Consider the following 514172-nt stretch of genomic DNA (forward strand, 5'->3'; position numbering starts at 1 on the left):
ACTATTTAAAGAAATGTAAAAGCAGGTCACTTGGGCCGTGGAGTTTTGTGCATGTGTGGATCAACATGTGTACAAACTGTTGCTTCAGGAGATTTAGGAGATATTCCAGCAAAACTGGCCAGTCCACTTAGATGGGCTTGGGATGAGGGGGAGTAAAACCAGATAGCTGGGCTTCAAAGTAGCCACGCAGAAATGTTTTATGTATGCAATTCAACTTTTCCTTAATCTTACTGGGTAGTTTGATTGTCAGCCTAGATGTGGTCAAAGGATCAGGTCCATCTTTCATTGACAGTAAATGAAAAATTGGCATTGGACAAAAAGGTGTCTGGATACTCTTCTGATGTCCTCACTAAAATGAAAAATTCTTGTAATTCACAACTAAATTTGCTACCCATTACGTAACACATAAGGAAGCTCAAAGAGATCAACACATACATATTCATAGACTACAGCTGTTTCCTCTGTTTTGAAACTGAATTAGGAAAACAGTTGTTTTAAACAACAGCACTACAATTATGCTAAGGGCTTTATTGACTTTTATTGAGTATTAGACACCACATGGTTTATGTAATAATGTCATAAAAGAGGCCTGCTTTAAAACATAACAGCTGTATTCAAACAAACCTCAATCCCAACACTTTATTTATTCTGTTATCTGAGCTTTGTAAGGCTACTTCATATACACAGATGTTTGTAAAACAATAAAAATAGGGGAAAACATTTTGAAAACCCTCAGAGAATAAAGGGTATTCATCACAAAAACAGGAACTGTAATGTCAGGCAACTGAAACTGGTTTTAAACTGTTTTAGAGAAATCAGGATGTTACTCACCGTGTTACATTTAATCTGTGAGCAGTGGCTCCAGCCTTGCTTGCTGCTTGTTTTGTTTACACAGCTAGTAAGATCTAGCAACTGCAATACTTGCCAGCATTCTGCTGAAACCATATGGCATGACGAGAATGTTGGAGCCTGTATGCCCTTATGCACAGATAATAGAAAAATGAGACAAATAGCTGGAATGAAACACTTCAGTAAAGAGAGCAGACTGCCCATAGCTGATGGTTGGAAGGACGATCTTTGAACTAAAGCTGCATCTGACATGAGTTAAGACCATAATAATGCATTTGTATTTTTAGCTGATGAAAAAAAAATTAAAACTTTCCTCTAGGTTTCAGAAAATGAGAAGGATTATTATCACCAGCTGTACTTAAAGGACAGAGGGCAAATGTAGATCTATGGAATATCCCAGTTCGGACTGTTGTTGGCAGAAACCTTAATAAATTGCCTGCTAATGCCAACATGAAGGCTGACTGTTCACTGTGTCTTATTGCTTTCATGTTTGGCCCCAAGAGTTCAAAGCCATAAGCTGTATTTCAGAAATCACATAAACAAATAAGCACAACTTCAGTTTACTCCTTTTACTTGCTCAGTTGCACCCACATGTGATAGTCTGTCCAATTTTCGCGAATTAACATGTTTTGGATACTGCTGAAAACTGTGAGACGTGTAGACATCTCACTTCCTCAGTTTCACATTTTTAGGGTTTATTTTCAAGGATCACAAGTGAAACACTGATCCTGTTTCTACTATTGGTGAAAGGAAAGTTTCAAGTAGTTTCAAAAGTGTAAGGAAATGCTAGTTTTTAACAGATGCAACATAAGCAGACCTGAAACCAGTGAAAGAAATAAGCTCAAATGGATTAAAATGTCCTCCTTTAAAAGGAGCTACAAGTGGAAATGGGTTTTTAGGGCTATAGGCTGGATCTATGGGCCAAGACCAATTGTATGAGGTTCAACAAGGCAAAGTGCCAGCTCCTGTGCTTGGGTCACATGCAGTGCTGCAGCTATGCGGAAGAGTGGCTGGAAAGATGCTGGTGGAAGAGGCCGTGGGGGTGCTGGTCAACAGTGGCTGAACATGAGCCAGTGTGTGCCCAGGTGGGCAAGAAGGCCAATGGCATGTGGCTTGTATCCGAAATAGTGTGAGAGCACTGACTGTCTCCTTGTACTCAGCACTGGTGAGGCCACCCCTCGAATCCTATGCTCAGTTCTGGGCCCTTCATGACACGAAAGACATTGAGGTGCTGGAGCGTGTCCAGAGAAGGACAACAGAGCTGGGGAATGGGCTGGAGCACAAGTCTGATAAGGAGCAGCTGAGGGAGCTCGGAGTTTTTAGCCTGGAGAAAAGAAGGCTCAGGGCGACCTTCTTGTTCTCGACAACTGTCTGAAAGTAGGTTGTATCCAGGTGGGGGTTGGTCACTTTTTCCAGGCAAAAAGCAACAGGGCAAGAGGAAATGGCCTCAAGTTGCACCAGGGAAGGTTCAGGTTGGATATCAGCAAGACTTTCTCCAGTGAAAGGGTGGTTAAGCATTGGGAAAGGCTGCCCAGGGAGGTGGTGGTGTTCAAGCACTGGACATGGCATTCAGTGCCATGGGCTGGTTGACAAGGTGGTGTTGGGTCATAGGTTGGGTTCGATGATCTTGGAGGTCTTTTCCAACCTTAGCAATTCTATGAAACACTTCAGATTTCCCCTTGCCTGTCTGGAAAATCAGGCATCAAAGGCATCAGATTTGGAAGCTGGTAGTATTATTTCTAGGAAAACTAAGAGATTGTGCCGCCTTGGGTTTCACTGATTTTCACTGGCGTTTGGCATCACGGTCTGTGTAGGTGCACTTGAACTCCGCTCTCATAGGAGCGTCCAGCACCGCTCGCCCTCCCCTGCCTCTTCCTTCAGTGAATGGTTGAGAAGAGCCCAGCCCACCCCGACCCCGAGCAGGACCCGCCGGGCAGCGGCCACAAGGGCCACCCGCGGCACCGAACAGCCCTCACGCCGGCGAGCCGGGCACGTGACACGGGGAGCACCGCCCCCAGGAGTCGGCGCGCCCACGCCGCAAGGGCCTCTGGGAGTTGTGGTCCGCCTCGGCGGCCTCCGCTCGTCCGGTCGGTGCCTGGCGGTGCTCAGCCGGCCTCGTGCCTCTGGGATATCCCCTCGTGCCGTGTCGGGGCGCTTCTTCATCCGCCGCGACCTCTTGGGGAACCCTCTGTGTGAGAGGGATGGGCGGAAAAGGGCACGGAACAACTCCTGATAGAACTACAGCTCCCGGCGCGCACCGCGCTACAGAGAACCAAAGGGGCGGGGGTGGGGGAAGATGGCGGCTGCTAAACCGAGCCGGAGCGGAGGTTGAGGTGAGTTTGGGGCAGCCGGGCAGCGCTCCCGCTATTCGTGTTCACCTTCGCAGTCGCCTCCTTGTCACGATCTCCCGCTTCTTTCCCCTTCTCACGCTTGGGAGCCAGGAGGAGGCGCCAGAGAGGTGGACGCTGAGGGAGTGGTGGCAGGCTCGGGCCGCCCGGCTGGTGCGGGAGAAGAAGCCTCAGGGCATCGCCTCAGCCCGGCCCCGCCGTGGCAGCGGCTCGGGGTGCCCCTGTGGGCTCTGTGGTACACGGTCCCGGCGGAAGGGCTGGCAGGCTGGCTCTCCGCCGCCGGAGGGGGCTGCTCGGCACGGGAATTGTGGGGACAGCGGGCGGACCCCCCGCTTTTACCGGGCAGGGTTGTGGCTTTGGGATTTCCCTCAGCAGGTTTTCCTCAAATGGACCTTAACACAGCGAGATATTAATCGAACACAATGCAGATTGACAGGAGACGACAGTGTGAACTTTTGTTGCTTCGTCTTTAAAGTTAATTGTGCATTACGGAGCCATGCTTTAGATAATTTAGGTGTGGGTTCCCAAATCCTGTTACTGAAAACTAGTGCAACGTCTCTTTTTGAATATATTTAGAAATGTATCCCCTGGTCCTTTGAGCTGAGATACAAGGGAGAAAAGATGCTGGTGTGGGTTGTCTCTATGCTGTTGTAGAACTTATGGAAAAGCCTATAACTTTAAACCAGAGTTTTAGTTGCTATATCAAAATCCAGTTTGCTAGCCCAGATGTTATACTTTGCAAAGCTACATCAACGTTTGCTGTGCAAATTGAGTGGGTAAACTAAAACCAGAGTTAACAGCCAAGGCTTTGGGATTTCACAGGTAGTTACTTCCTAAAGCATTGGTAATTCATTCTAAGTAATTTGAAATGTTTCTCAAGTAACTTCAGGGCATCTTGTTGGAAGATTTGGTGTTGATGCTCTTAAACATATGGTTAAATTTCTGTGAGAAATTGGTGGTTTGGAGTTGAAATCTTGATTATAATGCCCCGATAGGCCTAAAGGCTTATCCATACGTTTTATTTAAGCCTTTTAATAACACTTTTAATACTTGTCTGAAAGAGGCTGTTAGAATGCGATTAATTACTGATTCAGGAAAAACCTCACAGGAATGAAATCAGAATACAGTTTGTGATTAAACAACTGTTTTACATATTGCAAATGTTTGTGGTTCATGATGAACAGTGACAGTAGCTTCTCTCTACTTCTGATCTAAACTTGTGTAGTAGGAAGGAATGAACAAATTTTATATTGCATGCAAGTTGCAGGAGGTGTGAGAATACTCGCCAAAGCTGGCAACTGAACTTCAAGTATAATGAAAAGGGATTGCACTTCTAATTATAAAATCTAAATTACAAAGAGTGTGGCTTAGGAACAGCTTTGGTTTGGTATCAGTGACTTTTAACTGCCCAGCCTAACTCTGTAAGGAAGTAATCCTTGTAAAGTTACCACACAATTTTTAAACAACTTTGAAGATATTTAGTTTTTTAAAGTAAAAACAAACCATGTTTTCTGTAGTTGCATTCTCTCATAGGTAAGAGAGCAGGGTAGTCTCAATTAATTCACCCAGCCTCATGCTTCTCCACCTGAGCAAACTAATTCAGACTAAAGTCAGGTACCCAGTATTACACTGGGGTGTGCAAATCCATTTTATAATGCATTTTTTGTGTTCTGGGAAACATAGTTGGAGCTTAACTGTCTATATTTAGGAATGAACATGTGATTTATTAATCTTGCATTGCGCTGGCCATTTGCCTACTTTCAAAGCTAAAGGCATTGATTAATTTTTCAAAGAGGATATAGGAGTGGAGAACTAAGTGATGTAAAAACTGTGCAGTGGATTTTTAATTTTTCAGTTAATGTCTGCGTAGCTTGAGTTGTGTGGCTGTCAGAGGTGCTTAAGCCTATGCCCTTATTTGGCTTAAGTTGGAGGAATGAATAGGAGCCCAGCTGGCAATTTCATTTTGGAGACTCAAAATCAAGTTAAACATTTATGGTGTTACATAATAAAATAACACAACAAGGGCTTACTGAAAGAAAATACAAAAACCCAGGCATGCTGACTCCATTTCTTTACCTGTAGCACAAGGTTATATAAATTTTTCTATTTTAGGTCTTTTAAAGATCCCCATTGTTTTAGGGCAGACAGGAAAACAATCTTTGCTTTTCTGTTTGGCTTTCAATGACACTTCTGGAATCTTGTGATAATAACAAATATTTTTCTTATAAACGATCCTTTAATTTCATATCCCAGGTTAGTCAAACAAAGTGCATTTTTATCCTTTTTCTGATGAACAATGAATTCACATTGGGTTTCCTAGCCTCTCCTAGCCAAATGGTGTCAAATCTCCTCAAAACGAAACTGAAAGTTCTTCAGAAGAACGACTTTTATGTGTTGTGCAAGTGTTCATCTGCCTTTTACATTTACTATCTTTGCACTTTGATTATAATTGCATTTAGAACTATTGTTATATCCTTAGGAAAAACACAATAACTTTTAGTCCTCCACAGAAAAGTAGATATGATTTTATTTACCTTTTTAATATCCAGGAGTTGGTTGCTTTGGTAAAGGAAGCATTATATAGTACTTAACATTCATAAATTGCATCTCATTATGTGTCAGATATCACAAATTGACATGGAATATGTTAAATAGTAAGTGTTAGACTAGGAAACTAAGTAGTATCACATTATTTTCTGTAGGTTTCTTTTTATTAGCTAAGTTCTAGTTCATCAGATTCTGTGGGGTTTTTTTTCCCCTCTCTTGTTATGTAAAATTTTAGTTCAGTGACAAAAAGCTGAGTACACTCGTGGTGGAAAGCTTCTTGGTTTAGTTTAGTTCTGTTCTGCTAACAGGTGACAGCATCTGTGGATTAAACTTTGTCCTAGGCCAAATGAGACAGCAATTGAAGACTTCATGGAGAGAAAATTGTGTGGTCTGTTCTGCATGTAGAGTCAGCCCACCTCCATATGGAATTTTTGGTCCTGTTACAGATCATAAAATAAATAAAAATCCAGAGAATTATTTAAAAACAGAACCAGATTATTTTCTATTTGTCATAGTTGATAATGCAAGTTTTCTAGTAATTTCTGCAAAAAAGTCCCCTAAAAATCTTCTAAAAGTGAGTTGACTTTGCTGGCAGCAGCAGTGGTAATGTTCTAGAAAAATGTATTGAATTCCTGATTGCTGGTGATTGTCTGTAAAACACTCTGAGTCTCTGGCACTTGACTCCCTGAAACTCTCACCAGGTTCTCTGCATGTTTATTTTCCTACATGTCAGTAAATCTGTTTCCTGTAATGTTTCAGCTAAGTACATAAGTACATTCTGAATTAGAGATTTTGCTTTTCTGTGTGTCTGTTGGACATGACAATCCATAGCACGTTTCCTTTTATAAAATTATGCTGCTTCTCACTCTGTCCTTGGAGAGGGACATACAGCTTTCTAAGAGATGCAATATTTTAAATAACTTACTTTGAAGTACTATTTTTAATCCCATTTGCTGTCAGCAAATTGGAACCTTTGATTGAAATCCATACACAATGAGAATAAAATTTATTTTTAGCAACTATGAGCTGCTTTAATATGTGGTTTTAAAACATATGTTGACCAAATTCAGTGTTTATTCTCACATTATCAGTCTCTGGAATTACAATTTTTCGGTGTGCGTATACATACAATTATTAGCTGAATATTTTTTATTTGAATTTTTATTTTCTTTTTGATGACAGCAACACTCAGTGTCTGAGATTTTGTTCTTATTTGTGGAAAGGTACATTTGTGGGGAGTTTGCATTTGGCAGCTAGTAAAACCCAAATGCACTGCTTTAATACAGAAGAATCGTCAAATGATTTGCATTTTAGTGCTAATTAATTGAACAGTAGATTAGGATACTTTTATTTCTGAAATAGATTGTTGTAACTTCAGATGAGTTAATTTAATGACTATATTTAATTGCATCAAAAATCCTTTGAGTAGCTGTTGTGTATAGAAGGTTGCACTCTGATCTAAAATCTGCCTTTTTTAATACTGGGAGAAGAATGCCATAGAAAGTGCCACACAGGTTTTTCAGTTGTTTTTCATAGTGTTGAACAGAAACCTCTCACAGGCATTTTAACAGGGTAGTGCTGTGGTTTACATCTCAAGTGGAAGCATCCTGTGAGACTGTGCAGGATTTAGCATCCCAAACAGTGGCACTTGGAAAGGTCACAATACACAACAGAAAAACGTTTACTCCGGCAGCAAAGGCAAGCACAGAATGACTGCATTTCAAGAACTGGAAAAACCTACATCTAGTCTGGTCAGATAAAAGAATATCTGGGTTTCTGTGGTGACAGCCTCTTTGGTATAGGAGCTGAAGAATGTGACTTCGGTTCATTCTGCATAAATTACTGAGCATATTTGGATGTAAATTGTCTAAACCTAGTCTTGACTTTGTTTGTTTTCTTTATAGTTTACTATGTTTTTGCAAAACCGAAGACAGATCCCTGATTAACAATGCCTAGCAGTAAGTATTCTTATCCTAAGTATATTAAGACAATATTTAGGGATGTTTACTGTGAAGGTATTTTCTTTGGGGTTTAAAAATGCTAAAAAAAATTCAAATGTAAAAAGAAACATTATACTTGTAATTTTTAAGAGTTTTAAGATCTTAATATTATCTGGTCTCTGCTTTTGTAAATATCCATATATTATTCAAATAACAATATGGGCTCTGCAATTGCCTTTTTGGTCAGAACTTCACATTATAAAATTGAATTTTGTGATTTAGACTATATTCTGAAATAGTTGTATTCAAAAAATAAAGGCGATACTTTTGAATAAAAGCTATATTTTGATACAGCTATAATCCTATATTTGGAAAATTACAACTAGTGTTTATAGAAAATAGAATTTAGGATAAAAAGCAATAAGACTTAAATTTTTTGACATTCAAAGTTAAGTGAGATTTTTGAGGCAAATGTTTCTACAAATCAAATTATTTACCTTCAAGAGTAGCAAATTTCTCTAACACAAAAGGATCACATTATAAAATGTGTTACAAAAGTATACATTTAATGATTTCTTTAATTATTTTTTCTATTTTCTATTTAGAAAAACATTCTATATGATCTCTAGTAAGATTGCTAGCATCACTCTTTGAATAAAGCAGACTGTTTCATAAAGTTACAGTACCAGTCATACTGAGTGCATTTTAATTATATAGGTTTGTAATGAATTTCATGGATGTTTCATTTCATGAGGAAGTCTTTGAGCATTTGTTCTTGGCTGTGATTTGTAATCAGCTGTGACTGTGGGTACTAGAAGTGCCTTACAATAGTTCTGTGTTGTGTTGTTTGAACCACTGTCATGTAAAATACCTTACTGTAAGTAAGATATGTCACACTTGTCATGTGAAGGAGCGTGTGGGCTTTTTTTAACCAAATAAGATGGAAAAATAAGATTTTTTTCTGTGCTTATGTTTGGAGTCATTAATATCAATGCATGTAGAGTTTGCATTACTACAGTCAGATGAGAATTAAAGGGAACCAAAAGAACTGATTGCAGTATTTATCGTTAGCATGACACTGAGACCCACACAGCCATTTATTTATCTTTGCCTATATTAATGAGTTTAAGTGCATGGGTGAAGGGAAAGGCGGACGTGTGTATTGCAATTCTTGTGAAATAACAGTAATTTCATAATATTTTGCTTCCAAAAGTTATGGCTATGAAGAAGTATGATTGGATTGGATTTTAAGGCAATCAAGCATCCTTTTGTGTCTGGTTGTACTTTTAATCAATAGAAATAGAGCCTTCAGGAGTCCAACTCTGTTGCATGTGAAAAGGAAATCTTCTGGCTGCTAATTTAGGCTTCTCTAAAGATTCCATAGGATTCTTTTCAGAGCATATTGATAAAACAGGCTGCTGCTACAGTGTTACTTTGAAATCTTATTTATCCATGAAATCTTAAAAACTTGTTTCTAAAGGCTGGGGATGTTTTGTGTGTTTATTTTATTTTCTTTTCTCATTGAGTTCTCTCATCCCACACATCAAGAAGTACATTGACCGTCTTGAGGAATAAAAACTAGAAAAGGCTGTTACAGTGAGATACTTTCCAGAAATGTTTTCTGTCATGTTACAATGAGTTCTTTACAAATGAAGTAGAAAAATAGTATCTAGTTAACAGGAAATTTTGATGGAGTTCCTGGGTCATACTGACCAACTCCCTCATCCACTATTCTCCTGCTTTGTTCTTTGTTTTCTGGGTCTGTGTTCCTGGTGGTAATTTTGCCCTCCCCCCCCCTTTCTTTTTTTTTTTTTTTTTTTTAATACATTAATTGAATGAATTTATAGGTCTAAAGGTGGTTTCTGGAATATCACAAGAAGTCCAGATACTGGTATTACATAAAGACTGAGTAAGAACTTAATTAGTCTTTCTGGGGACTTCAGCTGTTCCTGGTGACTCTTTAGAAGTCAGTATTGAAATTATTGTGCTTGAAACATTCACAGGACAATATGCTTTTTAACTCCCTCAACATTAATTGTGAAAAAACAGGCACAGTCAGAACTGGGCTGTGGTACTGAGAGGGGGAGAGATTAACAAAGGTCATTAGCCAGAGGTGATGGATGCTCCTCTCATTGAACCTCAGCTCAGCCGTGGATGCTGGGCTCTGCAGGACTTGTTCATTGCACACTTGAATTTTCACATTTTCTATTGATGTTTCTGCTTAGTGATCCCACTTAGGAATGTGGGCATTAGTGCTGCATTGAGTCCTAAAAAATGTTAAGATCTTAGTCTCAATGCAGTTGTAATAGCCCAAATAGAAAATGTTCAGTCTGCTCTCTTAACCTTGAGATGTAAAAGCGCTTGGCTTTGACTAGCCATGACATGGCATTTGTGTTGACATCTGTAATGGAGGTGTGATGCTCTATCATTGCTGCAGCATTTGTATCAACCTTGCCAAGGTGTAGCTTTTCCCTGTACTTTTTATGTTTATGAGTTTCTCTTGTGCAAATAACATGGGTGTTGGTGCGAATGGTTACAGACATGGATGGTGTCTTAAGCTGAAGTTGAAATGCAAATTCTGAAATGTTGGGAAAGCAAATGTGTTTCCTCATGTCTGTTATAGTACAGTAGGAGTAGGTTTGAACCACAGCTGTTCAAGTAACTGTTAAAGTTGTGCTTTATCCCAAAGAACTCTGGAGTAAAAGATTAAATAGTGCTTTTATTTAAAAGGAAAACCAAAGAACTCATTACTGGATAGCCTTTGCAGTACAGGCAGTGTGTGTTTCTCACTTGGCTTTTGTGCTCTCAATTTCCCTGTTGAATAATTTGTGCAGAAAATTTCATTTAGCATACTTCTGTTTTGGAACATGGGCAGTTTTAGTAGGTTTTTTTTTTGTTGGCTGCATTTGGATTGAAATGTTACAAATGCTTCTGCTAAGGAGAAAAAGCAACAGCTAAGTCATATCAAAATATCTGTTGAAGGCTCTCTTCTTTTTTAACGTTATGTTCTGGATATTCACACTTAATCAGATGTTTGAAAAACAGCTTGGTAGATAATGAGGTTTTTCTTTTCTAGAAACAGCTAACCTACTTACTGGATGTATTCCCTGACTTCAATTAAATGTTTAACTTAAAGGCAGATTTTATAATAAAATTAGATTGATTGAACTAGAAGAATTATGTGTAGCACAGATGAGAGCACCTGTTGACTATAAGAATGTATTTTACTTGTGGTGGCTCTATGTGTGACTTTTTTTAACTTTTTCTTAGTTTATTATTTCTCTTTTGGCTTACGCCATTAACATAATTTTCTATATTTGAAATATATATATATGAAAACCTTTGGTTTTCAAAGTTTTGTTAATAATAATTGGTAGTTAAATAGTTTTTAACAGCTGATTAGCAGGTCCTTATGACTGACTGTAACATAAATTAAGAGAACAAATAAATAAAAACAAGGATTTTGCCAAATGTAATTTTCCCACATTCTTCCTTTGAATTACTGCTGTGAAATTTAGTAATGTGAACACCTCCCACACTCTTCTGTCAAATATTTACCAGTTGGAAAGGGACCATTCTGATTTAAGAGGTACATATATTAGCTATGTGGAAAATATTCTGTGATTTGGCCTGTTCTTGGTTACAGTGAAGAGGCCGTTTTGGTGTCTTCAGAATGGCTCCAAGCATGCCCCGTGCAGATTATTTCTCATTAAACTACATAACATTAAACTACATAACATTTTGTTCCTCGGCTCCCAAACTCCGTGTGGCTTTTTGCCCCTTGTCTGTGCAGAGGCTGCTTCTCTGACAGCAGGTGGAGTGTGCTGTTGGCTTCCTTGCTTTGTGCAAGGTGAAAGCGGACAGAAGATGGAACAATTGAGTAGTGTTTGTTAACTTCTGTATTCATGCATGCTACTGCTTTCGTTGTGTTACTTCATAGTCTTTAAACAAATAAATGACCCACCCCTCCCTCAAACCCCAAAATACCCATCAAACTTATAAAATTATAATTTTCTGCATGAACAGAACTTTCTTGCCAAGTGTAGGAGGGAAAACAGCACTTGAAATGGAATTTGAAATGAGTGAATTCTTAACTGGCATTTAACATTTTTAACACATTTTAAGTAGCAGATAACCTCCTCGTTTTGGTTTTCTCCCTTCCCAACAGTTTTGGGAAATTCATTTATTTGTGTTTTGTGATTCTAGTTTTTATTGTGTGTATATAATAAGTAAATATTAAAAAGATTGGTAATGGGAAGGGAAGATCTATTTCCCTGTGAAGTAAAATTCTGAAATACCAGTGGCTGGAGATGTGTTCCTCAATGTGTCTAAATAAATATTTCAAGGACTAAGCTTTCTAACGTTTTTAGTGAAAATCAAGCCATAGTTCTTATTAATTACGGTCTCTTATTAATTACTCCACTCTTTCCATCCAGCATACTTTTTTCCTCATCTGGAATATGTTTCTCATGTAGCCTTCACACATTGAAATGGGACCTGCTACTTCAAATATTTTTTATAATTGTCTAGTTTATTTTAAAGGCAGGAGAAACCCTCTTAATTTTATGACAGCATTGTCAACTACTTAAAACAGTGTTAAATAGGTTATAATTCTGTAACATTTTCATATTTCAGCTATTACAGAATAGCTGAAATAGTTACATCAGGAGGTATCTGAAATTATTGTTTGCTGCCTGATTCTGGTATCTTAGGATGAGAAACATCAGAAGCCCTGTATAATGTCCTTTTGAACTACTAACCTAACTTTGGGGACATGGGAACTTGGAAAACAGCTGCCAGGGAAAAGTCGTAGTTTTGGCTTCCTTCAGCAGTTTGACACTTGCTAGACCTAGGCCAGAAAAGGAAAATAACTGTATTTCAGAATGTCTGTAACTATTATAATACTATAGATTCTGTGCATAATAATATGCAAGAAATACTTTCAGTATGTAAACACTTGGATACGGTGTTTTTTCAGATATTTAGGTAACTGTCTTTTCTACACTGAAAAGAAAAAGTAGTAACTTCTCCAAATATATCTTCGATTAAGCTGAGAAAAGAAAACAGGAACTTGCAGATGGAAAACTGTATCTTTTAGTACATCTGTTTACCTTAAGCATGGTACCTTATGCAACTTTGTGTGCTGTCAAATTGGTGCTTCCATATTTAATGAATATATGTGGATTTCTTTAAGCTTGTTAATTTGGAGCAAGGGTTCCTTTTCTGTTTTCTGTTAGCTGTCATTTCTGTGTACCCATCATCCTAAGCCCACTTGGGAAAGTTAATGTTTAGGAGCAGTTCCATAGAGAGTCAAAACCACTTGTATTAAAACAAGACATGGTGAGTGACATCAGTCTCATGATTCATCCTTCCATTTCTTCCATTTGTTTTGGAACACACTTCAACATGACCAAGAAATGAATAATTGTGTTTCATCCATTCCTTGTCGAAATCTGAAGAATTTATTTTTTCAGCTCTTGTTACTTATGTGCACACAACCTGGGCATCTAACATAAAAAATCGAATGCTGTAGAGATGCACTTCAGTCGGTGCCCATCCAAGCCTGTGTGTGCTTTTGAACTGTACGTGGACCTTTCACCAAATGTTAAAATGTAGCTTAGTCATTTTTTTGGGCTTTATTAAAATATGGCTGTCATTGTTATTTACAGAAATCGCTTTGCAACTATCAATCGATTAATCTTCATGTGCAGCCTTGTTTGCTATTGATTTCTGAATCATGGGACGAAAGGGTAAGAAGGCTCATGCTGATTATGCATGTGAGTGTCCTATTTTTTGTGCATGACAACAAAGCAAAATTGATTTTGGGGAGCGGGGGTAAGATTTCCATTATGTGGTTAAATGCATGTCTCTGGAAAAGCCAGAATGAACTGCTTTTAGAAGTATTTTGGCTTTCCCTTTCCTTGATATATGGACTTTCCTTCCCACACTTGGCCACTGTGAACCTCAGTGGCTCTCCAGGGAATCACATTCCTTGTGAATTGCTGAAGATGAAAGTTAGCTGTGTACACCGCCCTTGGCTTTCGAATAATGCTATTTCATTTCTAGAAAGTTTCATTATTCGTGATCAGGCAGGAATTAGATAGGAATGAATAAAAGATGGGGTAGGTAGATAAATGAGACACTTCCAAGTCGGCCAGAAGTTCAAGAAGCATTTGGACAATGCTCTCAGGCACACACTCTGATTCTTGGGGCTGTCCTGTGCAGGGCCGGGAGCGATCCTTTTTGCGTCTCTTTGTACTCAGAATATTCTACAATTCTGTGATTCCTCATCTAACGACTTGTAGACCCCAAGACTTCAAAAAATAGTTGGCCCCTGTATCACTCAGCCTTTGTTTTCATGTCCAACTTGAGATCTGTTAGATGTCTCAGTCCTTTCGTTTTTCAAGAGGAGCACAGTTGTGATTCTGAATTGTACTTGGACCTGTTATGGTATTTTGTTGATAACAGTCTGTACTTTGGTTGAAAATGGGCACCCTGAGTCTTTAATTGTGGTTTGAGAAAGCTTACTCATTTCTTAGTACAAGAATGAGTAAGGAATTCCAATCTAACACTTAGCTATACAATTGTGCTAATCAGTGCTCCTTCCTGATACCTTTGTAAAGCTGTTAATAGGTAAAGAAATCAGTGATAAAAGATAAAGGTTTGTGGATATTTTGTTAGAAGCACACCAACATATACCAAATAATTAATGCATTTAAAACAAATTTTCTTGTGTTTATTAAACTCGAATGTAACTGTCTACTGATTAGAAAAGGACTCTAGGATGCTGATACCCTACTTATGAACTCTATATGTAATAAAGCATGAATATTGTAATTGATCTGTGTCTGGCATGATTGAGCTAGCAGAGTTCTCTTGTAATAAGTGCAGTACAAGCTGTTTTCAAGACTTTCTATGTGCTTGGTTTTTTTTATTAAATGAGTTTGTGATTTGTTACTGACATTGGTTTAGACATGAGCTTGAAGTTCCTCAGAACTAACAAAACATAATTTTTGCAAATTGAGTCTGATGTTGGAATTGCAGTGTAGTTAGAAGTGCTGGTTGTGGCCAAGAACTGCTGGATTGCTGCAGAAGCAAATGAGCCTGTGTTCTTACAGATGTCCTGTCTGCTTTCTACAGAAAGCTGAGACACCCCAAGATTTACTGGTTAACAAGATGTATATGTATAAATACAAAGCTGTCTATCTTCTACACTGCCCATCTTCTAGGCTGGCCAGTTCAGTGTGGTGAGAAACAGAAGTTGTGGTAGTAAAGGGACATACACAGACTTTAGGTACTGAAGGTGCCCAGAAGAGCAAATCCACTGTGTCTGTGTTATTTTCTGACTCGTTAGACATTACAGGAGGGGAGAAATTGCTTTTTAATCATCTGGGATATGTGGCTCTAGATAGGCACGTGTTCTAACCTTATATCCCACTGTTCGGGAGAAGAGCTGCTGAGCTGCTTTTCAGTTCTTGAGGGAAACCTGACTTCGAGACAAAGTGCTCTTTAGAACTAAGGGGAAAGATAACAACCACGAGGATGTTTTATAATTTGGATTAACCTAGAAGGAGGTGGTTTTTTTTTCAGTGAAACTTGTGTCTTTCATGTCTATGTTTAAAATTGTGAATGACTGAAAAGTTGTTGCATTCTGTTTGCTGGTTTCAAAAGCTGCTCTTTTGTGAGGGCAGGATAAACTAGGTAAAGCTGTTTGCAGAGAAAGGGAAACATGTAAAATTGAGTGTATTGGCAGCTCCAAGGACCTGTTCTTGACAACATGTAAAGAGATTTTTTTTCAACTTTTTGATTCCATACTTTTAATGTTCTTTTTCTTTTAATGGAAACATGTATATTTCCGTGTCCAAATGGCAATATCTTATTTTGTAAATGCTTTCTAGGAAAATCAAACAGGTAGGAATAGACACAAGCAGTGTACTTAATTGAAGATTGGTGTCATTTAAGCAAGAATTTGAATTCTGAAGCCTAAGTATCCTCTGTGACTCTTTTTCAAAGTAACATTACAACATTTTTGTTTAGCATTTTATTTTTCATTAATGCCAGTACAGTTTAAATATTTTGTTATTGAACAGGAGCAGATGCTTTGTCATGTTTTGACCTCTGTGTATGTGCCTCAGAAGAACTGCTGCACTGTTTTCTCAGTGTAGATAGCACAGTATGGTTCTAGATTCACAGAAACTTTCATCCACTCTTTTTTACATTACTTTCCGTGTACACTGTGTATGTGTGCAGGAAATAAAATTTGCGTAATGTGGTGTTGAACTACTTGTGAACAGAACATTTTTCTTTTAATTAGGAAATAGTTTTCAAAATCTGTGTATATGTACTGAAGTCTGAAGCTGGGTTTGTTCAAATGAAGGTAAAACGTCTTTGAAGCTCTGGCCATGCTTATGTTGGTATTTGGGATGTTTTAATAGAAGAAAGGATCTATAGAACAACACTCTCTTACATGTCCTATAAACTGATCAGGTTTATGCTGAACTAGTTAAAATCTAGTCTCCTGAGCTAAGCTTACCTTCTCCATTAACTTTGAGGGTTCCAGAGCAGAGGCCTGTGAACCTTTGTTTCCTCATCATCACGACTTTTAATCATGACATACTTGCATTTTTCATTCACAAAAAGCTTCTCATGCCTTGTTTTTCTTCAAATGACAGTGTGGTACCTACTCCCTGGTCTGTTTCAGCCCCATGTCTTCGGGCAGTGTGTGCTGCAAGGCACCACTGGGCAGGAGTGGAGAATCAAATCCTCCCAGCCTACATACTGCAGTCATAGGATATCTGTGATGAGGAGGTCACACAATTGCTCTGAGCATCCTTTTTTTCTGAGGGAAAAGATGGATAGCAGCATAAGATTCTGGAAGTTCTTACCATTACAGCTGTATTCCATCCCTGTGGATTGTATTAAGAAAGCAAATGGCATTGTCTTAAGAAAATGGAAAAAGTCGCAGTCATCAGGAACATTCTTCATGCATCTTTACAGTCGTGTTTTTTCAATGCACAAAGTTTCAGGTGTTTATCACTCCCCTAAGAGGACTTGAAACCCTGAGCGTTTGTTGACCAGTTACTCATTGGTTTGAAGTGGGCTTGTCATATGTAGGGCAGGTGATCAGTTTATCACTGCCACCCTTACAGCTCTCTTCAAATAATGAAAATGTGTAGTACTAACAAAATCTTCATCAAATTCCGAAAGTAGAGAGTGTTTGACACTCTTCCATCAGTTTCTTGCTGTAGGGAAGCAACAGCTTCCAAAGCAGAAGAGACTGCAGTATAATGCAGATTTCAGTTGACTGAGGAGGTAGAACTTTAGACATCTTGGCAACTTTCCTGTGTTTCAGGAGCCATTCCACTTTGTTTTGTGATGCTGACCCTGGAATTAAAACATCTCCTGAAAGGCAGAACTGTTCATAGTGTTTGAATGACTGTGTTCTGAAATGCCAAGTATCCCTCTGTGTCTGTCTCAATCCCTAAGCTTGAGAACTTGAAGGTTCCGTTAATTGTAACTCCTAGAGTTGTATCCAGGCCTATGCTCTTATCCCAGCTTCTCATTGTTACCCCTCTCATCCTCATGTATGCAAGGCAGTAGCTTTATCCACATGAAATCCTGTAGCAAAACAGAAGTGAGCAGCCAGTGTTAAAGCAAAACCATAACTCTTTTCTTTGCCGGGAAAGAGGGCCACATGTCCAGTAGTATGAAGAAGTGCAACGGAATGGGAAATGTGGAACATCTAAATTAGAAAATTTAAAACTGAAACTGGGCGTGGAGAGAGTGGCACAAAGAAATTTCCTGTCAGTCTGCTGTGCTGCCTGGAGTTGGGACTGGGAAAAAAAGGTGTGACCAGCTTGAGCATCTGGGAGGCATTCTGTAGCCTGGACCTAGTCACCAAAGTGCTGAGACTTTTAGCCAAGTATATATATTTTTACCAGTAGCTGGCCAGCCTGCTGACCAAAAGTATAGTTTGAAAGCTCCAGAGGCCTATGGCACCCCTCAAGAACTGTTTCTTGCCCATCTCTGGCCACCCTGGAGATAGGATAAGTGTTTCTGCTTGGCGTGTTACCTTTCAACCATGCCTTTTGTAGCATCTTTCTTCTCCTTCGGTGTCCATCTCAATCCAGAGGTGCTCCAGCCTCTTTTCTTCTGTGTTAGGTGTTGGTCCTTAGCCTGAAACAAAGTGGGAACAAGGTGGTAGAGGTGCAGGTGTTGCAGTCTCTCTTCTCAGTGGAGTGTTAAGTAAGTTAGTTGGCTTGGCCTTTGAGCACACACGACATTTACAGTACTGTCACCCTCAACTGTCTTCTGCACCTGAAAAGTGTTCAAGAATGCAGCATTCTGAAAATGGGTCATCTGGGTTAGAGAATAGCTTAGGGTCAAGGTGAAGCTGGGCTTTGAACAGGATTGTGTGGAACTGGGAGGCTACTTCTGTGTGAGGATCATCACTGTCCTGGAGGGACTCCATTCGCCATTACCCATGGATGTTGGGAGGAGCCAGGCATTTGGACAGAGATAGGTCAAAATATTTGTGTTAAGTAGCAGGAGTAGAAAGAGGTTGCTGTGATAATGCCTCTCCTTTATTTCTTTTATTGTGAATTAAATAGTAGGTAAAGAATGTCCTCCTGGCTCGGTGTGTTACTGGATGTGCACAGTGGGTGTTTTGTCAGTATTAGGAGTCTGCTTCATGCTCTGCTGTTTGCCTGGAAGGAGGAATAGTAGCAGTTCATGTGCTTCAGAGAACACACAAAGCACTATGAGCCTCTGTTTTGCTCCCTGTCTCCTTTAGTCCAGTAGTTTACTTACATCACATTTTTCACTGATTTATGAAACACCTTGGTATAAAATCAGTATTTGTTTAGAAATAGGAGTACGATGAAACAAAACCTCCGGTTTTTTGGTTTTTTTTGCTGCTGGATTTATCATGTAGAACTCATTTCCCAACTGCAACCCAAATACTGAAGGCAGGAATGAAAGTTGGGCTTTGCCTGTTCGTTTTTTTTCTGCTGAACAGATTATCAGTGCCAGCTGTGATGAAGAGGGGTCAAGGAGATTTTTGTAAATGTGTCTTTCTAGTCTTCTAAAGTTTCTTTTTTGTATTGCTTTAGTGATAGTGGACAGAGAAGTAAGTGACATTGGCCACCTTAATAGGAATATAAGTAAGGAGAGGAGTTAACAAGCAAAACTCATAATGTCATAAAGCTTCTTCCTCTGGAACCAGATTAGTTTTAGGTCATTTTAATGCTGTATTAAAAATAGAGAGTGACGGTACTATCTCAGAGCAGGAAAGGAGGAGGCGGTGTTGAGAACAGAAATGAGCAAGTAAAACAAAGTTACTATGTGAAACCAACAAAGGTGGGAGAAAGGAGAGACAGTATGGAAACACTACAGGTGGCAGAACTTAAGGATTGCAACTGGAGAACCTGATGTAATGGAAAACTTTCTTTTAATGGATTAGAAGTCTTTAAAATGCACTGTCCCAAAGATAATATCTTCTGTGTGTTTTGTTTTAATTGCTTCAGGCTCTGAAAAGAATACCTCATTGAAGAAGCTTGGTGATGAGCATTATTTGACTAGCTTGGATTTTTTTCCTACTTCTTGTTGGTATCTTCACAGGCATTGTCATTTCTTGCTTTCACAAAAAGTTTATATTCAGACTTTTTTCACATGCTTTTCACCATAGCAAGGTGTGCGTCTCTCCCTGCTGATTCCAGCATGCAGCGCTGTGGGTTTGGGGAAGAGTGGCTGGAAAGCTGGCAGAAAAGGACCTGCAAGTGTTGGTCAACAGTGGCTGAACATGAGCCAGTGTGTGCCCAGGTGGCCAAGAAGGTCAGTGGCATTCTGGCCTATGTTAGCAGTAGTGTGGCCAGCAGGACCAGGACAGTGACTACCCCTGTACTCGGCGCTGTGAGGCCTCACCTTGAATCCTGTGTCCACTTCTGTGCCCTTCACTGCAAGAAAGAGATTGAGTGGCTGGAGCATATCCAGAGGAGGTCAGCAAAGCTGGGGCAGGGTCTGGAGCACAAGTCCTGTGAGGAGCAACTGGGGGTGTTCAGCCTGGAGAAAAGGAGGCGTGGGGGGGACCTTATCACTCTGTACAACTCCTTGAGAGGAGGCTGGAGCCAGGTGGGGGTTGGTCTCTTCCCCCCAGGTAACAAGGGGATAAGAGGAAATGGCCTCAAGTTGCACCAGGGGAGGTTTAGACTGGATATTAAGAATTAATTAAGAATATCACAGAAAAGACGGTCAGGCACTGGGATAGGCTGCCCAGGGTGGTGTCACCATCCCTGGAAGTGTTCAATGTGTGTGGATATGGCGCTTCAGGTCATTGTTTAATGTCCAACATGGTGTTAGTTCTGGATTGATGGTTGGATTTGATAATTTCAGAGGTCTTTTCCAATGTTAACGATTCTATGATTCCAGTTTAGAAGAACTCTTCTTGAAGTCATATCGCACCAGAATTAACTTTAACGTTTTAGCTTACTGTAAGAAATTCTAAGGAGAAAGCTTTTTTTTTTGGGTGTTGTTTTCATTTGTTTCAAATAAACTGAGCACCAAGATATTTTTAAAAATAAATGTAAAATTGCCAAACCTAGGTATGGATGGAATTTTCCCTGTTAGGTGTTACGGAGGGTTTGCTGTCATGGGGGTCAGTAGTTCACATCAAGATGAATATTGTGTTCTCAAGATAAAAATTTCATCCCCATGTTGGACATTTTCTTTGGTGCATTTCGGTGGAGAGAGACTGGAAACCAGCCACTTAGAAGTCAGCTGGCACTTGGGAGAGGGGAGGAGAGGCTCATCTAGGGGATGAGACTTCATCCTGTCTAAGTGATGAGTCCACTATGCCCTCTGGGAGTGCATTCCAGGGACATTGCAATGGCTGATCATCGAGGCCTTACAGCAGTTGCTCTTTTTATAGCAGGTTGAAGAATATTTTTAATTATCTCCCTTACATGGCTGGAATAATTTCCTTGTTATAAAATGTCTGATCTCCTTTTCATAGTGGAATGGGAATGCCCTTGAAAGTAATTTTATTTCTGAATTAAATGCATCAACTGATAATAACGGTTCAGAAATAATCAGGTATAATAAATGGTTATAGTTGAAGTGTTATTTTATGCACTTTCATCAGGATATTTGAAAGAAATTTATTTTATTTATATTTCTCATCTCAGATACAGAAAAATAAATAATATGAAAGTTTAATGTATTAAAGTCAAGTAAATTTTTATGTAGTTATATTTAAGTACATTGAGCAACCAAATGTAATTTTAATATTGCTCAGTTTCTTGATACTAGCAAAACATATATTTTTCTGTAGATTGAAAATTCCATGTTAATTATACCATTTTTTGATAGAATAAGATTTTTTTTTAAAAAAGCTTGGAAGATAGAAAATAAAGTTAGGGATGACCAGATCCAAGCTTGGGACATAACAAAAATATTCAGTGAGTGAATATGAAATCTTGCTTCAGGTTATTAAGGCTCTCTAAACAGTTGACAACAATATTAGACAACAGTTCAAAACTTTGGAAGAAATTCCAGTATTAGATAAAACAGATTATTTATTTTCCCTTTTCCTAGGTTTTGATAAAGAAGAAAATAATGTGGCAGTTTTAAACTCGATGGGCAGAACTTAGTGTTTTATGTTTAAACCCACCTTGAAGGTTTTGTTTTTCTGCAGTTTTGTATGAGTAAGATATAGCATGAATATTCAGACACACTAATTTGAAATACAGCTTTATTGTAATATGCATTTTTCTAATTTACGCCATAGGGTTTTCTGTAGTAAACTATGTGGTGACAGTTTCTGTGCAGCTCATTGTTTTCTCTGAGTTTATTAGCACTACTCTCCTAAGCCTAGAAGTGGTATGGAATTTTTATGTAGTGGAAATTATTAGCTGTGTTTTTATTAAAAACAGTACTTATAATTTCCAGGGTTTATAAAAATGTCTGTATGAAAATCCTGTATTTGAGTTGCCCAAGTGGATGTAATATAGGAAGTGAAACAATAAAATGCTGAGAATCAATGGGAAGCCAGAAAGTGACTTCAGAATTGCTTAACTCAAAATTTATTTTCTACCTCGTGCCATAATCATGTTAATGATTTAAATTCTGTAATCCTTGCTTCCTAAACTCAGAAGTATTATTAGATATAATGTTAATTTCGTTTTTTTTAGACTCTTTCTTTGTTCTTAGATGTAAACCTTCCTGTTTAAAAAAGTCTTTTTGGTCAGTAGTCTGCCTTGAATACATTTCTCTCTGTCCGTTCTCCAGGAAGACCAAGTGAGTAGGTTTTGCTAAAATATTTATCACTCTGCAGTGATATGTGGCAGCTGACTGAAGGTAGTTTTTCCTGAAACTATGTGGGTTTTTTGCTTCAGAGAAATAATGAACTGTGTGTTCCGGGCAAGTTGAAGCAATGAAACTAACTGTGCAGTTTCATTCGAGGAGCTGTGAATCACACATTGACAATGTACCTTTTATCCTGTTCTCTTTTCTTGTGCCTGGCCTTGTTAACAGAATTTGATACTGAAGTTTTTCACGTGTTTGTTGGCTTTATGCAGATGTCACTGAGCTGATCAGATAAGCTTACAGTGTTGCTGAGCCCTCACGGGGAGTAACCGCAGCTATGCGAGTGTGAGAGAGCAAATTTCTGGGAAAGGAGACAGTTCTCCGAGAGTGAATTCATATCCAGCATGAGGCAGTATGTGCAAGTTCCAACTGTTGAGAAAGAAAAAGCCTATGATTATAATTCTGCTTTTGAGCCGAGACCATGTATGTGCTTGGGTAGGTGAACTTGCCATTTTCTGATAGCGGGGGCTGTATATTACTGCTGTTGTTGTGTAGAATAAATACAGTAAAAAGAAGTACCCGTGCAGCTGGTAAATGTGTACAGTGTTAACATGTAAAATGCAGATTATAGGACTCCTGTAGCAGAAGAGAATATGCATGTTTGAACTTGATAAAAATCCTACTATTGGAGAAGCAAACAAGTATTTTTTAAACCTTTTACATTAACTATCATGTTACGGTGTGGAATTCTCTGTAGAGATTGCTTTAACCTTTATATTTACTTGTATAAAGTGATGTAAAGCTGTCTGCAAGGGGGAGGCCATTAAAACGGGAATTTTGCCTGACACTAAAAAGGAATTGTCATAGGATTTTTCGTTGATAAACCTGCATAAAATGGAACAGGTTCTTTTTACCTGTGTTCTACAGACTTACAAAAGAGTTTATTTATGTGAAACGAATATGTTTATTTGGATAAATTTTTATCTGCTTAAATTGGTATCCAAGAAGTAGGGAATCCGTTTTCAGTTACAATCCATCTTTTACAAGATTTATCATTTTGGTCTGTGTAGTAAAATGGGTTATTTTTATTGTAAATTGTTGACTTGATTTTTGTGGGATTTTGTTTTGTTCTCCTTTTTTTATATTCATACATTATTTAAACCTGTTCCTATGATTTTGTTAATCTTTCATGGTTATATCAAAATGGTATAGCTGAGCAATGATTAGTAGTTTTTCCACAAAATCTGTGTCATGACTGTTAATTGTTTTGATTTTTGCTTTTGGTTGTCATTTTTTTCTGTGTTGTTTGGAGTGCCTGTCAGTTTTATTTCTGATAGTGTTCTGCTTGGAGGCTGAAAGCTTTGACAGATTAAATCTCACTTTCTGATATTTGAATGTTCTGTTTAATGTAGAAAGTTCTTTTGATGGTATTAAAGTCATATTAATTTTAGGTTTGTACTTCAGTGATAGAGAATTTTTGACAAGTTCATGGGTTTTTTCCCATGTAAACAGTTCTATAATTAAATACATAGCAATGTAAAGATACTACTGAAAATCCAAGATGAGGAGAAAATTTCAATCTTATGGATACTTACTGTTAGGCCTTTCTTTGGTGTCAAAATTCACTATGTGCCGTAAATTTGAAGAGCAGTATTTCAACAATATTATGTTTCCATTAACTGAAACTGTCTGGTAAGGCTGCCAGAATGAGTTGGTACTGTTATCTGATCTTTTTTATCCATCTCAAAGGAGTAACTGTATCCAGATTTTATGTTAAATTTATGTAATTAACACAGGTTTAAAACACCATTTTAAGATTTAAATTGCAGTTCTTTGTGAAGATTTTCTTCTTCTGTCACTTAAAGGAGAAAGTAATGCTAAAAGAATTTTTAATTGCCTATCTTGCAATATTTTAGAATATTTCCTGCTCTTATGTTTTAGATAGTTGCATCAAAATATTTTGCTACAGCTATTGTTAGAATATTTTTTCTATATTTAGTAGTAATCACACATACTGTTTACTGTGGACCAAAGTTAATGGTCAACCATAAGGTAGAAAACAAGTAGGAAGACCTAGTAAAAACAGTGCTGAGCCAAGTGCAGAGTTGGATACCCAACTCAAGAAATATTTAGCAATATTATGTCTTTTTGGGGGGATTTTGATGATTTTACTTGAATTTCCCAATACAGAATGATATACTAGACACTAATACAGCATTCCTTTCTTATTATGATTTGACTTTTAAAATGTTGCACAGCATTGCTCTCAATAGAATATTTTTGTAGAACTGTTTAAATTATTTCTGTTTTAAGTCAAGTAAGATTTTAACCTCTTTCCATACCTGTGTTTTCCAGTGACATATTAAAGAACTCTGATTTTATCTACTTCATACCTGCAGCTTTTATGTAAATGTAGATTTTTACATTTGTTAGACCTCTGTGAGTAAGGCATCAGGAGTGGTATGAAGAACTTGACAGCAGTAACAAAGTACTGTTTAACAAAAAAATTCTCATTATTCCAATTGTTTATTCCTTGAGTGTTTTTTGTTTTCATAATTATGTATTGAAGTCATAAGTTAGTGTTGATGTTACTGGTGATACAGAACTCTCTAATTCATGAGTTGGGGAGAATTCAAGACCATTGGGGAGAACTTGGAGTCAATGCACAGTTTTAAAATCATAGGTCTGTCTTCAATAATTGTTTTTGATTAAATAAATTGCAAGAATTAAGTTGTCAAAGTATGAGCAGAATAAAGTTTTTGTCAAAAAGACAAATAGTATCAGGAAACAGGTGTCATAGAGGGAGAATGTCTACTCCTGTAGTCTTGTGATAAAAACTAAGTGCAGTAGGTGAAATCTTTGTCATGAGTCTTTCAGATGTTCTGATAAATATGGTTAAAACCACTAAGATTACTTATATATCTTAAGTAGAGAAATAGAAGTCATCATGCTTTTGCAGATAAATTGTAATCATCAAAACTTTATGCCAAGATACCCTTTATTGTTTTGCTTTTTTTACTGTTTTCAGCAAAGTGTTGTACAATTTTTTTGAGTATGTAAATGGATACCTTTAATAAGGTAAGGTATTTAGCTTTTGTAAGGTATTTAGCTACTCTGAATCTTTCAGGTGTTGAGACTTGAAAGACATGATCTGCATGTATGCTTGATACATTATTATTGAGTGTATTATTGTTTACTCAGTGGCTCTTGTGCATTAGAGCTGTTTTGGTGTTGATCTGAGGCCTGACCAGTGAGTTAGTCTGATGCCCACTGAAATACTTAAAACTTGATTTGTAAAGAAATTTTTTTAAAAAGGGAGTAAGTCTACCCTGGTAAACAGTTGGACAGATACTTGGAAGCTTTTGTTTGTTTGTTTGGGGTTGAGTTTTTTTGTTTTGTTTTTTTTGTTGTTGCTGTTTTTCTGAGTTTTAACCTAACTCCAAAGTTCTAGTAGTTCTAAGTGCTAGAAAAAAGACCAAACAATGCTTTGCAGGTTGGTTACCTTTTTAGAGCAGGCACTATGACTTCTAAAATTAATAAAATTGAACTTACGTTCATTTGTTCCGTTTACATGGATTAGTAGTAGAGCGGGAATGAGATCAAAAAAATTCATTTCTTTGCTTCAAGTGACTGTGATTTCACTGATGCCCAGTAAAAGGAAGGATAAGGGATAAGGAAGGCAGAGCTTGTTTCGTATATTATGGTTTATATTGGTTTATATGTGTGCCTTTAAAACAGATTTCATTTTTGTTTTCTTTTTTTAGAATAATGAACATAATGCACATTGAGATGTTTTGAAACAGTCATTTAGAATGAAGATAAACCCGCAAATGAAGTAGCTTTGGTTTTAATATGACTAAATTTTAAAATGCCTTGACTTTTCTGCATTTTTTTAAGTATGAATGACAGGTGCATTTCTAGTACCCGAGATGCTTGCATATTTTCTCATGTATTGTAATGTGATAGTCGTTTTGCTTCTTTGACTTACTTGTACTTACTCTCAATTCCCTTGATTTTGCTTTATTGCTGATAGCAAGCTGAATTCAGTGTTATCTTCTTCCTCCATGGTGGTCAGTTGTCCCTTCAAATGAGTCCCTAGAACTGCATCCTAAATCCTGTTGGATAAATCTCTCTGCAGGAGTTTGCTGCTGCTGTGCTGCGCTGCGACCTCGCTACAAGCGTCTGGTAGACAACATATTTCCTGAAGATCCAAAAGTGAGTCAAGACTTTAAAATTTTAAGGGATTGGTGTTTGAAAATTTGTGGTTATAGCTAGTGCTTTAGCAACTTCTAAAATTTTTCTTTTTTCTCTTTTAGCATCTTACCATAAATTCTGCTTTAGCACATAATAGTTTTAAGAGAGGTTAGTAGATTAATTTATCTAGAGAGGGGCCAATATAGATCATCTGGTCTGATTCCATTTCCAAAACAGGGCTGCACACTGAAGAATAAAATTAGTATGTTTTGCTCAGAGAAACAAATTTAATTAAACAAGGTATTCTGCTGCAGAGGTAGCACTTAACTTCATCACTTTTTTAAAACCACAAACTCCTGCTTTCTTGTGGTTGCAGGTGTGAACATTCTCTGATTTTCTTCAGGATTTTAATTTTAACTCTTGACTTACTGACTCTGAACATTCCTATAGTTCTGATAGACTCTTGTGACCCAAAAAGGTTTTTCTGATGTTTTTTTAAAATTTCTCCAGGTACCTACCTACAATTTTATTTCTTCATTTCACTGTAACAGTCTTGGAGCTGTATTAATGCCTAACTCTTGCTCTCTGTAAATAACTTCTCTGTACTGTTTAGTAATGCCTACAGATAAATCATTAGACAGTTCAGACTGATCAAGAGCTTTTATTTCTGCTGCTCTGTTTTTTTAAGTGTGATACCAAATTTTTATATCTTTTGTTACATTAGAATTAAGCAGAACAGTCAGTGTTTGCATAATATTTGGCTTATATGTTAAAGTATGTGGGCTTTTCTTTTAAATTGTGTTGTTACTGAGTGCCAGTGATTATGTAAGTGCATGTTACTGGCTTTAAAGGAAATGTTTTTCTGTGTATACAGTGTATGGGATACATGTAATAGCATGGTTTTGTAGGTTATTTGTTCTAATGTAGTTTTTGATACAGGTGTAGAAATACCTGGAATTGCTACGATTGTAGTGTTCTAGTTTAAGCTAAACTCAGTAGCTCTGAGGTGGCACTTTTGAGTCTCTGCTTTCGTTATTATTCATTGGCTCAGTGCAGGACACAGGCCAGTCCATGATGTTTCCCTTGAGTTGCAGACCTTTTCTAAAGTATGAGAAGATTTGCCGGGTAAAATCCATTAATCAATAATGAGTGTTTTAAAAGCTTCTAAGTAATTTATTTGAAAAATAGATGTTCTTATGAACTTCCAGAAAAAAAAAAAAAGATAAAAATACAAAAAGCCTTATTCTGCTTACCTAATAGTTATGATTATAACCTCATCTGAGCAGATCCATGTTACAGTTAATGTTGGAACTAATATGTTAATCTTTGATCTTGTTCTGCCAATTAGCCTTCAGGTGCTGGGGGTCAGCCTTGTTCGAGATCTCACACTGAAGGAATAAAATATTTAAACTACAATATAAAATACTTAAACTACCATCTTGTTTGTATAGTTTATCCAAATTATGCATCAAATATACTTTGAGGCAGGTCTGGGAACCGAAAAAAATTACATTGTGCTAGTAGGAAAGAAGTGTGTCTTAGAACTGGTCACATGTCTCATTACATACCTTCTCCTTTCCTCACAAAAAAATGGTGGAGCAAGCTGGTTGCTTCACTTCCTTTAAAAATATTTCAGTTGTTTAATGTTGCTGGTTTTTACAGCTAAGCTAATGGCAGTTTTGCTCAGAAGTTTGGGGGTTTTTTTCAGCAGCTTATTTCCATCGGTAAGGCTCTGATCTTTAAATGTTAACTAGAAAAAAAGGAAGAATACTTGGAAAGCTTTATATTTCCTATGAACTCTTTAATTTTCTATTTTGTATTTCTGTTTTTAGGATGGTCTTGTTAAAGCTGACATGGAGAAGCTGACATTCTATGCAGTTTCTGCACCAGAGAAGCTAGATCGAATTGGGGCTTACCTGGCAGAGAGACTGAGCAGGGATGTGGTCAGACATCGCTATGGGTAAGGAGAGAAGTCACAGCATTAAAAATAGATGCTAACAAGTCATGGAATTTCATCATGTTTGTTCTGATCGAGTCTGGAAGGCAAGACAGCCCCTTTGTGGTCAGTTACCCTTGTCTGGCTGCCAGGTGCCTGTCCAGATGCTCTCACTCCTCCTGCTCAGCCAGATGGAGAAATGGAAAGCTCATGGGTTGAGATAAGGACAGGGAGATCACTCAGTTCAATCATAGGGAAAAAGAGACTTAACTTGGGGAGGATTGATTTAATTATTGCCAGTTAAAGACAGAGTAGGATAGTGAGAAACGAAAGCAAAGCTTAAAAACGTCTTTCCTCCAGCCCTCTTTCTTCCCAGGCTCAGCTTCCCTTCCAAGTCCTTTACCTCCACCCCCACCAAGCAGTGCAGATCAGGAATGGGGCTGTGGTCAGCTCGTACCATCTTGTGTCTCCTGCTTCTTCTTCCTCACACTCTTACCCTGCTCTGGCCTTGGGTCTGTCCTTGTAGACAGTCCTTCAAGAACTGCTCTAGCCTGGCTTCTTTCCTCAGGGTGCAGTCCTGTAGGAACAGGCTGCCCCAGCATAGGTCCCCCATGGGATTGCAGATCCTGCCAGAAAAGCTCCTGTGTGGGCTCCTCTCCATGGGTCCTGCCAGGAGCCTGTTCCAGTAGGGCTTTTCCATAGGCAGCAGCTTCCTTCAGGGCACATCCATCTGCTCCAGCAGGGGGTCCTCCATGGTCTGCACTATGGATATCTGCTTACCTGTGGGCACTTCCAGTGTCCCTGAGGGGCTCAGGTTTGGGAACCAGTGGGTTGGTCTTGGAGCTGACTGGAGCTGGCTGCGTCTGTCATGGGGGCAGCTCCTGGTTTCTCACAGCAACCAGCCCTGCAGCCAGCCCCTTGCTGCTAAAACCTGACTATGTAAGCCTAATACACCCTTGAATGTCAGTCAGGATATAGGGAAACAGGGATATCTTTCTTTTGAGCCCTTTTGGCTAATTCAGATATTTAAGTGAGAAATACTGAATCTAAGAAGTGGCTGGAATTGGCAAAGAAAAGCAACATCCATCACAGACCATCATTTTTTGGCCTTCATGACATCAGAAGCTGTTTTTACAACTTAAGAGAAAGGGTAAATGGCCAACACTCAATTCCATACTTCCCTCCCTCGTACATCACCAACCCCCCCCCCCCAAAAAATAAAAGAAAGAAAAAAGAGAGGAAATATGGATATAGGAAATAGCCCTAAGTGTCATTTTTAAACAATGGTAAATATGTGCCTTCCATTCTTTCTTTTCTTTTTTTTGTGGTAAGATCCTAAATTGAACTAACTGAGTTAATGATAAATGTAATACGTCTTTATGTGAGTCTCTCTAATTAATTTTCAGTTATGTTTTAATTGCCATGGAGGCACTGGACCAACTTCTAATGGCTTGCCATTCTCAAAGCATAAAACCATTTGTGGAAAGTTTCCTTCATATGGTGGCCAAGCTTCTGGAATCAGGCGAACCAAAGCTGCAAGTCCTTGGGACTAATTCTGTGAGTAAGCTCAGATGCTGAATCAAATCAGAGTAAATCTTTGCTTGGGAAAGTAGTTTAAGAAGTCTTAAAGGATCTGCCAGTTGACATGAATTGAAAGATGCTGTCTGTAGCAGGGTGTATCCTTTGGGCCTAAACACAGAACGGATACCAGCTGGAGGCAGATAAACTGTTTCCCTTCAGTGTCCCAAATTCTTTTGATGTCTGGGCTCATTCCCTCCAAAAATAACTCCTGAAAGGAACAGAAAAGATGTTGTGTGAGTTCATATTTTAAGTCTTCAAGCAGCCTTCCTGGAGCCAGTGTATAGGTAAGGCAGAGTTTTGTTTTCTGGCAACTTAAGCTATGTGGAAAGAGTCTTGTTAGCTGAAAAGTAGCTTTGACTGTTGCAATCTCACCATCTTATCAGCTTAAATATTTCAGGATTCAGATCCAGGCTTGAAGGGTGTAACTAAAAGTGTCAAAATAAAGATCTAGAGATCTAGTTTTCCAGTTAGAGTGATGGGTACAGTCAGGGTTATAGCTCTGTCATATTTCCCTTCTAACCATTGTATTTTCCAGCTGGTAACATTGGAATCTCATAAATCCCAGGACTGTGATGTAGACTGTTTTCACTTGGAGTGACTGCTTTTACATGAGTATAGAGTAGTTCTTGCATTTCATGTAAATTATTGCCATTCTTAACAGTGGGGAAATCAGTAAAACTGTTGGGCTTTTGGGCTTGGTTCCCAGCTGATGACATTAGATGGAGTTGGAGTTGCAGTTCAGGAAGACAGGAGGGCATAGTAAAGTGATGCTACCCCAGAGCAGTATTTCTTGTTGTGATGGAATAAAGAGAGTTTTGCTGTAATGTAGGGTAGAAGTGTCCCCTCATTCCCCCACTAGCAGGGCAGCTTTACTGAGGATAATGAGATCTATATCTCATTATACATATAAAATTTTACTTATTTATTTAAATACTTTCGAGCCAGGCTACCCTGCTTCTTTGATTTTTTTGTATAATAATGCCTGGGCATGTCCCCTTAGGGAAGTGGCGTTGGAACTTGTTTCCTGGGCTGCCAACTGGTAAGGTGTACATCACTTTCCAGTGGTTTAAAATCCTTGGTGGCAAACAGTTACTGCCAATCTCCACTCTGATGTACAAGGCATGTGTCACTTCAAAATGCATGTTACTGAACAGAACTCCACCTTGGGGTAATCTGTTTGATATTCCTGTCAGTTCCCAAGTCTTTTGTGAGTAAAGGAGATTATTGGACTTCCTGAATTAGGAGATAGTTTGTGTTTGTCTTCTATAAAACTCAGGGGAAAAAAAAATAAGTTTCCCTAAATAAGGGGATGAAATTCTGTGAGGAGAATTTTTATGGCTCTTCAACAGTATTCCAAAACCTTATTTTAACCTAACTGCTAATTTCCCTAGGTGCCTTCTAGAGTTAATGAGGACAAAGGATACAAGTCTATTTGTATTGATTTCAGAGGAACAAAGGGTAACAGCTTGTCTGTTACCAAGGGCACTGCCCTACTGTGTTCTTAAATAAATTTTGTTAATTAGATTAACGAAGAAAGTTTACTGCCATATTCAGCCTTTTTTCTCTCCTCCAGAAGGAAATAAACAAGCAAACAAAAAAACAAGAGGAGATGGTATGGTGACTGAATAATGCTTCATGTGCTTTAGCTATTCTGATGTACCACTTTGGAGTGCAAACTGGTATTGTCTAGAAGAGAAGACTGGTCTGTATATGAAGTAAATGTCTTTAAACTGGTGAAAAGTCAGGCAGCCTTTGGAAAATTTTGCATAGTATTTTTAGGAAACTTAGTTTAAGGCCCTACAAATTTATAGTCTGCTTACACTTAAAATATATGGGGTACGAGTGTGGTTCTAAATAGATTTTGATTATTTTCTACCCAAAGCTTTAGTGAGATAGAAAGACAGTGATGTCTTTGAAGTAAAATTCAAGCCTCTTTACTTGAACCTATAGGGTTATTTCAGCCTCACAGATTTTGCTTCGGCTTTGGGACTCTTGTGATTGCTTAAAAGTCGGGGTTTCAGATGAAGCAAATCTCTGTACTGAACATCTTTAAGCAATTTAAAGGCTTGAAAAGATTTGGAAACTCCCACTGACTTGCTCTACTTGGTGCTCTGTATTTTAGGAAAAAAAATAAACTTTCACTTAGCTGTTTGTCATCTTAAATTCATTTTGGACTTCAAACTCCATTTAATTTATAATAGTAGTTGATTTATTTTTGAAAAGCAAACTTGAAGATGACTATTTTAGATAAATAACTGTTTGGGTTTTATTTATGTACTTTTAAGCCTGATCTTGAGGTTACATATAAGTTATTCCTGTGATCTTTTATATGTTGCATTTATAAGTTATGTTAGCTTATTTCCTACAGCAGCAGTGATTTTTTCTTTTTTAATAGCATAATTGTAAATCTATTTATGTAAGACAGATTCTTAAAAACAGGTAAAATTCAATAGTGAATATATTGAATAGGTGTTGGGGGTTTTTTTTATGTAGACCAAATTTCAGGTTGATAAGTCTGTCAGGTTCAAAATGGCTTTTTCTAGCATGGAAGAAATTTTTATGGACCATGTGCTAAGATAGCATATGCTAGTGAGGAAACTGAAAAAATGTGGTGGGGAAAAAGTGATATCTCCTTGGCTTATGTGTTACAGAATCTGAAGGCTGATTGCAAAAAGCTTTTCCTTAGAAATTTATGACAATACTTTATTTCTCTCTCAAATTTTCTTGCAGAATTTCAGTAACTGAGTATCATGTAAAATATCTCCATTGCTCATGTACACATAATTAAATGTATTGCTTAGGTCTAGTGTTTATTACTAGGATAGAAGTGACAAGCTTTAAAATTTTTTGAACATGTGGTCAAAATTTTTTGGAATAAGAGATCCAATTTATATCCATTGTCTATATCAAATTTATGTGTATTTCTAAAGAAAATTTCTTTAGTCAGCAGCTGATTGGATACATAGTTTAGTAAAACTTTCATCTTAATCCATATTTACAAGACTCAGTTAAATACAAAACATTTTAACCTAATTTGGAATGCTGATGAGGTGAGCTTTTTGTATTTTGCCAGTGAGATATTGGGGTTTCATGTGAAAAATAGCAGATAATATGTGGAACCCAGTGTCACCACATTCTAGTTACATAGCACAAATGCTTCTTCAGTTGATAGGGTGCTTCCTTTTATAAAGGCAGTTTCTTTGTAGGAGAAATTAAATAATGATCCCATCAGTGACAGTGTTGAGCTTCCTGTGCACGAGGAGGTGGCTGTTATTGCTGGTTGTCATAATTTGTTATTTAAATGAAGATAAGCAATATCCCAAGTGGAAAAACTATCAACCAGTACCTGAGACGAGACTTTCATATTTGTTAGTGTTGGCTTATAAAAGCAGTTGGTTTGGGCAGAATTGAAGTGCATAGGTATGTAAAAATAGTATAAAATTTCAACACTTTAAAATTAAGCAATGTCACAGTTAATATTCCCAGTAAGGTACTGTTTGCCTTTTCTGCAGCATGCTAATCTGGAAGTATGCAATGGAAATTTACCCTTAATGCAAGATGCTTCTTTCATTCCATGTACCAATACAGAATTATATGCTGGTAGTGATTTAATACAGAGTGGAACAATTCCATCTCTAGGATGCCTGCTCTGTCTTTTTAATAGGAGTTAAAGCTCAGGGAGACAGATTAACACACAGTGCTCTTTCTCATCATGTGGGTTATTAAATTATCTTAGAAATTGTGCATCTGCTAGAATTTGAGTGAGTCCTTTAGGGTCACTCAAAGTTAAGTGTTGCTTCCCCCACTCGTACTTGTGCTCTCTGGTTTTGGAGATCCATGGCCACACTGTCATGGCCCTGTAAGCCAATATTCCATTGTGGATTTTGTTACATAACTGTACATGTGGTGATCAGGAGAATTTTCATCCAAGGGGCACAAAGTAAAATAGAATGTGAAATTATCCATCCTATTCCGATAAAACTGATTGTCAGGTGACCCTAGGTATTAATAAACTAAATCACCAATTTTCATTGCTGAAAACCTTATGTTGAGGTTATTTGTTGTGATCATTTTAATACTATATTTGTAAAGTTAATGTATTCAGTGTTTGAAGCTTTTCTCTTTAGGAAGGTTGAAATGCTTGTCCTTCTGGCATTTGTTTGTTGAAGTGCACACATAGCATTCACACTTCTCATTAAGGCTGTAGTGTGTGGTTTGTAAGAGTCTTATGTTTATAAGAGATCATGACTTCCCATGTGACAGTTTCATAATAATGAAATACAGTACCTTGTCCTGTAAAAGGTGATAACTGCCAGTATCAGCACCCTCTTTCCCTGTTTGAAACAAGAGAAAATATTACAGGCTGTAGAAGACAGTTTGGGGAGCTCAGATATGAAAAAAATACTGCTCAGGTCGAGTCTACTAGCCTACTGTTCTTACAGGGAGATACTTTAAGTAACATAACTCAAATATGATGCATGGTGATTGTTCTTGAAAAAAACTGAGCAGGGACCATTAAAAGTTACGATTTTTCTCCTAATGTACTTGCTACATAACAGCAATAAAACAGCATAAATGCATAGAAGAAATTTTGTTCTTGAGAATGTGTATGATTTACTTACAGGACTTGCACAATCTCTCTCTCACTGGTAATATGATCCAAATTTTTCGAGTCAGCCTGGAAAAAACATCTTCTGAATAAATATTATGTTTCTTTTTCACTTTGTGATAGATTTATGTGTTTTTATACTGATTGAATTTTATTGGTTTCGAAGTTAATGGAAATAAGATACTACCAATGTAAGTTCCTTTCTGTACCTTCTGTATTATAAAATATAGAAGATCCTTGTCCTGGTAAAACTTCCATAGATTACCATTGGATGCTTGCAAGCATTTACTGAATGACATGTTTACATCTATAAAAGCTTTTTAAGTAATTCCTAGGCAAGTGCTTGGGACTTTAATAAGAGTTTATCCTTTTTTAGGTTGAATAATTTTTATATTTGAAGTTTGTTTGAAAATATATGCTTAGGAGTAAAATATTCTTTAACAACGATTACAAGAGCACCACTGCAAAGCAAAGTAGAGACTGATGTGTACTGTAGAAACTTAAAATTTGTGGTGAATTGGAATTTTACACTTTACTGGAAGACAGTGCACTACTCAAAACTGTTACCACAATTAGCTTTCCTGTGGCCTAAATGCTCAGTCGTCTGAATGCTAATCCTGGACTGTGCTTCAGAAATGCTGTATGTTCAGTGGGTGAAATTGCTTTGTTATACACATGAGGACATAAAAAACCTTTGCCCTCCCTGGATCTCTGTGCATGCCATTTTGAAAGGTGTGACTTTCATGTGTTTGTGTCCCTGCTGCAAAGCTGCACCTTGGTACAGGAGAAGTACTCAGAACAAGGGAGTCGCTGACATGTACTTGGCCTAAATTCATCATTTATTCTTACAAAGCAGTTTCTTGGTACAATAAATCTTTCTGCTAACAAAACAGTTATTAGAGTTTATTATGCTTTCCTGTTGGAAGATCCTGTCAATCAAATAATTTAGTACTTCAGATAATATTAATCAATATTAAATGCTGATATTAAATGCTACATGAACTAATATTCTCATTCTCGCAGCCATTCCCACAGTGCTCTGTGTTCTTCAAACTTTTTTTTTTTCTATTCTTTTCCATGCTTTTATGGAAGTTTTCTGGGTGAATAATTTGTAGACTTGAGCATTTGAATGTCTGGAAAATACTAAGATCATATTGTTTGGGCTTTTTTTTTAAATACTTTGTCTTCATGGCTTATTGATATGTAAGGACTAATTAAATTCTTGTCTGCAAAAAAAAAAAAAAATTAAGGTCTATTTCTGTTCTGCTAGTAACAATTCCATGAAGCAAACTAGGGAGACATATTACATATGAAGCATTTCCCAGGGTCTCTTGGGAAGGAAACGATCATTTTTATAACTCACTCTGTTGGAGAAAACATATAGGTCCTGGTTTTTGACTTTTGTCACTTTCTTACCACCTGAAATACAGGATAGTCCTAACAGAAGGACTTGTAAAATGGGCTCGTACTATACAATTTTGCTCCATTTTCAGTAATAGCTGAGAATGTAGTTTTATGAACTGTATCATTTTCAGCTGTACCAGTTCAAGAGCATGAACTGGTACTGCAGCTGAGAGGGATAAATGTTCTACATAAAACAGAAAAAAAGACTAAACAAAAGAGTAGAAAAAAAATGGTGGGAGTTTTTTTTCTGAAATACACAGCTTTCAGCTTGAAAACCTCAGACTCTCCATAAATCAGTGTGCTGTAGATTATGCTAAAGTGCTTTGGGCTTGTCTGGGTGTCTGTTGGTAATGTGCTGATGAAAGCAGGTTTTGCATCATGAAAAATACAAAGGAAATGCCTCAGCCTGTGCTTAGGAATTGATAAAATGGTGTGACTAAAAGCAGAGGGGTCTTAATGGGACATCACTCTGCTTCAGGGTAGAACCAGCACTGTGTTCAACCTTTCCTGACAATGTTTCGTTTCACTTCTTATTTCTCTCTGTAGTCTATTCTTAGAACTGTCAGTGATGGAGAATCCAAAAGATCTTAAGGCAGTCTGCTTACTTTAGAAAGGAGGGGTTTTAATGTCTAGTTACCCTTTGCTTCATTGTAAGCCTATTATTGCTTTTCCTATTACTATTGGACAAAAAAAACCCAATTCATTTCTTCTCTTTTTATAGCTGTCTTCTGTACATTTTAAGATTGATACCTTCTAGGTAGCTGTAGTCTAGGTAATTTAATGTATTTCATTCTTCTTTTACAGATAGTTACCTAAAGCTTTGTTCATCTCTTGAATAATTTGAGGGCTTTATCAGTTATTCATCATTTTCAGCTGTGATTTTTCAGCTGGATGCACCACTTCACTTAAGGGCTTATTTGGCCCAATTAGATGGCAGAAGTTTCTTTATAGCTATCATGAGTAATGCAGATGTATCACAGTATATTGTTCTGTTTTTCATGCCATTGTATGGGCATTGACTAAGTTCCTTTTCTTCATTCAGATGATTTTTGCTTGTATTTGTACAACTGTCTTAAAATGCTGGTTTGCAGTAACCACTCCCAAATTGCTTCCTTGATTTTTCTGGTCCTATTTCCAATTGCTCAAAAACCAGGCATCAAGTGTGCCTACAGCTCTGGCCATCTTAGTGTTCTTTGCAAATTCAATGATCCCAACCTGCCATCTGTGTCTCTAGTGAAGCTCATATCATATGTTTGTACTGTGATGGTTTACTAGCATTTCCATATTTTTTCCAAACTCTTACACATCTCTCTTATGGGGAGTGTTCTTTTGACAGTGTTTTTCTAGCTTTCCTTTGATAATTTGTGTGGTTTTTTGTCAACAGCATCACTGAAGTTTTGGCAGATGCTGCTTCATCTGGATTCACAAAATTTATTTACTTGTCATAGGAATAAGATGGATTGATGTGATTTGTTCTTGACAAATCCATGTTGACTGTTACTTATCCCTTCAATACTTCGTAGATGTTGGCGAATTGGCATTTTTTTTCCCAGTGTTTTTCTGTGAATGGACTAGAGTTGACTGGTTTATAATTCCCGGACTCCTCCTTTTTCCGTTTTGTCAAGATAGAATTGACAGAATGCCTCCAAATTTATTTCCCTTTAATTTTGGTGGGTCAGAATGTTGCTAAGTAACCTGGTGGTGACAGTATTGCATTTGATTGATGGGGCTGCTCTCTACAACTGCCTGAGAGAGGGTGTAGTGAGGTCAGTGTCAGGCTGTCCTCCCAAGTTGCAAGAGATAGGACGAGAGGAAACGGCCTCAAGTTGTGTCAGGGGAGGTTTAAAGTGGACATTAGGGAAAATTTCTTCTCTGAAGGAGTTACCAGCATTGGAGCAGGCTGCCTAGGGAGGTGGCTGAGTCATCATCCCCGGAGTTATGTAAAACATGTTTTAGTGGTGGACTTGGCAGTGTTGAGCAAATGGTTGGACCTGATGATCCTAAGGGTCTTTCCCAACCTAAATGATTCTGACAGTTGATGACACTCACTATTCAAGTGTTAGATGTTTCCATATTGCATAGTATGTTGTATTTCATCCAGTTTCACCCTTCCATAACTATCTAAATTAAGTTCTTGTGGAAAGACCTTAAAAAGAAAACCCTTCTATTCAAATCTTTCTTCTCTGAAGTTCTAAAGTGTTGTCAAAACTGGGTTCTTACTTTAATGCAATTATTTTATATTACTTGTTAAATGATGCTTGGTAGTCATTATTCTCTTTTGGGAAATTGGTATTAAAAGCTTTTTCTAATGTATTTTATTTTCAGTTTGTCAAATTTGCCAACATTGAGGAAGACACACCTTCATATCACAGACGCTACGACTTCTTCGTGTCCCGGTTCAGTGCCATGTGTCATTCCTGTGACCAGGATCCAGAAGTACAAACTGAGTAAGAGTCATTCTGTAGGAATTACTGAAAACTGTTGACACAATAATATTGTCTGTGATACAGCTTTTTATTAAGGTGTTTATTGGAGTAGTTCATTCCATATGAAGAAAATAACAGTCTTACTTTTTGAGTAGCACCAAATATTGCAAATTTTAGATAGCTAGAACTCCTAGGATACTTAGGTGTAATTTTACCTGAATAGTGCAAACTGGATTGTGTGGATTGTCTGCAGAAAGGCACCACTTACTAATGTAAATGTGCGAGTTCATAACTTACTTGAGATATTAACAAGGCTACTTACATGAAAAACAAACACGTATATTAAGTCTGCTCTTTGAGAATTACTCATTAAACCTGGGTTTTCTTAGATGTCTGAAGTATGCTCATGTGTGTGAAGCTCAAGAGCCTCCACGAACGGCAGTTCCAATTTTTCCCACTCTTAAGTAATTGCTGCAGTTTGTTTTCCTGTGGCTCTCCCTGGAGGATGTGTCCTTCCCAGGAGCAGCTTTTCTAGTTGTTTGTACATCCCTCTTGTTTCCTGCTTCGTGTGTAGTCCTATATAAACTATCTCAAAAGGTCTAGAATGATGTTGGATTCATATTGAATGTACAAGACTTTGTTCAGAAATGGGTAAAATACAAGCAGCTACAGGTTTAAGTATTTACAAATTGAAATCTAAACAAGAATATTATCTATAGAACTTAGTTACCTCTGTAGCTCATCTTAGATATGTTTTAATTCAGCCAATTTAGCTGAGCAAGGGCCAGTTAAGTGTTGTCCGTACTTGAATCAAGATTTAAAAAATGAGGGATGGATTTTAATAGAAATACTTAAAAATTTTAGTGAAGCTTGTGCTTATTTCATTTGATAGCTGTACCAGCTTTCTTCTACTTGTTTTCAGGAAGTAAATTCTCTTCCTACCATTTATTATAATGAATAATTTGCTATTATCACTTAAATAATATTCTGCTATTTATTTCATTGCGCAGATTTTCCTGCAAGCTATTTTTGTTTAATAAAGTAATGACAATAGCTAGCAGCTAGACCAAGTCTTTTTTTGAACTTATATTATTTTTTTTTCTTTCTATTATTTCATTGTTTTTGATTACTTCTCAGTTGATTTCATTTAAATGGTTTTGGAATAAAAGTGGTGGTTCCTTCTGTGCATTAGGCTTGAGTTGAGAGAATTATCCTTTGCTTTCCATCTTGTGAATTTTTCGGAAATCTTTAAAGATCTTCCCTGACTAATCCATAGCCTTAATTACAACTTCTAAGGACACGATCACGTGGCTATGCTAGATATTACTTCAGCTGTGTTGTGGTAACGTCGCATTTTTCTTCAGCTCTGGAATAGGCTGAGACTGTGCAAAGTTTCAACTGATGAATGATAAATTGCATAGAGTTGGTGGGTTTCATCCACATGACTTTTGTCAGAGTCGATGCACAAAGTTTAAGTCTTCATTGCTTAATGTCAGCTTTATCCTTACAGGCCATCTTCTGTTCAGTTGTTTGTTTTGTCAGCTTTCTTACTGCTTTAAAGGTGTTCAAAGAAACTGTGGGCAACCCTGGTGATTGGCCAGCTTCCCAACTGCTGCTTGTGAGAGCCTACTGGAATTCCACACTACTTAATTACTGCTGCCCAGTAGGTACAGAGCCATTCTGGGAGGTGCTTTGTTTCGTGGCCGGAGTAATTCCTCTTTTCCTTCCTCAGGATCCGAATTGCTGGAATCAGGGGCATCCAGGGAGTGGTTCGAAAAACAGTTAATGATGAACTTAGAGCAACTATATGGGAACCTCAGCACATGGACAAGATAGTGCCATCATTGCTGTTCAACATGCAGAAAATAGAAGATATTGACAGGTAATTTTATTCCTTGTCACTGGTGTGTTTTTTTAAGCAATCTCTATGCTAAGTTTTTATGATGGGTATTTTTTTCTTTTGTTTTTAGTGGAAGCAACAACTCTGCTTTTCTAGCCTGAGGCTCCTTGAAATTGATAGTATAGGTCTGCATAATGGTTCTTACTGTTTCTTGTCCTAAAATCCTTTCAAGCACTTTTTTTTCACTTGTTCAAGATTCTATTGGCCTAAAAGTTGTTCCAGAAATTATATATCCATATTTTAACTTGATAAAAATTATAAACTCTGGTTTTTATTGGATCAGATGCAGGGATGAGTAAGCAAAGGCTTTTAGGTGACTCAGATGATTTTGCTACTTAGATTTGTTAAAAATTGAGGGTTTATTTCCTTTAGCCATTAGTAAGAACTGCATGTCCTGGCTGAAACATTACTCAGAGTAAGGAATTAAAGTTTTATTTATATGTAGACCCCCTTCTCTTTATTGCTTTCAGTGACTCCTAGTCATATTACTTGCTACATTTGCAAAAGGATCTTCAGAAAGATCTCTGTGACAATTAAGGTTGAGGAGGTGCCAGTCACCTTACAACTGAAAAGTCACTTTTTGTTTTGGTCCATGGTTAAACACTATGTGGGTATAAAAACTGTTTATTGGTAGCACTGGGAAATTTTCATAAAACCAACTTCAGCTGTGCAAGCAAATTGAATATTCATTCCATGTCCAATTCTGGCTGCTTCAAAACTTGCCTGCTAAGAGGCTCAGGAGCCTTCCTATAACAGCAAGCTTTTCATGCTTTCACTCAGCTTTCTAGATCTGTCACTTTCTCTTTTTTGGTTTGAGTTTTGGCATTTATTTTGCTATTCCTCAGCTTTATTTTTGTTCCGTTATTTCTAACTGCCAGTACCTGTCTCATTGCTAATCAGACTAAATAACTAAAATCAATAATAGTCTGTCTGTCCATGCTTGTATCTATTTACTGCATATAACTGAGGGCTCACACAATATGTATGGAATTACTCACTTGAATTTTACATCTGAAGAGTGATCTGAGTAAGAGACAAAGGTTTCTGAAGCTGCTGTTTGAACAAGGAGAGCCTGGTTTGCCTTTGCTTACTCTTACAGGGCTTCTAATTGCAGGTGGGCCCTTTCCTTTGTTACTCTTTACAGTGCCCTCAGGCGTACACTTTCTTTTTTATAGCAGAAGTAAATTAACTACTGATGGAAAAACTGACTGAAGTAGGATTTGGATTAACCACTTAAAGTGGATCAGTTTATATGTACTGCAGGAGTGATTTTTATCGTCTACTGAGGAATGCAATAGTAGTGGTAGAAAAAGAAATCTGTCAAAAAGCAACTTAAATTTCTGAACTGTTGTGCTTGAAACTTGTCCTATAATGCACATTGAACATGAAAAAAAAGACTAACGATTTTCCAAGTGGTGAGTAGGGGCCTTACATGATGTGCATGATAGAAAAGCTGAAAACAATATTCGTAAATTGTTACCTGCTGGTCTTAAATGATGTTACAGACAATTTCTCATTTTATTTTATGTGTGACTTCATATTTGTGGAGCACAGAGACGTCTTGAAGAGTAGGAGTAAGAAGCATATTGTTCTGGCAGATGGAATCAAAGCATTATTTGAGAAAGAGCAGAAATTCCAGAAAATACCCCCAACTTAAGTCCATAGAAAAAAAGCATTTTTGTTTAAAGCTGAAGTACATGTAGGTAAAGCTTACCTTGAAAGTAAGTGTAATTATAGCTTTTGGAACTTTAATAGCTTAATTCAATATTCTTTTGAGTACATAGCAGATAAGACATGTCTTAGAGTTAAGAATTTACTATTTAAACAACATTTTAAAAAGATAATTGTATTTGTGGATGTCATTATTTGTTAATATATCTGAATGCACAGTCTAGTTACATGTCTATCAGACATTATGTGATGTCTGTCTATTTATGGGCATCTCTAAAATAGGGAAGGGATGTATGAAATTGGTAATCCACTTACTTTGTAATATATTGCTCATGATAACTGTGGAGCTAAACCTGCCAGCCTTATTTCAGGCAGAGGGACTCTCCAGCACCTGTCGTAAACTTGACTTCAGATCCTTCTGATATATCTGTAATGTTCATACAAATTCTGCTATGGAGGTAGGTTAGAATTTATTTATTTCTAAGGGTGAGTGAATCATAGTCAAACATTCCTCTACCTACTCTGCTCAAAAGTAGTGTTTAAGTCTTACTTCACATGTCTGTCATATTTTTTGGCCAATCCTGGTTTTGTGGCATTAAAGAAGTCTCACTAAGTTGCTGAGTTGCTCTGAGCTAGTTTAAGTCTGTGATTAGGTATTTGCTATGGAAACTGCTGTATTTCAACACATCCTCCTTCCAGTTCCTTGTTGCCACTTCTGATAGAGATTGCCCACAAAAAAGTTGGTAGAGCAGCCAAAGGGAGTTGTCCTTGCCCAGTTTATTGCAAAGCGTATTTTCAGCTCTCTTGCTGTAGTAAAAAAGGTCTAGGTGCAGAGGACTACTACTGTTTTTTTCTTAACTGTTGCTGTTGGATTTCTCAGAGGTTTTCTGATACTTCTGTAAGAGCCAAATCAGTGAAACAAAATGAGTATGAGTTGCCCATTTGAATCTACAAACTTAAGAGGCTGTACAAAGCTTTCCTCTAAAACTAAAAAGATTATTCAATATTCATTGTCTTATTATCTGACAATGTCAAGGGACACTTACTTTGAGAAATACTTTGAGGTAGCTGCTGTTAAAGTTCAAAATAAAATGTTATTCCTACAGACAACGCAAGATAATTTTAGACATTCTGAGGCAGTCCAAGAGTAACATTTTACGCTAGGAAGATTCATCTAAAAAAAGACTCCAAGCAGTGCTGAGAAGTCGCCTTCTGTAGGTTTGTATATACAAACATTTAAAACATAACTTACTTTTACTTCATTTTAACTGGAATTCTTTCAGACAGACCTAGCTCTGTGTCCTATGCAGCCTGCTTTCTTTTTCCTCCCCACACACCACCTTTACAATGCTGTCGTATGTTAGGGAATCTGTGTCAAAACAGCGAGGGAAGTGACAGTCCTGCCCTGTCTCTTGCACGTTCTCTGTGCTGTGAGTGCCCCTCTCCCTAGATCAGAGTCTGGGCTGTACAGGGGTAGGAAAAAACAGGGAGATTGAGTGGCACAGCAGTTGGATAAAGCTGGAGTTTAGTGGTACTTGTGGTGGATTATATACAAATTGTCATGCCTTTTAAAATTCTAATCATGCTGCACTTGTAAAACTATTTTTCCTTAATTATCTAGCAGGGTTCCTGAGGCTTTTCTGTTATAAAAATCTGACAAACTAGCGCTGTTGTGGTAACTCCTGGAACAGTGAGGTTTCCAGAGGCAACAGGATTTTCATAAGGCAAATTTCAGTAGTATTGAAACACTAGAAAATCCTTTGCCATCAGATGATACATTACAACTATGATGTTAACATGTTCATTTGATATTTCAATTTGCAACTTTTTATAATGCTCTAAAGCTAAGGTTTTATGGTACTTAACTAAACTGGATGCTCTTAGTGGGCACTTTAAAACATATTTACCAGACAAGTTTACACTGCAGAACTGAAATTATGTTTAAGGATTTAGCATATTGATTTCTGCAATATGCAGATGCATAATGTTAATGTAGGCGAATGAATCCTCAGTTAAATTTCTATAATGTGTTTTGTGAGAGAAAATAAAAAGGTTGCCACCTGTACAATGACTCTTGATAAGTGATGGAGGTACGTCAATGGAAGCTGTTTGATTTCTTTCTGAAGCCTGTTTTCACCATGGTGCCCACAGCAAGGGGCTCAGTAATGCCCTGTCCACAGTAATGATGGAAGACACTCAGTTAAAAGGTGACCAACTTCTACACTGCCTATTTAGAGGTAACTGTGTGGGTAGTAATGTTCTAATTAGTTCACTCAGACATTTTTTCTCAACTCACAAGCCATCTGTGTAGAAGTATTGGAGTTTCATTTAATGCTCACCCACACAGTATGGACTCAGTAGTTAATTTGAACAAAATTACTAAGATTCTGTCTAACTTTTTCATGGTTTCACAGCCTTCATTCATTGTTAGCAACACATAGTGGTTTGTCAAAATGTGGTGGGTAACGAGTTAACTGAATATTAGCAGCTTCTGTGTTTGCCATGTAAATACTTACTGATACAGCGGTCGATACTGAGTGAACAGATGATGATCTATGGTGCTGCTATAAGAGAATAAAATATTTTATTCAGAATTCTGGTTCAATGCATGTTTTAAATACTGTTCTTGCCTAGTTCAAGAGTGTGACTCATGAATGTTTTAATACCGAGGGTGGATACAGTAAAGAAAAGGTGAATATAGTCAGTAATATAATCAATGCATTTTGTCTTATTTCAGCAGAACAGGCCCCCAGTCCTCTCCTACAGGAGGAGTGAAAGAAGAAAATCCTTCTGTGCTGGCTGAGAATTGTTTCAGGGAACTACTGGGACGAGCAACCTATGGAAATATGAATAATGCTGTCAGACCAGTTTTTGCGTAAGTTGAAAATTCATGGCAGATCTTAAGAGGTTTTCGTTATTTCATCCTCAATGCTATTGCATTAAATTTTCTCCTACTTTTCAACTCAAAGGTTTCCATTCACATTTCTTAAAAATAATTGCCCCTTTTTTAATCTCTCCTCTTTGCTGCCTGTCTGTAAACTTGAAGGTAGTTATGGAGGAATGCATGTCCTGCTTTACTGATTTTTAGAAGTGAAATACAATAATTTACATGACTTGTTGCTTCAGCTGGCCTTACTTTTTTTCAATGGGAAACTTTATCCAAGCTGTTAATGTCCCAGAGATGAGTGTTACAATCAGTGGCAAAACAAGTAAAGTACAAGTAGCACAAAGGAATACTGTGCCCCATAAAGTTACAGTTTATATTTTCCTGCCATTTTCTTCCAGGACCTGTTTTGATATTCTGTGAGGAATATCTTTAACAGCTCATTTAGTAGTGAGTGGCAGATATGCACACAGTATACACATTATGCACAAACAGACACAGTACAAATTATACCTGATATATTAACACTCGGTGATACCACTTTCAAACGCTGGCTTTTCCTGGTGGCGAGGAGACCTGCTTGCTTCTTGTAGATTTTTCAGGGTACATCTCGGGTTCAGGAATATGTTCTCTTAGATGGCCTAGTTCTTCCCACCAAAATTAAGTATTTTATTTTTACACTGAATGACCTTCAAGATACCAAAAGCCATTTTCAAATTACTAGCGGTAAGAGCAGAAATTACAAATGAATATAGGGTTGGTGTTGAAGGCAGAAAATTTTTGTAACCCCTTGTTCATCCTGAAAAAGCATTGACTACAAAGAGCTGTACCATTCTCTTACTTTCTGTATGTACCTGTTATACCAACCTGATAGGAGTTTCTGTTGCAAAGCTGAGTGTTTTATTAAAAAATACTCATTCTTTCCTAGTTGTAAAATTTGCATTCCTCCAAAATAACTGTGATCACAGGGAACACCTAGGTACTAAACAGTCTGGATGGACTACTTGGTACCATACTGCAGCTGCTTTCTTACCACTTTTCAATTCTTTTTATGGGTTTATTTCAAAACTTTATCATCATTTGCAGTAACTTCAGTCTTTTCAATCACTTTAGTATCAGGGAAGTTTCCTACAAATAATTGCTGATTCCCTAGACTAGAGGTAGTGCTTAGTTTGGGATTTGAGAAGGTGCCATAGCTACTTTTCCTGTGGCTAATCTAAAGCCTGTGTCTCTATAATACTATTTCCAGACTATTTTCTTTTCTTGCATGCTATGACTGTAAAGAACAAGTTGACTGTGTGCACCTCTGTGTGCCACATACTGCATGTGCACCGAAATGAGTAGATAATGATCAGTTACTCAGAATATATTATCTCTTCTATGAATAGCGAGTCTTTGTAGTCACCATTTTTGTGTTCTACTTTGAGGACAAATTGCCAAATGTGTCTTTCTAAAATTGACTACTGTAAAGGTTTAGTATTTTTGAAGAGGAAGAGATGCAGAAAATGCAATTTCAAGCAGTTTTTTCTAAACAGAAAGGGAGTGCTCTGCCTAATCAGCTTCACTTTGTGAATGACAGAACTGTTAGAATGATAAGTTTGAAATAGTCTATTGCACTGTATCGGATTGAAAAACTTGACTTAGCTTACGATTAGAAAACAGTTTCTTCTAACAATTTTCAGCTATTTCACAGCTTTTAAGGAAACTCAGGAAATACAGATAAGGCCTCTTATTACAATGCTGACATGAAGGTGCAGGTTCAGTTCCCCACCTGAAGGCTTGCTTCATGTGGCACTGCAATATCAGGCAACATGCTGTCATTTCCTTGTGAAACTGAGAGATCACTCCTGCTTGCATCATGAGGCAGGGTGTATTCATTGATTGAGGGATTTAAATGTAATGAAGATAGTAGAAATCTAAAGTCAGTCTCCTGGTATAGGTTTGGATTGATGTTAATTCTCCTTGCCTCTGGCAGAAAATCTCCATGGTTATAAGTGTCTACATGCAGTAGCTAGGAACTCTCAAATAATAATTTGTAATAAAATCTTACAGATTAGTCTCACAAATTGCCTAATGAAAGTCAAAAAATTTTACATTACCATTACCTGAAAAAATTGTGTATGTTGTGTCAACAGTCAGAAGCTATTGAGACGTACTTAGCGTGGATTTGCAATGGTGAATAGAATTAGGCATATTCAGAGAGATCCAGAAATCTAGTGAAACGTCACAACTGTATTTCCATTCTTGTCAGTTACCACATCATGTGTGCAGGGGTTTGGAATATTAACAGTCTGGTGTTTAATATTCTTCCAGCAAACATGGTGCAAAAGCAGAATATTCTATATATTCCCATACATGTGTGCCTCAGTTATGCTTTCTAATCCTCAGGATGAATTTATCATCTATTACTATAGGGATTGCTTGCATGTGTGGTACTGGGAGAGAATTCAGGGATCATTATTGGCTGTCTCTCCAGAAATTTGCATCATCAGTTCTGCTGTCCTTTTGAAATTGAGAAACCTAATTGTGCACATTTGCCACATATATGCAGCAGATTTCAGTGGAAGGCAGAGTTTGGCATTTGTTAATCCAGGAATAGAGTGTTTTGCAGTCTTAGGTATCCTTTATTTAAAGCCATGTAATTTGGAAAAAAAAAAAAGAGTTAAGGTGTGACTTGATTTTAACTGAAGTAAATGCACCATAGTGAAAATACCCTTTACTGTCTTTTGCAAAAACAAAACTACATTGAATACACTTGTTATGATCAGTAAAATACATCACCTACAGGAATCTAATCCTGCTGTCCTTAGGAGGAAAATTCCACTACACAAAATACACTGCCCATTGAGCTGTTACACAAAGCTTTAACAAAGGCTGGCATCTTCCCCCTGCTGTCCTCCCAGCAGTTCATCTACCTGAAGCAGCTAATACTTGGCCTTTCTGGAAAAATAAAACTGTATGTCTTGTTTAGAGAGGGATGTTTTTTTCTTGTTTTTACATGATATGGGATGTAGTTGATCGTAATCTGCCTGAATGGATCTTTGGGGCAGATGAATAGGAACTGTCAAGATTAACAGAGAACACACATACTGCCCTGAAAGATTAAAGGATCAGTTCCAATCAGAAGATAGTGGAGAGTATGATTTTCTATTTGATGAGGCAAAAATAAAATAGGTTACCTAAAATAAGCCATCATGTACAAGATATGGTGGACTGTACTGGAATGGTATTAATAGAGGAAGAAGACATGAATAAATACATTATGAGCCACTAAGCCTTGAAGAATTTAAAGAGGTAGTTTTGTTTGGTTTTCTGTCCCAAGGCAGAATTAAATATGCCTGTGCATTTTCAGTGTGCACAAGAAAGGCAGCTATCCCCAACAAGTATTCAAGTTGGATATTTAGTAATGCAAATCTGCTGTTATCTGGGCAGCCAAATACCTTTAAAATTCCTGACATTCTTTCCTGTAGGGATTTCTTTTAAAAGTATGTGATGTGTCAAATGGCAGAACTTTTTTTTTAATCTCTGCATTGTAATGCGAGGTAATTTAGGGCACAGGAGATGCTTTGTGTCATCTAGTTTATTAATCAACCTTGAAGGAGACCTGTGTGAGTGAATTGAAATCTCCAGATTCTAGGCAGAGTAACTTAAACCATCCAGCCAGTCCTCCTGTGGTCACAGCGCTGACTTCTTTCACCTGTAGGGCTTTTGAGTTTGTTGTTTCAAGCATCTTTATATGTTTCCTAAGTTCTTTGTGGAAGGGGAGAGCAGTAATGATTGAGTAGCTGAGATTCAGATACCTGTTCAGAAACACAACCTAATTTCAGTTTCTGTTACAAACTTTTTTTGCTGATTAGGCATGTTTGCTGTTCATTGGTGAATTTGTTTGTGGATTTGTTTTGATTTTTTAAAACCTAAATAATTCCAATTAAAATGTGTCCAAAATTACCTTTTCTTCAATCTTCTAGAATGAAAAACACAGTTATTTTTGTCATGCTTTTCTGGGGACTCAGATCTCTTTTGTGCAAAAATTTGTGTGCCCTATTCATAGCTTTCAACATTTCTTTTAAGCAGAATTTTTTTATTTGCTTGAAATGCTGACAGGTTTTTTTTTCTTTTGTGGTTCCTATCCCATTTAAAGAGAAACTGATGCATTTATTATTTGGATTTTGTTTTGATATTTCTTGCAGAAAGTGCTGAAATGCTTCAGAGTGTAAAAGGCATATATGCACAAAGAGTAGCTCTTTTTTTTCCTGTATATTTTATTTATGAAACCACCATGATAACAAAAATATTTCTTAGAGTTTTGTTCTGGATGGAGCATTCAGCCCTAATTATTTTGCAGTGTGTAATTCAAAACAATTTATTTATCTTCTATAGAGTAGAAGTTTGTCAATGTGTTACAACCATCCACTTCAGCAGATCCCTTTCATGTAAATAAGTGTCTAATATTACAGCAATTTTTATGCATGAACTTTGTGTGGAAGCAGTATATTCTTAACTATATATCTTTGGTGTAACTAGGTTCTTTAAATTTCTGGAACTGGAAGATCAGGAATTTCTGTTCAGCCAAATGTTTTGTGATCACATCCTAAACCTAGAAAACAAGTGGTTTTCTGAAGTTCTAAATGTCTCACCTAGTTCATAAGTCATTGTATACAGGTTTTATGTAAGTAAGTGATCCTTTTGAGTTGAATTTTGAGAAAACTCTAAGATACCATTTATTATATCTGTGGAATGTCATTATTTCAGGTCTACTTAATTTTTGCTTACAGGCATTTAGACCATCATAAACTATGGGATCCTAATGAATTTGCTGTTTCCTGCTTTAAAATCATCATGTATTCTATACAGGTAGGATTTTCTCCTGTTTTTTTTTTTTTTCTTTGCATAGATGCTTCAAGCACATGAGAGAGGTTTAAATGCTCATCTCACCATGCTAGTGGTAGACAGTAGATGAAGTCAAAGAATCCAAAAAGATCCAATGGAAGGTAGTGGGGTGGTGCTTCTAAGCTCCAGGACAAGCAGCAGGGTAACCATGCTGGTGTGACATTGTACTTGACAAAGAAAACTCTCAAGTTGGTTATTTCTTTGTGCCAATACAGCTGTGCTGCTTTTCCAGACCAAGAAAACAGCTTCACGTGCAACTGTGTTGTGCTGAGGATTTTTAATAGTGAATCACCTGTGTTGTGGCCTTAAGCTGAAGGAGAGAAGGTAGACATTGGGTATTAGGAAGAAGTTCTTTATCAGCAGAGTAGTGAGGCACTGCAGCAGGTTGCACAGGGAAGCTGTGGCTGCCTCATCCCTGGAAGTGTTCAAGGCCAGGTTGGATGGGGCTTTGGGCAACCTGGTCTGGTGGAAGGTGTCCCTGCCCATGGCAGGTGGCTTGGAATGGGATGGTCTTTAATGTCTCTCAAAACTCAAGACGTTCTATGAGTCTATGATTGTCTGTTGTAAACATCAAGGTATTATTCTTGGATTGCATCAAACGCAGATGCCCAAAAGACAAGTGTAAAATTCCACATTTGTGGAATAAAGCTGAGTTTTCTCAGCATTTATATCAATGGTGCTGAAGTCCTTGAACTGCAGCTAGCTGAGTGAAGGACCACTTCACGCTTCCTCTGTGCTTGTAGATGTTCCTGGATATTTTAAGACTCCAAGCTTTTGTACACTGGGCTGGCTGAATGAACCAGTATGGCTTCATCTCGCATGGCAGTTTTTTGAATATGTATTTAGTCATTAATTTATTGTAGTTTTTATAAATTTCTGAATGAAAATGTTGCAGAATGGGAATACGGTCATGACCATAGCTGAGTGGTGTATGAGTTTATTCTTGTTAAAGTCACAGATGTAGATTTTCTGTCTGTTTTTTTAATAGGCACAATATTCCCATCACGTAATACAAGAAATCCTTGGACACCTTGATGTTCGCAAAAGGGATTCACCGCGAGTTCGTGCTGGCATTATTCAGGTTCTTCTGGAAGCAGTTGCAATAGCAGCTAAAGGATCAATAGGTAAGTTGTATTAAATTAAAGGCATCAGGTCAAAGGATAAATTTGGAGGGTTGTGCTCATTTTCACTTTGATTTCAGATTGATTGGACACATTATTTTGAGAAGGTTTTGTATTTATTTATTTTTTTCTCCTTTGTGCTCATAAAATGCTTGAAATGTTACTTGGTTTGCAATTATTCTGAACATATGTACTCGGTTGTTTGACTGTTATATAATCCTTTGCATTGACAAAATGAGTGAAAAAATTGTGAAAGGCAGGTTTTCCTATTTGAAGAGAAATTATAAAGTCTGAGAGAATTGTGTGTCACTACAAAATGTCAAGAGCACTGTTGCTTTGCAATACAGCTGTGACCTGAGTGGTAATGTGGGAGTAGAATGATCTTTGAGAAATTTTACTTTATTAACTGTGAAGCAGCTGAAATAAGGTAAAATATGTCATTTATGATTAGGATAGTTCCTTGAAATAAGAGTACTTATGAAGAGATGTACACTCATGTGCTCTGTTTCTGATGTTCTTTGGTGTCCTGCTGAAATATTATTGTTTTGCTTCATTAGCTTGAGCCTGAGTCTGTCCTTCCTCTTTATATGAGACCCACTTGCATGCACAGACTTGTGAAATCTTTGACCATATGATGAAAAGTGCTCATTTTTTGATCCAATGTATAGATCCGGATTTTAGTAGCAGGTTTTGAAATAACTGAAGTTTAAAGGCAAGTACCTGCAGTTTAATCCATTATTGAGGCTTAATTTCAGCAACCACTCCTATTTTGTATCTGAAGGTTGCATGCTGAGTTGACTTTGGGCTGTTTGCACTCCCCTCTCCCACAGGACAGGGACACTGTAGAAAGAAGGTGAGAAGTTTCATGGTTCAAGATAAAAGCAGTTTGATGGGTGTAGCAAAAGCCACATGCACAAGGAAAATCGGGTTACCTCCATTCTGGCCAAACTCAGTAATGGATCATAATGGATTATGCATACATACTTTATTGTATTTCCTGATTCCAAGTTAATTTCTAAAATATCAAGGTGTAGGCACACCTCAAAAGTTTATCCCTAGTCTTGATGCCTCTGACACTGAATTTCACTTGGTTCTTTTCATCCTGCTCTCATTTCTTGTGAAAAGGGATTGAAAAGCCCAGTTTTCATTTTCTTAAGACATCTTCCCCTTGACAGGTGCAATCACTGTTATTTGTTGTTTCCAGGCCCAACAGTTCTGGAGGTCTTTAATACCTTGTTGAAGCACCTGCGCATCAGTGTTGACTTGGAGCTGGGTGACAGGCGCAGTTCAGCAGGAAGTGCCACTTTGAGCACGAGCTCCAAGGAGAGCGATGAGAGGATTGTCCAGAACGCAATTATTCAGACAATTGGTGAGTAACACAATGACACAGGCTCACTTAAAATTCCTCCCCTTTTCCCCCTTCCCCAATGAGATGATATTTCACCAGCTTGAATCATCAATGAATGCTACCAAGTGTGGTATCTCTGACTGTGTTTGCCTCTCATTCTCAGGCTTGCTTTATGTGTCTGATTTCTGAAAGGTTGTCCTTTTAAATGCTAACTGAGCACATAGCCCAAGAAGCTTATGAAAATTAAAAATGCTGGTGGACTTAAAATTAATTTTAATTATATTATTTTGTGGCCCTTGAAATGTAAAAATCTCTGCCTTTGGTACAGAACTGATATTAGTCCTTTTATGAAAATCACTGCAAACAGTCATATACAGTAATACATATTTTAGTAGGTACTACTTTGAAATTGATAGTAATGAATGTTAAACATAGTAGCAACAATGACACCTAATGGCCAGTTGTGCTACCATGACTTAACTGAAGTACTTTAATGCACAGCAATGAAAATTGTTTTCTTAAAATAGCATCTTCCCCTTTCTCAGATTTTCCCTTTATGGCATTGATGTTATATATTGGGGTGCATTTATTTGTCCTTTTCTGAAAGAACAAGGGGGAACTTAACTTAAATGTTGTTCACTAATCTGTACCTTTGCTTGCCTTGAAGCTTTCTAGAGCAGTAACAAGTATGTAGTAGATTATTTCTCCCCATTGCAGTAAAACTGCCCAGTTAAAATATTAAAACCCCACCAGAAAAAATCCCAGAGACCCCCACAACCTAATCTTTTAAAGTGAAGCTTCTTTCTATTGAAGTTAGCATTATACTATTGCACAGTAATAAAATAGAGTATCTGCAGTTGGACAGGTCCCATAAGGATCATTAAGTCCAACTCTCTGCTCCTCCCAGGACTGCTTCAACTAAACAGTGTGCCTGGGAGCATTGTCCAGATGCTGCTTAAACCGTCAGGCTTGGTGCTGTGACCACCTCCCTGGGGAGCCTGGTCTAGTGGCCAACCATCCTTTTGGTTGGCCACTAATGTTCCATCTGAACTTCCCCTGGTGGGGAATGCTTTTGCATTTCTTTGTGTCCTGTCATTGGTCACCAGAAAGAGATCTGCACCTCCCCTTCTGGTGCCTCCCTTGAAGGTGTTTGATGTTCTTCGATAGCAGCACCCAAAACACAGACTTGAGGATGGGCTGTAGCAGTGCACTGTAGATGGGACAGTCACCTCCTTAACCAGCTGGTGATGCTGTACTTGGTACACCACAGGGCAGAGTTGGCCCTTTTGGTTGCCAGGGCACACTTGAGTCACACTCAAGTTGCCATTAACCCGAACCCCCCAATTTCTTTCCATGAGGAATGTTGGGAATAACAATGCTATCTCAATTCCCTGGGTGCAGTGCCACAGCTGTGCCCACTGCTGTGGCTGTCCTGCCGTAAGAGCAGGGCCCAGCCTGGAGCTGGCACTGGGATGACAGCTGTTTCCACTGGAGCCGTGTCAGGGAAGCTGCTTCAGTTGTGGTGGGTGCAGAGCTGGGAGAGGATGGCATCTTCTGTGAGTGGAAACCATTTCTCCTTGGTGCAGCTGGTGGAGCTACAGTGCCCTTCCTGCCTGCCAGCTGATGCTGGCACTTCCTAAGGGATTCTTTTAAGGCAGGGAGGTGTGTCTGCCTGACATTTCTCCTGGCCCTGCCCAGGTTCCCTCAGCCATTGTGGCTCTTTCTGCTGCCCTGAGGTTCCCCTGGCTCCGGAACCCTCCATGTGCCTCATGCTGGAGTGCTCCTCTTCCCATGGTGCTGGCACAGAAGCTGCTCACCTCATCACTTCCCAAGAGCAGCAACAGTCGTAAAATACTTGTATGTCTCTGGGATTTCTGTCTCCTCACTTGTAATACTTAATGGAGACTTAACAGACAAAAGTAACAGTACAGTGTGCCATGAGAAACACTTCCACTTGCTCACTATGTACAAATTGATAGACTCCAAATACTTAATTTTGAAATGGTGTATTTAGAGGAGGATAAAATTAGAAGGTTTTAGGATTCAAAGATGAAAATGAGTGTCATGGAAAGACTCTCTAAAATCATTCACCAGAAATGAACATGAGAATATGCCCTAAAACAAATGATAGTTTCATTCTTCATCTATTTTCACCTTGTTAAAATACTCCTTGTATTTATAAGGTTTTTCTTATAAAGAGGAAAGCCCTGTATATATTTTCTTCTGTGATTTCATTTTCTTTTTATTTAGGATTTTTTGGAAGCAATCTTCCAGATTACCAGAGATCAGAGATTATGATGTTCATTATGAGCAAAGTTCCTGTTTTGGGGACAACTTCACAAATACTGGATCCCAGTCACCTTGGGTTTGTATATCCTACATTTATAAATTTCTAATTAAAAATCTAGATTTTAGAATCCTGATAAATTAAGAAGTAAAAAACATCAAGAAAAGTGAAATGCAAATTTTTGCTCTTTAGGGGCTGTATTGAATACTATGTCACACACAACCAAGTCACACACAGCTTCAGCAACATGAATTCAACGTACAGGCATGTTATTGATAGAAAATACCTGATTGGTATGCAGTTTACTTTGCACTAAAACACTCTTTCTCTCTGCATCTGTACAAATTTTTCTGCAATTACGTACTACATAGTTGCTAATTCCATAACTTTTTGTGTGTTTTGCTAATGAGAGAAATTTAATTATAAATACATTCAAATAGCTGCATAATTTTAAAACTATTTTTAAGGGTTTTTCTTCATTCTGTACGAGTTGACTTCAGATTATGAAGTAACTGCAGAAATTCCAGTGAGTTTTGGATTTTCCCTATGTCTTTAGAAATAGGAAAAAGCTGTAAGTGGGCAGACTTAATAAACCCACAATTTAAAAGTCGCCCTGCACTGAATATTTTTCCCTGTGACATGAATAACTTTGTTTAAAAGACTTCATTTCCTCAGTATGGGGAAGTCACTGAAAAGGCTGCAGCTGTTCTTTCCAGATGCACATGGACACTGCACCACATAAGTGATCCACTACTAGGTTAAGTAGGAAATCATTGTCATTCTCCAGCTTCTTGGTAGCTTTTCATACAGTATCTTTGCAGTATGGGATGCTATTCCATGGAAGACACAAATCTGTCTGTGCCAGGCAGTTGTCACTCATTATGGAGGTATTTGAAGAAAGAATCCATATGAAATTCTCTACTTGGATTAACAGCTGGGGGTGGTGGTTGTTTGTTTTTTAACTGTACAGTTTTCCATTTACGAAATTCTGCATAAATATGTGCCTGAGCAGTGTGTTAGTATGATCTGCATATGTCACTCTGAACAAAGAAGGCTTTCTGACTGCTGATAAAGTCTTGCATTACTTGAAATTTTGGTTTCTGCTACCCATTTGAATGATACAACAGCCAGGATTATAGCCCATTAAGATAGAAGTTTCCACTGTTGAGTGGAGGCCAGCTTTTGTGAAGTGGGTTGATCTTCCTTTACACTATTTAATGGACAAAATGACTTGTACCTTTTTTACTTTCCTGAAAGAATCTCTTTGAATGGAGCAATTTATTCCAAGTCCACCTTTATCTCCTAAGATCTTGCAAGAAGAGTGACTATATACCATTAGCTATTTGGCTACTTTTAGTACCTGCAGAAGGGAAATGAAAACAGATGAAGAACAGGTCAAGTAGTGTTGCATGTGCCTTCCTGTGATATGAAAACTGAGGAGTCTTTCAGTTTTTCCTACTGATATTGCAGATAACTTTTTTTCTCAAAGTTTTGGGGTCAGACTTAAAGAAGAAGTGTCCTCGTTTCTTAGAAGACTCAATTGCATTTTAATCCAGAAGAAATTTTTAGTGCAGATGCTTTTGGAAATAGTCAAGCTTGTAGTAGTTGAACATTTTAGAGATTTTTGAGTAAAATGTGAAAATTTAGATCTGCTTCACATACACAATTTACTGTTTTCTTCAATATCACGTGCTCCATTTTTAAGCCTTCCTGTCAACATGTCTTTCAAAAACATTTAGTTACTGCAGCTCAGTTAGAGATATTTTCCCTTTATCTGTAATCATCCAGCATCCCTTCCAATACTGCTGTATTCACTTGTCAAAAATGAGAATGATGTTTAGAGTAGAATAATATTTCAAAGATAAGCAAGAAAACCTAATTTGCAACTTTTTTTTTCCAATTTTAGAGATTTGGGAACCAGGAGAATTCAAATCATGTTATTGAGATCTTTACTTATGGTAAGCCTTCTGAGATTAGTATACTATGTTATAAACACAGTGTTTCACTATATGTATATGTTTACATATAAAAGTACAGTATAACAACTCTGGATTGTGAAAATAAACATGCATTCATATTGCATAGACCTGTAATTCTATTCTGTAATATTGTGAAAGCATTTTCCCAATTTACATTACAAACAGCGCAGGAAATACACCTCCATCCCTTAGAGCACTTCAGTGAATGTCAGTTATAACTGGATCTTCAGATCCAAAAGAACATCATAGAGTAGGTTGAGTTCTGCCAGCAATACTTGGCAACATCAAAGTGAAATCACTTTTATCTCTGAGCGTGGAAAAGTGGCAATTAGTAGAATGGCCATTATTTTTAAAACCAGAGGAATGGATGCGTATCTCCAGGCCATCAGAACCTCAGACACTGTTATTCTTTCCTTCCTAATGTTTCCCAAGTTTCTTTTAAGGTGTGATTGAATTTTTTATCACAAATACATTTTTCAGCTGTAAACCTTCAAAGAGTATTTCTGGAAATAGACCCAGATGGTAAGAATCAGAAAGTGGGTAGTAAAGGAGGCTCTTGCTAGTAGAATCCTGGCCTGTTTTGCTGCAGAAGCTGAAAACTGTTCAGTGACTCAAATAGGGGAAATGACATAAAGAATGACTAAAGCAGAAGAATGTCCTCCTGGAAAATGAGTTTCTATCCCTGCTTTGACATGAAACTCATGTATGGTGTTAGGCAAATAGATTGAACCACTCTTGGCTTGTCCAAATCTGAAATCTTAGACTTCGGTTTGCAAAAGAGCTGGGCATTCACAGTTGCAATTTAAAGATAGAAAGCTTGTTAGGAAGGATCTCAGGTGGTAATTTTGCACATTGTCTTCATTAAACATAGACTCAGGTATGTCTAAACTGTTCTTGACAATATTCATCTCACCAGTCTTAAAATTCCATTAAAATAGGTAAGAATTGTTCTATGATTTTGGGTGCTACATGGCCTGTAACTATGCTTTAAGGGAGTCGAACTGTACATGTGGAAGGGATTCAACATTTTGGACACTGAATTTTGGGTTGTATCCTCTTTTAGATTATGGAAGTAAAATCCCATCATGGCACAAAGGTGTAAAAGTCACTGTTCTGGTGCTTAATGAATTACTACTGAATAGATACATATTGTGGAAAAAATTTATCATTGTACATCATGTATTATTTACAAAAGAATAATAGTTCATAACACAATTAGTCTGTTGTCATGCACACACACAGGCAGACAAGCTAATGCTGTATAGGCAGGTGAAATCTGGCACTTCATTAAAACTGTGCATTTAGATTTGCAGCTTTGCTGCTTGTAATATCAGTTATTTTCCATTTTCAGAATGATTGATCAGATACCTTCTTGTCCCCTGGTGCTCCTGTGCCAGCCACATCCCTCTGAACCCCTCAGTTACGCTGTGGGCACTGTGCTCACTCAGTGTCGTGGTTTAACCCAGGGGCACCAGGGACCACCCAGTCACTCACTACTCTGCCCCAGGGGCATGGGGGAGAGAATCAGAATGGTGCCAGAGAGAAAAGTGGGTTGAGATGAAGACAGTTTAGTAAGTAAAGAAAGGAAACCAAGAAAAACAAAACCAAGAAACGAGAAAAAGAAGTAATAATAAAAAAAACCAAAACCCCCACCTGAAACCCAATTGTTCACTACAAGCGAACCGATACCCAGCCCAGTCCCTGAGCAGTGGCAGCTCTCACAAAGTGCCTCCTGTTTTGCTGCTGAGCATGACACATTTTAGTATGGGATATCCCTCTAGAAGTGTGCAAGCCCTGCTCAGCAGTAGCTAAATCATCCCTGCGTTACCAGCACTGGTTTGGTCACAAATTCAGAATACAGCAGCATCTGTGCTACTATCAAAAAAATGACCTATCCCAGCCAAAACAAGTACAACACAGTTCACACGTAAAAGCTGTAAGGGTATGAAATATATATAAGGAAGATACAATTATTATGTAAGTCTTAGATAAAAATGTTATTGCATTTATTATAATTAAATTTTGAATCATTTTGGCTCCCCTTATCCTCAACAGGTTACATATACTTTGCAGTTTCTGAGTTCATTTTGGTTTTGAGACTGTAATATTCTGGTAACCTCCATTTTAAGGGATGGTAAACTTTAAATATTTCTGACTGCTGTAAATGTTCAGCTTATTAATGTTTGAGCTAGTAGTTAGGTAGAAGTTTGCTTTTCTTTATGTACCTGCAGAGTTTGCTTTAATTAAAAGTAATTGAATGAGACAAGTCAGAGGTAGTATTAATTTTTTAAGAAAAGCAAAAATAACACTATGGTACCAGATTTCTAAGAAAATCATATTTGCTTACATCATGTTTTGCAATAAAATAGTATCCGTAAACATTAAAATACTATCCGTAAACATAGGCCCTCATTTCTCATTTTTTATTTCACATGAGCTTACTCTACCATATATGAACAGCTAATAACCTGAAATAGAAAAATCTCTTTTGTAATTATCTACTGGAATTACTATCATCTTCATTTTATGCCCTGCAACTTTTCATAGGCCATATAAAAAAACAGAAATGATGTCTTCATTTTTTGATTCTGGGTGTGTTTCTAAAGAAAGGATCCTGAAAAATACTTTTATCATGAGGGAGTTAATTTGAAAATGTGTGCTAAAGTTCTTCCAAATTCATACTGAGATCAGGAATTTTCAAAATTAATACAATACTTCAGTTTGAATCCACCTTGCCGATGCCAAAGCAAACCCACTAAAAGGTGAGTGACAGCTGCAATTAATTCTTATAGTGCAGTAATGACACATTAATTTTACTTGCAACAATGAACAGGTGACTTCAGGATACAAAGCCACAACAATAAGTAATGCACTTCCCGCCCCCTTTCTGGACCCGTTGCTGTCTCCTTCTCTCATGGAAGACTCCGAGCTGAGGCAGCTGGTCCTGGAGATCCTGCACAACCTCATCGATCGACACGACAACAGAGCCAAGCTCAGAGGGATAAGGTACTGCATTTTATTTATTGGCCTACTGGAAATTCCAGTTCATTACCTGAAAGACAAGTACTTTGATTTTTAAATGTTTTTGCTAATATGAATTATTAATGCACTGTTTTGGTAAATTCTCGGTGTCATGTATTGATGGCAAGTGTTTTACAGGTAAGCCTTAGAGCACAGTACTTTAAATGACCATTACAAATATCTGCTTGTGTAGCTGTGGAAGGCAAAATATCTTCTATTATGTAAATAAAAAAATGTGATTGTCATAATTCTCTTTCTGGTTTTCCCTCTTCAACTGAAATTTGAATATCCTTGTAAAGCATGGAATAATTAAAATGGAATTGGGTCAAGATCTGTTTGAATAGCTCCTGTGTTCCACATTTTCTTCCTTTCCAACTTTTTTGTTGTTTGTTGTTGCTAAAACAACACATTTCTTTCATTTGTAGAATAATACCAGATGTTTCTGATCTAAAGATAAAACGAGACAAGATTTCAAGGCAAGACGTGAGCTTCATGAAAAAGGTAAGAGACTAAAACATCACTTTTGTATTTAGAAATAAAATTAAAGTAATTGAACCAGTGGTTTTGCTTTCCTTCTACAGCTGTGGTTTTGCAACAAGTCACAAAGATCAGTTTCAAATTACTGTAATCAAATGACAGTGATTTCAATGTTGAGCTGCTCTAGATACTTGAAAGATGATTCCATGCAGTAAAATTTTAATTTATGTCTTCATTTAAAACCTTTATGTACATGAAATTAGAACAGTGTATGTCTAAACCATGATTGTGAAAAGACCTCCCTGTTGTTAGATCCCTGTGCAGCATTTAATTTTTTTTCAGTAATAGTTTTTCATTTGTATGGCTTTTATTTTGCTGTATTTTTAGACAATTTTGTACTTAGAAATCTTTTTATAGCTGTGCTACAGGAATTTAAGTTTTATGTTTTAGGTAAAGATGTCAAACAAAGTTAACTTTGCACAAAAAATCCATCTTCTTAAAAGATTGTTTTCACAGAACTTTGTGCCAGATGACGTCTTAGTATATTTGGTTCTAAAGAAAACAGGGGTTTTTTTGGATGATACTTACATGGAGTGAAATTACTTCCAGTAAATTACTTACCTTGTTTTTATGTGGGAAAAATACATAAAGCTATTACTCTGCTCTGTCATTCCTGGCTGTGGTTTATCTGTGTAGGTATGTTTGTAAACAAAATACGTAATTACTGAAATAGGCAAAAATACTATGTATGTAATAATATGCAAACTAGAGTTGTACAGCATTCAAATAACATTGCAAGATAAATGTTCTTGCTAAGTTAGTCTAGTTAATATTTCCAGTACAACTGCAATACTACAAATATAAAAAATACTCCAACATTGGCAATTATTAATAATATGTCTTTAAAAAAGTGAATTGAATTTTAATTCATTAGTATCTATGATTTTACGCAGTTTGGATAGAATGTATTTACTGATTTTGCTAGATGAAAGTTGTCAGTGTCAAGCTAAATATTTGAATTGTTAATACTGATCTGAAAAAAAGGCAGAAGAGGAACAGAGATTCTTCACAGGTCAAGAAAAGATCATACAGGCTTCTAAAAAATGTGTTAACCCTGGGAAATGAAGTCATTCAAGGTTTATCTGTGTGATACTGTTTCAGGTGCATACCATCAGTGAAATGTTGCTCATCTGGTGTAGATGTGCATGTTAGCAGCCTGCTCTTCCCAGATTCTTTACATAATCAAAGGAGAGGGATGAGGCATCTCCAGAAGTCCATTAAGATCTGGGTGACCACTTAAGCTTGTTTGATATTACATGAGGACCCTGAAGCAGTTGTATACCATACCCAGCTGGAGTGGAACCAGACATAGGCACAAAACTCTTCATTTCAGACCACTTTCTCAATTTATTTCTATCCTTTCTTTGAAGGGAAATATTTAACTTCTTGCATTTTCCAGTCTTCTAGAAAGATACATATTGAGAAAATGCACATAATCATTTATTTTCCTATTTAAGTGCAGTTCTAAATCAGTGGGATAAAAAATATCATTACTTTTATTTTCCAAATATACTGGATCATTAAACAGCTGGCCTTTACTCTGCTGATTTCATACTAGCTTCTGTGCTTTGCTAATATCTCTGTTTCCCTATTTTCTAAATACAGTGTTTGTTTGAACAACTGTTTGATTTTAGAGGTATTGAAAAGACCAACAACATCATCATTATTTCTTAAGTAAATACGTCCTGTTTGAAAAAGAGAGGTTAAAAATCACTTTTCTTCCTCCTTCTAGAGCTGAATTAGTACTTCTAGAGTTAGTCTTGAGATCTTGAAAATTGTGTCAGCTGATACAGACTTGCACCCCTCCACAGATTAAGAATGCTGGGGTGGTAGTGAGTTGTGTGTTGCATACAACACCTGCTGCTTATCCTGTGTTTCTTGTGTTTGCATTTTTCTGCAGCCTCCCTGCACACATTGGTAAATGAGCCCTGCTCACCTTCTGAAACACCTTCTAGGAGAATTATTTCTTGGTTTGCTCTTTGAGGGCAGTTGCTTAATGAACAAATTCGATGTCTTCACAAGGATAACACTTGGAGCTTACTTGAATGTTCTTGAGAATGTTTCAAGATTACTTTTTGGTTTCTCCTTTTCATAAATGGACAAATTTTATTTTTTTTAATGTTTCAACAGGAAATTAATTCCAACATCTGACACTGTGCAGTAATCGTGCAGTTCTCTGTATCATCTTCCCTATCTGTACATTTCTGCATAAAATAGAACAGTACTGTGTTTATAAAGAAGCTGTTGTTAGAAACTTGAGGTCTTCCTTGTTAATCATGTACTTGTTTGTGTATGTATCTATACACATGTATTTTATTCTTTTTTATTTTTTTAATTCTCTATCTAAATTGATCTAACATAAAAGTTGGCCCCATTTGGAGTAGAGAGTTGGACTAGAATACCTTCAAATATCATTTCTAACCTAAATTATTCTATTATTTAATATGCATTTTCCCTTTTATGTCTTTTATAGCATGGTCAGCAGTTGTACAGACACATCTACTTAGGCTGCAAAGAAGAGGACAATGTCCAAAAAAACTTTGAACTGCTGTTTACATCTCTAGCTCTTACCACAATTGAACTGGCCAATGAAGAAGTGGTTATTGACCTCATTCGATTAGCTATTGCCTTGCAGGTATGAGGCTGTGTCGGGTTCATTGACTTACAATTCATATTTGTAATTGGAGATGTGAAGAACTTAGGGGTTTTGTATATTGATCTTCAAATTGGAAATCTCATCATTTGGCCCAAACTTGATTGATCCACTAAGGAAGTGCATTTTGTACCTACCACTTACTAATGGGGAAGCTTTATCTGATCCATTTTCTGACGAACTTCCACAGCCTGTGCTGTTCAGGAAAAACAGCAGATATGGAAATCTGTTGAAACATTTCTTAGAATCACTGATACTCATTAGCAGATTGTCAAGGTGTTCTCTCAACCTATGATCTTATGAGTGTTCTGTGTAAAGTGTATGGACTGTGTGCACCCAGGATGAAAACTTTTGTATAATTGATTTGTTGGGAATAGTTACCAAATCAGGCTATTTAACCTTACCTTGGAGTAAAATTCTGTCAGTGTCTTAGCAGGCTTTATTCCTTAACATTTCCTTAATAGGTTCAAATATTAGCTCATCTGTGCATACAGTCCTCAGGGAAACTGGATAACTTACTAAGTTTATCTGTGTTGAAGTCAGAAATAAAGTAGTGCTAACATATGCCCTGGAAATTTGATGAAATCAGCCCTTGTATTCCCAATTCACTTTGTCATTAACTTTATTCCCAAATGTGCAGCTGCACTATGAAACATCTGAAATGCAGTGTGCATCCTTAATTTTAAAATATGTCACTGAACCAAATCTTTACTTGATGGAAATGACATTAGGAGTTCTACTAGAGCAAAAATAATGCAATCTGAATAAATATAGAAGTGCTAATATGCAGTAAATAATTCTCTTTATTGTGCTATATCTGTGATTCACACTGGTGATCTTTATTATCAAACTGCTCTTTCTAAATTTCCTGAGAAAATGTTATGATCAACAGGTGGTAAGGACAAGAAACTACCCATCATTAACCTGTACTTCCTTTCTGAGAAACAGAATTTTGGGTTGAGTAAATTTATTTCTCTTCATAATGGTTGAATCTTTTAAGCTCTCTAACTTCAGATCAGTATATACCTAATTCAGGAGTGAGCTAAAAGACTAGAGTTTTAAGATGAGAGATATCAAATGTTAAGTAATAGCAGATAAACATCACATGTCAGCTAGTGTTACCAAATGATAAATGTGACTTCCATATATTCAGGACAGTCTGGTAGCTTTGGAAAACATAATGGTACCCCTTATATTTCAGGACATTGCCATCATCAATGAGGATAATCTGCCAATGTTTAATCGTTGTGGTGTCATGGCATTGGTTGCAGCCTATCTAAACTTCCTGAGTCAGATGATTGCAGTTCCTGCCTTTTGTCAGCATGTCAGCAAGGTAACACATGGTTAAATAATTCAGGTCATTTAAAACAGTACACATTCTACTGTAAAATCAGTAAATAACTTGTTTCAAGTAATTGCTTGTGGTGCTGATCTCCTGTATTTGTGTCCACTGACATTGTTCTTGATCTTCAGTCTCTCCTGGCATTACTGCTGACTCCTAAAATTATAAACAAAATAGTCTTCTCTCAAGGTACAGCATTTTTATTTTGCTTATAGTACCATATATAATGGGCCAAAACCCCATCTGGTATAAGACTTTACAGCCCAACTGTCTTTGGAAAAACAGTATTGACATGCACAAGACCATGAGAACCAGATTTTTAGTCTAAAGGGTGAGAGCCACAGTCTCTTTCCCTGGTTAAAAGAAGTCCTAAATGTCTCATTTCTCCTGAGGTTGATGTTAGTGAAGGTTAGGTATTAAAGAAAACAACTATGGAACTACTCCATTTGTACTATTTGACTTGGGGGTTTTTTTCAGGTCATTGAAACCAGAAGTGTGGAAGCATCTTATTTTCTACCAGAAACAATTTTCAAAGACAAATGCGAGTAAGTAGATACAAAATGGGAATTAGTGGACAGTGAAGTCCCTATTTTCCTATTAAAAATCAAACATCATTTAAAAATGTTACATATGTGAAAAAACCCAGAGGTTTTATGGTGTTCTGGATAGGCAGAAGAAACCCAAGCATTAAAAGCATGTGCACTTACAGGGAAAAAAGAGGTTTTCAGGCTTTTTTATTGTAGTCAGAGGCATTTATGCACAGCAGGGTCTTCAGTGTGCTAACACAGCAAAGTAAATGTTCACTGAATCACAGAATGAGTGAGCCTGGTAGGGTTCTCTGGAGGTCATCTGGTCCAAGCCCCCTGCTTAAGCAGGGTCACCTAGAGCAGACTGTGCAGGACCACATCCAGATGCTTTGGAATATCACCAAGGATGGAGACTCCACAGCCTCTCTGGGTAACCTGTGCCAGTGCTTGGTCACCTTCACCTTCACACAAAAAAGCGTTTCCTGATGTTGAAACAGAACTTTCTGTGTTTCAGTTTGTGCCTGTTGTCTCTGGTTCTGTCACAGAGCAGCACTGAAAGGTGGTGCCTGGCTCTGAGGCCTTTCCACCCTCCCTCCCTTAAGGGATATGTATGCACTGATATGATCCAGCTTCTCTCTCCATGCTGAACCGGCCCAGCTCTTTCAGTCTTCACTGGAGAGATGCTCCAGCCCCGTAATCCACCTTAGTGACCCTGTGGTGGGCTCTTTAAAGTAAGTCCATGTCCTGGTGAGCCATCTCCTGACGCAGCACTCCAGTTGTGGCCTTACCAGAGCTGAATAAAGGGCAAGGATCTCCTCCCTCGACCTGCTGGCAGTGCTCCTCCTGATGCAGCCCAGGATACCCTCAGTCTGTTTTTGCCACAAGGGCACACTGCTGGCAAATGACAAATATTAGTACCAATTAATTAATTAGTATTAGTATTACTGTTTCTGTGCAGGGTTTTTTTTATTTAACAGAGATCATATTCTCTCAAGATGTAGCAGAACAGGTGAAGAACATATTTCAAGTAAACAAGAAGTGTTAAAGTAATCTAAAACACTTCAGAGGTTTTCAATGGACTAATTTTAGGTGTATATTAATTCCTAAAAAACTAACCAGGCTTTATTTCAATCAAATCATTACCATTGACCCTTCTTGATTGCTCACAGACATAGGAAAAGTATTTTACTTAACCAGCAAGTATCTATTGGTAGACAGTAACTTCAATATATGTTTTGACAGCCTTCCAAAATCCTTAGAGAAGGATGAAACAGATTTATTTTTCCTGACGAACAAGATTGCAGAATCATTAGGAGGCAGTGGATACAGTGTGGAAAGATTGTCAGTCCCATATGTGCCCCAGGTAACAGGTAAGTGGTGATTAGTAGCTACACCACCTAATACCAGTTATTAAGGATGTTTTTCTGATGTGTTGTGTGCCAGTGAAAAGTCATGTGACTGCTTGGCAACAAAACCTAATCAGATAATTTTGTCTTCTCAAGGTGTTTTTTTTCCTCCTCATTAGCTACTGTATTATTGCTAAGAAGTTTCAACTATTTGTCCTTTTAAGATTTTTTTTTTTCCTTAAACAATGGAAGTGAGGCAGAAAGTCCTAGAACCCACTTTGACTCATTTTAATGAAGTCTTGGCTTTCAAAAGAATACCTGTGCTAACTTGGTCTAGAAAATGAGGAATATGGAAGTCAGCTTATATTATCCTTTTTATGTAAATGTTGGATGAAAGATACTGTCCTTTTGCCATGGTCATGTGCTGATTTACTTGCCTTAGTTAAATTCTTAATGAGCAGATGTTAATTTAAGCAAGAATGGGATGTTTTCTTCCATCAGATACCTATGCAAGCTTAGTGTCAAGTAACAGTGGAAATAAAGCGTTGCCTGAGGAAGGTTTGTGGGAGTTTGTGCTACACAGGCTGAGTGAATAATGTGAGAAGGACTAGCTAGTATGTGACATTCATGTGCTTTTGACTTTTAATATATTTTCAACAGCCAATTGAGCAACTTACTGAACAAAATTGATTGAAGAATTTGTTTTCTTAACCATGTGTGTTTTGTGGCTGTATGTAACAGGTTGCTATTGTAAGAGACTAGGGGACACCCCAGCCCAAAGCATGGCCTTTTTGAAGTACCTAGCAGAAAAATGTGATTTCTATGTTCTTTAGCTCACACATATGTTGGGATATGATTTATTTCCAACACACATAGGAAGAACCAAAGTACATTTGAACAGTGAATGCCAGATGTGTTGTTCTTGCAGTCTGATTCAGAGACATTGCTGCCTGCTCTTGAATATCTCTTTTGGATAGTTGTGGGAGGAATTGAGTTCTCCAGACAGCAGGTGTGGTTTTGTCCCAAACACAAGCAGGCACATTAAGTGATACGTTCCAACACAGCCACAGTGTCTGTTTTCTGTTGCTGGTTGTCTTCTTCTAAAAAGGATAATGTTTCTATACTTACTACTTCTAGCATCTAAAAAACCAGTTAATGTTATATTTTAGTATTGGCAGAAGAGGTGGGCAGCAAGTAAGGAAATGTTACAGGCTTTGAATGAATGAGAATGGAGTGAGGAAGACAGCCTGCTTTGAAATTTATGTTGAGCCTCTCCTAGAAACTCGGATATATTTGTACCCAAATGACCTCGCTAAGGTTTTTGTGCATACTTTGCTAAAAATGCATTCCCACACAGGAAGAGATGCAAGTTCTGACATTAAGATTAATTGAGTTTAGCTGCAAGTGTGTGATTAACTGCCTCTGCAGGTGATGAGAAATTGCCATATTTAATCCTAAATCTTAACATATGTGAGTCAGATGGGCTTGGGGATTTTGTAATCTTTTTGTAAAGAGCAGCAACCAAAACTTGTTCCTTGACTGTTGCCATAGCTAGTTAAGTTCATTAATCTCTGATCCTGTGGAATACTGAGCTTCCAAGGTTTTCATTTAACTAAATCAGGACCAAGTGAATATTTTGGAATTCCTAAGCTTTTCATTTTTTGCTGCAATGAAATGTTGCATTTCTGCTATTAATGTTATAGTGTTGGAATGTAGTGTTTCAAAAGAGATCAATAATATTAGTAAAAAATGATCAATTTTTTATATATTTGTGTGAAACCTAGGGTTGAACCTAAAAAGTCAGTAAATATTTCATCTTAATTATTTCTGTTATTTCCAAATATCAGTGACATAATGCTTAACAATGACTTACAGACATAACTTTGTCATCCTATCTTTGTTTCATGTCTTTATACTTCTTAACAGCTTGAAAGACATTCATATCTGCAAAGTTTTATTTGTCTCTTTCTTACTTGGGGGAGGGAGAAAACTAATAATTTAAATACTTTCAATCATTTTTTGTCTATACATATATATATATATATTTTTTTTTAATTCAACTCTATTTCCATCAGGCAAAAAACCTCATAAATGCAAACACAAGTCGAAAGGTAAAAATGAGCTGTAGGTCAGCCTGCTCTCCTGCCTGTGGTGTGTCCCTATAGGATGTGCAATCAAAAAATGCTTTTAGAAGGCCTAAAGACTTTTAGGCCAGAAATTGTGTTGTACTTAGTGGACTTAGTGTTTCCTTATGCTTTTTTTTTGTTTCTCTTCTTGACATGCCTGTAGCAATGTTAGCTGCTGTGAGGTTTGCTGTTGTGTTTACTCATGATTTGGTGCTCTACAAAATGGTAGTTTCCTGTTTTGTTTTCCTGAGCAGGTAGTAGAGCTGTAGGTGTCATTTTTGTGATGGTACTAATTACCTCTTTGAGTGACATTGCAAAAACCTGTAGAAAGTTGGAAGAAGCTCTCACATGTTCAAAGAATTCATCTTAGTCACTGGCCATTCAGGATAATGACTGCACAAAGAACAGAGTCCCTCACCCAGGAAAAGAGGGACCTTAAAGGTCATCTAGTTCCAACCCCCTGCCATGGGCAAGGACACCTTCCACTGAGCAGGTTGTTCCAAGCCCCATCCGACCTGGCCTTGAGCACTGCCAGGGATGGGGCGTCCACAGCTTCTCTGAGCAGCCTGTGCCAGTGCCACACCACCCTTACAGGAAAGAATTTCTTCCTAATATCTAATGCACATCTACCCCCTTTTAGTTTGAAGCCATTGCCCCTTGTCAAAAGGGATGGATCCTGCCTCAGTCAATGAGGTGACACAGAGAGCTGCTCCCACTGTCCCTGGGCAATGGGGCCAAGGCTTCTGGGACAGCCTTGGCAGGGGCTGGGGCAATGGATGTTGGGGCTGCATCACTGTCCTTGAGCCCCTGGGCTCCTTTATGCGTGTGGATGAACATTGTATCTTGTAAGAGAAAAAAATGGAAATTCTCACCATTTTTTACCCACTTAATATGTTGAAATTAGAGATATATGGGCATATTTCACATGCAAATACAGTGAGGCATCCATTAAAAAAATGAATTCTATCCAAAGTAGTCCCTAAAATGTGTATCTTCTGGTGTTTGAGTGTCAGTTACAGAGAGAGCAGCAAGATGGCAGCAGAGATGTGGTTTTCTCCGGTGTTTTCTCCTGGGGGCTGAGGTGGTTTCCTCAGATTTGGAATGTGTTGAGTCATGTACCAGTGAGCCGTCAGGGATTAAAAATTCAGTAAATCCTTCAGAATGGTGCTTCAAATGCTCAGGGTCTCTGAGAACCTGGCAAATATTAGTAGGATTCAGGTGTTTTTCACTAATCTTGTTCTTTCACTGCCTCTTGATCTTAAAATGACATTTCATTTATGCGACTTCTGAAAGTTATTTCTTGGTTTTTAAAAGCTGAACATGTTCAGCTCTGCTGGAATGAATTCTGTTTGTTCATGCTCAATATTTGCACTGCAAAAGAACTTTGCTTTGCTAGAAGTGGTTTAAACAAAGGTTGCAAAAGAACCAGCATAAATTATCTTGTCAAGGGGGAATTTTACAGTCCTTCTCCTTTTTTTAGTATCAGGTGCCTGTAGGTGGTTCTAAATGTGTAGTGCAAGTCATCAAATAATGATAGCCAGATCTTGGCTAAGACCTAAATTGTGACGTTGCAATTTATGGTTTTGTAAATGAGATACACAAAAGTCAGGCCACTCAAGTCTCTGTTTGTCAGATCCTCATGACATCTTAAAATGTATTTTTACTGTACATTTAAATCTTACGTAAATGTATTAAATGTCAAAAATGAGAAAATGCTACTGGTGCATTGTCTTAGGACTGCAGTCATAGAAGAAAATTCCAACAACTGATGGATCATTTGATCATAATCTTCTTATGAATTAATTAAATTGTTGTACTTCTTTTAGTATCAGCACAGTTGGTCTTATTCTGACAACTTTTTAGGCCAGCTGGACCTGCTAAAATATTTGGAGGAAGTGAGAAATTGAGAATTTTTTTCACCCAGTAGATTCTTAGACTTGCTGAATATGGTACTTGTAGCAACAGGAATAAGGAAGGATTGTTGTTCATTTCCATTCAGAAATCTTTGTTTCTTCTGTCAATAAATCATCTTCCAAGAAACCCTTTTCTGTTTCAGACTATCTTAAAATTAAGACCTTAATATTTTAATTTCACAAGCAAAAAAAATAAGTTCAGATTTTTGTAAAGGACGTTGCAGCTATGTATCATCATGTGCTATGTTACTTATTATGCATTTGAATAAGACCTCAGTTTTTAAAATTCTGGACTTTCAAGGGAAAGTTGAAAAGATCTGGAATGAGAGGAGGAGGGGACTATAAAAATGTTATTTTTCTTCATATTTAGTAATTTAGAGAAGTAACTGATCATTTTTCACAATTCAAATGATAAAATAAATGATCTTGGGTTAAACGGGCACATGGAAAAAAATCTGCATCTGATGGGTAGAAATTTGACTGATCACGTTTCAAGTGTTTCCCAAAAAATGAGATAATTTGTTTTTGTGCTAGATGAGGACAGACTCTCCAGGAGGAAGAGTATTGTGGACACAGTATCTCTTCAGGTGGATATTCTGCCTGGCAACAACACAGAGGATAAGGTATGAAAATCACAGATTATTTTTAAGCAGTGGAAGGAGGGGGAATGCAAGTCAAGTTTTGCCAGGAGGTGGAATATCTGATTATTCTAGCAATGTTAAATACTTTGGGGGTTGGATTTTTTTTAGTTGTGTGTTTGCAGAAATGTGTTGTTAAAGACACCCTGCTGATCTTATTGTATAAAAGAGTCAAGTATTTTGTCACTACAGTTTTTACAGATAGTACTGCAGAATATGGGGTTGAAATACATGTAATTTACGTGCTGAACAACTAGCATTTTGTGAGTAAATATTCTAAAATGTTTTCTTTGCCTTTTGAGGGATACAATAAATTTCAGCATCTGTATTCCTGTATCATTTAAAGTATTTGAGAGACTTGTTCAACAGCCCGGGACTGTAAGCTACAAGCCTAGAGAGATAAAAGCCTAGTGGGAGACCTGGAATCCCTGAGTGGGACAGGTAAACACTAGGCAGGCTGTGTGCACCAGTGTCACTGTTCCCCTCCAGAAGAGTTTAGCATGCAGCACTTAAAAGTCACAGGAAGGATAAAGCAGCAACAAAAAGTTCATATGTAGGGTACAGGCACTGATGTTAATTATCCCTTAGGAAGACTACATTATAATTAAAATTATCCCACATCATTTGACACTTCATTTGAAGTATTTCTTAAAATAAATTTCTACTTCTGCTGAATCTTTTTCAAGGTTCTGCTGATTTTTATTAACTAGATTTCTGCTGGCTGCAGTGGAGATTAGCTGTTGAAATTGAGGGGTTTGTACTGAGTTACAGATGATTCTTTTGGCATCTTCATGCACAAACTGCCTGGAGACATGAAGCAAAATGTGTGGACTTAGTCAAGCTGAGTGTTAGTTAAAAATTCAGTATTAGGCTTTAGCAAAGGAGCATGCTTCAGTGTAGACAAGAGTGATGTGTTTTGCATTATTATTACTATTATTATTCCTTTCTGCTTTGTGCTGATGATACCTCAGATGATCTTTCGTGTTCACTTTTTGCTTTAGCAAGGATACAGATAAAAGTTCAGGAGAAGGAATAAAAAGGTATTTGAAAAATCAGTGAGACAATCAGACCTCTACCTTTCTGAAGCAATTAAATGGTCCCCACAGGATTGGGGCTGTTTAACATTAGTATTCTTTTTTAAAATCATGCATTTTAAAATCATGGAATTGAACAACTCTTTTGAAACTAGAATTAAATGAGAGAAGTTTCCATTTCAGATTTCAGGTTATGCTGATGTTACGTCAAGCATTGATACACAGACCTCTTTGAAGTGGATGTAGTGGTTGTAGATAAAGCCTTTTTATGGGTTCTCAGCTTAATGTGGTCTTAATGTGGTCCAGTGTCTTGGATAATGAATTACTTTTTGTCTCTTAAAAACAAGAATTTTATTAAACAGAAACACAGGAGCTAAATATTCCTCCTTTACTTGCTTTATGAGGTTTGTTTACAAGGCAAAGCAGAAAACAGTATTTTCCAGTTAGCTGACTGCACTTTCATACCTGTGAATGAAATCTGGTTTTCTTGCTGTGCAGATTAGTAAGTGTAACAATATATAATAGTCAGCAGAGCTAAACTGCAAAAAAAGGAGCATAAAGCTTTATGATTGGGAGGATTACCTACTTAATGGAAGTTTCAGGATTAATGATGTATGGTATAATTTCTGCACTGAAGTAGAAGACTGTTTATCCATAAAATAGCTATTATTGTATACAAAATAAATGCAATTCTTCTGTCAGTGGACTCAAAGTTTTTTGTGGTGCCAAGTCTGTTGGTGAATCCTGTTCAAGAAAGTGGGTTTTCTATAGTTATCTCCATTTATAAGGTGAAAGCACTTGTAAATGCAGGCAGTGCTTCTGTGATACTAATAACCAAGTATAATGCTGGGTAATATCAGCAACTAATGTGGATGTTAACTAGAACTATGAAAGGCAGCCATAAACAACTACATTTACCAAATGTGAATTGTACAAATGGTGATTTCACCTTGATACTCTTGAATACTCTTGATCTGTACCCATATCTACGAATATTTGACAAAAAAAGTGTTTCACTGTTTATTTATTAATTTTTATTTATTCAGAGGTAGAGAATACGTGCTTATGAAGTAAAGCCTCTTAGAAAAGCATGCATTTGCAGCTCATGAAATAACACTCATGTGAAAAGGAAACAGCTACTTTCTTATCCCTTAACAGTAATTCAACCCAATGAATTAAAAAATTGAAAGAATTCAGAATCTTCTGAACTGGATGAAGGAACTTTTTGCTACCTTATCTCTTATCTTAAATCATATTGGACCATTGTAAACAGTTAGTGTTTATTAGGAAAAATAAAAGTGCTGCCTGTTTACATGTTGGAAGGATTGAAGTGGGGAAGTTCAAGCCAAGAAACCGTGTTATGTTCACGTGAACACTGTTCTGCCATCTAAACATTCTCCCCTAATGCAAGTGGCTTCACTGTAAATATATTTACTGGTATAGAAACTAGGTCTGTAATGAATTGAAACACTTTGGTCATTTTGCATCCCCAAGCAATTCCTGGTGAAGTACATCTGCAGCAGCAAATGGATATTCATATCATTAGATGCATAAATTTTGTCAGTGCATTAGACATAGCTTGTTATGAAGAGCCCTTTTAACTCCAGTGTTTATGATGTAAGCACCAAATTATTTGGAGCCATAATGGTACAAAGTTAGCCTAAAGCAGTAACCATTTTCCACTCTGCGCTCCACTGTCATCTCTTATTTTAGCTACTCTAAGGAAGCAGTTGCTGTTATTGGCAGCAGCTGTCTCAGAACCACTACAGAGATTTTACAGTATAGGAACACTACAGCTTATTCCTGACCTAAAGGAGTGTTCTGCCAAAATCCAAATCCGTTTATAAAGTATTGTTGCCGTAGATCATCTTGACTAGAATTTAGAAAGTTTTCCTTGATCTCATTAGTTAAAAATTTCCTCACTAATTTCAGTGACTTAAAAATGTTAATTAGTGATCTGTTGATTGTCACAGAAAGTCCAAATAAAGTTATTAGAGACTTGTAAGGCAGAAAAGTTCTGGCTGCTTTGGCCTTCGGTGTTTATAACATTCCTTATTTTTTAGAAGCTTATATGTTATATGTGATGATTAAGGAGTTTTTTTTCTTTGTGTTTAGGTTGATAATACTGAAGAAATCACCTTTGAAGCTTTGAAAAAAGCCATTGGTAAGATTTATTACAGTTGTGTTTGTGCAGCATAGTTCTCAATTACTATGGAATTGCTGAATAAAAAAGGAGAGAGGCCAGAATAACATAAAATTTTACTTTTGTTTCTTTTCAGCTAGTAAATTTATTTAAAACTCCAGTTATTTATTTCTGAATCTCTGAAATTTTATCTTGATAATGTTAGTGAATTCATTTTCTGAAGTTAATGGGACTGCATGAATGAAAAGCATCTGGAAATGCCTGTCATCTATTACATTTGCCTTATAGACAAAGCTATAAATGTGTGATATTCAGGTTACATTGAGTGATTACTTATGAAGTAACTTGAGTATTTTTTATGCATTAAGATTTTCACATCTTCAGGGCATTCAAAAAATAGGTTGTAAATTACACATTGTGGACTTTAAAGCACTAAGATTTTTTAAAAGAATATTTTTCTGACAAGTGACCTGGCTGTGAGAACACAGAATTATCCAGATTCCTTATTTCATATTACTTTAAGTAATTGCTAATTAATGCTGTGCAGTCCACCAAAATCCTGTTTAAAATATGGAATAACATCGATGTTTTAAACAGTCGGCACATTCTAAACAACAATTTGATCTGACAGTCTTCCTAGTGTGCCTAATCCCTGAGGTACTTAAATTCATTATATGCTGGAAAGTTCCAACTGCTTGTACATTCAGTCTGCCTGTGGAGGTTGAACTGGCTTTTCCCAAATTCTGATCGAAAACTCTGGCCACCTGTGAGTATGATACTGGGAGGGAACTTCCTTGTTTCTTCTCCTTGAAGCTGAACCTGTGTGCAGTAAAGTGAGAAGTGCAGGCAATAAAGCAAAAGGGAGCCTGGGTGTTACTCGTAATTAAAGACTTAGTAACAAAGGGGGGAAATTGGGTCCTCAAACCATTTCCCTGAAATTTTATCTGCATTTTGCGTTAGGACCAATGCCAGATGAGATTTCACTTGAGAATGGTTGCATCACTTCAAGCACAGTCCTCGTTCGCTTCTGCAGTGGACATCTGCCTTATACTTCATAGGCAAAGATTGCATTTGTCTTTATTTGTTTTTCATTATTCTTTTAAGATAACAATGGACTTGAAGAACAGGAAAAGGAAAAAAGGCGTCTTGTGATTGAAAAGTTCCAAAAAGCACCGTTTGAAGAAATTGCAGCTCAATGTGAAACCAAAGTGAGTTTCTGCAAAATGTTAGCACTGAGGTTATCAGTAGGCATTAGTGGGCATGTGCTGACTGAAGGTGATTTGTTGTGTCACTGCTGCTGTTACTTCTTTAGAAGTTCAGTTCTTTGTCTCCACTGCTGTCAGTGTTGGGAGATCCCAGTAATTAGAAGTGTGTTTTTGTTTGTTCCTAGACCATTTGGAAGGTAATGGGTAACTTGTGCATTCTTCACCTTAGTATTTTCCTTGCTATCTTTGAAATCCAAGTTCACAGTCTATTCCTATTTTATTCTGGGATAACTGGAGCAGTATTTAACCCACTGTATGTTTTAAACAACTAAATGTATTTCATGTTTGTTGAACTCCTGTCTGCAGCAGCAGAATTTGCTATATAATTCCTGGCACTCCAGGACAGGCTCGCACAATCTCAAATGCATCTTTAAGGCTCAGTATCCTTGCAGCAGTGAGAAAACAAACTGAGAAGAAATGTAGCCTAGATTTACATGTGGCAGTGTGGAACACACTCACCGGAGTATGGCCTGGCACACCCATTTTAGCTCAGTTCAATATCTAGGAGTTGATAATTCAATTTTAATTTTTTTTTTTGCCTAGGCAAACTTGCTTCATGATAGACTGGCACAGATACTGGAACTCACCATCCGGTAAGGCTTTGTACAAGAAAAATATTGTGACTGAAGAATGATTTATAAAGCAGTTGTGGCTATTTTCAGATGGTTATGTCATAGTGATCTCAAACACATGTAATAGGGAGAAAACAATTACCTTAACTGAATGCTGTGTTTTAGCCCTGAGAGGCGTTTCAGCCCCATGTAGCCACTGGCTTAAGCCTCCTCAGAGGGATGAGGAGGAGAATTGGAAGGGTAAAAGTAAGAAAAACCATAGGTTGAGATAAGAACAGTTCAATAGGTAAAGCACAAGTCACATATGCTCTCAAAGCAAAATAGGAGATTCACTCACTTCCCATGGGCAGGCAGGTGTTCTGCCATTTCCAGGAAAGCAGGGCTCTTTTCGAAGGCAAATACCATCACTCTGAATGTCATTTTTTTCCTGCTTCTTTCCTTGAAGCTGTTACTGCTGAGCATGACACCATATGATAGGGGTATCCCATGGGTCTGCTGGGGTCAGCTGTCCCATCTGTGTCCCCTCCCAACTTCTTGTCCACCTCCAGCCTACCCATCGGCACAGCAGTGTGAGGAGCAGAAAAGACCTTGACATGCTGTAAGCTGTGCTCAGCAGTAACAGAGACATCCCTCTGTTATCAGCACTGTTTCCAGCACAAATCCAAAATGCAAAATGCAGCCCTATACTAGCTACAGTAAAAAAAAAAATTATCCAGGCCAAAACCATCACACTGAAAAAGAGTACTTTTCATCACTTTGATTTTCTTACTACTTTGAATCTTCCTGATACTGGAGAATATCCAGAAACCGTGTCCTTGTGTCTTACAGTATCTCTGTGTCTATCGGTAGTATGGCAGGATGTTCTTGTTTTCCCATTGCTGCATCTGGTTGAGAAAGTAATCAGATATTGAGTACCCCAAGTAGTACATGATGTTATTGCAGAGAGTTGTGCACATCATTATGCAGGATAAATAGTATTTATTAGCAGTAAGATGCATTTGGATAGTTCTGTAACATCAGTGAAATTGATGATATAGACAAGAATATAAAAATCCTCAGGGCATAATAATTTCATTAGAATTTCAGGACTAGGATAAAATGCTGTTGGTATTTTATTATTTTATGGTATACTATATATATATGGGGGGGGGTAGTTTTCTCTTGTTTCTCAACTATTAGTATGTAAAGTTATAAAAAAGCAATCCATGTAACTATAAATTCTGTGTATTGGTTGTGCTTCTCACACAGTCCTCCGCCTAGCCCCTCAGGAACGATGACCATTACTGCTGGACATGCTCATTACCATTCTGTTCCAGTCTATGAGATGAAGTTTCCAGATCTTTGTGTGTATTAAGTGTCTTCTGAAGTCTGCTGGACATTATTTAGAGTAGAGTACAATAGAAAGAACAAGATGAGTTTTCAGATTTTATTGTTTATTGTATCTAACTTTAATACAATGATGGAGATGAGCCAAATACAGATTACTTTAGCCAAATTCATGAAACTGTCTTGAATTGCTTTATTCTGTACTATATTTTAAGTTAGGTTTTTCACAGATCATGTTTCTTCATTTTCATCTTTGAGTACCTGTAAAACTCAGATTTAAAACTTGTCTAGCCATATAGGTAAATATTTCAGTTACTTTAGGAATTTGTATTGCTTTAAATTCCTTTAATTTGAGATATTGTAACTGAAAAACCTATTAAAGGTTTTTTGTGTTTTGGTTTGATTTTTTTTTGGTTGATTGGTTTTTGGTTTTTTGGTTTTTTTTTTTACTCCTCTCCACCTCAATTCTATGTTGAACTAGAATGCTTTTGACTTGCTTCATCTCATTCAGTGTAACAAGTGGAGCACTCCGTGAGCTCCCTCTTGTTCATGCAGTCATAGCTACTCAGCTTGTTTGGTTTGGAACATATGGAAAGAACCCAATACCTTACATGTGTTCAAATACAGTGAATGAATTAATGGACACTTGTTAAGTATATTTTGATGCATCACATAACATGCTTTTTAGATAGATACATCCAGTATATGTCCTGTGTCTCTTGCGAAAAGTTAAATTTAATCTTTGCATAAGAGAGGAGAAACCTCCTCTTGAAGCACGGAATTGTGCAATATATTTCATGTCTTAAGATGTATGGTTTACAGACTGTACTTTTGAAAACACTGTAGTATTTTACTGTCTGCTTTAGTATAAATACAGGAGAGATATATTTAGTATAGCAGAAAATATACTGAGGGCATTTTAATCATAAATACTGAAACTATATTCTGTGAGACATTTCTCTGTAGTTTATAACAGCTTTTTAGTGATATTTTAGAAATTGAAAGAAAACTCAATGAAACCATTTAAAGATCAAGAATTTATTACCTATATTTTCAAGCAAAAGCATTTTGAGAGATGCATCTCTGTGTTTGTTTTTGTTTCATTTCTCAAACCTTTAAGGTAACTTTCATAGGTTTATGTATCTGAGCATATACTAATCAAATGTAAATAAAGTAAAACTGACAGAGTAAATCACAGACATTTAATGATAATTGTCAGGGCTCTCTTTGAGACTCACTAAATTCTGCAGGCAAAAAAAGAAAACCAGCATTCATTGATGCCATGAATAATACCTTTGAAGTCCCTCAGTCTGTCTGAATCTGGGGCAGCACAGACATGAATGAATGCTCTCAAATATCTATAGTAAATGTAGACATTTAATTTAGTGGTTTGGATGAACAATGAACATGAACAAAGTAACCTAACTTCAGTTAGCCCTGCTTTGAGCAGGAGCTTGGTTTAGATGACTTTCAGAAGTCCCAACCTAAATTAATCTTTGATTGCATAACCCAAGATCTGAAGGGTAATTAGCCCTGCTAATTTGCTGACTGGAGCATTTGCAAACCCACTGTAAAAAGGATTTTAAGTTTTTTGAACTGTAGTTCAGTATTCTACTGGACTACATTTAGAAGCCTGATGTGGCATGACATCAGAGAAGTATCAGCTACTTAAACCTATGAGATGACATGCTGAGACTTTCAGAAGGCATTCACAAAGCTCAAAAGGTAATTGAGACCTTCTTTTCAGTTTAACAGTGCAATCACAGCTGTTAGTGGATGACGAAACAGCCCCTTATCTACAGCATTCCGTTGTGATTTTTACTGCTGCAGCGTATCAGCCTGATCAGACCACAGTCTACACATAAATAGGACTCTAGCTTTTAGTTTTCACTTTTTTTTTTTTTTCTTTTTTTTTAAGGTAAGACTAATAGTTTTTTGGCCTATATAAAGAGTGTAATTTTTTAAAAAGTAAATCCAACATAGGGATACAATGTAAAACACCTACCCACTCTGTCATTTTTTTAAGAATATCACTCAGCACTTTTGTACAAGAAGAAAATAAGAGTCTAAGTAATAAAGAATGTACTTCTGTTTGCACTTGTGCAGTATGGAGACTGTGCTGTAAATACAGGATTGTTTCTGTGATTGAATTCTGTTGCATGAATGCTGCATGTGAAAAAACTAGATTCAGCATTTCATCTTCTGTTCTGTTAATGAAGTATTTTTCCTTTATAGTGATGCTAGGTTTCCATGTTTCCAGTGTTCAGTTTGGGACATGCAGGTGTTGTGCAGGTGTAGTGCAGGGAGTGAAGAGTTTGTAACACTGTATTCACGTGTTGTTCAATTTCTTTCTTTATGGAAATTCAGGGAGTCTGTAAGTTGATAATTGGTTCACTCTGGCCTTTCTAAACATGTGGGAGATGGGAGTGACTGTAAAATGTATTGTTTTGGTAGCTATCATTACATGAGCTAATGAATGAAACCAAAAGAATTAAGAATGCTGTTTGCTGTACAGTACAAAGCTGCTTTGTTTCACTTATCTCTTTACATCCTTTAGACAAGCTGCAGAACTTAAAAGCTCCTTATGCAAAGTTGCCCTGCATTATCTGCAGCACACTGAGCACTGTCATAATGGTTATAATTGGTACCCAGTTTAAATGTATTCCAGCTGTTGCTTGGGGTTCTCTTTCCTATTATGTCATTTTGAAAAATAATATAGCTTTTGGTAGTGGTTCACTTTAAGATAAATTAAATCCATGGTAATTTTAAAAGGTAGAAATAGCCTGTTGTCCAAAATCAGAGTAGGGCTAATTTGTCTTTTGTTCCAATGGTCATATATTCTGTACTGTACGTAATGAACCAGTTTCAGTAAATGTAAGAACACACTGTGCAATCTATATTTAAGCAATAAAATTAACCAAAATTTAAAATCAATGTTTTCTAAGGTGTCAGTTAATTTTTACTGCTCACAATTTAGATGTCAATTACTAATTTTTTAGCATTTAAAATAGCCCTCAGTTTACACACCCATTTTGTTCTGCAGATACTACAGCATTGCATCATTATTAAACTACTGCATTTATTTACTATTAAACCTGGACAGGCTTGGAAAGTGGGGCTGTGGGAATCTCATGAGGTTCAACAAGGCCAATTGTAACGTCCTGCACTGGGTTCAGGGCAATCCCAAGCACAAACACAGGCTGGGAGAAGAATGAGATTGAGAATGAGATTGAGAGCAGCCCTGGGAAGGACTTGGGGGTGTTGGTGGGTGAGAAGCTCAGCCTGACCCAGCAATGTTCTCTGGCAGCCCAGAAACTAAACTTGTCCTGCGCTGCACCCAAAGCTGCGTGGGCAGCACATGCGGGAGGGGGTTGTCCCCCTCTACTCTGCCATTGTGAGGGAGGGGGTTGTCCCCCTCTACCCCCACCTGGGGTACTGGATCCAGCTCTGGAGCCCCCAAAACAAGAAAAAAGTTGACTTGTCCAGAGGAGGTCACAAAGTTTATCAAGGAGCTGGAGCATCTCTGCTATGGAGACAGGCTGAGTTGGGGCTGTTCATCCTGGAGGAACACGATTTCCCCTGTTTCTAGGGAGACCTTATAGCACTTTGTAGTACCTAAAGGGGATTCAGGAGAGCTGAAGAGGGACTTTGGACAAGGGCATGTGATAAGACAAATGGACAAATGGATACAAACTGAAATAGTAGGTTTAGGTTAGATATTAGGAAGAAATTTCCTGTGGAGGTGGTGAGGCACTGAAACAGGCTGCCCGGAGAAGCTGTGGATGCCCCATCCCTGGAAGTGTTTATGGCCAGGTTGGAAGGGGCTTTGAGCAGCCTGGTCTAATAAAAAGTGTCCCTGCCCATGGGACAGGCAAAGAATTCAGTGCTTAAAAAGTTAAAATACTGAAGGAGGAAATATTTTTAGATCAGTAGTTAATAAATTAGTTGTTTGCTTTTGGGTAACAGCTAGGTGTTGGCCATCTGTGCCCCAAATCTGTGAAAAATATAGTGTAAAGTGACTATGAGAATGAGAGAAGAAAGGAAAAAGCTATGCTAAATGTTTCTTTTTGATCATCTTGTCATTTTTTTAATATTTTAGCTCTGCTCTCTGATTACAAATAAATAGCTAATCATAACTAGATTATTTAATACTTCTCTTTATCAACACAATTCATTTGGTGGTAATTAGGGCACAACTTGCACATTAAATTCTTCCTGAAATAAGAGATACTTGGGAAAAAAGCGCAAAGGAATTAATGACAACATTGCCTGAATAACAGCATATTTATTTTGTTATTTCTCTTTTACCTGATTGATCAAATGATCCATCCCTATCTCTGCAGTCAGAAGATTCAGCATTGAGTGAATGTTTGCATAATCATGAAGGTAGTAATAATTAGCAGAAAGGACTGGGGGTTTATTTTAAGGTGCAGTGTTCAGAGCAGCAGCACTGCTCTTTGAGAGATGAGCTGGTGTTACTGTTACTCTGCAGTGCACTCACCTGTTTATAGGCCAGTTTTCCCCATTTTAGCTCATTATCTATCTCACTTTCTCATTGCAATATTTATTTATAAATGCTGTGAAATGTAAAATAACTTTTCATCCCTATAATAAAAGGCTGATAAAAGTTGCAGTGTAATGCAAATCTCATCCTCAGCATAAGACAAAAATGGGCATTTTGCAGTTTTAGCATTTTGCTTCAGTACTGAGATGTCCTTTTTCTGTACAGCATAAGGGGGGAGTTAATTAAAATCTTGTCTGGAAATAGAACTTCTCGCATCACTTAGCTGACCTCTCTGCTTTCCCTTAACAAATGTCTTTTTGTTCTGTTGTTTTTTTTCAGTAGTGCTGATGGCGTAGCCACTGGGATCCAGAGGGATTCACGTGACTAAACCCCTTTGGGGTTTATTTTGGGAGTTTGTGTGGTGGGATTGTTTTGTTTGTTTGCACTTGGGGGTGGTGATGTTTGGTTTTTTGTTTGTTTGTTTAGGGTTTTGTGGGTTTTTTTTTTTGCACTGTACTAATCCTTTGCACTTTTAATGTAGAAAAAATGCTGAAGGGGGGAATATCACCAGCCAGAAGTTTATAGAATATAAATTGCTCTTCCAAGAATGTTCGCAGGCTTTTTCACCTGCTGTTCTCACACCGTTCAGTTTGCACAGGATCAGATGCTGGGGTTTAGTGAATGCTGCAGGATCTGGAAGAATACAGGTGGCATCTCTGCATCCAACATGAGGATACAGTCATTGTTCTGTAAGGAATACTTTGGTGACAAAGTTCAGCCCTGAACTTTGATGTCTCATCATCTCCAAGATGATGGAGAAGAAATCCAGACCTTTCAGTGCAGCTGAATCACTGGGAAGTTTGTAGCAACATTTTTTGTTCTAGGAAATGTTGGTGAGTCATAGAATCATAGAATGGGTTTGGTTGGAAGGGATTTTTAAAGGTTTGTCATGGCCTGATATTACCCCTCTCTCCCTTCAAGTCTGTTTTAAAGCCTGTCAGCCCTGATACCTCATGAGCAAAGACCCTCTTGCCCCTGTGAGAGATATGGATCCCATCTGATGCAAACAGGTCTGGTGTTGTGCTGATCATCCCATTATGAAAAAACCCCAAATTCTGGCTGTGACACCCACCAGGCATGGGGACAGCTATTGATAGACTGGGTCTGTCTGTTTCTGAAAGGATAGGGGAAAAAAAGACCTGTGCTTCACATTTCCTGATCAGCTATTCCAAGGTGCTGAAGTCTCTTTTGATCACCCTTGGACTGCACGTTGTGATTTCATTGTCCCGACATGGAAGAGCAATAACGAGTAGCAGTCAGGGCTGTACCAGGCTGGGAAGTTTCCTGGTCATGTCCTTAACTTGTGCCCCAGGAAGGCAAGAGGCTTCTCTAAGAGGAGGGTCTGTCCAGCACTTTGGATCTTCTGTTGCCTTCAGAAGGGAGTCACATGTTGCTATAGACAGGAATGAAAGAAGGAACTCATTTTCATGTAATTACTTTAGCTTTTCTTCTGCGTGTTGCCTGCTAAGCTCAGTAAAGTAAGAATGTCTGCAAAAGGAGTTGGAGTAGTTGCAGGCTGATTTAATTAAAAACCTGAAATACTTGGCCACCATCACTAAGATCCAGTCTGAACCAAGTGCACAGTTAACAAAAATCAGTCTGATCATAACAGGTTTTACATAGAAATCAAGTGAAATCACACAGAATACTGTCAAATAATTATTTAAGGTAATATCTGACCTAGATAGATGGTCCATAGTTCTGACTTCCCTACAGTAAGGAGTTAGTACAGCCTAACACCTAATCCTAGTCTATGATACGTCATTTGTGTACTGGAGAGTGTGAGGCAGCCTGTGGAGGATAAGGAGGCAGGTACTCAGTGGCTGACTGCTGGCATGCCCCTTCCCCAACCCTGGGGGTGGGTGATTATCTGCCCTCCTGCCCCCCAGCTCTGGAGTTCCCGATGGGATGCTGTGTCCCTCTCTTGGCTCTTCGGAATGCGCTCCGCAGGGCACCTTCCTCCTCACTGCTCTCCTCGGAGCTGGAACCCCCTGTGCCTATTTCTGTGCCTGTTGGAGGCCTTTCAGCAGGGTCACCTTGGCAGGAGACCTCCTCTTGGCACTCCTGCCCATGGGGAAGCTTCAGGCTCTCGTTGAAGAAGGCAGAAGCCATGCACTTGGCTGCAGCCTCGCTGCAGGCACAGAGGAGCTTCTCACATGTGCTCCAGCCAATGCCTGAAAGAGAAGTTTCGCAATTAATGTTTGATTAATTTCAAAATTAATGTTTGTTAAAATCAGTTAATGTGTAATTTGCCACAGGTAGATGAGCTTTTGAAAGTAAAATTTTCAAATCTGCCATGAATTTTAGTTTCCAAAGTCACCATTAATTACCTAAACAAAAGCCTGGCACCAAGGTGCTGGGCAGTGGAAGGTTCTTCTGGCTTTAGTTGAATTTGTGAATGTAAAGACACAAATAGCTGACTTCTGTCTGCAATTATAAAATGTCTGTAATTTTCTTGGCCTGACCTGGTCACATCATACACAGCAGTGTAATAACCTTTGTCTCAACTAGGGAAAAAGCTCAAGTTTATAGTAAACATTGCTAATTTTTTGTAAGCTAAATATTTCTGTCTCCATACTCAGCTCTAGCAGCTCTGTCATAGTGTCATTCAGTTTATCATGCTGATACACTGTCATCAGGACATGAGAATTTCCTCTAACACAAACTTACATTTTGGCATGTGATCAAAACATACAACTTCAGACCTCAAATTTCTTTCTGCATGACATCCAAGTTTCTTAACTTGCTCCATACAGCAGTGATGAGAGAAGCAGCATCTGAAATAAGCAGTAGAAGCAAATGGAAAATAGTCACTCTTCCTGAATACTAGAGTGCTCACAATTATTTGTCATCTAGTCCAATTTTTCATGGGTAGGCAGTTTTATCTGTGTGTGAGTGCAGGAAAAAGGTGTTTGCTATACTTAGATCTGATGTGCCCCAGCTGTTAAAACCTTCCACAGAGGGAGAGATTTTTAGCTGTAAATACAACGCTCTCAGAGCTTTTGTTTTGTGGAATTCTCTACATTGCCCCTCATTGTCAGCCATGCTGGCTCTTGGCTGCAACTCTGACAGGACTTGCTCCAGCTCTGCTCCCTTCTGGAGGACAGTTTGCCCTGAGTGGATGTTAATTCTTCTCTTCATAAATCACTTTTCAAGCCACCTCTTAGCCAAGTTTCACAGTGACCCTTATCCATTTGATGTACTCCTCCTCCTGCTCTGCTTACCTCCCATCATTCTCCTTTCTTATTTTAACTAAGTTAGTAAGTCCTCTCCAAAACACTGATGCATCAATAGAATGTGGTTTAGTCACATTAGATTATTTCATGTTTTATTTATTTAAGTGGATTTTTTTCCCCAAAATGCAACCTGACTACTGATACATAGCTATACAATGCCCAAAAAATGATGTACTGATCTTTCTTGGTCCATGGGCACCCCAATAACACCCACAGTTAATGGCACATACAGAGGAGCCCACACCTGTCCAGTGCATCGGTGGGATGACCTCTTCCCTCTTGGCCACAATAGCAGCCATAAGACTCAAATTCCTCTGGGCATCTCTCAGTTAAACAGAACAGCATTTCTCCAAGCTGGGGCAGCTCCCTCTTCACTCTTCCACGTCCTCTCTCTTGCAGAAAGGTCAGTCGCTCGCACACTACAAAGCAAAGATGTTATTTGATACATCACGTTTCCATTGGTTGAGGGTTCTCTTGTGAAGATAGAAATGTTTCCAGAGCTATCAGAAACTTTGAAAGACAACATTTTACCATCTCTAAATTACCACTTCAGTCCATGAATTATGGCTCTTAGAATACTGCTGACTGAGCAAGACAACAGCAGGGCAAGGCAATACTTAAAATGGAGAGAAATCCCTATGAAGATAGAACATACAAGTCAAATTGGATTGCAATGAGAATACTTTGCAGTCCTTTGTAATCTTTCATAGCTAATTTTTTTTTTTTTTTTTTTTTTTTGGAATATTCAAACCCAGCTGAGTATTCAGTGGTTTCTGTCTTGGTAATTCAGAAAATACAGTCCTAACCTCTTGTGCTTCCACAGTGGTAGCTGGGCAATGACCATGTTTTGCTGGAGGAAACAATATTTTTTGTGTTTTCATTTGAAATACAGTCCATTTTGAGCTTGGTGCCCTTAGACCAAATGCAGGAGTGATCTGTTAATAGTAATAGCTGTTGTGCTGCTGAGGTTTTGGCATCACTAATGTCCCTGTGGCTCCCCCACTCAGGAAGAACTGATATTGTGGGAATTATTCATAAGATTTGAAAGAACACAGTGTTCCAGATGAGGAAAAAGACATCAAGGGGGCCTCTTCTGGAACTTTGCCAGGGAACAGATGGAAGGGGCTGATGGTTGGATTGCAGGAGAAGGAGGGAGGGCTTCTGTTCAGTCTGCATCCTCCTTTCTCCTTCGAGTAATCCCATCTTCCCCTCTGCAGCTCTAGACTGATTCCCTGCTTCTGCCAGGGTCAGTCCTGGATTACTGTCTCCAACAGGAAATTTGCACATGTGCCTGCTTGGGTCTTGACTCATTCATGTTAATTCACAGAATGAACCACAGGTTCATGCATTTATCTGTGCTCTCTGAAAGCTGGTAGTTTAAAATCAAATTTTCCAGTTTGGTGAGAGGTGGGGTTGATTCTTCATGTTTGTTCTTTTCCAGTTCCAGGGCTGCTTCTCTCCATTGGGAAGCCTAACAAGATGGATGGGACAGTCCTTGAGAGTGGATTTATAGCTATGACAGGTCTGAAATGTCTTGGGATCTCTGGGATCTCTGAGCAGGAATTGGAACAGAATCAGAAATGGTGAGAAAAAGTCTGACAGGCAAGACTTTGGCAAAAGGTTGGAATGAAGAGCAGGGAATTTCCTATTATTGCTGCTGCTGCTGCTGCTGCTGCTGCTAGTAAAACAAAGTAACTTAAAGACATGATTAAATTACTTTGTGCAAACAAGAGCGGAGGGAAACATTCCCTGAGCTCATTTTAGGTACTGCACTATGTGGAAAAATGTACTTATAAGCTACTAATAAGCAATTTTTGTGTTACTGATAGCTAATTGGCAGAAGAGGCTAAAGTGATGGAAGCTCTTGCAGATGTCTGCACCTCTTGTTCTAAATACCAATATATATGGTTTAAAATAACTATAACCTTTATATGTAATACATACCTGCTTTTAATATAGAGGTAACTGAATATTTCATCAGAGGTAATGGGGAAAAAACCCTTTATTTACCTTTTCCTGCAGGTCTTCTGTCAGACAGTCCCAGGTCCAGAGCTATTCCAGAGGAAGCTATGCTCAGGCCATCTCTTGCAGGGCTTGTCTCTGGAGAAGACAAATGCAAAGATTAGACTTGTGAAGGTAGTAGAATAAACTCTTCTTTCAGCGGTCTGTCCAAAAGTGCATATTCTGAACTATTATCAACCAGCAGTCTTCTAAAATCGGTTAATTCATAGTGGGAGGCTGTTCATTAATAGTTGAATTTTCCTGGTCAGCTGGAAGTTGTTGCCCTTTCCAGGGCAGTCAGTGTTATGCATCCTGTATTGTATGTAACCTCTAGATTTAGGGACAAAATAGTGTTATTCTACATATCCACGAAAAAAGCCGACTCTTCAGACAGCTGTGAACAGGAATAGGGGAATGCTATGAATTAGAAAAGGTGTCACTCATTTTTCACTTGCCTTTTCCTTTTGTCCTTGCAGGTGTGCCTGCAGGAATCTTCTCGGTGGGGATAATTTTGACTTGCATTGAGTTACTGTCTCCTGGGAATAAGGCTGGGGAGGTGGTTATCTCTTCCATTGGGACCACACCTTCCATAAATCTGTCTTCTTCTGAATAAGCAGAAAAGAAGAAGACATAGAAAATAAACAGCAAGATTTTAATTTTAGATAGCTGGTGAGAGTAAAGTCCTCAGGCAGAACTAGTGTGAATTGATGGTCATAGAGAAAGAACATCCAAAAGGAAAATTGGAAAAGCAGACTATCCACACTGGTCATTTATTCACATCTCTTGCCTTTCAGAAGAAAGGACAGTGGTTAACTATGGTCAGTTTAACTGCTAATTGGTTTTCTTTAAATTTTTTATTTACTGAGACAGACAGCTGTGCCAGGTGCTGAAAATTGTGTCAGCTGTTTTGAGAGATAAAGTACACATGAAATGTCTTGAGATGTCATTTTCTGAATAAATTTCTTCTAAAAAGTGTCTGTTCACCTGAAGTTTCTAAAACTGAGAGTAACATCAATGAAAGGAGAAAATTATTTGAATGATGCAGAGCTGGGTGACTGAAGGATTTACTGGGTTGTAACCACAAGGAAATATTGAGGGGGAAGTAAGTCAACAAATAATTGTTTGCAGGAGATTCTTTATCCTAAAAACTAAATTGGTATTTGTTTTTAGATTATCTGACACTTTATTGTTGATCAGGAACGTTTTGTTGAATTTGGAGGTACTTAAAATATTTTTTCTTTCTTTTAAAACCTTCTTTCATATAAAGTAATTTCTAAATGAAAACACTTATCAAATGGCTTCATTTTTCTAAATGTCAATGTGAACAATGTGGCATTTCACAAAATAAATACTTTGAAAATACTAATAGACATGTATTTTCATATTTTTAAAGCTTTCCTTTTGAATTCTTTGGCTGAATTTATTAATTGGACTAAACTCAAATTCATTAAACTTGTTCCTCTGATGTTCTGGTTTTAGTATGTGTTGAAAATAACCTGTCACAGGATAAGAGAATAGATTAAAAGAAATTAAAGTACTGCTAAGAACACAGCAAAGCCCATGAAAGGTGGCAGAAAGAGATCAGTAGTCACACCCTGGGTTTGATAGCACAGCACGGTGCACATTTTATGCCACTTTTTTTGGCAGTGGAATGTTGAAAGTAAAGTGATTCCTGCTGGATGTAAAAAATAAAACCAGAGTTTGGGAAATTCTGTGCTTAGCTAAGAATAGGTATCACAAATAATCTTCTGGGAGCCATGCAGACCTGCAACACAATACACAGATTTTCTGATACGTTCAAGTTAACGTAGGAGAGCATTTAGTGATTTTGACCAGTGCTTAGTACAGCAATGCCAAATTCATTGAGGTGGAGACAGGGATATTGTTCAGACAGTGTAATCAGAGACAAAAAATGACTGCTTTCTACTCTCCATATGCAGTTTTCCCTGACATTTCTCTGGTGGATTTCAGCCTTCCTGGATAACCCTTTCTACACGTAAGGGGCCACAGGAAACTTCCAGATGTACCAAAGTGCTCCATTTCCAGCTATACCTACTGGTGAGGCTGTGCTTGAAGCATGGACACCTGCAAAAGCTGAAACAGGTTGTAGGCTGGGAAGGAGTTCCATGAAATTATCTATAATAAAGGAGGAGGCAAAATCAAAATGAACCCTCTGGCAGCAGATGCTGTGAATGTAATTTGCAGAAACAACCATTATATCATAAAATCTTATGTGAAGAGGCTTTCAGAAATACTTGGATGAGGAGTGCAAATGAGTGGCTGGAGGCAAGGAACAGCTAATGCTTCTCAGCCAGGTTTTATTGTTTGTGTATCTGCTATCTGACCCTGATCTAAATTTGATTCTCTGGCAGCCCTGTTGTTACCATGCACAGGGTATGGTAACATAACTGTGATGCTTTTAGATGAAGAATTGCTGTGTCAGTCAAAGAAAGAGGAAAACTGAGGGTCACTGACCTTTTATTGAGGGTATGGGGGGGAGCAGGAACTGTGCCTCTGTGGGCCTTTGTGGTAACCATACAAAAAACAGAGGCATCGTGATAGTGACCTGCCTGCTGAATTTCTGTCATGCATTTCTGAAATTACTTTTACTTAAAGCATTATAAAGCGTAACCAAACAGCCTGGATTTATAGAGATGGTAATTAGGAGAAGCAAAGTGTTTTGCTGAAGGATGTGCAAGTCAGCAGAAGTAGTAGAGGTGTTATTCAGAAATCCTGTGCTGCAGATTTTTGACTGCACCACAGAGCTTCATAAATGAAAATACATCTTCACCTGAAGTCAAGACTGCCAAAGTTGTCAATAAAAGTTTAATCAGACTCTTACCTCTGGCTTTGGCAGTCTCCAAGACTATGTCATGGGGCTCAAAAGAAACCACTGTTGAAAATAGAAAATATAAACTTAGGAAACACACTGCCAGCACAGCTATGAATAGTCAGATTGCTGAGAAAAGCTTTTTCTGAAGAGAAGGTATTCCAGACATATTATGGATAGACATTTGCCTATTTTTCTCAGTGGTGTATTGATTGTTATAGACAAAGAGATACTGATAAAATAATCTCATTGCATGCAAATAATGTACATTGCACTAACATAGGATTCTATGATTCTATGAATGAAGCAGCATAAATATGGCTGAATTGGGAAATTCAATATTAAGTCAATTTGTCAGACAAATAGATTAAACAGGATTAGGTCTGGAATCCCAGTGTTGTGCACAGAAGGATGCCAAGTTCCCTGTGAACATCTTGTGTTTACCTGCACTGAAAGTCAGGTATGGATGCGCAGTTCTAAGTCCAAATACCTCCCTAACCTCTAATTTATTTCTTTATCTGATAAAATGTTTTTCATTTGTCAGCTGCCTTTTGATAAATTATAAACATAGCTATGAAGTGATCCAAAAAATCATCTCCACGTCCTTTTCTGTGTTGTCAGAATGTTGTGATGTGAAGAAGAACTTTGCCTTTGAATGAGTTTGTCAGTGGTACTTAACTATGGTTTAATGCAGCTCCCACAGTTGGCAATGTTGAAGTTTCTTTGGGCTTAAATGGGGAGACAACTGGTTAAAGAGTAAGTAGTTCTCAAAATGTTTCCATCAAAGACTGGTTAGATACATTATCTATGTTGTTTCCAGCTTTCTAAAATTCCTGATACAGGTTTTTATTCCTTGGCAATACGCGGAGCCTTTTGATGGACTATGCCTCATTAGAGAGCACGTGTAGTTTTTTTAGGGAGTAAAATATTGCAACACAAGTGCAAATACAGGTTCTCTCACTTCTTCAGGAGTTCTGTTTTCTATCGCAAAGTCTTCCAGAAGCAGATAGAAAAATATGAATCAACACTGGAGATGTTGCTAGGATGAAAAATATCTGGTAGAAAACTACTTTGATAATACAGGAAGGATATGAAGGAGCAGCCAGCACTTACATTTAGCATAAAGCCTCTTCTGGTACCTATAGACTTGTGCATGCACTGCTATTTAAAAAAATAAAAACCAAATAAACCCACAAACCTTTAAATGTCAGAAACATTGTTTCTTAAAAAAAAAACGAGTTCCATGTGGTTTTCATTTTTCCAGATTCATGTTTAGGGCAGTGGCTCACACAGAGGAGCACACTACAGCTTTTAACCAGGTTCTTAAATTCTCAAACAATCCAGCTTTCCACCTCTCCCCAGACAACCTGGTCTAGTGGAAGGTGTCCCTGCCCACAGCAGGGGGATTGGAACGAGATGAGCTTTAAGGGCCCTTCCAACCCAAACCACACTGTGAATTTCTGAGTTAAGCAGTGGTCTGGTTGCACATATCCAGTGCTTGTTGCTTGTGTGCTTGGCAGATATGGAGTCTCTGAACAGAGAATCATGGAATTGTCAAGGCTGGAAGAGACCTTCAGATCACCCAGTCCAACTGTCAGCCCAGCACTGCCCCTGTAACCCCTAAACCACTAAACCACATTACCCAGCACCAGGTCCAGACACCTCTTAGCCACCTCCAGGGATGGTGACTCCACCACCTCCCTGCTCAGCCCATTCCGATACCTGAACACCCAAACAGTGAAAAAATTCTTTCTTATATCTAATCTGAATCTCCCCTGTCTCACCTGAAGGCTGTTTCTTCTGATTGTTTCACTGCAGGCACAGCACAAGAGACCAACCCCCACCTCACTTCACCCTTCTGTCAGGTGGTTGTAGAGAGCAGTGAGGGCCCCCTGAGCCTCCTCTTCTCGAGACTAAACAAACCCATCTGCCTCAGCCGCTCCTCAGAAGACATGTTCATGTTCTCTAGTCCTTCCATGAGCCTTGTTGCCCTTCTCTGGACATGCTCCAGCACCTCAGTGTCCTTTCTGAATGAGGGGCCCACAGCTGAGCACAGCACTTGAGGTGCAGCCTCATGATGCCGAGGGATGATCACTGCCCTGGTCCTGCTGGTCACGCTACTGCTGACACAGGCCAAGGTGCCATTGGCCTTCTATTGAGCCAGCTGTGGACCAGCACCTGCAGTCCACTTTGCCAAACACCTCTGAAGCCACTCCTCTCTTAACAAGAGTGTGGCTTTGCTTGTGATGGAGCCACAAAACAAAAGTGCAGCAGCTAAAGTACATAATGGTCCAAGGTTGGTCTCCATCTCTGTTTCATATCTTACAAGCCCCTCCCAGAGATACCAAGTGTTTTGGGTTCCTTCTGTCCCTGGCCTCTTGTGTTGCAGTGCTCACCATGCAGACAAGAGAACAGTTTCAACCACTGAGTGTAGCAAAAAAAAAAAAAGTATAAAAAAAATTAAGACTGTCACAAGAACCACCAGGTCTCATGGTTTCGACTCACCAGGGAGGCACCAGATTGAGGATGTTTCAGCCTGGATCTCTGTGTTACAAGTAAACAAGCCACCAAACTGGTGGCTCATTGCTTGGTATTTCCTCGTGCTACTGCTTGATCCTAATTAATTCAACATCTTTTGAAGACAAGAAATAGGCAACTGGCTGTGGGTCCGGTGGTTGGCACCCACAGAGGGCATCTCTGCCAAACAGCTCACCTGCTTCAACCTGTGTTCCCAGGGAAAAAAGGCTGTTTTGATGAAAACAGGTTTTGTTGTAGAGCATTCATTCTCAGCCCTTGGGAAACTTACTGTAAACACATTGCATGCACAAATTGAAAAATTGCACCTTCCCATTCAATCTTGAATTCCATTGCCAAAACATTACATCTACTTTTACATCAGTCTCTTTAGAAGGGCAGAAAGAAAGCAAACATCTTGTATTCTCTCAGCTTTTGGGAGCTGAAAGCAGGGCTTTTTGCAGACCTTCTTCCACAGATGCAGTCACAGCCCGTGTTTCATCAGTCCCTTGATGAACAAACTCTGCAAAAAAAATTTTTTTACTCCAGAAACTCGTGGCTTAGGGTGCTCCTTAGACTGTGTCATGGCATTACATGATCAGAGTCGTCAGAAGGGAACTTATTTCTAGATATTATTATAATTACAGTATCAATATTAAAATATTGCTTTAGTATTTATACCCAGCTGTTCCTAAATTCTACTGAGCAACATACAGTATAATAATAAAAAATAATCCTAGAGAATTTCAGCCTAAACAAGGGGAATTGGCTGGCAATCAGCTTTCTTTAAATTCCCATTTCTGTAGCTTATTTTTCTGAGCATAAATTGTTCTCAATTTAATACATTCCAGACACAGAATTACAGAGATGACCTACCCTCCATGTGACGTGTTGTCAGCTCTCTCTTGCTGGTTGTTTCTGAAAGAGAAAAGTCTCTCATAAAGTGTGAGAAGGGGATTTTTTCACTGTTTTATCTGAATAGTACAAATCAGGAGTCTGTTGTTTGTATTCCTATTAAATCAAAGATTTAGTCAAATACATGCCCATTTCACTCTAATTTTTCTCTGTAATAAAGAACCTACCAAAACCCTTTGCCTATGGATTCATCAGATAGGGTTATTTTTTTCTTTTCAAAGTCAGAATTGAACAGAACAGTTACACAGAAGGACCATAACATGAGTGAACATTAAATGAAAATGTTTCATTCAAAGGTGGGGTTTTTTTCCATCAAGAAATATAATCAGGGGTCAAAAATTAGCAGAGGCATCCAGCGAACTAAAATTGAATCTATTTTTGTCAGCAGTGGTAAAATCAGCATGACTTTCCTGTTAGCACTGAACAATTTTCCCTTTATTTTTAGTGTGTTGGACCTCCCACACTATATATTAGGGTCATCTGATCCCAGTGAAATATTACTGTCTTAATAAAAGACAACAACCTGGCTTTGATGCAAACTTTCCTGGGGTATTTTTCTTCTCCATTGACCCATTCAGGAGGGTATGCAGACATCCAGGGGGTGATACAGGTGTGTGTGTCTGTCCTTAGCACTGGGGGCTGTGACTGTGGGCCAAAGGATTAGAAAAGCTGACGCTGCTTTTTCACATCTCCCTCAGCTTGGGAACCCAGAGGTCCTGCCCCTGCCATGCTCCCATTGCAATCCATATGAATAAAGTTTTTAATCCAGGCATTTGGTCTTGCAAGGCTGTAATTTCAGCTGAAGAGCATGGATCAGTGTGTGACAATGGAGGCAAACATTCCCTTCTTCTTTAGCAGGGATTTTTCCTTCCAAAATGGAAATCAAGTACTTGAACAGAGTAAGCCTGTTTTTGCTTTTCCAGTCAGTTTTTGAATGGTTTAAGGGAAGATTTGGAGTAGCAATATTTTTAGCATTCCTGCTAGTGACCTGATCACAAGTATCATTCATTCCAGTTGACAGGAACTTCCCAAAAAAAAATTTCTTCACGTCTAACTGGAATTTCCCCGTTGCAGTTGTATCTCCTGCCTCTTGTCCTGTCCCTGTGCACCTCCAAGAAGAGTCTGGCTCCATCTTTTCTACACACCCCACTAGCTACTGAGAGCAAAAAGATCTCCTCCAAGCCTCCTCCTCTTTCCTCATGGGCTCCAGCCCCCTCCCCACCTCAGAAGCCTCTCCTGGCCCTGCTCCTGGACAGCAATTAGTCTGCCACCACCTTCTCTCCTGTTATTCACCCAGGTAGGAGTAAATGGACAGGACACATGAAATAGAGACCAGATTTATGACAGGAAAGCACCCAGCTCCTGCTTCATTCTCATTGGGTCACATTTGATGCCAGTGGAAAATCTGGCAGGAGGGGGCAGTCGATCAGATCCCTATTGTTACCTGTAACTGGAGATGGACAGGAGGAGACATCCAGCCCATTCAAGGAGGAGTTAATCTGTGCATTCACAAAGCATTCAATGGCATCTTTGTCACAGCTGCAGAGGAACTGTTCACACGGATCCCCAGACTCTGGAAATAAAACAAAAGTACAAACAAGGCTCTATTGAAAAATCTTTTCCACCTCCTACTTTTTCTTCCCCGTAAGGTTTGTGTCCATATTTTGTTAGATGTAAACCTATTTATACTGTGCTTCTCCATGCTGAACACAGTGAAGTTTTGTAGTCTAACCCTGGTTTTAAACACCAATCAATGCAGCCTGGCATGGCTGGCAACAGATTATTGCCTCTCTGGTTGGGTCTGCAGAGTATGGAGGACAACAGGGCAATGCTCTTGTTTTTCCATGGAAAACTTAATACAGCTGATACTGCATTCGACATTTCACAGACTTCTTTAAAATATTCCTCCTAACTCCAAGAAGTCACAGTCCACAAGCCAAACCTTTGTGATTTGCTCCTTGTAAAAAATCAGAGAACCATAGAATGGCTTGGATTGGAAGGGGCCTTAAACCTCATCTCGTTCCACCTCCTGCCATGGGCAGGGACACCTTCCACTAGAACAGGTTGCTCAAAGCCCCATCCATCCTGGCCTTGAACACTTCCAGGGATGGGGCATCCACAAATTCTCTGGGCAGCCTGTGCCAGTGCCTCACCACCCTCACAGGAAAGAATTTCTTCCTAACATAAAGGATATGAAGCAGTTTTCCAGGAAATACTATTTTCCCTCTTCAAAACCTTCTACCTTTCAGAGTTTAAAAAAACATTGACTTTTCATAGCTGTCACATTTATTTTTCATATTTTTGATGGGGACTATATAGAAAGGCTTAAAAAGCATTATTAGTGTTTAAATGCACTTGGACCCTTAGACATTGGCCTAAATAGCAAAAATGGTTTTAATTTGAAGGAAAAAATGGAAATTGGATGGGATTGTTGCTTATATAAGATGTAAGGGTATTAGTTTAGGGATTCTGCCCCTCTTTGCTGGTATCCTCAAACCATGCTCTAGCATATAGTCTTTTCTGAGAGCCAATACTTGATGAAAAATTATATTAAAAGTTATTAGGCATTAAAGAACCCCACTGCACTCTTGTGAGGCCTGTACCAGCATAACATGGAATAGCTCCTGATGTAACACATGGTCTCTGCCCTCACTGGTGAGGCTGCTGTACCTGAGGAGTGTGCATGACCTCTGAATAAAGAATTTGATCCCTCAAACTGCAGAAAAATCAGGCCTTTATGTCTCAGAAGAAGATTGTTTGTCAGGTTTCTCCTCAGCATCTGCTGCATTTCTGATGTGTGGAGACATCTCAAACAATGCTTAGTGGTCCTGCAAAGTCAGGGAAACCCCAGGAGGAGGAACCCTGGGAAGTGGAGGTGGTTTCTGATTAATTTGTCCATGACTTTTGGTAGGTAAACCAGAAGAAGCTTCTGCTCCTAGTGAGGCTCCAGTGTTAAGCTCTTTTGACAGGTTAATCTCACCACAGGTCAGGTTTTTAGTAGAGCAGCTGACATCTGCAGATATCTTTGATGTGTCCCACATGCACTCCATCTCCAGGGCTTCCTCGTAGCATTTGCGGTGCTGAAAACAGCATCTTAAAAATGAAATTACAGCGAGGTCACACAATTTAGTTTCAGTTCAAGGTCAGACTCTAGTGATGTCATTTTGCTCTTACACAAAACTGCAAAAGATGCCAAACGAGAAAAGGGTTTGATCCCCAGACACAAGAAAGGCCAAGTGCTGCCTTTCCCTGAGTCAGAGTGGTGGGATAACTATAGATGGGTGCAAAACTGAGGGGTGGAGCAAGTCTGCATGCTGTGGGTTACCAAGCATTTCTGTCCTGCTGTGGTACCCAGGTGCTTGCAAGGACTCTACAGGCACTTTAAATAATAAATCCACTACCAGTGCCCATGTACTTCCCAGCACTGCTAGCTTACTGACAAGCAATGCCCCAGAGTCAGCTCTAGAGATCCTGGATCCAGTCCTGTCTTGACCTTTCTCACTGCAAACTGGGAGAAGTGCACTGAACCTGGAGGTTAACCATGGAGAGTTAATGGCTCTGCAATGCCTTGTCAATCCCTGTGTCTCATTGGAACTATATAAATACATACAATTTTATCCTGTATTTCTTGTACTTCTATGCAATAATCACAATTGAAATGCACCATTTACCCATGAAAAAGGGCCACAAAATATTTTTCCCGCACTGGAGTAAAGCAGCTTTCTCCTGCCACCACACAACACGAACAGTCAGAAACCTTGTGTTTTCCTGCACCCCTGTGTTGTCCTGCCAACCTCAAATTGCCTGCAGGGGCACTTTAGCTATGAACAGGAATAAAAAGTCAACTAAATCAACAAGTTCTTCTGCAATCCTCTCCTCTCTTCAGCTCTTTGTACAGGTAAAATAATCTACACAGCGTCTGTGTGCACTGACATCAGCTGTAAATGACACACCAGTAAAACAGCCATCATTCACCCCAGGTAAAATTGTTACATAGATTAAACAGGGGCTTGCTGTTAGATTTAGGTTCAAATACCCTCATTTCAGAGCAATGGACTCAGAGCACAGCTCTGTTATTGAACTGCTTTTGGCCAGGACAATGCTGAATGCAAAGACAACATGAAGACCCAAACCCAGCATCTGCTGCCAGGAAGGGTGAACTTGTGATCACAGTGTAAGGAGTTATCTTTCGTGGGGCTCTTGCTAAAGACACAGTGAATGTGTTCTTACACAGCCCCCACAGCCCTGCATGTGCACTGAGCCTGCCCGTGGTCTGGAGCACTCCTGCACTGACCAGAGCCCCTGGCCAGGCTCCCTTCCAGGCCACACGTGCACTTTCTCATCCCCTATATTTAGAAAGCATTTCATATTTAATCCCTGACTATATTAATTAATAATGATCACAATAGTTAATTTGCCTTCACAACCAAAGAAGGACTCTGAGGAATGTATCTAAAAAGTGAGGGGAAGTAGCATTCAGCAGAGGGGCCTGATGGCTCCTCTGCACCACAAATTCTACTGTGCCTTCTTGCAGACATGAGGCTGAAATCTGTGAGCGCCATCAGGAACAGGGTTTTAACCATCTAACTGGTGATGTCTCAACACTCTCCTGACTCTGCCTGAGGTCTAGGGAGGTGTTAGCATCTAAAAGTTCCTCTAACTGCATAAGAAGTCTAACACAAACTCTCTGCGCTGCTTGTTCGTTTGGAGAATCACAATTACATCAGCATTTACTGCAAGAGTTAATCCAAAAGTTTACTTAGTTTTCCTTTGCAAGCAGGAGATTGTAAAATATGCATTGTCCTCTGGGCCTGCTTCTCCTTCATGTGGACCATGGAGGTAAACTTGTCTCCTAATTTAGATATGACAATGAGCTACTCTGGGAAATGGGAAAAGGTTGGTCTTATAGGCACTAGTACTTTCCAATGCCTTAAAAATCTGCAGTGAGGCATTGAGCCCTTTTCCATGGAACAGAAATGGCACAGACAACCCCCAAGGTTTACAAAACTAGTTTCTAAGAAATAACATCAGTGAAAAAAATTGCAGCACTGTGGGAACTGTCTCTGGGAAAGACACGCAACAGCCACTGGTTTAGAGGCTCCCTTGAACCAAGAGCACATCTCTGTCAGTGGCAAAGCAATAATCAGTCTCTGTTTGCTGCACACGGGAGCAGGAGTTCTGTGCTGCTAAGGAAACCTCACCCCAGGGCTGCAAACCAATTTGTAAATACAAACTGGCTCTGTGGACGATTCTCAGGACAAACCTGCTGATGGATGGTTCTGCAGTTTCTGGGTTTGTGCTGCTCTGCATTAAAATGAAGGTGAGTGAAGCAAAAACTCAGGTGCTCAGCTCTTGAGTATCAATCCATTGAACTGACTCGAGCTCCCATTTCAGGATGTCATCACAATTGTTCAGAAAACCTTTCACAGAGAAGTTCCATGGCTTTTTTCCATGGGTTAGATCTCCATTTTCCCAGCCATCCCATGCTGCAGAGTGGATGGATTAATTTCCATCTATAAGCATTAGCACTTTCTGAGCCATTGCTGTCTTCACTCAGGGAATTAATACATTATGTTGTTGGAAAACCCTTTTTCTTCACAGACATGGATACATCTTGATTCTCTTTGAATTTCCTTTTACACCTCCTGCTGATATAAGTGAACAACAATTTGATTGCCCTGGCCTGAGATTACACTTTCTCTCACCAGGGCCAGATGGTGTTACTTACCCCTAAATAAATCTACATTTTTATTACTGTCTTTAAATCACTTATACAAGTGTCATGCTTTGGATAATCAGAGTATGAGGGCATTTACTGCCAGTCAGGGCAGAAAAGGACCTCTCATGGATATGACTTACGCATCAGCTTCATCCACAGGGAGCCCTTCCATCTCAAACCGGCAAGAGCAACCATAGTCTTCAAAATCCCTGGGACAAAACCCAGTAACACACTTCATTTTGGTCACAAAGTTGAGAAGGGCAGGGAAGTTAGTGAAGATGGATTGTAACCAGGTGAAGTGAGAACCCAGGCAGTCTGGAAAGAGAACAGCCATAAAATACCTGGTAAGGGGAGGTGAGGCAGGTGTGAGTCACACATGGATGATGTTTGCATGCACACGGAGCCCAAACAAGGCAGTGACACAGGGACATTGAGCAGTGCTTGTCACTCAGCAGTATCTAGTGTTACAGTGGTCTTTGGGGAAATCTGCATCCAAAAAAAACCCCTCCTTCATCTTAGTAAATACATAAAAGCAAACCCCACAGGATTTCTATTCAGTGCTCAAGTACAACTAGAACAGGTGCTTACCAAAAAATAATGCAACACTTTCCACATTTTGAAAGACTCCGTTGAAGAGTGTGGCATTGTCTAAATGAAAAAATAAACAAACAGCCATGCTTATTTTAAAAAAGATAAGTGACAATAACTGTCCCCAGACTTCCCCTGGTCTTGCTTCAGTTGTTAAACCATTTTGAGATGAGTTCCTAGCTATTTGCTCACACTTCCCTGTGATGCTTCTGGAGTTCAAGAGATTCCCCACTGCCATGCAATATTGCAGAAAGTAAAGCTTAAACCTTTCTTACTCAAGATTCTTTCAGGTGTGTTAAGCAGCTCTGGCAGGAATGCTGGCGGCTCCAGTTCTTGGCCACCTACCTCAGCAAATAAATTTGAGAAGAAAAAGATTTAAAAATAAAACCCAAAACCAAAAAATCACAGTAAACCAGCAACATATATTTCATTATGACACATACACTGCAGGCATTCTGAATATCTTCCTACACTGGTAAGCTGATTTAGCAAAGCCATGAAGCACTTACTCAGCTCCGCACCCTGAGAAGCCCAGAATTGTACTGGTGGGTACTGGTGTGTACTGGTGTGTACTGGTAAGTCACACCCACTTCAGCTCAAAACCCAGTCTCTGTTAAACATGTACTGCTGCTGAGGATGTGCTAACCCTTGTCTCCCTGTGCTCATCTCAACAGTAGCCCTTACTGGGACTAATCAGTAGAATTATATGAAATTGTTTTATCGTCCAACTATGTCCCAAATACTCTGTAACCTAGTGCTATAATTTAAAGCAGAGTTATTTAATGCAAAGTCTTACTGGTCATTGTCTCTCTTCCTATAACTCTTTAAATTTTAAGTTAATTATCTCTTTTTCCTTTTGAAGGTGATGTGGTAGAGTTGGTAAATTTTCAACACTTTCATTTTTTTCTGTTTGCCAAGTCCTGAATTAGAGGGAAATCTAATATTTTTTCTCTCCCTTCCCATTTTTTAACCCGTTCCTTTCCTCTGCATGATTTCAGAAGACAGTGTGTTACTTTGGATTTATTTAACCTTGAGTTTTTTAATAAACATAGTAAGTAAAGAGTATTTACTGTCTCAAGAATCTAAATATTTAAAACTGAAAAAGCCCATAATGCTAAATTCATGGCATAATTTATAACTCAGAATAACTGGCATTAGGAAAGCTGTCCTTTTTCTTTATAAGAGATTCTGGGAAAGAGCTGACAGTTGTCTTGCTCATCTGTTACATTTTCCTGCAATAAATATAGGTGTAAAGAGTAAAGCAGAGAAGGGGTTTTTAGATATAAGGCTTAGCTCTATGTTTAGCAAGGGATTAGGAAAAATAGGATTTTTTTTTTTTTTTAGATCATATAAAAGTGTTTTTTCAGGATGTCCAAAACTTTTGTGGTGTGAACAAGATTTTCATGATAACAGTCATATGCTCCCAGCAATTACTTTCTCAAGTTCAGTTGCTGAATATGGATACAGGATAGAGTGAGGCAGGGAGAGGTGCTTTCCCTTGTGTTCTTCTTTTTCCTGAAATTCTTGGTCACAATGAGAAGCTTTTAGGTAAACAGCAATCCATCAGAAGTGTCCTTCACTGCAGCAGGACCAAGGGGAAAAAATTGCTTTCCACAAACCAGAAAAGGTCTCTCAATAAAAGCTGGCCTTTTCACAGAAGTGGAACAAGTCTGTTGAAAGCTTCATGGCGATGAGGAATTCAGCTTCAGGCAAAGTAATGGCTTGCCTTGCAAAAAACCAGCATTGAATGCTATATTTGTGCACATGCTTGCTAAAGAAAAACTAACCCTTATTTTCTGGCTTAAAGCCTGTATTTCCTCAGCAATGACAAACATCCCCTGAGCCAGGTTCTGTCAAGTGCAACTAGAGCCAGGTTTGACACACTGCATAACACCAGAGCTCAAACTAAGTGTCTCTTGTTGAATAGCCATTAATAATTTGGTCCTTTCAGCAAAATATTTGAAAGCATGAAAATCCCATTGAGGTGAAATGAATCAGAGGAGAAAACTGATAAATTTCCAGGGGTACTGGAAACTGTGATTGCTCCAGTATTCTTCACTTGCACTTAGTTCTTCTCAGCAAACTGAACTGTGTACACCCAATTAACACATAAATTTTTGAAGTTCCCCTGGTGAGGAATCTCTGCTGCAGGGTCAGCAGTTTGGCAAACCATTGGCTCTTCTAATCCTCTCATTACGAAGAAAAATATTTCTAATTGTCACCAAGTCAAGATCAATGAACCAATGTTTGCTAACAAGATTGCTTACTTTTGTTTAAATTGGGGGTGGGAAGAACAAAGAGAAAAGACTTTCTGGAGTAATTATTCTATTTCCCTCTTTTGGTATCATGTATTTGGAGCTACTGGTCCAATGTCCTAACCCTAACCCTTTCACTGGCTCCACATTCCCTGCAGAACCAGTGAAAGATTTCCCTACAAAAATCAATCCTTTAAATCTCAGAAGACCCTGGGGATGCCAACTTCTCTCACCTCTGTCTAAAACCTGCTAAAAAACTCAGCATGTTTTGAGGAGACTTGTATGATACAGCTCTTGGGCTTTCCCATTGTACACCTCATCCATGGAATTTCTTTAAAATTGTTTCTGGACTGCAACTGTGATTTTCCTACCTGAAAACAGTTTTCTGAAGGGTTGCCAAAAAGAAAACCCATAAAAAAACATCATTGCACCTCCAGTCGTTTTTTTCAGTCATGGCTCGCTAAAATGTCCTAATACAGAGCATGGATGCACTCATTATAATCCTTGGGAAGCAAAAATCTCAACTATGCCAGGAAAAGTCAGGGTGCAGCAAAACCAAACTATTTGATTTATTCGAAGTAAATCACATTAATTCCTCTCAAAGATGCTAGTTCATGCACAGAGACTTGGTTCAGTCTCAAAGCAGAGATCAGCAGAATAAATCCTATACAAATATAAACCAATAATCCTCCCCAAATCTAAATGTGGTAACACTTTAAATCTTCTTGTTCAGATTGTACTTAGCTAGGGGGGAAAATCTAAACACAGTTGAACAACTTTTTAAGGTTTTGGGGAATTGTTCTTCAAATATTATGTCAGAAAAATTTATAAGTGTCCAGATATTTTGAGTCCATTATCAATATAAAACATATATATATTTATTTTTTAAATTAATAAACAGTGCAGGTATTTTGGCATTCACTATCACTACAGTGGGAAATGTGAATATTCTGCCTGATTTCTCTTTATATAGTAGGAGTCTTAAAGTTCAGCTTCATCATTTTAACCTATATGTTTTGTGTAAGACCTATTTCTTTTCTGAATTGCAATGCAAGCAACCCCTCAGAAGAGAGGCAACTGGTGAAGTTGATGTGGGTCAGTGCAGAATTTGTCTATGCTGGGGTCCTGGGTTTTCTCTTCCCTTCAGAAATATCCCCATGGATAGACCAGAAATTGTGATAGACCTTGCAGGGGTCCTTCTCTTCACTTGCATCTCACAACTCTTTCTGACATTCCTACACAGTGCATAGACTGCAGAAAATTGAGATGTTTGCTCATCCCTGACTCTGGGAAGTTCATTCACCCAGGACAATAAAATCTAAAGAGTTTATATATATGAAGAAAAAGCCCTGTTCACAGTAAAATTAAAAAGAGGAGTTTTAGCTGAACATGGGTTGTATTTCAGGATGCCCTGAATGGTTTGGAGAATTAAGAGAATACAAATGTATTTAATGAGTAGAATTTCTTTATATGAAACATAACTTTTGGAGTCTCAATGACTTAAAGAATGACAAAATGCTAGCAAACAGAAGTTGCAAGTTTTTGGTTGTATTTTAAACCCCACTATATGTTTTTTTTTTTGCTTCACTACAATTCCTGAGAAAAAGATAAGTACTTGACAAAGAAATTTCTTCAAGTGCATTTGGGTATTGCACACCAAAATTTGAGGAGAGAGAAGGTGTGTTTCTAAGGGATTGTTTCCAAATGCACTTACTTAAACCAGTATTTTGACATAATGTCAAATAATCATAAAAATACATTGCCACTTACCACTGTACACCACCATGGACATAGATACCAGCAGAATTACAATCATTTTTTGTTTAATCCAAAGACAAGAAAAAAGTCACACAGCAGACTGGCGTGCCTGGTGAGTTAAGTAAAATATTAGACAGAATGTTATCTCTTCAATCTGGGAATGGGAAGACCTAATTTTAGGACATCATTCTTTTGTTGCCTGGATGTATTGCTGCCTGATAAAATTCAGTTTTTATCCTTATCATAGTAAACACATATATTACAGGAATGATGAGCCTTATATATCCTTATTTTATCAATGTCCTCTGTAAATCTGACTAACAATATTTATTTTGGTGTTGCTTTAAGTGATTTAACAGACTCTGTGAAAGTGCCATTTAGCAATAAAATGGTGCACTTGCAGTTTCATTTGTTTTGCAAACAGTTTTTACATATTCATTGATTTAACAGGATGTTCAAATAATTCTTATGTTTAAATGAAGATATTGTGAAACACTGTGTAAATGAAGAGTTTTCCTGAGATTATGCCTATGGAATTCAGTTTATCTGCAATCCATTATATTTGTTTCATATCACAAAAATTTGTAGTCAAATATTTATCCTAATCTGTGTTGAGGCTGATGTAATATATCATAAATTTTCCTAATGAGAAACGTGATGTTGTTTGGAGAACTTCAAGAGATGTGTGTAAAAAGTTCTTCTAAATGTGTTGCACTAGTTTTCATTAAATGGAAGATGATAGATTGTTTTTTAACTACAGTCACAAATTACTTTAAATTTACAATGATTTTCCAAGTAAGTCAGGCTTAGACCTTTTTACAGCCAAATAAATGAACATATATATATAATTTTTCAAATATGTGCCTACTGATCATTATCTGCTTTTCTGAGCTCAAATATTGAATTTTTTTCTGTTAGAAAATCTTGTAATATTTCATCAGAAAGTGAGGTTCTAAATCTAACAGCTCTAAATATTTATAGTCTATTTTCCCAAATCTCTTACCTATATTTTTTTCTATTGCTCCTAAGTCACAAATAGCTTATTCTACATTGTTTTCTTCCTGCTTCCCTTATTATAAAGAACACCCAGAAAGGCTTACCTTGAGGGATATTATCCCAAAGCAGTTGGATGGAGGACAAATGGATTTCAGCAAAGCCAGTGCTAAGTTATTTATACCCACTTGGATATAGACCTCACCCATGTGATCAGTTCCTTTATCAAACCCACTTCAACATTTATTAATTAATTCTTCCATGAGATTCCTTAGAGTCATTATGCCCACAGTGTTTCGGGTAATATGGCTCCAGCCATGTAAAGGATCTATACTGAGAAGTCTGTCCTGCAGGTGCATTCACCATATCATAACTTTCCCTAATACTCTTGACTGTAATTAAATAACAGTCGTCCCATTGTTATTAATCACTCACAGAATCTCTTGGGCATGTGAATATGGCTTTAATAGCTCAGCAAGAGGTAGTGTTCAGTGATGAAAGATGAGTGAGGATTTACACAGCTTTAAACACTGGCACTCCTCAGGGTTGGGAAGTCTTCTCTCATCTATCCACAGTGGCTCTGATCCAAGGCTGAATGAAATCCAGAAGAAGGTTGGTTCAGTGAGCTTTGGGAAGGCTTCTCTTCATCAGGAAGGTGTGCTTTCTGCCAGGGCCAGACACAGCTACCCTTCAAAGAGTCCATCAACAAAGGCAAACTGTCCACTGAATTGTAGCATGGAGAAGTGAGAAGTCTGACAATTGGGAATTGAAAAAATACTTACATGAGCAAAAGGCTCTGACTCTGTAACCTATATGGTTTTCAGGAAGGCCTTTGACACAGTCACCTGTAAGATTCTCATAGAGAAGCTGTTGATATCTGTGCTGGATGTGCCTGGTGAGGTGGGTAGAAAACGGACTGCTGGGGCCCAGGAGGTGGTGGCCAGCGGCACAAAGTCTGTTTGGAAGCCAGTGACTGGAGGTGCATTCCAGCAGTTTGTGCTGGGTCCAGTCCTGCTCAGCATCTCCATTAATGATCTGGATGATGGGGCAGAATGGACCCTCAGCAGCCTGGCAGGTGTCACTGACCTGGGATGAGTGACTGACATTTCAAAGGGTCATGCTGCCATCCCGAAGAACATCAACAGGAACTTCATGAAGTTCAACATGGAGTGCAAAGTCCTGCACCTGTAAAGGTGCAGCCTCATACACAGATATGTGCTGGGGCCACCCAGCTGGGAAGCAGCTTGGTAGGAAAGGACCTCGGGTCCTGCTGGACACAGGGTTGAACTGGAGTAAGGGGCGTGCCCTTGCAGCAGAGAAGGCTCAGGATGTCCTCAGCTGCATTGGGCAAAGTGCTGCCTGCAGATCGAGGGAGGGGGTCCTGCCCCTCTGCTCTGCACTGGTGAGGCCATGCCTGCAGGGCTGTGTCCAGTTCTGGGCTCCTCAGTATAGGACAGAGATAGAAAAACTTGAGATGGTTCAGAGAAGGAGCACAGAGATGATGAAGGGCCTAGAACATCTCCCATGAGGAGGGGACAAGAGAGCTGGGACTCTTCACTAGAGGAGTCTCAGGGGGATCTCATCAATCCTGTAAACACCTGAGGAGAGTGAAAAGGGGGCAGGGCCAGTCTCTGTCCAGTGGTGCCCAGTGACATGACAAGAGGCAATGGGCACAGAGTGAGAGCTGCTGCAACAGGGTGAGATCTCCCACAGCATCGCAGAACTATGGCTGTGTTAACTTTCCCAACCCATACTCACTTGTGTCGACATTCCTGTTTATCCCATTGGCCTAACTTTCAGTACCAGCTGTAATTGGTACTGCTCCAATCTCTCCTGCTCTTTGGCATGACAGAAGTGCTTCTCTCACACTATTGAGCACAACAGTGAAATGTATTTTGGATAGAACTTCTGCACCCCACCTCTCCCTGCGGTCTGCATTGTTTAGAGTGCCACTTTTCTCCTTGGCTTTACCTATGAACACATCTTTCTTCAGTGAAAAATCAATGTGCAGCAGCTACAGTGCAAATAAGCTTCTTATTTAAAAACAATATTAATGGCTTGATGATGTACTCTGGATAGATAGTAGCATGATGTTGCTGCAGCACAGCAAAATATGGGATCATGCAATTGATTTGGTTATTCTTTCATTTTTTTTAGAACTGTTTCTCAGTTCACCAGAGTTGCACATAAAGGACTTGAAAGACAGGCTGGAAGGGGCCCTGAGCAACCTAATCTAGTGGATTGGAAGTAGATTACTTTTAAGGTTCCTTCCAACCCAGACCATTCTATAATTCCATGTTTCTATGAATCCTGGTGAGCTCACACAAATACATCTCAAAGTACAAGAGGTCTGGTCACTTCCTGGCTTGACCCTCTGCACTACATGCATTGCTGAAGTAATGGAAGCTCCTAATTTAGAAGATAATCTGCATGTGTTTAAAACCAGAGAATCCTTCTTGTCTTCAGTATATGAGGTTGCTTTTAAATTATTTTGCATTTCTTAATTTTGATTATGTAATGTCAATAAAACTAATAGAAACTATTTGGATTCACAAGCCAACCACGTAAATATCCATTATAAAATAAGATTTTTAAAAGCCTTTCAATGCTTTTATTGCAGTTACATCACTTGTATAAAATATATCTGTTTTTACACATTATTTTTACAATGCCTTGGAGGAGGAGACATTTCTAGGTTAACATCTGGTTAATAGCTTGTCTTATTTCAAATATTTGCAAATAACATGTTGCTTTCTGATTTTTACACTGAGAAATCAAAAAGACAACTAAAACTGCCACCAGTCTTCCAACTTGCAGTAAAATTTCTCAGTGCTCTAAACTGATGTACAGATGTTTTTAAGGCATTTTTGCTTTAATGCTGGAAGAACACAAGAAAATATTAGTTAGAAGAGGTTTTATGAGGAAATACTAAAACATACATGAAGGTGAAATAATTTTTTTTTAATGTCTTAAAAATCATTATCAGATAAAATAGCTATCTGATGAAAGACAGCAAATGCTCAGTGAATATATAAAAATCTTTGTTATATCTTCATAATAAGGTATGTAGAGATACGGAGATATAAAATGAAAATGTACTTACTGTGGGAGTAAGTAACCCTTTTGACTCTTTCACAGACATAACTTGCATTTTTCACAAACCAGGAATAGTATTCAACACAGTACCTGAAGATGTATTTACAGATAGGAGATGTAGTTAAAGATAAGAGGCTTGTTATCTTTCATGAGGAGAGGGACTTTGGACAAGGGCATGTAGTGATAAGGAGGAATGGCTTCAGGCTGAAAGAGGGCGGGTTTAGATTGAATATTAGGCAGAAATTCTTTACTGCAAGGGTGGTGAGGCCCTGGCACAGGTTGCCCAGAAAAACTGTGGATGCCCCAACCCTGGAAGTGTTCAACACCAGGTTGGATGGGGCTTGGAGAAACCTGGGATAGTGGGAGATGTCCCTGCCCATGGCAGCAGAGTTGGGACTAAATGGTCTTTAGATTCCTTCCAACTCAAACCAGTCTATGATTCTATGATAAGCACAGCATATCATGCTGCTGTTACTGAATATGGAAATAAAAAGCTAGATTCCAACATCAATGATGTCATTAGATATTTGGAAAAATGCAGCTGGGCTTTTTTCACTTAGCTGGAATACTGAAGCCAGATCAGGTACTGATCTGTGCACTGGGACACATTCGGGTCTCAGCTGGTGGCCACAGACCCTCAAAAATAATCGATGGTGATTGAAAATTGTCATTTGGGAAAAAATAGCCTGAAGGAGTATTTTAAGGAGACAGAGAAAGAAAAACTAGTGCCAGGTTTTACCTCATGGCTTCCTTTCTGGAGTATCTTCTCTGGCCGACACAGAGGCACAGCTGAAAGAACCTACAGAGCTCCATCACACAGGGGTTGATCTTCTGCACTATGAGAGTGACAGGAGGCGAGGTCACACGGGGCTCTCTGAGCACCGCCTGTGGGCACCCTGGGGAAAAACACACAACTCTGACTTGTCCCATAAAATCCTTTCTATACTTTATCTGGGCTATGAGCTCCAAAGCAATGTCTTCCCTCCACCAACATATAAGGGATATCTCTGCAAATGCCTTCCTGGGGCTTCGAAAAAGGGGAGGGGAGGGAAGGGAAGGGAAGGGAAGGGAAGGGAAGGGAAGGGAAGGGAAGGGAAGGGAAGGGAAGGGAAGGGAAGGGAAGGGAAGGGAAGGGAAGGGAAGGGAAGGGAAGGGAAGGGAAGGGAAGGGAAGGGAAGGGAAAAAGAAAAAGAAAAAGAAAAAGAAAAAGAAAAAGAAAAAGAAAAAGAAAAAGAAAAAGAGAAAAAGAGCAAAGAAAAAAAGAAAAAAAGAAAAAGATAAAAAGAGCAAAGAAAAAAAGAAAAAGAGCAAAGAAAGGGCAGCAGTGTGATTGCCAACTATTTTTTCCATTTGTGTAACTAGCAGCAGGCTTTGGCCATGTGTGGATAAAGTGCCTTACCTGCAGTAAGGCAGTTTACAATCCCCTTAGACAGCGTAATTGCATTTCCAGGTTCAAATGTCTCATATACTTTATGGCTCTGGGCAATGCTATGTTATGTGATAGCAGAGGTTATGAAGGTTAAATTTGGACTAATTAAGTTCTGTTGAAATAAGCTTGAGTCATCTAGTGCTGACAAGAAGTTTAATATAAAATGGCATTCTTGGGCAGGAGGAAAATCAAGGCTCTGCCAGCCTGAAGGAGATTGCTATGAAATTATTTCTCTCCCAGCAGCGCTTGCCCAAGGTGTATGTGAGGAGTAAGGGACAGACACTGGCAGCTCCAAAACTCACAGGCTGCTCTGAAAACCAGTTGTGTATCAAAGGCACTACACAAATATCAGGTGTAATTAGCCAGAGATGGGCAAGAGGGAGCCCCATTTCTCTTCACCTCAGCAATTTCACATAAATGTCATTATGCTTTGTCCACTTAATAGCATTTGACACACCTTGATATTTTCCGACATGGTGTCATTCGAAAATTAATGATTCCTTGCTTGAGTAAACACACTTCATGTTAATAATGAAACATCAAAGCAAGGGGCAATGAGGTTTTAATATAGGTTGTCTCTGAAAAGTAACATTAAAGTTGATGAGAAATAATAAAGTTGATGAATAATTAAAACTTGCTGAAGGCCACCCTCCTACAAATTTCAGTCTCTGCCGAAGTGGGTACTGCTATCCTGCCAGCCAGGTGTTAAATGCTTTACTCAAGGTATGTGTTTTGCCAGCAGAAATTCAGTTTTATCTAGCTTCAAATTGAATGATGGCAATTTCAATTTGGAGTCATCAATGTGGGAAAGAGAAGTCAAACAAAAAAATCTGAAAGCTAAAGAAATTGATTTGGGTTTCATTTCTGACAATCACTTAAATTTAAATTAAAATTTTATTTGCATAATACCATATTTGTTTAATGATGAAATTATTTTTCAATTAATTTTCTATTTATTTTTTTTGATTGCATAGTATATTCACTCCTTATCATTGAAATTTAAATTTTCACCCATTCATAGTAATGTTTTATACCTCTTCTGTGATAAATTTCTACTGTGAAATGTATTTTTTGCATTCAGCGCATAAGTTCATACAGATAATTAAAAATAGGAATTTATTTCACTACTTTCTTTTCTAAGAATGCTCTTTCCTAAGAAATTGACTTGGTCAAGAGACCAGAAAAGGCAGGAACCACAGCTCCTGTGCAGAGCTTTTCTGCTCTCTGTTTTAAATTGCCATATTATTGTCAGAGGCAGTGAAGTGACGAACTCTTGCAGTAAACAGACAGTTCTTTTATTAACTCAATATCACATCCCTGTGACACTGAGATTAAATTTTTTTGCCAGTGAAAAGCAATGTTACAGTTACTGTGAATGATTCAGACTTGAAATATCCCTCCCTGCATGCTCTAACATGCATATTTACATGTTTTATTAGTTGTCACCCACTTCTGTGATTTAAGGAAGGAATTATTGGAATAATGAGCCAGCCCTCAGAACAATGTGGATGCCCTTCCTCACTTTGTGATCCCACTGTTGGATTTATTTCCCCAAATGCTTGGTTCTTAGAATCAGGCAGGCAGCCTGTGCCACCATGGTTTCTCACAGAGAGGCATTTGGTGACTCCAGTTCACCCATCTCATTGAAATCCATGTTTCCCAGCCTTTTCAAAACAGGCTGTCCCCAGTCCTAGGTTCTCCAGGGTCTATACTGTTGCACACCAGAGGACTCTGGTATTTAGAGCTCTTTAAACAGAAGTAAGATGAGAGAAAAACAAATTTGATTTCAGAATTAAATAGCATTATAAGAGTTAAAAAGATTACCATGAAAACCAAAGTTATTTGACTTCCTCTCTCCGTGGTTTGAAAAGACTTTTGCAACAAGAACTGCTCCTTGGCTCAACACCAGTGAGCCTTTTCCTTGGAAATGTGTCTCAGTTGACAATTTTTTTTACTGCAGTGTTCTCAAGCCTCCCAAGCAATAGCTTCCTCCCCCTCTTCCCTGACACAGGTTTTCTGCAGGAGTTGTATTTGTATGATCACTTGATGTTGTCAAACTTTGGTTTTCATGGTCATGTCTTTAGCTCTGATAGTGCTATTTGATTCTGAAAATAGATGCCCCACTGAGTAATACACTCTCAAATGCTTTCTTTTCTAATAGCATGAGTAAAAAATAAAAAAGAAAAAAAAAGACAAGAAGCCCAACATATGCTGATAGTCAGATCAACCAGAATGGAACTGGAAACTATGAAAACCTGATCTAAATTAGCAAAAGCTACAAGTAACAACATAGGGTCCTGGTCTTGGATTGCTGCAATAGGCAACAAAATGAAAACCAATGGAAAAAGCAAATGACACCAAAGCTGTGGGATGCTGCTGCTCCCCTACTGTGCATTTATTCCCAGTGACAGAAAAATTGAAGATTTGTGAAAGAACCTTTCTCTCTGAATCACATGTGTTTACCCCCAAAAAACACCTTTACAGATAAGTAAAAGAGAAGTCAGTCATCAAAATATCATCAGAAATTATGAAATTAGCAGGGAATCCAGACAAAAACTTGGATTTTTTGGCTCCAAGTAATCCCAAAACAAAAACCCAGGGATTACTTTTGGAGCCAGGGACCTGGCAGCATCACCAATGCTCTGGGTCAGCTCCACCAGTAGAGAAGGACCACAAGGCTGCAGTTTCCTGTTGTGCACAAACCTGCTGGTGATGCTGTTTTCACCTTATGTCTCCTGTTTCAGCAGGCTAACTATCAGCAGCGGTCTTCTCTTCATCAGATTTAGTAGGAATTCACATCAAAGACCCACAATTTCTTTTGACAATACCACTGGTAAAGTTTATTTTTCCACATTTCCTACTAACTCATCATAAACCATGTAATCAGCTTCTCTATTTGCTTTCTTCACCTATGATCCTTCAGAATTTGCAGGAGTTATTTGCTCATTCATACTATCAAATTTCCTAGTTTTATTTCCTAGATGTTAAAACAGACCTTTAAAAATATTATTTGCCTAGCATTTTAGTTCCTTAGACTCCTCTGGTTTTATCTATAATATCAAGCCCAAAGGATATTGAAGACCCCTGCAGTTTAGTCTGATATTTTATCTTTGCTCTAGCCCAGCATCTAAGCTTCTCTTAGGTAGTCACCACACAGACACAAGAGCAGTTGAGAAGTGAACTTTCATGAAAATCTAGTTGATGATGATCTTTTTTACCTGAGAAAGTAGTTTGCAGTATTGTAAATTCAGAAAAATTCTGGAAGTTTCATGTGGCATGAGTTGGTTTCATCATTTTATTTATACCAATGAGGAGATTTAAAGCATGATATTTTCTTTTGGAATTATTTTTACAAATGAATTCTCCAATAACTAATCAGTGCAAAAATTGACACACAGAGTACCTATGTTAATTCTATCACCACAGTATGATCTATGTTTTGAATGTGCAATTGTGTACAATTCACAAACAAATAGGAAGCAGTCCCTTGGACATTTTGGGTGGTTTACATACAGAAACTATCATAAGCAAATTAACCATGTATGTTTTGTCTGCATGTGAACGTTTCTATCTTGCATTACTTTCAAGCATACTGCTATTTTTTCTGCATGAGGTGCATTTACTTACTGGTAGCTGAGTAAAGTTTCAGTGTCACACCTGGTCTGTAGGAAGGTGGAATAGACAGTACTGAGGAAGGCAAATCTAAGAGGAGGGAAAAGAATAGAACTTGCTTTGACACCTTAAAACAAAAAGGAAGATTGATTGAAGGAGCAACAGAAAAGAATAAAAAATTAATCCTGAACTCACAGTTCATTAATAAACACTTACATAGATATTGATGTATAAATATGTTCTATCAGTCTATATATTCTATGTATTATTTCTAGTTCATAAATGTGCCAACTGACACACTTTGTTGTTATCCCAGATCAGACTTACCTGGCTCTGTTTGTATGAGTTTGCTGGCTTCTTGTGGAGACATTGTCTGCATCCAAAGCATGGACATGTCACCTATGAGAACAGAGAGACACACGCTTCCTGTCATTCATATGTATTATTTATCTGTCTACTGAGAAGAATTGCTATCTATGAGACAGAGTCCTTCACACAGTTCTGCCAGTGCTATATAAAAATGCCAGCATGAAATACGAAGGACAAAAGCTGTACTTGACTAGATCTTGAAAAGCCTGTGGACTAGGGAAGGGCAGGATTTCAAGAAGGCATGTTTAAGGGACACCAGGAGAAGCATCTCTATATGCTTTCTCACAGGTCTGCTCACTAAACTCGATGCAAAATGAGAGGGAAAGCCCAAGTGGCAGAAGTGTTTGTGGGATGCAAGACCGAGTTTTTCCCTAAAGATCAGAAACTACAGGATGGAGTCTATAGCTGATTTTAACATTTCTGCAATAAGGTAATCAACCAGACTGGGTCTCCCTGAAGGGCCCTCCAACCTCCACCTCAGAGACACTTGGCCAAACCCCACAGTAGCAGGCGAGGGCAGGTTCCAGTGCTCCTGGCTGTACTCACTGGGGCTGGGCTGCGGGGCCGGCGATGGGGCTGAGCTCCCCCCAGGGCTCAGAGGGGGCCCGGCCGTGCCCTGGGGCCTGAGAGCATCCACGTGGGGTGATGGAAACCACGATCCTTTGGCTCCAACTGTCTTTGGCCCCAGTGGGAACTTCGTGGTGGGGATTTCCCCATCTTTCTGGGTGAGAGGGATCCTGGTGGCTGGAGAAGAAAGAGAGACAGAGAGAGGGCATCAGTGCCCTGGGGGTGCTGGTCCCTCCACAGCAGCAGCGAGTGCAACACACTGGGGAAAATAACATCTAAAATACACCCAGAAAATCCCATCTACTCCTCCAGTGCTTCTCTGGCATTTGAGTGGCCACTTCTCCATTTCATTTTAAATACAAAAACACAGGGAGGGCTAATAATGTCTGAAATTTTAACTGAGAACATTTTAATATGTGAATTTTCATAAACAAAAAGAAGAAACTGAAATGTTCCTGCAGGGTTTTGTTTTTTTCTTCACATAATTTATGTTTAATTTCCTAAACTGCTTCACTACAAAGGAAAGAGAGGAAGCTCTTGTCTCTTTGAAGGTGAGCAGGCAGGTACTGGAGGGCAGATACTGCAGTGTGAGAACTGACACTCATGGTTAGGAGAGATAACAAAGGTTGGCATGTGGTTAAGGGAATTAAAAAGTTTATAAAAGACAGCAGAGTGACTACAGGAAATGCAGGCATTTTGTAGGAGAGAGATGCAGCTGCAATGACAAGGAGGTATGAAATCAAGGTCGGAATTTCATTTGATTTCTATTACAAGTGAACAGATACAAAGCTTTGCTTTTTGGCTTCCAAAATGGGGCAGAGAAGCACTTTTCTATCTTGTAGCCCATGGCAAAGTTAAATGTCCTCAAGTTTATGAAATGCTCAAGTACAACTGAATGTCATGTAAGGAAACAGAGAAGAATATAGAAAATAAAATGACCATAGAAAATAAGAGGAAATAGTTTAAATAATCTTATTTTTGGTTTGAAACCAACAACCAGTTTTCCTCTTCTTCTCTGCTTCTTTAGAAATCTTATTTTTCTGGTAAAATGGCTTTTTGCAATAGTTTTCCATCCTCCAGCTCTTCAATGCATTAGTGACATCATCTTTTGCTGTTTCAAATAAACTTTTATGCTGCCCTTTATTTGTAGTTCACAGTTAACTGTGAAGGCAGCATACATGATCACTTGTCAAGACATTAATCAAGGGAACACAAATTTAGGTCTGACAATATGTGCTCACATTTAAATGTCCACACGTGTTCTGCTGATGAATCCAGCGTCTTGTTTGGGTCTTCCTGCAATTTCACGAAACTTGAGAATACCAAATCTAAGTCTTTGAGGTATGAGAAGACAAGGTTAGAGCACTCACTATCCACCATATATTGTGTGAGAAAAAGGGAAGAAATCATGTACTGCTACCATAGAAACAGCTATTGTCTTTTTTAATTAAAGGGGGTTTTGGACAAGGGTCTTTTTTTTTTTTTTTAAAGGAAACATGCCACAGCTTTCAGCACACACAACTTGTCACTGATTTCAGTCTGCCTACTTTAATCTATCATTGTAAATGAGAAATAGTGATGGGCAGCAGTGAAAGGTGAGCATCTGAAGTGCAGCTCAATCTGGCAAAGCAGTTTTGGGAGGAGGAACCATTCAGGACAATGACTGAATGTATTCACCTCCTCTCTGAAGAAAATTCATGTAGAGGTAGGAGGTCATTTGTGCTGAGAGCTGTGGCAGGCACCCAGTTAGATTAAGAGTGCTAGAGGCCCTCCCCAGCCCAGTGCTGAATTCTGGAAAACTTTCATCCCAGCAGGTTTTGTTTGTTCATCCACTAGAAGACTTTGCAACAAATAATTTGAAAGATTGTAAATGTATTTATATTTACAATATAATTATTGTATTAAACCTTTACATGATATAAAATACTATTCTATTTTAAATATTATGAAATACGTAATACTATGCAAATGTATAAGCAATAATAAAAAACAAAATTATATTTAAAGTAATAGTAATGAGGATGGAATACTCATTGCAAGAGTTACCTGGATGTGATTTTCACTGCTGTTGTTGTTTCCTTTTATTCCCCAGGATGTACTTACCCAGGTCAGATGATGTGTTACTGGAAAATGTGTAATTAATAACAGGAGACTTTTCTAGTATTTCCAAAAAATCAGACAGATTTTTCCCTGCAAATAGAAATGCTTACAAATATCAAGAAAGGCTTGTTCCTAGTATAAATTATCACTGAGGAAAACCAGGGCAATATTTTTGGGTGTAATCATTTCAACTTTTACCTGTCTGCCCTGCCATCACACAGATGTAGATACAATCAGAGTCATTGCTCTGATGCACTGAAAGGCAAACAAACATGAAAGAGATCATTGTTACCAGTTTTCCTTCTATGGCATTATCCTAAACAGTTAAAAATACAAACAAAAAATGGTATGTGTCTATGGCAGCTGAGCAAATATTTGCCTTCTAATTTTCAACAAAAACTTCAAACCACCATCAAATCCAAATGTTAATATTGTCAGTGGAAAAGTTTCTATCTAATTAAAATTCTAAATTACAATTATTTTTATATGGAAAAAAATCTTCAGATAGCATAGTCCATAATTATTCTTTGGGAACCACAATTGCCCAAAATATCAGTATTTAATAATAATTCTCAAATCCACCATTTTTTAGTAATCATTAATAAAACATTCAAACAACATAAATGCTCATAGAAGCATGTGCATCTCTTTATTACACACATACACATTTATACATATCTTGTTCCATGGGTTGCAAGAAAAATGCTGTTGAGTAAGAGCAATATGCTTTTATCCACATTTTTATGCTTCTTTTCACTCCAGGAGTAAATGAAACAAATAAGAAAATGATAAATGTTGAAAGGATATGCAAACCTGAGAGAATAGAAGTGGATTTGAAAATTTCTGTGAGATAACTGGTGGTGTTTCCAATGATATCAACAAGTAAAGCTGTAAAATCTAGACAACAAATAGAGAAAGTTTGTTATTGAAAACACATATCCTACCATCAAAAATTCACTTTTATATGTGATGATATTTTGGATATATACTCATACATGACAAAGTTTAAAATAATTTAAAGAGATTTTGATGGAGTGGACTGAAGAAACCACAAGAATAGTCTGCAGAAGTATATTTCAAAGATGATATCCAAAACTACATCAGTTTTTCTAAAAGTAAACTTAAATGGAATTTATCTGTTCAAGAGAACATTTTAAAGTAATGCTCTCCTTATTCTGCTTAAATGTAGAAGGAGATCTAAAGCCTGCAGGCTTTGCCTGCTGTAATTGCCTGTTTGTCATGTAGGGCCTTCCAGGAGGCATCAGATCTTTTCCTTTGGGTCTGCTTCAGATGTATTGATGATGTTGTCAGCCCAAAAAGTGGCTGGTAGTGTTGTGGTGGTGCTTCCTAGCAGTGACAGGTTAGTATTCTCACTTAGGGAGTGATGGACCTGAGCCCTCAGTTTTTACTGCTTTGGAGAATACTCCAATCACCAAGACATTCTGGAATTGCAGCAGAAAGATTAAAGTTTCTCTTCTATTCTCCAAGACAGACTGGGTCATTATCCATAAAGGCCTGTGAGATGTGTGGGTCCAGAGAAAGCCATGAAAGCCACTGTGGCTCCTATGGGGTCACCACGTGCAGCATAGAGGGTTTGGAGTCTGGTCTGCAGCTGCTGAACTACTCTTGATGCCTTACATTAACCAGTCATAGCCAGGCACTCAGATGCATCCTGAAATGTTAGATACTGTGAGATCAGGGGTGTGGATGAGGATTTCAGGCGAAGGGTTTGCCTGACAGTATTTTGTGCTCCATTAAACAGATCCATGTTAGTCCTTGCTTTCCCTTTCTCTTGGGCTCACTGAAGTTGCTGGAGTCCATTGTTGCAGAGAAGCCCCTGTTCCTCTCCTGTGGGTTATCTTAGGACAGCAAAAGTGGCCAGGGTGATGTATCATACATTGTTGGTCGTCTCTCCTGTGCTGCAATTTGTATTCCAAGGAGGAAAGAGAGGCCTTTTGTCAGTCCAGTCACTTGACTGATGGCTCCATCCCAGACTGGCTGGCTGGGTGCAGCCACCTGAGACTGAGGTCACGGAGTCAGAACAGCCACTCATTGTGAGTTATGGCTGTTGACCTCATTGTGGTGGTGGCAATCATAGGGATGAATTCTGCAGAATTCAGGCTACAGCCTTAATCTCCAAAGGAAATAATTCAGCTTAAGCACATGCAATTGCCAACCTCTTTTGTGTACCCACCTGTCAAGCCATTTGTCACATTGTTCAAACAGTAGCAGTAGTGCATAGGGAACTTGCCAGGGTCAATATTTTTTGCATTAGAGACTGGAGGGAGAGACAGAGAAAAAAATCAGTGTCTTGTTGCACAGGCTGTGGGAGAGAAACTGCTCCTGAGCCAACACTCACTGTTATAAATGGTGACTGACACTTTGTGGAAGGCGAACGAGCTGTAAGAGGTGACACTCAGCAAAGAGAAGAGTTTTTTGGTACCTGCAGAAACACATGTCCATGTTATTAGTGCTTGGAACAAATTGTGACAACAGTGTTTTACTCTGCTCATTTAGTGTCTAAAGGATTCCTGAGGTGCAGTATGATACAGCTGCCTGACACCCAGTCCGTTCCCATTTTCACTGGAGGAAGGATCATTTGTACTGCTTCTTCCTTTTTATTTTGTTTTTCTTTTAATTGAAACATGCACTGGATTATAAAGTGCTTTCTAACGGCGACCCACAAGTAATTACATTGTGTCTCTGTATAAACCCTCACTAATTTCTAAGTTCTTTGGGGCAGACAGCCATCTGCATTATAAATGCGTGAAGGTAAAATGCTCCTAGAAGCCACTCTGGAGCCAGACAGCCCATGGTTACAGCTTCTCCTGCTAACACTGTTAGTGTCTTTTCTCCTGCACTGCTGGGCTGGCAGCTGTGACCTGCCCAGCCATGTCCCATTACCTCTGAGAGCAGTGCTCAGCATCCCATTCACCAGCTCTGTCAGGTTAATAGCAGACAGGTCCAGGGACTTTGCAGGCAGCTCTGAAAGAAAAGGCATGTGTGAGGGCACAAGGAAACAGCTGTTCAACCCCTGCTTAAAAGTGCTAGAAATCTGCCAGAATGGGAAAACCAAAATGAGCAGATTATGTACTGGGACACACCAAAAAAGCGCTGATGAGAAAATAAAATTCCAGGACCGTGGAGATGAATCTAGAAAATAGCAAGATATGGCAACAGGGGAATGGTGGGCCTAAATTCAGGTCTGCCAGCTATGCCCTTGACCCTGCCCTTGAGCAGCTGCAGGACCCAGCCAGCCCTGGCATGCTGGTGCTCTCTCCTGCTGGGCAATGGGTGTTTGCTGCCAACAGAGCAGCAGATCTCTCATGCAGGTCACAAAAGGCAGAGAAAGTGCCTAGGAAATGTTCCCTCTTCCCCAAATCTACATGAAAATGCAGATTTTTGTTTTTTGGCTGAATTGATGGATATACTACTTGCTACAACAGAAAAATTTTTCTGTAGCCAAATCAGACTTTTTATCTTAACATGTTTTATTTCTGTTGACGTTGCTTATTTGTTTTCCCCAAGTCAGAATTTTCAAAGATTTTTTTTTGCTTCCCTCCCACAAAGTCATGCCAAAGCAGATCAGTACAGTGTCTGTGTGAGGGAGGAAGGTGTGTGTGAGCATGACAGAGAGAGGAAGAACAGAGCAGGATAGAAAAAGAAGCACAGAACGCTGAGACGAGAACAAAATCGAGTTTGGGGAGAAATTCAATTTTCCAATTACATCAGTATTATTTATAACCAATTTGAACCAAGCTGCACCCCAGGTAAAAGCAGCGCTTATCCACAACAGAGAGGAGAGGAAAGGAAAAACAAAAGGGAATGGAGAGAAAAGGAAAAGAGAAGATTAGATTTTGGAAAGGACAGCTGTTAACCTGGCCAGGGACCGGGTTGGGTAGGGTGGCCTTACAGCAGGGGTGGGATGGGGCTCACAGACTCTGCAGGAGCAGGGCCCATCTGCTGCCACCTCCATGCCCCACACAGCACCTCCCACTCCCATTAACACCCGACACTGGGGCTCCTGGTGTGCTGCCTGTTACCTGCAGTAGCCAGCACTGCCACCTGCTTCTCTTTCTTATTTTCTTTTTTTATGCACGAAGCTGAAAAGTGAAGAGACAGAGAAACAGTTTTCCCTGTTGAGCTTGCCCCTCAATAATCAAAAGAAAAATATAATAGTAAATATTTGTAGAGATCTTCACTAGGTTTGCACACAGCATTTGCTGCAAGGTACAGAGTAAAATAAGGCAAAATCCAAACAAATCTTCCCTTCTCTGTGCATGTTTGTTATTAAGAGCAGTGATGCAGTTGAGAACTGTCCTCAAGAGCTGTGTTGCAGGGCTGGAGCTGGGCTCAGGAGATTGGACTGGTTTTCTGGGATTCACTCAGTGACCAGCTGAGTGCAGAGCAGTGATTTAGAGATTGCGGAATAAGTTGAAGATATGTGTTTGGGATTTAGGTTTCCTATTCCACCAGAGGAGAGCTGAGTGCCTCCAAAGAGTAATCCTAAAGGCTCTCCAAATGAGTCAGTGCTAGAAAATGTTAATCTCTTATGTTCCTATGAAGCTTCAACTTCTCAGCCCATCCAAGCTCCCCTTTGTATATGTTTATAAAGGAGAAATACCCAGTAGAAAATGTATAATCCAGGGCTTATAAATTGTGATGCAGTGTTAATCAGCTGTATAAACAACCCTCAATTAGTCAGAGCTAAATTTGGACTGATAATCTAGGTGGTAGGAGCTCTTCTAACCCTTCTCTCTCTTTCCTTGTAAACCTTTCTGATTTCAGATTTTTGGCATGGGATGCAGGAATAGACATCACCTGGTCTGCCCTGCTGAATGGCATCAGACCTGTAGCTCCAGCCCATCAATCTTGCCTACACAGGGTGAAAGAACCAAGCCTGCCACAGATGTGGGAATGGGGCTATGGGAGCAATTGGGAAAGAGGCACCTGGGTTATTCCCTGGGGAGCACCACATCATTGTCCTTACCTGTGCTGAAAACTAGAAAGAGACATAGAAATCCCAGGCTCATCTTTGCTGCCACATGCCAGCAGAACCCCTGCATTATGGATGCTGACTTCCAACAGGTTTGGCTGGTCCAGGACAGAGAAATTCTCTTTTCGTGGTGGTCAAGTTTGTAGCATTGAGCGATTTTGTCCAGCCCTTGTCCCAGAATGATTTGACCACAGGAGAAATATCAGATCTCTGTGATGCAGAGAAAGATTGAAGATGGAAACAGAAGAAACAGAAATCCCACAATCAGTATTTCCTCTTGCCTGTGGGTGCCATGAGTTTAGCACGTAACTCTTGATTTCTGAGTCCTACCTAAGTGGCTTTGCTGGGGACTTGGTAAGGTTGTCAGCACAACCCTCTTCTCTGGCAGGACGACCGGTGCCTAAAAGGCACCTGACACATCAAGTGCCTAAAGCCTTTCTGTTAAAACAAGATAAAATTTGCTTATGTTTAATTTCTAACCAGAAATGTCAACTGAGGTTCTTTTCCACAGGAATGCTGCTTGTCTGATCATTCCTGGTCTTGGATTTCTATAGTTACTATCACCATGTTGTGTCCTGTGCTGCCTTGCCTACCTGCTTGGGAAGGAGTAGCAGTGGTCTGCCTTTCAGACCATGAGCTGCTTTCCAGGTTTCAAAGATTTAATTAGAGGTGGTTAGGGAGGAAAAAAAAAAGTTTCTTTTCATGTTTCCCCTGTTTTTGTGATATCAGAACATGCCAAATAACTCAGCAGTTGTCAGAAAATTAGAAACAATATGAAAATCAGAAAAAAAAAGAATTCCAAAAATTTTTAATATCCTCTTGGAGTAGCTAATCTTTCAAGTATGCAGCAAATCATTATCTTGAAGATAATACTATTTGATTAGGAAATTATTATGATCATAATTCAACTATTTTTCATATTAAAGTCTCTAGAGAATTAACACATTCAGAAGACAGTTTATTTGTATTTAGTGACTCTAAAGAGATTCTTCTTTGAGATGAAACACTAAGTATTTCTGTGTTTGAAATGTCTGTGTTAGCTGGTCGGATGAGTAAAAAATATGTAAGTGCCAGCTCTGCTAATTCAAACAAAGGTCTGGGATCTTCCAAGAAGTTCATCCTACCTATTCAGTCCATCTGCCCAATTCTTTTTACTCAGCCCTAAGCCTGGACTCATCCACTGTTTCTGCACAGCATGTGCAGAAGAACAGAACTGAGGCAGAAAGTGTTGGACAAATCTCATCCCCAGACTTCATATTCCATCACCTTTCTATGGAGCAATTATGCATGGACATACTCCAGTATGCCATGGACAAGTCTAGAACCAAAAATCCTAAACCTGGCTTTTCTTGCAACAATATTGGGATCTGGCAAACTGCTAGGTTACAGACCGTGAAAGTATTGCTGTCATGAAAACCACAGGGCGTGACTCCCCGGCAAGGCTATCCCCACTTCCACTCTGGTGTTATGAAGCTTGCTGGGATTTGTAACAGCTTTTTTTCATGAATCTGTGGACTCTGTAATTAGGGAAGACCAGTGTGTTAGCTCAAGCCTGCTCACAGGCTGATGTGATGGAAGTAGTGGAGGTGTATTCTGCATGGAGATAGGTACAGAACCGATCCACATCTCTGGATTCTGCTCATTTTTCTGTCGTCTCTGCTTTGGTTCAATGAAATAGAGAGGAGTTAGTGAGAGATGTTCCTCAGTGGAGCTGAGTATGAGTAACTGGCTGTATGAGTATGAGTATGAAGCTGTTGGGGAGAGCAGGCTTTGGGAGGTGAAGAGTTAGGTGATCGTTTAAAGTAAGGTTTGTAACTACATGTGTTTTGGAGCAGGTGGTCTGTGGTGGCTGGTGCATCTAGACAGTCAAGTGTGCTATTAAAGGGGAACTATTGGGTTGTGTTTTCGTTTGAGGTGAGAAGTGGGGTGATTTGCTGATTTTTTAACAGAACATTATGAATTTTGATTGTACTATGAGAAGTGAGTGTTGTGTTAGCTCTGCAAAATCTGCATTAGGATGAGTTGTGCTTTGTGATGATGGTTAAGTGTTTACAGGCCACAGAACCTCTGAGCACGCTCCCCATGACCTGTTCCATGCACACAGGAGTGACCAGGCTGCACAGCCAGTGCTGTCCCTGTGCACACTGATACAAGGGACATCAGCAGGCAACATGGAAAACAGAAGTGCTGCCACTGAGCTGTCCCTGAGGTGCAAGGCTGGTCAGCTGGAGGGTCTCTGCAGCCCTGACTGGTGAAAGACCCTGCACCTCTGCACTTCACAAGAATTTTGGCTGCATGGCAGGTGAAAGACCCAGACCTAGGAGGTGGGAGAAGAGGGCATCCCCTGCCCCATTTTCAGTCTGTCCATACAGATGGATGGCCAGTTTCCAGGACTTCATTTTCCAGGACCTGCTTTGAGGAAGGTGGGCTCTCCTGGGTCACCAGTGAATCACACTAACACTGAAACACTTGGTAAGAGCATTTCAGAGGCTGATGTGAAAGAACAACTGTTTTACAAAGGTTCATAAGTAAAAGGCTACATAGTAGGTGATTTCCTATCAGAGATTTAATTTAGTACTGATTTATTTAAACTGGCCTAGAGTTGTTCATGGCAGCAGGACAGGGAAAAATCGTTTGACAGAGAACTTGGTGTAGCAAGTAAGAGCAGGGTCTAGAGAGAGCACATTCCTAAAAGACAGAGAAGAAGCAAGAGGACTGACACATGAAGGGACTGTCCATTCTAGGAGAGAGCGAAAAGCTGTAAAAGTACAAACAAAATAGAGCAAGATACAAAGTTGTGCTTGGAAGCATTCCCTGCACACTGGGTGATGCTTTCTCTCTCACCTGAATTGTCACTTCCCTGCTGTCCTCCCTGCTGAGCTGCTCCTCTGTGCTAATCAACACAATTTTCTCCACACACAGTGCTGATTTCCAGCAAGAATTCAGAGAAGGCATTAACCTGGCCTCATCACACTACAGACTCAACTAAGCAAAATCTAACAATAGGGACAACAGGTAAACAAAACCTGGAAGGATGGATCACAATAAGACAAATCCTGTTCTAGCAAAAAAAAAAGAATATTGTTGGTATAAAAAGATGGAGAATCTTCCATTGGTGGGAGTGCATGTTTTTCCTGAATGCCAGATTTAGCACTGGTGTGTTCCCTGACCAGCACAAGATGCTTAAAAAGAAATTACAGATAAATCTTAGTACTAGGGATATCAGTCCACAATGGACTACCCTTGTTCCTCATTTGGCAGAGGCTTTGATTTAAATTTGAAGCATTAGCTTTTAGCTGCTTCCCAAAATCTTTTTCTGGCATTAACTCTCTGAAATTTGTGCTATCCAAATAAATTTCAAAACCATGTGTGACAAATATTGCTAGAACTGCTGCCTGAAATACCTTATCTCTCAGCAATGTGAATATTGGTAATATTAACTCTTGCAATACACGTCACATTTGCGTTACTCTGGTTATCTGAAATCCAATTTTTATTTATCAGGGACAAGTCTTTATTACTTTGTAACTGTATCTCTCTTGAAGTGACACCACTGCGATGACTGAAATACATGTCCAGATTGCAAATATGAAACCCACATTGTCCTCCAGATCAAAATCATCGTTTCCATTTCAGACTGAGCTGAGATTCACAGGCACTGAAGGCGCCGGTGCTCACAGCCCTGAGCAGGCAGAAAAATCCCATAAACTGACTCAGAGAAGGTTTTCCTTCTGATAAAGGCAGAAGCTCAAGCCTTTGGTTATAAATTCTCCTTCGACTTTACTGGATGTTATAATCCTCCTCTGCTATTTTAAGCTGAATGATATTAGTAGAATCCATTTTATTTAGAACTTTTGATCCAGAGTTCCCTGAATTGCTAAATTGGAGCTTTTAATCCAGTTCAGATTACCTTTATACATGCATGAAGACCTGGTATTAAATCCCTCTCTGTTACTCTGGGTTAACAGCAATCTGAAACCAATGTGTTTATTAGCTATGCTTCAGGAGAACTCATTTTAATGTGGCAGGTAACCATGAAGTTTGAATTGTTTTCATTTTTCCTGTACAAATATAGTGCACTCCAGCAGTTTCCTCATGTCTTCATGCTTAACAGAGTGGAACAGAAATTAAGAGAACAAAGAAATAAAAGAGGAAAGTCCTTGAGTATGAATTTCCTTACCTTCATTCAGTTGCAACATCTAAAGGTCATCCCTCATTTTAAGCACACCATCATCCACCAAGTCTGAAGAAATATTTCAAGTTAATGTGAAAACATGACTGTGTTACAACAGCATGCTTCATCACAATGAAACAATTACTTCTTAAGTTCAGATTTTTTTTGTGTAAAAATGCAGTAAAATTAAATAAGTATACATTTAATAAAAATACATTTAATTTGCTACATTTCCACTGAGCATTAATAGAACAGCCAAAATGCTTTCCTCCAAGTACAAGTGAAACCACCAAGATCTGGAATAGGTAATATCAACTTACCTGATTTCTCCTGATAGAGATTATTATCTTCAGAGCCTATATTAAACTGGAGGTTATAGCCAGGTCTTAATAAACACTTTGTGAAAAACTTTGAGCAGATAGGCTTGATAATCTTTCCTTAAAATCCTGTGAAAATTGGTATCCTAATCCCTGAAGGACTAACTAGAGGTAACACAATCGTAAGCACAAAAAGTGTCTGTTGAATCCCGCATGGAAAGGCTCTGTGGCAGGTCAGGTGGGGATTGCAAGCTCCTTTTGGCAGTAGAATTGAATTGTGGAGGATTTTTTCCCTTTTAAAGGAACAGCTCAGCTTACTGCAATTAGACCAATGCCACCTTTTGATGGTGAGAAGTAGTCAAGAGTGAGCCCCTTTGGTAAAGCTTCAGCCATCCTTCAGTTCAAACAAGGGACATTGTCAAGCGGGCAGAGATGAAGCCTGAACTATATCTTAAGTGTGGAACCTCAAAAGGAATAAAATGGCAAACAGGAAAAATTGCCCAAAATCACGGTGAGGTGGTGAGGAAGGGAGAGAGATCTGCTCAGAGCAATGACATAAGGCAATTTCAGTGATGCTGAGTAATGTATAGTAGTATCCAAGAAATGATCACTGTTGGAAGCAGCGGGCCAAATTCTGCTCCCATTTACTCCAGTGGACTGGAAATGATTCCTCTGAAATCAGTGAGTTTAGGTGCAGCACAGTTAAGAGCCAGTGATCGTCCATTCAGTAATTTTACCACAATCCACTGAACATTTCAACTTGTGAAATCACTCAAGACCTTACAGCAATTAATAAAGGGAAGTTAAGTGGATTCATAGTTGGTTTATGAAATAAAAAGTGCTTCAGTGACCATGTTAAGTGTGTGGATGGGCTAAGTCTGTCTGTCCAACACTCCTGCCTTCACCAAGAACTTCAGAAGCTGCGAGGAAACTGAAGCCACGTTTAACAGAGTTGTGGCTGGTAAATAAGATGCCCACACATCTGTGCACATGAATGCACAATCTTACCTTTGTTTTCTTTTATTCTGCCTTTCACAAAAAAACATGCAGTGGGGTGTCTCTGCATTTAATATTATTTATTTCTATATGGAATTCACTGGTGTGAAAAAAGGAAAATTTTCATGACTCGTGACTGAATGCTGCAGCTTGAGGAAGATGGAAACATCTTTTCTTTGACAAGACTTATTTTTACTGACTTAATTATCAGTTGCTCAATATCACATCAAGAAGGCTGGGATGAAAGTCCTCTCTGTAACAGCTGACAAAACCAGGTATAGCCAGGAAAATGTGTGCGCTGGGATCACTTCCAGCCGTTTGAAGTTTGCCTATGAGGATAATTAGACTTTCAGCAGGTTTTGCCTCATGCTGTGTTTTACCCTGGGACTCTGTAATTTTAACTTTCCTCAGCTGCCGAGCAATGCTCAGGTGACCCGGGAGGGGGCTTTTGTTCAGCCCCAACTTTGACTCTTGGGGACAATGCTGTGTTCTCACTCAGAATCCCTCTGAGCAAGTAGCTTTCTCAGGAGTATAGTCTTTACATGCCTCCTTTTTCCAGCATCCCTTTGTGTGGCAGCACTGTGTCCATAACTACCATCCCAAAATCCAGACCAGGAAAAGAAGACATTTTTAGTGTCTCTTAGTAACACAGTATAGGCACATAATTAATATAAATTACCCAGTAAATGCATTCATTTGCTGAAGGTTGCATAGGATAAGGCCCCACTAATGCAATTTGAAGAAACACAAATTCAAGGAAATGTCTGTACTTTATCTGTAAGAGAGAGAACAGTGATGTGACATTCTGGTAAGGAGGGAGAAAATGAAGTCTGGCTGTTGGAGCTCTATGTGCGCTGAGAGCACAGAGTGAGAGCAATGCACTATTTCCTCCTTCTGGCTTTTTCTTAGACCCTTAGATGTGATCAAAAGCACACATTTCTCTACAGCAATTGCAGTATGTGTGAGTGACTGCAAGAGCTCCAGCCATACATCCCTGTGTCCTCAGCCAGTGGCACCAACCCGCTTCCCCTCCCGCCTGCTCTGTCCTGGTGTGACAGTGCCCTCAGGGACACCCTCCGTCCTGCCTGGGCTATGAACCATCTCTGCCATGACCTGTGGCACCTGGAGCGCTGTAGCACCTAAAGCACCTTGAAAACCTGTCTGATTTGCCTACCTGGAAAACACATATCCAGCTGTGCCTCTTTCTCATCAGATACTGCCGTGCAAGAGAGAAGGAAATGCCATTTTAAAATAGGGAACAAAGAAGCAAACTTAACAAAAGTTTACTCCAGAGCATTGAAGCTTTATTTTCAGTTACACTTCATTTTACTGTGGCAAATGTTTCCATGAAAGCATCTTTGAGTGATTGTTTAATAAACTTTGTTTAGAAATGTATCAATTGTGTAAATTCCATTTGTTCTGAAAAAGCCTGATTGCACTTCAACAGTTTTCTGTTAGTCCCCTACCATTACAGTTTTACAAGATATTTAGCTTATTTTATTAAGAAATGTACTAGCTCTATCAAGTTTACTTTCACCTGGATTTAATTTCAGATTTTACCAGTATCCTTCTATTTTATTTATTTTTGCACAAGTTCTATTAAGGACAACTCTCTAAATGTAATACTGTTTCTTTGTCAATTCTTTTTCAGAAGAGTAACATTTCCTCTCCTAAAAGAAAAATTATTTACAGAACCACAGAATTATTAATTCTGGAAAAGAACTTTAAGACCATGGAGTTCAACCATTAACCCAGCACTGCCAAGTTCACCACTAAACCACATCCCCAAGTGCCACACCTACACATTTTTTACATACCTCTAGGTAGGGTGATTCCACCACTTCCCTGGACAGCCTGTTCCAGTGCTTGACAACCCTTCCATTGAAGAAGTTATTCCAAATATCCAATCTAAACCTCCCCTGGCACAACTTGAGGCTATTTCCTCTCTTCCTGTTTCTTGTTACCTGGGAGAAGAGACTGACCCCCACCCTGGCTACAGCCTCCTTTCAGGGAGTTGTAGAGAGCAATAAGGTCACTCCTGAGCCTCCTTTTCTCCAGGCTGAACATCCCCAACTCCCTCAGCTGCTCCTCATCAGACCCTTCCCCAGGTCCATTGCCCCTCTCTGGACACTCTCCAGCCCCTCAATGTTTTTCTCGCAGTGAGGGGCCCAAAACTGAACACAGGATTCGAGGTGAGGCCTCACCAGTGCTGAGTACAGAGGCAGTCACTGCCCTGGCCCTGCTGGCCACACTATTGCTGATACAGACCCACTGCCATTGACCTTCTGCCTACCTGGGCACACACTGGCTCATGTTCAGCTGCTGTCAGCCAGCACCCCCAGGGCCTTTTCCTCTGGGCAGCTTTCCAACCACTCTGCCCCCAACCTGAAGCACTGCAGGGGGTTGTTTTGACCCAAGTGTAGGACCAAGCACTTTGCTTTGTTGTACCCCAAATATACAGTTATATATATAAACATGTATTTATTCCCATTCCTAGAACTTCTTTCCCATTTCAGAAAATGTATTTAGAACTGAAAATAGTTCCTGCAATTTAAATAAATTTTTCTTTAATTTTTCTTATTAACATTTTGTTAAGATTGGTACTAACACCACAGAACATCCTGAACAGAATGAGCATTAAAATCTACACACTGTTTTCAGTAAGAATGTTTTGTATATTCATTAGTCTAAAGTAGAGAACACTTTCTTTTGAAGTGTCTGATATTGTGAAACTTTTTTTTGAATTCAAGCATGCTCTTGAGGGAGAAAAAGGAGAGAAACTGGGAAAAAAGGAGTCATGGAGATTGTGAAAATGGGTAGTGGTGAGAAGCCACTAGAAAACCTAGTGGTTTTCTTACCAGTGTGTGAGTTACAATACATGAGATTTTCACACAATACTATGCACTGCTCCTTGAGGGCTTCCACAGATGTTAGTTTCTCATCAAGCACTTGGCATTCATAAATATAAATCTTCATAAAGTTTTGATTAGATACAGAGAAGTTGCAACAGCCCAGAACTTAGAAAACTATTTAAGAAATTATCAAGTGATTTTATTTCTGATAGGATATGTGTCAGACATGTAACTGATCCCATCAAGTCTGCCAAAACATTCATAGCACATATTACACCTTTTTTCACAATCCCTGTTTTGTATTCTGCTGTCCATCTGCATCTGACACAACGAAACAGGAGAAAAACTGTGGTGCTATCCCAAACCCATTGGGCTACCAGTCATTATCTTGGAGGGCAATTTCTTTAAATAATGACTAGCTCTCCTGCTGCTCTCTGCCATGGGGCTTGGCTTTCCTGATTCCATCCCTTCTCTGGGATCCAAGAGGATGCTCTATGTTTATCAAGCAACCATTTTACCCTGGCAAGTCTTAAAAATCAAAGTATCCAGCAAAGAAAGAAACAGAAGGATACACTGAGAAAGTTCCACTCCTGACACTGTTGCTTGAGCCATACTGGATTCAATTTTTACCCTTTCTAAACTGCTGAGCCAGTCTTATTCTGCTTAGGTGGGGGACATTGTATAGGATCCCAGGCATCCCATATAGACATAAGCACAGGCTGCAGGAGGGAAAACCTCCCTGGATATAAGGAGGGCTTTGTCTGAGAATAGGTATCACATCTTGTTCCCATTTTAGAGTCCATTTCTTAAAAGATCAGACCCAGTGCCTTACTGAAATCCAGCAATTTGTCAGGCTCTGGTGTTTGGGTGACACCAAGGGGAAATTTTAATGCAACAGCTTTCAGTGCAGGTCAACAAAAACTGAGTGGTTCACTCGTTCTGCCTGTGAAATACTCAGGCAAATGTCATTGCTGTGCCTGGCAGCTGCAGGGTTCAGTTCAAGCCCTTCAGTTCAAGCTGGGACATTCACTGCTAAGGCAGCAATGATAACATGGATTAACATTATCTATAAAAAATGAAGACACTTGAAAAAACCCTGAACCCCAAAAGGTTCAGAATTCCACACTCTGGTGCATTAGCTTTAAAAAACACAAACTGTCAATCTTTGGAAAAAAAATAGATAGAACTGGGCTGTAAGAGCCTGTCAACCACCTTATTTCTTATTTAGTTATTATTTTTATTTAAATAGAATAATTTAAAACAAACAGACTCAAAAGCACTACAACTTAATATTGCAGTTCTAAAGGATCTTTTAATTATTCTCACTTTACAGTGATTTAGAAGTGGAATAAGACATGGCATGAATGTTGAATATTTTACCTACCACAAAAAAATAAAAAACCTTTTTTTAGTTTCAAGTGCTCAGCAGAGCTGATTCCTTGGTGACAACCATGAAACTGAAGCGACAGAGAATGCCTTAAAAATACCTCTCTTTGCCCAGATAAATTTTTGGGAAGAGGTGATGTTTCACTTCTCTTCCTGTCTCATTCAGACACAGGACCTCACAGAAATGCACCAGCAGAACCAGGGGCTGAATTCAAGCAAATTCCCTGCAGGGGATATTCTGATTATGCTTGTGCCATTACTGTGTTCTCTGTATATTTTGTTTGCAATTTCATAATATTTTAGCTCATTAATGTCTCCAATATGAATGTATTTTTCCCCACTTTTCGTTTTTCCCCACATGTATGCTCAAAGCCATATAAATTACATGGCCACTAAATCAAAAGATGTCTCAAATAATGGGATCTATTGTGTATTGACAGGGCTGGCTGTGGAAGCCAGAGAAAACCTACTTGTAGCTGAGTTTAGTCCTGCCTAGATGAAGTCAAAAGGGTGTTTGCCAATGTCTCTGCTGGGGGTACATTTGACAATGTGTTCTTTGAATATGTGTGAAGGTATCACAAATGAAAATAAATTCATCCACATCATAATTGAAATTTCTATTTATTAATAAGTGGTGCAATTTTTAAAGACAGAACATAAAAAAATCAGTTAAGAAGTATTGTTTGCATAATATAGTGAAATAAACATATTAAATTTGTTCAAATATTGGACAGTGCCAGAATAGAAATTACACATACAGTTTAAAAATTACAATAAATAATATTATAAAGAGCACTAAAGGCCACTTGTATAAAAGTCGTGTTCCCTTGTCAGCCAGAATCTGAAAAGCATCTTTGTAGCATGGAGAAAATTTCAGTGAGCAAGGCACAAATACTAGTAATAATAAGATGCCATAACTAGAAAACAAAATGCAGTTGGTTATGTAACCTTCAGTCTCAGCGTGTTCTTCATGATGGAAATAGAATCCCATTTTCAGTATTTTGCTTCACTTAACTTCAGAGGGAAGCTACTCAAAGCTGAATTGGGAAGGATCAAATCTTACAGCCCAAATAATCAGAAGCAAAAGTGATACCCAGGACCTTCATTCCCAGAGTGCCCAGCTAAAAACACTTGAAAATGGCCCCTTTTTCCTCTGCACCTCTGAAAATAGTCTTCAAAGTGAACACTCACGCTTATCTGGGCTCCTGAAAAAGTGACATTCCACCAAATTCATGAGGTGCCATAGGAAATTTAGGTTTGCAGCTCTTAGGCACCTAGAGCTTAGTGCTGGGGGCTGTGGGGGGCAAGGAGACAAGATCCAGCTCTTTCCTCCCGTGCTCTGCAGTAGGCAAGACAGATTTAGTTCTCACCGAAGCAGATGTGACACTTCTGCAGCAGCTGGGCTCCCAGCAGGGATGAGTTTGCTCCTTACTCTGCATTTTCTGATTGCTTTAGGCTGTGATCTTGCAAACTGGTTGGACCTGGGTGCTCTCCTGAAGGCCACAAGGCAGCGGCCCTGCTATACCCAGGTTCAGGTGGGCTTTAGTTTGCAGCGCTCCTGGGACACCATTTGAAGCAGAAAAATTTTAAACTATTTCCACTATGGACCATAACAATGCAGCAACATTACAGATAAAAACAGAGCAAATACAGCCAAAGTCAGTTTAGGGACTTTTTAATCAATCTCTCCATGGGTTATATTCCCTTTTATTTTGATAGGAGCCAGACTGATAAATTCAGTGCAGGGAAAAGCCAAGGCAAGTACAACAGCCATTACCTGACTAGATTTTTTTTTTTAAGTGCCAGCTCCTTAAATAGAACACAAACCACATTTACCATACCTTCCTGCTTCAACTAAGCATTCACTTCTGCCTTAATCAAATATTCCTGGTTTGCATCTAAAGTGAGGAAGCTTAATTGATAATAATGCTGCAAAGAAAGGCACACAATGTAAACACAGATTCACATTTTTGAAAACTTCCAGACATGTGGCATTTGTTAGGGATTGAAAATCAGTCTAAAAATGTAGCCAAGAAAAATGTCTCCAGATCAGTGCTGTCCTTCACAAGGCAATTCATAAATAAAGGCAGATTAGAACCCAGCCGTGCTCCCAGTGCATCACTCTGAGAAGGTTTCTAACTTCAAGGAGAGCAGAGAAAAGCTTCACACTTTCTAATTATGGAAGATATCTCAAGGCCTGAAATGAGTTGAGTCATCAAAGTCATTGATACTTGTTAATGTTAACTACATGTAAACAAAGTGTTAGAGTCAGTTGGGATGCTAGAAAGATCTGACCCAAAGAGATAACTCTTAAACTGAAACATCATGCAGAAGAAGGAGGTATAAATCTAATTAATTCCTATTAAAAAAGTTATTATTGACCCAGATGCCTCTCTCAAATGAAATTGTGAATAGAGATTCCTTGTGTGTGGAAGCAGGTCCTGACCTTCTTAATGTTACTGGGATCCCACATAGTTTGTTTTGCTTTCTCCAGTATCTATGGCAGGCACATAAACCACAGTTCTAAGGTGGATGCGCTCCCTGGACTCATCATGATTGGAGTCTGATGATGTTTGTGTGCATATCCCAGATCAGGAATGGTCTCCAGATCTCACCTTGACATGTATCTGTTGTCAGCACAAGCAGCAGAACTGATGGATGCCCTATTTTTAATCCTGATGATGTAAAGGGAAGAGAGCTGCTAAGAGCAGCACCCATATGAACAGAGCAGTGACTGGTTTCAGTGCCAAAAAGAATAAATAAATATTAAAATAAGATAATCAGATCTGCCTTGTCTCATTTCTTGGATCTCCTTCACAGGAACCACAGATGTCCACTGCAGAGGAGCTTGCTGAGTTTATCACCAGTACTTTTTAAGAAGAGGCAGATTTTTCTGGCATCATTAAAATTTCATGTTGTGGCTACAAATACCTGACCTGACACCTTTAAGCTGCATGTTTCAAATACATATTACATGCCATAGAAAACACTAACTTCAAGACAGTTCAGCTGCTAAGTGTGCACAGTGCAGATCAGCCCAAATTCCACTTTCTCTGAGGATGCACTCTGTGTGCATGTGAATATTCATCCAAGTCTCTTGGATTTTGTCTTGGAAAGAACATACCTTTATAATGAGGCTATTTATGGATTTTCAGCCAGGTTTAATATTGAGAAAAGATTCCTTTTATATGAGCTGTCATGGAAGAGAACAGAAACCTGAACTGAAGAATTTCAGTGGGAATTGGACAGGGAGCTGCATGGCATAGCAACTGTCAAAGGCAGCCACAAACAAGTTTCTCAGACTGCACCTGCTTTTTGGCTGCCTTGATTTTTGATTGCTCACATTTAGAAAGCACTTTAAGAAGGACCAAACTCAGACGAAATCAGTAGGAATGACAGGCCCTTGACATGTAAGAAAACTGAAGCAGGTTTGTCTAGCACATACTTACACCAACTTCAGAAGTGTAGCAATATTAAAATAATTTTTCATTCTTTTTCGTTCTCTTGGCATGTGAGGGCTGAATCTCACAAGTTGCCACAGACATCTATTACTATTTCAGAAAGCCTGCAGCAGGTACAATGCAGGTATTTCTAAGAATCACTGATGGCCAAAGAATTCTTCTCATTATGCTAAATCAAAATGAATTACACTATGGTAATGTAGTTTTATTCTTTGCTAATTTTGCCACAAAACTGTGCAAAACACAGATTATCTTTCAGATCAATGCTATTTTGTCAATTAAGTAATTACCAAAATTGTGCCTCATACCATCATATTTACTGGCTTCAGAACAGCTCCATGGACTCAGCCCAGTCTTCAAAGGCTGTAACTGGTCTGCATTATTTAATCCGGTAACAACAGCAGTTTGTTTTTCCTGAAGATCTGTTTCCAGAAAGATGAATCATGATTTAGCTGAAGAAGCAGATGAAGTAAGAAGATCCTAATCCTTTAGATGTCTCTTCCAATAGAGAACAAACAATGAAGATGAAGGCAATGCTCGCATCTGGGAAAGAGCAGAAGCTCCCTGGATGGAAGGACTGTTATGAGACCTCAACAATACTGAGGCATTAAACAAGAAGTTTACTATGGTGGGAAAAACCCAACAAAATATGGACTGGAGCACTCTCTGTCCAGGGCTTTGCAGTACCCAGTAAACACTGGGAAGCCCAGTAATGTGTTCTTGTGCGCAGATTGGATGTGCCAGGGGTGCTCAGTTGTGCAGCTGCAGCGTAATACAAGCAGTCTCTACAGAAAGCCCCTTTTCTAACATCTTACTTGGGCTAAATCCTTGTGTCTTTGTTAGTCAGTGTCCTGGCCACAATGGGGAAATCACATGGAGTGACGAGGTCATTCTGGACATGAGGTGGGGATGAGCCATGGCAGAGAGGATGCTCCTTGGATCAGTGGGGGAGAGGTGAGAGCCTTCCCATTGACTGTGTGATCTCTGATCATCTGACATCTGAGCAAGTCACCCTCTGCTCTCTTTGAAGCTGGTAGACATTTGGTCATTGTAGATAACTGAGTTAAAGGTGAGATTAATCTCATCCCAAAGTTGATGTGTGCCTTGGTTCCTGTACACTGTGCTCACAGACTGTACTGCTTCATTTCCCACCTGCTGTAAAGACAGCATCATGGATGCTATTGCATGGACACCTTTGCTCACACCAGGTAAGACCGGCATAGGATATTCGAATATGCTAGTTTTACTGGCTTTACAGATACTACATTCCCACTGTAATGGTGAGACCTTTGATTCATTTCTTTCCAGTGGTCCAGTGATTCTTCTGGTCTCCTCAATAATTTCCATCTTCTATGAAAAAATATTTGGCTGAGGCCCAGGGAGCATACTTATCTCTCTGTTGCTCAGGGACACGTGAAAAAAATGATGATTATTTATTCATACATTAATCTTAAATATAGCACACATTCATGGATTTGGAGCACTCCATTTCCAAGAGAAAAGGTAAACAAAGAGAAAGAGATCCTGGCAAAATCTCACACTGTGGGACTTGCAGGGAACAGAATAGCAATTTTCTGCACATCTGAGGAGCTCAAAGCACTTGGAAAGTATTAGAGAATTGAGCCTTTCAACCTGTGAGCATGTGTGGAAGTGTAACTCACACTTAACAGACTGGGAAACTGAGGCTGAGTTACATTATGCATCTTACTTAGCAGCACCTAAGTCAATAGAAGAGTAGAGTGTGTAAACCTGGACTTCCCTACACTGAACAACCTTATTTTTGGAACAGAAAGAAAATTTGGCCCCATAAGTAGCAAACAGACTTAGCAAAAGATTTTCTAAGAAACATCATTATAATCTTACTTTGAGCAATTTTATAAACACTAGTGAAGATTTTTGAAGTAGTTTGAGGGATTTCTATTTGCAATTTACAATAAATAAATACCTATGATCAATCCCAGGAGGTGGCTTTGATGATTTAAAGCCCTATGCTTAATTTCATTTCAACATTGTATTTCAGGGGTAATTATATAAGAGATCACATGAGAAATATTTATTTCACAAAAACATTTCAATAAGGTCATACTTTGACTCAGCTTTTTCCCTGCTTTCGATATTAGAAATTCTTGGCTTGGTTGATTAGAGATAGATTTGTTTATATTGGAAAATGATTCAGACATTATCTTTCCACAAAGGGATATTGCTTCTGAATATATTTTTATTTTGCTGCTCTGTTTACAAAATGTAGCAAGGACCACTGTATCTTGTCTGTTATCAATTCACCATTGTTGTATTGAAGAGTATCAGATAGATATGTATCATAGAAGAAATCAGCTGTACCATTTATATAGGGCAAAGTCATGCAAACCATGCTCAAAACTAAGCTCCTTAGTTTTGGTAGCATGAAAAAAACTGCATTAGTAAATTGTATGAAATGGTGCAGAATGACTACCACTAATATCACATGCATCTTATGCAGCCATTGGTGTTTTGAACTAGTAAGCTTTGGGTGTAGAGTAAGTGAGATATACAAAGTATGCTTACATTACAAGGAGAAGTCAACCAGTGACTGCCCCCACACGCACTTTTAAACTGGCTTGTTTGAAGGGGTCCATATTGAATCTGAAATCCCATCTCCTGTAGAGGACAAGGGCATAGAGCCACTTGGTGTGAAAGGGTCTGTGTCTGTGTCTGTCTCCCCCTCTGCTAGGTAGCGTTTCTCTCTCATCCATGCTGATCCCCCGTTGGGGCCAAAGGGGAAATCGTCTCTCTCTTGGGAGATGCTGAAGCCACTTGGGGAGCGCTCGAGTTCCTCATGGTTGACAGAGAGAAGGGACAATGGAGTATCGCTGTCTCTCGTTAGGCTCCTTCTCTGCCTCGGAGACACCTTATCTGAGTAAGGGCTTTGAAGGTCCCCTTGGGAATGGTAGCTAACCTGGGAGTCCATTAATGTAAATATAGGCAAAACTGTTGGCCTTTCTGCATATGAAGTTGAGGAAGGTGTGGCTTGCAGTTTGCCAGAGCTTTGCCCACCTATTGATAAAGGTTGTGAGTGAGTCATATGACCCCGTGCTGAGAAACCATAGGGGCTGACTTTGTTGACTGGAACCTGCTGGAAGTTGTAAGGAGTTTCACGAGAACACTGCTCAGTGTATTTATATATTATTGTTTTTAATTCAGAATATTTGTTTTCTTCTCTCTTCTCCCTTGCAGGAGAAGCGGTTTCTTTCAATGGACTTATCTCAGCAACTTGGATCTGCAGCTGTTCCATATGATGCATATGCATATCAACAAGGAAATCCAGTTTCTTCCCCATGTCATTTACCTGAAAAATACCAATGTCATGATATTGCCTCAAGTCAGTTGTTCAAAAAGAGTCCATGATTCTGTAGGTGCACTGCTCCCAGCAATGGTGTGCTGCCATCTTTATTGGTCATGGAGGCATGTACAGGATAACCATGACCTTCCCTCAGAAGCTGGGCTGAACTGGATGACATCTTATCCTCTAGCTGCCTCAGATTATGAACACCCATCCCTATTAACTGTGCCAAAAAAATTCTTAGTGTTGCTGGATATTTAACAGTCCAGTATCCAACAGGACTCGATAACTTTAGAGCAAAGTGTTGATACCAATGGTAAACAGCTATTACCAAAATTCAATATATGGAATTACCTTTGCATACAGACCTTTTCTCTAACTCTTAATCACAGAATCACAGGATCGTCTAGTTTGGAAAAGACCTTTGAGATCATTGAGTCCAACCTATGGCCTAACACCACCTAATAGTCCCACAACATCGGGGTTAACATATCATGACTAATTTCCTTTCTCTTTTGGATAGGGTACAAGAGTGGACAATCATTTTGAGAGCCAGACCCTGCAGAAAAAGGGCTTTCTCACAACAAACACCAGATGTGAGGAGTATAGAAGTTAAAGGAATGAAAATGTCCCACTTCAACATCGTGGTTAGGATTTTCTGCCACACATAGTGACATTGATTCAACAAGTTTCAAAATGCACACTTCCCAGATAAGTAAATTCTTTCATGAAAAACTAGCAACACAGTTTTGTGATCATTAGAACAAGATCTCTGTGAGTCTTCACCATCAGCAGCAAAATTCTGCCTGGGTCAGCCAGAGTCATACAGAATTTATGCCAGTTCTTTCATGTCTGAACAAGCATCTCAGCCTCCATCCTTGTCATGAAATTACCTACCTGTCTCTCAACTTTAACAAATTTGCCCATCATACTTTGGTCTTCAGTATCAGCTGTAGAGGCTTTGGCTACATATGGTTCATTTCTACAAAAAATAAATAACTCTATTAGTGTTCAATATTTCTTTACATCACAATAAGCAATTTATATCAGAAATAAGAATCACCATCTTATTGATTTATTCATACAGATCCTTGGAGCCCTTTTAGTTGTTTATTCAAATAGGAGTGAAAGTCTACTCTGTGATGCTAATGCATTCCTAAAATATATAATCTTGATTTTTAATTTAATTTTTTTGTTGTTCAAGTTTAAGATAAAGATTAAAAAGCCCCAGAAGTTCAAAATAAAATTTAAATTATTCTCCAGCTTGTTGGAATAATTTCAGGTTTGTGAAAATTATAGAGATAGTGCAGTTAGTGGGTCTACAGATGGCCATGTGTTTTTAAATCTAATTCTTTATAATTAGTGTCTCTGGAGACTGAATCTGAGTTTCTAGGATGAGTGTGTTTTTTTCTCAATTTCATTATATCAAATAGTAAGTGTCAGAGATTGGAAATGCTGAAAAGAGACAGTCTGGTCTGGACATTTTAAGCTGATTCCAGAAAAGGTTTTTCATCTATGCAATTTCTTCCTGCCTGTCCATAAGATGGACCAAATTCATTAGGTAAGAAGATGATGTCTAACTAAAGAGATTTGATTTATAACTTCATGGGATCTAGGATGCTCATGATCAAGTTAAACCTTTATCAAATGGTTTCCAAACCAACCTCAAAGGAATCAGTGTCTTCCACAACCTATGTCAAAGTCTAGAAAAACAATTTCTGAGCACTTTCTCTTTCACATGATTTGGAACAAATATACCCTAAAACTTTTATCATGTCCAATTCTTCTCTTTCTGACAAAAGCCAAAATATAGCCATGAATAAATCTTACTAGAACAAAATCTATAACTAAAATATGTCAGATTTTCCACATTGGGTTATTGGTGATATGGACTCAGGCAGTTTTTGCAATCTGCTTTCCTCCCCAGGTGATCATTGTCTCTTCCATTTACTTAGGTCTCTGTCTTCACATTTACTTCGTTTCAGATTTTTCCCTGTGTGGGATAATTTATTTTCTGTAAGATTGCCTTTGTTCTGAGCAATCACAACAGCTTTGGAGACAGATTGTTGATGGTCTTGTGTGGCTCTTGATGGATATTTATTGACAGATTGATAGTTGAAAACAACAGAAATGTCATTTATTATTGAATTTTTTCTATGTGGAATGCAGCAATACAATAATATGGTGCAATTTTCACACCCAGAAATCTGGCATTACAATTCATTTTAAGTATCTCTCACCAATCATTGGTTTAAAAGCAGCAGCATTAAAAACCTCTGCTTGCCATTTGGTGGGGCTTTTTTCTCTTCAAGAAGATAATTAGTTTACTTTCAAACTGTTGGTGATTTTTATTGAGCTTTTAAGCAGCTTTACAAGTTGAATGTTAGAAATTTAGCACATCAGCAATCAAATGCATGTATTTAATTTAAAACCATATTTTCAAACTGTGGAGGAGGTGAGCTGGACAATTAAAAAGCCATTGTTCAGATTTCCATCACACATTTTTCTTAGGGAAGCTAGTGACTTTCTGGCTCAGTGTTTACCCATATGTATCTCATAGCAACATATTCTCTCAGTATCATTACTATAACAGTGGATGAACAAAGATCATGCTTATTGGAATGAATAAACTTTTCATTTCTGTACTGGGCTGTGCTAAATACTAGGTATAAAAGAATTCACCTGGGAGACTGTTGTGAAGGATAAGAAAAAGCTCCTCCCTTTTGGGATTTCTTATGCTTGGGAGTAGATGGAGGTCCAGGTGTAAAAATCATATCTACTCTGGAAAAAAGAAGAGTTCAACTGTGTAAGTCCTTCTCCAAATGCTATCACATGACAGAATATGCTGTGCATCTCTGAAGCAAAGATTCAAAAAGGAAGCACTTGTTGATTTGGTAATATATTGAAGGTCATGATGTATCTACTCTCTTCTGGGTACACAATCAATGCACTGAATTGCAATTACCTGGTAATTTAATGGTAATTAAATAATTCTCTAGCTCACTGTTTCCAAACTTTAGCATTTGAAACACATGACTTCTTTTCCTTCGAAGGAACCAAACAGCATGATTGTCAAAAAATATCCAATAACAGCTGCTTTTAAAAATGTCAGGAGACCCATCAGATTTTGTGCAGGGTACTGAAAAACAGAACTTGGCAAAAGGTAGAATTTCTGTCATTCTTAATAAACCAATAACATTCTGTCAGTTGTTGTTGCTAACTGTCAGCAATATTTTTGTCTTTACTAATTATTCTTTTGGCTTGAAAAACATAACTTTAAATGAAGTTGCACAAGGAAGCCTGCTTGATTTTTTATTTGGCACAAAAGCAGAAAGATTGTTTGGAATGCTCCAGCACATGTAATTACACTCTTTTACTACATGGAATATTCTTTCATTTGTCACATCCAACTGCTCAGGTGCAAGTAAGTCTCTGTTTATTCAGCCCACACCCCAAAATGACCACATATCAATCAGCACTAATCCACAGTTATCTGTGTTATTGGACAACCCATGCAGATACCTTGCATTGTTTCACAATGCCCCATGGAGTTTTGAAAATGTAACTAGAAAAAGCTCCAGGCAAGCCTCACGAGGCCAGCTAGATCTTGGCTTGGTCCCCAGGCATTGCTGACAGACGTGTTATATACTTGAAAAAGAGATAGCCCACTGCCTGGAAAATCACTTTGAAATAAGAAATTACAAAGTTCAGCTGAAGGATCAGAGATTTCAGTAAGATTTCAGCCTTTCAAAGCCAAAATAAGTCCAGACAAGGCCCAAATGTGCAGCAAGAGTTGCACTCCGTCAGCCCATTCTTGAGAGAAATGAAGGTGTTTATGTGGCATTTTGCTGTTCAGAGTCACTGAGGGCCTCAGGGAATGTGCTGAGCAGAGACTGAGCACAGAGAGCTCCACACATCTGCACACACATCTGCACACACATGGGCTCAGCCCCACACAAGTTTACACCCCCAAGCTCTGGCCTGGGCTCATGGCTCATGGTACAAGCAGCACAAAGTTTTGTAGATGTGCCTCAAAAGCACATAACAATGAACCACTTCTGTGGAAACAGATGTGGGGGCAGATTGCACATGAATAATGAGGCCTGAAATTCCAAATTTTTTTCAGATATGTCAATTACACCTGAGTGAAGGGGATGTGAAACCTTCTGTGCTGATGTAATTTTTGTACTTTTATGGTGTGCTTCACTAGGTACAGGTCAGCAGAGAATCCAGCCCAAGGAAAAGCTCATGGAGAGAAACTATTGATTTTAATTGACCATCTGTAAAATGGGGAGGAGAGAAACTTGATCCTGATCAAATAAGGTCAAGAAAACTCACAGGGCTTTTTTATTCTGATGTCCTTCTTCTACATCTGAGCCAGTGGTCTCTTGCTGCAGTTATCCCTGCTAGCTACTCACTTGGGGAAAGGTTTTCCAAGGGACCAGCTACATAATGCAAAGACATAGTTTCTGGGTGGCCTTGTACACAAATAGGCCAAGTGTGTTTTCATTTTGCCAGGAAAGCTATACATTTCCCCCCTTTACTTGAAGATTCTTACCTTGCCTGTAGGTATTTTATTCTGGAAAGCATATCAAGATGCCCTGCTGAGTATTGCTCTATCACATCCTTTACATCATAAGGCCTCAAAGTCTCCTTGAATTTTTTTTTATAGAGACGAAACTGTAGTATTCTGCATAATAAACAGAAAAAAATATTAATTTCTTATATAAATTCCATGATGAAAATTTCCAGTTTTATCAAAATATGGATGAATTCTCTGCGTGTTTGGAAATTGAGTGTGTTATTTCCAAGCAAGGCAATAAAATACAAACTGAGAATCTATAACATCATTCCACATTTGAAAATTTATAATAGTTGGCTTTTCCTAATTAATAGTCTAAAACAAGTAGTTTAAAGCTTCAGAATCACAGTTGGAGTTTGAACAACACAAGTTGCAGGAGATTTTGAAGCTGTGAAGTTGAAGCTGCTTTTTTATGCTTCAGTCTATTATAAAGCTAATTTACAGTACATGCAATGCTGAATCATTCTCATCTTGGTTTTAATTTTGCACCGGGGAAAGTTTTGGATAGGAAATGCTAAACAGATACAATTGTGGAAGTTAAGAAATTAGCAGCAGTTCAGGTTGTGAAGAGGTGAAAAATTTTTAGAACAGCCTGAAGTGTCCTTGAAGAAAACAGCCGTATCACATTATTGTTGTTGTTGTAATGATAATAATGTAATTGCTGTTGTTATTATTATAAAATTACCAAGAAATTAGTAACAGAATTCTTAAAACAAGAAACACTGCTGCCCAGAACACTTGAAAAATGTTTGGCATTCTTTCTTTTCATCTTTTTTTGCTTATACATTACTTAAAATGTATATATATCCTTGTAGAGTAAACAAATAGAGGAAACATATTTAAATAACAAAATCTTCATCTGGTTTAGACTTGGTTTCTGGGTGTTTACTTCTCACTAGAATCTCCAGGTATTTGTTGGTCTGAACTGGGAAATTGCTGTCATCTTAAGATTCTGACTTGCTTTTTATTTAAGGTTTGTGGGTTTTCTAATGTTTTTAAAATCTGTATAAACTTTGATTTAGCAAAGATAATTCTATTACAATTTTTTAAGGGCAGCTGATTCTTTACCTCTGTTGCCTATACATTTTTCTAGGTTTCAAAATTATATCTATGCCTATTTTACCCAAAATGTATATAATAACAGTAAAACTATATATTAAAAGACTTAAATAAAAAATAAGGATCACGATGTTAGCAATTCTAATTTAAAAACTCCTTGATCATGACCCTGAAATCCAGTAAGTGGTTTTGTCTGAAAGAATTACTTCCAATTAATGTTCAAGATCTGGGTACAATACACAAGAAAAAAAAAATCTTGGCTCCTGATTGAGTTTAAAGGAAAATTGCATTAATCAATTAGATTTGGACAGGATGAGGGAAAGAAGTTTTTTGAAAGTAATAATAATGTGTCTCTGTTTGAAAGCAAGCCAGTATCAGGGAAAGAAAGGGAAAGCAAGCTATGGAGGACATAGGGATGAAGAAACTTCCAATGGGAGGGAAGCAGTCATGGGTAGCATGAGCAAAGCCTGTCTGACTTGGCTTTCAGCAGCCTTAAGAAAGCTTGGAAGTTTCAGTGAGTGATTCTCTTGCACCCAATTTAAAAAGAACTGGGAGGGTACATATCATGGCTATATGCAAATAAATATATGGTTATCTCTTTATAACCATCTTCCCTGAAGTTTTTCTAAGATAAACATGAGACACTCCAGACTTGTAGTATTTCACCTGGAAGGTGGTAAGTCCCTGGTGCAAAAATTAGTAACTTCTGGAACAAAGAGTGATTAATGAAATTAATGTAATGAAAGCAGAGTATTTTCCCATGGGGACATTTTTCAAGGGAGGAGAGTAAAAAATACTGCATCAAGGGATAACAGAACATCAATGAATGAATTTTATTTGAATGATGTGCTAAACATATGACCAAGGCTTACTAGGAGTTTTCTAACCTAGGGAAAATCTCTTGTGACATGAAAATAGCGGTGACACATGTCACAAACCTGCTGAAGTGGAAATCTCAGCATCTATTAAAATATGACAACTGAAAAGTAGATTGCACACTCATACAATTGTGAATAAAGAATTGAGTCAGCCCAGAGTTTTTTGTTAAGCAACAATTCCAGTTTCATATAAATATTAGTCACTATATTGAGCAAGATACCATGTTCACATAATATTTTAACAAAGAACAGTACACAATATTATTTTATAATAAATACACTATGGAGTATCTCACAAAATGATGTGGTCAACGTTGCTGAAAAACTTTCTCCCTTCTGCATACTTTCAACAGACTGAATAGGGCCTGTCTCACATTTTTGAGAACATTAGAATTATCTAATCTATTGCATCTAAAAAAAGCAATAACAGAAACAGTGAATCAACATGTAGCAACATGGTAATGTTATATCCTGAAGCATAAGCATTCAAAAAGACATTTACCTGACAGCTCGGATGGCTGTCTTGAATGTGGGGATCATATCTTCCATAGGGAAATCACTACTGTCGCCTCTGTCTTCTGCCATGGGTTCCCCTGTTCCTGCATCTGCAAAGCAGGTGAAAAAAACAGCTGTGTGAACATCTCACCACACAATATTTAGAGGGATGTCTGGCTGAATAAAGCACTACATAAAGTAAGTGCAATTTAATAAAGGAATATCTCTTAGAGATTCTTCTTTCTCTGGTCAGGTCTTGAAAAGGATTTAATTATTTTGGGACAGCTGTAGGACATATTATTTCAAGGGTCTCCTCTCAGATTCCAGCATTTCTGAAACACTGGGAACTTTTCTTCCTTTCCAGTGGAACTCTGCCCAAATTACTTTACATAAAGGCTAAAACAGGTTGTAGAAGCCACAGGCCAAGTTCTCCTGTCACTGGCACTGCCTGGAGCTCATGTACCTTCATGAAGGAGAAAATCACATTCCCCGTGTGGACACCCAGGCTACATCCATGGTAACATGTCCACCAAGCACTGGTGCCAGCTGGCACAAGAAAGGGGAAACTGTTATTTAAAGATGTTAACTTAGATGTTATAGGCAAGAAGAGGAAAATGTGTGCTCAGGGAAGCTGAGAGGAACAATGCCCCGTAATTTTGCATGGAGATCAAATGGAAATCCCTGAGGGGAAGCAAGCTTGGGGAGGGAGGGGGAGGAAAGAAGACATTGCCTCTATAAACAAGGTTTAATGAGATAGCAGTGAAGGCATATTTGAGATGCCTGGACAGAGGCTGCTGCAGGGCTGGATGGAGTCCAGGAGGGAGCTGCCTTAATATAGCATCCTTGCCAATAAACCAAACCACGATGGTATGTGCTTTTTGGGCGATATAGATTGACTACCCTGTGTGCCCTCTTTTTCCAGGTCAAATAGGCTGAATCCAGCACTGCCTTTATCCCATATCAATTGCTGTTTTTAGCACCATGTTGCCTGCACTCCACGACACTTTTTCTTGGGGTTGCCCAAACATACCCTGTAAAACCAGGTACCAAATATGCTTGTCCCAAAAAGTCACAAACCTTCAACAGAATATGCAAAGGAACAAAGTAAAATGGGGAGAACAGGGGATGCACAGAAAGAAATCAACACAGATGGGCTACCTTCCGAGCTTTGCCAAAAAGCGTATGCTTTCATTCGGAATGCAGTGCGAAAACGCTCCTTATTATTCAAGACAACATTCTTAGGCTCTTTTGAAGGACTTTCTTCAATGGCATCTACATTCAGAGGGGTAAATAGCTTTCCTTTAGTATTGGTACCACGAACCCGATCCAAGAGACCCAGCTTTTGGCTACAAAATAAGCAAAAGTAATCATTTTCCTCCTTTGTACACTATTAACTTGTTTTCATGATGCTTTAAGTATATAATGGGCTAAAAAATTGTTTTGTATACAAGGACACTGCTGGGGCTACCATAATAAATCAACGTCTTTGTAAACAACAATTAAGCTCCACAGATAACTGCTTTTATGAGCATTTTTTGGTATCAATGTTGAAAATGTTACCAGAGGGTCGTGCTATCCTCTCCGTGCAAGGTATCACAGTGCTTCAGCTCACGTAGCACAACTGAAGCAGTAGTTTTATTACTAAGACATGAAATAACACTACTGCCATGGGCAGGGATGTCATTCACTAGACCAAGTTGCTCAAAGCTCCATCCAATTTGGCCTTAAAACACTTCCAGGGATGGAGCACCCACAACTTCTCTGAGCAACCTGTTCCAGTGCCTGACCTCCCCCACAATGAAGAATTTAATCCTAAGAATTTAGTCTAATCCTGAAGAATTTAGTCTAAACTAAACCTGCCCTCTTTCAGTTTGAGGCTGTTCCTCCTCATCCCGCCACTACACGCCCTTGTTAAAAATCCCTCTCCTGTTTTCTTGCAGTCTCCCTTTAGGTATGGAAGGTGCTTTCAAGTCTCCCCAGAACCTTCTCTTATCCAGACATTACAATCCCAACTCTCTCACATGAAAAAAATAAAGTCAGGTGTGCTGTGAACCAAATAAAACACCAGCAAAACTCTGGCAAGGCATTGCCAAGCACTGACTAGGGACATGGTAGGGCAGGCTACCCTGTTGTCTCTCCACCATGATGAGTTGTAGTGAAGTGACAAATTTTATTCCTCTGATGATTCCTTTCACTGTCTGTCCTCTTAGAGATTTACTGCCTGAATACATTTGTCCTTCAGTGACACCACAGAGATAGAATTTCATCTACCTGCGATTTTACCAACATCACTAATCCCTCTGTCAACCTGATGAGTGTAACAGTCTTAAAGGTAATCACTAATACCACTGAAAAGAGCAACAGAAAAGAAATTTGCTAGTGAGTATATCAGCTTATATATATTCTTAACATTTTGTAGGTGATAGATGGTATAAATATTTGATTTGCTTGTTCACTTTGCTGCTCAAATATTTGTTAATTACACATTTGGGAAAAAAAAAAAAAAAAAAAAAAAAAAGGCAAGCAGGTCTAAGCCATGGGAAAAAAGCCTGCTTTTTAACAAATTCCTGGATGCTGAGACAGGTCTAGGGAGAGGTAAACTGTGCCCACATGAACAAGAGGCAGTTCTGTGTGGGACACCAGGTCAAGCAAGTTGAGTGTGGGGAGGGAAGAAGCTGTTATAGCTAGTAGGTTTCTAAGAGCCACAGGTGGGAGCAGAGCTGAAGGAGGAACAGCCATGGTTACCAGGAGAGAGTTAACAGGTCTTCAGTGAGGTATCTGTGCAGAAGGCTCACCTGCAGCCACTAAACCTGCTGGCAGGCAAGGCAAACGGGGGTAGGGTCCACTGTGCAGGGACATAGTGCACAAAGATGGAGATGTGTGCAGACCTTGCAAGTGTGAAAGAGAACCTATTTCTATCTCAGAGCTCTGTCTGTTGCAGTATTCCACCGCAACAGATGTTATCTGAGCACTGAACATCACAGCTGTTGCAAGTTTTTGTGTTGTTTTTTCTCCCCATAAATTACTGGGGTCCTCATCTTCACTATCTGTTTCTGATTAATGTATCTTTGACCCAGGGAGTAATGAAATACAGGCTTCCCTATCAGAAAAGATGCAAGCACTAAACCTTTGGGTAGGAAGTTTTTTCAATCCCTCTGATTTTTCTTTTTGATATGAAAATACTTGTGAATGTAATTTCTGCAGCCTAGAAAATCCAGACACTTGCCCTGTCATTGCATGCATGAAGTGCACATGTGTGTGTGAGTACTGAAGTGGCAACTAAGAAGGACTTGGGTATGGAGACACAGAATTAGTCCTGATATATCAGCATTTCCAGGAGATAAAAGTGCGGATTTGAGTGAAGAATAAGAACAGTCTAAATGAATGATATCTATATTACTTGGACTTTGCCCTAATGCAATTTCCTGAAGAATTCATGGATGAATTATTCAGGAAATTACATTAGGGCAAAGTCCAAGGCACGGGGGGAAGATGCACAAAGTGCAGAAAAATGTATTGCGCAAAAATCAGGAATTATTTCCTTGTTTGTAGAAAAATATGAGATGCTGCTTGGTCTATGACAAAATATGTTTTGGGCAGTCTCATGTTTGGGCTTAAGAACTAATTTTAAAAATTATTTCCATAGATCTTGCTTTTGGGGTGAAATCTTGATCTGCTTTGCCCACCAAGGTTCTGTTGGTGCTGAACTGATGGTGAGAGAAGAGTCCCAGCAGGTGATTTGTGTTCTCCTAAGTCTGGGAGAATCCTGCACTCTCTTTTCTGCATGACTTTCACTTCTCTGTTTCAGAGGCCACATTTGAGAGCAGTATTGCTTTACAAGACAAATATCTCAGTTCTCTGTGAAATTTGGATTCTTCAAGCACTCAGCTGCCATACATAGGACAAGTATATACAGGAGAAGATAGCTAATGAGCAAATTTGAAAGAACATGAAATATAAAGGTGAGGAAGTAAAAGTCAAAAGAATGATTTACATGTGGGTTTTTTGGTTGGATAAAGTAGGGAAAATAAATTCTTATGTCTCATTAATAATAAAATCAAAGTTTGAAGGAGGAATTAATTTTGAGAAGGATGGTCAAAAAGAGTCTAGAATCATAGCACAACACTGAAAAGAATTTAAATGCAAAGAAATGCACCAAAAATCTAGCTAAGTGATAACAGAGTCAGACAGGCAATATAAATTGATGGCCTGAAGGTGTTAGAGAGAGTGAGCTTGTGAGAATTAGCATTTCCTTAATATAAGGAAAAAAGAGCAATGAGGTGTGCACAACCTGGTGGTGATCTTTGCAAACTGAAGGAGACTGTGAAATAAGATCAAAGCAGGAAGAAACTAAAGGTTTAAGATGAGGAGATCTGTTCAGTGATAAAAAAAAGACAAAGTTTGTTTCAGGGTCTGGAAAAATTGTGCAACAGGCTTGTTGTGGAGATCAGCTTTCTCCAGATGGGGGGTTTACAGGTCACTGACAATAGATGATTGATAGATGAATCTCAAATGAAAGGAAGAGTCAAGTGGTCACATACTACACACTGGCTTTGAGCAACATTCTAAATGTCACAAGAGTTGAGTTAGTAACACTACAGAGAAGCTCTCAAGAGAAAAGTACCTTTAAGGAACATAACCTGAAAGGCAAAAAAGCAGAAAAACAGGTGAGGCAAAAGACTTCTGTTGTTTCTAAAAAGCCATTTAGTACAATATTAAAAGAATATAGTTGTCATTACATGTGGCCTCTGACTCTCTCTCCAGAAACTTGCTTAATTCTTCAAAATACATATCCAGTTGTCCCAGCGTTTGCCCCTTAAAACTCCTGTGATAAGGGCCTGGCATACCAGAAAAAAAGGAGGCTTACAGTGAGGCAAGGATCTATAGGGAGCAGACCAGAAGGAAAAGGGTCAGTGGATGATGCAAAGTGCCCAAAATATTAATCTAGCAATTTTTTAAAGTAGAAGACAGAAATATAAGCAAGATATGCAGAAATCTATCATAGAGCTATGCAAGACTAGGACTGAACAAGATTGGATATCCTCCTCATAGATAAAATCAGAACGAAATATTCCTCTGCATTCAGCACAAAACCGTACTTATTTGCAGTGGTACTTTCCACTCCATATGTTGGCATGCTCATTTGTGGGGTGGGTGTTTTTTTGGTGGTTTTTTCAGTGGGATGGGACTAAAGGTAGATAATACAAACTGAAAGTATTCCCAAATTCTCTTTTCAGAGAGTTTCTCAGCTATCCCTGCTGATAAGTGTCAGTTTAGGAAGAAACTGTTCTCCTAAGACTGTTGCTTGAACATCTTAGGCTTAGGAGCTAGAACCCATCTGATCTGTCTAAAGCTGTTAAAAAAGTTAAACTTCCTGTCTAAGATTACTCTTTAGACCCATTTCTATAATCAGTGGGAACCAGCAACCCTAACCAGTGAGTGGGGAGAGTGTGGTTCAGCTTGGGATGACTTTACACTTGGGCAACTTGGCTCTGGTTATTGACTACAGAATGATCTAGATGAGAAGTAATCTAAAAAGAAGGTCTCTAGTCTAAGTTACCTGAGCTGAAGCCTTCCTCATTAACTGAACCCTGAAGATTAACCCTTAAAGTAACATTCAGATCCATAACTGTATGTTAATGCAAGAGATATAGACAATTGTGTTCATATTCGGCAGCCAGAGCAGTAAAATCATCAGAAAATAATTAATCAGCTTCACATCAGAATATACAACCATGTGTTGTATACAAAAGAACCCAAAACAAAACCCAAGCTTCTTTCCAGATAACGACTATCTGTCATCAGGAAAAAAAAAAATGGACTTTATTCTCATTTCCAAGGGATGAAATCTGGATCTGCTGGGGTTTTAGTTTTCATTGATCTTTTAAAAAGCACTGAGGAAACATTTGTTCTCATGACGCAATCTCCTTCATTAAAGCAGCATGCGCATGGCTCAGTCCCAGGGCACGAAGCATGCGCAGATCACACGATCCTTCGGGAGAGGGGCTAGGACAGTGGTTCCCACCCACAGGTTCATGTGCTGCTGCTAGTCTTTCAGACTCCTCCTGATGTTAGCTACTCTTCCTCCCCTTGGTACAGTGGTGCCACTTCATTTGGCTTCCTTACATTCAATAAAATATGATTCTCAACTTCCAGCATGGTTCCAGAAACTGGGGAGATCCAAATCCATCCCAAACATGCTGACAAAAATGCAGGGTAGTTGCTCTGACTAGCTCGGATACACTGCCATTGCTTGTCTTGCATGCTAGTGCATTCTCTCCCTCGTGGGTTCCAAACCCTGTATCTTTGAAATGGGTCCCAGGATGAGAATTCCTTAACTCTGTGGTAGATACAGATCACCAGAAAGGGAGGAAAGTGAAAGCAGTGCAGACAGCTTCTTCCTACCTAAAGGAAAATTCAGGTCTTACATTTTTGGTCCCTGAGAGCAGTGGGAATTATTTTGGACCATCTGGGAGATTAATTTGGTGGCTGGATATACAAGAGAGAGCTGGTTTCTGCAGCACATGTTTTACCCTTGCTCAGAATAAAGAGTGGGAACCACTGAACTAGAAATATTTTCCAGAAACAGTCATGCAAAGAAATAATGCATTTACATCCCATCATGCAAGCCAGATACTCTCCTCTCTATCCTTTTCCTAGTATTGGAATTTCATAAACAAATGGTAAATGTATGAGGAGGAAAATAGTGAATTAATTCTAAGAGTGAATCAAACAGCCCTCTGCCATAGATTTGCCACTTTCATCTAACATGGACAAATGATAATCAGGAAGTTTTTCCATATTTTTCACAGTTTAGAATCACTAGATGTAATTAGCCTCAAGTAACTGGAAGTAGAAGGAAGTCATGTTTATTCCAGTATTTTTGTACCTTATCAGCTGAACTTATATGGGTGAACTTAGCTTTGGAAAATCAAACATTCTGAATGAGGTTTCCAGAAGTATTCTGTACTCTCCTTTGAACACCCTAATAGAAATTAGCATGAAACTAATGCTGTGACAGACATGAATTCTGCAGTGAACACGTTCAACTGATCTCAGAGAGTCCATGAGTTTTCTTAAGATAAAACGAAGAACATTCTCCACTTCCAAGGTAGTTCTAAACTTTAGCCAATCAGCTTTCCCTTTTATTGAGTAGCATTTTTTTCTTCAGGGAGGATCTCACAAAAATGTTCTTTCTCAAAATAGTTGACTACAGCGTTCTGAACACTAAAGACTTCACTTTGCATCCTGAATCTTGAGGTCTAAATTTGCAGGTTTCTAATGTCTGAGGAAACATCCCTTCTAAGTCAATTGGTGGTGTATGTCCTCATTGGTATTTAAGGGTGGGTATGACTCAAAATCCAGACTCACCAACCAATCAGATTATCTGCCCATAAACATGAGTACAAGTCAAAACTTCAGCTCAACTTTGCTGCCCTTCAGAAAAAGAAAGAGCCTTTACACACACTAAGGGCCTTTGTTTAGCCCCTTCTCTCATCCACACTTTCTAAAGGGGTTGGAGATGGATGAAAATAAACGATGTCACATAAATCCATGGGAAGAATAATCCAAATCCAATTTGTTGTGAAAACAGGATGGATATTTTTCACCAATGGATGCAGCCATTGTAGGTAGAAGGTGGGTACTTTTTGCTTTGAAGTGAACATATCATGTATCAAGCACTAGAAAGCATATCGAACTGCAAAATCAGTCTCTTAACTATTTTGCATGGGCCAATCATCAAATGAAAAAAATAGAACGCTTTGCTTGCTGCTTTCAAAAGCTGAAGAGTTCCAGCTAGAAAAGCTGAGTTACATGTTGATGTTTTCATGTTGATATTTGTGGAATGAAGTTGGAATGAGAACAACCAGCTAAAGTTGAACGACAGCAAGGTGTGGGATGGAGTAAAATACTTTGCAATTCAGTCAAAATATTGTTTCTAATGATGTGTCTTTCATATTCCTGAAATGCCACAAATTATGTCTCTTTGCAGGAAGGTAAAGTTCTTGCCCCACATCTTAGGTCACAGTTCAGCAAGATATTTAAACGTCACTAACTTTATTCAGATGGTCAAAAGCATCCACTTGTTTTCCATTTGCTGAACTAGAACCTGCAAATACACATGCAAAGATGTTGTTCCACTGAACTCAAATTCAAAGTAACTTGCATGAATTGTGTTGGCAGGGTTGGGACTGCATAAGGAACAGAGTTTAGCTCTTGTAATGTATTTTTCTCACAGTAAATTTCAAAATGATTTGCAGACTAGGCTAGTTTCATTTCCATTCTATGGAAACAGAGAAAAGCACCTGTTTCTAAGCAGATAATTGGGAGAGTCAGGATAACATCCCATGTTTTTTGAACAGCAGAACAATTAACTATTTCCAAGGTCATGCAACTTTCTTTTTATGCTTAATAACTTTTAAGTCTTATTGTCCCTTACTTTTGATGGTGGTTAGGTGAACTACTGTAGTAAAAACAGAAAGTGCAGGCAGAGAATGGCATGCAAGAAATATGAAAAGAATAAGGCTCAACTGTTACTTGAATGGATATACCTAAGTTTTCTGGTGAGGCTTGATCCAAAGAATGACTCCCTACTAAACATGACATTACTGTAAAGTGAAGAACAGTTATTAAGATGAGACGTTAATGATTATCCATGAAAAGCTCTATGAAAAAGAATGGGAACAGCCTTTCATTTGTAGTTAATGTAGTGTGCAGATCAGAGTGGCTTTTTTCTCCTTTCTGTTTTGGGCAGATGCATTAGGATGAAATGCTGGCAGTGAAGTTTTATGCCTTGCAAAGTAAGGTTTTATTTTCATTTTGTTGTTAGCACTGGCAATACAAAAATGAACCACATTTCATGAATTGTTTCATACTCACATAATAGGAAGGACAGGTACTGATTATGCCACTTAAAAAAATCAAGCCAACTTTAAAAAGGCACAGAAATATTATTTATCTTGTAGAGTTAAGGAAACAGGGATAAATGACTTTTCTGCAATCACATAATAATAGGTCTAGGAATATACATGCTCTCCTGATGTCTAGTTCTGCAGTTGGACAATGAGGATTGGGAACAAGACTCTAGGAGAAAGTTCAAAATTTTTCACTTAAGTGCCTGTACATACAAGTTTCAACACTAGTCAAAATCAGTGGAACAGCTGCTAACAGCAGCATTGAAAAATCAGGCCCCAATATTCATTCCCCAAACACAGCATAAAAATTTGGTCCAGAATAAACAAAATGTCCAGCAAGTAAATGCCCATCCTAAATGTAGGTCAGGCTCCCAAATGTTGGCTAAAAGACTCGCTGCACTCCAGCAAAATTGAGCATTAGTAACTCTTTCTCATAAATCTCCCTTCTTGAGAGATTAATTGATGAAAAGGCTTTGCAATACAGGGAGAAAAGCAATTGCTATCTGAGATTTCAAAGGGCTGTGAGGTTTAGGCATAGATTAAGGAAGAAAAAGCCAGTGGCACCTCTGGCATGAAGTCAGTAAACTCACCATCAGCGAGGCACAGAGAGCACAGCCCCAGTTTCTCCTGGTTTGGGGGACTATACAGGGCCCATAGGGAAGATGCTGTTCTTAAAGAGCAGCATCATAACTACCACTTCCCTTCACTGTTTACAGGACAGACTTGAGTTCCAGGGCAGTGCAATGTCCTCTTCACCATATCTCATATCTTCACAGTTTTAGTTTAAAGGGAGCTTCAATAAAGCCTTGGGCTGCTGCCAGACTTTACTTGATTTTTCACTATGAGAAGTCCTGCCCTGAAGCCTTGCCTTTGGATCCAGCTTCTGAAATGGACTTTTCCACTCATTTTTGACCCCTGTGTTCTTCCCAAATGGTCTAAGAACAAGGACCTATATCTGTCTGTGACTTCATCATGATGACAGCTCCTGCTTCTCTCCTGATCTAAGAGAGATCCTAGAAGGATCTGTCACACAGTTCAACTCTAGAATTGTGGAGATCCTAAAGAGCTTTTACACTATGCCATAGAAACCCTGCCACTTCCCATCCTCAAATTTTGACACAGCCAGGCCTCATTTTTAGTTTATTAAAAGCTTCTGTGAAAGCTTTGGACCAATTCTTCTCTCTCCTTTGTCAACCACAGATCAGACAGTGCCATTGATTACTACAGCAGCTTTCTCATTAAGTACTTAACTGATGGAAGAACCTGGAGACTGAGGCCACTTACGGGCTGCTCTCCCATTAGAACCATGTTCCCTTATTGCTCATTTATTTCAATACAGTCAAAGCACAAACTTCAGTGGAGTATGAGAAATAATTTCTATGCTAAATCACTGTAGGAGGAAGAAGATTTTTTTCCTTTTTTTTTTTTTTTTTTTTTAATTTTCTGGTTTGTAAATAAGAGTTTTATGAGAGATGGGAGGTGGTACTGTCAAAACAACCAGATTTTATGGCTCAATCCCATTTCTACTGAAGTCAATGGATGTTCCCACAAGTACCATTATATGTCTGTTTACCTGGAGGGTTTCCAATCCCTTTAATTGAATGCTTCATTCCATAAACACATTCCTGCTAGCAAGAAGGCTCCCATGCAGGTGTACTAATGATTTTGCTGAGGGTTATTACATATATAACAAAATAAAACTAAGACATATCCAGCTAGAATGAGGGGCCTTGGGATTATATTTTAAAAGATTTTGAGCTGTGAGTCATACTTTTCCATTTTTAATTCAGTGTGTCAATATAAAATAATTTCTATAGTCCTGAAAGCTACAGTAACTCAGAAGCTACTCCACAAACTGCTACAGGTGCAGGAGCTAGCAGGGCTGTGGCCAGCAGTAAACTGCAGCAGTCATTCTCTTACCTAATTTTAATTAGTTAATGCTGCTGCATATTATTAATTAATAATTAATTAATGCTGCTGCATCTCAGCCAGAACATTTTGACTCAAGGTATGGAATTACATACTCAAAAGGATTTCATCTCTTAAGCTCTCCCCTACATATTAAAGACCAAAATTCAGCTGTTACCAATGCTGGAGAGGGCTAAAATCTCCAGGCATCTGCATTAATGCAACTGAACTTGCTCATGACTGCTTAGCCTGGGCAGTTCCATGGTTGTAAAGTACTTATGCTCCGTGGGGGTTCAGAAACTGGGTACCACCCACCCAGTCAGTCTTTGAGGAGGGGCAGGTGAGTTCATGACTTTGTTGGCAAGAGGAGGAAGACATCCTTTCCCAATATTTTGCCACTAGAGCACTTGCCTGTATTGTTAGAAAACGTGAGATAGGTTCTTCTTTTCTGCTAAATGAGGCTTGAACCCAAAAAAATTCATAGGAGAAGAGCAAGTATTAATCTTTATTTTTTTGTTCCCCTTCCTTTATTGAAGTTGTCATGTGTTGCATGAAATATTTAAAAGACAAAACAAGGAATATAATTTTTCTTCAGGCCAAGGACTGGAACTGAGACCTGACTTCTGGCTTACTGTTTTCAAATATTGCTACAATTCTTGTTCCTTTTCTCTGTGCTGTAAATGGGGATGCAAATGAAAGTAGCTTCAGCATGAGTTTGTGGATCTATTTATCCTTTAATTGCTATTGAATTCATTGTGGGTCACCCCCTTATAGCAGTTTAATATTAAGTTTTGACTTACAGTTATTGTATGTGCATTTGACTCTTCCACTTAGCTAAAGAGAGTTATAAATATATAATTTCTATTTGAGACCTTGCAGGTTGACTGACAGTGGCTGCTCTGTTGTAGTCTTCAGTGACTGACCAGTACTAGGATTGATGATTCCTTCTTTCTCTTTACTTGGAAATTCCCTTGTGTGATAGGGAGTATTCCCATTTTTTTCAGCAGGGGAGGGACCAGGGCTTCAAACCTAATGTAGCTTTTACAGTACCACCAGAGAGACTGACTATCCTGCTGTTCCATTTTAGACACCCATCTTTGTCTTTATTGTCAAGAAATCTTTGAACATGTCAAACTGACACCGACAACATTGCTCTGTGCATGACTGTGGAGCAACAACAGCAACCAGAATCTTGAATTCGCCCCAGAACAGCCTGGATGATAAACCCTGGCTCTACAGCATGGATCAGGAGAAATCTAGACCACGATTAGTCATAACAAACAATAAAGCTGTTTACAGACAATCAGCAAGCAACACTGCCTTTGTACAGTTAGCATGTTAGCTGTGTTGTCAGGAAGCAGTCAGGAAATGGATTTGTTAATAATTTTTACTGATTACCTGTGGTGTTAGTAGCATGTTTTAGTTAACAGCTCATGAATCCACAAGGAACTATTTAGCTTGAATCCTCCAACAGCTGTATTAAAACACATATATATATATATATATATATATAATAATGGCAGCTACATACCTGGCAGTACCATCCAATTGCTCTTTCCTTTTATAGAAGAGAGGATGCATTACAAGAAAGCAAGGAGAGAAGAATCACATAATAAATTCAGCATATTTTTAAAACATAAATTGCTAATCTACTGTGAATACCTTATACATCTTTTGTTCTGTGACTGTAACTGACAGAGAAAGTGGAATAAAAGCTACATTTTCAACTAGCCATAAAGCAAAAAAAAAGTGATATAGATTCCTGAAACCAATCTGTGCTGCTTAGATTGGCAATCCAGTCCTTGGCGAGAAGTGATCTCCCCTGGTGAAGTGATCCCTCCCAGGACCTTATTTGCAAAACACCAATTAATTACATGTTGCATTTGAATCACAGAAGAACCTACATACAATGAGGAAGCTAGAAGTCACAATAATGAGTCCAGACTCCTTATGAGTCTGAGAATTATTATCCAAAAAAACCCTGCAGTCAAGAAACCCTGAAGACATTACTGTGTAATGGAAAATGTGGAAATAGAAGTGAGAAGAGATAAAGAAAAGGAAAGAAATGTACTGAACCTTAATTAAACACTTATGGTGTTGGTTTTTTTTAGGTTTTTTTTGTAGAGGTTTCCTTTTTGAAGTACATGAAATCAATTCTAAAAATAAAACAAAGAAAGGGTGAGTGTTTGTAATTTCCCCTTTGAGAAAGCAGGAGTCTGAAACATTTCAAATCAGTTTTGAGCAACAGCTGGAGCTTCAGTAGCAGTGCAGTGAGCACAACTACATGTGGAGACCTCTGAGTCAAAAAGAAGTTTAAGGGCACTTTTTTCAGAATGAGACACAACAGCAAGTCCAGAAAAAAGTTTAAAGCACTAACTTAGATACGTAATGCCCATTATTAGTAGCTGATAGTCTGTAGCTAAAAGTCTTGGCTTTTCATAGGGCTATATAGGTTTTTTTAAAACATTTTAAAATGTTAAGACCTAAATGTGAGAAAGGTGCCTGTTTGACCAGCAAGGAGAGTGAGGATCAGCCTAATTGCTATAAACATATAAACATCTGTTATATCTGAATGTCCTTATGTATGGAACGCTTTCACTGAACTCAGAAGTGGTGACTGAAATTAAACCACCACCTCAAAAAAGACTCCTCTTCCTCAGAAGAGTTTTCTGGAAACTATGTGTTACCTATGAAAGCCTCATTGACACATATATAAAGTCTATATTCCCTGTCCTGACTGATACTTCACAGAAAATGATGATGATGGAGAGGGGGACAATGCACTTACCTGAAAAATGGAAATGATACAATTGATTCATAAAACCTCCAGGTAGCAACTAAATCAATTCTGTTGGGGTTAGTAGCATAGTATCTCCAGGCAGCCTGAATTACAAGGGAGAGGAAATAATTAGTGTTAGGTTAAGTTATTTCCCAGCTGACTGCATCCAGACTGTTTCAAAGAACATAACAATGCACCTGAGTGATTATCTGGAAATTAATTACTAATCAGCCATACCAAATGAGTGTCACTGTATGGAAAAACTATTGACACTTGATTATGATTTGGGAGGGTTGTTAAAGGAGATAGGACATGGAGGGAACCACCAACAGAACATGACATTACATTAGACTTAACTGGTTTTATTGTCCTCTCTGGTACATCTAAAAGAGCTTCAAGCACTGCTGGACTTTCCTCCTAACGTATCATCAGAGGAAATTTTGCTGAGCAATTTTCTACTCCAGCATTTAGTTCAAATTAAAATGCTCGAAAAAAAATTCTCTAAGCACATACCTAAAATCCACTTTAGCTAAATAAGCTACCTGGTGAGGGGAGATGCTGTAATTTAAAAGGTGAATTCCATTAACAATTCATGCCTGCAGCCCCCTCTGTTTGCTAAAGCATGTTTCTAACGAGAACAGTAATTAATTTTAATGCCACTCAGTCTATTTCTCCTGAGGACTGGTTTGATCCTGAGCACCAATGCTTCCATTTGATATCACAGAAACTTTCTCTGTCCCTCTGTGAAAATGCTGCCATTTATTTCACTGCCATCAGGATGTGCTCCGTACCTAGTAAGAGTAAATCGTCTCAAATTTGTCAGCACACAGACTAATGATTTTAAGCTTAATATCCCAAATTCATAACAAAGCCCATAACTGAAGACCGTGAGTTAAGGACTATCTTCCCATTGAATTTTTGGATCATCCAGTGACATAATAGAAGATACAGGGTGTGTTTTAGTTTTTAAAACCCACACATTATTTATGTTATTTGCCTTGATTGAAACTGTCACTGTCTATTGTGTTACTTCTATTGCTGTTTTCACATCAATAACAGCATAACTCTGTTTGCACAGAAAAGTATTTTCTGAGGGGAACTGAAAAAATCTGGAGTTTGGAAAGAATGCATTTTCAACAACTTGTTTTCTGTGATTTTGTGGCACTGATGCAGAAGCTAGCAGTGGTGGTTTCCAGAAGCTAGCAGATGAGACCCTTTCTTCAAAAGACACAGTTCTTCTGAAAGATATTCTGGGAGTTGAAAGATTTCTCAAAACTGCAAGGGCCTCTGGATTATCTAGGTCAGTGTGAAAAAACTGACAAACACAGCTTCTCCCCTCCTCCAATGGGAAGTGAGAATTTGGGCAGGGGAGGAGTGGTGGCCCTGGTTAACATGATGCAGCAGTCTTCATGCACAAAACTTTTTCAAGGAAAAGGAAAGCGGCTGCAAACCTGAATGAGCTCAGCTGCCGGCTTTCTTCTTTTCTCAAAATGTTTTTGACGATGTTGCTCCTGGACCTTCAGTGCCAGCCCTGATCCCAAAATGCCCTGAAAGCATAGAGTGATGCAAGATTTTAGATATTTCTTACTCAGAATAAAAGGGATTAATGATGAGAGGAAGCAGGTCTGTGGGTGGCGATGGAGATGGCTGCATGGAATCGTTGTGTAGTTCCCATGCCTTTCCTGCTGCCCCACTCATGGGACAGGAGGTTGTCGTGATCCTCTCAAGGACAACAGCCACACCAAATCATTAAATCATTTTAAGGTCCTCTACAGACTTCTTGAATGTCAACTGCCTTTCCAAGCTGGAGGTGGCCAGGTGCTGTGCTACTTTCCACTCAGGGTAGAGTGAAACTCTTCTTGTGTGATACAAGAGCTGTGCTAAAACATACTTCGGATTTGGGTATACAGGACTTGTCATCCTCTGTGAAATTCTTTCCTGGATCTAAAGGAAAAATATCCTAAAATCTGGGATTGGGACAATTTCTGTTGCTGTTCAGCCCATCTCAGTCAGATCTTGTCTCATTCTTATCTGAGGACTTTGCAAACAATGAAATGTGCCCCCAATTCTAATTATTAAAATAGTGGGCCCTAAAGACTTTTAAAATATGTCTTGTCAACACCAGTAAACTACCACTTGCCAGTGTACAGTCTCATGAATTGACTTGTGGTTTCCCAGATTGTTCACTTGCTGGATTAATTTTGTCCTGTGCCAACTAGCACTGTCAGACAATGCCCACAGAGTGACTGGAGGAGTGTTGGGGTAATGTATTATTCCCAATAGGCTCTGTGCAAGGTTGGGAAGAAACAAGTTCCATTTACTGATACAGACCCGCTCACGTCTGTGGAGTGCTTCTTAAAAAGGGATTTGGTTCCACTGGTGACTTTGTTAACTTTACCTTCTTTTTGCAAGTGCACAGCGCTGGGCTGGGTCTAACGGAGGAGGGGAAGGTACTTACTGCAGGAAGAGCAAAGAAAGATACTCCAATGAGAGAGAATGTGGCTGCAATCAGCCGTCCCTCCCATGTTTTGGGGGTCTTGTCACCGTATCCAATCGTAGCGAGGGTGATCTGGGGGCAGAAGGACCAGGACTTGACGTAAGAAAAACAAAGCCAACAGCTCTGTGCAAATGTCACCATGATAGCTGCATAACTCACTTAGCCCTACGGGTGCTTTTGCCCAGCTTTGTGAAATAAGATCTTGATTATGGGCCAACCAGTTTTATTGGTGGCATCATAGTCCCAAGGCATTGCATGGAGAATGGATTTAGTCTCAAAGCAGCTGCCTCTTTTGGATGCATTTGCAGCAAGAGAACTCCACATGAGTCTCCTGCCCACCATCAGTGCACAGTTAGGAATGGGATTTGCCAGTTAATAGCTCGCAAACCCTTAACAGTAAGCCAGGACTAACTCTACCTGAAGTCCTGGTCTTTTTAAAACAAAGATGATTTTGTGAAAACTTGCTCCTCTCTGGCACAATTGTTAGTCTCCACCTGTGTACTTTTTCTAATCACTGAGACAATAGCACAACGTGCTGGATGTAAAAGGATATGAAAACATCCAGGTGTTCTATGCAACACCTGGTATCTTTTGACTAATAATGGGGGAGGGGGGTATTTTACATTTATGAGTGAACTACACTAAATAAAAAAAAAAGCTGCTGAATTTTAGTCACAGCATGACATAGTTTTCCTTGACTATCAGTAGCAAAGTAACATGAGTTCTGGAATGGCAGGAACATTCTGTGATTGAATGAGTAGCGGTGCAAACCAATGGTCCTCTCTTCATCAGAAAAGACAAGAACAGAGGTATCAAAGGTCCCTCTTGTTCAGCACCCTACCATAAGTGGCATTTCCTGATCTTTGGGGAATGCATGGAAGACACAAGAATTATTGAGTTAACCTTTCCAGGAATATTTTTCTACTTTCTGCATCTGAATGCAGAGACATCTTCAGTCACTGGGTCCTTAGGAACCAAACTTCCATGAGTGTCTGCCTCAACTGCCCAAATGTTTGGTGCTCTTTGATAGCCCAACAGACCCATCCATTGGCCAGCTCTGGTTCTGCCATTTTCTGAGGGACACAGCTCTCACAGGCAGGAAACTGCTGGCATGAGAGCTCAGTCTCCCATACTTTCTTATGCCTGAAGAGATGCTCCTCTAAAAGAGAGGCTTCCCAGACACAAGGAACATAGTTTGATTTCTGAAGGAGGTTTAAGCCCCTAAGGACCTTTGTCTGAAAATCAACCTGAAAATCAACAGGATTGTAGATTCTGTTAATTGGTTGTAGGGGTACCCCTACTTTGGTAATGTTACATGGGTAATGTGCCTTTAATCCAAATATAGCAGCACTTGCACTGTGATCTCTAAACCTTTATCTCTTCTTGCATATGAAGTTTTTCAGAACGGTATAAGGTATTTTTGGAGTCACTTACCAGCCCCCACCACAGTGCATCTGCATAGGTTTCAAACTCCTCTTTCATCTCCACCCCATTAGCATCTTTTTCTGGAACATCTTTCTCAACCAGATAAACAAGAAATGAGGATAAGATGAGTGTCAGGAACCCGATGTACCAAGCAGTGATGAGTTCCTGCAAAAGAAACAAATAAACATGGAAGGGCTGAAAAGAGCTTCAATATCCACAGTGGCAGAGTAAACATCAGGAAGAGAGAGAAGGACAGAGGATAACAGCAGAGCTGTCACTGCTCGCTTTGGTCACATCCATGTCCAGCCTATCTCAGCACTTAGTGGGAAATAATGCAGAGATTTACAGGAATTAGCCCTTACATGGAGTCTTTCTTAGGAGCAGCCTGGAGGAACCTGCAGTTACGGTTCTGCATAAAGCAGGGTTAAGGGTTTAGCTGCACTCATGGCACAGGGGCTGCAGGGCTCTGTCCCTGCCCTTGACTCTTCCTGTTCCTTCTGCCCCTGGGCTTGGTCGGTCTTAGCAAGTAATTGAACAGCTCTGCCCTCTCCCGACCTCCAGAGAGACAAGGCTGCAGGATGCACTTCCATCTCTTCATCCATATCAAAGCAGATTCCATTATGAATGATGTTTTCAACATGAATTCATGCAACAACAGACCTTGAAAATAATCTGTGTGCAAACAAACCCCGAACTTTGGTGTTTTAGAGACAATGACTAAAGTGGAGTGTGTGTCTAATCCCACTGAGGTGGGACATGCAGCCACCCAAGTTAAAATCCCAGCAATATCTGAAACAAGGCAGAAACAGGTTTTTTTAAGATCTTCAAAAGTAGGTAAAAAAATCAATATTCCAATTCATTTTATGAGAACTGTATTAGGACAAAAAAAGAAAAAATGTTGCAGCTGAGAACTTTGTGATTGAATCCTGAGAAAAGTGAAAAACTTTCTTAGCTAATTTCTGGTGTGCAAGCACAGCAGGAAATTGTTAGCAAAATTGTTTCATCATTGTCTCCAGTAAAGAAAAGTTCTCACAACCCCTTCTAATCTCCCTCAGCCAGCTGAGGTCTAAAAGTGCCTGATGGGGAACCAAACAAGTAACATTTGAATGAAATCTGACACAATGAATCTTTAACAATTTCTAAACAATGTCTTTGGTACATAGACTTCTTCCATGATCTGTTTCCTGAGAAACATTTTTGACATAAGTGTTTATCTGCCACCTGTCTTGTAGCAAGTTTATATGATGAAGAAGCAGAAGTTGGTAAGAAATGTAGCATGTTGGGTATCCCCATCAGCCCCTACACAGAAGCAAAGTCTAAATATGCTGTGCCAGCTGGCATTTTAGCTTTCAAAACCCCCTAAAATGTCAGGAACGTCATTCATGGGTAAGAAAAAGCAGTATGCATGTAGTGGAGTATATGTAATTTTTCTACATCCTGTGCAGATGAGAAATCTCATCTAGAGGATTTTAAAGGAAATAGTATTTAACTTGTAATAATGTTTTGTGAAAATGCAAGAACACAAGTATCTGTCTGGTGTAAGATAGGTGTGTCTGGTGTGTCTCACTACAGCATCAAGTTAGACCAAGAAAAGATGACTTTAGAAATTTTTGCCTGTCTGGGTTCCCACTGTGTCCATCTCTGTATTGTCTGACCTATGCTTCCAAAGAGAAATTTTACCAGTAGATCCCTCTGAAACCACATTTCTGTGCACATTTCTCAGGCTAATCAGCCTCTTTCCACCCCTTCAGAGTCCTCTTCCATCTGTTGATCAGACAAGTCTGAGAAGCCACTATACAGGCGTTTCAAGTTCACAGGCATTTCTGTCAATGATTTCAGCATCCTACACTATAAAAGGAATGTCTCTGCTCCCATTCAGAGTAAAGGCAAAATTCCTGTTGTAATGTGTGGGAATGAACACGCTCTCACTTTCCAGCACGACTATTGAGCACAGAAAGGTAAAACAAGGGGCAGAAATCGTTCAGAGAACGGAAAATGGAATAAAGCTGGAAGAAAAAACTGTGTTTTGAACTGTTAAACATAACCCCAAGGCACTGCTGTGCCTGTGCATCCCCTCTCTTTCGTTTAACTCTTTCTTCCCAAGCCCCAGCTGAGCCCTGCAAGCTGCTCACTTACTTTGCTATGTGCACAAATAGCTGATCCTAAAAGCTTCCACGTGCCGCCCCGCCTGTCCATTCGGAGCATCCGTAGGATCTGAAGGAAGCGGAGGCTTCTGAGAGATGTTGCCAGAACATTGCCCTGGTTCCCAACAGCAACCACTGGCACTGAGGCAATCAGCACAAAGATATCTGCAAGGCGAAAAGAACAAAGCCTGCCAACAAAAGTGGCCCCATCACCTGCTTCTTAATCCCATCTGGTTGTGCTGCAAATTTCCCTAGGCATACTTTGAAGCTGCCTGAAAATGCCTTCTCTTGCCGGCTAAACAGATATCTGCACCTGCCACAGTCAGTATCTGGAACAGAACCTCCCAGAAAGCCTTGGGATCTCTTTACAGATCAATGCACTAGACCTGAGACATTGAGCTCACTTAGGGATGCATGGAAACAGCATCCTAATGCTGACAGAAAACCAGCCTTGATTTCATCTGTACCACTGGAACACCACAGTGAACAGGTCAGCAAATGAGAAATTCAGGTTTGATGGTACACTTACCATTTTATTCTTTTGGCTGAGTTTTCCCACTAACATCTCAAAGCAAGTACTACTATTATTTTTTTTTTAATGCTCACATGAACAACTTGCTGATAACTGATTACATAACTTCTTTTTTTTCTTTCTTTTCCTTATTTCCCCCTTCTTTTTGACCTGTATACACACACAAGAAGAAAGTGGTACCAAACGACTTCAAACATTCTCTGGGCGCTCAGTCTTTGAATTGTCTTTATATATTCTTTCCAGCCAAAAAGAATGGATTTCAGATTTATTCACTTCCAATCATTCTCGAAACAAACTTGTACCAGTGACAAATGAGAGATGATATTAATAAATCCAGGATATCTTCAGTTCTTTACCCAGATATCAAGGAGGATTCATTCTTAGAAGTGAGATTACACTTCTACTGAGAAGGCATGAGACAATATCAATCCCACTTGCTCACCCTCTGCTGCCTTCACAAACCTACTAGAAGTATAAGAATTATCTGTACAACAGTAGCACCCAAAGGAGCATTACTAAATTGAGGATAGCACAGATGCACAAAGAAAATTTGTTGCAATTTTGTCTATCATTAGACCCATGAGATAAACAAAAGTGGGAAAGAGAGGTTTGTATTCATGCAGCACCATGGCTCTCCAGAGTGCTATGTGCTGTACAAATAGAGAACAAAAACCAAGTACTTGGCCTGAAAAGCATCAAAACAAGTGAGGGTATCCTAAAATCAGTGAACGAATGGGGATGACAGGTGCTCCAGGCAGAGTGATCTCCTAAATGTTGGCTGGTTTGTTTGTGGATAAAATGAGGAGTTGCAGGAGGGTATTCAAACATGAATAATGAGTAATTATGTTGATAATTATAGGCAGTGCCTTCCAAGCCTGAAAGACAATATGGGTGAAATCACAATGATACTTGTTTGCAAATGCAGACCAACAATACAATTGTAAAACACAACATAAATATGAAAGAAGGCTGGGGAAGATGCTATAGAATTGGGATCTCAAGTAGTTTGAAACTGAAGGCAGAGAGAGTCTTCCTGGGAATGAGCTTAAGAAAAGTGCAGTGGGACTCAGGACAAGGAAAATGTATTTGAAGAGTAGAAGGATTCATTTTTTTCTCACTGACTAAATAGCCAAGTGTCTCTCAAATTAGTTGTTATTGCTGGCTACTTCAAATAAGTGCTCCAAGAAGGACACAGGTCCTGGCATAAAGGCCAGATCTGATTTCAGCGTTCTGTGCACTGCCAGTCACCAGTTCTTTGATATCCTCCAAACTGGCTTAGAAGGAAAAGGACATAATAGGGAAAACTGTAATAGAGAGCATGTGCCTACCCAGCATGCACAAAGGTTTCCTGGCAAATTTGAGTCTCCCCCTCCATCCTTTGTAGCGACAGCAACAGCCAGCAGCCCAGATTCTTAAGGCAAACTCTGCTCCAAAGATGAAAATGGCAAAAGTTTCCTGTATCAAGACACAAACTACATTGTTAGTCTCACAAATTTTTTGCAGTAATTCTGGACACAAGGATACAGCTGAAGGAAACAGATGAGGTGCAAGTGTTAGGATATGTGTGTGTGTGAGAGAGGAAAAAAGTGGAGGAGAATTGAGGTTGATGACAGAGGCAAGGCAAAGGGGGGCAGCGTTTTCCAGCCTGCTAAGTACTCAGCAAGAAGGATTTGCCCCTGCCATCGGGTAAATGTGAAGTGCTTACCCTGCTTTAATGGAAGGGCAATTACTTCACAGAAGGACCTCCTGCTCCACACAAAATGAGCAGACATATGTGAGTGGTGACTGCAAAGTCCCCAGTGCACTCTGTACCCTCCCCCCAGGGTCACCCACCAGCAGCTTGTTCATGCAGCCATATCTGTTGAGACAGGGGCAGGATACAGGATATTCACATGGTCATAAGTTTAAAGCAATGATAAAGACATATATAAGACAAATTTAAGGCATATATTGTTCCCTTAAATTTCTGGTGGGCGAAGGAATGGGATTTTCCACCTTGCTCCAGAACCTTTCTAAGCATGGGGAGGGAATGGGGAACAGAGAGCTTCTCTGAGGTGCTCAGCAGAGATGGGCCAAGGGCAGCCTGGGGCACGTGGTTAATTTTCCTCTCTGTGAATTGCTGGCAAGAGGGAAAAGGGGACATTTCCTCATGCTCATTACCCACAGGTGTTTCTGAAAACTGCTGAGAGTCACATGAAAACAGGCACAGGAGAAGGAAAAATAACCTCAGGCTTTTTCAAATGTGAAAGATGGGTCTAAGCAGGGTAACAGAGACCAAAAGCGAATTTCACATTCCCTGAAGGATGAGGGTGTTTTCATACAGGCACTTTTTGAGAAGGAACATGCAAGGGGAATTCACCTTTCATTCCTTTTGGCATTTAGCTCTTGCTTGGATCTATATGTCTCTGGGGGTACAAGGGGAAATGGAAATTGAGATCCTGGAACTAATTTTGCTGTGCAGTTTCTCAAGGGATGCTTTAAACAAGGCCAGGTTAAGATAGACATTGTGCCCTGTATTTTATGATCGCTATGAGAGCAAAGGAAGTTCATTTTTAGGGTCATTTTCATAAAATGTTGAATTTTCCATTTTATACTTAATGAGGGTTTTTCCCCTATTTTTTAATTCTTTTGCTAAATGAGAGGTCTTACTGAAATAAAGTCTTGAACATGAACTTCAGAATTTATAGAACAAGTAATCTGGAATGTGTTTGCCTGTTGGGGTTCCTCCCCCCTGCCATGGGGTCCAGGGGGAGGGGACTGTTGCAGAAATCCCCACTGCAGCCTTTGCCGTGAGTACATTTTCTCTCAAAGACACTTCCTGCAGCAATTTCAGTTATATTGCTATTGAACACAAGCATGAGTCCAACTCTGATGACCTCCCTTGAAAGAAATACTAGAATTAGTAGGATTCTATAGAATGAATCAAAACTGTTGAAAAATTCCCCCAAAAAAAGTTTTCAAGTGTGCTTAGGTCTGGTATGGCCAATAGGAAATATACTGATAATCTGATGGAACAAATGCTAAAAGCCATTATTTAAAAGCCTCAGGCTAGGATTTTTCCTCTCGTTTTCTTTATGCTCAGGAACCTCACTTTCTTTTTACTCAGCTGGTGTTGACAATGGACTGTGAACTCTCCAATATATAAGTGTACAGTCACTGCTCCAGGACCAACAGCACTGCATGCAGAGTTAGTAGTAAGTTTCCATCCCTGCTGATGGGGCTAATTTCAATTCCAGGGCCTTACCAGGGTGATGCTACAATTTACTTACCAGCAAGAGCAGCCAGTCTCCAGAAACCGTCTCATACTCCTTGAAAGTTGTCAGGACAGCTAAGATCAAACACCCCAAGACAATCAGAAACCTGGAATGAAATAAAAGAAAAAAAACCCACAGCATTGTTACTCCTCTCTGTATTTGCACTGGAGATATTGCCTATAAAATCCTGAGTAGAGACCTCCAAGGGATGGCTGCTTCCCGTTGGCGAGCAGTGAGGTGGGCTTTTATGAAGATCAAGGGTTCTCAACCAGGATGGAGCAGGGGGAATTGGCAGTCATGGCAAGAACCTGAGTCAGAATGTTCCTGGGCCAGACATGCTCTAATTAACTCACATTGTTCAAGAATGAAATGGGTGAAAGTGCATTTTCAGAAGGGATTTTTTGATATGTCAGAGGATTTTATTGCTCAGGAGGTCTATTCCAAGCTGTATGCTGCCCAGAATGGCACTGCAGTTACAGTGCAATGGCTCTGCTTGGCACACCCTGAGGCCTGGGAAACAGTAAACACTTCATTATAATGCAGCACCAGGACAAACCCACTCTTGAAAACTGCATTGCATTTCTTTTTGTTTTTCTTCCTTTTCGCAATCATTTCTATGCAGATGAAAAGACGAAAAGGTTTGAAAGAGTAACAAGAGAGAGTAAATTTCTGCTCTCCAGAAAACAAAGTGTGTGATAAATCACTGCCCCTGTGTTATTTTCTGTCTGTGAGGCTCCAGAACACAGAGATTTGACTAAAAATTTAACTCCCACTGCTGGCAAATCCAATTCATTCTAATTGATCTGGTTTGCAAAACTATTCCCAGGTTCAAGCTATTCAAATTCTTTTATACAAGTGATTACTGTGAAGCAAAGTGGGGCAAGCTCATATGCTGGTACTTCATGTACCCAGATCATGGGCATTTTAATGTTCTTCCAAAACCTGATCCACAGGAACAGAGGGGCAGGTGGCCATGGAAATATTTTGAGTTTAATGAATAAATTAGAAGGATGTCTTTGTAAAAGCACTGGATCCCCTGCTTTCATAGCTAGAGTACATCAAAGAAATGATAGGCATTAGGTACTGAAATCATCCAGGGAAAAAAGCTTGTGAAGAATCAAGCTGTGTTTATGTGTAATACCTGTTTTGAATTTCAATCTGGTTCCTGTAGTGTGATTTCATTTCTTGCTGAGTAAAACTCCACTTTGTTTCACTGGGTGAAATGAGCAGAGCCAGAGCCTGCAGAGTGGAGGCAGTAACCAGGGACTCAGCTCAGCTCAGCGACACGGGTCCTCTAACCTGCCTTGGTGTCTTGGGGTGGCTTTATGATGTGTATCCCATATCGCTGCCCTATGCCCAGAAATTAATTCTTGTGCCTTTCTATGCCTCTAAACTGAGCCTGAGAGGGGGAGGGAAAAACTGAGCAAAACTTTTTCAAAGCAGTTTGCAGCTTGTTCAAGGTCACACAGAGATAGGGACTTTTTTTCCCCAGCTGAGGCAGGGGAGCAAGGAAGCACCGGGCTTGCTGCTCCCGGGTCAGTTCTTGGCCAGTTGTTCAGTTTCTTTTTCTCCGGAGAGAGACTGAGAGTTGAACTTTTTTCCCTTCCCTGGAATTTCGGATTTTCTCCCTTTTCTACTGGACTGCTTCAACATCAGAACACATTAGGAGGACTTTCCACCGAGCACAGAGGGCCTGGCCCTGGGCCAAGCCCCAGCTCTGAGGAGACCAAAGGGAGGACTCGAACAGTTTCCCAGGTTTTTTCTCCACAGCGAGCGATTTTATTATTTAGCATTATTTTCCTTTTCCCGTGTGTTTGTTAAATAGTTTTTATCTCTTTCACTTTCCTTTGAGGAAAATTTATTTTTTCCTGAACCTGGTGGGGGAGGGGTGGTGACCTGCCTTCTCTCAGAGGATATATTTCTAAATTTGGCCAAACAGGCACACTTGGTTTTCATTTCCTTCATGTCTGAGAAAACCTAGGCCTAAAGAAGGTATTCTGAGAATGTGCAACTCATTTGCAGCTGGAGTGAAAGGACAGAGGTGAACTCCAGATAGCTCCTGCTGCCTCTTGGAGGGAATTTCCTATGAGCAGCATCCACTAGGGCCCTCCATGGAAGGAAAAGACAACAGTGAAATACATCATAGCAAACCCTGAAGGATTACTTTGCTGTGGCTTTTCTGAAATTCACTGTTCTTATGCTAGGAAAACTTCTGATCAGCCATTTCAAGAAAGGTTAGAACAGAAGTAAATAAATGTGTTTGCTCATGCTAAATAATTTTGGATTTCTTTGGCGAGTTTCACTTTTCCCATTCCCCAGCCTTGCTCTAGAGCATGGGTTATGTAGTTGGCAGGAAACAGACCAAAATGTGTCTCTTGCCATCTACCTACAACCACGCTCTTGCTGCTCAAGACACTTGGCAGTTCATGTAGCAATTTTGTGGTGCTTCTGCCATGCCCTTGAGCTTACTCTGTCCCACCATACCTTGTCCCCACTTTGCAGTTATAAAGCCAGTGGCTCCCTGGCTTCCCAAGACACATGATCCAGCAGTCCTGAACCCCCAAGAGCGAACTGGTGAAAACTAAACAAAGACAACATGATTCCTTTGAGTAACTATAAGCCACCTGTGCTCTGCCACAGTACAGCCTTTACAGTGGTACCACCACTAACACTCCATTTAGAGCCTTGAGCAGCTGCTGCTTGGTACCTTCCATTACAGCTGCTACTTTATACCATGTGAAAATTCGGTCACCCATCAGCTCACAAGCATCATTCTAATGATTTCATGAAAGGTAAAACACACTGAAAGCAGTCCAAGGAAATTACATCATTACATCACATCATAGGCTACTTAAACTGCAGGCATGAATTTATGATATAATTTAACAAAACACCACTGTCAATTAAAGATGGTGCACGGATTTGTGCACAAAAGGAAGACAGAAGATAAGTTAGTGAAATCGTCATCTTTTTTGCCTAAAAATGCCTGAGGTTTTACCACTAGAGGGTACCTGTGCTCCACAGAGCGAGGGGATACAGCTCCCTCGTTTTCCTTCCCCATGAAACGGACTCAAAGCAGGTGATGTTCAGGTGAGCTCACCCACTTATGTGATATAAGAAAAGGGATCTCTCAGTGATGAAAACGTTTTGTCAATAAAAATCCAAGATGCTGACACCGAAGGAAAACTGCTTAGTGTTGTTGGGGGTGTTGCTTGTCCAATCTCTCCATGTGGCACGGCCCACACTGCAAGTCCCAGATCCAAGTGAGAGCCCACCCACGAGAACAACAGATCATGCAGAACAAAAACCCCACTAGAAGTAGGGTGAGAGGGTCATACTGAAGATCACAAGTTTTCATAAATAAATCTTGACGGAAAATCTGAGAAGAGGTTGTGGCCTGAACCCCCCATTGAAGGAAGTGCATGAAAGCACCTCAGAGGTGCCATTGCTGAGTGGGAACTGCAGTCCCCAAAACCACAGAGCCCACAGAGCCACACTCCTGCTCTTTCCTGCAGGACACTGGGGTGTGAAGGGATGAAAAGCCTGTGTTTGTACTCATAACCACAACAGATCTTGGAAGGGTCAGCTTTCCTCCTGCTGCACCATTTCCAAGGGATAAACACCAACTGCAAACACCCACAAGTTAATCAGTTCACATCTCAGCAGTCCTCCTCAGCATCTGCAATAATTATGACTGCGGCTCAGAGCACGCCATCAATTTTAATCTGCATTGATGATACACAGCCCAGCCTCTTCTGGTCTGGATCTTGGTGGTTTTGAAGCCTGCAAGTCTTCTTGTGTCCTCTTTCTCTGGAAGATGCTATGCTATACAGATGGCATGCTTCTTACATCAGTCCCCCTTGCTCAGCAAAGATGATAACAAGCTTCACCTTCCCCTTGCTGCTTCCACCCATATTGTGGGCACACCTATGCCCATATGGTGGCCACGCAAACATAAAGACAGTTGGCAACAGGACAATACCTGAATCTGCACGGCCTAATTTAATCTTGTAGAGGCAGCAGTGTGGGCTGAGTGGTTGAGTCTGGCTGTAAAATAATAACAGGCAAATCGCAGGGTAAGAAACTGCTGAAATCACAGAGGATGAGCAGGAGGAAGGCTGCCACTGTCCTGGGGAATCAAGGGACAGAAGGGGAGGAAATCTGAAATTTACTCACAGTTATAATGATTCATGGGACATAGAGCACTAAGGGTTAGAAGAAAGAAATAGGATGAAAACTCAAGGTTTAAAATGGATTGAGTCCTATTAAGTCAAAGCTTCCTATTAAACAGGCTTGCAGCAGGTGGCAGTCCAGACTTAAAGAATGTGTTTCACATATGCCAAATGAGGATCTGAATGTATTCTTCAGCTTTTTAGAATCATCCTTGCCAGTATTTTACATAATTTTTCACAGCATGTTACATGGTTCCTATTTGCAGCATTATGCCTTAAAAGTGTGATTAGTTTGTTGTATGCATAAGTTCCTGACCACAAAATGGGAGTGCTCATTTGTCACTGTCACAAATAATATATTATTAAGGTCAATATATTTTCTTAGTCTTAGAAATTGAATGTTTAATATTCATATTTTCTGATTGCACTATTTTGGTGTATTAAAAAGAATATTAAAAAAAAATCTTTCCCAGAAAAGAAATAGTTTATGGCTATGCATGATCACGAATCTAATGTTTCTTGTATGAACAGCACAGACTCTTTTGCTTTGTAAATTTTTACTTATTTTAATATTTCCCATTCTTTGAGTTTTTATTTTATATCTGTTTTCATTTGAAGCCAATAGAATGCAGATCTAGCTGAGAACATTTATATGTTTTCTATACACATCTTCTCAACCTGCTTCCTGTTCACCATTCCATCCTTCAAAATTGTAGGAGCAGGTCCTGCAGTAATTTGCCTGTAATCTATTCCAAAGCAGCTTCCCTATGGAGCTGTCTTGAGCACTAGATACATCACAGGCAGGCCAAACATTTGCATCTGGTATCATTTTGACATACTTTTGTGCTGTGGCACAAAATGTTAAGTCTCAGTGAGGTTTAGTTAATAGGGAGGGAAGTGTGCTTCTAGTGTACAGTTGATTTAAAGCAAAGAGCTCAAGTTGGACAGGAGCACCTACAGAGGATATTTATTCTCTTTAACTGTAAGAACAGACTGGTGATGAGTTCCTGTGGAGAGTTTTACTGTGTAAATGAGCTGAATGCCACCCCTTATGTTCACCCTTGGTTTAGATATAATTACAAACACCACCTCTTAATAATGTTTATGTATTTTTTACTATTGAAAGGATTAGCCAGCCAGCCAGCCACAGCAGTCCTACATGACCAGGTTTTTCTGAAATCCCTTACTGTAAATTTAGGAATCCTATCTACATGTGTTCAAAGATCCTGGTTACAAAATTATAATCCAGGCTTTGGGCAGGAAAGCTTCTTGAACAGTTACTAATAAGAAATCCCCCATTCCAATAGTGCACAGGTTACTGTTTGCTCTCTCATCTTCAATATAACTTCTTGCAAGACATTGTGACTTTTCTGTCTCCAAATTTTCTTATGAATCTTAGATTTTTCTGCTTTGCTTAATTTGGTACTTTATTTTTCTTCCCTTAAAGCTTGTGCTCTGGTTTCATTATGCTCTGCCACCTGGTAAATGCTAATGGAATTCTCTAAGACTGTGATATATAAGGAAAATCTGGCAGAGTTCTGCTAAATTTTTGGTTTCGGGTATCCAAAGCAATATGGTTCTAAACCATGATTCCCACACAGTTTCCCAAATTTCATATTGGAACAACCTTATTTTCTTCAGCTATTGGCATTTACCCATAAGGATTAAAAATGCATCTTTTCTCACAGTTCTTTCAGTTGCTCCATATTCCTACCCACCATCTTTTTCTCTACTTCCAAACTTCATTTTTCACAGAACATCTGCAGTATCTTGCACTGATCACTTTATGGTTGCTAATGAGAAGCTTGAGTCAGGGTTTTTAACACTAAAAAAAATGACATTACCAAATATTTGAGAACAGCTCTTCAGAGGAAAGGGAATGCATGCCTGATTTCCGCAGACTCAGGAATACTCACTGTTTGATATTTAGATACTTGAATCTTTGCACTACCAAGCAATAGGCCAGAGATCAGTTAAGGGTGACAGGAAAAATCCAAACATTTTATGAGGCTACAAAAGGGCAGGGGATGCAGGGAAAAGCACTGAGAAACTTAGTGGAGGTCCTGGAAGAAAAGAGAAAAAGCAGCAAGTCCTGCAGAAGGGATGTCCTAAGGTTCCTCTTTCTTTGCATCCACAGATTCCACTGAGTACACACACACAGCTCCATGCAGAAATCCCTGTCTGAGTGCCATTATACAGCAAGGACAGGGTAGAAATACCATGCTCAATAAACTGTATTGTACTCTTGCTCTGCTGCAAAGGCAGAGGCAGAAAAAGTCCTTCGCACGAGGCTGAAGGAAACCCTAGGAAGTAAGGAAAGATCCCCAAAAGAGCCATGGTCTCACTGGCATACAAGATGATCTGGCAGGCGATGAGTTGGTAGCCCAGAATGCCATTTGTCCTTTGGTGACAGAAGTGACAGAAGTGACAGACATTGTCCCTCTCACAGTAGGAAGCTGAGGTAGAAAAGCCCAAACCTTTACTCATGTCATGTTTTTGATGACCTTGGGCTCTCACTGGCAGGAATGCCTCTGAATGGGCTTCACTGCTGTTTCCCTAAGTCTGGAAAGCCTTTAAAATCAAGATCTGGGAGAGGGAAACTGTGTTTCACAGCAGGGCATTTAGGGTGAAAAAGAGAAGCTTTTATATCAGATGGTTCCTCTTTCCTCTCCTCCATGTACAAGCTAAGAGCCAGGTTAAAGATCCCTTGTCCCACTTTTTTTCAGGTCCAGTCCTTTTTTCCGAGCCCTGTTGACCACCATTGCCATCTTTCTCAGGGAGTCTGGCATGCTGGTACGTTTTGGGTCAGCAATGTCACAGCACAGACACCATCAACCTGGATTTTCTGCTCAAGGAGACTTTTCAGAAGAATGGCCTGACACATTTCCCAGGTTTGCTGGTATGAGACTGCAGAACAGTCCAGAGCACTACATTTCCCTGCCTGTTTTTTCTCAGTTTAGAAGAGTCACATACCAATATCCTATTTCCTTCCCGGGACAGGTATTAAAAGTGCTCCAAAATTCCTGGCACATGTGAGTTACTGGGAGAGACCAAGGTATCCTCTCACATGGGTGACTGACTGGGGGACAGCTGAAGTGAAGGAGAGGCAATGATAGCATTAGCTACCAAGGGGTTAGATGTCTCCTATTGCCCTGCAGACTGAATAAGGATGGAAAAGCTCCTGACCATTGCAACTAAATATTCTGAGTTTCTTCATTAGTGGTTTTAAATTCTATTTTTATACTAAGTGAAGGACATCAGACTGAACTATTGTTTGGGGCTTTTATCTGCCATGACCAGAATGCCTATCCATGGGCTTATCTCTGGCTGGCAGCAAGCTGCTAATTGAGTTGAGACACACAGACTACGGAACACAGTGAGCCATGCAGTGCAGCAGAGCAGGGAGAGCACAGAGCCAAACCACATCACCCAGCAGCCCCAGCTGCAAAAACCACAAATCAAATGAGTTGCAGAAATGCTTCTGACAGGGCATTCTCCAAAGGACATTAAAAAACTTGCATGAAACCATTTAAAGGTAAACCTTATGATTCCTACTTTGGTTTCTGCTAAATTTTGCAAAATAAAAGTGAAGGAATTTTGAAAGCCAGTCTGTAATTGAGTATTCAAGTGCCCAGCCTTCAGCAAACTCTGTAAAGAAGTGAATATAGATTATAGAAAGAGCCTAAGGTAAGAGTAGCAATCATACATATCAATGCTTAAACATCTGGAGAAAAATTTCTAGGAAGACACCTCTTTAAATGTCATCAAGAATGCTGTGTCCAGAAGGACAAAAGATCTAGGAGTGTACTTCCAAACATGACAAAATCTCAGGAGTACACAAGATTTAGGGTGTCTCACAGGCACATGCACTGATCTCCCCCACAAACCCTTCCTGTTTCTTTAGAGAGGAATGAGTTATACCCTCTGAATAAATATTTAGAAATCCCCAAAGAAGGTAAATGAGCGTAACTTCTGAACTGACACTTGTGACTTCTGCCTTGATTGAACACTGTTGTGATATTTTCTACCTTCCCATTTGAAATCAATAAAGATCAAAAGACTGTAGGAGACAGTAAAAACAAACAAGCAGAAAAACCCAGTCAAAGAGCCCACCCACCCTTTCTTCCACCTGACCAAAGTCCCTTTTCTCACAGGCACTCACATCAAATACATTAGGCCCTCCAAAGGTGGCATAGCTGAAAGTCAATTTCTAATATGAAGGCAGCACTGTCCAGAAAAAGCCTCTGTAGTCTCTAATACAGAGTTACTAGGTAGGAAATTGATAATAATAATAATTTGGTGGTCAGACAGATTCTTACAATGAACTGAAAAGAGAAATTTTACTATTTATGCAAGACTTCAACCCATTTGGGAGTTTTGAGAGTTGGATGTTTTTCTATTTTTGACTCTACATTGCAAACCCCTTACTTTCAAAAATGACAATACTTCCAGCCCAATGTAGCACTTCAGCCATGGGGAATTGCCAATTGTAAAAACAGTTTCCATCTGGGACTGTATCTTCTTTGCCTGTGCCTTCTCAAACTCATCACACACCCAGGTGAGAACATGAGCACTTTCTGCAAGGGTCTCAGTTCTCACTTGGAGTGGGACATTCAGAAAAAATCTGCATGGTGCCACTCCCAATGGACTTTTTAGCCTGCTCAAAGATTTGCAGCTGTGTAAGGAAGAGGCACATGGCTGCACATGACCTGCACCCCGCAACCACACTGCCAGGTACACTCCAGGTCCAGGTAACAGTTCACTGGGTTTTCCATTATGGGCAGTGAAGGGTGTCCTGATAATGCAGCTCCTGTGGAGCCAGGCATATGGCTCAGTTCTCTCACATTAAGTAGGATCTCTGGATTTTTTGGCATAAACTCCACAGTGAGCTCTATCATTTTGCACCCGAGGTGGTCACAGTCGTGCTTGTGACATGGGGCACTTGACTCAGGACTTTTCCAGCTAAAAGCATGAAGTATTACAGCTAGAATGGAAGATAGATATTTTCCACATAGGGTTTAATCACTGCCTGACCTGGAGAAAATCAGACAAAGGTCTCAGATCTTTGCTTTGAACTATCCAGTTGCTGGGGTTTTTTAAATCCAGGAGGACTTTCTGAAATTTTTCTTTAAGTGAAGAGTGCAGAGTCATTACTGCAACTTAGATTATTTGACAACATTGCACATCAGATTTCTTAACAATCTGGTCTGTAGACTATGACCCACCCAGAGATCCAGTGGTGCTGTAAAACAAACTCACATCAATCACTCAGGGAAGTATTTCTTACTGTGCAGAATGAAAAGAGGATGAGCTGCCCTCACTTTATCCACAAGGAGAGAAGAAGAGGAAAAAGGATCAGTGCTAAAAGACACAAGGGCTAAACTTTACATTACAGGAGCTGTGGATAAAATGAACAGTGGTGGTGTAGAGGAATGCTTTTTCTTGGAATACACAAATTTACACAGACAAAATACCATGTTAATAGACCAAATTTCACTGGAAATTAAACCAGGTTTTTAATCCAGTTTGACTTGATGCTGTTCCTATAAACCTTTTCTCACACCAGACTCTTCACTTTTGCTTTTTGCTCCATAGCAGGTTATTGTTTAGCATTTGTGATCAGTCAGACAACAAGGATTCACAGCTCTGGCTCATTTCCAGTACCCCAGAAAATGGCATTAGCTAGGGGCCAGGGGAAGGGGACTGAATGCAGAATATTCTTAAATAACTCTCTAGAACAGAACTGGGAATGTCTCAGACGCTCTAGATTATCTCAGATAAAATAGCCATTTTTAAGTATATCAGTGTAGGAGTCTATCTCAGTCTGATCCCAAGGGATGGGCTTTTATCCAATAATGATGGACACCATGATGCAAATCCACCCTCATGCTGCTTCTCCACAGGGAAACAGATACTCCTCCCCTAGGTTCTGTTGCATTCTTCCAGCCCTGCATGGAAACTGAAGATCCCCCATGGAGTCTCACAGTGCACTTGGTGCATGTGACCCAAGCCCCATATTTTTGTGGTTTTGAAGGAGATGGCTCCATTATACCAACCAAGAGTATTCCCAGAGTCCTGGCACTGAGTACAATGCCACATGGATGAAAATCCCTTTGGGATGTGAACCTGACCATGGTCTCCTAATCACACCTTCCCCAGATGGCCAAATGCTCAGTCAGGCCCTTTCTCTCAGTGTAGACATTAAAACACTCCTTCCCTGTAACTCAGCCTCACACCAATCAAACCACTACCACAGATCCACAGATCTTCTTCTTCTTTTTTTTTCCTGCCTTTCAAAATATATTTGAGGGCTTCTCTTCTCTGATAGTTCTATATGAACACTGGGATTTTTTTTTTTTAATATCTATTTGTTGGGAAGATAAAAGAGGGACTAAAAGTGGATTTCAACTCTAAAAGGTCAGCTGCTTCCTTGATGGTTTAACACATAACAAGATATGTGGTCTGGATAGAAATGTGAGGGGTATGATCAATTGTTTAAAGGCAAATCCCTTTATAAGAGTAGTTTTTATAACATCTTGTCTTTAAACTAACAAGAGCACGTCAGTAGCTTTAAAATGTTTCAGCAAAGGTGCTTACAGAGGCTGTGTTATGTGGAATTTCTGTAAGATCTGCATCTCCATAGGAAAGAGCATTGAAGGGTCTGCAGCTGCAGACCCATAGTGCTGATGGAGTGCTGAGGCCAACACAGCAACAGCTGAAGCATGGGGTGCAGATAAGTTATTTGTGCTCCTTTCCCATCTCCAGTTCACATTCATTAGCAAATGATGAGTTGTGTTAACATGGCAAATGAATCACAACCTAAGTGAAGGTGAACTTTGGATAAGCTCTTTGGAAGTCATTGTATCCTCAGGACTCTGATTTACACAACAGAACAGTATCATTAGCACACAGTATTTGTACCTATGTAAATCTGATGCTGTTTTAAAGAATTTCTGCTGGTTTGCATTACCATAAATGATTAATCAGCATTCAAAATTCAGAATGATCATCTGTAAGCATGTAACATTTCATTTGATGCCTGAAGTTGAAGTCTTTGGAGGAGGTTATCAGTCTTTTCCAGACCTGTCCAATTTTATTCCTGAAATGTTTCACCAGCATCTGCAACAATGCTTCTCAACACAATGTATGATGGCCCTTTTGCTCAACTGACTCATTAGTGTCTCAGATTGCATTATCCCTGTTTAACCTGACAGATTCAAACAATGACAGTTCTATCAAACCCTCAGGAAAAAATGGCAATATGGAAGGAGATATTTTTGTTTTTATTTGAAGAAAGAAATCTATTGAGTTGAATAAGTAAATTGTAATGGCAGAGATTTCAGCATACGTAAAGTACATTTAGAAAAATAGAAAAATTGCGGTAATGAGAAGTTCTGCACGCAGAACACAATCCAGCAAAGCAGTTAAATCTGTGCTAAGAAGCTCTGTTAGGATTAACATGTTTTTATTCTCAAAAACCATGAATCTCTGTGTGTCTCCTAGATGGAACAGCTGGTTTTACAGAAAGAAGGTCCTCTGTAACAGAGGAATACTGGGCACAGTGGGATCTAGCCTTGACATAACTTTCTTATTCTTACTTGACATCCATGGGAACAGGACTTCCTAGTCCGAATTCAAGTTTTGCCACCTTTTTTTTGTTGTGGTATCAGTGCAGAAAGTGGCTGGAATTTCAGCATAATAATGAATCAACAGGGTGGAGAGTTATATCCATTTTCAGGTGTAGCATGACAGATCTGACCAGCCAGACAGCCAATAAAGCTCACTCAGTGAGCTGAACAGAGCTCTGGGCATCACAGACAGTAGCAGCTAGATTAGCAAGACAGTGGACACGTAAATCGTCTGTACACACACAGATATACGGGTGCCTGAATTGAATATCCAAACTGTGCCTTGAATCTTATCTCACGTTGGTGAACAGAAACAGAAAGTCTGTAGCAGAAAGTAACAACACTGATGTTCTGCTCACAGCTTGCAGTGCCTCTGCCAGTTCTGAATACTGGGGATGGGGAAGGTTTGCATCAGACACGTAGAGCTTTTCCCTTTTACTGTAAAATTAAGACTGTTGCAGAGGGACAAATTTCAGGTCTGGTTTTTATTGACTTCCCAGACAACTGTGAGGTTTGACACAGGTATCTGAAGTGTGTGGAAAGTGTGTGAAAGATGCCCCTCTACATGCCACCAGGACATGTCCAGCGATAGGGTGGCACACTTGCCATGTGACTACAGAAAACATTAGCAAGTGAGCACTAGGCTGTAACTCTTCCTGGGTGAAAGACCTGCTGACTCAGATGATCCTTCCAGTATCTCAGTGCTGTGATTAAATAGGGATTTTAGCCCTGGCTATCTACAGCATTGGCTATACATTTGTATTTGGTATGATGTGGCTTGAAGTTTTTCTCAACACTGATTAATTATTTAGCTCATAGGCTGTAACTGTTTCAGGGGTGTTTTCTGAGCAGTCTCGATCAAGATCCTCATGACTAATTGCACATTGATTTTTCCATTGCTTACCAGCAGCAGTAGTCCAAAAAAGGTTCAGAATTCTGGTCTATACTCAAAGTAGTCCATATTTTTTTTAAACAGGAAATTAAGGAGCTGGTCCCAGGCAGCTCATCTGGGGAGCCAAAATTAATAATGAGTTGTTCTTAGAAATACCTCCCCCATGCCATTTTTACCCTCTAGTGTGATGACTTCTACTGTTTTTCCACAGACAAGACAACTATGAAAGTAAGAGTTTCCAAAGAAAAAAAACTTAGTTTCTCCTGTAAGGAGAGTTATAGCTAGAAAAAAATCAAAGAAACCAAGTATTGAAATCCCAGTAAAATTATAAGACCCAGTAACTACTAGTTTTCAAGTTATTTGAATACTGGGGATGCTGTGGTAAGTCTAAGGATAAAGCTAATTACTCACAAGAACAAAATTTTAAAGGATTTCACAGTGAATGCTTCACATTAAATTATTGGCACTATTTTGATCACTGTGACATTTTAAAAATAAGCACATGGTTATACTCAGCTTGCTTCTAAGGTTATTAGATATGTCTCAAGGTGCCTGCTTTAGGTGTACACTAAAGAGATGTAATGTGGCTGTGGATGCTGTTTATCTAACACAAGTGATTCAACATGCCCACAACAGAAAGCATGTAATTAAGTTTGCACATACCATTACTGGAGTTATGGGGCAAGCTAAGAAATATTTCACTCTTTAGACTCTTGGGGGAACTTGTGCTCCTTCTTCCAGCATGGATCATTATGTTTTTTCCTTCACAGGACAAAAGAATACAAAAGTGTGTGAAATGTTTCAAACACAAATATTGTTTTGCCAGGAATTTTGAGTCATTGTATTTATGTAAGAAATGTCACACTGTGCACAAAAGCAGAAGCAGCTTTTCCCTTGGGCCTCACAGTAGAAATTAATAATGCCGTCGTCATTTTGTACATTCTGTTGCATCTTTCAACCTTGCTCCACTGCTTAAAATCATGTCATTTTTATTCATTCTATAATTATTTTACATGTGGAAGCTCTTTATGTTGGAGGATACTGTCATATATAAATGTTTTCTCACCTCCTGAAAGTAGTTTCGGTTTTTCTGATTTATTTATTTATTTATTTATATATTTATTTATTTTACTCTGTTTATTTATTTCCAGCACAGTTTTTATTAGTGCCCTAGTTTACAGAGCAGGGAATAAATTGTACATGTCTGTCTATTCATCCTTTATTACAGCATTAACCTTTCCATTATCCCCTCAAAAGCAGGGTTTATATTGCAACCATTAGATCCAGCAATGACTTCATCGGCTAATTTAGCAGCAATCCCAATCAGTCAGTTGATGGCCCACAGATCCAAACTTCATGAGTTAGATGATAAAAGAAGTAAGAAGAAATAACAGCTAAAACCAGATTGAATTCAGGGGTTATTGGCCCCTCTCCACTTGCTTTTATGATACAGCAAGTTAGCTAGATCGGACCCACACAATGTCCCTAATTGATAAGGTAGCAGTGCATCAGAACAGACATATTTTGCACGCATGAATTTCGTTAATTACCTCCATTCAGCTAGGAACAAATTAAAAATAGATTAATTTCCTAGGATTCACATATAAAAAAATCCAGATTTATTTCGTAGGTATATGTGAAACGTATAACTTTGCTTTTGGGAGCTACCAGTTCCTGTTTTAGTCTCAGCACGCATTGGTATGGTTTGTATGCTTCTGCCTGCCCCATCAGGTCCTCCTCTCCCCTTCATCCACTCCACCTGCAAGATGACAAGTCCTTCTCTATCACTCTTTGGTGCCCAATGGGAACTGAGAAAACCTGAAATACTAAACTGGAAAGGTTCAGATAACTCTACCCCACCCTCAGCCTTGTAGCTGGATCTCATTGCCTTGGCTATACTGGGTTTAGGGGGAGTTCTGGCCACATGAATCTGTGGCCCAGTCTGCACTAAGCTTCACAAATTTATATTGACATCCTCTAGTTACTCTGCAATGAGATTTCCATCCCAGTGAGTAAAAAAAAAATTATCTGTGATCCCTGAGAACAAGTTTGTGTACACACACCCTTAAAACCTTCCCTTGAAGCTGGAGAACCAGATCTGGTCAGACAGCAAAAACTATTGCTGCTGCTTGTTAGTACCTCTAACTTAATTGTAGGATGTTTTAGTATGAGACAGTCAGAACAAATGAGTCCATCAAGGGCATAAAGATGAATGTAGCTGAAGTGGAATGGGTTAATTTTTCATACTAAGAAATTAATTAATATGAGGGCACAAACTCCTGTGCTTTCACATTTAATCTGCTTCCATTATGATTGTTAGCCTGGTTAAAGCAGGCTCAGGTATTTCTACATCCCACTGAAACCTGTTCCATATTCGTACTTTTTGTTTCTTAGAAGCAGTACATATACAAAGACCACCACTTAAGGAAAGTAATTACAGCTTGAGCATAAGTGCAATAAAACCCAGGAAGTCTTTGATGCACAGGATGACACACATCTTACTGCCACAGTCTGATTTAAGCCAAGCACTAGATTTGGCATCAGAAAAGGATATCTCTTCACTTCCCTCTGGCATCAAGCATTGGTTTAGGCCTGGATATTTTCTTTTCTTTTTCCTAGAACATAAGGCATTGTCTGTTTCTTAGGCTAATCTCAGAATTATTTTGTTATAGCAGGAAATGATTAGTGCCCCACTTTTGAGACACTTGGTCTTCAGTATAGGCCTTTTTCTTTTTTCAATGCTTCAGGCTCATTGTAGAGGTGACTTTCATTGTTCTGGTGAATGCAGTGAATAAGTAGATTGTCTCTGATATCATCTGCAGAAAATACTTAATTTTCTGTAACCGCATGTGACTGAAGATGTTGGTCCTTGTAGACTTTGCAATAAAATAGGGGACCCCATCTTCATATCCTGGAGCCTGACTATGAAGGGCCAGAGGTGCAGGAGGGGTTGTAACTCCTGCACGTGCAGTGGAAGACCATTGAAATAAATCCGGAAAGATCAAAGAATCATAGAATGTGCTGAGTTGGAAGGAATCCATCATCATCGTGGAATTCAGCTTCTGGTCCAGCACAGGGCACCATGAGAATCACCCCATGTGCCCAACATGAGAATTGTCCAAATGCTTCTCAAACTCTGTCAGGCTTGGTGCTGTGATCACTTCCCTGGGGAGCCTGTTCCAGTGCCCAACCACCCTCTGGGTGAAAAGCCTTTTACTAATATCCAGCCTAAACCTCCCCTGACACAGCTCCAGGCCTTTCCCTCAGGTCTTGCCACTGATCACCAGAGAGAAGTGGTCTGTGTCTGCCCCTCCTTTTCCCCTCATAAGGAATTTGTAACTGCAAGGAGGTCTCCCCTCAGTCTCTCTTCTCCAGGCTGAACAAACCAAGTGACCTCAGCTACATCTCTTATGGTTTCACCTCAAGGCCCTTCACTACCTCGTGGCCTCCTCTGGAGGCTCTCTAATAGCTTAATGTGTTTATTTTATTGTGGCGACCAAAACCGCACAAAGGACTTGAGGTGAGGCTTCCCCAGTGCAGAGCAGAGAGGGACAATCCCCTCCCTTGCCCAGCTGGCCTGATGTCCCTGAGAACAGGGATGTCCCTCTGGTCTGCCAGGGCACTGCTACCTCACGTTCAACTTTCTGTCAACCAGAACACCCAGGTCCATTTCCACAGCACTGCTCTCCAGCCTCTCATTCTCCAGTCTGTCCCCACAACCAGACATGCCTTGTCCCAGCTGCAGAATCCAGCACCTACCCTTGTTAAACTTCATTTGGTTGGTGATTGCCAATTTCTCTCATTTGTTGAGGTCTCTCTGCCCTCAAGCCAGTCGACAGCTCCTCCTAATTTAGTATCATCAACAGACTTACTCAGTATAACTTCAGGTCCAAGATGCACATCTGTCTCCTTGTTATATCTCCTACGCATCCGACAATTTTACTGACCAGCTCTTCTCCCCAGTTCCCGAAAGAGATGTAAGAAGTTGATGTGAGAGCACAGGATGTAAGTGAAAAGTGCTAAGTAAAGGAAGCAGACATCATTAACTTCATTTTCCTCCTGTCAGGTTTAAAATAATTTTTGATGAATAGGGAGAACATCTTTTCATATGAACTAAAAATATTGCAGGAAATTAAATAGGGTTGTGAAGATGTTAAATCTGGAAAGTGTATTCAATCATTATAACATCAGTATAGTTCTGATTTGAGCTCAAAACCTCAAACTAAACTTAACTTTGGAGCCCTCACAACATCTCCGGAGTGTGCTCTGGTTGCTATATTTATAGACAGTGTTATATGAGTGTTCTCTCTTTATGTGCAGCTATTCAGGAGATATTGAGGCAGTGGGTAGTACTCCGGAACACATCTGCTTGACGTACCAGCATTATGGAGTCAGGAAGGTTTAATTTAGCAGCTTTAACTGCATGCATTGTTCACAGGGCTTGGATGTGAGCAACCAGAAGTTATTTAATTATTTTTAAAGATGAATACCAAATTACTTTCAGGAAAGTTTGTATGTGGGAGTGAGCAGGGACATGTGTATTCTGAATTTATTTTCTGGAAGCTAAATATTCTACAGACATTGGTTTGCTATTTCAAGGAGAGATTAAATCTAAACTACCTTGATCATCACCCCTATCCTAAAGAGGATTTCCCAGAATGCTTGGCCAATCAAATTATAATTGATTTTTTTGAAGTGTTTCTACTCTTTAGCCAAAAAAAAAAAAAAAAACCCAAACCAAAAAAACAAAACAAAACAAAACAAAAAAAAAAAAAAAAAAGAAAAAAAAAAAAAAAGAAAGAAGAGACAGAATGAACACCGGTGCTTTAGGGAACAAAGCCTAGAAAGAAACATTTGGGAAACTTAAGAAAGAGTATGAAAGGAAAGTAAGAGCTTGATCTTAAGGTTATAGTAATTACTGGCAAAACTCTCAGTGACTTTAATAGTGAAAAGACCAGAGCTCAAAGCATGAGCCCAAGAGGGGAAGAAAAGAACAGGGTAAAGATGAAAGACAGTAGGCACAGAGAAATGGTGACAGTCAGACAGCAAAGCCCAAAGCCAAATTCTTTCATGTGAAAATCTCCATGCTTCAATGACCTAAGCACTTCTGATGTCTGGTAATTTCCCTCTTTAAGGAAGACGGCCCCAAACATACTGTCACTGTGCCCTGAACTCAAGATGTTCAAAGTTGCTGATTATTTTTCTTTGATGTTTTCTTTTTTTTTTTTTTTCCAACCTATCTGCTGTCAGTTCAGGAATTTTTATCCCACCAGTTCTGAGTACCTATGTCTATGGTGAATGGGAGAAGTCTTAAAGAGAGATCTTACAACTGTAAAAAACGCCTTTTCCTTGTAATAGCTTGGAATATAAGTGATAAATTGAGGTGCCTTTAGCTAATGCTGTAGTTTTATGTGTTTTCCAACAGAACAGGAGAAACTTACTAGAGCAATGAAAGGCTCAGGGAAGGGAAGCAGACAGGATTTAGCTAAGGTTTTATTAGAAGAATTAGTTTTGAATTTTACAGCGTCAGTTCTAAAGGCCTGGGGCTTTAATCCTGAAAAGACTTTACCCTGCAATCTGTACTGGATATAACACCATGATCCATCATTCCCTGTTTGCAGTACAGACTCTTTTCCAATTGAGATTTCTGAAAACTTTGAAAAAAATAAAGCGTATGATTCAGCTCCCATTGATCAGCTGAACTACACCAGGCTGCAGAGCTTGTGAGGATGCAATCTTTTGGTGGAGTTAAATTTTAACAGACTGCTGGGGATATTTTTGGTTTGTCATGTGCAGTCTGGCTGTAATCTCATTGGTACCCACTGAGAAGGCAGAAAGGAAGATGGCTGTGCTAGAGATGCTGGTGAAAGGTTATTCTTAATTTTGATCTGGCAAGCGAGTTATCAGCCATCATGAATGACAAGATTCCTTCTCCCACTCAGCCAGTGATGAGCAGACTTTAAAACCTACTGTCTTAAGAAGGCATAATTACAAAGTAATTTCAAAGTCAAGGTTAAAAACCTGAGATGCTTCATTGCCTCTTTGTAGGAGAATATGAAATAGCAGTGTACTCTTTCCTCCCTGCCTCCATTAACTAATTCTCTTTAAAAAAATCCACAGTTGTTGTTCTAGGAGGAAATTGACAGTTAAAGTCTAGAAAGAATATTTTACCTTAAACTGGAGAGAGAAAAGTGTTAGAAAAATTAGAGGTTTCAGGCTACTTTTGGCAAAATGAAGCTCTGGATCAAAGTGTCTGCCAACACAGTGGAGGTTTTACCATGATGTAACAATGAAGGAGGCCACTAGCTGCTGAAGAGAGCTACTTATAAGTGGATGAAGCTTTATGTTAATTTAAAATGTGATGATTCAATAAACAATAAAATTGGGGATCATTTCATGGGTCTGTGGGATGGCATCCCACTGCAAACCAATGGAGTAAAGTTTTCCATCAGTATCAGTGCTGATTTGAAACTGCGTCTGTTTTCAAAGCTAGAGCAAACCAAGGGAAAAATACATAACAAAATTATTTCTTAAGTAAACCCTTCCATTCACCCTCAAGGAAATGTTAGAGAGGATCATTTGTTCTAATCATATAATATGAGCAAATCTCTGAATAACAGCTGCAGCATGAAGAGGGCATCAATGTTAACTCTCCAGCATGGGCACCAATGTCTGATGATTAGCAATCATGAAAAACACTTTATTGCACATGTAAAACCCAGTTGAAAACTGTTCAAAGCCAGAAAGTGGCAGGCATCCTTATGCAAGCTCAGTGTTATGGTGTCTCTGCAATCCTCTGTAATGCAAATATTTGTGGTGAGAAGTTTCAAACTGAGTAAGATCTCTACTGTCTTGAACGTAATGGTGGAAGGAAGGAAGAATAGGACAGAAGAGTGGTGCATAGCCAGCAGATAGGTCTACATTCAGAGTGAGCCCCTGACTTCTACAGAGCCTGGTGGCAAGACGAAACAATTATATTTATTCAACATGTCCACGTTCAAACCATCGAAACCCTACTGCTGCTGAAGACCTACCTAATCTCTGTGTGCTGCATGTCCTGCTGCTTTCCACAGACTGACAAATATGAGACAGAAGGTTACTTCACTGTCCTGATGTTTGCTTGCTGATGGCAAGAAAGAGACCTCAAGCAGGAACTGAAATTGTCATTGCACACAAATACAGGCCAGAAACTTTAAAGTTAACTTTTCTATCTTATGAGTGTGAGATATTGTCCGCACAATTCAACATAAGATAATTCAAAGAAGATGCTTGACTCTAATCACAACTCTTAAAATTATGATTTTTTTTTTTGCTTTCTGGTATCAGTCTGATGTTTGACTGCAAGCACACTTAAAGCACTGTGCCTTAGTAATTTATTCTTGCAGACAGAGAGCTGAGGGATAACTTTGTGTACAGCCTCTCAGCACAGTCTGGCAGTGGTCTTGTGATTTCCATAATTATGAAACATCCTACAGAGGCAGGATCTAAAACAACAGAGGTAACATCTCCATCAGGAGGTTTTTATTTGAACCATGTTAACAATAACCCAGTAAATTAACTCTGCTATCTTCACAATCCTCGTGGGTGATGTCAGACCACATCTAATCCAGATTTCCCCTGAGTTACACGGGTAACCACAGCTTGCAGCACAAATCCAGAGTCTGGCTGAAGGAGACTTCAGGAAGTACAAATATACAAAGGTTACAGGTCCAATATTTTCTGGAAATTTCAAGGACCCATTGTGCTAACAAAACTTTAATTAAGGGAGGCTTGTTGAGACAGTGCTGAAGTGTGAGGCTAGTACTCAAAATTCATTAAGAAAATAAATGCCTGTTCAGTGTTATTAAGAAACAATGGCTTGGTAATTTCCTTTGCAGGGCATATTATTTAATCTGGAGCAGGTTTACAATCTTGGAATATTAATTACCTTGCACTTATGCTATCAATACCAAACACACATAGGTGGGCTTTCACAGAGCAACTGGTCTCTTTATACAACCTAAACTGAAGCCATCCATTGTTTTCCCTTGTTTTCACCTTAGTGTCTGATTTCTGCCAATGTCTGACAGTCAAAAGCAGGAACTGAGTAGGAGATGAATGTTATTTGATGACAACCATGGTGGATTTTCTAACAATGCTGATAATAGCTCATTAATCACAAATGAAACCCTGCCACAAGGCAGCCACTGGCTCACAGCACAAGGAGGAGGTGTATGCAGCATAAGAGTAATGACCCCTCTCCCTTGCTGCTCCCTCCTCAAATGCCAGATATCCCAAATGGTGTCTGCCAGCACAGCCCATTTTGATGACCACAGCTCCTGTTCCACTTCCAGGAGCACTTATACTCCTGAGAAATTGGGTGAAAATCGTGCAACATGGCACATCAGACAAATCAGAGATCTCCTTGGGCAGAAGTTCCTTTCTCCAGTGCTGCGGGCTCCCAGGCTGTGACTATGTAAAGGGGGGCACTGGCAACAACCTCACAGGTAATACTGTCAGAAGGAAAGTTGAGTTTCTTTTGGTTATGTAGGACCACATCAAAGACAACCACCCATGGGTGCCATTGAATTGTGAGATTAACCTCTCTCCACCCCACAAAAGTAAGTGATTTTGGCACTAAGAATACAGAGGTAAAACAACTTCATCTAGTGCACAGTGGCTGATGTGACCTTGCTGAAGGAATGAGATCAGTTTCTGCCTGCCTGAGAGCTGTGACTTGCTCCCTCTCCTCCCTGACAGTCTGGGACCCACTCGTGTCAGTCCCCAAGTCCCCACGAGCTCCAGTCCATAGCCAAGGTTTTAACACAGCAAGGCAGGATAAACTCTGCAAGGTGATAACCTACATTTTTAATCTTGTTCCTCTGGACTTTTTCTCTTCCTTGGCAATTCCTCATTACTTGCTGTGTGTTTCTCTAGTGTGGATGGTATCTTTTCAGCTTTATACCGGCTAGCGCTTGTATTTCAATGCCTTAGAAAGCCTCGAGCAGCCCAGAGAGGCAGCACAGGCGATCTAGCACCTTAATAGCTCTAAAATCGGTACCTGTATCAGCTGCAGAGCAAATACCATCAGCAGAAGCAAAGAGGGAGAAATATAGCTCCCTGCCCGCTCAATTTCCTGCAGTTAGAAGCCTTAAGAAAGAGAGAGACAACCACAGATGTTCACAGGAAGATAGCTGAGCTGAGAGAGGGCGGAGCCTCCCCTCGACTATCCTTTATTCGGAGAAGAGGGAAGGGGAGGACCTGGGGTGAGTGGCCAATCAGACACTGCTGAAGAGTTTGAGTTACATTTGGTTTTGCCCGCGCTTCGAACAAAGGAGCTCGGAGCACGTGGCCGGAGCACGTGTCTTTGGGAGGGGGAGGGGAAGTTCAGAACAGGCAGCAACACTCTAGCAGTCCCCTAGCCTACATCTGTTGGTCGGTTTCTCTAAATCCCTTTAGCCTTGGCTTTGTCCAGAAGCTGCAGAGCATAAAACATTACATCCTATCACAACCACAACCCAGAAGTGATGACAGCTCTGGAAAGCATCTCAGGCTGTAAACCTATATCTGGTATTTAGGATTCATTTTATGTTATCTTACACTGCAGACCAAGCAGCAATTTTAATACATGAGTAAACACACAGACTCAACACACCAAAGGAGAAAATATTCTCCTGGGATGTACGCAAAAGACAATTTAATGGGGTTTTTTGCCTCTAAGGCTTTCAATGCCAAAAGACCTTGAAACTTATCTTGTAACTGCCCACTGCTCTTTTATTTTTAATCTCTGGCTTGTGCCTTCCCACCCTCAGGACACACTCTACTTTGCACTACAAAGAGATACAAAGTTTGTCCTAGACAAAAAAAAAAAAACAAACCAAACCAAAACATTTTGCTGGTGAAAAAAAAAAAAAAGCGCCAAGATATCTCTCCAGCAACTCCCTTCTCATCTTAGCAAAACATTGCAACCACTTTCAAAGCACCCAAATGAATCCTTCCTACTCTGCTTTAAATATTTATCCATTTACCTTTCATTTTGATATACAGCTTTCTGGCTCTGAGAGATTAAACACTTAAAAGGATGAAGTCTGCCCTCAACTACCAGTTCTCTTGGGATAATCACCATTCCAATCCTACTGAGAAAGATACACCACTGGGGTTTCAGGTGGACAGATTCAGACCCTTGAATGTGCAACTTTTCTTCCTCCTCAGGTTACAGCATTTTATTGACTTTTGGTGGGTAGCAGAACAGGCTAAATGTCTGTGTATCTCACTGCAAGCTAAATCCAAGAACATATAGTGAGTGAAAGTCTAATACATTAATAAATAATAGCTGTGCAGAGGAAGGTAGGAATTCAACACCTTCTGCAAGTACTCACAAGGGTAAAAGCAGTGCCACCAGGCAGCCCAGGACGAGCCGCTCAGTCTGATAGGCTGGAGAGCCATGAAAAAATGACCAGTGCTGCCCAATGACAGAAACTCATCTTTAGCTACTGAAATTTTATGGCTGAAACAGGTGTTTTAAAGGCATTTTTGGTGTCCCATGTTTCTCTCAAGGAGGCTCCAGAAGTGCGTTAATGGAAAGATAACATGAGCCAAGTAAATGTCAAAGTGAAATCCTTGGAAGTTGTCACTTGCAGTGGTGGATTGGCTCCAAGATATGATACAGCTGGACCTGCTTTGGCTCCTGAAGACAGTGCCTGGTGATACATGAGATTGGCAAAACTGAGAGTCCCCAAACCAGACAACAAAAATAGAATTGCAACTATCCTCCACTAGCACTATAAAGACCAAAGGCTTTGAAATGCTGAAATTCCTTTCCAGTCTCAGCACAATTTTCTGTCTCAGCCATCTGTTTCTTTCCTGCTTATCCCAGGGAGCTGTGCCATCTGCCCGTGCTGCACAGTTCCTCACTGAAGGCCTGCAGCCTGGGGAATGGCCTCTGCTGGGGCAGGGAGAAGGGAGAAGCAGGAGAAGCACCCTAGAGGGGCTGTGGGACCAGCCACAGCTCCATCCTCACCTGTGCACTCCTCAGTGTGGGGGAAGTGCTTTCAGTCCATATTTCCCTCAGAAAGTTTGGGATAACCATCACTGGTAAACCAAACTATACATTCCGGATGTTTTACTGTTCTCATTGTTACTTAACCCAAAGTTAAAAACAAAAAGGAAAAAAAAATATTATTTGGACACTCATTCTAGAGGGTTTGTTTTTGTTGTTGTACCTCACTGGAGTAAACTGTAATGACCCTGACTGTAATGACCCCGACTGTAATGACCAGTGGCTATCCGAGTGTCTGTCTGGAAGGCCAGGCAGAGTCCCAGTCATAGCCAGGGACAACCCTGGACGTTTGTATAGACTGGGGAATGAGAGGCTGGAGAGCAGTGCTGTTGAAAGGGACCTGGGAGTCCTGGTGGCAAGTTGAACATGAGTCAGCAGTGCCCTGGCAGCCAGGAGGGACATCCCTGTTCTGGGGAGCATCAGGAACAGCACTGCCAGCCAGGCAAGGGAGGGGATTGTCTCGCTCTGCTCTGCACTGGGGTGGCCTCACCTCGAGTACTGGGCACCACAATATGAAAATATTCAGTCATTAGTGAGCACCCAAGGAGGGGGGGCTATGAAGATGGTGAAGGAGGGACCACATCAACGACCTAGAGGGGAAGCCATATGAGGAGCAGCTGAGGTCACTGGAATTCTTCAGCCTGGAGGAGACTGAGGGGACACCTCATTAAATGACACAACTTCCTCATGAGGGGAAGAGGAGGGGCAAGCACTGATCTCTTCTCTCTGGTGACCAGTGACAGGAGCCAAGGGAATGGCCTGAAGCTGTGTCAGGGAAGGTTTAGGTTGGATATCAGGAAAAGGTTCTTCACCCAGAGGCTGGTTGGGCACTGGAACAGGCTCCCCAGGGAAATGGTCACAGCACCACACCTGACAGAGCTCAATAAGTGCTTTGACAATGCTCTCAGGCACAGGGGGTGATCCTTGGAATGTCCTGTGCAGGGCCAGGAGCTGGATTCGATGATGCTGATGGGTCCCTTCCAACTCAGCATATTCTATGATTCTGTGATTCTATCTGATTCTTGATGAACAATTAGTGTTGTTCACATGCTACTGACCACTGTCAGAAGTGTTTCTGCATTCTTCACCTTAAAAAAAAGATTATTTCAATGTTGCTACTGTAACCCAATTATACCCTATGTCAGAGCAGAACAAAAGCAAATGTGATTTTGGCTTCAAGCCTGCCAGCATCGTTCAGTGCCTCAGTGATTTTATTTCCCCTAAGTCAGCAGTATTTAAATTTGTCTGTACATAATTCCTTGTCGTTTATTCATATCTCAACAGCTGGATTGTGGCACTGTGCCCTACATTGTATCAGTGTAGGCTGAGTAACACAGAGCCACTGTGCCTCAGAGATCATCTACTGATTTATAGCTCACTCAGGCAGAATTTATTTTGGGATGACACATAGAGTGGAAAATACATTGCCAGTGGCCATTGGACAGGAGCAGGAAAGTAGCCACTGCCTAGTGCACATGTGGGACAGGAAAAACTCCACTTACACTGAGAAAAAAACCTGGTAGATGAAGGTTATTTTGATGTAGCCAAAATTCAGACTAGAAGTCTAAGCAATTTCTTAAGCCAAAGCAATCAGTGCATCATTGTGTAACAGGTATCAGCTGGGCATGGTAAGTGGCCATGCAGCCACAGCCTCTACAGCTGTGAAATAAAACATTCTATCTTAGAGCAGGAACTTCTGAACCATGGTACCATTAGTGATTTCAGCCATAGCTTTGGCTTTGGTAATAGCTTTTCCTAGGCTGGAAATTATGGTAACGATCTTTTTTGTTCTCTGGTTTAGACAGTGTCTTTAATGTCAGTCTACAGGGCAATATCTCAGCAGATTGATCTAAGTCTTTTATCATGTTCATATACAAAACTTCCCTGTAGCCATGAAAGGAAATCTATCCAGTGTCAGTAAAGGATTTCTGGTTTTTACTACAGATGCATGTCCTTAGCTTGTATTTACTCATCTGTGAAATGGAAACCCTGTGATTTAACCACATTTCAGACCAATAAAATGATTGCAATTTCAGCAACTTGAAATCAGGAAACATGTCAATATTATTGTTGTTGTTACCAATGCAGGATAAAAAAACCAAAATCAAAACCAAAACCAAACCAACAAAACAAACAAAAAATCCCTACACGTTTTCCTAACCAGAAGGTCTGTGGTAACAGAAACTAAAGAAGTTGCTGGAAAAAGGAGTCCTGCCTATTCCCCTTCCATGCTGAACTCACACACTGCTTAAAATCATTCTCTACATTCATCAGAGGAATCCTCTTCACAGCACCTGTAGGAGCTCTCTGAGGTATTCCCAGCAGCTGAGCATATGGGCTGAGAGTATGTTTGTGCTTCATCTCCTGAGGGCACCATGCATGAGGCCAAGGGGCTGTGAGACTCAGCACCAGCTGCAGCAAACAGTGTTCAGGCAACTCCCCAATTTCCTCTTCTTGTGCTTGTTCAGCAGCAGCAGAACAGTAGCTCCTGGGTACCAGTTTCCAACTCCCATTCTGGCTCACTGCCTGACCTCACTGAAGTCAGTTAACCTCACTTTGCCATTTTATGCCTGAGTGTTAAAAGAATGCAGCACTTACTCTCCTCTTCTGGATGTTGCTAAGCTTTGCTAATTCGTACTTGTCAACTGCTTTGGGATCCTTAGACAAAAGGTGCTAAAGGATCAATATTAAAATTTATGAGAAAGCCAAACATATAACATAATGCCTGCAAGTTGAATGCAGCTGCATGCACTTTGCTGGACAGCATTGGGCCACTGGGCTTATTTCTCTTGTCTTTTTACAGGAGCATGTTGCAACAGCATCCTTGAGTGGTTATGTCATTTAACAAGGACTATACTTGGCACTGGTTGCACATTTCACAGAAAGAAACTATTACCTTGATATTCATGGTACCCCAAACGTTGCCCAAATTGTTGCATCAACATTTTGCAGAGGCACCTGGACAGCTTGTCATTCCTGCAATAGATAATTCCTTAGTTTATTTCCCATCCTTTACAGTAAGTCTTTCCTTCTTTGATCTGCACCGTTAGTCAAATTTTTATTGTGTTAAGCAAAGTCCTGTTTTCACAAGACTTTGTGCAGAGTTCAGTCCTGCTTAATGACTGCAAGGTATGGACAATTACCTAGAGGGCTAATTATGTACATTATGATTCCAGCTTTATAGGGCAAATTTCTGCATGACTGAAAGAGAACCGCATTTTCTTGAGTGCCTGTTTTGATAACAGGAGTCAACAGAAGTGCATCAGGGATTTCTTTCAATAAATCAGTCAATAAAGTGAGATCTGTAAGAGTTGCTTGCCTGAGTCAGAGGGCAGAGAGCTGTGCTCCTGTTGGCTTTAGGGAGCATCGTGTGCTTCAGAGAATTGTCTCTCTGCCCTCCACCACGGGTGCAGTACTACAGCTGCTAGATACAAAGACCAGGCTATTTGCCTTTGCAGCTTTCCTATATGCCCAGCCAACCTTCCTTAAACAGAGTAGGAGCAAAGAAGGTGGTAAACATTAAAAATAGGCTTTTGTAGGTAGGAAAAATCCTGTGAATTCATGAGACTGAGAGATGTCTCAGTGTGCTTTTTACAGTCTGTTCACGTTCTCCAATTGCTCTGGTGATTTGTACTTAATCACAGCCATTCTCCTTTGCTTCCCATTCCACTCCCCTCTCTGGCCCAGGGATGAAGTCACAGGCTAAGCCTGTGATGATGACAGTCAATGACACAGTTATAGGCAGTAAATTGGTCTGACTGTAATGATGGCAGATCTGTATTTTTACTGCAGGATCAAACAGGAGAAACTGAGCAGGGTACAGGAGGGAAAACCCTAATATATTTTAAGGCAACCAGCTCCTTTCCATCATGTTGGATGATAAATGTTGAAAATATCAAAAAATTAGAGGGGAACATTAGGGAGAAAGACACTTCTGAGTGCGGGGTATAATGTGCTTTAGGGATTTATGGGAAGCCAGAGCCCATTCACCCATTCCTCCAGGCACTCTTTTTCAATCTAATTAAGCATAAAGAAAAGTACATGCAACTTCAGGATGATGTAGTGCATCTGCGTAACTGAGCACGGCATTGTGAAAGAGCATTCGGTGTAATGCTATGGATATTTGATGGAACCATTTCCACTATTAATATTCACTAAGGATTCCTAGAATTAACTGTAATTACTGAGGGAAAGGGCCTAGATATGACTGAGCACAGCTCAAAGAAAACATCTGTTCAGTGCTCTGTGTTGGGAAACCACAAGGATGGTGTTAGGCTGCATTAGGAAAAGACAAGGCAACAAAATATGAAAAGAGGCAATTGAAAGAGAGCTGGAATAATGAATGGCTTCAAATTAAAACCCAGTTATAAATTCTACTGCTGACCCCTAGAAAGAGGAAACCTGCAGAGTATTCACCCAGAGCTACCTGACTCTCTATGATTCTAGAGGATCTTGTAAAGCAAAACCAATCTCCGTTTTTATCCCAGAAAAATTCCAGAATTTATGGTAATAAGTGGGGAATTTATCTTGTGAATAAAGTGATACATCACCATATAACTGTTTTGCAAATCAGAGCCCTAAAAGCAAACACCCCAGGCAAAGGAGGAGTGTGATGGATTGCAGAATGTTCCTTCATTTTTTACAAGGAACCACACAGTGGCATGTTTTGATTCATCAACAGATTAGGTCACAACATGGCAAATAAAAGCTTGTTGTTTGTCCCTGAAAGCTTGTAAAGTTCTTGCTGATTTTCACTAATGTTTCAAAAATTGACCTTTCTCATGAATTAAATTTTCAAGTGAAGAGATGCTGAAGAGATTTTAAAAGCACATATTCCACTAAGTCATATGTTCTGTTATTGTTATATTTCTAATCTTAAATTGTCCCACTGCATTAATAAATATTTTCTTTTTTATTATGATTCTGATACATCCATGATCTTTTATGTTGTCAACAATATTAAAAAAATGCAGGGAAGGAGACTGGTGAACTGCCCATCACCTAGTCTGCTGTTTATTCTGGCCCTGCACCAAACAAAACTCCTTTCTAGGATGGGAGGCAAGTCTGGTGGTTCTGGTTGAATAATTACATCTTTTTAGGATTTCTTGTGGCTTGAATGCATAACAGGTCAAACAGTCTTGGGAGGCCTCCCCTACACAGTCTGTGACATCTACCAATGTCCAAGGCATTCTAGAGTGACATGGTTTAGCCCTGTCTTCCTGCTTCTAAACTGATTATGAAATTTCTTAACCTTGATGGTACTGAGATTTTTCAATCTGACAGGTTATGGGATTAAAAGACCAGTGGGCAGTGAGGCAAATTACAGAAAAATAAAACATCTGAGGGAAACCAATCTTTTGGGTCATTACATCCCTCCTACCACGAGATGTCAAATAATCCTGTGCAAAAGCAGGTCAGACTGCATCTCCATTGCTCTAATCATCTCTCCTCTGGTGCTTCTGATGCCAGTGTCACATAATCTTACTCCTCAACTAGTCATAACCCTTCTTGTTTTCAGCCTAAAATAGTCATGAGCAATATATTCACATTTGGTTCTGCCAGCACTGTCCTGTCTGCTAACAATTGTGTTTGCCTCCCCAGTGATCACACACTGATGTATTGACAGACAACATATATTTCTGCAGCCTCCACTTTGCTGAAGTTAAACAAGCTGACTCAGTGTGTCTCTCCTCATAAGAAAATCATCTCTCTGTTTTGTTATTATCCCGTGGTCCACGTCTGCACCTGATCTAGTTTGAACTTCTCTGCTCTGACTATAGGTGGCCAAATTTGTGTATTGATATGGGCTGCAGATTTCTCAGTCTCTCTCTCTTTCTGGAAATTTTTGAATTAAGCTGGGGATCCTTTCCAAATGCCTGGGAAGCAAAGCTGATTTTCTGACCTGCCTTTTGTTCAATTTCTACAAGTACTCCATGGACCTCAAACAAAAACCCACAGGTTTGCAGTATTTTAGATGTTAGTATCTTAGCAGTACTTCCCCTTCCCCAGGACAAAAACTTCTGATGCATCCTACAAGTGCATTTGCGCTTTCATAGCCACCTTAAATTTTCTGTTTATTTCTGTCTTTTAAAGTAAAGAAACTCTTACAGCCCTCTCTGCTCCTGATGCCAGAGTGCCTGCTGGAATCTGCACAGACCAGCTTCTCACCGTTTGACTGCAGGTAACATACTGGCCATTCCTCTATCAGTTTGACAGATTTACTGAAAACACTCATATGACAATCAATATGCCAGTTTTTCAGGATTCTGGGACAAAGAGTAGGATGTTCTAGTGTTCTTCTAGATGTCTCTCCTAGTGTTCTTTGAATTTTACTTCCATATTGGATCTGATAACTTCCCCTATTATGTATTTACCTTGTATTTTTTTTTTTTTTTTGCTTTTTGTGGCTCCGTGCTCACTAAATAAGTAAGAAATTGGAATTTGGTGCAAAAGAATACTTGCAGAGAAATGGGATTAGAACCTGATGTTCTCAGCCAATAATAACACGTGAAAAGAGAATTTTCTTGTAGTACCTCAAAGATGATGGGTTATTTCAAGACTTGTTAGGAAACATAATTGTCATCTTGTCTCTGTTCCAAATTGGAACAGATTGTCAGTAATAATCCAGTGATGAAGAGAGCCACAAAACTGTGGCCTTTGGAGTGCATTAGAAATTAATTTTAATTTAACTTTTCCTCAGGGACAGTTCTGGTTCCCTTGGATCTAAAATGGGGTTGAGAGTCAGAACTTGTGGTCTCTGTTTCTGTTTCTGATAGTGAATCAAGCATTCTCTGAAAACTTACTGAGCCCAGAGTGGTGCCTTAGGTTTTAACTTTTATATTTTTCAAATCCTGTGCTGTCTGGTGTGTAACTGAAGTTTCCTGTGGCCTGTTAACTACTGCTCTCTCATGCTGGTTTGACATAACAAACCTCTCTAGGTTTGCTTTTCAGGGACACCCCGATTGTCCTAGGCCTCAAAATGTGTAAACTAAAAGCCTCTGAAGAGGAGGGGCAAACTTGGGGTAATTACATCATTAACTGAAGTTATAATTGGAGAATTAACCCTGATATGCAAATGGACCAAACTTACAAAAGTGTGAAGAACCGATGACCCGGGGTCCATCTTGGGTGTAGCCTTTTGACTGCACAGGGTGTACCTTTGAAGGCCCTTCAAATAAATACCTACTTTTATTCTTTTATCTTTGTGTAGCCTCTGTTTTTAGGTAGCCACCCCAGGCATAAAAGGTATCAATTTAGAAACAAAATTAATTATCTACAGTGTTCCGATTATTAACAGCACTTTGGTTATAAAGGACAAGACAATTTTATTTCCTGCTTACTTCTTCTAAACTGGGAATACTATGCTGGATATTCCTTCACAGAAATTAGTGAAAAATAAAATATGATTATTTCTAAAAAAGATACTCTGAAAAAACCAAAATTCATAGAGTTCTTCCATGGATGCAGAATGACATTGTGAGCCTTCTTGTCACTATAGGAGTGGATTATACTACTGGTCAGAAGGATCCCTTCCTCACTTGAAAAAGAAGGAATTAAAATATGAGAATATGTGAGTTTCCATTTGAAGGGTGAATGGAAATGGAATATACTACCCCATTTTGGCACATTCACTACCATTCTGTGAAGCCTCCTTAGTAGTGTTCAAAAAGAGCAAAATCTGAGTGCTGATTTTTTCACATCTTCCCTAGTATATAAAGGACAGCAGTTCTGTTCTGTTCTAGTTTAAGAATGAAATGGCTCTGTTTAACCAAAATATTTTATAGTTGTTGTTGTAACTTTGAAATGGAGTGTTCACACCTTTTACAGGTAGGAGCCTCATTGGGAGGTTCTCCCATGTTGCTTTCTATGCTGGTTTTGTCTGGGTTGGAGTTAATTTTCTTCACAGTGGCTGGTGTGGGGCTGTGTTCTGGATTTGTGCTGAACACAGGGTTGATAACACAGAGATGCTTTTGTTATTGCTGAGCAGGGCCTACAAAGAGCCAAGGCCTTTTCTGCTTTTTGTACGGCCACACTGGTGAGGAAGTTGGGGGTGCAGGGGGAGGATTGGAGGAGACACCACCAGTACAGGTGACCCCAACTGACCAGAGGGATATTCCAGACCACGTGACAACATACTCAGTATATAAAGTGGGGGGAAGAAGGAAGAAGGGGGCACATTTGGAGTGATGACTTTTGCCTTCCCAAGTAACCATTATGTGTGATGAGATCCTGCTCTCCTGGAGATGGCTGAACACCTGCCTGCCTGTGGGAAGCAGGGAAAATTCATTCCTTGTTTTTTTGTTTGTGTGCTTGGCTTTTGCTTTCCCTTTTAAACTGTGTTTGTCAAACCCACGAGTTTTCCAGCTTTTGCCATTCTGACTCTCTCCTCAGCCCTGCTGGTGGGGGAGTGAGCGAGTGGCTGCGTGGGGCTGGGCTGCTGGCTGGGGTTAAACCACAACAACTTCACAGTTTTCTTCCCACCTCTTTCCTTAATGGGAACAGACTTCTGTTCAGACTTGAGGATCAAGCCACACCTCTGAACCTGCCCACAGTATTCTCAATCACAGCAGTCTTTATCCAATTGATGATATCTGCTTTTGTTTTGGGAAGGAAAGCTGAAATATGCTAGATTGCTCAGGATAACTGGGATGTCTTTTCTACTATGGATCATTTTGACAGAAACAGGACAGGAGTTTATCCCACTTCTTTTCCACCAGCCCTGCGAGCATGGCAATTTCCAGGTCAAGGTGGGAGACAGGAATTCAGTTGAGGTGGGGGAAAAGGCAGCAACCTCTTTATCTGATCTATCTCCTTACAAGGCACATTGTCTGCAATTTGAGAAGCCAAAAAATTTTTCCCCTAACATTTTTCAGGTGAACTGCATGACCTATCTGAAAATACACAGTAGTCTGGAAAAGAGATATCAAAGAAGTGTCCTGCTAGCTCAGACCAGTGGTCCATCCAGGTGTTCTTCCAGAAACAGAGTAGGAGCTGTGTAGAAGTAATTCTAAAAGTGTGACACATTTTCCAGTCTGCTCTCTGAACTCTTCTAACATACACAAACAAGTGCAGTATTAGCAATGTTGGATCTCTCCAATCCAAGGAGTAAACAAGCATGAAAACTGGAGGAGTGATCAAATTGAGATTGGGAAGAAAGAAAAGAGTCACATCCAAAAGTTTTCTGAGAAGATGAAAAGGTCAATAGATCATAGAGGAAATGTTGTAATGTCAAGGGAGACAGGAAGTGACCTACAGCAGAGACTCATGGTTTAGGCCACGGTCCTGATGTAGTTTGATGAATAAACAAGGATTTACAATCCCAGCTGCCACAGGCACAACAAGGCTGAGTGGCTTGGCTGCATAAGCTGTGGTACAGCTATTGCATAGCAGACTGCATGTGTTTTGTAGAGTCCAAGTTTCTCCTGAAACAGGAACAAGATGCAAACAGCCTATAGTGGTGGAGGTGGCTCTCTACTTTGGCTCTGGAGACAGGTCAAGCTTTGCACGTGTTTCAGTTCTGTCTAAATGCCATTGGATAAAGCTGTCAAGTGTTTGGGGGTTGGCAGCCATGATTGGAGAGATTGTCTAGGATGTTGTACAGAAGCTAAAATAGGAAAATTGAACAGTTGCACAATGTTCAAGCGTGGTCACAGCACACATCTCCTGTGTCGTGACAGCACCAAAACAGGAGAATAGTGAGGAGGAACCCATGAAAATCACGCAGCACTATTTACCTGGTCACAGTAGTAACCCAGCTGTTATGAGAGATGCAAGTATGAAAATGATCAATCTTTCTTTGAAATTATAAGCCCAAACAAAACACAAGCATCAAGACAGGGTTAATTCTGAGACTTAACACAGGCTGTGCTCATGTGTGTACATCTACATGTAGTCAAGGTGCCTAAATCTTCCCTTATAATTACTGGAGATCTAGGGCTTGGTTTATTTGTACAGACATGCTGTTGTAATGGGAGATTTTCTCTGTGTCCTACTTACCATCTCATACTGATACTTTGAGACATCTCAAATGCCACCAGTTGTTTACATACAGACAATAAATTGAGTTCAAAGTGATAACTCTTCTCCCCCCTCCTCCAAAGTCCTGCATCCCCCTGCCCCACTCCAGTCCTCCCCAAATGAAAGAGAAACAAAACCAAAAAGTCCTTGAGCAATGCATTCCCTCACTCATAAAATGAGGACAATATTTTGACATGTTGCACCCATTTTTTATGTCAAGTTCAGGCAAACTTAGTCTCCTGAAGATTGGGAAATTGTGGGTTTAGCAGTTGCTCACACAACCTTTAAGTGATGGATGCCTTGATAGTACAGATGGTCTCATTCTGCCTAAGATCTGCACAAACACAAGGTGTAATCATATGTATGTGATGTGTATGTGCTGTTAATGAAGTTCTGGAGATTAAATTCTTCTATTCTTGCTATTTCATCCAGTGTTTGACCTCTAATTTATGTTTTTAAAGGATGCTTCAGTGTTACAGCATAGGCGTGTTACAGTACCCCCGCTGTAACACTTCAGACTCAAGTTTCTTTTCAAGAAAGCTTAAAAATATAATCTACCCAGAAGTGCCTGTTTTCTTTCTGTAAACAATAATTTAATTACATAATTCCTTGATCAGGCCAGAGCATGCCATTCCAAACCCCCCTCATGTTATTGTCCTGATATAAATGCATCTGCAGCTTATTTGCTCAAATCTGACTGTTTACAATTACAGCAGGAGCTGGAAAATAATGACTTTGATCACACAGTAAGGTAAGGAGGGTAGCCTAGCTTGCAGAGAGACTTTCTAAGTACAATGCTTCCATTAACCCCCTAATGACATCCTCAATTGAATGTTTTTAAGCCAGAGCATAAATATAACAGCAGCAGGCCTGTACTGGCTGGAAATAGGGTTTGCTCATAATATTCAGTTAACTTCCCATGTGATGCTGTTGGAGAATGGTTAGAGGATCAGGGACATGGATTATTGATAATACCAGATCAATAAAAAAGCCTGCAAGCAAAGGCCTGCACGAGAAAAAGCCTCCATGAGAAAATGCCTGCATGAGAAACAGGCCTGAGAACCAAAAGGGAGTTTTTAGGAGGTACAGTGCTGTTCTGATAAAGATGTGCTGACCATGAGAAGGGAGGAAAATCTTTGATCTCTCAAGACAAAACATAAATAATAGGAGCTTGCCAAATGTAGTCTTTTATCTAACCCAATTATGTAGAAGTAAGAATGTGCCTTTGTAAGTTTAAACTAATTAAAGAACTGATAAGCTTGTACTTTCACACTATATAAGTGCCTCTGTATTGCTAATAAACGAAGCTTGCATTATCAATCACATTGATTGTCTGCATGTCTTCCCCCTCCGGAAAGTCAGTATGACGCACGATAGGATTCTGTTTCCTGCCCGTGGGGTCCTAAGACCTGCAAAGAGAAGAGTTAGCACTCCAAGAGAGCTCATCAGAATCAGCGAAATGCCTAAGCTTGTTAGCTGAGCTGGCTTTGGAGAGAAACAGGTGCCTCCACAGGAAGAGTCAGCGGATCTGAGACATTCCTCACAGGGTGAAATGAATTGCTGTATTGCAGCAATTTTAATTTGGAAGCCTCAAATTAATTCAAACTCACAACAGCCCCCTGGTGTGCAGCTGAGAAGTGGTTTCTTTGAAAACAGAAACAGAGGAAAAAGAAAGTTAAGCTGCTTGTCTTGGACATCTTGTGAGTCACTGGCAGCCAGCAGTGGATTTGACAAGTCTTGGCTCCCCAAAGCAGTGATATGAGCACTCTTTCGATATAAATCCTCCCATTTGGAAACACAAAGGTCCTGGCAGGCAATTAAATGAGCATCTGCAGATTGTTGAGGCTCCCTATATCAGTAGTAGGGTCCCACTGGGCCCTCTCTCTGGTCACTGGGAATCTGTGTGGGGAGGGTGGACAAAGTCTTCAGCTGTGCAGCTGGAAACAGTGCTGAGGTTGCATAGAAAGAGGCTGATTTTCCATTACATGAAGGATTTTTCCGCTGCTCTGACAGAATAAAAGATGGTTAACACAGAGTGGAAATGGTCCTGTGTAATGTTCCCTGGCACTACAGTGTCAGAGGTTTGGCCTCAATACACCCCCTTGCAATTGCTCCCCAATTCCAAATTTAGGCTCTGCCTAACACGGGCATTAAGGGTATAGAAAAGAGCCAAAGATGTTGATCAGTATACACAACTACTGAGAATGTGCTTCAGAAAACACAGTATTTATTTTATTGCTCACATTTCATTTGCTGCAGACAACTGTGCACCCATAGCCCCTGTGAAACCTGGCTCGTGGCTGGGGAGAATCTCTGTGGAGAAATTAACTGATTGCTGCATAGAGCTGAGTGAGGCTGCATGCAGGGGCAAGGGCAAAGGAATGGAAATCCTACTTTAAGGTAGTCCCAAAACAATAATCATGGAGCTATTCTTTTGGATTGTCAGTCAAGGGACAATTTATTCTGGATAATCTAAGCTGAACCTTGTAGATCTCAATAGCTTGGAGAAGCAATTCTTCTGACAAATTGCAACAGTATAGCATAATATTCAGCATTTTTCTAAAGCCCCAGCTCCTTGAGTTATACAATTACACAAGAATCTCTGCTTTGGGCAAAATAAAGAAAAAAAAAAAAGATCTGTTGATATGACAGCTATACAGAAAAGTCTGAGAGAATCAGACATGAAGGCTCCAATATACGAAAGCTGGTAACTTTGCTTGGGTTTAGATTTTAAATGCAAAAGGATTTAGAATCAGCACCCCTAAACCTAGCCAACATTTTACCCGCTCCTAGGGGTAAGGGTGGGAAGGAAGTAAGCAATGATTCTGCCATCCCCTGGTGTGGCAAACATTTGCAGGGAAATGATGTGGGGTTTTGTTCTGGAGTTATTTTTTTTCTAGGGGAGGTGGTGTTCCTTTCAACCTCTCTATGCAAGGAGCCTGAGACCTTTTCTCAAAAGCAAATACTATAAAATTGCAGTGCCTTAGACAAAGAGTTGGGACACTGGTGGCCTGATCCAAGAAGTGCTGGACAGTTTTGCATGCACAGGCATACAAAGATTCCCCTGACTGTGTGCTTTAATTATATAATGCTGCTGTGTTTGAATTGCAAATAATTTTTATTCTTCATCCTTGTGCCTTTACCTGATGAAGAATTCATCACTTCCAGACCTGGCATATTCATGCAGTTTTGCTGTGTTTTGTAAACAAATCACTTGTTTGCAAAACTCTTAAAAAATTCAACCTCAATATTTTTGCTAAGTTATTTATGGCTGCAGCAGATACAGCAGAATGAAATGTGGCTTCTGATGCCACCTGTGCCCTATGAAATGCATGTGCAAAAATAATTTTGAGTTCCACTGGAATGAAAGTCTAGGGACAGCATGGTGTTTCAGAGCTTTAATACTTGAGTTCAAATTCATTAATGAACTTCTGTCAATTTACTGCAGGGAAGGAACTAGGATTTTTTTTTTACTGTCTATATGAAGTAAAAGGAAAGTCTTAGAGAGGTTCAAAGTTTAATTCCACTAACTGTCTACAGCTCAGGTACTATGTTATTCCTTTGATCTAAAATTGCATTAACACTGAACAGATTTCCTCTGAAGTTTACCTACACTATATTTTTGACCATAATGACCTTCCAAACCTCCTGTTGTTTTTTCCTGGTAATAATTCCTTCTTTCCTGGTAGCTCCAAAATATTTTACTTTGTGAAGGTCCAATTTTATTTTCAGGGGCATAGTTATCATGCAGGGGTTTAGTACCTCAAGTTGCTTTTCCTAGTTCCTTTTCATTTTTTTTCCTTCTTCCAAGTAACCCTAAGGGTCTGCAAACCCCGGGCTGGAAACTGTAGTTCTGTGTTCAAAATAAAACCTTTTTTTTTTTCTGCACAGGCTGCTGAGGGACACCAAGGGAGGGAAGGACATAGGGCAGGAGAAAGGGGAAGAAAAGGAGGAAGAGGAGGAGAAGGAAGGAAGGAAGGAAGGAAGGAAGGAAGGAAGGAAGGAAGGAAGGAAGGAAGGAAGGAAGGAAGGAAGGAAGGAAGGAAGGAAGGAAGGAAGGAAGGAAGGAAGGAAGGAAGGAAGGAAGGAAGGGAGGGAGGGAGGGAGGGAGGAAGGGAGGAAGGGAGGAAGGGAGGAAGGGAGGAAGGGAGGAAGGGAGGAAGGGAGGAAGGGAGGAAGGGAGGAAGGGAGGAAGGGAGGAAGGGAGGAAGGGAGGAAGGGAGGAAGGAAGGAAGGGAGGAAGGGAGGAAGGGAGGAAGGGAGGAAGGGAGGAAGGAAGGAAGGAAGGAAGGAAGGAAGGAAGGAAGGAAGGAAGGAAGGAAGGAAGGAAGGAAGGAAGGAAGGAAGGAAGGAAGGAAGGAAGGAAGGAAGGAAGGAAGGAAGGAAGGAAGGAAGGAAGGAAGGAAGGAAGGGAGGGAGGGAGGAAGTCCCAGTGTAATATATTTTACAAGGCAGTGGGACACTATACTGACAAATAATGTTCTTTTAACCAGACCTTTAATGATTAAGCCTGAAGAAATTTTGCAGTAATTTAATTCCATAGTACTGCTGAGGTTCATTCACCTCATTTGGAGGTAGATCCTCAAATTAATTTGTTCTGGATAAATTCTTACTCTGCCTTTCTAACACCCTACCCAACCCTTGTGAGTTTGGTTCTGCTTTGAATCAATTCAGAATTGTCTTTACTCAAAAAAAAAAAACCAAAAATTAAAAATAAGAAAATCAAAAAGGGAGAAGAATAGGCCAACAGCACAGGTTTCTGCAAGATGGACATTCTTTCTTATATAAAAATCACTTTCCCAACTGGGAGGAGAGTCAGGGAAGACAGGAATATATTGAGAGAGTTTTCCCTGTCATGAATCTCACTACAATTGAAGGAGAGAAACCAGCAGAGATTATCACCAGTGTTACGCTGTGGTAGATCTGCACAAAGGTGCCAACACATGGAGCCTCACTGTATCACTCATGAAAAACAAACATTTTCTGGTCATGCTAGCTGATTAGGACCTATTTCAAAAGCAAACTCACTCATGTCACATGGACCTCATGAGCAATCGAGTGGTGCCTTTTGTTTTCGGAGCAGATTGTCTCATTTCGTTAAATAAAATTATTTGGGAAATATCCCAGGCTTAAACCCCTGTCATTAAAACAGCTCACCTTGGATGGCTTGGCTGGGCAACTAAAGCTGTGACAATTATGTAATGATTTGCCACGAATACTCCAAGAATTAGGCTGCACTCATTTTCCTCTCCAGTTCAAAGGGCTGTACTGTTTGGAAATGTGTTAGGAATTCCCTTGTACAGCCCATCGTGGAGGGCAATGACAGCAATGCTACACAGTTATTTATACAGAGCAGGATGCCAGAAGGACATCCCCAGTCAGAAATTAAGGTTGAGGCTGCACTGGCAGAGTTTAAGCAAGGATGCTCAAAGGGACTTCTGAAAATAACTGATTCTTTGCTTGTAGGGTGGGTATGGAGGTACATTGGGAACACGGGATGGATGAGACCAGCTGGGCCTGAACTCAGTCTTTGCAATTGCAGGTAATCATGGAAACATTTCATCTGAAAGTAGCCACAAAACCTCAGCTCAAGTCATCTTTGCAGACCACAGCAATGTAAATGTAAAAAGGATCAAAAATGACAAGAACTACACATGAGAGGGGAAGAGAACAGGAGAAGTTGACGACTTCATTCCTTCAACTGCAAAAACACTCAAGTGAAAATACCCTCTTCTTTCACAATATGGATTTTACGCTAAGCTACAGAAACAACAAAAGAAAAAAAACAAACAACACCCCAGGTTTTAATTATCCAAAATGAAAAAAAAAAAAAATCCCCTAAACTAGATATGTGATAGTAAATTTTAACTCATGTTAAATGAATAAAACTCTGAAACAAGACATCTAGCACGTGTAGGAGCAAAATAACATGCCAGGTTTGGGAGACCAAGGGTGGAGGATATCCATAGTACTTGTCACGGGCAACCAGCCAGAGAATGGGTATAGAACAAATAAATGTCATAAATAAAATAAAAGCTGGTCAAGACACTGTTGTCTGAGGACTATTCATAGCCCTGGGCTGGATCCTGACCATGATTTATTTAAATGGATACTGGTGATGGCAGGAACTTTGCCATTGCAAGATGCAGACTGTGCCCACACTAGGCAATAAGAAGGGCAAAAGAAGAAGGAATAAATCTCCCAGTTTCCGGCACATTCTCAATACATACCAAAACAAGCAAGATGCAGGATAACCACAATGCTTACTCTCTTATCAAATAATACAGCCTTGTTTTCACAAACAAATCTGCTTAGTGTCAATTAGTCTGATTTGACCTTGGTAAGAAGGCTGTTTGTTACCACAGAACTCGTGTATTCAAGTAGCCAAAACAGATTTTTAAAACCTCTTCAGCTGAAGTGTTTTGCTGTACCAAGAGACACAGAGCAAGGATACTGCCATCCATCAGAACACCAGACAATACTGAGCAGTTTTCACTATTAACACTTCGTGTTCTCTCCTGCAGAAATTCAGGAACTCTGAGGTGGAAAAAAGCCAACACTAGTGACCTCCCAACCCTTCAAAAGTGAACTGCAGAAGCCTGGGAAAAAGAGAGTCAGTCATTCTCAGAGTAGAAAACAAGGCAGTCAAGTTCAATAAAATGCAGTGAAAAGAAACAGATTCTCAGATATTTCAAACTTCTGTATTTCAAAACATTCTTTAGCACAAAACACCCAGGAATATGCAGAGAACAATGCTCCAGTATCAGGAAGATGGAGAAAACTCATGTCCATACAATAGAAGAGGGAAAGGGGGTGAAGTATTAGGAAGAATTTAGGAATGGTAATTTTGTGATTATAAAATAAAGAAGAAATTCTGCTGCTGTAGGTTCAGCTGTTGTTTTTATCAGAGATATTGTGTAGCTTTGGTCATTTATATGGCCTGCTGCTGAAACACTGGCTCAACTCACCTGCTTTCCCCCAGGCATACTCAGCAGTTTGGGCATGTGCCCGAGTTAACTTCAAGGATATGCTTAGGATTGTACAAGAATTTAAGATCTCTCCTAATTAGGGCTAGGCTGAGACATGCAATTAAGTGCTTTGCTGAATCATCCTTAACATGTTCAAATTACCTCGCCAGAAAAGAGCTCTAACAAAGCTTTTAACTCTCATGAGGAAAAGGCACATCTGATGATGGGTAAGGATTTGAGGTACAATGGTGCTGGGTCATATTAGTAAACTGGCCCTAATCTGGTAATTTGCCTCAAAATGATTAATTTTCCTAGGCTCTCTTAACAGTGAATGAAGAGACAAGAAGTGCCTTGTGGCGCATATTCTGCCCGTTTACTGGGAAACTTGCCCACTTTTTGCTCATTCTTCAAGACTCTAGAGGTGTCTTTATCTCTCCTCTGACTAATATAAGGAGCTCAAAGCAAAATAGTTCTTGCCATACCCACCTTCTGTGCTTTAATTTAGAGGGAATAAATGCTGGCTGAACAGCTAAGGAGAAAAACAAAGTTAATCACTATCTCTCATTTTGTCACATATTATCTGCTTGTGATTAGCAGACTTTCTACTGCTTCTTTTGCTGAACTAGTCTGATATAATCAACAGTCAGTTTAAATTCCTTATTTCTCAGTGGCGCTTGATTACTCCCTAATTTCTCCCCTCTCCCGCCCACCAAATCACTCCCTTTCTTCAGGCTTTCCATACGTATGTGTATTTTTATAGCTTTCTCCTCATTTATCCATAATTTCACAACTGAGTAAAACAGGAACTCTTTTTCAGACCAACTTCTGTAATAAGCAAAAGCAATTTCAATGCAAGTAGTTTACTCCAAAGACAAAACTCCACTGAAATAACTTAGGAAAGAATGCGTCTGTAGGATGAACATGGAATCTGGTACAGGAACAAGCAGTGTACCTTTTGAGAGAGATGTGAGTGGGATGGGGGGACAAAACCAAGAAGAGAAAACTTTTACTTGAGAAAAAGCTTTGTAAGGTTTGTGGGGAACATTTGAGAAGAAAAGGAGTTGGCAGAAGGAATAACTCTCACCTGTAAGCCAGGAGCAAAGAAACTTCTGTCACATCTGGTGATCCTGGGTCCAACAACAGGAACAGTTCTACATTAGGCTTACCTAGTATGTATCCAGAAGTACAATATGTCCCAAAGATATATGTCTTTGATGTTTTACAGAATCACAGAAAGGGTCAGGTTGGAAGGGACCACAGTGGCTTATCTGGCGCAACCTCCCTGCTCAGTGTCATCCCAAAGCACACAGCACAGGATCGTGTCCAGAAAATTCTGGAATATCTCCAGTGAGGAGGATGTCCCTCTCTGGACAATCTGTTGCAGTGCATGGTCACCCACACCATAAACAAGTTCTTACTTGTTGGGGCCCTCCCCCTGCCATGTGGTCCTGGGAGAGGGGCCCTGGGGGGAAGGCACGGGGTTTCCCTGCCCCTGGTCAGCCTCGTTCCCCATGGGTTGTTTTGTGTTCCCCTGAGCGGTCAAGGACCCTCGGGTCCCGTGATTGCGACAGTTCCTCGGCAGATCCCGGCCATGTGGCTGGGGAAATAAACATCTCTGAAACATCTATCAAGAATCAGTCCATAGATATTTCTTTCCACGGGCCTCGTTGTCTGATACATCGTGTTGTAGTACCCTCACAGTAACAAATGGTGGTAATGCTGGCAAGACACTGATCCCTAAGGACAGAAAATTCATGAGTACAAACCACTCTAGATCTCTCTCTTCTCGCCTTGGTTTGGATATTCTCTCTAAATTATGGAGGAACCGTGGAAAGAGTCTTGGCTCTCCGAACCGCACATGGACATTTATCTTAAACTTGAAAAGATTCTTGAACAACGATTTGTAAATTTTTGCTTAATTCAAGCTCAAAAGGAACTGAAACATTTCCTTCCATGGTTGTTTAAGAACTTTTTCTGTGTTTCTTGGGATTTAATTCTTACCAAAGACTTTTGGAATACGGTTTGGACACAGTTAATTTCTGAGTCAAAATATATGCCGATGGAAGAATATTTTCGTGAATATTATTTAATTACCGAGACTGTTGAGCAGTGTCAGCTGTGTCTTGGTGAAGGGAAGCGTGCCTGAGAGTCTGTGCAACCCAGGCCACGTGGACCGAGCCCTCTCCAAGCAGCTACGAGGCAGTTCCCGTGTGCAGTGTCGGCAGCAGAGCGAGGCGCGGTGGAAGGGGCGCGACCCGGCGGTGCCCGCCCGGCCCCGCACAGCGTGTGGTGGAGCGAGCCCTGTGAGCGCCCGAATGAGAGGGGCGGCAGCTGGCAGCAGTGGTGGTGGAGCAGAGCTGTGCCCAGACAAAACGTGTGCTGGAGCGGGGCGCAGGGGGGTCATCACTCGGGGGCCCGGTCGAGACGTGGATGTGGCGCCAGGCAGTGGCAGCGCAGCTGAGAGCAGAGGAGACAGCATGCAGGGAGCTGAGTGGTGCGGCCCGGCCCAGCCCGCATGGCCCTGAATGTGACCCTGGGAAGTGCGCAGGCACGAGCAGCCCCGACGGCTCCAATGCGGCAGCGACCGAAAACGAAAGCGAAACCAGGAACGCAGCGACAGAAAACAGCAGCCACTTGGAAAAAGGAAAAAATCACCGTAGCTAGGGTTTTAGGAACAGTAAAATGGTATAATGTTAAACAAAATTATGGTTTTATAACAAGATGTGACAACCAAGAAGACATATTCGTTCATAGAACTGCTATTAAAAAGAATAACCCTGAAAAATGCATCCCAATCTTGGGAGATAGAGAGGTGGTGGAGTTCAAAATTGTGCAAGGTAGAAAAGGGTTACAAGCAGCAAATGTTACTGGGCCTGGAGGTATTCCAGTCAAAGGCAGACATTATGCACAAAATTATAAACAATATCCATTCCAGCATCTTCCCTACCCACAACCTACTTTCCCCTTTTACCCTATACCAAATATGAACCCTTTCCTAAATTTACCCTATCCCCAGTTTATTCCTAATCTCTTTTTCACCCCATGGCTTCCCTATACAATTCCCTTTCCCTACAACTCCTCTCCGATACCAAGGGGGGGATGAAAAGGGGGAGGGAAGAAATTAAACCCTCTCCTGCCTCAGTTTTCCCATAAAGCATGCCCAGACAGTCCTGTCTCCCTTCTGTCAGCCTTAAGATGTTCTGGAGAATCTGTTTGGACATTTAAAGACTCAGGAGGGTGGCTTATTTTGTTTTGAAACTGTCCTTGTTGTTTTTCTCAATGTTAAGTTTTAAATCTCTTTCTGTTAAAAATAAACGGGTGAAAGGTTGGGGCTTTCCCCCTGCCATGGGGTCCTGGGAGAGGGGTCCTGGGGGGGGAGACACAGGGTTTCCCTGCCCCTGGTCAGCCTCATTCTCCATTGGTTGTTTTGTGATTGCAGCAGTCCCGTGATTGAGCAGTTCCTCAGCAGATCCCGGCCATGTGGCTGGAGAAATAAACATCTCTGAAACATCTAGCAAGAACTGGTCCATATATATTTCTTTCCACGGGCCTCGTTGTCTGATACATCGTGTTGCAGTATCTGCACTGTAACACTTACATTCAGGTGGAATTTTCTGTGCATCAGTCTCTGCCCATTCCCTCTTGTCCCATTCCTTGGCACCATCAAGAACAGCAAATGCTAAAGAACTGTTACTGGATAATAATCCCATAAATTAAGGCTACTGCTGTCCTCACTGAAACTAATCAGTGTTATTCTTAGTGGTTAGAGCACAAAGGCCATTGGCCCAATTCCCAAAAAAGTAATTTCTTGCCGGCATTATTTTGGTAGACATATATGGATGGTGTTAAGACAGCGAGAATGACAGTAAAAAACATCTGCCCATCAGCAGAGAGGTCCAATACCACAAATATACTGGTACCAGTCTGCTTCACAGCCAGTGACCATCTCCATCATTTGATGCCTGCTAGGGACCAGTCAAAAATATTTTCTGTGATGCTAAGCTTTCCTTCAGCCAAAACACTGCCAGGGCAACATCTCCACATCCCTTCTGGCCTGATCTTACACCTGATTTTGGGATAGGAGGATGCAAGATGGAGCTCTGACAGCTCTTTTCACAAACCTAAAAAAAAGCTCAGCAAAGCAACTGCAATGGGTTCTGTAAAAGAAACACTTTGAAATTGAAGTAGACAATGCCCAGATGCAAAGAGGCTACATAAAACTGTCAAAAGCCCCTAAAGTTCTAATTCTGTGAAACCTCATTTCACTTCCTTTCACATAATTGTTTGATCTTTCTCTGTATTTCTAATTGAATCAACTTTTGTAGCAATCACAGAGAAAGGAAAAAATGCAAACTCGCGGCTGGAGGTAAAGAGGAAGCATCTCTGCTTTGTTGCATCTTCTCAGCTATCACCAGAGATCATGATAATTCACTAGGGAAATTAAAATTATCCTGAAAACTTGGAGTGGGGAGAAGTGATGAAGCACCTAGCAGGAAGTCAACTACATTGAGATGCAACAGAGAAAGCTCTGTAAAATAAGCCTTCCTAGAAAGGGACTTTTAAGAACTGGTTTGATAAACAATGATTTGGCCATGTGAAATATTTCTTCCAGAATGAAATTTGATAACTGAACACTCCCTTAGAAAATATCACTGTACTAAATAAGAAAAAAATGCTGATACTCTCCTCTCTGGCTCACAGCTCTCCAAACATCTGAACAGCTCATATTCAGTAATGCTTTTTGACTCCTCTGCTAAGGTAGTAATAAGGAACAAGCCTTATTTAGCTGAGGAGGAACCAAATTGTAAAGTGGATTAAGTGACCTACCTGAGAGTGCACAGAACTTTGTCTGATGGGCTCATTTGATAGATATCCAGCAAAATATGAACTGAGAATTAATCCCACATGTCTTGAATTCAATTTGCCAGATTAAAATTTATCAAAACTTCTACCAGGACTTCAGGACGGAGGGATAGGCACATTCCATTTATGGAAGATGCAAGTCCAGGGCAATGCCTCAGCAATAGAAAAGTGAGTAATGTCTTCAGTGGTTGAATATAGATCTGACAAACCTGGCCCTGCTCTAAATTCTCTTCAGAAAATGCTATTAATCACTAAAGGAATATGAGCTACTCTCTGTTGCATAAAAGACCTCTGCTTATTTAAGGGAAAACTACTTTGGGTATGACTAGAATGACTAGATAAAACATTAGTGCAACAAAATCAACCATAATTCCCAGGAAGACTCAGGCAGAACAATTGGTCCTTGTTAAGTGACACCAGTGTTTGCACTCGGATGATGACCTGTGATAGCTACTCTCAGAGGAAGAAATCCCAGTCTTCATCCTGGGGAGTTAAATCCACAAGGAAAATCCCTCCTTGTGGCCCTGGGAGTCTCCTGCTGCAGTCTGGCTCTCACTCAAGCTGCCACCTGAGGTGTTGGAGCAATGCAGACCTTTACCAGGGCACAGCAGCCAGGTATCCTTCTGCACATCCACAAGGAGTAGCCAGGGCTCACTACCCAGGCTTGGGATAATAACCCATCCCTAAATCCCACAGTTTAGTGAATAAATAGGTAGATCATGTAGCCTGGAGCAAAAACAGCCTTAGCAACTGCCTAGCAACACTACTGCAGAGCAAGGCAGGAGCTGCAGGTTATCTGGATGCGGTAATTCACAAAGAAGAGCTAGTCCCAGCTAGAGCTCAGTGCACAAACTGAGCCTCAGCCTTTCTCTCTGCCCTAGAAAGGCAGGAACTTTCTATTGATAAAGCAATGAACATTCTAGATATGTTAGAACCTTTCCTTAAAAATCTCCTTTTCTCAGTCTTCAGCCTCACCAGGTTGATAAACTCGCCAGGTAGACAAACTACTAGTAACTCAAAGGTTACTGCTCACTCACAAGACTGAGAGGTCTTTTTTAATCTTCAGAACATATCATGATGATTTTGATTTTTTTTCCTTTTTACAGAAATGACTGATAGGTTATGGAACTGTTATGGTCATCTCAAATTCCTCACTGAAACATTGCACAGTTGTAACTTCCTCCCCTTTGCAGTTTATAGCTTCCACAGTTGTCTTTATTAACACTGCTGCAAAAGAGAAATATGACTTGGGCAGTATATTGGTGCACATTAGTATTGCAGACTCAATGTTATGTGTCACACTGTAATGTCTCTGATACCACAGCCCAAACGGTTACAGGATAAATGAGGCTATTAACTCCAGGGACTGTGAGCAATTTAAATTCAAAGGCTGCTCCGCCTTAAAAAAACAGTCTTTCTTGCAGGTTTGGAGCTTGCAAACCTTAAGTTAGCACTTTACAGGTGGAAAGCCATTCATACGAAAACAGCCAAAAGCAGAAATAAACTTAGAAATTTAAGAAAAGTGTTCACTTTGGCTGTCCAGTTGTGAGGTCTTTTTGTGTAATAGAAATTCTTTGTGACAGAATGGAATGGAATGGAATGGAATGGAATGGAATGGAATGGAATGGAATGGAGTGGAATGGAATAGAATAGAATGGTTCAGTTGAAAGGGGATTCACAATAACCATCTAGTCCAACTGCCTGACCATGGCAGGGCTGACCAAAAGTTAAAGCATGTTATTAACCACATGGTCCAAATGTCTCTTAAATAGTGACAGGTTTGGGGTGTTGACCACCTCTCTAGGAAGCTCGCTCCACTGTTTGACCAACCCCTCAATAAAGAAATGCTTTCCAATATCAAGACTGAGCCTCTGTTGATGCAGCTTTGGATCATTTCCAAGTCTGATCACTGAACACCAGAGAGAAGTGCTCAGCACCTCCCATTCCCTGCAGAGAACCATGAGGTTGCCCCTCAGCCTCCTCTTCTCCAAACTAGACAAGGCCAGAGCCCTCAGCTGCTCCTCACAGGACATGACTTCCAGCCCTTTCACTGGCTTTGTTGCTCTCCTTGGGACACATTCAAGGGCCTTCACATCCTTCTTACCTAGTGGGGCCCACACCTGCACTCAGGGCTCCAAGGCTGAGCACAGTGGGCGAATCACCTCTGCTGCCTGTCTCATTGTGCTGTGTTTGATGCAGCCCAGGATGGGGTTTGCCCTTTTGCCCACCATATTTTTGGAAAACTGAATGCAGTTATAAATAAATCCAAGAGGTAATCACTAATAGTTCATGTTCTTTCACTTAATATTGGCGTTGAAATTTTAGGTTTAGAACTAAATTGGCAGGATGCCAATGCGACAGTAAGGTCATTTAAATTACAGATACAAGACTGCAATATTTCACCTTTAGATTACTACCTATTGAAATACATTTATGCAATTTCATACCATCTCTGCCTTCCCTTCTTTGCCTATTTCTTTGTCTTTTCCATAATAAATATGTTTTGAAAGAACATGCTTTTAATTCTAAGTTAGCTCATGCTAATGGGTTTTTAAAGTACAAATCTGTTGTCATTCAAATAGTGAACTCCAGAAACACTTGTTAATAATCAAAATCATAACATCTGTCTTAGAAAGCTCTTCATGAGAACAACTGGGGTTTTACATCATATCGTGTAAAGGACTCCACTGGCCTCTCTAAGAGCCTAGATTTCCACTTGGATGAATGTTGGAGCATGGGTAGATTTATGCAACTATCACTTTAGGGTTTTTTTGGTCTTTGTTTGTGTGCTCATTTCCAGCCTAAATCTCCCTCAAAGCCCCATAAAATGGCAAATTTAAATTGACACTGTGGTTTAATTGCTCAGTGCAGTTAAGCTGTGAAAAATAGTCCGAGCAGATCCTACATCCCTGATCCAATGCACTGTAATTGATTTCCAAAGTTTTTCTCAACACATGTAGAATTTGAGCACCCACTGGTCTGCACGGAAGGCATGATGTCCGTCAGGGTACTTAGTCCGGTTCCCACAGCAACATACAACCATGTAACGTAAATGAAATACAAGAAACCTGCCCTTCGTGTCATCCTGAAACATAACTCCCACAGCCTGTACAGGACTTGCTTTTGGATGGCAGTATCCAGACCTTATTTCATTTACCAGTTTAATGCAGATATTTCTAGTTTCAGTTGCTTTCTGTATAACTTATTTCTTCCAAATCCCACCATATGCAAAGGCACAAGTGACTTTTCACTGTATATCTGAGTACTGGAATGAATCTGTCAAACATTTCTGTTTTAATCTAAACTACATTACATTGGAACATAAGCTGTCAAAAGCTGAAAGTGGTGAAACCTATTTAATAGAGTTGAATGCAAAATGTTTTTCCTGCTTTATAGAAGATGAAGAATATAACATTGATATTCGCCATTTTTAGATCATCCCTTACTCTTTTCACATTTGTATCTGAAATGCTTTTCACTTTCTTAAAACTGTACAGATGCTAATACTCTGTATTTCTGACCCCCACCAAGACCTCTCTGTTTTGCTTTGTCGTGGTAACCCCATTCTGAGAGAAAGGATGAGACAATATCCAGCTACTCATACCTAGAATAATTCCTTGTCTGAGTCTGCCTTGAATAGAGCAAAGCAATGAAAGATTTAACAATTGCTGGCAGCAGAGTTTGCAATTTCTATGATCACCAAGCTTTCCTTATAAAATTCCTCATTTAAAATACAATTCTTGCAGACTTTTGTGTAAGTTTAATTCTTGGATTGCTTTTCTTAAGTGTCAAAATGCCAGGTAGTTTTCACTGGAGTCTTATTTGGAAGCAACGATAAGGATTAACAAAGCTTAGCCCGTATTATGGGTGTGAAAAGGGCTGTGGATCTAGCAATGTGTGAGGAGGAAGATAGGGTGTTTATCTAAAAATCAGAACTGTAAAAGCTGCAATCTCAGTCTTATAAAAACTGCTATACCAAGTTGTTCTTTCAGAAGCATAGGTAGTTCCCTAATTGTATTTCCCTTTAACATCTAAATCAGAAATTATAATAATTCTTTACACTGTTTAAGGACTCTGCACTGCTGTCTTTTTTCACCCCTTTTTATAGAAAAGAGGCAAGTTATAGCACAACCTGAGACCTCCAGATCTGTCTCCTCTGTTAGCCCCAGCATGAACTAAGTCTTAAATCAAGGAAGTTACTAAAATAGCTGAAAAAACTAACATGAACACCTTCAGCACTCATTGCAGAGAAGCAGAAACAGGACTGTGGCAGTCCCATGAGTTTGTAGGGATGAAAGAGGCTGCCCCCATCATCTCACTTGGGAAGCACAAACTGAGAGGAGGGTCAGAACTCACTGTTAAAAAGCATTTGTTTACTGTCTTGCTCCAGCAGGGCAGGGACTCAGTGGGGAAAAAGTATTAAATCCTTGAGTAAGTCAGGCTCTCAGTCCTGCTCCTGGCTTGTGCTGACAAAATCCAGTGTAAATCTAGACAGGATTTAACTATAAAGCTGCACCTTATAAAAGGGCATATGCCTTGCTGTTATCAGTGAAAACAAACAGCATGGTGAGTAAAGGAAAAGCCAAAGAAAACAATGAGAAAAATAATATGGGATTAAAATCAGGAAAACAAGATCTGCTGGGCTGTGAATCAGACTCATATTTAACCAGTGCACTCAGAACAGGTAAAGTTAGTCTGGACCAGAAAAAATATGGTAAGGAATAAATGTGTGAAGAGCATAGAAATGGCTAAAGGACAGAAATTTTGAGGTCAGCAAGCTGTTGATTTATGTCCCTATGAACTGGCATAGCTACTAGACATACTGACTCCAGATCTTGCTGCTTCCAGAACTGCAGAGGCAACAAACATCATCACAGGCTTCTCTGCATAATGGAAAGGAAATATCTTTTTTCAAGTCATAGGTGATTATTGATACTTTTATCTTAAAAAGCTTCCATTTTAAGTTGTTCTCATTAAAAGTAAAACAAATGCCTTCTAAAATACCCCAGAAATTTATTTCCAGTCTATTTTTTAATATGAATGCATTTTTCAGAGCACAGTAACTTAACATGCTGATGTATTAGTTTTGCACCTGAAACTGGAATCTTCCTGTCCTTTATTCTAACTCTACAATACACAGCAAAAACGGTATATGATTATAATTTTGATTCTACCACAGAGATATATGTTTGTGTCTCTTACTAATACATCCTTCAATGTTAACAAACTAATATTTTCAAATATTGCCCTATTTTAAAATGTATCTTGCAACATTAAGGGAGAATATTGGATTCATGACACAAACTACAGAATAAAAAATAACTCTTACTAATAAAACTTCCAGTTTCTTTAGTAAATAAATACTGAATGTGGGCTCAAAAGACCAGACATTGTTCTACCAGCAGCCTCACAGTATATAAGGAAGTGTGTTCCACCAACAGTCCATTTCTCTGGGTCCTTTTATCAATGAACCTTCATTGATAAAACTTCTCTTACTGGAGATTTCCAAAGGCTCTGGGATAAATTAATTAGCTCCCTTTGTCTTAATCTAAAACTCACTTAAATAAATGGTAAGAGTTCCATTTATTCTAGGGTGGTTTGAGCCTGTCCATTTAAAAATTGGCTTTTCTGCAAGTTCTTCAAACATCCTGATGCTCTGAGCCAACCACAGCCCTAGGTGGTGGCAAGGCACGTTGCCAATGCAAAGAGGTTGTCCTGATTTTCTCACTGCGCTGATAAAGTATAGGGAAATATTGTTCCTGCTGTGATGGCTAAAAAGGATTTCCCTGTGATCTGCTTTCCAGATTGTGAAATGCTGGAGACGTGGCTTTATGTTTTTGTTCTTTTACCTTTGATTGTGTCATTCTCATGTGATTTGTCCCCACTGCAAGACTGAGACAAGAACAAAGTTGTGTCATGTTTTATTTCAGGCTCAGGCCATGTATTGCCATGAATAATGTTCACCTGTTTGGAAATTCAAAGTGATTTGTAGATTTTGGCACCAAATCAAGGATTATTTTTTATCCCAGAACCTCTGTGCTCACTAGGAAATAGCCAGTAAAAACTAGGCATCCTACAGGATTAAAGCACAGTGTCACTGAGGGAAATAACACAGCAGAACAAAGGGGTGAGAAGGCTTTTAACTTCACCCCTAGTTACAACAATCTCACAGATCATTTTTCGGTCCTGTCCTGTCACTTCTGCCTTGACCTCTCAAAACCAGACTCTGCCCTTCATCAGTGGTCAGCCTGCTGCTCTTTCTGTCTTTAGCAAATATGACACATATTTTCTTTTGAAACCCAATCCATCTTCCAGCTGTACAGCACAATGTACAGTACACCCGGCTCTGGCACCAGCCTATGCAGCTCCTCTGCTCCTTCCTTGTTAAAAGACACCCACACCACTGCCAGCCCTCTCACTCCACTGCTGAGCAAATCTTTCACACAGCCACAGATCTCACTTTCAATGCTCTGACCTCACACCATTTTTCTTCTCTTTAGTGCAGCGTTTAGTTTGATCAATACTTTCACTCTTCCCTCTCTGCTGTGGAGGTTCCCTAAAATCACCAGGTTAGTTTTTTGCATGGTTGTTTTGCCTGACTTATTTATGGTACTTGTATTAGCTGCTCCGTCTTACCCAAATTAGTAGCAACACTAAAAGCCAGTAGGAGCACTAATTTCTGGTGCTCCCATTCCCTGGCATTTAAAATAAAACCTCATAGACTTTCTATACTGCAAAGGGATGCCTCCAGACCCAAACTAGCACAGACGTGTCTACAAACAGTCATAGAACCGTCAAGATTAGAAAAGATCATTGACTCCAAGATCATTGACTCCAACCTTTGACCAACACCACCATGCCAATTAAACCACACTGCAAAGTGCCATGTCTACTCATTCTTAGAACACTTCCAGGGATGGTGACTCTATCACTGCCCTGGGCAGCCTGTTCCAATGCTTAACCACTCTTACAGTGAAGAAATCCTTCCTAATATTCAGCCTAAACCTCCCCTGGTGCAATTTGAGACCATTTCCTTTTATCCTATCCCTAATTGCCTGAGAGAAGAGGCTGACCCCCACCTTGCCACAACCTCCTTAGGAAAGCAAGACTCAAAGGCAAAGCTTACACAGCTCAGCCCAAGTGCTTGTGTACAAGGGCCATACAGGGCCACTGGCAGCAGAGCAGAAATTACTTTAAAGCAGAAAGAATCATAGTTTTTTGTCCTTTCTGGCAGGGACTTGAAATCAGCAGGTAGAATGGGTATGTAACATAATGTTCCCCAGCAGAAGAAAGGAAATAAAGAGGAATATTGATACTGTAAAGTTTATTTCAGCCATCAAGGTGAACAGTTACTGCAGAGGTAGCACTGAAGAAGCAAAAATTCCCTCTCCTGCAGCTTGCCTTTCTGCCTGGCCTTGCAACAGCATTTCTTGTACTCTGCATATAAAAGATTATTTAGGCTTATTAAAAAATTAAAGTTCAGTTCTCCTTAACAGGATAATTCTGGTCATTTCAATGTCAAGACTCAATTTTTTTAGCAGTGATTTGATCTGGAACATCCAGATAATGTTTATCTACCGCAAAGGATTTTTTCGGAATAAGAAAGTTTTCAACAGGAATATAAGTGAGAGGCCAGTCAGATTAAATAGGTATTTCTGTGTGTGTATTTAAATGTGCCTGTCCTTTTCTTGTCTGTTCTCTCTATCAGGTGGGGGGACAGAAAGCTATCTGCCTGAAAAAGAAATATATGTGAAAAAAGAGATCTGTGACTTTTGGAAAATCCTTTGGCAGTGAATGTGAGTAGGCTTCAAAAAGGTCAGGTTTAGATGTATTTATAAAGATAAAATTGGCTGAAATCAGCTCCATTGGCTTCACTTCAAGCTCTCCAGGCAAATTTCTCGCAGCATGAAGCCCCTTAGAGAGCCCTGGAATTTTGCTCAGTGACTTTTTTGATGTCTCTCTTTTCAGAATCTAAATGTTGTGATCTGCTTGGGTAGAGCTGGTCCATCAGGCAATCACCGCAGGGCACTGCAGTGATTTTTGTTGTCCTTAAAAGGTGCTCCTTCAGTCAGAAAACAGCATGTCTTCCACCAGCCTACTGAGAAGCAGGGTGCTAATATCCCAGGTAATTCAAAGGCAGCTCGGATACTTCCAGTGCTATGCTGTAGCCTTTTCTATCACTTGGTGTGGACTTTCCTTCAGTGTTCCTGTGTTTAATAAAGCCCCTGCTGGGCACCATGGAAAAATAAGCAACCTTGTGTCTCTAGAGATACTAGTATTGTGAAAACTCATTTCTGATGCTAAAATTCCTAGAGAGCTTTCAGAAGCTTGAAGAATGTTTCATTTTTAGGGACTCAGATTCTAAATGATGTCTGCTGTGTAAAAGTGATACATGTTTAAGATCTATATTGTTCATGCATTTTTTAATATTTCTATTTAATTATTTGCTTGCTTGCCTGGACCAATTTCTTTTCTCTTAATAAGAACAAAATGAAGTTAAAGTGTATGCATTATTAAATTTAATAGGAAGTTACAATTGAATTACAAAATAATAGCTATTTCTCTTATTTATTATGAAGTACTGGTCTCTTCTTTCACTCATAATGGATCTTCTTTTTCTGCTTGTAAGATATGAGGGAAATGGCCTAATAAGCTGTCTTTTATAGCTGAGATTTTCAGAGCAAACTTCAGATGTCTGAATGCCCTCATCGCATTTAATTTAATGAAGACTGAGAATCAAATCCCTTAAGTGACTACGAAAACTTCAGAAGGGAGGGATGATATTCCAGCAGCCAGGGCCTTGTGTGCTGAGGCTGCCTGGTCCATGGGGAACTCCCTCTGTGACTCCAGACTTCACCTGCCTTTCCCACTGCAAAGTAGACAATGCACTTGGTCACCAATCGTGGGGACAGAAGGGCTGTGTGGGGATGAAGACACTACAGACAGTGAATTTTTGGACTGCACAGAGGCAGGGGTGTGTACCTAACACAGGAAACCACCATATTTAAGAACTATTTCCTTGCATTGACACTGCAGTCCTGGCATTTCAAAAATACCAACATGATGGAACCTGCATTGTTTGATAGAAGAAACCATCAATCTCCTTGAACAACAGAGATGAAAATAGTGGCTCAGGTTGATAAGAAAAAGAAGCTGTTTGGGGTAAGAGATCATCTTCTCCCAAAAAACAATAATAAAAAAAAAAGTAGATTTTGGCCATGAAAATTTTAGGCTACAGAATTGGTAACAATTACATGGCGGCAGCTCTCACAGTCTTACCAAAGGTGATCGAGACAAAAAACTTGAGGCATGCCTATGATTTGGAGTGCAAAAAGTGTAGCATCAAGTGATTTGATATAAAAAACAAGTTCTCTTTCAGTCCTGTTGTATTGAAAACTTTAAGATTCTTTCTTTCAGAGTGGAGAACTTTTTATAACCATAGTTACCTCTTTTATCACGTGATTGTGATTGAGAGAAGTGAAGGGGAGTAAATGCGCATTGGTTTCCAAGGCATAGTGTAACTAACTGAGGGCCATAAGAAAGAAAGAAAAAAGAAACAGGAAATGTTAATAATCAGAAAAATACAAAAGGGGTTCTAAAGTTGGGCAGAGTTTTGACTGGAAATAGGGGGAGGGAAGGGAATGGGAAATTGTGGCTTAGTTACCTGATCCATAAGGGCAGACGGAGCAAGTAGATGTGACTAGAAACATAAATTAGCTTGTGAACTAGGGCAGATTCAAGCCTTCACTAAGATATAAATAGCAAAGATCAAACTTTGATACAACAGTGCATAGTTGTGACTTTGAGCACCTGAAAACCCTGAGATTTGGATCATACAATGTTCTGTAGCATTCTGAATTTACCCGACATGGATATGCTACTCTTCCTGAAAGCCCTGACTGTGGTCCCTGCTCCTTCCCAGAGAAACCTCACAACCTTCAACAAGTATTAGCCTTGGTCATAAAACTCTGCTTCTCTGAATTTACTTCCAGGATTAAGGACTGTAAATCCACTGCGCTAGGGAATGTTTGGCCCAGATGCTCAACAATAGATATAGATGTTTTCCCATGTAGGTCATTGAGCTGGATCTGCTCCAGGTCAGTAGTGGCCAAAGGTAAATGTTGTTTCATTACAAAAATCTAAAGTGGATCCCAATAAAACTTTAAATGAGCAATTACTATTTCACCTAATTTCTTATGTTAAGTATAAAATGTCTTGAAAATGTCAAGACACAGAGGTCATTATCTTAAAGACCAACTCTCATTAATCCAGGGTAATGGTAGGTTTGGATAATTGGGTTAACAGAAGGAACTGGTGACGTGGGTACAAGTAGCAAAGGCATCCATCTGGCTCTGTACAGAGCCAGTCTGAGTCCTGCAGGACTCATTAGCTCTCTGCTGCAGCCCTGCAAGATTTGGATTAATCCTTGTAAAGCCTCTGGTCACTCCAGTCCCCTGCAGTCCCAAAGAATGGTGAAGGGGGGTATGTACCACTGTACAAATGTACAGAGCCTGTTCTTTGCTGCTTTCCAGAGGAAACGTTGGGAAGGCAGTGCAGAAGGACCACTGCTGCTCAGCATTTGACCTGCCTCTATACAAACCCACCCTGGATCGAGCACTGGAGATTTTCTTGTACTCCCTCACATGTTCAGGTGCCTGCAGTAGACCCTGCAAGGAGCATGGCTGTCCTAGGGCAGGCTAAGGGACCTGGCAAGGGACTGTCATTGGCAGCACTGTTAGAGAACAGCCCAGGGATGTGACCATGGAAAGGGTGCTTGGCCATATGACAGCAACAACATGATTTAGTGATCACAAACTCATTTGCAATGGACAAATCACCATAACCATCACCACACCCAGCAACAGTTTTCTCCCTAGCTGGCCCACAGAAGTTGTTTTTATCACAAAAGGACATCCATTTTCCACCAACAGTTGTTGATTATCATATTTCCAAAAGTGGACAAGCCTCCCATCTTAAGAAGAGGTGAAGAGCACAGGACAGGAAGGGAACCTCTGTGGTTCACTGCTCTCCTACTTTAATCCACAGCCCCTGGCTGCTGACAAGACAGAATATTACAGCTCCTTTAGAGCTCTTCAGTGTGCTTGTGCCAGTTTCTAATCCACGGATCATTGACATGATGGAGCATATTGGCAGCCTCAGAGTCCCTTATATTTTTAGTTGTCAGATTGAACACTGGGAGATGTTCATCAGCAGAAACTCACTGCAGTGCTACTTTTATGCGTGTTCATGGAGCCTTTATGATCTTTCGTAACACAAAGGTACAAAATACACTACTCCAGATTTTCCTAATTGCAAAGGCCAAATTACCAAGTATAATGAGGCAAAACAATTTCATTTTTATCTCATTTCTGAGCTAAAATGTTACAATTACAAGAGCATCAGAGATTCAGAGTACTTTTTTTGTTCCTTTCCTTAGCATCTCATTAGAAAATACATTTTTTAAAAGCTTCTTACCATTGCTATGCACCATTACAACTTTTCTAACAGATCTCACTTCTAAGAACATTATTGTTTAGAGATGAAGAGTTACTAAATAGAATCCAGAAGGGCATCTGAACAGCATCCTGTTCAGGATGCAGCTTAAAAGAGCAGTAGCCAGAGCATAAATTTAATCATGCTTACTTCCACGTTAAAAATTTCAGCAGTAAATTTCACATCTCTACACTGCTCTTCACACGTGCAATAGAGAAGTGGGTAAAGTTGTCAGCTCTGTGATGAAATGAGAGGCAAGTTGAAATTTGATTTATGACCTGGCATGTAACAACAACAAGTTCTAAGTGGGGTTTTATTGTCTAAGCATTGATGGGCTTGTCTGGTTTCTGGCTAAAAGAAAAAAGATTATTCTCTACTTTTCCTCCACTTAAAAAAAGTTCAAAAGGGGAAGGCTGTAGCTTTTTCCTCAGCAGACAGAAATTGGAATGGAGAACTTTTATGGAGGTCAGGATGACTGCACAAGCTCAATGAAATGAACTCAGCCACCACCATTGTCTGATTCACTTTAGCTTATTTCTCTTGTGTCTGAGCTTGTCCCTTAAGATGACAGCCTTGATGACAACATCTTGAGAGCCACTCCAAAGTAATTTAAAGCACTATATAATTACTGTGGGGCTGAAAGCTCCCAGTTTACAAAGCAATAGCAGCTGTATGAGTTCTGGCTCATCTAACAGGATGATAGCTCTGCAAGCTTCTCCAGCCTCTTTTGCAAGCTTACCCACTGGATCACAAAACAATTCATTTGGGCTCTATAGAATCTGGGGCTCAGCTGTGTCTGAAGAACTGCAGCATTTCTCCAAGGACAAGGATTTGGCAGTCAGATCCACCAAAGCAAACAGTGAAAGGCACAGGATGGGCACTAGCAGGGTGTGTGGGGAGCAGTAGAAGGCATTGCACAGCCTCCTCACACTAAGCAAAACCTGGTGATAGAATGATCAGCTCTAATGGGGAGCTGGCTCAGTCCCTCACTTTGCTGAGGGGATTGTCAGGTTCCAGAGAGCTTTGCCAGGCACTCACAATGGTTCAGGCTAATATCCAGATCCAAAAATCCTTCTTTATGTGCACCTTGATTTATGTTTCACCAATACTGCCAACTATGCCGTGTGCTTAATACCAGCATTTTGGATCCAGCTCAGCATGTGCCACATAGTCCATTAGAAAACAAAAACCTTTAGCCATCACATCCTCAATCAGGTTTCAGTTTCCTGTTGGAGTTATTCTCTTGATTCTTTTCTTTGTGGTAATGGGACAAGCATGAGTTACTGGAGATGTGCTTTGAAGTGATGCTGATAAACAGTGATTACTTTTGTGGCCCCTACTTAATTAACTTTGAAAATTATTTTGTTATTACTTGACTTTATCTGTTCTCTCCCTCAAAACTCTCATCCAATATACACTTAGTAAAGTGCATATACACTTCCTCTATGCATGTACATTACTCAAATAAGTTTTAACAAGTACTCAACATTGATGAGTTAAGAGGTGACTATTGATTAATAAGTAAATAGATGGCTTTTCTCCAGAAGTTAGATCTAGAATTACATAACTTTGGAGGAGAAGCAGATTTAATGATCAAGTAAATTATTAGACCTGGAAAAATAATCACCACAAAAGCCCACTCACTTCTTAAATATTTCAGAAAACTCAACACGAAGTCGTGTTCCCATATCCTGTTTCTGTACTCTGACTAAGCTGATTTTCATGTTTTGCTAATGTTCATCTGTTGTACCTCTGAGCTGTGAAGCAGAACACCTCCAAGCTCAGGAAGCCATACATGCTGCACTTGATAAATTCTGATTCCCTGTACAGTCACTGGCCAAAACAATGGGGGGTCCAACCACTGCCTTCAGCAGGAACAAAGCCATCCTGGTTGGATTTGTCTTACATGAAAAGCAAACCCAAACTATATAGTCAGCCTCTCAATATGAAAAATCCCAGCCTGTAAATACAGTTACATATCTCAGATCTTAAAATATCAGAATATAAAAACTGTAAGATTTTTTTTTTTTAATCTATTTGGTTATTTTGATACACAGAAGTGCTGTCCAAGGCAGGTGCCTCACAACCACACAGCTCAGTGTGATCTGTCTGGGCTGTGCCTGCATGGACAGAAGGGATTGTGCAAAAAGATCTCATGCAAAAAATGTCTGTGCCTATGGCACCATTTCCCACTACTGACAAAACAACACAGTTCCTACCTGTGCCTTGTGAATCAAGGGAGAAACCCCCTATTATGCTGGTGAGACCTCACACTGATGGGGAAAATGTCAGGGTACAATAACAGCGAAGCTCTCTGATGCTCTACAATGACCTATAATTACCACATTGTCTAGAAAAGTAGATCAATTAACAGAGATACATGCATGGGGGATTATTGTGGTAAAGAACACTCTCCTTCTAATGACTTTCTACAGAAAGTTTTACTCAGAGGGGATTTCAAACATATTAAATGCTGGGCAAAGAGAGCACCACAGGTAAGATTCAGCTGTGTTACTGAATTTTGAAAGAACAATTTATACTACTGGAACATTTAGAAACAATTCAAGCAGAGATAATAAATGCTTAATGACTGTCAATAAATGGTTGGTCAGTGGTTATGACAGTTAATCTAAAACATCCACAGGTTTGCCAATGTGATGGGATTGTACCATTTATAAATGCAGTTACTTCTGCTACCAACATGCTTTTAACACCTCTTCATTTTTTTTTTAACCTTTTGCAACTATTTATAAAGATGGACAGAAAATTAATTGAAAAAAAAAAAAAAAGGAAAGATTAATGGATCCTGTTGGATCTACTGCAAGGGTACAATGTTTTTGAACCCCTGCCATTCACTTCCAGCCACAGACAAAGGCCAGAGGCTAGAGTCACACCAGTGATGTACTGGTCTGGTGCGTCAGGAAGGACAGCTGAAGCAAACACTGGTTATTAATTCTCTGATGACTTTTTCAGTTTGCATTGGCCTGTTTACAATTGTGGTCCCTCCAAGTTAGTCCAAGACAGATTTCTACCTACTTCTGCAGCATTATGGTCCTCTCTACAACCCACTTTCTCCTCCCTGCACATTCCACCTTCCTTGCTTGCAAGCAAAATCACAGCCACCCTCCACTATTGCAAGGATGGATTCTCAATCAATCCTCACCAAAGCAATACATCTAGAGCTACCACATTCCTTCATGGCTGGAAAGTACCATTCCATGGTCATTGTCAGCCTTTATTTAGCTATAAAAGTGATTCACTCTCCCTGCTATGCTGCTGACCTTTTCAGAATTACACCCACAGCTCACCCTGAAGCCAATAAACTCTTGGTGCAAAGGGAAATAAACCTGCCTTAGTCCATTGCAGGACTTTCTAATTATTTCTGAAATGTCTTTTCTCTTACAGCAGATTTGGAGGGGTCACTGTGCAATGGAGCTGACACCCACAATAGCTCCTCCCCACATCTGTGAGAGCTACAGACTGTTCTGGAACAGGCTGACAATGTCAGGTTTATTCCTGAGGTCAGGTAGATGCAGGTGCCATCTCTCCACATAATATGTTCAAACTTCCTACTGCCCTGCTGCTGGGAACTACAAACACAGCTGACCCCACCGAGGTGTCCCAGCTTTGTACACCTGAGCTTTGCCCAGATGTCCAGCACTGAATCAGAACCCAAACCAATGGAGTCAACAGGCACCAAAGTTAGGAGCATTAGAACAAGGCAAATTGCATCCTAAACTCTACTGATGTCACTGACCAGCTCTTTCCCTGGATATAATGAAGAGGCAGGGCCATTTGCTCAGGTATGGGTGTTCATGTTGTAGATAACCATATTACTCAAGTGAATTTCACTCTTGTTTATTAATAAACTATCAATGGAAGCGAAATGAGACTTCCCACTGCAATTTCAGCCTGCTTAGAAAGTCTGTGTTGACTTCTGAGGTTTAATCTCCCACTGCTGTATAAAATGCTGCCATTTCATGAGCTCTACACTGGGCAATGGTTTCATAAGTGTCTTATAAATGCAGAGCCCTGTAAACACTGAAGCAAAGATTTTTATCAGTTTGGGGTTTTATTCCTGCAACTGGCCTGCTTGTTATAACAAAAACTAATTGAGAGAAGATATTGTTAGAAAGATTCGATTTTTAACAGAGCAGGGAACATACTGATTGACAAAAGTCAGTCAAAAAATCATGCAGTTGCTAACCCTTTTCCTTAGTTGCCTAACAAGATAGGTGTGCATTCTCTCCCCTCTAGTCACTGATGTAGCTGCTTCCTGAGGTGACTCAAATTTACCCAGTAAATACAGGGACAGTCCTGTGAGACGGGGACAGAAGTAAAATTTGTTTAGCTCCTGTCTGAATGACCAATTATGCTAATTTTAAAACAAATAATCTGGTTTTTTGACTCTTTCTTTTCTTTGTCAGGTCACAGACAGGACCCGACAGAGTTTCCAAACTGTTTTTTGACAAATTGAGGCAAGTTACCTATCTTTCTTTGTTAAAGACTCTCTGCTATTTTGTTGGAATGAAAATTGCACAAATGACTGACCGTAAGTCAGGAAATGTAATAATTTCATGTTCTAGTGCATGACTCCCCTTATGTGGTGCTCAAGAAATGTATTGCCTGTGTATGTGTATCTGCTGTGTACAGGAAAGCCAAAAATGAAAGCTGAGATTGAGAGGAAAACATGCATACAGTCATACCTCCACTGCCTGTCATGATCATGGGCAGCAGACAGGGATCAGTCCTACAGCAATCCAGGCTTCAATAACCCTCCTCTGCATGGATGTCGGAGGCAGCTTTCTACCCACAGAAGTCTCCCTTTGTGCTGAAGTGTTTCCCTTCTCCTGGGATATTGTTGAGGAGGTCTGGGCTGCTTCTGACTCCATCTCCCTGCCATGGAGGAAATCTCTGTTCCCAGGGCAGTCTGAAGTTCTCAGTTCCTCCTCAAGGACTTGATTTCCCTGGGGATCCCACTTGGGATGACTTGGGATTCCAGATGATCTATCTTGAGATCCAGGAAGCCTGAGTGGCGTTCCCAGTGGTGTTAGTCATCCTGGGTGTAGGTGGCCACTGCAGGACACAGTCACCCTGGAGAGGGAAAGGCTCATTCTGGCATGGGAGGAAGGGAACAGATCTGGGCCAGGACTCAACCTAGGTAGGTTTAAGCACCCATCTACACAATGTGAAATAAGCACATTGCCACTTTAGGCTCTCTTATCAGCCTGTACCATCCATTTGGCTTGGTTTAACTCCAAGGGCACCCTTCACGCTCTGGTGATGGCCACAAAGAAAACATAGATATAGACTCACAGATAACTCTATGGGGCTACAGTTGGGGTGATTTAGGCTTAAGACACATGGCAGGAGCTCATAAAAACCTGTCCATGTTCAGTTCCTGACCCATGAGAACCTTCCCCACCCTGTGGTTTTGAAATGAGAGCTGAATGTGGCCCAGGCAAGGACCCCTCAAAGGTAATGCAAACACCAGCTGGAAATCAATTCACCAAAGCTTTATTATTAAAAATCTCTATTACTGGCCTGAGCTCAAGATTATGGGTGTATTATCCTTGCCAGTCAGAGACTGTCTGTTCAACACAGACAAAATTGAAGATAGAGGAGGTCTGGGGAAATTATTAATGTTTTTTCAGATACTGATTAGGTTTTTCAGCCTTTCTGAGTCTTCTCCTTAGTAAGTGAGCAAGAGGCACAGCTTCTAATGAAACTGCTGGAGTGACAAGAGACAGCAAGATAATTAAATTCCATGGCATGCTTAAACTAGAACCTGTTCCTCAGGTTGTTAATTTGGCCAATACTCAAACTTGCATTAGTTTAGGTAAACTAAATTAAATGTAGGTAAAAGCCTGGCTGGGAGTGGGTGTCTGGCTCCTGCCATCAGCCATTCCATGGCAGTGCTCAGCAGAACCAGCCTTGGGTGAGATCCCAAAAACCTCAGCACAGACTGGTTCCCTACACAGCCTCCTTCAGCCACTGTGCTGCCCCCACAGATAACAAGGTTTTCCTCAGTCAAGGCAAAGTGCAGGCAATACCTATAGTTTTATGCCCTCAACTCCCTTGGGAAGGACTGACTTGACAATCAGGAAGCCCAAGGGTGAATAACCAGTGGGAACCAGCGTGTGGGACACAACAGAACTGCACTTCATGGAGCATCCTGCTTACAAATAAACCAAAAGGAAACAGAAAATGAAATTTAAAGGAAAACAAATGCACATTCCCCAAAGCTTTAAGCTCTTTTCAGAATTATCTGCTGAATTTCCCTTACACAGGAGATCCTTGGGCTGCCTGTGATATTGTCACACATTAGTGGGCTGTTAGGTTCTACTGATGAACATGCATCAAGCTGTTCTGCCATCCCTGTGTCACAGCACTGCGGAATCAGAGTGAAATGGGGCTGGAGGGGGCACACAGCTGGCAGTCCCAGGCTGGAATCTATTGTAGCTGTCAAATGCTACACCTCCTGGAAGAGACATTTCCTTGCCTCCCACATTCTTTTTGCTTATTTAGCTAGATTCACTGCTAAAAACATTTTTCTAATTTCTAAATTAAGTCTTCTCTTTGAGATATTTCGTCATTGCATCATGTCCCACATGGAATGAACATGGAGAACAGACTATTTTTGCAATAATCTGTTGTATATTGACCCCTGTTGCTTGACACATGTCAGTCTTCCCCAGATTGAGCAACCCCAGTCTTGTCCACCTTCCAGTGCATGCCTTCAGCACAGTGTCTCTAACTGACAGATAACTCTTCCCTGGGCTTTCCCCAGCCAGCCAAAATTCTGTTTCCACATGGTTTCCACAAAGCTTTGGGCTGAGGTCTTACTCATGATGAAATGCCTAGAGTGATTACTGTCCTCCTGTGTCTGCCTTTGTTGTAGGAGCATGAGTTTGGTTACTTGGTCAAGGTCAGCTTCTCATCCACTGCAATTTCCAGAACTTCTCCTGCAGATCTGTTTTCTCCCACCTTTATTTGTGTAGTTGAGACTCTGATGAAGGGCTATGTCTGAAAGATTTGCTGCACTGTAATTCCTCCATTTTCTTAAAAAGTTCCCAGATAACTTCTTTGGGATGACTCCCACCCATGAGCGTGTTTGGTCAGTCCCCATTTGGTGGTACCTGCAAACTGCCTAAGCAGTTTCCTATTCCATCATCTAGGGTTTCAGTGAAAATAGTAATAGGCCAGAATGGCCAGTGCAGACTTTCATTCACAATAAACCATTTTTGTAGGTTTCTCCAGGCTATTATGCACAGGTGTTCAAGCAGTTTTCCTCAAATCAATTACATCTAGATCTTGCATTATTTTGTTGTATCAGTAGTGTGAGATAGGTGCCTTGCCATGTCTTGAAAATCAAAACTTTTCTATCCCCCAGGTTCATCTAAGGCTCTCTTGTTAATCCATACCCTGCCTAGACCCTACTTGAAACACTGCCTTTAGTTTCCTGTTTTGCCAGACAGACTCCCCAACACCATCTTTCCTTTCCTTCTGTTGTTTGTTTTTGATGTGGGCTGTTAAGTCTTTTAAGTGCATCTTGGGGTTGGTGATGGTCTCACCTAGTCTATGAGAGGTTCTTATTCCTTGACTTAACACTTCCAAAAGAGGAATTATGCTCCCAAATAAGGTGCTTTCACTAAAATCAAATGAGAATCCAGCACAAAAAAAAAAAAGTTGATTGAGGGAACTTTTGTTCTTTTTTTATATTATAGGGGGATAAAGCAGTACAGATACCTATCCTATAAAGAAAACTAAGTTTTTGGCATGGATCTTTTTTTTACTTTGAGCCCATAGCTGAAATTTTTCCCATGGTTTGAACTCAACCATTTACCCTGGAAAAAAAGCCAATGCTGTCTTGGGTGAAAATCAGTTCAAGAGTAAAGAAACACATCTGTCTTTGTAGGTGCCTGTCTGAATGCTGAGTATCTTAAACTCTTTGTGCAGCAGAGACCTTCAGTCAATCCAGCCAAAGGGGCCTGAGGAGTGACCCAGCCATGCAGACACCAGCTGCCCACTCCAGGGTGAGCTGAATTACTCCCTGGGCTGCATCAGCTTCACCGACTGCACATCCAGGGACAACAGTGGGATCCTAAGGCTCAGTGGGCTCATTTCAGTTGTCCATGTGGGCCTTTACCCAGTGTCGTTTGGGATGATCCAGGCTATCTTTCCTTTGCTTCTCCTTAGGGTGTCTCACAGAGCAGTAAGCCACTGCATCATTTCTCTACATGCTGCCATATGAAGGTAAAAGCTCTCCAGTCTTCCTTTAATCTGAAGGACCTAAAGTGGGCCAGCTGAACCACGAAGAGTAAACCCTCTTTCTGGTAGTCCTTATCTAGGATATATGTCCCATTTCTACATTGGCTCAGGGATAGAAAGCCAGGCAGAGCTGATGAAGAGATGAACATGGGCTCTGTTAGCACCTGTCCCTGTTAAAATGGCTGCAACAAAGCTGGAGAAAAGCCCTGGGTTATAGCCATGTCCCAGACTCCTTGCTCAGAAGTTTACCCAGTTGCTTCCTTCTTTGATGCATGCCTTAGGGTATCACCCTGCTGTGTACTGGTCTTGCTTCACTACACAGTGGGGACAACTGCACAGAGAAACCTTCTGTACGTGTCATGCATCAGCAAAAATTATCAGATTTAATAGGAAGGAGTGTCTGAGAACTATGTCAACTGTAGAGACCCTTCTCTCTCACTGTAAGGCAAACTGCACTCATTGAAAGCCACCAGCCTTGGTAGCATAAGGGTAACTAATGATGCTGTGTAGGAATTTGAGGAGTCCTAGGTTTCAGCCTCACTTTGCTGATCAGTTCACCCAAATGACTTACCAAAGGTTCAAAAAGAAAGGGAAACCTTTGAAAGACAGCTTCTAGAAGTACATGTATTGTTGGAGTTTATGACTAGGTCTCCTGCTAGGATGGCTCTTCACCTGTCACCTCGCCTTGTTTTGCCCTTCTTTTTATGAGATTTGACCTATGCTTTATGCCAAAAGCCAAGTTCTGTGCTTTCAACAGGAGAGTCAACAATGGTATCTAAAGACCCCTGATACCAGCAGGAAGGTATGTGCCCATTAATCCCATTAATTTGTGCATCAGCTGTAGGAAAGAATGATTGGCTTTGACAAAGAAATAGAATAAGACACGGTCTCTGAGGACAGTGTGTGCTAAATAAGCTTCCTCAAATTTTCAGATTTCTTGAATGAAGGCCCAGATTCGTAAAGGCATTTCACTGCCTGAATCCCATTGAAATTGATGGGAGACCAGAGCAATGGTGTTTTGTGAATCTTGGCCAATGTGCCTGAACTCCAGTCCAGCAGCCAAGGACTCGAGGCAATGGCAAACTTCCCACAAAGATCAGTGGAACAGACTTCAAGAGATTGTTATTGTTAAAATCTAGTGTTAAGGTACCTCCTCAGCTGAAATCCTGACTTTCAGGATTGCAGAAGTCAGTGGATCTTGTACATCTGAAACTAGCAGGGACTCATTCCATTTCTGTCACTGTTTTGTGAGCTGCCTCTCATGTTTTTTTAACAGGAGTGCTGGCAGACACCACAGCAGTCGCCTGTTGGGCTACTCCTGGGAAGAGCGAGACAGGTGGAGTAATCTTTGTGCATTTTCCTCGTCACAACACATTCCATGAAAACAGAACTGCCACTAGATGATCTTTAAGGTCCCTTCCAACAGAAGCAGGAGGACAGAGAGATAGAGAGGTCTGAGATACCCTCACATTTGCTGAAGCCTCCAAAACATTAGAATATTCCCACAGACACTTTGTAAAAGTAGATCAGTAAGTAAGAAGCTAAAAATTCAGCTAAACATGGTGCCAGGTTGTAGCATGCCTCCCCTTCAGTCTCCCTGAAGAAGATTAGGCAATCAGCTTTTAAATATTTTATTTGCTGTGAATTTCAAGCATTTCCTCAGCGTGTTGAAATGTGCCAAGGATTGTGGCTTTTGATATTTAAGCCAAAACTCAATAATCTGTTGACCTGTCAAATATGATATTCCTAGTGTTTAATAATAATTTTTAAAATCCTCTAGAAGTCAGTTCAGAAAATATTCCTGTTGAAAAGACACTGGTGGCTGCTTTAAATCCTTCACTTAATGCCTGTGTGGAAGAGAGTAAGAGATAAGACCAAAGCCAACATATCCTTTGAGCACTGTGATCAAAGTACATAAAAGATACTTCAGCAGAAGTATTTTGCTGTCAAAATGCAGCTTCCACCCTAAAGCTCTCATAGTGCACCACTGGAGAAACTACTGAAGCACTTCTCTCTTTCAAACAGCAGCCTCTTGTGATGAAACACACCCCAAACCCCCACAAACACCAGCAGAAGTCTGACCAGCTGGTAACAAGGGGCTGTGGATCAGATTGCTTATGGTCTAATTTGACCCTTCATTTGAAATTTTTGTTAGGAAGGAATGTGTCACTAGTCCCATCAACAAGAACAGATCCGTCCTGGCATAGTGATGTGCCTGCACTCACTTCTAGGGCAGTCAGATTGTGTCACCAATCAATGGTGTCAAGATGTACCATCACTCCCATGGATTAACTGCATCTTTAAGACCTGAGTTGCAGGATAGATGAACTTCAAAAGACTCCTAAATTGCTGTTCCCATCACTGAATGTATCTGTGGATATATGCACAAACAATGTGATGGTGACAAACCTCCTTGTATCCCTAAGTAAATTATAATTTAAGATTTTTAATTTTTTTTTTTTTTTTAAGATCTAAACACATTGGAGCTGAACTGGGGACTGAAGAAATTGGAGTCTTTTCAAAGCTACACTAATAGGTAGCAGAATAATAATTTCAGTTTGCTGGGTCCTCTAGAAAGGAGGATGGGCCTTAGGTAACAGTTCCCATCGTTGAAATCACAAACACAACCATATGATCCTATTGAAGAGGTAATCTGGAAGGAAAATTGATAATACACAATATGATCTTGATTAATAGAAAGATGTTGGCTAAATTTTGTATTTCAAACTTTGTTAACAAACAAATTTAAATGACCTGCCTATTTGGAAGCAGATGGCATCTTAAATTGTTTCCACTTTTATTAATCAAGGTAGCAATTCGTAAAACTGGTGTCTTGTTGAATTAGCAGGGATTTAGAATGAGTTACTTTTGTGCTGGGAAAGTGCTTGTGATTTGTGGTTTTTGAATAAATAGGAAAAGAAGAAGTTCCTGAGGGATTCAATGAGGGCTAAAATATAATGCCTATGTACTAGAAATGCAAATCAAATCCTAAGAACTGGATCCAAGAACATGGACAAGTGTGCTACTGTCTTCTGCCAAATACAATAAAGCTTGGACAGAAAAACATCCTAAAACTGTCCATGTTTTGAAATGTGGTTACTTCTGAGATCTGTAATGCCCACATGTGCCCAGAATAGCCTGAATCGAGGAAGAAAGGCAAGCTAAGAGAGAACATGTTTGAAGTGTGTTCTTCATTTTGTTTGGTTTCCTTATCTTTCTTGTGTGCTGCTCCCTACTGGCTGGGCATTGTTTCTCTCTAGACTGGCTCAGTCTCTCTGCCCAAATGGTGTGTGACATCTCACCTCCCCAGAGAGGAGCCTTGCCCTTGGGTCAGACAGACAACCATGGTGTGGTCCAACGAGAAAACTGGCTCAGAGTACATGGTCAATGGACACATAGCACCTTTCCCTAAAATAAGCACCCTAAAGCATGAACATTTGCTTTCCTTGAGCATATCACGGCTGTTAATATCAAGATGGAAAACAAAGAGGCAATATATGGAAATAGTATACTTATAATGTCTAGCTGGGGGGAGAATAGGGTTGTTTATCTCTGAGAGCAGCACACCAAAGTGAAATCATCCCTGTGGGCAGTGCACCAAACCCTCCTTCAGAGCAGCCCCCCACAAACAGTAACCCCCAGCTGGGCTCCACAGAGGCATTTGTTTACCCTGACAGTAGGTGGAAACCCAAAGTTTTAAGCTTCTTGCCTCCTCTTATGCTCTTTGAGGTCCCTGAGAGTGAAGAACAGAGCAAAATTAATTAGGAAATGCTGATCATTCTTCTTTTTGGCTAGGGGCGTTCCTTCACACCCTGTCTTGTTTTTCTGATGCTTTCAGGTCCCAGACTCCATTCAGCACCTCTTCAAGGGATTCAAGCATAGCCAGCACTGACTGGCTAGTCAACTCTCCATCACTGCAACATTTTTAACACCTCTCACATCTACCCTGCCTCACTTGTAGAGTGAGACTTCTGAAGTACTCTGACAAGTTTCCAGTGCAGAGTAACACAGACTTCTAGCTCTCACCCTCAGCCAGCCCCTTCTGTGGCACTGGCTGAGCCTCTTGGCTCCTCAGTCTTGGGCACTCTGCTCAAAGTCACCTTGTCTTCTTTTAACTCTATCAAGGAGGTTGCAAAGCTGCACTGAAATAAGATGTGGCCCCTAAGAGTGGATGAAAAGACAGTAATTCCTTTCTGTTCAAAGGAATAAAACCAGCAATGCTGTGGGGTTTGGAAGTCTTCTTCCATTTGCCAGTCACAGAGCAAAGGCCCTCAGTGACCAAAGAGGCATTAATTGATGTCTCTAGCTCTGCAGGAGCCACTTAGCAGTTCCTCTCTGTGCTCTGTGCTTTGGTTGCTCCCTCCAGTTTGCCCTTTTGATGCTCTCTCAGGGTTTTCATTAGTAGAAGTTCAGAGATGCTGCTGCCATTAGGAGTCTATTTTCTCCAGACATCTCCTGATGATTCACTAACTACATCTATACTAGTCAACAAAAGGACCAGGACTCATTAGCTGCCCCTCGTGCCTCTCGTGTAAGGACTTAAAGAGCACAGTTGACTGTCTCAAACACCATCAAGGCCACAGAAGGAATTTGCCGTAAGATAAGCCACCCCAGTAGGAACTTGAGATAAGCACAGAAGGGAGGAATTTCTGACAGTGAGGTGTGAATTCCAGGCCTGAGGGAGCCAACATCTGGTGAGTGCATCCTGGTTAATGCATCTGGACAAAAAATTCCCACTGTGGCAAAGCGTGGGAAAGGAAGTAACTGCTCCTACATATATCACCCCAAGTTATGGGAACAGCTTCTATGACCACCCTGGGGGTGATCACCAAAAACTAGAACTGTATAACAGTGATAGCCCCAGAAGAACAACTCCAGAACCCCCACCACCAAGAAGCCCAGGCTGAAGAAGATGGAATGGGATACCACTGGATCCATGGATGATGACTACATTCTGCTTGATCTCTCTTTCTCTTCTTTTTTTTATCTCTTTTCCTCATATTCATAGTTAAATAAACTCCATGTTATTGACTTTAGGATATGGTCTTATTTGCACTTTAATTGGGGCAGAGGCATCTTTTGCTAATGGGACCTTGGCGTAGCATTGCATGGCTACACCTCTGCATTATAGGCTGCCCAGAGAGGGTGTGGAGTCTCTCCCTTACTGGAGATATTCAAGAACCATCTGGACACAATCCTGTGCCATGAGCTCTGGGATGACCCTGCTAAAGCAGGGAGGTTAGACCGGGTACCCCACAGTGGTCCCTTCCAACGTGACCCATTCTGGGATTCTGTGCCCCACATGGTCATTTCCCTCCCCCCACCACCACAGGTTACCCTCATCCCTGCTCCTTACAGGGAATCATGCTTGCCTGTACTGTTCCTGAAAGTGTGATCTTCAAGGAACATGCCCTAGTCACAACTGTGCTGAGGAGCATGGTAACATTGCACAGTCTGGACAGTCCTTGCACCCATGTCTTACCCCTGTTTAGTTTATTAGTTCAGACATTATTAATTATTCCAGCTTAAACTATTGAGGGCAAGTTTCTCCAGACTTTATGTCTAGGATAAGATTTAAACACATTTCTACTTACCATAAGCTTTCAGTATGTCTACATATTTTTGTATTTCCTGCATAATAGATAAGTCTGCATGTGGATATGATCACAAAAATAACTATGGGATGTGCAAGTGAATACAGCAGAAAACTGTGAAATGCTCTCTTATATTTCCATTTCAAAAGAAATGTCCAGCAGTGCTCTTTTTAAAAATTTTTTAAATATTTCAAATGCTGACACATCAGTATTTGAAATCTTCATTCTGTGTGTTAGTAAAGTTGAGAAAGTTATTTCTCCATTGGTCTGTGATAAAACTTGCCAGAACTGTAGAATATTTTTCTGTATATTCAAGATTCACTGGTCTTTGCACGCTTGCATTACTGTTGCTGAAAATATGAGAATCACCTCTAAGTACTTGAGACAAGAAATTTTTATGCAAGAGAGAGAGATCTCCCAGTTCCTGAGGGGATATTTCTCAGATCTACAACTTCTTCCTGAAAATTCCCCCTGCTGTAAATGGTGCTGATGCACTGAGTGCATCCAAATTAACAGCAATTTCATTGGAGATCAACTGTCAGGCACACAAATACAGACAACTTCTCTCAGGCTTGATGTTGCCAAGCAAATCCTTCATATAATAGGTAATAGGAGACCAGCCATACTGGCTCAGAACATGTGTGCAAATAGTGAACAGAAGTTTTATATTGTACTTGGATTTGGTAAAGGCAGAGAGAACACCACACAGCCATAGGCAGCTAATGAGATGAGGGACTACATTCAAGACTTCAAAACAACAGTGAGAATGACAGAGTCAGTATGATCGGTTTAAGTCAATTTACTAAAGGCTTATTCATGTCAGAGGATCAGGTTTCCCAGCACACACTTGCAAAAAATGCTGAAGACAACCATCATGTATAATATGTCATAAAAAGATGAGAGTAAGCAATAGAAAAGAGGTTCTTTCTAGTTTAATCTTGGGAAATGTTCCATCCTCAGCTCTGATGTCAGATCAGGTTTTTATTCCCATGTTGAGTCAGAGGAGAGCGGGGCAGACAGGTGCATCTGGCCCATGCTGCTCCTCAAGAACCACTGTAATTCACCGCTCGGGAACAGCCCAGCATGCTGTGCCTCAGATTTATGCACTAGGTAAGGCTACAAGGTAAAAAAGAAACACCTTGAAATCTCTTCAAATCTAGACATAATTGTGCCCCTTCCTGGGTCTGTGTTTTATGGGTGTTCATTTTGATCTTCCCCAGAAGACATCAGCTGAATGGGGCTGTGGATGTTTGTAGTGTCACAAACAGCTTACATCTGACCCACTCAGACCCTGATGCAAAGCATAGTGAAGACAGTGACAGACTTTTCTTTCCTTCCTGTGGCACTGGATCAAGTTTTTGAAACTCAAACTTGCCATGGTAGAGAAGAGCCTGTGCAGGAGGCTACCCTAGAATGGCAAACACATTGCTTTGACCTTTTTGATTTTAGGGTAGTTGAACAAGTTTTTTCAAACTAAATGAACAAGTTTTTTCAAACTAAATGATGCTTTCACCTCAGAAACTGGGAGATAGAGACACCCTTGTAAACAGTCTGACTAGGACATGGAAGCCTTGGGCAGTGATGGGTTAATCACAAACATTAACATCTCCATCAGTGCAAAAAGCAGGGGATGGCTCAGGAAGTCTGAAATTTTGTTATGTCTAAGTCAGCAGCAGCCTTTCATGTTGTGAATCATTCTTGTTTATTCATGGGGTTGTATTCTGCTTGCAGCTTGTTTCCTTGTGAAATCTGGTGACTGAAGACGGAAAATCTCAGGTTCGGGAAGATTGAAGATGGAAGTGCCAAGGCACATCAGTATTACTCTTTAATTCTAATCAGGTATATGTAACAGACTGTACTCACCAGATAACTAAAATTTACAGGACTGATAGTTTGGGTCAGAGGTATGCTGGTCCTCAGGAGAATGAGGAAGAAGAGAATGAAGGGGAGGGGGAAAGTAGTGCAAATATTTCATAGTAAAGTATTGTCAGATTTTGAAATTTCTTCTTTGGGAAAAAACATCCCTCATTTTCTTCTCCTTTGTAATAGCTACAGAGAACCTTTGACCTCGAATACAACTGCCTTTAGGGAAGAAAAAGTAAGATCATTATCTCTGTTATTCTTATTTGAGTTGTAAGCAGTTTCCTTGGACAGAGTAACAACAGGATGAACATAGGGGAGAGAAAAGAACAGCAAAGATAAAACCTGCCATTTCTGATTTTGGTGCTAACACTTGTAAACATGCTCACTGTAGGAGACAGACAGACACAACATACTTTCAGGCCACCTGGAGACCTGGCAAACATGTCATTGTGGTACTCTCTAGAACACTGCTATTTAGCTGCCTTTTTGGTGATGAGTTCACAGCCAAATGTTCTCTGAGCATGATCCATTTTTAAGCACATGGCAAGAAAAGATGGAAAAGAGAAAAAGTAAATGTAGAAAGGGAAAGAAAAATAAGATAAAGATAGTATAACCTTGAGCCATTTAAGCTTTAGCAAAAGCCAGTTGACAAAGGAGGAAAAAAAACTAAACACATTTCTTTCACATCCAATTTTCCCAGTCATCTCTCAAAGTGAATATATGAAAGTTCAGCAACATCAATGATTTTTGGAGTTCAGCAGGTGGAAGGCATGACTCTGATCTTTTTCACTTCTTCTTCAGTTATGACTCCTATAATTTCAAACAAATTAGCCAAAAAAACTGTATTGGGTGAGGCACTGGAACAGGTTGCCCAGGAAAGCTACAAATGTCCAATCCCAAGAAGTGTTCAAGGCCAGGTTGGGTGGGGCCCTGGGCAACCTGGTCTCATGGGTGGCATCCCTGCCTACAGCAGGGGTATTGGAACTAAATGATCTTAAAAGCTCCTTTCAACCCAAAGCATTCTCTGATACCATGATTCTGTGAAAAATGTGGTAAGTCCCATTGATTAATTTTCTTCTTTGTCAGTTAGTCCTACTTCCCAATACACCAATTTAATCTGCTGATTTCCAGCTCTACACTCCTCTTCTTTACAAAACATTGTCATACATGAAATCCCTAATTGTGCTTGGTCTTTGCATATTAAGTGCTTCAATTAATTAGTTCTGAGTTAAATATTTTAAATGTTAAAATTAACCCATCAGCCCAGGTACAAAAATCAAGTTCCATTATCAGTGTTTTCAATTGTTCAAAGTAGTTTATTAAGAGAGTTGCACCTTTCCCAGTTAAAAATTCCCCAGTTAAAAATCCCCAACTTATGCTCCCTTTTCAAACTTCAAACCACCTGTACACCACAAGAGTTATCTTTCCTGTGGTTACTGTATACTTTTACAAGTGTTTTAAGATGTGTTGGATGTATTTTAATATTTTTTAGGTGTTTTTATTTGCACTTTGGTCCAAGGGCTAACTCCAAAACCCCAGTTCTAACAGCCAGCAGCTATTTTTAGCCCCTTAGCCGTTACCCTGCAGGCAAGCTCCTTGGCAACCTGAATTTTAATGAAGGCATTTTAGCACCCTTATCTCAACTGATACCACCCCTCTGACAATGATGAGCTATTGGTGGGCTGAGATGATCTGTCAAAGGGAAAGCACCAATCACTTTAAACCAAAGGGGCAGGCTGTGGGCGGGCTGGGGCGGAGCAAAGGCACTATGAAACAATGAGACAGGTCTCAAGAAGTTCAGAGAGAGGCAAGAGGAGGGAGTCCTCTGCAGGCTAGCTGTGGTGGACATCAGTGCTGGGCATTAAAAGCCTTACTCCTATTAAGGAGCCTTTAATAAATTTTTTTCCTGACTTTTGGACCAGCTAAAAGTCAGCTCAGCACTGCAAGTCCTTTTTCTCTACCTGAGGTCCAGTGCTGTCTCAGCCAGAAGATCTCAGATCCCTGCACTCCTGGGGCATACCATCTATCGAGCCATAGGATCCCAAATTTTTATATTTTTCTAATTTCTGTAATTTTTCTGTTTTGAATAAATTATTTTACTTTTTTATTTAACTAAGAGTTGTCTCTTTTCTCATAACATGGTCTCAGCACTGTCCTTGATTGGCATCCATAGAACCTCTGTTTAGATAAAGATGATCTGTCTTTAGCTCTTGCTGACATTTGAACAATCTCTAATATCAATCTGAATCAGTCTTTAATTACTTTGGGTGAAGTAAAGTCTAGACCTCTACAGAAGCATTCTGTTCTTTGCTCTATCTTCCTCCGTGGTCTGGGAAACCATCTGAACCCTTTGGTATCATTTTCTATCTGAAAATCTGGAATATATACAGAAGTCCCACCTGCTCTAGGAAATTATGTTAGGGAGCAGAAAAGGGATTGCAAGAGCACATTAAAATCTCTTCAGAAGTATCTGTTCCCATCAGGGAGCAGACGGTTTACAATCTGGCTGTAGTCTTGAGGATCAACTTGAGTTAGCTTCGTTTGGTATCTGATTTAAGACACCATGGTGCCATCCCTGAAAAAATCCACTGGAAAAACCTGTTTGACCCAGTGAGCTCTGGATTCCTCGTTTCTTGCTGTTCTGAGATGATCATCATAGAGAACAATTTGCACACCGTAATAGTGAGCGAGGACTCTTAGATCCAGATCATACCTCAAACCCAAGCTGTGGCCAGGGATTGCCTTTTAAATATCTTTATGTTTAATTAATCTCACAGGAACTTGCCCTTCCCAAGAATCCTCAGATCCAAGGTTGGTGAGGTGAGCTGAACCATCTGAGAAAATAAAAAAGCATGGTTTTGGTCTGGAAGCTGCTCCTGAGCTCCCACAAGAAGTTAGCCACCAAGTGACCACAGTCATGAGGAGTTAAGATCTCCATCCCCAACATGCCTGGTCTCTGCTTCCAGTTGATCAATAAATCCATGACCACTATGAAAAGGATGGAGGGACCCATAGTCAGGCACAGGATGGGTAAAACTCCTGCCTGTCTTAAGGCATAGACCTCGTGAGTCAAAACGTGCACTGGGATCAAGTGCGGGTTTCTGACATTGTGGTCATAGTTTCATCATGCATATTGCTTCAATATTAAAGCATTTCACCAATGTTAAGGAGAAATACTATGTTTCTTATGAAAAAAAGGTCTCACAATAGTTTTGGGGCTTTTTTATTCATTTTAGTAATTTATCCATTTTAGTAATGTTATAAGAAATGAATTAAAAATTCAGGGAAGGGGTTCACCATTCTTATTTTGGGATATAATTTTTAGCATATAATTTTCTTTTATGTTCTGTCACTACACATTTTTCTGAAATATATCTATTTTAAATAGCCAAATTATTTCATTGATGTTATGATTAGGGTGTCTCTGTTAAGAAATCAACTTTCTTTACTTTTCAGGCATGCAGTGAGGAACAAGTAGATAATGATTGCAAAAGTTATTGAAGATGGAAGTGCCAAGGCACATCAGTATTACTGTTTAATTCTATTCATGCACTGGTAACACACTATACACCTCAGATTACTAAAATTTTCCTGAGTCTCAAAAAAATTGTTTCTATCTGTTTATTTTCTTTCCTTATAAGGATACAGTCTTTCTCTAGGAGCTGTTTCAATATATTATATTAGGTACTTGTTTTCATTTTTTGTTGTGGTTGCAAACTGGTATGTAACTGGTATAGTTGCCTACAAAACGTTATGTCTGTGTGGGGTCACTGGTGTTTAAGAGAAAGCAGTCCATGCTAAAGTGAGTCACTGACCAAAGGCATGGAGAAGAGAATGGATGCCCATCTAAGGAGAGAGTACTAGGTAAAAATCTGATCAGTTTAGCTAAGTTAGGGTTTTTTAGTTCATCAGGAAAGTAAATAGTAGAGAGCAAGATGAAGCATTCAAGACATATATCAACACTGATAAAAACTAGGGGAAATAAGAGTATATAGACAAACGTTATTAAATATCAAGTAATTCCATAACTAATATTAATTTTGGACTTTCAGGAGTGAAATATTTAAAATCTTTTCAGATTGAGCTTGATATCTTCAAGTAAGTGGTTGTGTGAAATGATAGCACTGGAATTGGCCTTGGGTAACTCTCTTAGCCCCCTTCAATCCATAAATGTAGTCCTTATTCTGAGAAAGTCTGAATGAGATGGACAAGAAGATACATGAAAGAGGCAGACATAAGGAGAATCCGTCAATAAATATGTTCAATTTGCAAGTGAAATGATCCCCACACACATGCATCAAATGCCAGCCTTGCAGATGGAATTGGAGATCTGAAAGTCAGATTGTGACCTTTCTGCCTAGTTCCCCTTCACCAGGAATAAAGATATTTGTGATCAGAATTTAGCTGTTTTGAAGGGTATTTTTGGTAGCAATGCATGAGGCTGAATATCATTGCTTCCTTTATCGAGAGACACGTTCACTCTGTGAAAATCAGACTCAAAATGTGGCAGACAAGAAATGTGCCTGAATCACACAGAAAAGCCAGCTCTAATGAGTCACAAAATACTATTTTCACCCAGATCTCTGGGTTCTTCTTTCATTTCTACAGCCACTTATTTTGTGATTTGTGTTCAAATCCACTACAAGGTAGCTCTGAAAGGCAGTATGGGTCAAATCAGAGGCTCAGATGAATTGTCACTCTGTGACTGATTCAAGACAGAGGCACCTGGCAAAGAGCAGGGGATGGAAAACAGTCTGATTAAGCTTGCCCTGTGATGTGAATTCACTGCCAAATGCTCCAACACATCCTTGCTACAGAAATGCCTATGGTGATGCCTCCATGTGTTACCTGCACAGCAGCATTAGTAATGAAAAAAGTTGTCCTAGATGACCTAATATGTATTTTTCAAATGCAGACTCCATGATTCTAAGCTGAAACTACTAATCAGAGGCAGAGAAAAAAAATTACTGAAATAGAAGGAGGGCAGAATGGGTCACAAGAAGTAAATTAAAAGAATGATCTCAGTGCTGCCTATAATGTGTTCTAGTTATAAATTAATCAACTGCATGATAAAAATCTCTAGGGAATTCTGTTAACGTAAACTAGGAAAAATCTGACTTTGAATGTCTTTCGTAGAGCAATTTCCCAGGTTAATATGTAGGTCAAATGACACACTGAAGCTCAGCATTCACAAGAATGGCAAAATGAATCATACAGCAACTCCAGGTTCTTTTAGTCAATAATCCATTAATGCAGAGAAGCTATGTTTGATTCATAGCTACAGACATCTGAGGGCATGATTCTGCTGTCATTGGAAGCATGGCACATAACTCACAGAAAGTTAAAGGAAAATACAGCAACTGACCCCTCCATGAGACAATGTCTGCAAGGAAGGTGGAAAGCTGTAGTTCTTCCTGAAATTGTCAATCACACACCAAAAAAAAACCCAACCAAAACAAAGGTGTTTCTGGCACTTCCTAAAAACAGAATTCTGAGAGCTGTCTAATATCTGGCCTCTCAGTATGGTTTGACAATAACTTCACTTCCAGAAAAAAACATGGGGCATTTCTCAAAACCAATAAACCTCAGGGTTTGGATGAGACATAGGTAGAGATGGACAGATTAGTTATCATAGACAGGAGGATAATATAAATTGTACGAATTAATCTCACCTATTTCAATTAAATAAAAAAATAATCACAAAAAAACCCCAGTCAAATAAACCCAACAACAAAAAATAACCTAAACCAAAGGTTTATTCTCATGCTGAATATTATGAAAGAATGGCATCCATTATTGCTTTGTACTTCTCAGGGAATTGTAGGAATTTTTTTTTTTCGAGTTTGAGAGGGGTAATGTAGGGTAGATACTTGATGTAGGGTAGATACTTGATGACTTTTATAGTTGGGGAAAACAGGCATTGGAATTCAGGTAGCTAAAATGGTCTATATTAATTCTATCTCACTCCCAGATTCAGGGGAATCTGTTTTTCAATGTGGTCCAAATTTATATGTTAGGGACAGGGTCAAGAAAATGACCTTCAGAAAGTTTGGGGGTTTATGAAAGTCTTCAGTCAAATTCCTTACATACTTTCCAATTCATTCTACAGAGAGAATCACAGAAAATAGGACTGGAAAGGTCTTTGAGGGGTCATCTAGTGTACACTCATGCACTGAAATCCACTCTTATCCAAACTTCTTCCAATTACAGCATTCAAGAGTAAAATATATAATTTAGATGTGTCAGCTGCTCATGCTAGACTATTTTATTTTTCCAAAGCAATCCTCCCAAGGTCCTCACCTTCAGTTGAACTTTAAAATATAAAATCAACACATTTACCGAATTTAAAATGTCTTACTGAAATGTTTTTACATGTTGAATTCTCCCCATTTCAGAAGAGAGGACATGAACCTCATGTACTTTTAGACAGACTGTAAAAACTCTAAACAACAGCAAACTCCAAGAGGACCTGGGAGAAACCAAAGCAGCATTATTGGCACTACTCAGCTTAAGCAGAACAGGGAACAGTGCAGCAAGGCTTTGTATATTAATCTTTTCATCACTGTCTTTACTTTCCCACTGAAGAGAGACAGATATTTCTGGAAGAATTCTCATTTAGACCTTGCAGATGAGACAAAAAACTATCCAGACAGCAAAGCAGTGAGTTTGCCTTCATAGGGTTTGCAACGAAATGGTATTTTCAACCTGAAATAGGCACCAATACACACAAAACAGAAAGCTTAAAGATTTTTTCAAAGCCTAGCAAATAAAAAAGAGGTAATAGAGGAAAAGAAAAAAAAAAAACAAACCTTTAAAATAAATCTCCTTCTTTTCAGTGCAGATTTCCACAGTCTCCCTTGCCTGCATTGCTGTTTGGATTGACACCAGTGACCGTATTTCCTTTCAAACAAGGTGGCTGTTGATAGGTCACACAGCCCCCCACAGTCAGTGACCTATTTTCTGACTACAAAATCTGCCGCTATTCACCTGTCCTAGGGCAGCCAAGAAGCTACTGCTCAGTAGTGCTGCTTCCTGCTGTGTCTGTCCTACTTTGTGGTATCAGAGTATGTTGTTACCAATCTAATCTACCATGATTCAAAGGAATAATGTTGTCAGCACTTTTCATTTTAACCACAAGGCCAGTAGCATCTCTGGAATTTGACTGAGATTCCCTTAACAGCTCTTAGATCATACTTGAATCCTTACTATATCAAAGGTTGTCTTTCAGTACCAGGTCCTGATCCTTTGTTATTGAAAGGGATCCTTTCTTCTGCCTGCATTTCCAGACCCCTGAATGAAATTAAACTTCCTAGGCAGAATTAGATAACCAGTAGCCTTAAAATTAAGTGGTAATGAAGACTATATTTGTGATCTAAAAATAAAAAAAAAAGTGTTTGCATTTTCACATCTTGATGCTTGCATGCATTTACAACTATTCTACCTTTCAAAGGGAAAATGGCAATCCATACATTTTCCCTAAAGTATGATTAACAGTTTTCTTGATAAGAAACTTCAGATCAATTGTGAGATAGCATTTCTCTTATTTCACAATAAGATCTGTAACTGGGAATGTCTGTATCTGGGCAAGTCACCAAAGGCTTCCTTGTAGTCAAGAGAGACCTAAGCAGGGTCTTCAATGGAATTTAGGATGAGATTCAACAAATGATCCTTATTATTTGTACTAGCTATGAGTTATGCAAATAATCTTCATAGTGGCTGAGATGATCTCAAGAACAGCTCAGATCACTGGCACACTTGACTTGCCTTGACTATAACAAAAGCCTCAATTAAATCTTTGAAACAGATCATAAATACCTAAAGATTTTGTCAGGAAGATTTACCCTGGATATCTAAATGTGTCCTTGTATGCCATTAATTGCAGGTTATGGAGAAAGGCCTCTCCAGAAGAGGATATGTTCAACATGTCAGGTGTAGACACCTGTCCTGAGATCATAGCCCTGTAAAAGCACTGGCCTTTCTCCATGGTTATTCCATGAGCCTAAATAAGCTGTGCAGGTTGGGGACTGACTTATCAAAAGGGCCAAAGACAGGGCAGATGAGATCTGAACTAATGTTCTGTGACTTTAATGGACAGAGGCATCAAATGAGGTAAAAATAATGCTTTTAACAATCAATTATGCACAGTGAATCAGCCATAGCATGGTTCCAACTCCAGGAAATGCTGGTTCCTCAATAAATAAGCTGTGCTAAGTTTTTTTCATTATTGTTCCTCTTTCCTTCTTTGTAATTCTGGTGGTCACCCTGTTTCCAAATGATCATTGAACTGAACAGCCTCTAGTGTCAACACTGTGATTCGATGTCTGCCTTCTTAACAGAAGGGGAGGGGCACGGACAGCTAGAAAATCTGGAAGTAGTCTCTCTTGGCTCATCTCTTTGCAGAGAAAGACTTCACACTCCTCTCTCCTTGCCCAGTGCATATACAAGTCTCTCTTCAGGCTTCTTAACATTGCTGCCTGCTCTGGCAGGTCTGTCTGTCTGCCATTCTGCTCTGAATTTAAAACAGGAGACAACCATGGCAAATCATATCAACCTCAGTCCTACCAAAGGCAAAAGAATTCATACACAGCCAAGACTGCATTTCTAAGAGCTGCTTTTTCTCAGATTGAGAACTAAAAAGATTATGCAATGGTATCCTGTTATTTTGTAGGAAGAACTAAGACAGGAATGTCAGGCTTTGTTTTAACCTTTGTCATATTTAGTTCCAAAATCCATATTCTGCTATTGCTTCTTTTCTAACTTGAATGACAGTAAGTGTCTGTATTGTCTCACATCTGGTAGTTGTACAATACTTCCAACTAATTATTCTATAAAGTTTGCACAAGAAACTTCACAGAATGACAGAATGGTTTGGGTTGGAAGGCACCCTAAAGACCACCCAGTTCCAAACCCCTGCCATGGGCAGGGACACCTTCCACCAGACCAGCTTTATCAAATCCCCATCCAGCCTGGTCTTGAACACTGCCAGGGATGTGGCAAAAGATTCTGTTTATGGAAAATGAGGATGTCAAACAACATGGAAGAAATAAGGGCCCTGCTTAATGTGGTGTTGAAAGGTGCTGGATGTGGTTTCCTGATTCTCTCTTCCAAGCTCAGATCAGAGCAGGCAGCTCTGCACACCCACGGAGACAGCCAGAGAGCACAACAGCGCTGTGGCAGCTTCTCCCTGCCACGGTCTGACAGCACAGCAACAAGAGCAGCAGCTAGCCTGGCACAGCAGCTATTGGGGAGCTTGGCATGCTGCTCTGGAGAGCAGACTGTGTGGGAGCATCTGTCCCTGAAAGCAGGCGAGAAGAAACGAGAATGAGGATAATGCAGACACACTCTTGGACAGAGCAGAGAATCCTACTGATGCAAGCATAGGCATGAACAAAGGGTCATTCTGCTCCATCCCCTGTAATCCAATCAGCTAATATCCCTTTTTAATTAGCTACAATCAAGTTAGCATAATGAGTGCCTTGTCTGTTTACAAGCTTCATCTGTCCTCTTCCATTCTTGCATCCAAATCTGCAGTGCACTTGCGGCTGGGTTTTGATGATATTTGCTAAACAGCTTGACCGAGGGTTGTCCCGAACTTCCCATTAACCTCAGGGGCACTGAAATACATAATTCCTAACTATTAGGAATTAATAGAGAATATCCTGCTACCCTCATTCCTAGTCAATGTTTTGCCCTCCAAAGAAAATCCCCCACTTTTCTAGAGGAATATTTATGTATTGTCAATAATCAGATCTAATGCGTCAGGGATAAGAGACCCTTGCACAGCCCCTGTACCTGTGCACAAGTAGAAATATGAAGGACATTCAAGGAGCATTGGGGAGACAGGCAAGAAGAGAAGCTGTCCTTGAAACCTAATGTGTCACCTATGTTTATTTGTACATAAGAGGCATTAAAATATACAAGATATTTACAAGACTTAAAAGACATTTGTAGCAATAGTCTGGGACAAAGTCTGCTTTGTAAGAATTTGCTATGGTTTCTCGCATTAATGCAACAAAATAATTCTTTCATTTCACAGCTCATGATTCTTTGTCAGATTATTGCACAGACTGCTTTTTTTACTGCTCAGTGGCTTTTAATTGGTGTACATTGTAGGAAAGGAAATATCAATTCAAGAATGACTTAGAAATGCAAAATAACTAGGTTATTATCCTATTTTACAGTAAGCCTTCTTTTAATAGCCACTCATTTCTGCTGTTCAAGCAGACTCTGTGAAAAGGGATTTTGTCCTTCAGCCAGAATAAAAGACATCTTGATGCTAAAAATAAAAGAAATGGGAATCACTTTCTGGAGCTGGAATCCTCCCCTGCAAGAAGCCTCTGACAGCACTGAGGCTGGCAGAGGAGCATTGTGATGGAACAAAGGCAACAACAGCCCTAAGACATCTCCCCTGCACAGCAGGAGAAAAAATTGATAAGGGTCTGTATTTCTTAGAAAACACCCACTGATGCTGTGTCTGCTCTCAGACTCAATAAAATAAGGCAAATCTTTCCATCAGCTTCACCCAGCTTAGCCAAAGATTCTCCGATGACTGCCTGTAAGCTATCACAGTCCAGCTACAGCAGTCCAAATGGGGCCAAAATAATGTTCTGGGGGATAAAAAAGGAAGTTAATTAAAGCAACAAACTGCCAGAGTTTCTTGTTTTCTTTTCACATTCCCTGTTCTCTCTTTTTTTAAAATTTGTTTTCCCCTGTTTTCCTGAGCAGGTCGTTCTGCTGCTGAAATAAATCAGAACAATTCCTGGCTTCAACAGCGCAGTATTGGTGTGCAGTATCTCAAGATCTGGTACATATAAAATTTAACATTCCTCTTGTAAGAAATATTTACCTACAGAGAGTCTGCACCTGCCCTCAAAGAAAGTTACCAAAATAGGAGATTCCTCCCCATAAAGTATCTTTTCAAAGCTTTCTAAAATCCAGCTGAAAAATCTGCTTTATGTCACTGCTCAGCCACCAAGTGCACAGGAGTTAATTAAAATGCACAGCTCCAGCTAGGAAGCTTATTCTGACTCCTGGCTGTAACTGGCAGGCTTCTGCCTGCGTAGATAAAGGGTGATGGGAACATGCAGTGTCAGGCAGCTCGCTCTCCTCAGCTTTGTTCCTTTTCTTGCACTCATCAGGAGCCAACCTGCAAAGAAGGGCTGAAAGTCTGTAGCTACCCAGTCTTTCCTTTTTCATACAGGACATAGGCCTCCTGATCCTTGACACCTGTCCTAACAAGCCAACCTAGTTCAGATCAGGGAGAATCAGTTTATCAGCTGATACAAGAAAGCCAGAGAGGGATTATTTACAAGGGCATGTAGTGACAGGGCAAGGGGGAATGGCTTCAAACTGAAAGGGAATAGGTTTAGATTAGATGTTAGGAAGAAATTCTTTAAGGATGGTGAGGCACTGGAACAGGTTGCCTAGAGAAGCTGTGGATGTCCCATCCCTGGCAGGGCCCAAGGCCAGGCAGGACGGGGCTTTGATCAACCTGGTCTGGTGGAAGGTGTCCCTGCCATGGCAAGGATTTTGGAACTGGATTACCTTTAAAGCCCCTTCCAACCCAAACCAGTCTGTGATTATATGATTGATGTTGCAGGGGAAAGAACAAGGGGTGACCTGACTGAGGGCCAGGTACTTATCCATGTTGGCTGGCATTTCAGCATGAATGGACAAGGAGCAAGCTCCCTCTATCAAACCAAAGACATGAAACTTTAAAAAGTGAACCTACTTCTAGCCAGGCATCTCTGGAAGCCAGTATGACCACACATGCAATGCACCCAGCTGCTGGGTCTAAACACAGCAGCTGAGTAAAGAGTGCGGCCCAGCAAGGTCTCACTACCATTATAAGAGCATCACCAGTCTCAGACATATCTTGTACAGGGACACATCACTTATAACCTGTCTGATCTTTTTTAATTTCTCTGTAATCTTCTCTGGGTAAACAGAATCAGAAACAGCCAGAAGCACAGAAGAGTCTCTCTCTGGGATGTTTTTCACTTCCACTATGGCTGTGTTGTATGTGCAGGAATGCACATTCCTGCTGGTCCCCTGATGTGCAGTTGAAAAGCAGGGTCACTGCTGTGTTTCACACAGCATCCACTGCACAAGAAGTGCTCAGCTGCCATTGTAGAGTTTAATGAAAGAACCTCTGTAACATAATTACACAGCAAGGACAATACATCCCTTCCTGTCTTTCAGGATTAATTGTAAAACCCAGGCAAGCTGTAACTCACGCCTAATACAACATTACTTACAAATGTCTCATTGCTAATCCTGAACTCTGCAATTTCAAGATGCTCATTAATATCTGGGATGTTTCTACTTTTTCTCACAGTAAAAGTAACTCACAGGCTATGGACTGCTTTATGCCTGCTTGAGGTTGGTATGTCCACTTGATTCTTAAATCAAATTTGACATTAGCACCACTTTCCGTGTTGGGTTTTTGTTGGGGATTTTTGTTGGTTTGTTGATTTTTTTTTTCCATCTAGCTATAGCAGAGATACCAGCTCAGATAAAATGCTGCCAAAGTAAATCTTAAAGCATGGATTTATCCAGACATTAATACAGAAATACATCAAGACACTTGGAGTCACATTGAATGAAGGAAGATAGAAATGAGCTCAGAGGAAAGAATTATCGGGATCCACAAGAAAAACCAATCTCCATTTTAGTGAGCTCTGTCTGCCCTGGTTCCTCTCTAAGAAACTCTGAAGTCCCCTAATCCCTTTCTTGGCAACTCTTCCATATGCTGGTATGCTGTTAGCCCACAGCAGGGACACAGATTTCCATGATGCAATTTGCTTATTTTTCCTTAGTCCTTCACTTTGTTTGTTTAACCTTGCCTATATGCTTCCCATGGAAATCTCAGCTTCGATGACAGAATTATTAACAGTGGTGAGGGCTGATGGGGAGTCTCAAGCAGAGTAAACACAAACACATCCTGGTGTAGCACAGTGTTTATTATTGCATGTGTCATGGTAAAGCTTTATGAAAAGAAAAAGAAATGTTCCACTTCTTATAAAGCCAGTCTCACGGGACACAAACTATTCCATCAAGAAGTTGTAAGGGGATATGGTAAAGGAGCTTTTTGGCCCTAATGAACTGATATTTATTACCACTCATGTCCAGAAATGTATGTGACACAATTGCAAGATTTATGGTCAAAGCATTCAATAGTCAAGAAAATACCGAAAATGGAACAGCCATTTAACTTTCCATTCCTTTTTATTCAGTCTTCGTGGGTACTGTGAAAGACTTTAATGACTTAAACACAGAGTTTCCCCACTGGGCCCCTACGCCATACATTGCACATAAGTCACAATGGGCACTGACCAGGTAGTTATTCAAAACTCCAACTCAGTGCCACTGTTCAGTGGCAACTCTGCATCCTTTTTGTTATGACTTATTCAAACTCTGCACAGTTTGAATTCATTATTCACTTTTTTCTGAGTGCATCATGATTGTCTTTATGTGCTCCAAGAGGAACTTGTTTTCATTAGACTTCAAGAATATTAATATCTCCATTTTAAATATAAGGAACTGGAGTTGAGGGAGATATTGTTAAACACACTGTCAACTTCGAGAGCCCAGTGTGTTATGCCCATGGATTGATCTTTCTGGATACTTAACATTTTTGCAGCACAGTTTGTTACACACTGATGGACAGAGTGTTCCTTGAAGAGGAGAACAGTTTATTGGGATCTTGGCCCAGGACAACACGTGAGGAGTCAAATCTCTCAAGCAGACATTCCTTTTGCCACTGGTGGTGGGAATCTGTGGTGAATATCCCTGTAATGACATCTTCATCTGGACTGGGTAAGGCTCTTCTGCTCAGTTCCTATATTCCAGCTGGCCTGTGGTTCCATGTGAACATCCCAGCAAACATAATTTATGACTACTTATATATCATAACCTTATATAAGACATCTCCAAAATAAATACACTAAAAGAACTGGTCCATATAATCAGTTCAGCAGTTGCAAGAATAATTTGTGTTTACTGTTTACGAGTGCCTTATCTAAGCATAATTTGATCACTTCCAGGAATCTCCTGCCTTGTCATTCCACCCAGGATCATTGAATCATAGCCAATTATAACTAAAAAACTTGATTTTCATACATTTAACTCACCAGTAACTTCAGATCCATAAACCTTTTCACCAGTTCCCATAGATTTCAGCTGAAGATCACAGTGCTTGACCTTTCTTCTTCTGAACCCCAAGCCCCAAGTATTACATATCTCATAAAAGAAGACCACTTTGGTCAAATTACAATTTACCCACTCTTAAATGAAACTATGATTCAAGGCTCAGTCAAAATCAGATTTGTGCAGGTGGCTCTCTGGTTAACGAGATAATCTTGTTATACAACTTAATTGTTTTACAAGTTTCCCTAACAGCCAGCCCTCCCAGGGGTGGGACAGAGCTGCTTCCTCTCTTCCTCTACACTGTCTTGGTAAAAAAATGAGAGGCTCTGGGAACACCAATAAGTGTTTTTCTGCTTTTGAGTGGTTGCAAACAAATAGCAGTGTCAAGGATCAGGATCCAAGGGGCCTCTGCTTTGGCACCTGTTCAGTAGCATGGGGAGCAGGCTGGATGCAAATCACTACAACACAGCAGAAGAAGCCAAGGAAGGACAAAGTTTAGCATAATTAGAACCTGGGGGAGAATTCATCTCCTCAGTCTCCAGGAGGGCCACAGAAATTAAGATCTCAGATCTTTGACAGATTCAGGCAATTTTTCAGAGATGAAACACCCCAACAGGAGGTAAAAACCACAGCTGACACCTGCCTTTCAAGGCAGGAAAGCCTCTTTCTGTGATCTGGTTCTTAGGAAACTTCTCAGGATGGCATAAAGTACCACCTCATTCTGTGGGCTTAATCTTCTTCACATTTGCAGCTGACAAGGGCAAAGCTCCTCATAAACTCACTCAGGAGAAAAGAATATTTAGCACTTGAATAGCTACTTACCTTTGCCTATGCATAACTGCATCCAGTGAAATCTGGATCACTACAAAGTGATTGTTTAAGCACACAGAACCTTGGGCTCAGCTCCCTGCTTTTCCACAGCCTTCTTTGCACGAAATTGAGAAGTCCCATAGGCCCAAAACTTTCAAGTTAGTTAAGAATCTCATCGTTTAAAAGACTGCTTTCCTCTGGATCCCATTTCACCTACACACCTTTGAAGTCAAGGCTTTATCCACTCTGCTTCAGCTTCCCCTCTCTAAGATAAAGGCAGTATTCCCTGATCTTAAGGCAGGTTAGGGAAAATAAATGAACCATGATTGATAACATGCTTGGTAACCCAACAGGCAGCCAGGAGACTGAGGGAGATCTGCATATTATTTTTAACAAGCATTTTAATTTACATATATGCATTACTGCCCAAGATGGCTGGGTAAATTTAAACAAAAATAAAAGAAAAAAATTAAATGAACAATCATGAATTCCCAGAAAAATAAGGGGGTGGTGTAGTTCATGGAAAGGTACTTGCTGTCCTCCACAGTCTGCTCTTCTCAGGCTTACAGCAGGGATCTAGGGAATGTTTTATCCTGTGGTGAAAATACTTTAGTGTTGGTGGATGCTCTGCAGACACATGGAGCCCACGGGACATGTGAAAGAGGGAAGAATATGTCACTACATCCCCTCATGCATTGAGATGGAGTTTGCTTGACTGACTGGGATTTATGAGAATTCATTAGGACATTTATGGTTGGCACTAGCCAAAAATACATACAGCTCTGTGTTCCTTTCCTTGTTATTCAGTTTGCTTTGGGTGAAAAGGAAATTATTTGTTGTGAAGAGGCTGTCACAGGATAAAAAGGACTTTGAGTCACCAAGTGAAGACAGACCATGGCTGAAAAGTGCAGCCCTTCAGAGACTTAGTTTCTGAGATTGAGGGATGCTGTGATGGAGCACAAACCTCATGAACCCAGACCTGATGTCTTCAGGCTGCAGGAGAGGGAGTGCAAGGTGAGCTGCCCTCTTAGACAAGGGCAATATGATTGCACTGCTCCAAATGAAAATAAAAATGGAGGTTAATGTGACACTTAGCGTTTTTTCATGTTAAATCCTTTCTCCTACAGGTCTCAGTTTTTCATGATAGGAGCTGTTGTGAGTTGTAGGAATGTACTGTGCTCGTGGCACAGGGTCCTGTCCTCTAGCATGGAGTCAGGTACTACTTTAATTAACAGCAATGGTTGCTGTGACTGCCAAAAGAAGAGGAGATTAGCTCAGAGTACCATTTAACATAAAAATTCATTAGACCTCAGGAAATGGGACCATAAGTACATAATACTTTATGGACAGATGCTGCTAAGCAGACAGCTCCCCTGACCTGAGGAGATTAATTTAATGCATGTATATGACACTCCCCTTTTAAAGCATCACTCATATGAGCACAGTGCTCTTCTCTATTCTTTTGACTTTGTGCCAGAGGGAGAGGACAGCCAAGTTGCCCAACTTTAAGAAAAATAGACCTTCAAACACACTATCACCAGATTTCTGCACTAACGTATTTTGTAACAGGGCTGGTAAACCCTAAACCCATGGGCCAATTTGTGTTTTAATTCATACAGCAAATTGCCTTGTGACAAACTCAGTATTAACTCATTTATCATCTCTGTTTTCTGCTCAGCTCACCAGCTACAGCTTTATTTGCTGCCTAAATGCTGAACTATAGATAGCTTGAGAGGCAGAATTTGAAATGAAAAATGAATGCACCTTACAAACTTAGCACCTTGAGCAGTGATCTTGTCAAGCTTTACAAACTAAGCAGAATTGGGTTAGACCTGCACTGAAAGGAGAGCTATGAAGAGGGAGAGGCGAGAGAAAGCAGAAGGTGACATTCAGCTTTACTTTCACCAGGACAGCAGGGAGAAAGTTCCCTTGTGTAGGCCTGGGTAAGTGTTGAAGAGAAGCCATCGTCTAGAGCATGTTAATGTTATTAACTTTGAAGGCCTTAGAGGAGAGTTTTGCATTGATGCTTTTTGTGATTGCAGAATAGGGGTTTTTTTACCAGATCATACACTCACATTGCATCCTTTTGCAGTATCTGCAGTCAGACTTGTAGATTCTGATGAGGGAGGCAGCAGTGCTCGGGTCTATGGCAATCTGCTGTCCATCTGAAGCATCTTAGAATCACAGAATTATTTGGGGTGGAAGAGACATTTAAACTCCCAGTTTAAAAAGTCCAAACCCCCTGCAAAGTGCAGGGACACCTTCCACTAGACAGATTGCTCAGAGCCCCATCCAACCTGACCTTGGATGTTTTCAGGAATGGGGCATCTATCACCTCTCTGGGCAACCTGTTCCAGGGTTTCACAATCCTCATTGCAAAAAACATCTTGCTTTTATCTAAGTCCACCCTCCTTCAGTTTAAATCCATTACCCCTTGGCCTATTGAAACGGGCCCTGCTAAAAAGTCTGTTCCCATTTCTGCAGTTGTGTGCATGTTTTCTAATAAAATAAAGGAATAATGCAACTGCTACAAAGCTGAGACACCAGGAACCTGCTAGGCTTAAAATGTAAATGGGCTAGAGGAAAGGAACAAAGGAAAAAGAAAGAAAACTAAGTATGAAAATGCTGTGATGTCTACAAGCATATACAAGACTAAAAACTATACTATTGCTTAGACAATTATATTTTTTAATCTATTTCTCTTTTTAATATTTATATTTTTACAATGAAATCAGCCTCTTTGCTGTCATTATCACATTCCCCCATCTTAGTCTGATTCCCTCTGTCCTTTTCTCCTATTGCATTTCAACCTTCTTCAACACTCTAGAGATGGGAGAGAAAACCTTAAAGACAAGTCCCCACAAACTCCCTGACTGCTGGTGTCCAGGAAGAGGAAGGAGAACTGAATGAGTTTCTCCAGTGAGGAAAACCTGTGGTGGGAATTCACCTGCTGAAATCGTGTTGTACAACACCAAAATCCTCAAACCTGTCAGTGCCCAGCCATCAGACAGGCTGCAGGTGCCAAAAGCCACAGGCAGAAGTTCAGATCACTAACTCTGAAAATCAGACTCCTTACAGACAGTGTGAGAACAACCCCAAGGCTTTTACCTAGTTGGCACTTTGTTGTGACTCTTTGGGTCCTCTCCACTGGCCAGCTCAGCCTCAGAGGGTGCTCTTCAATGTCTTTTGAGTTTAGTTACTGTTAGAAATGAAACTCACCCTCTAGGAATTTTTCACTCATTGTGGGATGAATCTTCTCACCTATTAATGCTATGCCATGAAAGCAGGCTTTCCCATAATTTCCTGCTGTTCTTTATGATTAATTTCCACTGCTAATCAGCAGAAAAACAGCAAAACAACCTTACTAGGAAAGAGATGTGAAAGGCTAAAACCTCTAAAGTCCCCATCTTGCACTTGAATCTCTATGCCATCCCCAAAGTCTGACTTCTATTTCCACAAAATTCAAGAGGTCTTCAAATCCCCTATTGTAGTTTATACCAAGCTGACCTCCTTGGCATGCAAGCTTTTATATAACAAGAAAACGCTACTGCCCACAAAATTAAAGAGGATGGATGGTCTCAGTAATAGACAGGACTCCAATTCTTACCAGCTTCCTCAGCAAATCAAGTTATGTCACTGAGGTAACTTTACTACAGTTGCCGCTAACAGGAACACCAAAGTCCTCAGAGAGTTGATCTGGCATAATAGCTGACACAAAACACATGGGACAATTCATCACAATAAAAACTGCACACAGGTAAATTGCTTTCTCAAATGTCTCAGGACAGTCCTCAGAATAACACAGAACTCAAGAGAGAAAAAAATGCTGAAATATAGACTTTGAGTTATTGCCTCTCCCAACTCAGAAAATTATAATGGGGCAAACAAGGGAATGCCTCAGTGCACCTCACCCCAGTGAAGTCATCTATGAAAGTTTGCAAATGCTGAACTGTCTGCCTGAAGAGTGAGCCTCAGCAAAAACAATTAAATAAATTTTTGCAGGTGCAGTGAGTTGAAGGGGACATAGAGGTGGGAGGGGTGTTATGGGAAGCAGCAAGAGCAGGTTTCTGGATGGCAAAGGCAGGAGGGAGCCTGAAGTAGGGGAATGGGACCTCAGGGAAGAGGCAATCTCTGCTGCCTGCTTGAGTAGTTTTCCCCATAGCAGCAAATTCATCTATTTTATTCCACAGCTGCTGCTGAAGCAGTGCATGGTGGGGAGAACCCAGACAGTGCTGTGAACTTCTTTAGAACACAATAGTGCTGTTAAAATACCATGTGTTTCATCCTGACAAAACTGCTCCCCTGTGTAAGAGACGCTGACACCATCAGGGGAGGTACAAAAAAGTACCTGATAGCACAATGAGCCCAGAGAGAGAAAGAGAAAGAATGAAGTAATCACTTTGTAAGCTGTTCAATGCAGCCCTTACAGAGGATAGGGTTTTCCTGGGTGAATACATGTCATTTTTCAGTCTTTACATTCCAGACACTGGAAAAATATAAATATATAAAAAATTCTTAATCATTTTGACTTGACAAAACATGTCTTTTAACTAACCCAAATTCTCCTCAGGTATGCTTTGTCCCTATTATTTGACTTAGCAGATAATTACAGACCAAGCCCTCTTGCCTACAGATTTGCATCTTAATGGTGAACTTCTGAAGAGCTCTTTGTCTTTTTTATCTTTCAAAGAAATCTCAAAGAATCAGATACTTGTCCATTTGATACAGCATATGTCTAAAATCTGATTTCACTTTGGAGATCTCAGCTTTTTTTTTTTATTATTACTATTGTTTTTGGTCAGAAGTATGGTATTTCACAGTTACAAGTCTATAATTTTCTTCTGGACAAAAATCAGATTTTCTTATAACTGTGGTTATCTCCTTAGTACACAAGATATACTGAGATAATAGATGCTTATATTTTTTAAAAGAAAAACAATTGGTTTTGGACAGGGAGCAATTTGGTTTGGGTTTACCTATGGAATACCTAAAAGAATTACGTGGAGTGACAAATTTGGCTTGTGGGATGAGGTATAGAGAAAAGGCATAGGAAATTTGTGCCATGTTGAGTCCAGGTAATATCCCAATTCATAGAATTGTAGAATCATTAAGGATGGAAAAGACCTCGAAGACCATTGAGTCCAGCCACTAACCCTACACTCCCACCCTGCCCAACCCACTCTGTCTCCAAGCACCACATCCACATGTTTTTGAACACTTCCAGGGGTTATAATTCCACCACTTCCCTGGGCAGCCTGTTCCAATTTCAGTGAAGAAATTTTTCCTAATATCAAATCTAAATCTCCACTGGGACAATTTGAGGCCATTTCCTCAGGTCCTGTCACTTGTTACCTTGGAGAAGAGACCGACCCCCAGCTGGCTACAGCCTCCTCTCAGGGAGTTGTAGAGAGCAGTAAGGTCCCCCCCAGCCTCCTTTATTCACATGCATTAAAAAAAATTCCCGAAGGCTCCAATTGGCTCTGTTTGGGGCCACCCCTTTGGATATTGTTTGCATGTCAGGTGCATCTTGGCAGAGGTGCTTTCCCAGCAATGTCTCCTGGCTGTGTGTTGAGGAACAGGCAAACTTGACATGTTTGCTGTGAGCAGCTTTGTTTAAAACTCCCCTCCATCACTGCTGATGAAACAAAACAGAACAAAACAAAAAGCCCAACCAGTTCAGAGAGGCACCAGGTGTCTCATTCAAAACAATCACTGGATGTGGTATGGAGAAATATCCCTGAGAAAGCCTGGTCTGAGCCAAGCATGGATTGGAACCAGGTCACTTCTGCTGTCAGTGAAAAGAGGCCTTGAGTGAAAGCTTTTGGTAGCAGAAGGTCAGATCCTTACTTAACAACAGCGTGTCATGCAAATATCAGGCATTTTGTGCATCTCAGAGAAAACCTGCAAAGCACTTTGCAAAGCACAGACGAAGCCCCATCATATTCAGAAAGGCAATCAGTGCAATTCATAGAGGAAAAAGCTGCTGAGATATGGAGTTTCTTGGCAGTGGTCACACATTACCATCAGTCAGTAGTTTTCTGCTATATCATGACTGGTTTCCTGAACCCTTTGAAAACAGACACTGTGAAGATTCATGGTCTTACCTTACCATGTTTCCCCTCCTATAAAGATTTCCATAAAAACTTTGTGAGGCACACATGGCAGGCTCTTGCATTCACTGCACATCCATCAAAACACCAGGTCTGCCTTTGCAGAGTGATGGGGGCTCCTCAGCATCTCCAGAAGAGGTCGGTCACACAGCCTTCACTGCTGCACTGCTCCCAGAATCACAGAATATTCTGCATTGGAAGGGACCCACAAGGATCATCGAGTCCAGCTCTTACAGAGATCAGTCCCACAACCATGGCATTATTTACGCCATGCTCTAACCAGCTGCTAATCTAACAGAAGCTGTTTAATTTAGTCTCTTAATCAATCTATCAGGAATATAAAACACCAGTTAACTAACCAACATAGGAAGGATTTACAGCAGCCCTTGGTTCTAAAGATGAATATTAAACAACAAGACTCTTCCTTGAATCAGAATTTAGACCCCAGTCCCTCAAAAGATGAAATATGTGGTTTTTTCCCTCCCTTACTGCAACTGAAGTGTGCTGTTGAATCACCAATAAATCAGGATGAATTTAACTATATTTCTGTCAGTTTTGTTTAAAACCAATGGATAATAATTTTGACAATATTTTATAAACTGTATTGTCAGATTATTACTCACAGCTATTGTTTACCATGGAATTACAGATGACTCTTCAGTGATGACAGTGCACAAAACATGGGCTCTGTTTCCACCAGCCCCCTCCTGGGGCAGGAGCTGACACATTCATGCTGGGGGCAGCCAAAAGCACAAACGTGACCAGCCAACACAGCACACATTAAGCTGCACTAATTCACTCTCCACATCTGCCAAGGCTGTGCCTCAAGCCTGGTTGTGTGGTTAGCCCAAGATCCCATGGAAAGTTTGTGACAACAAAAAGAACAGGCAGCAGGGCTTCCCTGGCTGGTGACAGCATTCTTTTCTTGGGATCATCCTTCCTTCATTGTCTCAAAGGAAACCTGGACAGAGGCAACACTGGCAACTCCAGTGAATATAAAACATTACAGAGGGGTCACCAAGAGCCCCATAATTCATACTTCTCCCCTAGCTGCTACCTCTTCTCTGTAAATCTTCAGTTCAGTACCCACAGGCATTCTTGACAGTCTGAATTCAAACCGGGACCAATGCAACAGATAACAGAATACAAGTCTCTAAGTATATTTGTTCAAACTAATTAATTCCCTTTTGTGTCCTTGACATTGAGATAGGGTGGAAGAAAATGTGTCATTTGATGACACATTACTCTTCCCCACCTCCATCCATCTTCCCCAATGCTTATTCAATAGTTACATGACTTGAATTCATCACATCAAGTGTACACTAAAATTGAATTAAAACAATTTGAGTCAGAAAGCATACAGATGCTCATATGTTTCCGATAGCTAAGGACATCCTGTTAGAGTTGCACAGCTGCAAATTTTGAAACATTTAAAAAGAAAATTGCTTTACATGGGGGAAGGAAGGAGAGGAAAGATGCCTGATTTTAAACAATTCATTTTCTACATTATACTGCTTGGTATATTTTTTAAGTTTCAGAAAGGGGAATGCTGGGTAGAAAGGAGGAAAATTCCATTAGTGTCTCCATAAAGGGTTTTTAAAATGCTCTCTAAAGCATTTTAACACTGAAAAGCATTCTTCTAGACACGTTATGCAGGGACAAATTAGACACATTCTTAGTCCAGGGAGAATTTAAAATAGAATTAAAGAACACATGTTTACAGAGGCTTTAAGGAAGGGATATCTAATCAAATGTAGGTAACAAAAAAACCCAAAAAAACAGCACTAGGATCAGATTCTCAGCTGGTGCAAACTGGTGGTGAGACTCCAGCCATGAATTTCTGATCAATTTCAGCTGTCATTTTTACAGGTATTTGAGTGAGAGAGGGACAGATAACGTTGATCTACTGTTTATTTAATGGCATGAGGAGCTGGCAAAACACAGAAGAATACACTAAGCAGAAGAATACCAGGGAAATGGACCTGACAGTAAACAATCAAGTTCTTCTCCCCATAACTCCATGGCTCTATAACAGAGAGATACAGCAGTAGTAAACCTGATGCAAGATTTGCCTCAATGGGCTTTACTTTGAGCCTTCTCTCCTTCAGGGAAAATGGGGATCCCACTTTTTTTTTGCATGTTCAAGTCTTTTCCTCAGTATCGTGTCTGTGAGAAAGGGTGTCATTTACTTCTATCATTTCCAAGATGCTGACACATTATAATCATCTATGTATAGCTTCTAATTCATTTAGTATTGCATACATATAAATAGCAGAGTATCAAAGCATTCTTCTTGCATAATTTCTGATCTGTGCTACACAGAATCACTGTCAGGAGAATGCAGGTGAAACTCTTAGCTTTGCCAGAAACAATGGCTCTTTTGTCCTTGTTTTCAGAGGTAGCACAAGAGAAAAGTTGAAAAACTTCATTTCAGCTCTCTGCAGGAAAACTGCTGTGAAGTTATGCTGTCTTTCATGATATTTGTCAGTGTATTTCCTTCTCACAGGCTGCAAGTGAAGGAAAAGGTTGAAAAACTGAACAGGCTAGAAACCTGTGGGAGTCCCCAGCCCTTTTACCCTTTTTACTCTTCCAGCCATCCAAACAGCTGGCTGAATACCTGCTTACTTCCAGGAGCAAATGGGTATTCAACCAGCTGAGTCTTTTGTCCACTTCTTTGTTCTTTCCAGGCAAACAGTAGCAGGGAGAGATCTGTTCTTTTCACTCATCCATGGCAACAGAAAGATAAAAGTGTCCAAAACACCACTGTAAGCAGCTTCTCCTTCCTACAACCACAAATTGGGGCACAGTGATCTTCTTTAAGGAAATGACATCATCATATATGTGCTTTTAAAGAGAACATTTCTCAAGGATCCAGCTGATTTACATGATTACTTATCTGTAGGGAGTTGAGTATTGCCCCTGTGAAGCGATCTGTGGAACCCAACTGGACCAGATGGTTGTGTGTCCATTTCAGCTGGGAGAGTTCCCATGACCCTAGAGGATTTGGCCTTGGCAGTGACAAAAGAGACCATGCCCCACTGACACAGGTGTGACAGCAACTCCAGATGTCACAAGGCCTTTGGAAATGGACTGGACCATCCACACCAAAACCTCCTCTTCTGGAAAATGCACCACAGGGTATTTAGTGAGTGTCTAGCTCCAGGACAAGGATGTCTGGCACCCCAAGACAAGACCAAATGCAAGACTCAGCAGTCTTGTACAGCTGACACATATTAAATCATCAGCCTGACCTGCAAATACACCCAGGATTAATCCCAAATGGCATTTTTATCTGAGTTCTAACTTGGCTTGGTATCAATTAATTCGGGACATATAACAAGATCACAGCAGGAGATTAAATGGCTGTATCTTCACATGCCCCAATTCTTAACTATTGAATTTTCTGATTAAAAGATGAATAAATGAAGAAGACATCCAAGAGCTTCTAAGTTCTTTTAATTATAACATATAAATAAATCCACACAAGAACATCCAGAGAAATGACAGCAATGCAAACCAAATGTGGATTCAGTAAACAGTTGCTTACAGCACAGCTGAAGCTCCCTCTCTATTCACATAGATTAGGATAAAAATTATCACTGTCTGTAAGTGAAAATGATGGCAACAACTTTCTTAAACTGAACTATCTGAAAGCAAGAGCCTAATTCCTTACATGTGTACCCTCATAAAGAAGGGTTTGCTTTCCATAGTGTAGAGGAGAGTCATTTGGCTAAAAGGAGACAGAATATGTCACCTGAAATTTCCTGGGTTATCTCATCTGGCCTTCAGAAAGCTCAGAGCAGATTTCAGAATCTTAGGTCCCCTTTAGACCTCATCTCATTTTTCCTGCACAGTTATCTTGGATAACTCAGGACTTCTCATACTACACACCTGTGTTTAGGCAACTGAATCATTTGCATCAACAGCACTGCATGCTCAGGAAATGCTGATAACTCCAGAATTTTAGGGAGTCAATATTGGATCCTGACCAAAGATATTGATTACTGCAGACTTTCCAGAGTAAACCCAATTACATATACATTCCAGTTAGTGACAAAGGAAATCTATAACATTCCCAACAAACATGGTTCATTCCAGGATAGTGTTATACCTCCCAAAGTACACTTACAGTCTCCATTTGAGGAACTCCTTCATTTACTTGCCTGGAAATGAAATAACTGATATGAAAAAGCTCTGTGTCATAAGTTGCATTGAGACAGGGAAAGGTTGAACAACTTCCAGCTGCCATTTCCAGCAAAATAGAAGGAATAACATAAAATCAGCAAATTAAAAAAATAAAGAAAAAAATGAGATCATTGCATTCTATGTTTATAAGTGACTGTAGATAGAATCAATTATATAATGGGAGAGAAAACAGATGGGCTTTACAAAAAAAAGAATCCAGAAATTACTGAGCCAAAAGTCTTAGCAAACTGGGACAACATCCTGGGAAAAGATCAGGATATAGTTATCCTAGTCTTAATCTCTTTCTTTGCATCCAATTCAGGTAAGGATTGGGAAGAGGATCCTGAGCTTATAAATATTTTCTGATAATGAAGACTCTTATATTAGCAAAGTGCAATTGTAATAAATGCTGCAAGAATTCACTGGAAACAAAGAAATACTGGTGACAATAATGACCTAAATTTGTCCTGATTTCCTTTCTCAATTAGTATGCCACACAATCTACATCATAGGCTGCAAATCAGTAGGATTGAAAAAGACCTGAGACTTCCTAGTGTAAGGAAATACCATCCAAACCAAAATTTTTCCCCTCAACAGATGTTGTAGGTAAACTTCTTGATGTTTTTGTGACCTCACAGGTGAGATGCTACACATTATCTCATTTCACAGGTGACAGTAGGAGGATTATGGGACAGGACTGCAGCTGGGAATGAGCCTTAACCAGTGAGGCTCCTCTGAAATGTCTTCTGCTATCAGCCTGCTGCAGGGCTGTCCACAGAGCAGGGAGAGCATGGCCTGTGCTCCCAAAGCAGAGGACAGAGATGGGGAAAAGCATTTGAGTCTCCTGACTATCACCTGGGATTAGGCTGGTCCATGGTTCAAATTTATTCAAATCCCTTTCTTTTCCAGGAGCATAAACAAATCCTGTCCCTACAAAAGGGAGAGGCTTAGGAACTGGTTACATCATGGAGACATGTTGCTAGGTGTTTCATAGTCTCTGGGACACGTAGGAAGCCACAGGAATTTTGAATTTCTAAGTTTCCCTGAAATAAGCAGTTCTTGCAATAATCAAACCTCCTCATCCAGGGATTATGAATAGTTTAATTTATATGCCTGTGCTACCAGCCTGCTTGTCCAATGCAACTTCCATTTGTACCCTTTCATGTACATCCTCATCTCTACATGATCCCTCTGCTAGTGCTCAACTGGTCAAACCTTTGGTACACCTAATGGAAAATTAATTCCTACAAGTCAAAGGGAAAAAGCTACCTGCTCCAACATCCTCAGAGCTGGACTCTAATCCCCACAGGAAATGGCTACAGAGAGCAGTGTTTAAGCTGCAGGAGTCAATCACCCAATTTGTGCTTATGCAGCACCCAGCACGATGGGGAGTCCCATTTCCATTCATTCCTATGTGCAGCACTGGCATAGAAATAAATAATAATAATATTGCAGCACTGAGCTTGCTGTTCCCTGCCACTGCTGAATAAATTCTCATTATTATATTAAGGAAATCCAAGTGTGTGTGTGTTCTGTAATTAGTCATCTCTCTGCCATGTAGCATAGCTAGTCCTTACACTCTCCCTAGTGATACAGATGTTAGCAGGGGAGTTTACAAATGCATTCCCCTTTAAAGACAGACTCTATTTTTTTCATTTCTTTTAATTATCCTCATTTTTAAATATGTTAAATAACAGTACTTTTCACATATGGTCCTCCTATAATTTTATCTAACAGCTCCCCACACCCTCAGAAGGGAAATCTTTCACTTTAATTGCATATTAGAGCTTATTTTCGGAGGGGCAGACAGCTATTTATTAATTCAGCTCTTTCCTCTCAGACACAAAGCAGTCCAGCATTCACTGGGTTAAGTTAGGGTAGCTGCTACCACTATCTGTGACACATTTAGATTCCCAGAAATCTATACTCTTCAAATTCCCCTGTGTAAGACTAGAGCCTCTCTACCAGCATTAGCAGGATGATGGAGAATAGGACTGCTGGTACAAAAAAAGTGTCATGTTTGGTCTCTGATTTCTACTCTTGTAGCTCCTGCAGCTAAGCTTATCATCACTGCCAGTGAGATATATGCCTATTTATCAGTAAAGAAATAAAGAGAGTCTGACAACGTTGGAAAATCTGGTGTGCTATAAAATACCTGGCAATGCAAGGCATGATTATATATGCAAGCAACTCCTAAAAATACCATAGCTCTTAACAGAGGGTTCATTACCTAGACAGATGAAGTAGGTTTTTCCCAAGACAACCAACATCTATATTAAAGGAAAGAAATTAATTCTGCTTATTTTCACGAAAGAGAGGGGAGGGAAAAGGGAAGTGAAGAGCAGCCAGGAACAGAGACACTAGATGAAAGGAATGAAGCAGCCCCTGGTGAGAAAACTGCCTCATTAGGTGTCATAGGCTTATTGGTGCCGGTATGATATTTGTATCTGAAACTCCTGCCAATAAGCCTGCAGTACTCAGAGTTTTGTACATTACTGACTGATTTCCTGACAGATGACATCAACCATCTCTGTCCCCATGAGGCCAGTCTGCCCAGGTGTGTTTCTCACAGCCCTTCTAGAGAACTGGCTGAACTGGGTGTCAGTCAGAAGATCCTGACGCGGAGGAGAAATGGCAAAAGCCCAAAGAAGAACCACAGGCTGAAGTGATGGGGCCCAGAATGGCCAAGAATGTTCTTAACAGGAGGAGGTGTTGCCCTGCAGGCTGCCACAAGGTCATGAGTCATTTCCCAGGCAAAGAGACTCTGCTGCAGCCAAAAATCTTTGTCTTTAAATCTGTGCCATCCTTCCCAGTAGCTTCCCTAGGCTTTTGCACTTGCCTTTGGGCAGGCTTGGCCCCGACAGTGAATTGCCCTTGAGGAATTAATACCTGCTCTGCTACCAGAAATGAGCAGCTGGTCTTCCACAAGGAGGGATTGCCAGCAAACAAAAGGATTTTCCAGCATGTCCCACTAAAATGACTTTTGGCAGGAAAATGAGAATCTTTCACAATGGAGCCATTTTTAAGAGATGCCTGTACCAATTTCAACAGAAACAAAACATTTGATTAAAATAAAAAAGGCAGCGAGAGAGAGACAGCACAAAGAGATCGGATTATAAGCCCCCTCCAGCAGCTAGGCTCTCCCTGGCCTCTCCAGCTTCCTGTGGGAATTGCTCCACTTTGCATACCTAATCATTGCTAACCTAGAGAATCGAGGGAGAGACATGCTATGCATCTGCTTCCAGGGCCTCTTTTGTTCCCCATTAACCCCAGGTGCTGTCACACTGCCTGTGACATGGTTCCACAGTTACCACATGTAGATTAGGGTAATTTTCACCCTCCCTTTGTGGTTCTTTTTCATGTAAGAAAGTAAAGCTTCAAGGTCACGTCCATGATTTGAACCAGACAGAGCAGGAAGGAGAATTTCAGGTCCCATCTCATATCATTGTCCCATCACCTGAGAAACCTCCCTCTCTAAAAGGCTCCTTTAGTTGTGATAAGAGGCAAGGAAGTCTGGCTCCCCACAGACTTTTCCAAGTGGGAAATCACTTTTGCAATAGCTTTAGTTTCTTCTAGAATTACATTAGCAATTAGATTTCAGTGCAGTCTGACTTCAGAATCAAGATGTCCTTTCCAGCATTTTATAAATTTGCATGAACATAACCACCTGTTTCCCTCTAGTAATAGGCACAATTTCTCTTTATTTAACAAATTACATCAATTTTAGAGTTTCTTGATTTCTTTTCTCCCCATGACAGCAAAACATCTCAAAGAACAAGAATTTTCTTTAAAAATCATCCACTGTTGACCAATGATGCTACAGTTTTTTGTCTGGGAAGGGCTGCTCATCAAGATGCATTGGCATGAAAGGGCTCTGAGCTATGGCTCCTTCTCTCAGTAGCTTAGGTCTCTGGTGTATGGGCAACCTAGGGGATCTCTTCAGTAAATCTAAAGTTTCCTAGAAAAGCTGAATTTACTGGACATTCAATGCACATTGTATTATACATGCAACAGTAGTTCTGTTTTGACATGAGGAGCAAGAAATGGTTGGTTAACCTTGTCCTTCAGAGCGTTCTGTAGTGAGGCAGAGAGCAGACAGAGAAATTAACATTTTCAGTGGTGGTAACCAGATCCTCACTTCCCTTTTCTCTTGTTGCCAGATATAAAATTATCACGTGGCAGAGATGGGACCAAAAAAGCAGTCTGGATGTAGAGAACCTCTCCATAAATACAGTACTTTGCTGCTGCACAACTTTTTCTTGTGGGACACTTCCCTGCCCTTTAACAATGTTCTCTGTTGTCCATTGCAACAACACTGGTCCAAGAAAACCAAGAACAGCCCCATCTTACCAGTGCTCACAGACATTTCCCTAAAATGTGCCTAAATCTTCCCTTCAGTAATTCCAGCCCATTACAGACAATTATACCACCTTATACCATCCTCTGTAATTCCCCTTCCTTCTTGCTGTTTACACTTCGTAGGGATGTGTGGGTTGCCCACAGCAAGAACTTCACTCTGGCTCATTAACATTTAAAACCTCCAGCAAAATGTTTACAAGGTTGCTTTTCTTTTAAGCCAACCTAATGTATGAGTTTCTCTGTGTGGTTGGATATTGCAATAATTCAAAAATACAGACATTGACAGGAAAATGGAAGACTACAATAAAAGGAATAGAAAGAGTTTCCAGCATTGCTAAAATGCAGCAAAGGTTTTCTGTATTTTTATCTCTCAATAAACTGGAGGGATTGTTATCTTAAAACTTAGTTTCAAATAAGAGGGCATCAGTGCATTCTGGTCTGTGTTCTAGGTTTGCTGTGGTCAAGTTATACTCGGTATGAAGAATCAAGTCTAAATTGTGATATATACTGATCATTTTATAAAAATATTCAAGATATTCTATCTGTTCTGTTCATCCTACTTGTCTGTGTGTTTCCTAATCTGGTGCAGTCATAAATTCCTGTTCTTTTAGTTATGCAGTTTGCTAGCAAGGATGTTCTGGAACAAAAGCCCCACTGAATAATCTACAGGAGACACCCAAATTCTCTGTTTCAAGCTCTCCCATCAAAAATTAAAAAGAATTCTGAAACCAGAACTTTTTTCCATTCAGATACTGTCCTGCTTTCCATAAATCCTTGAACGTCTTATGCCACACAGGTGTTCAGCTGTAACATGAGAGTGCAATGAGACACCTGCACGGAGGAGACCTGTGCCAGCAGCTACAGCTGGCAGATGCCTACAGCTCATCAAATGTTGCTTGCTGGGGCAGTAGTAAAAGCAAGTAGAAAGTTTCCACATTTGCCAAGGAAATCAATCTGGGTGAAGCAAATAAACTGGGTCAGCCAAGGAAAGAAACAAGCACATGAAGGTCAGCCATGGTCCACAGTGTGGTGGCTGGTGAACATACATTACAAGGGACACAGAGTTTTCAGTAAGACGAGTCCCCAGTACCACAAGAACCACTTTATGTTAGGGTGACCAAAAAGGCTTCTCCCAGGATGTCATGTTCTGTTATGTTAATCTATCCCAGTTTGGATTCCCCGGTTGGCTGTTGGCCTCTACCCCTCATCACTCCCCCAGAACTTCCCCACTGGTCTCCATTCCCTAGTCCTGCCTTTTCCCCACCCCCAGATAAAGCTGTGAGCTTTGGGATCATGTTGGTATTTGCCTCTGCACCCTTCGACAGTGTAGAACAATAAATGCTCCTGGCGGAGCGCACACAAATGCCCTTCTCGACACTTTGCTACCGACTGTAACACTGAACCCACCCGTGTGTCTGTGGGGGCACACGGGACCCCACGGAGCCGGGCAGGGACAGAATTACACAGGATGCTGAAAATGTCTGTTATCTGTAGAGTCAGCCACAGCCAAAACCCTTCTAACCTGGACACCACTGGCCTGCAACTGGATTGCATGAGCTGATGATTTACTTGCCCATCACTGGTAAAAAGGAGTCTTATTTTTAGAGATTGCAATTCAGAAGTTCAGCTCTGACTCTAATTTGCTGCATTTCCAGCAGGCTCGTGTAAAAAATAGGGTCTTTCTTAAAATGTGGACAAGCGGGATTGTTTTCCTATTTCAAATAGATACTGTGCAAGGTGTGTGGAGGAGTACAAAGAAGTGGTACCAAGGACTCAACTCATTTATCCACATATGGGTGTCAGGTGCCACTGGAGATGTTCAAGGGAGATCACGTGATCCAGAGATCTGCAGGACTGGCTGATTGAAGGACAGGATCAGGGTCTTCCAAAGGGGACAACTGGGGGTAGTCATGATGCCCCAAAGCATCTCACATGGCTGAAACTGATGCTGAGGGATGAGATTACCTCATCTATCTATAAATGTCTGTATCTGAGCAAGTTGCCTTGGCTTTTTTTTTAAAGACTGTGAAGAGCAGCAGGTGCATGTAGATCACAGCTTTCACAGCTTCTCTGCCCTATTTTAGGGTGAGAGAAATATTCCCCAAAAGACCTGTTTCTCTTCATTGATTAGATGGGAAGTTCCGATGTGGGGTAACCTAGCTAAAACTGGAATTTCTCAACTGCAAGAACGTAATGTCATCCAAGCAGTATTTGCCAGGGGTGGCTATAAAGGTGAAGGCTCCTTTGTACCTTCCCCTTCTATCTGAAGAAAGGCTTGTGGAACCACAAGTTCAGGGTGTCACACTTGTCAGAGTAGATGCTTGCCTTTGCAGAGATGAATCATGCCTTTGCATCCACTCAGATGAACATTGCCTAAGGCTCAGGCTAAGCCCAGGGCAGGAAAAAAGTATCAAGAGGAATAAAGATTTGTGAGGGAAAACAAGAAGTGCTGCTGGAGTGTCTGAGGTCCAGCATTATAAATTAAAAGGGTGAGTGTTCACACTCTGTAGTTCTGAGTGCTGCATGAGCTCACCCACACTCCTTAAGGTGGGAAATCCAGAGAAAGCTTATGGTAAGGAAAAGAGGACAAGAAAAAAAGGGAACTCACATGCAAAGTGAAGTTTGGCTGCTCCTGAATCTGTGTTCTCATTCTTCCAAAGGTTCAGGTCAAAGTTCAGAGCAAATAAGCTTTTTTAATGAATCATTTAGTACTTACAAAATAGTAAAACATCCCACAGCATTAACTTAGCAGTGATTAATGTTCTATAAAAGATTTTTTCATGTATGGATATCTCCTGCAATATTTATCACAGCCCCACAAGTTGCTGGGTCATCACTTTTATGATAAACCTCCAGAGTCTCTCATCTCAGATGGGTATAAATCAGGAATACTGTGAAAAGGACGGTCATAATCTATTCTTTCCCTGTGTGGGAGGGTTACAATGTTATTAAAATATTAAGTGTGTAACATTTCACAGTGGGGAACTTCGAAAATTAGTCTTAAGTCTTCTTCATCAAGAATTTATTGAAGAGATGAGGAAGTGTCCACTTCATTTCACTCACTGAGACAAGGAATGCATTTCCACTTCATTGGGACTCTAGTCTGGAGTGTTCCTGCATTTTCGCTACAGAGATTTAGTTGGAGAAGTTTAAACTGATACTTGGTAATTAACTGCACACACTCTCCTGGTGCATTTTGGGGTTTACTAGAGAAGAGAGTCATAACACACTCTTACTTCAATCTGACTCCTGTGTAGAAGAGATAAATTTAAAGATACACATGTGAGGCTCACATCAGCCTTTCTTGTTGAGGGATTCCACGGAAAACTTGCAATTGTACTATGCCTCAGTTTCCCTACCTGTTGTATGAGAAAATACAGACAAAAAATTGTGGTCTAGAGTTCATTGCATAACTCCTCAAGGTTTTCTGTCACCTGAATATCTAGGTAATTTTTTTTTCTCCTTGTAAATATAATAATAACTTTCTGAGATACTTAAAATTCAAACTTTCTCTATTTTTAAACTAAAGGGATTCCTATATCTCAGAAGAGTGGTCCTGAAACTATTAGCCTTGATACAGTTCAGGGGGTCAGGTAAGAATCACTACAAGTAGATATTTCTCAGTGCAGTGTTAATTCAGTGCAATTCAGAGAATGATGCAGATTTACCCACTCACCTCTCTAAAAAGTAGGCTGGGTGTATGTGTCAAAAATGCACCCTGGCCTCCTAGTTATATACAAGATGAACTGTGTTGTAAAAGGATTTCCTGTGACCTCTTCCCTTATAAATCAATTATATGAACAGTTTGCCTGCCAAACTCAGATCAGCAGCAGAGTAGAAGGTGTTCAGAGCTAGAGGGAGTCACTTGGTCATGGCTGTTACCAGCTCTCAGGTTAAAGGGAATAGTGATGCTCCTTCCTTCCACCCTCCCTGAGCCATCCTGGCTCTCCTTGATTTCTCAAGAACGCCTGTCAAGCAAGGGCACAAGGCTGTCATTTTCTCGAGCTGCCACCCGGGCAGTCAGGGCCTGCTTTGCAGTACTTCCCCCATCTGTTCCTGGCTGAGCTGCGGGGTGTGAGAGCTCAGGTGCCACCCAGGGCTGCCAGCTCCAGACTGAGATTCCTCGATGGAAACATCTCCGGCAGAGATGTCTGGCTGTGAGCAACGTGCAGAAACCCAGCACAGCTGAGGGAGGCTGGAAGGCATTCAGCTCACCCACTCTGGGATCTGCCAGCCCCATAGAGATGCTCCTGGGCATTTCACAGACCTTTAGAAGTTTGTGTGCAGACAAATTCAGACCTGGGTCTCTGTTCAGTATGAGAGTGTAGACATCTAGAGCACACTGTAGAGATCCAAATGTCTACTTTTGAAGCTGAATCATACCCCTGAGGCTCAGTTCATGTGCTTAAATACAGGCTGCTAGTGCCATCTAGATGCTCTGAGGTGTCTGAGGACCTTTCAGCAAGCCCCATCCTTCTGGACAGGCAGCTGGAGGCTGGGCCTAATACCCCAAAGTAGCTCTGAAGGCTCAGAGACATGACTGGTGCCCTCAGCATGTTTGGTCAATGGAGTCAACACTAAGGCCAGTTGCAGAGCTATTCCTAAATTTTCTGTTTGAGGGATTTGAGTCCTTTCATGTTTTTGTATTAGGCACTGTGAATTTAGTTACATGTATTTGCATATAAATAAGGTAGATGAGCCTCACTTAATTTATTCTCCACAGGAGAAGTTGAAAGCACTAGTCTGTGCACTACAGGTTGGTAAAAATGAACTATTTCCTTTGGGTGTCAAAAAAAAAATACCTTCATTAGAAATCAAAAAGGTTTCCAAAAAAATGTTAAACTAATAATATCCCTTTTCCCTCTTCATGTCTCTTCTCTTTGTCTCACCCTTTCTTTTTCAGTGATGAAAAGGAACCAAAAAGAACAGGAAACAGATGCTGGGATCACAGGAGAAAGCACAGAGCTCCTGAAAAAATGAGGGGGGAAAACTCTGGAAAGAAAATGCTTTTCTAAACCCTTCAGATCAATCACAACAACAAAAGTTTCCTTCCAGAGCCCACTGAATTCACAGCAGTGATTTCAACTGTCTGCTTGCTTTGTGAAAATATTTTTTAATAAACTTTCATCTACTTTAAGGCTCAGCTAAAACAACATTCAGACAAACTGATCTCTACTAACCACCTAAATTTGATTTCCAGTGTCAAAGGCAGCTTCACCTTTTGCTTCAGAAGTCCTTTTGGTTACAACTATTATTTATGGATATTGCAACAAACCAGACAGGGACTGTTCATTAAATAGGTAGTTCCCAAATAATGAGTTTCACAGTCATGGCAGCACAGATGCCATTTGTAAGTTGTCAGCTACTGGTCCAAAAAGCACTCATGACTTTATAGTCAATGAGCTGTATCAGGCTATTTTTTTCAGTTTAGTAACAAGATTTCTCTCCCTCCCTTTGACATCTTCAAGGAAAAAACATCTCCTTGAATATATCACAAATACATCACCAAGTGAAGCTCATTTAAAAGTAATTAATAATAATAATAATAATAATAATAATAATAGCAAAGAAAATTATTTTTAAACCATTGTTGAAGCTTTCCACCAACTGGCAAGCACCAAAACAGTATCAAGCTACTGTGCAGGTATCCAAAGGCAGGATGTTCACATTATTGTTGCACACTTCATTTTCTACTACTTCGTCACATGCAAGCTTCTGTACTCCCATGCTTTTGTGCTGCAAATTCGCATTGCCTTGCAGATTGCATGTCTGCTCTCTGATCTGAGGGAACATGGATGTGAGGGAGGTTAAGGACCTGCTGCCACAACCTGTGGTTCCTCAGTGATCTCTGATAAGAGAACCTGGAGTCTCGAAACTTGATCTCTGTTTCCAGCCTCTCTACAAAGGTATCTGATCAGAGGTCCCTATGCACTTAATTAGTCACTTGAAAGGGGATACCTCAATATACCCTGAAACATACAAGGTGCAATATGTACAGGTAGTAAATAATGAGTAAAATGAATGTGGGAGTGCCAGCAGAAGGCAGAACAAACTGATGCTACATCCCATTAGCAAGAAGCACGAGCCAAGAAAGAAATATAAATGAAGTTGTTGACTATTTGTTAGCTCAGAAAAATTTTACACCACATCCCCTCACAAAGGTTTCTCCTCAGAGACATTAGTTTTCCCTTTGCAACGAAATGAATGATGAGGCAGACTGAAAAACATTGTGTTCCATTCAAGAACAAGTGATTAGGATTTATGATTAGGCTAGGTGAAAGGGAGAAATGAACATCTCTTGGCTGACAGGAGGACTACTGCTAAGCTGAGGAGTGAAGAACAAGGCCCATAGCTTTTTCTTGGGGTGCATGGCCTTGGTCCAGAAAGAAAAACAAAACTGGGAGCATAATTTTCAAAATTATTTAATTCAGATCTAGACAGGAAATGAAGCAATTCATTTGCAGCAGCATTTCTTATATAATGCATGCTGAAGTTTCCAGAACTTGTGTCTATTTCTTTCCCCAAGCTCCATAGTCCTGATCCCACAAACAGGAGTGGCCTTGTTGGTCTGACTGCACTTAGCATTGACTCCTAAATGCTTAGGTCTTCTGATGTGTTCTGAAAAACTGGTATTTAGTCATGCTTAAATTGTGTTTGGCATCCACTTCTTTCAGGATTTAGTTAATTCACAGGTTATTAGGATTTACTGCTCATTATTTGGGAGCAATCTACTTAATGGACAGTCCCTGGTTAAAACATACAGGGCTTCTATAGAAAATGGTGGAACTGACTTTGACACTGGAAATCACATCCATAATTTCTGATTTGTCTCAAACATGCAAAGAGTTTGGGACTCAGATCTCATGTTCCTCCTTCTGATTTCTCAGTATCACATTACATGGTCAATAAATCTCTTTGAAACATTTTGGTTAAAAAAACACCCACCAAAAACAAAAAAAACCCCAAGATAAAAATCACTACTCAGAGAAGTTACTTTCATATGATGAGAAAACCCCAAACTTTCTCAAATAAAGGCACTATTACACAAAGGCAATGAATCTAAAGGAAAAACACTGGGTCTGGAACTCTGTATAATGAATAATGGATTTGTTCTTTGTTCAAAAATCCTCTGTCCAGCAATGACTTTAATTCTCGGTAAGAGAGCTGAGTTTGTATTATACTGAATTTAAAAGCTATAAAATCAGATGTTCCCTGATGTACTTCTGTATGTTATCCCAAATCAGGTTATAGTTGGCAGTGAATACAGCAATGTGACAAAACCTTCACTATTTTGTGCCATATTAATCCCTCTGTGAGAAAATAAATATTGTGCAGCTGTTAAAGTGGATCTTATTCATGGAAATAAAACAACCAATAGAACATTCTCAGCCATGCATGCAACTTAAGAACTCATTGAATTTACTAATGAAAAAGAGTATAATATCGTAATACAAATAATGCTTCAATTTAATCAGATCTTTTTTTTAAACTACAGAGATCGAGCTCAACAGAACCTGTGAAAGTCTGCTATCTCAGAAGTAATATTTCTCTCTGGTCTCAGTGTACATGTACATGCCTCAGGATATTTGTGCTAGCCAGGAGGAGAAGAGCACAGAGTTGGCAGGAATTCCTTGAGACAGCACAGCAGAAGTCAACAGATGATTGTCTCCTACTTACTGTTTTCTGCCACCTACATCTGCTCACGAGAACGACCTGCTTCTTCCAAAGAGACTGAGGTGCAGCTGCTAGGAAGTTTTCTGCCAACATCTCATTTTGATGTCTAACTGGATTTCAATCTACCAAAGAACCATTTGTTCCCATTTGTTCCCAGTTTCTGTCATTTTGGACTGAAAAATTTTCAGGTTTGGAGAAAAAGAGTTTCATTTGGTTGGTAGAAGTTATTATCCTGCTGGTGTCCATACCACAGAGAGAGCTCTGAGCCACTCAGGAGATTCTGGGGACGGCATCATCTTCTTTGTACCACAGCTACACTCACGAGTCCCCACATCCTGACGGGAGCCCAAAGAGGTAAAAAATAAGTTTTACCCAACAAATCAGTGAAAGACTTAATGATGGAGCCAGGTTTTTTGATTCCAGTTCTTTTCCAGATCACTTATGTCCTAATCTTCCAGATGATTCCCTAATAAGCATAGCAGTGCTATGAATGTGTGGGCATTTGAAGATCCTGCTGTCTAAACTGACATTACTATATAATCCCATGACTGGAACACTAATACTCTTAATTAGCTTCTAAAAAGTAACTCTTATCTGTAGCAAGCCCATCTGCACCATTTAAGGTCAGGCTCTCTCTAATGAGACTACCATCCACAGTTGCACGGGCTGAAAACTTGCTTTTGATATTGTATTTTCTCAAAGTCCATAACCCTAATCATTCTAATAAATATGATTTGTGCCCAGATCATCAATTTATTTTTCTGTAGGATGTTTCGTCTGCTTTTATGCTGGTCTGGTTTCATTTGTTGAAGTTACTTTGGAGCAAAGGTCCAACATAAATAACATGAAATGCAGTGTTCCTCTCTTATTAGATTTTGGGCCTCTGGAACTCAAAAAATAAAATTATGTTATTATTACATTTCTTATCTTTCTAATGGTTTATTAAGCAAAGCAAAGGAATACTTTGGAACAAATGTCTCTTAATGTTTAGACATGTCCTGCAACAAAGGAAAACAAAGCATCCAGCAATATAATATAAATACTCTTAAAATTACCTCAATGGAACTGCCTACCTACATAATCTAGGACAGCTGTCAGGGAAAGGTTCTGCTTAACTTAAATTCTCATTTTCTCTTCACCTCCCTGCTTTGACTGTTGGTCATGTTTGGCTTGTGAGATTCCTTGGGACAGAGGCTGTGTTGTGTATTTTACACTGTTCTCACACTGACCAGTGGATATGGCCTTTATCCTTGAGAAAGGTCACTGGGCACTACTGCAATGAATCCAAGCAGCACTCCCAAGCATCCTAATATCATTTTCCTCTCTTCCATAGGCTGCCCATCCTGTCCGTAATTTGAAAATAGGAACAGAGGGTAATGTAATTAAACTGCCTGTATGAAACATCTTACGTGCCTTACAAGGACTGAAGTAAGTTGATTCCATATTTCATTATTTTTTCGTGTTGGCCTTGTTCCCATATTGGAGATGGCAAACTATCTTTGTGGTACACCAGAGTTTGCCCACATGTGACTGCCTTTTCCCAGAAGGGTTTTCTGAGGTTTCTCTCTCAACTGATTTGGAAAAGAACTCTACAGGTGGATGCCAGAGATTAAAAGCATTGTGGAAAGTTACCCCCAACAGATTTCATAGAATCACAGAATGGTTTGTGTTGGAAAGGACTTTTAAGACCATCTAGTTCCAAGCCCCTGCCTTCCACTAAACCATGTTGCTCAAATGCCCATCCAGCTTGGCCTTAACACTTCCAGGGATGGGGCACTTGGGTTGCTGCAGCAGCAAATAAATGTTTTTGTTTTGTTACAGAATTTGCACCCAATTCACCTGCACTAAAATGGAGATTTCAGCACAGTGATTTCTTCTTAGAGTTCAAGAAAGGTCTGACAGGTAAACAAAGCTCTTTTATGCTGCCACAACCTTACCTGGGGCTCTTAAATGGTCCAGAAAACAAGTATTGTTCCATACTCTTACTGGAAGCAGAATCTGACTTCTCCAATGTCCACTGAAAGGCCAGGAATGTAGTAACTGATTTCATGGTGTGCTCTGTACAGATGGGGATTATAAAGAGTTAGCGGGAGTCAAGTGTCCAGCTCCCTCCACTGTGAATGCACTTTCTTAGTTTATTCTTTCAGGCATATCTCAGCCTTGTAGAGGTTTCTGTGCATGAAAAATGGGAGGCAGATACTGCTTCTGCATAAGAGCATCAACTTCAGAAGCCATAGATAAAAACGTACAGATGAGACAAAGAAATCTCTATGAACCTTCTCAATAGAATGAAATGCAGCAAATGAAGGCCTAATGTTTACAGCTAAATGTTCTTTCCTACACATAAGGAAGAATTCCAGCATCATTGAAAGCTGTGGAGAAATTAATTTTATGTGTAGTCAAGATTTCACCCCTATTTCTTTTCTCCAATGTCTTCACACAAAATTAGAAATCAAATCCAAATACTCCTTATTTGAGGTAAAGGCATCTCAGCTTTTGAGATTCTGGAAAGGCCTCACTATCAAATTTTGTACACACATCCTGAGAAAAGGTTTGTTAGAAAATTCCATAGAAAAAAATAAGAATTTTCTATTAATGTGGCTCTTAAATGAAAACATAACAATGCTCTTTAAAGCACATGAGTTAATATATATGCATAAACATAAAATCCCACTGCAATCTGGAGCTCAAAACATTATTCCTTATGTTTCATAGGGTAGGACCAAACAGCCACCAAGAATGGTGGCCCTGGTGCCATGTAATGTGCAATTGTAAAGCAGCAAGTGGTCTCTGCCCTGCAAAAACCCCTAAGAATTATTTTCCCCCTTCCCTTTCCTGAATCCAGAAAATAAAAACTGAAGTAAATACACCCAGTCTTGGTAAAGAAAATAAAATCTTGTTACAGGGGGTAACTTCTGCACAGAAGAGTATTACAGTTCTCTTCCATGACTCCCTACATTAGCCTGAACCTCTGCTGCTTTAGCAAGATGCTGTAATTTAGAAAGTTATTCAATAATTGCACATGCACAAACCTTCATTTGCCTCCCCTGCGCTCATGCATTGTGATGAAGTCTTTAATTATCAGTGAACATATATTATTATTTTTACAGGTTTCACAACTCAATGCACAGAGAGAATGAGGCACACTGGGCAAACCTCTGAATATATTTCCTCCTAGCTGCACCCCGTATCTGCACTGAGTATAACCTTGCTGCACACTTCAAAACCCTGCTGGGAAAATAAGGCCATTGGTTTCCTCACTCCCAACATGACAAACCCCTGCACACTTCACAGACACACACAAATTCCTTTTCATAAATCTGCTGTGACATCAGAGTGGTCCTGGATTTATTTTATTGAGGGAGGAGGCCGGGAGGACTGGATCAAAAGAACAATTTAATTTTTGATATCTCAGAATAAGGACACCATATTTCATTTTTCTATTCTCAAGGTTTTTATCAGTCCACAGCACAGCTCTCACTGGCTTTGTCTGCAGCTAGACGTGATGAGCACATCTGACTTGCAGAAGTGCTGTCCTATTTCCTCCCACATACACACCCACTCCTCCTCCTCCTCCCTGGGGCATCAAGGAGGAAAGTAAGGCAACTCTCCTCTTCCAGTCTCCTGACATTCCTTGGGAAGAAATTGTCTCTAGGGAAGTCCAGCCAAGACCCTTCACCTCAAGCAGAATCAGAGCTGGGAGAATCTGGGAAGAAGTCAGCTGCCAAATTTCAATGAGTTTCTTGTAAGAGACCAGAATTTTCCAAAGTTCACAGTTTCTTCACATATGGAAACTTCTAGAGGAACATCAAATAAAATATCCCAAACTTAAAGGCAATACTTCTTACCAGTGATAAACCCACAGTCATAAAGATGTGATAAGTTTCACTGTAGCATCCCTTTTTAGCACACACAAAAAATATTTCCCGATTTCATTTTCTGAAATAGCTTGTGGTTTTTGTTGAAAATTTAAATAGTTCTAGTATCAGACTTTCAGATGGGGACAATGGTCAAAATTTTGCCGGTACTGCCTAATTATTGTTAATGACAGACATCAGTACCAGCACTGCCTATATCTGATGCAGAAGGATCTGCCTACTTACTGTCACTATGGAATACAGGAGTGCAACAATTTCTTATTTTCTTTTCAAAAAAACAAGTTTCTGATGCCTTGAAACTTCAGATCTCAGCTGTTTTCCTGCAACTTGGCAGGTAGTAGGAGAAACAAGAGACTCAATGAATAGAAAATCTAAGGAGGATTTTGTGCCAGGACTGAGAGGGCTGTGTGAGCTCTGTGTTCCCACTGCCAGCTCCTGCCTCACAGCATCCTGGCTCCTGTGCACAGACACTTCTGGCTGATGCTGCTCTTGATGATGCAATCACCTCAAAACACAGCTTGTGACTTCCTCTTCAGGCAGTCAGGACTCAGTAATTAACAGCAGTAGCATCCCTTCCAGCTGCCACTTCAGACAAAGGCAAGTCTCTCCTAAGTCTAGCAGGGAAAGGGGAGAGGGATAAGGAAGGACAAGTTCTCAACCACCTTAAAACCACTAGAAAAGGGAACTGAAAAAGACTTAGCAGTAACATACATGAAAAAAATGTTATCTGTTTGTGGGTTTAGAAGTGTCAGGTAACCCAGGGAAGTTACCTGTTCTGAGAATCCTAGAAATCATTAGCGTTGAAAAAGACCTGTAAGATCAAGTCCAACCATTAACCCAGCACTGCCAAATCCACAATCAAACCAAGTTCCTAGAGTGCTACCTCTACATGTCTTTGGAACCCTTCCAGGCATGGTGATTCCACTCCTTTCCTGGGCAGCCTCTTTCCATGCTTGACCACCTTTTCAGTGTAAACTTTAGATAAACTTGTGTGTGGTTGTTTGCAGGTTGCTGTACATTCATAACACACTAAGCAAAGCCAACATGCAGAGGACTATGGCCCAAAGCAGTGTGGGTTTGTCAGTACTTTCCCAGCTAAGTATGACATTGTTTTGCCCATCCTGAGCCAAACAGGAGCTGAGTAACAGCAGCACTGCACCAAACGTGAGCTGAGCAGCTGCTGAGATGGGAGCATGAGCAAGGGCTGCTGCACAGCCAACTAAGGCTGAGCAAACAACTCCCACCTTCCTGCAGCAGGCCAAGGCTTCCTCTGTGGGCTCTCACAGAGCTCTTTCCATCAGCACATCTGAAGCATTCATGAAGCAAAAGCTCAATCTCCCACCAACACTGGGGGAACCAAGACACGCTCTGGGCAAGCTGGCAGGGAACTGGCAGAGCTGAACACTGGAGGCTGCTCTTCCAGGCTGCAGTCAAGAGCACTGGACTGTGATGTAAAGCTGCAGCGCTTGGCTGGCAATATTTTTTACTATGTTTTTTTCATTAATGAGCCTGAGGACCTCTGGGTTTGCATTAAGGGCTACTCTGTATGAGTGCTTAAACATCAACATTCAATTGCACAGATTATCTCAGTAAGAATGAGCCTGTGTCAAATTTGTGCAGTGCCCAATCTTCAAAGAACATTCTTCTCGCCTTTCATGAATTGTCATTCTCATGTGCATTCCTTTGCACTATAACTTTCTGAGTGTTACTGTTTCAGTGCCTCTCCACTTGTGCATCCATTTTTCACATGGGGAGGCAGATGGCATACTCTAGCAAAGAATGGGAGAATATTCAGGGAAACAGCATTCCCTAGATATTAAGGGAGAAAGAGTGGAAAGAGACTCATTTAAAATAGTGTGTTGAGGTTTATTTGATGTCAATGTGCCTCCACTGTATTCTAGTTGATATCAGCAAGAACCTTCTGTTTACTCTTATCATCCCTATTTGTATTTAGATTTGGACATTTTCACAGGCAGTAAAGAGGGTAGGGTACCCAAACAGAAACCCATCCCAGACTTAGTCCTGCATTTTTTAAAGTGAGGTTTTTATCTCCACCATCTCAGAGCTAACAGTTAGATCTCAGAGTCAGTTATTGGGAAGAGGAGGGAAGAAAATCTAATCTGCTGATTTATTAAAATATGTTAATACTTTACAGTGTAAATCTTGAACAGGATGTGTATGTAGGCAGTTGTTTGCATCTGCTCAGTGCTCTATTTGTGACTGAATGGAGCAGGAAGGTAGGCACTGGAGGGGGAGGGTGGGTATTACTTTCACCCAACTGACATACAAAAAGCTTATACTGCCAAAAAATTCAATGTTCTTGTACAGCTGACCACTTTCAGTACATTTATATTGTCAGACAGCTTAGTATCACACTTTGTGACCTGGTGACCACTACCTGGAACACCAGTGTAGATGTGGCCCTTAAGTTTGGCTCAAATTTGATTTCTGAGGAGCTGTTAGGAATTTGCCTCTCCAGGGAAGATTTTCCACATCCTGTCTGTGGGCTCCTTCTTCTCTCAAAAACCAGTATTTAATACAGTTGTCTCAGCTGCAGTAAGTTGGGGATGCCAAAATAAAATATTAGATGCTGTATTTTATAGATTGACATAGGTAATCAATATGACTGTATGCGAGCAAAAACTCAGACATAAAAGCAATCATTCCACCCTACACATCTCTGCCAGGTTCTCTCAAGCCACATGGACTTAATAAAACATCAGTGAAGTGGCTCACACTGGGAAGGTTTCTCTCCTACCAGCAAAAAAAAGCAGAGTCAAGGTGTTTCAGTTATTTTCTGTGAATTGCTTTTTTCAGCCAAAGATCAGATTTTAGTTTTTGACCACAGCTTGAAACCCAATAACAATGGTGATGTATCAGCTGGCAACTTTACCTTCAGCTGTGGTTTGGCTATCTTTGGGACACCTCAGCTCGGGACTGGTGGGATTCTGCATGATCTGCTTTTAAGGTCTTAAGAGGAAATTTAAGACACAACCCTTTGCTTTGGGAACATTGACACAAGCAAAATAAAAGTGATATGGTAGCATTTTATGTTTCCCTCAAATGTGCTTCCCTCAGGTTATCCAAAGAAATTTAAATTCAAAAACATCAGTTTCAACTAAAAGTCACTAGCAAATCAGTATCTGAAATGTTCAGTGATGAATCAATAATATTTTCTTGTTTGGTCCAAGAACTTGATACTTCTTGTTTTGATGATTCCCATTCAAAATATTCCTGAGCAGTTTCAATAATTAAAACAAAACCAAAAAAAAAACCAACAAAACCCCCAAAACCACAACCAAAAAAACCCTGAGAGCATAATTTTGACTCTGAGTTCCAGTTATAGATAAATACACAAAAACACTGAAACTTGTCACAGTCAACAAGTTTTGGGTTGTTTTTTGTCTCAGCTCAGCTACTGATATCCGTTGGTATAAAACCAATGAGCATAATACAAGTTCTTTTGCTCAGGTAAATTAACTTCATTAATTGACCAAGGAATAGTTAACGAGCCCAGAAAAAGAATTAGCAACTGGCAGACAAGTAGGTGATAGAGAATTTAACAATCTCAGAACATACAATTTGTTATTTTTGAATTCTTTTATTTTTCTCATAACACTACTGTTGACACTCAGTTGTTTTAAGAATGCATCTATCTATCTCCTCTCCCAACAAGTGTCACCTAGAAAAGACTCAGCTTTCAGTCTCTGATTAGAAGCTTTCATGCAGTGAGTGGGAAGTGGGGCAGATGTTGCAGTAACTCTATTTTATTCCTGCACAAGCCACCTCTCTGCAACCAACTTGCAGCAAGCTGCTGTTTTCACCCACAGCTGAGAAAGGTTCAAACAAGATTTTGTTCCTAGAATGATCTTCAATTTTAAATACTCCATGAAACATCCCTTCTGCTGCATGAAAATTGCTCATTTCAGAAACATCTCACTAGGTCTAGCAGTGTCACAAAATTTAAGAGTATCCAGGGTCATGCTGCAAGTGTCCAAATATATGTCCAAAATGGAAAAATGTCTCTGTGACTTGAAAATGCAATTAAAGAGTCAGATCCTGAAGCACAGGCAGTTTCTTACCCATGCCAAAGAGGTGACTTCAGCACCTTCCATTACACTTCATAATTTCTGATGGCAATGAAAACATATGGGAATGAACCTTGTTCTGAGATTAAACTGCACAGTGCTGCTTTTGTCACAGCTTCTTGAAAAGCCCGAGCAGCCTGATGGCTCAAACACTGGTGAAGAACAGCCACACATTTTGTTATCTCCTGACTTTTGGAAATCTTGCAATGCTTTTGCACTTGGAACCTGACTCCTCAAAGCCTGACAGGTTCCTTCTGAGCCCTTATGATGGTCTTGACACAATTTACTGTGCTGGGATTCCATTTCAAGTGGCAGAAATTTTCTTGGAGCTCTTTGGATTCAGATCCTGAAAAGCATCCTCAGAAGAGTCAGTGGGCTTATAGAAATAACTATCTTGTTTATGATAATTGAACCTATTGGAATATTTGCATAGTATTTGAGAAAGGCTGAAAAGTAGATAACCTATGTTCTCCTGCCATGGATCCTGAAAAATTTGGGGGCTGAAGAAGAAAAGTCAGAGTACTGAAACGCCCTTTCCAATGCCAGGCTTTTTGATGATGACCCACAGCTTTAAGTGTTGAAGTGGACACACTATAGTCCAAAACTTGTTTGATTCATTCAGGAAAACCTACAAAGAAGGAAAAGGGAAGTTTCTCTTTCCACAGATGTTCTTTTCAGGGCACCACAACCAAAATTCTGTATTGGTCTGTTAAAACAGATTCGGGGAGAAACAATATTTTAGACACATGGAGCTTTTAAGCCTTGAGGGAACCTCAAGGTTGTGCAGGCTCCTCCCTACAGAGCTTGCTTAAAACACCAACTTCTATCTGACATTGTGCATGTTGTTGTGGAAGAAACAAACTTTCAAACCAACTTTAAAACCAGTGGACAAGCCACCAGTATCACATCCACTAAGTTTTTTCAGTACAAGATATCTTCTCTGTGTCTTTTTTTTTGGTAGCAGTTCCCTCAGTTTCTAACCACTGTCTCATTTTTGCTTTTTCTGCCACAGCAACCAACTCTCAGCAATGTCTTTCCCATGTAGTTTTCCACAAAGTACTCTTAATAAAGTTAGGAGCTTAACAAAAATCTTTCCCTGGATAAATTAAATATTTCCATTTTCTGAGGTGTGTTTCTCAAAAAGACATTCTGAAAACCTCAAATATGTCTTGCAATACTTTACCAAAACCTTTCTAAATTTTCAAAAACCTCTTTTAAATTTAGATACAGTACAGTGTCTACCAAATTAAGCTACCTCCTGAATATTCTCCTACTCCTACAGTCAGGATCCTATTCTCCTTGTTATGTATTGATTGACTAAAAATTCCCACCAAATGGCTCTGAAAGCAATTCACTGGAGGAAGTATTTCACTGCATTCTGCACATGTAATTACCACCATCATATGACTGGGAGGGAAAGAGTTGTTTAATGCATTCAACAGTATTTCTCATATTGTATTCACCAAATTAATATTAAATAAGACAATACTGCACCTAAAATTTATTTTTCTCTTTTTGTTCAAAGCTTTAAGCCTTCTAACACAAAATAAATATGGGTCCAAAAAAGTAAACTAACAGATATTCAAGGCTGTGTTAATTGGGCTCCCTGTCTCCCTGTCACAGCCAGACAAAATGCTATTTACAGCCAGATGCTAAAAATTAATTGCATCTGTGGCTGAATGGAAACCAGGAAGGAGCTTCAAATGCCAGCAGGAGAACTGAGATGCAGAGGTTATCCCATTCATACGTCATATGGCAACAGCCTGGGAAATCTTGTGCATTTCCCACAAATAATCTAATTAAAATGAGAAGAGGGAAAGACATTTGTCAAAATATGTGCTGGAATTATGCAAATAAATGAGAGAAAATAAACCTCTGTGTTTGCACCCAGGGAAAAAACAAAAAGCTACCTATTTACAGCCAGCTCCCCTGGCCTCAGATGCTCTGTGCAAGGGCTGCTGCTGGCACAGCTCTCTTCACACTTTACACCCAGTTTGCCCAAGCTTTATCCCTAACTGCAATGATGTCCCGCCAGCTGGAGAGGCAAATCCCATCCCTGGAAGTGTTCAAGGCCAGGATGGACAGGGTTTTGAGCAACCTGATCTGAATTTGGGTTGGCCATTGTTGAAACACGGGTAGGGAAGGAAGTGGCCGAGCAGGTAAAGGCACCTCACATAGCAAAGAGGTGAAATCTTGATGTAGGACAAGGAATAGCACAAATTTAGATAGAAAGTCTTGTCCTCCTTTGCAGAGTAACTGTAAGATGCTCTGTTGAAATGCAATTTAATCGTGGATGACATCAGCAACTGTACTTACCTAAACTGGGATACCTTAACAAACCAAAGGTCTTTATTTCTGGAAGAAACATCCTATTACCAAAAAGCTTCACTATGAAAAAGCAGACAGCATCTAGCAATCTTAAGTTATCTCTTGGATGGCATTTAAAGATCACATGAAGAACAAAGCAGCCCTGCTTGCATGTTTCTCTGTGTGTTTTCTCCCATCCCAGACCTACGAAATCTTTTCACCACTGTGGCTAGCAACGTACAACTCAAAACAACACCTGCTTAGATTCTCATACAGTTCTTCTGAAGCATGAGCTGGACTGAGAAGATAGTCAAGCACTGAACAAGCTCCCTTTGAAGGTGGTCATGGCTCCAAGCCTGTCAGTGTTCAAAAAGCATTTGGAAAACACTCTTAGATATTTGGTTTAACTTTTATGTTCACATGTGTGGAATCAGGAGTTGGTTTTGATGACCTTGCTGAGTCTCTTCCCACCCACAGTATTCCATAGTGGAAGGTGTCCCTGTCTGTGGCAAAGGGGTTGGAACCAGTTGATCTTTAAGGCCACTTCCAACCCAAACTATTCTGTGATTCTATTAAACCCTCCAAGGTTGTTAAATATTTGCTCAGGTATCTGATCTGCAGGTAGGAAACGCTCATTATCAAGCAAAGATCATTCACTGGAGCTCTACAGGACGGAGAAGTTTTAACCACCCCCTTCACCATCCTGCCCTTCAAACAGCAAGACAAATTAGCTGTGATTCAGCAATAAGGTAATGCCCCTCCCCACCTTTCCCCTCCTCATCCTGCCCCAGACTGCAGCCTGCCATAAAACAGCCCTTTGCTCAGCTGAGCAGTCCTGTTATGAAATTGTTGACTGGGAAAACAGAAGAAAGTCAGCTGGCTAAGTGATTGCATAAAAGAATGATTAATGGCAATATTTGAGCTATTTTCTTGCAAATGAGGTTATTGGGAAGGACACATCGAAATTAACTTTCTTCACTTACTTACTCCATCTTCAGGAATTGATTATAATTCTGGAAAGGAGATAAAAGCTGTGAAAACTTATAAATGATCTTAAAAGAGTTGCCACAAGCCCAAGCCACATACTATGATGGGAGCTCTCAAGTCACATGATAGGGTAAAAAAATCACGGTGAAGGGTAGATATTCAAAAGGCAAAGCTAAGAAGATTGCTGGACTGTGTCTCCTGAGGCAATATTGTAGGGGATATGCCCAGGACCATATTTCTCTGGGATAACAGGACAATTTGGGAAGTGTTACTGGCAGTAGGAGCTTAACCGAGAGTAGCAGAGGTAGCAACAAGGCGTGCAACAGTGTGGAACTCAAGCAAGAGCTGCATCACTCAAACTGAGCCCAAAAGGGCCTGTGAGGGGTATGTGCACCAGCAGGGCATTGCCACGCTGAGACAGGTCTCATTTGTGCCTCAGGTCTGAGGAGTTGAGCAGAAAATGGAACACTTCTATCGCGCAGCCCTCCTAGACCTTTATAGGTCAAACACAGAGCACAGGGCTCACACAACTGCTTCCTCCTCTCCAAAGGATGCCTGCACCTCACACCCTTGCAGTGCCTGGGTATGACCTCTCCTGTGTCCCCAGGTACCACAGAATAAGCAGAAGTGCTTTGCCAATCTGCCAGCTGTCCCCAGTACCCAAGGGAAAGGGCCCCAGGAGAAGCAGTACTGGAGGCAGGAGAGAAGCATGGCACATGACAAGATGTCCAGGAGATGCCTCCTAGGTGCACCATTTCCCCCATTCAGCATCACCACCTCGTGACATCTGAGTGCTGTCGACACCTGCCCCCATCATCTGTCTAGACACGGGTGCCACCCAGGGACCATGGCAGTACCATCCCCTGAAGAAGAAAATCGATCAGAGGTCAGACCCCCAAAGTGCACAGGGAGAGGCAAATTCAAACATATTGTGCAGGGCCTGAAAGGGAAGTGGGAGAACACCAGTAGGAGATAGATCCAGGGGCCCCAGCAGTGGTCATCAATGAGCACTGACCAATATTATCAATGCACAGCAGGACCGAGACTATTTGTGAATGCAGGAATGACTCAGCCAGTGCCACAACAGAGACTGTGCAGCTGATATATCTTTTGCACAGAAAAGCTTAGAAAATAAGTCAACAGACCTAATGACAAAGGCAAAATTCAGTGCAGACTCTGACTGCAAGAGCAGATAGCATCCAGAGGAAATTTTGTCATTTGATGGATGCAAAAGAATAATAATGCCCCCTTTTTTAAACCATGTTCAGAGAGATTTAAAGGCTTTGGAAGAGGAGAGTAGATAGAACACATATCTAGGATTGACAAACTGAAAAGATCAGTAAGCCTGACCTACACTTTTGGCTGCTTGGACAAGATTATTTTATTCTGAAAAGGGAAATATCTATATCAATAGTGATTTTAAAGTCACATTGAATCAAATCTCAAAAGTATGAAACTACATCCTTCCATCTACAACAGAGAACAGGAAGTGTTAGATCAGGATAAAAACATTACTGAGATGGACAATTGTCAGTTTTATTGGCAGATGAGCCAGGAAAATAGGAGGTCCTAGAAGAAGTACTCACACTGTCATTTTCTAAAATAGCATCAGAACTTAAAATCTTCCATCAACTTTCATCTAATCCCTGGCCAAAGGTCTTTAACCCAATCCAGTCCCATCTGAAGTATGTTTTTAATCCCAGGCTGCACATTGAAGTTCAAATGTCCAAAAGCATATCTTTATTTAACAAATTCATGCCTGACTGTTTGTGCTATTTGGATTCCATGGCTCTTTTAAGGACATCCTCATTTCCTTCGCAGGCTGGATCTAGGCATGTTTTATGCATTTAAGAGTTTTGCTAACCTAAAGCTTTAATCTCCTTGTAATTTTCTACCCACCTCAGGACTGGAGACAGTAATGTTTTCCTTCCACCATTTGTCTGTGTTGTTAGCTGTAGTTTCTTTGGCTGTAAAGCCTTTAGTCGTGAGGACAGAAAATACCCGAGAGCAAGAATTGTATCTCCTTATCTGTTTTAACAATGCATAACAAAAGATTGGTAATAAACTAATATAAAAAGCAAGATCAAACAAACAAAAATATTCTCTAACAAAATTAAACTGTTCTCAAATGTACACTCCTTGTTCCTCAAATATCGAAACCAAATGGTTTTGAAAATAACATATTCAATCTTCCCAGCAACTATTTAATCTTTTTTTCTCAAGAGCAAGAGTTGGCTTATGTGTTTTGCTATTGAATAGGAAAGCAGCTCTAAGATACTAGCCATAAACTGTTATCTTCCCAATAAATTAGAATCCTCAGATCTACTCCTCTTTTCCTCTGTGAACATCCAGGAAATGTATCTAACCAGAATGTGCTACGCATGCAAGGAGCAACAGCTCTTGAAAAAAACCATGAGAACTCCACATGAATTCTGCAACATACCTGTTGGTAATGCTGACTCATGATGCATTTCCAAGCCTGTACATAGCACTTAATATGCAACATTCAAAGTACCAAAGTGAGCACTGAATAAAAGTGAAAAATGCAAAATCTGACTGAAAGTTGAATTCAGACATTCTTCTCAAATTGTACCCGGAATAATATCCCCTAGAAGAATTTCTCTGTCTTAGTCCCAGCTCAGGGAATTCAGTCTTCTTTCTTTTCATAATTACATTTCTCCAGGAGATTAACCTCTGAATTAACTTTGATTCATGTCCAGAAGGTCCTGATTCTCCTTCAGGGAGCCATCAGCTCAGGCAACCCTCCTTTGGGCCAGACACTGAGCCATTGCAACAGTTCCAGTGAGGTGTGGGCCACTAGTCTGGGTCCAAGCACTCATCTTGTGCTTGTCCATATGTTCCCCCTTTTCCCTTGCCTGATGCTCATCTTCCCACCTACCAGGAACCCTCTTTTCCTGTAACCCACACCAGCCATCTCTGTTGGGCCATGATGTATGAAGAACTATCATGTCCCCAAGTAAGTCAGATGATTTCTCTTTTAAAAGTAAAACAAAATGGGTGGTTTTTGGAAGGTCACAGTTGAGCATTTCTAGACATGATATAGAGAATTTTTCCACTTCACTCATAATTGTAGTTTCAAGGCTCCCAACGGCTTTGGGGAAAGCCCCTTTTTCAGCCCCAGGCTATTTTTTGCTTTGAAGGTACTTGTCTCTGGGATAAAGCTTTTATCCCTGGAACGAGGATTAGGCCTTATTCTTCCTCTGATGTTTTGCTAGTCTGGAAATATTCCTGAAATCTACTGCCCTTTTCAGTCCAGGAGCACTGGCAGAGCTAAACCCTGAGTCCTTGCACTGGTGGAGATGTGCTCCTAATTTTCCTACCTAAGACTAATTTTGACTTAGATTTCATTGTTTTCCAATGAAAATACACCATTTCCTGACACTCAATGTCAAACTGAGTCAGGCATCAGAGTCATCATTGCTCTACTTAATGCCTCCCACCCAGGATGTTAATTACACAAGCTATGAAAGAACCCATGCAAAAGAGAAGAAAACTGGGGCAGAGAGACTGAGGTGTGCAAATGAGGCTGTTACTCTTTTCCCAAAACCTTCAGGTGAGGCATCTATAATCCTTTTCCTCAGTTTCCAACTGCAGCCTGCACAAACAGCCCAAACCCACTGTACTGGCAATTCAGACACCTCATTTCAGTTTCTAGGAGTAACCTACAACAGCTGGTGTCCTCAGAGGTGGTGCCTGCCAGGATACAAAGCCTAACAAATCCACCTCCACTCCTACTTGCATCACGTGAGTTTCAAAGGACCCAAGGAAAATAATTTTCTCTTTCTGTTAACACATTATTCTCCTTGGAAAAACACTTCCAGAAACCTTGCAAAGGCAGGTTACACAAGAGCTAGAAATTATTATCATCATTATTATTACTAGTACTACTACAATTCCTCCAGACAGGCTTCATAGCAGTGCACAATACAGCACTGAGCAGTCAAAAAGAGATTTTGCACCAAGAAATACCTTTAAAACAAGCTTAGTGATGAATCACTTAACCATCACATTTTGCTTTACCATTGCATGATTGCACGTAGCATAAAAATATTAATTAATTCCTCCACCAGCAGGAGGGGAGGAACTGCCAGTTCAGCTCAGCCTTAGGTCTCCGCAGTTACAGCATCTCATCTCCCACAGGAGAGTTCAGAGGAAGGTATCAGAAATCTCACAGCTACCCAGAACAGAGGAATCCAACCTAAAGGAAATCCTTGTTTCTAACCTCATGTTATTTGGAAGCTAAAACTAAAATGATAAGGCAACATTCATCACCCAAGGCAGACAGGCAGCACCTTGTCATTCTGGCAGCCAAAGGAGAATGGGATGCTAAATTATTTGCCTAAGGCATTAGGGCCATGTTTGCATTGAGGAAACTCCCTACAATGTGACCACATCAGTGAAAAATCCATAATGCAGTCATCTGCATTGGCTCGAGGCAGGGCTTAAACTGCTGCAAACCCCTCTAGAGTCTATTTTCAGATCAAAAGACATCATCTGTATATGCAAACTGCCTCAGGGATGGCACAAGTGGCAGCTCCCAGTACCAACTGCACCAGACCAGTCCTGCACTTGGATCAGCCAGAAGCTCAGCAAAACCCAGGTGTGAGTGTGCAACATTTTGATTCAGCTGAAGCTTGTATTGTGATACAGCCTATGGTAAAAGCAAACCCTCCTATGGGGAGAGAATTCCCTTTCCTACTGTTCCTGCTCTCTCTGCTGCGCAGCATTGCAGCAGTGAGCAACAGGCTTGGCTGTGTCACGGGGAAACCCCTCTGCTCTCGTCACAGGTTCATGGCTGCCCATGACAAGCAGATGTATCTTTAGCTTTGGCTCAAAGATGTTTGTGAAGCTGTCTAAATAATTCATCTTTAAAAGCTCATGCCAACCTTTCCAAGGGCATGCTCCACCGAGAGCTGACAGCCAGAAGTCCCCACAGTGCATCAAGCTCGTATGGAAAACGTGCATGGAAACTAAGGCAGCTCGTCATGCTGCACCGCAAACACCAGGCAGAATGAATAAATTCAAATGCCTGACACAGACCGTTGTCTCATTTTGCTCCTGCTGCCTGCAGTGCTGCTGCTGGGTTGTTATTTGCACAGCAAACCCAGCCCTGATCTGCTCAATGCGCAGGAATCGATACTGCTCTTTGGCAGGCTCTGCAGTTATGCACAGTAATGAAAACTAAAAGGGGCTTCCCTGGAAGATGGAAAGCTATTCTATCACCATTAGGAACCCACGTATTATACGATAATAATTTCTTCACCCAGTCCGTAAATGCATGAAAACACAAGAAGGCACTAAACTGCCTGTGAAGATTTCAAATGACAGAGAATCTTCCACACTCTTACTAAGCCCCAGAAAATTCCTCAGCCCTTTCCATGGTATGCCACAAAGCCATTACCTGCAGATCACGGAAAGAGAAACAGTTTATTGGACAGCAATTTTTTTCAAAGCTAAAAAAATAAATGAAGATGTTGAATTAATTGATGAAGACATTGCCTCCGAGCTGACCGAAACCTGGACGAGTTTCACAGGAGAACAAAATCCCACCAGTAAACTCAGGGGGTTGATTTTGAAACATCTAGTTGCAGCTCCATTTTCCTTTGTGGAGGTTTTTCCTGCCTCATCCCAGGCAGTCCATTTTCATGCACACATTGTCTGCACGGCTACGTGGCAGGGAAACCCCCATCTGCTCCCCTTGGATTTACACTCTGCCGTGACAAATGACTTCAGCTTCAACTTTCTGCTAGGAGATGCATATAGAAAATGAGGTCAAAAAGGCTCATTTTAAATAATTCATTGTGAAAAATTCTCCCTGTCTTTTCTAAGCCTGTGCAGCCAAGAGGAACCACCAGCTCTCTGGAGCCAGCAGAGCTGATCCATGTGTTTGCTCTGCTGCCTGTGGCTCTGCTCTATCTGAGGGACGGCAAAGGCAGCACCACAGCAGGGGTGTGGGAGTGAGGAGATCTGGATTACTCTGTTCCAAGCACCAACTGCCTCCATGTGTCAGCCTGGGAGAGTGAGAAGAATCAATTTGGAGATCAGAAGGGACAGGGTTGGTGCTGGAAAATCTCCGCAGTGAAATCCCCGATCCACATGATATGAGAGGCCAGGCTGATTGATCATAGTGGGAAGAACACAAGAAAATCTGTGGGGGACTATTAGGATTATCTGCCCTGATTTTGTGGCGTAATGCAGAAATTAACACACAAATTTTCTGGAATCCAGTCAGTTATTTTTGGTTAAGTGAAAGAGATATTTGCAGGGAAAGGACTTGCTGGCAGGCAGCACTTGGGCACACCTCCTTGGTTTATCTGTCCTAATAGCTAATCACTCACACTTTGCATGCACAGACTTTTCCTTCAGTCCAAACTCTGTTGAAATGACTTTGCCTGTCCCTGTGTTCAAAGGCCTCATTCCTCACATCCATCACAGTTTTACTGAAGCACAGTTCTTCTCCCCTGACTGGGGGAGATGGCACCTGCTGTTGAAAGGCAGAAGAAAAATCTTCAATCAAGAAAAAAAACCAACCCAATGAACAAACAAACAAAAAAATCAAGCCAAAAACCAAAGACAAACCAAATCAAGCAAAACAAAAAAAAACCAACAAAACAAAAAACAAACAAACAAAAAACCAAAACCTCTCCACTTTTAGTGTGACATGGTAAAAGACAGAGGAAATCCTCATAAAAGGATGTGCTGGGCTGGGAAACACTGGGTCCATAAAATCAAGTATCTGTAATCTACAGCAAAGATGCTGTTCGTGCTGTTATGTATTTATCTGGTTTCTTGGTTATTTCTGTAGGCTCACCTTCCAGCTGTGCTTCTCTTTCCAGAGGGACTGATTGACTCTCATTTTTCCTCAGGCTTCACACACTCTTTTAGAAGCGTTTTACGTGACAACACAACCTAATTTCAGTTTATTTGTCCAAGCAAATGGTATGTCTGCAGTTTGGTCCTTGGCAGCTCTAAACTGGGCAATTGTTTTGGTATCAGCTAGTAAGTTATTGGTGTCCACTGGGAACATGCAAAGGCTTGTTCCAAAGTGGTGACAGCTGCCAGGGTCTCGTTACCTTCAGAAACACTCCACATCTCCAAGTCAGTCTCTTATAATTAAGCTATTGACTGCCATTACTAATCTGCTTTTAAAGAATTTTAGTACCTATATGGGCTTTAATTTCTGCCTATATCAGCTTATTTTGAGCATCAAGACAGGTAAGTCCTTGTTGAGGTTCCTCCCCCCCGCCATGTGGTCCTGGGAGAGGGGCCCCTGGGTAGAGGCAGGGCCTACGGGGTTTCCCTACTCCCTGGTCAACCTCCTTCCCCACTGGTTGTTTTGTGTTCCCCTGCCCAGGAAGGACCTTCTGGTCCCGTGATTGTTCAGTTCCTCGGCAGTCACTGGCCACGCGACTGGAAAATAAACATCTCTGAAAATATCTACCAAGAATCAGTCCTTATATTCTTTTCCACGGGCCTTGTTGTCTGATACACGTGTTGCAAGAGTCCTAAATAATGAAAGGGGTGGGTTTCTATTAAATGGATGGAAAGATTTAATTATTTTGGGAACCATGTCTTGATCCATTTTTGCCTAAGACAACATTTTGGAGACCCAGACCTAGAACACATTGATTACAAGGCTGTGTTTAATTCTAAATCTACATATAACTTTGAAGAGGTCCACTCCTGCATCTTAAGAGAGATCATCTGGAAAGGAACATTATCTGGAGAGGAACTGTTTAAAAGGGCAGGTAGTGGCAGGACAAGGGGGAACAGCTTCAAACTGAAAGAAAGTAGGTTTAGATTGTCGGTATCAGGAAGGAATTCTTTACTGTGAGGGTGGTGAGACCCTGGCACAGCTTGCCCAGAGAGGCTGTGGCTGTCCCATCCTTGGAAGTGCACAAGGCCAGGTTGGATGGGGCTTGAGAAACCTGGTCTAGTGGAAGGTGTCCCTGCCCATGGTAGGAAGTCTGGAACCAGGGGATCTTTAAGGTCCCTTCCAACACAAACCATTCTGTGATTTCATGATTTGATGCTCTTAAACTGTTAAAACTGAAAGACAGCAACGCACATGTGGAGTGTTTCACAGAGCTGGCATTTAAACACTAATAGCAACAAGCACATAGACTTCTGGGGCTACACAGGGCTGTAGCTGTCTTTTTAACTAATTCAAAATAAAAATTTCCTGTAGAAAATTGTTTTGCAAATGACCTACCATATAATGAAAGTTGAATCAGAAAAGTTATTCCAAGCATAAATATCAGAACAAAAAAATGTGGAATCTCCACTTTGCCCAGCATTCAAAAAAACACTCCCCTACTAGTATATATGTTAATTTAGTTATCAGATAATGGCTGTGATCAGTACAGTCCACAACAGGAGATTGACAGGCAAAGGTAATACCAGCCCTGCACTGCACATCATCAGTCATGGTGGGAATGGACTTTAGAAACAATCTCATAACTGTCTATATTTTGCAAATTGGAGCCTGGTCTTGGAGGGCAGGGAACATTCCCAGTGCCATTCATTTCAGCAGCAGCTCAAGAAATTTAATACCCTCTTGGAGGCACAAGACTGTGCATGAGATTGGGTTTTTGCATGAAATTGAGAGCAAAGGAAGGAGGGAGGTAAAATAATGCTATAATGATGGCCACCCAATAGGCTTTATTTACTCTCCTGGAACTACATAAATACCAGTCTGCAGTCAGCTAAATGCATTGCCTGCTCAAGCAGTTTTATAAGCATGGAATTTACTCAGCTGTACTCATAACCTAATAGGCCAATTATTGATAAGGACACGCTGTCTATGCCAGGATTAAGAGCTAAACATAGGTTTTCTTAAAAATGCATCAAGAAATTAAAAAGCCACATAGTCATTGTTAATAGCATGAGGGAAATGCCTAGAGACATCAGCTAGGAACAGAAACAAGTATGGCAGGAGCTGTATAAAGAGGACAGGGCAGTGTGCACCAGCACAAGCTGAGAATATCAGAAGAGGCATAAAAATACAGGAAGGAACAGCAGGTAGGAGGAGAGCTGCAAGGAGAGATCCAAGTGTCATCCAAGGGTCATGAATTGTCTGTGTCTGGGTTTCTCTATGGGATGGATTAAAATGGGTGTGGAAGTTATTGGGAAGGCAAAGGGGAGCCCAAAGCATAGAAAGGCAATCCTGAGTTAGAAAAGATGAGGAGAAAGGAAATAGGATTACTGGCAAATAGGAAAATTGAATCAAACGGTTAGTGGAAGAATCAGGAGCTGCGATAAGGACAGTCCACAATCCAGCACTGAGAGCTTTGTGGAACACACACAGCCATGCAGAGATCAGAAGACCATGTTGGCAATTTCTCACCAGCCCACGGACTGGGTGTCCTGGGAGCCTGAGGAGGGTCTGCACAGATTCACTTCTGCTCAGATTCCCCAGGCTCTCACACACTCCCAGGTGCTTCATTCCTGTTGCCTTTTCTAAGCTCTCCAAGTGTCTGAGCCTGGTAACACTTGTGCTTACTTAGCAGTTGCTTTTCCTCCCTCAGCTGTCACACTCCTTTTGTGCCTTCCCAAGGGTGCTTTCCTCAGCTTTCCTTATGTCCTTTCTGTTTTCTTCAGGGAGTCTTAAATTTCTCTGGTGCAGCTTCTCATCATGGAGAGGTGGGAAGTTCATCACAAGTTACATGTTGCCTTCTGCTCCTGGCAGAACTGAAGAATAAGCTGTGTGTCTGTGCGTGTGGTGCAAATCACCTCTCATCACCATCATCTCAAACCCCAAATGGATATTGGGGAAGAGAAATTATCAACCTGCCTTAAATAATTTGGTAAAGCGTGTAAGTGCTGGACCCTGAGGAGGTCACTTTGTTTCTTCAGCTTTGCCAGTGCTGCTCTGCAGCAGCAACCCCAATCTAGATTTGCTGCCTGTCCACATGTTGCACATACTGCTGGGTGATCACCTGGTGCTCCTGGAGGATGAAATGTAAGTTCAGCCTTATTGGGGTTTTAGGGGTTCTCCTAGGTTTTTTTCTGTTAAAGGAATTTTCCCCATACGTGTTGTAGGGGGACAAATTGCTGGAAACTTAAGAAAAACAAAAGAGCTGGCTACTCTTTTGTTTCACCTGGGTGTGTGGACAGTCAGTCCCTGGCATTTGTACAGAGAGGGAGGCTGCTTCTTCAGCTGCTTTTCCTTCTGCCAGAGAAACCCCGGGATCCCAAGCCCGCCTTCCCTGCCCCGCTGGGAGCTGGGCTGTGGCCGCCCTGCCCCCCCTGTTGCTTCGAGCCTTCACTACCTTGTAGCCGTGCTCACCCTGCCTGCCCAGACCTCTGGGGGATTCCCACTGCGGATCTGCAGTTTGGATACATCTCATCTGCCACCCGGGATTTGTGCTCATCCCTGCCGTTCCAGCCTGCTGTTCCCGAGGGTCCTGCCGGACACCGGGATCGGCTGCCCAGGGGTTTGTGAAGCCTTTCTCCCATCCCTTCCCGGGATCCCAGGGCACCGGTGCCGCGTGCTCCCCGAGCTCGCTCCGGAGCGCCCCCTGCAGCCGCGGGGGAACCATCGCACCTGCCTTGCTCACCGGGAGCCGCCAGCGCCCCTGCCGGCTGCGAGCGGAACTGCACCCGAGGGGAAAGGGCCCGACAGCCGAGAAGGCTGGGGCTGGGTTTGTGTTTGTTTGCTGCTACTGCCAGAGTTATTGCTGTTTGTTTGACTGGTTATGCACATAGAGATATATAATAGTAAAGAACTGTTATTCCTATTTCCCACATCTTTGCCTAAAAGCCCCTTGATTTCAAAATTATAATAACTCGGAGGGAAGAGGGGGTCGCATCTGCCATTCCAAGGGAGGCTCCTGCCCTCCTTAGCAGACACCTGTCTTTCAAACCAAGACAACCCTTCTCAAATGATCCACAGGAGCACAGTTTCCTCTCTGAGGCACAAGCCTGGAGCTCAGCTCCTATTCCAGCAGAAGCATCTGTCCCATCCATCTTTACAGAAGCGTCCCTTGACTGATTTTTGGCAGAGACAAAGGCTCCCTAAATTACTGAGAGATTTCTCTGCCATAGGGTTGCTAGGATTTGGGCACAGGCTAAAATGAGTGTTAGCTTAGGCTGCCTATAGATACAGCAGCACAAGGTGTAGGCAATGAGAGCTTGGGTACAGCACATTGACTGATCCACTGTGTCCCTGCTCTGCCAGCAGCAAAATGAGCCTGGATTTTTTCCTGATCTTTTCCCCTTTGTCTTAACTGGGACTGAGTTGGGTTTTTTTTTGGCACATGAGTGTGTGTAGCTACATGCAGCACCAGCTTCACTCCAAGCTTTTTTTCCCACCATATAACAGGATTCGCTGCAGAACCTGCTACATCAGGGACCATCTTCCCAGACAACTTTTGGCCCATGTCATCTTTCAGCTCCCATTTAGGGACAAATATCAATCTCAAATGACCTTCAGGGAACAGAAACAAGGGTGACTAATTGTCATTTTAAGGGAGTCCTAAGATATAAAGCACTGGGCACATTATTCATGATGATTATCATGTGTTGTATGAATGCAACTGTTTAAGTTACTCATTTGCATATGCATTAATCCACATTATGTATGGAGAAGTGGTACTTGCAGAGACAAATTGAGCATGCAACACAATGGCTACATTGTTTAAATAACATGAATGTTTATCATTTAGTTCCCTTTGTGAAAGACTGGGGTGTTAATAATTAGTTTCCTACCTCCAAAAGAGTACACATGTTAATTACTTAATAGTTGCAAAGTACTTTGAAGTTGCAAAGCACCATAAGAAAGCTGTCCATTATTATGTATAGTAAATGTACTTCTAAATTAAATAATTTGCTTATTTGAAATTATTTTCCTCCCCAAATCCCCTAGAATGCCTTATCCATAATATTAATTAGCATTTACAAATAAATATGTGTGTTTAAATATTCATTTGGAGTTTCAGGAGCAGAACTGCTTTTCCACCCCCTTGGTGTGCCAAGGATAAGACAGAGTGGCATGTCCAAGTACACACTCAAATGCAGTTGTATGAGCTGACAGGGCACAGACAAGGCAAAGCAAGCATTGCACAAGAGCAGAGACTCCAGGGTTAAACTGTGCCAGTGTTCTCACAAGAGAACGGGGGACGACTGGAAACCCTGGGGTGAATGAATTTCTGTGTGACCCTGGACAAGTCTCAGGACCTGCAGGCTGGGTTTCATCAGACAACTCCTTAAGTTGCAGCCCCAAAAGCAGAGGAGAACAGCAGCTGGGGTGCCTGTGCTGTCAGCAGAGAGCTGATGCTTCGACAGCGTCACCCAGTCCAGCATCCTCTGCACGTGATGAGTTGCTGCTCTGAGGTGTCAGTCTCTCTCCTGACACGTGCTCCTGAAGCTGTCAACTAGAAAGCAAGTCTGGAGCTCCATCTCTCCTGTTTTCCCCAAAGTCTCAAGATGTTTCAGAAAATGGGTCTGAAGCTTAATCTTATGACATGTGCCAGCTTTTATCTTTGGACTTCAGGTCTCAAAAGCTCATGGTGTTCAATCCTTTAGTGGTTTTCTCTCGCCTCACAAGGAAGTGTGTCATCTTCAAATGAATGAATATTCACCTAACATGTGCAAAATTACATCAAATGTGAAGAGTAACAGGCTACCAAGAGTGAAATGGCTCAGCAGGCCCTCCAGTGCCTGCAGTAGCTCCAATTTGTTGCAGGAGCACTCAGCAAAGAAAACAAGCACCACCACAATGCTGCTGTGATGCCTGAAAGAGGTGTTTGATGTTCAGAAAGCTGAAAAAAGGCTTTCAGATTGGAAGTTTATGGAGTTCCTCTTCTCAGGATTTCCCAGGCACTGAAAAGAGCTAAAGAGCCATGTGCTGCCATGAGAAAGAGGCACCTCAAGTCTTTTGAAACCTGGAGTAAAGTCTTTCAGCCTGCTGAGCCTCACCTGGTAGCATGGGCCAAGGTTGTTACCCCACTGAATCCAGAAGCAGCTGCAGCCTCTGACTTCACTGCTCTGATATTTCCCAGGTGTAGCATGGTAATAGGGTAGGAGTAAACTCTCCTAAATATGCTATCAGCTTTCTAAGTGACAACAAACAAGACACTTTGGATCATAATTTCACTGACTCAGGAGAACTGGATACTACCTGTTTTCAATTTCTGTATTTCACTGGAGAATTTAGAAACTTGAACCATGGGCTTCATATTCATTATAGGTGACCTCACTCGAGATCCCCTTTTTGAACAAGTGTAAGCAACAATTAAACTTCCCCAGACATTCTAAAAATAACAGGTAATTTCTTGGAAGAGCAAATTTTCTACCTAGCATAGTGTAACTTAATACTAGACCTCATTTTGATGGACAAAGAAAAATCAATTATGGCCTAAAAATGAGTGGTTGCTTAGGTACTGAAGATTATGGTGATGATCTGTTTACATTTATTGTGTGCAAACAGAAAACATCAGTGACCAACAGTATAAGAATTTTTGAAAGGGCTAATTTTGGCCAGACTATGAGATTGTCAGCATCACTGACAGGGACAGAAATTTAAAGGAAGAAATCCTAAAAGAAGACTGTAGTGGGAACTGTTCTAAATTTCCTATTGGAGGCTCCAAAAGCCAGAAATCCCCAGTCATGGCAGTGCTCTGTTGGGAAAAAAAAAAAAAATCTTCTTAAATATTGAAAAAGGATATGGAAATGACAGGCACTAATTTTTATATATTTGTAGAGTTAGGAAGCAAATGGAAAGGAAATGGGAATTATAATTTACAAAACATTTGACTGACAATAAGGAAATGAGGGGAACAATGAAATGACCAATACAGATAGAAATAATTACAGCAATTTTTTTCACCATGAGCTATTGCTACAGGCACAGAGAAAAACTGTTCTTAGGCAAGTAGAAAAAGTAAAAATTTTCAGAGGATAGATATTTTTGTCTGTATATCAAACTGAGCAGGAATTTTATACCGAGGGTGGAACAGAAAGATTGCCATCTGTGATGAAAAGGGGATGTGAGGTAGCATTTGCTAAAATTAAACATTTTTTAAAAACAACAGACACATATCTTGCACCAAGAGCCTTTAAGGGATGAGGAACCCTGGTAAAGTTAATTTCAACAAAACTTGGGAAACAAAATTTCATATGACTGAAGGATTATCAACATCATTTATTGTTGAGTACTCAAAAGTATAGAAGGGGTGAACCAGAGGATTACAAACCAAACAAGCTGTTGCTGATCCTGGGTAAATAATACAAAACTGAATTCTAGACTGTATTACCAAAAATTTGAGGGAAAATGTAATTAAAACCTCCAGCATGATCTCACTTGAAAAAGTGGGTTTTTAAAACCATCCCTTTTTTGGATTAAAGAACAATTGATCTATTAATTATTGTATTTGTATTTTAAAACATGTGAATTGGTACCCCACAGCATTTTGACTTGGAAATCTTTCTGTAACATACAGTGGGTGGGTTACCAGGGGCTTACTGACAGAACTCAACAGACAGATGTCAATGAGAGATATCTTTTAGAAGGTGTTCGCAAGAACTGCTCCTTGGTTTAGCACTTTGGTCACTGACAAATTGCTTTTACCAGGGAAGCCTGAAGTGATAGACAGGGCAGGAGGTAGAAAGTAAGGAGAATAAGTCACTACTACAAAATGCATCATCTCTCACAGCTAAAAAATCAACCATGAACCCAAAAAAAGGTGATTCAGGTGGAAATTTTTCATGCATTATGGTCATGACATGAATCCTAGCTGCAGCAGTAAAATGGGGATGTGTCATTTACAAGAGGCATATCAAATAAAAGTGAGTAGAGAGACAAATGTGAGAAGAAATGGGTTCCAAATAGACATGGAGGAACATTGTCCAGCAGAACAGGTAACGGAATGGTGGTAGATGGTCTAAAGCATTGTTCATTGAACATGATTTCTGACTTTTAGGAAGAGATTGGACAAATACCTTTCACGAAAGACTCAGATGTGCTGATGTGCTTTGGTTTCTATTTTAGTAATAGACGAGATGACCAGCTAAGGTCCCACCCCATTTTGAGGTTATACTGAATTTGGCAGTATATATGCATATATCTACTCCTGGTATTCAGAAGAACATGAAAGGAATGGGAGGAGTTCAAGAAAGCACTTTAAAAATGTAAAACACTCAGAGGTTTCAAAAATTCTTCCTCACAAAGTCCTCTCTCCTCCCTTACAAAATAGAAAAATTACCCTCCAAGTTAGTTTAATAAAACTGGACTCCAGAGGAGAGAAAATGTTACTTTTTATATGTTTCTCTTAGCCCTATGTCACTACAGTGGCTTTTTAATGTTCCCAAACTCCACATGACATCTAGTGAAGCTCAGTAATAACACAGGATAATAATCCATTGGATTCTAATGAAATTTTAGGAGCTATTAAAAAAAAAAATTAAAATATCCTCGATGCCTATTAGTTGCTTGGGGTTTTTTGCTCCTCCTTCTCCATTAAATCATTGGCCCCAAACTTAACACAAAGGGGCCAGTCAATCACAACCATTTTTATCTGCTCTCTCTGTCACCATTTATCTGCACAGCTTTAAAAACAAAAGCTGTACGAGACAGTGTCAGATGCTTCCCCTTTGTGCACCGCTCCCATCACCTGTCTCACTGCTCTTGTTAAATCTTTGATGGAAGCCTTCAGCATCCCTGCAAAATAATTTATGCATTTTCCCCACCTCTGCAACTACCTTGTGACAAGAACCAGAAATCACAGAGGAGGCTTCAATTAATGCATTTCCACCGTCTGAAACCAATGCTGTAAAACCAGTGCCCAACCTTGTCACAAACATCCAGTGACTTTGTCTCTCCTGACAGAGCAGCTCAGTTGCAACCTGGATTGCTCTGACCATGAATCACAAGTGAAGCTCAGTCACACCTGAGCCTGTGTCTGAAGTTAATTTAGCAGTTTATGGTAAAGGAAGACTACAAATGTGGCACCTGTGCAAAGATAATCAGTTTGACTGATCCCTTCCTAATGCTGAGGCTTAGCTTCACTGAACAATCTCATGCATTGAATCCTTCAGATGTGAAGTTAAATCAAAATAAAAAAGTTAATTTGTCCCATTAAGGTTATCACTTAGAGGAAATACTGATCTGTTCTAAGGAACATGGAAAAGTGGAAATCAAGGATAGACATACCTAAGAGGAGATGTTAAAAGAAATTGATTAAGCAAAGAGCAAAACATCACCAGAATTATACCTGGAGCATCTTTGAACAGTTTGGAGAAATTAATAAGGGAAATTATGGGAATTCATAAGGAGCTCAAAGGGAACTGCTAATCAGAAAGGCAAAGTCGCTGACACCTCCTCAGGGGATCAGTGTTGCAGCCTGCTTTTGTAGAGCAGCTGAGCCAAGACCTGTGGGTTTTGCTGCAGATGCAGGTGAGGTGTCAGTGAGTGCCGCTGGCTCTGCTTCCCAGTACTCAGGGAACAGAGCTAGACTGAGATCTCAGGAGCTTCCAGCAGCTGGGCTCCAACACATGCCAGAGCCTCCTCCATAATAACAAAGATTAGCTTTGACATTTCCAATATTCTAAAATATAAAGTAAGAAAAAAAGCAACATGTATATTTTTAGGCACTCTTCTATATTATTTTTCCTATAATAAATAATAATGGTACAAAAAGAACCCAAGTTTAAATTTAAATATTTTTAAGAAATCTTTAAAAGAGGTACATCCAATATCAAGGTCTCTCATGTCTATGAATATTACAAAATGTTATAAAACAAGGTGGCAAAATTTGTGAAGAAATCCCAAAAAAGATCACAAGGTTGTTTTTAGGGTATTTTTCCTCTTAGATCCGCAAACGTTATCTTTTCAGTAAGCTGTTAAGATAGAAGATGACTATTCCCTTCAATTATGCTGGGAAAGTGAGGAATGGGGGAAGCAGAAGAGCTGTTTGAACTGAAAACCAGCATTGGCAAAAGAAATGAATATACACAGGCTGTGCATAAATATAGATATGGATTTGAAAGGTTTTGAGCCACTAAAATAGCAAAAGCCTTGAACAGTCTTCAAATAGCAGCCGTGGGAGCAAAGCAGCAGGATCCGTGTACCCGGCAGCGATGTGCAGATGTGCCCAGGCTCTCTGAGCACTGCTCACTCTTGGGAACTGCCAGGCTACAGAAACATGGGCCTCAGTTTGGGTTAATTTGCTGAGTATTCCAGCCTTTTTTGCTTCCTTCTCAGCATCCTTGGTGGCCCCTGTGGAGCTCCATTCTCAGCTGCTACTGACACCTGAGCTCATCATTCAAAACTAGTGCCAGTCCAGTAGTGCACTGCAGTCCTGTTCTGAGCCCAGTATGGACAGACTCTAATTAGCCTTCACAAAGACTTTATTCACTTAAGGAAAAGACCACATTATGATCCTGCCTCAGATAGAAGAGAACAGAATTCAGTCCCTGCAAAGATTTGCTTCCTGTCCTGGATTCTTCTATAGGTGCTTGCTTCTTTTCAGAGAAACAGATTAAAACCTCCTTCCTCCAAATACTTCTGTTATTAGCTTGCCAAGGGAGTCTGAGAGCTACAAAGTGTCTCCTGATGTCCAGGCAGAGATGCCTGCACACAGGAGGGAAGGACCTATTTTACCTCATGGCTGTGAAATGAGTCCCCATTGCAGTCCCCATTGACCAAGTGCACTCGTATTACCACACAAGTAAATAGGATATTGTCTCACACAATACCTATTGAACAGACTTGTCACTTTTTCCACTTTACTGTATCAGCTATTTCTTCTTTTGCCCTCTTAATCTCACCCACACCATTATATTTTTTTTTAGGCTATGAATCTGTTATGTTTCAAAAAACTGCATTTCTGCTCTTCTGGAAAGATACAATAGCAGCAGACTGCACAGGCAGAATCAGAACTGAGCCCCCAGGAGAAATGAGAAGATTATGATTTCTATATTATCAAAGTTTTCTTCTAAAAAAGCAAATTTGAGAGAGCTGGAAGTATTCACTTCCCAGTTTTTTGGAAAGCTTATACAAACACATACATCTCTGTGACTGCCTGGTAACATAAACCTTCCAAAGGCAAAAGGACTAAATAAAGAAGATTAACATATATGTAAAAAGCTGCTATAATTATCACAAAAGGCCTCTTGTGGTTAAGATTGCAAGAAACTCTGCAAGTATCTTGGTATCTGTACTCAAACTGGGAGTCAGCACCACTAAGAGACCTTTATTAAGAGATAGCCAGGTCACCTGTAATTCAAAATCCAATAAACAAATATGTCTAAGTTTCTTTTATAGTGTTTTTTGCTTAATGGTGATAAAATAGAGACAATATAGGTCTAAAGGGGTTTTTGTTGGTTGGTTTTGTTTTTGTTTTTTCTTCTTAATTAGGAGCAGATACAAAAAGAAATCTTTCATTGTAAATGGCTTTACAACTCCTAACTCCTAAACAGGTGCCAGCATCAACAGCTATGAAACTTATTTTTGTAGAAGGATCCCTGTGCTTTCTTCAAACACTAAGATACAGGAAATACCAGAAAAAAAAAATAGATATATCTTAAAGATTATGCTTTTCTATTTTAACAAAGGCTGTTTTATAACCTGACAGAAAATGAATACTTGACTGATCTTTACATAATCTGCTTATTTTCAATACCTACCTTTCCAGCTTCCCTGGCTATAAATAGCCCTCACTCGCATGACACAGCAAACCCACAGATTCCTCGCACCTCTACACATTGCAGATACCCCAAGAAGTCTGCAGGAGGGGTCTAAAAATCTTCCCTGAGCTGGCCAAATTTCATGAAGGACATGGACACGAACAAGGAGAACCCAGAGTGGAACCATGTGCTCCAAAGGGCTGTGATCTCACGGGCACAGGGCTGACTACACCAGGCCTCCTCTCTGCTGCTTATCACCTGCTGTGAAGAGATGCTTCACAAAACCATAATTAACATTTAAACCAGCAGCTAGAGTTTAGACCTCCTTAGAAAAGATGCCCAAACCTGTTTTTCATGAAAATATTTTTATTGCTTTAAAGGTTTTATTCAAATGCCAACAGACCAATTACACTTGATTGTTTCCAGCATCTACCTGCCTTGGTTATCACTCAGCTCACAACAGAGGAAGATGTGTCCTCCATTACAGGCTCTCCTCTCCTTCTCTGGAATCACAGTTTTACTCACTACCGTTCCCCAGGTAGTCCAGAAAAGTTGGAATATCAATCTCTTTTGCTAACAATATACTACCTTACAATGAATTTAGGTGCTCATATATCAGAGGATTAGTGCTGTCTAAAACAACAAGGAAAACTCCCTCCCAAACAAAACCTTCATGTCCAGAAACGCATTGTATCCAGAAAAAAAAAAATCAATTTATAGAAAATGTTCTCTTTGAAAAAGCACTGACAACTTAAAACAGAAAATAAAAATTCAGGGTAGAACATTCTTTGCACTGGAGACTTGGATTACCTAAGGTGGAAAGAGGTAACAAACCCTAACCACTCCCATAACCACCCACTCAGCTCCTCCTGCCATGGCAACAACGCCATTAAATTCACTGTCCTGACACACAGCAGAGGCTCAAAAGGAAGCTCTTCCCTGGGTCTATTGGAGGCCTGGGGCTGCAGGCACAGGAGCCACAGTGACAGACTCCAAGGATGTGGCACCTCTGAGAGGGACCAGGTCCCTGCTTTGGCTCAGCCATCGCATCTCCCTCCCCTGCACAGCCAGAGAGGCATCTGGGAGGTGACTGTAATGAAGAAATATGAACTGCTACAACTTGGAAACACTTCTCCATTTGACCTGTGAAGGGCTGAGTCTGTGCCTTTCAGGTCTGTGAGTTTACAGGAGTGTCCCTTTTTCTATCAGTGACAGTGCCTGTACAAGTGCATTACACACCTGGAGGTAAGTTTGATAGTTACTGTTCTTTGAGAGATACCAGCATTGTTCTATAATCCCAGAAACTTCTACCTGCAGCATATTTAGAGTAGTGGAAGATAATGGCTGCTTTAATGACATTGACTTAAAACACCAAAATGGAGAAAAAAACCCCAGACTTTTCTTGTTTATAATATGTGTGTTATCCAGCCACATTTTTCAACATCAGTAAAGTCATTTGTGAAATCAACGGTGACATTTAAAATGGTTACACTTCCGAGTTAAAGCCCTATGTAGACACAGTGAGCAGCTTCTTCTGGTACCTCTTCAGTTCTCCAACTCAGAATTGTAGCATAAAAGCTGTCTGTACCTTGGAAATCTTTTGGGGTTTCTTGAAAGAAGCTGTTTGGGTTTTTAATTGCTGATTCCTATGAGAAATGATGGAAATCTGAAAGATATTTTATCCATCTCATTTTTAATGTTTTTCAATTCTCCAGAATAAGCTCATTCCTCCACAACCAGCAATTTTCTAGCCAGAGATTTAAATAAATCAGTGAGCAGTGGTGTGCCATAGAGGCATTTCTAAAATTAGTTGCACACTTACAATTCTGATTTCCCACCTCTGCTCTTCCCTGGAGAATTCAGGCTACAGAGCCAAAGGACACAAAACTGAATGATAAAGATAGGCAGAACGTCTTACAGCTTTGCCAGAAACATATTTTTGGCATTTATGTACTACAGGCCTCTCTGCAGCCAGTTTATCTTTTAGTTCACTTCATCTTCACCAGAATATTCAGCCAAGTTCCAGCTCAGTTTATGCTACATGGAAATCACACTGTTTCTCTGAGAGCCTCCAGCACAGTATTCAGAGCTGCTCACCCATTTTTCTTTCGGTTCCTATTGTCAGGGATAACCTCCAATGTATTTTCAGATGAGACAAGGATCCTTCTGGAAAATTCTTCAGCAGCTGAATTGAGAGAGCTACTGGGGCTCATAGTTGTTTTCCTGAGACACAACAAACACCTTCCTGCAGAAAGTGCCCATTTGTTCGCTACTGAAGGAAGCTCTTTGGACTCTGCAAGTTTCATCCAGAATCTATCTCCTGGTATTTCCAGCTAAGACTGAAGAGCTGACATGGAGCAGAGGAGCTCCACTAGGAGCACCCATGTTTTTCATATCACAGCATATTGTCCTTAGGAAAGCTTTATCACTGAGGGCTGGGCTTTGGCCCTGGTGCCAGAGCACAGCCTGAGCACGACAAGACCACCTTGACAGAGCAACGTAGCCGTGAGTCATGGTTCCTCCTGTGCTTTCCCTTGCTTCCTGCTGGGGTTAGCAGTTTCTCACAGATCTGTGCCAGCCCTTATTGATTGTGTGTCAGGTCTTCATTGCACTCACCCCAAATCTATTGGTTGCTCTGGCATAAGCTGGAAGAGGCAAAGATACATGAAGCTGCCTCACTGACTTTTCTAGTAGCTTTTCTTCATATAAGCTGTTCCTGTAGTATATACAACATTATTAAGAGTTAATATTGAGGGCAAACTGAGTATTGTCAATGCTTCTTGTTTCGCCTCTCTTATTCTGGTCCACTTGTAAATGCCCCTATTACACTGAAATTGTAAGGTTTTTGAACAAAGACCAGTTTGTTATTTGCATTTTCATGAGATCACAGACTCTAACTAGGTTCTTGCTGCTGCTGCCACACAAACATTTTATTTAAAGTCCTACTTCCCATGAACAGGCCTTCCATTTTCCTTGCTTTGTCCTCCTTCCCTAATAAATGAAAAATTAGCAAAGTTCAGCCATTGACTCTCCCAGCTGCAGTTATGAGTTTCATCTCACTGTAACAAGTTCTGAACATTGAATGACAAAACCTCATTTCCCTTTCCAGCCCTTCCATCCCATCTCTCCTCACAGCTGCTTTCCTCCCCAGTTAAACCAGGCACCTTGCAACAAAAACCACTTGTTGAGACGATGCAGACTGGGAGAGCTGGACAGGCCAGTAGCATGCAGTGCCTGTGCCAATTCTGCCCTCATTCCCTGCTTGCAGCAGCACCACATACAGGATCCAGAGACATGAGAACAGGCTTTGCTTTCCAGAGTTGCCAGAAACAAAGCCAACCTCAGCCTGTCTGCATAAATCAACAACAAAAACAACACATGTGAGCACTTGCCAGCTGAAGGATCACAACCCACCTCGAGGTTTGTGCATCAGATTTAGCCCATATATCTCCAAAATCCAGCAGCAGCTGCCATGAAATGCTATTGCTCAACAGCTCATGGTGGCCCAGAAAAGGAAGAAAACCTCAGTGTTACATGATTCTCTATTTTTTATTGCCACCCTAAATCCTCTGCATTTCCATCAGAGATGGCCCACTGCAGGAAGGCAGAGATGAGACAGACCACAGGTGGGGGCAGAGGATGCACATAGGCTGCATTTTTAAGCTCTCTAGTCCTCCAGTGTCAGCAGGCCAGGGAAGATGAGAAAGAACCACAGAGTTCAGCTGAAGTGAATCAAACAAATCCACCTAATCTACCAGGAGCTTGCGTAAGGATCTGAGTGAGATGTGGCTGAAAAACATGGTTTGAGAATAAAATGGATGGGACCTCCAGAAACACAAACCAAACCAGACCCAGCAAAGAGGAGTACTGGACACAGATATCCCACCCAATCGCAGGCTGTGTACGAGCAGCCAGCTCTATAGAAGTATAGCTGGTGGACTGACCATGTGTGACACACCAGCCATAGACCAATATATGTTCTTGAATTAGTGCCATCAAATTTTTATTCCACTCTCCAGCACTATGAGCAGAACAGTCCTCGGGCCCCAAAATCGGTAACTCCTTCATACCTGGTGAGCTGAGTTGATATAAAAGAAGCGGAATTAGCCCTGAAACACAACAGCCTTTAGTTGGTTTGTCTTCTCTCCCTGGGAGTGAAAGTAGCACAATTGACAACAGTTTGTGTGTCCACAACTTGCACTCCCACTGAGCCCTACCTGGGCTTGGAGTTCACCCTCTCAGGAACAGTGACAAAGCAGAGGATTTGTCATTTAATGAAGGATGTCATTTAATCCGTGGCATAAGTGAAGACACTTTCAGTTAAGATGTCAGCCTTGAAGATGGCTTTTGAACATCATTTAAAGGCCAGTTAGAGGGGAGGGTCTCTCAAGTTGAACCTGACCTTTAATTCCCAATGTCTTCCCTAAACAACCACGAAGGGCTTAATCCCCTGTAATCAAAGAACATTAATCAATATTGAACCATTGGTGGTTCTGGAGTGGCACTATTGTCTTTTGCACAAGTGATACCATCTTCTCCTATTTACTGGCCCACTTTTTTCACACTCTCCTTTTCACTCTCTGCCCCTTGAGCAAGGAAGGAGCAGTCTGTGGGAACTGGAAAATCCAGCACTATGCTCCTTCCCATCTTCCCTTGCGGGAGGTTTATCTCTGTGCCATACGTGCAAAACACAAATAATAATAATACTGGAGCACTGAGACTACTGATTATTACAGTAAGCACAACTGCTTCCTTGTTAAATTACACTTTCCCCAGCTGGAAATCATGGATTTTTCTGTGTCTCGTTATGTACGAATTTGGCCCCAGCTTGGGGCAAGGATCCTCTTTGTTCTGTCTGGGCTGTGCAGAGCCCAAGGGATGGCTGGGCAGGATGCATCTCTCTGAGGAGGGGAGGTGTGTCCATGTCTCATCAGCTTCTCAGAAGAAGGCTGGAGGTTTTATGGAAGCACTGTGGTGGGACCTAGAAGCACTGGAGGAAGTCTGGGATAGTCTGGGAGTACAAGGATGCACAGCCCAAAGGGCTTTCATCTCCGCCTGTCCCTGAAGGTGCTTCTGTAGTACATATAAATACACTACAAATAATTTCTGGGTTAGTAAGAAAAGCATTTGCTACATCCAAACAGGGATAGGGGCTGCAGTGACTGTGTGGTACTACACTATTTCATGCACACTCTCATAGGTATGTCAGATGTAACCTTTGCCATCATACTCACCTCCTATTCATTTTAGTTTATAACATGACTGTGCACTGGTAATAATGACATTATCGCCACTAAAAATTATTTGGGAGCTTAAAAAGGGTGCTGTGACATGAAGATTTATCTCCAACTAAAACCCTGATTTTATGCTAGATTTGCTGACTCAGAGAAAGGCCAGTGACTTTCCTCTGCCTCATCTTAAAAAAAAAAACCCAAAAACCAAAAAACCACCAACTTGCAGGGAACATCCTGTAAATTATACAAAACCAATAACAGAGAATTACAAAAGGTCTTGCACTTTGATACCATGTCACAGGGTACAGCATTTTATGAGATACAGAAGTAAAGAAATTGAAACTTATTGAAGAGAAGTGCTGTCAGGTCATGAGAACGGAGAGAACAGCTAAAATCATTACCTGATTTTGTGCTTCTCCCAGTCCTATGAACTCTCAGGTCTGAGAACACAGTTTAGGTTTGAGAATGAAGTAGTGGAGTCACCATCCCTGAAAATGTTCAAAAAACACACAGACGTGGCACTTCATGATATGGTTTATTGGGCCTGGTGGTATTCAGTCAAAGGCTGGACTTGATGACCTTGATGGTCTTTTCCAACCTTAATGGCTCTGATTCTAAGCTATTCCTCTATTCTCTTACATTTAACATGCCTGAAAAATGCTGCTTCTTTGGTCTCTCTCTTTATTCTTTAGATTTTCTTCAGGTTTTGCAGCTGATCTATGAGCCTGTAGGGGAGAGAAAGAGGTTCACTGTGCCAGGAAAGCCCCAAATTGCCACAAAGCACACTATCCTAGGATTTCAGCTCTGAGGGCTCCACTCTGTACTGGAATAACAAAAGAAGCTTCAATCTCCTGCTCTTTAGGTGTCAGGATGTAACTCACAGTTCTGTGCTGCCAAGAGGTGACAACCATGACATCTACAAAGACAATGGATACACCTCAGAAATCACAGTCCCCTGGCTCTCTGCAGCACAGGAATAGTTCAAGCAACAAACAGCTGCTTTCCACCACTCCCTAGGCAAGACTCCTCACTACTGACCAGCTCTTGGGCTGTTCTCAGCCCACCCAGAGCACACTGGGTCTCCCTGTAGACCACCAACAACATCAGGTTTCACACTGTAGTCACTTTGCAATCAGAGGAAAATAGGCAACTTGCCTGAAACAGCCACCAAAGCACCAGGAGGGCAATTATGTCGTTTTCTCCATACAAGCAGCACCACCACTAAGCGCTTCTAAAGCATTCACCTGCAAGAGTAATCTTAATTCCCCTCCTCCTTCTCTTTTATGTCTCACAATGAGATTATTCCTCTTTCCTCTCCTTTTTGCAACTCTGTTTCCAACATCTCCCTTTCCTCCTTCTCCAGCTCAGCTGCTGTTTTGTCACCATCACTGGAACTGCTTTCAAAGCTGCTGGCTTCTTCCCTGAGCTATTGCTGTCTTACCTCACTCTAAAAAACATGGGCTTTATTGCTTATTTTTCCTCTCCCTTCTCTTTTTTTTTTTTAACCGAGTGGGCTGAAAATCATTCTTTTTTCCCTCTGGACAAGGCAGACATCAGACAGGTCCATCTGTTCTCCTTACAGGATCAGTGGCAAAGAGACTGCATGGACACCTAAAAATTACATCCCACTCTTCAACAGAACTGACAGCTGAAGAAATGACCATATTGCAATTGCTTTTTTAAATAACTGAAGAGATACAGTTAGGTGTTTGTGTTCTGAATAGGATAACATTGACTTGGAGACATTTCCAATAAGAAAAAAAACAAAACCAAAACACCACATTCTGGCAACCATTATTTGGCCATCAGTGTAGGGACTACAATGACCAGAAAGACCAGCAACAATTTCTGAGCCCAGTCCTGCAAACCTGTAAAACGAGAACTTTACGTTCTGAATGCATGTGGAGCCCAGGGGACATCAGCAGAGGTCACCACAAGGCGAGCCTAAAAGGCATCACAAGAAGATTTAGGTACAAGATTGAATTAGAACTCAGCACTGCAGAAATTTGGTGATCTTGGTTCATGCATTTACACACTTTGGGAAGGGTATTTCAGACTTTAGACTGTACGAGACTTTAGCATTTGGCGTAGTCATCTCAAGGCCAAAAAGGATGGCTCTGCTCTATCCTCATGCCCAGAGTACTTCACAAAGTTATTATCCCCACAAGGCCTTCAACAATGCGATTAGGATAAAATTCCTCTCACTGTTTGTAATGTATATTTCTACATCTAAGCCATGTATTGCTTAGCTCCTGTTACAGTCAAGGAACAGCTCTTCATTTGGCACAATCGCTGGTAATCCAGGTATGATAAATCACTGCCTCATTTACTTCAGGATGAGCTCAAGATCAACAGTGGTCCTGTAGAAGTGGTTTATACCAGCATGTGAGGAGATTGAAATTACACATTTAGACATAGAGAAGACATCTACATTTAGTCTTAAGCATCCCAGCACAATTACTGTAACTGCTACTACTTCTGTTATGTTACATTATGATGTTAACAGTACAGTTAAGAGACAAGTAAATCTCTTTTTCCTGAGTTATTTCATTGCTCATTTGCTTATCTGTTGCTAAATTTAAAGACAAAAAACAAAAAAACAAGAAAACCACAACTCCCAAACCCAACATATTCCTGGCTATAACTTGAAGTCCTGCTTATTCAACAGCCAAGAATATACAAAATTATTGATTTAGCCCATATTATGCAGCTAAGCTACAGCCTACAGCTGTCTTCTAGAAAATTCTCCAAGTTTGGTTTAAAAATGACAAGTGGAAAATTGATAATTTCTTGTGCTAATTCTTCCAGCAGATACCTGATCTGCTATTAGACCTTATGTATAGCCTGAAGTTATCTTGCATCATCTTCCAATTGTGCTATATCATCATTTTTGCAATTAAAAAGCCCTCTAGTAAAACAGAAACTCCATCTTCACAGCCTGGAACAAACAGTGATGGAGATCTCAGATTAATGCTAATAAACACATTATCTACTTTAAGTTGATGGGAAATTAACTTGCGGTAGAGTAAGTGAAAACAAGCATTGCCAACAAAGACAGATTTCCATCTGCTCGAAATCTCTTTTCTTCACTCATCCTAATGGTGTTTTCTTTAGAGTTACTGTTTCCAGAAAACTATAAGGTATTACTCTATAACAGCAGATTTTCCCTACAGTGTCCAACAAAATGTTGCTTTGGAGGTGATTGTGTCCTTCTCTGATCTCTGGGAGCAATGTTCTTTCTCATCCCATTTGCTGGAGAATGTGGCGACTCAGGAGTTCAGCCCTGGCTATGTGCTCAACTGCTACAGAAAGTTGCTGTCCAGTTATTGTCACACCAAGAGCTCCCATTTCTAATTTCTTGGTTATCAACACTGGCAGCAAATGGAGCTGCAAACCAGGATATGGTATTATCATCTTGACTCTGGGACCAACAGCTGCAGATGTGATTCAGGCTGTGCATGAAGTAACATGCAGGTCATGGACTATGCTGTAGTCCTAAACCACTTCCTCCTTCCACTGAGACCAGGGACAGATATTAGTTCCATTTGTATCCTTTCTGGGAAGAGCAATGGGTGTCCACCTCCACTTCTTATTCCCTCTTTCTTGAGAGAACAGCTGAGTCACCACAAGGAAGCTGTTACCTCCCCAGGTCATCAATAAATCACTCTTTCCCAATACCATCACCACCCCTGGGTAAAGAGTGATCAGGAACTGTGACTCACAAGTGTGTGGGCCTGAATCTCAACAGATCTACAAGCTTCTTCTACAAGGATTTGTTTGCATAGGGACTCAAAAAGCCTTGCCCAAGAGTCACAGGTGGCCCGGTGGAGGACCTTATCCCTGGATGCCATATTGCCTGGCACCAGGGAGCTGTGCAACCAAAAAAGAAATACTAATGTTGTTGGAGCACAAGGTGATTCAGAGACAATTCTTGCACCTAAACTACCTTGTTCCATATGGATAAAGTAATTCTTGATGAGTCCTTGCTCTGAGGGAATTAGAGGCACAGTTTTAATCCTGACATAGGTGAACTCAGTGTCAAAATCCAGTAAGTTAAAAAAAAAGGTAAAAAAAGACCAAAAAGTAAATACAGCTGTGTATGAGTAAGAGACAACTTGTCATGCCATCTCCATCAACCTGCTATCAGAACTTAGGTCTAGGGATTTTAACTCAGACTGATCTCTGCTGTCCTAGTCACATCAAGTAGGAAAGGCTGAGGGATCACACATGAAGCACAGCTGGACGATCCAATGATTAGTACTTTTCTTCAGTAGTGAGGTGATGGATGCCATCAAGGGAAAGAGGGAAGATGGGATTGAGTGAGGGACAGGGAGAAAGAGATGGGAAAGTTAGTAGTTGTAGAGTTGAGACAATGATTCTTCTGAATGACGAAGAATTGGTGGAAATAGCAAATTACAACACCTGTTAAAAAAAAAAAAAGTAATTGGGAAAGGTTTCCTGTCTTCAATGAACTCTACTGATTAATGAAAACTATACCTAGCATTTCCCAGAGTCAGTACTCCAAACACAGACAACACTGGTTTGAGTTAGCCTAGAGACACACAACTTCCTTTGTAGCTAAATATGAACATTGTTTCCTCTACACTGGGCTGACCTGCCCAGCATCTCTCTCTAGATGCTACACCTCACTGCTGTCCATGCACACTTAGGATTGAGTGGAGTGGAGAGGAAGAAAACTCTCCATGACTCTGGGCCTAGAAGTCTCTACATCATGTGTAACACAGTAAACAACATATTCTGTGAAGAGCAACCAAATGTATTGCTCCCCACAATATAATGGGGTTCAAATCTTGGAGATGCACAAAACTCAACTGGATACAGCCCCAAGCAACTTGATTTGAGATTGAAGTTAACCTTGCTCTGTGAACTGGACTGAAGACCTCTAAAACCTTCCAAATTAAATGGCTTTATGTTTGCAGTTGTCAACTCCCTTCTACTGCCCCAATATCAGACACGACCTACACCAAGAAATGTGCAGAAATACAGCCCTTCACTTTCATAACTTCCCCAGCTTATCTGCACTGGGTTTGTTACCCAATTAACTGGATTTATGAGGGAGGAAAAAAATCCTCTCTGGTCTTTGAGGAGCAGGGAGGGAAGGAAAGCCTCCACAATTGTATAAATCACCTCCTAACATGAAGGAAACAGGCCATGACCACTGGTTTGAACACTCGCAGCTCTGGGATAAGTTGGTGCTCGCTTGTTATTTTGCCTGGGGATCTCCATCTCTGCTGTTTACCCCACTCCTCAAGCTGTCTTACCCTACTGAGAGGACAAGTGTGTTGTCACAGCAAGTACCTCACCAGAGGTGCAGGGCCTTGATCCTGGCCTCTGGTACTAGCAGAATATCCATTAAAATAAAAAAAAAAAAAATTGTATTGTGTCCAGAACAAGCTTGTGGTGCATCAGCCAAATCCAATTGTTCTTCTGACTGTAATAGATTTACTCTACATTTGCACTGACATGACTAAAAGAGGTTTCTGGCTCAGTATTTCTGCAAAAACAGGCAAAACACAAACTAGCAGCTGTTAAAGGAATACACCACCACCCAAATACACTTCTTTATGTCAGGGCATTTGCATGCATCCAGATTTTGTACAGTTTTCTGATGATTTTCAGCATTAGGTACAATTATGCTGGTTTCATGCTCCAGCTGGTGTATGAAAGTGAGCACACCCTTGAAAATACTGAGTGGTGCTTATACCTCTGCAAAGTCCTCAGTTTTATACAGAAAACTGTAGCACTTAAAAAACTGTCTGGGCCCATGAATGACCCTCATGATCACCCTCATTCACACCAGGTCATTCAAATTGACCTTCTACACTTGTTACAGGCTTTAAAAGGACAATGTTCAAGCCACCCTCAAAGTGTTTTCTGATCCCTAAAAGGCGCCTAGAAAACAGTCTTGCATGTTTATTGATTTTGGGAGGTAATTTGGAGTGATTGAGTCAAGAGGAGCAATGCAAATGGACAGAAATTCAGGAACAGGAAGAAGCAGGACTGATGCTGGAAACTCCCAGCACAGTAGCTCCTGTGCTGGTGTAAATACAAAAGACAAAGGGAAAAGAGAGTCAATCACAGCCTTAGATTTAAAGCTCAGTACAACAGGTAGTTATGTCTGGTTTGAATGTGACCTCAAAATCAATTGCAATTATAATCACAAATCAAAAGCAAATTTATGTGAGGGCTCAGGGAGATAAAGCCCAAGGCAAAACAGAGAACAAAAGGAAGATGGAAAGCTAAACTCAATAATCCCACCTAGAGAAAGATCTTAAAACTAGTGAAATGTTATTTTCTTTGGCATAGTATCAGGGATGACTGTAAGCTTGTCATGGCCTGGGATACTAAGCAGTCACATATATAAAGGTCTTGAGGAAAGAGAATTAGAATTGAGCCTCATATTAATAAAAGCCTATGTGATAATAAGAATAATTTTCCTGTTGCCTTTAGAGGTACAACTCATCTGTCTGAATGTGGCTTTTACTGTAGACATTTACCAGAGATCAGCTCCTGCTATAGAGAAGGGAGAGTTCCTCAGTGGAGCTGCAGCTGTGATTTATCTCCATGTAAAGCAGATCCTCACATCTGGTTGGATGAATTCTACCCTAAAGTCTATTGATTGCATTGACTAAATCTCCACTGACTATAAAGAAAAGCTAAATACCTACTGCACACAACAAACCGTACATGAACATATTTACATTTAGCTGTCCTAATGTGGCTTTGATCTTTGCCCCTCAGGTCAGGTAGAAAGTTTCCCATTCCTCAGGTGTTTTCAGTGCAAATACCTAAATTTAAATTAGTTCCATGAAGTCTCCTTTGTAGTCAGTGAAATGTTTCAGGCGCTGCAAGAGGTCTTTCTTAAAATTGTCTTTAGAATGAGATTAATTGCCCTCTGGAAAGTTCCATTTCCTGTTTTTCTTCAGCAGCTGTAAAAGAATTCCAGACAGCTACCTAATGTGCTAGATGGATGGAACCCGTTGTGGAAAGACTGACACTCAAGCCCTGAGGAAGAACAAGGAAATGCAGTTTGTGGAAGTAATTTAAGACTGAAGAGAGTAGTGTATTTGACACTGTACTATGTGATAGCACCATGTTCTGAGAGCAGGAACTGTCATGAGCCTTCCTCTGCCAAATCCCACCTCTACACCCAGGACATTACAAGGTAATGGAGCAACATCTACAACAATGAGTGAGACACAATCAGAAGAAATAGACAAATATCAGCAGCAACACAACTAGGAATATCTTCACATTTTACACAAGAAGTTCAGTAATGAATGATCAGTGGGCTCTTCCTCCCGGATTTGTATCACAAAAATGTATTTTTTTGTTAATATGCCAAGATGTGGGGGTGAAGTGTTGAAACCTCCATGGGAGTTTGATCAGCACAAGCAATGTTGAAACATAAAAGGCAAAAGCCATGGCAAAGTCCCATAAACAGGAAAGAGAAAAGAGGTAGAATGTAAAATGTGTTATTGAACACACACCTAGGGTGAAACCTGTATTATTTCAGTGGGGTAGGATTTCATGGGCCTTTGTCTAAGTAAAATGTCTTATCCCAGGGCTAATGTTTTTAAATGAAGAAAGTCAATTTAGATTAAATATAAGGAAGAATATATTCACAATAAGGGTGACAAAACACTGGCACAGACTGCCCAGAGAGGTAGTGGATGTCCCATCCCCAGAAATGTTCAAGGCCATGTTGGATGGGGCTCTGAGTAACCTGCTGAAACTGATGGTGTACCTGCCCACAGCAGTGGGGTTGGACCAGACCTTTAAAGCTCACCTCCAACTCAAATTATTCTAAGATTCCATCCCAAAAAGTGGCTTTTTGCATAGTCCCAGGAGGATATCCTCAAAGTGGTAAGATCTCACATACAAGAATTATGTCTGTTCTAGTAACCCAAAGATGCTCATCCTGGCTTTCTGTGCCTGAGGCCAGCTGACATGACCAGTGTCCACATCACTGACCTCACTTGCCTCCTGAGCAGGGAGCCCCACTCAGACTCCTACTGGGAGTGGTCCCAGGTCTGTGGCAGCACTTGATCTGTGCTCAGTCACTCTCACCTCAGAACAAAACCACCACTCAGCAGTGTTGTGCTGTCAGGCAGCGTGTGTCACTGCTTGGGAACATCCCTGGCACAGCTTTGACAATTAGCCAAGACATGGTTAGTGACTGCTCTGGGCACAAGCAAAGCTGCTGTCATAGCTGCAGAGCAAGGCTGGTCCTGGGCCATGGCCCTGTGCATCTGGTGCCAGGGCACAGACAGTGTCTGAGGTGTGATCAGGGAGCCTCAGCTGTGTGCACTGAAATTCTCCCAGCACATCTCACAGGAGCAGCAGTGTTAGCAAAGGTAGAAGAGCAAATTCCAGTTGGTGTAATTACCTTCCTAAACTAATTCCCCTGCAATTTCAATCAGCTGCTCTTGACATTCCCTCCTCAGGGTGTAATCCCTCCTCATAAACACTCTGAGCCTGCATAGAGAGGCGTGAGGGGAGCAAAGCTGATGCTGCACTGCTGAGAACTGGTGGGCAGCTCCCCACCAGGCACTTTGGGGATTTCACTATCAGTCCCTCAACAGCTGCACTTGCTTCTCCTCCATCCCCACTGAAAGCAGAAAATTTTACACTCTGAATTTACAGTCAGTGGGGAATGTCCTGTAAAGAGTCTTCTGGTTTAGGATTAATGTCTCTGTCCTTGACCTAAAGTTAGGTATAGTCCAAATCTAATGGCTCCTCTAAAACGTAGAAGAACTGGGACCTGGATGGATTGGGACATTTAAGCTTTCAGCATTGCTTTACTCTAGTGGTGGATGGCACCAGGAACAATTAATTATTTTGTTGTATGAGATATGCACCATGTCAAAAGCATGAAAAATCTGAGATGGGAAGATAACAATTAAATGCACATCACAGAACTAAATAGATAAACAGCCTGAAGCTCAGGTTTGAACAAAAAGAAATGAGGAAATATTTGCAGTTTTGACAGAGGTGCAATATTTCATAAAATCTTTTGTTTAGTATTAATTCAGATGACTGGGAGGACCGGCATGACATTAAAAACTGGATTCAGAACTATAAATAAAGCCCTAAAAAATTATATTGCATTAACCAGGAAGCAGGGAAATTGTTACTTAGTGAAATGCTGAATGGTGTTTGTTAGTTCTGGCCTAAGTGTTTCCTTAATGATCTAGAAAAAGAACTAAATGGAATATTAGCAAAATTATGAGGTACTAATCTAGAAGGTCATCAAAACACTAGTGAGGACAGAAGAAAGTAAATATAAAAGGCACTTGAGATTAAAAAAAAAACATCACTGGAGAGTCAACATGACAATCACAAGCCAACATGTGTTGCCAAAGGAATGCAAAGCACGTTTGTACAGCTCTCAGCCACAGCTCTGAAAACAAGGGGACAAGCAAGATCCAAGTATCTATAAAATGAAATAAAGCATATAAAGTCAAAGGAAGTAAAAGACAACAGCAACTGAGAGAGGACGAGGATTCCTCCTCTGCAGCTGCCATACAATGGACCTGTACAGTTCCATCACCATGTACCAGCAACTGAGAAAAATTAAAGTGGGGAACACTTTGGCAAGATTAATCATGTGGGAGGGGAGTGAGAGCAAATGCCATCTCAAGAGACACCAGATGCTTCTCATGTCAGGGTCTCAGCATCTCTCCAGACCGAGATTTAACAGAGTTAGAGATATTAAATCTTCATTTCAGCATGGTTTGCACCACTAAGGTGGTATCCTGGTGACTACAGCCAGAGGTGGTTGTTAAGCTATGGAAAGCCTGAAGATGTGTGGTAGATGCTGTGGAGAACTTGAGCTTAGAAGGATCTCACCAGGCCTGAGTGGAACAAGGAGTTGGTTGTGCAGAGGAAGGTGATGATACCTCGTGCTGCTTTCTGCCAAATCCCAGTCACTCTTCTGCTTTGGATTACCTCAGTGTCACCTTGGATAGGTTCCTCCTGACTTCAGTGGGACCTTTCACTTGCTCCAAGTGAAATACACTTTTATGCAATTTGTTCACTTAAGACTGGGGAAGGCAATTTATGGATTTCCAGCCTGGAAGTTCTCCCAAATTGCCTTTTTCCAAGTAGGTTACCAAAACCTAAATATCCCAGGGCATGTCCCTCTCTCCACAGAAAATGCTAAGTTTCCCAGCTACCATCCTAAGACAGAAGGCAGCATACACTTAACAGCTCTAGTGGACCATATTCCCTGCAAAGCTATTAATATTTAAGTTATCCCATTTAATACAGTATCTGCCAGAAGCAATAGCAGATGCAGGGCTCCATTCCTTCTGTAAAGTTCCATGCACAAGAGAGTATGGCATTCTTAAATACAAAAAAGGAATATAACATTATTAAATACAAGAATAAACATTATCATTTATTTATACCATAGTACCCAGCCACCTGGCTATGTCTAAGGTCACCAGCCTTTTATGTTTGAAAATAACATATAAATTATCTTAATCTGCAATTGATCCATTTTGATCAGAAAGCTTCTTCCAGCTATTAAATCAAATTCCTCAAGTTCAGACCTTGTCCTTGAATATGCATGCCATTGTCTGACCTTCCACATGCATCTCAATGCCACAAAGGACTTTTTGACAGTCAAGGGATACGGAATTATGTTCTACATACATGCACAGGTTTGTGTGTTGGGTAACCTAGAAATAAAAATGATTGAATTGAGTGATATTTGAAGACAGGGAGCACCAAAAAAATACAGAAATATGCTGGGTGAGTAGATTCTGGGGTGGTCTTTGGGAGAAGTAGGAACAGCTGGGGTACCTTCATGTTCACCTGCACACACTCAAGCACATAGTGATTTATGATTGGTGTCATATGTATGTATTATTGTTTTAATCCAGCTTTTAAGACACATAGTCTTTAGTTACTATTTTTTTCCATTAAATTTGTGTGTTCCTACATTTTACAGCAAAATGAGCAAAACGGTCATAGAAAGTCTCTTCCTGCTCATTTTTGTATCATTTCCCTAATCTCCCTCTCAGATTAAAACAAGAAGTAAAGCTCAGGTATCCTCTTCACCCAGCAGCTGTCCCAGAAGTGCCCAGACCCTGCTGTGCCCCATCATGATCCACTGTTTGCTGCAAGGAGCAGAGGCGTGTGAAGAGGCTGAGACGGCTTTTATGAAGAGTGACACCTCTGGCCAGAGTCCAGGCTGGAATACTGAGATAAGTCTAGTCCTGGGTTTTACCACTGACAGTGTCTCCAGAACTGCTGGGGTGGCACTGAGATGCTGCTGCTCCTCTCACCAAGTCTCTCAAATAGAAGAAAAACCTGATTTTCTGGCTGCCGTGGTGGCTCTGCTATATCACTGTTCGTCAAACTGACTAAATTTGGGGACTGTTCAGTTTTATAGACCTTACACCAGGGACTATGACTTCTATTTGAGGGGCTGTTCCTCAGCTGGGCTGGCAGCACTAAAAGACCAACTGCTGACTGTTTGCTGGCACTGGCAGTGCTGCTGCCCACCCTCATGCCATGCTCTCCCTGGGGCATCGCCGGCCACTGTGGATCCCGATGCCCATCCAGATGAGGCTGGCCTGAGCTGGGGACTGAACTTGCAGAAGGATGCTCAGGCACCTGCAGTCCCAGGAGGTTGGGGGACACTGAAGCACACCTTGTGTACCATGCAGCCATGTGCTGTGCCTGCAGCTCCCATGAGCCATTGAGCAGGCATGAGCAGCACCAAAACTTGGTAAGTAGGCAGCGTAGTCATGGCAACATGGGATGCGGGGCAAACCAACCCAGCCTGGGGTACCCACTGTGGAGTGGGTCTTGCTCTCAGCACCCAAGCCCAAGCACAGAGATTTGAGGCTATAGGTGAATACCTGTTCCCACCAAAGGACCTGGTCCATAATTTCAGAGGCTGTTTGGATGCTTAAGCAAGCACTGGGCACCTGTGAGCTGCTGAAGGGACTCCAGACCGGCAGAGCTGGGGATCACAAGCCACTTGTTACCCAGCCAGTGGCTTTCCCAGGCTGTGTTGCCCCTTCTCATTCCCCCCAGCAAATCCCAGCTTTCTTCTGTCACGTCTGCTGATCCCAGCAGCTGAGCTACAGTCACATCCCCCCCGAACCACATGCAATCCCAGGGCGGCTCCGCAAGCCTCGATGGAGCTGCAAGAGCAGAGGTGTGTGGTAAGGTCTCCAATGACTAAGACTTCATTATTTTTTACAAAGTATACTGCAGAATATTTATCCATGCATTATGATGAATTAGCATAAATAATTAAAGCAGAACTCATATTGGCACACACATAAGCAAAGGGCACTTGCTAATGGACCAGGCTCACTCTGCTGCTCTAGGGACTCGCTTAGATACAAGTCCATGCCAAATAAGCCAAGAAAGGATTCATATTCACCCTTCTTTTCACCCCAAACCTTCTCCCATCTCCCTCCAGATGGCTCACAGAGGCTGGGGCGTGAGCACATCTTATGGAGCATCTCCTGAAGGGCAAAGAGGAAAATAATGGAAAGTCTCCAAACCTTCAACCTGTTCCCCAAATCCCATGACACTCTTTTCTGCAAACAACCCACCTACAATCAGTCATGCAAGAGGTGCTTGCCGGTGCTTACCAGAAATGCTGCTGATTTGATGGATCGCATGACTCTGCCTCCTCTTTTTATTCCAGGTATTAAGCAGTACTGAAAGATTGTATGGCAAATGGAGAAGGGTTCCCCATGGCTTCCCCCTCTCATCAGCAGGTACATCGAGGTGACTACACCAGCAGAGTGCAGGTGATATTGCACACTTCCCCAAAAAGAGATATCTAATCCAAAACCTTTTCCTAGTCTTATTTTTCCATGAGAGTAAATGCTGCAGTTGTCTCAGAAGATGGTATGAAAATGAGAATATCTCCTCGTTACCTCTCCTTTATCCTCCCTTTTCTTTAAGTCAGGTTGAAAATTTTCCACAAATTGAAATTCCAAACGATCTATATTATGTTACCTTTCTGGACTCTGTCCTTTATCCACCAAGTATTTTGTGCTTGCAACTAAAAATACACTGGAAAAATAAAGATCTTACTTATTTCAATTTTTCATTCTCCTCATTAATGCTTCTGTGCATAACTAAAGCATTTGGATGGTTTGTGGAGGTGGACAGGTCTCGAGTCTGTCTCCCTGGCCACAACACACATCCCACGAGTCACAGCTGCAGGGATTTCCTACAATACATTGCACTGGCTAACATAAAGGGAAATATAGAACATCATGGGAACATCAGCTGTACCTACAGTGATATGAGCTCAGAAAAGAACAGGGATAGACTGTAGCCTGACCTGCAACCCCCAAGAGATATTTCCAAATGAAATATCTCAAAGGTTAAATCAGATTTATTTTTATTTTATTTTATTTTATTTTATTTTATTTTATTTTATTTTATTTTATTCTGAAAGTGTTCAGCTAGAGTTTAGCTTTACAGAGGTGAAATTTTTCATGGGAAAAACAAATTTCTTTCACAGACTATGTCACTAAGACATTGACATATTGCCAAGAAGTCCACGAATCCTGGTGACCCATCAAAGGGGAATATCATGGGTGATAGATGAATCTTTTGTCTAGTAGAGATACCAGAGAATAAATGCTTTCAGATGGTGAAGGAAAGAGAGTCAGCTTCTTTAGGGACCAAATCCCCAAGGATAGGCTTGGACAAACTCACTTGTGCAGAACAAAGAAGGAAGAATCACAAGGAATGTATCTCACGCCACTTTCTTCTAATCACTGCCAGTGAAAGCTGAACGCTAAAATTGCCATCAAGAATTAAAGGAACTACCCTTTCTCCTCTGCATCTCTGTCCCTAGGGCTTGGCAGGGCCTGATCCCGTTTATGAGTTCTCCTTGAATTACTTCAATAGACTGAATCATTTCAGAACACCCAACGCCAACTAAAGCGAGCGTTTATGAGCTGTATTTATGTGCACATTACAGCAGTGAGACACACACAGGATCACGACCCCTTTGCAGCCATATGTGCATCGCTGTAGGATTTAACAAGATCCCATCTGCACCACCCTTTCAAAAGTTGTGGCATCCAAAGCTTTTGCAAAGACCTTGTCAAAGTCCCTTCCTGCCCCTCACACAACACCCTCAGCATGTCTTGAAAAGTTGCAACCCTCTTCCATCGGCAGCTTCCTGCCTCCCAAACCCTGGGATATACACAATATCAGAGTGCTTTGCATCATCTCTTCATTAAACACCTCTGAATACTTGGATTCATCACATCCAGCCATGCTGCAAAATCCCTTTTGGCCCTCAGCTGTTTATCCTCTGGTTATTTGTATATGAGAGAAAAAATTTTACTGGTTAATTTTGGGTACATGTGCTTACAGCAAAGTTACTCAGAAGATGAAACAAAGTGTAACATGCCATTAAGATAAGATAAATGGGACTTTCCTTGAAAATTAAAACAGGATCAAATTTGTAGATTTTATGGGAAGACTGGCAATCTCTCACTTTCCCAAGGAAAAGTGTAACCCATTCTAGTGTGAAAAGAGGCACTGGGAGATGCTGGGATGGAACTACACATGTCACAGCAGCACCTCAAAATGATAGAGACTCCTTTAAAGAAAGAAAAAAGGTTAAAAGACAATTCATTTGATAGCAAGAATAAAGACTTTGGGTATCAACTTAGATGCTGCTTCCCCACAGCTTCTGCTCTTGAGCAGGTCTTCCTTCTCCAGCGGCAGGAACAAGCTCTGAAGCCTGTCAGCAAGATCTCAGCACACTCTTCCATCACTCAGCAAATTCCTTTTGTAGGGTTGGATCCTACAGTGAGGTAAGACCCTACAGCTTCATCTGAGTTCAGAGGGAGCTGAGACTAAACAGAAAGACAGTGGGGCCAGCTTGGACAGAAAGATCCCCTGGATGTCCTGGGAGGGGATGGAGTGCCTGTGCTGGGCTGACAGACTTGGGCATTTTACTTCCTTTAAGGATAAGGACTTCTAGAAGTGTTCTGTTTCATTTTCATTAATATTGAATTTGGCATTGATGGTTTTCACAAGACTGTTACTGACTTTTGTGAGTCAGACTGACATTTCAGTTTTGAAGGACTGAGTAGTCATCAAAGAGACGCTGACCACACAGTGTCAGGTCCACTCCTAAGAAGGATCAAACCTTACAAACATCATGATTTTTTTTCCATTCTGTGATCAATATTGCATAAGTATCTTAAGGTCAACCACACATCTAGAGAGCTAAAATGAATGCTCCAACTTGGAAATTCTTATACCACTGCAAATAATTGTGAATCTATCAGCTCACCTGAGCCTCTCCAGACACATCCCTTGCTCTATTGCTTATATCCAGACACAAGCCTGGGCACAGATTTGACTCAGCTGCCACAGAGGGGTGCAAACTGCTCGCAGTGCTCTGCTGTGTGCTAAAGCCTCACTGATGTGTGTGGGTTGGCCAAGGCAGGATGAAAGGGGTACCCCTCTGTCCAGATGTGACTCTCCCCAGCCAGAAGCAGCATTATGCAATACTGAACACAACTGAACAGCAAGCTCCAGACCAAAGAGCCTTCCCAGCACAACACACTTCAAGTGCTGTCACTCCCTGCCTGCTAGCAAGAGTTTTCCTGTGGCAAAAGAAGGTGAAAGAACTGAAAAAGTGGCATGGCATTGAGTCTCCACATTTTCACAGAAATTAAGCTGGAAAGCAAGACCTTTGTCCCAAGATGTACTTTATTCTATGAATAAACACTGAAAAGAGGGGAGCAGCAATGAATGAGTGGTACACAAGCAGCACTCCAGCAGTGAACATTGCCTTTTAATTCTTGCTCAGGGCTAAATCACTGCAAATATAAATAAAAATGTGCCTGGAGGTAAAATCACAGCCCTACATTCAAGTTTTTTGCAGGTGCAAGGACTATGCCAATGATCAGGATTTCCTGAGATCCAGCTTCAGGCTCACAACCCATGCAGCCTAGAGAGCTTTGTTTGTCTTTGGCGAATAGACCAGTTTCAGAAATCACTGCTTAAATCCTCTGTCACATAGAGCTCTGCACACCTTGTAGTGCCAAAGAAAAACAGTACCACCGTGATCACTGATAAACCCCTGGGTTTTCAAACACATTCACAACACTAAAACACACATTTATTTTAATAGGACTCTCTCAGCTCCATTCTATACTGTTTGCAGAATGATCTTTTCGATACTCCTTACGTAAACTTAAGGCAACAGAATTTTTAGGAATGCAAACCAGTTGTCATTCTCTTGACTTGTCACCTTTGGGCCATAAAACGAGTTTATTTCCTTTCAGTTCACTTGTGGTCAGTGTAACTTTCTGGTTGACAGCGCTGCAATGCTCGGGTTTCATGCACTGCGGGGTGATGCTTATCGGACCGAAATCCGATGGTTTTCATTTGACACTTTCAACTACGGAAGGAATCGGTTCACTCGCGGTCTGTAACAGCGAGTTAAACCTCACGCTCCAGGCTGAGCTGAACTGGCCGCGTTCCCCTGAAGCACTTTGAGCCTTAAAACCCTCAGAGACTGGTCTTTCTGGCATCCTTTTTCCAATGCCTCAGACACACAGGCTCGGGAATGCCACTCCAAGGCAACGTGGAGGTACGGGCAAGACAGAAACACAAGAGTTTAAAGCAGCTGCTCCTTTTGGAAAACCCGACGACATAAGAGAAATAAAGCGGCTCAGCAGCACACCCCGTATCAGACCCTTGCTCCACACACAGCCGGCGCCGGAGCGAGCCCCCGAGAGCCTTACGCCGAGAATGATAAAGCAAAACGGTGGCCCCGGGCGCAGCCCCCCGGGGCAGCCCCGGACGCGCCCTCGGGAGCCCCGCTCCGCGCTCCGCGTACTCACACGAAGGCGTGATAGAGCAGCGCCCAGCCGCGGGGTCGTTCCAGGGCGTCGTAGATCAAAGTTTGGATGCGGCGGTACCTGGCGTGGTTCCGCTTCACCGGGCGGCTCAGGGGGGTCTTCGCCAGCAGCCCCAGTCCCGGCGGGCTCCGCTTGCCGCCCTCCTCCTTCCCGCCGCCCTCCAGCAGCAGCGTCCCGTCGCGGTCGCCGCCGGTGCCGAGGGCCAGCGAGCCCTGCTCGGGGTCGCCGCCGGCCGCCGCTCGCCGCCCCGCTGCCGCCGCCGCCCCGCCGGCCGCGCTACCGCCCGCCGCGCCGCGCCGCGCCTTCAGCCCCATGGTCGCCGGCGGGCCCCGGAGGCGAGCTGCAGATCGGCGGCGGCAGCCCCGGGAGCCCCAGGGCCATGATCCGAGCTCCCCGCCCCTCCCCCCAAAATGACTTCTCTATATATTTATATATATATATTCATCGGTGTATGTATGTACGTATATATATATATATATATATATATGGAGGGAGGGGGTAAGAAGCCGTGGGCAGGGGGAGGCGGTCACATCCCCGTCAGGTCACCCCCGCCGGCGGGCAGCGGGCGGGCAGGAGAGCGGCGCGCACCTGGGCCGGCGCGAGGGAGGGGAATCATCGCGGAGTTTATTTACCAGCCCGATGCCCGAGCCCCTTCCTCCCCCCAACCCCCCCCCCCCCGCCTCCTCTTCCTCCTCCTCCTCCCAGCTCCTGCCTCCCCCCAGCCCTCACGTTAGGGAGTGGCCCATTGTATGCAGCCAGCAAATAGCCGGGCGCCCGCCCCCCGCTCCCCCAGCCCCGGCTGTCGAGTCATCCACGGTGTGGGGGACACCGGCACCCGCCCCCCACCACGGCACTGCCCCCCCTTGGCCCCCCACCCCCGGGCTGCCAGTCCCCAGCAGCCGCCGCTGGGGCCGCCGGCGCCGAGCGGGGAGATCCCGGCAGCCGGCGGAAGGGGAGACCCCGCTCGACTCCCGGGGATCCCCCTGCAGCATCACAGCCCCCCTCCCCCGTTGCGGCTGGAGGGAGGGAGAGGAGGGGAGGGCATCCCCGGCCCCCGGCGGGGGGCTGCTTCCACCGCCGAAGCAGGAAGGAGCGGAGGATGGGGATGAAGGATGCCGGGAGAGGCGGCGGGTGGGCGGCTGGAGGCGCTGGCTGCCGCTGCGGATCGCTCCGAGCCGAGCCGGAGCCTCCGCCCGCGGACCGCGGTTGGGAGCAGCACGGCCGGGCAGCCCCAGCCCCGCCGGGGAGCGCCTTTTTGCGCGGGTCTCTCGCAGGAGACGCGGCTTCTGTCCCCTCCCGGGGGGCTCCTGCAGGGAGCGGCGCCGGTCCCGAGCCCCGCTGCAGACCTGAGGGGTCCGCCCCGACCCGTGGGACCCAAGAACTCCCCGCTCCGCTTTGCCATTTGAACCTGCACCCCGGTCCAGTCTTCGGACCTAAAACCTGACGGGATGTGGTCAGCAGCCCTGGACCCTTTTCCTTTCAGTTTCTTGGCTGTAAGGAAGAAGGGAAGAGATAAGATTTTGTGTGCCCTACACTTTTGGTGCCCTCGGATTTCTGCCACAACGCACTAGAAACATCACCTCTGAGCGCTGCTCTTGAGTAAAAACCTGCCTTCAGGGCTGAGCGTTTGCATAGCTACACCTTGGGAGGATGGAAGCGTCTAAAAATAAAATAAGATGCAGTAAAACTGAATAAATGATAAAATAAAACGCAAAATAAAATGTAAAATAAAATAAAATAAAATAAAATAAAATAAAATAAAGTAGAACAAAATAAAATAAAATACAAAGCCTTACAGATTGATGGTTGTTTTCATGGGAGGTTCTCCTCCTCCAGATGGGGGAGTTTTCCTGGTATCTCCTGAAGAGACGCCAAAACACCCAAGAGCCCTTCCAGACTCATAAGAGAAGCAGATTTACCACCTACTCTATCTGCTCCTGTTCCATTCCTGAGGGATTTATGATCTGAGCAGTCCTTTCCCTGTTTTACACACCACGAAGGACAAAAGATGCAAAGGGAGCTGCTGGAGGTGATTTCTGGACCCATCACAGGCCATACTACTTTGGACCAGACTATCCCAGGTCACTCAAAAATGACATTTCTGTCATTGCAGAGCTGGGTGGAAGAAAGGCTGTTTTCCTTCCCATATTTCACCCTCTGAGGGTCTAAACTGAGCACAATCTGTGCCAGAGGAGAAGAAACACTGCTTCCTTCAGCTCTGCAAGCTCCAGCATTAGTGTGTCTCAGTCACCATCCAATTTTGAACCTTTCCAACCCCCAGGGATTTGTCTACAAGCAGATGAGAGCAGACAGAGTGGTATCTCATGTACATGCCTCCAGTGTCAGCAGCCAGTGTCAGGATCCTGAGGTCTCCTGACATTATCAGCAAGAAGGGGCTAGCCCAGGCTCAGCACCGGGACTGCACACGTTCTGCTGCCTGCTCAGCTAACATCTATCAGCATCATTTGAATGTCATTTATAGCTGTATTCCCAAGGAGGGCTGTGGGAGGCTAGGAAGTTTTGATAACTAGGCCATTTATCTCTCTCCAGCTCCTGTTCTACCTCAGTACAATAGCGATTACACTTCCCAATGCCACAGGGGAGCTATAAGCATTAACGAGGATGTATGGGGTACTGAGAATGGAGCAGTTGCTTCAGATAACACCCTATGCCTTAACCTTCATCCCAGTGTTACATTAAGAAGAGGTGGGAGGAGAAGGGGAGAGGAAGGACAATTTATAGCTAACCAATTCATCACAGCTTTGAACCACAACAGTAAATGTTCAAACCGAAATGGGGATGGTAAACAATTTTCATGGGGGGAGACAGTAAATTATTTTCACTTGCAAAGGGTTGCACCAATGTCAGATAGCAATAGGTGATTGATAGGCAGGCACGCCAGCTTGTTTGGTTTTTATAACACACCACGGACACAACACTTTTCAAATCAATTACATGTTGGGGTTTTTCAGTTGCAGGCTTCTGAGACATTTTCAAGCCTCAAATCACGCCCATACAAACCACCACTTGAGACCCAACAGGAAAGAGTTTCCATCGCCTCTCTAAAATTAAAATCCCACAGCTCAGTGTCAGGAATTCTCCTCCTCCATATTCCATCTGGGATAACTGCTGCGCAGATGTAGCCATACTGGCTGAGCAGTGTAAAGCAAGGGGGGTTGGCTAAAGTCTTCTAAATCAATCCAAAGACACACAACTGTTTCAAGGGGATCTGAACCAGCCCCCAATAGTGGTGCTACAGTACCTCATAGGCAATACCACTGTTTGGGACCCCAGCCCTATTGCACACCTCCTGGCAAAGCTCCTGCTGATGTTGGAGGGAGTTCGGCCAGATGGAGGGCTCCAGGCTACGATTTGGCTTAATGAGCAATTACACTCCATTACTATTACTTATGAAGTGTTGCTGGCAGCACCCAGCGTGCTCAGGTTTGGTATCCACCTCCTTGGCTGACACTGAAGATTTCTGTAATCAAAAGCAAGTGCTTCTGCTGAGCTGGAGCTGGCAGCCAGGAGGCTGTAACAGGTTCTGAGAGGAACGTGCAGAGGGACTGCTGATAAGCATCTCCCAGTAGGTAATGCTGGCCCTCATCAAACAGAAAACTGGTTCAGTCAAAGAGGTAATAGCCTAAAACCAGAGGAAAACAGGACTGTATCTATTGGTCAATATGGCTTTATCTTGGCTTTTTCATAGGTCATCTGGATTCTTGTGAATGACAAAGCACAGGAGCACTTGGTAAACATCACACAAACATGCAGAGTGTGTTCTGGTACAGCCACATAAATATTCAGCTGGAACATCTAGAAGGAAAGTGCAGATAGAAAATCAGTTACTGTGAAAAAGGCTTTAGGACCAAAATGGACAAACAGCTGCTCATGAGCTTCAGCGAAAGTGAAACAGAGTTTTGCTACTTGAAAAAATGGTCAGGCTATCTAGGAACCAGGAACAGAAAGCAACACTGTCTATAGTGTGAGTGAAACTGTCATTAAAATGTCATGTCCTGTGGATACAAAAATGCTGCTAGCAAGGATTTTCTTGCTATTTTCTAAGTCCATGAGAGACTTTTCTCTCTCACAAAAGAGGTAGCAGAGTTATGTAAACAACCAAACACCTGCAGCCTTGAAAAGTCTTGTTTATAATATAGTAGAAAACTATTTTGACAATGGATGTTTTAGGATTTTAGCCAATCACCCCCAAGGGGTGGCTGATCCTTTGTCCAATTAGACTATGAAGAAAAAAGTCTATAAAAGAGTTTGTAAAATAATTAAATGAATCAATCTTGCTGCACAATTCCTGCCTGCTGGATCTTCTCTCCTCCTCCCTACAGCCATGGGACATGGTAATACACCTTAGGGCATTATTTTTTTTCAATATTTGGTGCACCCGGAGTGATCTGCACCCTGCGAAGTGTCCTGCTGCTGCGAGCCAAGTCAAATTTCTCTAGAGGTACGCTGCTCCTCTTTCCCCTTGGGACCGGGAGGTCCAGTGGAACTGAGAAAATGGCAAACAGCAGCTCACAAACCAACGCTGCCGTAACGGTCTGGAAAGGTGTGTTTAGTATAATGCACACCTCCATTTCTGAGAACTCAGATCAGGAATGATTAAATTGGGCTGCCTTGCAAGGGATTCCTATGGACAGAGACACTGCCCTGGACTTTGGCTTATGGCAGGAACTTGGCTGTGCTGTCCGGCACGAGCTCCTGTCTGGGGACCCAGCAGCGTTAGAATTATACAAAACCTGGCATTCGTTATTTATTCTGCTGACAGACCTTGACTGTGGCAGCAGAGCTGGCTCGCCTATTTCGATGATGAGTGACGGAGGAATGTCCGAACAGGACCCCACTCACCGGGCTTCAGGGGCGTGTGGTGCTGGATCCAAAAAAAACCCCTGGCTCCACGGGCAGAGCCTGCGCCGGCTCACCCTGCACAATCGCAGGACTCCGTGGTCCCCAGGGACCCCGTGCCGGCAGAGGCGGGGGAGTCGGGGCAGTGGGAGGGCGCACAGCCTGCCTTGCCGCTCGGCTCAGCAGCGGCCAGGGCTTATCCAGGGCCACGAATTAGCAGCTTGCTGAATTGGACCATGGCAGCTCCTAGCCCATCTGCGCATGCGTTGGCTGCGCCAGGAACGTCCAGATCTACCTTCTTGGCCGGCGTAGCACCAGGCATGACTGCACCAAGACTGCCTGGGTGTGGTCCACTGCCCTCTATGGTGCTGGACTGTTCTGTACTGCTGCAGAACTGAGCCATTGACCTTTTAATACAGCATCTGCCTTTGCTGACAGAGCTACCAAACATATCATGGCAGCTGGAGGAACTGTTCAGTTTGCAAAAGCAGCTACTGCAGATGCCAGAGGCACCCTGCCATGCGGGGTGCCTCGGGCCTGCGCCGCCCACGGGAGACACGGCTCCGAACCAGGAAGCGGTGCGGCCAGTGGCGAACCTGGAAGTAGTGCTGCCGCGGGAAAACCCGGAAGCGGTGACGGCGGCGGCTGCACCCTGGCCAGCGTCAGTGCCGAACGCGGCCGCAGAACAAGGGTCAGCGGTGTCACCGGGCGCCAGCGCTGTGGAAGGGACGAGCGCAGCACCAGGTGCGGCTGCACCCCCAGAGACGGCCGCAGCAGCTCCAGTACCGGTTTGGTCGGAAATGGCCAAGATGGCATCCCATAAAGAGGCTGCTTCAAACTGCAGTGCAGCCAGCTGTAGTCTGTGCTGTCTGTTCTGCCTCTAGCCAACCTAGCCAATGTGCCTCTCCCCGTCCACCTCTGTTCGCTCCCAGCATCTCGGAGTTGCCTTTGCCTGATGATTCATCGTCAGGCAGTGAGGCAGATGAGGTTCTGGCCCCGGGGCGTAAAGCTGCTGTAGCCGGGCGGTGAAGGAAAAGGCTGCTCCGGTCTTGCCCCTGGACCTTTCAGGACTGCACGGTAACAGTGCGTCCAACCCACTACGGTCGCTTCTTAGAGTCAGTTAAAATGCGAGCATTGGAGGAGGGTGACTGGAGGTTATTGGAAACACTTGGAATGCCAAATAGATCTGAGGATTCTGGGGGTAATCGGGAAGCTGTTACACTCCATCCACAGGCTGTGCCAGAGGTTCAGGATGGTAGTGACTCCCCAAAAGGGGAGATCCAAGCTTTCCCAGGTTATAAGGTTCTCCCAAATTCAGGCGAGCATGACAAGCATGAGGTGATTGCTTGGAAGGTTGCACACGATTTGCAATCCAAAATGGCACAACATGGGCTAAGTTCTGCTGAAGTTATGCAGATAATAAGGGTGATAAATACAGATTTGCTTTCTCCATTTGATATCAGACACTTAGGTCAAATCCTCTTTCAACCTATACAATTTACAGTTTTTGAGAAAACCTGGAGAAAGCTGGCCGACAAGGCTGCATTAAGGAATATGCAGCTCCCTGCTGCCGATCCTAGATGTGCAGTGGGAACAGATGATCTTATGAGGACTGGTCCCTTCTCTGATCCCAGCCTATAGGGTACTTTGTCCTCTAGCATCCTGCAGCAAGCTCAACAGGTCGTCACGGCTGCCCTGTTGAAAACCATAGAGTTGCACCTAGAAAGCGATATACTGAAATAGTTCAAGGGAAATCAGAGTCATTCCTCTCCTTTGTAGAGAAAGTCGCTGCTTCTCTTGAGAAGCAGGTTGAGGATGACGGGTTAAGGCAGATGTTGTTAAGGCAGTTAGTGAGAGATAACGCAAATGAAGAGTACAGAAAAATCATAGATGCCTTACCAGGGGACGCTGAGGTAACAGACATGGTCAAAGCCTGCACTAAGGTGGGATCTGGGAACCAGAAAAGGTCTGCTTTGGCTGCGTTCCTGCAGCCTGTTCACGCATCTTCTGATCGTGAACCAAAGCAACCAAAACAGGCGAAAAAACGGAATCAGCCTAAGCCAAGCCAAAAAGAGAACACACCAATCCCCCAGTGCAAGAGGTGTGGCAGGCCAGGGCATTGCTCGGAATATTGTAGATCCCAGACTCATGCCGATGGTCGGCCTTTCTCGGGAAATTTCCACCGGGGTGCAAGGAGGGGGAATTGCTCTCCCCCAGCAGTCGCTCCCCCAGAGAGTGGCACAGGTACAGGCACAGGCCTACCCAGCCACCCTAGAGACAGTGCCCAGGGATCAGACGGCACCCAGGGATCAGATGTCCACACCGCAGCCGCAGTCGTCTTAGACTTTAGCGGTATTTATAAGGTTCCCTTGGATGCATATGGACCCTTAGCCCAGGGATCCAGTGCAATGCTGGTGGAAAAACCTGATGTTACCCATCAAGGAACCTTAGTGCACTCAGGAGTTATTGACGCTGACTTTAAAGGTCAGATTTGCGCTATGGTCTCCACGCAAAAACCCCCTGTAACTATTCCTGAAAAGACCTGCCTTGCTAAATTAGTGCCTTTTAAGTCTTGTGTCCCCAGGACAGAACAACAAACTCACAAAGATAGCGGCAGTGGATCTACGGGAATTCCACAGGCCTTCTGGACTGCAGACATCTCTGACCAAAGGCCACAGATGACATGTACCCTGATCCTGCCGAACGCCCTTCCGCCCCAGACTCAGCTTCGAGGTTTGATTGATACGGGTGCTGATGTAACTATCATCTCCTTCTCTGCGTGGCCTCCCTCATGGCCTTTAGCCCCAGCAGGATCGGCCATCGCAGGATTAGGAGGAACCAGACAGACCTATTTAAGCGAATGGCCTGTGATGGTGAAGGACTCAGAGGGGCACACAGCTAACAATTAGGCCTTATGTTGCTACCATTTCCCTTAACCTTTGGGGACGGGACGTGTTGGCAGCTTGTGGGGTACAGATTGGGACAAATTTTAGCAGGGGTCACTGTGCGTAAGTGCGAACATTATCCTACACTGCCTTTGCAGTGGTTGACTAACACACCAGTCAGAGTCAGGCTCTGCTCAGTTAGTTGAATTAAGGGCTGTTACCATGGCTTTTCAACGATTCTCACAGGAACCTCTGAATTTGGTTACTGACTCTGCTTATGTAGCAGACATAACCCAACGCTTAGATTGTTCATTTCTGAAGGAGGTGAACAATGTGACTCTGTTTTCACTGTTGCAAACCTTGTGGTCTGCAATTCAGGCTCAAGTGCATCCATATTACATTCTGCACATTCAAAGTCACACCAATTTACCAGGTTTTCTAACAGAAGGCAATGCCAGGGCTGACACGCTGGCCAACCCTGCGTGGGTACAGCCTCAGCCTGACAGAATTGCACAAGCCAAGGCATCGCACGGTTTCTTCCATCAAAGTGCACATACCCTGCAGAAGCAGTTTCATTTAACGCCAACCGAGGCGCGCGACATTGTCAGCGCTTGTGCTGACTGTCACGGACTCGCTGTGCCTTTGCCAGCGGGGGTAAACCCCAGAGGGCTAAAAGCCTTGCAGATTTAGCAAACGAAAGTAACTCACATCCCTGAATTTGGTCGGCTAAAATATGTGCACGTGTCTATTGACACTTTCTCCTCGGCTATGTGGGCTACTGCTCACACTGGAGAGAAGGGCCATGATGTCACTGCCCATTGGAAATTGGCTTTCTCAGTCCTGGGCGTGCCAGCTTCTGTGAAAACTGATAATGGTCCTGCCTACGCCTCGGAGAAGATGCGGCAGTTCTTGCACCTATGGGGTGTAGACTGTATCTTCGGTATCCCACATTCTCCTACTGGCCAAGCCATTGTTGAACGCGCTCATAGTACTCTGAAGCGTGTTTTGGACAAACAGAAAAGGGGAATGCATGGAGAAACCCCACAGAGCTGACTAGAGAAAGCTTTGTATACAATTAATCACCTTACAGTGCCACAAAAATCAAATAATCCTGTTATTCTGAATCATTTTCTTTCATTGCAGTCTTCAGGCGAGACACAACTGCCTGGGCAAAAGTCTGGGTACGGAATTTACTCACTAACCAGTGGGAAGGCCCTCATGAGCTTATTGTTTGGGGTCGTGGGTATGCTTGCCTTTCCACAGATATTGGGGTACGGTGCCTACCTGCAAAATGCGTTCGCCCTGACCTACGGCACCAGAGGCAGAACAGGCAACCTCCAAATGATGGCCAGAATGCCAACCATCCAAATGGTGACCAGAATGTAGAGCATCAGCCTAATGACTCTTCTGATGATGTCCAAGATGTCGACCATCAGGCAGATGGTCCTTCTACAAGCAGAGACTGGGATGGTCCTTCCACAAGCAGAGACTGAACTTCAAATTTCTTGTTATGGAGTCAGTTAAAGCCTTAAGGGCATATTTAGAATTAATAATGGATGTAAATTTCTATTTAGGATTAATAGTAGAGTTGTTATCAAACAAAAAGGGGGAATTGCGGATACAAAAATGCTGCTGGCAAGGATTTTCTTGCTATTTTCTAAGTCCATGAGAGACTTTTCTCTCTCACAAAAGAGGTAGCAGAGTTATGTAAACAACCAAACACCTGCAGCCTTGAAAAGTCTTGTTTATAATATAGTAGAAAACTATTTTGACAATGGATGTTTTAGGATTTTAGCCAATCACCCCCAAGGGGTGGCTGATCCTTTGTCCAATTAGACTATGAAGAAAAAAGTCTATAAAAGAGTTTGTAAAATAATTAAATGAATCAATCTTGCTGCACAATTCCTGCCTGCTGGATCTTCTCTCTTCCTCCCTACGGCTGCAGGACACGGTGATATACCTTAGGGCATTTTTTTTTTTTTAATAATGTCCCACTCTAGTAGGGCATGCTTTGAGAAAGGTGAAGAGCAGAACCATGGGGATCACTTCCTGGGGTGAAAGATTTGAAGCTTGAGGACCTCTTGACTCAGGAGTCTTGTACATATAGCAAGACCCAGTGCATGGAGAGTGAAGCTGTATAACCACAGAAGTAAGTGGGATCTCAGTTTCAGTGTAAGCACTGATGTTGAATTTTATTGCCCTTTTCTTTCTATCCTTCTTCTGGCTCCTCTATCTTAGAAAGCAAAATTTTTGCAGTACTTCAAGGCTTCTAGTTTCTCATGTAGAGTGACAAGACCTAATCCCATTTTTAGCTGGTCTCTAACATCAACTTCCACTCAACCTTTGGTATAAGCTCCATCAAGCATCCTCATGCTCTTTCCTCTGAAGCTCCGAAAGCTTTAAGAAGGACTCAGTTCACACACAAATCTACCTCATTTTTAATTATTTTCTTAAAACTTACTACTTGGATGTCCACAAAATCTACCAGTGTAACTGAGCATGCTCTGGAAACCGCTATTGATGAATTCCAAATGAGACACTGCAAGTATAGCACTGATATCACAGATAATTCAGGCAGCAGGAGCAGCCTGGCTTTAGAAGAGACCTGAAGCCCCATGGGGGCTGATTTATGGGGTTGCTAACCCAGACACAGACTATGCTGTCACAGCTACGTTGTTCAAACATCCAGCCTGAATTTTGTACTGTGACTTCTGTGTTCAGCAACATTTCCTCTTTGTACATCAATGTCCTCCCTCTTCCTTACAGCTACATGTCAAACTCTTTTTTAAGGGCTTGTTTCCTGGGGATTATCATTGAACGAATCAAAGCTGCGGCTTAAACCAACAAGTAGTGTAGCCCAAAAAGTCAGAAAAACTGGTTGGAACAGGACAGAACAGACTAGTCAAGCATGAAACACCCTCAGACTTGGTCTTAAGTCAGAGTTGCAGGTTCGATCTTTATTTTTAAAAGCTATGGCTTAGTTTAACTTGAAGTTGTGGTCTGTGATCTGCAGGTGGTCAAACTGATACAAATGTCACACTGGCATCCAGATCACTACATGAATTTCATGAAACCAGGTCAGGCACACAAGAGTCATGTTGGGGAGACTGAAACCAGTGTCCAGTCCTAAATCTGCTGGTGGAAGACTGGTTGGGATGTCCATGAAATCTCAAATCTGTGCAGAAAAATAAAAGATGGTTATGACAGGCAGCTCTTCCTTCCCCAGACTGCAGGTAAACCTAATGAAAAGTAGCTGCTGGCCCAAGCTGTTTTCTGTGCAGTGGAAGCCAGAGCAGATATTAGCTGTGTGTTCAGAGTAAAAATAACTGTAGGGCTCGTGCTGCTGCTCCCAAAGTGGGTAAAATTCATTAAAAGAAAAAGGAACAACCAACAAAATAAAACACCAACTGTAAAATACCTTCACAGTTCCCACTTGAGGGAAAGACTTGCCAGGACAGGTCCCCTGGTCCAAGAGCTAGTAGGGCAAGTGCTCCCTGGTTTGCAACTGCAGCATCTTTGGCCGAGCAGAAAACATCCCTGAATGCCAATGTAGAAATGAGGCCACAGAAATCCCCCATGCCAGCTTTGCTCTCCCTAAGCATCGATTTTCCTGGCATTCACATCCTCAGAGCACAAGAGCATCCATCGGAATGGGAGACCAACTGCCAGCTGCCATTGGCCTTGCTGCCTGCCAGCTTCATGGAAAACATAAAGGCGAAAATAAATCTCCACCACTGCAAATTACTTCATGGGCAAAACAAAATCAATACATTGCAACTTCACACTGTCTTAATGCCATCAAAAGATCGTTGAAAACCAATCAAAAGAGCATCCATAATTCACTCATACTCCCCTTACTGAATCCTTATCACAGCCACAGTGTATGTGTGCATCCATAATCTTGTCCCATCATTTTGCACAGTTCTTGTTTTTGAGACAGGAATAGGGATTTCAGCCAGCGAGGTTCTTACATTGCATCAGTGCCTTCAAACCTTGGGTCTCCCATCTGTGCTGAGCTCTGACCATCCTAGTCCTTGACTTTCTTGAAAAAACTACTCATCTGAAACATTTTTTATTTCTCAACTCAGTGAGCTTAATGCTTTCACATGGTCAAAACTGCCTTATCATGATTCATTTCCAGGCATCCCCTTTAGCACACAAGGCAGGGCAGCACTAAATCATTAAAAGTCAAAGGGCTGTCAGGAAAAATTCTTCAGGGAAGAAAAGCAAGCAGATGAAGATGGGTCTTCACAGGTCTTTCACTTTCACTCAGTCTCATGTTTTATGACTTGTTCTGAGCCGCTTGGAATTTCTCACTTCCCCTCCTGACTATAAGTGAATGAAATTAAGGTGAGAGTCTCCCTTCCAGGTGTTGGGACATCACACAATCAACCTGAAATCCAGACATTTGAACTCTTATCACTACAGATGGCAACTCTGAGGAATAAGTATTGAAATCAGTACTGACTGCAATGATTTTTTCATTTCATTTCAGATAAATTTTAAGGTTCTATATTGTGCCTAAGATAATATTGTCTCTTCCCTATCAAAGTGGGTCTCTCAATTGGATATTTTGCTTTAGCATCAAAGTAATCAATTGGAATGTCATTAGTGGAAATCTGATGTGCTATAGATTCAACATCAGTCACTATAGAGTTACTCAGAGGTGCAGCCTAGGACTCCCATCAAATTCCTTCTCTGCCTTCAGACCTGCATAAGTTGTGCTTGCAACCATGTGTTTTGCAGGATACTTACCCACTGGTTTCCTTTATGCTGCCTATTTTCATACAAGGAAACAGTCAGGCTTAGCAAACCAGCACCTGTTTTAGGTATTTTCTAAAAATATTTATCCAATACTTCTAATTTTCTGCAGAATAGAAATGGCCATGTGGCACAATTTGAAGTAGAAAAGAGGAAGGAATGGTGGTTACATATGGCAGAAACCTCTGAATATCAGTTTTAAAGTGCTATAAACAGATCCATTGCAAATTCCTCAGTCAAGTCCATTTTAGTGGAGCAAGACAGAAAAGGCCTTTGCTTTGAGTGTCTTGTGTGCCAGAACTGTGTTTCTCCATTACTTAGGCTCCATCACTGATGGTAAAATATGAGGATGATTGAATAACTGGTACAATTTCACCACCAGCCCTGGGTGGGACTGTAACTGGTTGTGTGAAGCATCACACAAGCTGAAACAGTGATGTTGTCTGGAAAGCCCTCATGGTACAATCTGCTTTACAACACTCAACAGACTCCAGGAGAGTCCTGATAACTTCAGCTGGAGCTCTTTGTGATGGGCAGGAAGCAGCCTTCAAATATTCCCAAAATCACAGAATCAAGGACAGATTGAGGTTGGAAAGGACACTGGAGGTCACTTGATCCAACCCCCGTTCTCCAGCAGGGCCACCAACAGACAGTTGCCCAGGATCATGTCCAGATGGCTTTTGAGTATCTCCAAGACTGGACACTTCCTATTATTGTCCCTGCCTGGCTCTGTAGGGTCCCGTGTGCCCCCACAGACACACGGGTGGGTTCAGTGTTACAGTCGGTAGCAAAGTGTCGAGAAGGGCATTTGTGTGCGCTCTGCCAGGAGCATTTATTGTTCTACACTGTCGAAGGGTGCAGAGGCAAATACCAACATGATCCCAAAGCTCACAGTTTTATCTGGGGGTGAGGAAAAGTCAGGAGTAGGGAACGGGCACCAATGGGGGAGCTCTGGGGGAGTGACAAGGGGTAGAGGCCAACAGCCAACCGGGGAATTCAAACTGGGGTGGATTAACATAACAGAACAATGCATCCCGGGAGAAGCCTCTTTCTCTCACCATGAATGTTAAGAATCTGGCACCAGAGACTGTTTTACCAAGAGCTCCCTCTGTCCCTTGTGCCACAGGCCAATCGGACACCACAACTCCTCTTTTCTGTCTTAATTAAAAAGGCCTCTCCCAAGGATCCCAAAACCCAAATATCCCAAACAACTAAACATACACAAAACAATAAAAACAATCAGAAGCACCCACAACCCAATGTCCCAACAAGTCCTCAAATCTTTCTGAGGATTTTCTCTCTGAATGCTGGAATGGATGCTCTCACGGGCAGTGGTGAGGTTGAAGCAGCACAGTTCTCTCTGGGCTGTGGCACAGTCCACGTATCCATCGCCAGTGGTACCAGGAGCATCCAGAGGTTGGCAGGGTGATAGGTATTGGGTGCTGGGCATCATGGTGGTGAATGTGGGCACAGGCTCTAGCAATTTCTTCTGTTGGGGTTTTAAACAAAGTTAAAAATTTTGCAGTTTCAAGTGAGGGGACCTTTGTCTTCCCCCTTTCTCTTACTTCAAGGTCTGGGGAAAGGGGAATGGTATAACAAGCAGTAAATAAAGAGAGGAGTGCAAGTTAACAGAAAACACGTCAATAGGAGTATTGGGGAGTGTGGCTGTGGGAAAGGCAAAGCAGAGGGGTGGTGGTGGGGAATATTAACTGTTGGGAAAGTAACAGAGAGGGTTAGATCTGGGGAGACACCAAGGGTGTTTTGCCTTATCCATTCAAAGTCTTGTTTGCAGTTCTGGTGATGGGAGGGCGTGTCTGTTTCTGTGGTGGACATCGGTGCTGTTTTGCACCATGTCTGTTTCCAAGCAGCGGTGGTCTGGTCTTTTGGCTGCGCCCTGTTTATCTTGGTTGGCATTGTGTCTGCAGCAACAGTGTTTACTGGGCTGCTGCAGGGCCTGTTTTTCTCTGGCAGTTTCCAGGTATCATCTATGGCCTTTGGCTTCTTCACCCTAGTCCTTTGGTCTTCACACTTAGCATCAGAATCTGAGAAGTCACTATTCTGTTTCTTTGGCTGCTGTTCTGCCTGCTCTAGCTGCACCTGCAAGCTGGTCAGGTTCACATCTTCCCCCATGACGCTCCCACAGCTTTCTGGGAACAGTCGGGGTTCTACAGCTTGTTTCCTGCGACCCCCCTCTTTTTCTGCTTCTTGTGCAGCACAGGGCTGGGGACTGCAGGCAGGGCTGGTGCCAAGGTGAAAGGCACCATGCGGGTGGGGCCCCTGCAGCCGCGGGCACAGAGCAGTGGTAGCCACTGCGGCAACTTGGCAGCCTCAGGGCATTCGCACAGCAGCAGCAGGGGGAGAGGCGCAGTTCAGCAGCGCTGCGATAGTCAGGCAGCAGTTGGGGCGGGTGGGGGGAGCCAGGGCAAAGCATCTCTCTAGGAGCTTGCTCCAGCCCGCTGCTACATCGGGGGAGCCGAGTCCAGCTGGCTGAGAACAATAATAAACTTCTTTTTCAATTTCTGTGTCATGTGGGTGGTCTGGGCTAGCCGCGGCAAGCAGCAGTGAGGGGCTCGGTCCCGGGTCAGCTGCGGGGCGTGCCCCTGCCTCAGTGGGGGGAGGCAGCCAGGCACGAGCCGGCAGCGGGTCGCAGGAGGGCTCGGAAGCAGCGGTGATGGGGAAGGAACGCAGCTTTGCTGGGGCCCTTGAGAGTGGCGGGGTCAGGCTTCTCTAGCACCTGCCACAGCTACCACCGCTTTTTCAGTCTGTGTTCAAAGGGCACTAGATTCGCTCTGCTTCTAGTATCGTCAGGCTGTCTCAAGCCTTCTAGGGAGTCCCCAAATGCCGCTTTTTTCTGCAGCTGTGGCTCCTTGGGGATTATTTCCAAGCTCTCGCGGGGCTGCCAGGTAAGGTCCAGCCCGGGGCTGTAGCCACTGCCAGACTTTAGCTGTAGGGTGCTCTCGGACAGCAGTTCTAGCAGCTGTTCTTGGGCTTGCTGCCGGCGCTGCTCTACGGCTTTGGCTCAGGGCTTTTCAAGCCGCGGTAGGAACCCACCGGGGTTGTGACGCTGGGGCAGCCCCGCGGGCTTTGTGGGGGGGTCACTGCTGCTTCGCTTGCAGCTTCTGCTGGGGCTACTGGGGCCCGAAACCGGCTCAGCTGGGGTGCAGAGCCAATGCTTAGGGGCAGACTCAGCCTGGCAGGAGCGGCTGGTCCAGCACAGGGCTCAGAGCAGGCGGGCGCAAATGCTTTGCAACCTCCCCTCACAAAACAGGTACAGGCGTTGTGTTTTTGCAGCAGCTCTTGCAACGCTTTGTGCTCTAGCACACATTGTCACAGCCTCACTACGGCCGGGCAGCAAAGGGAAGGAGATCAGGGCAGCACACGCGGAGGTGCCACTGTCTCTGAGTGTCCCGGAGTCTTTCTGGTTGCCACCACCCCCACTCTCAGTCTCGGCCGCGTGGGAACGTGTGGTGGGTTGGGTCTCACAAGCGGGACCACCGATGGAGGGCCCAGGGACACAGGAGGGAGATGCAGGATCTGCGGCTGGGGGCGGGAACTCCCGCCGAAGGGGGAAGGGCCCAACGCGTGGGAGGGGCCAGGGACGGAAGAGGTGCGGTAACGTAAGAGGGAGCAGGTGGGGGAGGGGGACCGCGCGTGCGTGAAAAGCCCGCCACTTCCGCCACGTGGCCTCCGCCATGCTGGATGAGGGGAGTGGAGGTGGGAGAATTAAAAATAAAAGTAGCAGCGGGGATTGCAGGTCTGACTCTGCTGCCACCACGATCTTGGAGCAAATCTGAAGTAGAGAAAACCAGGGAAGCGGGTACAGGGAAGAGGTCTGGGGAGGAACTGGGGGTAGCCTGGTCATTGCTACCCCGGGCAGGGAACAAAAAAAACCGGGAGGAGGCAGGCAGATGGTAGCAGACCTGTGTCATCGGGCAGAATCCATCTCCCGGTTTCCCTTGAAGCAGGGCAGAGGGAACAGGGATGCAGGGAGAGGGAAGCAGTAAAGGGTTTTTTAAACTGGGGTTAACATTTCCTCACCGTTCCCCAAGACTACGAACAGCTTTTGCTAGCTTGTAAAGCAAATAACCTTTTCCCGACATAAATAACCATCACACAAAGCACTTTAAATACTCAACTAACCCCTGCTCAAATAACCACTGAATAAAATGTTTTAAACCTTCCCTGGTATGATGATAATTTTCCCAAACAAGGACTCTTAGAACCAAGAGAAAAACTTCCCACAGGAGACGAGAGCACTCTGCCCCCATCTCCCTCACTTCCCAACCCTCGAGATAAAAATAAATTAACAGAAAAGGATACAAAAGTGACCCATATTACCTTAGAGGGTCAAATAAAAGTCTCGAGGTTGGTCCACCAACTTAAGACCAGTCTTCTCTTTCTGTAGAAGGTTGTTGGTCTCCCCTGCCAAGCCCCTGATAGAACTCAGAGGTTTCTTTGGGATAATGACTGCTCAAATGCGACTTAAATCCAGAAACTACTGGAGACGCTGTCGGGGGTAGTCTGAGGCCCCACACTGGGCACCATTTCTTACCATCTCTGTCCGGCTCCGTGGGGTCCCAGGTGCACCCACAGACGCACAGGTGGGTTCAGTATTAGAGTCGGTAGCAAAGAGTCGAGAAGGGCATTTGCGTGCATTCCAGCAGGAGCATTTATTGCTGCTACACTGTCAAAGAGTGCAGGGGCAAATTCAAGCATAATGACAAAGCTCACAGTTTTATCTGGGGGTGGGGAAAAGTCAGGAGTAGGGAATGGGCACCAATGGGGAAGCTCTGGGGGAGTGACGAGGGGTAGAGGCTGACAGCCAACCGGGGAATCCAAACTGGGGTGGATTAACATAACAGAACATGACATCGTGGGAGAAGCCTCTTTCTCTCATCATGACCGTAAGTCTCTGGCACCAGAGACTGTTTTACCCAGAGCTCTCTCTGTCCATTGTGCCACAGGCCAATTGGCCACCAGAACTTCCCAGTTAAATATGACCTCATTTCTTGCTTCTGAACACCCAGCTACACAAAGGATTGATTGAAGTACCTGACATATTGTCTTGGTTTGAGAGACAGGTGTCTGCTAAGGAAGGCAGAAGCCTCCCTTGGAATGGCAGATGTAACCCCTTTCCCTCCAAGTTATTATAATTTTGAAATCAAGGGCTTTTAGGCAAAGATGTGAGAAATAGGAATAACAGTTTTTTACTATTATATATATATAACCAGTCAAACAAACAGCAATAACTATGGCAGTAGCAGCAAACAATCACAAACCCAGTCCCAGCCTTCTCGGCTGTCAGGCCCTTTCCCCTCGGGTGCAGTTCCGCTCGCAGCCGGCAGGGGCGCTGGCGGCTCCCGGTGAGCAGGACAGGTGCGATGGTTCCCCCGCGGCTGCAGGGGGTGCTCCGGAGCGAGCTCAGGGAGCACGCGGCACCGGTGCCCTGGGATCCTGGGAAGGGATGGAACAAAGGCTTCACAAAGCCCTGGGCAGCCGATCCCGGTGTCCGGCTGGACCTTCAGGAACGGCAGGCTGGAGCGGCAGGCTGGAACGGCAGGGATGAGCACAAATCCCGGGTGGCAGACGCGATGTAGCCAGGCGGGGAACCCCCCGGAGGTCCAGGCAGGCAGGGCGAGCAGGGCTACAATGCAGCGAAGGCTCGAATCAGCGGTGGGGCAGGGTGGCCACAGCCTGGCCTCCAGCGGGGCAAGGAAGGTGGGCCGGGGATCCTGGGATCTTTCTCCACAGGAAAAGGAAGAACGGCCGAAAAGAACCAGCAGCTCCTCTCTCCGCAGCTTCTCTCCGAACTCCGAGAGCGAACTGACCCCACACCCAGGTGAAACAAAGGAGTAGCCAGGCCCACCCCACCTCCAGTGGGCAGCTCTTTTGTTTTTCCTTAAGCACCCAGCAATTTGTCGTCTTAGTAACAGAATGGGGGAAAATTCCTTTAACAGAAAAAAAAAACCCTCAACCTCTTAGAAACCCCAACATTATCCACCCCAAATTTTTTCCCATACTAAAATGTTACATGAAACTTAACCCTTTTAACCATATAAATACATGTATCACCCGAATTATATACATATATACATGCCGATACTGATACAAGTACAGAGCCATGGGTAGTTCACCCTAAAACAAGGTCCCCTTGAGGTATGCATTGGGTCTCTCCATCCCTTTGCATCACCCACCAGGTGCGGGTTGACCACCCAACCATGGATGGGTTTGTCTTTTGCTCAAGGCAGACTTAACCCAAACAGTTTTTCCAAGCATACCTCTCACGTGCACCACTGGAACCTTATCCCAGTCTGTCATTTGTAGGGGTTCAGATTGGGCAGGGCCTGCTCGGCTGGTGGAGCCTCGGGTGTTAACTAACCAGGTGGCTCTTGCTAAATGCACCTCCCAGTTTTTGAAAGTCCCCCCACCCAGTGCCTTTAAGGTGGTTTTAAGCAGTACATTACACCGCTCAACCTTCCCAGCTGCTGGTGCATGGTAAGGGATGTGGTACACCCACTCAATGCCATGTTCTCTAGCCCAGGTATTTATAAGGCTGTTCTTGAAATGAGTCCCATTGTCAGACTCGATTCTATCAGGGGTGCCATGCCTCCAAAGGACTTGCTTTTCAAGGCCCAGGATGGTGTTCCGGGCTGTACCATGAGGCACAGGGTAAGTCTCCAGCCATCCTGTGGTGGCTTCTACCATTGTGAGCACATAGCGCTTGCCTTGGCGGGTTTGAGGCAGTGTGATGTAATCAATCTGCCAGGCCTCCCCATACTTGTATTTGGACCACCGCCCACCATACCACAGGGGCTTCACCCGCTTGGCCTGCTTGATCGCAGCGCATGTCTCACAGTCATGGATGACCTGGGAGATACTGTCCATGGTTAGATCCATCCCTCGATCTCGTGCCCACTTATAGGTGGCATCTCTGCCCTGATGGCCTGAGGCATCATGGGCCCATCGAGCTAGGAACATCTCTCCTTTATGTTGCCAATCCAAGTCTATCTGAGACACCTCTATTTTTGCAGCCTGATCTACCTGTTTGCTGTTAACGATGTTCTTCGTTAGCCCGGCTCTTGGGGATGTGAGCATCTACATGACGGACCTTCACGGATAGCTTCTCTACCCAAGTGGCAATGTCTTTCCACTCCTCAGCAGCCCAGATTGGTTTTCCTCTGCGCTGCCAGTTTGCCTTATTCCACCTTTCCAGCTGACCCCACAGAGCATTGGCTACCATCCATGAATCAGTGTAAAGGTAAAGCTTTGGCCACTTCTCTCTTTCAGCTATGTCCAGAGCTAATTGAACGGCTTTGAGCTCAGCAAATTGGCTCGATCCACCTTCTCCTTCCGTAGCCTGTGCAACTTGTCGTGTGGGGCTCCATACAGCGGCTTTCCATTTCCGGCTAGTGCCTACAATGCGGCAGTGAAGAGGGCATATTGTCTTTCACTCTCTGGTAGCTCATTATATGGTGGGGCTTCTTCAGCACGTGTCACCTGCTCCTCTTCTTCTTCAGAAGATAACCCAAAAGTCTCACCTTCTGGCCAGTTCGTAATTATTTCCAAGATCCCAGGGCAACTTGGGTTTCCAATTCGGGTGCGCTGCGTGATGAGGGCAATCCATTTGCTCCAAGTAGCATCAGTGGCGATGCATAGAAGGAACCTTTCCTTTGAACATCCACCCCAGCACCGGTAGTCGGGGTGCCAGGAGGAGTTGTGCCTCTGTGCCAAGTACTTCTGAGGCAGCTTGGACTCCTTCATAAGCTGACAAGATTTCTTTCTCTGTGGGAGTGTAGTTGGCTTCAGACCCTCTGTAGGTTTAGCTCCAGAATCCCAGTGGTCGGCCCCGAGTCTCACCAGGCACCTTCTTGCCAGAGGCTCCAGGACAGACCATTGTTCCCGGCTGCAGAGTAGAGCACGTTCTTCACCTCTGGTCCTGTCCTGACTGGGCCAAGGGCTACCGCGTGAGCGATTTCCTGCTTGATCTGGGCAAAGGCTTGCTGCTGTTCAGGGCCCCAGTGGAAATCGTTCTTCTTGCGGGTAACCAGGTAGAGAGGGCTCACGATCTGGCTGTACTCAGGAACGTGCATTCTCCTGAAACCTATGGCATCTAGGAAAGCTTGTGTTTCCTTCTTGGTGGTCGGCGGAGACATTGCTGTGATCTTATTGATGACCTCAGTGGGAATCTGATGTCGTCCATCTTGCCACTTTACTCCCAGGAACTGGATCTCTCGGGCAGGTCCCTTGACTTTGCTCTTCTTGATGGCGAAACCAGCTTCCAGGAGAATTTGGATTATTCTCTCTCCTTTCTCCAACACTTCTGTTGAGGTGTTCCCCCACACAATGATGTCATCAATGTACTGCAGATGTTCTGGGGCCTCACCCTTTTCCAGTGCAGCCTGGATCAGTCCATGGCAGATGGTGGGACTGTGCTTCCACCCCTGGGGCTGTCAATTCCAGGTGTACTGCACGCCCCTCCAGGTGAAGGCAAACTGAGGCCTGCACTCTCCTGCCAGAGGAATGGAGAAAAATGCATTAGCAAGGTCAGTAGTGGCGCACCACTTCGCTGCTTTGGACTCCAGCTCATACTGGAGCTCCAACATGTCCAGCACGGCAGCGCTCAGTGGTGGAGTCACTTCATTCAAGGCACGATAGTCCACAGTCAATCTCCATTCCCCATCAGACTTGCGCACAGGCCAAATGGGGCTGTTGAAGGGTGAGTGGGTCTTGCTGACCACCCCTTGGCTCTCCAGCTCACGAATCATCTTGTGGATGGGGATCACAGCATCTCGATTTGTCCGATACTGCCGGCGGTGCACTGTCGAGGTGGCAATTGGCACTCGTTGCTCTTCTACTTTCAGGAGCCCAACTGCAGAAGGATTCTCTGATAGTCCAGGCAGGGTGTTCAATTGCCTAATGGCCTCTGCCTCCACAGCAGCAATCCCAAATGCCCACCTGAGTCCTTCTGGATCTTTGTAATAGCCATTCCGGAGGAAGTCTATGCCCAGAATACACGGGGCCTCTGGGCCAGTCACAATCGGATGCTTTTGCCACTCCTTCCCAGTCAGGCTCACCTCAGCTTCCAAAAGGGTCAACTGCTGTGATGCCCCAGTCACCCCAGCGATGGATACAGGTTCTGTCCCTACATGTCCCGATGGCATTAAAGTACACTGTGCCCCAGTATCAACCAATGCATCATATTTTTGTGGCTCTGATGTGCCAGGCCATCAAATCCACACCGTCCAGAAAACGCGGTTCTCCCGTGCCTCTTCCTGGCTAGAGGCAGGGCCCCTCTAGCCCTGGTTATCATTCTTTCCCTGGGCGTACATGCTTGAGGTACCTTCAAGGGGATCTGACATATCATCCTCCCTTTTGTAATACCTGGCAGCTCGGTCACGGGAGGCTGAGGCTACTTTCACCTTAGCAGAACCCCCTCGGTTAGTGCCTCCCTCCTTGAGTTCACGCACCCGCGCTGCCAGGATAGAAGTGGGTTTCCCATCCCACCTTCTCATGTCTTCCCCATGCTCACACAGGAAAAACCACAGCTCAGCTCGTGGGGTGTACCCTCTCTCTCTAGCAGGGGGATGACAGGCTCTGACTTGGGGGCCTGTGACTTGCACCGGTGCCACACTGATTTTCCTCACCTCTTCCCTGATCTCCTTCATCTCCTCGTTGAGGTCCTGGACCACAGCAGAGACATGAGTTTTCAGTGGACCATTGACCATACTGTCATAATTCCTGAGCTTGTTGACAACAGAGCCCACTGTTTCTCGGTTATTGTCAGCATCAATCATTGCAATGAAGGTGGTGTATTGCGGTGGCCCTAGCTTTGCCAGGTTCCACATCATCTGTCCTGTGCACCTGACCTTATCGGGGTCATTATCATGCTGTCCATCCTTCCCAAAGAGTACCTCTAATACTGCCACTTCTCTTAGCTGTTGGATCCCTTCCTCAAGTGTCTTCCACTGCATTCTGTGATGGTACTCCTGCATTCTTTCTTTGTGAATGAACCTTTCTCTCACACTCATTAAGAGCCGCTCCCAGAGAGAAAGGGGCCCTGGCTCCCTCACAAATATCTGGTCCACACCTGGGTCCTGGGTCAACGATCCCAGATACCTTGCCTCACCACTGTCCAGTTGCACACTTGTGCCCATAAGGTCCCAAACCCGAAGCAGCCAGGTGGTATAAGGCTCACGCCCCCTTCACACAATGTTGTCTTGCATACCACGGAGACTGTCGTACGACAGGGACTCAGTGATGATTTCTGGCTCTGGCTCTCCTGCTGGTTGTGAGGGCCCTGGTTCCCCATCATCATTAACTGGGCGTACTGATTTGGTCTTACACTTCCTCCTTTGCACAGGGGAGACTGCTTCTGGCTGTGGTTGTCCTTGTGGTTCAGCTGAAACCTGGATGGTTGTAACATCCGTGGGTTCCACTGCGGCACCATCGGACTCACCCTCTTTGGGGCAGGGAGAGGGTTTTTCAGTGCCTGAGGAGGTGTATTCCCTTAGCAATTGGCATATCCCCTGGCGCACCTGGCCCATCTCCTGGCATATCTCCTGGTGCACCTGGCCCATCTCCTGGCACATCTCCTGCATCCCTTTCACCAGTACCCCCACCCAGTTTGGGTAGTCCATTTCTGAGGTGGGCTGTTGGGTGGTATCAGGCTGTGGGGCAGAGTCTCTAGTGTCTGGGGCTGTGTCAGGCTCTGGGACTGAATCAGGCTCTGGGGTAGGATTTCTAGTGTCTGGGGCCATGTCAGGTTCTGGGGCAGGATCAGGCTCTGGGGTAGGAACTCTACTCTCTGGGGCCATGTCAGGTTCTGGGGCAGGATCCGTCTCTGGGGTAGGATCTCTAGTCTCTGGGGCTGGTGTCTGGGTAGTTATCCAAGCCAATCTCAACTTATCCTTGAGTGCTAAATAGAGTAGGCCTACCAACACCAGTTGGTTAGTACTCAGAGGGAACCTAAACTCTTCGAAAATTGGTGGGGTGGGTCCAAAGAACTGGTTGAGGGGTTGGGAGAAAACTTCCCCTGGTGTCATTTCCTCAAAGAAGGTACCATTTTTAACATAACCCCAAAAACATGAGCTCAGTGTGTGATCCATGTACCTACATTCCAGAGGAAGTTAAAAACCCATGAATTCCTCACCTTCTCGACCCATAGTGCAAGCTGGATAACAGCAATGGTAGCCTTAGTCAGAGGACCCATGTTTAGGTAAGGAGCTGCAAAGGGGAAGGATATAGCCACGGCCACATGCCACCCGAACCAGGGTAAAGTAGACCACATAGTGCTGCCTAACAAGGTTCCTATATCCAACACACCAAATTAAGTTATCCAGGAACTGTTATTCCTTTTTCACCTCTCTCTCTTAATGCCCTCGAGCCCCACATTGGGTGCCAAGATCTGTCTTAGTTTGAAAGACAGGTGTCTGCTAAGGAAGGCAGAAGCCTCCCTTGGAATGGCAGATGTAACCCCTTTCCCTCCAAGTTATTATAATTTTGAAATCAAGGGCTTTTAGGCAAAGATGTGAGAAATAGGAATAACAGTTCTTTACTATTATATATCTCTATGTGTATAACCAGTCAAACAAACAACAATAACTATGGCAGTAACAGCAAACACAAACCCAGTCCCAGCCTTCTCGGCTGTCAGGCCCTTTCCCCTCGGGTGCAGTTCCGCTCGCAGCCGGCAGGGGCGCTGGCGGCTCCCGGTGAGCAGGGCAGGTGCGATGGTTCCCCCGCGGCTGCAGGGGGTGCTCCGGAGCGAGCTCGGGGAGCACGCGGCACCGGTGCCCTGGGATCCCGGGAAGGGATGGAACAAAGGCTTCACAAAGCCCTGGGCAGCCGATCCCGGTGTCCGGCTGGACCTTCAGGAACGGCAGGCTGGAGCGGCAGGCTGGAGCGGCAGGGTTGAGCACAAATCCCGGATGGCAGACGAGATGTATCCAAGCGGGGAACCCCCCGGAGGTCCAGGCAGGCAGGGCGAGCAGGGCTACAACGCAGCGATGGGGCAAGGAAGGTGGGCCAGGGATCCTGGGATCTTTCTCCGCAGAAAAGGGAAGAACGGCCGAAAAGAACCAGCAGCTCCTCTCTCCGCAGCTTCTCTCTCTCCGAACTCCGAGAGCGAATTGACCCCACACCCAGGTGAAACAAAGGAGTAGCCAGGCCCACCCCACCTCCAGTGGGCAGCTCTTTTGTTTTTCCTTAAGCACCCAGCAATTTGTCGTCTTAGTAACAGAATGGGGGGAAATTCCTTTAACAGAAAAAAAAAAACCTCAACCTCTTAGAAACCCCAACACATATATTTTAATTTCAAGGAATTTAGCCCAGAACTACACTATGATTTACAGCTATCAATCCTTCACATGTGGAACCCAGCTCAGGTTTGTATAGGTATCCCATCCCCATTTCAAATTCAGCCCTTGGGAGGAGAACATCCCAGGGGCTGGCAATGATCCTAAGGGTAAAGTTTGTCTACACTGCCTTTGGTAGCGGCAAGATTTCGCTCCAGTCATTCCAAGGATGCCACTTATTGCTTCTCCAAACACAGGAAGAAATTGCCCTGTCTTAGGACAACTTCTGTCTTCCCAAATATAAAACTGAAAATCTATTTCCAGCCTCCTTTTCCTTGCCCACTCATCTCCAAGATGACACTTCCCTCTCCCATCGGAAGCAGTCTCTGACAAGCTGCTCCTCCAGGGCTTTCTGAACACTCCAGCTCTGAAGGATCAGCAAATCCTCTTAAGTCCAGACCACACAAATCCCAGTTTTTCGGTGGCTTGTCTCAAGAGGAACATTTTCCTGCACAAGCAGGCACAGCTCTCCAGACCATGCAGTCTCTCCATGCTGAAAGTAACAGTGTGCTGCACAATACTAGGAGCTCACAACATTATTTTCTCTTGGTTTGCAATTGAACAGGCATACCCTAATGCGCAAGTGCCCTTTGAATGATGCTCTCAAATTTACAACTTTTGTTGTTCTCAAATGCTGTCTGTTTCATAATTTGCACCTTCTATGTGCTAGTGTTCAGAAGGGGAAAGGTTCATAATCAATTGTAGAAAACTGCATTTTATTGCACAAAGATCAATGTTGATGATGCACAGTACCAAAATCAGCAAGAAACTACAGTGTGGCTGAAACCTTGTTGCTGCTCCCAGATATCACATAATTCCTGAAGCTTACTGAGCAAGGGATGCACTGTGAGTCTTCCAAATTAAATATTTTTTCCACTTTCCTGGAGAACAAATGTCCAGACCTCCCACCTTGAATGATGTGGGACCCTGCACTATCAGAGCAGCATTTTGCTACTACGATTATCTTTCCCATTCCTCCAAAAGTCTGGTTAGGAATTAGCCATGAGAACACCGTCACTAGGCTCTCCTTTGGAACAACCCTCTGCCTACCTATCAAGTCAACCTTGCTGGACCATTGCAAATGTGGGTCTGAATGAGTCCAGGATACCTGAGCAGTGACAACATGGATGTGCTTCTTAAATCATGTTATTGCTTAGCTTGATTACATAATGAAAAATCCAAAGAAACTGAGCAGAAACTGTGTCTAGAAGACAGAGTGGGAAGGAGTAGGATTTGCTCTCATCTGTTCAGGAGGAGAGTTGAATTGGAAATTAGTATGTAGGTGTAGCACTTAAAAGATCTTGCTTTCTTTTCCTACTATTACCTATTCCCTGTGTGGCTGTGTTCAATATTACTCCACGTACCATTCAGGGAGCAGCTGTTGTCTCAGTTCCTGAGGATTTGGTACAGTGCTTCATTTTCTTCCAAGGCCAGTGCACACAGTTCACTGAAGCATTAGGGCTTCAGTGCTTTAGGACTACAACGTCTGGTATTGTGCAGGGCCTGGCATGATGAATGGGATCCCTCAGCACTGCAAGAGCAGGCATGCTACATTATTAATGAGCAGGTGAGCAAGGAGGTGTATGTCAGTGCAGTTCTGAAGTGTGTGGACTGAGGCACTGACAGTGAAAGCACATCTGTTAGTCCCATCTCTACCAGATGGTTCCTTTTGGTGCCCAAAGTTGCTGTCATTTATTTTATCAGTAATTTAGATCAGGGCTAACTGAGGAACGGAAACATCCCAGGTAGGGGAATACTGGTCTGTCAACTGAAAACTTTGACAGGAACATAAACCCATGGAAATTCTTTAGCAATAAGTTAAAGACTCTGAGAGTTTTCTTTTGAATGGATGACTTGATTAAAAAAAAAGAAACCAATTTTTTTATTAATATGTGCTAAGCTAAGCTCTTTCTTTTTATTGTTATTCTTTCTTGGAAACAAGTTTTTGGAGAAGTCTTTTGCTTGGGAAACAAGTTTTTTGCTCACTAAAAATAGTTTGAAAGCTGATTCTATTTCAGTTTAACAAAATAAAAACAACAAAATGGAAAAGTTTGGCAAGAAGTTGCTAAAAGGCTGAGCAAACAATTATTCAAGGTTTCAGCATCCAAGCAGCTCCTCATGCTCAGAGTTTCAGGGACATTTAAACCAGTGCAGTACTTTCTCCTTGGGGTGGACAACGAGGACACACGTGGGCAGCCAGGGCAGCAGCAGGGAGCAGCTGGGACCAAACAGGCTGTTCCCAGTCAGTCAAATGTCTGTTTGCTGATCTGTGACCCTGTAAATTGGGAAGACTTGGTACATTTTTAACTGAGGTTCAGTAGCAAGGCCACATGTTTGTTGGAATCTTCAGGCAGCCTGGACTCACCTCAGTGTTGTAAAGTTTCACCTTTTTAAAGAGGGCATCATAACCTCCTGGGCTCCCAAGATAAACATCAGTTCTATTCTCTCACTTTATGATGAAAAGACAAAATATTTCTTCCATGAATGGCTGTGTGTTCATCTTGCTGTCCCATCCCATTCTCATAGCAGCAAATGCTGGGCTGTGACCATGGCTGGAGGTTGGATGGGGCTCTGAGCCACCTGGTCTAGTGGAAAATTTCCCTGCCTATGGCAGTGGGTTGGAACTGGATGATTTTGAGGTCGTTTCCAGCACAAACCATTCTACAATTCTATGATTCTGTGATTGTTTTCTTGGATACTGAAATCAAACTGAGGAGCACTCAAGCTTAGCTTGATCTTGTTAGCCAGAAGATCATTTGTGATATCCAGGTACACTAGGATGTTGAAGTCTTTGGTAGATGTTTCTAGCAAGCTATGAGAACAAAAGCATTGTGAGATGAATGGTTTCAAACTCCTAAATTCCTGGTGGGACTTTAGGCTGAGCTGAGGGGATTTTTTTTTTTTTTTCAAACTCAAAATATGTTAATAGGAAAACAAAGAAAAAATTGAGGGAAGGGTTTTAACCTATTTTGCAGAAGCTTAGACAGAGTCATAAACTTTCTTTTGAAGACTGGTTTGAAGTGTGTGTTTCAGCAGTTCAAAGCTCTTTTTTAGAGGTTCAAACCAGCAGTAATAAAATTAGAAACGTGGCCAAAGACAAAATGCAGCATTTTGAACAGTCAGAAACAGATTGCTCCCACTGTCCTTTCTGAGCGTTGAGGTTGCTTGAAGTACTGTTGAAGTTGCATGAGGTTCTTTAATGGAGTTGAATTTGCAATGACTGGTTTTGCATCCAGCAACCTGACAGCAGCCAGTATGGGGAATTATAATGTAGAATTGATAGAATTGTGAGCTGTAGAACCTGCCTGCAGAAGCACATGGCAGCACAAAGGAGCACATGGCAGCACACAGAGGCTTGTCTCCACCGGGCCCTGGGGGGAGGAGGTGTCACACGGCAGAGCCCTGCAGAGAGGAGCCTGCCAGGAGCTGACGGATGGGTGAACAGTGACCACCCCATAGAAGGACATTGAGAAAGTGTTGCTGATGTGGCAACATGGGATAGGTCATGCCATATAAGGAAATACTGTGCCTTAGAAAAGTGTATAAAATCGGCTCATTCCTTTGAATAAACCATTCAGATTCCCTGATGGTGTGGGTCTGTGATTCATTTGCTGACAGCCACAACCCAGTTTTTGTTGCTTTCCAGTGCAGCATCTTTTTCCCCCTATATTTGTAGTCTATGTAGTGTGTGTAGTTGTACTATTGTAACAGCCTCAGACGCCTCAAACTCCACCCAACAAAGACTTGATGATGGCTGAGGGGTGTTCCTCAAGCAGAGGAAGTTCAGGGTGCTGTGCCTTCCTCCCTAGTGCACAAGAAATTTAAACTGGCTGCAGAGAAATTACTTTTAACTCTGCTGCAGCCATAGATTTTGGTTACCTAAGCTGGACGTTGCTCTATTAAGGTAAAAAGACATCATTTTTCTGTTTGCAGAACATATAAGACAAGTTAAGACCCTGGGGGATCTGATGGTCACTCTTTTCTGCCATGGGGACTTGATGATATTTGATCCTAGTGGGGACGCTTTTCCTGGAGCAATGTTCAGGCACCTTTCTGTAGTTTCAGAAGAATACTGCAAACCCACTTTTGCAATTTCATAGGGGGAAAAAGGTTCAAACAAAATGTTTACACTTTCTCTTAATGCCACAATGTGAGGTGATAGAAATTATTGTCCATTGCATGGCAGAGGTTTTGGGCAGTGCAAGGTCCAGAGCTCATCCCAAGACTTTGCTATTGCTAGCAGAAGCTTCCAGCTCAGCATCCGCTTGCAGTTTAAATCCCACCAATTCAAGAGATTTAAATGCATTTTAATGCCTTCCTGTGTACTTTCTTGTTCCTTTGAGTCCTGGTGGCCCTTGTGAATTTCACAGAGTTCAGCACAGAAGCCAGCAAGTGAATAAAAAGAAGAGCTCAGAGGAAGAGATGTAGATGAGGATCCATTCTGCCAGATCGCTATCTACTTCCAGGCTGAATGACAACTGATCTGCTCCTATCTTGGCCCAATCAGCCTGCCCTTAGAAGAATGATCTATCAAAGAAAGTCTAAATATGTCCAGGCTTGGAGAAAGAGCTCCCAGCAATTCATCATGGAGGCCAGAGACAGAGCAGTTTAAAGGTATTCTCAGTGCAGCTCCTTCACCTGTAGCTGACCTTTCTGCTCAAAAAGAGAATTAATTTTTTCAGACTGTCAAGACCTTGTTCTTTGGAGGCATCACTAAAAGGGAAAGTGCCTCCACCACAAGATATTTTTGTCCTCACCAGGAGCTACAAGAGCATTAATTTAAATGCATTAATGCAGTGTTGCAATTTGTGGATGTTGGAGGGAAGCCCACATTCCTCCCCACTGCCTCAGCTGCCTTTCAGCATTTCTGTCTGTGACAGGGCTGTGCTGGACCAGAACTGTGACTTGGAGCTACTGGACACTGAAAGATGTTCCACTGGGAAGGGTGGGAGATGTGGGAATCTGAATTGGGAATTTCCAGGTCTCACTGCAGCAGCTCACAGCACAACAGGGCCTTGGCCCCCAGTTTCCAAAATTTGCCCTTAGATCATCAGGCACAAGCTGTATTAACCAGCAGAAGCTCTGCACTAACACAACTGATGGAAAGCTGAAGGCAAGAATGACTTGGCCAAACCAAAAGGCCTCATTCAGATCTTCTAAATACCTTTGTATCTCCCCAACAGATTTCCAGCAAGCTTGGAAAGATCAAAACTCTGCAATCAGCTGGAAAATTTCAGTGAGGATTTCAGTGTCTAAACTGGGATTTGTGGTGTTTGAAAGTCACAGTGCTCACTGTTCCATGCCTTAATTTCCCTACCTTTAATTGGAGATGATGTGGCAATAACTAATATCTGGAAAGCACTTCAGATGTTTACACAGTGCATTCCCTAGAGCCAGTTACCTCCAATCAATGGGATATAATGGCCTTATATTATCACAGTAATTAAATACTTCCAGCTCTTAACTAATGTCTACAGTGCACCAGTGAGATAGAGGAAATCTTAACTTTACCTGTTTGACAGAGAACACACGTAAAAGAAGAAATAGTACAACATTCAAGACGTCATATACAAAAAATCCCAATGTGCTTCTGAGCAATTAAATCCAAAAAACTGTTAGGCAGCTTAGATCATTTAATTTTTGGACTGCAGGAGTCCACCCTGAAGCTCAAAGAACTACAGCCATGCACTGAAGGTCTTACTATTAGATCCTGGTAATAAAAACTCTACAGATTATGTTTGGAGAAGCTGTACTTCTTCAGCCCTTTCCAAGACATTTACTATCTATGGTTCTGAATACAGATCTACACTAAATTGTTGCTGGGACAGAAGGAGACATATTTGTTCTCTGAAGCATCTGTCTCAATAGCCAATATTGGTATTACACTTCTGCTAACAAGCACATCTTTATTGACCCACACATCATTTTGGAGAATATTTTTACCTTTATCACACTTATGTGGTATCAAATGTAAAAGTCTGTTTGGATTGAGAATAGGTGATAGAGGCATTTTGTAAATAAAGGTATCTACAATTTAATGAAAAAGACAAAGACCAAACAGAACCTTATAGGATTTTATGTCTGAAGGCTGGGTTCTGTTCTGCTTCACCTTTCCTTCCTCCAACCTGAAAAGAAAGGATAAATCTGGTGCAGTCAGGCCTATGGTCTAGGTATATATACATATATTCCTTTTACTATGAGCAAACACATAGGCTAGAACCATAATTACAAACGCTGGCTCACCAAAATCTGAACTTTTCATGACCTACTCCTGTGTTTTGTGCACTTGAAAGAGAACAGAGACTAAAAAGATGCATCTGAATAATACAAGATGTTCTGTGCATAGGATGGTGCAAAGTGCATCTCCAATGTGATTACCAGGAACCAAGTGGGACTCTGTTGTTTCAAACTGATTCCGAGTTGTGTAATTTATCCCTCAGAGAATTTGCTGCAGCATAAGTAAGAGCAGACAGACCAGCCCAAGTCTGAAAAACATACTCCATTTGATGTATCTTTAGAGTAATACTGAATAATAGAAGATACTGTGTATCCTCTTAATTTTTTATGCTGCAGCACCACAATACAGGTCAAATAGAAATTTTCATTCCTAAAAATAAGAAAAAAAATCTCAAACATGTTAAAGTCTAGAAAGACAGTGGGGAACTTTGACTTCTGTGCTAGATCTGGCTGCTCATATCCCTATTTTCTCAGTCCTTCAAATATGGCATCTGATGTCATTTTTTAGACTTGAGATGAAGAAAACAGACTCTTTTAGCAGGTTATGAAGGAAAAAACAAAAGGAACTTCTGCTGTCCATTTCTTTCCACTTCCTCCTGCTGCTTTCATATATAAAATTGTTCATAAGCATTCACAGAGAAAATACAATTCAAGCTCAAGTAGAAATGTAGTATCATAGAGTAGTTCAGGTTGGAAGCGACCTTAAAGGTCATACAGTTCCAATCCCCCTCCTATGGACAGGGACACTGCACTCCACCAGGTTCCTCAAGGCCACCTAATAATTCCATCATTCTCAATGGATTTCTGTCAAATGCCTGACAAAAGTTTGACAGGAACCTACAGCAAACTCAGTGTTGTGTCAAAAGGAGCTCATTTCAGCAGTCTGTGGTAGAGATCCTTGGCCTTTTGTTAGATACCTTTGACCCAACCTTCTGTCCCACATGCCTTCAAATTCAAAGCTCTTGCTGCTCATTAAATTCCTACCTTTGGTTCAAGGGTTTAAATCACTCTATCAGTGCCATTAGTAGACATGAGCCAAAGTTTGCTTTATGTGAGTAACTACAGTAGCAGAGAAATTCTTGTTGGCTCAAAAGGTTGTTAAAACAAAGGGAAAAGATATAAAGACCTCCACTTTGCAACATTTACTGTGTCTGTGCACTTCATGTGATTTGGGAAGCATTAGCATTTTGTTTTGTTTCAGTCTTGTAATTAGAAGGATTGTGCTTCATTATCCCACTGTAGCTCCCACTGTGACACAGTCCTGGTTATCTTTCTAAAAGCAATATTTCATACCAGCATCCAATTCTGTCAACTGAGTATAAAAGCGTTGGAAGTCTCTCCATTTCTTATTTCAAAACAGTATTTAGAGAGAAAGGAAACAACACCTCCCCATCCCCAGCCATTTATTCTTATGGAGTCATTATATTTGGGAATGATATAAGGAAACATTTCAGACAAGGGAGTTCATTTCCATAGAACTGAATACTTGAACTGTTGAGGGCAAAGATGTATTTTGGGGGCTTGGGTTTTTTTCCCTTTCTCTTTACATGATAGCTCTTACTAAAAGGGAAAAAATGAGTTCACATTAATTAACTGGTATTAATGTGATGTAAAGGAGGAGATTGGGTCATTTTTTTTCCCCAGAAAAGGCCCTGAAGAGCCATTCTGCAGAAGTATGTTTGTGTAGAAACAGGCAGTTTTCATTCTTAGAAGTCTCCAAGGTTGTCTCTATGAGCTGTATCCAAAGAGCTCCACTGCCTGCTGTTTTTCTTTACCTCATCTCCAGTATCCTGCCCTTCCTTTAACAATCAGAGCCTCTCCTTGTACAAAACATATGCTCATAGCTAATAAGATGATGTTGTCAGTGATACATGTAATCTTGTGCTCCTGTGTGCATATGTTAACTGCAGTATTCATTTGGAGTATTCTGATATTCAGAAGGGAAAAGGGCTTTCCTATATTTATGTTAATTAGCATAACATAGTCTACCCAGAATTCATCATACTCTGCTAAGCTCTGCCAGAGAAAATGTATTAATAGCTGAACTGTTGCGATCCTTTATTAATATCACTACTGCAAGCTCTGTACCAATTTTAAGGCTTATCAAGAAGACAGGATTCTTGTACTTATTCCTTAAGTCTTTCCTAGTAAACAGAGATAATGAAAAAATTGCTCCAGGGAAAGCAGTTTGGGAGCAAAGGCAAGTGGTGTTTAACTCCACAATGGGTTGTTCTGTCGTGTAGCTGTTAGGTCAGTGGCAATGAATTCTTCCAAGGATTCCCAGTTCAGGGGAACATTTTGTGCTTCCTCATTCCAGATAATACCTACACCTTAAATCCTTGCCATGAAGGCCTGGGGAGGCTCCCCTCATAAGAGCACTCCCAAGAGCATCAAAAGTGGAGATGTCTGTTTTCTTGAAAAGCTCTGGTGTAGCAGGATGTTCTGCCTAAGTGGGGGTAAATCAGCTTAAACTTTGACCAATTTGCAAAAGTTATCGGTGGGTGGAGAAGTGGGGTCACAATGCTTCAGATGTTGGAGAGTGCTGAGACCAGCGTGACTCATCAATCCCTAAGTGAAACATTCAGGGGATGTGAAGACCATGTTTTCTAGCTGAAACTGGCACCGGTGAGGATGCAGCCCACACAGCTCAGCCAGAAACATCTGACTGACAAGTCAGTCACTTTATACTATAAAAGCCCAATCCCGCTTTTTAACAGCAGGGACTTCTAACATACCCCTTCCAGGAGTGCATGGAGACTCCTCCCTGGCATGGGGATGCCCCTCAAGGTCACTCCTCCAGGCTGAGCAAAAGAGGTTTGCCCAAAGTCATTGATATGGATAAATAACACCAATCTCTACTTAATAATTATTAAGATAGCTTTGAAATTGTAAATTTAATAAATAATGCGCTATATTAAAAGTTATAATTATCTATACTATGTAGTAAATAATACTGACTAAGGTCTCTGTCTAATCATTATCATTATCATCATCAATTTAAATAAAGCATTTATTTTATTTATATATTTGGCTTAATATCCTTAATCCTGTGGGACAAAGTCATGTGAAGGTTCAATTACACCTATATAATCCTTTAGACACAAGTCATTGACAAAGTCTGGGACTAGAAGTGGATCCAGCTACACCCAGACTCCTTTCAGAGGAGTTTAGAAAGTAAGGGGGTTCTTTCTGCTCCTTGTGACTCAACAGGAGGGTCTCCCTGATAAACCTTGCCCAAAGCTTCTGTGCAGTCCTCGACATTTGGTGTGATACTCTTTTCCTCTCACAAGGATTCACTTCAACCTTCTCCTTTTCACTTCAGCTTCACTCTTTCCTTGTTGTTCCCACATTTCAGCATTTCTTTTGTATCCTTCACTCTTTTTCTTCAAGGTATCGCCTTCTCCTACTAGCTGATCATCTCTGAACTGCAGGTCTGGACCCAGGGCACAATTTTTGTAGAGAAATGAAAGCAGAGAGAATTTTAACACACCATGTGTAGGGCATGCCCAGCCATTGCCCTGGAGGGACAACTGCTGAGATAAGGAGAGTGCTCAATCTCCCAGCAGAACTCCCCTGCAAAGGCAACCACTTTTCCAGTTACGGCAAGAAGAAGACAGACCCAGAATCCTCTGGGAGACCCTATGCAGATCCTTTGTAGCCCATTGGCCTTTACCCTCTGACACCCACCCCCTGTATCCCTATAAAGCCCCCTGCCCCTGCGAGGGCAGAGAGATGCTCGTCCCTGGCTCCCCTTCGCCGAACTAATAAAGCTGCCTCGTGCGGAGCAGCCACACGGGCCTCTCGTCTCTCTCTCCCTGCTCTGGCCTGGAGGCTGCCCTGCAGAGCTGAGCTGGAATCACGAGCTGACAATCACTAAAGAGCTGACAGCCTCTGCAGGGGCCCTCCTGCCAGCAGCTGAGGGAAGACACCGGGCCTCGGGAGGACGATCTCCTTGGGACCATCTCTCCAGACCGGTCACAGCTTCCTGGGTCAGAGCTACTGACCCCACACCAGCTGCCATAACCAAGTGTGGGCAGTGCATTGTTTAATACATCGTATACTCTGTCTGTCTGTCTGTCTGGGGATTTCTTCTGCTGATGATTTTTATCAAAGGGACTGTTTTGCTTGCATACTAACAGGACTCATTCTTCTTGTGTTCCTGGGTACAAACTGACACAAATATGATTAATGCAAACCTCCAATAATTACCACTGTTAAAAAAAATCATCAAGCTGAATAGGGAAAACGTGAAAATATGAAGAAGAAAGGCAAAGGAAGTGCATTATAATTTGAATAAGAACAGATGCATGGCTACGAAGCAGAAAGACAAAAGACATGAAAAAAATTGCAAAGCATCAAGGCATGTTAGGTCCTTTCTAGCATCTCTGTATTTGCAAAAGAAATATTTGAGGCAAGGCCTATAGGTGAGAACCATACCAAGGAAACAACCTCATCTAGGCACAAGTTTCACCAGTTGGCTGCACTGACCAAGAACATGAAAAAATAGTAACAGCCACATATCTCCATCTGGCACAGCTTTTACAAGTCAGTCCTGGCACAAAAGCAGCTGTCCTAGCAAGGCAAGCCCTTATACCTGCAGGTAAACACTACAGGGGACACACATTTCTGTTTCCCTAAGCCTAGGAAAAGGACTGTCTCCCCATGTGTCAACAATATTTCCTTGCCTTTGTTTCCTACTACTCTTCCCTGAAGGGGATTTTAAGATCCGACTGGCTTTCACAAGGTCTAAATTTCATTAAATCATAATCTTCTCCACTCTTTCAATGTTTTATTGGAGAGTATTAGTTTTCTGAGCTGCTGTCTTTTCGTCTTTCCCATATTTCTCTATTTCATCAATATAGTTCATCTTTTAAGTTGATTTTTTGGTGAGGGTTATTCATTAAGGTTTGATATGCATTTGAAAGCTGCTAACCCTTACCATTTATCTTTAATGAAAAAAAATAGCCTATTTGTAGCAGAAAATTTGACAAACACTGTCTCATTGGGACATTTAACACCTGCTTAACTGACAGAGATGATTTGACTGTGTAGCCTCAGAAGGTTTACAAGTGACACAAAATTGGAAGAGGTGATTGATTCACAAAAGGGTCATGCTGCCATTCAGAAGGAACTCAACAGTATGGAAAAATGGGTTGACAGGAGTCCCATGAAATTCAATACACGGAAGTGGAAAGCCCTGCATCTGCTGAGGAACAACCCCATGCACCAGGACAGGCTGGGTGCCAACCAGCTGGAAAACAGCTTTGCACAATAGCATGGGGTCCTTGGTGGACACACGGACACAGAAATTTGTCATTGCAGCAAAGAGGACCAGTGGCCTTCTGGGCTGCAGTAGATGGAGCATTTCCAGCACATTGAGGGAGGTGGTTGTTCCCCTCTTCTCATCACTGGTGAGACACATCTGCAGGTTGTGTCCAGTGCTGGGCTCCCCAGTACGAGAGTGATGGACTCGCTGGAGCAAGTCCATTGAAGGGCTGTGAAAATGATGAGGTGTTTGGAGCATCTGTTGTACAAAGAGAGGCTGAGAGAGCCCAGACTATTAATCCAGAAGCAGAGAAGGATCTTATCTTATTTTATCTTATCATCTGTATAAGTAACAGTCTGGGGGGTAAAGGTGATTGAGATTCTTCTCACTGGTGTTCAGTGACAGCAAAAGAGGCAATAGGCACAAATTGAAATACAGGAAATTCCACTTAAAATAAGAAAATGCCTTTGTGTTGTGAGGGTGTTTGAAAATGGAATGTGTTCCCCAGAGAGGTTGTGTAGTGTCCATTCTAGGAGATATTAAAAATTCAACAGGACATTTCCCTTGGCAACCCGCTGTAGGGTGACCCTGTTTCGAGCAAGGCATTGAACTAGATGAGTACCAGATGTGCCTTCCAACCTCAGCTGCTATGTGATTTTGTGAAATACATTCAGCCCAACCTGCCCAATTCCTGAATAAAAAAAAAAGCATTCACAAATATTCTTTGTTTGAAAGTCAGTCACTGTGTAGCTTACATTCTGAAGTTGTATAAAATCAGGAGTGACAGGGGGGGCTTTGCTTGGTTCTTCAATGAAACAAATTCTCTGGAGTAACACTTCAATGTTATTGCCTCCATCCCAGCTAAGACCTGAGGGCTTGGACTACAGATCTGACATGCTCAAACCTTTAGCACGCACTGTAGTGTTACTTAATTCTTAAATATGAGATTGTTCATCAGTTTTACTGGAGTGGTGGGCAAGACAAGAGAGGTCAACTGCTGACCTAGGAACAGGAGCCAGCCTTTGAGTTTAAGGTCAGAGCTCCACCTATGAGACTGGGACAATGTATCTGACACTGGGATGTACTCTAGTTACTAGTCTGTTGTCAGTTGTCCAAAATGAAAATTTCGAGTATCTTCAGGTGCTCTTGTTCAGACTTGAGCAAGATATGCCCTCTTAAACAGCAGCAGGAGGATGTTCTGAGTTTACAGTTTTAATTAGACAAGGATAAATTACTGGGGGAAACTGAATACTGTTCATTTGGTGTCTCAACAGAGTAACTCTTTAGAAGTCAGCACAGAAGATACACAGATCAAATTAAAGTGGCAAATATACCCACAGACACTGATATGTTTCTCTTTCCATCAGGAATTCTCAGGGAAGAATTTCCTCTGGCATCCAGGACCTTCCTTTTGCAAGAATCTCCATATTTTTTTGCATCCTAATGGTACAGTTTAGGAAGAACAATATTCTCTAAAATTTAATTTTCTTCTACTTCAGCCTAATGATTTCCTGATCGGCCCCAGCAGGGATTCAGACTTAAACTTCCTAACAGCTTATATATAGTAGCAAGAAACCAATAAACACATTTTGATTACTGCAGTGGTGCTCAGCTGTGCCTCTTGATACAGCAACAAAGAGGAGGTGCTATCTGGAGTCATCTTGGGATGGTTAAGGAGGGGGTTTAGGAAGTGAGAACCAAGATGCTGAGAGTCCTGTGGCTGAGCAAAGGCAAAGGTGCTTGCAGTCAGCGCATTAATGGTAGATGAAAATTACTTTGGACATCTCAGAAGAGCTGGAAATGGCTTTGTGCATGCCCATGCCCATATAGAACCATAAGTGGAGGGTCTGGAAAAGACGTGCTGGAGGTTGCAGGTCTCTGGCGTCTCAGCAGGGAGCAGACATGGAGCCCTCCAAAAGCCAGAGCAGCAAGAGCTGAGAAGGAGACTGAATCCATTATGAAAGTTATGGTCATTGAGTAGAAAGTCTTGGTTCAAATGATGTAGCATTTGATGCCTGGGTAGAAAACCTTGGCCAATGTTCACTGGAAAATACAAGAGTCAGGCCATCTGCTGCAATGCAAGAGAGACAGAGGCCATTTCAGAAGAACTATAAACTGCAATTAATTAACGGGGTAGGAAAGAGAAAAAACTACTGTGCTGTGAGATACAATCCCTTAAAAGATATAAAAGCATTGCTTTGGTGCATACTAGCTCAACCTATGAGTCACTGTGCCAAATCCATCCCTGGTTTTGAAAGGCTGGAGAAAACAAAAAGAAATTTATTCTTTTCATTCTCTAGAAAAAACCTTTAAGCTCAAATACTTACATCAGAGAGAAACTGCAGATCAAAGAGGCTGAACGCTGTGTTATTCAAGCAGGTTAGATAATTAAAGTTCTCCAGTTTACCACAGGGTTTGTGTCTAGCTCGTAATAGTTGCTGTATCTGAGCTCTCCTTAAGGGTCAACCATCCCTTCTTCTTTCTGTCATACAAATACTTTTCCATCCGGATTTGTGGAGCAAAGAGGACACTCAGTGGCTGGTTAGGTTATCACAGGTGCGTGTTCCAGCATTTTTCCAAAGGAACTACTCCTAGATGCTGTTGGCAGAGGTTGTTCACAGAAGCCTGCAGTGCCATGTTGGGTACAACACTAGCTCCAGATTTCCAGAGAAGGACAGTACTCCCCTACTCCAGTCATGGGCATGCTAAGGCAGTGATCTGTTTCTCAAGTATATTTCTGACAAATGCATTTCTTAGAAGAATTTCTTATGGTTTCTATGAGATGGAAGGAAAAATATTTGAGAATGTCTCAACAGGATTTTTCCTCTTTGTATTCTTTGTAGAAAATAGGATTACCTGCTTTTAGTATTCACAGCCTCAGCTTTCCCTGTGCTGTTAGGATGAGCCTCCAGTGCATAAACCCAGAGGCCTTTGTGAGCACTGTAGGCACAGACTTACCCAGCTCCAGCTGAGATGGAGACTTAGATCAGGGCCACAGAGATGCAGCAAGGCAAAGGTAATGTTTGTGGGCTGAAAGGGTCCAGGCAAAAATTTGGAGGAGAATTTAGTTTTGAGGGGTTTAGCTGTGTCCCAGTGCCCTCCCACTGTCATGGCTGATGGAGCACACTGCTGTGAGAGTAGAAAACATTTAACAACCACTTTGCAAGCAAAAGACCTTGACAAAAAGCCACCAGCCATGTGGTGTGTACTACATACAGTGTATATATACTGTTATCGCTGCAGTGCCTGCTCATCTACCTCAGCAGCTTCTTTCCACAGGGTCCTCTTCCCAGACAGGCAGTAAAGCACAGGTTCTTGCATTAGTGAGTGTTGTCACACAGCTTTCCCTTCCTCCCTGTAACTCCCAGAGAAAGGCTGCAAGCAGCCTGGAGGTTTGACCACAGCTGTGGTTGTATTCACCTGAGTTACCCAGACAAAATGAGCAGAGCCCATTTCTTAAAAAATAGGTAGTGTATATGTTCCAGAATTAATGTATCCATGAGCTTCTTTCATTATCAACATAAATACAAGGAAGTCAGGAACTCAATTTCTTCTTCTCTCTACAGGTTCCTGGCATTGGGGAATAAAGAATATTAGCAGAAGAGCAGAGGCAAACTATACTACTGCTGCCTATGGTTTTCTGAACCTTCAAGATTGGTCTGGCAACATTTGCTGTAATTAAGCTGATGTATAAGTAAAGGGGGAACAGTGGGTGGACAGAAAGATTGCAATTTCTAACTAGAGTAGTGCTCATTTAGATACTGACTGACACTAGGAAGTAATTGTCAAAGTCTTTTTTGACATCCTCAGGCTGATAAAGACTGCAAGGGGATTTCCCACTGATATCAAGCAGAAATTTGCACAGAGATCAAAGGCAGAATAAAACATTCCTGTAGTGAGTAAACTCTGAAAAAATGTCCGTTACTTCTAACATCATCCTGCTTTATCCTCCTTTGGTATCTGACTTGGATTCTCTTGCCTTTCTTTTTTTGCTTCTCTTGCAGTCTCCCCGGATGCCCCACCTGGCAACACAGTCAGTAGCAGAGCTTTTATTAGTAGCATCTTCTAGGTTTGACAATTATTAGTCAGCACCAGGCCTTTAAAAGGAAACAGGTCTGATTACATTTATACTCCTTGGATACTCTTTAGCACAGGGACCATGTTTTCACCCTGTATCTGCAAGGCACAGTAAGTGATAATGAGTCATATTGGAACTACCATGATGGAGAAAATAGTGCAACTGCTGCCAACAAGGGTCATAGTGAGGGGCAGGTACAGACATCATTCAGAGGAGGTGTTTTGGGCTGTCTGCAGAAGAAATAGCTAATGCTGCAACAATGTATTTGGGAAATTTTGTCAGCAGACATATTGGTGACTTAAAATACGGAGAGATTTATGTATTTTTATGCTTGTATATGTATATAAGCTTATATATACTTGATCTTCCATACTATGCAGAATAACTGTCAAGGTACAGTGAACACCTCAATCTGGACAAATTCTATTGCCAGGCTTAGGTTTTGATTTGTCATATCACTGGGGTTTATTGTTTTTGCTGTTCAACACTGGATCAAAATAGATCTGACACATTCTTCTCATCCTTTCAAAGCAGACTGCAGTAAGGTGATGCTTCTGGACTGTATCCCTTTACATCCATCTGGGACAGTTCCTCAAACTAAAGGCTTTGTGCAAATAATCATCTCCCAGGTAAATCAATATGGAACCAAATACTGACACATTTTCTTAAATCATATTTTTGTTAAACTTCCTAAAACAGTTCAGGTGTCTGACACCACTGAAATCAAAACAAACTAATCTTCAAAATGTTTTAAAGTATCCATTGTTCAAACAGATGCCTGTGACATCACTGGGGGTTTTTCTGCAGGGGTAAGGACCAAAGAGGCTAATTTAGGATTTGCCTTGTTATTTCCCATTGTTTACCTTTAAGTCAGCAATTTCAAACTAGTCCCACTGTGATTGCTTTGTCCTTAAAAGTCACTTCTCCCTGACAAAATCTTTCCAGCATTATGTTATTACTTGTCTCCAACTTGCCTAAAATTTCTTAACTGGATGCAGTTCAGTTTGAGAATTAAAGCAATACAAGAGCATAATCAATGAACAAGAAAAAGCAACATTATCCTTTCTCAGTGTGTTGCATGCTGCAAAAGTGAAACGAGACCAATCTCAGTCCACAATTACACATATTCCTTTTAGTACACCCATAAGAACTCCATTAGGGCAGGCACCGAAGAGCAGAAACTATCTGAGAGTCTTTTGAACATGGTTTGTGAACATAAAATTCCTTCAGACTTTAGACATCTAAAATTTGTGAACATGGCTTATGTAGGCTTCATAAGAGTTTGGCTCACATGCTACCAGAACATTCAAAAAGGCTCTTTGTCCTTATGCTTGAACAGACTAGAATAAAAATACCTAAAGAATCCTAAAACAAAAGTAAAATCAGTATGTCATTAGCTTCAGAGGGAGGGGCACAAACTTATATTTGATAGTGCAAATAGGCTCACAAGCCCAGAAATGGGAAAATGGAAGGAGGAACAAATTACAGAGAGTAAAGTTTGCAAGCAGTAAAGTCAGGAGCTGCTGCTTCACAACTACTTCCCATGAAATCTGGAGCAGGAGAAACTTGGGTCTCCAGTCCTGAATTAGATTGACTTCTTTAAAAACTGTACTTTCCCTACTTCTTTTCAGGCTCATATCTAATTCACTGTTTATGGTTTCCTTATGCCTTCCTGATCACTTTTCCTTTCCCAATGTCTTCCTCCTATTCAGTGTTTCACCTGCTTTCTTTCTCCCCACCTACATGTTCTTGCACGATCACCAAGTCCCATTTTATTTCCTGTTCTTATTGTAAACTTCTAAGAATGCTTTACCCAGCAAAGCATCTGTACTTTCTGCCTCTTGTAGCCCATCAGCTGTCATTACTGGGATTCACAGGGCCCTGAATGCCTCAGTGTTCTCCAGATTTCTCTGTATTTCATCAGCACTTGCAATTGCTGGCACTGCATTTCCCAAACCGAGTGCAACAAAAGTAGAGTATCCAAACTGAAACACTTTGTGCTATATTCTTTCTGTATCCTAAAAAGACACTTCCAAAGTAGGACAGTTCTCTTCAGTCTGGATCTTTATCTTTGGCAAGGTTGGCTACTAAAATATAACTGCCTTCACATGCTGCCCTTCTCTCTGTACTGGCTGTCAAGTAGTTGGGACCTCTACAGAATCTTCCTTAATCCTGTGGTTTGGGAGATCTGTTTCCCACATAGTGACTGAATACTAACAATGAAACTAAACCACTGCACTCCTTGGTTTCATCTTCTTTAACAGAACAAACCTTTTATTCATCCTCCTGCTACCCTTTCAGAAAAAGGCTTAGTGGTAGGCAGAAGAATATTGCAGGTGGCTGCGCATAGCTGAATTTAGGTGCCAAAGTGGGATTACCTTCCACAAACATTTGCACAGCCCTAAGGAAAAATAATATCTTAAATCAAATTTAATACGGGTTTAGTTCTAAAAGAAGATCTTAGAAAGATATTAGCTAGATCAGGTTGTCCAAAGAAGGACAGTGCTTTCTAGAAAGAATCAACTGAGAAGTAGTGGGAAAGTGCAAGTAAGCCTTTTAGGAGGCCTGGTATATAGGCAAGGTGGCTGTGGAAGAGATAAGCAATATTTTCTGCTCAATGAGGGCAGAACAAATGGTGCTTCTTTAGTCTACAGCATGAAAACAACATAGCAATAGATGCTGTTTTTACAGGCACATCAGGCAAACACCTGAGAAAAGTGCGGGGATAGCTGTTTTGATCCTGAGGAACTGAAACAGTCCCTGTGTGTCCTCAGTGTTTTAATTCCTCTGTCTCTGGGATACCCTGCAGCAGTGCTGGGAAACTGGTGCCAGGCTCATCCAGTGGTGTGTGGGTGGGCACAGGAAAGTCTTGACAGCAGAACCCCACTGGGATGCAGCTTAAAAGCCACACCAGAGATGAAAGGCCATGGGCTGTCTTTATGGCTGTTCACACCTCCTTCCCAAGGGAGTAGCTGTTCCACAAGGGGAGTGGAAGAGGGTTGTCAGAGCCAGTCACAGCTTTGCCAAGGCTTATTCTGCTGGCATAGTCTCTCAGAGTCATCAGTGCTACTGGTTTAATTGCATTTACATACTGTGCTATTTCCGAACACTCTGCGCAACAACCCTAATTTCGCTTTCAACAAGATGTGGCATCTCTGACTTCACTGACAGTCTAAGTTGGCTGAAAACCTAAGATTTAACTCACAAGTGACACATAGTCCTGGCCTGTGATCATGACCCTCAGTACTGATTCCATTTCCTTTTCACACAAGATCTCTCTCTTGTTCTTTAGATTAAATAATCCAAGATGGCTCCAGTAGGAGGGCTTGATGGCTCTCAGAGAATTGTAACATGACTGACCTGACCTCCATCCACAGACCAAGTTCTCTCTATTTAAATGGATTTCCTCTCCTGCTCTGTTTGGAGTTGGGCTTGTCTGCACTGCCAGTTGGGGAAGTTCATGGTGGTCTTCAAGAAGAATTGTTAGTAGGAAGTAGGAAAGCAGAGCAAAGGATGAGATTCAGATTATTGAGAACCTTAAATCACCTCCCTCAAAAATGAAGCAAGTAACTCAATGTGTAGAGAGGGAAGGGGTCAATCATGCTGTTGATAATATCACAAGGCACAGCAGGGGCCATAACTTAGAGCTGACCTAAAATTATTATAGTGGGGGGCATTCAGCCATGTTTTAAAGGCCTGTAATAATGAAGACTTTACTTGATTTATCATGAAGCTGGTTAATTGCCCTCTTAGTTAAATGTTAGCTTCATTTTTCCATTCCCGGCAATGTGGCTTCCTGGTTTTATGGTTTTATAGTTACAGCCTGGGTCTCGGTGTACCTTTATCCCTTGGATAAGAGGGCCTGTGGTGCCTGTCAGCGCTTTGAGGAGCTGCTTAAGGGTTGCCAAGAGTGTTCCAGCAATGCCTGTGGGCTCCCCCATGGAGGCTGGGTCTGGGGCTCTCTCTGGAATGTGGTTTTCAGAGCCCAAGCCAGCTCTCACTAAAGCCCAATATTAGATTTGTGAGTCTAATGCAGGCACTTCTTCCTCTGACTTTGACTGGTGCCCTATTATCTACAATTTGCAAACATGGTACAAACCACTAGTTACTTACGAAATCTTCATAAATCTCATCATTTTCCATCACTGTGTTAGTGCAAATCTAGGGGCTTTTTAAATTAAGTTTTGTCCTCTGTTCCTTTTTATTACTGTTTATTTTTAGAGTAAGAAACATGCTTAACATCATTTGATAGCTGAACATTGAACAAGTAGCTCTATTAATAGACTGAAGTGTTCCTGTTGCTGAGGAAGATTAGCACAACTCTGCTGAATGAAAAGCACAATAAAAAGAAAACATTAGCATAAATGAGAATGTTTAGATTGTTTACTATAGTTGTCCTTGGTAATGAAATACAAGGTGAAGCTGCAGAAATAATATGAACTTGAAAAAATTTATATATTTGAATAATCTGTGGGTGGGGAGGGGATATTCCATATGAGGGAGTGGCCTCTTGGTGTGTTCCTACCTATTATGACATCCTTATTAATGCAGAAGATGTTAAGCTAAATAAAGTACAGACCTCCTTAATTTTAAGCATAACAGGTATGACTCTACGTCTTCATTTCAGGCTAGCTGAATCCAGAACTTCATGCATTAATTCTGTGTTACAGATTGAGACCTAAACTAGCAAAGGTAGCAACTATCAATGGAGATTTGTGTAACCTCTGATTTCTCATCTCTCTTAACCAGTGACAGGAGCCAAGGGAATGGCCAGAAGCTGTGTCAGAGGAGGTTTAGGTTGGATATCAGGAAAAGGTTCTTCACCCAGAGGGTGGTTGGGCACTGGAACAGGCTCCCCAGGGAAATGGTCACAGCACCACACCTGACGGAGTTCAAGAAATGTTTGGACAACACTCTCAGGCACATGGTGGGTTTCTTGAGGTGTCTTGTGCAGGGCCAGGAGTTGGACTTGATCTTTGTGGATCGTTTCCTGCTCAGGACTTTCTATGGTTCCATGGTTCTGGTTCTTTGCTTCTGATTCTAACCACCAAGAGCACACTCAATAATACTGAAATGCATGTTTTGTTTTGCTTTAAAATGAACATTAACATATTTGCCTTATATACTTTCATTATATATCATGAAAATAGTTTAAAGATGAAGGAGTATCTTTTCCAACTAACTCCTGGTGAAAATGATGTGGTTTTTAAATACTATCCTGCAATCTAATTAAAATTCTTAAATAGTCCTGGTGATTTGAAGCCCTGTTATTTTTTATTTCAGTGGCACTTGGGTTACAATCTCTTGACTGATTCTGATCTCCCATAAAAGCTTTGTTTCAGTGGTTAAAATGTTCTCCTTATAATTCTATAGCATATCTACTCAGACTCTAGAAAAACCACACAGTTCTAAACTGATCTGGGATTGGCCTTACTGAAGCTGAGTTTCTCCATGGCCCTGGGTAAACTAATATTATCTCTGTTCTGTGTCAAATTGAATTTCAAAAACACATGCCTAAAGTCACAAGTGTTTCAAGATTAGCTTTCATTTAATAAACCTTGGAAGAAAAGTATTTGAGCACTAAAAGGCACAAAGTGTATGAAATCTGAGAAATGTCCAGCAATATGCTGTCACCATGTGACAGGTCAGTATTTGTTTAGCTTTAATTTTCCTTCTCTATGAATGCCAAAACACTTATTATATTGCTATATATATGTATAGAAGCCAGGTGTAGAAAGAGAAACACTGGAATTTCTAATACAGGCATTAACTGAGCACATGATTTGGTTTCCAGTTGCTCCAAGTAATGCAGACCAAGTGTATGGTAATGCAGTACCTAAGTAATGCAGACCAAGTAATGCAGTACCTTCAACCTTTTGAACTTGTTTTCTAGGCTTCCAAGATTTCTTCCTGCCAGCCCAGGCTGCATCAAACTTGCAAAGGAATTCAGTTCTGCTGCTGCTGACAGTACTTTCTTGTTAATCTTGCTTTACAACACATGATGCCATTTGCTTGATTGCCATGTTTGCCCTTGCCTTCACAGAAATTTTGTGCCATGGAATAATTTCTATATGAGGAAGAAAAAAATCCATTTCATCTACTCAGATGCACAAAAAGTCATGACTGCAGACAGCTCCAGAGCTAACCTGTGCACTGGACCACGTCCCTTTGGTTATGTCTGCATCCCCATTATCTGACACCAAGGGCAGCTGGCTGCTCCTGTATGAACAAATCCTTTTCCCTGCGAAACAGAACAGCTGCATCCTTAGTCCCATGGGGAATGACCCCAGCTCCTGATAGCTCCTCCACTGGGTCTGGGGACTGTGTGGGAGCATGTTAGCTGGTGCCAGGCAGAAAATCACGAGGAACAATTTCCAGAAACTGTGGAGAATCAACGCTGTTAATTTAATGGCATAGATGTAGCCTGAGGTTCCTCTTCCAGTTAAACAGGAGAAATATGTGCTTTGTCATAAACACTAAAAGTAGATAACTCACGTTTTTAGCTGCTTATTTCTCTCCATGACTTTAAAAGTATGAGGAGTGACTAGGAGAGAGACAGACATCTACACGGTAGAAATCTAAAAGTAGATGGGATTAATCTTTCTGAGAACTCACAGCTACACTTGCAACATAATGTCCCACATTAAAGTCAGTGGAACCTAATTAATAGTTTAGTTTTACACATGCACTTCAAATGTCCTTCCTGCCCATCAATGATTTCTAAAATCAAGGCCAGTTCTTTCAATCTTGGTTTCACTGAAGCTAAGGGCAAACTCCTATTTCTTCACTGGAGCCTGGATTTCCTTGTTAGAGTTCAAGTCTCCAAATGAGAGATGCTTGTTTTAATTGGATTACTCACCAGTGTCTCTGCTGATAGGCAGCAGAGACTGAGAAAAACAATTATAACTCTGATATTCCGGACAGCTCTGCTACTCCAGCTCTCCCCCAGCATCTGAAGAATTGGCAGTTCTTAGAAGAAAGTCCATACTAAATTAAGAAACATTCCTTTCTGCTCTATATTAACAGCTTGCAAGCAGCAGGAGACCAAAGAGTTTTGCTCTATGAATTATTTTGTTTTAAATGCAGAGAATTAGTTCTTTTCTTGTTCTCTATTTTTATTGCAACACTTTTGCCAAGACTCCATATGCCAAGATGTAATTAGCTTTCAGAGAAGACATTTGCAGATCTGGCACAGACCATGGATAGTTTAACAGCTTCTTTTCTGTTTCTTCTGAATATTAAGCAGGAGCATATAATTGCTTGTGACTTCTTTCAATGCATCTCTGGAGTTTAAATCATTTTTCAGAATTAAATACATTAAAAAAAAAATAAGGTTAACACAAATATTATTCAAAGAAGATATTTTAGGCACACACAAAATCAGGAATTCCTACAATTATGTGGTTCATTTCAGTGCTAATTCAGCCCTATCTTTTAATTATACATATATTCATTCTCTATCTTTCTATATAAAGATGAGAAAGACTGAATAAAGACTGCCAGGTGTGTGCACTAGAGAAGAGCTGATTTTCTGAGGGCGACCATGTCTTCTGGTATTCCTTGTCTCTGGAGTGCTTCATATCCCATTCATTTCTCTTTATATTTTGCCGCTTTTTATTTGCTCAGCAATTTGGTGTTAACCAGACATCTGGAGCTAGCACAATATTTTCAATGAGCTGGATGATCATTGGAGGCATTGACAATTTTTACTGATATCACTGCTTTTCACATCACCCAAAAACTGTGCCTGCTCTCCATGGTACCAGCCATAACTACACAGCTCCTTCAGGCTGGTTGATTCTTGCTGTTTACTGCCCACTGTCTTCTGAGCCAGGTACAAAGGATACAAAACCTCAGTCATGTTGATATTCCCCACGTTGCACTAGAACAAGCACGCAGACAGGAGTGAGGTAAATCAGCCTCACTCATAGCCAGACTGAGGATAAATGGATGTCTGACCCACAGATGGAAGCTGCTGGAAGCTACGTTACCAGTGATATATTGACTGGGGACCTCTTAGTATGTCCTATTTGCAAAGGGCCCCCCTGACTGCAACAGCTCTATGAATAGCTTCTGCAAGGATTTATGGGTGTTTTTGATTAATTTTCCACAGCACATCTTCACCTCTGTTTCCTGGACCACCTTTGGCTCTGTGGGCATGTGTTGTCAAAGGTGACTGGCATTTTGAAGGGCTTTTTTCCACACCTTTTGTCTGGCTCTTTCACACCTTCATCTCCTGGATCTTGTGCAAAAGCAACTGCCAGTGGCACTTGCAAGAGCTGCTCTCAGTGGCAGTGAACTCCCCTTACAGTTTCCCAGCAGAAAAAAATAAAAGATTGAAAGTTATTCTACTTCTGTAAGACTGCCAGGAGTTGGACTCGGTGATCCTTGTGGGTCCCTTCCAGCTGAGGATATTCTATGATTCTGTGATGACTGCCAGTTGTGGCAATGCACATACCAGACAGTACATTGTTAGAAGATACTGTGGCATGGGGACATAGGAGGGACAAACTGGTGAAGTGACCTTGTGTAGATCATGCACAGGCATGAGACTGCTCTGCGCATGGCAGTTCTGCAGGAGAGGTCTTAGGATGTGCTGCAGTTTATGCAAAGAGCTGATTAAGTTTCATGTAAGTAAAATTTGACTGAGGTAGGTAAAGAGACATGAAAAAATCCCAGACTCACAAAATTGCTTGGGTTGGAAGGGACCTTAAGGATCATCCAGTTCCAAATCCTCTGCCGTGGCAGGGATGCCATCCACTAGATCAAGTTGCTTAGGTCCCCATCTAATCTGTCTTTGAACACTTCCAGGGACAGGGCATTCACAAGTTCTCTGGGCAACCTATTCTACTGCCCAATTAAATAAGTCCTCAATTAAAACGGAGTGTTAAAATTCTTGGAATTTTAAACTAAAAAGGGTGACTGAGCCTGACTACATGGAAGACATAAAAAAATTCAAATTCTTTCCAAAAATACCTAACTGAAATATTTTGCTGCTTGACTGCACTTCGGCAATGCAGCCAGAGGGGGAAAAAAAAGGGATCTCACTTTGCTCAGCAATTTAATATGTAGCGCTATCGAACAAAAAAGATGTCAGTGTTCACTGAGCTGGTAACAGAGACTAATCCATTGCAAGGCTGGAAGAAATGTGTCTTGAGTCTTACATAAACGGGACAGCCTAGTTTCAAAGGGATGTATTTTTGCATGTCAGAAAGTCAGGCTCTGATTAATAAGGCATTTAACATAAATGACATCGTTTTGACAAAGGAAAAGTGGCAAACAGAATGTGACGTCTCCCCTGCCCTCTGGCTCTCTCCAAAGACTTTTTCAAATCCCATGCTAATTAGATGCATGTGCAAACAATTGATGTGTCATGCCTTTAACAAGCAAAGGTTTGTTTTCTGTGAGCTAATTTCACCAAAAATTCATGCAGATCCTCCTGTCTTATAAATGGGAAGGGATGCTAAGGATGGCTGAGTACCACATGCCATGGATTGCCTGCCTTCAGCCCTCTGGTGTCACTCACCAGCTGACTCCCACTGCCTGAAGAGCTCAAGATGAGGCAGCCACCGTCAGACTCCATCCACTACTACCAGCCAAAGTCTTCAAACAAGTGCCTGGGATGCTGCAGATTTTCTTTGCCTCTCCTGTATGAACACTCCAAACCAGAAGGCTGGCTGTCATCACTGGAGTGTGAGGCTATGGATATTGCAGTGGGAAGCTTCTGGAAAGCCATGGATGTTTGATCTAAACTGTATTCTACTTATGAAAGCCAGCCTAAACCAGCTGAAGGCTGCCTGCACACCCAACTCTCCACAGGTCCCCTCCTACTTACCTACACCCTTTCTGTGCATCCTCATCCTGTGCATGTCTGAAGAGTGTGGAAAATGTGAATTTTTCAGACTGCCATGCTATGGGCACTACAGATCTCTCTATTATCACCACTGCAGGAGAAATTTTGTTGCCTTACAACTCAAATGTTCCCACTCCAAAACAGGACGCAGAGGGAGTGAGGACCATGACCAGGTAACTCCACCAACCCTGTGAGGATTATAGAATCCCTTAATAAGAAAGAAGCAGGCATAAGTGACCTCGGGAACTTGCAGGGTATATGTCAAGTTAAAATAAAAAATAAAATAACATAAATAGGGGCAATAAGGACTAAACTTTTAGCAAGGCCATTGTTTGAATCTGAATACAACACCAGGAACCAGGCTAGAGCAGCAGTAAGGATGAAGGTTGAGCCTCCATACTGCTGTCAGCTCTGCATGGGTGCCTTTCTGTACAATATGTGTAGCTCTGCACAGGCCTGAAGGATGCCTACAGGGGGGTGATGAAAGAACCAGAGCCTCCAGCAGCATTACTGATTGGGTAGACATGGCAGGAGAAGGAGACAGTGAAGGAGAAAGTAGGAGAAAGAAAGGTCAACAGTCCTCTCCTTCCTAGGCCACATTAAGGATTAAATTATTCACTTAGTGGGCAATGTGAGGGTGAAGGGAACAGAGCTGACACAGCAGAGACCCAGAGCAACACCAGTCATTGGGGTGTTGCTTGTTCAAAGCATGGTGGAGAAGAATGCATTTGTCACCATGAGTGGCATGGACATGTGAACTGGAGGAGGAGCACCAGCTGGCACTGCCTCTGTTGGATTCTGCAAGTCTTGAGATGTGACAGCAAACATGGGCCAAGATGCAGGGCCCCATCAGGCTCCTAGAACGGTTGAATACTCTTCCTCAGGATGGACTTTGTTTATCTGAACTGTCACAGATTAGAGCTTTTGTCCTCAATTTAAGCAAATTTCTGAAAGAGAATGAAGATTATCTTCTTTTGTGCCCAGAGGACATCAAGAAAACTGGTGAAAGGGTTGCAAGCAACATCCTGTGAGGAGCAACTGCGGGCTCTGGGCTTGTCTGGTTTGGAGGAGGCTGAGGGGCGACATCATTGCTCTCTTACAGCTCCCTGGGGAGGGGAAGGAGGGGGAGTGATAAGCTCTTCTCCCTGGTATCCAGTGACAGGATGCATAGGAAGGGTTCAAAGTTGTGTCAAGAAGTTCAGAAAGGACGTTGGGAAGATGCATTTCTTTACTGAGAGGATGGTCAAAGAGTTGAACAGGCTTCCTGGAGAGGTGATCAATGCCTCAAGCCTGACACTGTTTAAGAGGCATTTGGACAATCTCCTTAACAATAGGCCTTAAATTTTGGTGAGCCCTGAATTCATCAGGCAGTTGGATTAGATGGTTGTTGTAGGCCCCTCCCAACTGAAACAGTCTATTCTGTTCTGTTCTATTCATTTCTGTTCTACTCTCTCCCGTCCTCTTCTATTCTTCTTGTCCCACCTGTGCAGGGTTTGACACATCCAACCTTAGGGGTGCATCAGTGGATTTATATGCATAGGTTCTGCAAAAATTAATATGAGACCTTGTTTCCAAGGATTCAACATCTATGCATGGAGGGCAGTTGAATTCTTCACTGCACAGCCTGTCTGGTATTGAAATGCCAGAACGAAGGATGAGACCAATAAAAACTACTCAAGTTCATAAGGATTTAGTGTAAGAATTAGCAGCTGTTTTCATCTCCTGTATTCAGACCACAACTCTTTCTCCTAACTGATGTTCTCAGGTTCACTGATGTATTTGCCATTTAAAATGCTATTTTTGGACTCCCAAGTCATGCTTCACTCCAAAATTCTTTACAATGGAATTCACAATAAGTTTTTTGACTAAGGTCTAAACAGCTCTTGCCTTTTTTATTGTCTGCCATATTTCTATATCACACTATCAGAATAATCAAGGTTAAACTGCCAAGGTCTGAATCCCCTGATAGTGTGCAGTAATAAATTTAGTGGAGACACTGTAATTGCTTCACCCAGAAATGCCAGTGAATATGTTGAATATGGTAAAGCTTCTCACTGACCTCTTATCATTTCCCAAAAAGATACATTATATGCAGATACTAATTTGTTAATTGTCATGCAGTCAAAGGCATGCAAATGATGTACAAAGTGGATCTACTAAAGACTATTGACATGCAAATTGTAAGTTCTTTTAAGTCTAAAGGGAACAAGAACATTCAGCTCTTTCCAGCTCTAGAGTAGTAGAAGTTCATTACCTTTAAAAAAATTTTAAAGTAATTTGAATATGGGCTCTTAAAGGCAAAAGTAAAAACGTGTACCTGTAACTGTTGGAGAACTTTTCTCTGGAGTGACCTTTCAATTGAAAATGACATTTTTGAAAAGCATTGTACAGCCAGATTGCTGTGGAAATGAGGAAGTCCCAACAATTTACTCTCAGGAAGTGACAGGGACAGAAATGCTTGAAGGGTTTTTTGCACTTAGTGCCTTTGGCATCTCAGCATATTCTGCTTTCTCCTCAACTCCAGTCCAGAAGAAGGGAAGACACTCTCTCCTCTGCTTTATCTGCAAGTGGGGGTGTCTTTTTTCATCCCATCTGCCTTCATGGGAAAAAAAATCTTGTGCATTTAGGTCATCTGACTTGATAAATGCTGGATGGAAAGTAAGAAAGTATTTTGTGTTTTTTGAAGATGTGTACTTGAAATTCTTGCTTTTTTGTTTTGTGACCAATCTCTGTCTGGCATAAATCAGAAATGCTACTGTATTCTACTTTCTGTTTATATATTTCCACAGAGCCAAACCAAGTTTTTAAGCAGTAACTGGTGAGTTCAGGTTTAAACTTCTCCAAGGATATGACTAAAGGTAGGGCCTGATCACTTACTGGAACACTGAAGAATCACTGCCCTCCCAAGGCATCTCAGATTAGATACTAAATATGGAAAAAATTGAAATGGCCAGTCATTTGAAAGTTATACTGTCAATATTTCAACTCAAATAGAAATACTTTTGCTGAGTGTATGGAAAAGGATGTTCTAGTTGATATAAGGTATTCATTTTTTCAGAAAGCTTTTGACAAGGTTGAAAGATTAGGAAAAGAAACTAAGCTGTCTTGGCATAAAAAGGAAGGTCAGCCCAAGGATAAAAAATTTCTTAAAGACAGGAAAGAGAGTAAAAATAAAGAGTTTTCACAATGGAGGCTTATCTGTGGATCCCTAGAGACCCTGGGCTCAAAGTTGAGCTGCTCAACACCCTCTCAAATGGTCCAGAAAAAGAGATTAACAATGAGATGATAGTATTTGCTAAAATAAATCTTGAGGTGATAAAATGGCTTGCAGGAATTATATCGCAAGCTGCCTGAGAAGAGCACAAAAATGTCTAAAAATCCCAAGGAGTTGAGCGACTGAAGGAAACAATAACTCAATATCTCTAAATACAAAGGGGAAAATAACTCTACAGCTTGATCTGTCAGTACACAGTGGTAGGTTCTTGTCTAGCTATTGAAATTCAGGAAGTAAAATTTGAGCTCTCTGTAGTTTTATAAATATGTGGGCTCAGTGCTTGACAGTATTCAAAAGGTAAGAGTCCATTAGGAATTTGTAGGAAAGTGAGAGGTAACATGGTGCTGTGTAAAACCACAGGGCAAACACTTAGATTTGCCCCACTCCGTCCTGGATGCAATAGAAGTAGAAAAGGTTCTGAGGAAAACAACAGGCTGAATCAAAGGAACTAGGAATCCCCAGGGATATGTTGATAGGCTTAAAATAAACTAAGGCCAATATTTACAGGATGCATAATTAAAGCACGAAGCTCGTAGCCACAGGATATAGAATGGAGGTTTATAAGGACAGTTAGTGTGAAATAGCAGCAACACAGATTCACAGAGGAGTGTTCCATCAAAGATAATTGCATGTTAGCCCCTAGGTCAGGCTTTCCTACAGCTGCTGACTGTCTGAGATTGTATCAGCGAAGGATCACCCTTTTCAAAATTTCTTATACAGAACAGGGTCAAGTCTTCCCAGCAGGGTATGCAAAATTGAATTTTGCCTCTCCCAGAATGAGGGGAAGGGGCTGGATTAAGTTGGAGTGTGCAAAAGAAACTGCATCCCTCAAGGGTTAGCAGGTGTGATGGGGCAGTCACAGCCCTCCAGACTAGTGGGTACATTGCTATTCACTGTATTTCCTGGCTTAGAAATGTCCTGCTTGAGTTGAGGCACATCTTGGGCTAAATGGACTTCTGATTTGGCTTCATCTGGTCTTCGTTACACCTACCGCTGTGAGCAATGGCATGAGAAATTTATTGGGGAATTCATGCCTCCTGCCCTCAAGTGATGGGCTTCTGCATTATATCCTCATCTCTGCCACTGCTGTACTGACTGACTGAGGCATATCATTTTATCCTAAATTCTTCATATGATCACCTATAAGATGAGCATATCTTTTCTCAGTTTTGACTCTTAGTTTACCAATAATTTCAGTATCAATTAAGCTGAAGTTGGGAAGCCTTCAGAGTTCCTCTCTGAGTAGAGACTAGATAAAACAGTAGAGCTCAGACCTTCCTGGGAAACTGGGGGGGTATGATATATGGGGTCCAAAAGTAAGGCAATTATGGATCTGAGTGCTGGGAATTTCTTATTACAAAAGCCTTTTTCCTTAAGTGACTCATCCTTGGTAGGTGCAGAATTTAAGAGTTTGCACATCAAGCCGTTTACTCAAATTCCTTTGGCAAAAGGAAATGGTGAGAGGTCCTATGAACTCTAACCAAGAACTCTAAAATCATCATGAAAGACACAAACCAGCACCACATGCACAAGGACCACTAGCCTGGAAATGGACTAGTGGAGCCTGGTTCAGGACTGGATGGTAGTTTTGAAGCAGTCTCCTGCTTGTCTCCGTTTATCGTTCCCTTGTTTGCAACGTCAGGGAACAGACTCTTAGAACCACCTGGAAAGACCCACTGTCTCATGCCCTAGAATGGACAGGGAAGTACAAAAGTAGCGAGAACATCGTGCAGAACAAGAAATGGGGAGAACATTCATATTTGTGTTCACACACAGGTGTTCCTTCCTCGGACAGACTGAACAATACCTTGGATCTTCTTTCCCAATCTGAGAAAAGATACAGGTCAAAGAATACCATATAAAGTCTTTACAACCTATGGAACCTCTGTCTGACCAAATTATGCTTTTTCTTTCCTGATTCAAGATCCCAGTAACAAATTCAAGACCTGATATTTCAAGAGCTATCAGTTGCTGAAACGAATTTCACAGCTCATTTATTAGGCAGACTTCTCTGTCTCTAACCACATGTAGTAATTTTCTTTAATCCTGTGGTTCAGATATATCCAGCAATAAAATCTCTCCTGCTTCAGACCCAAGCTGATTTAAATGGTCATTTTTGCCAGCTGTCCTTGAATCATCTACACTGAACCCTGAATTAATATGATGGGAAAGAAGAAAGAGCTTCTTTGACTATCAAAAGAACTTGAACTAGATTTGAGATTTTCAGTGATGAGATACCAGGTTTGAGTTGACCCAAAGAAATTCATTTGTCTGGATAACTGTGACTTCCATGCCACACATTGCTCTACTACTTATGAGCAAATATTAGACTAAGTAATCCCTTTGAAACAGGCATTAAAAAGCTTCCCTCAGTCATTAAACCCTTTCAATGCCTCATTAATTCTAGCAGTATAATCTGTTTTTGATTAACCAGGTTGTTAAGCATCCAGTGTCAAACACTGATAAAGAGGGAGAATTTGCTTTACAGATCACAGACAAGTAATTATGTATCTCAACACAGCTGATAAAATGTAAGAAATTACCTTCAGCCCCACAGAAATCCCCCCAGCACAGTTAGCATGGAGTAATCTGATGACACCTTCACAACTATAGGTACATATTAACATGTCACAAGAGCCTTTGATACTTCATTACCACTTCGAGAGCGTTCAGGCTGAAACTCAAGTTTTGTAGGAAAGAAATTGAAGAAGTTTAACTGATTTATCTAAGACACTCTAGGCATGTACTGGGGCCACACTTGGAAAAGTTTTAAGAATGTTTGACAGTGACTTAGTTTCATACATGAATTCCCAGATTGAGCTAAATTGCAAGCATAAATTTTAAAAGACACATATTTTTATTTAGCATATTGAAAAATAATTTTAGTGAGATGACTATAGCTTTTACTACAGACATAAGGAAGGGTGACACTTAAGCATTTAAATAGCTGAAGCTGTAAGTAGATACTGAGCATAAGCACACATAAGGAAGTTCTGAAAATGGTGCAGGATATCAGCATCTTTAAATATTCAGAAGTACAGTACAGAGTCTTAGGTTCATGGAAATTAAAAAAAAATGAGTGAAAAAAAATGGACTTGATTCCCTTAGAGGATTTCCACTGCAGAATGGATTTCGGTGCAGGAAAAGCAGACAGCTTGGATTTCTTCTAAAGCTGATGCCATGCTTCACTTCAGCTATACTTCTTAGGTGACTGATAAATCTCCATGAGTGTTTTCCCTTTGAAAATTTTATACTGATGATACACTTTCATTTAAATATGGAAGCATATTGGAACTTTATTGTCAATCTCAGTGAAATCCTTAATTAAAAAGTCAGATGGCTGCCTGCCTTGTTGCAAAACCAGAGGAGCCAACACTAATTTATGTACACTGTCAAACAGGCATAATTATGCTGCTGGTAGACTTGCAGATGGTTAGCAGTGAGATCACAAAAACAAGGGTCAAAGCATAGCCACAGCTCACATCTTTCTAGCCAAATGTTCACCAGTCAATTCTTCTATACACATATTTCTATGAAGTTTCTTAGGAGGAATATGCTTATGGGTTAGAGCTGTGGAGTTTTTAAGTGCTTCTGTTCATACAATACATGCTATAACTTCTGAGATTTTCTTTTCCCCAGACATTCAGGCTGTGCTACACTGAGAGTTGTATTTCCAGTAACAGCAGTACAACCTGCAGTGTGGACTTGGTTATTACAATTTTCCTATGCATCATGCTAGAAAAGCTGTTGTCAAATATCAGAAAAGTCTCTTATAAGTTGAGACACCTCCATACAGTGCCCTATATGGAAAAATTGCCACTTTGTGCAGATCTGAACTCCTCCAAGGGCAAACCATTATGCTAACACCTAGACAAACCAGTGGGCTGGTTCTGTACTATACCATCTCCTTAAGGGAATGGGCTTTTGACTCTTGGTCCCTGGCCAATTCCCACCACATCAGGGCTTCTCTATGGAGGAGTTGTAGAGTTTCTTTAAATAAATGTGTGGCTCACATTTCTGTGCCCTGTGTAAGGGAGTGATTGTTGTTGTCTGTAGCAAGGGCTTATATGGCAGAAGAAACTATGCCCAGTCTGTCTAACATGACTTCCTTGCTTCCCTGTTCCTTCTAATGTCTATATTTTATAATTAGCTCAGGTGATCCTGAAACCAACACAGCAAACAGTCTCCAGACCTGATGTACTCTGTGGCTCTCACAGTGTTTTGACTGTGACATGTTTGATGCAGGAACAATTTGTACAAAACCTGCCTCAGAGAGATTCCAGCTGATTATTAGATAGCTCCAGGGCACAAGTGTGTAACCAAGAGCAGCACTTCTGCCACTAATAATATCTTTGATCATTTATGCTTTTTAAAAAGTAAAACATGAACTGTCACTCTGAGTAAGCTGTGTTTTCTAAATTATGTCATACCTTTTGTCCCTGTTAATTCATATGCTGTTTTCTTAGATTTCAGCTTCATTGAGCTTTCACTCTGCCTGGGTGTATCAGAGGTGGAAGGAGAAAGCTGTGTTGAATCAGTATTGCTCAGGTACTGCAAATGAGAACAATAAGCTTCAGCATGCTGCAGTTGACTCTGTAACAAAAGAAATACATTTATTTACAAATAATTTGCAATTAAACTGTCAATAGGTGGTGCCCAGTGACAGGACCAGAAACAGTGGGCACAGACTCAACACAGGAATTCCCTCTGAACATCAGGAAATTTTTTTTTTACTGTGAGGGTGACCAGGTGCCTGCACAGGTCACCCAGGGAGATTGTGAATTCTTCATCCCTGGAGATATTCTAAAGCCATCTGTATGAGGTCCTGGACAACTGGCTCTAGTTTGAGCAGGGAAGTTGGACCAGATGACCACCACAGGGGTCTTCCAACCTTGAACATTCTGTAATGCTGCGATTTAGTATGGGTGAAGTTACCCAGTCTAGCAGCAAACACCTGGCCTTTAGAATTGCTCAGAAAAACACTCATGCTCAGGCCCCCTATGCTTTCTTTCATATTCATTAACTGGTAAGAAATGTATTTGCTACTCACCAGTTCCCCCTTATGGGAATTATCATTTGAAACGTGCAGTGGGAAAGCATATTTTGCATGTCCAGTACTGTTACCCATACTGAGTATATTCAGAAATCCATCTAAGACTGAAAGATCTTTTGGTAGCTTTGAACCAATTTTGCTATTTTATTGCATATTTTTCAGCTGTAATTAGAAATGCAGGATAGTTTTACCCTGTCATAGTGTAACAGATTCCCTTCTCCTTTTGTGTTTTTTGACCAAGACGAATCAATTTAATGCTGGAGGGAACCAGACACTTTCTGTTTTTTGCATCAACAAAAATCTTGTTCTGATGTCAAATCCAAAACTAACATGCCATCCCAGTTTTAGAACAAGTGGAAGATTTTGTGGCAAATCCAAGGGCATTCCTGAACCGTTACACATCTTTCCTCTCAGTACTGCTAGAATTTGTCATTAACCCCATCCATCTCCTGTCTACTGGATGATTAATAAATCCATCAACCGCATACTGCTAAAATTCATCCAGTCATCTAGTTAGATCACAACACACACTCAGTGCTTTCTGAAATTTTAATCTACTTAACCCAATTACATAGTAAGAGATAATGTTGTACATACAACTGCTGAGTCTGCAGTGACAGAATGAGGCAAGTGGCAAATGAAAAAGAAGCCCTTTTTTGTCAGCTCTAAGTAGGGGAATAGTGTTTCCGATGCACAATGGGTTTGATCAGCTGCCATGTCCTTAACTGGGGGAGACAATGGTGGAGTTCCCTTCTTTGCTCTTCCTTCCTCTGGTGGGGGCTGTGACTATCTTTATTCCTTTTGTTATCTTTTAATTTTCACTATACAGGGGATATTTAATCTATGTTGGCTGCATGTCCTTTGTCCTCTTTTGTCCTCTTTTCTCAAAATTGCATTGTCTTAGTGATCAGTAATTTTGTAAGGTGTGTTTATGCTCTTGTGGGTCACTGGTTTAATCTTCTGCTCATGCACTTTGTCTCTCTGTGATCAACCTCTGCTGCTGTTCTCCATGGCCCATACACAGCTGAGAGGTTTATTGAAGCTGATTCTCAGAATATACTCCATTTTCAGGCTGGATCCCAAGATTATGTTACCATGTGAAACAAGTCTTTCTTCAGTAGTTCCAAGTATATTTTGGTACCTGCTATCAATTTTCCTATGATGTGTTATTGTAGCTCAATACATTTTTTATTTCCCCCCCCAAAAGCAGAGCCAAATCTATTCACAATGAAACCAGATGAAAAAAGAACTGAGTCGGAATGGGGAAAGATTAAATTGTATTGTCCTTTGGTTTGACATTAGAGATAAATTTTTATAGCTCTCTTTTTATGAAAAAATAAAATAACCATACCTGACCAGGCTGCCTGGATGCCTCTGTTTTCACAATTTTCTGAAACTCCTGACAGGTTCATCCATATTGGCTGAAGATCTGAAAGGTTGATTGTCCCTACAAGATTTTCAGAAATAAGCAATGAAGAAAAAGAGGAAAGCCTGCAGAAGGTTTACCTCTTAGAAACATCAGGAAATCCCCACAGCAATCAATGAAATTACAGGAAATTAACAAAATTTTGGATCAGCTGCCAAGATTTACTAATTTTTGTCTTCAAAAATGCAGTGGAGCCTTTTTTCTTCACCTATCTCAGCAAAATTCGTACTTTCAAAACCAAAGGAAGTATGCTTGAAAGGAATAAAAACATAAATTGTCCATCCAACTGCTAAAATTTACATTATCTGTTGTCTATTTTCTGATTAGGACTGCACAGTTACATAAAACAGCATCAACTTTTAGGACTCCCAGGCTCTCCCTGGGCTGCAGTGGGGTCTCTGCTCCAAGGGGGTCTCTCTGGGGCTGCCAAGGGGGGATCCCTTTTCTGAGACTGCAGCCCCTCCTCCCCTCCTCCTCCAGTTCCACTTACGGGCCACTGCTGCTGTTCCCTCCTCAGCTCCTCCTCCTGTAGCACTGTCACCTTTGGCCCTTGCTGGAACCTGCTTGTCCCTGACATCCTGCCACCCCCGGGGCAGGGACAGGTTGATCCTGCCTTCATCAACCCTGTGCAATCTCAAGCACAGAATTTTGATGTGCAATCCAGAAAATTATCCACGCTCACCCTACAGGCATATTACTACTCAGTGAGATCAAGAGATAAAATTTAATATGTCTTTTCCATAGTTAGCTAGCAAGATTAGGCATTTCTAGTGAATTGGGACATATTGCAAAAGCAGTTGATGTTTTTATTCTCCATTAACCAGAGCAGAGCTGATTAAATAGATTCCAGGGCTCAGAGGCTTGTATCATTGAAGAATTTATTCTGGAGTTGGAAAAATTGAGTCACTGCAAAAGAAAAATCCAAGATGATATGACAGTACATCAGATGATGCCCAAATTCAACTTTGGTTTACATCTTTGAGATATATAAATTTTCTTTTCAGCTTTTAGTATATGCAGCATTAGTACGAAACTTCATTTTTTTATCCTATATCCATTTCAAACTGCAACCAAAGAAAATGCATCAGTTCAATCCATCAGCCCAAGCTGACAGATATTTTCTACTTCTCTTCAGTGCACTTTAAGATAGACTATTTATCTTTATCTTACATTAAACATCTGTGAAGAATCGTAAAGCACTTTAGAGTGGCTTAAAATTCCCAGAATTCAATGGGAATATTTTCATTCAAACTGCTGAGTTTTTTGCATGATGTTTTTCACAATTAGTGATACAGGACTTTCAAAGGATGTGTTATGAACTTGCCTATGTGCTGAGGATACTGTGGCCACTATCTGAACTTAAACAGTGGTTCAGTAATAAATGCAACTTATTAATTTTCTATCTTAAGGATGAAAACAAATTCTAACCAGAAAATATTGCTTGATTCTTCCTGACTTCGCTTGCTCTTGACTAGAAGCAAAAGCTGATTTGAATCTGAAGCATTTTCTTTCTCAAATGAAGTCTTTTATAAACAATTACAAATGCATAGGGAAGGTAATGAAAGTCACTCAATTTATTTTTTGCTTGAAGTTTCTCTTTATTCTTTTCCAAAATCTTCAAGGAGTGGTATTATTAGATGAGCTCCAGAATCCAGGAGCTGTGCATTATGCTGGAGATCCAGTGATGTATGGTAGATTATAGCAATATCTCTAACAATACCCTTTTCTCCTACTGTCGTCCTTCATGAAAATGAAAACACTGAAGGAATACACAGAGATTTTTCCTATACTTAGTTTAATGAGAAAAATCATAAATCTTGCTACAACTGCTTTCTTCCTTCTGTTTCTCTTTTTCACAGTAATGCGTCATCTTTCAACCCAGACAGTAAAATCTTTGAAGAAATGGTGATCTCTGATACAAGGCCCCTACTCTAATTTCAGATTTATTAAGTAAACAATCTAGGAAAAGAATTTATATAGCAATATACTAACAGAAAATGCAGCAGAAAACACTGGCATAAAAAAGTTATTGTTAAGAAATGTAATGATATTACCAACTTCAGCTCTGTTTTATTTTATTTACACATAGGGTCATGAATTCAACACAAGCATTCATGTTATGTATAGAGGGACTATTTCAGAATGTTTCAAATTAAGGGAGGAACATCTTCATTATTTTCAAAATCAACACTGCTCTTCTTAACCTCTGTAACCTTCTGTGGTTGGAGCTTTATAGGTCCCTGTCCAGTTCGTTCCTTTTCTTGGATTATCTTTGTCACATCAGGGAATGAATATTTACTAGGATCCACTTCTAACTTCTCAACTTGTCCACTCCTGAGAGAACAGGGAAATAAATGGAAGAAACCCTTAATTTCAGTGTCAAATAAAGCAGAACTGTTTGAATTTATTATGTGATTCTATGATTCTATTTTGGGTGCCTGTTTATAAACACATTGGCTTTGGCATGAGGGTTGTTACTGAGTCCAATTAAACCAGTGTTAAGAGTTCTTGTAACTTGAAAATTGATTGCTAAATAAAAACCCTAAGTGTAAACACATAAAAGTAATACAAAATCTCTAAGATTTTGTACAAAAGAATCCATAGTCTCTAGACTTCAAAAGTTAATTTTTGATAATTTTTGATCTCTGTAATTCCCTTTATATCAAAACATGGTGACTGCTGGTATCACAGTACAAATGGTTGGCTTTTGATGTAAGAACATTTTTATAAATCTAATTAGTTTTTTGGGGTTTTTTTCTGTTCCTTTTTACACAGTTCCTTCACACTGGCTATCCCTTAATTTCTAGGTTCCAGGTCCATCTTTTGAAAACAGAAATACTTTCATTTAGAGAGAAAATACAATTGTAGGGACTTGTCTGCCTTGATCAACTAATTTTTATATTTTGGCAATATGAATCCTCACCATGTTTTTATTATGAAAAAAATTAAATTATTTAAAAAGTCAGAATTTTAACACAACTTTCAGATTCTATTGCTATTAAGGATACTCTTTCAGGTGACATTTAGAAATATGTACTGGCCACTCATTAAGGCAACCTATCCACATCACCTAGTGATCAAAGATTTGAAACATACTCTCTGTCTTGCAGCATTTACTCTCATTATTCTTTTCTAATAGAGAAGTTCAATGATTAAATGGAAAAAATATAACCTGCTTTCATGCAATTTGTAACTGTTTACATGAAAAAATGGCAAAATGGAAATTTAATTGTACAATTACATTTAATTTTTTCAAATTACAACATGATTTGTACATCTTCATACTCCATTTTATACTAAGCCACAGTTCCCAGCTCAGCATTAGAAAAGACAGCACCTCACCCTTCAGAGATGTGAGAAAACTCTGTCTACCCAGGAGATCAGAAAGGCTCCTTAGCAGGAGCAAAAACAAAAGGGAGGCAAAGTCACTGCATGACAGAATGCATTTCTTGACAGGCAATGAAAATTTGTAAATAAAGTACAATAAAAGATTTTACACTGAAAATACACCATCTTTAGTTGTTAAAATAGAGAGAGTTTTGCAGGGCAGCTTCCAAATTCTGGCAATGTTTCTTCATCAAGGCTCTGGGAGATCTGAGCAGGCATCCCAGCCCTCACCTGTGTGCAGGATCTCTGTCGAACTATCGGAGAGATGCAGAGGGGCACGTGGGAGGGTTCCTCCTCTGCTGCTATGCTATGCTGAGGAAAGCATGAGCACCAGAAGAGGCAGTCACCAGCCTAACCACCTCTTTCAGCTCTTTGCCACCAGATTTTTCTTGTACTAAAGGAATTATTTGATCATTTTTTTCTGAGCAGAAAACAGCCAGAGAAGCCGCCTGCTTTAATAATCTGGATAAATCTTTTCCAAATAGTGGCATAAGAAAAAATTACTCAGAGTAGAATTTTATGGGCAATGAAAACAATACAAGAGGTCTTATTTCTTTAGCCTGAAATTCTCCAATTTACAAAGCTAGATTTTTTTTTTTTCTGATATTGCACTATACTATTTAATGAAACAAAAATATGTTCAATTTGTGGCAACATTCTGAAAAAAATGTTCATCCCCAAAAAGTAAAGGGCATTTTTGTTTCTTGATGTGCTGTGACCTGGAATGACTTTGTCAATAGCTGTTGATGAGATTGCAAAGAGAGCAGACCCTGTCCAGACTCTTAAACTAATGATTTACCACTAATATGAAGCACCTAAAAAAAAGCTAAAAAAGCATAAACATGAAAATAAATTAGGCTCAGCCAGTGCTTCCATCACATGCTAGAAAAGAATTTCCTTAATTTGAAGTATTTTAATTAGTAGTGGTATTTTACATTTGTTCAACAGCTCTAAAGTTGTACAAATTGTCAGTCATGAAAACAATTATGGAGTTTGAATGTCTTATTTCTTTGTAGCAGAATAAACTTCACTACACCCAAAAAGAATTAACAGTGAGTGTCATAAGTAACACTCCATACCAACAAGCTATGAAAAGGTTATTGCATAAGCCATTCTCAAAATTTCATCAACACATGTAATCTTGAAGTATGTTAGCTACAGGCAACAGATAAGTCTGAGAATCAAACACAAATGATTTTTTCCAGAAAGGAAGTGGATTTTTATGTACTTACATGAACATGATCAAACATTCTATACTTGTTTGGTAAAGCTCCACAGTGGTATCACAGCTACCCTGATAAAACTATTGGCTGACAGCAAGACTCAGGCTGAAATCTGTGCAGCTACAACACAGAGCTGCTGAGGAGCTGCTGCTCTCATCGTACCATCTATGCAAAAGAGGCTGGGTATTGATGAGGTCAAGGGTAACCACCTGAACATATTTTGAAGAAAGAATAAGGGTTTTTTCCATGTAATTCTACCTAGCAGAATAAAAATCATCTTGTTGCTGAAGCTCTTCCATGAGAAATGGTAAAACAGCTGTTATGGAAACAAAAATATTCTTTGCAGGACCAGCTACGGAACATATCTGAAAATCTCAGTGTTTGCAAACTATTTCAAGTTCAGGTTTAAAAACTGATGAAGCTCACAGTTTTTGGCACTGCTACCTGCTGCTGAGTGTTCTCTACCTAAAAAATTATGGTCAAACACTAGAGCACCACACAAAAATAAATTAAATCCTTTCTTCCTGACTTTTTTTTTTTCCCTTGAAAAGGTTATTTCTACCTCCACACAGTTTTATTATGCTTTTAAAGAATAAAATTAGAAGACTCCACAATAAAGAAAATTTTGCATAAGTATTGCAGCCTGCAATCTGGTCTGTGACATGCTGCATATCTGATAATTTGGTATTTCTTGATAATTTACATTTTTGTCTACATAGTCCTTAATCCACATACATGATATTTAAATGATTTGACAGTTACATTACCCTGTTTCAACTTCAGAATTTCAACAAAATTTAGATAACTAGAGATTTCTCATATCTTTGATCCAGAATATATGGTTATTGACATGTGATTGAAAGTTTCCTTTCTGATATCAGGATATCTAAAAATATTTAGGAGTCACAACCAACAGCTTTGAAGAGGCACTTTTTCAAATCTTTTAACACTGTGAATGAAAAAGGACAAAAAATTATTATCATCCCAGAAAAAGTACTAATAAATCATTTTCATGAATAAAAGACCTGAGTGATTCCAGTATATGGAATGACAACTATTTGAGAGCTTAGAGAAGACAAATCTTTATTTAGGTATGTTAAAAACTGATGGTGAATGTGTGACACTTGTCATACTCTGGTCTCAACTTTTGAGAATATAAACTTAGAAAAAAATCTACTAGGTAATCTAAGCAAATAATTACGTTTTTTTAAGTACCTGGAAAATTAATTCCTCTTTCATTGTGTAAGAGGCCTTTCAAATCTCCATATATGTGTGTAATCTGAAATGAAGCTGTAATTGGAGTCTTTGGAATCAGTGGGAAGACATGAATCCTAGTAGAATCAAATTCATTTTTCAGGGACTAAATGTCCATGAAGAAGAACTAATAAATCAGTGGTAAATGTTCTGATAAATAAATGTTCTGATAAATATCTAGATCATTCTGTTCTAAAAGACAAATATATTTCACAAATAGGATTCACCAGACTGAGAATGTATATATTACTAGTGTCCATGTTTCTAAAATTATGACAGAAAATTGTAGTCACTGTGACATTTTCAACTTCACTGTTCCATCCCTTTCCTTCTTTTGAATAATCACTTCAAGTTAGTAAATTTTAAACTGACCTTGTCTGCAAGCAAGAAATATGCTCTAATACCTGCAACATGCAATTTGACTCTGAATTTCTACATGTGGCTATAATATCATCTTATTTTCACTCCTTTCACTGTTAAATTTGTCAGCCAAACTTGAAAGTATTAAACACTTCGGAAACATGTACTGAAAACACACTTTATTCTAACCAAGCTTTTTCGAAGTTATGGAATGTTAGAAGGCAACTTTTAAGTCCATCTCTGCCCTCAGACTTTTGTCCTTGTCCCATATGCACAACAAAAGACTGCTTTAGACTGCAGAGATCAGGAACTAATTGAATTGTTCTCTTGAGAATGCTTTCTCCAGAAGTGCACATTTCTGAAGCCTTCTCACCTTTATTAAAGTTAGGGATTATCAGATGCCTGTGTGCAAATTAATTTTCAAATCACTTCTGAGGAACCCCAGCTCATTAGTTAGAGATGTACACCCTCTGCTTTGATTAGCTCCAGGCCTCTATGAGAATGTAAATAAATCCATACTTTGAGATCAATTTGAGTAAAAAACATTTTTAATATGTTGCTTAGTCATAGCTGACTACACTTTCTGGTTAAGAAGTCCATTGAATTACAATTTCTGTGATTCCTGCCTTCCCATACAATATTACTTGCAGTCTAAAAGTTCTCAGTGTCTTCATGACAGCTAGCAAGCTTCATTGCCAGAAAATATGAATTCTGCAAACTATTCAACTCTTAATATCTGTGATCTAATCCCAGGCATTTATCAAAAGCATTACCTCTCAATAGAACTGATAACTGACTTGTCATTTGTGGTCTTTGCACACATTTACTCATCTGTCATTCAGGCCACTCTTCAGACACGCTTGACTTTCTTCCCATTGAAACGTTTGTGCTTGGTTTAGACACAGAAGAGAATTTGGGTTCTGAAAGATCACATAAACCCTCCTGCAGCTCTTTCAGATCAGTTTGTCTGCAACACCATTCAGTTTCTGACCTCATCTTACCTCCCCTTCCCAGTCCTGAGGAAATCACTCACTTTGTTCTACTGTATTTCTCCTCACAACATGGTGTTCTCCCCCTTCCAACTCATCACATCTCTATCCCTCTGCATGAAAGCTGTAGCAATGTAAGACTGGGAGAGATTTTCAGTGATTCAGTCTGTGGAAAGGCAGTATTCTGACACTTCACAAGGACAGCTTCAGGAATTCAAATTAGAACTTCTCACTTCCAAAGAAAGGTCCTTACTCTTACATCTACAATTTTTTCCCATAGATTTGTTCTTTGCCTCTTCTCCACCAAAACGAACCAAGCTAAATCAGGGTCATCCAGTAAAACAGAGATTTGCAGTATGTTTCATCTTCAGCAACACTGTTACATCTCAAGTGAGACAACTGTAGAGAATTTTTGAAATAATTAGTCTTTTTTTTTAATTTGTTAATAGCAAAAAAAAGCTTAACTAAAACCAAAGACTTCTCAAAAAAAAGTGAAGTAATGCTTGTTTATCACTGAAACTGCAAAACATAAAAGAAGTTCTGTTAATGAGTCTTAGTATGATATGTTTGCTAGAAAAAAGTTGGAATTAAAATCCAACAGTGATTAAAAACATACAGGTTTTCTCATTCTCAGCTTCAATATAATTTACAGGTAACTTTACATATTTTATGTCTCTCCCAGTTAGTGAAATTTGTTTGGAACTGGACAACCTCTTCAAAGGAATTTATAGGTGCACCAGCAGACAGAGGTGGACAATCCAGCAACATATTTTTCTTTTTTTTCTCTGCAAGAGTCCAGATGGAAAAAATAAAGCAAACAAAACAAAACCAAACCTAAACAAAACAAAACAAAAAACTGCCAAATGCCATACATTGTGCATTGCCACTAAGAACTGATTCCGGTGGAATATAAGTCAGATTTCCGACTTAATTATTACATGGTATTCTCTAGAGCACATGCTGGCTTAGTCACCCAGTGCTCTCTTGCATAGCTAAGAGGGGAAAAGACACTTGGGGTAGTCAGATTTGCAGTGCCTGAACAAGAAAAATAGAAATCACCTCTACCTTGCATTCTTTATTTAATTATAAAAGGTGTGTATAGATCAGAACTTGCCAATTAGCTTTGAATTCTGCAAAAATTGCCACTCCATTCCTTTGCCTCTTCAAATTAAACCATTCTCTGGCTGCATTTCTCAACCTCTCTGTATATAAAGATCTACAGTAATAAAAAACAAAACAAAAAAAATCCAAGAAAACTCCAAAAATGAAAGAAAAAAGTTGTATTCCTATATAGCTTTCTTTACTGGAGGAATTCAAATGTGTGTATATTTATTAGAGATATTTGGAGTTTTATTTAATTTTTTTCTTCTCCAATACACTAAAGGAAAAATAGTCTAAAGCTGTAGGTATGAGACAAGGATTGTTGACTTTATGTAACTGTTGCTCTTAAGATTTCCAGTGCAACTTCAGAAAAGTCAGTTCCTACCTACCTCCGAATTTCCCCTATGCAGCTGTGGAGGACTCAACTTTGGTATCTTAAAACTGAACTGTGAGGTCAGTTCCAGTAAGGAATGGCACACTCAGCTACTGCACTAACAGAGGCTTTGTAAGTATAATAGATCAGTCTGTCAAATTCCTTCCACAGAAACTTGCCTCTTTGAAGGCTCAAAATACAGTTTTGTATATAGTTACAGAAGAAATCTCTCATACATGGCAAAAGTAATCACAGTATCATCATGTAATCTAGCTAACAAGAGTTAAAGAGATTTAAAGCTCTACATTACAGTTTGGCAGTTTATATGTCTGACAGCATTTAGCTAAGACATCTGTAGCTGTCAAGTGCAATCACTGTAATGAATGTTCTTCTGTAATCTAAGAGACAACTATTCAGCAAATTTTTAACATCTGGCTAGTCAGCGACTTTTCAGCTAAAGAGGTCAAAACTTACTATTTTTAGAAAGAAGTGTAATTCAAAGACTCTTTTCCTACTTCTGCTTTTGTGATATATATTCCTGTAATATTTTAACCCTCAAAATCTGCAAGAAGCATGTTCATAATTACTTAAAACTACACAGAAATGAAACACAAATTCTTGGAGTTCCACTATGCCACAGAGTATCTTTAGTTCATCAGCTGGCAGGAAAGGGCACCATTTCACATTATTACTTCCATGCTCCCATTATTATTTAAACATTTACTGTGCAGCCAAAACTAAAGGCAAACAGAGGGCTGTAAGGAAATATATTTTCCTAATACACAAGTTGTTTTTTAAATTTATTTCTTGTAATGCATTTAAAGCTTTAGCTGTACTTCTGTGGAAAAGCACCATTCCTTTTGCAAAGAGTCATAAAATAGACTCACAGAATGGTTTTGGTTGGAAGAGAAATCTACAGATCATCTGGTCCAACCCCTCTGCAATGAGCAAGGGAGACCCTCAACTAAATCAGGTTGCTCAGAGCCCTATTCAACCTGACCTTGAATGTTTACTGGGATGGGGCATCCACCACCTCTCTGGGCAACTACTGGCAGTGTTTCACCACCACCATAATACAAAAATTCTTTCTTATATCTTTCTTCCATCTTTCCTCTCTTTTACTTTAAAACAATTATGCCTTGTCCTGTCTCTAGAGGCCTTATTAAAAAATCTGTCCCCATCTTTCTTATAAGATCCTTATTAGTATGAAAGGCTGCTAGAAGGTCTCCCTGAAGCCTTATCTTTTCCAGACTGAAGAACCCAGACTCTCTCAGCCTTTCCTCATAGGAGAGGTACTCTAGCCCTCTAATACTTTTTGTGGGCCTCCTCTGGACTGGCTCCAGCAGATCCATGTCTTTCCTGTACTGAAGATACCAGAGCTGGGTGTAGCACTCCAGGTGTGGTCTTGGTAGAGCAGAGCAGAGAGGGAGAATCCTCTCCCTCAACCTGCTGCCCACGCTGCTTTCGATGCCAGCCAGGACATGGCTGGCTTTCTGGCCTGCAAGTGCACACTACCTGCTCATGTCCAGTTTTTCACCCACCAGTATCCCCAGGTTCTGCTCAGGGCTGCTCTCAATCCCTTCTATCCCCAGCCTTTATGTATACAAGGGGTTGTCCTGAACCATGTGCACCACCTTGCATTTGACCTTGTTCAACCTGATGACATTCACATGAACCCACTTCTCAAGGTTGTCCACATCCCTCTGGATGGCATCCCATCTTCTGGTTTGTGAACTGCACCACCCAGCTTGGAGTCACCCCCACAATTGCTGAAAGTGTGCTTGACATGAAAATGTACTGGTCCCAGTATGGACAATGACCACTTGTCATTGATCTCCATCCAGAGACTGAGACATTGCCTACGCCCCTCTGGACACAACCATCTGACCAACTCCTAGGCAGAGTAGAAATCCCAAAGGTGGGGCTGATGGGTCAGGAGCTCCGAGCATCCTCTTTTCTACTCTTTTTAAAAATGGGTGCAATATTTCCATTTTTCCAGTCACCAGGGACTTCACCTGATTTCCATGACTTTGCAAATATAATGGAGAGTTACTATCCACTATTTGGCCTGGACCTTCTAAAAATACTTGACATACTCAGTAATCAAAATGATGCACTTTTGTAATGACTGCTGCCTAAGGAAAGGGTGCCTAGTCCTTGGGGCTCACTAGTAACCTCAACAAATTCTTGCAGGTGCCCTATCATCTTCTCATAAGGCAGATCATCAAGAAAAGAAGTTAATGACTGATTTTTTATTAGAAATAAGAAATTAAAAATAGAATTAATTACAACTGACTCTTTCAGAACCATTTTGCTAGTGTCCGAAATATTGAGAACCACAACAGCCATGATTCAAAATGCCATTTTTTACTAGCTGCTTAGCCTTTTTAACAATATTCACCACAATGAAATCAAGCAAGGGAACAAGTGCAACACTTAAAATATAAACAGATAAACAGCTGAAGAGACTTTGTAGTTAACATCTTATTCTGATAAGAATGCCATTGGCTACAGCAAAAGGAAAAAGAAAGATTAAAACAAAAGTATTTGTACTTAGGCCAAGTGTTCATAAACCCTACTGCCTATTTACAGTAGCACTTGCTAAGGGTTAAAAACAAAATAGTGCATCACTGAAATTCACTTGCTTTGAGCAGTCATTAACTACAAGATTTCAAGAGCTGGAGTTGACATCACATTTAATAGGATGGATCTGTGTTACAAAACCTTACAGAATTTCTTTTTGAACCTATTTACTTGAGCAGTAGATCAATCTGTGTAACAGTAGGAAAATACATTCATGAGAGAGATTCAAAACCATTGCTTTTTAAAAGTTTTCCAGACTCGGGTTCCATAGCAAGGAGCTCTGCAGAGGCCATTCTTAGTAGGTGATTTAGTTTTAGCACATACCAGCTAAGAGCCTGAATGAGCTGATGGAAAGGAACTGATAGGCAAAAATAAATGCTTTTTTGGTTCTGCTATTAGAGACCATTTTTTAATAAACAGCACCAGACAGGCTATTAATCTAAAGCTTTTAGACATACTTTTACTCTACAATAATCGATATTTTCATATTTTCAACAATAACATAAAAGAAGCACATTCTGGCATGTAAATAACACACTGAAAAAAATAAAACTAATGCAGAAGATAAAAAGGAATTACCTTCTTGTGGTTTTTTGCTGTGTATTGCAGTCAGAATGCTTAATTGAAGCTGAAACTTTTTGCTTAGCCAGGATTATTTCTTTAGCCTAAAATAAAAATAGACAAAACATAATTCTCTTAAAAGTTGACACTTTTGCTCGTGAACATTTAAATATTCTTTTAAAAATAGAAAATTGAGAGCATCTGCATAAATTTTCTCTCGTGACATTTACTCTTTCTGTTATATTTTAACACTCTTCACTCAGCACGAAACACAGACATAAGGCAAGTTAAACCAAATTATCTGAACGGAATTATAACCAAATGTATAAAATTATATATAAAAGAGTATTTAAATATATAAATCTACTTGTATTTAAATATATACTGTCCTGTTTAGTACTGTCATGTTAAAAATACACTTTACTGATTGCACTTCAGTTCTGGTGTCCAAGTAGTTGTTCTGACATTTTTATTAAAAGATCAGCTGCAGTCTGGACTTTTCACTCAAATGACAAGTGACCACAAACTCCCTCAGCTCCTTTGCTAAAACAGAGTCTTGAGTTCAAAGTCCAAATGAATTCCCCTTCTCAAAGAAAACTCGTCCACCACGACTTTTTGGAAGATGTATTATTGACAAAAGGGTATCTCATTGCAAAAGCATCTCTTTCCCTTCAAAACAACAGCATAGGAGAGAGATACCTTAAGCATTTGAAAGGAAGAAGAACAGGAACTATACCAAATAGTTCATTTTATTTACTATTTCATAATGCAATTGATTTGAGAGCAGTCTGTTCCAGAAGCCTTGTGAATTTAGTCTCCATTCTAAATCCCACATGAAATAAAGACAGATTCTGTAGCTTCTGTCACTTGTTTCTGGAAATCAGTGTGAAGAGGCCAATCCCCTCTGATTCTGTATATGCTCTGATGAAGGAAAGTCTGTTTCTTTTTACTTTCCCTCTTTTCTCAGGAGGCCCTCAAGTGTTCTTTTTTTTTAACACAAATTCATTCCATTGATCCCCTTGAGACTTGTTCTCCTTACTTTGTCTTCAGAGCACATCATCAAGGATGGTGAAGAAACGTGCTGAGTCTGCACTCATAAGAAAATACATCCTTGACAAGAACTGACCTTGTAACTTAGTAAAGGGTTAGGATTTGCCTACTAGAACATCTATTAATTATCAAGTATTGTTTGACATAAAAGATCTTCTGCTCAGAAGATGTCCTCCTAATTCTGTTCAATAAAAAAAATTTGATACTCTATTTTTTCTTCTTTTTGATACAGCAATGGTGTTAGCTTCACCAAGCCAGTAACTGATGGCCCATCTCTTAATGATGCTGATCAATGAGGAAACTTGTTCTCCAAACCAGAACTGCCACAGACTGTGGCCAAAGATAAGACTTTGGGCTCAGGAGAAAGATAACAGTGTGAAATTTAAAGCCTGTGGTATATAGGAAAATTGACTAAATTAATACAATACTGAAAGTTATTCTGTGATAATATTTCTAATATTTACATTTTTGTGTACAGTTTTGGGCACCACAACATAAAAAATAGATGAAGCTTTGAAAGAGCATCCAAAGGAGGCCACGAGGATGGTGAAGGGTCTGGAGGAGAAGCCGTATGAGGAGCAGCTGAGGTCACTTGGTCTCTTTAGCCTGGAGGAGACTGAGAGAAGGCTTCATTGAGGCTTCAACATCCTCATGAGGGGAAGAGGAGGGGCAAGCACTGATCTCTTCTCTCTGGTGACCAGTGACAGGAGCCAAGGGAATGGCCAGAAGCTGTGTCAGAGGAGGTTTAGGTTGGATATCAGGAAAAGGTTCTTTACCCAGAGGGTGGTTGGGCACTGGAACAGGCTCCCCAGGGAAATGGTCACAGCACCACACCTGACAGAGTAAAAGAAGCACTTCGACAATGCTTTGGAGAGATTTTTGGGGTGTCCTGCTCAGGGCCAGGAGTTGGATTTGATGATCCTGATGGGTTCCATCCAACTCATCATATTCTATGATTCTATGATTAATTAGAAAACAGAAAGGACACCCTTTAAAGATCATTATCAAAGAATTCTAGATGTAGATGTTTTAAGTATAATCTAGAATATATTTGAGAATACAGAAGGAATATGTGAAAAACATATTTTGTTCATATTTTCAGTCTGCCTTTTTTTTCCTACAATTGCTTTCTTATTCTACAATGGGAATTTCTCTGAGTAACAGATTTTCCCAGAAACACATTTATGCTGAAGGATTATTAGATTTCTAGGGTTTCATAGCTATGTCTTCACATGCCTTTGATGGTAATGAAATATTACTGCATTTACCATACCTAGATAAGTGAGAATTATATAATGTAATTCTATCAAATAACACTGACATGCATAATACACACCATTCCTATTTTTAGATTAATTAAGGAATCTAACTGCCATTGATCTTTAAATTTCTAATCGCTTTTGAAAGCTCAGGCAATAAAAAGCTGTCAGCATTCATTTGTGACTGCTAATATAATAAAGAATTAATCAAAAGTCCAAATTTTTCTCTCTGATTCACTAAAACAAGAAAAAGAAAGTTTTAAAACATGACAGAGAATGTCTCAGAACCCTGAATAAATTTGTTAATTTATTTGTTAATATAACTGGGGTTTGATGGTTTTACTCAGACAGTAATTAAAATGCTGGTGTAATCTACTGATGACATTTTCTGAAATCATTTATTTAATAAATACCAATTTTTGACAAATTCTATTAAAGAATCTCTCGGTTTTTAATTCTGCATCATCTGCAAAGATGATGCTGCCAGAGCACAGAGGTTCAAAATCTGAGAAGCTTCATGGCACAAATATTTTTCCCAGAACATGAGGCATGTACAATGTAGTCACTATCAACACCTCACACATGCAAAATCTCCATACAGAGGATTGTTACAGTATAAACACTACACTTTAAAAGTGTCACTATATTATTTCACTGAACATTGTGTCCTTCAGTTTCTTTTGATGACCTTCCAAAAAATGTTGGTAAACACTGCCTTAGAAAGGCACACATTCTGTGGTGATTTATTGAGTAGCAAGTAGCATGGTTAAAAAAAAAAAAATCCAGAAATGAATGTAAAAATTATTTCCTTTACTTCATGTGGAATTTACTATCTCCAACATCTGTGGTGTGGCAAGGTCATCAGAGAGGCAAGAGGTTTTGTTTTTGTTTTTAAAGACTAGGGAACTATAAACAGGCTGGAAGATGAATGGTGAAAGATTTATTAACTTGTTCAGAAGCTCACTAAAGCCAGTGAAAAACACTTATAATTCAGATAGATTTCTGTTGTGTTACTGAGAAGAGAGAGATATTTTTAGGACACTATTGCATGAAGCTTATTATAGGAGACTATTTTTAGATTAACGGACAACATTTCAGTTATGTAAGGAATGTGCTAGGCCATTTATTGAGTTGCAAAAAAACCCCAAAAATTGATAACTGTTTATCAGGAACAGAAAGGTTAAATATAGTGCAATACAGCCATTCAGCTTGTCTTGTCACTGATACAGCCTGAAAGAAATTGCATGTGTTCTGGTCTTCCTATTATCTTACTATGAGGAATTCCCATTAAGTTGGTGATCTCAAACTAGTATTCTCAAGCATTGATAAAATCTGCCATAATATTCTGCAAGAAAATATCTATTTGCCTTACTGTTGTTAATCATTATTCATTATACCTTTTTTCCTAGATTACATCCCATTAATAATAATAAACTTTGTATGGATGGAGATCACCTGAAGAGGATCTATATCCCAAAAGTTTAAACTGAGCACTCAATTTCAGTCTTAGGGGAAGAGAACAGATTCTGTGACTGTAACATAGAACAGTGAACAATAGGTTAGTATCTGTTACATGCAATTGCTGAAGTAACACAGATTCATCTTTGGTCAGCAAATCCATGAAGTTCACAGGATCTCAGAATTCTGGAGATTGGCAGGGACCTGGGGAGGTCATCTGGTCCAAGCCCCCCTGCGCAAGCAGGGCTCACTTGAGCCAGTTGCCCAGGACTGTGCCCAGATGGCTTTAGAAGATCTCCAGGGCTGGAGGATTCACACCCTCCCTGGGTGACCTGTGAAGGTACCCAGTCACCTCACAGTAAAAAAATGTTTCCTGATGTTTGGGGGGAACTCCTGCGTTTCAGTCTGTGCCCACTCTCTCTGGTGCTGTCACTGGGCACCACTGAAAAGAGCCCGGCTCTGCCTCTTTGCACCCTCCCTTTAAGTATTTCTGTGTATTGATAAGATGCCCTTGATCCTTCTTTTCTCCAGAGTCTCAGCCTTTCCTCATAGGAGTTCCTTAATCATCTTTGTGGCCCTTTGCTGGACTCTATCCAGCATGTCCATGTCTCTCTTGCACTGGGGAGCCCAGCACTGGACACAGCACTCCACGTGTATCTCACCAGTGCTGAACAGAGGGGGAAGATGGCCTCCCTCCACCTGCTGGCAGCGCTCCTAATGCTGCTCAGGATACAAATGGTGTTCTTTGACAGAAGAGAACATTGCTGACTCATGCTCAGCTTAGTGGCAACCAAGACTCCCAGGTGCTTTTCCACAAAGCTGCTTTCCAGAATCCACTGACAACAAAGAGACCATGCAGCATTCCATTCATGCATCTCTTGCTGTGGTCAAGCTACTCAAGTAGTTTTAACCAAACCAAGGCCAAGCTGAGAACATCAACCCAGTTATTCTATAGTGCTTTTCTCTCCTCATGTCTTACAAATATCTGAGAATAACATATTCTGAGATGAAGCACACTCCAGAGCCTCGGGCTAGGCAAAATATGTAGGTGTAGCTAAAATATCAAGGTAGGTTAAATATAAAGTTAATAATGGAATAAAGGCAGTTCTCAATCACAGTATGAAGGGATAATATTCATTTTGCTGATTTAGGTATGGCTTTATAGGCAGGCAGCAGAGTTAATATATATCCAGAAACTCCTGGAAATATTTACATTTTCTAAGGCATTGATCATCCACAAAGAGACTAGCAAAATATATAAGTAATAAAAGCAGGGTATGGGACAGAAAACTGATTACTTAAAATATCCCAAAGACAAGTAACTATTAAACAAAATTATTCATAGACATTTGGAAATTACACTATCCAAAATGGCAAATGTCAAGGCCTCCTTTTCAAACAAATTTATGAAAACATAAATCCTCATTTGAGTGAATTTTGAACATTAAGAAAATATCTACCTTAACCAAGTAATTACTATTTTCAGTACTCTTCAAGTTTTTGGCAAAATTGTGTGCACTGATGCTAGAGCGACAGTTTGTGATTCAATGAGAGCCTGTCCTCCTAGGGACAGACAGATGGTATGGGACTGGAGTGTAGAAGGGAACATAGACCATAATAACCACAAAAGGAAAAAGCCAAAAGATGAAAAATAACTTTTTAGTTAGAACTACTAGATGCATAGTCTTAAAATTAAATCAAAGCACAAAGAGAAGGAAATGACCCCATACAGCAGGTGAAGCTATTTCAACTAAATAGGTTCTTTTCTCAGAAGGAAATGCTGTATTTGATATATTCTGGTGGATTCACACATGTTCCCTGCCCTTACACAACAGAAACTTCCTAAAGGACAGGGTAAGGTTAGAGCACCAAGAGATTGGGTTTTTTTACTGTAACTATCCCTGGGTGGGATTACCGTATTCTGAAAACCAAAAGTTTTCACAGAAACAGCAGAAGATGCTGCAGTTGATTAACTTCTCCCTCAGTATACAGAACCCCACCATGTAATCCATTCTCATCTCCTGAACTCTACCTCCCTAAAACTTCCAGCTCCCTGTCTGCTCCAAGCAGTTTCAATTGAAACACCACGTTGCCACAACCTCCTTGCTATATGGTCAAAGTAGTTTGTACAGCTGGTCAGGGAAACCTTTCCAGCCAGGGAGAGCATGAAGGGAGAATGAATTAAGCAACTCTTGTTCCAAACACATGAGACATGAGAGTAGTGCAACATCCCTATATTTGAACAACGATGTAACATTCATACATATGTGTGCCACACAAATTTTGATAAACTGATTCTTTTTATTATTTCACAAGTGGAAAAAGAAAATAAGTATGTGTTTTTTTATTATTTAAAAAAAGCTATCTTCTTACACATTTGCATAATACTGCATGTTTTGCATAGTCTCTTTTGGCATATAAAAGGCTGATTTTGTATAAAGTAAAGGAAATACAAATTTCTATCAATATTGATTTTCATTATGTTCCTTTAGAGGGATTTTAAGTACTAAGGCTTGGCTCTGCAATTAAATTGTCTTTATGCAATGTTCCTTTTTTGGAAAATATGCCCTGATGGGAAAGGCTACACTGCATATCTTCAGCAAGACAGATGTTACCTGTAACTCAGACACATTCCCAAAGTACTCACAACATTTAAGGATCTTTGTATGATGTCTCCTCAGACTATTTTACACACCTTTGGCATGGTGACAACTAAATGACCAGTTGTTTGCGATCTTTTAGCAGAGCTGCTGTCTGGCTTCACTTCCTCGGGGAGCACAAGCTGAAATGGCTACAAGACAATATGGGATTGAAGTATATCATGCTAAAATATTTTTTACTTTCTTCCACATGGACAGAACAAATACAAACCCACCATTATCACATCCTTTGATTTTAAGGACACTGCAGGTCTAAATCCTTTCACTTTATGTATGGTATTACTAAACCTAATAGATTATGCTAAATAGCTTTTACTTACAAGTAGAGTCAGATGTATGTTCCTGAACTGCTGCCATTCCTGAAGTGGCATTTCTAAAGAAGGTTATAAAATGATGCTTGACTTATATTAGCAATTAAATGAGAAAGATTATCCAGTTTATTTAGATGTAAAGCACTTCTCAAGTTTTGTTTATGCAGTTGGCTCAGTTAAAAATAGGGATTTTGGTTTACTGTGGAAGCACTTTGAATTTTTTTTTAAAATGATGATAAAATTAAAACCACTGAGAAGAGAGAAAACTGGAATCACATTTTAAATGCCCTTTCAAAAGAATATACATCCATTGGTTTCTGTCAGCTATAAATTCCAGATTGTGAAATTGCTAAATTCTAGCCTAGGGCAACTAGGAAGCTCTCTTCTGAAGTGAATTATGGTACACTGTGGGGGGGGGGAATAAGAGGAGAGGAGAAAAGGAAAGTGAAATTTTATTTTAGGCTTTGCACATCTTCTGGTTAGGACTTTCATACTTTATGGGTGGTCTAAAATAATGCAGGTATTGAAAGAACATTCATTCTGCAGAGATGCAAATGACTGGTGACTTAGAGAAGTGAGATCCAGAGTCCACTGACTAACTATGTTAAACAGTAACTCTTGATTTGAAATTAATGTAGTAAGAAATCACTAACCTTTCCCTTCACCAGTACTCGTATGTAAGTTGGCTGCACATCAACATCAAGTAGAGAAGTGTCCAAATGTCTTCAGAATGAAATATAAATAAATGAATCAATCTACAATAGACCATATAGCTCTTTCAAGATTTCACTATTTATAAAGCACAATCTTCAATTTCAGTTATTAATTTATACAAAATACTATTAGGATTTAAAGTTTTGGGGAAAAAAAGTCCACAATCTTCCTGTGAATGCTAGTTAAAATAATGTCTAAATTCTGTCAAATCCATGACATCAGCTATTGTATAACTACAAGAATTCAAAATCCTGGAGAAAAACAAAAAGGTTTTTCATCTGTTAGTTCATTGCTTTATATTAATATGGAAATTAATCTGTGTGCTATTTAAAATTGTGAAAATATCCTGCTACTTTTCCTTCTGAGGGCTTTACTAATAAGTTTATAATAGAAGTTCCCTTTTTTATACAGAATTTGCTGGAAAACAATGAACAGGTATACCTTCCATTCCCAGAAAACACAGTAATTTTAAATCTTTCAAACAAAATTTGTGACCTGTAAAAGCTCCACTTTAACATCTGCTCTTCACCATGTAACACCTGATATGACTCATGTGAATGCACAAGTACATATTTCCCATTTCCCTTCTTTTACAACATTATTTTACAGGTGAATTTTTCAAATGTTTTAGTCTGCATTTCTTACAAGTGAGCACAGACTATTAAAATATGGACTGCCCAGGGTCCCAAACTGTTCAAGAAATAAATGTATATGGCACTTAATGCCATGGTGCAGTTGATGAGGTCATGATGGGCCAAAGGGTGGACTTAATGATTTTGAAGGTCTTTTCCAACCTAAATGATTCTGTGATTCTGTAGTACATCCAGCAATTTATTGCACCTGAATAGATTTTCTGAGGTTCCAAAAAAAATCTGTATCTTAAAAGTCAGAACATAGAGCAAATCTCTTTTGAGGGAAATTAATGAGTTTCAAAGGAAGAACACCTGGCATGAATAATATTTCTGTGCTATAAATCTAGTTCAAGTTTTATCTAACAAGTTTCTATTATAGGTAGGTAAACCTGTGCATTTCCAGCCCCTTCCTGAAGAATGGAAAAGGTCATTGTAATGCTTAGCAGTATATGTACTATCTAATAGTTATCAGGTCTCCTTGTCATATTTTGCCTGGTTCAACCAAATTTCTTCCAGGCAATGCCCTGGTAGAGTTCAAGAGTTAACATGAGCCATGGACTCTTTCCAGTAAGCAAGGAAAAAGGACAGGGCTACCCTACTCTGTCTCAGGGAAGAGAAGAATTTAGCTAGAAGCACATGAATTGTACTGGAGCACTTCTAGGGCCAAAGGATGAGCAAAAAACCCACTCCCTACAGACCTTATCTGCAAATGAAAAATTGAGAAGATTTTACATAATTATAAAAAAAACAGGTGTGGAAGGAACCTGCCTGTGGACTGCAAAAAACACCAGATCCCAAAAGGACTCTCAGACACAGTCCCCAGTCAGGATTAACAGAAGAGGTGAAGGGCCTTTGGCTTATTTAGCTTCATTTATTTGGCACAGGCTTCAAGATTGGTACCATAATCCACTATGTTACTTGTTTTCTTCTTGGAAAGTCCCCATAACAGAGAGCAGTATAACTGAAACACTGTATTACATCTTATGAGTGGCAAAAATTAGGAGGAAAAAAATCTGACCTGTAAACAGCGAGATCCAAGATGATCTGGTTGTTTTCTTCATCATCTTTCAAAGAGAAATGAAGCCTAATAACAATGACAAGAAACACCTCCAGGATAAATACTACTGGAGTGAATAAGCAAACATTACAGCATAGTTCAAATGTTAGCAATTTTAGATGAATACAAACACCATTTAGACAGTATGTCACGTGATCATTTTAGAAACAGTTGCAATTTTCCCATGAACAGAAAAAAATACTGGCATTTGAGCCAAGGTCATTCTTACATTTATTTTCTGTTCTCCCTACTCAAACCACAAGAAAAATAAAAAAAGAAAAACCTTTGTTGAAGGTCAGTTAAAATTAAGCTCATTCTGTCAATGCAGAACGAGAGACATCTGCTGGTGAAACCTGTCTGCTCTATTACATCTTCATAGAAAAATCCAGTTCCAAAATGCATAAAAAACACAAAACTTTGTCACTCTAACCTTATGGTATGTTTAAAATAATTCATTTTTGTTCATAGCAATTAATTTTCCCAAGTATAAATATCTGTCTGTCCATTTCCAAAGTAAAAATACAATTTGCATAATATCCTTGATTCTATAAGCTTTTATTTGTTGAAAATGAGCCTGTAGATTGTATTAGCTGCATGTTTGTGATCTGTTGGCTGTGTTCTTAAAATTGAGAACAAATCTAACCAGTTATAAATTGGTGTCATCTACTACTACAACTGTTAGGAGATCTAGTCTAGACTTATAAGTTCTCCTCATATGCTCAAACATTTCCCATGTATGAAAGCAGAGAAAAAAATGGAATAAAATCACCTACAAATGAGAAGCTTTTGATAAATTAGTTATTAGTATAAAATGTAAGGGTTTTGCTTAATGTAATTTATCTGGGCTATTTCAGTGACATTAAAATACCTAGATATGTTGGATTCAGGTAATGGAAAGATCATCAGATGTTAACAGATTAAATGATAAACTGTTTCAGCAATAAAAATATTTGCCAGATATACTTTTCACTCTTTGCTCTCCTGTATTCTGATACAGTAGATTTGCAAGAAACTTTACAGAGGTTGTAGTTTATGAGTATTTTTAATGGAAAAGTGCAAAGAATACAAAATAACTTTATTTCCTGTTCAGGCTTTTTTGTCTTACTGCATCACTGATTTTGAGAATCCACTAACACATGAAGGGTGAACAAAAGCACAGAATTATAAAATTTTCCAGGAGGAATCTTAATCAGAACTGAAGAAGAGAAATAGCCTGCCCTCAGCAGCAGGCAGCCATTCCTCTTGTTAACCATCCAAAAGAACATCAGAGAAGCTTGGACATTTTTATGGACATGAGACTTCCACGTTGAAGCAAAAACTTTGGAGAACACCATCTGCTTACTTGTATCTCTTTCTTTATGTCTCTCCAATACACTGCCAGATTGCACTGAACAGCTGTGACACTCTTGTTGAAGCCATGACATAAAATCCTCATTGGTCTGGCTTTACGTGGGCACATCCATGGACTAAATTCAGAAAACTCGGGTGACACAAACAGGGATGCTACTAACAGTGAACTCTGTATTTCTTCTAAAAAAGATAGCTGGAGATTTAGTCTAAATGTCTCTGCTTTTTAGAGGCACAATCAACTTCTATTAACACAAGATTTAAATTATTTTAGGCTTGTCTTTTTTGGATTAGAAAATTATATATATTTTTTTTTCAGTCAACACATTTTTACTGAAAAAGGTACATCAATACCACGGAAAGTATCTCCCGGTACAGACAGACTAAACATGGCTCTACATGACACTAAACTCTTCCACTACCTTTAATTCTCTCTGTTCTACTGAAAATTGTGCACTACCAGTAATTCCTTGGACTTGCAAGGATTTCTAAATTTCCAAGATTTAGAAAGCAGTCTTCATGCTAATTATAACCACGTTCATAGATTTGTTTTGCAGCTAAATCAGTCATAAATGGAAAAACTTCTTCAGAGGACAGCAGAGAGATAAGTGGCCACTTTCTCATCCCAGTCTCCTGTAGGAAGCCCTACAGGGAGCTATTTATAAGGAAATAATGTTTGGACACTGCCTCCGGCTTTTCCCTTAGAAAATGAAGGTTTGGTTCAAGTAAAATAAATGGCTGATATCCCTGGAAACTCATTCCAAAACACCTGAATACCTAAGTGCCTTTGCCAATGGTAAAACACAAGACACTTCCCTGTATCCCCATCCTCTGCTGCTGGAGACCTCACTCAGTGTCACAAGGGCATCTTGCTACAGAAGGTGATTATCCTTCCCAGTTCCGCCAGTTTTACATCTGTCATCAGAACACAGAATGATTTTGTCCAGAAATATTGCTGGGATGTATTTTTCCACATTTGAAGTGGCTGCTCATACACATTTATCTTCAACAGTCAAACCAGTTAAACTTTTTCCACTATTAGCAAGATGCTCCAAGAAAGAGCCTTACCATAGAAGGGAAAAGACTAAAATATCTTATATCTTTTACAGAAAAAAAGTTCTTCAATCTTTAAAGACAAAGATGTTAAATTAAACAATCTTCAACACTTAACTAAATCTTGAGTCTTTTTCCAGCACCAGAACATAAATTTAGAATACAGTTTTCCCACAAGGAATACAATACTGCAACAAGAATTTTTCAGCCCTCTTATTTTTGTATTGTCACATATCTTGAAATAGTTGCCCAAACCAACTATAGAGATATTAGACTGTTTAACCTCTTAACCTTACATACTTAGGCACATTCACATTCAGAACTTTTCCTTCTGCAGTCATCAATGTCCAAGGAGGCTTCTCTCTCTTTTTTGCTTCCCTTAACAAAACAGAAAGAACAATTGTTTATGGTAATGGTTAGAACTTTGTTATTATTATGTTTAATAGCACAAATAAAGAAGAGGATGGCAAGAAGTAAGAATTATCTGGTATTTGATGTTAAGGCTATAATTTATTTCAGGAAAAAAACATTACATCACAGGTCAAATTACACATTAAGAGTGTCATCTAAAGATGAGCAAATGATTTGTAACATCACATCTTACATGGACAATAACTCCTTCTGCATGTCACCATATCCATTATCAAACAGAAATATATCAAATTATCTGGTATACCACATGAAAACCTGGATGGCTTAAATGTATGAAATGGGACATTTTTTCTAGTTAGGAATGGTCAAACTCATCACAAGGTCTTGCCACTGATAACTGGTTTGATGTATGGGCAAGCAATTCTAAAAAATTTTTATTCATGCTCACTTGGTTACTCCCACTGAATAAGTGCTTGGACCACCTCCAAACAGCATCTGTCTCTCAATCACTATTCTGCTCTAGTAAATAGAATTGTAATGGTCAGAAGATTATAAGCAGCATCAAATAGGATACAGTAGGACCAAAGGGCAAACATCTAGATTATTTGTTGATGCATATACTACATTTTTGTTGTCTTTTTTGTTCAAAAAAGGCAATACATATTCCCGATGTATTGATGATGTGCTAATATATTTGCACTGATATATATACCATCCATTTCCAGCTATCAGCAATTAAAACTACATCTGACTTTCATTTAGTGCAATAAACGAGCTACCTTAGATTTATCTGCCCAAACAAAGCAGATCACACTAAGATCACTAAGACTTGTAATACTGGTATTTTCCTGTGTAAATGTTTAGATTATGAGTAAGGGAAGGAAGAGTAAGGAATCTTAGTAACATGAAAAAAGAAAAGTCTGCTTGCACCTAAGTAAAAATAGGGCTGTTTTCTTTAAAAATACAGCAGTGTAATTGTCATGTTGCATTAATTCACTCTTCAGCTGGTCACTATAGTGGGTATGGACACTTCAGCCAGCATATTAAAAAGGAAAACATTTCTCAAATAAACCCCAACAGCAATGCATTGCTTTTTTTTTGTTCCTGAACCTATTTCTTACTATAAGTTCAAGACAAAAATTTCAAAGGAAAATCACTAATGAGGGATATAAAGTATTTTAGATTTATAACATCTTGGGGAAAAAAACATAAAAATAGATTTGGTCTATAAATACAATGGATTTGAAGAAGAAATAAAAACACTCAAGTAGAGCTACTGGAATGACTGCGTAAAACCATTTTCTGTTTAAGAAAGACAATTATCCAAGTATTAAGTACTATTCTATAATATAAATCACCTTTCATGTGGGATTTGTGGGCTGCCAATATCCATACCTGAATTCCTACACTCGACACTCAAATGCAAAGTGAATGAACCACCACTCTGTTCCAGAGATGTTCTAAGAAACACCTCACAAATTCTATCCTACCACCTGTTAGCTCTTTATAGTTTGTTCCCAGAGGAAATTGTCTACTTATGTGAACCATTTTAAGGCAAATTTACTCCTGTCATAATCATTAGAGTCTACAATTTGTTGAACTTTGAGCTGACCTGAGTGGCCTTGTTCTGGCACTGAACTTCTAAAGAAGATACTGTGAACCTTTCTCAACAGCAAATCAAAATGAGCCATGAAAGGATTTTTTACTCCTTTAAATGCCTTGGAAATTTAGGAAAATCCAGAAATTAATTATTCTATCTTTATTAGAGCACTATTTGGACTCTCCTTGAATTCTTTAAGGGAAGCATTTGGAACACATTTACTTTTGGCTAGAGCAAGGCACTTCCAAACACAGCAAAACTCGAACTGGCTAGAATCTGGGTTTGACAGTAGTTCTTCCAGAAAAGTGCTCAAACTTGAATTAATAATAGCAATAAGTTATGCACATTTCCAGATTTCTTGGAGAGTTCTCTAGGACTGACTTTTTCAATACTTAGGCTTGACAAAAGTTTTAAAAAGCAGGCCCTTTTAAAAAGAACAGCTAAAAGAATCTCTGGCACAAATCAGGTTATGTAAGTAAAAGAAAAAGAAAAAGAAAAACAAAAAGTCATTGTTTACAATGCTTGTGGAACTGATAAGCCAGCAGCAATAAAATACTGGGTTTTTTTTGCTAGTATCTGCATGTATTTTTCATGTTCAGCAAAACCAGTGACAACTTTATAAAGTTTCAAAGGCTTTTCAGGGACCAGACTTCTTCAGATTCACCATGCCAAAGAGCACTGGTAACAGAAAAATTTTATTGCTTGTGACAAATATCTTTGATAAAGAATAAGAAAAAAATTTCTCAGTTACATAGAAAAGGTGCCTGAAATGCCAGTTGTGCAAAAAACTTGTAGCATGGCCTGTATGGCATTTACACAATACAATCTGCACTATGGAAAAATGTTTTTAGCAGATTGTTAAATGTTGAACTACACCAAACAGTTAGCTGACAGAAAAGTAAAACTTCTAAACTCCCTAAAATGGAGTTGAAGCGAGAAATTATATTTAAAAACTCTATCAGAGGAAAAATAAAATAAAGAGTACCTAAATGAAGTTTAGAAAATGAAAGAAAATAAAATGAACAACCTGAATATTTAATTTAGATTGTATAAGCCTATTTTAACAAGCAACAGGGATTTAAGCTGTCAGTTCACAGTAATATTTAATGTCAGGCAGTCACCTGCCTGTTCTCTGTACCTTTGAAAATTTCTCCTTCTTCAATTCATCAAAGATATTAAAACAAAAAATACCTTATATTGTCTTTAGCTCTCCGTTTTTCTTCAATATATCTGTGAGTTTCTAATCTAGATTCTGGAGTATATGGTGTAGGCTCCTCCCAAAATCTTCTGTCTTCTTCATCATTTTCAGCTGTTCTGCATCTTTCCTGCTCTCCAGCTCCTTCTGCCTGATTGGGTTTTTCCTGTGGGGAGTCTGGGCTACACAAGATCACTGAAATATTATCCCAATGAAATGAAGGAAGAGTAACTTGCTAACAAATTACTTCAATAATATTTTTTCAACCCAATAATAACTGTACAATTCCTGCCAAGAATGGTATCTTATATATTTGGAGAACATTCTCTGCTCTGCTTCTTTTGTCAATCAGCAAAGCATATTTTGACATAATGTTATCATTTACCTGACTACGAATGATAGTATGACTATACCTAATCCCCTGAAAACCCTGACAGATAGTTCAACAGATTTAATTTCAGAAGCAGAATTTTCAGATATCCTCACAACTTTCAGGTGAGAGAAAGCCTTCAGTCCATGTGCTATTTAAGAATTCCCAATATCAGGCAGCAACAGATTAGAAGTTCATACGGTAGCAATGAACATCTCAAGTGCCATCTTAACACCTGAATCATTTTTTCTCCCTAGCTCTAAGCGTCTGTAAATCTCTATCAATAGAGAAAATTAAATTTATGATACAGGTGTGATCCATGAGGACAAACTTCTGCAGGCAGCTTCACGAGACAGTGTCTACTGGATTAAAAATAAGATGGGTAGCCAGTGCAGTAGAAGATGACCCCAGACAAAAATCCTGCTGCTGTCTAGGTAGTATCAGTGACATGAAGTGGAAGAAGTAGGAAAATCCACACCAAAGGCCTGCAATATTCCATTTCAGTCTTCAGATGTTATAATGCTAAGGCAAAAGCAATTATAGGTGAACAGCTGCTTTCTCTGGAACCCCTGCTTTACCTTAAAAAACAATTTCCAGCTGTTCCCCTGAAAGAAACTATTCATTACACTGTTTTGGCACCCAGACAACTTAGCTTGGAGTGAGAGAAAAAATTCTACTGACCTGTGACTGCAGGTCAATAATAAATTATGCATGTAATTAGTTATATTTTTCATTAGAGATAACATGCATGAGGAGAAACAACTCTGCTTGAATCAACAATAAAGATGAACAAAAATATTAAGTGGAACTATACAAACTCTTTAATGAAAAAAACCAAATTTCTGAATAAAGAAAGAATCATGTTTACTCACAAACTGTTGCTATTTACTGTTACCTGTCAAATCCAAACTTAGAGTCCATCTGTTTCTTTTTCTTATCCTTTCTTTCTTGCATCCTTCTTTGAGCCTCTTCCTTTTCTCTGGCCCTTTTGAGAAGGTGAGCTCGTTCCTGTTCTCTGATTTTCCATTTCACTTCTGGATAGTTTTGAAGTGCTTTAATCCTCTCTGAACGTTCTATTTCTTTACTATCCAAATACTTCCCAAAGGGGGAAAAATCAATATAAGTGAGAAATTATAATCAATCAATAAATCTATTAGATTGTAGCTTAATTTTGATAATTAAGTTCTGTGTATTAGAAATGTGTCTTTCACACATCCATAGCACTATGTGAGTTATACTTTATTAAAAAGAATTAACAATAACTTGTTATTCAGATCTGAAAACAGTTTTGTGTGTCTGAGATCAGCTTTTAGCATTTTCCAGGAATTTTAATTGGTCTTATTAGACTATACAGTAGAGAGAGTCCCTTCAGCCATTTTTCATATTTGTCTGACTTTGACTCAGCCCAAAATTATTTCTTTTGATGTGTTAGTTTACTGCCAACTGAGAGAGTTGAATCTACTAAGTTAAGCAGTGCCTGTGCTTCTCTGAGGGAAATTGTGAGAGCATATTTCAGGCCTGGGACTGTTTCATTGACAGGAAATCATTACGTCAGTTCAGTCATAGCACAAAACCACAATCTCAAAGTATCTATTTACAGCCAATGCAATGCAGTGCAATTTTACACCCACTTGTATCTTTCTACTGCCTTACACTGCAGGTTTGGTATATACTGTTGGAATGGTACCAACAACACACTAACCTTCTGCAATCATGCTAATAATTTTAAAATACACTGTAGATTAAAAAACAAATGAGAAAAAAAGCATCAGAACTGTACAATGTATTTATTTGAAAAAAAAAATTAAAATTATTTTGTTTAAGTATCTCCAATAAAGATGACAGAAATGTTAATGAATAATTGTGGTTCCATCAAAATAGAACCAATTATTACAATATTATTTATTGCAGTAATTTATTCTTTGGAATAGAATTTAATTTCCTGTGGACATTACAAAAATGTACAGGTGTTTATTTTGTTTAGGATAAGTATGTTCAGTCAACAGTACTAATTTTTTATTTGGATTTAAATTTAAGTTTTAAAATCTTACTTTTAATTGATGAAGAGTTGCCACTACAAATTGTCTATAACCTTCAAATTCAGTACATGGGTTACCCACTAGAAACAGTTCCTTCAGATGTATATTGCATCTTAGAGATGCAATACTGGAGAGTTCACCAATGAAATTGGCTGTCAGGTCAAGTTTCTTCAACTCTTCACAGCCTGTTTGAAAGAAGCCTTAATTCAATTTCTCCATAACATAAATGTACACATGATATCTATATGCACACATGTACACACTTGGATATAACTGTCTCCATTTGTGTTCTGTAAACTGGTTTCATTCTATCAGAATACATCTTTTCCAAGACTCTTCCTGAGTGAAAGAGTGACTCACAGCTAAAGTTTATGAGCTCAAAATATTTACAGGAATAAAACAACCTCAACAAAATACACAATACCAAAACATTATTGGTTTTATCATTATCAAAACTTTGTGGACATTTATAGATGAGCTTTTAACTGTTTCATTTTCAGATAAGCTGGATTTCGTTTTTAGCATTCTGATTGCCTTGATACCCCTTCTCAGCTAAGTCTCAATTACATGGCTAAAATCCAATCCAATTGCTTAAGGACAGTAGGATCAGTTACGAGTTTCATTTCTGTGTATGGTAGTATTATTCAATAATAATAAATATATTACTCTAATAAATAAAAAATCTTTGGTAATATTACTCAAGTACAAAGATAAGATCTCCCAAAAATTCATTCCAAGTTAGGTTTTCCACTCTGTGGACTCAGCTATCGTTGTAAATACTTTATCACTGGTTAAATTGCAAATACTGGTGAAAAAGTGTTTGTACTAAAACAATTCATTACAAACAGAAACTCTAAATTAGGTAACAAAATGCTCTGGAAATTCTGATTTTTTAATTTCTCAGCCTCTCCCTTTATCATAATGTGTTCATGAATCATAACCTTGACTCTAAGAGTAAAAAGTTTAGCTGAGAGTAAACTCAGCTTTGATTCACATCACTGTAATCATTTTCCTTTCCTGGTCTGTTTGCTAAGTTTTATGCACATTGAGCTGTAAGAAAGTAAACAACATAGAACACTTTATTAGGGGATTTAAATAACCCAAATTTGGCAAGGGCCAATCCCAAGGGCTGTAACTCCTGAGTAAATGACAAATCACAGTAATAAATAATGGAGTCTGATAGATGAATTTAAAATTTAGTGGCATGAAAACAAATGCAACTTTCTCAACAAATTCCCAAATACATACTACACTACCTATTTCTTCAACTTTTTCAAATCTGTGTTTAGACTATTTGCTTGTTTCTTATTTAAACCATCCTCTTGAACCAGCCTGCAGACTTAAAAACACAAACTAAACCAACCAACCACCCAAATAACCAAACAAAAGAAAAACAAACCAAAACACACACACACAAATAACCAACCAACCAACCAACCAGTTTGTTTGTTTGCTTGTTTTAACAGTTCCTTTGTCAAGGTGGCTATGTTAAAGATTCAGCAACTGGCCTAATCTGAATCAAGAAACAGAAAATAATTAAGTCACATATTATTCAAGTAATATGGAATGTGTTTATGGGTCGCTCCAAGTCTTAGGTTTTAATCTTGGAAAATGCCAGATTTTGCACATGAAATCTGCAAAAGTGACAGTATAAATAGGATTAAACACTGATAAAACAGACGAGTTTTCAAGCAATGAAAGAAGAGCATCCTCTGAAAACCTCTTCAAAAAAAAAAACCCAGACCCTCAATGCAACCTGTGCTCAGCACAGAACCTTCTTGTGTGTGACACTTGATTCCTGAACTGAAGATGACTTGAAACGTGATCCAGAGACATTTAGGAAAGTTCAATGAGAAAAATTAAGCAGTAGGAAGCACTTGCTACAAAGAAGCATTTATTGAAACCCGGTACCCAAGGATCCTCTAAGTATCCACAAAATACCCCTACAGGTGGACGTGCTTAATGGCTTCCACCCTCTTTTACACCAAGTGACAACTTAAGCATTCAAATATGAAAAGACAAATTGGCTTTTTTTCAAAATCTGACCTTCCAGATTTTCAATTCTTTCAATGTTGTTCAAAGCCACATTTAAATATTCCAGCTTCTTTAGTTTGCCCACATTTTCTGTAACAAAACATAGATGGATTGTTTCAGTTTTTAGCACAGGATAAGGCATAATGGTTTCACTTGCTTACTTTACTTCAAAGCAACAATGAAGCAGAAAAATAAGACGTACAAATCAGAATATGTACCACATTACTGAACATTAGTATTTTAATATTAACAAAAAGACAAAACAGTTTTCTGAAAACACAAAACTAAAAAGCAAAAAGAAATAAGGAAAGTTATAAACACATTTTTATCACAAATCCATAAAACACATATCTAATTCAAGAGGAATGGCTAAAAAAGCATAGTGAGACATTCCATCTTTGGAAACTTGAGATATTCACAGATTCAGTGACATGAATCGTACCACAGTTTTCTAAGAACTTGGAGAGGTATTTTCTACATACTTCACAAACAAATGATGACATTAATTTCTCAGCAAGAACTTGTGCAGCTTAGTTTGGATGTCTGTTTTTGTTACAATATTTCTGTAACAGCAGTGCCTGTGCACATGATGATGTGAGAGAGCTGAGAGTAAGCCAGTGGAATCATTCATACACACAGTGGATGCTGGACAACCCCCCCGCCTGCTCACGAGGCAAATCTGATCTTGAGAGCTGCAGAAATGTTTTCTTTAAGAAGAGAAAAGACACAGCCCAACAGAGCCAATACAAACCTGTATGATTTCTCTATGATATTCAGAAGCATGCTTGGAACTGCTGTGTCCTCTGTAAGGACATGCTGGTATCCACTGGGAGGAGTAACTTCTCAACTTCAATACTTTGTAATACAGCCCCTGTTGACTGCTTTTGGTCACTGCTATAGTGTGGGGAGGGGTTGGTGGTGCTTCTTTTGTTTTTGGTTTTTTTTTTGGTTTTTTGTTTTGTTTTGTTTTGTTGTTTTGTTTTGGGGTTGTTTTTTTTTTTTTTCATTTGTTACTAAGGTATTACCTTGGAAAGCTGTTACATTATACAGGAATATATGAATCACCAATTTGCATACTTTTTCAACTCCTACAGTTAGATTATGTTAAGATAAAAATTGCTTGTCTCAAAAATGAAATTGCTGAAAAAAATTTGTGTCCAAAAAGCAACAGTCAGAATGCAGTATCCTGTACTAACTTGAAGGATGCCTGAGTGTTGACAGAAAAACCACAAGATGAAATCTTGTGCCTTATTAAGGGCACATTAATAGAGAGAAACCCAACTTATTTTAGTCCCTCCTTTGATGGGGCAAAGAAACATAAAGCAGTTTAAAAAACTTAATTCTCTCTGGGAGAAGATTCCTTCACTTTAAGAAATGCATATGTTATCAGTAGAGATAGAGTTTCCTGATGAGTCCCTTGAGAGAACTTAAAGGATTTGCCTACAAGTTCTGAGCACAGAATTTCCTACTAAAACCTTGGTATTTTTTTCTTCCTCTTAACAAATTCAAAGAGATATACTAATAAAATTTCTGAACACTGCCAACTTTTTGTTGCTCATCTACACAATATCTGCAGAATTTAAGCTTTTCCAGCCCAAGGATTGATGTCACATCTTTCAATATGGAACATATGGGCCTATCCCACAAAACCAGATCATATCAAATTATATCTTCTCCTGTGGTGCAGGAAGACCATTGAGGCTTTGTTGTAGAAAGTTTGGTTCATGCACAAAAGCAAGTATTTTATCTGAATAAAAATTATTTCAATGTTAACAAAACCAATATGATTTGCATAAAAATGGAATTTAAAAATGTGCCTGAAAGAGCTAATCCTATGATATCAGACGCCATAGTATATGGTAAACTCTTTGCCTCTCTGCCACAAGATGGGATATTTAAACTATATCTGAGTTTTGAAATTTTAATCAATAAAAGGTGTTTCACACTCATTTTCTAGTGACTTGTATCTCAGTAGTATATTTTTCATTCAAAATTTCTCTTGTAAATTTCTGAACTTCTTAGAAATTTGATAAAGAAACCAGGAAAGGAACTCTTGTTAGGATCACATTCCCTTAAGTATAGCAGAATACTTTTTGTTTTTCTGATTTCAAAATTACACATGTGAATCCATTTTAAAATAAACATCTTGTGAAAAGACTTACCAATTTTTGGAATTAGGTTATTCTGAAGATAGAGAATTTTTAAATCTCGACACCATTTGTCAAGATGCTCTAGTTTTTCTATTTCCTGCTGATGTAAAGAGATTTCTTCCAGCGAAAAAATTTCACAGTTGTTATGTTCTGCACGTCTTCTAATAAGATCTTCAGTGACTGAAAGAAACATTAGATGTCATATTTCCCTTTAATAATTTTCTGCCATCTGAATTATGAGCAAATTATAAAATCATTAAATATTTTGTTTCACCATACCAAATAGCCTTGTAGGAATGACAACAAAAATAAAATCTGCAAGAAAAGATATCAAGATATCAAGTACCAAGTAGCTTCAACCCACCCTGCCACAGTAAACATCTTTTGTGAAACACAATCACATCACCTGTAACATTTGGAAAGATCCATATGAAAATTGCTGAGTCTTCCATAAGAATGTGATACAACCCTTGCAAAAATTAATCCAGCAGCCACTATTTTCAGCATAGCTTGGGTTGCAGATTGATTCATGTAGACAAGAAGTGGAGTGCTTTATGCTGTTTTATTTCCAGATGCCAGATGTTCACATCACAGATAGCAGCAGGGGTGGGGGGGAAGCAAACTACAGTATGTCATCATATTCTTCCACCAGCACAGTGTGCACAGTAATAAGCAGGATAAATGCTGAAAGTGGGCAGATATTTTTTATGCCATAACTAATTCATGCTTATAAACGTTTATGTTAGAATGAAATGTATACCTGGTATTTCTTAGGCACTACCAGCTCATCAGAGCCAGCAAAGGAGTTTCGGTGGCTGAAAAACACCAGAGACCTGGGTTCAGAGTTATCATGTTGTAATATTTAATGCCAGGCAATCTTTCAAATAGTGGAAAGGCTCTGTGTAAGGAAGGTAAAGAAATTCTATGAGAACCAGTGCTCACTCCTGAACTAGATGCTAGAACTTTTGTTTCCAGCACACCGAACCAAAAAGTGCCACCATTTTCCTCTCCTGGACTACAGTGAAGTACCGAGGGAAAAAATAGGGTTTTCTCAAATTAGCATAGGCATTTTCATGATTTTTAATGCTGAAAAAACACAAGCAAGCCTTTTGAAGAGATTCTGAAGGAAAATAAGTAAAAAGAAAAATCATAAAAAGATCTATGAAAACAAACTGTTCCTACCGTGCATTAATTAAAAGTACTCTTTCTTTTCTTTGTCTCAGGGAGGTTTTGTGAAATCATCTGGTTTTATCAGTGGTCCTGGAATGGCTGCACACATTCACACAGACCAAACTATGCATCAATACAGCCCAAACTCACACGTGTCTGTGCAGCTCCTCTATCTGCAGTCTTTGGGAAAAGGGTGAAACTGGTTTTGTTTATATTATATTAATTATAGATGCCAAGGCTTAAAGTTCCCTTCTGCTCAACAGAGTTTCACCTGACAGAATTAATTTACAGAATTAAATGTGGAGATACAGATATTGATCAAAGGGGGGAACCTGTCAGCACACAAATCATATTGGGAAAGGTGTCTTTGTCTCTCTGAACCATGTTCAGCAGGTTTGTTGCATCTGAACAGTCATCTTCCCTTCAACTTGAACTTGATTAAAGTAACAGAGAACAGAGGGGAAAAAAGTCAATAATCATGACTAAGAACTTTAGTCTTCACAGTAAATATGAAAAAAAATTGACATTTCTAGTAAGTTACTTGGCAAATCTGCTGGGAATAAAATGGAAAAAAAAAAAAGGTCTGCTTATTACTGTGTTTGGTGGCAGATTTTTCAGTGCCACTATTTCCAGGTAATTTTGAGCAGGAAAACAATGCTGCTCAATTTGCATACATACACATTGGTGGCAATGTTATGTTCTATACCCTTTATACAAAAAAGTAGTCATACAAACTATTCCTGACAGCTTAATTACAGCCCAGTTTCCATTTGCTGATGAAAATTGAAATTATTGTTGCAGCAATTTTGCAAAAATGTCCAGTTTTATTAACAAATGATTTGCAAAGCAGAGACAATCACTCACAATAGAAGCTACAGTGAAGCTTTAGAAACCTAATTTGGGATCCTATTGTAGGGAACTGACTGAATATTTGACATTTTGTATAAGATCTAGTTCATTTGAGAGGAATGAGGGAAACAAGCTTGCAAGAGATAACAAATATTATATAAAATTTTAAATAACAGCATTTCCAGGACATTGAAAAGACACACTGCACTCACTGAGTTCATTAACCAGATTTTCTGGTGTTGTGTGCAGTAACAGGAGACTGGACCAGTGACCTGAGAGATCACAGCTACTCCCAGGTTCCAATGAACACAGGAGGATATAAGGGATGGCATCAATCAAGTGGAGAGAACAACTCTTGAAGTTCTAATGCCTGGGCTTCCAAAAATTACAGGTTTTACTCAGAAAAAGAAGCAGAAATGAAGGATAACGTTAAAGAAATTGAAAGAATAAGCAGGTGGACAGCCGCAGGTGTATCACAAAACAGTGGGGGAAGCTGCATTTCAGAAAAGCAAAGTATGCAACCATTACTTTAAGACTCAAATTCATGCTGCGCTGTTCAGAAGATAAAGTCATTCTCCTTCAGGCAGTGCCTGCTCAAAGAGAGCATCTGCCCTCTCATGCAGGGAGGAGTTCCTGTCCAAAGCACTGCTGTAGTCCAGCACGGACTGGCAGCCCAGTGATAATATGCAATCAAAACAGATTACAAGAAAAATCACAGAGGAAGGGAACTCCTTTTCATGAGTAATAGGTGTGAGCACTCAGTCTTCTGGGTCATACTGCTGTACCTGTAAAAGGTGATCGATTCGTAAGTAATAGCATGGAGTATTTTACCTCATTTGGGGTTTTTTCCATCTGACAGATGAGCTCAGACACAAACCATCCCAGTCCCCATGGCTGGACCCCTCAGGGACTGTTTTGAGAGGCAAGGAACCCCTGTACTGTACATGGTGATTTAAAATGGGGGTTTATTGCCAGGGAGGAGGGAAACCTGACAATCAGCCAAGGGAGGGAGGAGGGCAGGGGGCTGCCAGGGGAGTGTGGGGATGGTGGGGAAGGGAGGCAACTCTGGTGAGAGGGAACGTGAATCAGAGAACTTTAATTTAATTAATTTAATTCATTCATTTAATGACCCTTAAGATCATCGAGTACAACCCAGCACTGCCAAATTCACCATGAAACCATGTCCCTAAATGTCACATCTACATGAGTTTTAAATAACTCCAGGGGTGGTGACTTCACCACTTCCCTGCTCAGCCTGTTCCAGTGCTTGACAACCCGTTCCATGAACAAATTTTTCCCAAAATCTAATCCAAACCTCCCCTGGCAAAACTTGAGGCCATCTCCTCTTGTCCTTTCACCTGTTACAAGGGAGAAGAGGGCGATCGCCCTCTGGCCACAGCCTCCTTTCAGGGAGTTGTAAAGAGTGGTAAGGTCTCCCCTGAGCCTCCGAGCTGAACACCCCAAGCTCCCTCAGCCGCTCCTCATTAGACTTGTGCTCCAGCCCCTTCCCCAGCTTGGTTGCCGTTCTGCGGACACGAAAGAGCCGTGCAGAGCACGGGGCACGTCCGGGAGAAGAGGGCAGGGGCCGGGCAGAGGAGGGGAGTGGAGGAAAGCGGCGCTCTCTGACACTCACTCCGCACCATGGCCGTCCCTCAGGCGCCGCCGCCATTCCCGGACGCCGCGGCGCTGCCACAGCAACGGCCCCGGGCGGGCGGCGCTGAGGGCGGCGCCGGGGCCTTGCTTTAACCCCGAGCGGGAGCCGCGCCGGCCCGGCGCGTCCCGGCCCCTGTGCCTTGCCTCGGCAGGCAGAGATGAAATGCCTTTTCCTCAGGCATAAATCTCACGTTTTGTCCTTTGCATGACACTTCTGTCCTTCTCCTGCATATCCGTCAACTAGTTTGCCTCACACGTTTTGGGCTGAAAGCATGTTTTCCGTTGTTTGTGAAAGCAGCCTGCTCCCAGTGATTCATAGGCTTGTACAGTTTTAGAATAATAGAACAGTCTAGGTTGGAAAAGACCTTTAAGATCATCAAGTCCACCCGTCAACCCAACTAAACCATGTCCCCCAGTGTCAGCTCTACACCTCCTTCAAATTTTCCTAGGGATAATGACTCCACCACAGCCCTCGGCAGCCTGTTCCAATTCCGGATCACAATTGTCATCAGACCAAAGTGGTAACATCAGGAAAGTCAGTCTGTATTTCCTGCCTGTCTTCATTAACCTAAAGGTCTAGTCAAACCTAAAGGTCATCTTCTGCTAACAGGAAATTCGCCTATAAATTTAAATAAGGCAGTAGGACTTTTTCAAATTATCAAATTCGTTTATGTAGCAATTTACCTCTGATGTAAATGCAACACCCCACAGTCACACTGCAGCTTTCTACCTGTATTGCAGATTAGAGCATAGGAGTATGAAGGTGTCATTGAGTTGAGGCTTCTGAGGTTTGTGGAGATAATGAGACACAAAGGAGCAGAAGTAGTTTATGCACTTCAGTTTAACTCCATAGTATTTGTCCTGGCTTATCTGACTATCCAGTAACAACTGGTTAGTAACAACTAGCCAGTAACAACTCCACTCAGAGGACAGGGAGCTTTACACAGTTGGTTGGACATCACCACTGTGGCCCAAGGCCCCTGCACAGAATCACAGACATTAAAGAAGGGCCACTGGTTCTGCTACCTACACACATCAAATTGCAGGCCTCTTCAAATAATGACTTTTTTGCTAGTAACATTAATTTTTTACTTGGGAGCAGAATCAAGGTATATAATTTCAAACACAGAAAAAATATTGTTTTCACTGTGTACAGTATTTTGAACCCTGTGTTTACGTTGTATTACATTGAAATGCCTATGTTATTTTGTTAAGCTAAAAACAGGGGAGGAGGGTGTTCATCCCTTTTTCAGAGATTCTAGATGATAATTCTGAAGAAAGAAATATAAAATCTGCAATTAATTAAATTGCCAAATACCAGGGTGTGGTGGGTTGATTTTGGCAGGATGCCAGGCACCCACCAGCTTTTGTTCTCACTTCCCAGCCTCAACAGAAGAGGGGGAGAAAATATGATAAGAAGCTCATGGATTGAGACAAGGCCAGGGACATCAAAAACAATTACCATCGTGAGCAAAACAGATTCAACTTGAATCATTCAATTGACAAACCTCGTTAAACTGCAGGACTACTTGTTCAAGCAGGTAACTTCTCACTTGTGATGAGCACAAAAGAAGAATTCTCTGTATACCAGTGACTGAAAAGCTCTCAGAGTGTGTTTGTTTTTCTCTTGTGAAGAACAGTTTTATTTATTACTCAGGTTTAAATTATTCAGGAAGACAGTAAGCAGCATTTTAGAGCATGTGTTTGCAATACACTGGTCCTAACCTGGTGGTCTGGCACACACAGGGCAAAGCTGGGTGCTGAAGTATGTTATTTGCTGTGTTCTTTATTTTCACACAGTTTGGTTTTTTTTCATTCAAATTATGTACTAAGAGCTTTCAGCAGCACAAGCCTGAAATCCTAGCATAAAGCAATGTACATGCCAGAGATAATGTAAAGAATTAGATTACAAATGGAAGAATGGAAATGAGAAGGAAGAAAAAAGTCCCATCTGATGTGCCTTTCCTGAAGAAATTCACTTCAGCACTTTAATACATTACATCTTTATTAATTAAATGTGTAAAATAATGCAATATATATTTCTATGTCATGACAAAAATAAGCTTTATAGCATTATTGTTATGGTGCATCAGACGTATTTTGAACATGTCTTGACTTAGTCCATATATACACTCATGTAAGGTGCTCCAACCCCAGCAAACTGATATCCATGGACAAAGCTGTTGAAATGCTGCAGCTCAGAGTCTCAGGTGGTATAAACCAGCTGACTGATACCCACTCAGAATTTGAACCAATGTATTTCTATTTATTTCCTATTTATTTACTATTTTTTCAAATATTTTTTATTTTGTTTCTCTGTTGTGCTAAGTAACAGTCACAGGTACAAAACAAGGCTTTATGTTTGCACTAAAGTACCGATAAACCCTCCCCCAAAGAGCACACAATCTGCAGGGCAGGACATGAACTCACAAATAATAAATTCACTGAAATATATGCAGTTCCAAATAATAATAATCTTCCTTACTGAAAACACCGTCAAATACAAGAAGAAATGAGAACAGGAGCAACTTTACTGATATGGAAATGCCAGAGATAGGAGGGAAAAAAAAGCAGCATGAGAAGCCATAAAAAAAGAAACAATATAAATGAAGTAACAGTTTTACTCAGTGTATATAGAAATATGCAAAGAGGTTTACAAAATCCAATTCATAAAAATGTACATCAAAAAGCAGATTTTGCAGAACTGGACTAAGTGGTCATAACCTGTATTCTGTACCATGTTTATTCCATATAACTTAAATAAAATATGATAATCTTTGTATAGTTTGGCCTCTGTGAGTAATGCTTTCAGGATAACTATAAATCAGCCTTGCTCACAGACCAGGAACATTATAAATTAAGGGATGGCATCAATATTATTATCTTCCACATGAACATTCCTGCTATAAAGCGCTACGTGATATATATTCAGGAATGACCCTGAAATTCAGCTGAACACAGCTGAAGTAAGAGAGTATAAAACAAGGTGTAGTGATAAAAATAATATATTAAAAAAGTAATAAATGGTATGAGAAGATACACAGTGAGTTATAAATCTATATCTCAAAATTTCTATTTGATTCTTTTTCTCTAAATAAGGTGCTATATTAAAGGGGAGTAAGCATCTAATCACTGCAGACAAAAAATATAAAATTCTAGTTGTTTTCTCTGTTTGTAGATGTGTCAGTTAATCACTAATCAGTAAGTGGGTTTACTCTAAGAGAATTACATCCCAGAATTATCCTAGGCTTGATACTGTAGTTAACAAAAGTTGCAAATATTCATTACCTCTGAAAGTGTGGATTTAAACATTTAGGTTGGAAATTTTTTTCAGTTTTTCATCAGACAAATCCTGGCTTCAATTTTTTTATCCAACAGGAAGAAACATATGATTGTGCCTCTTTTCAGAGAAAAAAGATGGGGCTTATTTTTATGTCCATTAGAATATATGGAAGGGAACTGCCAACCAGTCTGGTAACCAAATAGAATTTTGTTAATTCAACATTGATGAATATCAGGGAGGGCAGATCTTAACAGATCCCGAGCATCTTATTTTTAGCTCTTGAACTCCAGTTGGGAAATGACCCCAGGAGGTCCTTCTCTCCAGATCAGAACAATTCTAACATACAGTTTGTATTTATTAAAAGACAGATTATAGGATTTATTTTAGACCTTTTTTTTTTTCAATCTCAATCAGATTTTTCTTCACTAGTTTACAGTGAACTAATGAGTTTACAGGGAACTCTTTTTTTCTAGTTTTCAGCATAATTGCTTTGACAACTACAGGGTAATTTCAGTCTTAGACTTTTCTCTCAGAATGCAATTTAACTTTCCAGATTACTATTCCAGGACATTATTTAAAGACTAAAGATCTTCATAATCCTTTAGTTTTAAAAGCAATTTTAGTAATGGACCTTTTATGATAGGCATAAAATAAGTAACAAAATATTTACATGTTTTACGTAGTGAAATTTACTCTCAGTTGTCTCTGTACTCTAAATAAAGAAGAGTAATTATTTAACACTTACAAAATTATTCAAATGCATTAACTACAAGTAAATATGAGGATGAGTATTATAAATACTATTTTAGATACATAATACATTAGTTATCACTGTACTCAGCCACTATGCAAAGCCATTATCTTTGATAGCATATTGTTACAAGAAATTAATATATAAAATATGGGATAACGTCATTTTTATAAAATATTATTTAATGGGAATTAAAAAACACTTTTTATTATCTAAATGCTTGTAAGACCCCATGCCCACATAGGACTTCATTGAGATAAGATACTATAGGTACAGCATTTCTTTGCAGAATTTCTTTCAGGTAGTCACCAAGAAGTAAGGCCTTGCTCACATTTGACCAGAAGAAAAATAAAGCTAAAATGAACTGTGTTTTGGAGGAAGAATACTATCAGTTCTGTTATTTTTTTTTTCCATAGGAACATGTATAAACATGGCCTTAAGGAGGTATCCAGGAGTTCAGTGCTGAAGAGCTGATGAAAATAAATTTGAGGAGGAGGCAAAATGAAAACTGTTAGTGAACTCATTTCAAAATACACAGAAGTAACAACTCTGCTTTTAAGTTTTTACGAAGTGCAAGAGACAAGCTTGATTTGAGCTGTGGGAGGTCCTGTCTCACAGTAACCTGTGTCAATCTGTATTTAGTTTAGTCCTGCCACGCAACAAGTGCCAAGTTCTCTGCTCCATCCTGTAGTACCTGCTTTGGTTCACTTTGATAGTCGCTTTCAAAACCAGAGTCAGCTTTCAAGCTCTGGTGTTTCAGCCCTTACATAAATAGTTCCACTGACTTTAAGAAGTGCCATATGTAGCGTCTCCAGCTTGGCACACTGTGAGTAGGACATTTTGTCACCACAGGCAAAGTGATCAAATGACTGCACTCCTTTCTAAAATGCTTTGTTCTCAGAATTAACGCCCACATTCTAAGGGCTGACTGAAAGGTTTTCCAGGTTGTGTCTGCAGCTGTGCAGATGCCTTTAGATCTCAGAAGCTGAACTGCACTCAACCAGGAAACTGATGAAGAAGGCTGTTCTATCCACACTATAAGGAACACAAACTGGGCACAGCTCCACTTGGTTCCTTCTTTTCATTTTTATCTTTACAAAGTATAGACATAAAGGAAATAACAGAGCCAGGGCTGGGATGACCAACTCCAAGTACAAATAAATCAGTGCTCTTGTTTTAAGGGTTTGAGCTGCAGCGAGGCTTAGAAATGCTTGATAAACAGAAGCTGGAGTCTGAGGATGAGGCTTGAGTGAAGAAGAATAGGAAGTAGAAGAATGTGTAAATGTTTTTCAGATATTCTGAACCGATTCATATTGATGCTGCTTCACTGCTTCAGTGGAATGCTACCAAGTCAGAGCAGTACAGCACCTGGTCCTGCTGTTCAGTTCAAACTTGGGAAAAAGAAGACTTGTTTTGCCCGTTACTGGAAAACATGTGTTCTCTGGGCTGAAGCACAGCAATTGTTAGCAGCTTACACTATTTAGACACTGATGCCAGACAATAGAAGGAAAATATATAATCTAAATGCAATAAAAAAGGACTTGTAGACATCAAAATGGAGTAGTTTGCAGTGGAAACTGGCAAGGGTCCTGCAGTTAAACCTTCTTTTAATGAAAAGTCCATGGAACCTTTCTGGCGTGCTTGAACCCTGTTCCATAATAGGACTCATCCCCAAAAATATGGAATTCTTTCTAAACTTAAACATGTACTCACCAATTGTTCTTTATTTCTTATTATTTTCTGCAGGGAAAAAAAGAAGAATACATTTTTGTATATCTTGATTTAAATCACAGTTTCTTATAATAAATATATATTATCAAAGGTCCTGTTTGACAAATTCAGCTAAGCTGTTTGAGCAGGTAACTTCTCACTTGTGATGAGCATAAAAGAGGCATTCTCTGTATACCTGCTGCTGAAAAGCTCTCAGTGTGTTCTTCTCTTGTGAAGAACAGCTTCGTTATGACTCAGGGCTAAGCTATTGAGGAAGAAGGAAAGCAACACTTTGGGGCATGTGCTTGCAACACACTGGTCCTGACCTGGTGGCTTTGGTGAAACCAAAGTTTTAGGGAATGGAGACATAGCAACAAACTGATACACCATCCTTCAAAAAGTGAGGGTGCCGTTGCAGTGGGGCTGTTCCAGTTGTGCCTTGCTGTATCTAACTTCCAGTGTACTCAATTCAAAGGCTGAGGTCTGACAGATTGTCTTGTTGCCCTCAGCATATACTGAACTCCTGAACCCTGACAGTTTCAGAAACAAACAGGATCCTCTTGAGCTTCAATTTCACTCCATAAAAATTCAGATAAGCCCAAACCTTTTAGTCTTAGAAGCATTTTAAATTTTAGACATTTAGAATTTTCTGGTGCAAAAAAAGGTGAAAGAATGGTAATTCATAAATCCAGCACATCCATAGATGCTTTCAGCATGAAGGCCTGTGTGAGCTAATGGTCCATTGGGTTAGTGGGGCCAAATTATATCAATTCTGTAGTCCCTGGAAGGTGGTGATGGGGTGAGCATCATAATTAGCTGGTTTTAATTTTTCCAGTAAAAAAAAAAAAAAAAAAGGCTAGGTCTGGTGGCCTGGGAGTGGGCTTCAGTGCAAGGCTTGAAAGCACACCTCTGGAATCATGAATTACACTGCTTGGTCTGTCTCTGCATCATGTTATGGCATATTAGGTTTACCTTCCTTTTCTGCTACAACATTTATTGCACATTATGAAAGGGCAAGTTTTCAAAATAAACAGAAAGTTTCTATGAATAAAAATCAGTAACTGGAAAAGCCAAATACTCCATCAGTAACTTCAGATCCCACCTTCTATGTTCTGACATGAAAACAACAGCAGGAATCTCCTTCCTCTTCTTAATATAAAATTTCTAAATTCCTCTATTCATCACATGACACTGGAGCCGCTTACCAAAACTTAGTTGCTTTGAAAAATGTATCGAGACTGAAGAAAGATGACACAGCAGCATCTTGGGACAAAAGAACTGTGAAATTCAAATGCAGAATGCTGTAATGGATTGAAGTTACATTTGTCCCCATTTGACCATATACTGCTCTTACTAGGATCAATAAGAGCCATGGATATACATCCAAGGATAGAATTCGGTCCTCAATTGTGACTTAGTAAAAAAAATAAGGGTTGGAAATAAAGAAATTCTGTACTTACAAACTAAAATCATCAGCAACAAAGTGGCAGACAATCCTCCCAGAAAATATCTGAGAACATAACAATGCCCAGAAAGGTTAGACAAAGCCAAGGGATGCATATGGGGTTAAAAGAGGTAAAGCCTGGGTGGAAGGAGGAGGAAAATTTCTTGCAGATGAACCCTCTGAACCCTCTGAACTCTGGTAGGTAAAACTTTAAATTACATAAACTATTGAAGATAATCTCCAGGAAAGAAAGACCTCAGCATTCAGACTGAGAGAAAAACCCACTAAGAAAGACATGAATCCATTCTGATTTTTCTCAGCCTGCCAAAACCCCTGTCAAAGCACACTTGGCAAAGTAGCTTTCATATCTGCATACATATTCCTCACTTTTGTGCATATCTATATAGCTCAGATATTTGCCTGCATCGACTATCATGTGAAAATATATTTTCACAGTCAGATACACATAACTTTGAAAATGTGACCCTTAATTTAAGTTTTATTCACCAATTGAAATGAAGCAAGCACCCAGAAAATAAAAGAAATAAAAATTACCTTGTACATACTGAAATGATTAAACACATGATCAGTGCAGCCATCTGAGAAACGACATTTTGCACTGTCCTGGATTCTAAAATAAAAATCAGGAAAATAATGGGTTTTAATGAAAGTAAATATATGATGGGAGGTGTTTGCAAGGGCTACCTTCAGCCTGTGAGGTCAGTCCCTTCAGTTGCTTTTAAAGAGAACTCGCTTGGAGTGATTCAAAGCAGAAACCTAATTTTCATGCTCTGGGTGTCTCTCAGGAGTCTTTTTCCCCCACAACTACAGGAACACTGTGCCCTCCATGCTCTCAGAAAACAAGCCTTTCTGCATAATTGCCTGTTTCAGTTTTTGCTCCCATGCCCTTTCCTCCATTTTCCTCTTCACTCTTTTTTTTTTTTTCTGAAAAATGGGCGAAGGAAAGCTGTGAGCAGGGGGTAGTAATCAACTAAGTACCAATGTTATGATTTTGTTATTTTTAATCATCCATTTAAAGTACATATTTTAGTAAATAAATTCTATTCTGCAAGGGGCCAGTTCCATATTTTTAATGTATTTTCAGTTCACTCTAAAAATGAGGCATGTCAGAATAAGAACATAACATACCTGCATTGCTCAAGGTCTCTTCATTTGCGTTTATCATAAATGAAGAGCAGGATTTTGAAGCACAAAATGGTTCCTCAAACTGAAGAAACTCATCATCTTTGGTGAGAAATGTTCCACTAGATTCTGGAATTTGCCTTTGTGACACATGGTTATTATATTCAGAAGACAAGTCTGAATCACCTACAAGAAGTGCACATATAACTGAGATTGCACAAAAGAAGAGCTCTGAGACTTCGTATTAATGAATTTAGGAATCAATTACTGAATCACAGGAGAGGTTCGGAATTATTATGGGTAGGGAATTGGCAGGTCCAAACATATGCAGGAGAAAATACGCAGAGTAAAGACAAAACCACATAGAGCATAAGAGATTAAGTTACTTAAAGAGCCAGGTGAAAGCAGACAGTGCCAGGTATTAATCACACCAGAATAAACATGCCCGGTGATGACTTTGCATTCAAATTCAGTCAAAAAAATGACCTTTTGGCACAGAGATCTTTGCGGACTCATACTCTAGTTTAATGCCAGGAGCTCTATTTACCCCTTAGAATTCTGTAGTTCATCTATCCTTTACCTGCACACCTTGGCAGACAACACCTGCAAAACTTCCAGAAAGAGATACCCAATTCCCACTAAACACAGACTGCAGTGTTGTGTCTTGATTACCTGGTACCTGATCAGGGCTTACCAATATCACTGTGACTGGCTTCTAGTTTACTGCATCCATCAGGCCAAGGATCCTCCACATGGGAGAATTCCATCTTGCTGGGAATGGTGGAGCTGAGCCATGAGCTGGAGGTACTGAGATTGAACAAGCTGTCAAGAGAGCGACGGATTTTCTTCCTTCGCCTGAATACACTAGAAAGAAAAGATATGTTGCCAAGGAATAGAGCTAATTATTCTTGCTGAGCAGGGACAGAGCTCTAAAGCTTGCAGGAATGACGTGAAAGAACCAAGTTCTGGGTGCTGCTCCCAGCCCTGTTCTTGACCCTGGGCACGTCACCAGGAATGGCTGCTGCACACCATAATATGTCAGGGAATGTGTTAACAGCAGGGCTGATCATGCTGTTGTGATACTGGATACTGTGGTACCAAATGACATCACAGCTACTGGTCTCTGATACTCCTGTGAGTATCTCATGTTACCCATAAGTTGCACCCTGCTATATCCTATTTGGGGTAGTCTAAATCCATAAAACTTCAAGGTTTTTGAACTACATTTTACATACCTTTTTAAACTGCTGTTCTTTTCAAATCAAGTGATATTTTTTCTTGAGTAAGAATTCTAGGACCAGACCTTTTTATTTACATATATATGTGTGTGTGTATTTTAGACAAAGATATTTATGTATACTTTTTTCTTACTCCTTATCAGAATAACACCCAATTGGCAAAATGAGCTGTATCTCTCCTTTTTCTTTATTGGACACAACTTCAATTACAGCAACAACTGTGCACTAAAGAATTTTTGGATAGTAAGACATGACTGAAAAACAGGTTATTTCATTCACTTCACTCTCTAAAGCAATTGAGATGTTCCCATTCAGAAGTAATGCTGATCTTATGCCAAGCAAAATGTAGACAGACACAAAGACACCTCCAGATACACCTCTAGGTAAGGCCAGATATGTGAAGGCAATCACCAACATGGAGTAAAATCGGCACACAGTTCACTTACCGCACTAAATTCTCTTTATATGTAACACTTGTGTGGGATGGTGTCAGTGTTATGTTGCCCTCTTCATCAGACAGAAAACTGTCTTCTGTCAAAACATAATAACCATTAGAAAGCAGTCGAGGGCTGCGGCGACACGTAGGAAGGGAGTCTGTCAGAGGGTTTGTGAAGCACTCATAGGCAAGATCGTCGTCCAAAAAGGCACAAGCACAACTGAAGAGGAGAAATGAAAGCCTCTAATTTAGAGAAGGTCGGGACAGAGCAAACCCATGATTTAATAATAGTGAATTTACATTCCCAGCTGATGGGGGCTGGTAGTGACATAGATTTAAAATACGTGGATGTAATAATATTACTCTGTTCTAGAGGGTTTCAGCCAGCTGACGTGTGCATCACACTTTCCAGAGCTTCAGATTACAGGAGGGATACATGCCAGCGGAGCATTTCCTGAAGCATGGAGCCAGCTTGAGCTCAGAAGTGCTCAGTGGGTTTCCATGGCAGTGCTCTTGGCCAAGGAGCCATCAGAGGCATTCCAGTATTTTGCTCCTCTAAGTTCCTCTGCATGGCACAGGCTGGGTGCCTCTGAGCCAGGCAGAATTTACTTGCTTTTTTACAACCTAGCCATACTTAGTGAAGATTTAAGGATACATGACTTTACCAATCCTAGAATGCCATGCAGCTGGACCAACATAGGTTAAAGCCCACATGTGATAGCTCCATCCAGCACTGAAACACAATTGCCTTTGGGATGAAATACAGCACAGAAAAGTATACTCTCTGGTATTTAAAATACAAGTGAGTAGTGACAGAGGTGAAAGGATCTAAAAGTTGTAGACAATTTACTTAGTTCAAGTAAAATTGAATTTACAGTTATACCTTTCCCCTTGACACCTATGAGTTCCAAATTGCCATGCAGTGAAATCATGAAAAGAAAGGAAGACACTGGATTGATTTCGTGGCTGACCTGTGTTTCAGTAGGAGATTTAACTACCCCATATATCACAGAGACATACCATAATTTCAGTGTAGGGAAAAGAAGATGGAAGAGAGATACTCCAAAACCTTGTAATTGCAAAGCCAGTGTTTCCAACCTCCACAGCAGTACTTCTGAACTTCCATTTAGGGCAGTAATTAAATTATATCAGCCCTAAAATTCTCAGTGGCCCAAAAGGGATTTTTACAAAATCTACACCAAAACAAAAATAAAATTAAGCAAGTGTAACTTTCCTTAATACCTTGGGAAAACATGTCTTGAGAGGTTGTGTCTACACTCTCCATTAAATGGTGTTGAACCTGCAGAGGCAAAGGTGAAATAAGAAGGAATTGTTATCATGTTCACTGACAGGTACCTTGTGCATACCAGAAAAATGATTAAAAAAGCTAAAAATGAAAAGAAAATTAAGGGAAGAATTAAAGGAGATAAAACATATGAATGAATCGAGGAAAGACTTAGTGTTTATAAGAAACTCATCTCAACCAGGACAACACAGAATCAGAGCCAACAGAAATCAGATACTTCTACTCTGCCCAGATAACAGACTTGAGAGAAATAATTATGGACAGAAACACAATAACTGCAATAATTTTAAGGTGTTTTACCAGAAATCTGCTTCATGCCTAAGCCAGAACCTGAACTGGCACTAGATACAGAGTAGAATGGAAAGGCCACCATTACCATTACATTACATTTTTCAGATGAAAATTGCAGACATAGCACAACAAGCTCAGGGATTGCTACAATGACAAATATTTGACAGTAATATTGTGGCAGGAGACTAAGGAAATAGGACTTGTCTGGATTATCATGGCTCAAGTGTGCAAAGTGCTGCTAGGCGTTCTGCACCTGACAGAATCAATCTTATAAAATTTGAGCAAGGGCTATCCATAGGGAGAATTTATATGTTATTACATGAAAAGGTAAAAGATATGATCTTTCCCTATATTACCTTGCCTTTCCTGAGTCTTTAGAGCTTCAGACTTACGACACTGTTAGTAAATGCCCATCCTTCCCCTCTGACAGGAGATAGGGCTAAGAGAATTTTATTTTTTTATGTTCAGTTATGAGCTGAGGCAAAGAAAAGACATGAAGGTCAGGGTTTCCACTCTGGTAATCTTGTTTATCCTCCCCTTTGGAGCTCAGTTGTCAGTCACAGTCTGGGTGTGAAGGCTGACTCAGCCTTGGGACAAGGCAAGGTGATGAAAGAAGAGAAGTAAAACCTTCAGGGTATTTTTTACAAATCAGTCCTATTACCCTGCTCCCATACATACTGTTTCTCCTATCCTTTGGGAAAAAAAAAAAAAATCACTTTACTATGAACACATTATGTTCTAATGCTCACAAAAATAACTTGAGGAGGAGACAACTGAAAGAATTTGGGGGAAGGTACAGAGAGATCAAGAAGCATCAGTCAGAACACCACAGAGCAAGTTGTACAAACAGTGGGACCAGTGGTGTATTTCATAGTTTGACATGCATTAGAGCTTTTTTTTTTTTCACATACAGCTAGCTCCTGAAATAATTTCTCTTATTTTAGGCAAAATCATGATTCTTAAATGTGCAAAAAGTCTTATATTCAAAACCAAGAAATCCATCCAAACTCTAGAAGTAAATACAGAAAGTGCTCAACAAGCAGTTTCTAGATCTGGATATAAACTAAAACCAGCAAAATCCTAAATTTTCTCAGTCAAAAAAGATCCCCTCCACAAGGTATTTATTTTTATTAAAACTCTGACAAATGTATCCAAATTTATTTGCTCCTGGAGCTGATGCAACAGGTGATAGTCCATACATTTTGAAAAGGACTGTTTCATACACCCTAGGGTAACAGGGAATATAGATTATCTGTACAAGAGTTTAAAAAGAAACAGAAGCATGTTTTATTTTGTCTTGTTTGAAAATTAGGATGTGTAAGATAGTATCAGCAATATATATCAAATTATTAGTTATAGTGTAGTCTCATTTAGGCAACAGTAATTGGTTCTAGGGCAAATTTGTTTGAAAAGGATATATAGAAGTATATCTCAGGATCAGTTATACCTAGTACAACTCTTTAATAATCAGAGAGTGAAACTTTCCAGCAACTGAAACCCACATCACAACTGTATTGCACGCAATTATAAAGTAGCAACGTCTAAAAAAGAATAACTTTTAAAAGTGGCAGCTTTCCTGTGGGGTAGTGCTTTCGCTAGAAAGTGTTGACACATACTGATCACAGTGGCAGAACAAACCACAGTCCTTCTGTTCCTCATTTGAATTGTCTCATAACTTTGCAAGGTATGTCTCTGCAGGATGCTTGCTTATCTGCCACCCTCCAGAGAAATAAAATTCAAGATAAAATAGAGTATATACATCTATTTATAAAAGAAAGTGAGCAATATACACATGCAGATGTATTACTGGGGAGGCAAGGTATTTCCCTCTTTTCAAGAACAGTTAATAAGCAGCTTTAACTTGCTTTTAAACTATTTTAAGTAATGATATCAAGCTTCTGTGAACAGTCATAGAACAGGCAGTCCAACAGATTTTTTTGCTGCCCTTGATCAGGAAAATTTTTGGCTCATGCATAATGAAGAGAGTTCCTGAAAATCATAATTCAACCAGTGATGGAGAAAACATGGAAACATCATGTTGTAGACAATGCTGCACACTGTTCTGCTTTCATTTAATATTCAGTCTTATTTCTGGGCTATTAATAGTGTGAGAAGCTATAGTAATGGCATAACAAAACAAAGCATCTCAACCACCACTGTACAATGGAGCAGTGGTATTGTATCTGTAACCCACAAAAAGAGCCATCAACACAGCACCTGTAAACTATGGCATGAGAAAAAGCCAACAGCTCTATGAAATCTCACTAAAAGCGAAGCTGAGGTGAATGTGGCAATATTTCATATCAAGAATCAAGTAAAAATTTAAGGCAACAACGGCCCTTGAATTTCAAAACACACAAAAGTTCATGTTGTAATATATACAAAAAGTCACTGTCCAAACCAGTCAGTTTTAACTATCTTTCCCTCCAAAAATCAAATTAGTGTCTAAGCCAATGATACCTTCCGTGTACAAGCTAAATATTCACATTTGTACCTACCAAAATACAGTGCTAACTATTCAAATAGCTGAAACACAGGCAACCAGCGTTATTCTATTGTACCTACCAAACACAAGTGTCTACAAAGAGAGTTTTATTTGTTCACACATATCAGTTGTTTTTGAAGAGCAGTTCAGCCTTTTCTCCCTGCAGGTAATGGAAGCAACATTCACAAAAATGCAAAACTTCCTGAAGAACTGCACAGAAATGAATCCAAAGCTTAGCTGACAAATCCTCAGCTGACAAATATGTAAAGAGATAAGTAAGTCTAAAATCCTTCAAACCTGGAAAATCCATTTCGTAATTAACACATGCGTGCAAAAAAGTTTCTCCTCATCAGCCCGAGCGCCCGTGGGACGGCTGGTGGAGGGTGTTCCTTGAGCAGCTTCCTGGGAGAGCTCAGCCCTGGCTCTTCGCAAAGGCAGGTCTAGCAAGCCCCTGTTTCCTTTTGAAAACAGCCCGTGCAATCAGCGGCACAGAGCCCGAATGAGGTCACGCTTCCTGTAAAGTAGCCTCACATCAGAAGCATTCGTTCTGAAGGGCAAACCGAAGATAACGATTAGCCCAGTGCCGGCTGTTGTGAAAGAGAAGAACCACTACAAATAATGTCTCGCTCCAATGATCATACAGAGAACAAAGACAGAACCTTTTCTCATCAGTGACACAGATTTTTGTTTCAGATTTGCTTTTCTACCCCACCCAGGAAACTTCCAAGTTGTGTATACAAATCATTCCATTTGTTGAAATACTTGTGAGCCTGACAGGCTTTGATGTAAGAAAATGATCCAGTTACCAAAAAAATAATAACAATACATCTTGCAAAAGCACTGTGGTATAGAAGATACATTTGGTGAGATTTCAGAGCTAAGTTTCACAGTCGAAAACATTAATGCAAATATATACCATGCAATGTTAATATAAATTCCATTGAAAGGAGAAAGGAATAAAGCCATTTGTAAACATACTCATTGTTGCATGCTATATGTTTCATACTGTGTAAGGTACCTTACTGTGTTCATCATACCTTAAAGTATAAAAAATAAAGTCAAATCCACATGAGATATTTTGAGACTGAATAAGATGTCCTGGCAATCAAAAGCATTTGGCTGTAGAACTATTACACACAAAAGTAATATAAATCAGCTGCTTGACACTGAAGAATTGTACAGCCTTAGGGGATAAAACTTCATCTCCAAATAAGTAAAATGATCTAGTAGTTTTCTCTCCTGATGTCTGTATGTATCACTGACAAAAAAAAAAAAAAAGAAAGAAAGAAAACATAAATCTAGTAAAATATGATTGATTTGATTTGATTATAGTTTGTGGTTTTTTTCCACCTGGAGAAGGAAAATACTTCCACTGATAAAAGGAATGTAAAAACCTCACCTCCCAGAAAAGGAAACAAAAATAGGCCATTAGGATGTTGCAAAAGACCTTCTGTTTCCGAGTTAAACTAAAATGAACATTTTATGATCCTTTTGCTACAACATGAAAATAGGGACACAGTCCATCTTCATATCGGTTCTTTTAATTTAGTGGAATTATGTCAGTGAGGAAATTGAGTCCAACACTATTTGCATGGATGCATGGGCTTCATCACAGCAGCATTTCCCTGGCCACCCTGCCTCTCTACAGGCAATGAATATAAATTCCCAATGATCTTTAAAACTAGGTCACCTACAGAAGAATTTCTATACACACACGAATTTATTCCTTGAGCATAATTTTGTTTTGTTTTGTTTTTTTCTTATTCTTCTCAACAGGAAGCAGTTAATTCCAAGTTTGAACTGCTTTTTTGAAGGACATTGACATTTCATGTTTGTCTATATAGTTATATTGTGTCTATATCATATTCAGGCCTGGAGGTGTTTTCTTTTTTAATCACTGCAGTTTGTTTCTGAAAGTCACCATTCCACAAAGCTTTTGATGCATAAACTTCATGCATTGGTGAATATTTTATAGGTAAGTGCTAGACTATGGGTAATAAACAAGGGTTTATATACAGCTTTTTTTTGTTCTCCACCCTGTTGCTCCTCAAATTTCCCACTCCACCATAAGCCCCATCTCAACAAGAAAAACCTCAAACCAGGTTTCAAATTTTATAAAATGAGTACACCAACAAGCTTACTTGAAGTAGTTTCATGCCTCTGGCACACATTACCATTCAACCCACAAAAGGAAGGAAATTAGAATTACGATACTAAATACCACCCATCTTTATACACTTCTCCCAGGCTCACCCTGCTTTTGATGCAACAGATTGTGCAGGGTCTGACAGTCCAAGAGAGGTGGTGCCTGGGGCAGCCCCCATGCCTGGGGTCCCACCAGCATTGAGCCGGAGCAGGTACACCCAGGAGGGACATGCAAAGAGTGCATTTATAACCACCTATATACAGACACACACAGCTGGCACCACAGCCAACAGGGACAAACAGAGAGAGCACTCACACAGCACTGACAGCCTCATCCTTCTCACCTCTAAGGCTGACCAGTGCAGAGGTCCACTAGTGAGAATGCACAGATACACACATCTGTACACACCCCTCCAGCAGCTGGGCTCAGGAACTCCATCTGCCCAACAGCTGCCCCTAGGTCCCAGTCTCACCAGTTGCATGCACCTGGACATTTGAGCCCTCAGGGCCACAGCCTCACAGCCCAGTTGGTGGTGCAGACCATCCCATACATGGCTGGGATTCCCCAGGTCCTCAGCAGCCCACTGAGAGACACTGGTGTCCCACACCCCAGGCAGCAGCTCCTCCCAACCCCAAAGGTGTTCTGGTGCTGACTTATCTGGGTGGGTCTCATGCCTGGCCACAAGGGCTGAGACTCCTCTGGGGCAGCCCTGGGAAAGGCCCAGCAGACAAAGTGTCCCTTCCTCTTAAATCCTTAATTCAGGTGCCCTTTGGCCTTTGTGCCCCTGGGCTCCTCTGGCTGATCAGAAAGGCCTTGGATGGGCTGATGGCTCCTGAAATGGGAACAGCTGGCTGCAGGGAATTCTTTGGGCTCCCCCTCACACTGTTGTCCCTCTGAGCTCCTCTGTGAGTGTGCAGGTGAGCTTTTAGCACATATTACACCATAACTTAGCCATCTCAACAGCCCACTGCAACTCAATGCAGTGCACTGTTATGCAAAATACACAGTTTTCAGGAAGAGTATTTTCCTGGGAGAGTAAATTGAGTGGCCATGGTGGAGGGATTAGAGTGCTTATTGATTGAACATAATTGAGAGTAATGTGATGCTTCTGTAATTCTCTTTGAACCTCCTGGAAACCTGACAGCCTTTAATTGTCCACCAGTTTCAGTGACTATCAAATCAAGTCATTTTTCCTATATCACAGATCTGTGACAATATTGTTTATATACTACTCAAAAGTAAAAAAAAAATATTCTGAGATATCTGAAAATTAATTGAAAAATTAAAAGAAAACCCACAGGGGAAGGGCTGGTCATGAGAATCTCTGAGCAGTCCCAGTGGGTCAAAGTGAAGGTCTATGAAACTTTCCTTGCCTGCAGTCTTGCTACAGGGGAAGCTAAACCCATTTTAATTCACCTTTGTGAATGATAACATTTTAAGCTAAGTGCATTCCTTTATGCAGCAGAAACACTTAGCAATATTTGAGGAACGCTGGTAATTAAAAAACAAAATAATTCTTACAAACCTAGACATTTTATTTCAATTTTAAGAAAAGGCTGATCCTGCATTAAATTAGCATTTTGGTGAAGGTTACACAACTGTCACATCATATATGATTTTAATGATCTTATCAGGTCAGCTGTATGAACAAAGATTAATTAGCCTGAACAAAGATTAATTTGCCTTAAATTGGAACAAATTCATTTTTAATGTTATCAGATGGAAATCCCGTCACACTCTATCAGAGACTTTCTGAGTTCCAGGATTGATTTCCCCCCACCCAAATTCATTATTTAAGCTTAATTGTTCCTGCAAAACAGGCAAAAAAAGGGCATTTCTTATTTGCGTGGTGAAGTGCAATGAATAGACCTGTAAAATTTGCAATTAGCTCTGACCTTGCTGATATACCCATACTGCTTTGATCTCAAGAGCTTACCTGCAACAATGCTATGTCAACTACTTCTGTATTATACTACAGACATAGTCCAGATAGACAAAAAGTGTTTTAAAAGGACCTAATCAAGTAAGCCTGTGATGTACAATGATATTTCTCTGTACAAAGCCATGACCAGTCTGTGTTGTATCTCTTTCCTTCTTGATTATATGGTACCATAGATAAATTTCCCTGGTATCTGAACCTGATGTAGACATGGGGAAATGCCACATCATGATATAACAGCAGTGTAAAAGTAGACATGAGAAAAATACAAGAAGTGCTTCCATTAGAATCTGTAACTCTCCCACCCTACCTCTGAAAATACTGCTTTGAAAACTATCAGAGAAAGAAGACAAAAGGAAGAGGTTCAAATCTATCAGCCAAAGCAGAATTTAGTCAAGGTTTCTAATAGAACTAAGGTGAATCCTCTTTAGAGTTCTTCATAAATTTCCTCACAAGAAGATGTGACTGTTACTGAACGAGAAGGTAGAAACACTAAAAAAAGCAACAAACACACAAACCTATACTAAAAGCTGTCTGACTTAATTTTTAAAGGATGGCAAAAGTTCATGAATCAGCACACTGCAGTGTGTGTAGTGATGAGAAGCAGCCAGGACAGAGTCAGCTGTTGGCCAGTTGTGCTCCAACAGCATCTTATTTGCAGAGAATAGAAATATTAATGCATAGGTCACTGATCTGAGTGGAGAATGAGTGGGAACAGGTTTGAGATGACGTGTGAATGGTGTATGCCCATGGTTCCTAAGCTCACAGGTCATCACACTTACAGCACAAATCTATATGACACATTTTAGGACACGGAGACTGAGAGGGAAAGGACAGAGACTAAAGCAGGTAGGACAGTGTGGGGACACTGCTGACTCTCAGCTCTAAAGGGTGTAAAAAGACATATCCCAACCCATCGCTATGTGACCAACCCAGGAATAACCCATAAGACATGGAGAAGACTTGATTGCCCATATTCCTTTTCTCCCATGTCACTGTAGCTAATGCTGGACGGAGCACCTGCATAGCAGCACCTTGGTGGTTGAAAGCTGAACAGGTCACGTAGCTACACATGGCTTTAGGGACCTTCTTGGTACTCTGTCTAGACACATAAAATCTCATCTTTGGTTGGGAGTTTTCTTGTGACATTTTGAGTCCCAAAATGAAAATTAGTGTTCCTCTGGAGGTGGTAATGCACTGCTGCCCACTGTACCTGAGAACCTCTGTGGTTTCTATGACAGCCCTGATGTGATCAACATGGAACAGAGGGTCTTGTGCCGATGTACAGTAAAGGCTTTTGGCCAACACATGATTGTAAAGGATCATAGCATGCTTTATGTATACTGAAAATCTATCGTTGAGAGGTGTTGGTACCACTGGTTCCTGAGACAACAGTACTGGCAAAATATGGATCATACTGATGTCATGGTCATTTCTATAATAAATCCTACTGAGTGAAGCATAAATGAAGACAAGTAACAACTGAAGTGATGCTCTAATACAATGTTCTTTAAAATGCCTGTCTTTACACAGCCCCCTTATCAGTTGTCTCTCTCTTTGTAAATAACCACTGTAGTCTGACATTGACTGAGTCCCTTTCTGCCCATATACCAGTATTTAAGCAAAGTCCAAATTTGTGAGGCCTGTACTGAGAGTCCACAGGCCTTTCTGGAACTGTTTGCTATTTTTACAGCCTTACCCATGCCCAACTCACATTTCCAGCTGGATTCAAAGTGATGTCCTGGACTAATTCAATGGCTAGGGAGAGGCAACAGCACAGGCAGCCTCAGTATCCAGTGGAAGACCATGACACATTAGAGGCAGAGTGGTTTTACAGCTTGGATACCATCCAGCATTGCATAAAGATCAAGAATTTGAGTGTGGCCTACAAAGCAATTAAGGACAGAGAGCAGAAGTCTGATACCCTTCCAGGAACCTGCCCATGTGACACCAGCACAGACCCAATGGCCAAGTACCAAGAAACAAGTGACTCCTACCATGAACACGTGAACCAATCACATTACAGACATTTTACAGGCAGGGTTGGGCACAAAGAGCTAATCTCACAGTCAACAACCATCCTTCAGCCCCTGAGGACACCCCAGTTTACATGGGACAACAAAGGAGACAGGAAAATATCACACTAGTTTTACAAAGTGATTGGTATTGCCTGCTGGCAGATGTGATGTGTACTCTTTCATTCTCACCGCTGGACTCTACCAGGTTGGACACGTGAGTTTTGGAATTCTGTTTTCCTTCAACACAAGTTGCAAATTCTGTCTGCCCAGAAGCCAGCTCTCAGAAATGCAGACCATGAAAAGCTTCCCACTGGGATATGTTTGTGAGTCAAGTACTCTGTTGATCCACCATAAAGTGTATACTGCATTTTAATCTCATATGGAAATAAGCTAGGAAATCAGTGCATAGAGCAGATATTATTGCTACAGCTTTTGTTCAGCACTGCTCTCATCAAGGCTTTAAATGAAAATTCAGTAAAATATTTACTGATGTATTCCAATCTACAGAATCTCCTCTAAAACCAAAACACAGTCCAAGACATATGGCTGCAATATGAAAGGCAGAAGTGATGCATTGCACAGTAATTTCTCTCTTTCTGAGACAAAAGCACAATTACATCCCAAAAGGTTTAACATTCATAGCAAAACAATATTCATAGCATGGCGAATATTCCGTGCGCCCCCAAGAAATATCAAATGATACACAGAAAGTGGTTTAGTGAGGCTATAACATGACACAGCAAAGCTGCCTGCATCCAAAGCTGCATTCAAGCATTTCCTTTAACCCCATCAAATGTCAGTGTTTGCTCTTTCTTCCCTTTCTTTGCATGGTCTTGGGACCCTTTCACTAATGCTGGAACTACCTGCTAAATGCAAATTTCATTACCCACCTGGATTTACCAGGTCTCACTCCTTAGCATTCTCACCTTACTGTACTTCACCGTTAAAATACTGCCATTAGGGAAACTTACTTTGCTTTATAGCTTCATGTCACCTCCCCAGCATGCAGTGAAACACAACACCTGTGAGCAAAGAGCCAGTTCTCTGAGAGAAACCACTGGCAGAATCAAAGGCAAAGAACTACTGAGCAATTCAGTCCAGCTTCAGTTATCTTTCAAAACTATAAAAAGACGGGGTTGATGTCCCAAACCCACAGGGTTACTGTTTTGTATGGTGTCCATGGCAATGGGTGTTAGTGACTTTCTTTTCTCATACAAGGCCAGATGCTTCAAAACTCTTTCACTTTAGGGTATTTCCCAGCATCTGGAAAATTAAGGGCTTTAACAGGGAAAGAGAAGTGTTTGGTGAGATAATGGAAATAGTCACAGGAGGAAGGAGGAATTTCGGGAGGGGAGGGAGTTTCTGGGATGAAAGAAGAAGGGCAGAGAAACTGAAAAGGGGGCCATAGCAGCTTGATGTCGGATATGGACCCAAAATAGACCAAGGAAGTGGCAGGAAGAGGACAGATGGTGACAGAGCAGAGCCAGGCCACAACCAAGCTGCCTATGCAGATGGATAGAGCCGGGCAGAGGTGCTGCTGCACGTTTGCTGGACTGAAGCTGTGCAGACACCATTTGAATACAAGCACAAGCACTAATTTTAAATATGCCTTTCTACTATAATAAGAGTAAAAACAACAGTGAAGTTTTATTCTGTTGACTGTCACCTCACAATTGCAATATCTGACATTTAAAGTAGTTCTTTTATGGACTAACCCAATTGCCCACAAGAAAAAACAAATGGCAAAATAAACAAGCTGATGTCTGGCATTTTCACCATAATATCTTTCTTTTCCTAGGTGTTTGATCATTCTCCCAGACCTTTCCTGAACCCTTCCAGTTTTTTGATGGGTTTTCTGAACAGTTAGTTATTTTAATAACAACATACTGGTGCCAAGTGCAGCAATAATGTCACCTCTCTACTCCTACTCTGTGTTTCCATGTGCATGTGCTTTGCAAAGACTGCATTAGTCTTTTCAGCATCAACAGCACATCATGAGCTCATGCTCAGCTGATTATGAAATCCTCTCTCCCCCCCTCCAAGTCTCAGTGAGTCACTGACAGGCAATATAAAATCTCCTATCCAGTTTGGTTTCCAATTTATGGTCTGTATATTCATGACAAAGCTGAAGACATGCTTCGTGACAAGATTAAACACCAAATTTTGTGAGGAGCAGAAATAGTGAAATTTCTTTTCCTGCATCTCTGTCTTGTCATGCTCAGGTGTCCGAAGGAAAATAACCATTGAGTCTTTCCATCATGGAGAGGTTGACTCAGTCACCCTTCCCTGCCCAGCTGAACATTTTAACAGAAAAGATTGGGATAATGTGATGAGATGTCTCTCTCTCTCTGTGTCAAGTTTGAAGTAAGATAGAAGTAAGTGAAGAAAGGGAAAATGGAAAGCAGACAGGCAATGCAGCCACGTAGGCCCTGTTTTCCTAGGAGACAAGACTAAATATCAGATATGTTTTTTTGCTAAAAGACTAAAAAAAGATCTTGGCCAAAATTGATCCTTGCTGGCTTTATGGTGGAACAGTGTAGCTAAAAGGGGGTCCTGGGCCATAGGCAGAGGTGGGGAGGCACTGGCATAGGCACGCCAGGGCCAATAGGGGTTGTGGGTGCCTGTGGGCTACAGCAGGGCAGGAGTGGGTGTACATGAAATGGCAGCAAAGAAACAGGGACACTGGCTGGGGCTCCTTGTTTTCCCAAATGTTTTGATAATAGTGCAAGAAAATGCTTCCCTGTACTGCTGGACCTCAAGTGGACTTCTGCAGTTCTGAAGGCAGTGTGGTAGGAGTCACACATGGCACCCTGCATTGGGTGTCCCTTCCTCTCAGTCTTTAATTTGGTTCCCACCTGCCATTTGTCCCTGTGCTCCTCTGAGCTTGTGGAAATGGGCCTTTGATGGGCTGATTGCTCCTGGGAACTGCCAGGGCAGGGGATTATATGGGCTTGTCCTCCTGTGCTCTTTTGTATGTGCAGATGTGCTTTTAGTCCATATTAATCAATACCTGGGGCTTGCTGTGCCTCTGCCATCTCCTGTCAGCTCTGCCTCCCTCTCCCGAAGCCTCAGCAGTGAGGTGATGCTCAAGGTGCCACACACTGCTCTGAGTCATCTCACACCATGGCACAACTCAGCCTCCAGCAGTAAAGAACATGATTCAGTGACCCCCATGTACCCAGCCCCATCCTCGCTGCCTCTTTTATCTTCCCCCATTCCCTCTCCTTGGACAGAAGCACCTCCACTTTTCTAAGTACTCTGGTGCTGCACATTCATTGCCACTCAAAGAGAGCTCATTCCTTACACAACAACCTTCACTATCCTTTAACAAACCCTCTAAACCAAAGCTTGCATCAAAACTACACTCAGGGTAGTAAGAGCTGGAGAATTCAAATGAAAACAATGACAACTATTTTACTGAAAAAAAGAAAAAAAATCTTCTAGTTTCCTTTCCCTTTTTCTTTGTTTTCTTATTTTGTTTCCTTTGTTTTTCTTCAAGCTTCCTTCTTCCTTCAGTCTCTTCTGCTTGCCACCACCTTCCAGAAAATGGTAACAAGGGAAAATCTAGGGAGGAAAAGAAATATCATAGAAAATACTCTAAAATATCCTACTGAACAGTCTGTCTATAAAGACTCCTTAAGTGGGAGGCAGCCTCCTGGGGACTAAATGAAGCAGATGGGTTGACCTTGAACAGCAGCCAAACGCCTACACAGCCACTTGCTCACTCCCCCGGCAGTGGCATAGGGAAGAGAATGGGGAGAACAAAAGTGAGAATTATAGAATCGTTAAGATTGGAAAAGAACTTTAGGATAATTGAGTTCAACCATTAACCCAGCACCACTCTGTTCACCACTAACCCATGCCCTCCACTGCCACATCCACATGGGTTTTGAATGCTCTGAGGAATGGTGATTCAATCACTTCCTTGTGCACTCTGTTTCAATGCCTGACCACCCTTTCTGTGAAGAATTTTTTCCTAATATCCAATCTAAACCTCCCCTGGCACACCTTGAGGCCTTTTCCAAGTCCTATCACTTGTTGCCTGGGAGAAGAGACGAACCCCCACCTGGCTACAGCCTCCTGTCAGGGAGTTGTAGAGAGTGATAAGATTACCCCTGAGCCTCCTTTTCTCCAGGCTGAACACCCCCAGCTCCCTCAGCTGCTCCTCATCAGACTGGTGCTCCAGACCCTTCCCAAGCTCTGCTGTCCTTCTCTGGACACATTCCAGCAGCTCTATGTCTTTCTTGCAGTGAGGGGCCCAAAACTAAGCCTAGGATTCAAGATGTGGCCTCACCAGTGCCAAGTACACAGGGACAATTTCATTCTCTAGTCCTGCTGGCCACACTATTTCTGATGCAAGCCAGGTTGCCTTGACTGTTCTTCTTGGCACACTGCTGGCTCATGTTCAGCCACTGTCAGCCAGCACCCCCAGAAATGTCTGCAGATCTGGATGAGACAGTTTAATAAATGAAGGAAAGCAAAAACCCCTAAACCAAACAACCCAACCCAAAACCCCCCCAAGCAATTCAAAGGCAAGCACTCAGCACTTCCCACCAGCAGACCTATACCCCTCCATCTCCCAGCAATGGTCACCTTGGAAGAAAAATTTCCCACCATTCTTCTTCTGTCCCACGTCTTCTTGCTGAGGTCAATGTTTTACGGCATGGAATATCCCTTTGGCCAATTTAGGTCAACTGTCCTAGTTCTGTCCCCTCTCAGTCTCTTGCCCATCCTTTGCCTACTTGCTGAGGAAGATGAGTGAAAAAAACAAACAAAAGCCCTGATGCTGGTGCAAGTGTTATTCAGCAACAGCCACCACACCTGGTGTGTTACCAACATCACCGTCAATCATGACCCCCCTCCTTGTCCTGTGCTATATGCACAGATGTCATTCCCTTCATCTGTGGGACATCCCCCAAATGTCCATACAAGTCCAATCAATTAATTTGGTCCATGACTTGCGCCCTACCCAGTAGCTTTCCACATCAGATGGTTTTGCACAACACAACAGGATGCACTGGTGAACAGAGCATATTGCCTTTCACTTTCTGCTCTTTATTATACTTTTGGGCTTGAGCCACCTCCTCAGACGATGCTCTGAAATCTCTGCCTCCTCGCTCAGTGGTGACCTCTTTCAGTATTCAAGGGCACAGGATTTCCTCATCTGAGCTCACTGCGTGATCAATCCTACCCCCTTACTCCATGTAGCTTCAGTTGCATTATGTGTAGAGGTGCCCCTTCCTACGAACATCTAGTACATCTCAGACCCGTGATAGCCTCAACTCCAGAACCCTAGAGGTCAACCTTGGGTCTTTCCAGGTGTTTTCTGTCAGAGGCTCCAGGTGAACAGTTTCTTACAGCTGGTACTCTCTGGACAGGCCCAAGGGCTACCAAACAAACTGTCCTGTCTGTCCTGCAGCTGTTTAGTGACCTTGTCTGGACACCAGGTGCCCACCAAAGCCAGTCTGTCACTGCCCTTCCCAACTGGACAGGGGAGAGAAAATATAACAAAGGGCTCCTAGGGCAAGAGGAGAGGTCACTCCTAAGATCATTCCTCTCATCAATAACCATCACATGCAAAACACTGATGTGCTCAGGCTTGGCCAGTAGTGGACCCAGTTGGCATTGCCTCTGTCAGACATGGAGGAAGCTTCTGGCAGCTTCTCACAGAAGCCCCCCACTACCAAAATCTTGCCACACAAACTCAAAACACTTAAAAAAGTTCTTAAAGGTCACTTAATGGAAAGGACTCACAAGTTGACTGTTACACAGAACATGCACTTTCCAGAAATACACTATGACTAGGAAAGCCTTGTTATTAGTTGGTGGAAACTTGACATTTATTGTACTGATCACATCCATGGGGATGTGATGATGCTGATCTTGCCATTACAAGCTTGGGAACATCTATTCTGGAGAAGAAGAGAAGGAAAATCTCCATGAGATGGTTCCCTGAGCTCTGGGATGGCAGCAATGCAGGGGCTGACTTGGCTCGTGGTCATTACCTTTATCATAGGTCTCCCAGACAGAGCAGAACACAGTGATAAGCAGCACAGCAAACAGCAACAGACCAGTCACCACAACACTGGGTGTCACAGGGACAGCAGTGGGCTGGTCACACCAGCTGCCAAGCACCCACCCAGTTGCTCACTCACCCTGCTCTCAGCAGCATAGGGGGAGGCTGGGATGAATAAAAGTGAGAAAGTCTGTGGGTCAGATGAAGCTGCTGTCATGAGTAAAAAACTGAGGCAAAGGCAGGCCACTGTGAGCCAGCTGCCTGGCCTGGGCTGCCCTGTGGCCACCAGCCACAGGCTGTGGCACCTCCATGACCATCTCAGTGACTGCCCTGAATCTTTTTTCTCCCTCTGACAGAATCACAAAGTCAGAGAATTGGTCAGGTTGGAAGAGGCAGTAGGGGGTCATCTGGCCCAACCTCTCTGCTTAAGCAGGGTCATTCTCGAGCACATTGCACAGGACTGCGTCCACCTGAATTAGTGGCGAGACTCCACACCCTCTTTAGGCAAGCTGTTTCAGTGCACGGTCCCTGCACACTAAAGTTCTTGGTATTCAGGTGAAACTTCCTGCATATCAGTTTCTGTCCGTTCCCTCTTGTCCCATTACTTAGTACCACTAAGCAGAGCTTGATCCATCCTCTTGGCACCCTCTCTTCACATACTCCTGGATGAGGTCCCCTCTCAGCCGCCTCTTCTGGGGCTGAACAGCTCCAACTCCCTCAGCCTTTCCCAGTAAGAAAAAGGCTCCAGTTCCCTAATTAACCACCTTTCTTGCCCTCCACAGGACAAGTCGCCCCGCTCTCCCCTGTTTCTGTGGCGGAGGCTGGCAGTGCGCGGCGGGGAAGGCCGTGGCGCCGTGCCCGTATCAGCGTCCCCAGCCCGCGGCCGCCCCGCCGCTCTTTGTCTCGCTCGCCCCCGCCCCTCGCGGTCACGTGCCGGGGGCGGGGCGCGTCGCGCGGCGGTGACGCGTGCGGGGCGCGGGCAGGATGGGGCGGTGAGGGGCGGCCGTGCCGGACACCCCGCGGCAGCCGCGCCGGGCCCCGTGCGAGCCGAGCGGGCGGTAAGGGCTGCGAACGCGGGGGAGGCGCGGGGGCAGCGAGGGGGGAATGCGGCGGGAGCGCGGGCGGGGCGCGGGCGGCGGGGCTCCGGCGCCCCCGGCACGGCGACCGGGCCTGGCGGGGCGGCGCCCGTGGCTCTGCCCGCGCCGGGCCCCGCCCGCGGCCGGGGGTCCGGCGGGGCCTCCCCCGGCTGTGCCGAGCGCTGAGCCCCCGCCGGGCCGCGGCCCTCCCGCTCCGAGCCCGGCTGGGCTGGAGCCTTTGTGTCTCCGCGCTCCCGGCGCTTCCAGGGGAGCCCCCCGGAGAACGGGGGGCCGGGTGTCGCTCCCCCGCGGTGCGGAGCAGGGAGGTTCCGACCCCGCATCCCGGCACTCCTGCTCGGCAAGTAGGCTTGGGGTGGTACAGGGAGCAACGCAGAAAGTCACGGTGATAGTGACAGTAGTTGCACAGAGAAGTGATTTTTTTTTTTTTTTTTTGATAGTGACTGAGCTACAGAATAAAATTAGAAGCCAGTTGTGACTGAAACTCAGTGCTATGAGAGCGACTCCAGAATGCATAGAAAAACTCAAGACGGGTTTTTGTTTATTTTTGTTTGTGCTGATTTCATCTTACTTGTCCTTTAGGCCAGGTTTATCTGTTTTTGGTAAGTTTTTCTTGGCCTTTTCCACAACCGAACAGAGCACGCATGTTGACTATAGGTAAACTAAAATTTTGCTCTAAAAGGATGCCAAGGAATTACAGTTTAGTATAGTTCCAGAGATGAGCACTACGGGCTTTTTCTTCTTATTTTTTGCCTTAAGTTTGATAACAGATTTTTTTTCACAGGGAAAGAAATCTGAATAAAAGTACATGTGAATGTTTCTTGATCCCTGTTTTGGGCCTCAACTGTATTTCTGTAAACTAAGCAGTTAATACAAAGTCAGGATCAAAATTTTGCACCTTTTCACACTGGAATATATTTGCTGTCAATGACACATTTTAAACGACATAATGTGTTTTAATGCAACTTTTTTCCTTCCTTCAAAGGTCGTGAAAAAGACAATATCAAGATGAGTAAAAAGCCTCCAAATCGTCCTGGAATCACATTTGAAATTGGTGCTCGTTTGGAGGCACTGGACTATTTACAAAAATGGTACGGAAGACATTATGTAGTATTTGCTGAGAGCATAATTATTTTGTGTCGTTTGTGTGCTTTGATAACTTACTATAAAAATCAGTGCACTTATTAATTGACAATTTCCACATGTGAACTTTATGAATTTCCAGCTAAGTCTGTTAAAACTGTTAGGTTTTAGGAAAATATTTCCTCTTCAGAAATCAAGCTAAACTTTTCTATGGGTTTTTGTGTATTTGCTCTTAGTGGCTTGTGCAGCTGTAATGAGCAAGGAGCCTTTCTGGAGTAGTGTGTAATTCAGTGTCATGGCTGAGGTGATCGGGGTGTAAATATGGAAACATCATGATCAAGGACTTCTTTTGTTTTCATTTGAAGGCATGCAAGGGGAGTTGTTTCATATTCAGTTGTCACACTTGACAGGTTCACAAAACTGATTCTAGAGAAAAACCCACATCCTGAATTGGAGTTCATGGGATAGGCAGGTACAGTTGTGTTTGTATCAAACAGCTGGAGGAACAAAGTGCTTAAAACTGACTCTGCAACCACCCAGGTGTATTGTGAGCTCAAAGACTATAAAATTGAAATTGTGGGCACAAGGATCATGCTGCCCAGCCTGTGTATTGTGAAAGGAGCTGTTCTGATGAAATAAATGATTAGTAAAAATTTTATTAAAGCAAGTAGGCTAATTTGATTGTGTGTCCTGGCCATGCTAGTTTGTTTGAAAAATCCCTGGTTTTGTTAAAGTAGGTGACAGAAGTAGTTGATGCTTCTACTCAGAAGTTTTTTCTTAGCTGCTCTCTGATTTATAAGGGCTCGGAAATGCTTTTCTGTTGCATTCCTGGAGAGCTCGGCATGTTCCTGTAAATATCTGATCTTGTTAACTCCAAGTGATGTGAGAGGGAAGACTGTGTATTATTGACATATTGATATGTCTGCTCCAGTAGTTATATGCTCTGTGTAAAATGTTGGGTCAAACTTTTTATTTGCAGAGCTTTGATTTTAATTATAGGAAAAATGTTTGTTTTAATAAATGTACTCTAAAGGACTTGGTTTACAGAGCCATTCTTGTTCTTACCTGTTGCTGTAGAGTGGGTTTTCAGCATGCTGATTCTGTAACTGAATGGCAGGATAAGAAAAACATCCAAATAATGCAATAAAACTTTTTGTAGCATCTTCTGTGACTAAAAATAGTTGGTTAAAGTAATCAGGTAACAAAAATTAATATGTAAAAATAGCTTCAGCTGAATTGAATCAAAAAATGTCACTGAATATCCAGTATATAGTTCGTGTCAGACCTGCCCAGCCTTTTCACAGGGAAGTGTTGCATGTCAGTGCTGGAATTCTTGTCTAGGTGTGGGTTGTCAGGCATGAGCCATGTCACAAGCTCTGCAGCTGAGTTGCTGGGTGTTTTCAGGAAGAACAGAATTTATCCTGAACTTTCCAGGAATTGATTTATCATCTGTACCACCAGGTAGATCCAGGTCAAGTTTAAATGCATGTAAACTTTTGTGGTGCCATATACAGAAGAAAGTTAATACGAAAATTTAGCAGTTGCAGCAACAATGGCAACAGGACTCTAGTTCAAATGAACTAGTAATACAAAACGAACTCATAATACAAAACCTAATTGCTTGTGACAGAAATTCTACTGTTGAGCTATTATTAGGGTGTCAAGGGTTGCAATGATAGTTTATGGGATTTTTCTTAGTTGGCTTTCTGTTGCATAAGGGGTTGGTGGATGTTTTTTAAATTCTTTCTATATATAATCTGTATGCATTCCCCTCATTTGCATGCAGAAATACATACTTCAAAGAAAATAAACTTGCTGAACTTACATGAAATCTCTTTATTATTTTTTTAACAAAAGCCAAATTGAAGAGCATTGGTATTGCTTAGCTCAGTCTTTCTACAAGTGACTAATTGAGAGCACTTGCTGACAAATAGCCTTTGAAAGGGTTTTAATATTTTCTCTCCATTTTTCTGAAAGCTTGCTGTCATCTTATGATCATGACTAGTTAAAATGTTAATGAGGAAAGGCTTCTAGAGGATGTAAGAAAAAATACAGTAAAGTATGGTTTTGTTTGCTGAGGTACTTCTGCAGGTCTTAAATTTTCAACTGTGTATTAGTTGCTAAAATTCAACTCATGGCATCTGGTGTTTTATTTATATTCTGTAAACTTTTAAGGTGTCATCGGTGTACCTTGACTATTTATTGCTTGAAAGTCCTGTAGTTTTAAATGAAGTTTTTGCAGACAGTGTTTGGATCACTGGAATCATTTGTCATGTACCATGACAGAGTAGAAGAAAGCCTGGTCAAACTGGTCAGCAAGGACAGGCTGTCAATGACTGTATTTTTGCTGTATTGTGGGGATAACTGCAATTGCTGCTTTATCAGTTACGCTGTTGCAGGGGATCATCTTGCATAAAGAATTTGTACCACTTGTTCCATATAAATTCACTAAAGGAAACTATGAACTGCAGCTCTAATCGAAACTGATATGATCATCTGTCAGCAGATAATAAATGAGATGGGATTGAAAATTATAAAATAGAAAATTATTCAGTATATGAGATGATCGGGCTGGAGTGTATGATCTACAAAGAAAGAGTGAGGAAATGACTTGTTTAGCTTGGAGAAGGCTTCAGAAATCCCACTATCAGCCTTCCAATACCTACAGGGCTGGCATCAACAAGACTTAGCCAAAACCTACAGGTAGTTACAGGACAAGACAACAGGCACAAACTGAAATGAGAGATTCAGACTACATTTGAGGAGAATCTTTTTCCCTATGGGACAGTCAAGCAGTGGATCAGGTTGGCTGAAGAGTTTGTGGAGTCTCCAACATAGAAGGTTTTCAAGACTGGGATGGATAAACACTGGAAAACCTGGCCTGTTGCCATGGCTGACCCTGCTTTGAGTGGGAGGTTGGACTAGAAGCTTTTTGAGGTTGCTTTCAGTTTGAATTCCCCTGGGATCTCATACAAAAACTGATACATATGCATATACCCCCTTCTGCTTCTCACTGACACAGCAAATGAAGAAGCAGTAAAGCTGCACATACCTGCAAGAGCATGTCTGGGTGTAAGACATTTCTTAAGCTGTCAGCTCCCACAAGTAGGACACTGTCCTTACAAAGCTGATGTATTTAAAGATGCATCTCTTCCTTTTTTAATGCTTTCTTGTGGTTTCTTTGGCTCTAGCTCTCTACTGGTTGTCCTGTAAGCAGCAGATACTGATTTGAAAAAAACCCGGTTGTTTTCCTGAGACCACAGTCTTTATTAATTTGCTCAATCCAAACTCTTAAGTTAGATAATGAAATACAGATACATGGCCCTTGTTTCTGGAATGGAAACAGCTCTCTAAAACAGGTTAGTTGTCAGAACAACAGTACTTGCTCTTGGTATATTTGATTATCTGTATGGATTTTTTTTTCCCCCCGAGTATGGAGGAAGCTTTTTCCCTGTAAGACTTTGAGAAATCTTACTTGGTACAGTCCTTGCTTTGAATTTCAGTTGACTGGGTTGCCTGACAGGTGTTTTTAAGGGGGGTGAAGACTCTGCTTTATATTTAATACAATACATGTATAATAAATGTGGGGACCTAGAAATAGGTGTTTGCAGATTTTGCAGACACCAGAACACTACTTGTGAGAAGTCAGAACAGAGGGTGTTTGGTTTTATTTCCTCTATGAGGTAGAAGGAAACACTTTTTATACTAGTGTTGCAGAGGCAAGAAGTTGTGTTTGTAAACTTTGTAGGTGCAAACTTGGGCAAATTTACTAATGTTTTTGCATTCTTTTTTACAGTCTGAAATGCCTATTGTCCCATTTCACAGAACAATTCACAACTTTTTGTCACTTTTGAAGGGTTAAAAGTACGATGTAAAAATGAAAAGTGCTGTCTGTGTGGCTATTAATGTGTGTTGAGTGCATTGGAAAAAAATACTTGGTTTGTTGGTTTTTTTTTTTTTTTTATACTGTCAAGAAGTGAAGTGGGATGTTTTCAATTATTTTTTATTGTATAAATGTTAGAACACTATTGTTGCCTGACCAGGGCTTCAGAGTATAAGTTTTTAAAGCCATATCAAATTCTGAGGTTTTCCAAAAATACTGCATAATACTAATGGGTTGGAATCACCAATATTGGAACCTGAGAATGGAGGGCATGCAATGTGTAAACTGGGCAGATAGCATTAGCTAACAACGGTTCTCTTGTACTTTATTTAAGAAACAAGATCAACCCCCCCTGAATTTTGGATGTAACTTCATTTGTGGTTGTTAGACACTCTTTTCAGCACATTTTCAGCACTATTGCAAAAGCACACCCAAAATTTTCTGGATATTGTTCCTTCCCATAAAAGGAACACCTGGACTATTGAATGTCAATGTGTTGGTCTATTTGGGTCTTTTTTGTTTGTTTGTTTGTTTGTTTTGTTTATTTTGTGAAAAGTAAAGCCTTTCCCCTAAAATTTCTAGAGTGTGTTTTTCTGGTTTGTGCTGATGAAATGTTGGCAAATCTGTTTGTGCATCAGTTTCATTGTGATGACTTAGTGTGGTGTACTTGCTGGGGGAATTAACCTGACTGGAAAGTTGGTTTGGCCTTAGATATTATTATGCTTTGATACTGTAAAGAATGGTATTTATATCCCCCTTTGTGGTATTTCTTCAAATGCCTACTTGTAACTTTGCGATGGAAGGAACTTCTTCATAAAATATCTGATGTGTATGAGATGTAATTGTCTTCATATTAAGCTTTTTAATTTATGAAATTGCTTCTTTTCAGTAGAAGTACAAAAACACCAGAAAGATCTTTCTGTGTAGGGGATAATTTGCAAGAGTAAATTCTGCAATACCTGTGTTCTGCTCTTTTCCACTGTGGGATCAGTGTTGTGAAATATTGCAGTTTGTACATATTTGTGGCACATTGTGTGGCTAAATTTAGTGGGTATTGAGGGTAATAGCTTGTTGCTAAATACAAAGTTGTGTTTGGGTTGCCTAATAACCAATTGCATATGGCTTGGGTGGTTCCATCTCTAAGGATATATCATGGACTTTTAGAAAGACTTTGACAGCAGAAATTGTATTTAGCAGAGAGAAATTAACCTATAAATACCTTGAGCTTCATTTCTTATCTAAAGTGATCTCTAGTAAGAATTAATATTTTGTATATATTCTTTTATTAACTGATGCTAACTTTTTCTCTTTTGATTCTGTATCTATAATAATGTCCTGATTCTTGGCTTACTGAATCATCTTTATAATTATCTTCATTTTAAAATATTTGTCTCTAAACTGTGGTCTGTATTTTACTTTCCCCTCTTACGTGGTTTTCTCTTTCCAGGATGGTGCTGTGTTTTCCCAGTTTATCCCTTATGTTGTCTTCTCACACAGTGCTTGGAATGGTGACTTGGCTGCTGCTGACCAGAGAAAGCTCCTGGCCATAACAAGGGAACTGCTATAGGGACGTGCCATAATGGGAACAGAGTGTTTGCACTGGAGATGTGTAGGAAAAGGAGAATTCTCTTTTATCTGGTTGGCCCTGAATTTTGTAAAACAACAATGATTTTGCATCACTGGCTGGCATGTGATAAACCTAAGATTTCTAACTCTGCTGGGAAAGGGTATCACCGTTCTTGGCTTCCATTTCACTACTGAAGCACAAACTCTCGTTTCTTGTTGCTGCAGAATGAACTTTCTCTCCTGTTGCTTTTCTGGTGTTTTTCCTTCCTTCTCTCTGTTAAATACATTCTGTGTCATCCTTCTACTTTGAACTCCTTTAGGTAGCACTTGCTGTAACAGCAGTAGTAACAGTAACTTTACTTTTTCCTCTGCTTTGCTCCTCTTCCTGCTTATGTTGAGGATTAGTGTCAAGTTATAAGAAGTCTGAAATTGGAACACTCTGGAAGATGAAAAAAATTAGAAACTTTATAATACAATTTCTAAGCATAGCAGCATATGGACTTAGAAAGTATAATCAGAGGCAGGGCTTAGGAAAACCATCTCGTGACTGACTTTTCTTGAAGCCTTGTTCAAAGTTAAACCAGCATGCTGCTGCTGGGATACAGGTTTGACCCATGAGTTTTACATTCTGTTTTAATGCAGTAGATCATCAGCTTCACTATTCTTGTTAGATTGTTGTTGTCAGTCTGCTTTAGAGGGGGAAGAGACGTTGATCTTGTTTCTTTGCAAAAAGACTTGGAAAACTGTCTTGAAAAAGATTTTGTTAGTAGAGTGGCAAATGAGAATCTGCACTTTTAGACTAAGACTTTGTGGGGTTTTTTTGAAGGTTTTTCAGTGAGAAAAAGCTGGGGTCTTAAAAAATGGGTATAATATTATTTAGCATTTCTGAAATATATGGATGAGAGAAATGCAACAAGAGCTTGCACTGTCTCTGAATTCTGATGTGAGGGTGAAGTGTGACTGCAGTAGTAACCTAGAAAATCAGAGAGATTTTATTAATCAGCAGCTCCTGAGATACTTAAATGTTAGGAAGCTGTATGCATCACTGCAGTTGAAGTAGGACAGGAGAAAAGAAGAGACTGGCATGTTTTGTTTTAAGGTGCAGGTCGAGTCACTAAGAAATAAGGAAAGCCTGTACTTCCTGAAAACTTACATTTTAGTCAGAACATAGTGTTAGAGACTCCTTTAACAGCACAATCAGTATTTTGGAGAGATTGTATTCAAAATTGATTATGTTGACAGGTTTCCTGTATATGTCAGTTGCCTTTCTAGCTAAAGAATTTGCAGTAGGACTGGAAATTGGTCGCTGAAGCTCTGCTCTTTTACTCTTGCTCCACAGTAGCACTTGGTTAGAAAAACACGTTGTGAAACTTAAAGGCAGCTGTCCTTTTCCTGTGGTCTTTCTTTCCATACATGTGTGATCATCTTTAGAGCAGCCCTAATATAAATGCTGGTAAAAAAATTAGTGATGCAATTAACTTTCTGTTTTTTTTAGATTCTTTGCACTTTTGAATCTGTTTCAATACTTCTGTGAAGGGCAGAAGGAGCAGAATCCTGCCTGATTCCAGTTTTCACTATTGTGTATAGGTTCTTGATGCTGTGTTATCCTATCAAATTAGCCTTTTTCAGACCTGGAGAGTTTTCAGTGCAAAGCGCTAATACAACTTTCTGAATGTTCATGTAGCCACTGTTGTATCTAAACCAAGAAACAAACCCTTGACACTTACCAGTTTGTGTTTAACACTCCAGGTATCCATCTCGAATTGAGAAGATAGATTATGAAGAGGGGAAGATGTTGGTGCATTTTGAACGCTGGAGCCATCGCTATGATGAGTGGATTTACTGGGACAGCAATAGGTTGCGACCTTTGGAGCGACCAGCATTAAGGAAAGAGGGGCTGAAGGATGATGAAGAATTTGTTGTAAGTGGCACATTTATTTTGTCTTAGACTTTTGTAAACTGTTTACCTACATTAAATCTCTAGCACATAATGTTTAATTATTTTTAGGAAAAAAATTAAATTATTTAAGTATTAATAACTAAATTTGTTTAAAATAGGATTTTAAACCTGGAGAAGAAGTCCTAGCTCGTTGGACAGACTGTCGATATTACCCTGCAAAGATTGAAGCAATTAATAAAGAGGGTATGTGTGTGGTCCATTGGTAAGGTCTGCTTGCAAATGCTGTGCTGTAGATTTAGTCTGCTTAAAAAAGTGATATGTCTATAAAGTTTCCCTCACTGCCTCAGTATTAAGTGAAAATGTTTCTATTTATCAAATTTAGTAAAATGTTTATCTTTTATCTGTATGAAAGTTGAAAACTGGAATTTCTCCTAGAAGATAAAATGCTTTTTTTAGTGTCTCTTCAGTTATCAGAAGCTCCTGTGCACAGTCTTAGGACTATTTTGTACTATTGTTGATTTGAGTTAATGTTATATTTAATTTTTCAGAATTGTTTTAGTTCTCTTTATTGAAGAAAAACAATGGAAATAGGAAAATAAAGGAACGCATTAAATACTTCACAATAGTGATATTTCTAATGAACATAAAAAGTTGAAATTTTTACTATAGGTGAGAGCAAATAAGGATTTGGATGTAAATTGAGCTGTTTCCCTAGTGGGGCACCTTAAATGTTACGTAATTATTTCAAGAAATTATGAGCGAAAGTGCCTCAATAGCTTGAACATGCTTGAAATTGTCCATCTGGACAAAGAGTAACAATATTAAAGCTGGGTTTCATTGAGGCCAGCATTTAGGTTTTTTGTTCCTTTTTGATCTTGACTATTGGTAACACCTGGTTACTCTTGTCATACAGAGTAACATGTAAAATATAAAGCCTTCACAGTAACAAGGTGTGTTTGTTTCTTAACACCTCATTTCTAGGAACGTTCACAGTGCAATTCTATGATGGTGTCATTCGATGTCTTAAAAGGATGCATATCAAATCTATGCCAGAGGATGCAAAAGGGCAGGTAAGAATATTTAAAGTTATTGCTTTGTTAGGTTTTGTGTAGTTGTTTGGGTTTTTGTTGTTTTGTTTGGTTTTTTGTTTTTTTTAATATCTTGAGACAGTAAAAGCGTCAGTAGCACAACTAGGTTTAAATTAGTCTTTATCCTAGGCCTGGCACTGCCTTGCTTCACCAGTTTATGGCTGATGCCTCAGAGTGTGCTGCTCAAGTGGCCTTGCCTCTCTGAAATGTCTGGCTGCTGGACACTCCATTGCTGATTAATCTGTTCACAAAGTCTTGTCTTCCAGAGTTGACAAACCCAGGGGCATTCAATGACTTTTCCTTCTGGTGTCCTTTCAGGAAAAAAGCTTTAGCTTGTCAGCAGTCTGTGCTGCTGATTTTTCTTTTTAATTTCATTTATTCCCCACCCTCTGCCTATTGTCTCTTGTTTGCTACTATGAGAGCTTTTTGCCCACATGTTCTTACTAAGGTGACTGTGGGGTTTCTTTCCCCCCCTATCAGAACTTTGGGCATTCAGGCAGATAAGTATTTCTTACCTCTTGTAACATCTAGTTGCTGTTCAGGAAGAGATGCTGAATAGAAGTTGAGGGAGACTGTGAAGTAGAGGACGTTAGTAACTGGGCCTATCTTTACTTGTGAAAGGAAAACACTGAGAACTCTTACAATGCCTTCAGTCAAATGCCATTGCATTTATCTTGCATGGTAACTGTGTTTTTATAGTTAATGAGAAATTACTCCACTGAAACTATTTGAGACAAAACCCGTGAAATTGCTCTTTATTTACTCTTACTTTTCTTCAGAATAGTCCTAACTTTGCACACTTCAAATATTTCATGATTACCATTGTAGCTGTCCATATTGTGACCAGTTGGATAATTGAATTGGCTTGAGAGCATCTCCACATCCTGGCCTCCAGGGTAAAGGTAGCTGTATAGTAGGGTTGATCTCTATGCAAGGGACACTGGAACTTAGTGGAGACACCACTGCATTATTTAAAAGATGTTTCCTGAAGGAGATTAAACTGAAATCTATAGTCACACAAGCCCTGGCTTCTTGCTGCAGTCTTACAGTAATTGTGTTGAACCATTGTGTAGTATTTCAAGGAATACTGTCAGTTTGACAGTAAGTTAGGAAGCTAGAGTGTTTCATTTTACTTCATAAAAAGCAAAACTTGGATAATGTGGTTGTGACTGAAAAGAAATAAGTCTTTTGTGACAGTGGAAAGAGCTCCCTGATTCTGTCCTGTGCTTTTTTTGGGAGCAATGTTGTGTGTAATCTTGAGTTACTACTCTTAGGCTGCAGGCAGTTTCAGCTTTAAAAAAAAATAGTAAATCCATTACTTCACAACCATTATGTTGTCCAGACTTGTTTGGTGGCAGTCCAGCTCATCTGTTATTTCTAATTTTTTTCAGTAGTTGAGAGTTATGGTGCCACTTACGCTTCTTGGGGGTTGAATGTAGGCTGTTTCAATGAAATCTTGAGAAGGAATAAGGGGGACAAATTTACACTTCCTGAGATGGATTTAGAATTTTTAAGTTGTCTGGATGCAAGAACACCTCCAAATGTGCTTTCTGTAGTGCTACTTGATATTAGTTGTAGCATTTAATCCTGCAAAAGTAGAAGTAAGCATAAAGGTCTGTAGCTTTCAAAGGCAAAGATATAATTTTTCTTGCAACTTTTTTTGCATATAATGCTATGGAAAATGTTTGTTTTTCTAATTGTTTTTGTGTTATTACAGAATAAAAACATGAACTAAGATTTGGTTTGAAAATCAGTTATCTGAGACTGAGCTTTATCTAAGCCTCAAACTTCCACGGAAGTTTTCATTCTTTTGCATTATTTATTTTATAAGAAAATATTTACTAAAATTTGTATAAAGCATACAAAAATGCCAAGACTGTAAACTGATTTCAAAAATGGTAGGATTGTCAGATGCAACACTTCATGCTTCATTTAAATCTATAACTTGTTTTTTTGTCTGTTTCCAAGTTAAAAAACACATTTCTGGAGATGAATGTAAGCTTAAGATACTTCAAGTTCCAGTACATCAACAGATTTAACAAATGTTCAGGTCTTTGTGGAAGGTGTGCACTAAGCATGCAGAACTTGAATTACTTGGAGAGAGCTAGAGATTTGTTAATACTTTGATTTTAGCTTAGCGTGACTCGAAGGAAGAGACTGTAAATGCTATAACACAAACTATTTTCGAGTTGCAGCAGAAGTGTGTTTTAATAAGACTCAGCTGTGAGGGTGGAAAGGCAAAATTTTTAAAGAGTGGAAAATATTTGTGTGTCTCAGTGCAATGGGCCTTGAGGTTCAGTTGTGGTTCAGATAAGCACAAATTAATTGAAATCGCACAGATCTGTGACCAACGTAGTACAGAGAGGGGAAAAAAGGAATATTGAGACTGCCCTTGTGAGAGCACATATGAAGTATTTGGATAACTTACTTTTTCTGTTTCATGTTTTTTGTTTTATCTTCGATGTAATCAGGCGCGCGAGAGGGAGCAGATAGCGCCGGAGCTGAGATTAGTGACGGAAATCGAACCAAAAGAAGTGAGTTTTGAGGAGGGATTTGAAGGAGAGGGAGGGGACTTGGCACACAGGAAGAGGAAGCTGAGGAAAAAGCATGGATTTGCGAATGGGCCAGAGGAAAAAAGAAGATGTGACAGGAGACAATGTGAGCCAAGATGTAGGTGGGGCAGACTGTGTAGAATTGAAAGGTGAGAGTAAGGAATCCAGGCTTGATGTGGAATCAGCCAGTCAATAGGTTCATGTTTTATGTATGTGTATGTATGAATGTGTGGGAGTTGGAAGTTATGATGTGACAGAAGAGGAAAACCAGCTGAAGCTTTAGTACTGTGAAGAAGCAAAAAGGTGGTGGTTGTAGGCAGGTGAAGGGAGAGCGATGTATGTGTGAATTCTGCTATTGACGCAAGGGTTGGATTTTAGAAATTATTCTGGTTTTGCCTTCCCACTGTTGCAGGATTAAGGTTACACAAATGAATATTTTAAAATACAAGTTTTTTAGCCAATTGATGTGTAAGGTTATTGGGTAATTTCTACTGATGTATTTCTCACTCATGCAGTTTCCTGTGTTTTGATTTAGTGAATCTAATTAGCATAATGACAGTTTTCCTCAGTAGTCATAAAGTAATGTTTTGTTTTCTAACTGCTGTGGGCCATTACTATTCTCCTGTCAATTTTCTTAGCTTACTTGAAAGATGAATTTTAGTAAGAATGAAAAAGAAGGAAATACACATTTTTGATTTATTTTATATTCCTTTAAAAGTTACATATGTAAATGAGAAACTCACTGAAGTGAGATACTGTGGGAAGTGGGAAATCAGGCTGGATGGTGCAGAGTAACTGGAGCAAAGTTACACAACAACTTCCAATAGAGAGACAATGTCAGGAAATGAAAGAAAAGTGCAGAAAACTTCTCTTAGGAGAATTTTGCTTTTACTTTATTGTTCATATTTGGGCCCTCAGCTTTGTATGATCTGGGAAAATGTCCTACTATCAAAATATGTAGCTAGTTTCTGTGGTATCTATGATATTTAGTATCCTGCTATTATGGTTGATAGAATAGATATCATGCTATTAGCCTGAGACAGATCTCAGAAGTCATTGTGCTTTAGGATCCCACTATCATTCTCCAGTTGTTTTGTTAATCTTTTTTCTAAAAATTCTGGAAAAGTCACAAATGTATCTTTTTGAAGGAGGAGTTCCTGTGTTTTTCAAAAGAAATATAGTCACCTTAGCATCTTAGAAGCTGAATAATTCTCACATGTCAGGAGCTGTGCTGCTGAGCAGTCACTCAGCAGGAATTCAAGGTTAAAAAGCAGGAATTAACTGTGTCACTTTAGTGCCTGTATGTTTACTCCAGAGTCAGAATAAAAATGGACCCGCAGAGTTTCTTAACAATTCAGAATCATGAAATTGTTTAGTTTGGAAGGAATCTTTCTATGCAATCTTGTCCACCCCAGCTACTCAAGGTTCTCTTCACTGAGTTTAAGTTTACATGTTAATCTAGAAAAAAAGTATAACTGTCACCATAATGAATGTGTCTCTGGCTTCTGAATGTTTAACCTTTGTTTGTTTCATTGTTACGTGTCCTGCTACTGTAAGCTGCATGTGGTATGAACCGTATCCCAACAGTGAAATAAAATACAAAGAAAACCACAAAACCCCCTTCCATGTTGCCCTAGCTGCCCTTAGACCAGGAGACTTGGTCAGCATGGTCCTTTGAAGCTTGATATCTTCTGAAGGCTTCTGATTCCAGCGTGCTTAGCTTGACTGAAAATTAGTGTTCTTTAGAAGCTATTTTGATGTAGGCTGCACTACTTCCCCTTCCCACTTTTATCATAAGATCCAATCTCCAGCCATGGTACTGATCCTCTTCACTCCTTGGCCAGGGTACAGTGTAAGACTTCTACTCTCAGGTCTCCTAATTCCTCACCACCAGAAATAGCCCAATCTTTCTTTTGTCCTGCTGCATGGGCAAGGCTCTGGATGGACTGGAGCTAATAGCTGTGCTTGTTTTGGCTGGCCAAAAGAGAGGTGTGTGTGTGCTTTTGATTGACTATGGAGCTGGCAATTAGACACACTCGTTTGTGCTGCCATGTCACCTGCGACGTCACCAAGTGGCCTCAGTAGTTGCCTGTTGTGTGAGCATTGCCAAAGTGCTTCCAAGCTTTGCTGCTGGCTAGTGTGAGTGTCTGCATCTTTGCACTGACAGTGTGGACATGGAACACTTTATCTTCAAAGAATCAAAACTGCTGTTGTTTCTAAGTGCAGAGGTTGGTGCAAAGAAGAAGCGTAACTTATGTAAAGCAGTGATTTAAAAGTATTGAACTATGGAAAAGGAAAAGCATCATACAAGGAGAATTAACACTGTATTTGTGTTATGATTTCCTCATACATCAAAGAAGGCAAAGAAACCCTCAGCAGAACAGATACTTGAAAGACTTGTAATACATAATGAGCGGGGAAAAAGTTGCATTGGAACAAGATTCATAAAAACAAGCTACTTTAGGTATCTCGTGTGATGACATAACAAGGAAGTGTTCCAGAACAAAATAGTCTGTATGCCGTTGAGGGGAAAAAAAAAGTTCTATTTGTAAAGCACTCATGAGTAACTAGACAAAAATAGTCTTTTTCATATTTTGTGTGTGATAGTACTTGTAATTTGGAGCACTTAGATGCTTAATTCTGACTGGTTGATCATTTCTACTGCCTTGTGTACTGCACATAACTTCTCCGTGGAAGAATTCTGTACCTCAGTGTTACAGAAAATTAGAAAAAATACTTTAGCCAAAAGGATCAAGTTACAATATTTGCAGTCAAATTGATCCCTGACATTCAGGAGACATAAGGCCGGAGTCTCATCACTCTAGTGAAAAGAGCTTGGCTCTGCTTTGAAAGTTCTCTCTGTTGGCTTGTAGGGGAGCTTGACTTGGTCTAAATGCCAAAAAGCAGATTAGATTGGGATGTATTGTTCACCCTTTGAATGTTTCTGTATGGTCAAAATAAGCAATTACACAAAATTACATTTAATTACCTTAAATACAGATTGTGAAATTCAGTCATGTTATAGAGTACTTTATTGAGGATAGTGATTGAAACCTGTACTATGTAATACAAAAAGAGTAAAAGAGTCTATAGTTACTCTAGAAACAAAGGTGTAATGAGATAGGAATTATCCATGGTTTAAAAATTTAGTTCAGAAGGAATTCTATGCAGTTGGACAATGCTTTGAGGTGATTGTAGCTTTGCGTAATAGGTCAACAACTATGGAATTGTGTGTTTCAAAGCCAGAAGGGTAAGAAAAAAAGTCAGTCTTCTAGAATTGGGAGCTCCTGGGTTTCTAAAGCAATGACACAGAAGTAATTTAACAGGGAATGTGTACAGCCAGAATTCTATATACAGTGGTTTTTTTGAAAGATTTTTTTTTCTTTTTATCCACATGACATACTGATAATACTTCAATTATCAGTAATTTGGGAAACTCAATTTTACCACTCTTTGAGTAGTAACCATAAAAACAAATTAAATTTCATTTGAACATTTCTAGATAATATTCACTGGGTTTATGAGTATTTTCTGTGTGAGTCTTAGGAACTTTATAATACTTACTTACCATTTTTTCCTTTTTGGAGGATTGGATAGCTTTGGTCAAAGCTGCTGCTGCAGCAGCAGCCAAGAACAAAGCAGGAAGTAAACCTAGAACCAGTGCAAACAGCAATAAAGATAAAGAGGACAGAAAATGGCTAAAAGTCCCTTCAAAAAAGGAAGAAACCTCAACTTCTACAATCATGCAGGAAGTCCAAAAAAAGGAAGAGGAGCCTACATCTAGTGACACATTTGGTAAAAGCACATTCTGTAAATACAAAATTGGTTTTTCTGTAATGTTGAACTCCTGTTGTTAATTTTGCAATTAAGTAATAGCCAATATTTCTATTGGTTATTTCTAGTTCTATTAGAAGAAAATGTCTCATTTGCTAGTATGATAACTTTGTGATACATAATGATAATCAGTTCAGAAACTTTTTATCAGATAAATTTAGTTCAGTCAGTATTTACTCCTTGTGCTAAACTTCTGACTAGCGTAATCAAGAACAGAACACAGTTTTTTAATTACTTCATTGTACAGTTTGGTTCATATTACTGCATCTTCATTCTTACCTATGAGATAATCCCTGATTCTTGTTCTAAGAAAAAAAATAATTTCAGTATGCATGATATATCAATACTCAGGAGTGCTTGAAACTATATCTGAGTTGATAAGATCTGTTCATTTTAAGTCTTTAATGCTTATTTCTCATAATATTGAGTAAAAATTACAAATTTTGAGGTAATCTGCATTTTTGTTTCAGTATGTAATTCTAGATCTTAAGAATGGGTCATTTTCCTTTTTTACAGGCATTTAAAGTTTCTTTACTGCATTATTCCACTAGCAGTTCTGAAATATTTAAGTATTTTGGGTGTTATGCATTTATAAAATGTGAGTTAATGAGGTTTTTCTTGTGTTTAGAAGTAGGATTTCCTGTAGTGGATGTTCCAAAGATGGCCTTTGTGCAGGCAGAGAGCACGTTATCACACAAGAGGAAAAGTAATCTAGGCAACTCATTTCAGGCAAAGAGAGCTCGTCTAAACAAGATCACTGGTAAAAGACTTTATTTGTCATTGACTTTGTTCCTTTTTTATGTAGTGAAATATACATGCTTGTAAAGAAGGTGCTGAAGTAGATTGCATAGAAGCACATTCATGAGGCAGATGGTCACTGCAGTCTGTACTTGTTTGGAATTTTAAAGGAATCCATAAATGGTAAAATCTACCTGGTTCATAAATTGGTTGCAGACTGTACTTGGTCTTTTTAGTTTTTTAGGATGGTAGCCATCCTGAATGGATGAATTTCTTTAGTATGTTTTGCCTCCAGCTGTAAAGTTTTCTCCATTATTGGGTGAATTTGGGGTCTATACAACTTCTTAAGAATGTCATGAATTGCATACTACCACTGTAAATTAAAGCTGTGTTTAGATGTGGAGAAACAAAATATTTTGCCATAAAGTGAAATTGTTGCTAAAAAGAGTTTGTCATTTAGAAAAATACAACACAACAAATTGAAGCTATAAAGATCTGAATTTTTTTTTTAGTGTCTAGGCATTCACTCCCTACCTTTATTGCTCAAAGTTATTAATGGAAAACAGGGATATTACTAAAGAATGCATTCTGTACAACAGGAAATGGAATAATTGGTCTTGTCTTTAAAAGCTGAAAAATGCATTTATTCCAAAATTTAATAGAAATTTACTTAACTGCGAAAAAATTGCTTCAATTTATATTTCTCCTAATAAGAAAATTGTGTTGCTAGCATTGATCCTGTCAATATTTTGGATGAAGTCGTATGTTTGTAACTGTGCTGGGAAAGTATCAGATGCATTTCAAAAGCTGGGTTGAAGAACGTTCTGAAGTCCCTCCCTTAACAGAGGAGCCCTTGGACACACTGTAAGATAGAAATTCATCCCACTCATTATTCTAGTAAATAATATTTAGTGTGAGGGCTGGTAGACTTCTCTGTCCTACAAATGAGAGGGGTTTTTTTTTGAAGTAGATAAAAAAGTCTTACTTGTTTCTATTAAACAAAAGCAACCTAATTTGCTAAAATGCATAGTGAGGGGTTTTTTCATACTTTTGGCTTATCCAGCCTTTCATTGGTCTGCAGTGGAGAACGTTAGTTTGTTCTGTTTCAGTCTCTCAGTCAGTGGAAAATAAAATTATATGAACCATGGAATGGTTTGGGTTGAAAGGGACCTTAAAGTTCACCTATTTCCAATCTCTCTGCCATGGGCAGGGACACCTGCCACTAGATCTTGTTGCTCAAAGCCCCATCCAGCCTGGCCTTGAATACTTCCAGGGGTGGGGCATCCACAGTGTCTCTGGGCAACCTGTGCCCTCACAGTTAAGAATTCTTCCTCATATCTAAACTAAACCTACTCTCTTCAAGTTTGTCCTATCACGACATGCCCCTGTAAAACATTCTTTTGCAGCTCTCTTGTAGACCCCTTTTAGGCATTTGACTATAAGGTCTCCCTGGAGCCTTCTCTTCTCCAGGCTGAACAATCCCAATTCTCTCAGTCTTTGCTCACAGGAGAGGTGCTCCAGCCCTCTGATCATCTCTCATCCCTCCTCTGGACTCATTCCAGCAGGTCCATGCCCTTCCTGTGGTGGGATTTCGGAGCTGGACACAGCACTGCAGGTGGGGTCTGAGCAGAATGGAGGGGCAGAATCACCTCCCTCATCCTACTGCCCACAGTGCTTTTGATGCAGCCCAGGAAAGTGTTGGCAGCTCATGTCTGGCATTTCATCTACTGTCCAGCTTTTCATCCAAGAAAGGATGAAAAGAATCTGTTCTTCTTGTACAAAGGAAGCAGTCTTTAGAAAAATCCGTCTTCCGCCTCCAGGATTGTCACTCCTGGAAGGCTCCTTCTTTGGTTCCAAGTTTTGTTAATGGATGTCAAATCTATCAGCCCCATTTCTACTCTCCCATACTACATACATCCTCAATTAAGTTCCAATTTAATTGCTGCTGTGAGCAGTAGTAGGATAAGAGGTAGAGACTAGTGGTGTATATTTACAGAGCCCTGTTAATTTCTTTCCAATAGCAGTTAATAACAGAAGATACCAAAACCAGCTGAAAAACATTTACCTTTAGAAAACATATTTGCCTGTGCTTGTGAGTAGATTCTTTTTACCTCAGGAGCTTTATGAGAATCATAGCAGTGAGACAGGTTCATATAGACTGAACTGAATAATCAGAAACCATGATTTTGCAGCCACTGACCGTGTTACTATTTTAAAAACAGTGTGTCTGTCTCCACGAAGACATATTTGGCTAGCAGAGGATGTGTTACCTTTCAGTGAAAGTGTATTAATCCTTTAACTACTAGAAATTTTCATGCCTGGTAGATACTTTGTGTATCTGTTCTCAAGTTAACACACTTCTGCAGCTCATACCATAGTAAGTTTTTTTTTTTCTGTACTTTTTGCAAATGTGACTGCTAATGATCAAACTTTTTCTTGCTACATGTTTATTTCTTATGCTTGAAATACTTGTATATACAATATATTGTATATCCATATACACTTGCATTGTGTCATTTTTGTCTCCAGCACAAGCTTTTAGATTTGAAGGAAGGTTGGGAATCATGCTGGTGTACCCATCAGAGTGGCTACAAAAGAATTGTAGCTGTAGCATTGTAGCTGTTAGGAAAACGTTTACCAGGTTTTTATGGCTGTATTGAGGAAATTGTGCAAAGCATGTGATAGCAGGAGGCTGTCTGAAGGGAACTGTTCCCTGGATTTCAGTTCAACATTCAGCATTTGATGCAGAAGGGTCTCTGTGTGCAAGGCCCACAGCTGCATCAGATGTTCTTTGCTCACCATTCAACAAAATAAAGTTGCTTCCTTTGCTCCTTCTTTTGCTACCAGCACTGGTAGAAATTACATTTCCCAAAGGTGAAGAATATCTCCTGTTAATCACATATTAATGTCTTCTTCCAGTTGGTTTTTGCTTCTGTTGGAATGTTTGTTTCCACATCTGCTGCTGCTGTGTTGGTACCTAAAACCATATAATATCTGCAGTGAGCTTACAGAGCAAAACATTTCTGGTTCACTAGGCCATTCCATGTTTTTGCTTTTTTAGGTGTTCTTACAGACAGAGGATGGTGAACCTGTAGTCCTGGTTTGTAGTAGCTTATGAAGTTGCTTTGTCCTACAGGCATGGTGCCTGGTTAGAAAAATACTTCATGGGGTAGAGAAAAAGGAGCTAATAAGGATTATATATTGACAGGTCTGAATCTAGATTCATTTCATGGCTTGAATTTCTGAGCACTGATCATCTAGCTAGAACTAAAAATCAGAGAATCTGAGAATCACAGAATGACCTTAAAGGTCATCCAATTCCAACATTATCCACTAGACCAGCTTTCTCACAGCCCCATCCAGACTGGCCTTGAACTCTCCCAGGGATGGGGCACTCTTCTCTGGGCAGCCTGTGGCTTATAGAACCACAAAAGCTTCCTCGTAAACTGTAGTACTTTTTTTTTGTATTTAAAACTCCACTTCATTTTGAAAATCATTTTATGTTTTTTGATATAACTGCGTGATTGCCAAGATAAAGAACACTGTGATTTTTGCAACATGATTGAAATAGGGTAATTTAAGTTTAAAATGTTTATTTAGGTTCATAAAACCTAATTCTTTTATGTAGTCTAATGCAGAATTAAAATCTTTTTGTCTAATAGGACTAAGTAAATTTCGGCTTTTCAATTAACCTAAACTGAAGCATAACTTAATCTAACATAAATAGTAAACGAGTTAAAACACCTGGTGTTTATTATTGAATGCTGAAATTTTCTTTGTTTTGTTTTAATGTCCTGAACAGTTCCTGAGAGCCCAAACTTCACTAATTTATAATTCCTTAGGCATTGTGCACCTTAAATTAATTTTGGGCATATCTAATTCATCCTGGAAAGCAATAGAAATTTCCTCTGAATTTGTCAAGTTATTTTTGAGGACTTCAACACTTCACCCTCAATACTGACATTCCCACAGATTATAATAGTAATTTTTATTCAGGTTTTCTCAATTCTGTTTTTTCTTAATGGCATAGAACTTCTTCTGTCTCTGCATTGTTAGGCAATTAAAGCTTTTGTGTGAGGTACAACTGAAGCTATTGCCTTATGCTTTGCTGACAGAAAGCTTTCTTGTTTTTATATTGCCTTGTCTATTACAGATTTTTTGTAGTAGTAATATTATACATAAGTTTGTGAATGAAGTTACATATTCTAATATATTATTTGGTCCCAGTATGGTCATCTTATTGAGGTAATTTGCGAGCTTCACTGCTGAGAATATTTGTTTGGAAATTAAATCACTTGTTATTTTATGTCTAAGAAAGCTTTGCGTGTGTTAGAGTTAAGAAGTAGTAATGCAAATTCTGATGTGAATTTCTCAAAGACTGGAAAGGGGAGAGAGAGAAAAGTTTTGTAAGTAATTCTGATTTCAGAATTTAGTTACCATAGGTTTGGTTTTAAAGCTCAAGTGCTTGGGCTTTGGAAGGATGGTGAGGCTTTATTTTAGAATTGATAACTTGATTTTCATCTTGTGACAAAGAAATGCTTCCTATGTAAGGATGCCATTGTTGGAATGTCCTTTAACTTCTTGTTTCTTCCAATTTAAAGTGTTCAGCTTTGTGTGGAGCCATTTCAGAAAGACTCGTGTTGTAGATTTATGCAGTTCATATTTCCTGTCTTGATGTTTTGCTTCTTTTTTACAAATTCTTGTTGCAAGGTGCTTCTAACTAAAAATCTCTGCAACTTTTCTCCTAAGGTTTATTGGCATCCAAAGCTGTTGTTGCAGATGGTGCTGAAAAAAAGGAAGGCAACAAAGAAACAGCTCCAGTCCTGGAGCAGGTATGAAATGGTAGAGTTTGATTCTTTTGCAAAGTTCCCACTGGAGTGTGCCATGGAGATGTAGTACCTACAACATTAAAATTTTCCCCTTCAGATATTACAGGGAACTGAAAATTTATCTTATGTTTACATTTCTGGCAGAGCCAGAAGTATGGAATTTAATTGTCTCTAAACACAGTGTTGACTTGAATTTCAATAATGAGCTTTTGTGTTAGAAAACTGACAGAAAATAAAGTAAAATAAGGTCTCCATGCAACAAATATGAGGAGACCAGTGTCCCAAGGTCCAGTTTTATAGCTGGAACTACGACTGGCTTAGAAACAGGCCCTTACACAAATTTAATTTGTGTTTGAAACAGGGTTTTTGACATCACATAGAACTTCTTTTAAAAGAAGTTTCTTTTATATTGTAAGAATTTGGTGTAGTAGGCTTGTATGTGTTTTATGAACTGCTCAATGAGCCATACATTTTGCAAGGGTGTGTATTTTAATAAATACAAAAAAGAAACTTTTAAATAATGTTAAGGGTCTGATTTTTAAACCTGCATATTGGCAGGATCTGGAGGCTGCCATTTTGTCTTTGGCTTATTGCACCGTGTTCAGGCATTGCTTGACTCTGAGTTGTGCATTATCTTGCATTTAAAAAGGGCTGAATGCCTGAGCATGGGAAAGCAAGCTAAGGGTGAACAGTAGTCTTGATTCAGGACATCTTTGTTTTCCAATTATTTAAATCAGAGCCTTAATGTAGTTTTAATACAGCTTTTTTGTATGCATTTTCATTCTTCTTTAACAGCAGCATTTGAACAAAGTAGCCTTGCTGCCTGCAATTCTTTAATGAGCACTTCTGTTCTTTAGCCCCGGCACACTCTATGAACAGTCCCTACCCCAAACCTGTTTTGGTATTTTGGTTGTACTGGTTCTTTAGAGCTGATATATAATTGCATTGCTCTGGTTTGTCCATTGATGCTGCATTGGATGAGTCAGTGGAACCTGATTTTCTGTTTTTGATGCTGTCACTGTCAGGGCCAGTGGAGCCACTGAGGTGCCGATGCATTGACCGATATTTTGCATAAAGGTTTACAGTGTATTGACATGACATTCCATTTCTCAAATTTTTGCATATTAAAGATGCTATGATTTTCTTGCTACTGTGTGTGATATTTTCAATGTGCAAAAAACTGTGAAATGGCTTACAGCATGTTGTTTTTGGGAGAATCATTACAATGTAAATCTTGCCATGCAGAATCCCATTGCGGTGAATGGGACTTTGTGGTTTACATAGACTGTGTATGCAACAGTATAAACTGCAGTGCATATTTACTATAACTTTTTTGTTATTTCTTAGACTTAGTAACTCGGCTGTTCCTGTTTTATTGATCAGATATAAAAAACAAGATGTCTCTGTCATTGTTTACATGCTAATGGTCTGAAAAACCTCATTTTTTGGAAATACGAGTTAAGCTCCGTTCAAGAGGCATCTAAAATCCCAATTTGTCCTATTCCTTTGCTTCTAACTAAAACCAGAAACCTCACAAACATTTAAATGTTTGACTGCGGGGAGGAAATGTTTTGAGCTTAAAGCTTTTTTCACTAACTTCTTGCCCAAACTTAAATTAAAATGGCCGAGTTATAAACCTCCCCAAAAGGTTTTCCAGTAGCGAAGCTGACATTCCTTAGAGGCTTTGTCTGCTACTGCTATAAAATTGAGTGGCTAAAATATCTTCTAGGTTTTTTTAATAATGTAATACAGAATATGGTAGAAGTATTCAGGCCAATAGCCGAAAACTGACTCTGTTGATGAAAGTTTTTGTTTATATTTATACATTTTTAGTTTACCGTGGTCTTAAACCCAAAAGCTCAGACGATTAGTTGCAGATACAGTAGTTTATTTAATTGTATTAGGGTATGTCATGTTATATTTCCTTTTGACCAAGACCTGAGTAGATGGATAACATTAATTCATTAAGATTTTTAATGTTAATTTGTCCTGTTAAGAGGTTAAGCACCTTATCAAAATCTTAATTTAATTTTTTTAATCTTGTTTAAATAACTTTGTAATTTGAAAGTAATGGATGCTGTAGTATGTCTTTCACATCTGTGAAGATGAACAATAAAATTGTTTATTTACAAGTTACGACTCTAATTAATTTCTGGTAATACCTCTCATAACCAGCATAGGTATACTCTACAGTTCATGGATTATTTTATTTAAATGAATAAACTACACTTAGTACATGTGTAATGGAGTTATTCAAGGTAGAACTGATGTCTGCTGAATGGGATGTGTTGCACCGGATCTTTACAGGATACTCCCAGCGAGCCGTTCCTATAGCATTCAGGGGCACCTTTTTACAGACATAGAATGTGCACTTGTGGGGTTTTGTTTTGCTTTTTTTTGTTTTTCCTCCACTGGATCATGGAAAGTTCTAGTGGAAAATAAAATTGCGATTTATAACAAAACTCAACAATACCCTCAAATCACCAGAGATACAATGTTTCTAGTTTGGATAAAGTGGTGCACATGTTCTAGATATACCTCTCTGCTTTGTTAGTTATGGTTTTATTAGATGGTACCATGCTGTACGATGTAACTGGGACAAGAAGGGAGACAGGCCTGAGAAATTATGTTCAGATATTGCAGTTTGCCCTTATTAGGCAAGTTGTAACACATGCACAGTTTTGGTAATGTAGGAAGAACTTCCAGTTAAAAATTTAAAATGCTAATGTCTGTCAATGCATGCTAATGGTCTAAAAATAGCACTATTTGTGTTAAGAAGGATGAAAATTGAGGAATTTGGAGAGATGCATTATATGTTGACTTTTTTCCTTCAAAAACTATTTTAACTCTTCATCTGCTCATTTTCCCCCGACAGTTAGCAATCTGTTTAACCCTGTGGTGCTAGAAGTTGTGATTTCTTCATGTTTGCACAAACATATAATGTGGTGAAATCCAGACTCCCAGCACTGAAAGGGGTTGTGTGAGAGTGTGGTGGAAAATTTTCATTGTTTTCAGACATTCCTTAAAGGAGCATTATCAACTTTTTCAGGTTCTCAAAAATACAAATTCCTTGTTAAATACAGTTTTCCTGAGGAACTGCTTAATTTTTTTTTTTTTTTTTTTCCCATCTCTGGTTGGGGAAATGACTGTGTCGGGAAAACCTTGGCAACTTTTTTTAGACCTGAAATCCTCTGAGGAAGGATTGTTTGCTCATAGCAGTGCCAGAGTTCAAGGAGTGTCTGGATAACACTCCCAGTCATGATTCAGCAGCAGGCAGTCCTGTGAGGAGCAGGGAGGAGGACTTGGGGATCCTTACGGGTCCCTTCCAGCATGAAATGCTCTGTGATGTGCATCAGTGTGTGTATTCTGGCTGGGAACAGATGCCCTCCAGGTTTTACTGGGAGACTGCACTGACAGTGAAGATGAAAGAGAAAACTAAAAATACTTCATTTAATTTTTAAATTGGGAATAGAGGGAAAATGTTTTATTTTCAGGCTTTTTGCAGGTGTTTGAAATAGTAAGAATTGAGCATTCTGAATACTGAAAACAATTGGTAGTGCTCCTTTAAAAAAAGCAAAATTTAATGTGATGCATTTTAAATAGTTTTCATTTGTACTTAAAATAATGTTGCTTTAATATATGTTTGAGTACTAAAATTGCTTTTAAAAAGAGCAAAATAGAATACAAGAACTACAGCGAAGAAACTGAAATAAAAGTATCAATTTTTTATTATTTATTCAGGAGATTTCACCTAAACCACAAAGTCAGAAAAAAAATGAAGCTGATATTAGCAGTTCTGCCAACATTCAGAAACCTGCACTGTTATCCTCAACTTTGTCTTCAGGAAAGGCTCGCAGCAAGAAATGCAAACAAGAATCTGGAGATTCTTCCGGGTGTATAAAGCCCCCTAAATCACCACTTTCCCCAGAATTAATACAAGTCGAGGATTTGACGCTGGTCTCTCAGCTTCCTTCTTCTGTGATAAATAAAACTAGTGAGCACAGACATTTTAAAAAAAATACCGTAACTACTTATAAGAGATATACAGAAATTTTCTTTGGTTGTAAATGGCTATTGCTTTTAAAAATGAATCTGCTTTAAATAAAATGTCCAAGTGGGAGAATTAGGGGTAGCTCACTATTTAAAAAGTCAAGTCACATAATAAGGCATTTGAATTACTCTACCAGAAGTAATACATTTAAATAATATATTGATATTTATAGAGGCATGGCTTTTAAGGGTTGGCTTTCCCTCTAGCTTAAATCTTCACACTAGCATTAACAGTGATACAGGAAAAATCAAACCTCCCTTCTGAAAAGGGCCTGATTCATTAAAAAGAAAAGACGTACACCTTGGTGTGGACCTTTCCTTCTCTGAGAAACTTCACCTTCAGCAGGCTGACGTTCTGTACCTGTTGGCTGTGGCATTCTTCACCTTATGTGATATTTCCTCCAAACACGATGTGAAAGAGAAGATGGGTTCAAGATCTGTGGTGGAAAAATATAAAAAATTGTGTTTCCTTGTCCCAGAAAAATCCCATGGGTTTTCAGCTTCTTAACATGTGTGACTGATTTGCCAAGTACCAAAATACTGTTTATCAGAAGAATAGGGAAAGCTTTATGCTGCATGCTTGAATACATTCTATTTTGTGACTATTAAGGTATTTCTATGATTTTTTTTTTTTGAGATTACGTTAGGTTTTTAGAGTTGTTTAGTGTCAGGTTCTTGGCCTAAAGAACATTAAATTATGAGGCCAAGGGTTAAAATAAGTGCAGGAGTCAGTAAGTCAAAAGCTACTTTTTTTTTTTTTTTTCCACTTTTATAGTAGTAATTGAGGATGGAAGACTCAACCTGCATCATGTGTTCCCCTTAACCTTGATTTTATAGTTTCACTTATAAGTTTCTTTTTAATCTTTGCTCACAGATAACTTTAAATGAGTGGGAAAGGGAGGGGTGCAAATTCAGCCTTCTTCATTTATTCAGTACACATTGGTAAAAATTGTATTTTGTCCCCACAAAATATTAGCAGTCATCCATATTGTAATACGCCTTCCATCCCCACCCCTAGAGCAATGGTAAGTAGCTTTCCTGGAGCATGCTTATATTTTGGATTAAGTTGGACTTCTCTGTAGCAATATTTTTTTTAAATAGCTTATTTAAAACTTGGTTACTTAGTAGATTAGATCTTGTTAGTGTTGTCTTTTAGTCTTTGGCTTCCACATTTTTTCTACCTCTACTGGAAAGTTGGTTTTGCCGTGTTTTTATTTTTAAATCTGTATATCTGACTCTAAAAACTGCTTACAAAAAGGAGAGAACAGTGATTTACAGTGTAATAGTGACTTAAATGTTTTTCTAAGGCAAAATTTTGTGAAACTGAGTAATATTGGAGAGGTGTAGGGGAGTGTGGGTTTTTTGTTTTTAATGAATCAGGCCTATATTAACCTATATCAATCCTCCTCCCCCCCCTTTCTTTTTTTGTTAAGTGTAAAGTTCTGGAGCCTTCTTATTGTGCCATGCACTGGCAGTGTGCATTTGAATTTCAGTTGGGGTATTGATATCAGGTTAGCAGAAGGCAGGAGGTGGGATGTAAAATTAAACACTGTTTTTGATTATTTTTTCAAGTTGTATGTTAACACTATCCATGACTTATTAGATCTTTAACTGTGATCATTTGTTCTGTTTATTGTTAAATCCTGTTACCCCCTTCCATTATAAGTAGCCTACTTCCTGGGTTGTGTGGGGAGGGTTGCTTACTGTAAATACACTGCTTGCCTAAAACAACCACCTTTAGCAGTTGGGAAGTAGGTGCCCTAGTAATTTATAATAAGCAAAAACCAGAATCCTGTGTTGAGCATAAATCTTTCTTTGCTCCTGGTAGTCACAGTTTTGTAATTACTTCTACCAGTTTTGCTGTGACTACCAGCTTTGCAAGCAAGAGCTACTTAAAGCACTCCCCATCTTTAGATCTCAAATGCTGCGGTAAGATGATGGTGTATCTCTCTGCTTCATGAACATTGAAAGATCTCTTTTTAGGTCCATCACAGCCAGTGAATTCCCCTAGATCCTACAAAAATAGCCAACGGAGAAGAAGATCACAGCGTTTAGCCACTTGCTCCTTGCCTGATGATTCTGTAGAAAAAGTTTCTTCTCCCTCTTCAGTTACTGGTGGAAAAGTGTTCTCCATCAGTGGTCAAAACCAACAGTCATCAAAATTGGAGGGTAATGTATCTTAATCTAATAAAGAACTGCCCGAGAGAAATTGAATCATAAAAATTAGACCTTTCATGGTTTTCAACTAATGGAATATTTTGACTTGCTGTAGCTAAAGCTGTATGCTGTTGCTATGTTATGTAACGCTGCAATCCAGACTTGTTTGTTGGACCCATGTATCTTTTTTAATATGACATTTTTTCTTTTATGTAGTACCTGATGTTGCTCATGTGTCACTTGAGAAGCGTGGACCATGTCTCCCTCTTGATTTAAGCCGTAGTTCGGAAGTTACAGCACCATTATCCACAGAATCCACTTTCCGTAATGAATATCCCAGTAAAGACAAGGAAGATATTCAGATGATTACATATCTTTCTTCCAAAGCAGTAACTGATGGAAGAGTAGCTACAACAGCGTCAGGTAAAGAGATTCAGTATACAACCAGAGAGATTTATAGTTGTAGGGTTAAAATGTGTGTGTATTCAATCCCACAGACAGAGGGGATACTTTTTATTTTCCTTTCTGCACACTCAAAAACCTGCCTCTCTTCTGGACTCCATTCATCTGCATATTCTTTGTCTTCACTGGCTTAGAGCTGCCTTAGCACTTCTAACACGCTTTAAGGGGAATCTGAGAACGTGGAATGTAGTAAGCAGTATTTCTTTCAAAAATATTTTTGCTAAAAGTTGTAAAAATAATTAATGAAGTGTTTACTAACATGCTATTTTGTGGCTTTGGCTTTAAAACAGTGATGTTCTTGAAGACAGTCAGCACTCCTCTGCTTTGCTTCTGTTTGCAGTGGAAATTCTGTCCTCTGCTTGCTACAAGATGTTGCTTAAAAACATTTCTGAAAAATCATCAAAAACCTTTATATAGACTTGGTCACCGTCAAAATCAGCACAGAGCCCAGTGCTGCAACTCTGTGCTGCCTCTCCCTTTGTAGCAGTTTATTGTCTACGTGGTTTATGTGAAACACTTGGATAGAGGTAACCAAGAGATTTGGGGAAGGATTGACAGAGTGGTTTGCAGACCCTGAAAGTGGGATGTTTTTATCCAGTGTATGCTAGGTGTTAATATAATTTTTTTTATAAATAAGTCTCTTTTGTGGGTATCATACCATTTTTAACCGGTTTCCAAGAAGGAATTCTTTTAAAGCCTTTTAAAAAAAAATTCTTGTTTTGTTTTGTTTCGTTTCATGAGAAAATAGTTCAGAAAAGTAGGAATAGGGGAAAAAAAATCAAATTATTATACTCTGCTCGGAAAGTTTTTGATAAGTGTAATTGATAGTAAGGGAGGACAGCATGACCTTAAAGGATAGAGTTATGATACTTAAACCATATTTTAGTCTATTAATCTATGAATCTCTTAAACTCATTTGTCAAAATAAGGGCTATGGGTATCTCTAGTGAGCCACCACATAAGGTTTTTAAAATATTAAAATTAAAATATTACTTAATTACTTGAGTGAAACCACGTGACAGTCTTCGTTTGCCCTTGATACATTTCACAGCAGTAGAATAACAGATTCCTGGGAAAATTACTTCTATAAAAGTCCTTTTTATGTCATGTCTTCTGCCACTAAGAGAAGTGCTTTTGGAAGATGTGTATTTGCCCACTCACTGAGCAAGATCATAAAAGAAAGCAACAGCTTCCAACAACCATCTGTTTCCTGTTTGGTAAAAGTAATTTCAGTTACTAGGAATTTAACTTCTGGCTTTTCTGATATATTTTCTGGCTCATTTTATTTATACTTGGTAATGCTGGAAGTTGCCTGCTCCTGTCACGGGCCTGACTCAGGGCAGAGTGCACCAGTTCTAAACCCAGCACTCAGGAGTGCACTTTGGACCTGTTTGTTGAGCTGGGTTTTGGTCTTGGCCACAGCTGAAGGAATGACAGAAAGAATAAATTTCATTTAGAGCCACCTTTATTTAATGACTCAAAATTATGTGACATGTCCACACAGTTTGTGTCAGGGAAAAACATTCCCTGATAAATTGTCTGTTGTTACTACTTGAGTTCATAGTGGGAAGCCAGAAGTGCTTGCAGTCTATACCAGAGGATAGAGTTTATACTGTATATAAAAAGGCTTAATGAGCCTTTTTTCATATCTATATAATTTTAAGAGTTATAAGCTCTAAAAGAACTGATTTTCCAGCTACATTTTTTTCTTCTGAGTTTTTACCTTCCAGACTCATCTGTTTTGTTCCTAGTTTTCATGTATTAGAGTTTTCCTTCATGCAATAAATGGAACTGTGTCTTGAGCTTTCATACTGACTTCTTGTCCAAATGTTAGAAGTCTTCAGTGGTTTGGAGCATCTAGCCCAACAGCTTCTTGGGTATAAGCTTTGTGGCCTGAAAGACTAATCTAAGCAGGCTGATATCTTTAATTCACAGATTTCATAGCAGGTTTTGGAGCTATCTGCCTCTGTCAGTGGTATCACTAGGACTCTAATTGAAATTCATGTGTGTTTCGAGTTCATCTCAGACTTTTAACTCTGGTGAAACATGTTTATCCTTCTCATAATCTTAGAAGAAAAAGAAAAATGTAGATTTAAAGTTCAGGTTTGAAACCTTTGGAGTTAGTTTAGACTATTGAATAAATTTGTTGTGTTCTCTGCTTTAGAAGGCATTGTTTTACCTTTGAAATAGCACAGGTTCTCAAGTCATGTTCCTGAAGCACACATAATTACACCAAATTCTTGCATGCTTCAGGAAAATTAATAGGATTCACTCTATTTATCAGTACTTTTCTGATTATCCGTTTAAACAATGGCAAGCAAATATATACAGGAGAGGTGCCCAAAGCTTTCCTCATTCCTATCCGTTCTTGAGATAATTGAGAAAAGTTAATTTGTGTTATGCAGAAACATCTAAGTGCAGTTTCATACACTGCATTGTTTACCATTGTGTATGCATTGTGACTCTGTACATTACAAATTGAGAACTCTGGAGTAAAATCCAAACTGTTCTGTAATTGACCTGAAAGAACTACTATAAATCTGCATCTGTTTTGTTTTAAATAGTTTAAATCCACAGTCAGTCAGAATACTTGCAAAACACTGTAGATTTGCCATTCTGAATACATGAACTTCAGGTCTTTCTGTAGTTGTGCTTCTCTTTAAATTTTTGGTAGTTTTTCTTGGTTTCTGTAACTCTGCACCATTTATGTTAGTTTAACTATTATATATTGAGCAGACATAATTTCAGCAAGCAATCTGAGCTTTGAGATTTAAGTAAAAGGAAAATACTGTTACACTTACTAATCTAACAATATAATATTTGTAATACTAATATAATTTATTATTGTTAGCTGTTATATCCTATCCTAATGCTTATAGACGATGTTGCTAGTAGGGTAACATTAGGTTAACTACATGGGAAACATTTGCATTTAAGACTAAAAGAAATAAAAACATTGCATACTTTTATATCATTTCCTTGGTAACAGGTTTACTGCAGCAGGAACAAGAAACAGCTGATGTACAAAATTTTCAGTAAATAATATAGGTCTCTTTTTAAAAATTCTTGCCAGTGTTACTGAGTACTTTACCTTGCTTGTAAGAGGGATGAACTATTGTTCATCTTGTTACTTGCTCTTGTTACTTTGGGGCTGTTTGTTTTACTCCAACCATCTATTAACAGTCAGAGTTACTCCCTAATTTGAATGCCTGCTGTTCTAATCTCTGCCCAGAAGTTCCCAGTTTGGGTTGGTTATGAGGCAAGCAAGAACCTTTTCATGGGCTTATTCTTCCTAAAGACATCATTTTGGGCAGGGTCCAGTATTAATCTGTGATAGACACTTAAAAGTCTGTTTAGGTATAAAATTGATCCTATGCACTGGGAATTTGAATCACTAAATTAAATATGACCAGCATGATTGATATTTCTATCGCAATATGATTTGTGTATTAATGCAGATGATGGTATTTATGCTATTACTTGAAACATGGAAAGCCATGAAATAGAATATCAGTCAACAGAATAAGTTGCTTCAGATTGCTACAATTTGTTTGAACTTGATGAATGTCAATTAGCAGTAGCGCTGCAAGCCCAGCTGTGCTGCTGTACTTGTGGCACAACATCCTGTCCTGTGCCTGTACTTGCATGAGGGGGCTTGTGTCACTTCCCTGTGCCATAACAGGAGGAGTAGCACTGGAAACATGTCATTAACTGGACTGGGAATGCTGTGGTTTGCATTTCTTTTTAATCTGAAATTAGTCTTCTAGTGATAAAATTGATCTTGGAACAGTGACAAAATCAGTAGTTTACCAAGTCCAATCTCTGGTTGTCTTTGTGCTAAGTGTTAACTGCAGACCTCCCACGTTCACTGTGTGGGAGGTGGCTGGCTAGACTCCTTAAGAGGAATAAAATTGCAATTAAAAGTAGCATTTCAAAAAAAAAGGTAGCATTTCCATAAAGGAACTAATATTTTTCTGGTTGTATTTGTTACTTGCCCTTCCAAGTGATTACCTTGTCTAATTTTGTGGTTATGTGTAAAGCATAGTGATTGCACAGTTGAAAAGTAGACTTTTCAAGCCTTAACACTTTATGTAGGATTTGAGAATTTAAGAGTCTTAGTCTAAAATGATTTTCAATGAAGAAAAGTAAAAGCCAAGAATGACATTGCAGTGTATACAGGCATAATAGCAATTTTTATTTTCAGATTACTACAGAAAGACAGTTTAGAGAGTTCTGACAGCAAGATGGGTATTTGCTTGACAGGAGCAGACTTCTGCCCAATATAAGTGTTCCCTCAAACAGTTATTGATTACTTTGTCAAATGTGCTTGAAAATTATTGAGATCCTGAAATTTGTTTTGTTTTGGCTGTTGGTATTAAAACATATTTGGATATCAGGTCAGGGTTTCTTCTCAGTAATAAAGTTTAAATACTAATTCATCTAATGTTGAGACTAAATTTCCCTTGAGGTTGTTTGGATGGAGCGTTCTCACATCTTTTCATCAAAATGGCAGTGACCTAACTGAATTACGTGCATTTGGGTGATCCTTTTGCACTCTTTTTAGAAATGAGACAAGACGTTGATAGCATGATGATGTGGGAAAGTGTCACTTTTTCCTTTCACTAATGTGCTAAAATATACTTATTGCTCTACAGATGGCAGAGCAGTTCAGTCCTGTAACAGAGACAAATGGTAATTAGGAAACCCAAGAAAGGAGTAATTTGGATAGTGTTTTGTGTCAATGATAAGTACTCCAGCAAGCTAAATGCACTTGAAATACAGACAAAGGCAAGAGCCTGAATTAGTCTTAAAAGGATTATGGTCTTAGGTGAGATGGTTGATTTGAGGCAGTGGAAAGACTCAGGTAGCCCCAGCCATGGTGATGCAGCTCGTGCCATGTGACAGGAGCCAGCACCAGAACTGAGCAGCTGCTGCTGCCTGGATTGCATGGTACAGAGCTGTCCTGCAGCTGGGGACATCTGGCATTTCAAAGTGCTGTGTGGTGTGAGACGGGATGCACCACTTTCTATTGCTCTTGCTGGCCCTGTGGCTTTCTGACTGGTGGCATTTTGGTTGTGTTCCCAGGAAGGCTCGTAGGAGTGGGAGTGGGTGTTGTGTGAGCTGTGCTGTATCCCAGTAGAGTTTGGTTGGTCTGTCCTAGTTGGGAAGGCCACTGTACAGGGTCAGCCCTGAAGTGTTGCCTTTTCCCCAGAATCTTTTTATGACTGACGAATTTTCTAAATTATCTTAATGCTGCTTAGTGCATTCTCAGCTCCATATTTTGTCTTGTTGCATATCTTGACCAGTAGCAGGTATTTTTCAGGATTTTTTTTTTTTTTTTTTTTTTTTTTTACATGGTAATGCTTTTGTTGGGCTGTTCTGAGAGACACCAAAGTTAACTGGTGCCTCCAAGTGTTTACAGCTGGCATGGAAAAACATGAACCCCTTATGACTTCACAGAGCTGCATTTTTGTGCAGTATGTCCTTGGCGTGGTCCTAAAATGTCCTCAAGGGTCTGATAAAAATTAGGTTTTCCTGATTACAACAAGATGAAACTTGAAGCTCTCACAATATTGATGGACACAGTAATAGAGAGTTTTGAATTACCTCAGTAATGTTCTTTATAAGTAACTTTTATTCCAGTTTGATTATTTTAAAATTATTATAAATATTAGCAGTGGAAATTATAATTTCAGTTTTGTTTTGTTTTCAGTTTGTTACTTCTAACTTGCATCAGATAAAAAACTAAAAAACAACTACATATTTCACTGAATAAACTTTTCTAAATAGTACAAGATAGAAATTGTCAGTATATGATGCTGAATTCTGACAAATCACAGTACTTTTGCATGTAATTCAAATGTGGATTAATGAAAGTGAGTTATTTTAAGTATTAAAATCAATGAAAAATTCAATTACCAGAAATGTTTTATACATAGGGTTAAAAATATTGTACCAGAGCTTAATTTTTCTGTAAACATAATGGAGCATTAACTTAAATGATTCTGACAGTGTCAGCACCTTTAGCTGTTACTTTTGTGGGTTTCTATTACAGTGAAATAAAGGAAACAAAAAGGCTTAGAAGTGTCAGCAAAAGCACATTTTAACCAGTACAGGCAGTTTAAAAGAGAGTGCAAATTCCAAAACATAGGAAGAAACCTTCTGTGGCATGTATTGTCTTGTATGTAAGACTAAGATCTAGACATTCATATGCAGTAATTATCTGATGAGTGTGATGATGATATGACCAATATTGACATTTCAGTGATCTGACCCAGCCCTGGCTGGCTGCAATCCTTATGGAATGCCGAGTAAATCCATCTTCTTGTTTTCAGCACCCTCGTCCCATGTACATGCCTTGCATCTGGAAATGCCTTTAACCAGTAGTCTCAAGTTACCCAAAGGGAATAGTAAAAAAAAGAGGTCTTCCACATCAGTGAGCTCTGAAGGGACAGAGACACAGTGCTCTGTGCCCATAAAGGAGAAATGTTTTGAGAGTCTGAAGGAGAAAATATTAAAGAACGTGATTGAGAAGGACAAGCTCTCAGAAGTTGGTAAACTACAATACTTTTTGTTTCCAGTGCTTTAGACAATAAAAATAATTGTAAAATGACATGAAAAATAATTGTATTGTTTGTATGTTTCTTGTTACTGTGTGCCATTAGGATTTTTTACAGTCTAATGACTTTTACAAGAAAGTAGGTCATCAGCCAGACACTGGCCTTATGGCATATATTCTTCAATTTGCAGGTGCAGCTAGAATGGAAAGAAAAGGAAAACTGGAAGAGAAAAGTTCTTCAACATATGGTACATAGAGAGCAATATTATTTTTAGGAAAAAAGGAAAAATTCTCTAACACCTAATGTCTCTGAAGAGCAGATATAAAAGCATAAAATATTTCCTGGGCCCAGCTGCACTTTTTGTTTGTTAAGGTCTTACAAAAAGTTTTTGTGTATATGACAGGTTTGTAATAGAAGAATAATTTGTAAGATAAAATGAAAGTGCCCATAGCAAGGATTTTGAGGGATCCTAAAGTACTTATAAGAGGCCCACTGCCTCTGGTTTTCCATTTGATTAAGGATTTTTTAGTAGAATGAATAATACTGGCTGTTTCATTGTACTGTCAGAGATGGGAAGAGCAAACAAGGGTTACTAGCAAAACATTTGGCAATTTATGAAATAAGATATAAATTGAAGAGGACTCTGGTTTTATCCTGTGTTCAAAATAAATTATTAGAGACTGGCAAGAATTCAGAAGTGATTCTGCCTTGTTTTTTCAGGAGGTAGAAGTTTTGTCTCTGTGTTCCTCAAGAAGATAAGACTGATCCAATTTGTGTGCAGGAAACAATCCTGACTTTGAGGCTTATTTTTTGTAGCAAGTTAATTTCCTTATTATTTGTCTCCTGCTGATAACTTAAGAAATAGAGTGAAAATGTGGGATGTATTTTGTCTGAGGAGAATTAACAGGATAAAAATAATTTTTCAGAGTCAAAGTACTTGTCCTCATGTGTATACCAACAGTGGTTAAAAGTGAACTGCAGCGTAAAAAATGTGTCAAATTCTAGTCAGAATCAGTTTTCTATGAGGATGCCACTGTGTAGTGCAGAGTGCTGACAGCAGCAGCAGATTTGTGATACTGAAATTTCCCTCAAGTGTCTTTTTGTAGGCCTAGTACCTGGTTTTAGGATAATGTAGCCTTTATAATTGGGAATTTTGCACTTGTGAAAGCTTTTTCTCTTGCCCAAATCTTTTTGTTATAAACTGTAAGTAAAATAGAAGTTACAAGCTATTTATATGATACTACATATTTTGTGTACTTTGCTGTATTTTTTTCTGCTATGATGTCTTACTTTGAAATACTTAAAATTATACTATTTGTCAAATGAGATTTCTTTGAACTGTTATACCAGCTATTAATAAGAGATGTGCCCAAGATATCGAGTAAATTAACTGAATCATTTTGATCTGACTAGACAACTAGAGCACTTGATTTTGAATGCCTTGTTTAGGTTAAGCTGCTTTAAATTGTTTAATTTTTATTTCAGCTAAAAAGAAAGAAAAAGAAAAGGAGAAAAAGGAGAAGAAGGAAAAAGATCATAAACCAAAACAGAAAAAGAAGAAGAAAAAAAAGAAGAAATCAAAACAGCATGGTAAGTTCCATTTACATTTTTTTAAAGTAAGTGAAACCACTCAGTATATTTCTAGCATTAGATAGTAAAACTTGTTTGTAAACAATATGAATGTAAAATTTCAGACGTGTCCAAGAGTAAGTTTTAGCATTAAATATGAAGAGGACACTTGGGTCTGTGACTTCTCTTTTTCTTGTATTTCTAACCTGTCTCTATGTGATAGACATAGATATTTCATAGATGTTTTTTCTTCCTCAAAAATGTATGCTTGTTGTTTTCATCTCTTTAAATTCTTTGTTTAAAGCTCTGTATATGTGTCCTCTCTATTTTGCTTGGACATTAAAATTATTCTAGTATCTAGTTTGTTGTTGAATTTCAGTGGTTTACTGTATGCAATGCACCCCCTCTTTAACAGTTAATCCTTAACAGCTTCTCTGTTGTAACAGCCTTGTCTATTGCCTTGACAAATGTTTGTGGATTATTTGTTTCTCTGTCCAAGATTTGTGCTCTAACATGAAAATGCTTCCAGATCATGCAGTGCTTGAGTGTGAATTGCAATATTGTAGGTTTCGTGTACTTCACCATCTTTATACTGGAGTAATATAATTTTATGCTATAAACTTCAATTGCTTATTTTACCTAAAAATCATTGGGAGCTTCTTACTTGCACTGGGAAGGCATCTAAGTATTTGCAAGAAGATACTGATAAATGCTAGGTATGTGCCCAGTATTGTTCTTTGGTTTTGTCTTCTTGTGGTTATAAGGTGGTTTGTTGTGGGCTGGGGATTTTTGTGGTTTTTTTGGGTTCTTTTTTGGTTTTTTGGCTTGTTTTTTTTGGGTTTTTTTTGTTTTGGTTTGGTTTGTTTTTTTTTTCTTTTTTTCTGTTGTTGTTGTTTTTTATCTCATCTTTTTATTCCTTTGGTGTTTTTACCAGCTTGTCTTGAAACTTAGAAGCTTGGCAGAGGTATCATATTTAGGTTCCAATTTCTAGGGGTCTTACCCAGTGTTTGTAAATATGAGAAGAAAATTTGCCTAATGCCTCAACAAATAGAAATCTTAAATCCAGATGCAAAAGGCAGAGTGAGTAAAACTTGAGTATTTTATTCTTTGCAAATTCATCTTGTGAAAATCTGGGTTTAGCAATGCAGAGGTATTCAATATGGATTATTTTTTTAACTGGGGAAGAAATGAAAATACTCTGGTGGATTCTGACTCCAGTTTCTGACCCTGAAAAAGCTGATCTGTCAAAAGAAGCAGCACTCTCTCTCCAGGACTATCCACTCCAGGTGTGGATAGATGTGTAAGGGTGTGAGGCATGCTCCTTTAGGTTGAAACCAAATTGAGGCATCTTGGGGAAGAAGACAGAATGGGTACGTTGGGTGCCCCAGATAAGTTTTGCACAAGGCTTTAAGACAAACCAACAAACTCCAACAAAAACTGTTCTTTGTGCTCCAAGTGTGTGTATGATTTACTGACTGTATAAAACGCATGTGTAGCAGAAGGTAGGTAACACCTGGTTTTTATGCTGCTCTGTTGCAGTCAGGTTGAAAGTCATCCAGCATGAAGTACAGCTGCTCCTTGGGTTGACTACAGTGAATACATTTGGGAAATGCTGGAGATAGTGTGCATTGGACAGAGACAGTAAAGAGAAAAGTGACTTCATGGAAGGCTATCTAGGAGAGGATATTGTGGAACCCATAGCAGGAAAACTGTAGTTACAAGTGAAAGCAGGAGTGCTTCCTACAGAAGGACCAAAGTGCAGTAATCTGATTACTTGCTTGTGTTGAAGAATTAAGTTTGATGGGTAGCTACTCATAATTACTGATTAAAGCCATGGGCATGCTCAGGTGGGTCCAGAGGAAGGCCACAATGATGATCAGAGGGCTGGAGCACCTCCCCTATGAGAAGATGCTGGGAGCCTGTTTAGCCTAGAAAAGGCTGGGGGAAGACCTTGTAGTAGCTTCCCAGTACTTACAGGAGACCTACAGGAAGGATGGGGAGGGACTCTTTAAAGGGAGTGTAGTGATAGGGCAAGGGATAACAGTTTTAAACTGAAAGAGGGTAGATTTAGGTTAGATATTTGGATGAAATTATTTTCTGAGGGGATGGTGAGCCACCAGAACAGGTTGCTCAGAGAAGTTGTAGGTGTCCCATCCCTGGAAGTGTTGAAGGCCAGGTTGGATGGGCCTCTGAAAAACCTGGTCTACTGGAAGGTGTCCCCTGCCCATGGCAGGGGCGTGGAACAAAATGATCTTTAAGGTCCCTTCCACGCCTAACTATTCAATGATTTGCAATTACATGGCTTTCCTAGGACAGTCTCTCCAGTCATTATGATTAGGGACAGGGTTGCAAATATGTTTCTTGAGACTGTTGAAAATAGTTTGTATTAGAGGAAAAGATATGATGCTGGTATCAATATAAATGTCAGTACCACTGTATGACCAGCAGGCAGAAGCACATGGTGTTGTCTATGCTTGTGTGTGTGTGTTATAACAGCCTCATCCTGCTCCTTTCTCTGGCTGAGCAGGAAGATACTACAGAGGTATATAAGTACAGTGGGGATCTCTGCAACAGGTGGGCTCAGACACTGGCTACCAGTAGCTCCTCTGAATCCCAGTCTTTCCAGTTTCTGGTGCCTGCAGATACAAGCTCAGAGGGCAGCAGCCCCACTGCAGTACAGACAGTCTCACTTCAGTGTGCATTCTCTCACACTTCCAGCACTGGCCAGGACTCCCCAGGTCCCCAGAGCCCCCCCACCCCAGCTCTCCTGCTTAGAGAGGCACTTCCACCCAGAGCTGGCCCTTGCAGACCCACTGACCCCTTGCTCTCAGGCCATTTCACCTGCTCATCAGCTTGTCCAGCTTGATCCATGCAAGCAATCAGACACTTGAACTGGCTGCAGGTGCTGTAGCATGAGCTCTTGGGCTTCTGTGACCAGAGATCCCTGGCATGGGGCTGGCACTGCAGTCACTGCAGTCTGAGTGCTGGCACCACAGATACACGGACCTTTCGACCTGCAGTGCCACTCCATTTGCTAGCACACGGACCATGTACTCACCTGAGCCCTGAATGGAGAGCCCCTCCCCAGTGTAAGAGATGGAAATGAGATTTAGTAAGAATCACAGAATAGCTGAGGTTGGAAGTGGAGGTGCAGGGGTCCAACCCCCTTGTCCTGGTGCTGGTTGCCTGGGATTATGTCCAGACAACTTTTCAATGGCTCCGAGGAGACAGACGTACAACCTTTGCCATCACAGGCTGGATGCAGGGCACGGCCAGATGGGTGTACTGACCACAAAACTATTAATGCATAACTGGCCTTTTGTATCCTGTTATTCCCTTGTTCTCCCCATAATTGCTCTTCCCCAAATCACTTCAGTCCATCCATTTTCCCCACCTTTATTTTCTTCCCTGAACATTTCATAATAAGTCATTTGCAAACCCAAAATGATTTTGCCCCACATCCCATAGTGTCCCCCACTGGCAGCCCACTGGGCCGCAACTGCCCCTAGTCCAGAAGATGATCCAGAGAGCTGCTGTGGGTAACAGATCATGAGGGGTTTCATGCATGGATAATGGAGGTGATGGCACTTCTGGGAGAGTCTGATAGGGGCCTGGCCAGGGTGTGTTTGTTGTTTGCCTGCTCATCCTCTTCCTTTGGGGCTGTGTGTATGTACTCTTCTGGGATGCTCCCTAGCCCATCCCAGGACCTTTTGGCCCATTGATGTCTCCTGGGATGGTTCAAGGATGGTTCAATCTCCTAGGAAGATTCAAAGGCGATTTCCTTTGGGCTCCCTGTGCTCCTCTGCAGGGGTGCAGACAAGCTTTTATAACTTAAACTGACAGGGTCATCTGTGGTTGCTTCTAGGTAGCAATGCAAAAGAGAGAGTCACCAGCAGAATCTCTAAGGATAGCAGATGGTGCAGGATGAATATGTTTCTTACTGGAAATTTTTTAATAAAATGTTACGAAGAGCTTTTGCCATTTCTTATTTACAGTTTCATCATCCTGATAACCTCAGCGTTGATATTCTTTACTTGTCAACATAATGCTGCAGTATAATCTATATGCAATATTCTTTTGGGGTTTTTTGTCATGAATTTTACTTTTGTAAGAGCGACTTCTTTTCTTTTAACTTTTCAGATTATTCGGATTATGAAGACAGTTCTGTTGAATTCCTGGACAGGTGCTCCTCTCCCTTAACGCGGTCCTCGGGCAGCTCTCTGACTTTGCGCAGCATGTTCTCAGAGAAGAACACTTCATACCAGTATCCAAGAGCTATCCTCTCCGTTGACCTTAGTGGAGAAAGTAGGTTGAATGAACAGCAAATTTCAATTTATAGGTTTAATTTGTTAAGAAAGAGAATTTTAAAGGAAATAATTTGGTTTATGTTTGGGATTGTAGCTATAAATACAGTGACTGATTTATCCTTCATCTATTTAAATCAAAATGCTTACACTCCTTAAGCTGTTCTACCTTGTACTTGCTTTGGTTAAGTGTTGCTACTCTGCATCTGAGGAGAGCACATTAAAGGGACTTTGCAGAATTCATCTAGAAATCTCATATACCAGCAGTGTGTTTGAGAGCAATTTTTTTGCTAATGCAGATTAAGATTTTTAACTGTCAAAACTCCCTGCGTTTCTGTGAATTATTATGTCTCTTCACACACAGTTTCACATGTATTTATTTTTATTAGACCTTTCAGATGTGGAGTTCTTGGATGATTCTTCCACAGAGAGTTTGTTACTTAGTGGTGATGAATACAATCAGGATTTTGATTCAACTAACTTTGAAGAGTCTCAGGATGAAGATGATGCTCTCAATGAAATTGTTAGATGCATTTGTGAACTTGATGAAGAAAATGGCTTTATGATTCAGGTAAAGAAGTTTGGTGTGTGGAGTTACATTTTCCATGTGTTTTGCTTGTGAAGGTGCCCTTTTGATGTGTCGCAGACTGAAATTATGTAGAGAGCTGTACATAAGTGAACAAGAACAAAATATTTCTTTGTTCTGCACTTGGTTTGCCTCTGTTCAGTGGATGCAGAGCTGTTGCTCTAGGATGGGGTTTCTCTAGCAATTTGATACGTAGGACAAATTTGTAAGGAAAGGTAACCTTTCTTTATAGTCAGCTGATAAATTTGGAATAAAGTATCCTTTGCCACAAACCATTGCTTCTGTTCCCCAGACCATCCTGATTATACGAGCCCTTCTGGTTTGGCCCTTGTGCTTTGCAGTACCACTTATAGAAACCTCTCTGCTCACTGTAAATGTCCCTCCTCTGTGTGCAACATGTCTCCTGTGCAGACACTAAATACTGTCAGTACTGTGATGTGTGTTTCATCTTTAGAATAGCACTTCTCTCACACTGGATATTAGTACCAGGTTTTAGAAACTGCTGAGAATTTACATCTTAAGTTGGTATAAATAAAATGGAAGAAGAGTATACCAGGTCTGCACAGCATTCAGGTGTTGATGGATTGCAACTCCTGCTGCTTATTTCTTTGTACTCCAATGAGGAGACCATTTCCCATCCATGAGTAATTTCAAGTCTTTTTTGTCAAGGAGTTTATAATGCAGTGAATAAATCAGATGCAGAAAGCAGTAAGGAAGAGTTCAGTTGCCAATAATTTAAAAAGGTCATGAACTTCCTGTGTTTTTTACCCCCATTCAAAAAACAGGTTTGTATTCAACTATTACTGTGATACAGTTCCTGTTGACAGTATGGAGGCTTTTAGTCAAGATTTAAAGGAAACAAGTAGGGCTGTCATGTGTTAGTGGACTTAACTCTTCTGGAACTGACAGAGCCCTGGCAATGGAAGTACACAGGATCTCTCTGGGAGCAGGTTGAATTGCAGTGCTGTGTTGGAGGAACTGAGCAGGAGTTCAGCTGTGGTAACGATGTGGAAAAATGGACTGGTGTGGCAGTCTTTGGAGACACGAGAGGATATTGTAGCTTTAGTGACAGGAGGAAAGGTGGCTTTGGTGTTTTAAACAGGTTGATGCTCAAAGGCATGTCAGAGCAAAGAGGGGAGATTTTCAGCAGTGAGCCAACAGGTATTTAAAACTGGCAAGCACAGAGTTGAGAAAGGGAAGTATCTTTTTAAGAGGTAGTTTCCTGCCTGTTTTTGAAGTTTAATGGCCTGATTTTTCCTCTTCATGCTTGTCTCACTGAGAGCAACCAGTTTGCTGTTTCTAGGCTCTCATGTCTTACCACTTCTATTTTGCTCTCCTATTCTCTTGTTTCTCCTCTTTCATTTTCTCTTCATTTTCTTTTTCTTTTAGATTTTCCATTGGTGCGATATTAAAAGCACATCTTTCTAGCGCACTGGAGAGATGCTTTGTAAATATAAATAATTAAACTGAAGAGTTTTCTACTTTTCACTGTTATGCTGTAATGTATTACATTATCTTTCTACTTTACTATAATATTATACTCCTGTCTTATGTTTCAGTACTAAATATGTAGGTGCTAAAATACTGAATGTTGTAATAAAATTCTATTAAATAATACATCTTCAGTTTCTTTTTTTTTTTTTTATCCAGTCTGGAGTTTGTGGTTGAGGTAACTTTCAGATCTAGAGCTCTTTTTTTTAGCTTGATGTCTTTGTCTACCCAAGCACAAATTGCCCAACTAAAATAATCTTGCTCAAACCAGCTATTTAAATGAAACTGCTGTTCTCTGGATTTTGATGATACAAGAAGTAGCTTCTGAGTTTTTGCATCTGCTTGTCTCAGTTTTAGTTTTTGCTTTTGTTGTTTTTTTCTGATGTCAGTGTGAAGAATGCTTGTGTTGGCAGCACAGTGTATGCATGGGACTGTTGGAGGACAGCATTCCAGAGCAGTACATCTGTTACATCTGCAGAGATCCACCAGGTATGGATAAAACACCTTTATCTTCAGCCCTTCTTGGGATTTTGGAGCAGATATGTTATGAATTTGCTTAAATTGTTCAAGCTTTGTCTGTTCTGTGTTACTTGTAAAGCTTCTTTGGGGCAAGTGATTCTAAGTTTGGCTCTGAGCAGAAACTTACTTTTGTGTTAGTAACATCATGGTCAGCTGTGCTAAATCTTACCCATAAACTCAGTTACCATTGTTTTACTTGTTGAAACTTAATTCCTCCCAAACCTTAGCACTTTTTTATGTTGGTATAGTCTGGAAAGTCTTTCTAAAGAAATCATTTTTGTTCAGGGATCTGTTTTGCCAGTACTTGGAATCACATTTGTTCATTTGAATATTTTCTTAGAGGAAAAGGACTCAGTACCACAGTACACTCAAATATGCTGTGGATGGCATTTCATAGTAATTGCAATTTTAAATGTTTACATTTGCCCAGAGCTGTGTAAAAGCGTGGAACTGAATATTTAAATACAGAAGAATCTAGCACATCTTACAGTAAACAATAGTGCACAAACAGCATATGTTGAACTTCAGATCGTTATGTTAAATTTGTAAGAACTAGGAGAACTCTATTTACTTTTAAACTGAATAAATTTGATTAGGAAGATGTTGGTTTAAAAATCATTCTGCGATAAACACATTTTTCTTAACAGTTACTTGGAGAAAAACTAAAGAATTTGAAAGTTTTTTTGTATTTTCTTTAGACAATTGATACAAATGCACATACCTGTCTTCTGGTGAAATACCCATCACTCCAGCTGTTTCAAAAGGGCAATGAGACTACAACCTCAAATTTATTTTCCTTCTAAATTTAAGAAGTGAAATACAAAAATTGTTTGCAGAGTTTTCATGAGCTATTTTTGAAACAAAATATTAGGAAAATAGAGCTGGTTCCGTATGCCCCAGTGTGAATCGAAACTGGTGGTAGAGAGTCTTGTCTGATAGTTCTGTGTGGTGTCTCTTTGAGCAGCCCAGCTTTTTCTTACTAAACCCAGCTAATTTGTCTTGTGTTCTTTCCCTGCACTGTATTAGGTACTTCGTTTTCCCCTGCTATGCAGAGTCTGTGTCCCTAATTTTTATCTTCTCTCCCTTCCTAACCATTACTTCTTTTCTTTCTATGTCAGGAGAAAAAAGTCATTCTCAATGTCAGTATTTTAAAGTGTATTGGGATAATGGGCAAAAAGGAGATAGACAGGGTATTCTCCTGAAAGGTATGAAGGGCTTCCATCAACCTGTTCTTTGTTCTGTATTTGATGATAGTATGATTTGAAATCAAGTGTAAGATACTGCCATCAGTCCATCTGGGTTCCTTGTTGTAAACAATAACATTGCAATAATTAGCATTATGCATTTCTAGTTTTGGGTGGGCTTTTTTGGTTTTTGTTTTGTTATGTTTTTTTTTTTATTATTTGTCTGGGATTTTTAGTAGTTATTTAGCTACTGTAGAAGCATTAGCTAAATACTCATTCCTGCTGGTTGGGTTAAGACTGTTACCTATAGGAGGGAAAACCTGAGGCCCACATACATCAATACCCTCTCTAGAAGTCTGGTGAAAGGCACCTCAAAAGGAGAGTGTAAGAGCTCTGCTGTCAGATAACTTTGAAATATCTGCTTTTCCTGAAGCTTTTTCCTGGCTTCTAATAAATAGATATTGAATTCAGTATTGAAGCAAAACATTTGTCGTTTAGAAACAAACTGGTGTTTTGGATATGTCCATATAAAATGCTCTCTCTAGCATTTCTCTTGGTAACTTAGGCTTTTTTTTTTGGTGGTTATTTTGATAACAACACAGATCTTAATATCATGTAGTTTGATTGCAAAGGTGATTAGGCGTTAATTTCAAATGCCATTTAGAGGGGTCTTGAGGTTTCAGGCTTATTTTTGTTCTCATAAGTTTTAAGATTTTCCTCTTAATCCACAAAAACTAAATTTTAATATGTTAATAGCAAGCTCTTGAGTCATCCTTTCATTGATGTTAGGAGATACTTAGGCAAGTACAGCACATAATTGTGGCACTCTAGTTGTAAATATAACTCTGCTGTGGCTTTAGATGGCCCTCAATTTGTTTATTGCTTACCCCAGGACAGAGGTGGAGTGCCAAATATCTCTATGACAAGGACTGGTTAAACAATGGACACATGTGTGGATTATCGTTTTTGAAAGAGAACTACTCTCATCTTAATGCCAAAAAGATCGTGTCAACACACCACCTACTGGCAGATGTATATGGGGTAACTGAAATACTGCATGGATTGCAGCTGAAGATTGGGATACTGAAGTAAGTATCAGTCCAGGGTTTATTTTCCAGCTTTATATGTTCAGGTGGCAGAGACTAGCATTATTCCTTATGCATTTTTCTCTCACACTGAAGTTCTTTCTTGTATAACATTTTAAATAATTCAAGTGCAAGATGTGGAGTACCCTCAGTTTCAGTGGGAGTTAGGTGTTCAGCACCCAAACAGATATGGTCTGTTGGGACTGGTGATTTTTTTTTGGTAAATTTTGTGTTAAAGGGACATTCTAGATTTATCTTAAATTGATGAATGACCTAGGAATATTTCATGTTTGATAATGGTGCTTATCAGTAGCTAAGATCTAGGAGAATAGGATGCTAGATAGTTCAGTGCTCTTAATGGTGTTCTCTATAACTTGCTTTTTTTTCCTCCCCTTCATTGCAGAAATAAGCATCACCCAGACCTTCATCTCTGGGCTTATTCAGGGATGAGAAAAGAACAAGAACAAAGAACTGTTGGGGTAGAGAAAAAATTAGTGACTTTGCAGGATGCTGTTAATCCAGCTGAAAGGACATGTCATAGTCAAAACCATAAAGAGCCACCCAGTATACCCCAGAAGATGGAAGAAACATATATCACAAGTGAGCACAGTTACCAAAAACCACAGAGTTTTAGTCAAGACTACAAAGCAGTCACTGACCCTGTGAGCTCAGATGATGAAGATACAAGTAGCTTTGAGGAAGATCAGGAATATCACACAGAGAATAAAAACTGTTTACAGTATTCTTTTAAAGATGGTGGCATGAATGAGCAGGTAAGTATCATTCTTCATCTGGGAAACTTTATTTGGAAAAGTATGTTCAATCTGATAAAACTGAAGCATGTACAGGTATTTTAGAAAGTTTATTGCTGTCAGTCAACATATTCTATCAAATAAATCAGCAGAAATTATGGGAAGCAAAGTTGGGTCACTGAAATACTTCCAGGTGAAGTATGTTCATTTCAGCTGGTATATGAAACACAGAGTATGGTTAAAGTATTGCCTATGCTAAAACTTTGTTCTCAGTCTAATGTTTTGAGAGAAAAGAACCCTATTCTTAAAATGCAGGGTCTTGGAACAGCTTACATGGTTTTTGCAAGGTGAGGAAAATGGGACAGGTTTCCCTTTTTCTCTGGGTTCAGTTATCGACATGTTAGGGTTTTTTTTGTTGTTTGTTAAACCAAAGTTTTTTTAATAATGTTTATTATTGTACTGTGTTCTTCTTTTAATAGCAACACTACCTAGAATGCCATCCACAAGTAATGATTTACTGACCAACTAATTTCACCTCATGGGCAATTGCTTTTCAGTCTTCTATATTGCATATTTCTTCTAATGAAACATTTTTAGTCAGGATTATATTTTGCTGTTTAAACGTCTTTCTCATTTTTACATTAATGGTTTGAATCCATTGTTTGGTGGAAAAGGTCTGAAACTTGTAAATCTGGTTTTAGTGAAGAGCTCTCTGAGCAAAAACCAAAGAGAGCCAAACCTTTCTGTTTTCTACAATACCGTGTGAGGGTAAATCGTCCAACTCATCCCTCTTTTGACATACAGTTTCTGGTGTGGAAGAAATGAGTATGATACATCTTTTTTCTTTTTAATTTTCATTCTAAATGTGGCATGTAAGCTGTCTAATCTGAATGGGGAATTTTTGGCTCATTCTAGTTAAAAATACCTGTTTGTATGCTAAATTGCACGACTATATTCAGGTTTATAGTAAGGAGACATGCAGCAGTGTCAAATACACTTGCCTTCCAACAGCAGTTTAAATTGTCATTGTAAATAGTAAAAATAGTATAAAGACATTTAGAATGAAAGGAAAATACGGATGAGCAGTGAAACAAAACTTGTATTTCCTTCAGAGATTCAAGCATATATCTAAAAAGCTAGGTGCTCTCTGATACTGTCCCAAACAGATCTCTTCTTGGCTTAAGAGTGTTCTTTCCTTTGGGGACACCTTAGTCACCTTGCCATTAGTCAGCCTTGATACTAAAATAAGGCCTTCTGCCTAAACATGATAGGCATGGAAGAGCTCTCTTTGATTTCTCCATGAACCTGTTTGCACTCCCCTTAAAATTGACATTGAAGGACCATTTTTAAATTATCTGACTTCTCTGTAAGGTGCCCTTTCTCCTCTCCTTGTCAAAGTTTGATTGAGGCTTTGAATTTTCCTTTCTAGCACTCCAGTATTCTGGTTTTCCATGCTGTTTTATCTTACCCTAATCTGCAGTTCTGTTACCTACTTCCTTTTCTCTTACGAACACTGTTTGGATTGACTGTTACCAAGTCCCTTTTTGGGCTATGCATTGTCTTTTAAATTGTATTTAGTTTCCTTGGTTTTGCTTCTGAAAGCACAAGCCTTCCCCACCTGAACCTCCTGTTATTTCTTGTCCACAAGCTGTATCCTGCATTCTTCTTCTGCCATCACTCCCTGATGGCCTATGTTGATCCCATAGCTTAGAGGAGAACCTGGATTTTGTGATTTTTTTCAAGAAGCATTTACTAGCCATTTGAATAAATATAGAGAGCATTAGAAGAAAAAAACCCACATTTATGATGTTATTTAGATATTAAGTTATTTAGCTTTAAATTTTCTCTAACTTACTGAAGCAGGCTGAAAGACGATTTTGGTTTTAGAATTATGGACTCGGTTCCCTATACAGTGAGGGAAAAATGGTATTCCTGTGGTTTTAGAGAGGGTCTGAAAATTGGAATAGAGCATTTCTTATTTATATTGGAAATATTTTTCATTAGATTAACAACAGTTTGAATAATGAAAACACTGTGGAAGTAAACCTGATGTCTTCAGAGAAGAGAAATTTTTAATATCATAAAAGCATCAAAACTCTCATACCTTTCAAATGAAATTTATCTCTGATACATAATTTTAACTCCTGTAATGAACATTATGAGTATTAACAATGCTTATCCTGTCTGACTTGCTAATAAAGCTGCCCTCAGGTCACTAAGAGTTTTATTTGTTTGGTTGTTTTTTTTTAATTGATTTTAAGCTTAAAATGAAAGTTGGATTTTTTGGCTTAAGTAGTAACTTAAAATCCATCAGTTCCTATTTTCTTCTTTACCTCTCTTCTCACTCTTCCCGTGCTTGACTGGAGAAAGAAATATTTTAATAACAGACCTAACACCATTTCTTTTTTATGTGGTGTGGAAAATTAGCTTAAGCTCTTCAGAGAAGTGTATTAATACAATTAAAGTCACTCTTTGCTCTGGCATTTGGCATGAACTGACACTGTGTGAGCACGTGTATCTGGCATTCTAGTACTTAAAATAGAATCTTCAATAGTGAAAGAACTTCGTTGGATATAAAGTCATAGTGGATATAAATTGGAAGCTGTTAATTCTGCTAATTGCTGGAGATGCTGAGCATTTTAACACATTAAATCTGGTCTACTTCCATTCAATAGCTGAAACATCAAACGTGGAAAGATTAGGAGCTTGTTTATTATCTCTGGCTTGCTGTGAAAGTACTGATTATTTCAAAGAAGTCAATCTTCCTCCAAAGATCCTGTGTTTGCATAACTCTGCGTGTTACTGTAACTGTCTCCAAACCTGTTCAATTCTGTCCCAGACTTGTGCTTGGAAAGTAGGTGGAGTCATAACAGCTAGGAAGAGAAGTTTTTTGCCTTAATCAGCAAACAGAACAGATTGCCCAGAGAGGTTGTGGAGTCTCTCCTGCACTGGAGATGCTCCAGAACTATATGGATGCAATCCTATGCCATGTGCTCTGGGATGACCCTGCTTGAGCATGGAGGTTGGACTGGGTGACTCACTGTGGTCCCTTCCAACCTGACCCATTCTGGGATTCTGTGAAATAAGATGTCTGACTTCTTTGTGTAAAACAGTGACTGTTGACATCTTAGGTACTACTGCATTGTAGGGAGTTTTCCTTGGAAACAAACCTTAGGATTTTGCGTGTTTTTAGTGGCAGTAGACCTGTGCAATTCAGCACTTTATGGTTTAACTTGCTATTTATATAAAAAGGGCACAGAAGTACAATCTGTATTAACTACATTAAACATAGTATTTGAGCTGATAAACTTCAGTGTTAGGGAAATGAGGCAAAAGATATAAATGCTTATTTATGTGGAATTTGCATTTTGTTTGCTTTAGTCTATTGATGTGTCATAGTATGTGGCTTTTTGAATATGCTTTTTGTCATATATACAGAAGTACAGTTCTAAACCAGCAGAGTTTATCATGTGACTCAAATGTTGAAATCAACACCAGAAATTAAAACAAAGCAAAAAACAATCTTAAATGGCAATTTTTTTCTTTCCGTTGCTCCTATGAAGAATTCTGGTGAAGGAAACACTGTGTTTGTTTGTAATGAAAGAAAAGGCTCAGAAGAACAAGTGGACACACATCTTCAATGGCAGCTAAATCTCCTCACCCATATAGAGAATGTACAAAATGAAGTCACCAGCAGAATGGACCTGATTGAAAAAGAAGTTGATGGTAACTGCATTGCCAGATTACTTGTTAATATACCTGTAGCAGCATCTCTCATGACTAATGTATTCAAAGTGACCTGAGGCACTGAGGATGGATTTTTAAGTATTCTGTTCAAATTTGGGTCCCAGAATTATAAGCAGAGCTTGTACCCTTGATCTCCCTGCCCTCTTCCACAAGTTTTCAATGCCCAATAAAGTAGCTCAAGCACACAAACCCCCTGAGCTCAGGCTCAGACTTCAAAAAGCTTAGATAACTTGTCTACTCTTTGTCCAGGTATGGATCATAAAGTTGATGGCTTTTCGCCTGCAGCGATTTTTGCCTGATTGTTCTAGTAATTGACAATATTTAGGGGGGAAAACAGTGTTTATTGTGCCTTCAACTTTTTTTTTAATGTATTAGTAAGCAAGTGGTTTCATGAAGACAATTCAGTCTTCATGAGAAAACTTGAATGAAATTACAGTGTACGAGAATATTGTAGCACATAGGTGTCTATGACTTGCCAGTCATGGAAACTAGTAATTGAGGGAGCTTATAGTCTAGTCATAGGAGTCCTTAATTAATCTTTTAACAAATAAAATTATCTTATTTCTATTTGCAGTTTTACTTCCAGTATCCCTGCTTTTCCTAGGCAGTTTCTAAACTAACAGGGTTGATCTTTTACCTTCTCTGTTTCTGCAAGCAGAGAAATGAAAATGTTTGTTGAAGACTGGAGAACCATTCTGTAATCTGGACATTGTCCACAGGAGCTTGTGGAAGTGGCAGAAGGAAGCCTTGTGTTTTAGGGTTGCATTTTCTGTTCCAGAACTGTCAGAGAAGACCATGAACTGAAGTTGCTTTTATGTGTGTAGAGGGTAAATTGTGAGCCAAGGGTATAATTTACTCCCAGGTACCTTTTTATAGCAACAATCAAATCAGAAGGTTGGATTGTTCAAGAGAAATACGGAATTAGTTGGTGTTTCCCTAACAAAATTTCTTCTGTTGAATAAAAATCACAGCCTCAGTGTATTTTCCCTTTTTATGAAACACAAAGTAAGAAAGAAAAGTTTAATTTTTATGGAAACTGTTTCTCAAAGACTTACTCTAATCAACTTCTTCCTTTTCCTTCTGTAGTTTTAGAAAGCTGGCTTGATTTCACTGGAGAACTGGAACCACCAGATCCTCTGGCAAGATTGCCTCAGCTCAAACGACGTATCAAACAGCTCTTAGTTGACATGGGAAAAGTACAGCAAATAGCAACACTTTGCTCTGTATGACAAAAGGAAGAATAAAGTAAAAATAGCTTCTTTACAGTGAATTTTCTTATTAGCCACAAGACTGACAGGAAGACAGCAAAAAGCTGAGCATTTATCTGGTTCTTTGCTGATTACATTAATAGCCTGAAGCTTTAGAAAGAAGAGAGGAAGTTTAGAGTCAGGAATGTTTTATTGAGAATATGAATATTCAATGTCCAGCCTTCAAAATTATATATAATATACTGAGAAATGTCAATTTCTCGGTATTTTTACATGTTAAACAAGTAAATCCCCAGATACAAGAAAATGCAACAAACAAAAACTCTGTGAAGAGTATTGCTACTATTTTGAAACCTTGGCAACATTTCTAAAGTAGCAGAGTTCAGCTGACTAACAATGCAATCCTCTTTATCTTGCTAGTAAAAGGTAGATACAGATAGAGCTGTATCTTCTCTGCAAGGAAGGTTTTTTAGGTTATTTCTGTCTGTTATGAATGTTCAGGAAAACAAACATGCTAGCTTTGATTTTTGAAAAAAATTACTTGTCATGGTCTCCCTTTTAAAATATTTTTTTAAATAGAAATCCCTAGAACAGCACCCCTAGGCTCCTTTTAAACAGAAGTGGCAAATAGTGGTCAGATGTGCCAAATATTATTAAAATCACTGGGATGAGAGTTTGATTACGATTTACGTGAAGGTTTTTTCCAAAGTCCTACTCAGTGCCAGCAATCCATCGAAAATTGTATCTAGTTTATATTTTTTTATGTTTTATAGCAGTATTCAGGAATCAAGGTACAATTTTTGTCCTGGGTAGCTCTATTCTGGTGTTGGCCCTCTGAAAACTTCACCATCCTCCGTGCAGATGTGGAATGACAAGAGCAGCAAAACTGTCTGAGGCTGTGAATATTCTAAACCACTAGAGGAAAAAAATCACAAGATACCTTATCAAAGTTGTTTTTATAAATTTTTTCAGCTTCAGTGAGCAAAATGTCATGAAACCAAAGGCAACCTACTTGCTCTGTTTGCTCTTGTTGGATTTTGAGCCCAAGACTTTTCCTGTGCTGATAAGTTTCCGCTGTACCCAGTGCTACATCTACGTCTCTCTGTGTGTATGTATATGTGTATAGATGCACATGTACACATATACTTACCATGCACATTTCTCTCTACACATGTCTAGTTTTATTACAATAGACTACAAGAACTGGTGGTTCATGTTACCTTTTAACAAGCAGTTTCTAAAATTGAAAATAATGTATGTACAGGTTTTGAAATTTGTAAAATATGACTGTTAAAAGGAGGCTATTTAACTGAGGACATTAAGATACTTGAACATTTTATGCCTCACATCTGTTTATCAGTTCTAGTTATCTGTATAAATGCATTTTAGAACCGATAGACAGTAAACTTGAATTTACCTTTTGATAAGAGTACAAGCCACTGTACATTCAAAAATTATTTAAATTTGCAAACACACTGTTCTATATGTAAGGTACTGTATGTAAAACTGTTTATTAAAACTATTCTGTATACTCTACATTTTCCACTTTTCTTCCTGATCTGCATACAAATGTAAAAAAGAAGTGATTGTTACTATGTACAGACCATCAAAAAAATCTTGGAATGCCTTTTAAGGATGCATACAACTGAAAAATGTGCCAAAGATGGATTATCTGGGAAAGACTTTGCAACCAGTGCATTGAACTTTCATGATAAAACCATTATTGAGAAAGAAAGCGGCGTGGCTGGTTCATAGCTAAAGTAAACCTACCCTGACCTTTCCTCGCTGTCTGTCATACCTGAAGTGAGTTATCACTCCTGATGGCCAAAGCAAAATGTAAACTCCTGTTACAGAGTGGTTGCTATTTAAAGTCTTCCCACATCAAGCTTGTAGGAGACATCCCAGAGCTGCGTGATAACATGGAATTATGGAATGGTTGGCAACTCCATAATGCAGAAAGAACATAAGAGCTGAGGAGTTGTTGACGTTTTATAGCAACTGTTAATAAATACTCTAAGTTGATGCTTAAATAACTGCTTCAAACATGAATAGCTGAGTGACCTACTTGCTTTTGGATATGTGAGACTTTTTTTATAGACTATTCACTTGCTGCATATCCTTGAATGTGGTACTGTGTGTACTGTATAAGAGAAGTGTAAATCCAGATGAATTACTTTGAAACAAAGTGGAGTGTATTTACAGAATTTATACAGCATACACTGTAGCAATATTATGCAATGTGTGTGCATGCGTGTGATGTAATATAATTGTAAATGTTACTGAAGGTGAAAGTGGACTTGGAGAGTTCAGGGGGGAGGATAAAGGTTTTATTCTTACTAAAGAGATGGAGGAATGGTATCCTGAAAAGGAAATCCGAAGGTCAAAGTTGAAGTTGCCCTTGCAGCTTTAATGTGTCTTCTGTTTGTATGTGTAATGGCCTCTTAATTTACACGAATAGTAATTTTACCCCCAAGATCCTGCCTTGTTCAGGATGGACTGTGCTTACAAAAACAATCTGTTCAGTATTTTTTTAATGTTCATTGTGTAGTCATGTATTATAAAAATTCCTGCAAGCATTCATATCTTCTAAGAAATACAATCTCGGTGTCCGTACGGACCATGCTCTGTATGATACATCATGTACTGCTCGAATGTTTCACAAACTTGTCTGAATTTGCTTTCTCAAGTCGTGGTGCTGGTCTGTAACATGTGGACATTAGTTTCTGACCCCAGTTTCTCAAGTATTCAAAGGTTTGGGATGCTTTTGAGGTTTTTCTTTTAAACACAAGTCAAGTGCCATAAAAATGCTAAGTGTTTTGCACAGAATGTAACGTACAGTTGATTGCTTTGCTTGTGTGCCAGTCAACCCCAGTGTGATCTGGCTCTTACCAGTATTTCTTCCTAGTTGGCCTTATTGAGAGAATCTTATTCCTGTAGGCATAATTTTCCATCTGTCTTCCTACTTCCTCTCTAAAGAAGCCAGGGATGTACACTCAGTCTATTTGCAACATCATTTATTGGGGTGTGAATTGTGATTGCATTGTTTGATGGAGGGGACAGACCCTCTGAGGAAAAAATAGTATATGGCAGTGTAAGGACTGTTTGATATATGTGCACAGAAAGGCAAAATGTTTAAATTTGCAGCCTTCTTTCACTGAATAGGAGTTATAAATAGTAGTAGACAAAAGGGAAATGCCATTTTACAGAAGCCTCTTGTGATATCACAGGGCTAAATGGCAAGCTTTTGGAGCCTTTGAATGCCCAGCTTTTTGTCTGAGGGTTAGTTAGGGTTTTTTGTTTGTTTGCTTGTTCTTTTAATGGAGGTATCAGGGTGATTCAACTTCAAAGCCTGCTCCTACTTGTTACCATACCGAAGGCATCTACATCAGGAATTCTGTGTTTCAGTTGCAGTGATGGCAGCAGGACAGCAATACTGCAGTCATAAATGAAGTGTAGTGTTGGTGCTGTGGTCTGGTATGATATGATGGAGCTCCCACATTCTGGTTACAAAATGGACATACTTCAGGTGATATCACGGGATGGGTTGGAAGATGCTTCCTGTTAACCCTTTCCTTGGGTAGCTGTAGGTTGAATAGTGCCCATATTTTGGACATTCTGGCCTTAGATGCATAGGTCTTTGTTCAGCTGTGGAGTGGTTTACAGTGGTAGAAGCCTGTCGTTTTCTTTCAAATAGACAAAGAAGATGGCTTGCAATTTTCTGATAGATTTCCTGTATTTGCTGGGTAGCAAAGAATTGAAACTGTTCTTCCCTGGGTGCAGGTATCTTGTATGGCTGATAGCCACCTGTCTCTCTTAATTTTGTCTCTGAGCTTCTACATGTGCTCATCTGTTCGTTCTGCAGCATGCATCTGTTTCTCCTTTCATTCTTCAGCTTTCTGCACTCTGGTTTCTGTGGTGCCTGGAGGGTTTCATTCCTCTGTTCTCATGCCCAGTTATTCCTGGCTGCTGTGGGAAGCAGTCATGGGGAAAGGTCTCTTCAGCTCTTCTGTCCACAGCCTCCAGAGTGCGCTGGGACTTCTGTACAGTTGGAGTGTGTGCACCAAAATCAAAATCTCCAGGTCCCTTAAGTAAGCCTCTTCTGTCTTGTGCAAGTGGTGATCTCCCTCTACTCCCATCTGCCTTCTAACTTAACTAATTATTATTATTGAATTAATAATAATTGAATTAATATTACAGCAAAACCCCTCTGGCACTGTTGGGCTCCAGCACTCCTTGCCAAACTGAGGGTTGGGATGCAAAGGAGTCAGTCATTCAAACATTACAGTAAAATTGTGAAAGTATTTTGATGTTGTAAACCACACTATTTTTCCTTTGTATTTGAAGGAAAATAGTAACCATTTTTCTTCACTGGAACTATAAAAGGCACAAAACAGATCCTGAACTGAACTGGAGCTTGATGTAAAAATCAACAAACAGAGGGTGGGCAGGACTCTGCAGGCAGGGGCTTCACAGCCAAAAGAGCAGTCAGGCCATCCCAGCTGCCTTGCCCTATTAGTAGCTCTGTGGAGGTGCTGGTGTGTTAAGGGGGTGTGGGCAATGATGCCATTTATTTGCAAGCAGGATGGTTCAGAACACTGGAACTATAGGTTTTTGCTCTACTGCTTAAAAATGTTTCAGTATATGCACCTTAATTTTGGAGTGCTTATTAAAGTCAGAAGCTTAATCACTTTTGAAATGCCCATTGTTATTCTCACATTTTATTAGTTCACAATTTTTTTCTGTTGTACTGATTGCATATGTCTTTAGGTGAGGATTTTGCAGAGGCTGTTTGAAATGCTTCAGTAATGGTTTCTGTTATATTTTGTAACATCCTGGGTGCTGGGTGTGGGGGTCTGTCTTTAGCAATAAATATTATACACTATGTGTATATTGGTTTGTATATGGAAAACAAGTACAGAGCATGTAATAATGGTGAAAATACACTGCACAGAGTGCAGATTGTGCATTTGGCAGCCATTCTGCACCACCCTGAACAACCCAAATGAAAAATTGGATACCACATGGAGAAAATGAACTAGCATGAAAAATCATTCAGGACAGAAGTTCCCTTCCCTTACTCCATGGGCTGGATAGCTAAGCTAGTTCAATTGCTGTTTGCTTCAAACAGCAGTCTTCCTTTCCTGAAAACTGGCCAAGCCTCCTCTGTTCAGCTGTAGCCACGTGTGTCAGTGTATTGTCACTAAACACTGGGAGAGGCAGCACTGCACTATGATTAAATCTTCTATGAGAGAAGCAAAATACTTTCTTCTGTGATTTGTTTTTTATAATAGCAATAATGTTGACTGCATTCTAATACTCACAATAAAGGTCTGTTGAGATTGTTACATGCCTGGGCTCCCATTCCATGGACTTTTCTTCTGGTGAGCTAGTGAGTGTTTGAGTATGTTTTTAAAGCATTAGGGAATCTTCAGCTGCATGTTTAGCCTGTAGTTCATAGGTTATGTGCAGTCATTGATACTCATTTTTCTACATTGCAAGGCTTGAGGGAATCTTCAGTTGTATTTTAGCCTTTAGGCAAATGATACAATCAGTAAATTATTTACAGTACTGATTTCCTTACTGTATATGGCAAAGTAATTAGAAGGAAGGTTTTTCTGTTTCTGAACTGCTTTGGTGTTTAACAATTTCAGGGTTTGAGTTTTGCAATGCACTTCATTCTTTACAGTCCACGTCTTTCAACAACATGTTGACAGTGATGGCATCTCTTCTTGTGGGCAGACATCTGCCTTCTAAGGGTGTTTTGTGCCTTTGTACCATGTCATTAAAAAGTATCTTTTAGTTTTTACTTTTAGTGATTTAATAATATCATCCACAAGTTGTTCAAGACACTACTGTGGTAGAAAACAAATAAGCTAACAATGCTAAGGAAGTTCTTTTGGGCATCCTGTGGACAAAGGCACAAATGATAAACAGCAGATGAATGAAATTGGACAGAATCTCACTAAGCTACTGATACAGAATTCTTTTTTTGTTCACAGAAAAAGTAGATATGATCATAAATGTAACAAACTTAAAAATTTTAATTCTGAAACATTTTAATCATTGTTGAAGGGACAGTCTCAAAGCAGGCTCTCAAATTTAAGATACAAGAGCAGATTCAGATCTTGGAGCAACACACTGAAACATTTTTTCAATTAGCAGACTTCCTAAAGAAGAGGTTTCCCAAGTCAGACCATTCATCTGCCAGCCCAGTGTCTTGTCTGCAGTAGAAATAGGATGTCAGATCTATACAAACATACTGTGAAAGATCTGTGCAAATTGGCCTTTCCCTAAATGTATCTTTCTCTTCTAGCAAACTGAAGTTTCCTTTACCAAAATTTTTCAGAAGTCCATTGGTTTTATCAGTCACTTCACAGATCTGGGCTCCCCAAGTTTAATCCATCTTTTTTCATTGGTGGCTTACTGAATTCACAACTTTGTTGTGTGCCAGGAGCTGTGTTTGTCCTTGAACTTCCTTTCTGACTCCACTGGCTCTACACTGTTGCCTTTAGTCCAAAGAAGGTTAAATGCTTCATTATTGAAAAGACCCAAAGCAGTTTTGTCCCAACAACACCAAGAGTTTGGCACCCTGTTGCTGTCCTTGTGTGACTGGTGGTGACTTTTCTCACTGCCTCAGCTGTTTTTTGTCAAATATTGAATCGATTCAAGGTACAAATCCTGTGTGTCACTGCAGGTTGCAGACTGGCTCCTGCTTGGGATTTCAAACCAATCTGCATCCCAGGTGTTGTGAGAATAAAATACCTATTTTTCTACCTGGAATCACTGTGGTACTATTGGATAGAGGAAAACTGTTATCTTCAATGAATAAGTAAGAAAAAAAGCCATTTTACATGTCCTAGAAATGGTCAGTTCCTGCAGGGACAAAGCAAACTCAAGTATCTTTCACGGGCTTCTTTAGGTCTTGTCACCAAAGGCACTTTTCCAAATGGTAATTTATAATTTAAAATTTGACAAGTCCTGTGCCCACTTTTCTGATCTAGACAAGTTTAGCATGAAATTACTGAAACTTCCCCACCGTTTTTCAGTTTGAAGAAAGTGTCATGTATAAAGTGAATACACCGAAAAGTGTTTTATCTGGGGCTGTCATCTTGTTGTCTTTTAATTTTGCATCACAAGAGGACTTAATCAGAGATGATAGAGATAAGTGCTTCAAAAGGAAAGAAATGTGCTGAATGTAAACCTTAGTTATCTATCTGTAAGTGTAATAAATGGTGTTATTCTGTTTTTATGTAGCTTTCTTTAAAAGGTGTGAGAGGATTGTCCAACACTGGTGCTTTATTTAACACAGAAAAACAATTTATTATTTAAAGTAAATGAACTGATTGATGTGAGCATAATTTCACAATGTTTTCAGTTCTTAAAATTTGCTTCCAATTTGCTGCCTCATTTGGGGGGGTCCCTCCAGTTCTTTCTTTAAGCTAAGGTTGATTTCTCAGGCTCAATTTAATTTGGGTAAGAGTAACCTTTCTGTGGATACAGATGTCTGTGTATTTATATACAGGAATCATTTATCCCTGAGCCTTTCTATATGTAAAATTGCAGTTGCACAAACTGTCTCTTCCGCTAAGAAAGTGTATGCAAAACTGGAACAATGAATAAATGTCTGCTTGTCCTTTGAGGTTTGTGATTTCAGTGTCTCATCTCACTGACCTTTATGTTTCCCCTAACAGTTGTAGTTTGTAGTATAGATTGAGTAGCTTTTGCCATTGTGCACAACAAACAAAACCCTCATTTCCAGCACTAGAGTAATTATTTTGAAGACATGATAATTTTAAGGCTGTATTGCCACAGGGGTGTTTTCCACTTACTCCTTTTTTGCTCTTCATTGATGAGCTAATTTAAGATGTTACTCCATCTTTTCTCAGGTGCTAAAAATAGAAGTCAATTCCATTGTCCCTTCACTGAAGGTTATGCAAGGCTTTTCTTTGTATTTGACCAGCCATAGATAGACAAGTGCCTCTTTTTCTCTGATGAATGTGAATTCCACATACTGCTTTGTAAACAACTTTTTTTCCTTTTTAATCCACAGGCTCTTGCATCCCCTTGAATGTGCATGTACCAAGATGCCCACTTTGGTTTGACGCACATCTAGAAGTGGTTTAAGTGATGCCAATTGCCAAAATTCCTTTTCTCAGTTTTATAAGAGGCTTTTAAGACTTGGCTGTTCTTCCCAACTTGAGTAGTTCATAGGTTGTTTTCTGAGTGTTTATGAAGGAAAGAAAAATCGTCTTGGGAATCAACACTATGTATATACTGTGAGTTTGTGCTTCTTCCTGGTAATAATAGCCCTTTGATACTTCCTGCTTTCCTGTCTGCCTTACTCCATTATCAGCCTTTTATAGCAAAGAATAAAGAAGGAAAGTAAATAGCGACCTTAATAAATAAACTCCTTAATAAATTCCTCTCCCCATTTGCTGTGCAAGGAACCTGAATGACACTTTTCTAATAACTTCAGAAAATTGGACTAAATCAATATCACTCACAGACCCCCAACACACTCTGGAGATGTTTCATTGGCTCGGAGACGTCACAGCACCTGTAAGCACCAACCCTGCTGCCCATGCAGAGCCTGTCATGACACTGGACTGGGCTCTTTCTTGTTGCTCCCCTGTGTCTGCCCCACTGTGCGGGGGTCAGACACAAACCTGAGGCTCTTGAAGCATCCTTGGATCAGAAATACATGTTATTGTCAAACTTTTCTTCTTCCCTGATTTAGCCATCCTAGTGCTAATACTAGTTATTTAGTTGGATTCTTTTGCTCTGCATGGGTGTTTCCCTACGAATGCTATGCTAATCCCAAAATTCAGTTTCTTTCTGTGTCTGCTTCATCAGGGCTGTTACAGGATTTGTCATTTTTATGCCTCTAATGGTTGCCTTTTCTTGGTCTGTCATCTACACAGGATGTGTTATTCATCTTTTCCCAGCTTGATCTTTCTGCAGACTGTTGACTTTGCTCAAGTCCAGAATAGGTTGCTTGAAAGTAAATTCCAAATACAGTTCCACTAATTTTTAAAAGCACAGTCATGCTAAAGCAAGCTTGTGCTGCTCTTGGAGATCATATTTACCATATTCATCAAACACCATGGCATGGCAGTGGTCTACAGCCAGCACAGAAGAATGCTTGGATCACTGCTGGCACAATCTTAGTCTGTGGGAGAGTATCAGCAGAGTTGTTTCTAGGCTGTCTAGTACCCATGAATCACAAACAAGAGTGCTGCTCTCACTTTTTCTTAAAATCAACTTAAATCCATGTGCTGTTACTATTTAAGTAATTATTTGGGGCTTATTTATCCAACCACTGTTGTACATGTGAGGGTGAGTTCTCATAATTCCTGGTGCAAGTAAATGCTGACTCCCAGTGACAATGATGCCATGAAGGTTTTTGCCCTTTCCTTTATACCCCTGTTATACCTTTTTACAACTTCTGTATTCCTAGTGCTTTTTTTGCCTACATTCTTGGCCTTGTTTGTTAAGGTAAGAGACAAAACATTTTAGAAGCTTCATAGCCAGAGATCAGTGTGCCTCAGACCCCAAGGTCCTCTCCAGAACACAT

The 514172-nt window shown here is 40.3% G+C and overlaps 6 protein-coding genes across 20 annotated transcripts; 2 read left to right on the forward strand and 4 right to left on the reverse strand.

Annotated features, from left to right (window-relative positions):
• Positions 1 to 3074: 3074 nt before the first annotated feature.
• Positions 3075 to 78491, forward strand: EFR3A (EFR3 homolog A). Of its 6 annotated transcripts, none has more exons than XM_069005493.1 (25): positions 3075 to 3182; positions 7649 to 7702; positions 13354 to 13434; positions 26124 to 26200; positions 28012 to 28139; positions 29522 to 29672; positions 38035 to 38156; positions 39868 to 40017; positions 44444 to 44581; positions 49366 to 49444; positions 50469 to 50604; positions 51806 to 51970; positions 54200 to 54314; positions 56143 to 56194; positions 59049 to 59221; positions 59662 to 59737; positions 62247 to 62408; positions 63628 to 63759; positions 64246 to 64313; positions 65538 to 65665; positions 70215 to 70303; positions 73468 to 73516; positions 74600 to 74703; positions 75304 to 75353; positions 76581 to 78491. In XM_069005493.1, the coding sequence occupies exons 3-25, from the start codon at positions 13422 to 13424 to the stop codon at positions 76684 to 76686; spliced, it is 2463 nt and encodes an 820-aa protein (XP_068861594.1). In that variant the 5' UTR covers positions 3075 to 3182; positions 7649 to 7702; positions 13354 to 13421; the 3' UTR covers positions 76687 to 78491. The 6 variants fall into 6 exon arrangements, with proteins under 6 accessions (XP_068861594.1, XP_068861598.1, XP_068861596.1 ...); XM_069005497.1 differs by having other exon boundaries at positions 44447 to 44581; XM_069005494.1 differs by lacking the exon at positions 3075 to 3182 and adding an exon at positions 3227 to 3307.
• Positions 78492 to 83088: 4597 nt separating this feature from the next.
• OC90 (otoconin 90) lies at positions 83089 to 104768 on the reverse strand. Its single transcript, XM_069005074.1, is given in 19 exon segments — positions 83089 to 83396; positions 83893 to 83999; positions 84703 to 84877; positions 86469 to 86558; positions 86915 to 87064; positions 88935 to 88956; positions 88958 to 88991; positions 89301 to 89352; positions 92270 to 92326; positions 92680 to 92721; positions 94163 to 94291; positions 95699 to 95811; positions 98578 to 98752; positions 99026 to 99085; positions 99301 to 99366; positions 103051 to 103114; positions 103116 to 103147; positions 104237 to 104265; positions 104719 to 104768. Coding segments are annotated over 19 exon segments (1755 nt in total).
• Positions 104769 to 106865: 2097 nt separating this feature from the next.
• HHLA1 (HHLA1 neighbor of OC90) lies at positions 106866 to 123155 on the reverse strand. The gene is made up of 17 exons (XM_069005075.1): positions 123045 to 123155; positions 121325 to 121386; positions 120195 to 120298; positions 119248 to 119307; positions 118109 to 118189; positions 117564 to 117647; positions 117399 to 117482; positions 116018 to 116101; positions 115403 to 115459; positions 115208 to 115294; positions 114346 to 114438; positions 113084 to 113281; positions 112496 to 112567; positions 112184 to 112258; positions 107867 to 108023; positions 107135 to 107217; positions 106866 to 106909 (listed from the first exon to the last, which is right to left on the reverse strand). Exons 1-17 carry the CDS (start codon positions 123153 to 123155, stop codon positions 106866 to 106868), a joined length of 1536 nt encoding a protein of 511 aa, XP_068861176.1.
• A 7413-nt stretch (positions 123156 to 130568) lies between these two features.
• KCNQ3 (potassium voltage-gated channel subfamily Q member 3) lies at positions 130569 to 329615 on the reverse strand. Its single transcript, XM_069005499.1, has 15 exons — positions 329284 to 329615; positions 167189 to 167279; positions 165248 to 165374; positions 163380 to 163552; positions 161253 to 161408; positions 159780 to 159890; positions 158773 to 158868; positions 157331 to 157425; positions 156074 to 156100; positions 144878 to 145065; positions 143727 to 143829; positions 141264 to 141395; positions 139388 to 139486; positions 137603 to 137687; positions 130569 to 136711 (listed from the first exon to the last, which is right to left on the reverse strand). The coding sequence occupies exons 1-15, from the start codon at positions 329613 to 329615 to the stop codon at positions 135974 to 135976; spliced, it is 2553 nt and encodes an 850-aa protein (XP_068861600.1). The 3' UTR covers positions 130569 to 135973.
• A 60621-nt stretch (positions 329616 to 390236) lies between these two features.
• Positions 390237 to 440676, reverse strand: LOC138105477 (dynein axonemal assembly factor 11-like). Of its 2 annotated transcripts, XM_069005502.1 has the most exons (15): positions 440536 to 440676; positions 437399 to 437456; positions 436167 to 436376; positions 435177 to 435346; positions 422492 to 422659; positions 420342 to 420419; positions 418308 to 418480; positions 417152 to 417351; positions 415883 to 416068; positions 413020 to 413097; positions 410281 to 410346; positions 408570 to 408639; positions 407641 to 407736; positions 401197 to 401282; positions 390237 to 391681 (listed from the first exon to the last, which is right to left on the reverse strand). In XM_069005502.1, exons 1-15 carry the CDS (start codon positions 440546 to 440548, stop codon positions 391495 to 391497), a joined length of 1839 nt encoding a protein of 612 aa, XP_068861603.1. In that variant the 5' UTR covers positions 440549 to 440676; the 3' UTR covers positions 390237 to 391494. The 2 variants fall into 2 exon arrangements, with proteins under 2 accessions (XP_068861603.1, XP_068861602.1); XM_069005501.1 differs by lacking the exons at positions 435177 to 435346; positions 436167 to 436376; positions 437399 to 437456; positions 440536 to 440676 and adding an exon at positions 426132 to 426165.
• A 12665-nt stretch (positions 440677 to 453341) lies between these two features.
• On the forward strand, positions 453342 to 509943 carry PHF20L1 (PHD finger protein 20 like 1). Of its 9 annotated transcripts, none has more exons than XM_069005503.1 (22): positions 453342 to 453415; positions 454437 to 454542; positions 461733 to 461904; positions 462042 to 462126; positions 462865 to 462953; positions 465443 to 465505; positions 469111 to 469318; positions 469986 to 470117; positions 474845 to 474927; positions 478666 to 478918; positions 480958 to 481143; positions 481348 to 481554; positions 487929 to 488147; positions 488344 to 488400; positions 489639 to 489743; positions 493863 to 494027; positions 494416 to 494597; positions 496493 to 496592; positions 498699 to 498894; positions 499295 to 499664; positions 503207 to 503369; positions 504477 to 509943. In XM_069005503.1, exons 2-22 carry the CDS (start codon positions 454460 to 454462, stop codon positions 504617 to 504619), a joined length of 3261 nt encoding a protein of 1086 aa, XP_068861604.1. In that variant the 5' UTR covers positions 453342 to 453415; positions 454437 to 454459; the 3' UTR covers positions 504620 to 509943. The 9 variants fall into 9 exon arrangements, with proteins under 9 accessions (XP_068861604.1, XP_068861607.1, XP_068861609.1 ...); XM_069005504.1 differs by lacking the exon at positions 453342 to 453415 and adding an exon at positions 453976 to 454053; XM_069005506.1 differs by lacking the exon at positions 488344 to 488400.
• Positions 509944 to 514172: the final 4229 nt, after the last annotated feature.

The sequence above is a fragment of the Aphelocoma coerulescens genome, chromosome 2, assembly GCF_041296385.1.
Source record: "Aphelocoma coerulescens isolate FSJ_1873_10779 chromosome 2, UR_Acoe_1.0, whole genome shotgun sequence".
Taxonomy (NCBI): Eukaryota; Metazoa; Chordata; class Aves; order Passeriformes; family Corvidae; genus Aphelocoma; species Aphelocoma coerulescens.

What these genes read in the sequence shown, in the direction of transcription:
- EFR3A (XM_069005493.1), top strand. An exon ending in GCCAAGCTCAGAGGGATAAG is followed by an intron (nt 59,222 to 59,661) that starts GTACTGCATTTT and finishes TTTCATTTGTAG; the next exon opens with AATAATACCAGATGTTTCTG. An exon ending in ATATGTGCCCCAGGTAACAG is followed by an intron (nt 65,666 to 70,214) that starts GTAAGTGGTGAT and finishes TTTTTGTGCTAG; the next exon opens with ATGAGGACAGACTCTCCAGG.
- HHLA1 (XM_069005075.1), bottom strand. Translation starts at nt 123,155, where the DNA reads ATGCCTTCTCTGAATTCTTGCTGGAAATCAGCACTGTGTGTGGAGAAA. An exon ending in TGGGCAGATGGACTGAATAG is followed by an intron (nt 120,299 to 121,324) that starts GTAGGATGAACT and finishes GTCCTGGACCAG; the next exon opens with CCAAACCTGTTGGAAGTCAG. An exon ending in ACTCATACAAACAGAGCCAG is followed by an intron (nt 112,259 to 112,495) that starts GTAAGTCTGATC and finishes CCCTCCTCTTAG; the next exon opens with ATTTGCCTTCCTCAGTACTG.
- KCNQ3 (XM_069005499.1), bottom strand. Translation starts at nt 329,615, where the DNA reads ATGGGGCTGAAGGCGCGGCGCGGCGCGGCGGGCGGTAGCGCGGCCGGC. An exon ending in GAAACCTTTGTGCATGCTGG is followed by an intron (nt 163,553 to 165,247) that starts GTAGGCACATGC and finishes TTCGCCTTGCAG; the next exon opens with ATATCTTTGTGCTGATTGCC. An exon ending in CAATTGGATGGTACTGCCAG is followed by an intron (nt 145,066 to 156,073) that starts GTATGTAGCTGC and finishes CTTATTTTGTAG; the next exon opens with CCAAAAGCTGGGTCTCTTGG.
- LOC138105477 (XM_069005502.1), bottom strand. An exon ending in TATAAAGAGAATTTAGTGCG is followed by an intron (nt 435,347 to 436,166) that starts GTAAGTGAACTG and finishes TTTTCTTTCTAG; the next exon opens with TGTATTCAGGCGAAGGAAGA. An exon ending in TTGGATCTCGCTGTTTACAG is followed by an intron (nt 408,640 to 410,280) that starts GTCAGATTTTTT and finishes TTCATTCTGAAG; the next exon opens with ACATTTGGACACTTCTCTAC.
- PHF20L1 (XM_069005503.1), top strand. Translation starts at nt 454,460, where the DNA reads ATGAGTAAAAAGCCTCCAAATCGTCCTGGAATCACATTTGAAATTGGT. An exon ending in CTGGACTATTTACAAAAATG is followed by an intron (nt 454,543 to 461,732) that starts GTACGGAAGACA and finishes TTAACACTCCAG; the next exon opens with GTATCCATCTCGAATTGAGA. An exon ending in ATGGTGGCATGAATGAGCAG is followed by an intron (nt 499,665 to 503,206) that starts GTAAGTATCATT and finishes GCTCCTATGAAG; the next exon opens with AATTCTGGTGAAGGAAACAC.